This window comes from Pristis pectinata, chromosome 24 (assembly GCF_009764475.1).
Source record: "Pristis pectinata isolate sPriPec2 chromosome 24, sPriPec2.1.pri, whole genome shotgun sequence".
Lineage (NCBI taxonomy): Eukaryota > Metazoa > Chordata > Chondrichthyes > Rhinopristiformes > Pristidae > Pristis > Pristis pectinata.
The window spans coordinates 31065434-31642149 of NC_067428.1; the positions used below are offsets into that span (position 1 = coordinate 31065434).

The window sequence follows — 576716 nt, forward strand, 5'->3', positions numbered from 1 at the left end:
TTTTCAGTTTGTATACCAATGCTCTCATCAATATGGGATCTGGCATGACTCAACCATGATATGTGCAATAGCTGCCAATTTTTTTCCAAACAGTACCAGTGACGTCCAAACAGTCTTGGAGAAATATTGGAGAAAGATCCAATGGCCAATTTGTCCAAATTGTAGTTGGTAATGTTCCCATTCAGCTGTTGTCGTTGGCCTTCTAGGTTACATGCTTGTGAGCTCATCAAAGATGATTTGAAGAGTTGACAATGGATGAATTGCCAATATAAGTTACTTTTTGCTGAATGATGCTGAACTACTTGAATGTTGATGTAGGTGACTGGAGATTATCTTATTTGTACATTATGTTTGTGAAAAGACTTTATGAAGTCATCGGCCACGATACCCAGCCCTTGTACTCACTATTCTTACATGGCTGATGTTGCTGTTGACATGAAGAGGTGCTCATTGCCCAGAGGTTTTGTTGGCATGGTTCTTACTTGGCACATTAACCAAACCTGTATATTGGCCAGGTCTTTCTGCATGTGGACATAGACCTCATTAATGAAGAGTTGTGCATAGAACTGAATACTTAACAATCATCACTGAACAATCATCACTTCCAGTCATTTGACAAAGGGAAGGCCATCAATACAATAGTTGAAGATGTTTGGGGTCACGCCACTGCCCTAAGGAGTATAAGTAATCATATCCCATTGCCGAAACAATTGGCTTCCAACAGCCATGATGACCCTTTGCGTGATATCACTTCAGTCGTTGGTGAATTTTGTATCTGATTCCCTTGACTTGGAATTTTTAAAGCAATGTTGTCATAGAGTTGTACAGCATAGGATCAGGCCCTTCGGCCCACCCTGTCAATGCTGGCCGTCATGCCTATTTCTACAGATCCCACTTGTCCGCATTAGTTCCATATTCCTCTATACCCTGCTCATTCAAGTACCTGTCAAGATGCCGCTTAAATGTTACTGTTCCTGCCTCTACCGTCACTTCTGGGAGCTCATTCCTGATACCAACTACTCTTCGTATGAAAAATTTACCCCCCCCCCCTCCCCAAACCTCCTCTAAACCTCTTCCTTCTCACTTTTAAACCTATGTCCTCTAGTTTTAGACACTTCTATTGGTTAGCTATATTATAGCTTGACCAACAAACGATCTGCTGGAAGAACTCAGTGGGTCGAGCAGCATCTGTGAGAGGAAAGGAATTGTTGATGTTTCGGGTCAAAACCCTGCACCAGGACTTACAGCTTGACCAGGATGGAATGAAAAGACACATCACATCTATGCTCAGTTTTACATTCTTGCTGAACTAAGATTGATAGCAGACCAGAAACGGTCATAATAGCACTTCATGGTGCATTTCTTTTGATGTTAAAGCCTCTAATGGCAACAAGCTTGCTTATTGTATAATGTTTCTTTTCAATATAATAGAACATTAAAACATTTTGCAAAATCAGAATTCCTAGTTTCTACACAAGCCAACCAGCAACTAAAGTCCATGTGCAATTTGTAGCATCTAGACTTCTAAGAAAATAGAAAAGTGAATACCACATTCTTTTCAAACACTAATTCCATACCCTAATTATCATTGTCCACAGCTGATTTTTCAGAATCAGGTTTATTATCACTATCATGAAATTTGTTGTTTTGTGGCAGCAGTACAGTGCCAGTCATTAAGACATCAAAATTACTAAGTTATAAAAACAAATAGTGCAAAAGAGGAATAACGAAATAGTGTTCATGGACCGTTCAGAAATCTGATGGCAGAGGGGAAGAAGCTGTTCCTGAATCATTGGTCTTCAGGCTCCTGTACCTCCTCCCCTTTGGTAGTAACATGAAGAGGGGATGTCCCGGGTGGTAAGGGTCCTTAATGGTGCATGCTGCCTCCTTGAAGATGTCCTTGATGGTGGGGAGGGTTGTGCTCGTGATGGAGCTGGCTGAGTCTACAACCCTCCGCAGCATCTTTTGGAGCCTCCATACCAGGTGGTGATGCAACCAGTCAGAATGCTCTCCACCGTACATTCGAAGAAATTTGCAAGTCTTTATTTTTTCTGGTTTTTTTTCTGTTTGTTTTTTGTTTTTTTGTTTTGAACTGAGAGTAACCACGATTCTTGTAGAAGTGTACCCCCTCGCCATCCTCATCCCAGGGAAGAATCAAAATTAGATTGGAGCCTTGGATTATCTCTTACAGTTATAATTTGTCTCAGCCTGATAGAAAAGATGAAAGCTTCAAAAGCTGACCTACTCTGCAAGGTAAAGGTGGCAAAATCTTGATGTGCTGAGCCAGCTGTTTGAGCTCTTTAGAGTACATGCTTGGTTGAAATGGTGGCTTATGCATGCACACTTGTAGCATGAAATCCATTTGGTAGGGTGATATTCTTGCACATCTGAAGTGTGCAGAAGTGGCATATTCCTCTGTAGTGCAGCATGAGTAGAAAGCCTTCAAAGGAAAGCCTTCAAGAAGGTGGGAGTGGGTGGGGAAGAGGGGCTCTGTTCGGCAAGGGAGCGATTTCATATGCAACACAGCAAAGACTGGTGTGTTTGGAGACTGGTGCAGATGGGAGGTCTAAGAGATGTGCAGCAACTGCAAAACAAGGCCTGAAATTTGTCAGAGACTAAAAATCCTGGTGGCCATCAACTTTTATGCTTTGTGACTCTTGCAAAGATCTCCTGCTTCAGCCTGGAAACTTTTGCTCTTTTGCAGTATTTAGCTGCCTTAGAGAGGCTGCAAATGTTCTGTGACCAGGATAGCCAAATTTTTACCTCTCCTTTCCTTCCTCCCTTTCCAAACTTATCATGCAGTATGTGCACACACATTTGTGAAGGATGGAGTCTTTCACACAATGCAGGGTCCATTGACTGTAGGCACTTTGTGTTGAGCATGACACATTTGAATTGAGAAATGCATCACCAAGGCTTCTGCACCCTGATTGTACAACTTTGTGTGTGTGATACATCATACTGTTCACAGCTTGGTACCTAGGTAGTGATAACAATCCTTTTATTTTGTGCCAGGCCACTTGCCCTCTGTGCATGATCCAAACACGAGCATAATGTCGAGTCAAGTTGAGTTTGTTGTCACGTGTGTGGCGGTTCAAATCCGGCCACTGTCTGTAAGGAGTTTGAATGTTCTCCTTGTGTCTGCGTGGGTTTCCTCCGGGTGCTCTGGTTTCCTCCCACATTCCAAAGACGTACGGGTTAGGAAGTTGTGGGCATGCTGTGTTGGCACCGGAAGCGTGGCGACACTTACGGGCTGCTCCCAGAACACTACACAAAAAGATGTATTTCGCTGTGTGTTTTGACTGTACATGTGACTAATAAAGATATCTTATGTGTACAAGCATGGCGAGGTACAAGTACAAGGGAAAAGCTTGCAGCAGCATTATAGGTACTTAGGTACAGGCAACACATAATATAAATTATATAAGATAGTGAAAGGGGGGGTGGAAAGAAAATTGACACAAACAGTCCATGGTAGTACAAAAGGTGGTCTGTAGTGTTCCATTGCTGAGGTAGGTTTAGGGTTGTGCAGGTTGGTTCAAGGACCCAGTGGTTGTAGGAAAGTAGCTGTTCCTGAACCTGGTGGTGTGGGAATTCAGGCTTCGTACCTCCTGCCAGACAGTAGCAGTGAGAAAAGTGCATGACCCAGATAGTGGGGATCCTTGATGATAGATGCTGCCTTCTTGAGGCAGCACCTCTTGTGGATGCTGTCAGTGGTGGGGATATATCAAAAGCCATGTTGCCATTTGCAACTCTGACACTGGTCTCCTCAGTATCCTCAAACACTATTTCTGCTGCCTGGACTGTAATATGAACCTTATTGTATACATTAGAGAGGGTCTTCAAATTTGCTTTGATCTGCTATATCATGTGGAATCTCTCAATTACATGGGCCATGGGAGGTAGAAAACAACTCATCAGACTTGTTTCACAATACACACTGCCAGTTTCCATGTTGTGATGATACCATCTTGGCTTTCCTCTTGCTGATTATCACAAACGTACTGAATCGCAATGACAGAATAAAAACCTGTGCAAAATATTCTTAATCTATATCCCATCCTGATAAGCTATACAAGTATCGATTGATCATCTTGGTCCATTTCCTAAGTATCCAACTTACTTGTACCTCTGCCTTTCTTCTTCTCTGCAACGCAACCCAACCCTCAAACCATCTGGTGGGAGGGGCTGACTTTCAGTGATTAAATACTCAGATGATATCTGTTGCGGTTAAAATAAAATGTTGGGTAATTGGGTAGTGTCATTCCATTTATGCATACATTTGTAACTTGAATTTATTTAAATAAATTTGCAATGAACCCGTTTAAAACGTGAAACTGCTTAAAACATGAACCATGACAAGGTTTGCAAATACAATTTGAAATTCAAAACTCGCAGGTCCCAAAAATTCTTTAACACTGATTTGTGCAGTAGATGAATTGTAAATTACTCCAGTAATCAGTGGTTGGACTCTATCTGTGCATACAGCATTAAACTGGTACTAGGCCAACAAATCTTCATTTTATTACTACTAAGAATAGAAGTGTTGGGCTGTATGCCAGGTTGTCCATAAAACACTTTGTGCTATTGGAGCAAATATAAAGTTTAGACCCATTTTTCCATTATTGCATGTACAGAAAGCCAAGTACGCCAACAAATCTTAAGATTGAGACTTTGGATTTGTCTGTCAGTAAGGCCACAGTGCTAAAGAGGGCTGCTGTTGAATACCCAGATCACAAAATTCATATGGGGGGGGGAAAGAAACAGCAAATTGGTCGGAGTTGACTGGTATTGGGCTCATTCATGGATAAAAGTTGGGCACCTGTGCTCTGGGATTTGTGACATGATTTATCAAAAATTTAAATCAAAATACTAATTTCCCAATTTTCTCGAATTCTACTCTAATGTAGTTTTAGTGTGCATAACCCCATAAACTTGAAGAATCTTTCGATATAGTTTGCATCAACCCATTAAACATACATTAGGCTAGATTACCATATTGCATGCAGACTTAATCTAAAAGTAGATCTCATCTGCATTGATTTAAATATCATGAAATGGTGCAGAATTTTAGAAGCAATCAATTTTATGTTCAAAGTTTTTGTTGCAGATCCCAGAGAGGTCGTTGCAGATATCATCCAGTGAAATCGCCCACATCCCCTTAATGTACATCCCTTAAACATTCAATTTAATTGGAGGAAAACTAAGCTGCGCCAAGTATCAATTTTATTAAAATTTATCATTTGGTTGTTTAATTCTTTCACAATACTGAAGGGGTTTAAAGATTGCAGAAATCATATGGGAGTGAGGAACCAAGTCTTTCAATTCAAATACAAATATTTGGGGAGAACAAAAATCCCATGGAACAGCCTTTGAAGAGAACAACTCTGTGCAAGTGCTCTTTCCTCCACATTCCCTTCCAAATTTCTGGTTGATTATATTAAAAGTCCCTACCTAACGTTATCCCAGAGCTCCAGTACCAGGTTGCAGTGACTCAAAGAGGAAGCTTGGTCAGTATTTTCAGGCAATTAGCAATGCAAAGTAAATGCAGTCTTGCCAAATAAATGGCCAGATAACCCTCTCCTCACTCTCAAAAACAACCAAGAACTGTTTTAAGTTTACAAACTGATATACTCGTAAGTTATAAACTGAATATTTCTACAAGAAGTGGAATTAAATATAAATACATTCTGTTGCTATTACCCTTTGTTGGCTATTCGTTTGTAACTATTCATTGGGCGAATCTCTAATGAAAGTCAAGTGAAATGTTATTGAGCAAGCATTCAAAAGTAATATCATGAAAGCATAAGATGTAACCAATATCTGAATTAAACTGAAGGCTTCTCTATCATGTGACATGTTACTTCTGTTACGAGCCCAGGTTGCTACTTGATGAGTGTCCCTTTAAGATGCCTGAGTGGTAGTGTGTGTGGCTTTAACTAGAATGTGCTGGCAATTGCACAGACAGAGAGAGAGAGAGAGAGCTGGTAGCACTGACTGCCGGTCTCTGCATCTATGGATGAAGAACAATCATTGCGACTGTCACTTTAAAAATCCAAGTATGGATCTTTGGAGCAATCTGTGGAGTCCATTCTGTCATTAACCTGTACTGGAAAGCAGGTATATCTGTGGGCGGCCACGTATTGAGTGCCCTCGGTGTGGCAGGCGCTTTGGAACAAAGCAATGGAGATCTTCGGTGATTGAGGTGTCATATTGGTTCCATCGTGGAACTTGTGGAATTCATAAGTACTTTCTCTCTACATTCTCTCTACATCCAAATGTGGTTTTCAAAAGCCTTTGCTCATCGTTCTACTCTGTGACTTGCTGAAATGAACTTTGAGAACTGTTCCTAGTCTTGGGGTTTGGGAACTTGCCACACACACACTTTGGGTTTATCTTGGGGTCAACGTCTGATATCTAATGTTTCTATTTCTCTTATTGTTACAAGTAGTTATTAATAAATAGACTAACATTTAAACATGACTTGTTGTGTTTCTATTGTTGCTGGTACATAACACTTCAGAAGAACTTCAAGGTAAAGGTATTTCACTTAAAAGACACAGTATTAGTACTTCTGGAAAATAAAATCTTACTGAAATTGGGATGACAGGTTTGTAAATGTTTCAGTTGTGGGCATTGTTGTGACTGTGACAAAGTCATTGGAGAAACTGGTGGATATAAAAGTCTTTATTCATCACGACAAGCAGACATTCTCTTAGAGACCCTCTCAGTAGTCTCCCAAACTGAGAACATCAAGATTTTGTACTCTTAAGGACAATGGTAACAGTAGGTGATTCAATACAATTTCAATAACTTACTTGTTTACTTAAGTACTTTGTGTCTGACAAATGGTTCCATTGAAGTACATATTTACAGTGGGAGCACATTGTAACTGATAAGACACCTCTGAAGGTTCAAACACCTTTGGGACAAACTAATTCACACGGATGGTCTAAAAGCTTCTGACTACAGAGACCTAGACAACCAAAATTAATGTTGTGAGGACTGACACTGAGTACACAAATATCCCAAATATTGATAGAGCAAATATGCCTATGACCATGTTTGATATGCTAAGTGACAAAACTTAAGTCTAGTCTGGCAGTCCTCCTTGATCTCTGGAAGAAGGGTGCAAAATAACTTAAGCTGTAGGTGCCTTGTTTGGTGTAGGCCAATTAACGTAGACCCATTGTCTTATGTTCAGCTGATGCAGATGAGAACGTCTCATGGTCACATCACTTTACAAACCATATCTCTTGAGCAGCCGACCTCCTGCTTTAGGCCAGAAATCTGTGCTCTGTAAATACCTCTTAATTTCAAAACTGATTGCTGTTTGTACTTTACATTTCAATTGGTTGGTTTTTGTTTGTATTAATACCTCCTACCCTTATTCTATAACCCCTAAAAGGTGTTCCATGTCTGACGATTCCCTAACAGGCATGTTGCAATTTACCGAGTGTGGTTGGGGAAAATGAAAATACTGAAGCCACAGCAGTCCTGAGAGAATAGTCCGAAGCACAAAAGTCACAAGTCTACAGAGCAAAAATGAGGAATAAAAGCCCATCAGGACGGTGAAACACAATGAAAAAATCAACTAAATAATTCATTATCCTAAGAATAGTCACAACCTGTTATGTGTTTGATGGTGTATTGCTGTCAAATTCTTTGTAGTTGGTCTTGTTTTATAATCCCATTGCAACCTTGGAAGAAATGTGGTTTGGAAGCTGTCCTGAGGCAATAGTTTTTGAACTTGTTAGTGGTCATTTACATTTCAAGAGACGATTTGTATTTTTCCATTTCAGAAGATAATTCACTAATATTTATAGTCATTTTGATATTTGAGTGATAGTGGAAGATATATCTACCTTGTTGTGACCTTGCACCTTATTGCACTGCACTTTCTCTGTAGCTGTGACACCTTCCTCTGTACTGTTATTGTTTTTACCTGTACTACCTCAATGCACTCTGTACTGACTGAATGTGACTGCACTGTGTAATGAATTGACCTGTACGATCGGTATGCAAGACAAGTTTTTCACTGTACCTCGGTACAAGTGACAATAATAAACCAATACCAATATCATGCAAATAAGTCAATTTTCTTTTCACATACAATAAATATAACAGTGTGCATCCATGAATTACTTACTGTTGATAGTATTAATATGTAGCATTTTACCCCTTACCAAAACCTTGCTACCTGATTATTTTAAAGAGAAGGCAATCACAGCTCTCCAGTAACTTGGTCAACATCATTCTTCAGATGTGAGCCAAAAAGAATCAAAGGTTTATTAGATCTTAGGAAACTCACAGCTGTAATCAGAATCAGGTTTATTATCACTGATGTATGTCGTGAAATTTGTTGTTTTATGGCAGCAGCACAGTGCAAGACATAAAGACGTAAAAATTATTATAAGTTACAAAAATAAATAAATAGTGCAAAAGGGGAATAATGAGGTAGTGTTCATGAAGTGTTCAGAAATCTGATGGAATATTTCCAGCTTTCATTAATCCATTTCACCCAAAGGAGTGAAAGAATCAGAATCAGGTTTATTATCACTGACGTACGTCATGAAATTTGTTGTTTTGTGGCAGCAGTATTCTGCTTTTTGTTTAAAAAAATGTTTTAGCCTTGCTCACTTCACCTTAAGGGTTTCTTTATTTAAGTGAGTGCATATTTGCCTATTCCTATTCTGTGGAACTAATTTTGAAAAACTCAGCTATAGCACTACTCCTGGTGGTATCATGTTGCAATGAAACTGAAGTTGACAACACTTTAAAAGGACTGCAGCCAAACTTATTTCATTGACACTTGGTGACTCATGCTGATTTCAAAGCATAAACCTTGTGTACAGAGAAAAGCTGCATTTCAATTAATCCAGATGTGTTTTTCTCAATGGAAATATTTATTTAAGAAAGTTTCAGTGGAAACATTATTTGAGAGTTTGTGTAGATTATCTTTCACTGTTATTGTGAAGTTTGTGTTTCTGGGTAAAACATGGCAGTTATAGACTCTCCATGCATAGCCACGGGACACTGCAAAGCTCTCCAACTTATGTAGAGCTGGTTATTGCTGGCTTATGCCAGCTGTTCAGAATGGAATCACTGGCATTTAGCTGTTTAAACAACACTATTTGGGGACTTTCACACATTTGCTGTCAAACACAAGTCCCAAATTTGCCAATGATTCACAATCTGTCAGTTTCCTTGCTGCTGGACTCCACAGAGTCTGGTGGTGGAGCTCACTTTAATGCAAACTAAGCATAAGTTTAATTTTTAATTTGATTAATTTAAGTTGTTGGAGTTTAATCCAGGCAAGTGTGAGATCACTTTGGGAGATCAAATGTAAAGAGAAAGTGCATAGTTAATGGCAGGACCCTTAACAGCATTGATGTATTGAGGGATCTTGGGGTCCAAGTCCATAGCTCCCTGAAAGTGGCTGCACAGATGGATAGGGTGGTAAAGAAGGCGTACAGCACGCTTGCCTTTACTAGTCGAGGCACTGAGTTCAAGAGTCAGGAAGTTATGCTGCAGCTTTATAAAACTCTGATTAGGCTGCATCTGGAGTATTGCATTCAATTCTGGTCACCCCATTATAGGACAGATGTGGAGGCTACGGAGAGAGTGCAAAGAGGTTCACCAGGATGCTGCCTGGATTAGAGGGTATGAGCCATAAGGAGAGGTTGGACAAACTAGGGTTGTTTTCTCTGAAGTGGCGTATGCTGAGGGGAAACTTGAGGTTTATACAGTTATGAAAGGCATAGATAGAGTAGACAGCCGGTATCTTTCTCCCAGGGTTGAAACATCTAATACTAGAGGGCATGCATTAAGTTGAGCGGGGAGGGGAAGTTCAAAGGAGATGTGCGGGGCAAGTTTTTTCGTACAGAGAGTGGTGGATGCCTGGAATGCACTGCCAGGGGTGGTGTTTAAGAGGCTGAGAATGAAGGGATATAGACCATGTGCAGGCAGAAGGGATTAGGTATCATTAACTTAATTAGTTCAGCACAACATCATGGGCCAAGGGCCTGTTCCTGTGCTGTACTATTGTTTGTTCTAACTGATTCAATGATAATTTTTTTTAAATGCATCAATGTCAGTGGTGTTTAAACATTTTTTTAACTATCCTCATTGACAGCTGGGACGGGGTTTTGAGTACAAAACAAGACGTCTTTATTAGTCACACGTACATCGAAACACACAGGGAAATGCATCTTTTGCACAGAGTGTTCTGGGGGCAGCCCTCATTTCAAGAGTGGAATCTCCTTTGGTGAACTTCGGGAGGAACTGCTGTTCTCTAGACCAAGTTGCCAAGAAAGTGCACCCTCCACAGGTGAACCAGGTAAGCAGAGACTGAGTGGTGTTCTCACATGGAGGGCCAAATGAGGGCAAAAATAAGTACATATTCTATACATTTTAGTGTCAAAAGGCAAATCAGGAAGCGTATGCCAAAAGTGGGTAAATAATTAAGACTTTGGTCAGGGTTTTGGATGGTAAAGTGCTCCTATCCTTCAGTGTCTGGGACACATTTGATTTAAGCTTGTGTGAATTAGATAGACGAAAGCCACTATCACCTGGCTGAATTAAACTGCACAATTGCAATTTTAATTAATTTCAAAGTCAAGCATATTCCAGTCTTCCTCGTGTATGCACCTAAGTTGGAGCATGAATCACCAAATAGGAACTGTCAGTGGGAATCTGGCTGTTGCATTGTACAGTGATAAAATATCTGCACATTCTGATGGTTTGTGATGTTTGAAGTGCAGATACTTTATCACGATACAATGCTGAATGATTTTGAACTCTTACCACTGATTCTTCTTGAAACTAGTGGTTTCACTGGAACTAGCGGTTTCACTGGAACTAGCGGTTTCATTGTGTTTCCCAGCATCTTGTGATTTTTTTCATCCACTGCATTTACTGTTAATTTTCTTTTTCCAATGTTGGTCTCTCCCATGTCTTGATTTTCATAATTCTGCACATCATTCTTTGTCATGAGTTCCAGATTACTCATTATCTCCTCCTCGAGAACAGAAATACTTGAAGCACCCAGCAGGTCAAACAGCATCCACGAGGAGAGAAACAGATGACATTTTGAGCCAAGAACCCTTTGTCAGAAGCTACGATGCATTTTTTTTGTGGTGGGAGGTGTGAGACAGAGTTTTCTCCGCGGTAATTACAGCTTGTATATCGGTAAAAATTCATTTAGATCACATCCAAGTACAACGTGCAAGATAGATCTGTATTTCTTGTTCATCAATATCCTAAGTTCTGATGATACAAGATACTGCCGATGCTAGAATCTGGAGCAACACACAAGATGCTGGAGAAACACTGTGGGTCAGGCAGCATCTGTGGAGGGAAATGGACAATCAATGTTTTGGCTCAAGGCCCTTCATCCAGCCTTATCACTGACTCTTTCTTTCCCCATGGATGCTGCTTGACCTTCTGAGTGATTCCAGTATTTTGTTTTTTTACTTTCTTCATGCTTTCTGGTATCTGCAATTCTTTTTACTCCAATGTCTTCCCCCACCCCTCCCCCAAAACAATTTCTTATTCTCTTTATCCCTGCCCCTTTGAACATTGAAAGCTATCACCACCATTGAACCTCCCATCTTCAATATCCTCAGTGTCATGAGTGGCAGAAATTTTAAGTACTATGACTACACAAACACATTAGAGGTTAAATATTGCTTGGCAAATAACTCGTCCCGACTTCTCAAAGACTTAGTCATAGAGCATGAAAACAGGCCCTTCGGCCTGACTCGTCCATACCAACTAAGTTGACCAGCGAGCTAGTCCCATCTGCCCGTGTTTGGCCCATAGCCCTCTAAACCTCTCCTATCCATGTACTTATTAAGGTGGCTCTCAAGTGTTGCTAATATGCCTGCCTCAACCACTATTTCTGGCAGCTCATTCCAAATACGCACCACCCTTTGCGTGGAGAAGCTGCCCCCGATGTCCCATTTAAATCTCTCGCCTCTGATCTTAAACCTATGCCCTCTTGTTTTTAACACCCCCTCCCTGGGAAAAAGGCTAAGTGCTTTCACAGTGTCTATGTCCCTCATGATCTTATACACGTCTATCAGGTCACCCCTCAATCTCCTATGTTCCAGGGAATAAAGTCCTAGTCTACGCGATCTCTCCTTGTAACTCAGGCCCCCAAGTTCTATGGAACTTCTAAACATAGGAAAGATGTTATTAAACTAGAAAGAGTGCAGAAAAGATTTACCAGGATGTTGCCTGGACTTGGGGGCTTACTGGTGACCAAAACAGTACACAATACTCCAAGTGAGGCCTCACCAATATCTTGTATCTTATATTTATTATATTACTTCTCAGGACAAATAAGGAAAAAGTCTGCAATGTTCTCCACTTGCCAATGTGTTGAACACTCACTAAGCTCAATGCCTCCCAGGAATCGACCCATTGCTTATTTAACACAATGTCCGTTGCCTTAAACTTTCACTCCTTTGACTGCCCTGAATTCAACATGGAAATTCCAAAGCTGCTATCCATGATTTACCCTTCTCCTTCACAGGCTCTTGTGGTGTATCCATTGTATTCAAGGAAATCAGCTGAATTGAAGAGAACTGTAGATACTTAAGAATAGGTCTTATGTTGTGTAAGTGTATTCGTAATGCTACATGAGCCATAATTGCTGCTTGGCAAACTGTGGCCCCACCCCCATAAATCAATTTTATGCATGTAATTCATATTCCAAAGTGCTGAGAATCATAGTGGATGTTGAAATAAAAATATAACTCTTTCAAAGAGTTTTAAGTTTCTACCTTAATTATCTGTTTATGCTTCAACCTTTAAAATTATTAAAGCATAAATTTTAACCAGTGTTTTTCTCTTTACTGCTTTGGTGTTTGAGAATTATTTAAAATGATTAGGTGCTCAGTCAGCTTGATGACATCCACACCCTTGAACCACCAGGAATCCACTGGAACCGCTGCTGACTGCGACCACCATCAGTAAAAGGACAGTTCATGCCGCAGATCACTGCTCTTTCATACAGTTCTCTTTAAAAGTGAGTATCTGACTGCAAACTCCAGTCCCCTATTTCCGTGCTTTAATGTGTTTAAAAATAGGAATTTATGTCATTTTTTTGCTTGAAATTTGGTTTGTAGTTATGGAAACAAGATTTGTTGGTAGTGAAGAACATTTTTCTGCCTGTGCAAAGCATGAGCATTGTGTAAATTATTTGAATAAAGTTTTTGTAGAAATGTTATTAATATTATGATCTAACCAACCTTTATTAGGAGCTAATAAAAGTAAGACTTCAGATTTTAAAAGACAAAATGAGCTTTAAGACTGCTGATCAGAAAATGTTCTTATAAGGATAGATGTCTTATGAGGATTGTCTAATTAAACTGGATCTTGCAGAGAGATTGGGAAAAGATCAAAAAAGGGATTCCACACTCTATTTATGTAGGTTTTGCAGCTCCTGTGCTAAAGTTACGTACGCTGTGGCATTTTAAAATTATTTTCTGGATATTAAGCTATCTGCCACATGGTAGGACAATCAAGGTAGGACCTTCACAGTGAATGGTAGGACCCTGTAGAGTGTTGTAGAGACCTTGGAGTTCCCTGAAAGTGGTGTCACAGGGAGACAGGGTGGTGAAGAAGGCGTTTGGCACGCTGGCCTTCACCAGTCAGGGCATTGAGTATAGACGTTGGGAGGTTATGATGCAGTTGTACAAGACGCTGGTGAGGCCGCACTTGGAGTATTGTCTTCAGTTTTGATTACCCTGCTATAGGAAAGATGTTACTAAACTGGAAAGAGTACAGAAAAGATTTATAAGGATGTTGCCAGTCCTATCTATAAGATCATCTCTCTGTTAATAAAGCTAGTTAATAATGTCAGTTAATAAACTTAGTCATAGGGAGAGGATAGGACTTTATTAACTGAGAGGTGATCTGATAGAGGTGTATGAAATCATGAGGGGCATAGATAGGGCGAATGCACTCAGTCTTTTTCCCAAGGTGGGGACTCAAGAATTAGAGGGCATAGGTTTAAGTTGACAGGGGAAAGATTTAATAGGAACTTGACGGGCAACTTTTTTACACAAGGGTAGTATGTACGTGGAACAAGCTGCCAGAGGAAGTGGTTGAGGCAGGTACAATAACAACATTTAAAAGACAATTGAACAGTTAAATGGATAGGAAAGGTTTAGAAGGTTATGGGCTAAACACTGGCAAATGGGACTAGCTTGAAATTGGAATTGGTTTATTATTGTCACTTGTACCGAGGCACAGTGAAAAATTTCTCTTGCGTACCATTCATATAGGTCAATTCATTACACAGTGCATTGAGGTAGTACAGGGTAAAACAATAACAGAATGCAGAGTAAAGTGTCACAGCTACAGAGAAAGTGCAGTGCAGGTAGACAATAAGGTGCAAGGTCATAATGAGGTAGATTGTGAGGTCAAGAGTTCATCTTATTGTACTAGGGAACTGTTAAATTGTCTTATAACAGCAGAATAGAAGCTGTCCTTGAGCCTGTGGTACGCGCTTTCAGGCTTTTGTAGCTTCTGTCCGATGGGAGAGGAAAGAAGAGAGAATGTCCAGGGTGGGTGGGGTCTTTGATTATGTTGGCTGCTTTACCAAGGCAGCGAGAAGTATAGACAGAGTCCATGGGGGGGGGGGGGGGGAGGCTGGTTTCCATGATGTACTGAGCTGTGTCCACAACTCTCGGCAGTTTCTTGCGGTTACGAGCAGAGCAGTTGCCGTACCAAGCCGTGATGCATCCGGATAGGATACTTTCTATGGCGCATGGATAGAAATTGGTGAACGTCAAAGGGGACATGCCAAATTTCTTTAACCTCCTGAGGAAGGAGAGGTGCTGGTGAGCTTGGATGAGACATCTTGATTGGCATTCACCAGTTGGGTCAAAGTGCCTGTTTCTGTGCTATATGACTATGCAGTAACAACAAATGTGAAGACAGATAACCTGCAAACAAACCTTCAACGAATCATCCTCAAAATTGCTGCTGGGAGCTGGCGATAACATTATTACTCCCATGTGGGGAAGGAGCTTGCAGCAAAGGCTGGTGGACAACTTTTTCTTTCTCAAGGACTAAGAATGTGGCTCTCACTGTAAGCATATGTTACTCTTGTGTGACTATGGTTAACATCAGAAGCAAGAACAAGCTGGTGAGAGGTTAGTCCTTCTCTTAGAGCTGCCATTATGGCTATTGTGGTGTCTTATGGATGAAGAGCACAAAATAAAAACTCTTTGACTGTTACCTGAACTCTTGGGCACTTTCCATTCTAATTCTCTAGCTAAAAGTTGAAAACCAGATGCCCATGCAGAGTGTGAAAGTGCAGAGCATTTCCATATTGAAATATGCCACCCTCTGTGCTATGCAACTGCAAAGGACAACGGCCTGAAGTCCTGGTAACTGCCAGTGTTCCTTGCTGCTCTCTGTGGTATGGAGAGGAGATGAATTGCACTGTCCTGGAACAGAAGTGCCTAATGCATTGAAGTTCTGCTAACTTCAATTTCCCACATGTACCCTGCTCCAACTGGGAACTATTCATTTTGATCTTTATAACAACTGACCTATCTCCATCAGTCAGATGTGTAAAGTATCCTACGGTGTTGCTTCTTCCCAAGGTGTGCAGGGAAATGTTTCCTCAATAGTCCTTGTTGAATGGTGTCTCCTGTTGGGATGCATTCTCCTTCCTTCCTTGGGCAGGAAGTCCTACTCTCTTCATACTCTGTGCCAAAGTTTGGTGGACTGGGCCCCAGAGTATTAATGCCCAAGAACTAAAGGTATTCTGTGGAGCTACAGTATATCTTTACAACTATCATCTGTACCTTCTGCAAAATCAGTCAGGGTAGGCTCTCAAAGTGTAGTATATTGAATTTCACTTGTGACATGTTAGAGTCATAGAGAGATACAGCACAGAAAGAGGACCTTCAGCCCATTGAGTCCGTGTTGACCATCAACCACCCAGTTACATTAATCCCATTTTTTAAATTTTCCCCACATTCTTTTTTTTATTCCAAAAATAAACTTTATTCATCATGAAAAAACAAACAATATACAACAATAAAACAGTGCAAACCTTTACGTTCGTGTTCGGATCAATCATTAGTGTTACCTTTTTATATAAAAACCATAGCACCGATGCCACTCGTGTGGCTCCCTGGGGGGCTACCCCAATCCCGTATTTACAATATTTAAGGGGCTTTCTCACCTGACCCCGCCCCTCCCTCTCCAGTGGCAGAAGAACCCTAAACTCTAGTCCTTCCCCACCGAGCCCTTGCGTTGGCTGCACCCAGCTTCAGTGCGTCCCTCAGCACATACTCCTGCAGCATTGCCCCCAGATTCTACCACTCACCTACACACTGGGGTAATTTACAGAGACCAATTAGCCTGCCAAGCCTCACACCTTTGGGATGTGGTAGGAAACCGAAACACCTTGAGGAAACCCACACGGCCACAGGGAGAACGTGCAAACTCCACACAGGCAGCACCCAAGACCAGGATTGAACCCGGGTGGTTTCACTCTGATCAGGAGTACAGGGAACTGTTTTTTCTTAATAGATCTTAACTGAATTTTCAATCATTGTACAAGAATGTTGCAAGGCTAACAATGTAATCATTAAATTGATAGCAACCCACCAATCTTGCAGTTAGTGTCACAATCCAATCTACCACAATAACCTGTGAAGTGGTCTGGATAAAGACCAACCGATAGCCAACTCTAACTTGTACCCCGCAAACTAGTAAGTCATCAATGATCCCCTTACATCGCACAAGTGAGGCACTCGTTCCTGCTGCTGAGTGCTGGATTATCAGTGGCAGTAGCTGGAATGATGAGGTCCAATTTGGCTCTGCTGGTGTCAGATCAGTGCTGCACATGATTACCATCATGGTCTGCCTACTCTGCACTCATCCAGCATGGCCTGGGCCAAGGTAGGGACAACACGAATGACATTTCAATTCTACACGTACTTGGCAGCAAATCAGGACTTGTACTGGCCAGAATTTGACAGGCTTAATCCTAAAATGACACAGTCCTTGCTGGATTTTGTATTTAACAAAAGCCCAACAGGCTACCTGTGTACTTGTCTGGTTTATCTCCTCCTGTTCACAGCTGGAGTACAAGGCAGTATGTTGAGAACCGTGAAATGGTGCTTTCCTGCACTATGAATGGATGAAGTTTGTAAACTACTGGATAAATAAACATCAAACATATTTTGTATTGTTATCGGCTCTGGATAATAATTACTGCCAGCATTTCAACGACCTGGCGGAATTTACCACAATATAAGTGTGAATGCAAAAATGAAGATGACTGTTGATAATGCAAATGAGAGCTGCTTCATTTTAAGACCATAAGATATAGGAGCAGAATTAGGCCATTCGGCCCATTGAGTCTGCTCCACCATTCAATCAATGCTGATTTTTTTTCAACCCCATTCTCCTGCCTTCTCCCAGTAACCCTTAACCCCCTTACCAATCAAGAACCTACCAATCTCTGCCTTGAATATGTTATGAACCAGCAACAAAAGAAACACACTGAGTCATGATTCAGTGTTAAAAACTACTTTATTAATAACTACTTATGATAATAAGAAAAATAAAAGTAAAAATGTTAGAATGTTAGAAGTAAAAATGTTAAACCTCGAACATTAACCCCAAAACTAAACTCGTCGTGTGTGTGTGTGTGTGTGTGTGTGTGTGTGTGTGTGTGTGTGTGTGTGTGTGTGTGGCAAAGTCCCAAACTCCAAGTCCAGGAATGGTTCTTAAAGTTCAGTTCAGCAAGCCATAAGGTGAAACATGAGCAAAGGCTTCTTCAAAACCACTGTTGTCCTGAAGATAAAACGTAGATGTAGAGAATATAGAGAGTAATTACGAAATCCAAATGTTCCACGATGGAACACACAAAACACCTCAGTGTTTACTCGGTAGTGACTTCCTCACCCCGAAAAGCATCCGAATCAGTGCCGTCCACACAAATACCTGTTTCCCTCTACAGGTCAGCAACAAAGTGAACTCCACCGGATTACTCCCAATTTCCACACGTGGATTGTAGTGACTGACACAGTTATTGTTTCTTATCAATCGATAGAGAAACTAGCAGGCTGGTGTCTCTTGCTCTCTTCTCTCTCATCTCTCCTCTGACTGACTTTGACTGACTTCTTCAACAAACGTCATTATGTCCTTTAACTTGTGTTGACGTAAGCACAGCACACACACCACACACACACACAGACACACACACACACAACTATGCTCTATCTTAAAGGGACATTCACCTAGTCTGTAACACCTCACCACATAAAAAGAAAATTTTTCCAAGAAAAAATTTAACCGCACATACAGTTAGTAATGTTAATAATTATCATTCTACACAATTACAGAATATCAGACTAGTAAAGATACATGTTTCCCATTTAACATCGAGAAAGACAATCAGCAATTATGTTATCTTTGCCTTTAATGTGAGTTATCGTGAGATCAAATTCTTGCAAAATTAAACTCCAGTTTAACAGCCTTCTGTTCATGTTTTTCACTCAGCTCAGAAACACCAATGAATTATGATCTGTATACACAGTCAATGGTTTCTGAGCGGTGCAAACATATACACTGAAATGTTGCAAGACTAAAACAAGTGACAGTAATTCTTTCTCTATGGTGGAATTATTCTTTTGATGCTCATTAAATTTCCTTTGAAAAGTAAGCTACAGGATGGTCAATATCATCAAGGTCACCCTTCAGCAACAACACAGCTCCTATAGCTTCATCACTGGCATCTACTGCTAATGAAAATGGCTTTTCAAAGTCAGGTGTTTTGAGCACAGGATGGTAGCATAAAATGGCTTTCAGCTTCTCAAATGCTTCTTGACAAGAATCTGTCCAAACAAACTTCACTCCGTTCTTCTGAAGATTAGTTGAGAGCAAGAGCAACATCAGCAAATTTTTACAAAATTTGCGATAATATCCAACCATTCCCAAAAATCTTCTAACAGTCCTCGTACCTGTGGGAACAGGGAACTCAGATATTGCTTGAACTTTTGCCTGAACAGGAGCTAACTTGCCTTGACCTGCAAACATAACCAGATACGTCACAGTGGCATGGCCAAATTCACTTTTAGCCAAGTTAACTGTAAGGTTAGCCTTGGAAAGTCTTTCAAACAACCTTTCTAACGCAGAGATGTGATCCTCCCATGTATCATTCCCAGTCACTAAGTCGTCAATGTAGGCATCTGTATGTTTTAACCCATGAATCACTGAATTAATCATTCTTTGAACATGTTGCCGGAGCATTTTCATTCCAAATGGCAAAGCATTATATTCATACAATTCAGAAGGGGTTACAAAGGCAGAAATCTCCCTTCCTGTATCTGTTAAGGGAACACACCAGTACCCCTCTTAATAAGTCAATCTTGTAAGAAATTTAGCCTTTCCCACTCTGTCTATGCAATCATCCACCCTAGGAATAGGGTAAATAGGGTAAAGCATTTGACTTCATTACAGCATTCACTCTTCTGTAATCTGTGCAAAATTGAACAGTTCCATCAGGTTTAGGCACAATAACACAGGGCGAACTCCAGTTTGAAGTGGAACATCATAGTAATATCATTTCTAACATATATTCAATCTCCTGGTCAACAAGTTTACTTTTTTCCACATTCATCCGATATGGTGTTGTTTGATTGGTTTTGCATCCCCAATGTCAACATCATGAGTAATTATCGACGTTCTGTTTGGAACATCTGGGAACAGATTTTTAAATTTTAAAATTAATTCTCTCATCTGTTGTTTTTGTGAAACTTGTAAATGGTCCAACTTCGTTCAAGGTTCTCCAGGATATTTGGGTTTTTTAGTTTTGATGGAACAATATTGGTCTAAATTAGCCTTCCTCAATATCAATATCAGGCATTCTCGAAACAACCTTCATATCATCTACCATGACCACAACTGAATCTTTCTCATAATAAGGCTTAAGCATGTTTACATGACAGAGTTCTGTTTTCTTGCGTCTATCTGGTGTCTTGATTACATAGTGTAATTCATTTACTTTGGATTCAATAACAAATGGTCCAGAAAAATGAGATTGCAATGGATTGTTCTGGCTAGGGAAAAAATACTAACACCTTTTGCCCCACTGCAAATGTCCTTGGCCGAGCACGTCTGTCAAAACATGTCTTCATTCTCATCTGGCTGGTTTTCAAATTCTCTTTCGCTAGCTGGCAGACTCTCTCCAACCGAGTTCTAAATTTTGGACATAGTCCACAAACTCAAATGCACTTCCTCATTAAACCCACTGTTCTCTTAACAATTCTAACAGTCCTCTCAACCCGATGTCCAAGTACAAGTTCAAACGGGCTAAATATTAATGTCTCCTGTATTGATTCTCTCATTGCAACAAAAGTAAATGAACACCATCATCCCAATCCTTTGTGTTTTCAAAGCAATAAGTCCTTCAATATATTTTTGAGAGTAGAATGAAATCTCTCCAGAGCTCCCTGAGACTCTGGGTGATATGCAGATGATTCAATCTGCTTTGCTCCCAGCTGATAGACCTAGTTGTTGAACAAATTAGACATAAAATTACTGCCCTGATCAGAATGGATTTCTTTTGGCAAAACCAACCAAAGTAAAAAATTTTAAAAGAGCCTTTGACACAGTCTTGGCCTTAATATTTCTAAGTGGTATTGCCTCTGGAAATCTAGAAGTTGCACACATGATGGTTAACAAATACTGATTACCAGCCTTAGACTTTGGCAATGGGCCAACACAGTCCACAATTACCTCCGAAAAGTGTTCACCAAAAGCAGGAATAGGTTCAACGGAGCCACAGGGGTGTCTTTGATTTGGTTTACCTACCATCTGACATGTGTGACAGGTTCGACAAAACATCACCACATCCTTTCTCAAACCAGGCCAATAGAATTGTTTCAAAATCTTCCCTACAGTTTTATTCACACCAAAATGACCACCCAAAGGCATACTATGGGCCAGGATTAAAATCTCATTCCTATAAACTTTAGGAACCACAACCTGATGAATAACTTCCCATTCCTCATTAACAGGGACATGAGGAGGTCTCCATTTCCTCATTAACACTCCATTTTTGACATAATATCCAATTGGCACTTTCTCAATCTCATCACATGAGAGTGCTTTTTCTCTCAATTCAGTAAGCTCAGGGTCTTTCATCTGTTCCACCATAAAATCTTTCCTTGACAAAGACAAATCTTTAAATTCAGGCTCAATACAAGGATTTGATCCTCCAGTGAAGACAGAAAAGTCTCAGACAAGTCATTATAATTTTCTTCCTGTTTAGGGCTGTCACAGGGAACAAACATCAGACCTGCACAGGACTGTCGGCCTTGGCTAATTCTCTAGCTCTAGCTCGAGTCACCCGCACATGATGGGTAAACATCTGGATCATTCTCAGACTCATCAATCCTTAGTTTGGTCGTTAACCGTACCACAGGGACAGATCTCCATCCGCAAGGTCACTCCCCAATAACAAAGAAACTCCTTCCACTGGTAAACTAGGTCCTATCCCTATCTCAACAGGTCCTTCTACGAACTTTGACTTTAAAATCACCTTGTGCAAAAGGGACAGACATGGTGTCACCTGTAACGCCTCGCGCCAGATTTACCTCACCAGTGTCAGTTTCTTCACCAAAATTTAAAAGACTGTCCAGCAAGAGAGATTGGCAAGCCCCAGTATCTCTAAGGATTTTCACTGGCACCCTGGGGTGACCCATCATTCAGTGAAACAAATCCCTCTGATACATAAGAACGGAAATTCCTTTCTCACCCTCCTCCAACTTTCAGCTTTCACCTTTGGCAAGGACTGACCTTTAACAACATCCCCTAAACCTTTTGATTTTTAATTACCTGAAAGCAAGCATTGGGCACGGCTTCCTTCCCTTTTCTTCAAAGGGCACAATTAGCTATCACATGGCCAGGTTTTCTTACAGTAATAACAAGTACGCTCAACAGGTTTCTCCAGCACTGGCTTCTTTTCATCCTTCCCTTTTTGATTACTTCCCCAATTTAATCTCCGGTTTACCTGGATTGTCCTTATAACTCTTTTGAAAGGTTTTAGGTGGTCCCCATTGGATTTATGGGTTAAACCATAATCATCTGCCAACCTAGCAGTTTCTTGTAACGTTTCCACTCCCTTTTCATTTAAATATGTTGTTATTTCAGCTGGGACACATCTTTTAAAGTCTTCCACTAACATCAATTCTGTCTATTTATCATACTCTCCAACTACATTTTTAGCCATGCACCATCGTTCAAAACATATGCTCTTTCCATTGGCAAATTCCGTGTACGTCTGATCTGCAGATTTCTTCAGTCTCTAATTTTTGTCGATAAGCTTCAGGTGCCATTCGTAGGCCTTCACACAGCTTGTTTTACCTTTGTATAATCAGCTGCATCCTCACAGACAAAGCAGAATAAGCTTTTTTGAGCTCTGCCATTTATTACACTCTGTAACAGAAGAGCCCATCCTTCCTTTGGCCAGTTTGAACTCACAGCAACCTTTTCAAAATGTTGGAAATACTGATCAACCTGATCTTCCTCAAAAGGAGGGACTAATCGAACCTCCCTACTGGCTGAAAAACCATCATCAGAATCAGATTCCAAACTCTTTCGCTTCATTTTTAACTCATGCTGCCTCTGTTTTTCCTTCTCCTCCCTATCCAGCTCCATCCTCCTCAATTCCATCCGGGCCTTCCTTTCCTCTGCCACAGCCTCAAACTTTAACCGAGTTAGTTCCTGTTCTCGTTCAGCTTCTAACTTCAACCGAGTTAGCTCTTGTTCTCGTTCAGCCTCTATCTTTGCCAGCTGCACCTTTGCCTCAGAAATTGCTGGTTCATTGCCAGGAAACTGTTTTAACATCTCCTCTCAAACACCTTCTTCTCCACATAATGGCCAGCTATCAGTCTCTGAATATCTGCCTTTCTCATAAATTGCGTTACTGCCTCAAGATGTAGCTCTGCAGCAATTTTCACCAAATCAGGCTTCCTCATCCCCTGCAATCCTCCAGGGGTGGGTTTTTTCAAAAATGTATCCATTGTTGCTGGTTTCCACACACACAAACCAATTAAAAAGAATTTATCAGACCGACCACAATCAGTTGTCCACTAAGACCCCAATTTGTTCAAACTCATACCTCCAGTACCAGTCTTGAGTTCGACTTCAAACCACCCTCATCAATCTTTGGATTGTATTCTGGAGGAATCTCATCAATCTGGGGAACGATCCCGGACGACACTCGTTAATCTTTGGGTTCGATCCTGGACGAGCCCCAAATTTTGTTACGAACCAGCAACAAAAGAAACACACTGAGTCATGATTCAGTGTTAAAAACTACTTTATTAATAACTACTTATGATAATAAGGAAAATAAAAGTAAAAATGTTAGAATGTTAGAAGTAAAAATGTTAAACCTCGAACATTAACCCCAAAACTAAACTCGTCGTGTGTGTGTGTGGCAAAGTCCCAAACTCCAAGTCCAGGAATGGTTCTTAAAGTTCAGTTCAGCAAGCCGTAACGTGAAACATGAGCAAAGGCTTCTTCAAAACCACTGTTGTCTGAAGACAAAACATAGATGTAGAGAACATAGAGAGTAATTACGAAATCCAAATGTTCCACGATGGAACCCAAACGACACCTCAGTGTTTACTCGTTAGTGACTTCCTCACCCCGAAAAGCATCTGAATCATGGCCGTCCACACAAATACCTGTTTCCCTCTACAGGTCAGCAACAAAGTGAACTCCACCAGATTACTCCCAATTTCCATATGTGGATTGTAGTGACAGACACAGTTATTGTTTCTCATCCATCGATAGAGAAACTAGCAGGCTGGTGTCTCTCTCTCTCTCTCCTCTCTCTCTCTCCCCTGACCGATTTCTTCAACAATATCATTACGTCCTTTATCTTCTGTTGATGTAAGCACCAACCCACACACACACACACACACACACACACACACACACACACACACACACACACACACACACACACACACACACACACACACACACACACACACACCACTATGCTCTATCTTAAAGGGACATTCACCTAGTCCGTAACAAGTATACCAAATGACCCAGCCTCCACAGCCCTCTGTGGCAATGAATTCCATAGCGTCTGGCTGAAGAAATTCCTCCTCATATCAGTTCTAACGGTACTGAGGTTTATTCTGAGGCTGTGCCCTTGGATCCTAGACTCTCCTAATGATGGAAACATCCTCTCCACGCCCACTCTATCCAGGCCCACCAGTATTCGGTAGATATTGTTTCGTCTCCAAATCTGAGGGATGCTCAGCATCTTCTGCTTGGAGCCAGAAGTCCCCAAGGGGACAACTTACATCTTTATTGGTGACACTGGGATCAATTACTGTGGCAGCGCATACTTGTTATCTATTGAGAGAACGGTCTTGAGCAACTCCTGGAAGACAGACCATGGAATTAATCAAAGAAGTCACTGTTCAGTTAATGAGATTTTGACTGCTATAACTGTATTTTTTTGACAGAGACACTCATTTTATAATCCAAATGAATTCATAGATTGTAGAAATCTCCTTATGTCTCTTGATAGACATTCCTCTACTGACAACCCGCAGGGTATTTGCAATTAAATATTCTCTTATGAAAAGGAAATTTGAAATCCTTGTGGTGATTCATTTATAGCTTCAAGGTATAATATAAATAATTCTAATAGATGAACTTACACACATCATTAAAGAAAAATTGTACAAAATTTGATCCTTATACTTGACCCTGTTTCAGGTCACCAATCTATTGCTTTCAAAATAAATATTTAAAAGAGTACCATTAGAGTAAAGTTGTAATCTAAGCATAATACCACCTCTGTACACCGAGCCATGCATAATGGTTTATCCGCAATTTCAGTTATATTATGGACACTGATTCTTGGACCAGAACTATAGTGCCATGAATTGTAGGATGCAGGGTCATGAAATCTGAAGGTTGGACTGATAATCTGGGCTGGTAGAAGGGGTGCAGGCAAGGCCAGGGTTGTGATTGAATGGGATGGGACGTGGGGGTGTTGGGGGGTGGGGCAGTGGACCAAGCTATTTAACCTTTTATGTGACACCTTATCAAAAGCCATCTGGAAATCCAAATACACAACACCGACCAATTTCCTTTAATCCACGCTGTTTGCTACAATCCATAAAACAACTCTCACAAAGTTGTCAAACATGATATTCCTTTCATAAAACCACATTGACTTTGCTTTAATTGTCTTATGATTTTCTAAACGTCCTGCTATCACCTAATTAATAATAGGTTCCAGCTATTCTATTGACAGATGTTGGGCTTACTGAGCCCAACATCTTCCTCCTTGCTATCTCCCTCCTTTCTTGAATGGTAGGGTTATATCGGCAATTTCTGGGACCTCTCCAGAACCCAGAGAATTTTGGTCGATTACAACGGACCCATCTGTTATCTCCAGAGCCACTTCCTTTAAGACCCTAGGATTCTGGTCATCAGCTTCAGGGGTCCTGTCAGACTTTAGCCCTGTCCTCTTCTCACTATTCTCCACAGTCACCCCTACATTCACATACAGACTCCATGACCCACTTTAAGAGGATCCCTCTCCCAGTACCTCTGTCATATCACCACCTTCCCTGTCTTGAAAAGCCCTTCTCAAACATGCCTTTAACAGCCCCTTCCCCCCCTTTAACCTTTAGCCTTTTCTCTCTTCTCCTGGAGATCTACTGTTACCCACTGCAATTTAAAACTCTGATATGTCTCTGTACAGGTAGGATAAGATATCTCTATTAGTCATATATACATTGAAATACACAGTGAAATGCATCTTTGCGTAGAATGTTCTGGGGGCAGCCCGAAGGTGTTGCCACGCTTCCAGCGCCAACATAGCATGCCCACAGCTTCCTAACCTGTATGTCTTTGGAATGTGGGAGGAAACCAGAGCACCCGGAGGAAACCCACACAGACACGGAGGGAACGTACAAACTCCTTACAGACTGCGGCTGGAATTGAACCTGGGTCACTGGCACTGTAATAGTGTTATGCTAACTGCTACACTACCATGCTGCCCTCCCAAAGTACTACCGATCCTCCCAAGGTTACAAACACCCAACTTATGTACAGCCCCTACATACGAGTGAGCATTTGGGGGATCGGCGAGATGGATTTGCTGGCTACTGCAGGGAAACAGACATTTTCTGCCATCCGGAAACTTAGTTCGTGACTGCATTTTTGACTTGAGAACCATCAGCTTACGAACAGTTCAGAGGAACGGAGCCCTGCTGTAACGCGGGGAGGAGACGTACATATTGAGGATGGTCTAACTCTGGTTAGACCACACTTGGAGTATTGTGTTCAGTTCTGGTCGCCTCATTATAGGAAGGATGTGGAAGCTTTAGAGAGGGTGCAGAGGAGATTTACCAGGATGCTGCCTGGATTGGAGAGCATGTCTCATGAGGATAGGTTGAGCGAGCTAGGGCTTTTCTCTTTGGAGAGAAGGAGGATGAGAAGTGACTTGATAGAGGTGTACACGATGATAAGAGGCATAGATCGAGTGGACAGTCAGAGACTTTTTCCCAGTGCGACAATGGCTAACACGAGGGGACATCATTTTAAGGTGATTGGAGGAAGGTATAAGGGGATGTCAGGGGTAAGTTTTTTACACAGAGAGTGGTGGGTGTGTGGAATGCACTGCCGGCAGAGGTTGTGGGGGTAGGTACATTAGGGACATTTAAGAAACTTTCAGATAGGCACATGAACGATAGAAAAATGGAGGGCTATGTGAGAGGGAAGGGTTAGACGGATCTTCGAGCAGGATAAAATATCGGCACAACATTGTGGGCCTGTACTGTGCTGTAGTGTTCTGTGAATCTATGAATCTATATTTAGGGTGATGTTTTCTCTCCATGTGTGCTTGTGATGGGATTGAGTCAAAATCTTACTTGCCCTTGGGGACTGTGAGTGTGATTTAGGCATTCTGGAAGCCTGCAGATTACCCAGTCTGTGAAGTCAATCCTGGGGGAATGTTGACTAGATACCGATGCCATCAAACTGAATCTCAACAATCCAGCTAATGTCATATGTTAAGCACACATGGACAAACCAATGTTTAGCTGCAGCAGGAAAGCCCACCATCATTTATAATAGAATTATCAATTGATTGTGTGTTTGTGGATTATTGATTGGAAGGTAAATTGGTTATGACACCTTGAAGTACATTTAGATGTCAACCTGAACCTGTTGTTGGCTAAGATGAGAGATATGGTGCTAGAAACAATTTGCTGGAGGAACTCAGCGGGTCGAGCTACATCTGTGGGTGGGGGAGGAATTGTTGATGCTTCAGGTCAAAACCCTGCCTCAGTCCTGCTGAGTACCTTGTTGAGTTCAGCTCCAGCAATCAAGAAGCACAACACCCTTGAGATAAAGCATCCCACTTAACTGAAACCCCATCTACATGAAAGTTGACTCTTCACCACTGACACACCGTGGCTATTATGTGTCCTGTCTACAGAATACAGCAATGGTAATGTAATTGTGGGTCAACAGGAGGTGGTCAGATTGTAGAAGTGTGTGCATGCAATGGCACTTTGATAGCAGTTAATAAATTTGCCATTCATGAAATTGGGCCCATTGATTATGAACTAAGTTGACAGTGCAGGGAATCAATGTGCTGAAAAGCTGGAATTGAGGCTGTTGCATTCTGAACAAACTGTTGTTCGGAGATCCTGTCATCGGTTTTCCCTCACTATCCAATTTGGTTCCCTTCGGCTCCTTGAATCTATTACACACTGGCTTGACCCCGTGTCAACTCAGTCACTAGCCATCGAGCTGGTGTTTTTTTGGCCCAGTATGAATGCATCAACAAATTTCCCCTTTGCTTGGCCACGATTTACACAAATAAAGGTTAAAGCAAGGAGTGAAGGTCCAATATGAAATCTCTAACGTGCCTATAAAGTCCAGCTCCTCTTTCATGTTCATCCTGTCCCTGTGACTCAAACAAGTCCTTCCATCCCTCACAAATCCCTGTTTCAAAACTGTCAGCCATTCCATTTGCCTTTCTTGCTTCCTGGATGCTGGCTGAGTGTCAAGTGGATGATGAACGACCTTGGCATCCTGGCTAACCTAGAACTGAGCTTCGAAACAGCGCTCTCCAACTTCCTTCTGCACAGCCACCTGTCCACCTTCCTGCCACAGTTTCTTCAGAACCAGGAGCAGATTCTTGGTCAACTCCTATTTAATTTCCTGCTCAGTATCCTTTAAATTCTTATAAGGCGCCCGGGGGTGTTTTTCGAAAGATTAGTACTTCATGTGGTTTCTAATCTGTTGTGTAAATTTTAAAAGTCAAAGATCATCTAAGACATTTTTAAAGGTCAGTTCTACCAAGCAGGACTGTTCATCTTTTTTGTTTTCACAATGGATATATTCTCTTCCCCACTCTAAGTAATGTTACTATAATTCAAGTATCAGCTACTGAAAGTATCCTTGTGAAATTTTTGTAGGGTTGGGGTTACCACTAAATCATAAGCTGAAATGATTGAGCCTTAAATACAATAATTAATATTTCACATATAATACTAAATTAGACCATAGGGATCAAGAGGGTTAATTTTCCTCAATATGTTTAAAAGTTTTCAGAAAGGTTATTCAACATTTAATGAATTGGTTTATTTTTTGTGGATGTATATAGTAGTGAAATGTATAACATTAAAATGCAACCAATCAACTTATCTCCTTAGTAAGTAGTGTTTTGCAGTATTAGGTTCAAACTGATGAAATACACTTTCTCTTATCCTTCACTATGTTAATTCTTTTTAAATAAAACTTTTTTCAGCAAACATTTCTTCAGCTATTTCATAATTTCTGTCTGGAAACCAGGTCTCTTTCTCCCTGACAAATAATTTATTTATGATATTGATCTTGCTTAAGGCATCAGAGACTAATTATATCGTGCAGCCGAAGGACCCATGGAGGATCATTGATTAAATTCTATCCATCCTGCATTAGATTTTCTCTCTCGACTTCTGGTGAGACTTATAGCAAAATAATTCAAGAAAATCTTGGACAGATTTCCTTGTATTACATTTTAATGCACATTATCTTTGCAGTAATGAATGTAAACCTTGAAATATTGAGCATATGTGTTTTTAATCATTTATTTTACCTGCTCTGTTGGGAATCAAATATGTTACAAACATGTTAAAATAAAATTATATAAACTGTATATTGTGATATCACTTCCAAAATGTGACAATGAAGCTCCCTTTATTAATAATGTAGAGCTGAATTCTGATGGATTCAACAATTCACTGTTACATCTTATGTTTGCTTTCATATTTCCACAGCCAGGAGATAAAACAATAAAATCTTAATTCCTGAAACGTCAATTGTCCATTTTCTCCCCACAGATGCTGCCTGACCTGTTGAGTTCCTCCAGCAGTGCGTTTGTTGCCTCAGGTTCCAGCATCTGCAGTCTCGTGTGTCTCCAAAATCTAAATTGTGCCCATTCCCATCTTTATTAAAAGATTATAAAACACATAAGCAATGGATGATACGCATTTTATCAAATGGCATCAACTGTATACTTCGTATTTTTCTGTCTGGGAGGTGTACATTGTTGGCAAGACCAGTATTTATTGGCGATTCCATTTCCTCTGGAGAAGGTAATGGTGATCTAACTTCTTAAACCACAGCAGTCATGTCGGGAAGACAACCCAGCCATTGTTACATAACTTGAAGGGTCTGCAATATATTTCAAAGTCAGGATGCTATGAGATTTTGAAAGGAGTTGCAGGTTTGATGATCTCAGCTCGTGCTCAAACGTGGTTCGAACCTTGGTGCCTGCAGACACAAATTGCTTCATTTTCTGAGGGGCTGTGGTAGGTATGGAACACTGTGCAATCGTCAGTGACCTGATATTGGAAAGGAAGTCATTGATGTAGAATCTGACAAGGAAGAAGTGAAGGTGGATTTATGCCTTGTGACTCTCAAGATGGGAAGCTGAAATGGTGGATTCAGTAGGGTTTGGTCCCTGTATTCATTTAAGATAAGATAAGATAAGATATCCTTATTAGTCACATGTACATTAAAACACACAGTGAAATGCATCTTTTGCGTAGAGTGTTCCGGGGGCAGCCTGCAAGTGTCGCCACACTTCCGGTGCCAACATAGCATGCCCACAACTTCCTAACCCGTACATCTTTGGAATGTGGGCGGAAACCGGAGCACCCGGAGGAAACCCACGCAGACGCGGGGAGAACGTACGAACTCCTTACAGACTGCGGCTGGAATTGAACCTGGGTCACTGGCGCTGTAATAGCGTTATGCTAACCGCTACACTACAAAGATAGTCAGCCGTTGTTTACCAGTCAGACATTAGTGTGGCTTTAACATCCTGGAAGAATTTTGCCTGTGTGGTCAAGGTAATATTGCTGGCATGGATCACTTTTTACAGTCATGTGGTGGCTGTGTCAGTTGTGTGGCTGTTCTGTTAGAAGATGGCAGGGCAAGGACAACAACAAGTGAGAGACCATTGTTATGTGTCCTTGGCATAGTCACCTTCCTTCTGTCGCTCAACAGTATTGGTGGCTGAAACTGATCCCAGCCTTGAGCTTGTGGTGGAAATCAGTCTTGATGTGTTGTTCGTGGCATGAACTGCTCACAGTAGCTGTTCTTGTAGGAGTGATTGGTTGATGGTGGGGCTCATTCTTATGTATGATTCTCTCCGTGAGCTTATAAGCTGTGCAGGGGCAAAGAAAGAGTCTGTAACTCCAGGATCTTCCACTGACTTTCTGGTTTTTAACAGGACTGTCTTGCTAAACTTGGGGATGTAGCCATTGCGCATCATCGTTGGAAAGAGTGCCAGAAGCCATGGCATTGCTAGTAGTCCAAGATGGTGAAGAAAGTGTAGCAGAATACCCTTCTCCCCAATAACTTTACCTGTAAGTGTGCAAGAGCTGTTGTCTTCCTCACTTCCCTCCAAATTCCCCCAGACTTTCCCAGTCAAATGTTTTTTTTAATTTGTTAACTCTTCATTATTCACAAAATACTTCTTGCATCAAAAGTTTGGTTTGAAGACCAATGGTGGCCATTCTGTTGATTTTTTTTGAGGAATAAATAGCAAACAGTGGTTTTGCAAGTTAATATGCAGGTCAGTTTCTTTTATCCTGTTTGAATGAATTATGAAAATCTTCCCACTTCTCAGTGTGGTGATAGTGTAGATTGGACTAAGTAACAATTAGATTTTTTTAATGCTATTAATGGTGATCATTGCAAGTATAGACGTGGTCTTGCTGATTCCTGTTTTATTATATGCACAGGTTTTGTCCTGTTGGTAAACAAATGACCTCAATGTGGACAGGAACTTTAAGTCAACAGGGTAATTTCAGTTCCCAATACCAATACTTTCATAATGAGTCATCAGCTCTTGTTCTATTTGGATTAGTACTGCTGTATTTATTTGAAAGAGCTGTAAGTCAAAGAATATCATTCTAAGGCATCTAAATTTGGCAGAGTTGCAGCAATAGATATTTAGTTCTGTCTGTGCTGTACATGAGTAATAAATTTTAAATTGCACTGGATTCATAATAAAATCTTTGGAACAAATTTACTAAGTATGAATCCACATTAGGGAGGTAGCAAGAACATATGCAAGATGTAAATAAAAGATTTTATAGAAAGTGGAACAATACTGATCTTGGCAGTTAGACTCTAGGATAACGAAAGTAAGATTAAGGCGACCTCAAGCAAGTGCTGAAGTGGCTCTTTGTAAATGTTATAAATAATCATGCTTTGCACAATACAAAGGATATAACATTTCCATGCTGTGGATGTGATTTAACAGGACTAGTCCAAAAGTTTTCAATAACTTATCTGGCTGTCTCTAATAGGCATGAGTTATAGAATGAACAGAAAATGGGTATATCAATCTACATCTAATCTACTTTCCTTTGAAGGGATATTCTGATGATTATTCACGTCATTAACATGGTGTTGTCCTAGCCAGATGCTATTATTTCTAATGTCCTTGTTTAAAACTTTTGAGTAATCACAGATATTCCAGTACAGATGGAGATCAGTTGGGCCATCATGTTGTCTGCCCATGAGACTGTAACAGGAAAGCTTCACTCTCTCTTGCCATAGTCATAGAGCACAGAAAGAGCTCCTTTGGCCCATCTCATCCATGCTGACCAAGCTGCCCATCTAAGCCAGTCTCATTTCCCTGCATTTGGCCCATATCCCTCCAATCCATGTACCTGTCCATGTCTTTTAAGTGTTGTCATTGAACCAGCCTCAGCCACTTCCTTTGGCAGCTCATTCCGTATACATACCACCACCACCTGCATGAAGAAGTTGCCCCTTAGGTCCCTTTTAAATCTTTCCCCTCTCAACTTAAACCTATGCCCTCCAGTTTTTGATTCCCTTTCTCTGGTGTGCACTCACCCTCTCTGTGCTCCCCTTGATCTTATACACCTCTGTAAGGTACATACATCTCCAAATTAGAAGTGTCAACTGAGGCTCAGCTTGTGATGCAGTTACCCCATAGTCAGCTGATTTTGGGCGCTAGTCCCTCTCAGAGGTGAGCACAACATTTTAACGCTCTACTGCAGTGCAGAAGGCGAGTTGCATTGTCAGAGATGTTATGGTTATGGATGAGGCTAAACAGGGGCCCCAACTACTCTTTCAGGTGAAAGTAAAAAAAAAATCCCAAGGCCCTGTTTTGAAAAAGAGCAGGCAAATGCACCTGAGTAATGTGGCTGATGTGTATCTATTACTCAAAACACAAAGATTTTTAATCATTACATCAGGGTTTGTGGTAACTTGCCAGCTGTAAACTGGATGGTACATTTCCTACATTATAACAGTGGCTATACTTCCAAAGTCTTTCACTGGCTGTAAAGTGCTTTCAGATGTGCTAAAAGGGATGTGATGGATGCTTGTTGTCTTCATTGTTTTATTTAAATAGAGGAAGCTTTAGTCAGACCCTCCTCAATATCATTGCCTTTGGTAAGTATTGACTGAATCCCCTTCAGTGACATGCCCAGGGATGTTTTCCTATGTTAATCATGCTTGATGTATGCTAGTTGTTGTAGTAAGGGAAGCAGATTGTTCGCATGCTGAAATTTTCCTTCTTCAGTCGTCTCCCCACCCCCCACCCCCACCCCCATTTATCTCTTGTTACCTCTCTGCTTGTTTGATGGATTTCAATTAATTTTCTTACAAAAGGCAAAAAATATCCAAAGACAAAAATGTCTGCTCACCTTCCCAAATGGTTGTCCCCACCTGTCAGATGTCTGGCCCTGCCTGCAGCCATGAACAACTGGGCAAGAGTCAGGTGAGAATTGGACATCTTGCACATCAGATCTTTTTCATTCGTATGTGGGGCTGTGTATCTCAAAGCGGGAGAGACTTCAAGAAAATCTAAGACTTTGAATTCAGTTGAAGTTCAGGGCCTCTGTAATAAATGCAGCATCCCTGAATAAATAACAAGAAATATTTCCAAGAATATGTCCTGAATTTGTGATCAGAGTCATTTACAATTCTGGTGTAATCATGCTGCCTTCTTATCTTACTTACAATGCTTTGGAGGTATTTTATTGGCAGTAAAATGATTGTTGATATCCTTAGGTCACAAAAAATACAGGTTTTCACCATCTTTCTTTTATGTGGAACTAGAGCACAACTAGTGCAGATTAGGAACAGCAAGCTGATGATCAGGTGCCCAGCATGGGACCCCCTCTGTCACTTGGGTTTCTCAGTGGGAAGCGCACCGTCATTCTGATCGCTGAGGTGTCGTGGTCCCATTGCTCTAAACGTAGGAGATGGGTCCTTGCAAAATAAAGACTTCATAGTGATTTCCAGGATAATAGGTGCAGATTATGCAGAATGTTGTCTCAATGAGCACCCCACATTAATTTATTAAAGATCCTTTCTCTTCACTGAAACCAAGAGTTGGTGTAAAGAGTTTTGATGCCAGTAAGAGCACCACCTACAGCATCTGCAACAAAAAGACCTTTTGGTTTGGATCCCATCTGGAAGTTGCTTCTTTTTCATATGTTCACTTGGGGAAGGTTTTGCCTTTTGCAAACGAATAGACTGCCGCTCCCCCAATATTGGGGTGGTGGAGATTGAAATTTCATTATATTCAAGAAGATTCAAGAGATTCAAGATTCAAGAATTCTTTATTTGTTATTGCACTGTTGCAACAACAACACAATGAGATTACGATGGCACTCCCTTGCCTAATAAAAACCAAAACAATAAATTAATAAGAGCAATTATAACTATAAAATAAAACAAATATACTTACACAAATATACAGTATAAAAAAATAAAAAAAGGCAGTGTGCAAATGAACCGTGATAATAATGATAATCAGCAGCATATCAATATCAATATATTAAATAACACCGTGATGAGTCCAGCTGGTAAAGGGGGGAAGACATAATATGTGTATGTATGTGTGTATAGGAGGTGTCAGTCCATGTTCAACAATTTAACAGCTTTGGGGAAAAAAGCTGTGTTTCAGTCTTGTAGTGTGTGCATGTATTGTCCTGTATCACCTACCAGAGGGGAGTAATTTAAAAAGGTAGTGAGCAGGGTGAGCTGGTTCTCGAATGATGTTTAAAGCCCTGCTCCGACATCGAGCCTGATAGATGTCCTCCGTCGCTGGTGACTGAGTCCCAATGATGTTTTGGGCCGTCTTGATGACCCTCAGCAGAGCCCTCTGCTCCTTCCTAGTGCAGATGGTATACCAAGCAGTAATGCTGTATGTCAGGATGCTCTCCACCGCACACCGGTAGAAGTTCACCAGAATGTTCTGAGACAGTCTGGCTCTCCTCAATTTCCTGAAAAAATAGAGCCATTGCTGTGCCTTCCTAATGCCAGCTGAGGTGTGTATTGCCCAGGAAAAGTCCTCGGTGATGTATGACCCCAGGAATTTAAAACTGGAGACTGTCTCCACAGCCTCGCCACCAATGAACACTGGACCAAGATCTATCTTCCTTGACTTCCTGAAATCCACCTCAATCTCTTTAGACTTTTGGGTGTTGAGAATGAGATTGTTGGCGGAACACCAGGCTGTCAGGTTTTGTACCTCATCCCTGTATGCCAATTCATTATTGTTCATGATCAGGCCAATGACTGTCGTGTCGTCTGCAAACTTTATGATGGTGTTTGGTTCATGGACGGATGAACGGTCGTGAGTAAAAAGGGCATACAGGAAGGGACTCACCACACACCCCTGGGGAACACCAGTATTCAGGGTGACGGTGGAAGATTTGTGCCCTCCTAACCCGACAGTCTGCGGACGATTGGTCAGAAAGTCCATAATCCAGTTACAGATTGTTGTATTCAGGCCCAGGCTGTGGAGTTTGGACACTAGTCTGCTGGGAATAACTGTGTTAAAGGCTGAACTGAAGTCCAAAAAGAGCATCCTGACATACGTGTCTGGTCTTTCCAGGTGTGCCAGAGCAGTATGGAGGGCAAGACTAACTGCATCCTCCGTTGATCTATTTGCCCGGTAGGCAAACTGGTGCTGGTCCACGGTGGCAGGGATAGCACGTTTAATGTGCTTCAAAATCAGTCTCTCGAAGCATTTGGCTATGATCGGTGTAAGTGCAATCGGGCGATAATCATTCAGGTAGCACACATTTTTTTGCTTAGGAATGGGCACAATGATTGTTGATTTAAAACACAAAAGGACAACAGCATATGTCAGGGAGAGGTTGAAGATGTTAGTAAAAACCCCAGCTAACTGGTTAGCGCATGCCTGAAGCACACGCCCTGGTACACCATCAGGTCCGGCTGCTTTCCTTGCGTTGACATTCATTGTGTGGAAACGTTCATTTCTGTGGGAAGATCAAGATGTTTTCCGAGCAGGAGATTTCACTGCACTCTGTTACACTTCTAAAGTTTATAAAATTATGAGAGGTGTAGATAGAGTAGACAACCGGTATCTTTTTCCCAGGGTTGAAATCTTTAATACCAGAGAGCATGCATTTATGGTGAGAGCAGGAAAGTTCAAAGGAGATGTGCAGGGCAGGTTTTTTTCACACACAGAGAGTGGTCGGTGCCTGGAATGTGCTGCCAGGGGTGGTGAGGGGGGCAGATATGATAGAGGCGTTTAAGGGGCTCTTAGATAGGAACATTAATACGCAGGGAACGGAGGGATATGGGCCATCTGCAGGCAGAAGGGATTAGTTTAATTAGGCATCATTAGCTTAATTAATTTGGCGCAACATCGTGGGCTGAAGGGCCTGTCCCTGTGCTGTACTGTTCTACGCTCTAAAGCAGAAGATGTGAAGACAGAATGCATCTGACAGGTCCATGCAAAAGGCACAAGGCAGTTGGTTGAGAAGAAATGGGATAGAACCCTGTACACGTTAACGGAGACTGGAATGTGCTCACTTCTAGGCTATTGGTCTCTCCAATGGGAATGGTGATGGTGCAGTGGTTATATTATCAGATGTGCAATCCAAGACCTGGACTGACAATCCAGAGAACTGAATTCAAATCCCACCCTGGCAGCTGCTGAATTTAAATTCAGTTGATAATCTGGGATGTGGAAAAATAACAACTGATCAGAGTAATAGTGATGACAAGAAACGGTGCGTTGTCATAAAAACTCATCTGGCCAATGTTCTTCAGGGAAAAGATCCATTAACTTCACGATCTTCCCTAAATGTGATTCCAAATCACCCCACGTGGTTGACTCTTAAATGGCCAAGCAAGACATTCGTTGTACCATTACTGCTGTGTTCAATCAGCTGGCCTCAATCTAGGCACTGAACTCAGACAAGGCAAACTTGCTGCCCATCCAGTCAACCTTATAAATCCTCTTCACAAAATATGGGAACTGGTGCCTACATTGGGAGAGCTGTCCCACTAACTAGTCAAGGAACAGATTGAGGTATTTGTCCTCATAGAATGACGCAGATAATACACCGTCACAACCCTGTGAGTCGGAGCGGGAGGATTCAGATGTACCAATGATATACATAGGATGAAGAAAGAGATTCTGGTCAGAGTCCTAAAGAAGGTTGCCATGGAAATAATGGATGCATTGGTTATTTTCCAGAATTCTATAGATTATGAAATATTTCCTGCAGTTTGGAGGGAGGTAAATGTAGCTGGTAAATGTAAAAGACGTATGGGTTAGGAAGTTGTGGGCGTGCTATGTTGGCGCCGGAAGCGTGGCGACACTTGCGGGCTGCCCCCAGAACATTCTATGCAAAAGGTGCATTTCACTGTGTGTTTCAATGTACATGTGACTAATAAAGACATCTAATCTCATCTAACTATTTGTAAAAAAAAGAAAAGAAACAGGAAGCTATAGATTGATTAGCCTAGCCTACATCAATTGTGATGACAATGCTGGAGGCTCTGAGATAACAGGATACACGGAAATATGGAGACACAAGACATTCCGCAGATGCTGGATATCTGGAGCAACACACACAAAATGCTGGAGGAACTCAGCAGGTCAGGCAGCATCTATGGAGGGAAATGAACAGTCGACGTTTCAGGTCAAGGCCCTACATCAGGAAATATCAATGGGATTAGACAAAGTCAACATGGATTTCTGGAAGGGGAATCACACTTGACAAATCTGCTGGAGTTTTCTTTTGTGTCAGCTCCTTTATCTGTGCTACATTTTTCTTTGTTCTTGCATGATGTGGGTGATCTCGGCAAGTCCACACATTTCACTGATCCCTGATCGCACTTTAGTCAGACCGCACTTGGAGTACTGTGTGCAGTTCTGGTTGCCCTATTGTCGGAAGGATGTGGAGACTGCGGAGAGGGTGCAGAAGAGGTTCACCAGGATGCTGCCTGGATTAGAGGGTATGAGCTATAAGGGAAGGTTGGACAAACTCGGCTTGTTCTCCCTAGAGCATCGGAGGCTGAGGGGAGACCTGGTCTATAAAATTATGAGAAGCATAGTTAGGGGTAGACAGTCAGAACCTTTCCCCCAGGGTAGAAATGTCAAACACCAGAGGACATGCTTTTCAGGTTAGAGAGGGGAAATTTAAAGGTGATGTGAAGGGCAAGTTTTTTTACGCAGAGAGTGGTAGGTGCGTGGAGTGAGTTACCAGGGCTAGGAGTGGAAGCAGGCAGTTTGGTGGAGTTTAAGAGGCTTTTAGACAGACACATGAATACGAAGGGAATGGAGGGATGTGGATGATACACAGGAGGAGGACATTTAGTCTAAATTGACATCAAGATTGGCACAACAGTGTGGGCTGAATGGCCTGTCCCGTGCTGTACTGTTCTATGTCCTATGTTCTATGATGCCTGAAGGCAGTCCATTGATTCTACAAAGATTGGGAATTCCAATGATACTGAAACAACAGTTGTAACTGCCCAAACCAGGATAACTTGTGACTCAGATCAGTGCATTAAAAGAGAGTTTTAAGCTTTTGCCAGGGCCATTAATCATCTGATTGCTTTGTCCTGGATTTTGTGGATCCACTAAGCCTCGTGGTATTGCTTTATACACCTGACATCGATCCCGTTGCTTGGTTTGAGGAGACCAGAGGCGGTGGTATGTGCTGTTAGGGGGTGAAGTGGGGGTAAGGTTGGGACAGCAGGGGCATTTATCATTAAATACATGACGAACAGGAGTCTATGTACCTGTATGTACAATAGGCATCTGTTTAAAGTGTTCCTCCCCCACCCCCAGAATGGTCAGGTTTAAGTTTCTGCACATCTCCCCACCAGGAGGGGAACTACATACCACAGAGTGCCAGCTCCTGCCCCTCACCACAGCCATAGAGCTGTACAGCATAGAAACAGGCCCTTCGGCCCATTGTGACTATGCTGACCATGGTGCCTATCTATACTGATCCCACTTGCCTGCATTAACTCCATCTCCCCCCACACCTGGCTCATTTAAGTACCTGTCAAAATACCTCAACTGTTGTTCCTGTTCCTGCCTCCACCACCTCCTCCGGCAGCCCGTTCCAGATACTCACTACTCTTTGTGTGAAACATTTACCACTCAGATCCTCTTTAAACCTCCTCCCTCCCAACTTAAACCCATGCCTTCTAGTCTTAGACACCACAGGAAACAGCCTCTGGCTACCTACCCGATCTATGCCTCTTATAATTTTATACACCTCTATCATATGACCTTCTGGGAAAACAGACGCAGCTTATCCAGCTCTCCTGATAACTCAAGCCCTCCAATCCTTGTGAATCTTTTCCTCACCCTCACTAGCTTAATCATATCCAGTGATTAAAATCACAGTTTAGCTGCTAGTCGATGCATTCACAAAATGTTGGCAAAGGATCCTGCGCCAGTCAGAGTTTTTTGTTGGAGATGGTTAATGCCTGGAACATGTAGACTCATTACACACAGAAGTACATCCCTTAACCCACCATGTCCACACCAACCACCAAGTCCCCATTTACACTCATCTCACTTGGTCCACTGCCTTCTCTGCCTTGATGATTCAAGAGCTCCTCTAGATACTTCTTAAATGTTGTGTTATGGACTAAAATGTTGTGTTATGGACTAGGTTTCTATTGGTGAATGTCCCTTTAAGATAGGGCATAGTGTGTGTGTGTGTGTGTGTGTGTGTGTGTGGGGTGTGCTTACGTCAACAGAAGATAAAGGACGTAATGATGTTGTTGAAGAAGTCAGAGAAGAGAGAGAGAGAGATAGAGAGAGACACACACACACCAGCCTGCTAGTTTCTCTATTGATGGATGAGAAACAATAACTGTGTCTGTCACTGCAATCCACGTATGGATTATTTGGAGTAATCCAGTGGAGTCCACTTGGTCGTTAACCTGTAGAGGGAAACAGGTATTTGTGTGGACGGCCACGATTCGGATGCTTTTCGGGGCGAGGAAGTCACTACCGAGTAAACACTGAGGTGTTGTTTGGGTTCCATCGTGGAACATTTGGATTTCGTAATTACTCTCTATGTTCTCTCTACATCTATGTTTTATCTTCAGACAACGGTAGTTTTGAAGAAGCCTTTGCTCATGTTTCACCTTACGGCTTGCTGAACTGAACTTTAAGAACCATTCCTGAACTTGGAGTTTGGGACTTTGCCACACACACACACGACGAGTTTAGTTTTGGGGTTAATGTTCAAGGGTTAACATTTTTACTTTTATTTTTCTTATTATCATAAGTAGTTATTAATAAAGTAGTTTTTAACACTGAATCATGACTCGGTGTGTTTCTTTTGTCGCTGGTTTGTGACAGTTGTAAGAGCCTTCGTCTCCACCAGCCACGTCCTGCTTCATTCCTGAAGCTATAAGCAAAACCAGTCCACAAATCCCCTCTCACCCAGGGGCAGCTGTTGCACCCCATTCTTAGGAACAATGGCAGTGATCACCAGGACCCTTCACCACTTTGTGGATCCATTGACGTCCATTTTGGCTGGGCTCCTTGCTGATTGTTTCACCCAACTCCCACTCCCAGCGCTTAACTCATCTGGTGAAAATGATCTAAAATATTCTGGTTCTCTTCCCTCCTCTCCTGCATTTCCTTTGTCCCTCTTAGTCAGAACGTTTTACAAGCCCAGATGTATTAATGCGGCTCCTTTGGGCGGGTGGTCATTGAGGTTGGGCTTTGTGAGTGCGTTCTGTAACGATGTGGTTCAGCGAGGAGGGGCTGCAGGTCTGAGGGTCCTTCCTCAGAGAGTGAGAATAGGTATTGGTGCAATCACGTGGAGAGGGTTAGTCCTGTCTGAGCAAAGGTCAGTAGCGGCGACCCACTCCGAGGGAGGTTGCTTGATCGGTAGTTGCGTGGTTCAGAAGGACTTTCCCTGCGGGGATACAATGTCTGTGGCTGAGCTTTACACCGAGGTATGTCACAGCCAGTCTGTCATTACACAGTAAATGCTTACTTTAGCCATTATTCTAGCCTCGAGGTTGTCTCATTGCGTGGGTACGAGGGGTTTTGTTTTAAATGTGCAGGCAGACGGGATTCGTTTAATTTGGCTTCCTGGTCGGTCCAGACATTGTGGGCCGAAGGGCCTGATCCTGTGCCAATGATTTGCTCGTGTACTTGAACTTTGGTAAAACTGCATTTAATGTCAGTAGGTTTGGGGTTTCCATAACGTGGTTTGAAACAAGTTTAAAAAAAATATTTGGAGGTATCTACCTCTAGAACTTGATTGGCACATCACATTGTTGCAAGAACGCAGTGTCATTTAAACAGTGTAATTTTAAAGAAATGAGTGAAAAGTGAAGGAAAAGCTGTTGGGAGCGTTGCGGAGTAAAATCACGGTAATGCACTTTACCAGTAACTTTATCATCAAGTTGATGAATTTTAAAATTGCACTTTGTGAAGTGGCATAATTATTTAAAATGCTAATTAGTAAGTTTTTGATTACAAACCTATAAAAAAACAAGGGTAAACCCAAAGTGAATTGTTAACTTTCTCAAAGATATTTATTTATTTGTCAAATAACATGGCCTGCCTACTTTATATTTAAATCGGATGGTTTTTCCTTATTTTGTTTTAAAAATAAATTTTCAAAGTGCATTTTATCTTAAAATTATATACTCAGATTTTTATGTAATACTAAATCATGTATATTGGAGCATTCTTTATGAAGGTGTATGATTAAAGTATTTCATAAAGAAATTTTCTGAAGCTGCTATATTTGGGTGTAAAAGTACATAAGTTGAATGTAGAATGCCACACGTGGTCTGAAGATATTGCCTGGTGCCTACACAGGAGCAATGTATTTCTGCATCAGGCTGTTTGTATTTGTATGTTGGTAGTTGAGGCAGTTTGATTGACCCAGGTGTCTGTAGTGAGGAGCTCGACCATATTAGCAGGGCTTGGTGTCATGGCAAATGCTGAATTGGTTGACAAGGTTAAGCTCAATGTAGACTATCTTTGCTTCACCTTTCTGTTTTAGACTTGATACTCAATTAAATATTCTAATTTTCACTTCCAATTTTGGGTTCTGCAAAGCTCTAAGGATTATTCAGACTCGTTGAAGAATTGTGCTTTGCTTGCCCTGTTTGTGCAGATCCCAAATCGTTTATATTGGGCATTGAGATGCTTCTAATTTCTAAATACCTTGAGTCTAGTTGCAAAAACCCATAACATCTGAGTTAGTGTAACAAAAGCCATTGTTTGTTATAGAAACAAATACTGTTTCCTGAGTGTAACATTTGGGCTAAAACCTTTTATCTTTGGGGAAGATGAAGTACAGAAGTTTTTTGAGTAAACTTTTTACTAATATTTGACAACTTTCCAAGTAAACGTATTCAAAGCAGTAGTTGATATTCATAAATGTGCAGTAGCAAAACAGCCCCTCCATTCTGCCGTCCCGACAGACATATCATTCCGTGCCTTTCCAACAAATAAAATTGATCTACATGATATTAAATATTAATGGAGCTTTGAAGTCCAGCTTGCAACCCCAGACCTAATGCTGCAATGTTATCTCGTCAGTAATTAATATATTCCAGAAGTGGTTATTACTATTTTAATATTGTTTGTGCCTCAGCTTTGCGATTGTGAATTTCATACAGAACATTAATTATTGATTTCACATGATGAGCTAGTAAACTAATTGGTTGATGCAGTCAGATTGTGATGGTTTGGCAAGAATTGCATTTGGATATAATGAGGCAGGCATGGTAATCAATCTATGCAATTAAATCTGGCATATCCCCTATTTTCCAAATGCATCAATGTTCTTGAGTGAGCCAAGGCTGACACCTAATTTATTTCTGTAAAGTACTTGTCATCTTGCTTGCAGAGAACCTGAAAGCATTGGGAGGACAAGGCCAAGTCTTTGAATTATTTTTAATTCCGAGAAATGACCCATGATCCAATTTGGGGTAGACTGGAGCCTTCCTTGGACTTGCCAAGATGAATGAGGGAAAGTTGTCCATTGTTGCCCATTGTCCAGTGCTTTGTCTTCAGCATTGCAGTACATGAGCTTGTGAAAGATTTCCTTCTACTGTCCCAAAGATACAGCTGCAATACACTTCGACAGAGGAGTGTCTGCTAACACCACTGTGGACCTAGTGCATCCTGCAGAGCCCATTCATCAGTGGGGCATGATGGCTACCTCAATTGCGGTCATGTATTTTTGGGTCTTTTAAACATTCCATTTTTGGAGGGGAAAATGCAAGGAACATCTTGGTTTTTTTTCCCATGAATTCCCTTCCCTTCCCTTCTCCACATTCCCTGCCCTCAGATTATTAGTTGATATTGCTGTCTGCCAATAAGTTAGAGGTGGGGAAGCACAATGACTTAGTTAAATTACTTGTTGATCTTTAGAGTGCAGGACAGAGACTACAGTGACATCTCAGTAACATTTACTACAGTAAATTCTTCAGAAGATGCACTGAGTTGAGGATAACTGGGCATAACTTGGATGGCTAAATAAATCTGTCACTTGCAGCAGTGTGGTGGCTGAGTTTGATTGACGAGAGAACCTCCCAATCCTCTCCACTCTGACTATAGCATTGTCATTGTATCTGGTGAATTTCTTTTCAATGATTTAGTGGCAGCTTCAGTCTGATGACAAAGGTTTTTGAGTCATGGAGCGATACAGCACGGATACAGGCCCTTCGGCCCAACCAGTCCATGCCGACCATGGTTCCCACCCAGCTAGTCCCAATTTCCTGCATTCGGCCCATATCCCTCAAAGCCCCGCCCCTCCATGTACCTATCCAAGTGCTTCTTAAATGATACTGTTGTACCTGCCTCACGCACTTCCTCTGGCAGCTCGTTCCATTTACTCACCACCCTCTGTGTGGAAAAAGCTGTCCCTCGGGTCCCTTTTTAAATCTTTCCCCTCTCGCCCTAAATCTATGCCTCCTATTTTGGACTCCCCTACCCTATGGAAAAGACTGCTTCCACCCACCTTATCTATGCCGAACGTAGAACACTACAGCACAGTACAGGCCCTTCAGCCCACAATGTTGTGCTGACATTTTACCCTGCTCTAATATCTATCTAACCCTTCCCTCCCACATAGCCCTCTATTTCTCTATCATTCACGTGTCTATCTAAGTCTCTTAAATGTCCCTAATATATCTGCCCCCACAACCTCTGCTGGTATTGTGTTCCATGCACCCACCACTTTTTAAAAAAAAACTTACCCCTGACATCCCCCTTGTATCTTCCTCCAATCACGTAAAAAAAAATTATGTTCCCTTGTGTTAGCCATATAAGAAGTTTATAAAATTCTCAGTCTCCTACACTCCAAGGAACAAAGACCTAGCCTGGCCAACCTCTCCCTATAACTCAGGCCCTCTAGTCCTGGCACATCCTCATAAATCTTTTCTGGATTCTTTCCAGTTTAACCACATCTTTCCTATAACAGTGTGACCAAAACTGTACAGTTTTCTGTACCCTTATTTGCCATAAATTTAAAATCTTTTCTGCTAATTTAGCAGAATAATGATGGCCAGGATGTTTGAGTGGGCAGGTACAGTAGTGTAACGCTATTACAGTGCCAGCGACCTGAGTTCAGTTCCCGCCGCTGTCTGTAAGGAGTTTGTACGTTCTCCCCGTGTCTGCGTGGGTTTCCTCCGGGTGCTCCGGTTTCCTCCCACATTCCAAAGACGTACGGGTTAGGAAGTTGTGGGCATGCGATGTTGGTGCTGGAAGTGTGGCGACACTTGCGGGCTGCCCCCAGAACACTCTATGCAAAAGATGCATTTCACTGTGTTTTGATGTACATGTGACTAATAAAGGTGTCTGTTAAACTCCCTTGCTCATTTTGGAGTGATGTTATGACCTATTTTGTGCCCTCTCCAGGGAAAGGGCAGAAGAGCTGGGGTGTAAATGTGCTCCCCCGCCACCACCATCCCAATAATTGTCTTTTTTTTAAACAATTACAGGTGCTCACACATCTTCACCTCAAGATTAAGTCATGCATATTCCTCCAATAGATGGTAAATTTTAATTTGTGCTCATGTCCCAGGTTCACTCTGAATAGGCAATTGAGGGAATCTGTTTAATATCCTGCATGATGCACCCTTTGGAAATGCATCCCAGTTGTATAGATTATGTATTCTCATCTAGAATGGGGTTTCAGCCCACTGTCTGACTGAAATAAGTGTTCCCATTCAGTTAAACTGACCTGGGTAATGTTTTGTCTTTCTCATGTATGAATGTCAAAAAGAAATGATACAATGCAGTTATTTTGTGTGTGGTTGGGAAAAATTATCTACAACTTCTTAATTAACTTTGCCCTTCACTTATAAAATAAAGTAATGTGGTTAAGGTTCAGGTGTATCCTGATGATTAAACCCCATAGTCTTCTGTAAATATGGTCACGAAGTATAAAGAACTGAATACACTGCTGGGAAAAGTACCCTGTGCAAACAGAACGAGCCACTTCTGCTTTTATAAAAATGATCACAACAGTTGCCTCTTTCTGAAGAGAATGTTTGACTTGAAACATTTTAATTTGTGTACTATTATTATTCAAATTTGATAAATGTATTTAGATAGCAAAATGTTATTGTAAATATTTGAGGAAAGGTAAAGTTAAAGTCAACATTTTCTGGTTTTAAAAAGTGACAAGATTTAAAGCTCGTGTCGTTTATTAGTGTGTAAATAACAAAACTTGGAAGTGATTGCCTGAGAGTAAAGGAACAAAACTGTTAGATTTAATGCTTAGCTGTTGGCTTTGCAAAAATGGCATATCTCATATTTCAAGAAGTTTGCATTTGAATACCAAGGGGAAAGAATTGTATAGACTATCTGCAGAAATTATGGCTAGTACTCAACATGAGATTTGTTCTGGTATGATAATCAATCTCTCCCGCCCAGAAATGGAGCAGTCTAAACTGTTAACTCTTCCTAGCAATTTGTTCCTCTCCACAAAGTTTTTTTTCCCCTGCTGTCTCCTCCGTTACCCCATGCTGTATCCTTTGCCACCATTCGTGTGTTGCATTGTCTAACATCAGTGCCATTGAAGACAGACAGGATCAGAGGCCTTTCACCAAAGTTCCAGACATCCCATTGCCCTGCCATTATCAACTTGCTTCCAGCAATTTGTCCAATGTTCTTTGAGCTGAAGGTGGAGGACAAATCTAACATGGTGCATACAGTACCACACTGCAATTTGACCAGTGTGATTTATGAATTATTTTCAGTTTTTTTCTGTTTTTTTAAAACTCAAGATTGTTGATAAAGTTAATGTGACCACCTCCTGTTCTGCATAATGACCCTTTTTACTTGTCTTGTAGAAGTTGGTTATAACAGCTATTTCAAAGATCCCTTTTTAATTTTTCCTCCAGCTACTTAGATGTAGATCCCACTGAGACTGCAGGCTCTCTGTGCCCTTTGTCATTTACTGTACTGTGCTGAACAAATGATGCTGATATTCATTTTGGTTTTGCTTTAAAATTGTCTCAGTTTTAAAGAGTCGATGGGATACAAGTACAATATTTTGATCACCTGGCTACTGGTGCCCAGTTTGTTCCATTTAAATAACAATTTTTCCCAAATCAAGTACTGGACTGGCTGTGCCTCTCACTTATTGAGTACAAAATGTACTTCAGATGTAATATTTGCAAATTAATGTCAACTATTTATATTCTATGTGTGTACCAGTAAAAGCAGTGATAATTAACAATAGCCAATCAACAAATCTAATGAAGTTAACATAGAAACACTTGCAGAATAATCTTTTAAAGTTCACTTTGCTTTTTGTTTGTATCTATCTTCTAAAATGAATTGACAAGTTAAATGACTTTCTAGAAAGTTTAAATTAGTTTGAGATTTAAATTTGAGACTCTGGGTGCAGTGGCCAAACTGCAGAGGACTGGAAATTTTAATTTAATTTGGAGCTCCTGCATCTTTTTACTTCCCGGCTTGAAAACCATTTAATTTGCACTTGGCCTTGGATAGGGACCAAGTATGAAATAATGAGCTTGGTCAGCGTCCACTGATGGTAGACATTTGACAAAGGTATTTAAATTGAAAGCTTTCTAAATGATTTTGCATATTAATATTTATTATCTGACTAATGCACGTCATTATGCCTTTAAAACTGGTAACTGCTTTATTCACTGATGGAGGCCAAAGTTCTTATTTTTCTGATAAGCCCATTTTCAGCCGTTCATAAAATTTGCAACAGGTTTACCACTCTCTTAAATGCATCAATGAACAATAAGGTATAACAAGTGCCATGTCTGCTATTTTCATATTCAGTAAGTTGATTTAAAAGCAAATGATTTCTATTTTTTTCCAAAAATTTCTAGCCCTTCATTTGTATCCTCTTTAGTCCACACCACTTGAGTATCTACACGCACACGCCATCGCTATCCTATTTTGGGTGGATGTCTATTGACCCAAATATTTCACTTGAACTTGGTGGAAAGGGTAGGGGATTAAAAAGTCCAGAAGGAAAATGTAGATTGTATATTTAGCATGGTTTATAAAGAAATTGCAAGCAGGTGGTAATGGAAATTTCTCAAAAGAAGTCCAAAAAATAGCATTGCTCTTTTAGCCCGAGTTCTGGGTTAACAAGTGCTGGTGTAATTGAGATTCTGTTGTTATGGTAACAGCAAGGCTTTGTTATGAATGCCAAATTGCATTTCACTCCCTTGTGTGCATTTGATATTCTTGTGGTACAGTATTTTTCAAAATTGTATATATTTTAAAGATATAGCACACAGTATTGTTTGAGCATCCAATTCTAAATGCCAACCCAAATCTATGCAGGGAAATTCCTTCCTTAAATGTTATCTATTACCTATTATATGGTCACAGGTTAAATGAAGCTCCTCTTCTATTGTGGGCTAACACACTTCTCGTTCCCTAGTTTCCTTTCTTTAGATGTAGGGGCCCTAGTTTTGGATGGAACTACTTCACTTTCCATCTTAATGAAGAATCCCATCGTGGAGACATGGGAGACTGCAGATGCTGGAATCTGGAGCAACAAACACACTGCTGGAGGAACTCGGGTCAGGCAGCATCCGTGGAGGGAAATGGACAGTCGACATTTTTGGTTGAGACCCTTCATCTGGACTAAAAGATAGATCTCTCCTCAAAGACAGAAAGGGAGATCTATCTTTTAGTCCTGATGAAGGGACTTGACCCGAAATATTGACTGTCCATTTCCCTCCATAGATGCTGCCTGACCCACTGAGTTCCTCCAGCATCTTGTGTGTTGTCTCTCCAGTGGAATGAACACTGCCTCGTTATTCCTTTTGCACTATTTATTTATTTTTAATTTGTATTTGCACTGTACTGCTGCTGCAAAACAAATTTCATATCATAAGGCATTTATAATAAATCTAATTCTACACTGAAGTGTCAAAGCTTCACTGTTGGAACATGGCACTCTTTAAGCCATTTATGAGGCCTGTCATTTAATTTCTTTTACAGTGACACTTTTAAAGAAAAGTTCTGATGCCTGTACCATTAAGGACCATTTGGTATTTATCTTCAGGCTGTGCAAATACAGTCACTGTATTTAATTATAATTTGCCCTCTGATAGTTTCAACACAAATCCAAATGTTAATATAGCAGCCCCTTTTAAATACACTGGCACCATGTTTTGCTTTTCACTTCGTGGTCTACCTCCTTTGGCTCCCACCTGAAGTAACTTATCACAAAACGGGTTCTAACAAGCGAAGCAGTAGTGTGGCTGCAGAAAAAAAATTGTCCAAATTCAGAGATGGTCATGATGGTGGAACTGCACCATTAATACCTCCTTGCTTAACATCAAAAATATAAGGCCTTGACACCAGCTCAGATTTGTGTGAGGGACAGCTATATGTAGAAATGCTGAAGTTGTCATCAGTGATCCTCTATGCAGTTAAACTGAAATCACTTGATGCAATGTGAGCCATTTGCAAACTAGCTTCACTGTAAAATATGTTGAAAGCTGAGGTCTCGTGAGGTCAAACTGAATTTATAATGTCAACTTAAACCATAATTACTGCTTAATGACTTACTTGGCCACAAAACTAATTTTGTTTGTGTTGTACTTTCCGGCCGTGGATATTTCAAGGAATTTGTTTTTAGTTTATTTGTATTTTCAATTCTATCTTAATGCTCATGTTTGTCTTTTGGTGCCAAATGTTCATAAATCGATTCCTGTTTCTCTTGCTGAGAGAATTCTTCAATGCCTAATAGCGTTTTCACTTCTGTGTGTCAGAAGTCCCATGGATCAGATGTGAGCAGATGTCAAACTGGGAATTGTCATCTTGGATTGTAACTCTTTTGAAGTAGACTTCCTTGAGTTTATTGGAAGCTTTGTTACTTTAATAGTGACAATTCCTGGGACATCAGGTCCTGAAGAAGGGTCCTGACCCAAAACGTTGACCGCCTGCTTTTCTCCACGGATGCTGAGTGCCTGCTGAGTTCCCTCAGCATCATAGTGTTTTGCATCATAGTGTTTTGCATCAAGATTCCAGCATTTGCAGTCCTTTGTTTCGCAAGCAGAGTTATCAAACTGGCTGAAGAGATGAGATATCTTTTAGTCACATGTACATCGAAACACACAGTGAAATGCATCTTTTGCGTAGTGTTCTGGGGGCAGCCCGCAAGTGTTGCCACGCTTCTGGCGCCAACATAGCATGCCCACAACTTCCTATCCTGTATGTCTTTTGGAATGTGGGAGGAAACCAGAGCACCTGGAGGAAACCCACGCGGACGCGGGTAGAAACAACCAATCGCATTGGAAAAATTATCACAGCTAACTAGGAAATATTTAATTTTTTAAAACTTTTTTTAAAGTGTTACATTACATTCAAATGTAAAGGGGCAGTACACTGTTAATGGCAAAATCCTTGACTCTGATGTACAGCGGGATCTTGGCGTCCAAGTTCATAACTCCCTGAAAGTGGCTGTACAGGTTGATAGGGTGATAAAGAAGGCATACGGCATGCTTGCCTTTAGTCGAGGCACTGAGTTCAAGAGTCAGGAAGTTGTGTTGCAGTTTTATAAAACTCTGGTTAGGCCACAGCTGGAGTATTGCATTCAATTCTGGTCGCCCCAGTATAGGAAGGATGTGGAGGCTTTGGAGAGGGTGCCGAAGAGGTTCACCAGGATGCTGCCTAGATTACAGGGCATGTGCTATAAGGTGAGGTTGGACAAACGTGGGTTGTTTTTCTCTACAGCGGTGGAGGCTGAGGGGAGATCTGAGTTTATAAGATCGAGGGGCATAGATAGAGTAGACAGCCGGTATCCTTTTTCCCAGGGTCGATATGTCTAATACCAGAAGGCATGCACTTAAGTTGAGAGGGGGTAAGTTCAAAGGAGATGTGCGGGGCAAGTTTTTGTTTACACAGTGGTGGCAGCCTGGAACGTTCTGCCAGGGGTGGTGGTGGAGGCAAATATCAAGGGGGCATTCAAGAGGCTCTTAGGCACATGAATTTGCAGAGAATGGAGGGATGTGGACATTGTGGAGGCAGAAGGGATTAGTTTAGTTAGGTGTTGAATTACTAGTTTAATTAGTTCAGCACAACATTTTGGGCTGAAGGGCCTGTTTCTGTACTGTACTGTTCTATGTTTTAGTGCTTGCAGAGGGCAAATGGTCACCTGGTTTTCACTAGTGAGTTTTCATCCCCAGGCTCACTGGCTGTCAAGGTTGGCACTCAAACTAGATGTTTCTGATTCTTTCCCTTTTTATTTTTAAAAATGCACTAAATATGTATATAGTGTTCACATTTATTTCATAGGCTGGGAAATCAGTGGTGTGCAGGAAAGGGGAAATCAGAAGGCTGTGATGTCCCATTGGACAATGGGAGGAATCTCCTGGCTCATTTTCTTAACGTTGATCCGACACTAACTAGAGGAACAGCACCTCGTATTCCCCCTGGGTAGTCTACAACTTAATGGCCGAACCATTGGGTTTTCCAGCTTTGGGTAACCCTCCCCTCTGGGTTTTTATTTCCCTTCTTTCTTCCCGTCCCCTCCCGATCCTCCCACTTTCATCCCCTTTCCCAAACCCCCTCCCTCCTGGTTCTATCCACCCACTACACACGCAGTTTGCCCAGCAGGCTGTCCCCCCCCCCCTCTCCTCTCTGGTTCTGGTTCTATCTGCCATGCACCTCTCCCCTAATGGTTCCTGTTCTCATCCCCTTTACTTGTCAGAGTCCAACTGTTACGGACTCAGTGAAAGTCCCTTTAAGATAGAGAGTGTGTGTGTATGTGTGTGTGGGGCGTGCTTACGTCAATAGAAGATAAAGGACGTAATGACGTTGTTGAAGAAGTAAGAAGAAGAAGAAGAAGAAGGAGAGAGAGAGAAGGGAGAGAGACACCAGCCTGCTTGTTTTCTCTATCGATGGATGAGAAACAATAACTGTGTTTGCCACTGAAATCCATGTATGGAAGTTGGAAGTAATCCGGTGGAGTTCACTTTGTTGCTGACCTGTAGAAGGAAACAGGTATTTGTGTGTGTGGACGACCACGGTTCGGATGCTTTTGGGGTGAGGAAGTCACTACCGAGTAAACACTGAAGTGTCGTTTGGGTTCCATCGTGGAACATTTGGATTTCGTATGTACTCTCTCTATGTTTTTCTACATCTACATCTTATCTTCAGACAACGGTGGTTGTTGAAGAAGCCCTTGCTCACGTTTCACCTTATGGCTTGCGGAACTGAACTTTAAGAACCATTCCGGAACTGGGAGTTTTGGACTTTGTCACACACACACACGACGAGTTTAGTTTTGGGGTTAACGTTCGAGGTTTAACATTCTTGAATTCTAACATACTAACATTTTTACTTTTATTTTACGTATTATCATAAGTAGTGATTAATAAAATAGTTTTTAACACTGAATCATGCTCAGTGTGTTTCTTTTGTTGCTGGTTTGTGACACAACACTGGTAGCCCTCTGTTCTGCTTATCTCCCTCCAGTGGCTGTCTCCAACCTTCACACTTCCTCCCCTGCACCCCCCCCCCCCCCCAACCCTCACCTGCCCCCCAACTTGCTCCATCTGCCTCTCATTTTTCTTCATCTATCATCCACTGTCCAACAACTCCACCACCCTCCCCCCCCCCCCCCCCCCCCCCCCAAAAAAAAACCTGGCACTGCCTTCCTGTCATCCGACACCCCTCCTCAGTCCATCAATCACCTCGGACCCCCGTCTCACCCCTCCCCCTTCTCTTTACCCTGGCCATGTCCTCTCGCCACTCTCAGTCCTGATGCAGGGTTTCAACCCGAAATGTTGACAATTTCCACCCCCCCCCCCCCCCCCCCAACGGATGCTGCTCAACCTGCTGAGTTCCTCCAGCAGATTGTTGACCCGAAGGGTTGAATGGCCTCCTGTGCCAGCTCTCTGATTCCCATCAGTCCAATTCCTCCAGTTTCCCGTAACCTCTCCTTTTGGATGCCCATCAACACTAAAGCCAATTAACCTACCAACCTGCACGTCTTTGGGATGCGGAGGAGACTGGAGCACCCAGAGGAAACCCACGCGGTGACAAGAACAACACGCAAACTCCACACAGGAGGTCGGGATCGAATTCTGGCCTCTGGAGCTGTGAGACAACTGCACTAGCTGCTGCTCCAGGTGGCCCTGGTGAACTTGGGAGCAGAAGGCTGTACTTTTGCCTTCACTTGGCAGTGGGTCAGTTGTTTTAAGTGCAAGATCTGTTTTTAATTCGTGTCGGTTCAAATGTTTTCAGCTTGATTGCAGGGAAGACTGAGGACCAGTGAGGGCAACTTTAGGACTTCTGCAATAAGCCCAAAATCCCACTGAAAATCCCAAGTTGCACTCAGTTGCATAGAGCAATGTTGGCAAACACCAGCAGTGGCTGTTTTATTGTGGTATTAATATTAATAAAAGCAAGTTAAAAGATTTGTAAAACATAATCTCTGCATGTGTCATTCAACCTTGTAATAAGCATTGTTCAAAAGGGAGTCTATAAGCTGACTTTCTTAAAACAAAAAGGAGGAATCACTTTCGTGTAGATCGTCAAAACATTCTGCTGTGCAAAAATAAAAGTAGCAGATTTTTGTGTGGATAAGTGAAACCAAATGGAAAGTATTATTAAAAGAATCCAGAAGGAGATTTAAATGGAGGAAGTACTGTGAGGGTTTGGTTAGCGTAGTGAAAGGAGCTGAAGTATAGAAAGTAGATAGTCTAGCTGGAAGTTGGTAAAATTTAGCATAGAAATTGGAAGGTAGCCCTGGATGTATAATTACCTTCTACTGTACTTTATTAGGCCAAATAGAACCATAGAACACTACAGCACAGAAAACGGGCCATTCGGCCCTTCTAGTCTGTGCTGAAACGGTATTCCGCTAGTCCCATAGCTGAATAGGTCTGATTTTTATCTTTCTGTAAAGAAACAACAAGCCTTCACTGAGTTACTCATCTGCTTTTTAATAAACTTTCTTTATTATTGTGGGAATTTATTCTGCCAGTCTAATTTTGTGTAACTTGTATAATTTGACCTCTTGGGTGAGGGTTTAACCTGTTTTCAGATTCCAAGAAAGGGGAGAATAGTGAGATTGATAATAAAGTCACATGCAGGAGAGGAAATAACATGACAAACTTACTGGTGGAAGGTGAAAGAGGTTAAAGCAACACAAAGAAGAGAGCAGTAGCAGAAATCAGTAGCTGCGATAATGGAAGACTGAAATGTATTTAGTTGATAAATGAGTCCATTTTCCTCAAGTCTATGATCTACAATGCAAGCAGGAAGCCAAGGACAGAAGTTGGCACGGGAATGAACAATACAAATGACAAGCAGCTCCAATCTCACTTCGAACTGAATGGCGGTGGCGAGGGTGATGTTTGATCTTAATGCTGAGATTGTATTCTGAATGGTGAAAGTGGTTGAAGGAAAATTTGGGTGTTTCATCTGGAAACTCGTTTTTGGGCTTTTTAGATGGTAGGAAGGCAGGGGTGAAAATGCAGGAGTTGTACTTGTATGGTTGATTCATGGTCTGGGACGGCAATTCAAATGAGCAGGAATGTAAGAAGCTGCGGAGAGTAGTGGACTCGGCTCAATACCTCACATGCACATCCCTCCCACCACTGGTGGTATCTGCAGGAGGCGCTGCCTCAAGGAGGCAACATCCATCATCAAAGATCCCCACCATCCGGGCCATGCCATCTTCTCGCAGCTACCATCGGGCAGGAGGTACAGAAGACTGAAGTCTCCACACCACCAGGTTCAGGAACAGCTATTTTTTCTTCTTCAACCATTTGGTTCTTGAACCAACTGGCAAAACCCTAATCATGACAGTTTAGCAACATTATAATCAACACTTGATCAACAAAAATAATGAACACTTATTTTTAAAAAAAATTGTGCATAACATTCACAAGAAAAAAAAATGACTCTGATGCTATGTGCCTGTGATGCTGCTGCAAGCAAGTTTTTTACTGCACCTGTGCATACGTGTACTTGTGCATATGACACTAAACTCCACTTTGACTTTTTTTTCCTGTAGTTACATAGGAAGATGGTGTAGTACTGGAAAAATGAATCGGTGTCCTAGCCAGAGTGATCCTTCTGACAGTGCTGAGTGGGAAAGAGGGCAAAGAACTTGTACACAGTTACTTAAAAAATTAAAGGAACAAATGTTGCTCTTTCAGAAAGTGGGTGTGAGGAATTACTAAAGAGAAATGAGGAAATAGCAGATGAATTGTATGGGTATTTTACACCTGATTCCATGGTAGAGGATGTAAGCAACAGCCTAGAAATTGCTGTAACACAGGAGTTTGGAAGGGAGAACCGATTGGGGAATATTTACTGGGGGTAGGTGGAAATGTGGGTTTGACGTTGGTGAGATCGGCAATGGTCTTGCTGAATTGTGAAGCAGAATTGAAGGGCCGAGTGGCCTGCAGCTCTAACTTGGACTCTGGGAGACGTCAGAGGTGATGGGAGGGGTTGGTTGATTGGATGTGGAAATGGATGGGAGGGACCTGGGAGGGGGTGACGAGAATGGAAGTGCAGGGACTGGGCTGGGTGCGGTCTAGAGTCATGCCAACCATGGAGGGACCGAATCTTTAGCTGAGGAGAACTTATTGGAAGCCTAGAACTGAAGGTGACATCGTTAGAACAGACGAGATGAAGAAATTGGAAAAATAGAATCCAACAAGTGAGGTGGGAGGAAGTATATTCAAGATGGTCAAAGAGTCGGTGGATGTTGGTTGGAATGGCGATAACCTAAAATGGTGACAGAAGTCTGAGTCAAGAGGTGGACAGACAGAAATGAGCAAAGTTGGTTTTTCCAGTTTGCAGTTTAAAATCTACCACAATGGGCAAGTTGAACATGCTGCCAACTGTTTGGGGCTGTCAGATTGAGACTGTTGGTTACACAACTTGTAGGTTGGGGTGTGAGAGATCAGAGGTAGAAGAAACTGACTGCAATAGTGGATGATTATTTCCAACAACTAAGTGCTTTTTTGCCTGAAAGTAGTACTGCCTAGAAATGTATTCCTAGTCAGCAGCGCTAGACTTTATATTATCAACAACACAAAGCGCTGGAGGAACTTGGCAGGTCAGGCAGTATCTATGGAGGGAGATGGACAGTTGATGTTTTGGATCAAGACTGAGTCCAGATGAAGGGTCTTGACCCAAAATATCGGCTGTCCACTTCCCTCCATAGATCCTGCCTTATCTGAGTTCCTCCTGTGCTTTGTGTGTTGCTCCAGATTCCAGCATCTCCAGTCTCACGTCTACACTATATGATCATATTTGTGTATTTTACTCTACATCTAAACCCTGAAATTAACTCCACTGAAGTCCACAAATTAAGTTTGGAAGCAGAGTACAACACTGCTTTATAGCTGGTTTCATATAACCAATGGCTGACTGACTTTTTAGTGCTTGTTTTTGTAACTGTACTGGTGTTTTTTAAGTTAGACTTAATATTATCTACTTGTTTGCTTATAGTCAACCAAGGTGTGGATTCCTGACCCTGAAAATGTATGGAAATCTGCTGAGCTCACGAAAGATTACAAGGAAGAGGACCATATCCTATACCTTAAACTGGAAGATGGAACTGTAAGTTAAGCAATGCATAATATCCTGCAACTTCAGTTTGAGAAGGTTACAGAATAAATGTTTTGGGTTAATGTTCATTTCATGTTTCCATCAATGATATTGGAACATTGAATGTTTGGAAGCAAAAGATCAAAATCTAAGTTTAAGATTTTTTGATTTAAAATATTGCAAACAGTGATATTTTAGGCTGAAAAAAGTTTGCATTTATATACTGTAAAGTAAGTCCCCAGACCAGTGTCTTGCTGGGTTTCAATGACCGCCTTTTGATATTGTATTAAATTGCTTGTAGTGTTTAGATTACTTTTCAAGGCTACTGCCAACTTTAAATAAAAGCAAAAAATGCTGTAAGTGCTCAGGTCAGACAGCATCTGTGGAGAGAGAAAATAACTGCAGATGCCAGAAATCTGAAATAAAATCAGAAAATGTTAGAAACACAATGCCTTAATTTTAAAGTTGAGCAGTTCTTGTGCATTTCTGCATTTCAATTAGAACCATAGAACACTACGGCACAGAAAACAGGCCATTCGGCTCTTCTAGTCTGTGCCGAAACGTTATCTCGCTAGTCCCATTTACCTGCACCAGTCCATAACCCTCCAGACCACTCCCGTCCACGTATCTATCCAATTTATTCTTAAAACTCAAGAGTGAGCCCACATTTACTACATCAGATGGCAGCCCATTCCATGCTCCCACCACTCTTTGAGTGAAGAAGTTCCCCCTAAAGCCATGTCCTCTCGTACTTATCTCTCCTAATCTAGGTGGAAAGAGCTTACTCGCATTAATTCTGTCTATACCCCTCATAATTTCGTAAACCTCTATCAAATCTCCCCTCAGTCTTCTGCGCTCCAAGGAATAAAGTCCTAACCTGTTCAATCTTTCCCTGTAACTCAACTCCTGAAGACCCGGCAACATTCTAGTAAATCTCCTCTGCACTCTTTCAATCTTACTGATATCCTTCCTATAGTTAGGTGACCAGAACTGCATGCAATACACCTCCAAATTTGGCCTCACCAATGCCTTATACAATTTCACCATAACATCCCAACTCCTGTACTCAATACTTTGATTTATGAATGCCAGGATGTCAAACACCTTGTTTACAACCCTGCCTACCTGCGACGCCACTTTCAGGGAATTATGTATCTGAACTCCCAGATCCCTTTGTTCCTCCACACTCCTCAGTGCCCTACCATTTACTGTGTATGTCCTACCTTGATTTGTCCTTCCAAAATGCAACACCTCACACTTGTCTGCATTAAGTCCCATCTGCCATTTTCTGGCCCGTTCTTCCAGTTGGTTCAGATCCCTCTGCAAGCTTTGAGAGCCTTCCTCGCTGTCCACTACGCCTCCAATCTCAGTGTCATCAGCAAACTTGCTGATCCAATTTACTAGATTATCATCTAGATCATTGATATAGACAACAAACAACAATGGTCCCAGCACAGATCCCTGAGGCACACCACCAGTCACAGGCCTCCAGTCTGAGAAACAATCATCCACTACCACTCTGTCTTCTCCCACACAGCCAATTTCGATTCCAGTTTACAACCTTTCCATGGATACCTAGTGTCTGAACCTTCTGAACTAACCTCCCATGTGGGACCTTGTCAAAGGCCTTACTAAAGTCCAGGTAGACAACATCCACAGCCTTTCCTTCATCTATTTTCTTGGTAACCTCCTCAAAAAAACTCTACAAGATTTGTTAAACATGATCTACCAAGCACAAAGCCATGCTGACTATCCTTAATCAGCCCTTGGTTGTCCAAATGCTTGTATATCCAATCTCTCAGAACACCTTCCAATAACTTACCCACTACTGATTTCAGACTCACCGGCCTGTAATTACCTGGCTTACTTTTAGATCCTTTTTTAAACAACGGAACAACATGAGCTTCCCTCCAGTCCTCCGGCACCACACCCGTGCCTAAGGACATTTTAAATATATCTGCCAGAGCCCCTGCAATTTCTACACTAGTTTCCCTCAATGTCCAAGGGAAATAGCTTATCTGGCCCAAGGGATTTATCTACCTTTATTCGCTGTAAGGCAGCAAGCACCTCCTCCTCTTTAATCTCTATATGTTCCATGACTCTATTGCTTGTTTCCCCTCCTTCCATATCCACTATGCCAATTTCCTGCGTAAATACTGATGCAAAAAAATTGTTTAAGATCTCCCCCATCTCCTGAGGCTCCACACATAGACGACCACTCTGATCTTCTAGGGGACAAATTTTGTCCCTTACTATCCTTTTATTCTTCATATACTTGTAGAAACCCTTCAGATTTACCTTCACATTCTCTGCCAAAGCAACCTCATGTCTTCTTTTTGCCTTCCTGATTTCCTTTTTTAGTATTTTCTTACTTTTTCTATACTCTTCAAGTACCTCATATTTGTCAAGATGAAAACATTACATGCTTCATAACCAAAAGCCCTGTTGGTTCAGTGCCACCTCTGGAGAGTTAGAAGGAAAATCCTTTGCATATTTTTAAACCAGGTTCCAAATTTGTTACTCCCACTGACCCCCAACATATTAAAAATTCCTTGTACAATCCTGGATATTTTAAACATAAATAATTGCATGGCAATTCCTACTTGGTGTTTCTGGATGGAAAAGTATGGAATGGTTATGTAACATCTCTCATAGTATCAGAAGTGTTTTTATAAAAACAAATCAATATTTATTATCATGGATCTTTAAGTTTGCTGACATATGAATATATTGGGGTATTTGTCAACTTGAAATTTTTTAAAATTGAATCATTTTTGTTGAGCATTAAATGGTTCCTAAGTGATTTTTGTCATTCTGTCAAGAGATGTGCTTAATGAGTCAATTCTGGAAAAGCTGCCTTCTATCAGTGAAGGGCTGACAAACTTGATTCTTCAGTGTAGGACCCTTCTACGTCTTCAGGGCAAGCACTGGTGGGCTGAAAATTTCTTCATTCTGCGGTGTATGTATTTGCAGAAAGGTCACAAGTTCCAAACTGATGGAGTCCTAGATGGTGAAGTAGATTATCCAAGGGTACAGTGGGGCATAGATCAGCTGGAAAATTGAGCTGTGTGGTGGCAGATGGAATTAATCCAGACGAGTGTGAGGTAATGCACTTTGGATATCAAATTCTGGTAGGACATAAAGTAAATGGCAGGGACCTCAGGACTGATCTACAGAGAGACCTTGAGGTACAAATCCATAGCTCCCTGTAAGTGTTGATACAGGTGGATAAGGCACTTGGTATGCTTGCCCTCGTAGGCCAAGGCATTAAGTATGAGAGTTGGGATGTCATGTTGCAGTTGTAAAAAAACATTGGTTAGACCACACTTGGAGTATTGTGTACAATTCTAGTTGACACACTGTTGGAAGGTTGTGATAGTGATAGAGGGTGCAGAAGAGATTCACCAGGGTGTTGTCTGGAATGGAGAGCTGTAGTTTTAAGGAGAGATTGGGACATGAGGCTGAGGGGTGACCTTCTAGTCTAGAACTAGAGGGCATGGGTTTAAGGTGGGGAGGGGTGGAAAGAGATTTAATGGAGATCTGAGGGGTAAGTTTTTCCTTGTGGAGGGTGGTGAACATCTGGAATGAGTTGCCAGAGGAGTTGGTGGAAGCACATGCAATTATAATGTTTAAAAGGTATTTTGATACCTACCTGGTTAGGGAAAGCGTAGAAGGATACAGGCTTAATGTGGTCAAATGGGATTAGTGTAGATGAATATCATGGTGGGCCAAAGGGGCCTGTTAAGATATCTTTATTAGTCACATTTACATCAAAACAGTGAAATGCATCTTTTGCATAGTGTTCTGGGGGCAGCCTACAAGTGTCGCCGCGCTTCTGGTGCCAACATAGTGTGCCAACAACTTCCTAACCGGTACATCTTTGGAATGTGGGAGGAAACCCACACAGACGTGGGGAGAACATACAAACTCGTCACAGACAGCGGCCGGAATTGAACCTGGGTTGCTGGCGCAGTAATAGCGTTATGCTAACTGCTACACTAACGTGCCTGCTCATGCACTACTGTTTTTTCAGTGCTGTACATCTGTACGTGGTTCTATGAATTTGCTCTGTACTTATTGGATTTGTTGTTGAATTTGTAATCCCCCCCACGATTTGACTCTGTTGCTACTCGTCAGATGCCCTGCCCCATCATGACTTGGTGGCTGAAGAGTTGTTGTAAATTACTTTAAAGTCCAGTCAAAGCTTAGACACCCGAGGCAAGCCGAGGTTTAGCACAAGGTAGTTCATTTGATGTCTGCTTTATTGTTTAAACTCTTCCTAAATAAGGTTTTTAAATTTCAGTCACTGAGCATGTTGGTTAGGATTGTGGATTGGGGCTGTGTATGATATTAGGCACTCCCTTTCCCAGTTTTGTTAGGCAATATGTGGCAGTTAAATGTTACAATCCAAAGTTAGCCTGCTTTAAGGTCATCCCATTTTGTGAACATTAGTTTCCATCCTAACATGAGTTTTCCACTCTGTGTCACAACTGAAGTAGAATCTATCAGCAACATGGATGTGTGCATGTAGTTGAGGACAATAGTAGTTTGTTAAAATTAGACCAGAAATTTAATATTGGTGCTGAACTTTTTTGAAATCTATGCTCTTTAAACTTTGGAAATATGAAAGGTCTCTGATTACTGTGGTTAGATTTGACTTCCCTGTTAAGCTGAGTGAAAGACCCCTTGGGTCGCTGGTGTTTCCCTTGGGAAGTAATTTCCACAGTATGTTTGGAGAAAGGCTTGGTGGCATTAGAAAATATGGTTAAATTGTCTTCTTAAAACAGACCTCAAAGCCACGTGGAATCCTTGTACTCTGCATTAGCGCAGCTGAATCGAGAAATGCTGCACACTGCCCCTTAGTGGAGGGCTTGGCATTTGTCACTGAAAGTGGAAGAATGCTGAATGTGGAGCTCTGTTTCTTGTGTGTGCGTTGGTGGATATTGTTCTTAAAATGAGAAATCTTCATAACAAGCAGATTAAATTTGATGTGTTCATTGGTAAACCCAAGAATGAGGTCTCTCTTTTCCCTTGGGTCACTGGTGTTTTGGAAAGTAATTTCCACAGCATGTTTGGAGAAAGGCTTGGTAGCATTAGAAAATATGGTTAAGTTCGGCTTCTTAAACAGACCTCAAAACATTGCTCAGAGATGACTCGCAAAATCTGAAGGATCTTTAGTCATAAGTTTTTGTTTGTTTACAAATTGTGTACCTCAACTGTGTTCTCCTTCCACTTTCCTTTTCTCCCCAAAGCGATGAGGCATTAAAAATACTGTATTGATAATGAAGCAGGTGCTATGAGATCTTAATTGATCAAATGGTCATTTGGGCTATGATTGTCCAATTTTGTGTGTTAGTGGCTAAAACAGGAAATGCTGTGAGGGGCACTGTTGCACAGAAGTTAATGTTGGCTTGCAAGCTTTTTTAAATGCCACTTTTCCTTTTGTCAATGCTCCACCTCTACTGGTTGCTGCATCACAGGAGGAATGTGGAGGCTTTGGAGAGGATGCAGAAGAGGTTCACTAGGATGCTGCTTGGAGGGTATTAGCTATAAGGAGCGGTTGGATAAACTTGGACTCTTCTCTGGCGTGTTGGAGGCTAAGTTTATAAAAAGGTTAGATAGTCTGTCTTTCTCCCAGGATGGAAATGTCAAATACTAAAAGTAATGGTCAAAGTTTAAAGGAGATTTACAGGGCAAGTTTTTTTTTTACACACAGTGGTAGGTGTCTGGAATGTGCTGTCAGGAACAATGGTAGAAACAGATAATGATGGGAATATTTAAGAGGTATTTGTACGGGTACATGAACACACAGGGAATGGAGAAGCATAGACTACGTGCAGGCAGGTGGGATTAGTTTAATTTGGCATCATGGTCAGCACAGACATTGTGGACCGAAGGGCCTGTTCCTGTGCTCGACTGTTCTATGTACACATGTTGATTGGGAAAGAAATTGTAATGACTGAGGTGAGTGTTTGTCATCAGGAAAGTAGAAGTCTTTTAAAATATCTAAATGAGGACTGGGTTTTATATAAAACTTGTATCATGGGATAGTTATGGATTAAATGGAGGTCTGGGTAATAAAGGTGAGAAAATGATTCCCGGGAGTGCTGTTGAAGTGTGTCCATGAATTGATGATGGGACATAATAACTAATGGGAACTTTAATATCTCAACTAGGGCCAAAGGGTGGTTGTGTTGCTGGAGATGCTGTCTTTTAGATGTTCAGTTCTATTGTTACGGACTAGGTTAATGTCCCTTTAAGATAGAGTTAGTAGTGGTGTATGTGTGTGTGTGTGTGGCGTGCTTACATCAACCGAAGATAAGGGACGTAATGACGTTTTTGAAACAGTCAGTCAGAGGAGAGAGAAAGGGTGGAGAGAGAGAGACACCAGCCTGCTAGTTTCTCTATCGATGGATGAGAAACAATAACTGTGTCTGTCACTACAATCCACGTATGGAAACTGGGAGTAATCCGGTGGAGTTCACTTTGTTGCTGACCTGTAGAGGAAACCAGGTATTTGTGTGGACGGCCACGATTCGGATGCTTTTCGGGGTGAGAAAGTCACTACCGAGTAAACACTGAGGTGTCATTTGGGTTCCATTGTGGAACATTTGGATTTTGTAATTACTCTGTTCTCTACATCTACGGTGGTTGTTGAAGAAGCCTTTGTTCATGTTTCACTTTACAGCTTGCGGAACTGAACTTTGAAAACTATTCCTGGACTTGGAGTTTGGGACTTTGCCACACACATACGATGAGCTTAGTTTTTGGGGTTAATGTTCAAGGTTTAACATTTTTACTTTTAACATTCTAACATTTTAACTTTTATTTTTCTTATTATCATAAGTAGTTATTAATAAAATAGTTTTTAACACTTATACATCTCGGTGTGTTTCTTTTGTCGCTGGTTCATAATTCCTATCCTCACTCACCCCTTTTTGGCTGGTTGTGTTCCATGGAATGATGTAAAGAGAACCCCGGGTCCCCCCTGTCCAATATTTATCCCTTGCCCTACGTGACACTGGTGTCATTCACTCCCCGAAGTGAACAAATTGGCTGGCCCAACTCCTATGCCACAACCTATGAATAATTTTGAAGTAAAATCGACTATAAAGTACTTTAGGTGTCTTGAGGTTTTAAATTGATTTTAACTGTGAATTTTCCTTTGCTGGGCAGCAGGTATGAATATTATAAAGTTCACAGTTGGATCATCTGCAATTGGCAGCATTGTAGAATATCAGCCATAGCAAGGCTGTGTCATAGGGCAGCTGATTCCAGAGCTGTGGAATTTGTTTTTACTTTCCTATACTGACAGCAATAAGAGGAAGATTTGATTTTTGTTTTTAAATTTGCAGCTGCAACTTGTCGCTTTGAAATTTTCCTGTGGCACCTCTATCACAGTCTCGGGCTTTGTCTGGCTCTGGTGGATCAGTCCCATGGTGTGATCTCTCTGACGAGACAGGATAGATCTTGAGCCAATTACCAGGAAGGCAATGCACTAACTGTAGATGAATAGCCAAGCCTTAAAAGTCTTTAGTTCCTAATGTGTTTAGAATTGCTTAACATTCCTAATGATGAAAACAGGAAAAGTTGCAGGAGTGGCTTTGTTAATTAATGGTGGTCTTGGTGCAATAACGAGGGATGATTTTTCTTTACTTCAGGAAATCGGGGTGTAGGAGTGGTTTGGGTGCAGATGAGCAACATCTTGCCTTTGTATTTGCTTGGGGTGGGGGAAAGTGGCGCACTAGTCTCAATAATAACCAGAGTAATAAGAGAAGTAATAATGGAGCTGCTTTGAAAGCTGAGGTGATGGCTTTGGTTAAATTTGCATCTGAGACTGGAAAAACCAGATGAGCAAAGATGACCTGGATGAAGAGGTCTTTGTATTTTCAGAATTTATTTATTTTTTGGAAAAGTGGATTCTGGAGCCAACCAGAGAGTAGGTTGTATTAAACCTGAGATGGGATTGATTAATAACCTTGGTGTAGGACCCCTCTTGGTAGAGTAGTCTTTATAATAGGATTGAATGTTACATTCAATGTGGGAAGAAGAATTGGACCAAGATTGGTATTTTAAACTTGAGTAAGGACAGCTGTGGAGCTAGTTAAAGTGAACAGGCACGTTGACAGATCCCTTAACCCAATCGAGTTTCCATGCTGTATGACTCTATTTTGGAGCATATCTAATGGCCTGTACACTGGGCAAACCAGTAACACCTGTCAGTCCACTGCTGTGTGGAAATATGGAATGCTGACATTTTTGTGTCAAACGATTCCCAGCAATAAATGGAAACGCGAGACTGCAGACACTGGAATCTGGGGCAACACGGTGCTGGAGGAACTCAGTGGGTCAGGCAGCATCTGAGGTGGGTAGAATGTACAGTTGACGTTTCGGGTCGAGACCCTTCATCAGGACTTAAGCAATAAATGAGATCATTGTAAAATGTGCTAATGAAAGTGCAGTCATCTGGTGTTTGTGGCTTCTGAGTGAGGTTGATGGAACAGAAAGGACCCTGCTTGTGTTGTCACGGAAAACAGTGTTTTACTGTGCACAGTAGTGATAACTGGCACACGGTATCGCGGTCTATTTGGTGCTCTCCAGTATCCCTCCGACCACACTTAAAAATATCATTTTGAAAGAACTAGTAAGAAACTTTCTGGAGAGATCCTTGCCCCTGTTGCCGACAGAAATTTAGTGGGTTTTTTTGTGGGATGGAGCAGGGAAGGAAATGCAGATAATAAAAGTTGATGTTGGAGATTATTTTCTTTGTTTTCTAGAATATGGAGTATCGGATTAACCAAAACACCAGAGAGTTGCCATATCTACAAAACCCTGACATTTTAATGGGTGAAAATGACTTGACTGCCCTCAGCTACCTGCATGAACCTGCAGTGCTCCACAACTTGAAAGTGAGATTTTTGGAGTCTAACAGCATCTATACATATTGTGGTGAGTAAATGAAAGGGAGTTCACTTTTCCTGCTTGCACTATCGATGTGGTAGGATTGAGGAATAGATGAAAGATGGTTGGAATTTTTGTTTGTGTACCCTTTGAGGATGGGTATGTCATCAAGTTCCTGCTGATGACTTGGACAACATGGGTGTCTTTTCCCTTTAGTTTTGAGCTGGCAACATTTTCCAGTTGAAATCTGTTTAGTCTTTCTAATGGAAAGTTTTACCTTGTACATGAAAATAAACCTGCTGGGTTTGCATAAACTTTCCATTTGGATTTGCATAAAATTAGTTGAAATGTTAAAGTGGATACATTACAAAAATATTTTAAAAGATGAGCTTTGTATAAAATGCAGTTCTCCCCAATCTGTTCTAGGCCTATGCTGGTATCATTATACCCATTTTTCCAAATTCTGATTAAATCTGGAATTTTCTATTTCAGTTTTCTATTTTGTTTTACAAAAACAAAATGCTAGAAACACTCAGCAGGTCAGACAGCATCTGTGGAGGAATAAACAGTTAACATTGGGGTAGAACACACTCTGGATTCCATATTTTCCCTGTTGATGTTTTGCGTTAATTGCCTTGATGTACTGCTCCAGAAAGTAAAAGTTCAAAATGTACAATTGAGATTTTATTGGATCTTCTCTCTCCTTTGGACTGTGTGGTGACTTGTGCTGAGTATTATTCAAAGAACATTGCTATTCCCTATTTATAAATTGTATAGTTTATTTCTGGACTTCTTGATCCTGCTGTATCCCATCTTTGAGGTGGCCAATTAGGATCAATGTATTGATGGAAGGATATTAACTTTTTGGTTTGGAAGTCTATCAGAAGTCCTTTTTTTATGATGCATCTCCACACTCAAAATCATTTGAAACTATATCACTCACTGCTAAATGTTACCGTTTGTGCAATAATTTGTCTAGGGCTGGGATTTGACCAAGTGGATCATTAGAATGACTTCAGATTCCAAAATGTGTTGTTTAATCATTAACTCCCTCTTTGGAAAGAAACCAGATGGAAATCTTTGGCTCAATGGTAGTGTATTTGCTTCCAAATCCATGTGTGGTTCATCCCATTCCAAGAAATGCCTCATAATTTAGCATGACACCAGTTTAACATCTCATCCAAAATATGGCATCTCCAGCAATGTGTTGGAGGACCTTCCTTTTCCTCTTTCCAGTATCTTGTTAACAATTGTTTGGCATCACCAAGTGTTGGATTGCTGTTGTCGTTCCTGTATGGTATTTTGTAATTGTAACGACCCAATGTGCTTCGAAGTCTGCACAAATACAATTCTCTTTTATCCATTCTCAACTCTACCATATAATCCTGCAGAGGGAGAAGTACAGGTGAGAAAAGGAAGTTTACCGGTCATGGGAAGATGGAAGCTGAATGAAATGTGACATAAATGTTTTAAGGTGGAACTAAGTAAAATCTAGATAGTGTTTCAAGGCCTTGACGTGTTTGTTGGGGGGAACTGAAGTTTGTACAAGAACCTTGAAGTATGAACAAAGTTTGGACAAGATCTGCTATTGCACCTCAATTGACTGATGTTTAGGAGGTCTTGTAGAAATGATGCATTTCCAACAAAAATGCAAGGGAAGGAAAACTGAAATAGTTAATATTAACTAAATTTAAAAGCATATTGCAGAAAGACTGATGGTGGGTCAGAAGATTGTATATTCTGTCCAAAAAAACACAATTAGTAAAACCTTGAGGGGAAAAAACGAAGTGATTAAAGCTATCCAGAAGCATAAAAACGGATTCTCTTCATAGTTGAGTTAACAATGAGTGGTGTCCTGTAGAAAATGAGGCCGGGGAATTAATGCTGTAAAACGAGGAGATGGCAGATGCATTAAGTAAGTATTTTGCATCAGTCCTTGGTGAGGATGCAAGTATCATCCCAGAAATAGCTGTACAGTTAGGAATTGGGAGGGAAGAACTCCTAGCCATGCTGGCTAAGTTGTCAGATCTGTGTGCTGACAGGCCTCCAGGTCCTGATGGACTTCAGCCTAAAGAAGTTGCTGGTGAGGTAATTGATTTATTGGTTTTAATTTTCCAAAATTCTCTAAATTCTGGTAAGAAACTATTAAATTGCAAAAATAGCAAATGAAAGTCTTTTTGAAAAAGGGAATGAGACTGGAAATGGGCCAATCAGCTTAACATCTGTCATAGGGAAATGGTTAAAGTTTTTCATAAAGATGTTATGACGGGGCACTTGGAAAATTTCAGTGGTGGTGTGCCACTGGGATTGTTGTTGGAGCCTCAGCTTTTTACAATTTGTATGAACAAAAAGTTTTGTTATTTTCTTATGACTTCAATGATGGGAAGGAATACAAGTTGTGAAGAGGTCACAAGGAGGCTATGGGGGAGATAGCTTGAGTAAGTGGACAAAGATCTGGCAAATGGAATATTACAGGGGGAAATGAAGCATTATTTTTGCTTGCCAAAAATGGTAATGAGTGAAAAAACAAGAGTCCGAGATGCAGAAGGACTTTGGTGTCTTAATGGAATGTTTTGCAAAAGGCTTTATGCAGCTACAATAAATAATTGGGAAAGTAAACAATATTACTGTTTATTGCTCAGGGAAATTTTACACAAGTGGGAAAGTTGTGCTTCAGTTGTGTGAGGCATTGGTGAGACCACATCTGGGCCACAATATAGTATTTGGTTATATTTTTAACCAAGACTTGTAATGCATTAGAAGCTGTAAAGAGAAAGTTTATTAGATTAATACCTGACATGGGTGAGTTTCTTGGAGGCAAAGTTTAGGAGATTGAGAGAGGATTTGATGGAACCACTAGATCCTGAGGGGCCCTTAAGATGGATGTGGAGAGGATGTTTCATCCTATGGGAGAATCTGAGGTGATGCCCATTTAAGACCAATGAGGCAAAACACTTTCTCTGAGGGTTATCTTAGGAACTCTCAAAAGGCAGTAGAAGCTGACTTTGTCTATTACTGTCTCAAAAATAATCACATTTGATAAGGTTACTGTGGGTTGATATTGCGGTTGCACAATCTTATTAAATTACAAACCAGGCTTGAAGGACTGAGTAGATTACTCCTGTTCCAAATCCATATGTTTGCAATTTTGAGGTTGCACAAAATGATTTGTAGGAATTTGAAGATGGGAATTTTAATGCATTGGAATGTGATGAGAAGAGATTTGATAGCTTGGTGGCACTTAATGTTGGATAAGAAAAATGCAGTTAAAGATTACTATTTATTTGCAAGTTGCTGGTGCTCAACAATACCAGCTTGATGGAATTTATCTAGAGGAGCAAGTGTTGAGAGAATTTATAATGACTTTTGTTGGAGTAACTGAGAAACTGTGCTGATGAGGATTGATAACCAAAGGAGCCTTATTTGGAGTGAATGGAAAAGAACCAACGCAGGATTGAACAATTCTTTTAGTTGTATGAATTGAGATCTGGTCTGAACTACCAGGTTTTAATAACATCCTTTTAAAAAGGAAACAGAATATGTATCTGAGAATTTGCAGAGCTATGGAAAACGAACAATAGTGTGGGACTAATTAGGTAGCTCTTTCAAGGAACTGGTATGGATGTGTTGAGTTGAATGGTAAATTGCCTGCTTTAGTTAAAGGGTTTTATTACTGTGTTCGCCCCTATGGATGCAAAGTCAAATTTGCTCTTCTGTCAGTACACAGATCTATTGATGTGGGTTTTAAGTTTAAAAAATTTTCTTAAATTACAAGAGTGGCATTTGGAATTCTTGAGGAATGACTAACATTGGATGCTCATCACCAGGTTTATTAGATCTATCAATCAATTCAAACCCATTGAACACAATTTCACTCCTCTGCCCACCAAAGAATATAATTAGATATTAAACTCCCCTTTTCCCACAGGAATCTATAGATTCACTTCACTGCTTTCAACATTTCTTTTTAAAGTGTAATCTGAGGTTTGCTGAGACAATTGCAATAGTACACTGATGTTTTGTAGAGGAAACCGGTTAATAAATTGGCTCCAGAATTGGTATGTGGAGGGGGAACACAGCCTGGAATTTGACATGCAGTGCTAGTGCTGAAGATTCGCCCGTAGTGTTGTCCAACTGTGTGCATTACCTGCCTAAAAATAATGCAGTTGGGTGGAGAGGAAATGATTTTGCAGCTGCACAGCTCATGGGGCTTGAAGGTTAAGTTGGACATTTTGTGTATGTGTGGGGTGGGGATTGGGATGCATTACATTAAAATTGGAGTTGACTGTAGAAGCATTTAGAAATGTAATTTATTATGAAGATCCACCGAGAAGAATATACAAGATGAGATGTATCTTTATTAATCACGTGTACATCAAAACAGTGAAATGGGGGCAGCCTGCAAGTGTCGCCAATTTCCTAACCCGTATGTCTTTGGAATGTGGGAGGAAACCCATGCAGACACGGGGAGAACATACCAATCCTTACAGACAGCGGCCGGAATTGAACGCGGGTTGCTGGCGCTGTAATTGCGTTACTCTAACCGCTACACTACCGTGCCTGCCCTCAAAGTTGTGAGCGATTAATGCTTTGCTCGGCTACTAACCGTGGGTATATGCATATTTCCAACATTCAAAAGGGAATTGGATCAAGATCTGACTTGAATGTAATAGAAACCTTATTTTATGAACCAAGGTGACTCTACTGTCTTTTAAAGCTAATCATTGCTTTTTCAAAACAAAACATTGATCATTACAGCTGTTGGAATTAGTGTTGTGATAGCTTCCTACACTGCAACAGTGGCATTTCAAAAGGTGCTTCATGCACACTGGGGTATGCAAAGGTTGGAAGAGGGTGTGTGTCCTATTTTGCATGGTGGATGCAAATTAACTTCTCCAAGTCGGACCATTTAACAATGTGAAGTGTGACTATTGCCAAGCCACTTGTGGCCCACCTGATAATTGATTCATGTGGCATTGCATTCCTTTCAATTTTTCCTCCTGGAAGGGTCTGGGGATAAAGGATATTGTGGTATACTGATTTTGCAGGATGTGGGAGAGATCTATCCCAGGTTGCTATGGGAGGGAAGAAGAAATAGCTGGGTCCCTGACAGAGATTTGTTTCTTTGTTAGTCACATGTTGGGTGCCAGAAGACTGGATGTTAGCTAATCTTTATTTAAGAAAGGCAGTGGGGAAAAGCCAGGTAACTAGAGGCCAGTGAGGTTTATGTCAGTGTTGGAGAAATTACTGGAGAAAATCCAAGGGGTAGGATTTGTGTACATGTGTAAAGGTGGGCTCATCAGGGAGAGTCAGCATGGCTTTGTGTGGGGCACAAGGGATCTGAGATGCGTTGCAAACAGAGTCCAAAGCTGGCTTGGTGACGGGAAGCAGAGAGTAGTGATGAAGGATGCCTTTCTGATTGGAAGTCTGTGATCAATGGTGTACTGCAGGGATCGGTGCTGAGACTCCCGTTTGTGATGTTCACAAGTTGGCTGTGCATGTAGAAGGTAGGATTAGTAAGTTTGTGGATGGCTCAAAAGTTGGTTGTGAAGAAGGTTGTCCAAGGTCACGGCAGGATATAGATCAGATGGAAAGCTGGGTGGAGAATTGGCTGGTAGAATTTTGCACTGACAAGTGCAAGGTGATGCATTTTGGGAAGTCTGCTTGGGATAAGACATGTGCGGTAAATGTGTTGTAGAATTCTGAACAGAGGGACCTTGGGGTTCAAGTCCATAGTTCCCTGAAAGTGGCAACACTAGTAGATGGGGTGGTAGAAAAAAGCATGTGATATGCTTGCCTTAAGTTGAGGTATAGAATATAAGAGTCGGGACATTGTTATAGCTTCACAAAGCACTGTTTAGACTGTACCTGGAGTATTGTGTGCAGTTCTGGTCATGAGGATGTGGTTGCACTGGAGAGGGTGCAGAGGAGATTCACCAGAATGTTGCCTGGATTGGAGGACTTCATGGGGAGAAACTGGGTTTGTTTTCACTGGAGCGTAGGAGACTGAGGACTAACTTGAGAGATGTAAGATTTAGAGGGGCATAGATAATCGGAAGCTTTTTTTTCCCCTGTGGTAGGGATATCAAAAATGAGAGGGCATTGGTTTAGGATGAAAGGAAGGAGTTTTAAAGTGGATTTGAGCAGAAAGTTTTTCTTTACACAAGTGTTGATATCTGGAATGTGCTGCCAGAGGTGGTAGTGGAATCAGATACAATTACTATGTTTAAGAGACACTTAAATAGGCACTTAAACAGGCAATGCATAAAGAGATGGTCCTAATAATAAACTTCATGTCATCTAAGTCAGTGATAATAAATCTGATTCTAATGCAGGCAAATAGGATTAGTGTAGATGGACAGAACTGGCTTGGCTGTGGTGGCTGAAGGTCCATTTGTGCTGTATGACCCCAATTAATGTTTGGGGATTTTAAATATGCAAGCTTGCATCAAATTCTGTCTCTTAATCCAATATTTTCTCACCTTCTCCATCTGCGTCTGATTTGGTATTAAATTCATCCATTCTAAATTCTACCTTGTCGTCTTGAGCTCTTGTCACGATTGTTGAGTCTGAATAAAGGTGTATGGAATGTGGTGCTTCACTTGTGACTTTGGATGAACAGTCTCCCCGGGGACAACATTGGTAGTTGTGGGGCAAGTGAAATTAAACCATGTTGTGAAAGAACAAGTCTAACCAATGACAGATGGTGTTGCATGTCCTACCACAGTAAATCGTAGCCCAGTTTTGACTTGAGCACATCATGATGTCCATATCAGTAATGGAGCCTCCTTCTGAGAGTGGTCTTCCCTTTCGTTAAGGAATGCCATGTTTATGGATTTCAAGCATGATTGGGACTTAAGCGATTGAGCAATTTTCTATTTAAGCTATTAAGTTTGCTTGGTGAAACTTGAAGTGGTAACCTTGGGGTTAACACTAATCTGGCATGGTGGATGGGGTGAGGGGCATCGTTGTTCTCCAGTGCAGAACATGCCCTGTTGGACCTGACTGCTGCACATTTGGTTTTGTTCAAGGTAGTTGATCTGATTGAGCAGAGGTGGGACCAACCCGCAGATGTTAATTGCCAACCAGGGACTAATTACTCTGCTAATGTCTTCAAACACTCATTTGAATTAAATTATTAACTCTAAATGTTTCTCTTTTAAAGGTATTGTTCTAGTGGCTATCAATCCATACGAACAGCTCCCTCTTTATGGAGATGACGTTATTTACGCTTATAGTGGGCAAGATGTAGGAGATATGGATCCCCATATTTTTGCAGTTGCTGAGGAAGGGTACAGACAGATGGCCAGGTAAGTGTAGAGCCGAGTCTCTAGTGTGGATCCTGGGTAGAAAGAAAAATTTAGTTAATCTAAAATGTCCACTTGATGAATAGTAAAGCAGTCGTTGGCATGGAGACTTTATCTAAGGGAAAGCACAATGATGCACCAAGTAAAGCTGCTGCTTCACCTCTCCAGTGACCCAGGTTCTTCCTGAATTTGGGTGCTGTCTGTGTGGAGTTTGCATGTTCTCCCTATGACCCTGTGGGTTTCCCTGGGTGCTCAAATTTCCTGCCACGTCCAAAGGCGTGCAGTTTAGTAGGTGAATTGGCCACTGAGTTTCCCCTGGTAGAGCTGCTGCCTCCGCTTCAGGAACTTGGGTCTGATCCTGACCTTGGTCACAATGAGAATGTGCAAACTCCACTCAGGACCCATGTGGGCTTCTCCCAGGTGCTCTGGCTTCCTCCCATATCCCAAAGATGTGTTGGAAATTGGCTTGTGTAAGTTGCCCCTTGTTGTAAGTAAGCAGCAAATGAATTGGAGGAGAGTCGATGCGTAAGTGCGAGAATGAGCTGAAGCTACAGGAAAATGAGTGGGGGATTGGGACCAATGGGGTTTTTTCTATTGGAAGCTAGCATTGACCCAAAGGGTGGAGTGGCTGCTTCCCACATCACAAGTCCTGTAAAGTAAATGGGGAAGAAAAAACATTCTTGAGTATGTCTGTCTGAATTATTAAAGTCTGGTTAGGCCACATCTGGAGTATTGCATTAAGTTCTGGTTATCCAATTATAAGATGTGGAGGCTTTGGAGAGGGTGCAGAACAAGTTTACCAGGATACTGCCTGAAATAGAGGATGTGTGGTGTAAGGAGAGGTTGGACAAACTAGGATTGTTTTCTCTGGGATGGTGGAGGCTGAAGGGAGACCTGATAGAAATTTCTAAGGCTGAGAGGTATAGATATACAGCCAGTATCTTTTTCCAAGGGTTGAAATGTTTAATACTAGAGGGAATACATTTAAGGTGAGGGGGTGCAAGTTCAAAGGAGATGTGTGGGGCAGGTTTTTAAACAGTGGAGGGTGCCTGTAATGCACTATCGGGGGCGGTGGTGGAGGCATTTAAGAGGCTCTTGGATAGGCACCAGTATATGCAGAGGATGGAGGGATATGGACCATGTGCAGGCAGAGGGGATGAGGTGTCATTAGCTTGATTAGTTCAGCACAACATTGTGGGCCGAAGGGCCTGTTCCTGTGCTGTGCTGTTCTGTTCTGTGTTCTAATTGTCAGACATTGAGTGGTTTTGCAGAAGATTCACTTAATTTGTTCTTTTTTTTTGTCCCCCATTTTTCAAATCTGGTCTTAAATTGCCATTTGCTGCACTTAAATGGCTGACAGAGGAGTTCAGTCTTGTGGATCATTCAACCATTTCTGTTCACTTTTTCACCTTTCTTAAAGAAGTTTTGCCCTATCTGACTAGCCCTGTAGTAAATAGAGTCCATCAACCAGGTTCTGTTCAATGGCCAGCAGGTTATAGAATGGAACAAGAAATAAATTGTTTAATTTATTCAACAGAGATGACAAGAACCAATCTGTTATAATAAGTGGAGAATCGGGAGCAGGGAAAACCATGTCTGCTAAGTGTATGATGCGTTATTTTGCAACCATCGGAGGATCTGCCAGTGAAGCTAATGTGGAGGAGAAGTTTCTTGCATCCAATCCTATCATGGAGGTACGTACCTTCTTCTATGGGAGGGGGGTGGGGAGAGAATGAATGATTGATGCCTCATTCATTATTTTCATTATTTAAGTTTAGAAAGTAGAAATTGCCAATATTTCAGTTAATGAGTGTTAAGCTCAGGTTGGTAGGTGTTTCTTGTAGAGTAGAAAAGCTGGAGAGAACTAAATTACATGCTCTACAAGTGCATCCTATAAACCAAAGAAATTAGTTTTTTAATTGGAAAATCGACTTGCTCATTGTAATGCCTTTGTTAACACATGGATGAAAATAATAAGCTTGTTATGCAACAAGTAATTGGAATAAAAAGAAGCACTTAATTGCAATCTGGCAATGAAATCAAGACTATTGTTCTATGGGATGTACTGAATTACATTACTTTATTAACCGAGAAATTGAGAGTTTCTAATAACATTTTGGGCATTTTAAGTGGTTAAAATAGCTAACAGCTGCTGTCCTAGTTTTCTTTTAGAGATGGGTGAACAGAATTATCCCATAGAAAAGTACAGTAAGTGGAGAGGAGGGTGGAGGGAACAGGGAAGTTGTCAGAAAGTTTTCAAAGTTTCCAGTGGTCTATTGGATTGTCTGTTATGAAATAGTTTAACAAGCCTGGTTTCACTGATTTGCTTGTATGTTATGGAATAAATTTTGTAATGTAGAGTTGGATCATTCAGCCCAACTGTTTAATACAAGCCATCTCCAGGTACCAAATGGGTTCTGATTTTTACGGATGTCCGTGGGTTGATTTTTGTCCATAGGACAGAAAATGCACAAATCTCTATGGTAAGCACACCTCCACAGTATTGTAATGAAAGGCACGAGACTGATAAGAAAGAACAATTACTAGAAGTTGAGAGGGAGGGAGAGGAAATTTAGTTCTGCTGTTTATAGGAGTGAACGTGATGTGTATTGGACTTTTGCATTTAATAATATGGGAGCTCGTTCATATGTTGGTGCCTGAAAGTCAGGTGTTCGTAACCCGGAGGTGGCCTGTATCCAGTAATGATGGCCCACATTACTTCATCTATCAGCAGCGTGTCCTTTTTTTACCTTTGCACATACTTGCCCCTTTGTCCCTTCGGTGTGAATGGTGCTCACTTCAGTCTATCCATGTGATGGCCGCTGCCGCATTGTCCACACGACAGTAACATTTGTCCTGAATTCTCCATGGATTATCAGGTGGTCTGGTGTCCGGAGGCTTGCCCGTAGAACACTGGCAGCTTTTGACAATATTTAAAATCTGATATTTGAGGCATTATAAAATTATTCAAGTAGTTAGAAGTATTTTTAAAAAAAAAATTAAAACACCTTGGTGCTGACGAGCCACTAGAGCAGTTTCTTTTCCCTTGGAAAACCTCATCAAGATTGGACCAAGTCAGCATTGGTGTATGAAGGGGAAATTGTGCTTAACAAATCTGCTGCAGTTTTTCTGAGGATGTAACAAATCGGGAGAGCAAGTGGATGTGGGGCACTGGGACTTTCAGGAGACTTGAGGTCTTGCATGAGATGTTAAAATTTGAAGCAAATGGGATTGGGGATAGTGTACTGATGTGAGTTGGTAGATGGAGCAGGAAAACTGGGCTTCTCCCAGGTGGCTGGTTTGGTGCTGCTGGGATCAATCATTAGACCCCAGCTATTCGCGATATTGTATAAATGATTTGGCTGAGGAAGGTAAATGTAACTTCTCCAAGTTCACAGATGATGAAGCTGATGGAGGGTAGAGGTTGTGGAATAGGAGGGTGAGGAGGATGCTAAGATGCTCCAAAGTGACTTGTACAAACTGGGTGAGTGGACGAATGCAGTTCAATGTGGATAAATGAGGTTATCCACCTCTTTGTTTCTACAAAGCAGAAGACTGATTTATTTGTAAGGTGATGCATTGAAAAAGGGACGTTGCATTGAGACCTAGTTGTCCTTGTACACTGGTGGCTGAAATCAAGGGTTTAATGCAGCAAGCAGTTAGGAAGGCAAATGTCATGTTGACTTTCATTGGGAGAGGAGTACAGGAGCAAGGCTGTGTTGGTGCAGTTGTACAGGGTCTTGTTGAAATTCCACCTGGAGTTGTGTTCAGTTTTGGTTGCTTTTATCTGAGGAAGGATGACCCTGCCAAGGAAGGAGAGCAAGAAAAATTTACTGAACAGATTCCTCTGTGCATGAGGAGAGATTGGGTAATGTTTCAGGAAGACTCACATCTTCTGGAGTGTAGAAGAATGACAAGATCTTGTAGAGACCTTCTCAAGGACTTGACATGGGGAAGATGTTCCTGGTGGCTGGAGGGTTCAGAACCAGGGATGTCTGCCTTGGGATGTGGGGAATGCCATTTGGAACTGGGATCAGGAGAAATTTCTTCACTTGGAGGGTAGAGAATTCCAGTGGAGGCCAAGTCATTAAGTACACTCAAGGAGGTGGGTCTATTTATTAATACCAAAGGAATCCAGGGATATATAGACAAGACAGGAACAAGGTGCTGAAGTGGATGATCAGCCACAATTGTGTTGAATGGTTGGAGCAAGACTGAATGTGGACAAGTCTTCTCAAGGTTGGAGTAGAAGTCCTCATTGGCTTTGTGTAAAGTGTCCAGAGCTGAGGTGCGTGCACAGATGACCAAAGTATGTTGGTTCTGTGTTAGAGAATTGAAACTATCGCTATTCCCACAGGTGGTGGTGCTGCAATGAAGGACTAGCTCGCTCTATAAAGATAGCGTTCCCCTTTTGGGTTGCCTCTCCAAAGGAGGTCTACCCACTGCCGCCTTTAAACTGCACAACACCTGCCTTTTGTTTTGCTCAGGATGAGGAATGAATTCTTGGTCGTCTTTCTGTAACCCCTTCTCTCTGTCATTCGCCCAACCCTGACTGCTTTCTAATATTTGTACTGTTTTTTCACATCGTTAATATCATTGGCCTGTGACGTTTTTTCAATCATGTTTTTGCCAGGTGGCCGGAGTGTTTAAGTAACTGTGGATCCCATTGTTCTCTTTGTTAAGAGGCTGAGCAGGGAATATTGTTTAGAAGTTTAACTTGGCAAACAACAAACGTCTTGAGCCTTGGACAATTTTTGCTGTTTTTACACAAGGGATTTTAGCTTAATGGGCAACCACTTCTTGACCCTTGGACAGGTTATGCTGCTGTGCTAAAAAAGCTGAGGTTAGCAATCAGCCATTTTGGGGCCTGGAAAGTGAATGTCCATCACATTGGCAGATGCCATCCAGTAAATGTGCACTTGCTGTTTCGAAGCCTTTGCCCACTGGTTTCCACTTCACTTGCTCTTCTGCCCATGCTCCTATTTCCGCTCCGGTCTCCAACTCCTGATCCCGACTCCACACCTGGCCCCCAGCTCTGCCCACATCCCAGCACTAGACTGGGGAGATCATGGTGCCCCGGTGAATGATACTGACCTCTTTATAAAGAATATAGTGCACCAGTGAACTATATTCTGCATTAAAGGAACACAATGTCATTCATTGAGGCACTTGTGTGCAATCCCATGATTGGCACCTCTTAAACTTGCTTGGGTAATCTGTTCATGTATTTCCTTTCTTTTGTAAGGCCTGTCAAACCATCTGTAAATAGCGTGCAATGAATTTAACCCAATTCAGTCAGTCTTTGTGGTTTCGGTCCTTTTTTTTGAAACTAAAGCTTCTAAATGTTTAAATCCTAGCAAGGCTCAAGGTTCAAAGAATTAAATTTCAGAATGATATGATATTACATTTCCCCATTTTGAATTGCCATAATCTTTTAACGCATTTATATCAAGCAGTTGGCCAGACTCTCAATCTGGGTTTCCTTTGTTTTCACTTTTCTCATTATTACGATCAATGGTGACCATATTTAAATAGTTTCCCATTGATATGATCTATATTGAAGGGTGTGTCTCCTTATTTGCAAAGGTTTATTTAGCATTCTAGCTCAACTTAGCTGCTGAAGGGAAGTGAGTGCAGCCTTCAAAGAAAATGTTTAGCACACATTGTGTTCCAGAATGTTTTTCCATTACACTCTTCTCCCTCTTTTTTCTCCCCTGCTCTACCACCTTCACTCCCAACTTTCCCATGAGGATTGTGAATTGATGTACCTGATCTTTTGATTTGTTGTGCACTTAGCAAAGTATGGAGCAATGTTTTCACCGTATGAGTGTGCTTGAAATAAGGCTTTGTTCTCTTATTCTGATGGTTACTGAATGATGTAGTATACTTCTAATAAAATTTAAACAATTGGCTTTATTTTTTTCGTCAGGCAATTGGAAATGCCAAAACTACAAGAAATGACAACAGTAGTCGGTTTGGAAAATACATAGAGATCGATTTCAATTGCAGGTATCTCATAATTGGAGCCAGTATGAGAACATACTTACTGGAGAAATCGAGAGTTGTGTTCCAGGTAAGGACTTCATTCCACCCCACCCTTTTTCAAAGGAGGCCAATAATTCACCCACTGACCTTGTTTTTGACTTCATAATCAAACAGAATCTCTGTACCAAACTGTGGTTTCAATTGAAAATGTGAGAAGCACTTTGAATTCAGTGAAGGTTGCTTGACATTAAATTTACGGACATTAACATGTACTGGGCTGTGGATTAGAAGCTGTAGAGTTATCTGTATTAATGATTAGGTCATGATCTTAAACCATGAAACTGAACATATCTTTGTGCATGAATCAATTTTGTCCATGATTTTAGTGTGAAATGTACTGCATGAGAAATTGCTAATTTGAACCTGGATCTTACACTTGTAGTAGAGTTACTGCTGTCAGGAGTTCCTGCTTTCTGTCAAGGCCAGCTCTTTGATAAGGTGCCTCAATATGGCTCTGTCACAGCTCTTTCCATGATTCTCTTCAATTAATGTATTTTCAAAGTCAAGTTTGTTGTCATATGCACGAGTACATTTATGCACAAATGCAATGAAAAACTTACAGCGGCCTCACAGACAGATAGCATCATAGAAGCAGCATTCACAAGAGAAACATTTTTTACATTTTTACTAGAGAACACAATTAGAACCAAAAAAAAGGTCCACTTGAGTGCAAAGTAGTCATAGTATTGCTAAACTCCAGTGATTAGGGTTGTTAGTTGGCTCAAGAACCGAATGGTTGAAGGGAAGTAGCTGTTCTTGAACCTGGTGGTGTGGGACTTCAGGCTTCTGTACCTCCTGCCTGATGGTAGCTGTGAGAAGATGGTATGGCCCAGATGATAATCTTTGATAGATGTTGCTGCCTTGAGGCAGCACCTCCCGTAGATACTAATGGTGGGGAGGGATGTGCCCGTGATGTATTGGGCAGAATCCACTACTCTCTGAATCTCCTTGCACTTCTGCGTATTTGAATTGCTGTACCAGACCGTGATGCAACCAGTTGGGATACTTTCAACAGTACATCTGTAGATGTTTGTTGGCATGTTTGGTGACATGCTGAACCTCCTTCGCTTTCTAAGAAAGTAAACATGCTGGCATACCTTGTGATTGCATCATAGTTCTAAGGAATCTGGTTTCACCTTTTTCGGGTAACATGTTCAGATCTCTGTACCCCTTTCTGTCAAAATTGCTCTTAAATTTGTCAATTGTTTGAAACTTTTGGCTTCTGGTTATCAACCAATTGTCTGGAAGAAACCACTTCCCCCTATTTTTTATAGCTTCTGTTGGGATTCTTGGTCTTCCCTGCTCTGAAGAAACAAACCCTGCTTCTGCAGTCTCTCCATGTAGCTGCAGAGCTTTCTGCCCAGTATCGTGCTGGGAAATATCTGCTATTGTACCTCCAAGGTCTTGACATCCTTTCTCAAGCTTGGGTTTGTTTACACCAAGTCATCTGTAATGATGTACTATGATGAGGATGTTACCAGGACTGGAGGACTTGAGCTGTCAACGGTGGCTGGATAGCCTGGGACTTTGCTCCCTGGAGTCTAGGAAGCTGAGGGGTCACCTTGTAGAGGATTATAAAATGATAAGGGGTGTAGATAAGGTGAATAGCCAGTCTTTTCCCCAGGGTAAGGGAGTCCAAAGCTAGGGGGCATGGGTTTAAGGTGAGAGGGGAAAGATTTAAGAGACCTGAGGGGCAACTCTCTCGCAGTGGTGAGTACATGGAATGAGCTGCCAGAGGAAGTGCTAGAGGCAGGCACAATTATGACACTTGAAAAGGCATTTGGACAGGTGTGTGGTTGGAAAGGTTTAGAGGGATATGGGCCAAATGCAGGTAGCTGGGACTAGGTCATTCAGGCAATGTTCTAGGAGCAGACCAATTGGGCTGAAGGGCCTGTTCCTGTGCTGTATAGCTCTGACAGTTTTGTATTCATTGCCTTTGTAAAGCACTTGGACAACTGCCTCACCAACTTTCTGTATCATCTTCAGACATTTGTACACATGCAGTCAAAGTCTGTCTGGTCTCGAACCCCTACCTGTCTGACCACGGGCTTCAATTCCCTCCCTGCCCCCCCACTCCCTGCTGTTGTGTGCATTTTCTCCCAGATGCTATTTCATGTTTGTGTTCAATAAGTTTCATCTTCCCATTTCATCAGTTTGCCTTCATCCTCCTGGGATCTACAATTGTTCCCTCATTAGTGGCAAATGACCTCAGCAGTCGTCTTTTTTCCTTGGGTCACCAATCAACTGTGGTGGGAGTGACAGGCAAAAATAAGGCTGTGATCTAACTTCTTGGTGGTTGGTGAAGAGTTCACTTACTTGCGTCTGCCCAGAGCTGTGGAGCAAGAAGTTTTGTTACTTTAGCTGTTCATCAGCTGACCCTGAGCACCACCACTGGTATCTCCACTGGGCTTAAAATTAATATTAACATTTGTGAAGTCGGCATTTTGTAAGCTACCACAAAATTGCAGTTAATTCTGATTTGAAGCAAGTGGTTAAGTCAAATATCTGAATAGCTGTATAGCTGAAATTCTAGGGTGCAGTGCTGAACATTGGTTTATTCTATAACTAGTGAATTCAGCTTACATGAACATTACCTTACTTTGACTTTATATTATACCAAAATCTTTTTCATAGCCCAAGTGTACCCCCGCTCTCTCTATCCCATTCCCTGATCGCCCTGTACTTGCGCTGGATTCAGTGGGTTTAACATCTGACCCACGGAATTGAATTCAGTTTTTGTTTTATTTCAGGACATTTCTCGTACCTCATGTTAAGTACCAGCAGCAATAGAAACACAATGAGCAAGGTTTAAATGTTAGAATCTATTTATTAATAACTACTTGTAGCAATAATAGGGGGAAAAAAAAAAGCATTAGATATCAGACATTGACCAAAATAAACTTGTGTGTGTGTGGCTAGTTCCCAAACCAGCCAAGTCTAGGAACAGTTCTCGAAGTTTTATGATGGCAACCCAGTTCAGTTCAGCAAGTCATGAAGCAAAACGACGAGCAAAGGTTTCTGAAAACCACGCTAGAATGTAGAGAGGAGTTCACGAATTTAACAAGTTCTACGTTGGGACCAATATGATGCCACAATTGCTGAAGATCTCCATTTGCTTTGTTCTGAAACATCTGCCACACCAAGGGCAATTGATATGTGGCTGCCCACAGATATACCTGCTTCCTGGTACAGGTTAGTGACAGTGGACTCCACAGATTGCTCTAGAAATCCACGTATGGATTGCCAAGTGACAGTCACTCAATTAATGGGCTTCACCCATGGATGCAGAGGCTGGCAATCAGTGCTACCAGCTCTCTTGCCCCCACTCTCAGCAGTCAGACAAAGCCACACGCTACCATTCAAGCGCCTTAAAGGGACACTCACCAAGTAGCAACCTGGGCTCGTAACACCTCCCCCCTCACCCCCAAAAAAATTTTCACCTGCAAGAGCAAAATTTTAACTGCGTATTACAATGAATAAAACAATACATTTACAATTATCATATCACATGATACAGATGAGAAAAAAATTCTATTAAACATACATTTCAAACTTGACGTCTGGAAAGGCAGTCGGCAATTATATTATCTTTGCCTTTAATGTGAGTTATCAGGAGCTCATACTCTTGTAAAATTAAACTCCAATTTAACAATCTCCTGTTTTTGTCCTTCACTCTACTCAGAAATACCGATGGGGTAGGATCTGTATACACAGCCAGTGGTTTCTGAGCTGTGCAAGCATAAACATCAAAATGCTCTAAAGCCAAAATAAGTGATAACAATTCCTTCTCTATGGTGGAATAATTCTTTTGATGCTCATTAAATTTCTTTGAGAAGTAAGCTACAGGATGGTCAATACCATCATAGTCATCCTTCTGTAATAACACTGCTCCCGCAGCTTCATCACTGGCATCTACTGCTAATGAAAATGGCTTTTCAAAGTCAGGTGATTTGAGCACAGGTTGGTGACATAAAATGACTTTCAATTTCATAGAATCGTAGAAAGTACAGCACAATACAGGCCCTTTGGCCCACAACGTTGTACCGACCTTTTAAACCTTGCCTAAAAACTATCTAACCCCTCCCTACCCCCCCCCCCACCCCACATATCCCTCTATTTTAAATTCTTCCATATGCTTATCTAGCATATTTCTCAAATGCTTCCTGACAAGGCTTTGTCCATACAAACTTCACACCTTTCTTCAGAGAGCAATATCAGCAAAATTCTTGCAAAACTTGCGATAATATCCAACCATTCCCAGAAAACTTCTAACAGTCCTTGTACCCATTGGAATAGGAAATCCAGAGATTGCCTGAACTTTTGCCTATAAGCTTTGGGAACCAAGTTATAGGCTTTAAGCACAGCCTGTTTTAATGTCTCATAGTTGGCTGCTTCACTAACAGGGCAGAATAAGCTTGTTGAGCTTTACTTTTAATCACACTTTGTAACATAAGAGACCAACTCTCCCATGGCCACTTTGAGCAACTTTTTCAAAATATTGAAAATACTGATCAACCTGATCCTCAAAGGGACTAGTAGAACCTCTCTGCTGGCCATAAAGGTACCACCAGGACCAAAAACAGAACCCCATGGCTTATCATTTCTAACCCATGCTGCTGCTGTTGCTCTGCCTCTAGCCTCTTCATTTCTACCTCCAGGCTCTTCTGTGCTAGGTCAGCCTCTATCTGCAGTTGCTTTTGTTCCAACTCAGCATCTAGCTGCTTTTGTTCTGGTTCAGCCTCTATAGTCTCCTTTGTTCAAACTGCATCTGTGCCAGCTTCACCTGGGCATCAGAGATCTCTGGTTTACTCTCAGGAAACTGTTCTAACATGCTCTGCTCAAACACCTCCTTAGCCACATAATATGCAGCTATCAGTTTCTGAATATTTGCCTTTCCCATAGACTGCTTTGCTGCTTCAAGTTTTAACTTCTTAGCAATGCTCAACAACTCCTCCTTACTCGCCTCCTGCAATCCCACAGGGGTTGGCAGTTTCGGAAATGCATCAACATCCATTGCTGCTGGTTTCCCCACACACACACACGCCAATCAAAAGGAAATTTATCAGTCTGCTTGACAATCAATCATCCCATAAGCTCCAATTTGTTTCAATCCCGGACCTCTCGTACCAGTCTTGAGTTGATACCGGATGAGCCCCCAATTTTGTTACATACCAGCACCAATAGAAACTCAATGAGCAAGGTTTAAATGTTAGAATCTATTTATTAATAACTACTTGTAGTAATAAGAACAAAAGTTAGATATCAGACATTGACCAAAATAAACCTGTGTGTGTGTGGCTAGTTCTCAAACCAGCCAAGTCTAGGAATAGTTCGAAGTTTTATGATGGCAACCCAGTTCGGTTCAAGTCATGAAGCAAAACAACGAGCAAAGGCTTCTGAAAACCACACTAGAATGTAGAGAGAAGGAGTTTACAAATTTCACAAATTCCATGTTGGAACCAATATGACGCCACAATCATCGAAGATCTCTGTTGCTTTGTTCCAAAATATCTGCCACACCAAGGCCACTCAATACGTGGCTGCCCACAGATATACCTGCTTCCCGGTACAGGTTAGTGACAGTGGACTCCACAGATTGCTCCAAAAATCTGTGTATGGATTGCAAAGTGACAGTCACTCAATTAATGGGCTTCACCCATAGATACAGAGGCTGGCAGTCAGTGCTACCAACTCCTCGTTCTCGCTGAGTTCGGGAATCAGCACTCAGACACGTTTGCCATTGCCAGCACTTCGAATGAATCAGCCTTCAGACACCTGCAGCATTCCAGTTAACCCAGTCATAGAAGCTCTCCGCTCCCACTCACAGCAGTCAGACAAAACCACACGCTACTGTTCAGGTGCCTTAAAGGGACACTCACCAAGTAGCAACCCAGGCTCGTAACACTTGTTCTAAATAACTAAATTCAACCAGCTAATTACATTATCTAGGTAAAGGGGGGAGAGACTGCATACACTGTACATTGTTATTTGGTGCATAATCTGGGAGTGCATCCCTCTTTCAGAAAGTGGTGCAAGGCTCTAGTGATTTGTTGGTATGTTCAAACCTGCCAATGATTGCAGGCACTCTAAGCTCCATATCTGGATTTTACAGTTAAATCTTGTGGTATGTTCTTGGTGAAAGTTAGTGCTTTGTACATTTGTTTTTTATTACAAGTTTCCTGAGCTATGTATTGTGCTTGTTCTACCCTCCCCCCTCCCCCCCCCCCCCCCCCCCCCCCCCCATACTGAATGACTGATCTCATGATTTTTGACAAGCAGGATTTTAGGGCAACTTTTTGAAACAAAAGCGCAATTGTTCTAGTCAAGTTCATAAGTGATGTAGTAGAACTTGAACATTGTGTAGGTACCTTTAGTGCATCTTTGATTCGACTGTTCTCTGCATAGCCTGGATCTTCACTTTTTATACCTCTTCTGTGTTCAGTGTCCCATGCAAGGACCTTGTTAATGTAAGTACCAAGCCAACGTTTTCATAGCCAACCAGTATCTTCTGATTATGGAACAAATTTTTAGGGAAAAAGTTGTGTGATACTCTAAGCCTGCATTGATTCTTCTACTTTTTATATAAGAAGAATAGTCTGTGTCCATGAACTGAAATGACCTGAACCCAGTGTCTAATGCGAACTGGCTGTAACTGGTTTGAAATGGCCTGATTCAGAGAAAGGCAAAGGAATGACATCAGAGGCATGTCCTTACTTGTGCGAAGAGCAATGAGATAATGCTATCTGTAGCCTTGGGCCAGAGCCAATGAAAAGTGGGCACAGGCTGGCCAGATGTCAGAACCAATGGAATTGAAGTATAATGGTGAAGAACTGATGAGGAAACAGAATAAAAATGAAGGATTTCAGAGGTAGCGCAGCGAACTCCAGAGACTAACAATCACAAGGAAGACCCCTGTGCCTGGGGCAGGAAGAAAGAAGATCAATCACTTGGCCAATAGGAGATCCCATATTTCTGTGTTGTAAGTGGGAGAAGTATTTGGGTGAGCACTGGTACAAAAGTAAAATAACCTTTGGGAATTGTTGACTTACAATGTAACTTGCATGGATATTTGCATTGATACAATAAAGTTGTGAGTTTTGAATTAGGATTGTATGGTCATTTACCTAATGTAAGTAAACTTTACTGAGGTAAGGGTCGACAAGTGTATCTTTCTTCTCAATGTTCTACTTGCCCCCAGTGATGTTATGGGCTGTCTTCTGCGTGGTCTCATCTTGTGCCTTCAACTTTTCTGCTCCTGTAGTAACAGGGTTTGACTAGCATCTATAATGTTCTAATTTTTCTTAACTTCTCAGGCAGAAGAGGAGAGGAATTATCACATTTTCTATCAGCTCTGTGCCTCTGCTAATCTGGCTGAATTTTCTGAATTGGATCTTGGTAAGTATCAATGGTGAGATGCAAAGCAAAAATGTAAATTGGGTGTATTAAGTGGTCGTCAGGTATATTGGATTGAAGTTCTGCAATTGACCTCTTGAATTTATTCACGTCTAAAGGCACATTTTAGTCGTTGAGAACTGGTTTTGATATCTGATAGCAGTCAACAAGGCAGCAATGTTTCAACTTCATAGTGAAGGTATTAGAAGCAAAGGCTTAAGAGCCATGCTAGTAAGGAGTCTCCAGGATTTGATTGGACAGTACATTGAAGATTGATCCTACCCCTATTGATTGCAATCTTTTTCTGATTTTTTTTTTCATCTTGGGACACTTCTTCTTGTCACTTCCTTCGTTCCTTTAATTGGAAAATTAGACAATTTCCCACTTGTTTCTTGATGCATGTGTCATGCAGTTTGGACATTAGATCAAAACATACACATTTTATGATCAGCCAGGTCACATCTGTTTCTACAAGTTGTCTTGGGAGTCATAAAGCTATACAGCATGGCAATAGGCCCTTTGGCCCAACTCATCCATGCTGACCAAATGGAACTGGATTTGCCTATGTTTAGCCCATTTCCCTCTAAACCTTTCCAATCCATGTACCTGTTCAATTGTCTTAAATGTTGTAACTGTACCTGCCTCTACAACTTCCTCTCTCAGCTTGTTCCATATACTTGCCAGTATGGAAAAACTTGTCCCTTAGGTCCCCTTCATAAATCTTTCCCCTCTCACCTTAAACCCATGCCCTCTAGACTCCCCTACCCTGCGATTAAAAGATTGTGACTATCCACCTTGTCTGTCTCTCATGATTTCATAAACCTCTAAGGTTGCCCCTTGGCCTCCTTCACTCCAGAAAAACAGTCCCAGCCTATCCAGTCTCTCCTCACAACTCAAGCCCTCCAGTCCTGGCAACATCCTCATGAAACAACACACACAAAATAATGGAGGAACTCAGCAGGTCAGGCAGCATCTATGAAGGGAAATGAACAGTCGACGTTTCGGGTCGAGACCCTTCATCAGGACTGGGAAAAAAAGAGAGGGCAGAAGCCAGAATTAGAAGGTAGGGGGAAGAGGGAGCACAAGCTAGAGTCCTGATGAAGGGTCTCGACCCGAAACGTCAACTGTTTATTTCCCTCCACAGACACTGCTCCACCTGAGCTCCTCCAGCAGTTTTGTGTTGCTCCAGATTCCAGCATCTGCAGAATCTCTTGTGTAACATCCTTGTGAATCTTTTTTGCACCATCTTTAACGTAGTAACCTTCTTCCTGTAGTACGGTGACTAGAAATGCCCACAACATTCCAAGTGCAGTCTCTAGTCCTATACAGCTGTAACTTGACAACCCAACTCTTGTTCTCAGTGCCCAGTCTGAAGGCAAATGTGTCATGTGCTGCCTTTGACACTTTGTTTACCTGTCTCGCTACTTTCCGGGAACTATGTACCTGTACCCTTGGGTGTCTCTGTTCTACAACACTACCCAGGACCCTGTCATTCACTAAATCCTGTCCCAGTTTAACTTCCTGAAAATGCATCAATTTGCACTCGTCTGAGTTAAATTCCATCTGCCATACCTTTACCCACTTTCCCAGTTGATCCAGTTCCTGTGATAACCTTGGGACAACCACCTTCACTGTCCACCATACCACCCATTTAGGTATTGCCTGTCTTGTTCAATCTCACTCCTGATTGCCCTCTTTTTAAATACCTTTTTCACACGATCACCAGAGAGCTCAGAAAACCTGATGGGATGTTTTCCAATTTGAATTTGTAGTTTGTCTTTAACATGGCACAGTTTAGTACTGGTTTTGTGGTCAATTTCTTCAAGTATTTAAGAACTGATAAGTATTTGACCTCCACAAAGCCACATGAGGAAACGTGTACGTTGGGAATAAGGTCTGATTATCAGCAGGAAGTCTGAAATCTGATTAACCGAGACGTTTTTGCTTGCAGTTACTTAAACTTCTAAAGGTTTTGTTTTCTTTGCTGCTTGAGCAAAGGGATCTTGGGTAAGAAAGATCTGGTTGAAATCATCGGCTTGTGATTGCCATCTGGTGGTGGTGGGAGCTCGGCTAGCAAACCGGGAAGAAAGTTGTTTTAGTATTCCATTTACATGACCCATATGGTTGAATTATTTATATTTCAGGTAGGGCTGAAAATTACTTCTATGTTAATCATGGAGGTAATATTTTGATTGATGGAGCTGATGACCTGGCAGACTTTGAACGAACACGAGCTGCCTTCACTACATTGGGTATGTACAATCCAATGAGAATGCTTATGAAATAAAATTACATATTTTTAATTTGCTTTTGACTAAGAATACTGATTTGTATGGAAAGCCAGCCATTGTTTTATGTGATGGCGCACTAGAAAGTTGGGTAGTGACTTGGTCTGGAGACTTGAATGCAAAAATCAGAATAACTCCAGTGTAAAGGGAGTGCTCTGCATTCAGAGGTGTGGTCCTTTGCATGAGCTGATAACCCAAGGCCCCATGCACTCAGCACAGGGATCTCATTGGCAGTATTTTAGAGAAGGAGAATTATCCCCATTCTACTTGATGGTGATCCCTTGCCAATGTTACCACGAACAGATAGATAGGGTTGGATCATGGTAACAGCTAGTTAACCCTCCTGTGTATCAGCCCCAACCAGCCATGGTGCACTTGTTGGTGTATCACAAGCTTTTATGTCTATGGACTGCCATGGGGATGTACAGAGCATGATGAAGGTCAGATGTGCTCACATCACACCTTCCACTCTACCTTGGCGTTCAAGGGCATTCTGTGATGTACTAACCTGAGGGGATGGATACCTTGTCCCTCAGCTGTGTATCAGCCATTTCTGGTACGGTTGGTGTGGTTCCACTCAATTGAACAGGGTTGCCAGCACCATTAAAAATGGAAGTGGATTGTTTTTATTTTGATATTGTTTTTGGTCAAATTTTTAAATTCACTTTTCAGTTGTTTAAGTGTCAGAAGGCCATTGATTGGTCCATGGGAAGGGCCTTGGTTCTGATTGTCTTTGGCCTAGTTCTGGAGGACCAAGGCCAGCAGGGCATTGAGCCACAGGCAATGTGTGAGGATACAAGGTGTGGCCTGGGTCCAGGGTGATCTGACCCATCACCTGGTCATTATTGCACTGCCGTTTCAGGGCACTTGTCCAGCACAAGTTAGATGTCACACACCTACCACACTCTTCAAAATGTATTTTGTTAGCTCTTAAGAAGCACTTGGGTAGGTACCTAAAAAGAAGGGGCCTGGAAGGGCCCAATGCAGGAAACTGGGACCAGCTAGGTAGACAACATGGTTGGCATGGACCCGTTGGGCCGAAGGCCCCGTATCCATGCTGTATTGCTCTGATTCTGAACAGTCTGGAACGTGAAAGGCAAATCATTTTTGCTTATTGTGCATGTTCAACAATTTGGGCTAAAAATTTTCAGTAAGATTGGATTTTTTTTGCATTTTAAAATACAGTGGGTGTAGAAACACAAAGTGCAATCGGTATGAAAATTATAGAAATTGGACGCATCCAGTATTTGGGGTGAATGTGAAATACAGCAGTAGAATTGTAAGTCTTCCCACAACTGTTAGGTGGTTCCCATTTTGAGGAAACTTGTTGAATTTTATTAAACAGTGGTGGTGATGTCCCTTTATCCCTTTCAATGAGTCCACCATTTGTGTTGACACATCTTGAGAAGAACAAGACTGACTGGAACGATAAAGTTGCTGATTTGTGAAATTCTGGAAATTTACTACATCTTTGAAAGATGGCAGTGTAACTTCGAGGTTTTTATTTCTTTTATTCTCTCAATCACCCAAGTTAACATTGCTTGTTACTGTACTATCTGCTAAATCTTTTTGAGCTGTTATTTATGCTGCTAAATGACATTGGATTTTTGCTCTTCAGTTATCTCAAATTCACAATTATTTTGTCTGCCGTCCTGGTTTATGCTGGTGCTGTATTTGGTTTACATGATGCTTAGTCACCATGCAGGACAGTGTATACAACAAACCGGAGTTTTTAAACTGGTGTAACACCCTTTTCGTAGATGTGAAGTAGTAATTCTAAGCATGAAACTTACTTGCAATGCTCCCAGCAATCTGTGTGTGTCAGTACTTTAAAGATTCATAGATTAAAGATTTTATGATCTCATTTCTAGGAAATGTTCAGATGCAGAATAGTTTGCATTTATTCAATCGAGCACATTAAATAGCCAGATTACAGTTATCATAAATACAAATATCTAACTCAGAACTTTGAACTACTGCAGCCACAGTCAAGATTCTGGTTTGAAATTATAATCTAACTTTTTGAATATTGATGCTAATTCATAACTGAAGTGGATGGCTGCCTTTTTGGCTGGCTACGAGATGCCAACTGAAGTTAATTTTACATAGAACAGTACAGGCCCTTTGGCCCATGAAACCATGATAACCTTATCCCCATTCAAGCTATCCGTCTCTACTTCACCTCCTATAACCCTCAATTTTTTCTGTCATCCATGTGCCTATCTGATAGGATCATTTTAGGAGACTGTCGTATTGGCCCCTACCACCACCCCCAGCAGTACATTCCATAATTTTGTAGTTGATTTTTTTTTAATTGATCAATGATTGTATATTAAAATGGGGAACACTGCTGGAATGATGTATTAATTTGTGTCTGCTTTCAGGTTTCTCTGAATCTCTTCAAATGGAAATATTTCAAATTATAGCTTCTATCCTTCATCTGGGAAATATAAACTTTCAGTCAAATGATCGTGATGGTGAACGCAGCTTCATTAATGTGAGTGTTGCACTTGCCATCTTCACAAAATGAAGACTATTGAGCATTTTGTCTTTTAAACTCTTGCTTAGTGTTTGAACACCCATAACTTTTGCAACAGGTTTTATCCAAATGTTTTCCTTGAAAACCACTGGAAGTGGCTAAGCTGATCAGTTGTTTATGTGGCTTAGCTGTATAGGGCCATGATATTTGTTCAGTACCAATCTGAGATGAGACATCTTCATTAATGCTGGTCTTTTTATTTTAAATTTCTGGGTTTGTAATAACTTAAATTTAAAATGAATTCCTGATCTGAAATCTTTGCAAAGTGATAAAATGCATCCTTCGGTTTTATGACTAAGCCTACTCTCTCCTGTTTTAGTTCCAGATTGTAGATGTAGGGGAATTTTTGCACTGTCCTATTCTTTTTTTTAAAAAAAGTCAAGTCATTTAGTCACTCTTGGCTACAACTAGCCCCAATAGTTGTCGCGTGGTCTCCCTCCAAAGCAGCACCAATGAGCTTGAGCACTGCTTTGTCATCCAGCACGTTGGACCACTAGCTCGACGACTTTTCTTTTGATGGTGCATCAGGTCATGGGTCAATGGGGAAACTGCCCACCCACAACGTTCTGACACAACCTCTGCGTTGTCAGCCCATCCTGTGGGGAGTAGGATCAGTAGCTTCAGCCAGTTATTTTGGGAGAGGGAATTAATTTTAGGTGTTCAGCTGTTGTATCAGCTGTATGCTCGAGCAATTCTTAGCTTGCATTTCTCCCTAACCACTATCACTACTTTGCCAATCTGCCAAGAATCAACAATGGGCTGAATCAAACTGGCTTTGACATCAGTGTTGAGCTGCCTGTGGGCAAGTTAGTTCTGGACACATGGCTGTGCTGTGCCCTGAGTAAGGTGAACGATAGGTGACATTGCAGGTGCCACTGCTTGTCAGCAGCTCCACACGGAATCCTGACATTCCAGGATTCCACAGCATTGTGCTGGGAAACTCCTCTCTGCCATCCAATGACTGCCAGACCTGGGAATTCCCAGCCTGGAGAGTGGGAAGCAAATGATATGTTCAGTTTTTTTTATTCAAGTTTATTTCGTCTTTTCATAATGAGTGACATTAACAGTTTTCTCTCCCAATTTGAAGGGAAGGATTCAAGAGAAGTTTGGAAAATAATTACTAATTCATCACTTTTTAATGTTCTCAGAATGACAACTGTTAAGCCTAGGAAATGTCTGTGTTCACTCTTTTGGCTTTTGTCTTTTTAAATGTTTTTAAATCTAGTTGGTTTCTCCTTGTAAAATCTATAGGTTCTTGTATTGATGCTTGTGAGATTGTGTAAAAGTGTTGGTGCTGTCAATAGAACACCCTTTATGGATGACACAATGCTCTGTTGATGGTTAAAATATTGCATCAAAAGTCATATCACATGTTTAGTTATTAAAAGTACAGTTATATACATCATACTTAATTTCCTTTTACCTCTGGTGCCTTACTCTCTGGATAGGTAGAACATTGCAATGTAATATCTCCCCATTTTTTGTATATTAAGTTCAGATTTGAGACATCACTCTTTCCTCTTCCCTTCCCTCCATCCTCCTCTGCAAGTCAGATCTACTCTATTTGGCCCACACAAACCATGTGCAAGGCTCTTGTGGCTTCCCCCCCATCATAAACAATAGAAATATTAATCACTATCATACGTTTCAGCAGTCCTTGAGTATTTATGTAGAGCCCTGACAAATCTAACTTTGATAGTCCATGTGCTAAAACTTGGCTGCTGCTGCATTCCTTTTAATCCTTTGATTTAAATTATTATTGCTTATAGCTGTACTGAAATCATTTAATCCTGTTTGTCGCAATCACTTCACACCTATGTAACGTGGAATAACCTAGGACTTGCAAGATAATCCAATATTTACAACCTATTTCACTTTGAGGCAACTAAAATTAAGTTTACAAGGAGCAGAATTGCTGAGCTATGTACAAGGCACCTATCATTGTCTGGAGGTGTCAGGATCCTTTTTGTTAAACTCTGCAAACTGTTCAGTGCAGTTTCTATTCTTTAAAAACTGCATTGAACTGTTTTAAGGGTTGAGAGCTGCTTTTGGCAGTTCTTGAATGCACAGGAGGTGGTTTCTGTGGAAGTAGCGAAGCTCAAGAGATGGTAAAAAAAAACCAATATGGGTGGAGTATATTTCCAAAATGACCAATAAAAGTTTTGAATTTCCCTTGTTATTTTTATTAATGTGAAAGATAGTGACCAGAACGTTTCTAAATGTCGGCAGTCAAATGATAAACATCTCCATCGGTTCTGTGAGTTGCTGGGACTGGAGCAAAGCCAGATCGCGCATTGGCTTTGTCACCGCAAGCTTATTACGCTGAATGAAACCTACGTCAAATCAATGGCAATAAAGGAGGCTACCTGCTCCAGAGATGCTCTTGCCAAACACATTTATGGGCAACTTTTCAACTGGATTGTGAATCAAATTAATAAAGCTCTAAGGTCCTCCTCAAAGCAGCACGTCTTCATTGGTCTGCTAGATATTTATGGGTAAGACTGCAAAGCCTTGTTCTTTCTTTATACCAATAACAGGTTTAAAAAAAAAAGTGGGTTTAGTTTAAATTCTTTAATTCTTCCTTTTTAGGTTTGAAACATTTGAAAGAAACAGTTTTGAGCAGTTTTGCATTAATTATGCAAATGAAAAACTACAGCAGCAATTTAACCTGGTAAGTTTTCTCCAAGGAGAGGACTTTAAAATGTAGTTCTTCTAAGGCACCTCTTGTATAAGCCACCTAATTGTGAAGTTTTTCATTTATTGTTCACTAGTGCCGAGAAAAGTGGTCTTTGGCTATGGGCACTGCTTGAATATCTTTAGCACCTGATTTTGTTCTGATATCGTGTGGAGTTTTCTTAAATAGAATTCTGAGTTTAAGCTGATGGATGTGTTTTGTGAATGAACTGGGGTCAAAGATATTTATGCTTCTGAGTTTTTTTTTTGTAAAATTAGTTGGGATTATTTCAGTTAAGCGACTAGTTTGTGGGCATCGTCTACGAGGTCATTCTTTTGGAAGCCACTAGGTGGTTGGTGTGCAGTATAGAAAGCCCTTGTGGTATATCAAAGTCTCTAGGATTCAATAAACAAGAGCCTTCACCCCATGTTTGTGCCAGGAATCTTTAACTGGAGTTGTTTACTATCTGTTCTGTTTTTTTATTTTTTCAGATAATTGTCTATTAAATGATTTTTTTTTCATTCCCAGTGCTATCATTGCTGTCTACTGTTGTAATATTCCTTGCTTTCTATTGCCACCTTGTTTGCTGACTCGTGTCTCTCTAGACACAACGGAAATTTTCTTGGATCCATTTACATTTGTCTCAAGAAATTCAAATGTCAGATATTGAGCATTGATATTCTAGGAGCAAGTTTGTCCCCACTTAAAGGAAAATGCTTTGAGTCAAAGTCGTTACAGGCAGAAACAGCCCCTTCTGCCCACCGCTTCCATCTTGATTTTTTTTTGCCCATCTACACTAGTCTCATCTGTATCTTTCTATGCCTTGCCTATCTAAGAGATATTTAGACCAACTCTTAAATGAAGTGATTGTATCTGATTCCTCCACCACCTCTGGTAGAGAGTTCCAGGTATCAACCACTCTGTGGGTGTGTGTGTGGGTGTGGAAAATGTTCCCCTCAAATGCCCTTTAAAAATCTTTTTCTTCCTGACCCGCCCCCCCCCCCCCAAACCTTAAAATGATGTCCTCTTGTTTTTGAAACCCTACCATGGAAACAGTTTGACTATCTACCCGATCTATGCCTAGTGTATACCTCTATCAAGTCAGCCCTTGGTTTTCTTTGCTTCAAGGAAAACAAGCCCAGCCTATCCAATCCCTCCCCATAACTAATGTCCTCCAACCCAGGCAACATCATGGTGAATCTCCTCTGCACTCTCTCCAGTGCAATCATGTCCTTCCTGTAGTGTGGTGACCAGAACCACAGTACTCCAAATGAGGCCTAACCATTGTTTTGTTGCAACTTTACAAAACACCCCAATTTTTGTATTCTGTGCCCAACCTGTGAAGGCTATGAAGACATGTACTGCTATATGTGCTGTCTTTGCTACTCATCCACCTGTATTGCCACTTTCAGAACTATGGATTTGAGCTCCAAGGGCCCTCTATTCATGAGCATTCCTTGACACCCTACTATTTACTAGATGTATCCTACCCCTATTTGACTTCCCAAAATGCATTGCATTGCCTCAGTTATCTGGATTAAATTCCATCTGCCAATTGCTCTGTCCAACTTTCCATCTGCTGTAGCTTTGGGCAGTGTACCTTGCCATCCACAGGGTGTCAGCACCGATCCCTGTGGTACACCACTGGTTGCTTTGGTGAACATTGATTATTCAAGTCTCCCTTAGCTGCAGTTAAAGCCCACCCCAATAATTGTCCATATTTGCTCAAAAGGATTTGCTGCTTGAAAGGAAACTTCAATGCATTCTAGAAAAGTTGTATTATAACATGAAAACAGGCAACTTGTATGTTGCCAACAGATGAAAATGTCAGTAAGTATTCTAATATTTTTTCCTGAAATAAGGGAAGATAAGAGATCTTTATTAGTCACACGTACATTGAAACACAGCAAAGTGCATCTTTTGCATAGTATTTGGGGGGGCAGCCTGCAAGTGTCGCCACGCTTCTGGCGCCAACGTATCCCAAGGAGGGGGAGGAAATGAACTAACCATGGCTAATCAAGGAAGCTAAAGGGAGTATCAAGTTGAAAGAAACGTATAAGGTGGTATAAATTAGTGATGTGAAGACTTGAAATTCAGAATCCAACAAAAGTGTGTGTGTGTGGTGGGGGTGTGGTGTGGGGAAATAACTGAGAATAAACTAGTGGACTGACACAGTGCTTCATTAAGTTCATTAAAAGGAAGGAAGAGGTCGAAGTGAACATGGGTCCCTTGGGGAAAGAGGCTGGGGGAAAATGTTATGGGGAACTAGAAAATGGCAGAGGAGTTAAATGGATATTTTGCATCATCTTTACTGTAGAAGGTATTACAGACACCCCATTAACACCGAATAACACTGGAGGAGAATTACGTACCAAGACCATTACTGCCAAATTACTATTCCATAAACTAGTGGGTTTAAAGGGCAAGTGCTCTGAGCCTTGCATATGATGGTTTGCACCCTAGAATCCCAAAAGAAGTGGCTGTGGTGATGGGTGCAGTGGTTACAATCTTCCAAAAATTCTTGGATTTTGGAGAGGTATCAGAGGATTGGAAATCTGCCAGTGTAATATCCTTATTCAAAAAGGGAGGGAAGATGAAAGTGGGTAACTGTAGGCCAGTTAGCCTGCCATCTATCATTGGGAAAATGATAGAAGCAATTACTAACAGCAGAACAAGGGTGTAATGTGATTGGGCAGAGTCAACAAGGCTTTATTGAGGGGAATTCTTGGGTCTAACAAGTGTAGAGGTTTTTGAGGTAATATCAATCAGAATGGATAAAGGGGAATCAGTTGACTTAATATCTGGATTTTTAAAAAAAAAGTCAACAAGGTGTGACACAAGATGCTTTGAAAGATGAGAACCTTGTGTCTTGGGATTGATGTATCAGCATGGAGAGGGGATGCGCTACCAGACAGGAAGCGGCGGTGTGGAGATGAGGGGTGTCGTTTTTAGATTGGCAACCTGTGACCGGTGGGGCGCTGTGGCATCAAGTTGGAACCACGTTTAAGGTAAGTTTATAACTTTGGAGGAAGGGACTGCAGCTGAATTTGTGGTAATGGGGGCAGCAGGTTGGGAGGGGATACAAATATTTTGGAGATGAGCTGTTAAGTGAATGGGCAAAAAAGTTGGCAAATGGAGCATAATGAGAAAATGTGAAGTTCACTTTGGAAGGAGGAATGATGAAATGGGTTGTGATTTTAAATAATGAAAACTGCATAAAGGGATTTGGGAGTTCTGATGTGTGAAACATTGGAAAGCTTGTGTACAGATCATCTGGAAGCCTCATGGAATGTTGGCTTTTATTTCAAGGGGATTGGATTTTAAAAGTAGGGAAGTCTTACTCCTACGGCACGAGGTACAAGTGAGACCACATCTACTGTATGGCTTTGGTCACCTTACTTGAAAGAAGATCTTATAATTGGAGGGAGTTCAGAGAAGGTTCACTAGGGTAACCCTGGGTATGGAGGGATTGTCTTGAGGGAAGATTGAACAAGTTGGTAGTGCACTCATTGCAGATGGAATTTTGTTGAAACACAACATTTATTCGGGGGGGGGGGTGGGTAGTGTTGGACAAATAAATACTGGGAGGATGTTTTCTGTTCTGGGAGATTTCCCATAGGTCATAGCCTCAGAATAAGGGGACACCCATTTAAAACTGGGATGAAGGCAAATTCCTTCACTCAAGGGGTTGAGTCTTTAGAATTCCTTGCCCCAGAAACCTGGAGAGCTCAATTCCTTGAATGGCAGAACAGGCTCAAGGGGCTGATGGCCTAGTCATGTTTCTATTTATGGTAACGTATCTTTCCTAAACGGTTCGACTTTGCAATGTGGAGAGCATCAGCATCGGCACTGAATAGACTTTCCTATCAATGAATAAATGTGGCTGGTTGTATGGTCTAATTGTGGAAACATGTATCTTCCTTTTAGCATGTGTTCAAGCTAGAGCAGGAAGAATACTTGACTGAAGGATTATCATGGACACTAATTGATTACCATGACAATCAACCTTGTATTGATGTCATTGAAGCAAAGCTTGGCATCTTGGATCTGCTAGATGAAGAATGTAAGGTAAGAGATAATGCTTGGTAGGTGAAAGATCAACCACACCAACCACAGAAGTGCATATTATTACCCTGAGGGCAGCAGATGTTAAAACACAAGTCAGAACTCTGTCAGTGGCCCGGTGAGAACCATAGGATGAAAAAAAGACTTGAAGCAACGAGCATGAAATAACATTGAGTAATTATTTCCTCAAAGTATTCAAGTATAGGGATGTGCCTTTTTCTATCAAGTGCATTGCTATTGTGGAGGCCCTCAGGAATAATCTCCTCTGCCTTCTAACGATGCTGACCATGGGACTATCTCTGGGTAACTACATTGTATACAAGTGCAAGCATACTTCCCCTGTTTGGTTTTTGGGGGTGGGGGGAGTGGGTGGAAGGTGGAGTGGAAGAAGATCTGACCTTTGGGGTATTCACACAGTCCTTGCAACCAGGAGACCTGGAGATGCTCAATTCCAGAGAGCCACATGATTTAACAATATAAGGAGCGTTTAATCTCTATATCTGGCTGAATCTGTGGCATAATTGATTATATACATGAGGCAACTGGAATTAATAACTGACATTTATAGTTTCCTTTTGAGGAATTGTATTTCTAAACATTCCGAATCGGAAGGTGAAGATGACAATGTGTATAGCTCTTATTTCTATCTCGAGCCTGTACCAGGTAATTGGAATAAAACTGATTGCCAGCTTGGTGAGGTAAAAATGTATTCCTTTATGTAGTGAAAATATTTTTAATAAAAAAAAGCAGATGCTGAAAATCTGCAATAAAATGTGAAAATGCTGGAAACACTGAGCCAGTCAGTCAGCACCTATAGAAAGAGAAACTGAGGTAATGTTCTGGGGTTTAAGTCTGTCCATGAGAAGGTTCTGACAAAAGGTCTTGGATCTGGAACAATACCTCTGTTTCTCTTTCTATAGATGCTGACTGACCTACCGAGTGTTTCCAGCATTTTCTGGTTTTGTTCTTTCGTGTATGGACTAAGCAATACATTTTGACACCAAGTTGCAGTTAATGGGCTAACACTTTTTGTTTAATTTTAAGATGCCTAAAGGAACAGATGAAAAGTGGGCCCAAAAACTCTATGACCGGCATCAGCATACAAGTTACTACTTTCGAAAACCCAGGATGTCAAATTCTGCTTTCATTATTCACCATTCTGCTGATGACGTATGTGTTTGCTTTTAAATTCTATATCTGAACTTAACTCGTTGTGATATGAAACTAAATGAATGCAATCAACCAGGTTACAAATGTGAAAGTTGACATTTTCAGGGGTTCTGAGACGAGAGAATTTGAAGAGTATTGATGTTTCACACTCTAAACTTAAAATTCTGCAACTCTGCTATTTAACATTGCAAATTAAATGATGGCAACTCTTTTTCTCGTGGATTTGAGGTTATAGCATAATGTGGGTAATTTTGACATTGGATTCAGTTTTAGGTATTGTTATGATAAGTGTTGTATTGTTGTTTTGAGAATTATGCAGTTAATTGTTAACTTTTTGCAAATTTTTCATGTTGACACACTTAGACCCTGCCAGCTGCTTAGTTTGATAAACTGTTGCAAACCCTGACACTGTCAGAAGAAACAAAGCCCTTTTTTCAGCTATGAAACTATGAGCTTGCTTATAAATTCAGGAGCCATAAAAATTTGAAATTGTTGTCTATCAGATATATTTAGCCATTATCACCTTTAAAAGTTTGTGTTGGTTTTAGGTATTGTATCAGTGTGAAGGATTTTTAGAGAAAAATAGAGATACAGTTTACGAAGAACCAATTAACATTTTGAAAGCCAGCAAGGTAAGTTCTCTGGTTCAACAAACGGGTTTAAGTGTGTGTTGACTTGTAATGGACAATGTAAAGCTTACAGTTCTTAACCCAAACTTGCCAATTTAACCACCTTTTAACCACCATTATTATTCCTGGATGCCTGATGCTTACCTGGTTAATCTTATGAGAACATCTTGTGCAACTATAATGAGATTTCCTATACTGTCCCTCAGATTTTAAAATTTAGCTGTTTAGATAAAATGTCAGTTGGGTTAAGTTGTGGGTCTTTGATTTATTGTTTAACAGGAAGCATAGATTGTACTATAAGTGGCAGTAGTTTAGTCCATGTGCTCGATCTTCAGCTAAAGTTGTATTTTCACATTCTTTTCAAATAGTTTCTCAGTTTTCTTAAGTTGAGATTTCTTTTTGCTTTAAAATATCTCCTGTATTCTTAATGCTGCTTGTAATATTCCTAATCTGATTCTTCAAATAATGAAAACCGTTTCCAAAACAAAATTTTGCATAATTGTCAGAGCCCCTCAAGTTCTCTGCTTCGTTACAGTGGGTTGAGGTGGGGTGGTATGATTTCACATTCTTAACACCATCATTCTGGTCTATCACCGCCACACCTCTTCAATTAATGTGCCTGGAGTTGCAAACTTTGTCTCGAGGGTTCATGGATAGAATTATTTCTTTGCTTTTTGTATTTGATATTCTATTATAAAACCTTTTTCTTTTAAATCCTGAGCCTGGGTTGGTGCTCAATGTTGAAGCAACAGGGTTCACTGTTGGCCTTGAATTGTCCACAAAGGTTTGGCATTCTCTGAAATGTCAATTTGTCTTTATTACTTGGTCTCTGGTTAGTTCAGAGATCTGTAGCATTGGCGTCCATGTCTGCCAGGCTGGCTTAGCAGCCAATCACATTGAAGAATTTTCTAATGGCAATCCAATGAATATGGATCATTAACAATGCAATAAGTTTAAATTACTGCCACACACCCTCTGTTCCTTGCACTTTTTGCTCCCTCTCCAGATTGTATGTAGAGAAAACAATTCCGAAATGCATTTCTAATTGTCACATTGGAGTCCAACAGCCCATTAAACTTTTAAGTGTCATGAACAGCTAGCACCATCGAATGTGAAGTTGGGGCCCTTGGGGAGCAGTCTGGCCTGTAAATTGATCTAATGTTGAGGGATTAGTTGGTAGAAACAGTGTGAATGCTCAAATATTTGGCTGAAGCTAGTTGGGATTCATTTAGTTCCTAGGTCTTCTCAAAAACTATTTTGATTAACAAAAACTTCATGTCCATAAGGTTGACATTTCACAATAACTAGATACTTGAGAATAACTAGATTAATGGATTATTGTCTGAGTTCAGGTGTTTAGGGAATGATATTCTTTGTAGTCTCTGCATACTCCAGCTCAGTTTATTTACACAAGAGTTTCTGCTGTTTCAAAACGATTCTACTTCCATCGAAGAACTGATGTTTAAAAAGGAAATGCTGCAAATTCAGTGCCTGCGCTCTTTGTTCCGATGTGCCCAGTTTTCAAAAAATCTGAGCATAATTGTTGAATTTTGTTATTCAAGGGATGTGGGCTTTGCAGGCTGAGATACCATTTAATTGACCATCCTCAGTTGCCCTTGAAGGTGGTGGTAAGCTGCCTTTTTTGAACTGCAGTCCTTGCGATGTGGGCACAATGTTAGGCAGAGCTGAGGATTATTTGAATGTACTTCCAATCAAGTAGGATGGCATTTTCAAAAGCATGTTATTTTGGGTTGCTTTCCACTGTAATTACTTCTGTAATTAAGTTGTATTTACTTTCTATCTGTCAACACTCAGAATTCAGTGACCACAACAACCATTCCAGCTTGATCAGTGAAATGTTTTCTTTCTGCAGCTGTAATGCATTCCTCCTCTTACCCCTGCCTGGGAAAGATTCTGCTTGACCACATCCTCTACGTGGGATGCTCACCTCCATATACATCACAGAAATGCTTCCTGCTCCCTTTTTATGATGTGGCCATCTCTGGCTCCAGTGTGCTGGGAGGTGCTTCCTTTGGCAAAGGTTTTTCTGGGTGGCCTTAGCTTTAAGGAAGCCCCACTTGCTGTACGGTTTACATTAATACTGACCACGGTTGTGCAGCCACATTTAGTATTTCCATAGAACCGTACCGCACAAAACAGGCCCTTCGGCCCACCATGTTGTGCCGTCCATCAAACAACCCTCGCGCTATCTAAACCTTTCCTCCCGCATATCCCTCTATCTCACGTTCCTCCATGTGTCTATCCAACAAACTCTTGAACCTGTCCAATGTATCTGCCTCCACCACCACCCCAGGTAGTGCGTTCCATGCACCAACCACTCTCTGGGTGATCGTTGCTGGTCATCGTTCAAGTTTGTATTCTGTTGATCCATCATTTAGCTCAAATCAAAATGCAGTTTGAAGCTCTCCCCAGAGCCCTTGTGATTTTTCTTTTTAAAGAGTTTTGCCCAGTTGTTTTTGTCAAATTTGATACTACATATTCCCAGTTTTTTTCTTTAGAAAATCTAGTGTGCAGTAAAGCATTTTAATAGGTGCCTAGTTCAATGGATCTGGATGCAACTTATTCAAACCTAAAACTTTTTTTTTCCTTCCTTGCCAATCCTGATGAAATGATGCAGAAGGTAATTTTGACCTGCTCTTTGAATGACCGGTCTCACTTTTACTAACAGGATCTATTTGCAAGCTGAGATTGATACGAAACTACATTCACTGTACTTTTGATTTGCTAGTAAATTGAATGTGATTTATTCCTGTACTACCAAAGCTCTGGATTCTATGAAAGAATAGATATTTCTTTTTGCTGCTTGCAGTTGGAATAATCTCGTCACTTCAAAGTTCATCACTAGATGAAAAGGCGGGTTTGTGTAGGTAACACAAAACGTTACCCATTTCTCTCTCCATTGCTTTAAGATATTATGGCAATGCTTTGTAAGATTCAGTATGTGATGCAGAGCCCATTGGGGACATGTTTAAAGACGAGACTATTTAGATTGCTTGCTATCGAGGCACGTTTTAACATTGACAACATTTGCTCAAGCACAGTGTTTCTCCAAACTGGGATTGTAAATGGCCTTGAACACATTTTGGGGTTTTGTTCTAGCACAATAACCTCTATTTCACCATTTTCTGCATGGAAGAAAAGGTCGTTGGATTTTGATTTAATTGGGAAAGAAGCTGCACCTTTTGTCTTGTCTATCCTGCACTCGACTCTAGATGGCTTTAGAGAAACTAATATAAATATCAGCATGCCAAGGTCCCCACCGCCTTGATGTGAATTTCAAAAATGATTTAGTAGTAAGGGAAGACGTTCAAGCTAATCTCTTGCCCGTTCCCCTTCAAGTGCCTCTTGTTTTGTGTAAACTTCATTTTAACTTATTCTGTTATCTCTTGTGTCCCATTGGTCAATCTGGCAGTGAACCAACTGCAGGTATATAACACGAATGATCATCTGTCTCAAGCAGGAAAATATTTCCTGGGTGATTTACAAGGTCGCGCATGGGTGTTCAGGGAAGAGGTGGAGGAAGAGAAGGTGTTTACCAGATCTGGATGTGCTAACCAGGATGGAGAGGAGGAGATGTAGAAATGGATACAAACTGCAAGAAATTGGATAGGGACAGTCATTCTGGATTTGAATTTTAAATTTTGGACCTTGGGCATGGGAGGATGTGAAGCTCATGCATGTAATGGGCAAATAGCGAAGCCAGGTTTGGGATAGGATGGTTTCAGGTTGCTGAAATTGGTATAGTAAAACTGCAAGGAGAACAGTGGCAATGCCTGAGGTTGAGATGCTTGAAGATGACATTTGCAGTTGAAGTGCAATTGGACATCAGCAAGGTTGAGATCTTGCTGATTTAGATTTGAAGTTTGGTTTTATGTTGGAAGATACAAATTTTGCATCACTAACTTCCATTCTCTCAAATAACTGGGAAGGGGAATGGAAACAAGCTACGGAGCAAGTTGCTGGTAGTGTTGAGCCAAAGTAAGTTCTGGGCTATCTGTCGTATGGTATGTGACTGACCAACAGAGAGACATAGCTGATGGATGTAGATTCAAAGCTTTTGCAGGTGACCCTGATTATGGATATTGGTCAAGGCCAGAATGCTTAGGAGAAGGAACTGCAGACTATAACTCGGGCTATTAATATAGTTGTATAGAGGTTGAGCAAGGAATTCTGTGGATGTCAGTGATTTTGAATTTGGTTGTAGTAGCATTGGATGCAGTTAATTTTAATTGGGAAGGTCTCATTACTCCAGTGGAAATAAGAGATTCAAACAACGTCATGGTGATGAGTGGAGGAATTTCTTTCATGGCTGTGTCTGCGATCTGAGAGTTCTATGTGGGGTTTCAGACCAATCTATCTAATACTATTGCACAGATGGAAAATGATGCAAGATGTAATCTGTGTCATGAAATAATATCTCAAAACCTTCATCCTGTTACGTAAAGTCGGAGTTGATTGCAGAGCTGTTCCATAAGGAAGACGTTTCTGCAGGACGTCAGGTCTCCAACGTGACGTTGAGGTCTTTAAGAAAAACTTTACCTGCGACAAGTGAGCACAAGAAAACTGTGAGCTGTCAGGTAACTTGATCATCATTTTGCAAGCATTGTATAAATTGCATTCAAAGCTGGTGCCACAACTGTCCAGTTACAAAGTTCTTGTAATTTTCAAGAACAAAAGTGACCTAAAATTTTACTTTCACAGAGGATTGAGTATTTTTGTGTAAACAAAGTTATTACAATTGTGATGTCTTCCAACAGTGGAATAAACCTAGAGGCACAAAATATTACTTTACCCAAAGTTTTTAATTTGGACTTTGCCATGCTGTGTATAATCCAGTGTTAACTTGAGCATCATGCCGTATATTATGAATAAACCTTGTGTAATGCCTTCATGAAATTCATGCTTGCACTAGAATTGCCCAAGTTTTATTGTCGAAGCTTTAAATCATTGATGACAAGGGTAGCAAATGAGCCAATGGAGCAACTTGTGTGAAAATAAGATGTGAAGAGTTTAGTAGCACAGCGTGATTCTACATCACAAGGCATTTGTCTCATTAGTTAAACTTTAGGTTCTAGCTGCAAGTGCAGTAGTACTGACTGCCCATAATGCGTCTGACCAATTCCTGGCATTAGAGTGGTTGTATCAGTATTGGATGAATTAATGAAGCAAGCTTGCTGGTTGGAGTAGGTGTTTTTTTTTAGCTGCTGAAACTTCAGTGGGGCTCAGACCTCTATAGGTGCCCTGTCAAAGGCCCATCTGAAGTTTGTTAGCATGTGGCATCATTGGACTCTGTGGAAACTAATGCTGGACCCCAGTATGGTTGGGGTAATGCCATTCAGATCCAATGCAGTGTCGGATTGGAGAGCCATTTAGTTTTACAGGGCTTTGAGGCTTGTGGATTAAGGAGCAAAGGGGGTGGTTTTATGGTTCAAACTTTAACATTTTTATCATTTTTCAATTTACTAGTTTGTAAATGATGTCAGAAGTAAAAACTCTTCTAACTTAGCCTCTTGGTCAGAGACTTTCTGGTGTTGGATGGGGGAGTGGGGTAAGGAAGGTAATGGTGGGGAGAGGGTCTCAGCATCCTGGGACCCCACTGCCTGACTTGGATGCCATGGGCCAATGAGGTTGTCCCTCCAAATCACACCCCGGTAAGTAGAGGAGAAGGGATCACGGGCAGTGACTCCAGATGGTGGGCAGATCCTGCACTATCCCTCAGTTAATCTCTTCTGTTCCAATGGATCAGAGAAAATGGAGGATATCTTAAGTTGGTTAAGGCACTGGTGGGGTGAATAGGAAAGACTATTCCAAACCAAAGTACTGTTGAAAATCAGAAAATGCTTTTGTGTGCGTGGTACTCCTAATGCTGCCTGACCTGGCCTAGCCTTTGCAACACTTGTTGTGTTTAAGGCACTGGTGGGGTGAATAGGAAAGAATATTCTAAACCAAAGTACTGTTGAAAATCAGAAAATGCTTTTGTGTGCATGGTACTCCCAATGCTGCCTAACCTTTGCAACACTTGTGTTTAACCTGGATGATTGACATCTGCAATTTTGATCTTCCATGCTGAGCTGCTGTAGGGTAGAATGTTATTTATACCTTTCGGGAAAACACGGATGCATGGCTTCAAGGAAAGGTGGATAAATGTTTGAAGTGGTGGAAGTCAAGGGACAGTGGTAGAGAGTAGTGGGTGTGGTTTTTGCATGGCTCTGGCAAGTGCTTGTTGGGCTGAATGGCCTCCTGTTCTGTAAACCTGTGTGGCAATTTGGATCTTGTAGTTTGTGTAATAGTTCTGCTCCTCTTGAGACTTCTGATGGGAGATTTGAACAATGTACTTTGTCAATATTTCTTGCAGTGAAAACTATTCAATTAAGAATGAGTAATCTTTAATATTTAGCATTGATATTTATTACTGATATCTTAAGTGTATTTCCTCATTAATGAATAATGTATACTTCTGTAGTTTCGAGCTTCACTCCATCAACTAATGGAAACTTTGAATTCTACAACCCCTCATTATGTTCGATGCTTAAAGCCAAATGATACAAAGCAACCTTTCTTGTAAGTAAACTTCATTCTGCTGCTTTAAATGTCATTAAGTATAAACATGTTTATAATAGCTTTCAAAATGGTGTATGATAACAATGACTGTTGCAGAGAGCAAAAATGAGTCAAATGTGCAATTAATATTTTGCTGGTTTAAAAAGAAACAGAGGTGTTGTACAGCACGAAAACAAGGCCTTTGGCCCAACTCGTTCATGCCAACAAAGTTGTTTATGTGAGCTAGTCCCATTTGGCTTGTATCTTTTAAATCTTGTACCTGTCCAAATGTCTTTTTGTACATTTTAATTGTACCTGCCTCGACCACTTTGGCAGCTTGTTCCATATACTCACCTCCCTCTGAATATGTTGCCCCTCAGGTCCCCTGTAAATCTTTCCCCTCACCTTAAACCTATGCCCTGTAGTTTAGGACTCCCCTACCATGGGTGACAATGGCTAACACGAGGGGACATAATTTTAAGGTGATTGGAGGAAGGTATAAGGGGGATGTCAGGGGTAAGTTTTTTTTTTACACAGTGGTGGGTGTGTGGAACACACTGCCAGCAGAGGTTGTGGGAGCAGATACATTAGGGACATTTAAGAGACTCTTAGGTAGACACATGAATGATAGAAAAATAAGGGGCTGTGTGGGAGGGAAGGGTTAGATAGATCTTAGAGCAGGATAACATGTCGGCTCAACATTGTGGGTCGAAGGGCCTGTACTGTGCTGTAGTGTTCTATATTTACCATTGTCTTGAAACACTGAAATTTTCTTCTCTATGAATTTAGTAATCCAGTTTTGGAGGATGGTCATGTGTGATGGTATGATGACATGAGTTGGTGATTAGTTTTATTAACAGGAAAGGATTTTGTCTCCTCCTGTTGAGAAAGGAAGATGACTGTAGTGTTAGTGGGCCCTACTTTCTAGCTAAAACTTCCTGAGCATTCTGCTTTTGTTTTGTTCTATAATCTTTAAAGAAACTGTTTTCTAGTGATTAGATGGACTGGTTGTCAGAGGGCGTGAAGTAAAACCCCAGAGATGACCTGTGGAAGTGGCGAGCTGAAGTGGTGGAGGGAGGAAGGTGCAGATTTGGGATATCGTTCAAACAAGCATTGAAGGAATATTTGGGATTTTTCCACCTACAAGAAGAAAGAGCAGGAGTGGGTTGGGTGGGGGTGGGGGGTGCAAGCTTAACTGAACAGCTCTCCCAAAGAACGACACAGGAAAATTGAGCCAAATGGCAAATTCCATGGCTCCACTGTAAGCCGATAACTAACAGCTACCAATGTTGAATAGTGGGAGGCAGACTTGAATACATCAAGTTCCAAGATTTGGAAAGAGCTGCTGCACGATGAGCTGTAAAATAAAAATTCTGAAGCTACAGAAAACCATCTTCACGTTTTATATCTAAATTCTGCTCTCTATTTGTAATTGGTACTAATCTCAATGTTTCAAAATGTATTCCAGGTTTAATCCCAAGAGAGTGGTACAACAGTTAAGAGCCTGTGGTGTTCTCGAGACAGTCCGTCTTAGTGCTGCTGGATATCCCTCAAGGTCTGTAGTCACCTCTGAGGTTAAAGTGACTGAACCTCAGTGTCCTAGAGTGTTTCAGATATTTCACTTGATTCATTGAGTGCTGAGTACATGAACACCTTTTTGCTTTTGCTGCTGCTTTTATCATGTGCCTTCAAGTTTACAATCTCTTTAAATGACAGTATCCCATTGCTCTTTGACTTGTACTTTTAAATGAATGAATAGTAATGCCATGTGTAATGGTTAATTTCCATCTGATAAAGGAGTTGCCCACAATTTGCTGTCGTCCAAATAATAAGGTTCATGGCACCTGCTATTATTCATGTGTAAAATCTGCAGCAATATCATGAGAGTAGAGACAGTTCAAAATGGAAATCTAATAGGTGTGCTCTCATTAAACCAAATTGAATGGTATGAGATTGCTGTTTGTATGGAAGATGCAATTAGAAGTTGCCAAAAAAATAGTGTTAGTTTGCCTTTTAATAAAGTGGTAGTGTTAAATACTGACAATGAATGTCCAAGCACTGAAAGATAACTATCATAAGTGTGAAGTCTCAGTCCTTTCCAATTTTAATTGTTGGAGATGTAAACATTGAAGGTATTGCATACAATCACATTTTCTCACCCCCCCCCCCCCCATTTGTTATTAAATTTACCCACCCTAATTTAGATTTCTCAGTCAGCCTGCCTTGAATATTTACTTTGGTTGAGGTTGGCTGCATTCACGGATAGCTGAAATGCCCTGCCCTCGTTGAATTATGATCAACACTTCAGCTTACCGCACAATTTCTTATTTAAGTTTATAAACTGCCAATCAATAACTGATGATGGATTTGCTCCCACAGCAAAATAAGGCCCAAAATTAGGAAAGTTTTATGTTAGTCATGGTAGGCATTTCTTGCACTCTGCACTGTATGTATGGTGAATTAATTTCTTAGTGCTTGGGACAAGCTTCTTGATTTGATTAGTAACTTCAGTTGAAATCTGATTTCGAAAATAAAATTTCAGTCAAATGTGTATTTGAGTTGAGTACAGATATTTTTACATTTCCTTGTGACATAGGAGGCCATTTAGCTAATTGTCTCTGCTTGCTTTGAGCAATCCCATCATTCTACTGATTTCCCTTCTCTCCCCTAATTACACACACCTTGGCTTTACATGAGCAGTAATCTAGTAGCCAACTGACATAACAGTGGTTTGTGGCATGAGAAGAAGAGTTCCTCAAGCTTGCATTGGGCCACTTTGTAATGGAGGAGGATGCCTAAGGTCAGAATGGGATGGTGAACTTGGTGTGTTTTGATTTCAGAATTTTGTACAGCCAAATTTAATAATCTGCATACACATTCAATGTGCAAGTTCTGACCTCCCTACCAGCTGATGCTTTACCTACTGCACTTCAAGCTGCTGGCGATATTGAGTTATGCAGTGGTTTGGATGCAGGAACGTGATTCAACACTGGACTTGTCATGATGTCTGTGGGCTTCATGAACTGGTGGGAACCTGCAAATTTATGCTGGAAAATCTTCTTGAGCAACTTGCATGTTAGATCCTGTTGGAAGAAGTGTTTCCATTCAGTTCAATGAAGAAGAGCAGTTGTGAAGAACCTGGATATGTTTTGGTTGATAAAGTGTTTGATTTTTCTTTACCTTTTGCAAATACTTTTAACTGTCTTCTGAATGTCAGTGTTCAGAGATGTGTCAAGGTTTTGACAGCCAATTATGCCGTTCCATCAGCTGAGCCAGTCTTGTTTGAGGAGAGTCTTGGTCCATACTAGCATTGGCCCATGTGATTTTACTTTATGAAACATAGGCCCTATCGATACATGGCTTTGGTGCTGAGGATCAGGATTCCATCCAGGAAACTCGTGCAGGGAAATTGCAAAGTTAGCATGGACATCTCGTCATTGACCAGAAAACTTTATGCCATTTTCATTTAAGGCTTAGGATATATTAGACTGGAGGCAGAGAGAAAACTGGATCAAGTAAATAGATGAGAACAGAATACAGCATGCATGTGTTTTTTTTTCTACCTAATAGGAAACTTGTCATCAATAAGATCCAACATTGTTGCCGTGGAGAAAGCTGCTGGTGATATTGGGTTATGTGATAGTTTGGATGCAGGAATATGATTCCACTAAATTTACTTGGTGAAGCTGGCCTGCCTCCGTGCTGCTAATGTACTGAAGATTATTAATGCTTTTTTTAAACAGATGGACCTACACAGATTTTTTTAGCCGCTATAGAGTTTTGATAAGAAAAAATGACATTCATGAGGACAAGAAACAAACTTGTAAAAATGTGCTAGAAAATCTAATCAAGGTAATTAAACAATTTTGCGACATTTTGTACACTGTTACTATGGAGGTGGTTTATTTGTTGCAAATTTGTTTAACTTCTGGTATTTCTCCCACCAACTTTGCAGTTCCCTACTTTGATAAGATAGATTTTTGACTTCACAATCTGCCTTGTTATGACCTTGCACCTTATTGTCTGCCTGCACTGCACTTTCTCTGTAACTGTAACACTTTATTCTGCATTCTGTTATTGTTTTGCCTCAATGCACTGTTGTAATGAATTAATCTGTATGAATGATATGCAAGACAAGTTTTGATAACTTTTTGACAATGCTTTCATGTGACAATAAATCAATTTACCTAACCTTAAATCGAGAAATTCAGATTATGCTCTTGAGTACGTAATATTTTTGAAATTCTTCACATTGTAATTGATATTAACAATTCTGATGCTCCTTATGCAAAACAAGAGTCCTTGGTGAGGGAGCAAGATGTGTCTAATTTTATTAATCAGATTTGTTGCTTTTTTTTTCCAGACGCACCTTAGGTAGCACAGGAATATTCATGGAAAGAATTCCCAATCTTTTGGGAAAGAGTTAACGGGAACTTTTGTATATTGGATAGGGCATAATGCTAGGGAACTGGTAGAAGTCTAATTACTATATCTTAGAAGGAAAGATAGAACGATGCAAAGACCAATCAGGATAATGTCAGGGATGGTGTAGGCAATGTAATACCTAGAACAGAAAAAACATCAAAGAAATTGAAAACAAAGAAGTGTTTGAAAATTATCAACAGAGAATGCCATAATTGATCAATTGCACAGGATGGTTGAAAACTCAATTGACTGAAGCAGTAAATTTCAGATTTTTGCAAAGGCTTTCAAACAGTTTATCATATAAACCTTGTGGTAGTGACATGGCTAAGTATGTAACAGGTGTTGAATGGACAACAGGTTAAGGTTGGAGGTTAAGGCTCTTAATCAGAATGACAGAAGGAAGTGCTGTTCCAGAAGGATTAGTGATGAGCTGTTGGTTCACTATTTGCATTAACAGCAGGTACCCAGTTCAGTTTTGAAAATTTCCAGGTGGCACAAGTTCAGTGAAGACAAAGGCAATTGTACTTCATTAACTATTGACAGCAATAATGAGTGCCCCTCTGTTATCGGTCTCAAGTACATCCTATGCTGACTGCTCTGGAAAAATACTTTTTCTTTAATAATTCAAATAACTAAGGAAAAGGGGTTTGCATGACCATTCTTTTTGTACACCCTCTAAATTAAGTATTCCTCCTCACAACAATGTTAAATGTTTTAATGTCAGAAAAGCAGGTGAGGGAACTTACACAAAAAGTTAATCTTGCCAAAAACTATTAGTATGTCTTAAATTCCTTCCTCCAGGAAGTGTCCATTTTTTAAACTACCCAATATAGAGTTATTAATTTATGTTTGGCTTTGAATTGCTCTATGATCTCTAATGAGATATTCTAGCCTGCTCTACTGAATATTGGTTGGTCTTCTAACCATTTTAAAATTTCTGGCCAATCTTTTTCTTCATCTCCCTGGTTTCTAATTTACAAAATGACCCTGTGATTAGAATACTTGGTATGGAACCCAAATCCTAAATCGGTCAAGAGGATATTAATGTATACGACCAGCAAATTGCATTGGTCAGTACGATATTTATGTTATGCAATACTTGTGTATTGATCTCAAGTACTTCTGTATCAAATCTGCTGTCAGCCTTCTCCGTCCTGAGATGTGAACCTCCTGATTCTCTCGTCCATCCTTGTAACTGAAGTCCTTGGAATACATTTTAAGAAATTGTCTCTGTTCCCTCTCTACTGCCTTCAAATCTTTCACAAAGCACAGCGACAAAAAATGAATGGTTCACTCTAGTTGTGGCCTCACTGTTTCAGAAGAAATAAGAACAAGACTAGGCCATTCAGCTCCTTGAGTCTCCACCATCATTTAATAAGGTCATTGCTGATGCACCTTTCTTCAATTCTACTTTCTTGCCCTCTTCCCATATTCCCTGATTTCCCTTACTGATTTTTCTTTTAAAATCTATCCCTGCTTTGAATGTTTTCAAGGATTCTGCCTCCACACCTCTCTGGGACAAGGAATTCCATAAATTCTTGTTTGAAGTGGCCAGGACAAAAGCAGCTTCACAGAAGATGACGTAGAGACACACAAGTAGATGCAAAGTGGAGATTAGTCACATTTCCTGTTACAAAATGGACAACTGACTAGTTATAATGGGACTTGACCACATTCCATTTCTGTGGTCTCGGAACTAGTTGGGCCTCTGTTCACCAGTCCTGAGGTGGTACAAGCTGATACACAAGGTCGCTGAATACTAGGACCATTGTTCTGTCTCTGAGATGGTGAACAGGGTGTCTGGTAAGCATCATGGGATGACTTGTCTATCTAATAGACGCCTGGTCATATACATTCCCAAGAAGGGGAACCTCCCAGCATTAACCACTTCCAGCCCCAAAAGAATGTTGTATATTTCAATAAGATTAGTTTCTCCTTTTAAAGTCCAGCGAGTAGAGACACAACCTTCAGGTAATCCCTCCACCTTGACCTTCTCCAGGTAGGAATCAGGGGATGAAGGAAAAGATTGGCCAGAAATTAAAGTTAGGAGACCAACCAATATTCAGTAGAGCAGGCTAGAATATCTCTTTATTAGAGATCATAAAGCAAATTCAAAGTCAAACATTCAAATTAATAACTCTACACTGGGTAGTTCACAAATATTGATCCTTCCTGGAGGAAGGAATTTGAGGGACATGCACAGAAAATTAATCTTGCCAAAATTACTAAATTCCCTGAACTGCTTTTCTAACATTAAAACATTAAACATTGTTATGAGAGGAGGAATACTTGGTGTACAGAAAGAATAGTTATAAAACCCTTTACCTTAGTTATTTGAACCTTCTCAAAACCACCTTAATATTAGAATTGGAAGAACTAAATATTACCCTGCAACCCAAATCCAGGAACCAATAACATCAAAAAGTAAAAATATAAACCATGCCTCTCCCTTGTACAAGGACAAGCAAGGTTTCTATTGTTTAGTTAGTGAACCAACTAGTGTCTGGAGATGGGATTTGAAAATACAAATGGCAATAGTTTCATGACTTTGTTCTCCCCATATAAAATGTTCCAATAATGCTTCCAAAGAATACTTTGTCATCCACAGGATGTAAATAAATACCAATTTGGAAAGAGCAAGATCTTCTTTAGTGCGGGACAAGTAGCCTACCTAGAAAAGCTCCGTGTAAACCAGTTACGTGCTGCCTGTATAATGGTGCAGAAGGTGATGAGAGGTTGGCTTCAGAGGAAGAAATATCAGCACATGTACAAAGCCATTATCATCATACAGAAATATACAAGGCGATTTCTGGCTAAAAGGTAAGTGGGGTTGTGTGTTAATAGTAACATTCAATTGTGTAAGGTGAGAAATCTTCCATTTGGTGTTGATGGTTTAAAATCACACTCCAGTGGGGAGACAAGATTCTGCAGATGCTGGAACCTTGAGCAACACGCAGTGCTGGAGTAACTCAGCAGGTCAGCTCCTGATGAAAGGTTTCGATTCGAAACGTCGACTGTTTATTTCTCTCCATAGATGCTGCCTGACCTGCTAAGTTCCTCCAGCACTTTGTGTGTGTGTGTGTGTGTGTGTGTTGCAGTAGGACTCCAGTATCTGACATACTTGGGTCTTTGGTGCTGGACTAGTTTCTGGACTATTGAATGTTGTTAATATACCTACACATTTTCAATTCACTTTTTTAGGTTTTGCATAGTAATATAATTTTTTTCCTGAACCTGGTAAATTTAAAAGGAGCACAGGAAATGGGGTCCTGGTCAATTTGAAGAGTGGGAGCTGCGGCTCTGGTGAATTTCAAAGGAGCTCGGCAAAGGTCACCAGAACCATCAGGATTTTCAAGTAGTCAGATCGTGGATTATTGGAGTTTTGCTGTTACAATCTTTCAAAAATATAATTCTAGTTTGCTCTAAGGACCCACTGTACACAGAACCCTCAATTATAAGATATCTTTATTAGTCATGTACATCAAAACACAGTGAAATTCATCTTTTGCATCGAGTGTTCTGGGGGCAACCCACAAGTGTCTCCACGCTTCCGGTGCCAACATAACACACCCACAACTTCCTAACCCGTATGTCTTTGGAATGTGGGAGGAAACTGGAGCACCCGGAGGAAACCCACACAGACATGGGGAGAACGTACAAACTCCCTACAGACAGCTGCCGGAATTGAACCTGGGTTTCTGGTGCTGTAATAGCGTTACGCTAACCACTACACTACCGTGCCTGCCCTCCTCTTTTATTTTCTATGTTGAAAGCAAATGCATAACTAGAAGACAGTGAGAAATAATTTATTCCTATGTATACTTCAACTGAATGCATTGGATCACACTGTACCAGCTATATTTTTTTTGCCTGTAGCATGCTTTTATTGAATTGAATGCTGGTACAGTTTGAGTGATATAAATAATGTTTAAGACCATTATTTGCTTGTCAGTGTGATGGCAGACTTGACCTAAACCTCCTTGAATCAATTTGCTACATTTCACACTGCTATACATGTTGACGTGAAGTTTGCATGGGTAAAAAGCACACAGTAATTTTACTTTTTGTTTAGATTTGTGGAGCATTCTAGACGAACAAGGGCTGCCATAATTATACAGAAGCAATACAGAATGTTGACTGTGCGAAGGTTATATGTACTCACTCGTAAAGCAGCAATTACAATTCAAGCTTGGGTTAAGGGCATGGCTGCAAGACGGATGTATTGTAAGGCAAGTTTTTAGAAATTTATTTGAACAACTTTAATAAAGAATTAGTTCAATTTTAAAAGACTTTATTCTGCTTACTGATGAATGCCTTGAGGTCTACTTCTGGAAATTGAATATAATCTTCCTGAGATGCTGGTAGTTTAAAGCTAACATCAAACTGTGATGCTTGGGTCCATCTACCGTAACCGTAATGCTCTTCTATTTTTGTTTGTCTCCCTTCTGAAGGCAATATTTATTGCAGTAGTGTAACTTCATGTCTCTCATCAAAATAGCTGTTTATTATGGAGCCTGGACATTGATTGTCATCAGGGTTTTTAAATGAGGAGAGCTTTAATCATTCAGAGACTTTTGAGACTGAGTCAGACTTTTTCCCAGGGTGAAAATGGCTAACACGAGGGGGCATAATTTTAAGGTGATTGGAGGAAGATAGAGGGATGTCAGAGGTAGGTTTTTACACAGAGTGGTGGGTGTGTGGAACGCACTGCTGGCAGAGGTTGTGGGGGCAGATACATTAGGGACATTTAAGAGACTCTTGGATAGGCACATGAATGATAGAGAAATGGAGGGCCATGTGGGAGGGACGGGTTAGATAGATATTAGAGCAGGATAAAATGTCGGCACAACATTGTGGGCCAAAGGGCCTGTACTGTGCTGTAATGTTCTATTCCTGATCTTGTGCTCTATGGGCACCCGCAGGTTAATGATCAGGAGGTGCACCTCTAGTTTTTAATCTCTCCTCCAATCTAGGACCAGTTGTACCGTGCTTGGTATTGCTTGGGCTCTGGACTTCCTGATCTGCACAGTTTTGCTTTGCTGCAAGGTATTTATCCAGCAGGTCATTAGGAAGTGGCTAAAGTGTGGCTTAAATTAGTGAGTTATGCTGGTATTGTGCAGGAGTATTGCGACTCTGAGGAAGATTTTGCCCATAAAGCTCTCAAGGGTAACAATCAATCTGCTGTTACAGGGTTTCAACTGTCAACAATTCTTTTCCTCCCACAGATGCTGCTCAACCTGCTGAGTTCCTCCAGCAGATTGTTGCTCCAGATTCCAGCATCTGTGTCTCCAGGCTTTCAAGGGTGCTATTGAGTCTGACGGCAGCTTTCTCACCTCTGAATCTGGTGGTTTTAGGCTGCAGTCCCACTCCAGCGCCCTGGATGAAAGTCAAACTCTTCTAGTGCTCTGCTCTAGAATCAGATGTTAAAATTTATGCCCAGAGGTGGTTGCAAAAGATCCCATTATGCTGTTTTGAAGGATGTTTGTGGTGTCCTGGTCAATAGATATCCTTCACTGTTCATAAGGTTTTCTGTTTACACATTTCTGTTTGGTGTCTTGCTGCACACACTACCAGCCAGCAGTGATTATCTGTTAAAAGTAACTCACTGGCTGATCCTTTTTAAAAGAAACTGTTGGGATAACCTAAGGTAATGACTGGTGTTATATAAATGCAAAGCTTTGTCTTTTGATAACTAACTTCAAACTCACCTGTATTGCTTGAAGTATTAAATACCAGTATTGTTGAGGGGTGGAAAGGAAGGGGAGGTGTATAAGAAAGGGTTTAAATTGGATCACAACTGAAGTGATTTAAAGATGAACGTGCACATTTTTAATTAGGTGGTCCAGGAGCAAAAGGCCATTGTCTTGCAGAAGTACATCCGAGGGTGGCTGGCCTCCATGAGATATCAGAGAACTCGGTGGGCTATTATCCACATACAGTGTTGTTACAGGCGCATGATGGCATATCGTCAACTGAAGAAGCTGAAGATTGAAGCCCGTTCAGTCGAGCACTACAAAAAGTTAAACAAAGGAATGGAGAAGAAGATCTTGCAGCTGCAGTGTAGAGTTAATGATCAGGTAACGTGGAGAAACTTGGTACCTCAGATGTGTGAGTCAACCCATTCAGAATCGGGTTCATTATCACTGACAGATGTCATAACGTCTGTTTTGCGTTAGCAGTACAGTGCACCCCATTCTTGTAAAACACTCTATAGCTGCACATTTATGGACGTGTGGATGGGTTTTGGTTCAAGATTGGTTTTCTGGTCAGTCTGTGTTTGAAATGCCAATTAAAGATTTGGAGGCAGGACAACAGAATAATCAAGTCTAGTACTGGCATGGATAACATCTGTCAGGCATATCTGATGAGTACCCACAAGGATAACCCCATTGCATTAATCTTTTACGTAGTGTGTAGATAATTATAAGCTTGATGTCAAAGGAAAACTTCATCTCAGTCTGGAGAATAAATTAGACGGTAATCTCAAATAACTCGCTCTATATTTCATTACCAGTCCCAACCTTTGCCCTGTTGAGTTGTGAAGGCTTCTGTCACAAATAGAACATTGCTTGGTCTATATCAATAAAAAGAATGGACTGTTCTGGTATGTAACTTTTGGTATGAAGGTTGTGCACAACTTTTTTTTTGAACCAGTGTTCATTCGCCTGTGTGTTTCAGGTTTGGAGCATTTATAGTTTTCCATTTATTCTAAGTCGATGGCTATGTGATGCTGTCGCATGCAATTGTATCTCATCGTACTCGTGCATGTGACAATAAACTAGACTTAACCTGAATTAACTTGATGGAAACAAGTGATAAAATGACAAGTTGGTTTAACGACCACAGTGAAATGATCAGTGACTGATATATATATATATATATATATATATATATATATATATGACAATCTTGTAACAATATAATCTTGTTTGTAACTTTTTTACCTTTTAGACCAAAGAAAACAAAATGCTGGTTGAGCAAATGACAGCACTCGTTACTTCTCACAAAAATGAGGTGCAGAAACTTGAGAATGAAATGGAAAACATTCATCGTAGAGCTGAAGAAGCTAAACTCTTGATGATGCAGGAGCAAATTGCAAAACTGCAGGAGGAACTAGAGCAAGCACTTGAAGGCAGAAGAAATGCAGAAGCTAGAGCCTCTCAGGAACTAACTCAGCTGAGACAGGTAAGACTGCATGTAATTTAATACCTCTTATCAGTTCTTGCAACAACCTGGTCAACATTTCTATTTTTTTTAAACAGTAAGCAGTTAAGCAAAGCTTTGGACGTGTACTTCAGGATTTGGATTGGTTTTGGTAACTTTAAAAGGAATATGCAATTTCTAATTCTGCATTTTGTAACTCTGAAATGTACTTTTGTATTGGACTCTTACAAGTCTGAAGTTTGCACGTTCTTCTTGTGACCATATGGGTTTCCGCCAGATGCTCTGGTTTCTTCCCACATCCCAAAGAATTGCTGGTTAGTTAATTGGCTGTTGGAAATTGCTCCTAGTGTAGTGGGGTGATGGAAGAACCACAGCGGTGCTAACGGGCATGTGAGAGAATGGGTTATTGAGGAATGGGACTTGGGATCGCCTGAAGAGTGGGCATTGGCTCCAATGTATGTGAATATATTAATTGAGGGGAGGTGAATGGTTTGACCTTCATCCTTGTATGTCTTGGGGAACAAAATGTTGATCTGCAGAAATAATTCATCCAGAAAAAAGGTGGTGCTGCTTGAGTCTCACACCTTCAGGTTAGGGGTGTTATACCTGAGATGTTGTTGTTCATAAGGTTCTTTGGAAGTCAAGAATGAGGTGCAAGTTTTATGGTTACAGCCATTTTATTAGATGTTCATCACAGGACAGGGCAGACGGTGTCTGCTTGTAACAATAAGTAGCAGCAAGGAACAAAGAATCTGTTGTTCTCTCCTTATATGGCAAATCAGTCTAAACTGGCAAGATAAGGAAGGGTCTTCTGATAAGTCTGTGGAAAAGTACTGTTTGAATTATACGGTCTGAATTACACTGCCATAAGACTTTAGGCTTGCAGACAAAGAATGCAGGGCCAAATATACTACAAGTTACTAAAATTTTATAGGTGAACAAGTGATTACATAAACATGTAAACAAGCGTAAAAAGAACTAAAACTGTAAGAAACACAACAATCTGGATCCTAATCCAACGGGGAGAAGTAATTTGTTCGAAAAATGTTGGTACATTTAATTTGTTCGTTGGGCTAGCGGTGGGATCAAAATGCAAAGCTTTGTCTTGGTGGCGTTTCATCCGCTTCATGGGAACAGTTGACAACTGAGTGGATTGCTATTGTCTTCTCAAAGAGCATGGAGTGCGTAGTTTAACCCATTTTTGAGTAGGGCAGGTGAAGTAAAGCATTGCAAAGTTCTGACGACAGTCAGTTCCTGGTCAACAAACTTGGTGGATTCAGATTTACAACTTGCCATTAAAACTAAATCTTCAGGTAGCCAATCCAGTACCAGAATTTCAATGCATCTGCATTTTTTGACGAACATTTCCCTTTACCAGTGTGAGTTCTGATCATCCACATTCTGAGAAGTTGGCACCTTGTCAGCGTGACAGCAGAGCAGTCTAATGGGCAGGAGGAACCGAAGGAAATTGGTATTGGTGGAAAATGGGGCTGGGGAAACTAATGGTGCTAAAAGACGATAAATCCCAGGGCCTGATGGTTCTAGAGTACTAAAGGAAATTGGAAAGTGACACCAATGCATCCACTCGTTTTATGGCAAAGTTCCACAGATAAATGGGTGGTTCCTACAGATTGGAGGGTGGTAACTAACCCAACGATTTATTGAAGGAGGGAGAGAGAAAATTGGGGAGTATAGATCAGTTAAACCAACTTCAGAAAAGCTAGTGTCTAACATAAAGGGTGTGGTAATAGAAAATATTAATGTTTAGACAAAGTCAGCATGGATGTACAAAGGGAAGTCTTTTTTTTGATAAACCTAATGAGGTTTTGAGGGTGTTACTGGTAGAATAGATGGGGACAGCCCAGTGGGTGTGGTGTATCAAATCCAAATAAGATTGGAATATAAAATTTAAAGCACCTGGGATTGGGAATCATCTACAGGCATGGATTGAAAACTGGGACTTGTTTGGGGAGGCAAACGATGATTAGTGGGATACAGGAGGCGTCAGTGCCTGGCCCTAACTATTCACAATATACTTCATTGATTTAAATGAGGGAACAGAATGTAATAGTTCTTCAATAAAAATAATGCTGGAAACCTTCCAGCGGGTTTGCAGCATCTGCAAAGGAAAAGTGGTTAACACAGACACTAGATTCTGCAGATGCTGGATGTATGTGGAGCACTACACAAGAAGTGCTGGAGGAACTCAGCAGGTCAGGCAGCATCTGAGGAGGGAAATGAACAGTCGACGTTTCAGGTCGAGACCCTTCATCAGGACTGGAAAGGAAGAGGGCAGAAGCCAGGTGGTCGGGGGAGGAGCACAAGCAGGCAGGTGATAAGTGAGTCCAGGTGGGTGGGGGAAGGTAGGGGGAGGGGGGAGATGCAAGAAGCTGAGAGTGATGGGTAGAAGAGGCAAAGGGCTGAAGGAGGAATGCAGTTGGAGAGGACCATGGAATAAAGGGAAGGAGGTGGGGAATAGATGGGCAGGTCATGAGGGTAGGGAAAGGGAAAACAGTTAACATTTTGGGTCAGGGACCTTCAGAATTGGGGTGTTGATATACAAAGATGTGTGTTCCTGTGCAGCAGTCAAATGTCCAGGTGCAGCAAGCAGTTAAGAAGAAATGTGTATAGACTTCCATAGCAAGAAACTGCAAGAGTAAAGATGTCTTGCTACCATTATGCAGCACCTTGGAGACTACAGCTGGTGTACTTTGTGCAGTTTTAGACTCCTTACCTAAGAAAGGACATTCTTGCCATTGAGGGAGTGCTGCAAAGGTTCACTAGACTGATTCCTGGTTTGGTAGGACATCTGTAAGAGGAGAGGTTGGGTCATCTAGGCCTGTTTGCACTTGAGTTTCTTTGTATGCTTCAATTAGATCCAGTCTTTTATCGCTGGGTCAATATCCTGGAACTTGCTGTAAGGTTGCGCCATTCCAATTATTTCTGGAACTATTGTTCCTTTATCAAAGTTGATGTTGCTTTTTCAACAGTTTGAGATTTCAGACAGTATAATATCACTTATTTTCTTTTCAGCATCTTGCTGTTCTTGAAAAGGAAAATAGTCAGTTAAAAGATGAAAAAGAAACTTTTAATAAACTCGTTCTGGAGCAGTCCAAGATCATTGAAGGTATTTTTTTAAGCATGTTTCTTAATCTATTGGGAGCTATTTGTCAGAGTTGTGTATTCACTTCTTACTACAGTCTTGTTACAAATACTAATATTGTCACAATCAGTGTGACACAAATGGCAATATGGTCATCGCCAAACAGTGACTTGTTTCATGTTGAGATTGTGAAGTACAAAATTGGAAAATGTCAAGCTAATGAACTCATCGCCCAAGATTGTTATGTGCATGAAGTACATTTTAACCAGTGTATAGTCTGCACCCGTATGACTCCAGTTCTGTGCTAGGTAGTCAGAGCAAACTAAGAATCCTTTACAAACAGCGAACAACTGCAGATGTGGAAAATCTTAAAATGAAAATCAAAATGCTGGTAGTGCTCAGCAGATCAGGCAGCATCTGCAGAAGAAGAAATAGAATTTCAGGTTAAAGTTCTTTCAGAGTTCAGTGTATGTGCCTGAATGCATTTAGTCTGCCCTCACCTGCCCAAAACTGGGGTGAGCTGTTGTGAAATGTACACTCTGCGTTTCAAATTTTGACATGGGTTCTGATGAAAGGTAATTGCCCTGAAACACTAGCATCTGTGGAAATTGATCATAATTTTGAATCATTCAGAAAATTGCATTTAGATTTGATGGAAGTGAATTTGTTACTGGACAATATTGGAACAGATTTGTTGGCAGAGCAAGGTTAGGGCAACTAGAGGGATGCTGTATGGATGCAGTCATCACTTAAAGCAATACACTGTTAGGTTAAATTTCCATTATAAATTCCTACAAGTGTTCTTATAATGGAAGCATTTTCTGTTTTTAAGAATCCATTTTCAATTTCTTAGCAAGTGACTTTGGGCAGATGATGCATCATTTAAGCAAAACAACCACTACTGAACCCTGTGCAGTGTTTTTAGCAGGTTGTACTGACTTGCTAATGCAATAGGGTCTGAAAGGTAAAATTTCCCCCAAACTACACACTGCAGAATGCTTGCAATGTGGTCATTTTATAAACTTCTTGCATTATAAGAACACTTGTAGGAATTTATAATGGAAATATTTAACCTAACAGTGTATTGCTTTAAGTGACGACTGCATTCACACAGCATCTCTCTAGTTGCCCTAAACTTGCTCTGTCAACAAATCTGTTACAATATTGATCGGTTATTATGAAATAAAATTCAGCCAAAATGAATTTTGCTTTACTCCATTGATCATAACTTTGAATCATTTAGAAAATTGCATTTAGATTTAATGGAAGTGAATTTGTGCTGGACAGCTCGTCGGCAAAACTAGTAGAAGTGTTGTCTCAACTCCAGGGATCCAGGTTTGATCCTGACCTCTGATGCTGTCTGTGTGGAGTTTGCATGTCCTGACTGAACGAGTTTCCTTTGGGTACTCTGGTTTCCTCCCACATTGCAAAGGTATGTGGGCTGGTAGGTTAATTGGCCACTAAATTTCCCCTAGGGTGCAGATGGTTGATAGAATCTGGGGATAGGTCACAGGGAACAATTGGGGAACAGGATTGTGCTGAGTTGGCATAGACTTGATGAGTGGAATGGCTTCTTCCTACATAGTAAGGAAATGTGGAGATAAATGGCACTTCTTGACTCAATTCTTGAACTTTGCTTTCTCCTGTCCTCACGCAAGTTAACAACAGCATCACCCTTTCTCAAAGGAAGTATGAGATTCCTAGACAGTGTTTGTGAATTGTGGCCAGGGTTTTCCACAGATTGTTTGAAGCTGCAGAAAAGCTGATGAAACTTTAACTTCCAAACCACCGATCACTGCAGCTTTCTCCATCGGTGAAGCAGCAACGCTGCTAGCGTGAAAAATTTTAGATGGAGGCAATCCAAAGTGCTTTTATTTTTGTTTTAGTTGTACTACGTTAAGCATTAGTTACCTGTGGAAATGGAATAAAATGTGAACTTAATTTGGTGCTCCATTTAAGGATGTACTAAATATAAATAAGTTTGGTAAATTGTAATGTTATGAATTAAAATTTGCTCTGATATAGTCTGTGGAATTTAATATCATAATTTGAAAATATTCTAGTGGGTAGTGGGTGCCCTTTAGTACTTGGAATGTACCAACTTTACATTAGATCACGAATGGGGCAGTGAGGACAGTTATTTATCTTTGTTCCTAAACACAGGGTCAAGTGTGTAAAATCTCCTGGCTCTCCTCCCGAGTCAGTACCCAGTAATCTCTGCTAGAAACTGCAAATGCACGAAAAATGTTTTACTGTTTTGTATAGAACAACCAGCCAACAATCAGTAGATGCAATAAAAACAAGATGCAGGAGACACTTAACAGGTCAGACAGCATCTGCTGAGAGGAACAGAATTAATGTTTCAGATAAAAGACCTTTTATCAGAGCTGGGGAAGAGAAAATGAAGCAGCACAAGGAACTGGAGGAACTCAATGGGACTGGTCCAGACGAAGGGTCTTGGTCCGAAACAACATTGACTGTCCGCTTCCCTCCATAGATGCTGCCTGACCTGAGTTGCTCCAGATTCTAGCATCTGCAGTCTCTCTCTGAGAGAAAGAGTTGGGTTTGAGTTTTGGAGAAGATGGGAAAAGGATGAACAGAACATGAACTAGGAACAGCAGGAGGCCATTTGACCCCTCGAGCCTGTCCTGCCATTCAGTGAGATCTTGTCTGATCTGTCCCAGGCATCGGCGGCTCTTTCATGCCAGTTCCTCATGGCCCTTGATTCACTGATCTTTCAAAGACTTGCCTCTTGAAATGCCTCCAATGATCTAGATTCTCTATGAAATGACAAATCATACCCTCTTATCTTTCAACTATATCCATCACCTCCCTCCCCCCCCCGTTCATCATTCTCCCACCATTGAAAGCATCTTGATATTTACCCTGTCATGGCCCATTAGGATCTTTGTCTGTTTCAATGAAATCGCCCCTCATTTTCTAAACTCCAAAGAATCTGGATTTAATTTCTTGAGCCACTTGCGATGGGGCAACCCTTTCATCTTGGGCATTAGCTGAATAATCTTTAGCCTAAAGGTAATGATATTGGGCCATTTCCAATGCCACTACATTCCTTCTTAAACAAGGGACCAAAACCATGCACAGTACTACAGATGTGGCCTCTCAATTACTCTGTAGAATTGTGTAACAATACTTCCCTTTTTCTAAACTGTAAACCTTTTCTAATAAAGATTAGATGCACCATCTGCCTTCTGAACTGCTGCATCTGCCTGCTAACACTTTATGATTTGTGCATGAGAACACCTGGATCCCTCTGATCTTTGTTCATCTGCACTCTTTCCCCATTTAGATGTCTGCCTTTAAGACTCCTCTTGCCACTTTCCCACGTTAAACTAAATTTGCTAAGTTTTTGTCCGCCCATCCTACCTATCCAGTTGCAGAATCCAAATGTCCTCATTGCAGCTGCCCTTCCACCTATTTTTGCCATTGTCAGATTCGGATACCTTGTATTCTGTCCCCGCCCTCCAATTTGACCTTTTGCTGAGGAACGTGAAATAATTGAGGGCCAAGAACTGATCCTTGGGGCACTCCACTAGTTACACCCTTCCAGCATGGAGAGAAAAAACATTTTAACAACACTGGTTATCACATGGAAACCAATCTCCAATCTATGCTAACACACTTTCCCAACACTGAGCTCTTGTGCACCACCTTTTATGTGGCATCTTGTCAAATGCTTGCAAAGCAATCAACCAATCCGTGAATGGTGTCTCCAACGTAGAGGAAACCATTTTGTGAGCACCAAATACAGCACACTGGATTGGAAGAAGTGCAAATGAACTGTTGCTTCACCTGGAGTGATTCCTTCCTGGATGGTGGGAAAGGAGGAGCTAAAGGGATGGGTGTAGCATCCCCTATAGTTGCATGGGGAAGTGCTACGTGTAGGGAAGTGGTTTCTTCAGTAGAAGTTAATGATACAATTACTAGCTGCTTTGTCATATTTGAAGTACAAGGCAGCCAAGGAGTAGGGGGGAGTGCAAGTAAGTGATGTTGAGGCCAAAATTTGGATCAGCTACTATCTTAATGGCAGAGCAAGCTTGAGAGAGTGCTTGTCTGTTAGTGTTTTTATGCCACACATCAATTATACCAAGCAGCTGAGAATTTCCAGCCCCTATAAATCAATATCAGGATACCTTTTTTGGAAAGGAATTAAAGATTTTGGCTTTAAGTCCACTATAGTTCAACACCTAGTGTGCAGACTTCTTCTAAAAGACGTGTTGTCATTAAGCTATTTGCTTTAATGATGTCAATACAAAACTGAAGGGTTGCATTAGTGTTTAAGTGTAGTGATTTTTCTTTTTCTTTTATTTTAAATAAGAACTTCCCTTCCTCTATCCCCCCCCATTATCTCACCCTGACACGGTACACAACCAATCAACTGAGTGTCCACAATAAATTTTTATCTTTCTTTTGTGTGCATGAAAGAACAAGTTGCCCTCAAGGTGGCATCAAAGAGTCGCCAATTACAGGTTGAATTCGAGGAGGAACGATTCCGCTACCAGAGACTTGTGAATGAATTCTCCCGCCTCGAACAACGATATGAAAATCTGAAGGATGAAGTGACCTTTATGAAAGTAAGTTTTTTTTTTACTTCACTTTTGTCTGTTGACTGAAAATATTTTGAAGCAGATTCATGTTCATCTCGTTAGTTGTAGCAAAGGATTTATAATTCCATTGGTTTAGTCAGTGATTTGTATGAAGGACTCTAAACTGTCTCCTCCATGTGAAGGAGGTAAATTTAGCTCAAACCAATGATCCCTCAGGAAGGCAGCAGGTGACATTTTTGGGAAGAAAATAAGTTCCTAATTTTTAATTGTATTTTGGTTTGTAATAACATTGAAGTGATTTTAGCTTTTAAAGATTTCAAAAATTAAACTAATTTTGTGTTTCTGAATGCCAGATATTTAGAGAGATTTATAAGTTTGACAGCCAGCAAAGCTGTGGCAGTCCTTTGCTAGCTGTTAAAGCTTGTGGGGACACTTTAACTAGTGTCCCCACAACTTGTAGTGGGGACACTGCAAGGTTTCCCCAGTGCAGTAGTTAGCATCCCACCACTAGTCAAAGTTCACTACTATAGTCCTGGACACTTCAACTCTCTGGTAATCTTTGTTGGGAGGTGATTGGCAGTAGGCCTGTCCCAGTGGGAATAACAACAGAAAACACTCAGGTTGGGCAGCAACTGTGGAAGGAGAAACCGGGTTAATGTTTCAGGTCTAGAACCTACTGTCAGAACTGGGCAAGAGAAAACAAGTTTTAAGTTGGAAGGATGGATGGGACGAGGAGTATCTGTGATGGGGCAAGACCAAATTGATGCATTAGTTAGAAGCAAAGACACTATCTGTGTCACGTGTTGTGAATATGGCTGTGGGATGTGCCCAGCAGGCCCAGCTGTCCTAATGGAGAGAGAAACACTGAGCCAAGATTCCTGTGGCGATCAGAACTGACCATCCAGTGGATCTGGCAGCTGTGTCGTTGCCTTTAATGAGTGGAAATGAGTTGATTTTTTTTCCACTCTGCAGAATAAGCAGCTTGGCTGATCTGATCTGCACAAACCCACCAGAAATCAGTCATTTGATTACTTGGACAACACACAAAGGTGCTGGAGGAACTCGGCAGGTCAGGCAGCATCTGTGGAGGGAAATGGACAGTCGACGTTTCAGATTGAGTCCAGGTGAAGGGTGTCAACCCGAAACAACGACAACTGTCCATTTCCTTCCTTAGATGCTACCTGATCTGCTGAGTTCCTCCAGTGTCTTTTTGTTTGTTGCTCTAGATTTCCAGCATCTGCAGTGTCTCTTGTCTCCATTTGATTACTTGGGCTTTGCATTAGTGTAACATCAGTTGGTGTCTGTTAGACAGCCTCCTGGTTCTGCAAACACTGATTTCATTTTCTCCCGGAGCCAGCATAGTCATTGCATTTTCTGTCCTTGTATTCCATGTCTCAAGTGTAAGGTCTTGAAATGGACTTGGCCTTTTGACACCTGGATGGAGAGCTTTATTTAACTGAGAAACATCTGGTGCAGATGTACATATTCCCCAGCATCCACAACTTTATTTTTAGTAGTGTCATTTGGACAGAAGGGCAGAAACCTCTGCCACCTTCATTTGGTCTCTCCTCGTACAAGAGTTGTAATACTTTGCAGGAGGTTTTTTTTCTTTGGGTTTGCTTAATAGAAGAGCAGGATATATTTAGTCCAAATCAATTTGTGGATTGAATTATTTCAAGGAAAGGAAAATGAAAGTTGTTTCCCTGTTGTGAGGTTTATTTGGTAGAAATTATTTACTATGTTGAAAATAATGTTTTAAGAAGGTTTGAGATTTTAATCCTATCAGCTTTTCAGTGTTGGCTAATTCCATGTTGTGCTGAGAGATCTGTCTAATCCAAGTGAATTGATTTGATGATAGTCTCTTGGGAGGAAGCAGGGGGCACGACTAAATTTTCCAGTCACTGGGAGCTGCCTGAGTTTGCCAATCACATCCCACCCAGGGAATGCTTTTCCTTCCGGAATACTCCTAGTTCAATCTCTCCAGGATATGCAGAATGTTAATTAAAAAGCAAAAAAGTGCAGATTCTAGAGGGGACATTATTTTAAGGTGATTGGAGGAAGGTATAAGGGGGATGTCAGGGGTAAGTTTTTAGAGTGGTGGGTGTGTGGAACACACTGCTGGCAGAAGTTGTGGGGGCAGATACATTGGGGACATTTAAGAGACTCTTAAATAGACTCATGAATGAGAGAAATGGAGGGCTATGTGGGAGGGAAGGGTTAAATAGATCTTAGTGCAGGATAAAATGTCAGCACAACGCGGTGGGCTTGAAGGGCCTGTACTGTGCTGTAGTGTTCTATGTTCTAACTCTGGAAGTGCACAGCAAGTCTGGCAGCATCTGTGAAGAGAAGCTGAAGTGATGCTTCAGGACTGCAGAACTGGATGAAAGATCATTGGCCACAACCCGTTTGCTTACCTCAGTGAGTGAAGCCGAGTTTATTGTCATGTGCACAAGTGCGTGAGGTTCAGGTGCAATGAAAAACTTGCAGCATCACAGGCAGATAGGTGCAGACAACACAATATAAACTGTACATAAAATTATACCATACAGTGAGGGGCAGGAAGACTGTCTTTTGACACTAAGGTCTCGCTTTTGCACAAACAAAGATGTCCATGATAGTGGAAGAGGTGGTCTGTAGAGTCCAGCTGCTGAGTAGGGTTAGGGTTGTGCAGGTTAGTTCAAGAACCTGATGGTTGTAGGAAAGTAGCTGTTCCCAAGCAACACACACAATGCTGGAGGAACTTAGCGGGTCAGGCAGCATTTACGGAGGGAAATGGAGAGTCGACATTTCGGGTCAAGACCCTTCATGGTAGTGTAGGACTTCAGGGTTCCCTACCTTCTGCCTGAGAAGTCCTAAATGCTGACAGTCACTACTGTAGTTGCCAGTGATGTGTTGAATGATCCAAGTGATTGTGCAGAAGCCGGACATCAACTGTTCCTTTTGTTTTCTCTGGAATTGTCAACTGTTAGAATGAATGAGGTTATTTTAACTTAACCTGGTTGATTGGATTGGACGACCATTCAATTTTCTGTCTGATTACAAATTGATGACATCAAGAATTTCACTTGGCTCACTGTTCAAAAACAAGGCCTCCTGCTGAGCAGAACAAAAAGTCATCTCCATCAGCCTTCCTGGGTGCCCATTGGGTTGAACTAAACAGTGCGGGACTTCAGTGGCCTGTTCAACCAGAGCTCAGTTTCAGACCCTGTATTTAAGGATGGTAGAGCCACTGCCTCTCAGCTTCAGTTACCTGGGTTCAATCCCAACCTCGGGTGCTGTCTGGTATGGAGTTTGCATGTTCTCCCTGTGGCCGTGTGGGTACCCCCCACCCCCAGCTGCTCCAGTCTCCTCCATCCCAAGGATGTGGATTGATGGGCTAATGTGCCACAAACTTGTCCCAAATATCTAGGTAGGTGTGTGGTAGAATCTGGGAGAAGCAGATGGGAATGTGTGCCGAATAAAGTGAGATGTCTGCTTGTTGGTTGGTGTGAACTGAAGGACTTTTACCCATGCTGTCTCTCTCTCTCCTTCAGCTAGCGTTGCCTTTACTCCATTCAAACCCATTCATTCATCCTTGTCGACAGTTCTTGTGAATGGTTGGCATGCATTGGTAATTTTTTTTTGTTGTTTGATCTTTTTATCCCTCAAATCTTTTACACCTGACTTCATTTGCAATGAGTTCCAATGCCACTTGTATCAAAATTACTTTAGGAAGCCTCAAGCAACACGGAAGAGATTTTTTTGAAAGATTGGTGATTTTTAAAAGTAATATCTCAGAACCCTGGCAGGTCAACTGAACAACACAGGATTTCCTGATAATAACAGAAGTTGACAGAGAAGCTAGAGTAGTGTTGTAAAAAAAAATGGTCTTCAGATATTGAGTTATGAGTACAGGCACCCTGAAATCCTGCTGTTGTATCCAACATCAGTGATTAAACTTATTCCAGCGATGGTACAGTGGTTAAGTTACTGGACTTGTAATCAGAGGCCCTGGAGTAAGCAACCTGGAGACCTGAATTCAGATTCCACTGTGGTGGCTGTGGTGTTTAAATTCAATTAATAAAAAAAAATGTTACTTTTTTTAACAAAAAAACCCTTGCATAAGCAGCAATGACCACAATACCACTGGCTTGTCCTAGAGTCGTTACTTAATACAGCATGGAAACAGGCCCTTCAGCCCCACTTGTCCATGCTGACCAAGATGCCCATCTAAGCTAGTCCCATTTGGCCCATAAAATTTGTAATTTGTAAAATCCTACCCTGTTCACTGATGCCCTTCAGAGGAATAAATCTGACCCGACCTACATGATTCTAGAAATAATGCGATTGATTCTTTAATGCTCTACAAAGTGACTCAATAAGGATTTTGGTGTCTCAGGGTGAGTGATAAAGGCTGGTGCCCACATTCTACATCACTTTTTCACTGCTTTTTATTTCTCTCCAATTGCCCTCGGAGTTTTGGAATGAAGCCATTCCTTTAAATTGACATCCTGCATTAAATGTTGTTGTGGATTGATGAAATATCTACACTTCTAGAGGCTAGTTTTCTCCATCCAATTGCTTATCCCTGCCCTGGGTCAAATTGATTCTGTTTTAAACCAAGTTACTTGGTGTAATTAATTGTGACTTGTTTTTTTTAAGCAGATAAATGAAATGAGAAGTAGCGATGCTTCAGAAATGGGAAATGTTGAGGTAATGTGAATTTAAAAGGATTTTTATAATTGTCCAGATATAAAAGTGATTAGATTTGCATTCTGAAATGGATTGTAAGGTTCTGGATGCTGTACTTGCAAATGATCCAGTTCAGAACTAACCTCTGGATCCACAAGTTGCTCATCTTCACTGTTGTTTGAAAATTAATAGGGACACAAATTAAGGGCAGCTGTGGACATTCAATATGATCTCAGGCCATCCCTCCCTGAATTCAACTCTTTTTTTAAGCAAGTTCCCCATAGCCTTAATTTCCTGATCTTATGAAAATGTCTACCTCCTCTTCAAATGATTTGGACTCCACAACTTTCTGAGATAGACAACCTCTGGAATTCTCTACCTTCTGTGAGACCGATGCCTATGCACCTCAGTTTTAAAGGAGCATCCCTCACCTTGTAACCATGTCCCCTTGTTCAAGGCTCTTCCACTATTGGAAACATGTCAACATTTGCCCTGTTGGGATTTTGTGTGTCTTAACAAGATCTTCCCTTATTCTTCTGAATTACTGAGAATACATAGTCATAGAGTACTACAGCACAGAAACAGGCCTTTTGGCCCATCTAGTCCATGATCTTCTGCCTAGTCCCATCTACCAGCACCCAGACCATATCCCTCTAAACCCCTCCCCTCCCATGTACCTATCCAAACCTCTCTTTAATGTTACAATTGAACCTGCATCTACCACTTCTGCTGGCAGCTCGTTCGACACTCGCACCACCCTCTGAGTGAAGAAGTTTCCCCTCAGATTCCCCTTAAATATTTCACCTTTCACCCTAAACCTAGTTCTATCTCACTGACTTTTGGGGGAGGGGGGGGAAAAGCCTGCGTGCATTCACCCTATCTATACCCCTCATAATTTTGTATACCTCTATAAGGTCTCCCCTCATTCTCCTGGGCTCCAGGGAATAAAGTCCTAACCTATTCAACCTTTCCCTATAACTCGGGTCCTCAAGTCCTAGCAATATCCTTAAATTTTCTCTGCGCTCTTTCAAGCTTATTGATATCTTTCCTGTAGGTAGGTGACCAGAACTGCACACAATGCTCCAAATTTTCGGCCTCACCAACATCTTGTACAACTTCAACATAACATCCCAACTCCTGTGCTCAGCACCTTGATTTTATGAAGGCCAAAGTGCCAAAATCTCTTTCCAACCCTAGCTACCTGTGACGCCATTTTCAAGGAAGTATGGGTCTGTGTTCCCAGGTCCATTTTCATTCTACCGCACACCTCAGAGCCCTACCATTCACTGTGTAAGTCTTGCCCTGGTTTGTCCTCCCAAAATGCAACACTTCACACTTGTCTGCATTAAATTCTATCTGCCATTTTTCAGCCCAATTTCCCCAGCTGGTCCAGATCACTTTGCAAGCTTTGATAGCCTTCCTCGCTGTCCACTACGCTCCCAATCTTGATGTCACCCTCAAATTTGCTGATCCAGTTTACCACATTATCATCTAAATCATAAATATAGATGATAAACAAAAACAGGCCCAGCACCGTTCCCTGCGGCACACCACTACTCACAGGCCTCCATTCAGAGAGACAACCATTCTACTACTGCTCTCTTGGCTTCTCCCGCTAAGCCAATGTTAAATCCAATTGGCTACTTCATCCTGAATGCCAAGTGGCTTAGTCCCGCATGGGAGGCTGCTCCAGAAGATTATGTCAAAGGCCTTGCTAAAGTCCATGTAGACAAGATCCACTGCCTCTCTCTCATTGACCTCCTGATGATAATGTCTTCAATCCATGATAAAACACTTCTTTCCCCCCACCCCCCGCCCCCCCCCCAAAACCATGAGCTCTTGTGTCTGTCTACACTTGCTGCCTTGGTAAAGCAGCCAACATAATCAAAGGCCCCACCCCCCACCCCCCAAATCGGGCAGAAGGTACAAAAGCCTGAAAGCACGTACCACCAGGCTCAAGGACAGCTTCTATCCCACTGTTAAAAGACTATTGAACTGTCCCCTAGTATGATGAGATGGACTCTTGACCTCACAATCTACCTCTTTATGACCTTGCACCTTATTGTCTGCCTGCACTGCACTTTCCTGCAACACTATATTCTACATTCTGTTATTGTTTCCCTTGTACTACCTCAATGCACTGTTGTAATGAAATGATCTGTATGGATGGCATGCAAAACAGTTTTTTCACTGTAACTTGGTACATGGGACAATAATAAGCCAATTTACCAGCCTAGATGGCACTTTCAAATGCCCTCTGGAAAGGATGAATCAATGGCAGGTTATACATTGATTGTTTTTAAGTTTGACTACTATTGCCTGTGAAACAATGAAGGCCTATGTAGAATCTCCTTAATATCTGACATTTGTTGGATTAAACAGGTAAAAGCCTTCTGAATTTTTTAAACATGTTCCTTGTTTTGAAAATGGGCTAATAGTAATGTGTTAAAATGTTTGCTAGTATCAAGAACTTGAAAATGAGAACCAGACACCAGAGGATGAGCTCGACCAACTAAGAAATGTTAGTTATCCTGAAGGGGACACCAGGGAACACAAAGATGCAAACTATCATTTACTGAACCAGCTCAAGGCAGCTACTGAAGAGACTGAAATGCTTAAAGAGCAACAGACTTGGCTAAAATCTCAACTCCATATAGCAGAAAAGAAGGTTGAGGCAATGAAAAACAAGGTGGGTGTTCTACCTGATCTAAGGGACCCTTTGTGGATGCTCTGTGATTTGCTTTAACTTCTTGTCCAATTGTTTTTAGATGTTATTGCAAAAATTCTGGTGGGAGAAACAGATTACTTGATGTTAACTCCAGTGAGTAAATATTTCAGATTATTGGTATTTGCTGTTGAAATGACTCCTGAGGTGAGTCGAGGGCAGTCACATTTGCCATCAAGGTAGCATTTGAATGTGGCATCAAAGAGCCCTGGCAAAACTGAGTGGGAATCAAGGTGAAGACACTCCAATGGTTGTGGTCATACCTTCAACATTGGAGGTCAATCATCCCAGTCCCACACCATCACTACAAGAGTTCCTCTGGGCTCAAGTAAGTGCAGCTGATTGGTCGATGACTGACCTTCCATCAGAAAGTCAGAAGTAGGAATGTCCTCCTGATTGCACAATGTTGCGACTCTGCAAATGAAGCAGCTCCTGCAGCAGGATGTAAACATTCAGGCAAGGACAGATGTTGCAAGTAATGTTGGTGCCATAAAAGTACTGGCCAATAGTGATGTCCAATGGGAGATAATCTAATAGCCTCCCTCTTGCTATTTAGTGGCATTGCTATCACCAAAATTCCTGAGGATCATCTCTGTGCTAAAATATAATCTAATCACATGACCACTGACTACAAGAACAGCTCAGAGGCTGAATATCCTACAGAGACTGCTTCCTCTGGGCAGGCACGGTAGTATAGCGGTTAGCATAATGCTTTACAGTTCCGGCGACCAGGGTTCAAATCCAGCCATGGTCTGTACGGAGTTTGTACGTTCTCCCCGAGTCTGTGTGGGTTTCCTCCGGGTGCTCTGGTTTCCTCCCACATTCCAAAGATGTACGGCTTAGGAAGTTGTAGCCATGCTACGTCAGCACCAGAGGTGTGGCGACACTTGCGGCCTGCCCCCAGAACACTCTCTACGCAGAAAGATGTATTTCATTGTGTTTTGATGTACATGTGACTAATAAAGAAATCTTATCTCATGACATCCCAAATCATGTTCTTTTCCCTGCGCTCACCCCCGCCACCGCAGCCCCCCCCCCCACACACACTGTAAGACACTAGTCAGGAGCCTGATAGAATGCTGTCCATAACCTTCACCACCAAGATGGGTGAAGGCTTCATGCACACAGGAACACCAACTGCATGTTCCCACATCATGCTGATGTAGAAACTTATTGCCCTTCCTTCACCGTTGCGGAGTCCAAATCGTAGATCTCCCATCCCAGGAGATTCACAGGAAGGTCTGCCACCATAAGGACAAGTCTGGGTAGGTAGCAAATGCTGACCTTGCCAACAATGTAAAGATTTTCCACAAGATGACTTTCTGTGCCATTAAATGCCAAATCCAGCTTATACTGTCTGGCAGAATCTCAATATTTACTCTCTATACGGAGAGGATTTGATTTGTTTGACTCACCATCTTGATTTTTCTTCCTCTGAGGAAGAATCTTTAATTTGACAGCTCCTGAATACTGATAATGTACAACTTTGGAACTATGGGTATGAATACTGCAGCATTTTTATGCTACTACAGGCAAAAGTCCTTGTTTTGTGTGTGGGCTTTGTGTCATAAACACTGTAAAGATTTTCAAAGTTTCCTAATGTTGATAGCTCTGCTTAAATAGCAGATCTTTGCACAGCATGGTTAACAACCATTGTAGTCTGCAAACATTGCCAATTTATAGCAACACGAAAGGAAAGGTGTGAACTTGTATACCGTAGACCTTAATATATTTGTTGCATGGCTAGCTGTTAGCTTTGAAATCAAACTGGTCGCCTTCATTCAGATCATTGGAATGTTTATGGAGGTTTCAGATTTATTGCTGAGAAGACTGATGTTCTAAGACATGGAGTAATCTGTTGTTGGCACTTTTTTTAACTGATCCTGAAGGCTTCTGCGTGGAAGAGCTTTGGTCAAGTGTAATTTCACTATAGTGTCCAAATGATGATGATAAACCACAGTTTGAGTATTTTCAAAAACCAGTAGTATCAGGTATGTAACAATTTAACAGGCATCTTTTGAACAACTAAAATGGAAATCAGCACTTGGGTATTTGCAATTCTTAAATGGACAAATTTCATAAATTGTAAAATTTATCTTAGAAATATTACTAATTTTGCATAACATTTTGGCTTAGTGGAAAGATCTTGGATTCTAGTTTTTGTCACTATTTTTGGATACTTTTAAATTGCCTTTTGCCCGAACAGAATTTCTTGCTCAATAAGTTATAAAATGTACATGAAGTGTTAAGTAATATAATTACTCTATTAAATATGTTGTCTTTAAATGAATCACTTGGTGTGTTTTTATTAAATCTCTAATGAAAGACACCTGGTCTGGGAAGGTATCCAATTGTCACCAGGCTGAGAATGTATAAATTCGAGGCACACTCAGCAGGTTGGGCAGAATGTGAGGTTAATGACCTTGGGTCCTGGAAGATATTAGAGAAGAATGCCCATTAAGAGAGTAAAGAGGAGGAGACGGGGTGGTTTGGGGAAGTTCCACGCTGGAGTAATTGAGTAACAGCAGTGGTTCAAAAGAAAATGGTGATAATGACAAGACTAGAACCAGAGTTCAGAGCAATTGAGTGGTTGCAGCGGAAAAGGTACTTTGCATCTAGTTACCTGGGACCTCCCTATCCATTGAAATCAATGGAATAAATCAGGCACAGGATGTGGTGGGAGAGAAATGGGCAGCACACTCATGGGCTGTGGATCAGGGAATTTCTCACTCAGACCACTTAATTCCATTCGTACTTGTGTATCGTCCATTATTTATACTACTGTCATGGGATTAGCGCTTGAATTCTAAATTTATTAAATGCTATTTGGGACTGGAAATGCTTAACTCACTCTGTTCATGTTTTAATTGAGTTTTTGGATTAAAAAAAAATAAAGGTTTGGAACCTGGTTTGGTGTGGTATCTGTCTTGTTTAATATGGTTGCTATATGCAAAGTACTTGAAGTGTATGTAACTACAGCTGACCTTGCCCGTTGATATCTGCATTGACGTTTTAAGCTTTGTTTGCAAGACCTTGGGAGATGACAAGATACTTTAGAATAATTGTTGCATAATTTCTCTGTTAGCAATTTTAGAAATGTAGAAAATTTCATTAGCTGTGCTTCAGGAAATCAGAAGTTAGAACTGTTCAGAATGAATTGGGTTAATTTTCAGGAACAGTTGCATCTAATTTTAATTTCTTGAGGAAGTGGTTTTGAATATGCACTAAATCTAGAAAAGTTGAGATGCTGAAACTGTAACATCTCTAAAAGGGAATTGTACAGAGAATTGAGTCACATTTTATGGGAGTCTCCATTATGGGGAGATTTGTAAACAATTGTATCATTTCAGTTTTGAGAGCACAGCACCTTGCAAACCTGAAGAATTGATTTTGGGTAAATTTGTTTTTTTTTTTGTCTGAATAAATGCTCTACAGTTTAGACTGACCTAAGACGTTGCCTTTCCCTCGCAATCCCTTTCTATTGCCTACGTACTCTGCAGTTAATGGAATATTCCCTGTTTGTAGGCTACTATGGCAGATATCTTTGGATTACCTAAAGATGGAAATAAAATGTCGGAGGATGATCTGCGATGTGCTTATGATGCCGTTCGTGTGGCCAACAAGTAAGTAAACCAGGACGTGGGGAAGTACATTTATAGTTTTGTTATCAGCTTGTTCTTGAGTTCTTCCCTCATTCTCTCATTTTACTTAACTGGAAATAAGGAAGCCATAAGATGTAAGAGCAGAATTAGGCCAATTGGCCCATCGAGTCTGCTCCACCATTCAATCATGGCTGATTTCCACCCCCTTTCTTCCCCCCCCCCCCCGAAAAACCCATTCTTCTGCCTTCTCCCCATCACCCCATCACCCTTAGCCCTTTACCAATCAAGAACATATCTCTGCTTTAAATACACCCAATGATTTGGTCTCCCCAGCCATCTGTGGCAATGAATTCCACAGATTCACTACCCTCTGGCTGAAGAAATTCCAATTCTAAAGGGACGTCCCTTTTATTCTGAGGCTGTGCCCTCTGATCCTAGACTTTCCCACTGATGGAAACCATCCTCTCCAATGTCCACTCTATCCAAGCCACACTAACCCAAAGAGCACAAAAAAATCTGTCACTTGCAAATCAGTTTAGAACTATTCCTTCACTCCATGCTGGTTTGTCGTGAAAATCGTAGCATCATAGAACCCCACAAAGGCTGAGATCACTTGGTCTGTTGTGTCTGTCCTGGCTCTTGGAAAGAACTTTCCCTTTGGCCCACTGCCCACGCCACTGTAAACTTCCCCTTCCATCAGTGGATCAGCTTCTTTTACACTCTGTTGTAATTCTTGATGATAAACACTTCTATAAAACCTGACATTTGAAGGGGATGGTATTAATCTACACAGACCGTAGATGGTACTGCAAGGAAACGGTTGCATGTTTGACTTTTGCACCAGATCTGCTGCTTGAGTTGGTTTTAAAGAAGACATTTAAAATGCAAGTCAACTAGCAATTTATTGAAAAGTGTGAAGGTGTTCTCTGTGCTGAAGATGCAAGAAAAAGACTTTGGGTCAGCCAGTGTATCCTTTCAATCAACATTGATTTCTCCCAGTTGACCTCTGACATTAAATCTCCAGTAATTAGTTCAATGTACAATTTTAATAAAAATCATTTGCCTATTTCTTTGTCCTGATCTCAATTCAGTCTGTTTCCTTCTTTCTGTATTTGATTTGACGTTGATCTCATCTATACTAATTTACAATTTCTCAGTTTATTTGGCAACCTTCTGGTCTAATTAAGATGCACATTTGCTCACCCACTTCATTCACATCCCAGATGCTTTCTCTTCCCAACATCCCTCCTCTCTACTTCACAGCAGTATCATCTCTCTGTCAGCAATTACAGTTTAAAGATGCAGGGAAACATCCAATAGAGATGTTGCTTGTTATTTTTTTGATAGTATTGTGTATGAAGAAATGTAGAGGTTCTTGTCCTCCTGGCTATGAAATAGTAGTGAGGAACCAGTGCTCTCGATGCTTGTTACCCTAATCAGCAAAGCGTCTCAAAGTGAAGCTTTATTTGTTTGCTTGTTTCTGTATTTTTAGATGTCTTTGTTTCTTGTATATAGCTTGAATTTATCCTTTTGGACCCAGAGTAAATTGGCTTTTATTAAGATAAAATTTTACAAACCGATTGTTTTATAGTCAGATGTTGGGAAATGGGGCACTGGAGTTTGCTTTCTTGCCTGCTAATTTTCACTTTCTGGTGTGTGTGAATGCATCACTCCCTCAGCCACCCCCACACTCTCTCTGGTTTCCAAGCAGTTGACTCAATAGAATACATTAAACAGAAAAAAAGATCATGTACAAGAAATCGGTAATTGAAAAATACAACTTTGGGGAATTGCAATTGATTTTCTTCTTTCAAAAGCAGTATATTTTAAAAAGAGAAGTAGAAGTTTGAGAATGTTCAAAAAGGTGGTGATAGAGGAGGAAGTGTGGTATTAACAACACAGCTTAAGAAAAGAGCAGGAGTAGACCATTTGGGCCTTCAGGTCTGCCCCATCAAAGGAGCAGGGTTTTGACACAAGGTCCCCTCCCTCTTTTCCCACCACCTCCACCCCCCCCCCCCCCCACACACACACACAGATGTTCAACTACTGAGATCCTCCAGATTGTTTGGTGAACAGGATATGGGAGTTTTCTTTCCCCCAGTTTTAAGGGGCATTGAAGGCCAGCTCCAGGCTGCTTGGAGTGAGAATCACATTGAGAACCTTCCTTCAATAAGCACCTGATATACCCTTCAATAAACACCTGAGGGGGGGGGGAGAAATAACCAGCAAGATATGTTGATGTGTGACAGTACTGCTAGTTTAATATACTGTACTAAAAGGTTAGAATTGTTTAGAAATGCAAATTCAACTTTCAGTTTAGTACAATAAGATTCTCTTAAGTATGCAAGTACCAAACATTTCACATGCTTTAAAAGCACATGAACTTTGAGCTCATTCCGTGCCATGACTGTGCTTGAAGCCCTCGGCATCATTAAGAACCTCGCGTTTTGCTTTTTGAGGCTACTGTTTTGGAACGGGAAGATGCAATTCACTCTGTGGTTCAGACTCTGCAATCAATAGGGGACATGCTGATTTATATAAACGTAGAATTTAAATTTTGCAGTGACCATGAGCAGCAGAATCTGCACAACATTTGCATGAGTAACTTGTGGAGTTAGAGTAATACAGCATGGAAATAGGCCCTTCAGCCCATGTTCATGCTAACCATGGTGCCCGCCGAGCTAGTCCCATTTACCCATGTTTGGCCCATGTCTATCTAAACCCCTCCTATCCATGTACTTATCAAAATGTCTTTTAAAAGTTGTACCTGCCTCAACCTTCCTCTGGCAGCTCATTCCATCTATGTACCACTCTCTGTGTGAAGAAGTTGTCCCTTTCTTAAATCTTTCACCTCTTGGCTTAAACCTATACCCACTAGCTTTTAGTTCCACTTCCTTTTGAGGGGGGGGGTGGGGGGGGGAAGGTGGCAGGGTTGGAGAGAGATATTGCATTTACCCTATCTATACCCCTCATGACAAATCACCCCTCAATCTCCTACATTCTAAGGAATAAAATCCTAGCCTGCCCAACGTATCCCAATAACTTGAGCCTTCTAGTCCTGGCTGCATCCTTCTCTGTACTGTTTCCAGCTTAATGATGTCTTTCCTATAACGGTGACCAAAACTGTACACAATACTCCAAGTACGGTCTCACCAACGTCTTGTATAACTGCAACACAAGTCCATCTAAAGGGGTGGTGCCATTATTTGGAAATGCAAGGTTTGCTGAACTGCTTCTGGTTCTGAATGCAGAAAATAACATGCACCGTTTCATTAAGCTAGCAAGTAGTCTGCATTCAGGCTAGAAAAGTATTGTTTGTGCTTTTAGTGTGAGTTGTGCATCCAAGTTCCTTATTTAAGTGCTGCTGCTGCAGTTTGTTAATCTGCTGCAGTGTTATTTGTATTACCAGGCATCTTGTAGATGTTTTACAGTGCAAAATCCACTACTGCTAACACCATCTGTTCCAATTGCCATAAATATACCTTGTTCGTCACAGTGCAACTCCTGTCCCTGTTGTGATTTAGCAGTTCTGTTCTACTGGGTACACAGCTGAAGAGCTCAGCAGTTTCTTTTTCAGGAATTTTCTTTTTTTTTTCTTGTGCATATTTTTAAAAGGTACTTGTTGCCACCAAGGACTTTATCTGAGTGGGTTCATAATTTGCCCTTCATTTTATATGGGGCACGGTTTGTTTCTGAATGAAAGCTGCTTGTAAAAGAGGAGGAGAAATGAAAAATGTTGAGCTGGTCAAGCAACAACCAGATCTGGCTTGTTACCATTTTGGAGCCTAGGTTTCAGTTTGGATCAGAATGAAGGAATTAAGGTTTCCTCTTCCTTTACAGTAAACAATCCAAGTATGAAATGTTTATTTCAAACTAGTGATCTGGCAACACTCCTGTAGTGCTTACCCCCATACACTACGTGCAATCCTGCTTGAACCATAAATGTTGCAGTGAATGAAATTGTCAGCTCATTAAGACAAGGTGCAATTTTTCTTGTGATCTGCTGAAATCTATTGCTTGTAATCCATCTACTCACCCGCACCTTTGGAATTTAGGAGGAAACAGGAGTATCCAGGGAAAACCTTTTGGGTCACTGGGAGAACGTGCTAACTCCACACAGTCAGCACCAGAAGTCAGGATTGATCTGGGTGGTCGGAGTGGTGGACCAACTTCACTACCTGCAGCAGCTTGGTGTTGCTCAATCCTGCCAAGAACGTGCCTAGAATAGGTTTGCATAAGAAAGGGAATTAATTGCAAATTAGACGTCAGAAGTGTAATCTCCAATTTTGTGTGCCTTTTTTACAGGACCTCTTGCATTTTCCACATACCTCTTGTTTTGGATGTGTTTGCAGGGATATTTAAATTGAAGCTACTGATTAAATTTAAATTGTACATTTGAAATCTGATCTGAATTATTACTTCAAATGATACTCTAGAAATGGAACTAGGGGGCATGTTGGGACAAAAACTTTAACACTTCTAAAGTTCAGATTGTGTAGTTAAGATCTGGTGATGAACCTGGAATCTATTCTCACCTGTAATCAGCCTACCAACCCACACGTATTAACATCAGGCAGGAACAGAAGATACCAGGGCAGCCAAGGAGACTTTTAGAATTGGCTGAAGTAAGATGGAGTCAGGTAGTTATTCTTTAAGCAACTGATGTGCTGTTTTTAGTGGGTAGAGGAATCTCCTGGAGTGATTTTTAAAACTAGATTGCAAGGAGAACAAGCAATTGAATGGGAAAATGAGATTCGAGGATTATTAATCATAATTAGAGCATTGGAGGTTTGTGTTATGGTAAAGATATTAAAAGCATGCCAAATGTTGTGTTCTCTACGTACAGTTATTGCATGTTAAGGAACTGTCAAACTTCTGGACTGGAAAATAGATGGGCTGTCTTTTTGAGATTTGAATCTTCTTGATATAAAATGTTCTGGCTTTTGCATTAACATTTGATCAAACATTATTATGACACTTGCCTTGACCTTGTCCTTGGGCAGCTTGGGTCCTCTCCACTGCTGCATTCTGTTATGTCTGCTGCCTTCTCTCCTCCTCTTCCATCCCAACCTTTTTGAAAGACTGAAGTTGTTGTGATCAGTTGGCAGCTCAATACCCAACGTTGTGGCTGTTCTTTCTCTCTCTCCCTGTGCAGGCTTCTCATGGACCAGTTGCAAGAAGAGAAGGATCGACACATGAAGGAGATAGAAGCTTTCCAAAACGAAGCAAGAGCCGCGAGAGAGAAGTTCGATAAACGGTGCCACTGGTTTGCTCAGTCACAACGACTGCTATTGGAGGCAGATGTGGAAGGTGGTTTACAACAGGAAATTTTGCGACTTACCAATGAAAATGCGGTAAAATTCTTATTTTCACCCATTTGACTGGGTTTACATTCCTTTTCTTGATTATAGTTGCAAGTTGAGCAATATCAAAACTTGTGATCTTACAGGTTTCCCCTTGCCCCGCCGCCAAACAAGATGCATGTGAAGTTGTCAGACCTGTTCATTGGGCTGAGTCTTTGGTGATGAAAAGGAAAATTAGCATTGAGGCTTTCTGAATGATTGAGGAATATTCTTAAAAGTTTGAGATGCATTTTACTGAGCCAAGCCCGCACACACTTAAATTGGTGAAATGGGGTCCTTTAAACATCCTGTTTTAGAATGTGAATTCTACACAGCAAATTATTGTAGTAGAATCCACAAATGGAGAAAAGTAGAGACATTTAAGGTTATGGGAAGGGAGGATTAGGCTAAATATCTTAAGCTACTAGTTCTTAGAACATGGCAGTTGCTCGCAAGGCAAGCATTTGTTATTCATTTGTTATTCATCCCATAAAAAATCTCTGGTGATCAAGGAACATATGGCAGGCGTTTCCTGGTAGCTTATCAAAGTAGATATTCTTCAAGTTTAAACAGGCTTCAACATTACAATTTCTTGCACTGTGATGGAAGAGTTTTTCTTTTTAAATAACCCAACTTGGTGAATATCTGATTACGTTCCTTGTGAATTTTCTCAAGGTGCAAGAATCTCTCTTTTAAATCAGGTTTCCAGAGTGCAATTTGGAATCTTTGGAATTGGCTTATTGTTGTCACATGGACCAAGGTTCAGTGAAAAAACTTGTCTTGCAAACTGTTCATACAGATCAATTCATTACAACAGTGCATTGAGGTAGTACAAGGTAAAATAATAACATAATTCTGAATTAAATTTGTTTCTGGCAAAATGGTGTTGGAACTCAGAACTTAAATGCTTTAAGTATAGTGCTCCTTGTGGGTGAAGCAGAGCAGCTATGCCCTCACCTACCCCACAGGATGACTTCACTCCCCCTTCCAGTAATCCATCCCTCCTCCACACTCTTCCCCAGTGTCCCAGTCAATCCCTATTTATATTTGATTCTCCCCATTGTTTCCTTCCTCCCTGGTGCAAGAAGCTCTCTCCCCCCCCCCCCCCCCCCCCCCCCCCAGGGCAAAGACTTGTTATCTGTCTCTACACAAACCTTTGAACCAGTGCTACTGGTGTGTCTGCCCTCAACACTAAGTATCAGACAAAACACTGGAGGAATGCAGTGGGTCAGGCAGCATCTGTGGAAGGAAATGGACAGCCGACGTTTCAGGTTGGGACATCGACTGTCCATTTCTCTCCACAGATGCTGCCTGACCCACTGAGTTCCTCCAGCATTTTGTGTGTGGCTCCAGATTCCAGCATCTAGTCTCCAGTGTTTCTAGTGTCAGGCTCTGTTGCTATTGTAATCTTCGTAGGGCAGGGGTTCTAATGTGGTCATTCTCCAATGTTTATAAATACTCATCCCTTGCATGAGCAACACAAACTATGATGCCTTTTCCCTTTGTAACCCAAGGCTGTTTGTTCCACTCTCGTTGCTTTGGCCTGACACCAAACTGGAGTTGAACCTAGGATCTATCTTCTCCACACACCTGCTTGAGAACCATCTAGCATGTAGAATTGTGCTAAACAAACACAAGGGCCAGTTCCACATTTCTGGAAGAAACTCATTGTAAGCATTTTACATGCTATTGGCTTAGTCATAGTTATACAGCATGGAAATGGGCCCTTCAGCCCAACTCGTCCATGCTGACCTCATTGCCTACCTGAGCTCGTCCCTTTTGCCTGCATTTGGCCCATCTTCCTCTTAAACCTTCCCTATCCATGAACCTGTCCAAATGTCTTTCAAATGTCATAGTTGTACTCACCTCTACCACTTCCTCTTGGATTTTTGCAGTCCTAGCACATACTCTCTGTACAAGATTCCAAGTCCTGTTTCTGATTGTGATGCCCCTTGGAACCTTGCTTCCAGCAGCCATGGTTTGAACACGATTCAGCCCATGGAGCAAGCAATCCAGTATGTCACTTCTGTTTGCTGCATTAGGTAGACGCTGTGTAAGTTTGCAATGAATTCGAGAAGTTTGCATTTCACCGAATTTAGCTGTTTTAGTGACTTGCTTGATGACTCGTGTAACTAGGATTTATTTCTTTGCTTGGGGTTAATCTTGAGTCAAATCACAGATTTATAAAGCAGAGGAGGAGGAAATTCAGCCAACTGTCTGTGCCGGAACAAATTTCTTCTTGGGCTATTTCCACATCTCAGCTCTGTGTCTTTGAAGACTCTGCACTTCAGGGGACCATCGAAGCACTCAGTGTGTTGAGTATTTGCCTTTACTGCCATTTCACACAGTGAGTCTGGGTCTCCACCACATTTTGAGTGGTGTATTTCTCCCCACCCCCCTTCACCCACCCATCTCTCTTGCAATCTCTAAACCAATTGCCTTAAACTTGTAAGCTCTAGTTATTGACCTCTGCACAAATCCATGGTTTCCCCTAATTTTATGTACCTTTGATTAAATCTCCCCTCTGCATTCATTTCCACGGAAAACCACCAGAGCCTAGGGAATGTCTTCCCATAATTGACATGAACACCTGTGTCCCCCTCCTGTAAGCCCTCACTGGTGCCCGTGTATTCTGCCTGCAGTGTGCTGTTCATTTAGCACGCTGTACTGTTCCAGTGTGACCCACCTCCTCTACAAACCTTGGCCAATAAAAGCAAAGACCTTGTAAACCACTCTTACTACCTTTTTATGACTTTTTAGGGTTCTGTGGACATGCACTCCCTCTGTTCCTCTTCACTTCAATGCTGCTTTGCATTGTTAATCCAGAATGTATTACCTTGCCTCTCTAAACTGAATTCCATTTTTGTCCCTCTAAGCAGTCTAATTTTATCTTCTTGCAGCTTACAATTTTCTTCCTCTTGATCAAGCAAACCTAATTAATCAGAGCAGCTGGATCTAGCTGCAACAAGGGACCAAGTACTGGTGCCTGTGAACAGCACAGCAAGCTGCCTGCTGGTCACTAAACCCCCCACTGACCATTTGAGTTGTTTCCCCTTCAGCTGATTTACTTTGCACACCAGCCCTTATCGCCTCCCCCCCCCCACCCCCAGTCGCCTCCCTCAAAAACTCTTAATCAGACATCAGTGCTTCGAAATAGTAAAAAAAAACACAATTTTTGGTGAGCCATGCTATAGGAAGATGTGATTTAAGCTAGAGATGGTACAGAAAAGATTCACGAGGATGTTGCTGGGACTGGAGGGCTTGAGTTGTAAGGAGAGACTAGGCTGGGACTGTTTTCCCTGGCGTGTAGGAGGCTGAGGGGTGACCTTTATAGAGGTTTATAAAATCATGAGGGGCATAGATCTGGTGAATGGTCAGTCTTTTTCTCAGGGTAGGGGGGAAGTCTAAAACTAGAGGGCATAGATTTAAGGTGAGAGGGGAAAGATTTAAAAGGGACCCGAGGGGCAAGTTTTTCTACACAGGGTGGTGAGTGTATGAAACGAGCTACCAGAGAGAAAGGTAGAGGCAGGTACAATTATGACCTTTTGAAAGACATTTGGGAAGGTACACGGACAGGAAAGGTTTAGGGGGATATGAGCCAAACACAGGCAAATGGGGCTAGCTCAGGAAGACACCTTGGTCGGCATGGATAAGTTGGGCTGAATGGCCTGTTTCTGTACTGTGGAGCTCTGACTCTGTATCTTGTGTTTAACACTGTGGATTCACCACCCCCCCAACAAGTGAAAATGTCTTTTTTTTTATATAAACTACACAACATCAGGATGGTTTACATTAGAACAATGTGTTAGGGCTAGACCTGGTTTCCAACAATTCCACATAAATGGCAGCTTCCAGTGATCTGTTGTAAATCAATAAGAGAAGGTACGAGCCCTTTTAAGGCACAATCTCTGGAATAGCCAGACATACTGCGCCTACTGTGGGGGAGAGATGCTGAGGACGGGAGTGCCTAGATTAAAGACCTGGACGTTCTCAACAGTGAAATAAGTGCCACGGGTTCCACTGTGGAGTCTGGCAGGAGAGGGTTATGGTGGTTATCTCCAGGTACAAGAAGCCACATTTGGAGTGCTGCACTAATAGACTTCTCCTCAAATGTCAAGATGAGCTGCAGACCACTGAAGTCAGTCATAACAAACCATTTCACTCTGTTACCCATGCATTTATTGGTTGATTTGGTGCAGGTGGACTTGCAGGGCAGCTCGTTCCCTATACTCACCACCCTCCGTGTGGGGGGAAAAAGTTGCCCCACACAAGATCCCCTTTAAATCTCTCCTCTCGCTTTAGACTTATGCCCTCTAGTTTTAGATTCTCCTACCCTGGGGAAAAGATTACCAAATGTTATCTAAGCTCCCACCGCACCTGATTACTGGGTTACCATTGGAGTGTGGAGAGGGTCACTCGGTTTGTTCTGGGTTTATTACTCTTTTTAGGCTCCTTACAAGTAGCCTGCCTGTCGGGGAATCTCTTGCTGTACCCACTGTGTAGACAGCATCTGTCTCCCCTGCTCAGCTGGGAGATGAGGCTGCGGACACTGATCAGAGACTTCTTCCTGGTTAGCCACCACCTTCCTGGGTCTCTTTGCTGCTCTACCTCTGGCACAGGATGGTGCTCCCAACACATGATGATCAAGTCTTCTGCCCAAATTGTCTTCAGGCCCCCACACTGGAGTGTTCTAGGCCATATGATCTTGTCTTTATTGGGTGTGTCATTTTCCCCCTACTATTCTTGTGTTGTGGTATTGTGTTTGTGCTGCTGCAATTGAAGAGCCTGGTGATGTGGTCAGCCATGGAAACAGAGGTCCTTGTCTTTTAAGGATGCATCACTTGGAGCAGAGACGGCTGCTGGCAATGCTGCTGTGCTGGCTGACTTGTGATGGAGTTTTGTGTGCTTCCTAGAAACATGACATTGACCATGAGGAAATTCTTCTCCTGATTTGCAGGGATCTGCACTCTGAGGGAATGGAGAAGTTTCCTGTTGATGAGAAGGTCCCAGTTATGAAGCGGCGTCCTTATCAGCACTTCAGTGCAGATAATGCTGCCTGCACTGATGGAAAGTCAGTGATGCTGCTAAATCCCAGTGTCAGAAATCAATGTGGATCAAATGATTAATTTGCAAATATAGTGCCTCGTGCTGCATATTGTGAAGTTGGGAAGAGATTTGCAGCTGATTATTTAAAGATCCCATGGCAAGAGAATTTAGAAAGTGAATGATCTTCCGTAAAGACAGTAGTCCAAGCTTGAGGTTCTGGTCAAAGATCTTCTCGCAACATTTTCTATTTCTTTGACCATAAACCTGAACCTGCAGATACACAGTTCATTCAGGTGCAACCTGAGGCTGGGTCTTTGGGCAGGCTTTTACCTCCTGCCTGAGGTCCCTGACCTACACTCAGTGACCATGTTACTGCCTTCAGTGATGGAATACCCAATGGTACCACTGAGGCACCCATCACAATAGTGTGTCAGCAACTGACTACTGGAGTAAATATACAGTTACAGCACACTTGGTAGAGGGAGAAGCAAAACATCAAATCTATGTGCTCCTCCTCCTACTGAGTGTCTGTGCATTTGGAGTTTCAGCTCGTGTTGGGAAGGGTGGAAGTGCTTTGTGTGAATGGTGATGTCTCTCGGAGCCTGCTGATTGGGAAAAGATGAGATGTGGGTTGTGCCTGAAAGTCCACTTCCTCACTGGATGCCTCAGCAGGGAATGATTGCTGGCCCAATGAAAACGAAATGCTAGAAAACAGGCAGTGTCTGTGGAGACTGAGTTGGGAGTTGATGCTTCACGTTGAAGCCCTTTCCATGTCAACATCATTTTGCTTTCCACAGATACTGCCTGACCTGAGTGTTTCCAGCATTATTTATTTTTATCTCTGATTTCCAGTATCTGCATGTTTTTATGTTTTGGATTTTCATGCTGGCTATTCAGGTAAACCCAATTTTTGCTTTAAAGGCATTCAGTTGATCCAAATTCTGTTTACTTTTCCTCAACAGACCTGTGTTCACTGTCCTTGATTCATTTGCAGCTTTTGATTTTATTGTGCTTCAAATCTTTTCATTTTTCTTTTTGTGCTGCTAATTCCTGCAGAAGAAATGCTTTGGATTTTGCAAAGGAGTTTCTAGATGTAGCAATAATTGTGTGAGTGTAAGAAAGAATATTAAGTCCTCTTTCCCTTGTGCTCTGCTGAGTGTGGTACACAGACTGCATCTGCTGCTTTCCACAGATGCTGGCTGACTGACTGACCTGAGTTTTTCCCAGCATTTTCAGATATGCAGCATCTGCAGTTTTGATTTTTTTTTCAACATCTTTCTAAACATCCGCCATATTCCCCTTGGAAACTCTTGGTTTAAAAACTCGTGCTTTAATCAACTGGTCACTTTTAGGCAGAGGTATTGGGGTAGTGTGTTTAGTTTGGAGAAGATTACATCTCAATCTGGAGCGGTGCACCAGAGATTAGCAGCAGAGTTACTGGGGTTAATGCATTTTCAGCACCACCATAGTGGACAGCACCTTGCTGTGCAAGATGGGAATTAAACCACATTTTTGCTGATGTCTGTGGATCAATCAAACACTGGAAAATTGGTATATCCTTCCTGTCTTATTGTCATTCCAAGCTCCTGCTAAAGCAAGTAGTTTAAATCCTTGCTTTGTTTCGTGGAATTCAGATTGGAAGCAATTGCAGCCCTGGCAAACTTTGAAGGACACCTTTCTACGTGTGTTGCCTCAATTGAATGTCAATCATCCACCCTGTTCTAGCTGCCATTTTTGTTTTAACCAATGCCACGTCCACCCACAAGGAAATCTTGTTAAACTTGTCTACTGGACTTCAACGTGCAATTTGATTGAAGGCTTTTTGGTAATCGGTGCACAAAAAGCAGTGGTTAGTGGGCCAGACTCCATCCTTCCTAAACAAGTTGGCCATCACAATTATTTTCAAGCAATTGCCCTATTTAATTATCTCCAGTGTTCAGTTTACAGGGACTGACCAGGATGCTGTGTACGTTTCATCTGTCTGACGACACTATTGCTCTACTTTCAGTTAAATGAGTTCACTCTATTCAATGCCCTCATCAGTTTTCAGTGATGGATGCATGTTACCAGTAATTTAATATGCATCTTAACCACCGTTCATCCCTTATCAATATTTGCAAGCTGGCTTCATTTATCTTCTGCTGGTAGTTAAAATCCTTCATTGCATTAATGCAATAAATAATTTGTGGTTAGAGCTCTGAATTCTGTCTCCTGACAATTTGGGCTGTTTTGTTTTCTTTAGGACCTACTGGAGCAGATGGAGAAGCAGGACAGGACTGTACACAAGCTGAAGAAACAATTAAAGTCCATGGAGGAGTCGAGTATGTTTCATTAATGTGACTTGATATCTGACTTGAAGTTTTAAGATCTTTTAATATCCAATATATTTCATATCATTTATGCTATAGGGGAGTTGGTTTATTAAAAAGTTTTTTTTATTCAGTGGTCTTCTTCGACAGAAGTCGAGGATAATGACCAGAATCCCTTTCCCTGAACTGATTTAGTCACTAGATTTAATCTGTTTTTTTTTGTATGAAGATTAGTATCACAACAGCCGATTCTTTGGCATAGCCAAAGAAACTTTTTGAACAAGAAGTGAAATCTAGAACTATTTCACTAGTGGATATGTTGACCTGTTTCCAAATGAAGTGAATAGATGGGTACAGTCTGTGCCGAGCTGTTATTTTGGAGCTGGCTGCTATTAAACTATTGCTCACTAAACAGGTGTAACCCAATTTTCTAAACTTTGCCTACAACCATTTCACTTGAACTCGACTTCTTGAGCAGCCTCAGTTTGGAAAATACATCCCCCAAAATAGCTGCTGAATCTGTCAGAGATAATAAACATTGGCCAGATTTGGATGTAACTCTGCAGATGCTGCCTGCCGTGAGGTGACAGTTTCATTCTTTCAAAATGGACAGCTAGGATTGCTACATGTGGAATACTGGAGTATCGTCTGCTCTGAAAATCTTTTTGCCACTGTTCTATTAAATTAGCTGCACATTTAGTTGAAGTACTTGCAGGCTGGATCTTCCAGAGAGCACTTTGCCTGGCCTTGGTCCATACTGTTACCCCCAGTATGGACCTCCTCTTGCATAGGACAGCACAGGAACAGGCCCTCTGACCCATAATGTTTGTGCTGAGCATGATGCCAAATTAAATTCCTGCCTGCACATGATCCATATCCCTCTGTTCCCTGCATGTTCATGTGCCTATCTAAAAGCCTCTTGAATGCTACTATTGTATCTGCTTCCACCACTACACCCCCCCCACCCCCCGAAGATTGGGTCCCAGCTGACTAAATTGTTGCAACTGAAAGATCAATGTTGGTCAGAATGTGAATTGGCCCTGTGAACATCTCTACTCACTGCAGTCAGTGGTAGAATTTGTGTCCAAGGTTTGTGTTCCAACAATTATTCTTTTTTGATAATTAGGAAATCTGAAATCTGTCGTGGAGTCCTGTGTCTGTGAACCGCCTGAAATAACTTCTATCCAAAGGAAAGCGAAAGGTTTCCAGGGAATGTTGGAATGTAGGAAAGAAGATGAAGCTCAATTAATCAAGAACCTTATCACAGGTAAAATGGCCCATTTAATAGCTGATTGATTGTGGGTTTAAGGACTGGTAGTGATATTTGATACCTGTAAATTTTTGTAGCTAGGTTTGGTCTGGTTGTTAACCAAGTAGGAAAGTTGTAATTTTCAAAAAACTTTTATTTTTGGAGACTTGAGGCGATGATTTAATGAATGTTGGCCTTTTCTGGGAGCAGTGGAATGATGGGTTTAAACATCTGGGCACGAGCATGCACTTGCTGGCTTGCTAACTGAATTGGTTGGGCTGCGAGGCACTGTCAGGGTGCACTAACATTGGATGAAAGTAATCGGCTGTTAGAGCCTTGGGCCGTGTGCAGTTTCTCTGGTTAAGTGCTGTGGAAAAGGATCTTGGCTGGAGGACGTGCGGTACAGAGTCCTCCCAAGTTTATTCATCTTGCCTGGAAAGGTGTTCACCTTCTGCTGCTGAGGAAACATGACTCTAAATTGTCATGTAGATCTTATTCAGGATTTTTGTTCCTATTTTTGCAGGCCTTAGCTAGTGTGGGGGTGGGGGGGGGGTGAAGAAACAATCCTCCCCCTGTTCAGGATGGAGTTCAAACATACAAACCAGACTCGAATGGAGAGGGTTAGTGAGGGAATTAAATGTGAGTGATTGGATTATGGGACCTTGCAGGCAAGGATGGTGGTTGCAGGATTAGGAAAGAGCTGCAATTTGTAAAGGATGAAGTATATTGAACATAGAAATTGAGACAAGACTATGAAAATAGGGGCTCTGGCAGGAAGATTAATTTTTGAAGGTAGGGGAGAAAGTTGTAATTTGCATTGAGATTTTGTCGTCTCCTAAATTGAAGTAATATTGAAAAGTGTGAGGCTATTATTATAAATGCTGAATAATGATTTTAATTCTTCATACATTTGTACTGGGGAATCTGTAATCAAACATTTATTTTAAAAATCGACATTTAATGTTAGAGGCATTGGGAACAATTTACTGGTGTACAGAATCTGACTATTCCTATACCTTTTTCGATTTAAGGGTTGCCATAAGTGGAATCTCCTTTTTGTTTCAACGTTCTTGTCCCTGCTGCCTAAGGTGTCTATTTTTTATTTTAAAAATACAACTTCTATAAAGATGTAAAGCATTTAATCCCCAGAATACTGGTGAAATGGTAATCACAGATGAAGGCTGCCTTAATTGGTGATTTGAATAGGGCTTTGATTGCAGCATGCTGCTTACAAGTATAAGGTGTTAATCTTCTACAGATCAAGCGGTAAATTTCCTTATTTATTCCACTCGAATGAATAGTGAAAGTTGTGGGTGGTGGGACTATTTTAGATGCCACTTCCTGCCCTTTTGTAGTATGTACTGAACCAAGCTTCTGTAGAAACCGGAAAAATATCATCCACTGCTTTCTAGAAAAGTAGCTTGCTTTGGTGGTTGGAGGTAAATTTTATCAAGTTGGCCTTTTTGCATTTTAATAGATTGTGTGTCTGAACATTGGCATTTTTTTTTCTTTTAAAGATGCTGCTTTTAATGAAACTTAACTATTGATGTGTTTGGACTAATCGTCTATGAAAGGCTCGGAGTGTCCTATCAAAGGAGTCTTCTCAATCAATTGGACTCTGGACTTTAAAACTTTAACCAAAGCTCTGGATACAACCTCATGAATTAGATTTTGTTTCCTTAAATCCCACATTGGTCTTGGGATGATAAGGGCAATTGATTTATTGCATATGGAAGCAGTATTTCAGAATCAAGTTTATTATCACTGACATATGATGTGAAATGTGTTTTGTGCAGCAGAACAGTGCAAGGCATAAAGACTTGCAGTGGAATATCATATCACTGAGGGAAAAGTGAGGTTTTAGATTCCCTTTATATAGATGTTAATCATTGTGGGTGATTTAAAGACGGATCAAATAGTTAATAGGTCAGTAGCAATTCAGTAGTAGTACTCCAGTAGCGGGCACTGCAGTGTAGGAGTTAGCATAACACTATTACAGCGCCAGCGACCCGGGTTCAATTCCGGCCACTGTCTGTAAGGAGTTTGTACGTTCTCCCCGTGTCTGCGTGGGTTTCCTCCGGGTGGTCCGGTTTCCTCCCACATTCCAAAGGTGTACTGGTTAAGAAGTTGTGGGCATGCTATGTTGGCACCAGAAGCATGGTGACACTTGCGGGCTGTGCCCAGAATGCTCTACGCAAAAGATGCATTTCACTGTGTTTCGATGTACATGTGATTAATAAAGAAATCTTAAAATTAGCTGCATTCGAACTGGTTGAATAACTCGGGCGAATTCCAACAGCCCAGAGTTTGCTGTAACCAATGAGCAGTCCCTGCCATTCATTAAACTTGTGCTTTTAATCCCCGTGACATTTTTGTGCTGCAGATGTAAAAGGGCTTGAGGTCCTTTTAAGAGTAATTGGGGAAAGCGACGAGGGCACGGTGAACCAGTGTCTCCCGAACCAATCACATGGAAGGGTTGTGAAATTAGCAGCAGGGCCAAAAGGCAAGTGAAAGTAACGGGAGCATTCAGTGGCAGAATAATAGACAATAATGCATGGATTGAGGGACAAAAAGTTTTAATTTTAGATCGGGAAAAACCTCATTATGTGATGGATGAGACTCTACGCATTTGTTACATCAGTACAATGGCTTGGACTTTAAGTGACTTGTTTCTCTAGGTGTTTAGTTAACCCAGCACCAAGTGCAGCAACTTCAGTTCATTGACTTTGGGAGACAGTTTCCACAGAGCCAGACACGGAGCAGTATTGTCGGGCTGACGGCTTTCATTTCTCTGTCTGATCGCATCTGTTCTTGCCGGAAGTCATTGTGGTATTGACCCATGAGTAATGGCGTGTACGATGGGCTTTTGACAAATGTTGGTTTGCTATTGTTGCGGAAAACTAAGTGGTCCTTTTTGTTTCTCTTTAGATCTCAAACCACAATTGGATGCATTGGGTGTGATGCCAACACTCCCTGCTTTCATTATCTTCATGTGTATCAGACATGCAGATCACACCAGAGATGAACAGAAAGCTCATTCCCTGTTTACAGCCGTGCTAGGCGGTATAAAGAAAGTTGTAAAAGTAAGACAACTATTTTGACTAAGTTTGGCTTACGGTTCCTTAAGTTTTAAAGCTTTAATTTCTATACAGTATGTGGTTATGTAACGTGTGCTGCTCTCTCGTTATTATTGCATCTTCTGGATTTTAACCAAAGTAGTTTTATAACTAATGAATTATTTTTGCCATGCAAGCTGATGTGGAAATTTAATTGCACAGCTTTAGAAAAAAGACATTAATGGCCAGAAAATATATTTTTGCCATAATGATTGAAGGAGGAATGTTGGTTACAAAGCTGAGAACTTCTTTTTCAAAAAAAAAAATTCTAAGTGGGTAAGAAGCCTTGTCTCTCTCCATGGTGAAAGTTAAAGGTCCTACAGTACACAAGCTGTTTATCTTAACCCTCAAACATTTTCTGTTGCATTTGTTTTTGCTATTGGTAGGAACTTGTGTGGGGGAGAAAAGTAGCTGCTATAACTCCTGAGTGGTTTTTTGGTTCGAAAAAGCTGGGGAAGCTTTCAAACAAACTTCAGGTTGTACAACATGGGACATTCCAAGTGTATAAACAGTGATCTACAGTACAAGTATCTTTTCCTGTTTGTGTTGAGGGGCAGAAAAATATTCAAGTTTAATCAGCAAGTTCTTTTTACCTCTTCTGAAAGTCTGCACATTTGATACAGACTCCCCCAGTGTAGGCCTCAGATTATTTGTGAATCTCATTGCAGGACTTGCCTACAAACTTACAGCCCTGAGATCATTAACAAATAAACCAGATTAGTTTGATATTCCCAAGATTCCAATTTTACTCTAATATAAACCTGTAAAGTGACCATAATTACTTCCAAACTTTTATTTTAGTGACTGTAATAAAAACACAAAACGTGTGTGTGTGTGTGTGTGTGTGTGTGGAGAGAGAAACAGTTAATATTTCAGGTCAATGACCTTTCATCTTAGTTCTCCTATGTGATATTCTAGTATTCCCACATGTTACCTTGTGTAAAATTAACATAGCATGAAATGGAGTGAATTTAATTTTAGTTACAGATGTGTAACTAAAATTAACATCACAACAGCTTCATAATTAACAAGTTGCTTTAGTACTAAACTTAAAAGCTTATTTAATGTCCCTAATTTGCTACGAGCAATGCAAATTCAGTTCCGGTTGAATAGACAGCATGCTAACGTGTAAACTATTTATCTCAGTGAAGAAGAAATGGGTCCAGGAGAGCAATATGTGTTGCCCATTTTATGTAAAAGATCAGTTAAAGCCAGCGATTGTTATATGAGCCTCTCCTTTTAGAATATTGTTGAATGCCTGGGGGGTGTCTTATTCCTCCGGTTCTTGGTTTTTCTCATGCCCCAAAATAGAACAAACCGTTCCTGGTTTCTGCTGATATCAAATGGTGTTTTTAATAATACCATCAATCTTCCCAGCTTCACTGTCCTGCCTTCTCCTGGCCAAGGTCTGAAACTTAATATAGCACACTGCAAGTGACTATATTCTGAAAACCATATGTAACAATCACAAAATAACCTTTTTTTTTGTAATAGTGGGGAAGGAAACTGGATCTGGGCAATTTCTTCATTAATTGCTAATGTGACAGGTATTACATTCCAGCAACAATAGAAACACAACAAGCCATGTATAAATGTTGGAATCTATTAATAACTACTTGTAATAATAAGAGAAATAAAAACATTAGATATTAAACACTGACCCCAAAATAAACTTGAAGTGTGTGTGTGGCAAGTTCCCAAACCCTCAAGTCTAGGAACAGTTCTCAAATTTCAGTTCAACAAGTCATGAAGCAAACCGATGAGCAAAGGCTTCCGAAAACCACAGTAGAATGTAGAGAGAATATAGAGAGCAGTTTATGAATTCCACAAGTTCCGCAATGGAACCCATACGACACCTCAATCACCGAAGAACTCTGTTGCTTTTAGTCAGAGATATCTGCCACTTCGAGGGCACTTTTATTGCTGCATAACATCTTATGCAGCATTTGTGTGGCAAGTGACAAAGGTCGCTGTAGTTTCTCTGTGACGGATCTCTTGATGTATCACACGGTGGAACAGCGGTCAAAGTGAATTACGTGGGGAGAAGTCAGACCTGCTGTCTGAGTGCCTTTATCTTTGTCCTTAAATTTTACAGAGAAACAATGATTTTGAGATGGTGGCATTCTGGCTCTCAAATACTTACCGTCTTCTCGTCTGCTTAAGGCAGTATAGTGGCGATGAGGTGAGTGTTCTAATTTTACTTTGAGAAGTCGGTGGACTGCCACCAAGGTTGAAAAGGTGGAAACAGGCCCTTCGGCCCACCAAGTCCATGCTGTCCAGCAACCGCCCATTTACGCTTGTCCTACGTTAATCCCACTTTTTATTCTCATCAACTCCACCCCCCCCAGATTCTACCACTGGCATGCACACCAGGGACAATATACAGTGGCTAACTAGCTTACCAACCTACACATTCTTTAGGATGTGGCAGAAACCCATGCAGTCACAGGGAGAACGTGCAAACTCCATACAGACAGCACCCAAAGTCAGGATTGAACCCAGGTCTCTGGTGCTGCAAGGTATTTGCTCTGGTGTCTGTACCACTGTTGCCCAGATGTTTCCATAACAAATGGCTTAAAAAGAGGAAGAATGTAGATTTGGATTAAACCTATAAAATAGTACGACATGTAACAAGGAAAGCTAAATGTTGCTCACTTGGTGGATGAGCCTGGCAATTAATAATGGGGAAACAAGATATTAAAAGGGTGCCAATAATGGCGGAATAGGGGAAGGAGTTAAAGCAGGCAGCGTCACCAGGGAGAAAGTACCAAGCAAAGTAATGAAAATTGTCCGGGACTAGTTGGCCTGCATCCCAAGGTTTCAGGAGAAGTGGGAGCCTTGGTTGTGGAAAAACAAACTTCCCTAGATTCTAAAAGGATTCCAGTGGATTGGAAAACCACAAGCAATGCCCCTATTCAAGAAAATAGGGATTTCCTAAGGCAGTTGATGCAGAGCCTTGGAAGATCTCTGCACAAGGTGGGACCTCATTGGGGCAATAGTAGCATTGATAGATGATGGGCTAACTAACAGAAAATATCTTGATTAGGTTTGTTTTCTGATTGGTAAGCTGTAACTGGTGAGTTGGTACAGATCAGTGCTGGGGAATCTGCTATTTAGAATCTATTATTGACTGGGATGAAGGCGGTGAAGGTCAGTCGTCTCAATACAGGCCAAGAGCTGGTAAAATTGGATTAGTACAAAGTGCACTTTCTGGTCAGCATGGACGTGGTGGGCTGGAGGATGTTCGTGCTGTATGAATCTATAAAGAGGCCAAGTCATAGTCAGGCCCTTTGGCCCAACTTGTCCATGCCTGTCTACGCTAGTCCCATTTGCCCATAGTCATAGACTACTACAGAATGAAAACAGGCCCTTCAGCCCATTGAGTCCATGCCAATCTGATCTTCTGCCTAGTCCCATCTACCTGCACCTGAACCATATCCCTCCCAACCTCTCCCATCCATGTACCTATCCAAACCTCTCTTTAATGTTACAGTTGAACCCACATCCACCACTCTCTCTGGCAGCTCATTCCACACTCACACCACCCTCTGAGTGAAGAAGATTCCCCTTAAATATTTTACTTTCACTCTAAACCTAGTTCTTGTCTCACCCAACCTTGGTGGGGGGAGCCTGCATGCATTCACCCTATCTATACCCCTTGTAATTTTGTATACCTCTATAAGGTCTCCCCTCATTCTCCTGAACTCCAGGGAATAAAGTCCTAACCTCTTCAACCTGTCCCTCCAGCTCAGGTCCTCAAGTCCTGCAACATCCATGTAAATTTTCTCTGCACTCTTTCAAGCTTATATCTTTCCTGCAAGAAGGTGACCAGAACTGCACACGATACTCTAAGTTCAGGCTCACCAACATCTTGTACAACTTCATTATAACATCCCCAACTCCTGTACTCAATGCCCTAATTTATGAAGGCCAAAGTGCCGAAGGCTCTCTTTATGACCCTATCTACCTGTGACGCTACTTTCAAGGAAGTATGGGTCTGTATTCTCAGGTCCCTTTGTTCTACCGCACACCTCAGAGCCCTACCATTCACTTTGTAAGTCTTGCCCTGGTTTGTCCTCCCAAACTGCAACACCTCACACTTGTCTGCATTAAATGCCATCTGCCATTTTTTTTCAGCCCAATTTCCCCAGCTGGTCCAGATCACTTTGCAAGCTTTGATAGCCTTCCTCGCTGTCCACTACGTTCCCAATCTTGGTGTCATCCACAAATTTGCTGCTCCAGTTTACCACATTATCATCTAAATCATCAATATAGATGATAAACAACAACCGGCCCAGCACCAATCCCTGCAGCACATCCCTAGTCACAGGCCTCCAGTCAGAGAGACAACCATCTACTACCACTCTCTGGCTTCTCCCGCTAAGCCAACATTGAATCCAATTGGCTGCTTCATCCTGAATGCCAAGCGACTTAACCTTCTGAAGCAGCCTCCCATGCAGGACTATGTCAAAGGCCTTGCTAAAGTCCATGTAGACAACGTCCACTGCTTTTCCCTGGTCAACCTTGGTAACCTCCTTGAAGAACTCTAAGATTGGTTAGATATGACCTACCACGCAGAAAGCCATGTTGACTATGCCTAATTCAGGCCCTGTCTATCAAATACTTGTATATCCTGTCCCTTAGAATACCTTCCAATAATTTGTCCGCGACTGACATCAGGCTCACCGGCCAATAATTTCCTGGCTTATTTTTAGAGCCTTTCTTGAACAGTGGAACAACATTAGCTATCCTTCAGTCCTCTGGCACCTCACCTGTGGCTAAGGACACTTAAGTATCTCTGCCAAGGCCCCTGCAATCTCTGCACTAGCCTCCCACAAGGTCTGAGGGGACACCTTGTTTGGCCCTGGAGATTTATCTACCTTCATTCACCTCAAGATAGCCAGCACCTCCTCTTCCTTAATCCAGATACAGTTCATGACCTCACTAATCTTCTGCCTCAGTTCTATAGTCTGTGTCTGTCCCCAGAGTAAATACAGATGCAAAAAATTCATTTAAGATCTCCCCCATCTCTTTCAGCTCCACGCATAAATTGACCATGCTGATCTTCAAGAGGACCAATTTTGTCCCTGCCTACCCTTTTGCTCTTAATATAGCTATAGAAACCCTAGAGATTCTCTTTCTCCCTGTCTGCCAGAGCAACCTCATGTCTTCTTTTAGCCCTCCTGATTTCTCTCAAGTGTTATCTTGCATTTCTTATACTCCTGAAGTGCCTCATTTGATCCTAACTGCCAATACCTGATATGCATCATCTTCTTTACCAGGGCCTCAATATCCCTCGATAACCAAGGTTCCCTAAACCTGTTAACCTTTCCTTTTATTCTAACAGGAACATACAGATTCTGTAGTTTCAGTATTTCACTTTTGAAAGCCTCCCACTTACCAAGCGTTTCTTTGCCAGAAAACAACCTATCCCAATCCATGCCTGCCAAATCCCTTCAGATGCCATCAAAATTGGCCTTGCTCCAATTTGGAATCTGTGTAAATATCCAATTTGGATTATAGGCCCACGTTTGACCCATATCCCTCTAAACCTTTCTTATCCTGTACCTGTCCAAATGCCTTTGAAATGTTGTTGAACCTGCTTCAACCACTTCCTCGGGTTGCTTGTTCCATATACAGGTTGCCCTCTGTGTGAAAAGTTGCCCCTCGGCTTCCGATTAAATCTTCCCTCTCTTGCAAACCTGTACCCTCTAGTTCTTGATTTCCCCAACCCTGGGAAAGACTGTGCCTTCACCCTATCCATGCCCCTATAACATAGTCACTCCTTTGTAAACAGCTTCAGTATTTAGCAAGGGCACATTTTGACTATACTAACAGTAAGTAAACAACTTAACCAAACCTTTAACTTTAGCATTAATGACAGTTAACTAACTTTTTTTTGCCTTGTTAACAGAATTCAGTTGAAATGAACACACCTGAACAAAGAAAGCATGCCTTGAGGAATCTAAATCTCTCCCAGTATTGTCTGATTTTATCTGACGTCTCCATTCAACTCTATCATCAACTGATCAAAGCTGCAGAAGGGAAGCTCCAGCAGATGATTGGCAAGTGATTCTTTGCAAAGTACAATGTAGTCTATCACCTTGTTTGAAATTTAATCTGCAGAACATCCAATTTATTTAATTGTTCAGTACATCAGTAGTTTCATGTGTGGGATGAGGAAATGGTAACTAAAATTAGTTCTACAGAAGAGTAATTAAAGTATTAATGAAAGTTAAGGGATGAGTTATGGTGAAAATAAACTCTCGGGATAAATATAAATCCAGGTACATTGCAAGTAGAGATGTGAAACATAAGAAGTTTGTCATTGCTTTTTGGTGTTTGGGGAAGGGAGTTGGGGTGTGGGAGTTAATTTTTTTTCATTTGAAAATCATTAAATTTGCAGAAGTGCTTTTGTTTTTTAAAAAGAAAAGTTCCACCCATATAGATCACAAGATCACAAGACAAGGGAGCAGAAGCAGGCCATTCGGCCCATCGAGTCTGCTCCAAGGAAAGGGAAATAGAAATGAGAAATGGGGAATGGGGGAAGAAGAAAAAAACTATTCTAATCCCAATTACCGGCCTTATCCCCATATCCCTTGATATCCTGACTATTTAGATATCTATCTATCTCCTCCTTGAACGCCCCCACTGATCTGGCTTCCACTGCTGTACGTGGCAAGGAGTTCCACAAATTCACCACCCTCTGGCTAAAGAAATTTTTCCTCATCTCTGTTTTGAAACTGTACCCTCTAATTCTAAGATTGTGCCCTCTGGTCCTGGACTCACCCACCAAGGGAAACAGCCTAGCCACATCTACTCTGTCCTTTCCTATCAATATTTTAAATGTCACTGTGAGGTCCCCTCTCATCCTTCTGTACTCCAGCGAGTACAGTCCAAGAGCCGACAAACGCTCCTCATACTTAAGCCCTTTCATTCCTGGAATCATCCTCGTAAATCTCCTCTGAACCCTCTCCAACGTCAACACATCCCTACTAAGATGTGGGGCCCAAAACGGCGCACAATATTCCAAATGAGGCCTCACTAGTGCCCCGTGGAGCCTCATCAACACTTCCTTACTTTTATACACTATACCTCTCGAAATGAATGCCAACATAGCATTCGCTTTCTTTACCACCGATCCGACCTGGTGGTTAACCTTTAAGGTATCCTGCACGAGTACCCCCAAGTCCCTTTGTACTTCCGTGCTTTGGATTTTCTCTCCTCCTAGATAATAATCTGCCCGCTTATTTCTGCTTCCAAAGTGTACAACTGCACATTTCCCTACATTGAATCTCATCTGCCATTTCCTTGCCCATTCTCCTAAACTGTCTAGGTCCCTCTGCAACCTTCCTATCTCTTCAATACTCCCTACTCCTCCCCCTATCTTGGTGTCATCCGCAAACTTAGCCACGAAACCATTTATTCCATCATCCAAATCGTTAATGTACAAGGTAAAAAGGAGCGGCCCCAACACCGACCCCTGCGGCACACCACTAGTAACTGGTAACCAGCCAGAACGAGATCCTTTTACTTCCGCTCTTTGCTTCCTGTCAACCAGCCAATGCTCCACCCATTCTGTTATCCTACCCGTAATTCCATGACCTCTCATCTTATTAATCAGTCTCTTGTGAGGCACCTTATCAAAGGCCTTTTGAAAGTCTAAATACACAACATCTACCGCCTCTCCCTTATCCACCTTGCCTGTGATTTCTTCAAAAAACTCCAATAGGTTGGTCAGGCAGGATCTTCCCTTCACAAAACCATGTTGGCTAGGACCTGTCCTGCCCTGCGCCTCTAGGTATTCCGTAACCCCGTCTTTGAGGATAGATTCCAATAAATTTCGCACCACTGACGTCAGACTAATAGGTCTGTAATTTCCTTTATGCTGCCTCCCTCCTTTCTTATACAACGGAACTACATTTGCGACCCTCCAGTCCTCCGGAACCACGCCTGAATCTATCGATTTCTGGAAAATAATCGCCAATGCCTCCTTTAGTCCATTTAGTTTTCCTAGCACCTTCTCCTTAGTAATCTTAACTGAACTCAATTCCATTTCGTGAGACTCCTGACTAACCGGCACATTGCTGATGTCCTCCACGGTGAAGACCGATGCAAAATATTCATTCAATTCCTCTGCCATCTCTCTATCGTCCATTATAATAGCTCCTGCACCGTTATCAATTGGTCCTATATCAACCCGTGTCTCTCTTTTAACCTTATGTATTTAAAAAAAACTCTTAGTATCCTTTCGAATGTTATCCACCAACTTCCTTTCGTAATTCCTCTTTTCTTTCCTAATGACCTTCTTAGTTTCTCTCTGCAGGTTTTTAAAAGCTTCCCAGTCCTCTGTTTTGCCACTAATTTTTGCTTCTTTGTACGCCGCCCCTTTTGCTTTTATTTTAGCCTTCACCTCTCTCGTTATCCACATTTGTGCCTTTTTTCCATTAAAAACCTTTTTTCTTGGAATATATCTATCCTGCAATTTCCTTATTTCCTGTAGAAATTCCTTCCATTTCTCCTCTGCCGTCCCTCCAGCCAGCTTACTCTTCCAATCAATTAGGGCCAACTCCTCTCTCATACCATTGTAATTTCCTTTGGTCCACTGAAATATCGATACACCAGTTACCAGTTTCTCCTTCTCAAACTTGAAACTGAACTCAATCATATTGTGATCACTGGTTCCCAGTGGTTCCTTTACCTTTAGTTCCCTAATCACCTCCGGTTCATTACACAGCACCCAATCCAAAACAGCCGATCCCCTGGTGGGCTCTTCAACAAGTTGCTCTAGAAAAACGTCCCTTAGACATTCGACAAATTCCCTCTCCTGAGTACTACCGCCATTCTGGATTTCCCAGTCCACCTTCATGTTAAAATCCCCCATAATTATCTTCACATTGTCACTCTGGCATGCTTTTTCTATCTCAAACTGCAACTTATCGTCCACTTGCTGACTGCTATTAGGGGGCCTATATATGACTGCTACCATTGTCCTTTTACCCCTGCTATTCCTTAGCTCCACCCACAAGGATTCCACCTCCTCTGACCCAATATCCTTCCTTTCTATCGATTTCATATCACTACTAACCATCATGGCCACACCTCCCCCTCTGCTTACCCGCCTATCCTTCCTATACACTGTGTACCCCTGGACATTCAGTTCCCAATCACATCCGTCATAAAGCCATGACTCGGTGATTGCCACAATGTCGTATTTATTAACCTGTAGTTGTGCCACTAGGTCATCTACCTTATTCCTAATGCTACGTGCATTTAAATATAGTACGTTTAGTCCGGTATCTGCTATTAATTTTGTTGTACTTCTATTGTTCAGCAGATTATCCTGGCTTTCCACCTGTCTATCCTTCTTACCATCTTCACTACATACTACTTTAGACATGTTCCTACATACCTTATCCCCTATCCTAACATTCTGTATCCTAACATCCTGAGTTGTTGTACTTCTATTATTCAGCAAATTATCCTGACTTCTCACTTGCCTGTCCTTCTTGCCATCCTCATTGGACTTGTTTCTATAAACTCCCTCCTTTACCTTAGCATCTTGTAACCTAACATCCTGGTTTCCATCCCCCTGCCAGATCAGTTTAAACCCTCCCCTACAACTAAATCAAACATTCCCGCCAAGATATTGGAACCTCTGGAGTTTAGGTGCAACCCATCCTTAGTGAATAGGTCATGCCTCCCCCAAAAAAGGTCCCAATTATCCAAAAATCTGAAGCCCTGCCCCCTGCACCAGTCACTCAGCCACGCATTCATCTGCCAGAGCTTTCTATTCTTCCTATCATTGACACGTGGCACAGGTAGTAATCCTGAGATTACTACCCTTGAGGTCCTACTTCTCAACCTCCTCCCCAATGCCTTGTATTCCTCCTTCAGGACCTCTTCTCTTTTTCCACCTATGTCATTGGTACCTACATGTACCAAGACTTCTGGCTGCTCACCCTCTCCCCTCAGAATATTCTGGACTCGGTCCGTGATATCCCGTACCCTGGCACCAGGGAGGCAACACACCATCCGAGACTCATTGTCACTATCACAGAATCTGCTATCCGTACCCCTTACTATAGAATCCCAGATTATTTTGTGGTTGCGACACCTGAGACTATCGACGCCGTTGTTATCTTGTGAAATTGAGTCTAGCTTTGGGATTAACCATAGAAATCCCTAAACATGTCAGTGATTCAGAACCCCTCCACTGTTTGGGTAAAATCTTTAAAACCAGCTAAAGACTGGAATGGAAGCAGCCATTCAGTCTGCTTGATGTTATAGTTGCTGTATCTGGAAATCTCCTGACAGCGGCTGATTATTGGGTAAAGGAAAGTCCGAGCTACAGTGGCCAGCTTTCTCCACTCTTCCACAGACTTGTAAATTTCAACTACAAGTTTATTTTGTAATACTCATGAAGTTGATCAGGTGGGAACTGTCTACAGGTATGAATTTGGGACATTAATCTATAATTTGAGCACTCCATTGCATTAACCATTAGTGAAGTTCGGCAGTAACTTCTCTCTAGCAGGATGTCTGTAAAATGGTTTAGTGATGTGCAGTGATTTTAAAAATTGGGAAAAATTTATTTATTTTTGATCTGTGCCTGCAGTATCCGGGATGCTTGAAAATGATACAATTCAGAGCATGACTGCAAGACCAGCAGGTTATAGAAAGAGAACAGGAGATCTACTCGGGGTGACCACTTCATACACACTGAATTCCATCCTTCAGCAGTTAAGCTCATTCTACAGCTGCATCTCCAAACATGGGCTGCACTCTGAAATTATTAAACAGCTCTTCCGACAGATTTACTATATAATTGCAGCAATCACACTGAACAACTTGCTTCTAAGGAGGGACGTGTGCTCATTTAATAACGGTGTCCAAATCAGGTAATGGTTTCACTGATGACAGTAACGAACTGATCAGTTTTTGCATTTGCAGCTTTGACTCCTGCAAAGTTCAATCAACAAAAACAGTGCAGGTGAACAGTGACCTGGTTAAGTTCCGCTTTGGATGCGAGCAGTGTCGGAAGTCTAGACATTGAACACAACCTCTGTTCCAAATTTGACAATGAATTTGCTTTCTTTTAGTTAATAGCTGCTATTTTATGTAAGAGCATAACTGTCAACAATGACATGAAGTTGATGTCTGACTCAAGCTGCTTTTCTATGGTGTAGTGCATCTTTGGAAAGTTGGAGGACTATGTTGCCTTGTATTCTAATGTACAACTCACTTTTCATATTTCCCTATGACATGGAGAGACCATTTGGCCCATTGAATCTGTGCAAGCTCTCAGCAATCCCATTCACCCAATAATTTTTCTCTGTAACCTATTCTTCCTGCATTCTTATCAACTCCACCCAGATTCTACTGCTCACCAATACACTAAGCACAATTCACGAAGAGGAATTGATCTATTGCCTGCACGTGTTTGAAATGTACTTTGAAAGCAGAGTAACTGGGAAACCCACACGTTTGCAGTGTGAATGTGCAAACTCCACACAGCACTGGAGGTTTGGATTGGATCACATTAATTTTTGGGGGACTAATGTGCATGTGGGAGTTGTGAATTCATCTTGATTCACAAGATATCCCCAAGGAAAATGGTAGTGTGGCTGTTTGGCAGATATGCCTGGTGGTGTCTGACATTCACAATGTCTCTAGAAAATGCAGTTGGGAATTTTTTTTGGAATTTAGTTTCAATAAAACCTTGTCCTATATGTTTGCTTGTGCTTGTAGGTTGTACAGGAGCTGGAAATGGCATTGGATTACTTAAACTGTATGTTGAGATGGTGACAGTAATGCAACCATGCATTAGAGTGAACAGTTGGCTCACTATATTTTGAGCTATAAAGACTTTTTTTTGCTTTAATCTAAATAAAAACTGTAGACTTCTGGAAATAACGGACTCCTGCTCCCACTTATGGGGGAAAATTAGTTTCGTAATTGTGATGTTGACCTATGATTTTTAATGAGACTTTTAAGTGACTTGCTCTTTTTAGTACATAATTAAATTCTCATTCATTGGAAATGCAAAAACGGTAAACTCAATTCAAGTGAAAGCAAAGTAGTTGGCTTGTGTTCTGAAGACATGGGACAGTGTGGTTTTAGATGCAAGTCAACTTCACCGATTCTGTTGATATGTGTATGCTTATGTAAAAATAGTGGTTGCATCTGATGCAGTTCAGCTACAAGGAAACATTGGATTGGACAATCCCCCATTTAAATGGATTGTTTCCCAAACATTGGGCACGGCCTTGTAATCAGAACTGCAGTTTAGCTGAACTGCTGCTCTTCATTAATTTCTCCTGCAAAATTCAATTAGCAGAAATGTATGTTCCTCTATTATTGACTCCACAGTTCAATCATAGAACAGTACAGCACAATACAGGCCCTTTTGGTCCACCATGTTATGCCGACCTTTAAACCTCGCCTAAGACTATCTAACCCCTTCCTCCCACATATCCCTCTATTTTAAATTCCTCCATATGCTTATCTAGTAATCTCTTGAATTTGACCAATGTACCTGCCTCCACCATCGCCCCAGACAGCGCATTCCATGCCCCAGCCACTCTCTGGGTTAAAAAAAACCTTCCTCTGATATCTCCCTTGAACTTCCCCACCCATTACTTTAAAGCCATGCCCTCTTGTATTGAGCACTGGTGCCCAATTTCTATTATATCAACTGTAGGCAACTTGTTCTCTCTCCTTATCGAAACCATTGATATAGATCTTAAGCTGAGGCTTCAGCACTAATCCTTGCAGAACTAGTTAAAACTTGCTAAGGCAAATTGTTGTACTCTCTTCTGTCCTTTAGATCCCTCCTCAAACCATGCAATCATTACTTCCAGTATCGTGCACCCTTGTATTTTGTAACATACTCATAGTTAATGCTCTTTGTATATAAAATAAAACTTACCAGCTTAGAGGGAGCAAATTAATTGCAACTTGATGTTTGTCAAATCCAAGATTTTTATTTTTCTTCCAGAAATGTTGGTTCTGTCCAGCTGTTTTGTTTGATTCTTCAAGTGCCTTGTTCCTACATTCCTATTAATAATTTTAAAAATAATTTTCTGTACTAAAGGCTAGTGATCTTCAGTCCCCTGTTTTCTTTCCATCTGTTCTTTGATAGATGGGTAACATTTGGTACCTTCAAATCCAGGGAATTCTGGAATAACAACACCAGTGCTTCTCGCCTATTTCTGGAGCGATCTTTTTGAATACCCTTTTGGGATGTCAGCTATCAATTCCAGGAAGATTTGTCAGTTTTAGTTGCATTAATATAGAATAAGGGAATTCTGAAGCCAAGTTTGTGCTGCTCTATTGATTATTATAGTACATTTTTTTTTAAAAAAAGCTGAAGTACAATTTTTCTGTATTTTTTTTAAACTTTCTGGTTTTTCCTGATGTTGGAGTTTTAACAGTTTTTAAAAACAAGTTAAATGGGGATGGATCTCTAGTCCTCTTCAGATATCACAGTACATTCGGGTATAAACCTAAATTGTGACTGCTACTGTTAATTAGGGTGTATTTAAAATAAGACCATGTTTGTTTAAAGTAGTACAAGAAGTGTAAACTAGCTGCAAGGAGTAACAAATGTGCTATTATTTAAAGACTGCATTGTAGTTTGTGGTGTCTCATATGTGCAATATTAACATTTAGCATTTGACTGTGATCTTAAAGTGTGCCAGACAAGATCATATTCTTGATGTCGTGTTGGTCTAATTGCTGTAAGATTATTTGGAGTTATTCATCATTATCATCTCCCTTCTGATTTAGGAATAATGTCAGCCAGTTAATTGAATGGTTAAGAGGCAAAAACTTGCACCAAAGTGGTGCAGTTGAGGTACTGGAGCCACTGATACAAGCTACGCAGCTCTTGCAGTTGAATAAGGTGACTGACGCAGATGCTGGGGCAATCTGCTCCATGTGCACAGCACTCACAAAGCCACAGGTATGTTTTGACTTGCATTATGTTTTGAGTTTTAAAAAAATCTCTCAAAATGTTGTTTCAGTTGTAGTGTTTTGAAACTTGATGGGGAAAGTACCTAACTGGAATCTCTTGGAAAAATTGAGTACATTGAGAACATTAAGATCATGGAGTTGAGATTTCAATTGGTGATATCACAACTATTGAATAAATATAGAGAGAAAATGGCCAGAGTAATGGGGGGATGGAGGTTTGGATTGAGGACTAATTTGTGCTAGAATTCTAAAGGGGCCTTTTAATGTAAACCACTGAGCTGCTTTAACCTGATCCAGCATTGTAGAACTCAAGGACCGTGCTGTGCCTGAAGAATGAAAATGTAGTAAAACTGAGTGTGGTATGTCACTAGTACAGCCTATGTAGTGAAAGGCAGGTAAATTGGATTTAGATGAAATGGGTTTAAATGCAAATTAAATATTTTGGAAAATAATTTCAGTACATGCAATTTGAAACCTGTTAAGTGAGGCTTGGGGTGAACAAGTGACTTTGCAGCTTTGGTTCCTCAAAAGGTTTTCTTGTATCATTCCTCTGGGGTGATTCCTGTGATTTGGGAACAACTCCCATTGCTGTGAGTCATGAGACCAAAGAGAGAGCTTGGAGTTGAACCAGATGGACTGTGGGGCCATCTTTTGTCTAATAATAGTGTCAATGTTTGTGGAGATGGAATCTCTTAGTTTATATGACCTCACGATCTACCTTGTTGTGACCTTGCACCTTATTGCACTACACTTTCTCTGTAGCTGTGACACTTTACTCTGTACTGTTATTGTTTTTACTTGTACTACATCAATGCACTCTGTACTAACTCAATGTAACTGCACTGTGTAATGAATTGACCTGTATGATCGGTATGCAAGACAAGTTTTTCATTGTACCTCGGTACAAGTGACAATAATATACCAATATGGTTAGGAGAACTTGCATACAAGAGCAAAAAAAACAAGTTTGAGAACAGCTGCAAAGGAAGGATCTACCTCTTTGGTGCTCAAACTTGGCCTTTTGGAGAAAATGACCATTCTCATATATGGTTGGCTTGAATAATTGGAACAGCCTGTTCATCAGATGCTGGGAAGTGTGCATTTGACAAAGGCGAAACCTGGTTCCTCATTTACCCCTCAGCATAACCGTTCTGGAACCTCAAACGCTTCTCAATCTGCTAGGAGAATGGCCAAGAGTATGTTGAAATGGCAAACTACCAAGTTTTGAGCATTATTGGGTGGCCCAAGTGACTGTGTCTGAGCCCGAAATGGGACTTCACTCTTAACTGTTTTGCCGTTTGTAGAATATGGTGCCATATGTTGACCTTCCACATGCCTATTGTACAAAACAAGAGCACCCATTAACACATCAACACCTTAGAAAACTTAGGAAACCCTGTACTGAATGGTGGTTACCAGTTACCCTGTTTTGCCACACCACTGCAGGACTGGTATTTGCATCAAAACTGATGTCTCTTGGAAGTGTTGACGTAAAGTCTCCAAGTTGTGATCATGGCCACCTAACTCTTAGACTTGTGGAAGAATGAGCTGATGGAATTGGGATCTTGCAGCGTTTCCCATGCAAGATGTATCCAATGTATATTTTGAAACTATAATTATTGTTTTGATATCTTTATCCTGATTCTCTTTACTCTAAATTTTATCCCTTTATAACAGATTGTGAAAATTTTGACCCTCTATACACCTATGAATGAATTTGAGGAGCGTGTGACTGTAACTTTTATAAAGACTATTCAGGTTGGTTTATGGTATCTATTTCATTCAATAAGAAATCCATATTTTGCTTTGTTTATGCAACAAGCAATATTCAGAAATTGTACTTGGATCAGTCGAGTCTTTTTGTATCTAAACAATTTAGTTCATTAAACTCTCATTCCTTTTGAATGAAATGGTCAAAAGACTGGGGAGCAAGGCTTTCTGGGGTTAAAAGTGTCGATGTTTTCTTTGGCAGATTGGTGTTTCCACTGGTAACTGATTTTTTTTTGTTCCCTGCTGCTTGGTGCTTTTTAAAGGCAAGGATGTCCTGCAAATGGGAAAATTGATCTTTATTCTAGCAAATGCTGACTTCTGCAAAGGAAGTATTTTAAGGTTTTTATCTACCCATGATTATTTTAAGCAATTATTTTATGCAATAACTTGAATCTTTTTCAGATTTGCATATCCTTAAAACATTAACATCTGTTAAACTTTCAATGGTTGACTCTCATGGAATGATGATAGGGTAATATCTCTGAAGCAAGAGGTTTGCTGAATGGGGGGGGTGGAATTGTGGAGCACTCGGATTTGAATGGAGTAGTCTTAACAGTGCAGATGTACTTTGTAATTACTTTTCTCTCCAATTTCATTCCTGGAAAGCTTACCCCATTGTGCAAGTACGTTTTCTCCATTGTTAAATGGACCACCAAGCTGTCATTATCAAAAAAAAAGATCCAGTTAGTTGGAGTTTTTGTTTCAGTAGAACTCTGTTTGTCAGCACTAAATATTGTCCCGCGCTAACTTGGATTGAAAATTGGTTATTTGTTTCTGTTCTTTGTCTTCTACAGAATCGATTAGCGGACAGAAGTCCAAGTCGGCAGTTATTGATGGAATTGAAGCATGTGTTTGCTGTGAATTTTCCCATTATTCCTTCTCCGGTGAACCTGGAGGAGATTAGAATCCCTGAAATCTTGGAGCTGGACTTCCTAAAGAAAATCTGAACATGTATTTGGATGATGAGTTTGGTGGTGGAGCAGGTTTATAAATGGCAAGGTTTTTGTTTAAAAATTGCATATTTTTGCACGAGTTGTGTTTATTTACAAGTGTATCCAAAATATTTAATTGAATAGTTCAGTCCACTTTCGCAAAAGATATTTTAAGTAAATTCAATTGACAATTTTTATCACTTATTTATAATTGTAGATATGAAAGTACATAATTTTGGGTAATTAGTTCAGGCTTCTGGAACTGTTTAAAATGTAGATTCAGCACTTTGGATAATTAATGTGTATTCATATAACCTTTACACAGGTGTTCAGCTCTACTGCAATTCAAGTCTGCAAGCTAACATGTTATTGGGTGTTAATTTTTTTTATGGTCCTTTTACATTACTATATGTTCACTTGTGGAACTGGGCACTTAGTGTGTCACTGATTTTACTCCTACCCACTTCCTTAGACCCTAAACAGCAAATGGCTTCACCATAGAGATCACCTCATTAAAACAAGCATGAGATATTTGGATAGTTCTGTCATGTTCATTGCTATTTGTTGCAAATTTATAACTAACACTTTAATTGCCAAGAGATTGTACTTTGTAATATTGGCAGATACTTGTGTACAAATGTAAATGTGAAAAATATGTTTAATGTGGAATTAGTGTAATGCATACTTTCATTAAAAATGGCACTTGCAACTGTATAAGGCTATAATTCAAAGAAAAGACCAAGTTGGTTCAAACTGTACTAGTATTCTGATATACTTGTATACAATCAGTCCTAATTGCCAGGGTTCGTTGTGGATATTTAGTTGACAATATCAGATTTCTATTCATAGATATTTGAATAGAACAAAGTTGTAAATGGTGGAAAACACTGTAGCTGCACTATTGCCTTGGCCTCAAGAAGATCTTTATTATTGGTAATTATTTTTTGAGACCTAATGTACCTTGGTTCTTATAAGGAAAAGGACATGTCCAGTTCAATTATTAATCAAAAACTCTGTAGCCTTAGATTACAGATTTTATTAATGAGTATACATTGAAGAAGCTTTCAAAACTCCAGCATAAAATATTGGTTGGGTTTATTTAGAGTTTTCAGCTGCTGTGAACTTTCCCATCACACCATTTCAATAGATAATCCTACACTCCAATGATGCCAACATGGAGTTATGGACGAAGATTTACACTTTGCTTCTCCAAAATGAAGAGTCTTAAGTTCTGTTTTTTGCCTTAGAAAATGTGGCATGTAAATTCTGTGATTGTCTCCCAGATGTTCCAATTTTAAATGCTGTTGGGTCACCGAGGTCCAGATTAATGGACTCCATTGACTACTGTTGTAATCTGGATTTAATATTTTGTATGGGAATTGAGGCTGAGCATTTAGGTTCTCTTGAATGCTGTGTCAAAGTTCAACACTAACTTTTGACATTAGGAAATGTTTTGATTTTGAGTTGACAGAGCATGGTCTCCCTTTAAAATTGCAGTTAAATAAGTATCTATGTGGGTGCCTTGGTACATTTGAAGACAGAACTGATAAGATTCAAGGCCAAACTATCTGTTGGAAATTAGATTTTTCATTTGTAGTTAATGCATCACTTTCTACAATTGCTACCATCAACTACAAGAGAATGAAAAGGATTTGGAGAAATTCTCCTCATTGGTGAGTATTAATCTTCCTATAAAAGTACCACTATTTTGTTCCTCCTCCTTTTCTCAATCACCACAGCCACACCAGGGAGGAATTCAGAGGTGAACTGATTACAAGGTATTAAATAAATGTCCTCTCTTACTGAATGCCAAGGCTTTAAAATTCTACTCTTGTAGAACACCTGTGACCTAATTGGAAAAATTAGAGCATCGAGTAAGTATATTAACAATAGCAAACAAAATGCTGTGTCTGCTGAAAAATCTGAAATAAAAAACAAAATGCTGATACTCAGCCTGTCAGCCCACTGCTTTTGCTCCGATTTGTTCCTGACCTGATTAATATCTCCAGCATTTTCTGTTAAATTAATATGCAGAGCAATGACTTCAACTGTAAAATAACTGCAGCAGATTAACAAAAGCACTGTCAATTGCCACCCAGTAAAACCTTGCATATGTTTTCAGAAACAAAGGCTTCAGTAAAGCAGACTGGTTATTTTGTAATGATGAATATCTTGTCAGTAGCTTCAAACTGCACTCTTTAAATGCACCTGTTCACTGGAAGGTTCAAGGTGTCAAAGTTTCTTGAAGCTCCATTCTTTATTGCTGAACACCAGAAAATGTGTTTCCAATATTCTCATTGGTGAAGTTAGATCAAATAGTCTTGCTTTTGTAATTGTAACTTTATTGTGAACACACGAACCTTTTTACTATGGGTGCCATTCCATGAGTTACAATTTTATTCTCCTTTCAGTGCCGGCTGCTGAGCAACAACAAAGAATACAGATCTTGCTTTGGTTCCACTCCAAGTGGTAAGCTGGTGAGTATTCTTAATGCATGTTCTAAAGGGACACCTTGCTTTAGTGACACATGGTTTAAAGACTTGCTGATTGTTAACTACTGTTGTTGCCTTTTTATAAAGCACTCTTTAACATAAACCATTCTCGGAAGTTTATTTCTATTTTAAAACTTGTTTTCATTGAGGGGGAAAAGTGTAGTTGGGAAGTATTAGTGAACAAGTTGAGGTTGTACTGTCATTGAATAAACAATGCATAGAATCATGAATTGTACAGCACAGCTGGGTCCTTTTGGCCCACTGCGTTCATGATGCCTGTCTACACTAATCCTATTTGCCTGCAGGAGGCCTGTACCCTTCCACACCTTTCCTATCTAAGTACCTGTCCAAATACCTTAAAAACTCGTAAAAGCATCTGCCTCCAGACTTTGGCAGCCTGTTCCAAATATTTGTAAAAAAAAACTTGCCCCTCAGATCTTTTAAAATTTTTCCCCACCTCACATCTGTGCCCTCTAGTTCTGGACTCCCCTATCCTGTGGAAAAAGGTTCTATGTCTCCTATCTATGCCCCTTCTAATTTTGTAAACCTCTAGGATTCCACCCTCAGTCTCCTCCATTCCAGTGAGGCTAAACCCAGTCTATCCATTCTCTCCTTGCATCTACAGCCCTCCATTCCAGTGAGGATAAACCCAGTCTATCCAATCTCTCCTTGCATCTACAGCCCTCCATTCCAGTGAGGCTAAACCCAGTCTATCCATTCTCTCCTTGCATCTACAGCCCTCCATTCCAGTGAGGCTAAAAAAACCCAGTCTATCCAATCTCTCCTTGCATCTACAGCCCTCCATTCCAGTGAGGATAAACCCAGTCTATCCATTCTCTCCTTGCATCTACAGCCCTCCATTCCAGTGAGGATAAACCCAGTCTATCCATTCTCTCCTTGCATCTACAGCCCTCCATTCCAGTGAGGATAAACCCAGTCTATCCATTCTCTCCTTGCATCTACAGCCCTCCATTCCAGTGAGGATAAACCCAGTCTATCCATTCTCTCCTTGCATCTACAGCCCTCCATTCCAGTGAGGATAAACCCAGTCTATCCATTCTCTCCTTGCATCTACAGCCCTCCATTCCAGTGAGGATAAACCCAGTCTATCCATTCTCTCCTTGCATTTACAACCCTCCATTCCAGTGAGGATAAACCCAGTCTATCCATTCTCTCCTTGCATCTACAACCCTCCATTCCAGTGAGGATAAACCCAGTCTATCCAATCTCTCCTTGTATCTACAACCCTCCATTCTAAGCAACATCCTGGCAAATCTTATTTGCACAGTCCTTATTGCTACCACATTCCCTCCTGTAGTGTGGCAACCAGAACGGTCCACAATGCTCCAAGTGTGGTCTAACCAATGTTTTGTACAACTGCAATGTGACGTCCCAACTTTTGTACTCTGCTTTGGCCTTTGCTACCCTTTTCCACCTGTGTTACCACTTTCTGGGAGCTATGGACTTGCACACAGAGGTCTCTCTGAACATCAATGCTCCTTTCCACTTTATATGTCCTATCAAAATTTGACGTGTCTGGATTAAATTTTCTCTGCCACTGCTCCGTCCAGCTCTCCACTTGGTCTGTCCCATTGTATCTATAAACAACCACCTTTGCTACCTATAACTGCAAATTTTGTTGTTTGCAAACTTGCTTATCATACCTCCTACGTCCTCATCCAAATCATTTGGGTATATTACAAACAAGAAAGGTCTCAGCACTGATCCCTGCAGAATACCACTTTTTACAGATTTCCAGTCAGAAAAATACTCATCCACCGCAACTCCCTGCCTCCTGTCGCCGAGCTAATTTAGGATCCAATTCACCAACACTCCTCTGATCACTTGTGCCTTCACCTTCTGGACCAGTCTACCATGCGTTACCTTGTCAAAAGTCTTGAAGTTCATAAAGACAACAACTACTGCCCTGCCTTCATCAGTCTCCTTGGTTACCACCTCAAAACTCTGATTTGTCAGATATAATATCCCCTGCACAGAACTGTGCTGACTCCTAATCAGTCCCTGCCTTTTTCAAGTGAACATAAATCCTGCCCTTCAGAACCTTCAACCACTTCCCTACCACTGATGGAAGGCCACAATTAGAGGACAAACTTTCTTTTTCCATAATTACCTTGAAGCTTGCCTAACTATGGTCACTGATTCCAAAGGGTTCCTTCAGACTCTTCATAATACAAGATTTTGCAAGACTGAGATATTGTCCTCCTTCAAACCTGTTTTGGGTTTCTAATTGGAGTCCTTTCTTCCATAGAGTAAATTTTTAAGTAATAATGTCATTTTACCTCTAGTCTACTGTCCTATGATGTTTGCCAAATGCAACCTATATAAAATGAGTATTGGGTTACTAGTTAAAACACTTTATGCATTGCATAACAGGACACAGGCCTAGAAATTGGATCAGAAGTGCTGTTTATCAGCATTGTGATGCTGAAAATAAATGCAACTTGGAGTAAATTGCTGGTGATCATTTTCAGGTGAAATTGGACCAGCTTACTATGTCAGGTAGTAATCAATTGAGGGATGCACACCTGAAAGCTTCCCAACATAGAGCTTGCAGGTCATTTGCGGATATCAAGAAACGCGACCTATGGTGTTGTATATCATGTTTATAAAACCACTTTGTTTACAACAGGATACTTCATAATGCTGCCCCAAAATTCACTAGAGAGAGCTTGCACATCACCTTGAGTGTTTAGACTGTCCTCCAACTAGTAGAATGCTTTTGAGAACTTGTCTACTGGTCTCTCGTCAGCCTGTGAATGCCCCACCTCCACTCCTAGTACTTACTGCATTAATGGAGGAAACTTACTTATACATTCATAGATTTGACCTGTACGTGGGGAAAGGGTGCAAATATCTGCTTCATGGTGAGTGGTTAGTTTGTGTTGGTGTTGGCATTAGTGTTTTTATTTTTGTATAGGGCTGCTGGCATTCTTTTCATAGCATTGCTCCATTGTATTTGGTTTCTTGCTTTTGGCATGCATCAGCACTTCATCTCTCCTTGAACCTCAGTTCCTTCACACCCTTGTGGCAGCTGTAACATGTAACACCATATCCTTCTGTGGGAAGTGTGCCTTTAAGGGCTGGCAGCTAATTAGTTTGCTGTGCAGGAAAGTGGCAGCAGCTGTGATAAATTTAATGCATCCTTCTGGTGGAAATTATGCAAATGTTGCTCACATTTGTTTGCAGCCAACTTTATGATCTTTTTAAGCGACCTGCTAAGGAGCTAGTGCTACATGCAACATGCTGTTAAAGTGCACCAGAAATTAAATCAATCTGCTGTTACTCATTCCTCCCCTACCTAGGCGATTGAAGAGGAACAAAAAGATCCTTGTGCATGTTAGCATCAGTGTTGTGGGCTGTTGTCACACATTTCTGGTTTGAAAGAACATCATGCACACTAACATCCTTCTTTCCCAATATGGCAAATATGCATTTTAAGAGACTTGTTGAAGTGATACGGCTGGTTTTGCTCTACTGTTCCACAGCCCGTCCTCAAGATCCAAGAATAGTATAGCATGACTTATTCCTACCCGAGTAAACAGGCACCAGTGTTTTTGAACCATAAAATGCAGTACTTAATCTAGTATAGTTAATCACCTTTGCTGAGATGTGACGTTGATGCCACTTTGTTCTGCTTTTAAAAACTATCAATTTCTGATTCTGTTTAAATTGAAGTTTTTTTAAATGCTAGTGTAAAAGTGGATTAATCCAAGAAATTGAAACAAGTTAATATTAAGAGAAATTGGGTTAAAAGTTTATTCTAAGAGGATGCCAAACTTGCTTGGGTGTATGCACAAGTTCCTTAGCTGCTAACCAATAAACAAATGTTTGATTATTTTTTTTAAAGAAAACAAACCAGAGAAAAGAAAAAATCTGCAATGTGTGAAGACTTGTTCAGAATAGGATCTTAAACATGAATGTAGTACTAGTGCAAATCATGCCACATGATTCATCTCGGAACATTAGTTGTTGCAATGAAATTGCTTCTCATCATGATGTGCTATTCAGTATTTGGAAACTATTTTCAGCATGCTGGGTGCTGAAAACTTATCAAAAACACCATTTTGATAAATGACTTTTTTAAAAAAAAATTTGTTTCATGCTATTTTTCCAACAAGTCTTCAACAAAATAATTTATTCAGCCATAAAGTGCCATATCCTTCATTGAATTTTACTGTCATGCACTCCCTCAAAAGAAAATAATTTGTACATTAACTTAGCACATAAGGCAGCAAAACAAGTGTCACCCATTGAACATGTGAGAATACCACAGTTGGCATTGCAATGTGGCTTTAAACCCAAAGCAAAGTTTATTTTGAGGCGCCCCCTAGGATTAGACAAAAGCTTTTTTAATAAAAATACATAAGAGCTACAGGAGAAATTGTGAATGATTCATCTATCATCCAGACATAAGATGAAGTAGGATAAATTCAGTCTTTGAAGAGAATGAAAATTCTGCTCCTATAAAATGTAACTTTATCACTTTATCTATTATCTATGAATTATTATTCTAATATTACCCCCCCCCCCCCCAACCATAGACTAGAGAGAAGGCCAGTTTGCCTGTATACTGAATGGGAAATACTTGCTTGTTGCTTTGGGTAAGATGACATCAAATAAGTAATCAATGTTGCTATTTTTTTCCCCTGATCAAGAGAAGGCCAAGAGTAAATATTTAGAAGTGGTACATTATCATTTTGTGCATAAAGAAAAATGAAATCATACTGAAAAATGCCAGGGGGATCAGAAGTCTCCAGGTCACTTTTTAAACATTATAGATGATGATGCATCAGTTTGAAGTGCCTTTTCAAATCTGGCAAGTTTTCGTTTCTGTGCTTTGCCTTAAAATTGCTTCCAAAATTAAGTAAATGTTTGAGTGTCTTAATTTTAATGATTGCAATCAGGTACAAATGACTGAAGAGTTTTGACTTATGACTTTTCTGCATGTGCTTATGAATTTAGATTGGTGATATTAAATGTGTTCAGACATGTTTTACTCCTGAAAAGGCCATCAATGTTGACTTGCTATTCTAGTTATGGGAAGATGCATGTCTGGATTTCCTGAGGAAATCTAACCACTTAACGTGACATTTTCCAAGGTAACTCGCACTGGAAAATCTACACTGAACCTGTGCTAGGTTTCACCAGGGAGCAAGGCTTAGCTGACTGTTAAAGCAATAACTGTCTTTTTCCCCAGGGTAGAAATGTCAAATACTAGTGAGCATAGCTTTAAGGTGAGAGTGGGAAAGTTTAAAGGAGATTGACAAGTTTGTTTTTACACAGTGGTCAGTGCCTGCAACGTGCTGCCAGGGAAATGGTGGAAATAGATATGATACCAATGTTTAAGAGGCATTGAGACAAGTACATGAACAGGCAGGGAATGGAGGGATAAAGACCATGTGTGGACAAATGGGATTAGTTTAGATTGGTGTCATAGTCAGTACAGCCGTGGTGGGCTGAAGGACCTGTTCCTGTGCTGGAGTCAGCTGTGTTAACGAAGCATCTTTTTTAATAAAAAAAAAATCCCCAAACATATTTTGCCATGCAGACTAACTGGAAAAATTGACTTTTCCTGGTGTGAGCTATGCTGAACTTTTAATTTTTTGTTACTTGAAAAATCTACTAAAAGCCACTACAGTAAAACTCGTCAATAATCAGCATTTGGCTCACCAGGATCTTGTTTCCCACATTCCCTAGGCTTAGTGGAAAACTTATTATATTACTGTGTAACATGTTAAAAGTAAATTTAAGTGTGTGTTGGGGTATCATGGGGAAAACAACATCCAATAGTCTTGCCAGATCAGCACCACCCAAGTCTTAATGGTGCTGGATTATTTGGAGTCTTACTGTATGCTTTGAAATTTGTTGAATTGAGTTGAGATACTTCATTACTGCACACTTACTTGGGCCCACATCAGGAGCAGTAATCTTGTTGAATGGAGAAGTCCTGAAGCCATGCAATGATAGTGTTTGACATCATCTGGCCCAAGCACAACCAAATTAAGCCCTGTCCACAGGAGTCCTGGGGAAGTGATGGTGGGGAAACTGATTGGCACAGCCTGCCCCCAGTTTTGTCATATGTCAAGGCCATCAATATTCTTCAGTGTTTCTGAATATTTCTGATGTTCAGAAGCATTCAAAAACTAAATGTTAATTTTAATTTAAAAGCCCTTTTAATTATTTAAATATTACTGCAAGCAAATGAGAAATATAATTAACTTGCCATTAGAATTCCTTGTGGGTATGAGATTGCAGTAGAAATTAGATCTGGCAGAGGATCCCAGAGTAGGTGTCCCACCATAAGTGCTGTGGTATTCCAGCAAGCTCCTGTGAAAGGTTGGTCAAGGAAAATCTGGACTTCCATGTTCACCAGGGCTCCTACACGTGCTGGCACTGCTCTGGAAATGTTTGCAAAATCTTGGCCAATGAAAGTCAATTTTCAAAGGTAAGTACTTAATGAACTCTGCATCCTTACAGCTCTTAAGTGTTTACTTAAAGATGTAGTTATTTTGGCAATCCAAGTAGCAAACTCCCGCTTGGAGTTGGGTGGGTGTGGAGGAGAGGACAGAAGCACCAAACCCTTGAGCACACATTATTTATGTGACAGCATTTGATGCGAGTGACTCTGAATCCCAATATTGCATACGTTAGCTTTCCTCCTTGTTTTGGTGGGGGCGGGAAGGTGCCAAATATTTCCAATGTATTGCATTAGTATCACTAATGTACACTCCAAGGACTTTCTTTATGCCTTCTATTCATAATCTTCTGAGCCTTGCTTTCTTACCCTCTTTAGATCCTTGGTCTATATATTTAAAAAAAAATTACAAATAATATCCCCTAATTTGTCTGGCAGCAAAGAAGAAAATATTAATTTTGGCCAAGGTTAGAATAAATGCATAGCAGTAGGCTTAATGGAATAAAATTGAAGTGTAAAAAGAAATATTAAGGACAGTACCTAGGTGGATGAATTAGTGTAATTTTAGCCACAATTGAAAATATTTTACACTAAGCTAGTCACGCTTATTACAGTAATATATTTCAGCTAAACAGTGCATGAAATGGCCAGTCCAGATGGCTGTATCCCACTACTGATTTAAGACTTGATAGTCTTGGCCTTGGATTAGCTTTCAGATATTAATCTTTCCACTCTCACTGATTACATCAGAAGTCATTGTTGTACACTTTTTTTGCAATGCAGTCAATTAAATGCAAAAACTTGTGTCTAATCCTAAACTGTTTGTAAAATACTGAGCCTATTTGTGAATACAGCTCAGATTAACAATCTGTTCAGGAAATACTGTGGAATGTGTTAGAAATTGGTTACACCAGTGAATATAAAGACACTTTGGCAGTTTGGTGTTGAAGAGAAAGGTTAACTGAGGCTTTTCACAAGAGGTATACAAGTTCTTTCAGCTGTAGGTCTCTCCACAAGGACAGGATCACAGTGCTCATTGTACACAGGCTCAGTAGAGTCATGCGGGATTTATTTACACAAGTGACATTAACCTTAAGGTAAAAGTTAATCCAGTTGTTACTCCAAATGAATACTTAGATTTCTAAGGGGCTGGGTGCTGCCTCTCATGAACAAAAAGTAAAATTTAATTGTCCACACTGGCAAAGAAAAAAATCAACCACAGAGACATGCACATACCAAAACTTAAATCGGGCCTCCTGATTTTGTTTTTTGCTTACTTGGGGCATGTGGCTTCATTTAGATGAGAAAACTGAAGCTCCAAAGAGCTTAAGACATTGAAGTTTTAAATTCTGATCTACGTTTTGAGATTGGCCACCTTTTTCAACTGCCCTCTTCAGCAGACCGAATATCAGACTTCAATTTTACAAATTCCTTTGCCACCTCATCATTGTTTCTTTGTGAAAGTATCCTGAGGACAGTTAATCCTGTCTCGTCCATGTGAATCCTGCGGCCAAGAGCTAGCCAGCAGGCACAGCTTCCTTTCTGGACAATATCTCGCAGCTGCATTACAGCGATGCCAACACTCCGATCTTCTCTGGCAAAACAGTAATCTTTCACACAAATCTGGACTTCATAACATTCTGGGCCATCCTCAGCGCTCAATGTGCTGGAGAAGAAAAAGCAATTAATTACACTACCTCTAGTTTTACCATATGTTTATGTATCTCAATATCCCCACCAACTTGCTGTATAGCATTTCATTCAATAACCTAACATTTTGCTTGTAGTTAATATTGATTAAAGTTGCAGGAACAATTACTTCAAGTTGAAACAATTGAGACTAGATTTGGAAGGTAGTACAACTTTGAAGCACAGATGAACTATAATAGCAGCCCAAAGTGAAATAAACTTGCTGGAGACTTGGTAAGTTTGCTTCCCCTTGGGTTTTATTTTCCTTTTACATCTCCTATTTTTAACCAACCTCTTTTTGTTTTAAGGAAAAGCAGAATTAATCCTTACACCCCCATTTCTAACTTCCCTTTCTGCTCAACCTTTGAAAGTATTATTGCCTCAAATGTTTCCCTCTTTCCCAAAGTACTGTTGAATTTCTGCAACTTTCTCAAGTACTAAAATGGTTTCAACAAAGTCTAAAAACAACTTTTATGTGATTGCCAAAGGTAATTTATCCTTGTCCACCAAGTTTGTAGCAGTACAGCAGTGCGGGTCCTTTGATGTTGTGCTGACCTGTATAAATGTGCTCTATGATGAATCTAACCTTTCCCTCCTACACAGCCCTCCATTTTTCTTATATCCATCTGCCTATCTAAAAGTCTTTTAAAAGTCCCTATTGTATCAGCCTCTGCCACCACTCCCGACAGTGAGTTCCAGGCACCCACCACTGTGTTTTTAAAAACAAAACCTACCTCTGACATCTCCCTTAAACTTTCCTCCTCTGACCTTAAACTGATGTCCTCTGGTATTGGCCATTGCCACTCTGGGGAAAAGGTGCTGGCTGTCCACTCTATTTATTCCCCTTATTATCTTATACATCTCTATCAAGTCACCTCTCATCCTGCGTTGCTCCAAAGAGAAAAGCCCTAGCTCGCTCAACCTTTCCTCACAAGACGTGCTCTCTAATCTAGGCAGCATCCTGGTAAATCTCCTCTGCACCCTCTCTAAAGCTTCCAATTCCTTCCTATAATGAGGTGACCAGAACTAAACAATACTCCACAAGACCACAATAAGTGTGGTCTAACCAGAGATTCAGAGCTGCAACATTACCTCGCGGCTCTTGAACTCAATCCCCCGACTAATGAAGGCCAGCACACCATACGCTGTCTTAACCACCCTATCAAATTGCACAGCAACTTTGAGGGATCTATAGATTTGGACCCCAAGATCCCTCTGTTCCTCCAATTGGAATAATCTCAGACAAATGGGGGGAAAGAAAAAAATCAGACTATTTCCACTGGGCCCAGTCTTGACTGTTTAGACTGAAGTTGAGCAGTATGAAGAAAAAACAGTCCCACTGAGTTACTGAAATAGCTGCCCACTACTTCAATGAGAAGAAATGGCTAAATATGATGCATGGTCTTTGGAGTAACCAACAGGTTATTTAAAAGGAAATATTTTGCTAAAAACAGAATGAAAAAGATACATACAATTGAAAGGTTTCATTGAACTTTGGAGCCCAGCTGTTGTTTTTGGATTTGGTGGCAAACCTTCTCTTCTTGTCACTTAGGTGAGGGCCAATCATATTAACTTCAACAAATGGACGGAAGATACCAGTTGTTTGCCACTTTAGATCATTGGCAGCCACAACTGTAAAGAGGAGAATGTAGTTGTGAGTCCCAAGAATAGATTTAAATACATTTTCCTCAGGCTAGTATTTCGGTTGATTAACAAGTTAGTCAAATGCAAAGGTCACAGTTGTTCTTGCAATACTTAATCTATCACTATTAGCTCATTTTGTGGTTTCATTTGCATTATCAAGCATAACTGAAGATTATGCAAGCTATTCATTATTAGATAGCAGTTTTGAACAATGGTAGGAATATTACATATAGTACAGATACATGCTCTCTAAAATTAGCAAAATGTTTTCACTGAGTTTCCAGTGTTTTTTCTGTGAGAATAATGAGTACAGGGAAGTGTTGCCAAGTTAAACTACAGTTATCTTAAAGACCTTTTTTTAAAAAAAGACTGACCAAGAATGAACACAATACAAATATTATTTCAGATATAAAAAAATCTATTTATAAGTATTAAGCAATTGGGCTGTTACACATTCTAGCAACCAAGCTCGACTCCTATAAAAATGAGTTTAAGCCTATGCACACTGGAGATTACAAGAATGTGAGATGATTTTACTAAGACACATAAGAGACGGTAGATACTGACGCACTTTTTCCTCTGTTAGCAGAGTCTAAAGCTTTGGAGCAGACTTTCAGGATAATTGGTCTCTTGAGACGAGAAGATTGTTCTCCCCCCAACAAATGGTTGTAAATCTATAAAGGTCGTGAATAGTCATTCATTCAATGTATTTGAGGCTGAGATCAAAAGCTGCATTAATATTTGAAGTCAAAAGATGTGTGGATTGTGTGGCAAAGTGGACTTGAGGCACAGGGTCAGCTACAATCTTAATGAATGATGAAACAGGAGCAAGGGATAGTGTGCTCTACACCTGCTGATTATTATGAATGCATTTGTTGGTAAAACTTAATGTTTTTTTGACATGAATAGCAAGGTTTGGGGCGTGGATGATGTTCATTACAACCAACCTTTAACTGTGACCTTGTGTTCTCCAGTTCCTGGATGTGTGAAAAGCTCGACGTGGACAGACACTTCTCCCACTGGATCATCCACACCAGATCCTATAAAATTGCAAAAACATTTAAAAGGCCATTTAATAGTAATTATGAACTCTATGTAAAGCATTCAGTGCAAAATTCACTATGTGCGAAGTGAGCCCCAGTGAAAGACTAGTAACTAGGACAGCCCATTGAGTTACATGCATAAACCTAACCAATTAAAATACACTTTCTCTCCCTCCAACCCAATGCAAGCAATGTTTCAGCCATCATAATGCCACTGGTTCTGTTTTGGTGAGTTTGATGCAATTAAAAATAACAGACACCAGTTTACATTCGAATCTGCATGACAAATGCATTAATTCAGTTTGTTGGGAGTTGGAATTCAATAAGGGTGACTTCAAAATTACACAATATATTCAAGCCAAATAGTGATATGATTTTAAATAAAAACAATAGATTTTGTAGATCTAAGAGCTTCTGCTCCTCAAAAGATATTCAAACCTTGATTTTCTTTCTCTCCTTACAAACTGAATACATTATTTCAGAGGAAATTCCATTTCAGGTTCTTGCAGAGACCTTTTTCTTTAACCCAAATGAAAAAGTCCTCCCTAATTATAATTGTAACAAGCAAGTCACTACATTGTGTGTTGATTATCTGTAGAAAGCTGCTTGCTGCAAAAAACATGCACAAGGACTGCTCAGTGTGGGTTGCTTAGTACTATATTCTTATGTCCCACTTAGGTATCAACTCAACAGTTGTTTCAAGTCCAGACATTCTAATGCTGCCATTAATGGCAACATTAAGCTTAAACATACCCTTTTCAGGATAAACCTCCTCGCTATGGGTAAACCTAATACCCTTCCCACCATGCACTGAGTTGTGAAATCAAAGCCAGACGGTAGGCGAAAATGAAAAGAAAAAGAAATTGAAGTGAGAATATGCACAGAAGACAGACGTATCAGTTGTCCTAATAAACAACTTTAGACAAATGAAGATTATCAGAAAAAAGTTCTAGACATTGATTTTTGAGCCAAAAATTTGTAAAGGTCAAAAACAACAGACAATCTGAACAAAGTTTTGCTACCTTTATAAAATCAATAATATAGATTTGTTCATGTAGTGGTGTTAGAGTTGATGTAATATTTAAAAAAGCTAGATAGTAAGATATAATTTGGAATATTTTAGTGAGCACAAAAAATAATGAATCACCTGTTTTCCAGTTTTATTCAATTGTGCATGTTATTCTGAATGACCCTACAGTCTCTCAATGTTTCAAGAGGCCTGATGATCTTGGCCCTACCACCATTCGAAATACTTAGCACTAGTTTGAGAAAACATTGCAGATAATCCAATATAAATACTAACATTTCAGATTGTCAAGAAATATTTTCAATCATACAATAATGTTCACCTACATCATTAAGAAAATCAATTTGTAGAGACAATGTGACTCACTACTGTAGATGGGTATTTCATCTAAAATCTTAGCTTTCTTTTTATATATTAAATCATTGGATGTGAGCATAACAGACAGCTTGTATTTACTGCCCTTAAATTGCCTGATTCACTGTATCATTCCAGAGGACAGTTAAGATTTAACCACATTATTTGTGGATCTGGACTCTGGAATCACTTATGGGGCAAGGGAGGATAAAAATGGAAGATCTACTATCCTTATCAAATGTTTGCCAGAATATTGTAAAAAGCTTTGTGGTTCACAATTTCATGTTCACCACTGCTGATACAAGCTTTTTATTCCAGTTTTATTTAATTACCTGAATGTAGTTTTCATAGCTCCCTTAGTGGACCATTAATCTACTAATATAACCACAATGCTACCATGCTCTTCATCCCAGTTTTACTTGGTAAATTTGGGGTGATCATGAAAATTCAGAGGGGTTAAGAGTATATTTATTACTATAATGGATTAGAATTTTAATTTGAAAATTAAATGGAAACCATGAAATATGGGTTTATTGCAAAAAAAGTTACATCAGCTACATAACAAATTCTATTTTGTACATTTATCTCCTAACTTAACATCTACAAAAACAAATTCTTAGATATAGTTTAAAAAAATGCTGAAAGTTAAATTTTCAGTGGGAAACTGTAAAATGAATCAGCATTACAACACAGGACAGGAGAAAACACATACTGCACATTAAGACATTACAATTACGTTTTTGCCATAGTCATGGGATGCAAACAAATTCTGTACTAAGCATGATTACATTCAATCATGTTTTGGTTTACTTTTTTTTGTCTCCACCCACTAACACATTTATTTCAGAACCAATACGATTTACAATCCATATTCAATATTCTGTTTGCAAAGAATTGGCATGTAGTACAATTTGATGCAATAACTGAATACATCAATATTGAAATGCAGTGGACACCATATATAAAACAAATAATTCCACCACCTACTTAGAAAAGAATTTGCATTTCATATAGGATGATAATGCCTGCTAAATTGCCTCAATATACCATTAAACTTGGGCACAACATACTATAATGTACAAGTGTGACCTTCATTATGTATTGGCATCAAATGGAGATAACCAGTGCCACTTAATACAGAATCAAAGGTGGACTTGTGCTTACAAATTAATAACAGAAGTATAGAGACTAGCCAATCCCATTTATTATTTGAATCCAAGAAAATATTTATTCCATTGAGGCAGATCGTTAAATGACAGTTAATGTGATTGCCACCATTGTAAACTATGTTTCCTATTTATTCATCTGCAGTCTTCAATACTGCTATCGTCTAGTCATGTAGGACTGCACTCTGGTTCCGTTCTTATCTATCCCACAATAATCCAAGAGTGATCGGCAAGGATTTCTCTTCCTACTCCTGCACTATTAACTCTGGTGTGGTCAAGAATCTGAACTTTCCCCCTCACCCCCACCCTGCCTTTTACAATCAAATGCTTCCGCTAGCAGCATTATCCAAAAACAGTTCGGAGACCAAGCCCTAACTCAGCTCTATCCTCTCAAACTCTCCACTGCCCGATACTTGTCTGACATTCAATCCTGGGTGAGCTGTAAATTCCTCCAATTAAATATTGGTAAGACAAAAATCATTGTTCTGAGGCCATGCCACAAACACTACCCCACTCCCTGGTAGCTGTCCAAGGCTGAAAAGACCATTCACGACCTTGTCATCTGAACTCAGGATGAATTTCAAACTACCATCACTAAGATTGCCTACTTGTGCCTCCATATCATTGTCCAATAGTGCTCCACCTTAACTCATCCAATACTGAAACTCTCATCCACGATTTTGCTACCTCTCTACTTAACTATTCCAATGATGATCTGGTTGCGTCTAACTTTCCATATTCTTAACTCATCCAAAATTCTATAACAAGTCCCGCTATTATTTGCGCATCCTTCCAATTCTAGCCTTTGACTTCCTGTTTTTTATTGCTAGACCATTGGCTGCTTTGTGCAGCTGCCTGGGCATTGGAGCTCTGGCATTCACTCTCTAAAGCTGTAGGCTCAATAGACTCCACTGCCCTCTTGTTTGCTGCCAATTTTTTGGTATAAGTGCAAGGTAGGACTGCAACTCACTAAATCACCTAGTACCATACCTCTATTAATTTAACTGACTTACTTCCAGTTAAGTTCCTGTTATACTAATAATCAGTTATTGATAGCTGCTCAGTAAATGCAGCTTTAATCTCCTCCATCACATTCATCATTTTTGTTATTATCCTTATTTATTAGTTTTAATGGGAAAAAGTTAAAAATAGTTTTACTTAATTCAAAGCTGGAGTAGAACAAAATGGTACAGCATAATATCAGGCCTAACCAGTTGATTGTAAAGTTTTAACTCAATTCTGAAGAGGTTAAGTAAAATTAGAAAATATTTTTTGGTTTAATACAAGTTTCTTATGAACAAGCTGGTCAGAAACAAATCTCTGTCTATAAGCACATGCTGCATTTTGAAATGCATTATAAAACCATTTGGTTTCATGGCCACTTTTATAATAGTTCAGTCACTGGAGGAAAAGACTACTCTGATGTTGATGCCACAAAGGTGTATTCTATATCACAAATACAAGCTTCTAACTGAAAATAGGATAAAAAAAATCAATTCAAATATTTTATTTCCTAATTGACCATAAATGAAAGGAGAGGGTTGAGGCCTTGGAGACAGGTTGATCCAAAATCATGTCAGTCTTGACAATGTATACTACGTTTTTCTAAGTTCTTTAGTTTCTCAACCAGGCCCCCAAGAGTACAAGAGTAAATGGGCATTTCACCAACATGCTCTGTATTTACAAAAAAATTGAGTTTTCAGGATTTTTTGACACCATAAATGTAATCTTTAACAGCTACTGGAGACGTGGATAAACTGAGCTGTAGATATGAAGTTTTATCCTGAGTGAAATATACCAGCTGCCCTGCTTATCCAGTAGCACAGCTGCTCCCATCTGTTTATCGCCGATGATCTCTTTGCTCAAATAAAATATTTAGGTTACGGGGAAAGTGTTGTGGAATTGGCACATATTAGGATCTGAGCATTTATATAACTTCTGTTTCACTTATCTGTTGACAAGGTATTGAAACAGTCCTGGAGTCCAAAATATGAAACTACTTAATCTATGTTAGCCACTCCATGCAGATTCTAAACACTTTGCTTAAAAAAATGTTACTGAAATCAGCTCTTACGGATTTCTTCAGGCTCCCTTTGCAGAAGTACCGAGAAGCCCTCCAGCCACAATGTAACTCACATTTACAAAGGTGGTAGCCTTGAAGATAACTGGCATGAATGAACGTTATTTCTTGGACTTTGGAGACCAGGAAATGAGAGCCTCAGCTGTCTTGTGGTAGGTGACCCTCTCATCCAGCTGCATTGCAGCAACATTCACTCAGATAGGCTTAAAATTAGCAGCATGCTCAAATTTAAGTTTACAAATGATAACCTTAAATACTTTCACCTTGATAGTTCTAATTCACCATAGGGCCTTTCATAGTGCAGCAGAATGAAAACAATGTGCCCTTAGAGGAGGATATCACTCACCCAGAGGGTGCAGGACATGTACTTTGCAAGCTTCAGCTCAAATACTTGCTCAGTGAGTCTAGCAAGAAGGATAGTTTAAGTTGGTGACTTGCATTACAAACAAATGGGTTTTGGTGAAGAAGAACTTTAATCCAGACAAGTGTGAGGTGTTGCATTTTGGGAGGTCAAATGCAAGAGGAAAGTGCACAGTAAACGACAGGACACTTACGAGCGATGAAGTACTGAGGGAACTTGAAGTGCAAGTCCTTAGCTCTCTGAAAGTAACAAAACAAGTGGATAGGGTGGTAAAGGCAGCGTATGGCATGCTTGCCTTCATTGGTCAGGGTGTTGAGTATAAATGTCGGCAAGTAATATTGCAGCTGTATAAAACTTGATTGGGCCACATTTGGAGTGTGCAGTTCTGGTCATCACACTACAAGAAGGATGTAGAGACTTTGGAGAGCGTGCAGAAGAGGTTCACCAGAATTTTCCCTGGATTGAAGTGTATTAGCTATAGGGAGAGGTTGGACAAACTTGGATTGTTCTCTCTGGAGCGTCAGAGGCTGAGGGGCGACACAATAGAAGTATAAAAAATTATTGAGAGGGTAGATGGACACTGTGGCCCAAAGTGCCTGTTCCTGTGCTGTACAGTTCTAATGTTCCTGCTCTTCATCCAAAGCTGTGACTTCTCCAACTCGTGCCCCCTTCACTCACTGCTGCACAATGTTGTGCAGAGCACAGAAGGCCATCATTCTGGAGACCAGACTGCTGTGTAACGAAGGGCACCTTCAGATTGCTCAGGGCATCTAAAGCTGATGGTTTGCCATATTTTAAATGGCTATCACTTGTATCTAAGCAACCAGCTGATAACTCTGCTTGAAGACATGACGCATATGGAAGGAAAACTGCCACAGGATAAAGGCATCATGGCAGCAACCCAAATCTTGTGTATCCATGCAGAAAGATCTACTTGCCATTCCAAACCAGCTGCTTGTTGGTGGATTGGAAGCCCTTCCAGTTGATGAGGATCTCTGTGATCCGAAGGTGTCCCCATTGCTCTGTATGTGCAGTCAATAAGCACATAGATTTTACATGGATCAAGCCAGAGTTTCAAACCTGAATGCCCACTCGTTCTGACTACTTCAGCTGCAAGCCAAGTCAACATAACTGGCTATGCTGGGAAAGGAAATGGCAATGGTCGGTCATCTGATGCATATATGCAAGACTGTCCAAGAGATATTGCATTTTCTCCAAAAGTGCCCTAGAAGCTTCCTGAGATAAAGCAGTTAAGGGCAGTGCTAATTTATTGCCACTATCATCAAATTATTGCCACTATCAAATGTAAAGGGACAGTACACAGTTAATGGCGGGACCCTTAACAGCAGTGATGTACGGAGGGATCTTGGGGTCCAAGTCCATAGCTCCCTGAAAGTGGCTGTACAAGGCATATGGGATGTTTGCCTTTATCAGTCAAGGCATTGATTTCACGAGTCAGGAAGTCAGCTTTATAAAACTGGTTTGGCTGCATCTGGAGTACTGCATTCAATTCAGATTCAGATTTTAGGAGCCGTGAGGTATTGTTGCAGCTAGATAGGTCCCTGGTCAGACCCCACTTGGAGTATCGTGCTCAGTTCTGGTCGCCTCACTACAGGAAAGATGTGGAAGCCATAGAGAGGGTGCAGAGGAGATTTACAAGGATGCTGCCTGGAATGCGGAGCATGCCTTATGAAAGCAGGTTGAGGGAACTCGGCCTTTTCTCCTTGGAGAGACGGAGGATGAGGGGGGGACCTGACTGAGGTGTATAAAATGATGAGAGGTATTGATAGGGTAGATAGTCAGAGGCTTTTCCCCAGGGCTGAATTGGTGGCCACAAGAGGACATAGGTTTAAGGTGCTGGGGAGTAGATATAGAGGAGATGTCAGGGGTAAGTTTTTTTTTACTCAGAGTGGTGAGTGCGTGGAATGGGCTGCTGGCAACGGTGGTGGAGGCTGATACGATAGAGTCTTTCAAGAGACTGTTAGATAGGTACGTGGAGCTGAGTAAAATAGAGGGCTATGGGTAAGCCTAGTAATTTCTAGGGTAGGGACATGTTCGGCACAGCTTTGTGGGCCGAAGGGCCTGAATTGTGCTGTGATTGTTCTATGTTCTATGTAGAATGGGAAAGATGTGGAGGCTTTGGAGAGGGTGCAGAAGAGGTTTACCAGGATGCTGCCTGGATTAGAGGGTATGGGCTATGAGGAAAGGTCGGACAAACTAGGGTTGTTTTCTCTAGAGCAGCGGAGGCTGAGGGGGAACATGATAGAAGTTTATAAAATTATGAGAGGCATAGATAGCGTACACAGCCGGTATCATTTTCCCAGTGTCGAAATGTCTAATACAAGAGGGCATGCATTTAAGGTGAGAGGGGGCAAGTTCAAAGGAGATGTACAGGGCAAGTTTTTTTTCTTCCCCATACACAATGGTGGGTGTCTGGAATGTAAGGTATCTTTATTAGTCACATGTACATCAAAAAAAACAGTGAAATGCATCTTTTTTGCGTAGTGTGTTTTGGGGCAGCACGCAAGTGTCGCCACACTTCCGGCACCGACATGGCATGCCCACAACTTCCTAACCCGTATGTCTTTGGAATGTGGGAGGAAACCCGAGCACCCGGAGGAAACCCACACAGACACAGGGAGAACGTACAAACTCCTTACAGACAGCGGCTGGAATTGAACCCGGGTCACTGGTGCTGTAATAGTGTTATGCTAACCGCTACACTACTGTGCCTACCCTACACTACGGTGCCTGCCCTGGGCTGCCAGGGGGGTAGTGGAGCCAGATACAAAAATGGGTGTTTAAGAGGCTCTTAGATAGGCACACGAATATACAGAGAATGGAGGGATATGGGCACGTAGGCAGAAGGGAGTTAGACATCATTGAAGGGCCTGTTCCTGTGCTGTACTGTTCTATGTTCTAGTAAAGTGTGACTACCCTGGCCTAAGAAGTGGACAGATCTTGCCCTTCCTGTGCACCCCCAGCCATGTGTAAGTCAGCATCTGACTCCTCCGCCTGAGCCTCCTCAGACACTGGTATTTTAACACGTAGAAGAAATTCAGCCAGGTAAGGGAGGTTTGGACCTCCTGCCAACTGGACTGTTCTGATGATACTCTTTTTCCCGTGCCATTGAAGATAAGTAAATAGCAGCACGTTGCTGTTTCTGAGGTTTCTGAGCCCCTGTAAATTGTAGCCTTACACTGGGGTCCACAATATTGTCATCTAAGCAGCACCCATAGTGAATATGTCCACCGGCTGCGATAATTTTTAAAAAAAATTTGTTACACAGCCTGTGAATTTGTTTATGCATTACACCACAGAAGTAATCACACCAGTCCTACTCCCTATTTCGTTTCCCTCCAACTTATTCTCTCACGTGCCCATCAACTCTCCTTTGATTTGTTTGCTGCTTACCTGGGAAAAAACAGAAGAAGAAAATCTTTCATTGAAAGAAAATTCTTCCCACTGAAACTGAAAAGGATAGCTGAAAATAAAGTCCAATAACATTAAGCCCATTTGCCCCTTAGCTGCTTGTGAAAATTTAATCTGACTTTCTAAGGGGATTTTCATTAACATCAGAAACCTTTTCCAGTATAAGACTTCCTCAAATGATGTCAAAAATAATATAAAACCTAATATTCATCTCATTCATCTCCAGCATGGCTTTCCATCTTGCTGGTCTGAAAAACTACAGTGTTTTATACCAGTGGAAATAAACTGATTTTACTTGCTCAGTTTCTCTTGGAACCACACAAATTAAAGGGTAGACATTGATCAGATATTACAGAGCCTTTCTTGCATCTTCAATGACTTTTCTGCACTTCATACATTAGTCTATACCCAACACTTGCTGGATGCTATGGAAATGGAACAGAGGTATGAGAGCCAACACAGGCAGCCACAGGGACCATGTGGGAGAAGGTAGAGAAGGGATTATCACCCAGAGTTCACCGAGATCCATGCTCATTGCTAGATTTCCCTGATTGGCACAGATTGGTCTTCACCAACAGTCCTCACTGATATCTTTGAGTCTCCTGCAATCTCAAATACAGGCCCACATATTACTGGACTACTTTGTGGGGGTCAAGGTCACGACCTTTCACAATTTCTGCACCTCAGAGTCATTCCAGACTACTGCTGCTGATCTATGCCACATCTCACAGCACAATGCTCACCACTTCGTTAGAGAGATCACCCAAGCTCCATAAAGGAGGAGGAGGGAAGATTTCATATACTTTTCCTCTAGCCCAGAGGATAGGCAGAGCACTCACAGGAATTTGCTAACACTGCAAGTTTCCTCAAAAGGAAAACATTCACAGATTGCACACATGTTCATAGAATCATAGAAATGTACAGCACAGAAACAGGTCCTTTTGGCCTTCCTCATCCTTGCCGACTGTGATGTATACCTATGCTAATCCCATTTGCTTGGATTAGGCCTGTATCCCTCTCTTTCCTATCCACGTTTCTGTGCAAATGCTTGTTGTATTATTTACAACCCGGCCACCTGCTGTCAGGAGTACCCAGCTGTTCTGATCCTACCCCCTCTCACCTTAAATAGTGTAATAAATTGGCATTAATAATCTGCTGTTCCTCCTAGAAAAGGAAAGCCTGGGTTGGACTTTTATCAAGATTTCCTTCAGCACGATCTGGTAATATGAACTTTAGCTACATTTAGCCGCATTTAGTAGTGAAGTTATTTTCTCTATTATTGAATTTAAATGACTGACTATATGCTACTGTTACCAAAGTTTCAAACATTTTGCTGCACCTGGTAAATGTTAAGGCCTGGAGTATCAGCCGGATTGTTTTGCACTTTTCAGCACAATCTGCCTAAGAACTCCGTAACTGATACAAGTAGTCACTGATTTTTAGACATTAATTGTATTGAGAAAAAACTGATATGAAAATATCTTGGTGCAAGCAGATCCTGTCCACAAAATTGGCCATAACCTTCAGGTGAATTCACGGGGGTACTAAAAATGATTTTGGATCTTTCGGATTCAAGGTGTGCTTTGAAAGCATTTGGATGATTTAAAACAAAACTTGAGAATCTACCATGATCCAAACTAAGTAAAGATGATGGTTTAGAAATCAAATTACCTACATCTAATGGATTGATGCAAGTTGGTTACTTTTCATGAGAAATACATTCCTGCATAATTGATCAAATTTAACAGGTTTCTATTCTTACATATAATTAAGTAATCCTGGTTACACAGGTGATACGTTCCTGAAAAATATTATACAAGTTGGCCATTAAGATTATGCAAAACAGGGAGACAGAGAACTGGTACCAACATTTGATAATCTTAATTCATAATGAAAGGATATCAAAATACAAAATGATGGAATTACTACTGTTATTAAAGCCCTTGCTCACAACTGTATGGACTGTCTGTAGAGCTTGTTGCCATAGGGAAATCTCCAAGCTGGGGAGAGCTGTACAGCAAACACAGAGGGGGAGTGGAATTGGGGGGGCATGGGGAGCGGGGGAGAGAAGGCACCTTCCATTGCCTCTGATAGGAAGTGATGAGACTGTAGCATTCAAGCAGTCTCAACAAATGGAGCAGCTACTGCCAATCCCCAGCTATGCTTCACATCTCACAGCCAAGTGACCACACCATTTGCCCCAACCCATCCAACACCAGCCCCAATTGGCAGCCTCTCCACACCAAGCCACGGGATGATTCATTGCTGTGGGTGTTCAGTGTAGGGCAGGGTTTTACACCAAGTTCCTGGTATAGTAATGCACAGCAGCGGGGAGGACAAGGATTTGCACCAGGTTCCTGGTGCAGTAGCACTGTCAGTAACCTCTCTCTATACAGGTAGTACACTGTATAATGCTGTAATGACCTTTTTCACTTGTGCTGTCACTCCTGAGAGCACATCCCAATTGGTAAGCTGGGTACCAGTGTATAACATAAACATGAAGGTAACATTTCAGAAGCATTATACAAGGTTCACTGCATATGAATCAGCATAACTGGGATTCAAATGTATTTTAAAAAATAAAATTTAAAATATTTACTTTCTAAAACACTGCTTGGCTGCACTGATTCAAGCAGATTCTCCATTTGGCAAAATGAAACTGGGAAGATGAATGATAACAAATTCAAAATGGGTTCAAATTTGCTGAATATGCACTGAAAGTATAAATCTCATCCTGGTGATAGAACAGGTGGTTTATTTTTTTTTAATATTACTTGGGTCAAATTATATAAGTATGTTCTAAAAATATTCAGCATACGACTTTGTGCAGAGCAAGTAGATTTTACACGTGACTCTTTTTCTCTCAATCTATGCTGTTTGATGAGCTGAGTATTTCTAGGATCCTGTGCTATTTCAGACTTCTAAACAGTATTATTGCTCTAGCATTGTGAAGAAAACGTTGGGTCTCACTGCTTCCATTGATTCTCAAGCAACCATAGGCAAGAGCCTCCTTTTATTAGCACTGTTGATTTCACGTTTGCAAAAAAGCACAAGCAACATACAACCTAATGAACTAAAAACATGTTGTCTGCAAGTTAGATTTTTGTACAAAAAAAAGCTGATGAGCATAGTGTACTCAAGGAAAGAATGTCTAGATAAATATTGTATGAACTGTCATGCTTTATAAAATAAATTTGACAGCATCATAAGACTTTAAAATATAACTGTTTCAGCTTCTGAATGGCACAATGACTTAGAATACTGGGACCCTTGATGATCATAATGTTGGTACAGGTTTATCAACTATATCAGATTGGATTATAAATCTGTAACATATCTTAGATTTCCTCTCTCCACAGGGCATGCTGAACATTTCCTGCATTCTCTTTTTAGATTCCAGGTTTCAACAACAGCGCTGAACTGCATTTCACAGCTTTAATGCATCCCTTTGTTTGTTTCCTGCCTCCCTCTAATTCCTCTCATTAATCTATTAACTAGATACAGGTCCTCCCCAGCTCATAAATGGCCGACTTATGTACAGCCTGTACATACAAACAAGCATTTGGGAGACCGGACGGATGAACTTGCCGGTCACTGCAGGCATCTCTTGCTGTGTGGGAACTTGGTTGGCGGCCACATTCCCAAATTGTGAACTGTTCGGATTACGAATAGTTGACAGGGTTCTGAACAATTCACAGCAATGGAACCCTGTCATGACCTGGGGAGGACCTGTCATTCCATAAACATTGAGATCACCTGGTCAATCCTTATCTCATCCCATCAGAGATAACCTCTTTTTCCTGTCTTTGGGAACCCCACCTCATCTGGCCTGTGACTCTCTCTGCAACCCAAAGCTAATTTGTTTTGATGAAGGGTCCTCAACCTGAAATGCTAACTCTATTTCTCCCTCTACAGATGCTGCCAGACTTGCCGAGTGCTTCAAGCATTTTCCTTTTTTAATTTCATATTCCTTGCATCTGTAAGCATTGATTTTCATTTACTGTGGACATCTAGTGGTTTCCTGATGAAAATGAGTATTCTAGTCCACTGATAAAAGTCCATATTAGATAGTCTTAACTGTACTCTTCGAGACACTTTGCTGATAATGTAATAATGAATACTTCCGTACAATTTTATTGGATTTGCAAACCAGGAACAAAGATAAACAATGGCACTTCAACTATATATGTTATGCAGTCACAATGATTAGTGCGCGATCATCTAAAAATATTCAACTGCTGCAGAATACACATTAAAAACAGGTTTAAACAGTAGGTAAGGTAATGCCAACTAATGTACATCTAGCATATAAGAAAGACTCATGGAAGCAGTACTCACCCTGAGATGACTGAGACTGAATAAATGTTTTAATAAGGGTGTCAGTAGCCTGTGTGTACAGCGACAGAGCATACCGTAGAGACTGCAGATCAGGGCTCTTTTCTAAAAAGGTCTTCTTTAGGCCAACTCCACCCGCATGGAAATATTGCTAAATCATGAGAGATTCTTAATCAGCTCCGAAAGACATTAGAACTAAAAGTTCTTCCAAGATACAATTTCAGATTTAGTCAATCATAATATCAGAGGATCAGATTTAGTCAATCATAGTATCAAAGTGTGAATTAGGCAAACACATGGAAAAAAAAGTTATTAATAATGCGGACGTAGGAAAATGAAATTACAGTAAATGAAAGTAGCATCTAAACAGCTCCTTCTGGGCTTCCAACTAGACTTTGGGTTAATGTGGCTGATACAAAGCTACTAATGATAATGTAAAAAGCCAGCAGTAAAATAACTATTTTCATATAACATAAAACAGGTTAAATTATTTTAATTGAGATCCACTGCTCTCCTATGCTCCCTTAAACTCTTCTTCCAAATAAATTTCTTCATCCAGATTCATGGCCACACTTCTGGTCTTGCTTTTCCTTGTAACTTGTCTCTCCCCACGTGTCAAACACAGATAAAAATCACCTTTAATCATTTATTTGATTCACAGTCTACCTTCTCCGTCTTCTGCCTGCTAACCCTATCACCTTCTCCCTCTGCCATTGGTTAACACTGTTTTTCCTAATTCACTCACAAAAGCACTTCAAAATCCCTTTCCCCAATCACCACTTGCATCCACCCTAATCATTCATAAAGACACAAGAAACAGGAGCAAGAGGAGGCCAGTTGGCTTCTTGAGCTACCTACACCATTCAATAAGATCATGGTTGATCCAATCTTGGACTCAACACCACTTTCCCACTCCCTTCTCATACTCATTGACTGCCTTGTAGTTTAAATATCTAGCATTCTTTGCCCTGAATATATTCAATGACTCCACCATCACAGCTTTCTGTGGTAGAGAATTCCAAAGATTCATAATCCTCTGAGAGGAGAAATGCCTCCATTTCAATCCGAAATGGGCAACCTCTTATAGGGGACCCACTAGGGGAAAGCTCTTCTCTGCATCCACCCTGGATCTGATATGTTTTAATAAAATATACACCTTAAATTAATAGGTAAATTGTTTTTTTATTGTCACATCTATTGAGGTACAGTGAAAAACTTTGTTTTGCATGCCATCCATTCAGATCATTTCAACACGACAGTACATTGAGGTAATTAATACAAGGGGAAAGCACTGACAGAACGCAGAATAAAGTGTTACTGTTCCAGTTACGGAGAAAGTGCAGTGCAGACAGACAATGACGAGGTAGATTGTGAGGTCAAGAGTCCACCTTATTGCATTAGGTGACTGTTCAATAGCCTTATAACAGTGGGACAGAAGCTGTCCTTGAGCCTGGTGATACGTGCTTTCAGGCTTTTGTGTCTTCTGCCTGATGGGGGGGGGGGGGGGGGGGGGGGAAGTGGGAGAAGATAGAGTGTCCGGGTGGGTGAGGTCCTTGGTTATGTTGGCTGCTTTTCGGAGGCTGCGAGAAGTGTGAACAGAGTCCATGGAGGGGAGGCTGGTTTGACAACCCTTCAAGAAGCACATCGTTGGCTTAAAACCACTTTGTGATGTCCTTAGGTTCTGAAAGGCCAACACATTTGCACTCCTGTTTTCCCTCCTCATTCTCTTCACCCCCTCCCCTCCCACCCCTATTTACACTATGATGAAAGCATTAGTGGATCAACTCTTTGCAGAATGAAGGGCTATCACTGGTGGCTGGGTCTTTAACTCTGACTTTTTGTCCCAATGGATTGTTTGCAGGTGAACTACACACTGCTGGGGGAGATCTGCAACCTCTTGCATTCTTCCATACTCCAAAGATAATACACATCCTCAATTCTCTTCATAAGTCAACATTTTCATTCCAAGAATCATCCTAGTGAACCTTCTCTGTAATGCCCCCAATGCAAGTACATCCTTCTTTAAATTGGGAAACCAAAACTGTACGTACCACTCCAGGTGCGGTCTCACCTGCACCCTATAAAATTGCATCTAAACTTCCCTACTTTTATACTCCATAAGGGCCAATATTTCATAATTACTTGCAGTACCTGCCCATTAACCTTTTGCATTTCATGTACTAGGGCCCTAGTTGCTTTTGTACTCCAATATTTTGTCGTTGCATTCTATTTAAATAATAATTCTTTTTTTTTTCCATTCTTCCTTCCAAAGTGGACGACTCACATTTTCCACATTATACTCCACCCGTCAACTTCATGCCCATTCACTTAACCTATCTTGCTTGCTTCCCTACCCATTTTTGAATCATCAGCAAATCTGGTTCTAATGCATTCAGTCTCCTCATCCAAGTTACTAACTTAGTGTATAAATAGCTGAGGACCCTGAACTGATACCTGTAGCATCCCCCTAGTTACTGACCGCCAATCCAAAAATAAGTCATTTTTCCTGACTCTCCAGTTACCTTCAACTAGTTATTTTCCTATCCATGCTGTTACTTTCAACCATATGTTCTTGCCTTGTACAGTAACCTTATGGGTGTCATCTTATCAAAGTCCAAATACACTAGATCTACTGCTTCCCCTTTATCCACCCTGTTTGTTACATCTTTAAGGAATTCTCACAAATTTGACAAACATGATTTCCCTTTCAAAAAACTATGTTGAGTCTTATCTTATGGTTTTCTAAGTGTCCTGCTGTTTACAGTATGTATATGCTTTGAAGACTTAGTGTAATCATTCATTGCTGCATCCAGCCGGACTACATAAAGCACTAACATATTCTGCATCAGGACCACCTTGGAATGTAACGATAACACCAGCATCCATTCTGTACTACAAAGCATCCTCTTAAATCCCTTTCCTCTGCTTCTACAGCTTCACATCCAATAATATTTGTAAAAATATTATGGATTTCTTGATCATTATGTTTCGGATAATTAGTTCAGCTGTCTCTTCCCTCCCTGTTCTAGCCCATGAGGCAAAATTTCTTCTGGGTCCTCCTGTTCTACCTGTGAACATACACTCCTTTAGTTTCTCCAAATATCTTTTGGAGCTCAGCCTGTCAATGAAACCTGTCTCCCACTTCCTAGAACACTATTGCGCAAACTCAGAGTGCATCAAACAAAATCTCTCTGAACTTGAGACTAGGAGAAAAAAAATGTTTCATGGCCTATATTGTTTGTAGCTTCCACTTCACCACAAAATCTTCAAAATAAACAAAAAAATAATTTAAAAAAAAACAATTAAATGTAATACTTATGTTGTTGTGCTGAAAAAAAATTAAATTAGCAAAGATAACTGAAGGGACAATTAGCATGAAGTTACAGAAATCCAAGTCTGCAGTTGATCAATTTCAAAATGGTAGATTGCCTAATGTTCAAATTAACAAACATTGTACCACTGAAGACTGAATAAATAAAATGGGCCCGAAATATGTTATTAACATTGCAATTTAATTACATGCAGTTACTATTCTACCTAAGGGATATGTAATGTTGCACTGCTATTTTGTTTTGTTTAGGAATTTCACCAAATATTTCACATTCCTGAACTTCCTTTACGCATTTAATCTTGTTAATTTTACTTTTCTGTGTGGAGTTTCTATATTGAATTATGCTGCTTATAAAGACTTGTCTATAAGTACTATATACCTACACACATAAATTACAAGCACAAAATGTTTACTGAAATACAAGTATTGGTTACCTTAATAGTATCAAGTGCGAGTTCCACTACAGCACACTGCTTGGGAGAAAGACTTTTGGCTTCTTCTCTGACCATATGATCCTGAAAAATACCATCAGACATAATAATTCAGCATAAAATAATTAAAGCATGTATAACAGCTTTCAACATAACTTAAAATCATATCACTAACACAACCTCTCACACTAATTTTGACCATTTCCTTATTTTACAGATAAGCCTATAGATCTTTTTTTTAAGTATTGGGTCATTATTTTCTACATACCAAAGGTATTGTTGAGTATGTAATTCAGTTGCCTTTTTAATATCATCAGACATTACCATGGTAACATTAGAAAAGGTCACAGAGTTCAGGAGGGGCAAGTCCATGAAGAGATTTATCTACAAGAATAAGAATTTTGCATTTGGACACGTTGGGGATCAGGAGCAAATGTAGCTCAGTGAAAAAACAAGAGTCATGGGTTTAAAACAAGCTCTACCTGCAAGGAAACTAGCAAAAGAGCACTGTAATATGATTTCTGAAGTGACAAGAGTTTAGTGTTTTTTGGTATGCAGACAGTGTGGGATGAATATGGCTCAAGTAGATCTAAATTTTATTAGCACTGAGGCAAAGGTGCTGGTGGTGTCAAGCTCTATAGAGCATAGAAGCAGGCCCTTCAGTCCACTCTGTCCATGCTGACCGTCATGCACCTATCTACACTAAACCCAATTACCAGTCTGCAGCCTTCTATGCCTTGCCGATTCAAGTACTCATGCAGTTTTCATGTCATCTGCAAAGTTACTAATCATACCTCCTAATTTTGTATCCAAGTCGTTAATGCATATAACGAACAGCAAGGGTCCCAGCCTCATTCCCAATGGTCACAGGCATCCAGTCACAAAGACAACCCTCCACTATCACTCTCTGCCATCAATTTTGGAGTCAATTCACTAACTTGATTTGCAACCATGGGCTCTAACCTTTGAACCAGTGTCTTGCCAAAGGCCTTACCAAAATCCACATCAACCAACTGCCCTCATCCCATAGTTTTGTAGCGGTTGCTACCGCGGAATAAAACAAGACTCTACTCGGAGGATTGCCAAACAGAACTGGTTTATTTTCCCGCCTTGCGCGGGCCCTTTAAGGGAGAATGTTCCCGCTCAAAACAACCGGCAATGACGTAAGTCCTACATCATCAGGACTTTCCCGCACGCGGGTTCTCCCCGTCGCTTGGAAAGATGAGGCCCGCCGCCATCTTGGGCCTCGTCGCTCCGACGCCACGTGACCCGACTGCCGAGCCGGTTCGCCCGACTAGACGGTGAGTCGCCACACAACCCCCCCCCAGAACCAGCGAGACAGTCCCCAAGGTCCGTGGGCTGTGCCATCTGCCGCTTAGGGGGGCGGCCTCTGCGTCGCAGCGTGGCAACCTCGACAGGCTGTTGCAGATCCAAATGGGCCGGTTTGAGGCGGTCCGCCGTGAAAACCTGTTCCCTGCCTCCAATGTCCAAAATAAAAGTGGATCCGTTATTCCGTATGACTCGGAACGGTCCCTCATATGGTCGTTGCAATGGTGCCCGAGGTGTGCCCCTGCGAACGAAAACAAACTTACAGTCCTGTAGTTCCTTGGGCTGGCAGGATGGGGCTTGACCGTGCCGTGAGGTGGGAATCGGGGCCAAGGCGCCAAGCTTCTCGCGCAGTCTTTGTAGGACTGCTGGGGGTTGTTCCCCTTGGTCCCGAAGGGCAGGTATGAAATCCCCGGGGACAACTAGTGGCGCCCCGTATACAAGCTCAGCTGACGAAGTGCGGAGGTCTTCTTTGGGGGCAGTGCGTATGCCGAGCACGACCCAAGGCAGCTCGTCAACCCAGTTAGGACCCTTCAGGCGGGCCATCAAGGCCGATTTCAGATGGCGGTGAAAACATTCCACCAACCCGTTTGATTGAGGATGGTAGGCCGTGGTGGTGTGCAGCTGCGTCCCTAGCAGGTTCGCTAATGCAGCCCAGAGACTGGAAGTGAATTGGGTGCCTCTGTCTGAAGTGATGTGGGCCGGAACGCCAAAACGTGAGACCCAAGTTGTGAGCAGCGCCCGGGCGCAGGAATCAGTTGTGATGTCAGTCAGGGGGGTTGCCTCAGGCCACCTCGTGAACTGGTCCACGATGGTAAGGAGGTACCGGGCTCCTCTTGAAACCGGCAGAGGGCCCACGAGGTCGACGTGTATGTGGTCGAACCTCCTACGGGTAGGCTCGAACTGCTGTGGTGGGACCTTGGTGTGTCGCTGGATTTTTGACGTCTGGCAGTGCGGACAAGTCCTGGCCCACTCACTGACCTGTTTGCGCAGGCCATGCCAGACAAACTTGCTGGCGACCAGTCGGACAGAAGATCTGATGGACGGGTGCGCCAACCCACGTACCGAGTCAAAAACGCGTCTCCGCCAGGCTGCAGGGACTATAGGGCGGGGCTGACCAGTCGCAAAGTCGCAAAGTAGGGTCCACTGACCTGGACCAACCAAGAAATCTTGGAGCTGCAGACCCGAGACTGCGGTTCTGTAGCTGGGCAGTTCATCGTCGGCTTGCTGTGCGTCAGCTAGGGCCGTGTAGTCGACACCCAAGGATAGGTTGTGGATGGTTGGTCTGGAAAGTGCATCAGCAACGACATTATCCTTTCCGGAGACATGTTGGATGTCAGTTGTGAACTCGGAAATGTAGGATAAATGTCTCTGCTGACGAGCTGACCAGGGATCGGAGACTTTGGAGAAGGCAAAGGACAGAGGCTTATGATCGGTGAAAGCGGTGAAAGGCCTGCCTTCTAGAAAGTATCAGAAATGCCGGACCGCCAGATACAGCGCTAGAAGTTCCCGATCAAAAGCGCTGTACTTCAGTTCGGGCGGTCTAAGGTGCTTGCTGAAAAATGCCAAGGGTTGCCAGCAGCCTTCGAGTAGCTGTTCCAGTACCCCACCCACTGCGGTGTTGGACGCGCCTACCGTGAGGGCAGTCGGGACGTCAGTCCTGGGGTGTACCAGCATCGTGGCGTCTGCCAGGGCGTCTTTGGCCTTAACGAAAGCAGCCGCAGCCTCGTCAGTCCAGGTGATGTCCTTGCCCTTACCAGCCAGCAGCGAGAACAGAGGACGCATGATACGGGCTGCTGCAGGGATGAAACGATGGTAAAAGTTGACCATCCCAAGGAATTCCTGTAAGCCTTTGACTGTGCCGGGGCGGGCAAAATGGCGGATAGCATCCACCTTGGCGGGTAGGGGTGTTGCCCCGTCGCTGGTGATTTTGTGGCCGAGGAAATCGATAAAGTCAAGTCCGAATTGGCACTTGGACGGGTTAATCGTGAGGCCGAAATCGCGGAGGCGGGAATACAGCTGGCGGAGGTGGGAAAGGTGTTCCTGGCGGTTACGGCTGGCGATCAGTATGTCGTCCAAGTAAATGAACACGAAGTCCAGGTCTCGGCCTACCGCGTCCATCAGCCGCTGGAAGGTCTGCGCGGCGTTCTTAAGGCCGAACGGCATCCGAAGGAATTCGAACAGGCCGAATGGGGTGATAATCGCAGTTTTGGGGACGTCATCCGGATGGACCGGGATTTGGTGGTATCCCCTAACGAGGTCCACTTTGGAAAAGATGTGGGCCCCGTGTAAGTTCGCTGCGAAGTCCTGGATGTGAGGGATGGGATAGCGGACCGGGGTGGTGGCGTCATTCAGCCTGCGGTAGTCGCCGCAGGGCCTCCACCCTCCGGTAGTCGCCGCAGGGCCTCCACCCTCCGGTGGCTTTGGGGACCATGTGCAGGGGGGAGGCCCAGGGGCTGTCTGACCTGCGAACAATCCCCAGCTCCTCCATGTGACGGAACTCTTCCTTTGCCAGGCGGAGCTTGTCTGGAGGTAATCGTTGTGCTCGGGCATGAAGGGGTGGCCCTGTGGTAATGATGGTGTCGTACCCCGTGTGTGGGCCTAGAATTTGTAAACGAAGGTGCCAAAATCGATGGGAATTCGGCTAGGAGCTTGGCGAAATCATCGCCAGAAAGGGAAATGGAGTCCAGGCGCGGGGCTGGTGGGCTGATTTCTCCCAGGGGATAGGTCCGGAGAGTGCTAGAGTGGACTAACCTCTTCCTTCGCAGGTCGACTAATAGGTTGTGGGCCCGAAGGAAATCGGCTCCTAGGAGTGGTCGGGCGACGGTGGCAAGGGTAAAGGTCCAGGTAAAACAGCTGCCGCCAAAGTGTAATTGAAGCGTACGGGTGCCGAAAGACCGTATCGTTGTACCGTTGGCGGCATTGAGTAGAGGACCTGGCGGCCTGTCACGAGTGTCGCTGCCTGTCGGGGGCAAAATACTGACCTCCGCTCCAGTATCAACGAGGAAACGCCGTCCAGATTTCTTGTCCTGAACGAAGAGGAGGCTCTGTCGGTGGCCAGCCGCCGTAGCCATCAGTGGCGGCTGGCCCTGGTGTTTCCCTGAAACTTGCAGGGTGGGCGGCATCGACGGGCCTCCGCACCCCACCTCTGATGGTAGAAGAACAGCTGGTCACCCGTGTCGTCGTCTGCGTTCCTGGGGCATGGCTGCTCGGTTGCTGGGGCCGGGCGAGGCGGGCGTTGGGCTCGCGGCCTGGTGATTTGACTGACGGATGAACCGCTCTCGCGCTTGGCCCTCCACAGGACATCTGCCCGGGCGGCCACCTCACGGGGGTTGCTGAAGTCGGCGTCAGCTAACAACAAGTGGATGTCATCGGGGAGCTGTTCGAGGAAGGCCTGTTCGAACATCAGGCATGGCTTGTGTCCCTCGGCCAATGCCAGCATCTCATTCATTAGGGCGGATGGGGATCTGTCCCCCAGGCCATCCAGATGAAGCAGGCGGGCGGCGCGCTCACGACGGGAGAGGCCGAAGGTCCGGATCAAAAGGTCTTTGAAAGCCGGGTACTTATCTTCCTCCGGAGGCGACTGGATGAAGTCTCCAACCTGGGCGGCTGTCTCCTGGTCCAGAGAGCTAACCACATGGTAGTACTTTGTGGAGTCGGAGGTGATCTGCCGAAGGTGGAATTGCGCTTCGGCCTGGTCAAACCAGACGCTGGGCCGAAGTGTCCAAAAGGTGGGCAGCTTGAGGGCCACTGCGTTGGCTGCTGCGCTGTCGTCCATTTCGCGGGTCCAAAAGCCGTTTGGACCGTCGGGGTCACCAATGTAGCGGTTGCTACCGCGGAATAAAACAAGACTCTACTCGGAGGATTGCCAAACAGAACTGGTTTATTTTCCCGCCTTGCGTGGGCCCTTTAAGGGAGAATGTTCCCGCCCAAAACAACCGGCAATGACGTAAGTCCTACGTCATCAGGACTTTCCCGCGCGCGGGTTCTCCCCGTCGCTCGGAAAGACGAGGCCCGCCGCCATCTTGGGCCTCGTCGCTCCGACGCCGCGCGACCGGACTGCCGAGCCGGTTCGCCCGACTAGACGGTGAGTCGCCACAGTTTGTTAATTAAAAAAAAACTCAATCAAATTAATGAGACAGGATCTCCCCCAAACAATCCCATGCTGTTTATCTGTGATTAATCCCTGCCTTTCCAAGTGTAGATTAATCCTGTTCCTCAGATTAATTCCCCCAAATAACTTCCCTACCTCTGATGTTAGATTCACAGACTTAAAATTACCCAGCTTATTCCTACTGCCCTCTTGAATGAAGGTACCACATTTGCTGCACACCAGTCATCCGGCACCTCACCTGTGGCCAGTGAAGAGCTAAAACGCCTGTCAGTACCCCTGGAGTCTCCTCTCTTGCCTCCCATAGCAGCATGGGATACATCCCATCAGGCTCTGGGGATTCATCCACCTTTATACCGCTGCAGAGCCAGTTAGACAAGGATGCTGAATTAAATAAATTATTATAGCCTCTCCTAAGGCACTGCAAGCTGCTGGAAATCCTGCAGTTGTTGGTGAAACGCATATTCAGCAAAGAAGATGTCACAAGCATTACCCCATTTGCCCTTTTCTTCTATCTGCCAAAACTATTTTTGCCGAGAGCGAGTACTCATATCATTAAGTCATCAACTCTGCCTTGAGAAATGGGTGGATGTCATTCCCAAGGTAGTGGCTTGGGAGCACTGGGAGTCAGCGTAGAAAGAAATGCCAAAGGAAGGAAATTAGGAAGTTGTGGGCGTGCTATGTTGGCACTGGAAGTGTGGCGACATGTGTGGGCTGCCCCCAGAACATGCTACGCAAAAGATGCATTTCACTGTGTTTCGATGTACATGTGACTAATAAAGAAATCTTACCTTATCTTAAGACATTTAACACCTCCTCCCTTTTATAACATGTTCTAAAATTTCACTATACTCCCTCCCTGAATTCTCCAACTACAATGTCCTTGTCATTATATTCACTAAGGAGAAGTATTCATTTAAGACTTCACTTACATCCTCTGGCTACACACACTTTGGTCCCGAATGGGCCTTATTCTCTCTCTGGTTACACTCTTGCTCTTAATATACTTATTATTATATTTTATGCTTTTGGATTTTACTTAATCATGTCTGCCGGTGATAATTCATATTCTCTCCTTATGCTAATTTATTTTTTAATTACCACCCCACATATTTTTATAAGACTATAGAAGGTTATTATAACTTATCTATTAAAAGTAAGTTAGCAGAATATACAATTAAATAGACTAATAGAATAAGCTTAGAAAGGACATCACTTGCAAAGAAACTTGTGGTATCACTTCATTCTTATATGTAGTTTTCAGTCAAGAAAACAATTACATCTGTGTAAATTTATGCTTACAACAAAATTGTGAGATAAGTTATACTTGTACTAAATGTAATTTCAGGCTACTGGTTGGAATCATATTCATAGAGCAACAGAAATATTAGAATTTATTTCACCAGACAGACGTTTGCCTGTTACATAGGTAACCGTATAGATTAAGATGCACTGAACTCCTACCTTTAGTTTTGAAAGTTGCCCGAGCTCTTTTGCAGCATTGAAAATAAGTTGAGTGCCCTTTGAAAAAGAAAAATACAAAACAATGAACGCCAAAACTCAGCTGAAATAATAGTATTAAAAAAAGCTGTAACAATCTTCCACTTCACAAAACATTATCAAAATACAGTCACAGACACATTCAACACTGAATTATTTTCTTACATCGCTGTGACAGACAAGCTTCACCCTTCCCTGAAAAGAGAATATTTATTACTTTTCACATATTGCTCATCTATATTTTCCACAAAATCACAATGATGACCACTTATATTTAGGGAGAGAATTTTTTTAAATGAAACATTACAAGTGCAGTGAAATCCATCTTAAATACCTAATAAAGATGTATGGAATGATTACATTCAAACCAGAGTTGAGGTGCTATGAAAAAAATGCTCAAGATTGACATGCATAAAACTAAGCTGGAAATTCAGGCATAAACTAACATTCAGATTACCTTCAATAAAATAGTACAATACAGGGAGAATATATGTGTTCAGAGAGGTATGCAGTGGAAAAACATGGCGTAGCAATTCCAATACCACATAAGTCAACAGAACAACAATGACCTGTATTTATATTGCATTTTTAACATTACAAGACATCCCAAGGTACTTCACAAAAACATTATTAAATAAAATTTGACACAGAACCACACACAGAGTTAATGCGTGGAATCACATTGACTGATAGACAATGGTTCTGAAGGAAACTGCTGATTATCAGCCATTTAGACCTCAGGACATCTTGTATTTCTGTGCACATATATGTGGTAAATGCAGAAGTCTGGAATGTGCTTAAAGTCATAGGCAGCACATCAGACTGTCGACTGTGCTGCAGGACTTAAGCTTTTAGTTCCTGTGCAAAGAAGTGCAGATAAGTGCTTAACTTATTCATTTTGATTTCAATGTTTTAAATTATTTATTGATGTTTTAATTACATTTTAATTATTATAATTCCTTTCAAAACTATCAATAATCTAAATAATTAAAATGACTCTATTAGTGATACTTATATATAATTAAAAGTCTTTGACAGCTGGTGAGCTGCATTGACTCTGGACACACTGCCCAAGGTATAATCAATGCTTCGAGCCCACTGTCTCACCAGACGTTCACTGGCTGTAGGGGCCCACAACCGGCAAAAGTATAGGCACCTGGGTCCGCAGGTGGCGAGTCAGATCTGCAGGCCTGGTCTAGCCCGATCTGACCCGTTAGAGTAGATGAGCAAAAGCTTGGCCAAAATTGCACCTGAAAGAAGGAAGTGCAAAGATGAAGGGATTTAGTGAAGAAATTCCAGAGGAGCCACCTTGAGAGCTTGAAGCCACAGCAGTCAATAATGGAATAATTAAAACTGGGGATGTCCTGGAGGCTAGAACTGGAGCAACATGAACATCTCAGGGGGGAGTCTGGAGAAGGAGTTTGAAAAAAGTAATGGAAATTTTAAAATCGAGGCTGCCCTTAACCAGGAGTGAATGTAGGTTAGGGAACACAAGGACGGTGGGTAAACAGGACTTGAATGAATAATCCTGTTAAGAATATTATGTCAAATTGCTGAATTATCCTCATTTAACACACAAGAATAATTAGGTGGAAATTTCAATTCAGAGTGGTTAATCTGTCTGCCTGCTGACATAAATGTAATGACACTGTTGATGAAAATTAGTCTTCCAAGCCAATCTAGACCAATTTATCCTCTTCTAATGTAGTTAATCTTCATCTGCATCACAAATATATATTTTTAGCTTGCTGACTTAAATAATTGAGAACTGAGAAGAGGTTTTGTGCTTTAAAATGCTAATGAGCATATAATTGTACTTGTTATACGTCCTGTCAGCTGACAAGGCAATTTTATCATGTAGTGAATGTAATGGTAATTGGTAATTTGAGTAAACCTTAGGAAACAAAATAAATGTCCTGTGGGAGATATTTAAATTTGTTTATAGGTATTCACATAAGAATATCTATTTTCACTGCATAACTGTGTGAGGCATTTGTATTTTTTGGAATAAATAAGTGTTCTCTGTGTTTGGGATGGTTGTATATTGGATAGATATTGGATATTTAATGTCCAGGATTTACTTAGTCTAGGAAGAATAGATGATGGGGTTAACACCTTAGTTACTGGAAATCAAGGAATATCATGCTACTGTACGAAGATTTCACAGGGATATATGCAAGATCATGATGGGTTTGGGTAACGTAAACAGAGAGAATCTGTTTCGATTAGCAGATAGTTCAAGTACCAGTGTAGACAGATAAAGGTGACTGACAAAAGGGGACATACGATGATTAAAAAAAATTTAAACACAGCATTTGACTATATCCTAGAAAATACTACCTGTGAAGGTGATGGAAAAAGAGTAAACCACAACTTTCTAAAGGGAAAATAATTTGCAAGGCTCAGGGTAAACAGCAGAAGACTGGGGAACGACTGAACTGCACTGTAAAGGTCTGACATGAACACAATGGGTTGAATGGCCTCCTTTAGTGCCATAGTGGTTATCTGAATCTTCTCTTGGCTAGGTTTACCAAATAATTTCTGGGTTAACATAATGAATCCCAAGGTAAAATTCTGGGATATTTTGAAATTTTATTAGACATATGCTATAACTGTCACAATTTTTTTTAACTGACAGTACCAAATATATATAAAAAACTTTAGTTCTTTTTACTCAATTGTGGTCTTTATGGTAATAACTAAAGCAAATGGAAGACTTTTTTCCTGCCATTTTCTCAAGTGATAGGGAAAGAAATTTGACTTTAACCTTGAAGATACCAATTCTTATGGTGCCCAAGTTCAACACTCCAAGTAAACGTAGGGAAGTTATTGAACATGTAATAAAAATCCAAAAAAAGAATTGCAATGACACCAATGGGCAGCAGGTGCATGGGAAGACCTCCATCTGCAGGTTCCCTTTCAAAGCACGTACAATCCTCATTTTGGTCATTCATCATCACCAGGTCTAAATCCTAGAACTCCCTATCCAACGGAACAGTGGGACTACCTTCACTAGAAGGCAGTGGCTCACCACTACCTCCTGCTTGGCAAAGAAAGATCAGCAACAAATGCTGGCCTTGCCGGTGGTGCCAGTAGACAAATAACAGAAGTCAGATTCTCTCAATTAGAAGTTAGATGGAATTCCTAACATTCTGTTTTTTTCTGCAAATCTCAAAACCACTGAAGAGTGCTGCAAACTACCTATGAAACAATCATTTGTTATAAATATCTGATTTGAGACAAATCTGAGCCTATTTGGTCATGAAACTATGTCAGCATATAGCACATGTAAATATACAGACCACAGTATCTCTGCCTGCTGCTACACCAATCCAAAGGTAATGCTACTTACCTTGCTCTCACCAAATAAAAGTACCATATTTGCATTTATAACTCTATAGCTTTCTCTTCTTAAAATATTTATTTCACAGAAGGTGCAATGGTCAATGCCTTAACCACTCCATATATCAATCCTTTCTATATTTCGAGAATCATCCTTATTCAGAAAATTCGGTCATCTTTGATCCTCACTGAGCTGTGGCTAACATCTTGGTATTTCCCTCATCCAACCAGTCATACCTTCGAAAGCTACTTGCCTAGAACTGGATTGTATAGTGTCATGTTTTTGCCGTACATAAGCAATCCAATTTCCAGGAATAAAACTTTATTGAAAATCAGGACCAACTACATGACTCACAGTCCCCATTTTCATTCCAGGTTATCTGTGCTGGTGACAAATTAGTGTATGAAGCATCCTGGACAGGCACAGAATGAGCAATGCAAATCTGGAAGTACTTCCAGGATTTTCAGTGGCCGTCACGGTTCACAGTACCTGTGAAGGCCATTTTCTTGTGTTAAAGGGGACTACATAAGCAGGTTCTAAGTTATTGCCAGAAAGCTGTCTCTGGTAAATTCCTTTTAAATTATTTGCTTACCCAGCTCTTCTTTGGGTGATGGGCATACAGGGAAGACCTTGCCTCATGCAAGGCTGATTCAAAAGTGCACAGTGCCATGGACCAAATGCTTATTAGTCCATCTCACAGCAACTGTTTACCATGCCTCTGTAGGTGTCACCTACAGTCTTGACTATATTTCTAAATGGGACAAGCTTTAAATAATTTTGTATAGATTCTTTTTGATTCATAGATAAATTCTGAAGTACATATTTATTTTAGCTAGAATTATGGACTCCAAAGTCCCAATTACAGAGACATGAGCATGTGTGTAGGATAATCAGATAATCCCAGGAAATCCCACATTAAATGCAGGCAGAGAATGCAAGAATGACTGTCAGGCAGACAAGTTTTATAGGCAGTTCAGAAGAACCCAGAGGGCATCTTGTTCACTGGCTGTTTTCTTAATGCTGATGGAGGAACGCAGCCAGGACCAAGTTCATAGCATCCTGGGTGGGTCAATTATACAGAGTGGAAGGGAAAGGCGAAGGCAGCAATATATGATGATCCTATACTCAGAGGAGCAGACAGGCATTTCTGTGGTTGCAGGTGTAATTCCAGGATGGTACATTACTTCCTAGCTGCCAGGGTTAAGGACATTACTGAAAAGCTGCAGCAAATCCTGGAGGAAGGTAAGCAGACAGAGGATCTAATCCAATGACATAGATAGCAAAAAGGACCAAGTCCTGCAGGCAGATTTTAAGGAGTTAAGGAAGATTGCTGGATTACTGTCACACACCAGTGAGTGTAGATCATTGAAGATGCCCCTCCATTTTAAATCTAAGGATACTAATACTTGGCAAAGACTGATATTACTTAGCCTCCATTTTAAGAAACATCTGGACGAACATATAAATTGCCAAGGGGAATAGTAGGCTATGGACCAAGTGCTGGTAAATGGGAATAGTATAGACAGGTACTTGATGGTCGGCATAGTCACGGTGGGCCGAAGGGCCTGTGTCTGTGCTGTATGACTCTAGTAAGTTCTCTTCAAATTCTGGATGAATGATAAAGCCTTTCCAAATCATCTTACGTATGGCCACTCTTGCCCCAACTTTATAAAACATTGGTTAGACCTCAGCTAGAGTACTGCATGCAGTTCTGGGCACCACACTATAGGAAAGGTGAGGTAGCACTGGAGTGGAGACTCACCAGGATGTTGCCTGGGATACAACATTTCAATTATGAGGAGAGACTGGGTCTGTTTTCCCTGGAGAGGAGGAGGGGCATGATTGAGGTATATAAAATTATGAGATATATAGATAGGGCAGACTGCAGGGAAGTTTTCCCCTTATCAGGTGTGAATAAAACTAGAGGACATAGATTTAGGGCAGGGGCAAGAGGTTTCAAAGGGATCTGAGGGGGACCTTTTTCCATCCAGAGAGTGCTGAATACCTGGAATTCACAGCCAGAGAGAGTGGTGGAAGCAGAGTCGCCGACAGCATTTCAGTGTCTAGATGAGACTTAAATTGCTGAGGCACAGAAGGTTACAGGTCGAGTGCTAAAATATGGGATTAATGTGGATGGGTGCCCACTGGTCGACATGGATGTGGTGGGCCAAATGGCCTGTTTCCGTGCTGTATGATTCTGTGACTTTTCTATCTGAATAAAGTTCTATCTCATGTTTCATAAACTTGGTTAGGAGGAATAATTTAAATTGATACAATTTATATATCACTATCTAAACCACAGATTTTTATTTAAAACCATGGCAGTATGGAAAAATATTATTATTATATCAAAAATATTGTTGTCCTTTGATTCAGCTTTGTTTCCGTAGGACAAAGATAACTGAGCAAAATATCATTCCTCATAGACAGAAGTACATGACAGTCTCATAATTTTGCTGACCAGCTTTAGGCCGGCAAGCATGATCTATTGTGGACTTGGGAAAACTGCAACACACGTAGAATTTCAAAAAGATCTATGGCAGGAGACAAGGAGGTTTCAATCCACCAAGATTCCAATCCTATTTTCAGACAACTTCACATCAAATTTCAGAAGTAATGGGCTACAATTTTCATTCAACAAAACCAAAACACTCACTGCTGACGTTGTAGAAAGAAGCCTATAAAGATCCAATGATATCTGTGACATGGACTTCATCTCTGTTTACATTGTTTGCTATCAGGGGTCGGTAGTACCTGCCATAAGTGACTCCAGCTAAGCACATCAAAAAGTTCTCACAGACAACAACAAAGTAAAATGCACTTAAAAAAAAATTCAATATTTTACAGCATGCAATATACAATTGGAACATAAATGAGATTAGGGTACAAGGTGAAATATAACTGAGTTTTAAAAATTGAAATTGTTATTTTGGAATATTTGTCAAGAGAGAATGACAATCCATATATAATTAAATTCTTCTGAACTGATGAGACTGTTAAATTGATGCCCTAAAAACGCACTTACCCGTCTACTCAATAAAGCCCAACATTCTCGGGCTCATTTTAAACAGTTTGTAAATACTTGAAGTTTTCATCAGTTCAGTGATTTGTATATTTTGTTGAAGAATGTAACTATGCAGCAATACCGTAGAGGAGCAGGGAATCACATCTGTCATTCTGTATTTAACTGTGCATGTGTGTGCTCTATAAGTTACTGACAGATTTCTTCTACTATAACAAAGAGCCCTGTTGTCTCACAGTAATTTTTCACCACGAATTTCTGATCATTAGTTTCAGTGTCATGAAATTATGTCGTTCGGTATCTGGTTCAACCCCTTGAACTCCCAATCAAAATCAACATCTCCCAAAAAATTCTACAGCCTGAACTTCCACATCTGTCTGACAAAGTGGCTTATTGGTCACAATGAAGATTATGTTCAGGGGCAATTTTAATTCAATCCAAGTCATGCTAATAAAGGTTGCAGGATTTTCTAAGAATTCCTTAAAATTAATTGCTCTTAGAGATAATATGCTGAAAAGAATGAACCTCTAGTTTGCTCTTGCCCATCACCTATGATCTTTCACACTTTGCTATTGTAGCTGCATTTCTATACTGCTGCACGGGATCTAGCAAAATAGTTCCTCTTTCTCTAGGATTAAGTGTCACATACAGTTCAATTTATATTGGAGTCTGGATCAGAAATGTTGACATTTTCCCAGATAAAAATTCTATACGAGTCTGAGCTAATGCTCAGCCTCAAGCTCTGATTTATTGAAAGTTAAAAGCAATGCCACAAAAGAGTACCTACTGTATGCATGCCAGAACACATGTTTGTTGTGTTCTTTTGCATCATGACAAAAGATCAAAACTATTGTTTGTAAGACGACATTTTAATTTGCAGGTTTTCTTGCAAAGATTTGTTACCTTTATTACTGGGTATTATATATTGGGTTAAACATTACAAGATTTTAAGTTTACAGAGAATGTTTATTGACCCACCTTCGTTATGGTTGATGAACTAAATCGTTGGGTGGATGTGGAAGATTCAGACTTTAGAAGATTTTTTGTCAAGCTCAGCTATTTGCAACAATCTGACAGCATCATGGTTACCTTTACTACACCAGCAAACTAACTTTGATTGGTTAATTTGAACACTGTTCAAATACGTGACCATGATGATCATCAGAAATTTAAATTGTTTCCCAAGATCCTGTGGCATTTCCTCAGTTAATAGGCATCAGAAGTTCTGTACAATAAAAATATGCTTCAAAAAATAAAAAGTTATCAAACCATGCTTAAAATTTCAAAGGTAAATGTGATTTTACAATTGCAACTCAAACCCACGTGGCTGTACTTGGGTATTGTACTCCACGACACATTTTCTTTTTGATATTTTTCCACCAAATTTGAATCTATTATCCATGGTGCATGCTTGAAAAAACTTCTTACAGATTTCAAATGTACCCTGTATTTGTGTGCATCAGTTGTAAATAGTGCCTTTCATCAAAGAGCCTGCTTATGTTCTCTACACACCACCCAACAATGCACTTTGTCAATGATCAAACCAATTAAGAGCTAAGGCTGTCATATTCAGACTAAGGGAAGAATTTTGGATTAAGATTGCAGCATATATCATCATTGGCAGCCCTTATTACAAGAAATAAACAAAACATAATTGCAGATGCATTTTAAAAAAGGTATCTCTTGCAGACAAAGAATCAGCCAGCATTTCAAAACACATATACTGCAGCTATTAATTAAATAGTGGTAGCAACTGATACACATAATAACATTTCAACAAATACAAGCAGTTAGCTTTTACTAAAATAGACATTTTCTTGATGTGCACATCCAGAATTGAGCTGTAAACATATAACACACTTTTTACAAATTTTTATTTAAATCCAAAAGAGCAAACATTCAAGTGACAAAACAAGGGGAAATTTCAGATATGGGAACCCAGCAGAGGTCACTATTATTAACCAGAGTCAGCCATGTGCACCAGCTTGTGGCAGCATACACTAACGAGCGCAGCCACACACAACATTACTGGCTGATTCTATTAAACGTACAGCAGACAGACAGACAGACACATAGTGCTGTACTTACAATCATCTGCCATTATCAGAGAGCAGAACAATTAAAGAAAATGATAATCAGACCAGTATATTACTATTACTTTTCTAGTTTAATGCAACTTTTCAAATCAGTTGATTTTAAAAGGTAGTTATTAGATTCTATGGCCCTTTGGTAAAATGCCACAGCTTAATTATATAAAAAAAATCAATAAAGGTACTGCCAATAGGATCACTTGTTAAATATTTGAATTACTTTTTAAAAAATATTCTTTCAAATGGATCTTGATTACACTGTTTAATAATAAAAAAACAAGTATTTACAAAATAAAGAATATACGTTTCACCTGTGCACACAGGGCTCTCCTAATGACATCAATCTTCTAATGATGCAAAAATGTCAATGATCCTGAATGGTAACAATTCTAAGCAATAACACAATTCTTTTTCTAATAGCTTTTAAAACTAGCAGGATATCTATTGCAGAGGAACTATTAATAATGGTTTTCCCCCAACTCAGGCCAAACTGCTAAGGAATAGTCCATTTTTGCTTTATTTCCATCACAACTGTAGCACTGGTGATTAAGAACAATACTTGGAATATAATTATTCCTCTTAATTTTACATTCTCCGATGACCTAATTTAGATTATTCACTATGAAACATCAAGGTGGCAACCTAATCCATGTGAAAATTTCTTCTCCTATAATGCATCTACATCACAACTTTTAGTCAACAGAATTAAGAACAGTCCATTTAAAATGAACACTTTTATAAACATTGCAGATCAATCCTACAACTGGGCTATGCAATTTGTTGCAATATCTCACTAAATCACAATGACTTAAATGCAGAAACTGCTGCTCACCGTTTGATCGGTTAAAGGTGGTAGGACAATAGTTTTCTCCATTGTGTTCATTACAATCTTCCACAATTCTTTCAGAACACGCTTCAACACTGTTTTCTCACAGATCTTTGCAAACAGGGTCAAACTGGAAGAGGAAGCAAACGTGTGCACCAATATTCAAAATAACAACTAGCCACTAACTTTTACATAGCATCTTCAACTCAGAAAACAGCCCAAGTACAGTTATTTTTCAGAAAAAAATAACATAAAACCACAAAAAGTAGTCTCAGGACAGGTTACTACAATCTGGTCCAAGATGTTTTATTAGTGTCTTAAGTTAGATGAGAGAGGTGCAGAATTTTAGAAAGGGTATCAGGTGAAGGTACAGGCACGAAGATGCAATGAAGCAAATCAAAACTGTGCAAAGCTAGACTTGGAGATGTACAAAGAACCCAGAGGATCGTTGGGTAGATGAAGTTAAAAGGACAAGGGTGGGTGAGACAATAGAAGTACTTCAACTCAAGAATGAGAGTTTTAAATTTGAGACACTGGTAGCCTGGAAGCCACTGAATGCGAGAATGCATTCTGGAATATAGGGTTCTGGATGAGTTGAAGATAATGAAGAGTGGGTAAGAGGAGTTCACCCCAAGTTAGAATGGCTGAATCTGGAGGTAACAAATTAAATTTTCAGGAACCAGTAGGCTGAGCTGAGGAAAATGTGTGCAACATCTGGAAGGTAGATGTAGGTAGTATTGGTGATGGAATCAGAAAGCCTTTATATCTAGAGAACAGCAGCTTCTGCCACCTAAAAAAAAACTTAAACTTACTGCAGCTGTTTATTCCCTTGATTGCCATAAAAAATAAGAATTGCATTTATATACTGTCTTTCACAATTTCAGTAAAGCTCTTTATAAATGGCTTTTATTTTTGAAATGCAGTCACAGGTACAATGTAGGAAACAAGTCGGATCAGTCATAATCTTATTAAGTGGTGGAGCAGGCTTGAGGAATTGAGTGGCCAACTCATGGACATAACAGCAATGTGATATGACCAGACAATCTGATTTTTGATTTTGGTTGATTATTGGATGGTTATTGAGCCTATCCATGATCTATGCAAATAATGGTACCCGAGGGGCAGGTGCAACTTTGGTTTGATGTCTCATCCAAAAGTCAACATCTTCAGCAGGGCCTCACTTCTTCCGAACTCCGATAGAGTGTCAACTTAAATTTTTTACTGAAGACCTTTGAGTGGGACTTCAGTCCACAATCTTCTAAGTAGAAAGTGACAGTACTACCACTGAGCCACAGCCTGCACTTAGAGTACATTCATGATACAACACCTACCTTTAAGGTATAATTTAGAAACTTCCCTTTTGCACTATATTATGCGTTACTCTTCTGGTGAATATATTTCCAAAATTTCAGAAAGACAGAATCAAAATAGATTCCACCCTTTTCTTTCTTTATTTTAATAACAACCAACATGCTGAAGGAAGCACTTTGGTTCCTTCAGATTTTAAGTAAATTTTGTTCAGTTGGTTTTTGAAATGCGAATGGATCACGCTGTAATGCCTTCCTTCCACCAGATCTTTAAGAGATAACTTTGACTTTCAGCTGTGGGAAAAAATATGACAATGTCAATTTGGCTCTCTATTTTAAAACCTCACCAGATTTTTGCATCTATTATGTCAAGAAAGCAAAGGTTGATCCTTTTGCATATTAGCTATCACCCTGAAGCAGCAGAGTAGGGTTCAGGTTCAGTTTCCATGATGCACTTAGTAAACATTCTAAATTAAAAATGGAGATAATGTTGACTAACTTGCTATCTAGTAGGTCCATGAGTGGCTGGAGAACATTGTCAGCATCCTGGGCCACACTGTTGCAAGTGCTGGCAGGGACATTTCCAGTTCCTTTCACCTGGCTGAGAATATCTCCCATCTGCTTCACACATTCCTCAATATGAGGCTGAAAACTGAACATACGAGAGAATGTTAAGTATGGCATAAAGAATAAAATATTCTTTAAGAAAGACAAAGGTGTAAAATATTGTACATAAGCAACTTTTTGTAACATCATTGTCTTTGTAATAGATAAAAGTGTAAGTAAATTATAAAAAATGATAATAACTTAAGTGATCAGAAGCTCTTATTGCAATATTATTGATTCACTAAACGGATGGGACCCAACTGAGCTACCTTCGCCCCTAACTGCACTTACCTGAACCAGATGCAAAGACCCAATTGAGCTGACTTATCAAACCTGGGAGGTGTCCTGCTCTGTGCATCAAGACCTGAACAGAGGTAGGGCAAACACCTTGTCCCTAGAACCCCCGGGCTTTGACAGAAGGCAAAAGCTAGAAGCTTTTGTCAAAGCCTGGACTGTAATTTAAAAGTTTTAAAATCTCTCTGATATTCAGAGGCATTTACAACATATTGGAAAGGTTCTAAATGATTTTAAAAGATTAAAACTGCATTTTAAAAATAAAAACAAAAAAAATCAAGAAATAATTAAATGCATGTAAACAAAATAAATAGTAAATTAATATGTTGCATTTTTTCTTCTAATCTCTATGCTTGGAATCACCTTTCAAGATAGGTTTCCACCAATGGACTCCACGTATAGTCCAGCATATCCAGAATGATAGGTATACCAGCACGCATCTCAGTTCATGCAGTTCTATTCAAGTCTGAGACTTGCATATAGAGAAGAGGCTGAACACCAGAGACTCCCTTCAGAACTGCTGGCTAGCACAATTCAGTTCAACACCTATTATCTACCATTAAAAAAATGTGGGTTTCCAAGACAATTTGTCATTGTGATAAGTATAAAAATTATCTACGCATATTACAATATCAAACATACTGCAGTTATTCCAGGATTTTAACAGGCTCTTTATATTATAACACAAGGCTATAAACAAACCAAGTGTACATTAGTAGGCTTGATATTAAACCTTTGGCTTTCAGATTACTGTTTGCCTAAAACAATCTTTATATACCTGACAATGATTATTTGCAAGCGTGCCTTAAATATTACAAGATACTGAAATCCTTACCTTAATGCAAATACTCTGCTGAGATCATCCAGCACATTATTGAGTTTTATCTGCAGCTCCTTTAAAATGTCACTGGCTTCTGCATTCAGCTGCAAATAAAGACAGGCATTTAGTGTACTACAATCAGAAAACCACCAACCAAACTGAACATGGTGGCTCGGAGAGCCAGAGAATGCAGAATTAAAGAATGAAGTAAATTGTCAGAAGCATCAGTCACAATGAGCCAAACTATCTTTTCTTGGACTACTTTCTTACATATTGTGTCTTCTTTACAACTGTATAATATCACAGGACAATATATCCATGCAAAAACTTGAATCCAAAGAAATACTGTCCTAGAATATTATTTATGGAGATTAACAGTGCAAGAACCATTAGAAACCACACATCAATGCTGCCTGAAGGAAAGGAGCAACAGACAGTACAGTAGAATTAAAACAAATGATACCAAGCTCAACATGAATAGTTATACACCAGTTAAATCTAGGTCAGTTTTGTTTTGACAGTTGTGAACACTTCAACTGAGGGTGTGTCATTTTTTCTGTACCTTGAAAAATAATCTAAGTAGACAGTATTTTCTTTTTATGTACCAGATGGTTTCACGTAGCTTTCTGTCTATGTCCTATTGTTTCTTTTCTGCTTATTTCCATACATTGTAAAAGTACATAAAAACTGAATGAAAAATTACACATTAATTTTTAAATAAAATGTTATTAAATAAATAAATAAAATGATTGTTCTGAGCACATAAACAAAAGGGATGACATTCTTCATAATTGGCAGGAATGATACCAAGAGAATGGTGCCAGGATATTTGTGTTTTAGTTTATCACATTGCATCGAGAACAAATTTCATTAAGTGCAGGTGCAACATTCAAAAGTCCTAGGAATACATTGCCACAGTTTAATTTTTGAAATTAAAAAAAGTTAGTGTCAGTCCTGCAGTTACTAATATTTAAGGCCCCAAAACTTAGTTGCAGAGCTTTATTTAGTCAGCTTTCAGGACCCGAGCATTGCTGGCAAGAGTAGCATTCATTCCCCATCCTTAATTACCCTCAGGGCGGTGGTGGTGGTGAGGCATCTACTTGATCCATTACAGTCATGCTGGTGAAGGTACTCCCAGTGTTGTTGGATAGGGAGTTCCAGGATTAAGATGATGAGGGAATGACGATATATTTTAAGACAGGATGGTGTGCAACTTGGAATGCGCAAGTGGTCATATTCCCATGCACCTGAAGACCTTTTCCTTTTTCGTGGTCAAGCACATGGGTTTGGAAGGTGCTATCAGAGTAGGTTGGGCAAGAAACTACAGTGTAGGTAAAAAAACACCACAGCCACTGGTGGAGAGAACAAATGTTTAAGTTGGTGAATGGGGTTGCTTTGTCCTGATGTTTCTACAGTTCTGTTGGAGCTGCATGCATCCAGACAAGCAGTGAGCATTTCCTTGTCGATGTGTGGTCACATCTACCAATGCTATCATGCACAGTTGCATTTGCCAGACATATATCGGTGAGGACAAAGTGAATTAGGTTTATCCCTCACTTCATCATTGCAAATTTCAAAGAGGAAGTTTTGTGGAAGTTATTCACTTCCTCATCATCAAAGCTCTATCCAAATGAACTTTAGTCAGGGTGTGGCTTGAATTACAGTAAAGCCGTCACATTAATTTTCCTTTTTCTCTTTTCCTATCTTAGTTACCATCTTAATACAGTACACACGCTCCAAACCTCTCTCACTGCATTGTTGAAGGCAACCACTTTTTCCTAGGTCTGCACTATGACTGCTTACTTTAACACAAAAACACTGTTGCGTAATTCCCCGAAATACCTTCCTTTATTCTAACAAGAGCATAAACGAAGAAACCAGATGAGGGAGGAAAACAAAAATCAGGCACCAGGACAGCAACAGAAGCTCCCATGCATACAGTTCAAACTGATGCTAACAGGACCTCACAAAAGAGAAGTGTATCTGATAGCAGCACTTCTACAAGGGTGTCAATTACATCAAAGGCATCCAAATTTTCTCCATGCCATGGCCCATATTAGCTATACTCCAGAACTATAACAACATTGACCCGTCCAGATTGCCATAGTACATTAGTACAGCATTAGCCAAAGTACCAAAATATGGTTGTTGAAAGCACCAACCAAGCAGCTGCGTCTTTAACGAGTAGGAAGAGTTCTCTAATGTGTGATACAAACCAAGCTGTGTGTTTTGCTGCATCATGGACCATGAAGGCCAGATTCTGAGACCTTTTAAAAGAATGAATTCAACTCCTCTTCCTCTTTCTGCAGCTGTGATGAATTCACAGTAGAAGTGCATTTCACCGCCTCTACCCCCACTTCCTTCTTCACAATCCAGTCTCCAAACCCCAGCTTTGGGATGAAGACACAATGGATGGAGGAAGGTAAGTATGCATGCCTGCAGCTAGGGATTAAAAGGATAATATTGCAGGTGCCGAGTTTTGCCTGTCCGGAGTAGATGAGATGCAGCATCTCCCCAAAAGACTAATGAGCTTCCCCTCAGGAGCTGTCGGCTGCCCCCTTCCACCAGTTTCTTCTAAGCTAATGCAAGAGCAAGGCTGGCTCCCAGGGAAGGTGAAAAGTTAAATGGGAGAGGTGCAGTGAGAGATGTGGATTGCAAAAATGTTAGAATAAAGAAAGGTATTTTGGGAAACTGCACTAACCTGTTTTTATGTACATAGTGCAGACCCAGGGAAAAAAGGATGCCTTCAACAGGAGCTCAGTGAGAGAGGTTAGGAGTGCATGTACTACGCTAAAATGTTGAAGAGTATGAAGGCAACCAAGAATGGAAAAGAGAAAATGGAAATCAAAGTGACTTTTTTTTACCATGGTGGATAATTAACTTTCTTCCTGTACTGCTCTGCACAGGGAGAGGGTTGACAGTGCCACTTCCTCAGGGCAATGCAGCTTAATGGGCTTTCAGACCATGGTCTTTGGAAGCTTTGTCTCAGGGCCCACCTGGAACTTCACCATTATCATGTTGCTTGCCTGTTTTGTAGGCACAGTTGCCTGTATACTGCCAACATAGAATACAGATATACAAAGAAGATACTGTGGAGAGACTGGAGCAGAACTGAGAGAGGAAACAGTTAAGGGACACATCTGTCAATGTTGTAGATAGCAGACATTTGCAGGGTTATGCCATTATGACATGCACAATCCCTGGATTTCATACACCAAATGAATCATCCCAGAACATAAAGGAGAGGTTCAAATACAGGATACTTCCATGCTGCTTCCCCACTCAGCCCCCAGCTGGTGACTGGATTTAAGTTCTGACTCTATAACAGTACTAAAAGCATCAAGAAAATTTAGGGTCGAAAGTAATAGAATTCCTTAAATTACTAACCACACAAGTTTTAAAAGTAAACATAAATTAAGAATATCGGAATCTTACATCTTTTCCTCCCATTGCTTCAAACATCTTCTCCAGCTGTACTCGTAGCTGCTGAATGTTGTTCATCAGGATACATGGCTACAAAATGTTAATGTATCAGTGGTTATTTCTATGGTTATAGGCTTTTACCTTTGCATAAAATGCTAAATATTGGCATACGAGTATAATCAGAGTTCACTACAACAAATATGTCCAAAAATACACTACAATTCTATTCAAGGATTGAGAAATAACAAGTTAATTTTAAATTTTGACCCTTCTTAAAATATGAAATGGCAAAACACTAGCAAGGTGCTGGAGACATAATTGGAAAGCCAGGCATACCTTACTAGAGATCCCACGATCATATTTAGGGGCATAAAAAGAAGTGCAATTGTACTAAAATACCAATTAGTAAATCATGGATATCTGATAGCCTTCTATATTTTCCATTCCTGAAACAATGTTTTTATATTTAAGACTTGTTGAAACTTCTAAAATACGTTTCTCCACCACATAATGACTCCCAAGAGAACTTTCAGCCAGTTTTTGCTGTTGAATTTTGTAAACTTGCAATAGAGAATAGAGAGTTGACTCTTTTACTTAAGACGTCTGGTAAATAAGGTACAACAGTGCCATTTTATTAAACAGTAGAATCCCCAGCACAATATTTTAATGCCAGAGTGGAAAACATTAAACCAGATATTACTAAAAGGCTAAGAAAATAAGAGAAATATTAAAAAGAAATTAGGCTTAAGAGGGAACACAGTGCACTAAGATAATCAGCAAAGATGTTTGAACCTCACAAACAACAGACAGTATAATTTAGATGAGGAGTATTGCAGTGTGTATGGAATTCATTTGTGCAGATTAAGACATGTAAAAAGAACCAAAATATTTCTTATGGAATAGTAAAAGATGCTGGCACCTCTGGAAAAAAGACTGGCAAGAGAAGAAATAAAACAATTCTAAATATTGAAACTCTGAAGTTAATTTGTAATTATATGGCTTTGACAAACTCAATCTAAGCCAGCTAGAATTGTGAGGCAAGAGACTTTCCCACAGAATGTTAGCTAGTATTTCCTATCTATCGGTACTAACAGATCCATGAAGTATAATCACTGTTGTAACATAGGAAATGAAAGCACCAACTTGTGTTCAGCAAGGTTTCAAACAAAAAGACGGTATAATACATAATCTGCTGATGTTAATGTTTGTTGAGAGATAAATATTGGCCACGACCCTTATAAACATACTGTACATCAGATCTGTTACTACCAATAAATACGAAATACAGGTCGTCGCCAGGTTACGACAGGGTTCCCTTTCTTAGACTGTAACCCAAACAGTCAGAAATGCAGCCATGAACCGAGTTCCCACACGGCAGAAGATGCCTGCAGCCCCGCAGCTGCCAGCAAATCCATCCTGCCGGTCTCCCAAATGCTTGTGTGTACATTGGGGCTGTACATAAACCAGGCATTTGTAAGCTGGGAGGACATGTACTAGTTAGCATTCTGGGGGACACATCTTGATCCAAAATGTCGACTGTCCATTTCCCTCCATAGATGCTGCCTGACCTGCTGAGTTCCTCCAGCGCTTTGTGTGTTGCTTAACATTCTGTAGGAAAGTTTTTTGCCTCACAATTCTAAGTGTGCCCTAAAGAGTACATTATATGGTCACTGTGTGTGTGGGCCAATGATTGTTTTGGTCACAGGCCCACTTCTGCAAAACATCAATCATTCTCGACACCCAGGGCATCAGGAGCGACTGAAGAGATGCTGAGTTTGCAGGTGAGACTGGATGGTCAGGGTGGGGACAGGGCCAGCAATCATAGGCCTGATTGAGGGCCTGGGGTACAGCTGGTAAATGGACTGGGATAGAAGGGAGAAGTGGGAGATGTCAGCAGCCATCAGGTAAGAAGCCAGGGAGAGGGAGAGGGTAGTGGGAGACCTGGGCCTTCAAGGGTCAGGGCAAAGGTGTTTGAGTGTGGAGTTGTGGGGTGGAAGGGAGGGAGAGGTGGTATCACTGAGGAAAAGGGAGTTACCCACCATAGCGGGTTCCAGTCTGGCACTTTGCTATGAAGACCCAATTTTTCTACAAGTTCCCAATTACGGTAACTGGGCACTCAGAGCAACAACATGGGAAAACTGGTTCAAATATCCCCCACAATACTCCAAGGGAGCATTGGTACACAGATATAGTTGTGATTTGATGTCCGTCTGATACGGAAATACTGTCAAGCATTCACGCGGTTACTCGAGTTTCCAGAATGATGCAAGATAATCCTGAAATAGTGTTGTCATGTTTCATTCCATGGTAATTACATTTTGAATCTAATAATACAGAAATAAACAGCAGTACATGGTCTGATTTCTGGGCTACAGTTGTAACAAAGTTCTTACATCTAAAGCATTAACCAATCATTTCTTCTTACAGATGGTAAGAGAACTGCCATGTTTTACCAATATTCCGACTCCAATACTATAGTGCTTGTAAGGCTACAGAATATTAGAGTAATAGATTACCACTTTCTCTTTTGAACAGTACGATGCGTAATCCTTAGCTATTATCTCAGCATACTGCAGTAGTACATTGCTGATTGTCTGAAAAAGAAAAGAATTTTAAAAAACACCAGAATTTGTCTTTTTTGTAAAAAGTAAAGTACCAAAAGGATGATACAAACATGTTGATGTTGAAATACTGAATCAGAAAGCAATTTGTTCATCATATTCTTCAATAAATACCATGACAACCTAAAATTTTTGGATACATGGATATTTAAAAGCAATCGCTACACAAAGTATGTTCACACCAGCAAATCTTAATGAGAGTCCTTTTATGTTATTGAGCATAATGACTAATCTTTACCATGGCACAATATCTGATGAAAACCATCATTCTTTGTGGGTCGCACTCTAATCAAGGAAATCAACCCAGATGCACTGAATCTTATCCACCAACTTTTTGTTGTGTTGTCCTTTCAAGGACATACATCTAGAAGTGGCAGTAAATGCTCAAAATGCCCTTTCATGTGTGAAACATTTAAATGATAGGATAATAATGGGAATACATTATTTGACATACTTATTGTAAACACCTTGACAGGTGTCAGACATCTATCACTTCCAAGGCATTGATAAGAGATAGGCATGAATGAAATTTAAAAGAATGGTAATCCTGGTATATTAATTACATGGTGATCAACTGCATTGTCAGGCATATCTATTTCTTAGGAATCATTTTTATTATTGTAGCTCCAGAAACAAAAGGATGCCAGAGGAAGCCAACATTTCTCTTCCCCACCTCAATATAAAGCAATTTGCTCAGTGGCACCAGTGTAAAGTCAGAAGCTTGCCATTAACAAGCTTAAACCAAGATCCATGAGGTGAACCTTCTGAGAGACAAACAGATGTATGGTTTGGATTCCAATTGGGCAGGAATCAGAGGTAAGAATAATTAAATTCTGGCTAACAAATAGAGATAAATAATATACAGAGGTACTAGAACACAGAAGGTAGAACAGTACAGGACAGGAACAGCCCCTTCAGCCCACGATGTTTGGGCCGAGCATGATGCCAAATTAAACTAATCCCTTCTGTTTGCACATGATCTAGATCCCTCCACTCCCAGCATATTCATATGCCTTTCTAAAAGCCTCTTGAACACCACTATTGTATCTGCTTCCACTACTACCCCTGGCAGTGCTTTCAAGGCACTTACCACGCTCTGTGTGAAACTTGCTCTGCACATCGCCTCTCACCTTAAAGCTGTGCCCTCTAGTACCTTATCTACGCCTCTCATAATTTTATAAATTTCCATCAGGTCTCCCCTCAGCTTCCTACGCTCCAGAGAAAACAATCCAAGTCTGTCCAACCTCTCCTTATAACTAATGCTCTCTGCTCTAGGCAGCATCCTGGTAAACCGCTGTTGAGCCTTCTTCAAAGCCTCCACAACCTTCCTATAATGCGGTGACCAGAACTGAACACAATACTCAAACTGCGGCCTAACCAATGTTTTATACAAATGCAACATGATACTACTGCAAGAACAATGTGCATCATTGTATTTGGAATGTGAAAGCTTCTTGACTGATAGTGAAGCTGAATTTTGACAATAGTTTAATGCCTTTTACCCAATTTATTCCTAAAGACTCATTCTTTACCTTGGCAAATCTTCTCATGTAATGTCCCACTATCTGAGGATCAGGACATTCGAGCTTCTTAATGATTTCAAAACTCTGGTTCAATTGTGAGAAGACATCCACCACAGAACAGGAGAAGAGGGCATGTTCTGATGTTTGCTGGAACTGTGGTTAAAAACAAAGAAAATTAATTTTGATTTTTCATCTGACCATTTAGATAGTAAATCTATTTACACAGGTTGTTTTCAACTTGTAAAATTGGCTAAATAATTGGAAACAGATAACACAATTAAATGATTGTTTCTCAGAATGAAGTGAAGAATACACTGGAGCTCCCAAGCAGTTAGTACTAGCACCTTTGCTTTTCTTAACATGTATTAATGGCTTAGACTTGGGTCTACAAAGTATAATTTTTAAATGCAGATAACTCAAAACTTGTAAACTGTGAAGATGATAGAGATACAAGATGGTGAAATGAGAAAGGAGGGGGATGGGAAGATTGGTGGCAAATGAAATGGTGAGAAATGCATAGTGTTACATTTTGGTGAAAACAATGAGAAGAGGCAATATAAGTGGGTGGGCACAATTCTAAAAGATGTCCCAGAGAGAAATCTGGAGGTATATATGCACAGTTCATTGAAAGTGTAAGGGCAAATTGAAAATGTGCTTGAAAAACCTGGGATTTATGAAAATGTGGCATAGACAACAAGAGGAAGGGAGCCCTGATGAACATATGTAAAGTAATGTTTGACCACAATTCTGGGCCACACTTTCGGGAAGATGTAAAGATTTTATAAAGGATGGAGGTGAGATTTACAAAAATGATTCCAGGAATGAGGGACTTTAAAATGAGGAAAAATGTCTTTACACAGCCAGTGGTTAGGAGTTTTCAATGGTCTGCCATTAATTGTAGCTTTCAAAAGGTAGCTGGATTGTATCTGAAAAGAAGAAATTTTCAGCACTATGGGAAAAGAGCAGGGGAGTGGACCAAGCTGGATTGCTCTTACACAGAGTTAGTAGGACACAACGAACCAGGTGGAATCCTTCTGTGCTTTGGCCATATGTGATTCTGTGAATTTGCATTTCTAGAATCATCGAACGATTACAGCACAAGACAGGGCCATTTGACCCATCATGTCCATGCTGGCTTTCTACCAGAGCAGCTCACTAGACCTACCCATCTATACTTTCTCAGTACCCTTGAATTATTTTCCCCCACCTTTTCCATCATAATTGAACCTGCCTTCATTACATCAGCAAGCAGTTTATTCAGGTTCTAACTACAACTGATAATATCACTGAAAATTATGTTAGGTTCTTCTTTCACCTGCTCACTTCTTCGTGGGCATTACCAGAAAGAAGTAGCCCCGTTGATATTCCTACCCAGTTTTATCACTATATCTGAAGAGCTAAATAAACTTGCATGAGACAGCTGTGATGGTCGTGACTGAAGAGAGGCCCATCTTTTCTAACACTAGTTTGGCCATAGTGATTGGCTGCCACTGAGGAAACATAATTAATTATGAAAAAATCCAAATTTGTCGAGTAATCTCAGGTGGCAGTCAGAGTTGATATACTTACATTGGAGCAAGGTGCCACAATGATGTTCCTTCTCTCTGCACACTTCTATTGATACTCAGTGATGCTGAAAGTACTGTGGTTTCTTAATGAGGTCACCTCAAGCCATTTAGCATGATATGAAGAGATGTAAGTGCTGTCAGTTGATGTTTTGCCTCTTTCCAGATCACATATCACAAAGCTATCGTAGCAATTTTTAGGCCAAGATGTGAACAAATATTGCTTGTGGATACTTAATCACATACTTAAATGTGATGATCTGGAATTTTTTTGAATGAAACGCAGATTCAATAATAATTTTCAAAAGGACATTACATAAATATACAACGCGGGAGTAGTTTTATAGTGATGGTGAAATAGCAGGGGACTGGAACCTTACTGGATTGCTCTTTCAAAAGTCAATGCAGGCATGAACAGAAAAGCAGTTGTCTGACCTGTGTAACTGTACATCTGCTGCTAAATCACTATCCTCCCCAAAGTATAAGAAATGTAAACCATTTATGCCTGCAGTGGCAGTGGTTAGTTAATGTAATAGTAAATACAAATTTCCTTACACCATCCTTCTTGTCTCGTTCTAGTGCTCCATGCAAGAAATCTCTAGATACCTCTTCATTCTCATCCAACCACTGTATAACAAATGGTTCAAACCAACTGTGGGAAAAAGTCTCATTTTTAAACTTGTATTTTAGAAATACATATATTACATTCACAGACAATATTGTTCATATGCTCACTTCTTTAAGAGTAAAGAGCCAATTATTTTCTGGAAATAAATTAATAATAATAATAACAACATTAAAACATGCTGTTCATTAAAATCAAACTATTCAACTTATTTCGGTTAATTATTAAAAGAGTAAATTATTGCAGTTTCAATGTTTTATTGGTTCAATTAAAAGATTTCCTACTGAATATATCAAATGGGGATCATAAGGCAAAGAGAAAAGAATGTTTGCACATAAACAGTGGTCTCCTCAGCTTCAGAAAAAAACTAACCAAAATATTTCATGAAATATTTAATAAGAACAACAAAACTATTTCAATAATAATGCCTTGAATCTAACATTTGATAGAAAAAGAAATATAGAACAAATAGCTTGGATTTTTCACTGGCCAGCAAATCTGCTGATCTCACAACCAACTTTCCAGGTTTTTAAAAGCTGATAATCAGGGTTAGCCATTGCAGAACCTTAGGGTGACATGCTTCGGTAGGCATTTTAACCAGAGAGAATTACAAAGGATGTACTGCACGAAAACAAATAATTTGCACAAATTAGGTCATGCCTACACATGACCTTGGCCAGGAGAGATCACCAACATGAAATCTTAACTTTCTCTCTCCACAGATGATCCGGATAGGCTGATTATTGCCAGCATTTTATTTTTATGTCCAGCATCTACCGTTTTTTGCTTTCATATACTTGGACATAGATTGGAGGAGTTGTATGATGTCACAGGTATGGGCAATGTCATTCAATTTTTTAAAATGAAGAGAGATATTTGTATGGACCTACAAACATGGCATTCAAACACATGCGTGCACACCTTCACCAAGGACATGCACATTATGAACATCACTGTGCAACGATACATACCCCCTTTTCTGGAACATCGAGCACTCTGATTTGCAACAAAGTGGTCTGCAGCTTATTGCTATAGAGAATTGTTGGTGGGTAATTGGAGGAATGTCAGGGATAGTGGCCATCTAAACAGTGGACATGGTCAAAGTGGGTTCATTTCTCACCTAATGCCCTCACCAATTTGTATCTAATGTGCTGCATCATCTTGAGATGGCTGTCTGCCCCTGCACAGGTGCAGATGGAGTAGCGTATGGCAGGGCACTTATGGGCCGCAAAACCCAAAAGATGTTGCCCAAAAGTACCGTGGCAGTCAATGCAGGAATCTGAACAGTCTGGCTATATCTCTGGATTGGACCACATAGCAGTGTCAGGAAGAGGAAGAGGAATAAAAGGAAAGAGAAGTAGTATGCACCAGTGGTTTTAAACAATGTTCGTGTTTGTTAAAATTCTGACTTGCATTATAACACTTTTATGACTTGTTCATTTTTAGTAATGCCTAATGTGACCTTTTCACTTATGTGGAATGATAAGACATGAACCAATGAGGGTAAATGCAAGGGTGTGAAAAGCATTCATGACTGCTTTTGTAACTAATTTGTGTTAGGGTAAGGGGCTAGGGGCTGTGGAGGCCCAAGGTTTTGTGTAAACTTACAGACCTATGTAAAAAATCTTTAATTTGAAATTTAACATAGTAAAACTGCAAGAAACTTGCATGGTTGGTATGACTCATTCACTCGGGTTAAATGCAAAATCAGTAGATTGGAGAAAGCTTCTAGATGTGCAGTTACTTTCACTGCAATTACAGTTCAACTTTAATTTTGATTGTGCACAAATTTAACATTATTCCAGGATGCTTTTGCATTTTAAATTAGCCCCAGTAGTAGTTTGTCTGACACTTCATGGCCTTCTCAACTTTTATTGCTACTTTAAATTATTTATGTGTTTGCATTCTCATATTTCTTTACTGCTACATCTCATTTCTTAAATAAATGGCCTTAATTTTCCAGCAAAATGAACCACTTCACTAGACTGAAGTAATGTGTTTTTATCCACCACCCCTTCTGTACTTCATTGCGCTCCTCAACACTGTGTGCTCTCCTATGGCATGAAGCAACAAGAGTCTCCTGGTCCCAATTTCTATTGTCTTGTGAGCCTAAGGCAGTAATGAAACAGCTGTTCAAAGGAGCTTAGAGTACTCTTGACGTTAATAACCTGACTTGCAGGTGGCGTATACTCTAAACTCTGCCGATGCACGCAAGGTGTGTGGTTTGTTTCGTGATTGCTCCCACTCTATCCTTTCACTCATGGTGGCTATGACAGTTATCTTTCATCAGTTTACGCTTACTGACTTTTTGCAAGTGAGATGATTAAAAGGTCAGCCTTAAAATGACAGGGTAAATATAAAGAGGCTTTAATTTTTGGCATCCATCAGAATTAAAATGTATTTGAGTCCACGATGTATTTTCATTCTGATAACTAAATGCCAGGTGTTAAAGGATATCTTTCTTGTGGGCAAAATTAAAGAACCATGTTATAGTGTAAGGACACTTTTGCAGAGCGTCACCAGTGGCAAGACTGCAGCACTTCTACTGCTAAGACATTAACATAAGCATATAAAACTACATGGCTTTGACATAATATATGATCATAAGAATATAGGAGCAGGCAACCCAGACCTTCATGCCATTGTACCATTCAATAAGATCACAGCTGACCTTTTACCTCATAGCTTCAAAAATGTATCACCCCCATCTTGAACATACTCAGCAAAAATCTTCCACTGCCCACTTGGGGTGAAAATTGTGAAGACTCACCACCCTCTGGATGAACAAATTTCTCGTCATCTCAATTATAATGGAAAGCCCTCATTCTAGACACCTCAGCCAGGGGAAACCTCATCCATGCAAGAACACTGTCAAGCTCTGTAAGAAATTTGTTACAATTCGATGATTCAATGCAGCTCTCACTCTTCTAAATGCAAGAGCTTTTCATATAGTGGTTTGGAGCAGAGCCTGGATTGAAGTTTTGAGATATAGAGGAGTCATAGAGCCCTGTGGCACAGACAGGTTCTCCAGCCCATTGGATTCAGCACCATCCATCAAGCACCTATTTAGTCTAATCGTACATTAACATCATTTATTCTCCCCACATTCCCATCAACTCCCCTCAAATTTTACCATAAACCTACATGGTAGGGGCAATTCACAGCAGCTAATTAACCTATCAACCTCCATGTCTTTGGAATCCAGGAGGAAACCCAACCACCCGGAGGAAACTCATGTGGTCACATTCAGAATGTGCAAAATTCACACAGAAAGCACCAGAGGTCAGGATTGAATCCAGATCGCTGGAGCTGTGAGGCAACAGCTCCATTAGCTGTGCCACCCAAACCAAATGGTGTGCTTCCACTTAAGCTCTGCTCTCCTGAAGATAAAGTGCAATGGAAAAAAGTGCCTTAAGCATTGAAATTTTAGCGTCATCAAAGAAAACACTTCTTTAAAATAGCAATTCTACCCAAATACTGACCACACTGGGAGATTCACTATTAAAATGATTAGAGGAACACTTACGCCGGGTACTCTGGGACAGAATTCTTGAAAGCTGGCAGGTCTTTTACATATTCATTATACAGCCACTTGACTTTGAAATGTAAGTTCATGTAATCTGCACTTTTGCAAAGTCTATGTTTTTCATGTTCTGAAAGACAAAAAAATTAAAACTTTTCAATAGAATTGTAATGTATGTGTAATGCCTTTGTCAGGCAAAAAAGAAAATGTTACAGATAATTTGAATTATTTTTCACCAATACTAGCAATTGTATGAATGCTTTCATATACAAACACAAAGTGATATTAAGCAAATATTTTTTTTAAAGTGAAACAGTGGTTATGTGAGCAAGAACCACATCTTGCTGGTAGTATATATTGAGATGCAACAGTTAATAACTGAAAATTTCTGTGCCTGGAACATTATACTGATTCATTACCAAAAAAACCAGGCCATTTATGACCCACTGCAATGTTTTTAGCTTCCATTTAAAATCCAGTATATATGTAAACAAGCTAATAATATTTTCTTAACACTGGATGTGCTTGGTCTTAAAAATAACCAGGACAAGGGAACAACAAAAGAACTGCTTTGGGTCCTACTTTAGAACAACGGCAAATATATTTCACATGTGCCTGTCTATATAAACAGTGTAGATTAGAAAAATACTTTACTTAAAATACGGATAATGTGCAGAGATTTGGATAGTGCTTATGCAACCTTAGACTGAATCATGAGAAGTTTCTAATTTTTATTTCAGGTTCCAAAATGCAGAGAAATTATTTCTTAGACTTTGGCCTAGATTTTGCTGTCAACTCCGAAGGAATGGTGCTCACCACTGACCTTGAACAGGGCTGCCCGCAATGATATGGCAAGCTCTAGAGCCTGCATTTCCTTCATTTGAATGTTACTGCAAATGTGGCACTATCTGATTCTTGGAGATGTGGGAGGGAAAAGGAGTAGAAAGGTGGGCTGTGGATGGTGCTCAGGAGCAAAAGAAGCCTAACAAAGGCTGGATTGCTGAAGACTGAAGATTTCTCACAGACAGCAAAAGGAAGCAAAAAGCAGAGATAATTCATATTTTAATATGGCACAGAAAGCGAAATTAAGTTGTGGGCATTCAACTTCATTATGAAATTTCCAGCATTAAAAAAAAATATTTTAAGATTTAAAAAGTTTCCCAATTTTCTTCTGCTGTAACGAGCCAGCACTAAATTTGTGCAGCAATAATTAGTACCACATTAACAATACTTGGTTACTCCTTTCTGAATAAGGTTTTGTATTTTACAAGAATAGTGCACAAGACCACGAAGTCGGGTCAGATCACTGATCCAATGTTGATTGTGTTTGTGAAGAGCAGGCCATGAATGACAACATTTTGATTTATATATTTAACTGTACAGGCATGATCATTTGAAGTTTTACAATGTTAAGGGAGTCTCCCTTCAGCCTCCAACACTCCACAGAAAACAATCCAAGTTTGTCCAACCTCTCCTTTTGCCAAGATCCCTCTGTATGTCAATGCTGTTAAGGGTCCTCCCATTAATTGTATACTTTCCCCTTACATTTGACCTTCCAAAGTGCAATATTCACACTTGTCCAGATGTTTGAAATTTTTTCCCCTTACTCCATGTACTGAAATAGAAGTGAAAAGCAGATTCTCAGGAAAAAGTTAAATTGTTAATACCTTAAAAAAAGCTGCACTAATAGCTGGGTAAGAACGATACTGGAGCTTAGAAGCTTTGATGCATCCAAATGTGCAAATATCCCTATTAATATGCCCAGTATTCCTGTAGATATGGATGTGTCAGCTGGGTACTCCTGCTTATCATATTGATTTTGACATTGGAATCACTTGGGGCTGTCCCATGGATTATTAATTGAAGTAAATGCCTATTTTTAGTGTTACATAGATGGTACTTCAAGTATCTACTCAGCTTCAAAGCCATTTAAATTATAGCCTATGAAGCACAGGATGAATGTTGGCCATTGTTGTAATCCATGATTCAGAAAGCAACCAGACATCCAAAGTACCATTCTCAATCAACCAGAAACCTATCCAATAAATTAGCTCATATTTATTGAAAGCTTGCAAATTGTTCAGTTGCTACTGCAGAGAAAATGATCCCTTAGTACACTGCTAACTAATGTTTATCTGGACATGTTATGGACTTAAAATGAATTGTATTGTGTTCTATGCCATAATAAACCATTCCTCTGAACTCGATGGCAAAAAGCACCTAACTCATTCTCAATCATACTCAATGTACAACTGTAATGAATCAAGTGCAGATTTTTAGATGTAGATGTGACTTGGATATAGAATTTTCAAACTTAAAAGACACTAAATAATCACATTCTTTCACAATGGCAATCATCCTGATGGGAGTTCTGGAATCCCAATGGATTAGTCTGTAACACAGGTTTGGTATTTTACACTCATCTACCAGTTCAGATTGGATATTATTTTCAGCACTGAATACCCTCCAGTATCCAGAAGATTCCCATATTGCAGAACATCTGGAGAAAGAGGCACTGGAATATTTTAATACAAATGAAGTGAAATTTAAGAGATCTATTCATGCAACAGCAATTGCAGAATTTAATTAGTTATACTGTAACTTTTACATCAATGGAACAAGACTTTCATCCACATAACTGGCTGTGCAGCTCAGTAGGCTGAATCCAAACGTATCCGAGTGCGCGATAGATGCCCTTGTGACAATCTAGTTCTAGTTCAGATTCTGAGATTCCTGTATCTGTGTTTCTGCTGTTGATTTCATTTTTCTCAGCCTGTGTGAAGGCTTGTCAATAGTTTTGTAACAGCATTAATGCCGGTTGCTGGCTCTTAGATTTTAAAGTAAAAACATAAACAAGCCAAATGGCATGACAGCAGTGCCAGATTACATTATTTTAAATATACATGGTGCAGACTCAAAATAAAGACTGGTACAAAGTCACATTTGAAAGGTACCAGTCTCTTAGTGGCTTGAATCTTGCAGCAGTAATGAAAGCAAAGCTATTAGTGCTCATTGTCCTGACTCGCATTATTTTAATACCAAAATCCCATTTGCTTTCAGTGATCTTTGTATGTTGTTGCAGGCCAAGCTGTTTACTGTCTCCTCCAGTACAATCAAACTGAAATCACTTAAACTGACATCAAGAGTCCTGCTCTAAAATATCCCCAAGATCTTACACTTAGTTACATGTGGTATAAGGGAGCTTTTAAATGCATCCCAAAACACAATTATTTTATCAATGTACATTGTAAATTGCCTTAAATAATAAGCCTAGAATTTGGAGGCAGCAGTGAATCGTCTGTGCCTTCTGCTATTGAAAGCACCAAGTCCACACTTATGTGGAATGTCCTGAAGGCAACTCATTGGGCAAAGGTAACTCCATCCTCATCAATGAAGCTGGTTCTGTGACAGGGCCTTCAATGTATAAATTATGACAGGTGTTATCTGATCATAACTGCCCCGTTCCACATTAGGTCACAGGTCTCATCCCATCGGAGACTTACCCTTTGTTCAACCTATTCCCCCCTCCTGAAACTAAATGGTTTCTCTTTTTGCCAGTTTTGATAAAGAATCCTGAACCTGAAATGTTAACCATTTCATTTTCTACACCTGCTTAATATTTCCAGCATTTTCTGTTTTTATTTACTATCTTACAGCTATTCAAATTGAAATTTTTTTAACCAGGGAATTTATCATTTTTAAAAGCAAAAAATTAGATATCCTATTGGATCACCATAACTAATGGAAATAGAACTAATAACATGGTTCCTGTCAGATTATGTAATATTGTGTATTATTCCCTCTCCTGAAACTCTACTGTAGATTACATTCTGAAACCTACAAGTGGTGTTTACAAAGCCCAACTATTCTGTGCTCCATGAAAACCTCTATCATTTTCCTGAGATTACATATAGACATTGTTTGGACCCAAAAAATAAAACAATCAAGGGCCATAGCGTCTTTTTAATTTAAACAAAAGAACTGTAGTTTATATTTCATATTTTTGTATTTTTAATATCCAACGTTACTATACTACTTTATGACTGCTGGAAAACTAGTCATAAGGTGGTATAGTATCACAGAAGTATAATAGAAGTGTTATAGAGGAAGACATTAACAGCCTTGGGCAGGAGTGTTCAATCTTTTAGAGATAGCCTAGATCAGTGTGTCACAATAAGTGAGCAAGAAGTTTAGGATTAAATGCCATTAATCAAGCTGCTTTTCTAAAGGACAGCAAATTAAAAAATTTTTTTTTATATTGTCAACTCAAGAAAGTACACATGATATAACATTTCTCATTACAGTGTCAGAGAGAAATCTTCACAATTCAAATTGCAGCCCATGCCTACATTAATTATTGACTTATGAGTAGTAGGTTAGATTAATCATGTAGGAATTCTTTACTGCAAGAATTTTACTTGCAAATTTGCTTGTTTTTAAACTTGGTTTCCTAGGAACTCACAGTTGAGAAGGTGCAGGTGTGGGTATCTTACTGGGTCTAAAGGTAGTGTGTCCATTCTATACATTAAAATCCCACCTATGCTGCTCAGCATTCCCCAAAACAATAAGTAGGGTGACTCAAATGGATGTTTTGTATGTTGACAATAGTTCTGATTTCTTGTTTTAAATGGAAATAAATTCTCATATGCTTTACTCTATAAAATGAGCATGTCTGGGTAAAAGAGTACTAGTTTTTTTCCTCACTTTTATGTAAATACTATTAGTATCAGCACTATATGCTAATGAACTGCCCAAAGATGGTGCTTGTCTAGGTTTGAACTCCAATGCTAGTGCATTGTACAGATATTATAAGTGAAACTGCAGATTGCCTGCAAGTAATCCAGTGGTTTACACCAATTATCTGGGGTCAAGAGTTCAATCTTCTCCATGGCTGTTCAGGAATTTAGATTCAGTTAGTAAAGTGAAACCCAGAGTAAATAGATAGTGCCTAAAAGGGTGACAACATACTTATTGTATTCACAGAAATCTATCTGCTTCATTTAAGTATAATAAAGTGTTATAGAGGAATATATTGATAGCCTGGGGCAGGAGTGTTCAGTCTTGTAGAGATAGCCTAGATCTGTGTGTCACAATAGAGAGTGGGACGTTTGGGATTAGATTTCTTGTAAATCAAGCAGAAATCACAAGTAATCAAATACATTCTATTTGCATTTTCAGGAGTGCATGAACATCCCAGTCCCCAGTTCCATTCTTCTCTTTAATTTCTATCCATGGCCTCCTCTCTCATTTTGATGCCTTTTTATGCTTCTTTATTTTTCCTTTTCTTTTTACAAAAAGGTTTTTTCTCTCTTACTTCAAATCTCTGTAAAAGATCTAGGATTAAACAGCAATTTAAATGTGTAATTAAAGTGGTGATCACAAGGTGGTGAACTGTAATACAGCTTCCAGTAAAACCACTCAGCTCTGAAATATCAAGGTACACTTTGACAAAGAGACTTTTTACTTCAAAATGAACACAATGGATGTAATTTACAAAATTAAAAATGCATTATTATTTAAATAGTAAGTTGTTAACAGTTAAAAGCTATTTCTATACTGACCAGGAGGAAACAAAAGATTAGGTCGTTAGTTGATAATTGCCTTTGAACATAACCTTGCTCTCACATAGCAGATATATATGGATCTTTGCCAAGTTGAAATCTGCCTGGCTAATGGAGCTGGCACTAGACTGGCAGTCCAATCCACTTAGTCAAGAACATAATAATTTTAAATGTAGAGAAAGATGATTGTTACATTTAGTACCTATGTCCGGATTTCCATTCTCAGATTGCATCAGACAGAAGCATTAGCAAAAATAACTTTGAAAAGTCCAAATTTCCATCTAAATTCAATGAATCTCATATTTCATATTTCTTATTTCTTTACTAGCGGGGTAGTCATTCGGCACATCGAATCTACACCAGCACCTCTATTCTACCACTTATTTCCCCGAAACCTATTCTGTCTCACATGCCCATCAATGCCCCCAATTCTTTTACCAAACCCCTATATTAAGACTAATTTACCGTGGCCATTTGACCTAAAATCCAGCACATTTTTGGAATGTGAGAAGGAACCAGAACATTAGGGACAAATTCATGTAGTCACAGGGAGAACGTGCAAAGTTGAGGAGGACAGCACCGAACCTGGTTTGCTGGAGCAGTGAGGCAGCAACACTATGTGCTGCATTACTGTGATCACAAGACAAGGGAGCAGAAGCAGGCCATTTGGCCCATCGAGTCTGCTCCAAGGAAAAGGGAAAAAGAAATGGGGAATGGGGAGAAAAAAAGCCTATTCTAATCCCCTCTTCCAAAGATGCCCCTCTTGTATTTTTTATTTAATACTTAAGACAAAATACTGTTGAAGTATTTGAACTCATCTTTGAAAAATTAGTGGTACAGGCTGAACAAAATGCTAATTATAAATTTTATTTAAAATAACTAACTTGTCATTAAAAATCATAAGAATTGGGTTTTATTTGGTCTTGTACCTTAGCACTATAGAGCAATGCATCCTTGTATTAAAGGGAAATTGAGGTGAATTAGGAAATGTTGGTTTACGAGTGTAATATAAATTACTGAACAGTTTCTGAGTAACTTCACTCCTCCACCCCCCACCGCAGGAACTTTTCACTGCCCCCGCCATAGGTGCAACACCTGCCCCTACACCACCTCCATCATGGGGCCCAAACAGTCCTTTCAGGTGAGACAGAGATTCACCTGCATCACCCTTAATATCATCTACTGCATTCGGTGCTCCAAGTGTGGCCTCCTCTACATTGGCGAGACCAAACACAGACTAGGTGACTGTTTCGCAGAACACCTGCGCTCTGTCCGTAACCGCGATCTGCATCTCCCCGTTGCCAGTCACTTCAGCTCCCCCTCCCACACTATCACTGATATGACAGTCCTCGGCCTCCTCCACTGCCAGGAGAATTCCAAGAGCAACTGGAGGAACAGCACCTGATTTTCCATCTTGGAACCTTGCAGCCTAATGGCATGAACATTGAATTCTCCCACTTTAAGTAATCCCCCCCCACTTCCCCACAACACCCCCCCCCCACCCCACCATGCTTTTTCTATTCTTCCCTTTCCTGACCTCTCTCTTTTTTTCTACCCTTTTTTTCCCCTTCCCTCCTTACCTTTGACCCATCCCCCGGTGGATCTGCTCTCCCCTCCTCCCCCGCACCTGCCTATCACCATCTGTCACCTGCCTCTACTTACCACCACTGTGTGCCCACCCCGCCTCCCCTCTTTTGTCCACCTATCAATGCTCTGCTTTTTCCTATATAGTGGGCTTCCCCTTTTCCTATCTTTGGTCCTGAAGACCGTCTGCTTTTCTCCACAGATGCTGCCTGGCCTGCTAAGTTCCTCCAGCATCATAGTGTTTTTCATCTAGATTCCAGCATCTGCAGTCCTTTATTTCTCTTTCTGCGTAACTTATGAAGGTTTCTTTGACAGCACTTTCCAAACACACATACCAAGAAGAATAAAGGCAACAGTTACATGGGACTGCTATCATCTGCATATTTCCATCCAAACCACGCACCACTGAAAATATATTGCTAACGTATCTGACAAAAGAATAAAGAAGTTGCAGAAGGTACATTTCCTGGAGGACTACCTGTGGATGGCGAGTGTAATTATAGTGTGACAAGTTTATATAGGCAGTTTTCTTTAAGGATAGTTTTTGCTCAAGAGAAGTAAAATACTATTTAATTAATAAAACTTTTTGGACTGGGCAATGTCAAAGTGACTGCTGATTTGCACTTTATGTTGATGACTTAACTGAGACAGTAAAACAGGATAAAGAGAATGTCACCTTTGAGCAGAGTTCAAAGAAGCCTGTAAATGGCAATATTCTATTCCAAAAGTCTGGTCTCAGTCAATCTGTCTGCATCTTCTTCCAGGACACCCTGATTGCTGCCTATTTTAGTCTGTCTTCTAAATACCTGCCCTGAATCTGAACAGGCAACATGTGATACTCCACTATCAACAGTCACTGAACCATCAACAGTATCTCAAAAGGCATTAAATCCTTAGTCAACCCTAATTACACTTAAGGTTTTTCTGAAATTCATACAACATTGCTCTCCCTCTCTCTCTCTGGTAAAGGTATGCATTTGGAACCAAGAGATATTATTTTTTATTCTGGAGATTCTGAAATATCTTCAGCTCCTAATTCAATATGAACAAGAGATATTGTTTGATCCAACTTCCATTAAGACACAATTATATATACATGTTTATAAAAACATAATTTCCATATGGAGGCTATTGAACAAAGAGCCTAAAATTAAATACAATATTTAACTTGATTATTTACACATAAAACAAAATTATCTCCCCAAACTAATTGAGGAATAACATAACATTATGGCTTTGCTCTTGCATGCAGACACAAGATTTTCCACAAAATGAATGAACAATTGGCACATCGTCATATTTTGTAAGTTAGAAATACTAAAATAGTACAACCTTCCATTGCATATTTCATGTCCTGGGCAAAAAGGTTCCACATCACTTCTGCACTTATCTTTCCCACATTCAGTTCCTGTGGAAACCTAAAAAGAAAAAAAAACGTATGGCAGACTGAAATGATAAAGGGTAATATTCTATTAGATAAATATTGCTTTTATTTGTCCACTAAAGATGAATTCCACAATTAAAAACAAAAATGCATATTTCCACACTTTCAGAATAATCTAATTTAATACAAATATAGTACCACAAGCTTTAGCCACCACTTCTACTTACTGGGACTAGCCTACAAGAACATAACTGCTCATGAAATAAGTGCCTTTTATCCACTAATTGTTTTCTTTCTTTCAACTGCAGACATTAACTTGTGATGGGAATCACCTGAAGTGCTCACCATCCACTGATGCTTCCGCTTGATCCCCATCACACAATGTGGAAGCCCAATCTACAAATTATTCCAAACATGTGACTAGATTTCCTGCTAGACATGATTACCGCTGAATAAGTTACCCTCCAAGTCACACACTATTGTATCTTGTAAATCTATAGCTGGTACTTCATTACTGGGTTAAAATCCTTTAACACCCTACCTAATAGTACTATGGGAGTACCTTCACCTCAAGGACTGTGGCAGTTCTAGAATCAGCTCATTTCCCAGCTTTTCAACACAACTCAGAGAAGGGCAATAAACGCCAGCCTTGCCAATAAAACCTCTGAAACATAGCCAACAATTCTGTCCAACCACACCTCTTAAGAGCCTCCCAACTGTTTATTTTTATACATAGTAAGGATGCTATATAAATGCATGCTGCTTTTGCCAATGAGTAAATAAGACAATTGACCAATTAAGCATAGAGGATTTTCTATCATCTCTGAAGTTCGATATTGCTACAGCTGAATAGCAAAGGTGTTCCACCCAGTGTCTTTGGATTGTTTCACCAGTACTTTAAAGACAAGAATCACATTTTTTGCCTTCCACCAATTTTTATCATGGCAGATGGATGACTAGCAAAAACTACAATTTTAGGCTAGCAGGTACATACACTCCTGCTTTAAGATGCAGTGCGTATTTCATAAACATACAATATACAGCACTTCTGTTAACTGAAATCTAAAACAAACATTAACACACAGATACTTACTGATTGAGGCAGTGTGTGTAAGAATTCTTGTCCTCTTCTATGATTGAAACAATGAGTGTGATAAGTTTGGACCAAAAGTCCAAATTTCTGATGCTAGGTCCTTGCTCTTCTGGAGGAATCTCTGCCTTTTTATTCTGAAGAATCAAACAAAATCAGATGGGTACAAAACTGCCTTCTTTTTTAAGTGGCTGACAGATTACCAACCTAAAGACATCCATCAAATAAAACTGCCATTGTGGTGAATGTTGTGTTAAAATGCTACTCTTATGTCCTTCTACCCTTTCAATGATGGACAATTCCAATTTTAAAATTGCCATAGCTACCTAAACATTAGGTTTTTCCTTTCATTCCAGGTATCAAAATGTGTTGGAATAGGACATGAACAAGGTAGATGGCTTTTAATTAACACTTGCACTGAAATCTTTACAAGATAATTTTTCTTAAGTGCAATGCTTTTTCATGGACCAATATTTATTCATTAGTGTAACTGCACTTAAGTTGTATTATCCACTAAAGAGATCCATTTCCAGATTCTTGCACTTCAGCAGAAAAGCATGACATTTACCCTTTATTGAAATGCTATGTAAACCTTTTGATAGCAGATATAAACTGAAGAATTAGCATAGGCATAAAAAAAAACAAATTCTATTCAGTTATGTGATGCAAGGATCCCAATAACTAAGAGAAGTGCTGAAATTATGGAACAACACAAGCTGACATTTTATGCCAATTGTGCAACGAATCAATAATCAATAAAGAAATATTATAATTAACCAACAGAAAACAGATGTTAAAGTTTACTTTATTGACTTCAGCCAGTATTACCTATACATATTAAGAAAAAAAGACTCATAATTACTGACAATTCACATATTTATTACTCATTACTCATTGGTTTTAAGTCAGTTACACTTTGAGAGGTTTGTATAACAAGATTGTATGACAGGACCTCTGAAACAATTTTTTGTATGACTCAACTTTTTTGCCTCAGATCATATGTTTTCTATGCAAACATAAAACCAAAGCAGGTTTCACCATATGCCACTAACATAGCTGACAGGTGCCAGTGTGTCTGAATTGTTGTATGGTTTAATATACTGAGCCAGGAAAATAATGTTTAGAGTGGGAATGATACCAATTCTCTTTTCACTCATCTGGAACAGATTGATAGAGAAATAGATGAACAAGCAGTGTAAGATATTTACTTGTCCATATATTTCTGTTAGAATTTTGAAAATTAGGAAGTTGCTCATATAAGCAAAAGGTTTGAAGAGTTTTGAAAGTCGGCAAAGGCACAAGGTCAAAAAGTGTGTTCAGGAACCATGCTGAAATTTGCCTTAAAACTTGGAGATGTGCAAAGGGTTATTTAGTATGCAGTATAGTGCCAAATAAATAAACAAAGCTTTATGAATTTAGTATGCAATTATTTCTTAAAATTGTGAGGCTCTGAGCATTTACTTGGATGCAGTTACTAAAACAAACAGCCTAGAGAATTAAACAAACTTGAGTTTCTTGTGCAGATATTTCACCTTCCAGAACAAATTGGAGAAACAAGAGTGCAGAATGCATTATTAAACAAAGAATGCAAGTCTTAGAGACAAAAAATCTCTTGCTGTACTAAAATCCAATAAGCTGCAGATTCTTGAGAATGGGGTCTGCTAAGGAAGAATAGCTCATTAAACTTTTGGATGAAATTAAAATCCAGGTGTTTTTACTCTCTCAGGTGGATGTAAAAGATCCAGCCCTACTATTTCAAAGAGCAGGGATGTTCAATCCAGTGTTTATGGTAATATTTAAAACATGATCAAGATCACAAAAAACAAATTTTCTGATTTAGATTGCATTGCTATTTGTGGAAACTCATTTATTGTCTACAAATTGCTTGTCACCTTTTCTAATTCTGTAAAAGTGACTAAACTTCAGAAGTACTTCTTCAGTTGTAAAGCTGATATCTGCAGGTTTGGCAGTGATCACAAAGTACACTATTAACTTGCCGTTAAAATGTGTGACATAAACGAGATGTACAAATAGTATAGATGACATCATTTTGAAAGAACCACTTGAAAACTGTGTGAAATATGAAATGTGGAGAAATCTCCAAGTTGAATTAATGTACCAAATATTTATAGCTTAAATATATCATTTGTTACAGTTTTATGCACCAGGAAACCAAGACAGCAGATAGTTTCTGATACTATCTAAAAAGCCCATCAACAGTACGGGAATTTATTGTACACTGAAGGCGCATCTCCTCACAAATGCTTTCTACCACAAGGTCACAGCTTCCTTGTTAGAAATGGAAACTGGAGTTAGGCAAAACAGAATGTCCTGGAATAGCAACAGAATATCACAAGATGTGGAGGAAATTGAATCCCTTTTTCTTGTGGTAATCCCCGAATTGGCATACAACACCAAAAACAGCAACCTGTGATAGTCAAAAGACACCTAATGTAACAGGTAAGCCAGCAAGCTCTGCAATGCCAGATGTTCAATCCTTTTGCTACTCTGTAGCAAGAGAAAAGGAAACGGGGTTAGCTCTCTTTGAATACGGATCATTGTTGCAAATATATTGTTTAATTTTGTAAGCAGCCTTATTACACGACAGTTCATGGCCTCAGTGACCCTGCTCTGAGTTTGCAGTTGTAGTTGAACAGGTAATAGATTCCAAGGGTATCCTATTGGAAATAAAGATGAATGTCACACACTTCATTGCTATGGTTTACAAAAGGGAAATGCTCCCTTAAGATCCTGAATGACTTTCTGCTTTTCCTTTCCCTCCTTGACCCAGGGAAATTGAGGTCTATGGGGTACTGGCAAGGAAAGGAGGAAGACTGGGGCAGATCAGCAATGATCATATTGAACCATGGGGAAGGCCTGAGCGGCTGAGTGGACTATTTCTGATTCTATTTTGTGTTTTATATGGGTGTCATAGAGGTGCAGTTCCAGTGCCACCTCTGTGGAGTTATTCTCCCTGTGACCATGTGGATTCTCCCAAGTGGTCTCATTTCTGTATCTTCTTCTGTAAGACAAATATAAACTATTTGCATAATTTTTCTCTCAGTTCCTTATTCCCCGATGTAATTTCTCTTGTCTTAGTCTGTAAAGAATGCACATTAACAATTGCTAACCTTTTCCTTCTTACACATCTACACAAGCTTTAACAGGCTGTTTGTACATTTTTCCCATCAGTTACTCTCATGTTCTATCTTTCCTTTCCTTTTCATTTTCTTGGTACTCCTTTGCAGAATTCTTAAATATTCCCAGCCCTTAGCTTTACTGCTCTTATGCGTCATACCTTTGCAATTTGCTTTGTTCAGATTTAAGACCTGGTTTCAGATTGAACCAAGTCACTTTGTATCTTTATATACATTTGCCATATTATGATCACTGTTCCCGAAATGTCCCGCATTACTAATTAACAAATTTAAACTCATAATAGCTCATCAACTGACACTTCAATCTGCTCATATTTCATATTTCTGCCATGCATCAGCAAGATGGTATTTGGCACATTTCCTGCATATTGGAGTAAAACTTTGTGCTGCAAAATTGAATTTTGTGCCTCACTTGTGTGGGATTAGTATTGATCTGATATATGCAAGTTCAAAGTTATAAAGGCAGCCTTAAGGGAACTTCAAACATCTAAGAACATACCATCTAATTACTTTTAATGGAAATAGGGCCAAGTCACCATCATCATTGAAAGTAGATGTCCACTGCTGTTAATGAGCAATAATTTCATTAATGTACAAACCTTTCCAAAATATGAGTATTTTGATGAAAATGCTACAGTAAGAATATTAATTTCATCAAAGTGCACTCCTGTTTCACTGCTTCTGCCACAGTTAAAAATATGAACATGGGCAGAAAGGATATGCTCCTTTCAGAGTAATAAAATCCAAAGGCATCATAAACTGTGCACATCTGGAAAAGTGAGCAGTTAAAGTAAAAACAAAGGGTGCATCTCAAATTATAGAAAAGGCTGCAGAATTCTTATAGATTTTGTTTTACTCTGCATCAAATGGTGAAGGTTACAAACAGGATATAAACTTACTGGATCTGTCTGGTATTCTCGGCTGTACAGTTCATGGCAGTTGTTGAAGATGTATTCATAAGTGGAATTCAAGCAAGCTTTGACACAATCTTTCACAACCTGACTGGCCCTTGGCGGGCTCTGCAACTCCTGGACCTAAAGGATGAAACAAGTCTGAAGGTATTACAAAATCTTAAGACCGCTTCTTACCTTCATCAAACAGCACTCTATTAGTGTTGTCCTGTAGCGATTTCATATGTACAAGAATCATTATGCAAATCTGAAAACCTTACTCAGCTGAATGTTATTTGTTTTAATGATAACCTTTTTTCTTGCATTGAGTAACAAATAATTTATTTCAATGTTCTCCACAGACTACTCTGATCTTTTAATTATATAATCAAGAACTCACAAGGCATCATAATATCTCTGTACTGTTATTGTTTTTACCTGTACTACTACATCAATGCACTCTGTACTAACTCAATGTAACTGCACTGTGTAATGAATTGACCTGTACGATCAGTTTGTAAGACAAGCTTTTCACTGTACCTCGGTACAAGTGACAATAATAAACCAATACCAATATCTTAGGAAAAAGCCACTCATATAATCTGGAGCCTATTTGCCAAATTTCATTTCATTTTTTTTCTTCTCCAACCTGAATTTGCTTAATCCACATCCCAAACTGAATTCATGCACTTTTTCTTAAATATCCTTCTTCCTGACATTTACATCGGATTACGTTATTATGCAGATTCTTCCTGAATTATTTATTTCTTTTCCTCTCCAAAGAAACAATGATAATATTTGTGAAAGAATTCATTTGCAAAATTATGAAATCCAAGACATAATTTGATATTTGGATCCATCCAGGTACTTTGGCAGTAATAAATTGAAGTTATTGATCTCTTGCAGCATTATTCATTGCCAGTGGAGAGAAATATAAACTAGTGTTTCCTGAGCCTAGCTTCCACTTTATCTAACCATCCCAGTACTGGACTGGTTAATGACCCACTGTCTTGTTTCTAGAACTGGACACCAATAAATAAAGGATGGATACTGGTATATTACCTTTCAACATCACACAGGTCAGGAGATCAAAATGCACTTATTCTGTTGACAAGTTTCAGCAACAGACAAAAGGATTCTTGTTCAGCCATCCCCATATATCTACCTTGCATGTAATTTACAAAAAGTGTAGGCCTTATGGCAAAGAAGATTAAAGTGATTCTTCACCATTCAGGGATTTCTTACCTTCTTTAGTCCATAACAACATGATTGACCAAGTAAACACGGACAGTGGCAACAAACATAATTTCATATTTGACACCAGTGATATTCCTTGTTAACTGACTAATCTGCTATCCTTCCAACAATTAACAGAACTACAGGGCAAGTTGATGTCTATTGCAGTAATATGCAATGCTGGAAGTACTTACAATTGCTAATAATGTATTTTAATTATGCAGAGTAGAAGATGCCAGCCAAGAGTTAGTACTGAGTACAAATTATAATCTAGGTGAAAATTGCAATCAAAATTGTCCAAGTTCTGTGCTGAAAGTTTATTTTCCAATCAATTTACATAATACCAAATTGTTTTTACCACTGTCCAAGAAATTAAATTTTCAAAAATAAAATGCTGCATTCAAAAAAAGACCTTTATTTAAAAGTGAGAATGTGGTACATTTTTATGAAAACATTTAAAGTGGATTTTGGAGAAAAAGAAGTTTTTTTGCCAAAGTTGCTTATTAACTAGCTGCAAGTAAACAAATTCATATCTCACAGTATTCAGTTTCTTCGTAATTAAAGCAAAATCTTTTCAGAGATTCCTATAATTTGTTTGTACCCTAAGAATAGCTCAATTTTAAGAGCCTCTCTTAGAAGTCCTGTGATTGGACAGAATTACAGTAGCGGAAACTTGCCCTGTTGATTAATTCAGTTTAGGGACAGGGGCAGTTGTTTGGGCAGATGACATTCCAAAAGATTTTTTAAACTAACTCAGATCACATCAACATTGGTTAGGAAGTTATTTGTGCTTGAAATTTCTAATCTTTGCTCTGGTTGGTCAATCAGCAGAAACTCCAAAATGATATGTTTTAATGTTATGAATGCATTTTGACTGATTTTTCCCTAGTTTCAAATGACATCATCTGCATAGTATTCACTAAATATTATCCCTGTTAACCTACCTTCATCCGAAAGAAGGTTATACTAGTTAAGAGATCAACAGTCGACTTCAAATCTTGTAGTCTTTCAGGACTGCTTGCTGGGAAGTTATTCTGTTTAAAAGAAAGTTTTAGATCTACAATTTCAAAATTACACTGATAAATGCAATAGAACAAACCGTGTGAATTTTAGTGACCTTCAAAGATAGAAGCTAATTGAATAGAATCCAGTAGTTGCAATTACTATTCCAAGTTCATGGGGTACAAATCTGTTCTCAGTCAGATGCTCAATGTGCTCCATCCTCAAAATTTAGTTCCATACATAACCAAATTGTACATTCAGCATGCACTATTACAACATTCATTTAATGTATGCAACAGAGAATGAGCTCCCACTCCCATATATCAACACCCTTACACCATGGGAAAAACATGAAAATAATTTCCTATGTTTGAATTTATTTTCAAATGGTAATTCTTTTTAATTATTAAACTTATCTTTGCATTTACTCCCTTTAACCCATTGCAACACGAAGTACGTAAGTAAATTATGCACAATCTAGGAAACATTTAATTAACTTTCAGTTTTTGAACTAAGCTTTTCCAGTTGATTATATTTCACTTCTATCATTCATGCGTGAAAGAGGTGACATTACATTTTATGGCAACGATATCACAACTTTATAAGAAACCTTGCTTCTGTGCAGAAAACATATTGCTTATTAATATACTATGGTTCAGTAGATTCAGCCATAGCACTAAAAGATTTGAAGTATTTATAGCAACCTCTGGTAGAGGGTAAAAGGTGCAACCACATAGTAGGACAAGAAATTGTTTTCTGCTGTGCCTCCTTTTAATCAGCAAAACTGAAGAGGCTTGAAATAAAATCAACTACAAATTGTCTAGAATAGATATTCGTCTCTTTCCAAATATTAATGGTTGTTTCAACACCAATTCATGAATTAGTTACCATCAAGAATTGACTTTGCAGTTCTTTGCTTCTGGTATTTCAGCAGCATAATCAATGGCCTATATTGGAACTACTGGAGACAATCAACAAAAGCTATTTTTTCCTTAAAGAAAATCTTTATGTGAAACTGGAAGGAAGGAGGAATGGGAGTTCTCCTGGCTCTACACTACTACAATCTTTCAACAACTGCAGTGCACTGTTGCATTAGCCTCTCTCTACTTCCTCCATTTGTCCATAATACCCCCACCCACCTTACCCCAAAAGTCGAAATGGTCACTGAAGGCCACCTGGCCCAAATTGTAGAGACCCAGGATGGCAAATACATTCAACTTTATGCCTGTATAAAACACAGATGTGCGGATTTCAAGTTTTATTTGAGAAGAACTTCAAAGTAAAAGTGCCACCTTGTAGGATCATATAAACAACTGAACAACAATAGGAACAAAAAAAACTTTAATTTGAAGTGCAACTTTAACTTTGGTTCACACATTATTTTCTTACTACTGTTTTAAATGGCATGTGCAATGTGGACAAATGATTCTTGTACAGCCCTTTTTAGTTCAAACAGACTTATAAACTAACCCTGCTGTCAGTTTGAGCTTATTTCCAAAAAAATGACTGCCAGTAGCCCTTTTCATTAATGATAATCGGGAAGGTTAGCAGGCAGGGTTTGGGGGGGGGGGGGGAGGAGTGTGGTGTTGGAAGGGGGGGTTTGCTTTAGCTTTTTGCACTTGCAGCAAACTGCTGCAAATCCAGTGATAGGTGTGGAACTGTTAGTTGCAAAATAGAAGCATGAGAACTTGATCAACACGAGATTTCTGTGCCTATTTAGTGATTGCAGCAGATTAATCCTGCAATGAAAATAATATTTCACCAACAGAAGTCCAACATGCAAATGAGCATCTCATTTTGGGTATGCCAAACGTGAGATCAAATGCACATTTCTCCTTTGCAATTACATTTTCCTTTATTGTAGGCTGCACATTATGAGATTGAAACCAATAAAAATTTAGGTAGATTCAAAACTGAATGACTTCAACAAAGATTCCTGTATTTTTGCATTACAGTATATAAACTTCTAACATCAAGTCAGGACTTTAATTCACCATAAGGCCATAAGACATAGGAACAGAATCAGGCCATTCAGCCCAGAATCTGCTCTGCTGATTTATCCCTCTCAACCCCATTCTCCCTGTAACCTTTGACACCCTTACTCATCAAGAACCTATCAACCTCCGCTTTAAATATACCCAATGACTTGGCCTCCACAGCTGTTTGTGGCAATGAATTCCAAGATTCACCACACTCTGGCTAAAGAAATTCCTCTTCATCTCTGTTCTAAAGGGACGTCCTTTTATTCTGAGTTTGTGCCCTTTGGTCCTTGACTCTCCCACTGGAAACATCCTCTCCATGTCTACTCTATCCAGGCCTTTCAATATTTGGTGGGTTTCAATGAGATACCCTCTCATCCTTCTAAACTCCAGTGAGTACAGGCCCAGTCATCAAAACTCCTCATATGTTAACCCTTTCATCCCCAGGATCATTCTCATTAACCCCCCTCTGGACTGTCTCCAATGCCAGCACATTGTTCCTTACATACGGGCCCAAAACTGCTCACAATACTCCAAACGCGGTCTGACCAACACCTTATAAAGCCTCAGCACGACATCCTTGACACTTATATTTACAACATGATTTTCCATAGATTCAAAGAGAAGATATTACTTTGTACAGAAACTCACCCTATACATTGACAGATCAATGCGAAGGGAATTATGTAGCTGGTCCAAGAGTTTTACAAACCTCTCTTTCTGCAAGAAATGAAAGAATGAATTTAACTATGATTTGAAGCATGAGGATAGATAACATATTATCTCAATAACAAGAAAATCATTTGTAACACATCATCCTAAACTCAATATCAATTCTATTTAATGCTTCGATATCATTCATTATAATAAAACGATTAAATAGTGAGAATCGCAACTTTTACACATGGTTGCCACACCACCACTGTGCACTAATGTTTTTTCCAGTTTCCTTAAACATCATTTGGGAATAGCTGAACATTAATCATTACTTTCTACACCAAAATGTTCTTTCAGAAGTATTTCAACATGTATATGTTATATACGTCAGAATTTTTAATTTTGATTTTTCCATCTCAACTATTATTAAACAAGGAATATCTGTTTCAGATTGTATCTTTAGAATAAAAGTATGAACCATCTCAGTTGCTCTAAGGGATTCCCCAAATATAACATACTTAATGCTAACGGGCACTAACATTTCAAATTGCAACTCTCATTTAACTAATTTTTGAACAAAGATGTTTAATCAAGCAACAATCAATTAGCCAGGACAAACTTTTCCATTGCCACAGCATGTTATGCACATCATTGGCAGTGAATAACCCAGAGAAAGCCATTCTGAAAGCACAATTACACAGATTATCCTAATTTATAGATAAAAATAATATGCATTTTTTAAAAAAAAAACTACAGCTATCCTAATTACATGACTCTATGACAACTAGAGAAAATTCTTCACTCAGATTATAAATCTGTGAAATTCTCTACCCTAGGTAAGAGTTGTGAATGCTACATTGTTCAGTACACTGAAGGATGAAACAGACAAAGTTTGGCCACTCTGTGGTATGTTGGGCAGAAAAGTGTACTGGAGGTGCAGGATCAGTCATGACCTTGTGGGGAACGTCAAGACAGGCTTAAGGGGGCACATGACCCACTCTTCTATGCTAATAATGATTACCAAAATGTCCTTGACAGCAGAACAAGTGAAGAATGGCTGTCACCCACTAACTGTGTTGTTTGCAGGCTTTAGATGCCCAAATAACTTTTCCATTTGTAACGTTTAAACAGACATTGCATGCCACTATAAATCACTGTGAACAGCCAGAGACCTCCATACATACTGGCATTATATGCACCAAACATCCAGATCAAATTTGGCAACTGCACAAAGTCACTGAGCTTTAAATTCCTTTGCATAATGCCCAAAAATGTTGCATGTCATAAAAGAATTTCTGGCTTATAATGCATAATCAAGTGCCTGGCTCTCTTCAAACAATATTATTTACTCATTTTTTCAGTTTATTAAATTAAGTGATTGCTTCAGGTAGTTTTTAAAGAATGGAATGTGTAAAATAGATTGTCAACTACATAGGAAACTGAATGGTTCCTGCACTCCAGGTAAAAATAATTGATGGAAAGTTATGATGTTCTGCCTTAATATTTGAGGAAAGAAACCTTTCCACTACAGATGTCAGCTTAGGTGGATATTGATAGCATTTATATGCTGTTGCCAGGAAAGATGGCCTAATACATGCTAGTTTTATCTTGAATGAATTATACCAAGTGAAATTAGCATAGTTACAACACTAGTGATATATCATTATGGATATATTGCAAAATGTGGAGTTTCCTCTTTGGGTGCAACCCAGAAGTTAAACAAAAGAATACTTGCAATGTCCTTCCCATTTTGCTGATGCCAAGTTATACTAATGCATTCAACCAATCTCATTAGAATATGGCCAAACAAAATGGGCGTAGGGTAGTAAAAATAATCAGAGTCCAAACGCCAAATTCCCACCAAATATTTCTTCTGCAAGTATGAAAACTGAAGTTTCAATTCAACTATTATTCATGTTCAAATGGCATAATGTGTTTCAATTTAATGCTGATGGATGTGTGAAAGAGCAAGGAGGCTTGAGTAAATTGTAATCATGCCTATAGCATGTTTATGTCCAAAACTGCACAATCTTTTAACACTAGTGATTGCACATAGATTACAAGCATAATTTTGTATGTCTAACATTCTTTTATAACCCTGATCACTTTACTAATTAGATGGCCTTAAGAATACCAGAACTGCAGTCAAAAACATTATGTAATATTTAATTACCATATTGGGTACTATTGCAATGCTTTGGAGAAAATGCAATTATGTTTTATGTAGTTGTGGGACTGAGAGTAGAGCAACATATTTTTTTCTTGTAGCCTTTCCAGAAGTGGATAGATAGCTTTTCCAGAAGTGGATAGATGCAAGATACAAGCTCCTATTAAAGTATTTATCCTTGAACAAATTCTGTTTTGTTTTACTGCACTATTAAGGCTTCATACTTTTCATAATTTTTGTTCATCGATTTCATTATTACAGAGAATCAAAATAAGATGGGAGAGATTTACTACTCTGTATTAATACATACCCCAAAATTGGAGGCTGAGAAGCGATCAGAGGCAGAAACATTGGTAGAGGCAGTGGTATGTGCATAGTAAGCATTGATATTTGCCAAAAGAGTGCTCATTACAGCAGGAACTCCAGGGCACATGTACTTTGAAGACAGGCAGGCAAAATGTCTACAAAAGGACAAAAATACAATTGTTAGCAGCATTTCATTGAACTTTAAATTGTTTTATATGCAAGTAAAATCCACCATGGATTGTTGAGATCCACTCCCAACAATAATTTAATCAACAAATAAGTGAGGTAACTGAGAAATGATGTTGAAAATCTGAAATAAATATGCAAAGTGCTAGAAATAATCAGGAGGCCAAGCAGCACTGTGAAGAGAGAAACCAAGTTTTCAGGTTAATGACTCTTCAGCACAATTGCAACAGTGAGAAAATAAATGCTTGCATGGACCTAGACACACCTTCCAGGTGAAGCACCAATTCATATCTACTTTTTTCACTCTAGTGCATTGCCTTTGGCACTCAGAATGCAGTCTACTCTGCAATGGAGAAACCAAATGCAAAACACCTCCGCTAAACCTGCAAGGTAAACCTGAGCTTTCAGCTGCTTGTCATTTTAATTCTCTATCCCACTCGCATTCTGATCTTTGTTTTTGGCCATCTACACTGTTTCAATGAAACCCAACACAAGTTCAAGGAACAGCACCTCATCTTCTATCGAAGTGCAGCCCTTGGGACTCGATAGTGAATTTGACAACCTTTCCTGTTTGTGTCAGAACCGTCCTGTCCTCATACAAGGTCATCCACCTGTAACTAATTCAGTTCTTCTCCCCACAGATGCTGCTTGAGCTGCTGAGTATTTCCAGCATTGGAATTGGTTTATTATTGTCACATGTACCAAGGTATAGTGAAAAACTTGTCTTGCAGACCGTTCATACAGGTAAAACAATAACAGAATGCAGAATTAAGTGTAACAGCGACAGAGAAAGTGCAGTGCAGGTAGACAATAAGGTGCAAGGTCATAATGACGTAGATTGTGAGGTCAAGAGTCCATCTCACCTACTAGGGAACCTTTCAATAGTCTTATAACAGCAGGATAGAAGTTGTCCTTGAGCCTGGTGGTACGCGCTTTCAGGCTTTTGTAACTTCTGCCCGATGGGAGAAGGAAGAAGAGAGAATGTCCGGGGTGGGTGGGGTCTTTGATTATGCTGGCTGTTTTACCGAGGCAGCGAGAAGTATAGACAGATTCTCATTTGTTTCCAGCAACTGCTGTGTTTGGTACCTCACTGTTCCAGCTGAATTGTTTATTTCCTTCTCTACCTATTCTTGATCATCTATTAACAAGTCAGTACTGAAAGCAATCCAGATCCAGATCAGGTCTCCACTCTACCAAAGACATTCCTCTATGCTCTCTCCACTGATCCCCCTCTCTGCAACTTAAAACACATTCTCATTATTTTCAGTTCTGAAGGAGTATTAATCTCTTTTCCCCCCCTCGATAGATATTGCCAAGTCTGCTGAGTATCTCCAACATTGCTTTCATTTTAAATGAGCTATATAACTGACCTAAAATGTCCCATTTATGTAGTATCTCTGTGAAATAATCTCAGTTGGTCCTGTGATAAATGGTTCTACATTTAGCCTCATTGATCTTGGTTGGAGGCAAAACTATGCACCCCAGTGGTATTTGTGCATACACATCAGTGAGGATAGGCATCAACACCTCTAGCATTACTCTCAACACTGGTGCCCCACAAGCTGAGTCCCCAGCCCCCTACTCTACTCCCTTCATACTCACGACTGTGTGCCCAGATTCTGCTCTAACTCCATCTACAAGTTTGCAGGTGACACCACCGTAGTAGGCCGTATTTCAAATAACGATGAGTCGGAGTACAGGAAGGAGATAGAGCGTTTAGTGACATGGTGTCATGACAACAACCTTTCCCTCAATGTCAGCAAGACAAAAGAACTGGTCATTGACTTCAGGAAAGGGGGCGGTGTACATGGACCTGTCTACATCAATGGCGCTGAGGTCAAGAGGGTTGACAGCTTCAAGTTCCTTGGAGTGAACATCACCAATAGCCTGTCCTGGTCCAACCACATAGATGCCATGGCCAAGAAAGCTCACCAGTTCCTCTACTTCCTCAGGAGGCTAAAGAAATTTGGCCTGTCCCCTTTGACACTCACCAACTTTTATCGATGCACCAGAGAAAGCATCCTGTCTGGATGCATCACAGCTTGGTATGGCAACTGCTCTGCCCGGGACCGCAAGAAACTGAAGAGTTGTGGACACAGCCCAGCACATCACGGACACCAGCCTCCTCTCCATGGACTCTTTACCTCTTGCTGCCTTGGTGAAGCAGCCAGCATAATCAAAGACCCCACTCACCCCGGTCATTCTCTCTTCTCCCCTCTCCCATCAGGCAGAAGATACAGGAGCCTGAGGGCACATACCACCAGGATCAAGGACAGCTTTTATCCCACTGTGATAAGACTACTGAACGGTTATCCCAAGTACGATAAGATGGACTCTTAACCTCACAATCTACCTTGTTATGACCTTGCACCTTATTGTCTACCTGCACTGCACTTCCCTGTAGCTGTGACACTTTACTCTGAATTCTGTTATTGTCTTTATCCTGTACTACCTCAATGCACCGTGTAATGAATTGATCTGTACAAACAGTATGCAAGACAAGTTTTCCATTGCACCTCAGTGCAAGTGACAATAATAAACCAATACCAATTTCTTATTCAAAGGGAAGGCAAATGTTCAACTGTGTTTCCTGTTATCCCATCAATTCCCCTCCATTCTCCACACCCTTTCTCCATCCTACTGACACTTGCTATCACAATAAGGATCATGGCTAATTTGTCAAGGAACGAGAGAGTGGCTTACTCATAACTCTCCCCAAGTACCAGCTTCAAAAAAAAAAATGCAAGTTGAGTTTAGATGCCAGGGAAAGTTAAAATTAAAACAACAACATAAATATTAAGCAAATGGTAGCCAGAATTGCCAAGTAACAGTGTTGAATTGCTAGGATGTGAAACCACAGGATCCGAAGACTCATTTAAAAACATGTTCATTGGCTAGATCATTTCTGTGGTGGCAAAGAATAAACATCCCCTCAGCAACCACTCCACAAGAAATGACAGTCACATACTTGTCAGTCAATGAATCTGGTTTTAGTGATTTGAAGTGATGTTGCAGGCTATCAACGTTTTTATGGAGGACCTAAATTGAAGTTAATATTTACAATACTATTGGCATGAAGTACCAAAATTAAGAACTTGTTCTTTCATGAACAAAAACAGTAAGATAATAACTGTGAAAACATCAACATATTTTACATACTTAGGGTATTCTACAATTCATATCAAAAGAACTGTATGAACTTACGTCATAGCCTGATAAATGGATTCTACACCAAATCGCATTGCAAACTCATCCACAATTTCTTGTGCAGTTTCATCAAAATAAACCTTCCAAGCATCATCTCCTTTTGCATCTGGGATTTTCACAACTCCATTGTTTTGTATATCCGTCAGGAAATGAAATAGATTCTAATCCACAAGTACACAAAATCAGAACTCTTTGGCAAAGAATCACAATTAAAATACAACTTTTTTGCTATAAGTAATTCAAAGACTATTATTGTATCTTGGGAACATATTGCATATGCATTTTTTAAAACAGCTACAAAGCTGCTGCAAAGCAGTACAAGGTATTTGCGGAAGAGCATGAAAAAACAAGCTGCTTTGTTCCTTTCAACCTGTGAAACACTCCGAAGTATATTAAATGGAATACAAAAGCAGTCTGACGATGAGTTACAAATCCAAAATGCTAACTTTGATTTCACCTACATGCAAGCTGACTGACCAGATGAGAATCTTCAACATTTTTTGTCTTTATACAAATGTAATGTTACATTCACCAATCTGACTTTTAATGCAGCCATCAATTTGCTGGGATATTGGTTGTACTCTTCAGAGAAAATAACTCAAAAATAGAAGGCACTAATAAAAAACGTACAACCTTAGGCTGAAGAAAATGAAGGATCAAATTCTCTAGGAAAAGCCAAGTTTTAACAACATTGAAGTCTGATTAGATATTTATTTATTAGTCACATGTACATTGAAACACATAGTGAAATGTGTCTTTCCGCGTTACTGAGAATGTGTCGGGGGCAGCCCGCAAGTGTTGCCACTCTTCCAGCACTTCGCCAACACAGCATGTCCACAACTCCTAACTTGTACGTCTTTGGAATAACCTAAATGACCTGAATGACCTAAAGCATTACAGTCAGCCAAAAAACAATTACAGGATAACGTCATCAAGAAAGTTAGAATGTACAAGTAAAGAACAATCCAAGCAATATATATATACCACCGAATCCATGAATTAGGTTACAGATTTAGAATCTTTCCTCAAGTATCAGTACTTTTTCAAATAAAATAACTATTCAGAATTTATGGTCGATCACTGTAATTTAACCATTATAAATTTAACAGGTACTGTTAATTATAAAAAATACAAATGTATAATTATATAAACATTTTAATTTCATGTCTGTTTTTTTTCAGAAATACAGACACAAGCATAATCCCAATTCATCAAAGACTGATAAAAGGTTGCTGACATTCTGAAAACACCCCAGCAGAACTTTCAAATGAAAAAATGCCATCCATTTCCATGTATATTTATTCAGTGGTATATATCCAGAGTAAACACATACACCCACACGAGGAGAAACACTATAGCCCAAGACATCAATTCTGAATTTTTGTTTCACTGCACCGTTGACAGACACTTGCAAAACGAGTGGAATGAGGAGATACAGGGTGGGGGGGTCGTGGCGGTAAGGCTGGTCACGTCAGAGGTCAATTTGCAAAAAAATTTAAAACTGGAACTGAATGTATATTGAGCCCACTCTTGTCTGGTTTTAGAGGAGGTAACCAATTTTCTTGTAGAATAATCATATAAACATTAAAATGAAGGCATCCAATTAGAAACCCATAATCATCAGTTAACCTTCCTGTTCATCAACTTCTCCCAGTGGACCAAACCCTTCTCTTACAGATTGCTGGATTCCCCCAAAACCATCATCTGCTCACCACTCCTGCAATTGGGACTGCCCAATATCCACCCCAAAAGCACATCCTCAACATCACATCCCTCCTCTTTATAAACAGAATACCCACTCCCTCCCATCAATCACTCCCACTCCTTCCTACTTATTCTCCTAGTCATCAGCCTTGTGAAGCAACCTCCCCATTCAATCAGACTGCCCATATAGATTCCATGCACCTGCAACCCTTCTTCAGTGAGACATTTAGGAAACCACTCAACTATGTTTTCTGACCAGAACAACCCACAGTTCATGTCAGTGGATTCTTCATGGGGGAAAATGCATATACCCATGTAACTACCAGTGCATAATTGATTACCTCATGTAGACATGTATACTGAACATGGTAGGGTGCTACTTTCTCTTCTCCTTTTATCTCCACACTAATATGTAATCGGATGGCACCAGATACTGCAGATTTGTCAGTACGTTTATCTGAATGTGGAAATTATTATCAGAGAAAAAAATAGTTAAACATTACATGAAATTCTAGTCTACAGACTATTTTTTTGAAAAAATATACAAGAAGAAATCATTTCAGGACACATAGATCCCAACTAGACTTCAGGAATGTAAAATTTCACACTGAAAAATCACAGGCATGATATCGGAAAAGTTTTATCCATTTCAATAGATATTTTTATAAACTACTGTATTCATCTGGAGAACTGATTTTATTCTTTTATCATCTTAGTATTTTGGTACATCTATTGTTTTATGTTTGCATCCTTGATAGTATTTTGCGATAAAGTCACATAAGAGAAATACAAAGAAATCCAAAAATATAATGTGCCCTTCTTGCAAGGTCCAGATCCACGAAAGTTCATTGTTAAAGTCAACTTTTACAATTGCTGGCAATGCAACCCTTGCCCCGCTTGAGCTTGTAGATGCAGCTGCAGCACATGAAAAGTTCAGTTAATGAAGTACAAACATCTTGTACATTGCTCCTTGCTGACATAGAAGCACTTTCTGATTAGTTATGGCTCCTGCTGACCCCCATTTCTACCACTGCATCCTGCCCCCTGCACTCCAGCCCCACCACCTATCTCGATACTATTTGCATGAGCTCTGCTCATTCTTCCAGTTTTGCTCTATCCCGGGAGGAATACTTATCAAATGCATCATTAGGAGCAAACAAGTTTTATAGGCGAGTCTTTCAAAACCTGCCATATTCAAAACCTTCGATTTCTTTATCTTGAAGTAACTGCAGAAAGCACCAAAGGCACGTAGAACTTTAGCAGCAATCAGACAAAATCAACCTGTAAGTAGTATGCTCCATTTAAGTAGTGTTATTAGATGAACACATGTTCAGCCATGCAAGATTAAGAGAGGGTGCTTGTTGCAGAATTTAGCTTCAAAAAGGCATTACTAATATTAACTCAATGCTACATATTACTCAAAGGACAGGCAAAACTTGAAGCCAATTTGGTCCCCTTAGGTTTTAAATAAATTTACCATTTAGATCTTTATTAAAATTAAGTGGAAAAGAAGAACTTAATTAATGCATTGTTGATATAAAAAAAGCTATATCTTGGCTGCCACTCATTGCAGAGATATCAGCTCCATAAACAACTTGAATACTCATTTGGCTGATAACTGTAAACAAAAAGGATTAAACTGAAGCATTTATTACAGCACAAATTCAGCATTTTGTAGCTTTGATACTGTTGCTTGAGCACTTCTCATCGGTAGCATGGCAGGCATGATTTACCAAATTTTTGAACAGTTTTGATTAAAAATTACTCTATATTACAGTGTACGACAGTTATTTAAAATGACACATAGAGACAGGTTCACATAAAATAAGGATAAATATTATTCAGGTACTATCTCAACAAAGAATTTAGTGTGTAGCTCAGTACACTCATAAGTATACTTCCAATAAAAGTTTGGACATTGGAACAAAACTAATTTAAATTTTACAGAGCATCTTTCTGTCAAGCTTATATTAGGGTTTTTCTTTGTTGTCGTAACAATATGGTAGCATGTGTCAAAGTATTGCTCCTGTTTCTTACTTCAGGAAGAAAGACTTCTGTCTTTTCCAAAAGATCTAACCAAAGTTTAATATTCCTTATGACCCTGATAGATATCAGCAATAATGTTGCAGATTTAGTCCACTGAATTATGAAAAGCAGCAGAAATGAACTGATTTCTTTCCACGTGAAAGCTTGAGTGGACATGTAATCTAGGTTACCATAAAATACTGGAAGTATTAGATTTGTAAATGTGGGCAAATTATTTATTTTTACAGAACTAGAGATGATGATCGTGATTAAATCAATATGGGATGAAGATGATTAAATTAATATGGTTCAGATTAGAAATAATCCCTCACTTCCCCACCCCCACTTCCAAAAGAAATGTAGATAAAAATTAACGTCAAGCTTGATAATATTATCAAATGAACAAATGTGCCCAGCCATAGCATTGTGAATTATCTAAAACATACAGTAAATAATTGGTTACTTTTGTAATGCCTTGTACTAGTATATTAATAAATTTTTTTTTCCTTTTACTTCAGGACCCTCTGGAATATTTCTATCAAGGATCAACAAAAGCAGTACAAAAGGGAATCCCAGTAATAATGCTACATTATGCTTATTTCCATCATGGCTCAACTATGCTCAATTAGCATACCACTTCTGTTGTACAATATTGACTTTGAAGTTTTGTTTAAACATTATACAAAAATGATTTTAGGACACACAAGCTGTGAAAGACAGAAGGAAAAATGCGCTTAAGCAATGAAAGAATAAGAAATTCAAAATTTCCTGCTATTTGCATGGAGCAATGATTGTGCACTAAATCTTTAAAAAGTAGACAACAGCTCCATTTCAGCATGAACACTAAGCAACACCACAACCTAATTAAAGATCATATATGCTGACAATAACTTATTGGACAATATTCGTATTCTTTAAATGTTATTTTAAAGCATCTGTTTGAATAGTTATGTAAAGGAAGCATCATTAATTATTTGGCTGGCTACCTTCTTAAATTGCCATTATATCATTTTTCCAAGCATGTGGTGTGTATATACCAAGATAGCAGAAGGAGAAATTACCCTAGGCTCCTTGCAAAATTATAAACTAGACATTAAACTGATTTCTAACATCAGGAAAATGTAATTAAAATTCATTAAATCAACCATAGAATTTAAAAAGCTATTTTGCTAGAACCCCTTTCTATTAAGGTCAACAAACAACTCGCTGGAGGAAGTCAGCAGGTCAGGCAGTATCTGTGGGAGGAAAGGGACTGCCGACGTTTCGGGTCGAAACCCTGCATCCGCTGAGATCCCCCAGCAGATTGTATGTTGCTCTAGATTCCAGCATCTGCAGTCTTGAGGCTCCTCTTTCTATTAAGGATCTGCTAAGTAATTTGATATCAGATTTTCTCTGTTGTACAATTTCTCATTACTTGAGCAAATTTCATACCAAATTTGGTTGAGCAACAACATAATCTTTTGCAACACTGTACAACTTTGTGGAAGAGAATATTGTTGATCCATTGGAGATCAAAACATCATTGAATGTGGCATCATCAAACAAACATAATTAATTAAAGGTCATAGAATTTACGACACAGGAACTGGCAATTTGACCCACCATGTCTGTGTAAACTGAAAAAATGCTACTGGACCTAATTCCACCTTTCAGCCTCAGTCTCATAGCCTTGTAGATCATACAGATACTTTTCAAAGGTAATAAGAATTTCTTTATCTGCCACCTTTTCAGCATGCAAGTTCCAAACCCTCATCACTATCCAAGTGAGAAAAAAAATTCCCTCAAATCCTCCTTCCAAAACTTTTAATGTATATCCCCTAGTTTCTGATCTGTCTGCTAAGAGAAATAAACTCTTCCTATTTACTCTATCAGGGTCTTTCACAATTTTATACATGTTAATTTACCATCTCATGGGGACATTAAACAGTAATATAATAAAAATATAGTCAAGAAAAACAAATGTAATAAACATATAATGAGGAAAAAAAACAAATTAGCTCCTAGTATTCTCTAACAATTGAACATATACAAAAATACACTACACAGAAAAACAACAGTACTTGCTGGTATCACCATTAGATTGTGATGCAAGTAATATCGAAAATCTCTATCAATGTACTTACTTCATCTTCTGTGTGCCTATTATGATTATAAAGGCTTTCTTCCAAGCTACCAATGCCAACCAAATATTCACAAAAAAACCTGCTGGCTATGCAAACAACCAATAAGACATGGAGATTACAGGGGTATAAAATTCCCTGGATTTTTAGTCCAGTATTGCCAACAATCCCTTGGTAAAGGCTCAAATCCTATCATTGTTCACTCTTCTCACAGCACTGACCAAATATTTATAATCTTCGATGGACCCTTTGTCACTTTCATCATAGAAATCCTTCCACTCCAGGACTCAATCCATTTTTTTCCCCCCTTCCTCCATCTTAATCTTTAATCTTCCACTCAAATGCTGTGAGGCTCACCTCAGAGTCCATACTTTGCTGCTTCCAGTTGTCAGGTAAAGGAAAAGTAACCCATTTTATACCTATTTTCCATTTTGTTCAAACTGCCACATGCATTGCTCAATATAGCTGCTCCACTCCCCTCTCTACATTGAAAAGTGTCCTTTGCTAGTTAATGCTTTTCCTAAGCAAACTATTGTGAATCAAAAACTCACAACTGGAGAAGCTCAGTGATACTCTTACAGATCACAATGTGTAAGCAGACGAATATGCTACCTACAAACAGCCTAACTCTTTAACCTAAAAGCACTAGGTTTGATAAGTAGTTAGTTTATTTAGATATAACATGTACTTTATTTATTGGTTTACACTAGAATTAATTCTATTAATATTTACTTTATCTGTTCTGCTTTTATTTTCCTGTATTTCAAGGTTGTAGATTTTTAAAAAAAAGTTATTGTAATAACACAGATGCTTTTGCACTTGACTAATAAAATAAGCAAAATTATTAAAATTCAACGTCATCAATAAAACTTAAGGTGTTTTTGATGACTTTGTTGGACATTAACTGTTGAATGTTGTATAGAAAATACAGACGAGCATATGATCTTTAATTTCTCTAAGCTTGTACACTACAGGCACGCACTGTTTAAAAAAATAAAAACCTGTATGGTAATGTATCTCAGGTCTTGTAGCATTTTCTTTTGACTGCCTTCACACCAATATTCAGACTCTTAAAAACAGTAACTGAAAAAGGAAATGAAAACAAAAAAAAAGATTCAACAAACTTTTTAAACTTATCAACTTATGAGATGTGTAAGATGCATTTTGCACAATTGTTTTTTTAAGAATTGTTTTCCATGGAGAATTTCTTGACAATATTTTCATGTTCTTCTGAGATTTCACTATTCTTAGCCATCTCAACTTTTTTTAATCCAATGGAGGGGACAGAGATTCACTTTTCACTGGCCACCATCACATTCCTTGGTACAGCGTGTAATAATGTGTGATTATTAGAGTAAGGCTTATGAGAGAAAAAAACTAAAGAATTTTCTGCGGTCTTCCTGAGTACTTTTCATACAGTTACAGTTTTAATCCAATAAATAATGAAGTGATGAGGAATCTAATCCTAAAAAATCAAGTTGGACTAGTAGTGAATGATAGAGCAGGAGGACAATTAAGAAACAAAGTATAAAATAATTAAGTTCAATATAAAAAAGGGAATCAATGATAAATATATTATGTTGGAAAAAGAAAATGTTTCAACAAGATTAAACAGGAAGCAACCCAGATGAATAAGAAGAATGCATAGAAAACAGTAGAAAATCAAGAGACACAGCAAAATTTCTTCATAAAACATAGAGGGGTGTAACAAAAACTGGTTTAAAATTACTGAAACAATCTGTGTACATTAGATTACAATTAGGTGCCATGATAGAGAATTAATGGAATTTCAACATAATTGTGTCTGTGTGTAGATCTCAACTCATAAAAATATGAAAAGCTAATTTTTAAGATCTGTTGCATAATCTTAATGAAATCCCATCTAGAGAACAATTTTAGGCATTACACTTGAGCTGACTGGTACTGATAAGCTTCACAGAAGACTGACTGGAATTTTTCAAGACATTAGAGAGTTAAATTATGAGGCTTAACACAAGCTACTGGAGGAACTCAGTGGTCCAAGCAGCTTAATTATGAGGCTTACAATTCTTTGAGTTGAAAGGCTGAATTGCTGAAATTAATTGCTTAAAGGAGAAGAATCGAGAACAAGAGAGCATAATCTTAAAATTAGAGCTCTACCATTTAGGAGTGGAATCAGGAAGCAGGGTTTATCATAAAATGGTAGTGCCAATCAAGAATTCTGTGCCAATGGATTGTGGATGCAGAGTTAATTGAAATGTTTAAGGACTAGACCAATAGGTTTTTGTTTAGGTAGGGACAGTGATGTTCAGTGATTAGAATTGAGTTATACATCAACCATAACCTCTTTGAAAGGCAGAACAGGCTCAATGGTGCATACCTACCACTTAAACTCATTTATTTCCTACTCTAATGAGATTTTGACCAGTATAAAAGACTAAATAAATGCCAGTTCACAGAATTTGCCACATGCCAATTTATGAAGGAATGGGCTGGGGGTACCTGGATGATTCTACATATTATGCCAGGTATTCTGGCACAAAACCTTTTAAAGCCACAACAGAACTCTCCTCTGTACTGCGGATCTTATTCATGTAGTTTTGAATGAAGTCATTTGGGGGATCATTACTGTTGAAATTCTGGTCACAATGAAGTAATTTTAATGGCCTTAGAATACAACTCCATCAACCCGCTGCTTCACTTGCTTAAATATGATAAACGTTTTACGATAAAATGATTAATTCTTCCACATAATACTTGGTGTTGCATGGCTGAAAAAAATTATAATGTATTTGGAAATTCAACAAGGTACTTCTGGAAGTGATTTCCATGAAAGGGAATTAAGTCAGCTCATGTGTCCCTGTGGAGCATCGCAGAGCAACTTATACCAAGTTGTTCTGGGAGCAATAATTATTAGTCATTCACTGGACAATGAGGTCTCCCAGCACAGTGCCAGACTGGAGGCCCCGGCTACACCTTTATTTAGGTTTCACCCTTCTGGCATCTCCCACACTGGATCAATTCCTCAACAACCATCTCTTTCTACACATCACCCCCATCCTTACCACCTACTTCACCCTCTACACCCTCCCAAATCCTCAACCACTATCCTTGGCCTGAACATGAGCACAGCTACCCAATCCTAGGCCCCACTGCCTAATCTTCAGTCAATCACTGGTCTGAACCTGGGTCACTTTCCCCAGTGCTGAGCTGATTATTAGCACTATTCTGACTCTCCAACACTTGATCATCTGGCCCACCTATCTGATATTTGGCCAATCACTGACCAGTCCTTGGCTTCTCCCCTCCTTGGTTAATCTCCCATACAAATACCTATTTATTCACTATCCCCAACCCAAGGCACAGGCCATGATTCTTCCTTCTCCCAGGGTAATTTCATCTTCCTCAACCATAGCACGGGCCAATCCTTCTTACCATGCCCAAGCCACACCCCTTCCTCCAATCTCAAATGTAGCACAGATTCTGATCCAGCCTATAGGCACTGGCCACCCTGACTCTCTGAGCCCAATCTTAGTCTGACTACCAGGCAGCATATTAAAACTTTTCATTTGTGCCAAAGCCTCGTAACTAGAGTTTGCAACAGAGGGCCCACAAATCAACTTGCAGTTGACACTCTCTTACAATGTCCTACAGCTCGTCTATTTGGATGCACTAGAATTCTTAGGTCACAAGGTGTTCAAAGCTCAAATAATAGGTTCATAATTCTACTTTGTATTAGCTTGGAAAATGTACAACATACATATTTCTGAGAATGTAACTTGATTACTGTAGGAATAAATTAAAGAAACCTAAAACAGTTTAGCAGCACAGTGGCACAGCCAACAGAGCTACTGCATCACAGCTCCAGCAACCCAATCTTGATCTCCAGTGCTGTGTGGAGTTTGCACATTCTTCCTGACCACGTGAGTCTCCTCTGGGTGCTTCAGTTTCCTACCCCAAATTGATAGATTAATTGGTCACTGTAAATTATGCTGAGTGGGTGGCAGAATTTGGGAGGAGTTGAATGGGAATGTGGAGAGAATAAAAATGGGATTAGCATAATTGGGCATGTGATAGTCAGCACAGACACGGCAGGCCAACTGGCCAATTTCCATGCTGCATTGTTCTTTGTGCATCGTTTAAATTTCACAAAGTGGATGATCAACAGAAGGCAGTGGAGGATGGGTATGTAATCACTGATAGAAGTTGGATGGGTATTTAGCGATAGGAGTGCAGGGATGGTAAGAGAGTGAATAACATATAACCTTTTCTAAAATACGGGAAAAGCCCAATTAACTGTGGCTGTCTTTTCTGATTGTGCCACTTTGCCACTTATCACCCTCTGTACTTCTGCTTATAATCGGAATAAAAAACTGATAGCATACATTTAAAATAAAATCTCAAAGCTATAAAAACAGGCTCTAAACATAGCTGAATACATTACTTTTGAGAATTTTAGGTTATATAATTGCTATACAGATCCAGAAATGTGCATAACAGTATTGGAGATGTGACTACATAGTCATTATTGTAGCATTACTATATCTACATCTAGAGGCAAAACAATATTCAACAAGACAAAGATAAATACTAGAACTTACCCAAGTTATACCAGACATCCATTTCACCACTTAGTGTTCGAACTTCAATGATGGTCTGACCCAGAAAGTCATCAGATTCTCTTTTAAACCTTTGTTTTACCCGTGATTTGATGTCATCATCTTCATCCCATACTCGTACTTTTATTCGATCAGATGAATTATGACATTCACTGAAATAGAACATATTATTTTCTGAGTCAACAAAATTCTGTTCCATTTTTAATGTTTTCTGACAGATGAAACCATATTTTAATACACTCAAAATTGGCCAGATCCTTGAAGAAAAAGTAAGCATTCTCTATTCTCTCAGGAATAAAGCAATTTGAATTCATCAGTATTTTTACATAATTTGTTTTTGTTCCACAGGCAATCAACCAGTTCTGAAGCAGTATTACCCTTGCAATGCAGCAAAATGAGCATTGTGTTCCCACAAACAGTAAATAAATGGCCTATTATAAAGGATGGGATAAAGGAACTGAAAAGAAATTATCTTAGCTCAGAAAATTAAGAAGCACTTTGGGTGGAGCTAAGAAAACAGCAAGTGGGCAGAAAACAATAGTGGGATATAGCTTTGAGTGAACAAGCTACTTTAATCTGGTATTGTGCTAGATCTAGAAGGGGTTAAGTTAATATTCTGGTAGTTGACGGCCTTCAGGCAAGCATCATCACAAATGATGGAATATTATATAAAGATTGAAAAAGACTTGGGTTCAATCTAAAACCAGGATCTTAAATCTAATCAAACCAAACAAAGAACGTTTGAGGCATAAGTTGGCACTGGTAGACCGGGAAGTACATTTAAGAGGAATGATTGTAAATGAACAATAACTAACATACAAGAATACATGCTTTAGAGTCACAGAGTGTTAAGACGGGTAGGGTTGAAATCATGCTCTGGAAATACCACAGAGATGCACTAAAAAAAAGGAAAGATTGGATAGATGCGATCAAGCGCATTAAATACGAACAAGAAATCAAAGAATAATACATTACAGCAACAGTTAATTTTCATCGGGGCAGCAGAGCATATAGAATGAATGGATCTGAAAGGGTGACTGGAGATTTGTTCATTAAGTTAGTAATAATGACACATTGCAAAATCTTGTCTTTTCATGCACTGAAAATTTCTACATACTGATAAAAGGGTCTAGGGAAAACTGCTTTGGATAACATACTTGGATTGACTACAACAAGCTTGAAAGTAAAATGCACATTTGAAATTCAGAGTTACTTACAAGTTAAAGTTCTCCTCCCAGATTGGATTAAGGTTCCCATAGATAGTCTTAGTACGTTTTTTAGTCTTCCCAACTTGAACTGTAACGTAAGGATCACTGGAACCGGTTTTATCCTTGGCTTGCAAACCTTGGGCACAGACCACTGTAAGTATCAAAAATTAGTTCTAATTATCACCCTTAGAATTCCAAGTGAAAATTGTAAAGATCAAATTTTATTTTGATACATCTTAAGCCCGAACCAAAAGACAAAAGAAGTCTTTTCAAATACAACTTATAAAATTAAGGTAAAACTTCTAAGAACAAAGAAACTCCACAAAGGTCTTGAATTTCACAAGAGGTTGATCTACATCTGAAAAGATAAAGGACAAGTAATATCTAAGAAATTATGGTTTTGATTTTAACTGTAATGGGGTGACCAGAACTGCACACATACTCTCAGTGCAGCCTAACCAAAGTGGGCTAGTTGAAACTTGAACTTGCACTTTTATTTCCTGTCTTACTTTCTTTTCTGACTAGTGACAAAGTTCCAGGCTGCAAGGACAAGATAACAACATCCTCTTTAAATGTACGGGAAATACTTCAATGATATCGTCATCAAATATACTGGCCTTTTTAACATTACTATTAAATTGGTTTTCCCCACTCATTCAGGAACTGCATTTCAGATCATAACTCTGGATATAAAATTCTTTTCATCTCCTTTCTAGTCCTTTTGCTATTTGATCTAAATTTGGTTTGACCTCCATTTATCTACCCACCCATCAGTAGTAGTTTTCCTCTATTTTCTCTACCAAATCCCTCATAGTTTTGGAAAACCTCTATTTAACCTCCTCTGGAATAGAAAATTCTCAGCTTCTGTTACCACCTCATAAATTGAGATCTTCATCCCGATTATCTTTTTAGAAATTTCTTTGTTTCCTCATTGTTATTTCCACAGAGAAATCAAGGATGCCCGTTGGCAGAATCTTCTTTAGTTTTCAGATTGACTGCAGTTAATTAAGTTGTTATTGTACCGATATCCACCCCTCTCCCACTTCCCTATTTTCCCTCATTTTCCTCATTATTTTCCCCTTTATGTCACTGCGCTTTAGTTGCCCTGGAGACTTTTTAAAGAGACAACTTGTTTCCCAGCAGTCAGAGCAGCAAAAACACAGCAACTACCATTGAGAACCATGCAGTTTAAGCGTTTGTACAGAGATCAGGAAGAAAACTACTCTAGTGATTTTTTTTCCCTTAAACCTACTTTTACACTAATTCCCTGTTCTTTTTTTATATAAATAGGTCACCAGATTAGGTGCTGACATTGCAAACCACATGTCTACCGTACCAATAAAAGTGTAAACTCTATTTTCTGAGTATAAGTGTCTTTACAGCCAAGTGGGGCAGCTCAGCTGGCTGTCAAAGTTTTTTAACAGTAATTCTATAGGTGGGATTGCTCTGGTTCCCTTCCATGGTGGATTTATGAATATAATTGCTGGGTCACCGACAGCACTTAAGTATTGAGATGAGCACTTGAATCGCTTAGGCATAGAAGGCTATGGACAAAGTCCTGGAAGATGGGTTTAATACAGAAGGTTGCCCACTAGTCAACCTGGACGAGTTGGGCTAAATGGCCTGTTTCCACATGCTGTACTAGCTATGGTTCTATGACTCTAATTGATAGCCCTACCACCAAACATAGACACAGCTTCTTAGCAAGTTTTTAAACAGGGAATGCACTAGAGTAAACATAATCATTTTCATAGGTCAGCAGCTGATAGCAAATTTCCCATTAAAAAGCTTTTGTGTAAAGATGCCAACTTTTCATAACAAACAATGGCCTCGAATTTCTAGTACTTTGCCATGATTGTACCAGAGATTGCAGAGGGAAACTGAGAAATTTGGAAGGAGACTGTTAGGTAGGGGTGTGGTTAGTGTTGATCCATTGTAGTCCTAATCCTGTTTTGGGAAGACCTCATTGTTGTGAGAATGCCCAACAATGGTGTAATTTTCCTCACAATGCTTGAAAAGGGGCTCTGTGCGTTAACTGATGCCATCCCTTGCACAACTGATGCTTAAACAGATTCGCAAAGGTGAATTACAACAGCCAACATTGGTATGGATTTAAGGAGTAATGCAGTTTTACCCAGAAATGGCCACAATCACTTTCCACTCCAGAGAGAAAAAAAATAGATGCATAAAGGTGGAAAGAACACTAACCATCTGAATTTTGAGGCCAATACTTGGGCTGCTTGCAAATGAAGCAGCTGACTGAACACACTGCATTTATCTGGATAACTTCTATACCTACGCTAAATCCTCAATATTTTTGAGAAACAAGTATTGCTCTAAAGCAAAAAAAGGTCCACAAGGAAGTGATCCAGTGACAAGGTGAAGCAGCTGTGTTACCTAATTAATCAGAACTAGAAAAACTGGGCTGAATTTAAACCTCAACTCACTGGGAGCTGGGGAGATTGTGTAGGGAGTGGGAACAGGGAGGTGGAAGAACATGTGCAAGCTGCCAGTCTCTGCAGCAACTTTTTTAAGTCACTTCTTACCCTTCGTCATAACGGCAGGTGGGTGAGGTACTGCAAAGGCCAACAGGGACATCAGGTTGCTTACCAATGGAACACAGGTTTACTGGCAACATTAAGCTAGAGGTGCCACAGAAGTGAATAGCACAGAGCTCTTGGATTAAGTGCACAAGCAGTTCAATTATCCCATTAGATATGGAAAAGTGAGTATATCCAGTAGGGCAACGATGACTAACCTCAGAGAAGTAGGCCACTCACTGGCTCCAATGCACCAGCTCAGATATTCACACTTCAGAGCGTCCAGTAAGAAAGGTTAGTTAGGTTTTCACCCAGTTACTTACTCAATACAAGTGATGAAGAGCAGATAATGTGAACAGGGCTAGCACTGTAATGTCTGTGTCAGACACTCCATTATCAGCATAATTTACGTACTTACTGCACCTTGAGAACATTTAATAAACAGACATGGAGCAGTAATGAACATGTGATGTACTGACAGGAGTCCCAGATACCTTAAGCACACTTGGGGCAGAGGCTGAATGAACACAACTCAAGTAAAAGTGACACAACTTCACAGACTTTTGCACTGTTATTTTCATCCACACTAAGAATAACCACCTCCCTCAAACATCAAACATTGCAATCAAACAAGTGCAACTAGACCCCTTCACTGAGGGAGTACATATTACAAGTTCCAGCTTGAGTGAGATATACAGTACATCTCAAATTGTCAATAAGGAAGTGTGCCATGATAGAGACATTGATGACTATGGACGTAAAAGTTGGAGCTCTGATGCAATCACTCCCCCTACAAACCCACTGCCCTAATCACATCAATCAGTGTGAAGGCAGAGTAGTCAATAGTGGACATCCACGAGTTCCAACATCATCATTGTAGCGATCACACCAGGGAGTTAAATAACCTGCTTCTACTTTTGCTGAAACTCCAGTGCTTGTAATACTTCCTGTCACTTGCACTCATCAGCCTATACCTGCATGTTGTCTTGGTTCTTCTTCATTCGTTGAACATTTTGCAACTATTCATGAACATTCCCAATTCTGACCTTATGACGGAAGGAAGATCAATGATGAAGCAATGAATCATTCATCTAGAACATTGCCCTAAGGAACTCCTGCAGTGATGACTGAGCTCCAACAACCACAACCATCTTCCTTTGGGTGAGGTATGACTCCAGCTACTGGATTGCTTTCCCTTTGATGTCCACTGACCAGTTTTTTGGTGCAGCAAGATCTGGAATACAGATCTACAGTGCTACACTGTAGACCTGCATTATACTGTCCAGTCCTCTAGCCTTTGTGGTATTCAGTACTCTCAGCCATTTCTTCATATCATATGGAGTCAATATCAAATTTGCTGAAGACTGACAAGATAGATAGGCAAGTGCCACCAACACGACTCTGCACCTGCTGAAAGCCAGCCTGAGCCATATAGGAAGTGGTCAATTATTCTGACTGATCTTGTCAGTGGCTGTTAAAATAAACTCCACTTGAGTCCTACCTTGCACAAAGAAAAATGCTGGTGGCTTTGGAAGTCAATTCTTCCAGCCCCAATATCCCACAATGGAAGTTACTAAGGACAGTGTCTTGGGCCCAACCATCCTCAGCTGCTTCACTAATGACTTTCTATCTGAAGAATATAATAAATAGAAGCAGAAGTAGGCCTTCCAGCCGTTCAAGCCTGTCAATCATTCATTCACAACAGATCTTCTACACTAGTGCCATTTTCCTACACTATCCCCATATCTCTCGATTCTTTTACTATCCAGAATTTTCAATCTCTGTCCTGAAGGAAATCAGCAAATGAATCTCCACCATGCTCCAGAGCAGAGAATTCCAATGATTCATCACTGAGTGCAGAAATTTCTCCTACTCAACTGGATCAGTCAGATAAATATAATTGCTGCAAGAGCAAGTCAGAAGATGTGTGTCCTTGTTGATTGATGTGCCTGTTCACACCCCCAAAACCATTCAACTATCTTCAAGGCATGAGTCAGGAATGTGATGGAACACTTTTAATACTTTAAATTGCCTGGGTGAGTGCAGCCCTCGAGAAGCCTGACAATGCACACTGTTTGACTGGCACAAGTGACTGCAACGCATATAGTAAGCACAGTGCTACAGCTACTAAACCTGCTGCCTTACAGCTTCAATGATCCAAATTCAATCCTGATCTCTGGTGCTGCATGGAGTTTGCATGTTTCTCCCTGACTGCGCGAGTTTTCTCCAGGTGCTCTGGTTTCTTCCCAAAGACATGGGGTTGTTAGGTTAATAGGTTACTGCAAATTGCCCCTTATGTGTAGGTGAGTGGCAGAAACTGGGGGACATGGATGGATATAAGAGCAGGATTTGAGGAGGATTGGAGTAAATGGATGCCTGATGGTTGACCAAAGGGCCCGTTTCCATGTTCTATGACTCTATAAAATGCACTGCACTTACTCACCTGGGCTCCTCCAACAGTACTTCCCAAACCCATGTCCTCCACAACCAAGAATTACAGGGGCAACAGGTACATGGGAACATCCACATCTACAGGTTTCTATCCAAGTGATGCACCATCCTAACCTGCAAATATATCACCGTTCCTTCATCATCACGGAGTCAAAATCAGGCAGCTAACTCCCCACTTGTGGGAGTATCTTCAGCAGGAAGTCTGCAGCTGATCAAGAAAGTGGTTCACCATTAATTTCTCAAGGGCAATAAGGGACAGACAATACATTTTGACCTTGCCAATATGTGCACATCCCAAAAGAATGAAAAAAAAAACTTGCTTATCTTGTTGTGTCAAACATCTGCCTTGTTTATTTTTGTGTCACTGACTGTGAAATCCTGCATATCTGTTTGAATCAGAGAATCATATGGCGCAGAAATTGGACCTTTCAGCCTACCTTCTCCATGCCGACTGTGATTTGGTTGAACTTTATAAGGATCCTGAGATAGAAAACTTGAGAGTCATGGTCACTTTGATGAACACAGATAAAGAATGGTCACTAGCAGCAGGTATTTCTCTAGTATGCTGCAAATACCTGCCACTTCCTGGCAGGTGCCTCTTGAGATACAGATGTCCAGCACCAAGGAAGCCCATGCTCTACATGTACACGTCATTTTCACGGCTTCCAGCACCCAAAGAAACATGGCTGTGAGCTGCAAAGTGCAACTTACTTTGAACTCTTCAAAGTTTAGGAGATAAACACTGAAATTCACATCAAAAGTTTTCTTCAAAATTTTCTACACAACCACTCAAGTTCTACAAAAAAAAACCTTCTCAGAGTCTCTTAAGGAAGTAGCTCTAGAGCCTGCAATATTTTTTGCCAGATTTTGTCAGTGCTTCAGCCTCCTTCCAATCCCAAGGTGTCCTCTCCTTGATTACACTGCCAAGTTCCAGGAAATTTGGTAATCTACACGCACTGAGTTAAACTGCCAAACTCCAGTTGATATCGCTCTTCGTGAACAAAAACAAAAAAAAGTTGCTAATCTATCTCCCCAAAGCTCTTTTCCACACACAACTCAAAAGTGTTTCTCTTCAAGAAGCCAGCTCATCAATACTTTTTCCAAGGGCAAATTGAAATCTGTATTAAATGTTGGTCATGCCATTTATGCCCACATCCCAAGAGTGAACAAAAGAAAAACAGTGATCACCATCGAACAGTTCCACTGATAGTTCACGTTGGTCTATAATCTACAGTAAAAGTTTATCTTTCTAGGTGAAATATACATGAGAAATAAAAACTCAATGAGAGGAAACATTTAACCTGTGAAGATCCTTAGGATCTTGTGCATTTAATCAAGTCCCCTCTCACTCTTCTAAACTCCAGCACTATACAAGCCCAGCCTGTCCAACTTTTCCTCAAAAGACAACCCAGCCATTTCAGCCAACTATCTTAAAACTTATGGAGTCATGATCACTGTTCCCTAAATGCTCTCCCACTGAAACTAAGATTTCACTAGCTCATTTCCCAATTTAAGGTCTATAATGTCCCTTTTCTCGGTTGGACCATCTATATACTGTTTCAAGAAACTCTCCTGAATACACCTAACAAATTTTGCCCCATCTAAGCCTCTGGTATTAAGGGTGTCCCAGTCAATATCGGGTAAATTAAGGTCACCCGCTACAATCCTGTTGCTTTCACATCTTTCCATAATCTGCCTACATGTCTGTTCCTCTGTAGCTTTCTTCCATTAGTTTTCCTGTTTACTTTCTACACTTGCATACCAGCCTTTTTGAAATCATGCATTGGAACATATACGTCAGAGTTCTGCAATCTCTCATTATTTTGAATATTATTATTCCAAATAATATTATTTCAAAATAGCCTGTGTGGTTTTTGTGGTTCCACTTGCACAGAGAATTTGATAATATAATTTAGCATTCTGCCACTAAAGGTGGCAATGCCATTACATACACACACACACACACACACATATATATATGTATAGGTCCATAGAGTCATACAGCACGAAAACAGGCCCTTCGGCTCAACTTGTCCATGCCAACCAAGTGTCTACACGAGTTAGTCCCATAGCTCTCTAAACCTTTTCTATTTATGTACCTGCCCAAATGTCTTTTAAATGTTGCAATCTCCCACCTCTACCACTTCCTCCGGCAGCTCATTCCATGTACTCCTCACCCTCTGTGTGAAAAAGTTGCTCCTCGTGTCCCCTTTAAATCTTTTCCCTCTTACATTAAGTCTGTGCCCTCTAGTTTAGACTCTTATACTCTGGGGGAAAAAGACTGTGACCATTCAACTTATCTATGCCCCTCATGGATTTTATATACTTCTATAACGTCACTCCTCAGTCTTCTACGCTCCAGGGTAAAAAAAAATCCCTAGCCTATCGAGTCTCTCCTTAGAACTCAAGCCCTCCAGTCCTGGTATCATCCTTGCGAATCCATCCCAAGATTTTGTGCACGCAGCTTATGGAAGCTCAAAGACCACACAGCAAGGCAACATCAGTATTATCTCTGTATTAAGGAGAGGAAGTTTATATGTAGGATAAGGGAATAACCTCCTACAGATCCTCAGTTTCTACATAACCCTTGAATGGAGATGTCCATCAACAATCTGACAATCTTCAAGGAACATTTAAGTACACTAGCACTCCTACACAGTGGAAGCAGTTAATTAACTGTACTTAATTGCATCCCACAGAATGCTAATACCACCCTCTGTCAACTCCTCTTCAGTTTCTTTTCCCAAAGGCAATCTCATTAAAATAGAATTGCAAGATTTGTTTATATTCATAGCAAGTTGTTCACTTTTTTTAAATCTCTAAAATGGAAAGCTAATATAATGACCTATCCAGTAATTCAGATGGAATATGTATTTCTGAGCCATGACTACAAATTGAAATGCAACAATCTTATGCCTAGAGTTTATTTCAGTATCTACATTACCCATTCATGGTATTATTTACATCAACTGATTAGAATTACATCCAGGACACAGCAAGAGACATACGAGAAGTGCCCAAAAACTCAATGCATTTAAATAAGCTCAGAGTTAATGAATTATCTTGCAAATCAGGATTCATACTGCTCTGGAGGTCTATAGTCTCAGACCTAAAGAGTATGAGATAATGGGCCAGACCTTACTGGCATGAACCACTGTCCACAATCACTCACACAGATCTCATGCTCATATTCAATTAATCCAGGTACAGAATTTTGTAAAAAAAAAACTAATGAATTAAAAACTAAAATTAGTTTTAAGTACTTAAAACACAAATACAACAAATGAATAAAAACATAAAATAATACAATTTATAAAAAAAACAAACCTCTCTTCTCCACAGACCTACTGTCCCCATTGAAATCATTTCCCCAATGAGGAGTTAAATAGCAGAATGTCTTGACAGATACAGAGTCCACAACTGCCAATTAAACTCAAACATTGCAATTGACTGCATAAGTTTGTCAGACCTCAAACTGCTTCCTTTTAAATGGGTAAATTCCAGTTGATCCATTTGGAATCACTGGCATTTATATGTCATACGGCCTATACCTCCGAGAGGCCATCAACTATCTGTTACATTGGAACAGTCTTAGGGCAACACCAAATCTGCAGTATTAATGCATCCATTAATAAAAGCAGTCATCAAGCAGCCAACATAATAGCAGAAGAATTCAGCAATTAGAGTCTGTGCAATATCCCCAGTCTACTTGATTCCTTTTGTATTGAAAAATCTATCAATCTCTGCCTTGACTGTACTCAGTAACAGAGTAACAAAAGACCCTGGGCCTATAGAATTCTACAAAGATTCACAACCTGTTCAGTGAAGAAATTTTTCATCACATTATTTCAAAAAGGCTAACTCTTTATTGAACCTGAGACTCCTTGTTCCAGACTCCAAAGCCACAGGAAACATATTCCCAATATCCATTTTTCCAAGACATTTAAGAATGTCAATGGAGTTACCTCTCCACTAATCTACTCAATCTTTCCTCAAGGGGCAATTCCACTCTCCCAGGAGTCAACCTAAAACTTTATTCATTCATGGGATATAGACAAGGTCAGCATTTTTATTCCAGGTTAGAAAGCAGATGTGGGAAAATTCTGCTTCTTTCTTCTTTCTACCCAAATGAGCAATCCCACGTACGTCTACATTATACTTCATCAGACACCACCTTGTTCCACCTGTTGATATCATTTTACAATCTTTTTGTACCCTCCTTGTAGTTTACTTACCCCTCTAGCTTTATACATCAGTAAACTGGAATACATTTCACTTTCTCCTCATTGGTAAAAAGAGTGTAAATATCCAAGGCCCAAGCATCAATCCTTAAGGCAACTAACTAGCTGCATCCTGCTAACCTGAAAATAACTTATTTCTGTTTCCTGAGCACTAATCAATCCATTGTTAATATATTACATGCCACGAATCGTAATTTTGAGAGTTTTTCAAAATTTCATATTCTACATTCACTTAATCCTAACAATCCTGCTAGGTACAACCTCTAAATATTAACACATTTAACAAGACCTTTTCCAATTCAACAATAGCTCTGCTCAATTATTTTACAATTTTCTAGAAACCCTGTCATTATATCCCTTACACCACATTCTAGTATCTTCTCCATGACTGATGTCTGCTGCACTCTACCTCTCTCCTTTTCTCCAATTCAATGTCAATGCTTAGTTGAGAGAAAGCCTTTTCATATCAAATGTTCAGGAAAGACCTTAACAGTGCCCTACTTGGTTGCTCAAGATGCCTGAAGAATATGTACCATTTTTATCTTAGGATAAAATTACAATAATGGATGTAATCTACCACCGTCTGCAGTGCACAGGCTGTTACAGTAATATTGTGTGAGGTCCTAGAGTAAGTGGAATTGGACCGACGGAATTTGGGACACTACGGCCCCAATTATAACTGCAGCAAGTATTGCACCGTTTAATTGCCAAACACCAAGTTTACATTCAACTGAACTCAACAGAGTTAATGATTAGGCAGGATGTAATCTCCAGGGTATTAGGTTAAAAGTGGGATTTGTGATTGCATTTCACAGTTCTTTGTCAATTAATTAATGCATATATGGGACCTGTAAAACAGAGATCAACATGTTTTTGTGAATTTATAAAATAATGAAATTGAATTTGTATCAGTACTAAACATTTTAGAAATATGTTAGTCATTTAGAATATTTTAATCATGTATTCTAAACTAGCACTGTTAATATCCTACAGATCCTGCATTGTGCTGTAATGCTATACATCTTATAACTAACATAAGAACACACTTAACTTTCATATCACTTAAGTTAATACTTTCATGAAAGTTTTAATGTTATGAACTCTTAGCAGAGGAGATAGTTATTAAAAAACATTTAGAGATTAACAGACCCTAAATTATTAAATCATCAGTAACGTGGCTATATGGCTTTTATGTTTATAAAACTGCTCTATTGATTTTTATGATGATGAAATTAATCAATTAATTGAAGCTGAAATGTCACATATAATTACTATAGTGGAACTACTTGAACATAATATTTCCAGAAACTGGGGGTATTTTCATACAGCTGCAAACATTTGTCATTTTTATTGATATATTGAAGTGTGGGCCCCTCTACTTACTTACTGAATGTAACTCACTTTTCATAACAATGCAGGAACTGCAAGATAGTGGTTATGAAATCACCAGTTTGAATGAGTACTCTCCCATTTTGTGAACTCGAGTCCAGCTTTACCAGATTCACAGTGCAGAATCACTGATGCAGTTCATTGCTGCTGGATCAATTTGTTCAAATCTTGATGTCAAACTGTTACCTTCAGTGTAGAAGAGGTGATGGGTCAAATCAGCTATGGGATGATTGTTGGTGCATGAACCTTACTTTAACCACAGGCTTTATTGCACAAAAACTAGTTCAACTATTTATGAAGATAATTGCAATTAATAGGTTTAAATATCATTACACTCTGTTGTAGATTTCAAACATTCTTTTTGAGCAGAAGTGAACTTTTGAATACAACTTACAGGCTAAGGGGAAGCTTGAAGGAATATATAGTATAATTCCATTTATTAAGCTAAAGCTGTGATGCACAATCACAGGACAGACCTGACCTCAGGATGGGTTGGTCTTAATCACAATCACCATCCTCGCTGTCCAGGGCCAGGAAGGAGATACCCGAAGTCCATGTTAGACCCAGATCCATATTGAGCACGAGGCTCAGATGGAGCAACCAGTGGTGTAGCAGCAAGGATTATAGCACTTGTGTCTTTAAACCTGTTTAAAAATGTCAGTGTCTGGTTATATAGGGTCAAAATAAACCTATGTCTCACGAGTGGCCTTTGGAAGTGGCTTAGATTGTAAATTTGCCTCCCTGCAAAAGGTTGCCACCAACAAGTTAAAGTAATGTTTCTCGAATATTTTTTTCTGATATTCTGTAAAGACAACATTGGTTACTTCTATATTTCCTTCCTAAACAATGAATATTACTTTCAGAATATCTTAGGAACACTGGTATACAACCTAACAAAAAATACAGCTACAAAGAATCAAAATCAGGTTTATTATCACTGACATACAGTACGTCGTGAAATTTGTTGTCTTGTGGCAGGAGTACAGTGCAAGACATGAAGACATAAAATTTAGTATAAGTTACAAAAATTAATAAATAGCGCAAAAGAGGAATAATGAGGTAGTGTTTATGGGCCGTTTAGAAATCTGATGGCGGAGGGGAAGAAGCTGTTCCTGAAATGTTGAGTTTGGGTCTTCAGACTCCTGTACCTCCTCCCCAATGGTAGTAATGTGAAGAGGGCATATCCTGGGTGGTGAGGGTCCTTAAAGATGGATGCTGCCTTCTTGAAGCACCGCCTCTTGAAGATCTCCTTGATGGCGGGGAGGGTTGTGCCCGTGATGGAGCTGGCTGAATCTACAACCTTCTGCAGCCTCTTTCGATCATGTGCATTGGAGCCTCCATACCAGGCTGCGATGCAACCAGTCAGGATGCTCTCCACTGTACATATGTAGAAATCTGCAAGAGTCTTTGGTGACGTACCAAATCTCTTCAAACTCCGAATGAAGTAGAGCTGCTGGTGTGCCTTCTTCGTGATTGCAAAATTCAATTATTGTCTCCTAGTTCCCTAGTATGATAAGATGGACTCTTAACCTCACAATCTACCTTATGGCCTTGCACCTTACTGTCTGCCTGCCCTGCACTTTCTCTGTAACTGTAACACTTTATTCTGCATTCTGTTATTTGTTTTACCTTGTACTACCTCAATGCACTGTTGTAATGAAATGATCTGTACAGATGGTATGCAAAACAAGTATTTCACTGTACCTTGGTACAGTACGTGACAATAATAAATCAATTTACTAATTCTTTTCCTTTAGTGCAAATTTTGGGACATTGCCCTCATCAATATAACTTGTTAAATATCAATAATAAATTCTCCAAAAATATTCTTAAACAAATATTGACACATTATATCAGAACTGACCAAAACATCAGATCAGCTTTTTACTGTCTATTTTATGTGCCTGGTTTCTTAACCCTGGCAAAGTTGTTTTCCCACCTTAAAAGGTGAAAGGCTGTTGAGCTACCATTAAGGATACCTCAAGATTGTGGTGCATAATCTTGAGCAACTTTTAGCCTCAAAGGCCTGAACTTAGTCCATACCAAGACAATTTTGCCTATGCGAATGCATGGCACCAGAAGCCATATATGGAAGGGGTGGTAGAAGTGTAGCCAAATCACTACTCAGTACCCATCCCATGGGTCCAAGGTCATTCTTCAGGGTCAGCATTGCACCACTACTATGCTCTGTTGGCGAACACAGGACAAATATAACACAAATTCTGCTAAACCCCATTAAAAGTGACTACCAAAGCCAGACTGATTAGCCTCTGAGCTTGCATAGCATCTATAAAGGCCAATACGAGAGATTCCATGACATGGAGGTAGAATGGGTGTAAAGGGGAGAAAAGAAATATATTACTGTAATGCTGGAGCCTACCACTTGGTGAATACTGGACTCCATAGAACACTACAGCACAGAAAACAGGCCATTTGGCCCTTCTAGTCTGTGCCGAAACGGTATTCCACTAGTCCCATTTACCTGCACCCAGTCCATAACCCTCCAGACCACTCCCGTCCATGTATCTATCCAATTTATTCTTAAAACTCAAGAGTGAGCCCGCATTAATACATCAGATGGCAGCCCATTCCATACTCCCACCACTCTTTGAGTGAAGAAGTTCCCCCTAATGTTCCCCCTAAACTTTTCCCTTTTCACCCTAAAGCCATGTGCTCTCGTACTTATCTCTCCTAATCTAGGTGGAAAGAGCCTACTCGCATTAACTGTCTATACCCCTCATAATTTTGTAAACCTCTATCAAATCTCCCCTCAGTCTTCTGCGCTCCAAAGAATAAAGTCCTAACCTGTTCAATCTTTCCCTGTAACTCAACTCCTGAAGACCCGGCAACATTCTAGTAAATCTCCTCTGCACTCTTTCAATCTTACAAATATCCTTCCTATAGTTAGGTGATCAGAACTGCACACAATACTCCAAATTTGGCCTCACCAATGCCTTATACAACCTCACCATAACATCACAATTCCTATACTCAATACTTTGATTTATGAATGCCAGGATGCCAAAAGCCTTTTTTACAACCCTGTCTACCTGCGACGCCACTTTGAGGGAATTATATATCTGAACTCCCAGATCCCTTTGTTCCTCCGCACTCCTCAGTGCCCTACCATTTACTGTGTATGTCCTACCTTGATTTGTCCTTCCAAAATGCAACACCTCACTCTTGTCTGCATTAAATTCCATCTGCCATTTTCTGGCCCATTCTTCCAGTTGGTCCAGATCCCTCTGCAAGCTTTGAAAGCCTTCCTCGCTGTCCACTGCACCTCCAATCTTAGTGTCATCAGCAAACTTACTGATCCAATTTACCACATTATCATCTAGGTCATTGATATAGACAACAAACAGCAATGGCCCGGCACAGATCCCTGAGGCACACCACTAGTCACAGGCCTCCAGTCTGAGAAACAATCATCCACTACCACTCTCTGTCTTCTCCCACACAGCTGATTTTGAATCCAGTTTACAAACTTTCCATGGATACCTAGTGTCTGAACCTTCTGAACTAACCTCCCATGTGGGACCTTGTCAAAGGCCTTACTAAAGTCCATGTAGACAACATCCACAGCCTTTCCTTCATCTGTACTTTCTTGGTAACCTCCTCAAAAGACTCCATAAGATTCGTTAAAGACGATCTACCACGCATAAAGCCATGCTGACTATCCTTAATCAGCCCTTGGCTATCCAAATACTTGTATATCCGATCTCTCAGAACACCTTCCAATAATTTACCCACTACTGATGTCAGGCTCACTGGCCTGTAATTACCTGGTTTACTTTTAGATCCTTTTTTAAACAACGGAACTACGAGCTACCCTCCAGTCCTCCGGCACCGCAATCGTGGCTAAGGACATTTTAAATATATCTGCCAGGGCTCCTGCAATTTCTACACTAGTCTCTCTCAATGTCCAAGGAAATATCTTATCAGGCCCAGGGGATTTATCTACCTTTGTTCCATGACACTATTGCCTGTTTCCCTTCCTTCCATATCCACTATGCCAGTTTCCTGAGTAAATACTGATGCAAAAAAACTGTTTAAGATCTGCCCCATCTCCTGAGGCTCCACACATAGACGACCACTCTGATCTTCTAGGGGACCAATTTTGTCCCTTACTATCCTTTTACTCTTCATATACTTGTAGAAACCCTTCAGGTTTACCTTCACATTATCTGCCAAAGCAACCTCATGTCTTCTTTTTGCCTCTCTGATTTCCCTTTTTAGTATTTTCGTACTTTTTCTATACTCTTCAAGTACCTCATTTGTTCCTAGTTGCCTATACCTGCTATACACCTCTCTTTTTTTCTTAACCAGATCTCCAATATCCCTTGAAAACCAAGGTTCCCTATGCTTGTTAACTTTGCCTTTAATCCTGGCAGGAACATGCAAACTCTGCACTCTCAAAATTTCACCTTTGAAGGCCTTCCACTTACTGAGCACATCCTTGCCAGAAAACACTGGAGACTCTTGGAAAGGATGCTCTCCACGCTCTGCACTCAGACATGAGATAGGTTAAAGCCAAGCCCCTCACAAATATCTGCAACCAGCTGTCTTTGACAGCCTGCGATAAACACCTGCATCCCCTGCAGCAGGACTAGTATGGGGTCACATCCTAGCCCTGTGCCTTGGTTCCTATGTATTTATCTCCAGTGATTCACCTCCTCTGACCTAGCTCTTGAAATACTTGTGGTGTCAATATCCAAAAATAAGTGAGATCAAGTGACAAGGAACCTTCTTGAAGGTTGGCAGAGAGGTTTTCACATGTTCAATGCTTGAAATGAAATGCGAGGATAGAGAGAGAGAGAAGAACTTGGCCACAGCATCTTGAGCTTGTCAAGCAGAATATATAGGCTGAGATACAACCCATGCAGAAAGTAGATGACTAGGGATGAAAAATCATGCACAGAACTTCTTCCATTGTTGCTGGTTGCCACATCCATGACCCTCCCCTGCTTATGTTAGTCAGAACACTTTCTCCTTCCTACAGTGGCAGTGCACAGAGCAGAGAACTTCCAAACTTCTGCAATAAAGAAGGTTTGTAAGTGTTGAGAGTCTGGCAAGATTAAAAAATATATCCACTAAGGTAGAATGACTGTCTGATTTGCCAGCTGAGGAAACAAGAACAGAATCAGCAGTAACTGAGAGGAGAAGTTGGAGTGAAATATGGTTCAATTATTACTTGATGTGCGTAGCAAAGCAAGGAATGACAGTGCTGTGAGAATTTTGAGTAATGGAGATGTTAGTGTGAGCAGACAGCATGGCGACAATATTCTTGCCTTGACAACTCAAGGAAGGTCACTGAATAGAATACAACATTGCTTCCATGTCCTGACTGCCAAATCCGTCACACAAACATGTCTTAGAACATAGGACAGCACAGCACAGGATAGGTCCCTCGGCTCACAATGCCTGCGCCGAACACGATGTCGAATTAAACTAAATCTCTTCTGCCTGCACATGATCCATATCCATGCATATTCCTGTGTCTAATGACCTCTTAAACACCACTATCAGATCTGCTTCCACCACTACCCCTGGCTGCCCGTTCCAGGCACATACCATTCTCTGTGTAAAAACTTGCCCCGCACATCTCCTTTAAACCTTCCCCCTCTCTCTCACCTTAAATGCAGTCCGTTCACTCTTGACATTTCTACCCTTGGAGAAAGATTCTGACTGTCTAGCTTATCTATACCTCTCATAATCCTATAAACTTCTACCAGGTCTCCCCTCAGCCACCAACACTCCAGAGAATGCAGGTTTGTCCAAACTCTCCTTATAGCTCATACCCTTTAATCCAGGTAGCATCCTGATAAACCTCTCCTGCACCCTTTCCAAAGCCTGCACATCCTTCCTGTAATGGGGCACACAATACCTCAAGTGTGGCCTAACCAAAGTTTTATATAGCTGCAACATGACTTCATGACTCTTATACTCAATACCCTGACCAATGAAAGCAAGCATGCCATGTGTCTTCTTTACCACCTCATCTACTTGTATGGCCACTTTCAGTGAGCTACGGATTTGGATCCCAAGGCCCCTCTGTACCTGTTAAGAGTCCCGCCTTTAACTGTATACCTTCTCCTTACATTTGATCTCCCAAAGTGCAGTACCTCATACTTGCTTGGATTAAACTCCATCTGCCATTTCTCCGCCCATATCTATAACTGATCTATATCCTGCTGTATCCTTTGATAGTCCTCTACACTCTCCACAATTCCATCAATCTTTGTGTCATTTGCAAACTTACTAAACCCACCCATCTACATTTTCAAAGTCATTTATATATATCACAAACAACAGAGGCCCCAGCATTGATCCCTACGGAAGCCAATTCTGAATCCAAACTACCAAGTCACAGTGGATCCCATGTATCTTAATCTTCTGGATCAGCCTACCATGAGGGACCTTGTGAAATGCCTTACTAAAATCCATATAGATAACTGCCCTGCCCTCATCAATCACTTTTGTCACCTCCTCAAAAAACTCAATCAAGTTTGTAAGACATGACCTGTCCTGCACAAAGCTATGCTGACCGTCCCTAATCAGGTCATGTTTCTCCAAATGCGTGCAAATCCTATCCCTAAGAATTCTCTCCAAAAGCTTCCCTATCACTGATGTTGTTCATTGGCCTATAATTTCCTGGATTATCCCCATTTTCCATCTTGAACAAACGAACAACATTGGCTACTGTCCAGTCCTCCGGGAGCTCATCTGTTGCTGGTGAGGATACAAAAATCTTCGTCAAGTCCCCAGCAATCTCCTCTCTTGCCTCTCTCAATAACCTGGGATTTATCCAATCTGGCCCTGGGAACTTATCCACCTTGACGCTCTTCAAATGACCCAGCACCGACTCCTTCCTGATCTCAAAATGCCCTAGCATATTAGCATGCCCCACACTGCTCTCACTATCCTCCACGTCTTTATCCTTGGTAAATACCAAAGCATAGTACTCATTTTGTACCTTGAAAGTCTCATTTAGTCTTCTCACTTTCTCAGATTATCCTTAGAGGGCCTCGGACCCGAAGGAGAGATGGATGACCATCCTCTTCTTTGCTGCTTGCACCAGGGTTTGCAAGGCAGCAGAAGAAAAGTCTGGTGCCACCTTGAGCCTCAATGTATCAATTTCTGCACTGATATATTTCCCTGGTTCCTCAGCCAGAGAAGATCTCCCCTTCGAAATAACAAATGCCCTTAACTGGCCTCAGACATCTCTTGACCAACAGGTGCTGAGAATGCTAAAAATATTGTGCCTCCTTCTCTGCAGAGCTTTACCTAGCACTAGCAAATTGCTAGACCAGTAAATCACTGCAAATTTAATTTCTTCTCTATTGCAGTTGAGTGCAGATGTAAAGCAACTAAAGCAAGACTTTAGGTAATGTGCTGATTTAATCAGAATCATGCCTATGCAAAGTTGATCTAGATATAACTCTCAAAACTGAACATCACTTACACTGTGATGCTCTAACATTGAAAATAATCTTAGATATGTTAAAGCTGAATCCAGCCAATGCTATGCTGTTAGAATTCTGAAACAAAGTTTTTGTAACTTTGTCAGGAATAGTTAGCTTTATCTGCTTAGACACAGTGAAACAAGGTAATTGTTAACAATACACCCAAATTATCTTCTATTCAGTCTGTGATAGCTTTGATACAAATTAAAGGGTGTCAGCAAGATTTGGTAATGCAGAACTGAAGAGGGAAATTAGGCTATCACAATAATGTCATAGGCAGAAGAGAAAATTCTCATTTATTGTCCTGTGTCCATTTAACCAAAGATCCTCCATTTTTCTGACATGTAAGGAATTGTTGCATAACCTATTTAGAAAGCAATATGAACTCAGAAATATCAAGGAAACAAAATAAAAAAGGCAAAAATCAGGCAAACATTTTCTTTATTGCCATTTTTAACCAAGAACCGACTAAATCTTCAAAAAATTGCAGCTTTTGTAAAACTGTAACTTCAGAGGGACATTTGGAACCAAAAGATTATTAGAAACAACTGCAATAATTTGTACCGACTATTTGAGTGGGAAATTAAAATACAGCAGTCAATTTGTTTCCTTCAACAAAGTTTAAAAAGCCTACCAGTGATGTTGATTTTTGCTGACCATTTTGATGTGCCATCCAGTACACTTTGTTTCACTGCCTTCATCTGTTGCACATGTACTGACTTTGCAAGTGCGAACACCTCTTGGATAAGTTCAAAGATTTCCGGCTTATTTCTTTCTCTAATCTTCATTCGGTCCTTCAGAACCATAATAATATTTTGTGTCCGATCTTCCGCTCCATGTTTTGAACTCTTTTCAGCAGCACCTGAAATTGTTAGAAATAGTATTAATATTATTAAAATACAGTTAATTTTTTTGTATAACAGAAGATTACAGTATTTGCTTATTAAGTGTTCAGCAGGATCTCAAACCTTGTAAATGACTTCAAATCATTTGTTTAACAATAAACTGTTATTATTTTGTTGAATGTTGCATTTATCTATGAGAAATAATCAATGAATCATGAATGGAGAGAGACACAATATTAAGGTAAAAAGACCTGGAACATAGTATATTAGTGTGCCAAAGCATTGTTTGAGAATAATGTCCAGATTTGTACTCATGATTTTCCAGACAGGTTGCTTCAATTTTCTTGAGTTCAATCAATGGAAATAATGAGTTGAAAAGATATCTGATTCAACAGAGGTGAATTCAGATTATTATGTCCTTTTTAGACACTCCCTTCAAATTGAGGATGACTTGTTTCCACTCTGTTTTTGTGGGTTCTAAGGAGACTGATGAAGCCAACGTGGGAATCCCAGGCTTTTTCATTGGTGGGGGAAGGTGGTACCTGATGGGATGGGATTAGGTATTTTTGTAAGGTGGGGAGCTCCTTTTGCCATTAACATGAGTCTCACAACGTCGTCCTTCATTACCATCCTGAATGTTCCTTCTCCACTTTGAGCAAAGACCAGAGACTCCCAAGAGTTAGTGGGGATACTGCATTTTTGTTTTGAGGCAGTACTGAATCATTTCCTCTCTCCAACCAGTAATCTCTTTCTGCGACAGGTTTTGGGATAGTGTGTTTGCTTCAGGAGACTGTAGTCAGGCATTCACTGAAGCACATGAGAGTTGTTGCTATCCATACGCGATGATATGCATGATTCACTGCAAGATTGGCATTAAGCAAGGTCCAATATGTAGGGCATTGGGAAGTGAGAACAAAAGGTGGGGAACATGTAATTTTGAAAATCCAGAACAAACACCCTTTCTAAAGTTGTGGACTTTTACAGACATTTCATTGAATAGACCTGAATGGATCAGTTATACTCATTAATGATATCAGCCTTCATTGATACCATTGTCGATGCGTAACTCATTAATTTGTGGAAGACCTAATCCTATCTTTATTTGCCAGAGATTGTGGTCAATTTTCTCTAAATGCAATTTCAATAATTGCACCTTCCAACTTCTTATAAACAATAAACCCTTGTCCAGCATCTATGCTTTGAAATAACATATGTACTCTACACTCTTGTTTGGCCTTTCTATTTATGATCCGATTTTTAAAAATCCAGTACCTTATTTGCATTTGGCACTTTCAGATGCTCAGAAAATTAATGAAGTTATTTTTTCATATATTGAACAATAATTTATGTAAATGGTTCATTTTAAATATACTAAATATTACATCAATACATATAAATTGAATTCTTATTCAATTTGAGAAAATGCAAATGGAGCTGCATGGTTGACCAAATGATAGCTTTCTATCTACCAAAAGCAATTTGAGTCCCAGTTATCATTTCAATATAACCATGAGGTTCTATAAGAGTGCTCAGCAACTGTTTGGAAGCTACATATTCTGCCTCAAGAAAGAAACAGCTGCCTCATCAAACCTGAAGCATTAATATGCACTCAGTTTTGAATTACACTCAAGTTGGACTGAAAAGCTATCAAGTCCAAGCATACTACCTATGAGTACCTTAAAAAAAATTGAACATTCAATGTGCTTGGATAAAGTGTACTTCAAAAAATTTAGTTCAAACAGTCTATCAACTTTGAATATCTATAGTCAAAGAACATTCATCATCTTACAATGGATTAAGCAGCTCTAAAGGAGGGAAAATTCCATACAAATGACTTACGCTGTAAGCAATCTGCATTGAGAAGATCTTGGCACTTCTCATGACATTTGACCCCGCATTCAGTGCAACGCATTCCCTGGCGAGCAATCCCCCACAACAAGCCTTCACACTCATAACAATAGGTGGGAGTAGTTGCTGTCCACACTTCAAAATTGTGTGGTGTTGTGCAAGAAATTGGGTAGATTAAGGCTTGCAAGGTCTTCTTGTAAACATGGTTTTTCTAACAAACAAAAATCTTACATTAGTAAAATGGAGACACAAGAGACTGCAGTTGCTTGAATCTGGAGCAACAAACAATCCGCTGGAGGAACTCCCGATACTGCTCGACCTGTAGTTCCTTCAGCAGATTGACTGTTGCTCTTACATTAGTAATTTTTTTATATAGCGTGGAAGATCGTGTCAAACAATGTTTCAGTGCTACATTAAAATACCTTCATTTCTCCTGGTTGTATTTTAGCTAGACCCTCAACTTAGATTGATCCAGAATTTTAACTGTTGCTGTGAGTGATCTGATGCCAACCCTGGGAAATGAACTTCTAAAGACTTCCAAATGAAGCACAATTTTCATCCCATCACATCTATTCTTTCACTATAATGACATTAAAATGATTAAATAAAACTCCAATAGTCCTGCAAACTGATTAAACAAAACTCCAATAGTCCTGCAAACTCAGGACTTTGGTGGTGGTGGGCTTGAAAATTTCCAGGATTTTTAATACACCAACACACTTTTTATTTTAAAGATGTTACACAGTAGTATAATAAATTTTCTAATGAATCTGGTATTTTTTTAAAGGGAGTACAGGAAAAGGGGCCCCTGTGAGCCAAGTGCTTAACCATTTAGATTTCTGAACAATGGAACACAGGATTATTGGAGGTTTTATTGTAATCCATCAAAAGTAAATACAAAGTGAAATCAAATGTTATAAAAAAGTTCACAAAAACATCAGACTTCTCAATAAAGAAATTGATATAAGCTAATTTCTGAATAATATCTCGCGAAACACCCATTAACCTAAATAAGGTCAACAAAACCTTATTAACTAATAGCAACAGACAATGTGCTGGAGGAACTCAGCAGGTCAAGCAACATCTGTGGGAGAAAAGAAACCGCCGACATTTTGAGTCAAAACCCTGCATTAGGGCTGAGAGTGGAAAGGTGAGATGGCCAATATAAAGAGAAGGGGAGTGGCAAGAAAGGATACCAAGATGATTGGTGGAGTAAAGAGGGGTGTAAGATGACAGGCAGGTAGTGTCAGGTAGGGGAGTGGGGGTGGGATAATCCACTGCATTGGGAGACAGTGGCAGGTGAACTATAGATAGAGGCACGGGGGGGGGGGGGGGGGGGGCGGAAGACAATGACACAGATGGAGCAAGGTCGGGGAGGAAGAGGAGTGTGAAACAGGAGACAACTGCTGGAGGGAGATAAGCAGGAACACAAAGCATGTCTTATTAATTAATACTTGTTGCAGTACAATTAAAAAAAGGTTTAAAATTAACCCAAACCCATGAAGAACAAAGACAGGGAATTAAAATCAGGGTACCATGCTACTCATTTTGTTTTCGCTGCACAATCACACCATGTTATTGTATCCATTTTGAGCACTGTACAAGGCCTTCAACATCCAATGAGGAATCCTTGGGTCTCAGTTGCCCAGGCATAATGTCACATCTTCCTCTGACTAGCCTACAGCATGCTGATCTCCACTTTGTTGCCCCTGGCTTCGGACATGAAGCGCAGGAATTGGAATAGTTTGGGTCTCAAGCTGACATTATCACAGAGTATAGAACAGTACAGCACAGGAACAGGCCTTCCAGCCCACCATGTCTGTGCTGACCATGGTGCCAATCTAACCTAATCCCATCTACCTGTACATGCTCCGTATCCCTCTATTCCCTGTCCATGCGTTTGTCTAAATGCCTCTTAAACACAAATATTGTATCTGCTTCTACCACCTCCTGTAGCAATTCATTCCAGGACCTACCACTCTCTGTGTGGAAAAAAAACTTGCCTTGCACATGTCCTTTAAATTTTTCCCCTCTCACCTTAAACCTACACCCTCAAATATTTGACATTTTCACCCCGAGATTAAAACTCTGACTACGTAGACAGGAGACACAAGAGACTGTAGATGGTGGAGAGCAACAGACAATCTGCTGGAGGAACTCAGCGGGTCGAGCAGCATCTATGGGAGGAAAGGAATCATCGGTGTTTTGGGTCAAAACCCTGAATCAGGACTGAGAGTGGAGAAGGGAAAGTGGCCAGTATAAAGGGGGGGGGGGGGGGGAGATAGAAAAGGAATGGTGAGACAGGAGCCTGAGGTGATGGTGGACTAAGGAGGGGTGAAGATAGGCGGGTAGGAATCGGGGGGTGGGGGGGGGGGGGTTGGGAAAAGAAGTGGAGTTGGATGATAGATTGAGGCAGACAGAGAGAAAAATGTTGGAGCAAGGTGGGAGGGCAAAATCTAGCAGCTGACTTGTCAACTTTTATACTCAAAGCCCTAAACGATGAAGGCAAGCTGAATGCCTTTTTTTCTAAACCAAACTACTTGTGTTGCCACTTTCAAGGAGCTAATGAACTTGCACCCCAAGATCCCTCTGTATATCACCCTGCTTGTTATCAAACAAAAGATTAGTCAAAGTGGTAAGTTCAAAGTAGTTTCTCGATGAGGGGAGAATGAAAGATGTAGAGGGGGTTTAGACAGGGAATTCGAGAGATTAGGCTCTTGCAAGCTGGCACTGATGGAGTGCTTAAAATAAGAGATACACAAGAGTCCAGATCGGGATGGTACAGAGATCTCAGTATTAGAAGCAATTTCAAATAGAGAAGGTGAGGCCATGGAGAGATTTGAAAACAAGGGTCAGAATTTTAAAAGTGAGACAAAGTGAGATCAGAAGCCATTATAGGTCAGCAAGCACATGGTGATGAATGCACGAGACTTAGTACATGTTCCAATATGGGTAGTAGGTTTTAGATGACCTCAAGTCCGCAGATATGGAAGACTGAAGGTCTACGAGGGACGATAAAACATATAGAACACAATAGTACAGCACAGGAAGAGACCCCCTCAGCACACTATGTTGTGCCAAACTAATTAAGTTAATGACACCTGATCCCTTCTGCTGCACATGGTCCATAACCCTCCATTCCCTGCATATCTGCCTCCACCACCACTTCTAGCAGTGCATTCCAGGCACCCACTACTCTGTGTAAAAAAAACTTACCCCATACATCTCCTTTGAATTTTCCCCCTCTCACCTTAAATGCAAGTATTAGACATTTCAACCCTGGGAAAAATACTGGCTGTCTATCCATGCCTCTCATAATTTTATAAGCTCCTATTACATCTCCCTCAGCCTCTGCCGCTCCAGAGAAAACAACCCTAGTTTATCCAACTTTTCCTTATAGCAGATATCCTATAATCCAGGCAGCATCCTGGTAAACCTCTCCAGAGCCTCCGCATCCTTCCTATAATGGGGCGACCAGAATTGAATGCAGTACTCCAGATGCAGCCTAACCAGTTTTTATAAAACTGCAACACAACTTCCTGACTCTTGAACTTAATGCCATATGCCTTCTTTACCACCCTATCAACTTGCACCGCCACTTTCAGGGAGAAAGTGGATTGAGGATTGAAACAGTCAAGTCTAAAGAAAGCAAAGGCATTGCTGAGGTAAACACTTTAATATCCCACTCAATGTATTCATGAGCTCTGTCATGTTCTTAATCCTTTCTTTTGCGTTACGTAATTTCTTTCTCCAGCAGAACAACTGAACTGATTAATGACCTTTCTACACGTTGAAGTTTTATTGATTAATCAAAGGTTACAACTTTAAAACGAAACATTTGGCACAAAAATGATATAGAAACTCATCTTACCAGTTCTTCATCGTTAAGAGTACGAGTTGCCAATGCAGAAGTGATGCCAGCTTTTCTTGACTGCACCAATGACTATATAAACAAGAAGATAAATTACCTGCACTTCAGGATTCATAGCAAATGTTTATTGGGCAAATAATACATTTTCAATAGCTGGAATTACACAGGAAAGCTTCATAGGGAAACCAATCACCATCCCCTCCCACCCCACAAAAAGGAAGCAACATTGCTAATTCAACAACCAGTAGAATCATAAAACCAGCAAAAGAAAACAAAAGTGAAACATTGAACAATGTAAAGGATTCTACAGCAAGCATCGTAATTTCACACTAAAGTATAAAACAAACTTGCTCAATGGATATTTTCAAATTAAAATAATATATACGATACTGGGTATACTGTTGTATAATGGATTAGCCGGAGATGAAATTTCTCTATGATCATCTGAAGGAAACCTAGAGGCAGAAGCTTGAGACTAACAGCATTTTATTGATTCTGCATTTAGGATATGAATACATCTCTATTAACTAGTTAAACAATATTAGGAAGATATCAAAAGAGAAACCGAAGGTTAATAGAGTTATATTAAGACTGTCTCATGCTGCTTTCAGTATCTGTTCGCACTGTGGTTTTGAGTACAAACATCAGAAACAGTTCCATTTGTGCTAGTAGCCTCCACATTAACAGCTTCTGTAATGAACTGTATTCCAGAAAGTATTCTATAGAAGACTATTGTTGGTGAAACAGTGGATGATGCAAGAATTGAGAATATGCAAGTTCCAGCAGGAATTAATTATTTGGCACGTGACAAAATACACATATTATGGTTACAATTATGAATTTTAATATTTGCTGGTACTTAAAATCACATTTAAACAATACCTTTAAAATGGCTTCACTGGCACTCGCTCAGTCATTGACAAAGCAATGTTGCTGCCCTTATAATCCAATTTAATCCAAATAATTTTACACAAAATAAAACATGGCAAGAAAGGATGCAACTAGAAATGGAAGTGCATGAACCCTGAACCAAGATGATCCAACTTGGAGATACAATTTCGTATAGGTCCTCATAGGCAAAGCTTAATGTTTCAATATGTTGTCCCTTTCCAGTCAGGCTATGTGCTCATTAAGACTAACAGCTCACTAAGTAAAACTTCATCACAAATAAAAATAAGTAGTCCATCAGATTCTGGACTAGCTTCATGAGAACTCCTTTCTTGCTCCACTCTAAAAGATAACATTTTCAGCATTTTATTACAATAGGATTTGGATCAGATATTGGCTTCAATATTTATATTTCTGATATTTAGCATCCAAAATGTTATTTAGGCTCAAAATTACTTTGCTACTGTAAATTTCAAGCACTGTAACTTAGCAATCAATATTGCCTATGGGGATTCATGTCACACTTAATATTTTCTGGTTTAGTTCAATTTAGTTTGGTTCATTGATTGTTCATCACTACCAGATCTTCATCAGACCTAGAATAGACCACATACAAAGCACTTACCATAGCCTGCACAAAGCGAATGCAATGATGAAATAAATTACAAAACATTAATACATGGATTCAAAACACATCAAATGCTTGACATTGTACACAAACCACAAGGTCAGTCATCATGGACATCATTGGCAAGTCAGAAATACTTTTTTTGTGTTCACATAACTAAACCTAGGCAATTTTCAGCTAATGATTTTCACTTATCGTCTGCATGCTTTTAGTTCCATAATTGTCAAATAGAAGCAAAAAATTAAGAGTTTTCTCTAATTATCTTCCACTTATTCATTGTGGAGTAGTTCTTATGGATAGTATATTATGGAAAAATCTTCTATTCAATGCTATACTTTTAATTAATTTGAGATATTTTACTTGCATGGTAACACCTTTTTTAGTATTGAGGGAGTTTTGATAGGTCCTTAACCTGTCTGTGTTTGATATACCAGAATCAAGAATCATCAGAGCAACCTGGTTAACGGTTTTGCAGGTTTAAAATAACACATGGACAATTATTAAATTAATGCTTTGAATTTAGTTTGGAAAGAACTTTTGTGCAATGGGATTGGAGAGGGGCGGAGAGGTGAGTAGATAGGGAGGAGGTGCGGATCCAGTAATAAAGTCATGATTGTCAGAAGGACAGCTTTCCCAAATATCCTGCAAAATTTAACCCCTCAAGGCTTTTTTTTAAAAAACAGACTTCCTGACCACAAGCAGCCTGACTGACAAAACTGGTAGACATATGGGGCCAGAAACCTACAAAAAAAAACTGCATTGCAGAATGAGAAACAATTGTTGGGGGCACACGGCATAATTGGCAGTAATTTTTGCCTGGTTAAAGCAAGGAAGGTGTCATGCAGTTGTACAGCACAGAAATGTGGCCTTTCAGTCCAGCTCATCCGCTCCAACTGTCATGGCTTTCTACACTAATCCCGTTTGTCTGCATTAGGCCAGTATACCTCTCCTAGCCAAGGTCCTGCCCAAGTGCCCATTAAATGTTGTAAATGGATCTGCCTCTACTACTTCCGTCAGCTTGTTCCATAAAACCACCATTCTCTGTGTGAAAAACCTACCCCTCAGATGTCCTTTAAATTCTCCCCTCACATCTTAAAACTATGCCCTCTAGTTTTAGACTCTCCTACCGTGAGAAAAAGACTCTATCTACGCCCCTCATTATCTTATAAAGCTCTATAAGATCATGCTCAGCATCCTACACTCCAGTGAGAAGTGCAGCCTAACCAAAGTTTTGTACAGTTGCAACATGGTATCTGAACTCTCATACTCAATGCCTTGGCCTATAAAGGCAAGCAGGCCAAATGCCTTCTTCACTACTCTAGCCACCTATGCCACCATTTTTAAGGATCTATGAACTTGCCCCCCAAGATCTCTCTGTACGTCAACACTCCTAAGGTTCCTGCCGTTTTACTGTATATGTCCTGCCAGTATTTGACATCCTAACGTGCATTACCTCACTCTTGTCTGGATTAAATTCCATCTGCCACTGCTCTGCTCAACACTCCAGCTGGTCTATGCCACTCTGCATGTTTAGGCAACCTCCTTCACTCTCTATGACGCCACCAATTTTCATGCCATAGCAAACTTACTGATCAGATCACCTACATTCTCATCCAAGTCATTTATAAATATGACAAAAACAAGGGCTTCAGCACCAATCCCTGCGGCACATCATTGGTCACAAACTTCCAGTCAGAAAAACAACCCTCCACCATAACCCTGTCTCCTAGCACCAAGCCAAATTTTGAATCCAGCTTGCCACACACCTCTGATCCCATGTGCTTTCACCTTCTTGACCAGCCTACTGTGCGGGACCTTGTCAAAAGCTTTGCTAAAGTCCATGTAAGCTACGTCTACCACCCTGCCTTCACCAATTTTCTTAGGTACCCAGGTGGAGAGGTGGAGGTAGTAGAAAAGAAAGAGCCTAATAGTGATCAAGTCAGATAGTTGTTTGGAGGGCAGGCAGATCCTGGGGAACAGAGGGTGGTAAGACATTTATTGGTAAGTGTTGTGCCTGGAGGCAGAAACCCTGTTTCTGATGGCCCACAAACTGTGCTGAACAGACATGTAACTCCTGGTCTGCTTTCAGCTGCTCAATTCCCAGAAGTCTTGGAAACCCAGCTAAAAGTGCAATGCGGTAGAAGCTATGTGTTGCTCACTGCTTCCAAAATTCAGTTCCATTAACTTCAATGGAGCCAAATTTCAGAAGCAGGGTAATATACAAGGCCACAACCACATTGCACATTTAGAACCAGTGACCATGATTGAACATCTATTGCTGGTTTGGTAACTATTTTTCGTTGGTGAAGCTGGCAGTTTAATTATAATTAAATGACCAACTGGCTCAGAGTGAATGGTCATCCGAATATCATCCAGTCTCTGTTAAAACCAGAAACTTGACGTGGACTCGATTCCCATTTCAGATAACCCCTGATGACATAATTCCACATTACATATAAAGTATTATCCATAAATGCATAACGATATAATCTAATTACATTAATTCATTTTAAATTAAACTGTAAACCCTCTCCATTGATAAATTATTCTCTTCAACTTTCTGATATGCTCCTATTGCCTAGTTAAGAAGGATATCTTTGGCCTTTTTATAAATTTAAGAATGACTTTGCTTGTGGGTTCATGAAGTGATGCAGTGAAATCTTTCTGCTAATATTACCTCCAGATCCATGGCAAAACATCCTTGGTTGTTAGAGCTAAAAGTGCAATGCGGTAGAAGCTATGTGTTTGCTCACTGCTTCCAAAATTCAGTTCCATTAACTTCAATGGAGCCAAATTTCAGAAGTAGGGTAATATAAGAGGCCACAACCACATTGCACATTTAGAACCAGCGACCATGATTGAACACCTATTGCTGGCTTGGTAACTACTTTTCCACAGAAATCCAGTTGAAACTATGCGTTAGTCATGTGAAAGTTAAAGTCATAATCCTTTGTCCAATATAGAACAGCTTTGTTTGCAATCCATCCCATCAGGCTCACGTCTGATTTATTCAAATTTAATCTCAGCCAAAATCCGAACTATTTAGGGTTCCTAGCCTTTTTCTTTTCCTGAACAATGAAATAATTACAATTTCCGCTAGTATCTCTACATATCCAAAAACATTAATGTCAAACAGAAAAACAAATGACTGATATTTTTTGCAAGTTTTATCTGCATTTTAACTTTAGTGCTTTAATTGTCTATTTGAGGAGGTAGGAATGCCCATGAGAATGACACTTCCACAACCATCACAATCTTATGCATTTACATCAATCAACTCAGCCAGACACTATGCATGAGTGATCTAAAGAGAAGCATATGAAAGAAGCTACATTAAGAATCTGAGTATAATTGGATGGCTCATGGAGTTAGACACAAGTCACGAATAGTCTCTAAACAGAAAGAGGAGTTGGGCATTTAGCACAATTATACGATGACAGTGAATTGCTTGAGCACTACATCTTATCTACATTTAATAAAGAAAAACAAAATGAGTATATAAATGCCAACTCTTGTGGCCTACTTAGCAGGCTACTTTGCTTATCTGCTATATATTACAAGTAATTCGCTGAAGCAGATTATGATAACATTAATTTTACCGCACCTATTTAGTAAGTGGTTTCTCACTACATGCATTAATAAACAATCACCTTGCATGTTTTACTGTTAAATATTTTAACACATTAACATATTGAGGACATTGAGCTGATATGCACAAATGACTCCTAAGTCCGCACTTATTTTTGTACTAAAGCAGTGGTTCTTTAGTTGAACCCCAACGAAAGTGCTTAATTGTCACAAACAGTAAATATCTTTCACCATTTAACTTTTGCTAAATGTATACTGACTTGTTCAGTAGCCCATTAGCTCCTAAGCGTCTAATTCTGCGGGGAGTGTTTAGAATAACTGCTGTCAAATTAAGTACAATTTTCAAACAAATCTCCTGTGGTCAACAACTTTACCGCCCTTTGACCACTAACTGACATTTCATTTTATGCATCTACGTGCATGTCTTATCAACATGAGCCAACCTTATGATTAGTTTTATAGTGCTGCACACAACTAGTACCTTCCAAATAGAATTTTTGTTCAAATTTCCCACGAAACATAATACAAACATTTGATATGTTAGAACATTTGTTTTTTGAATGGGTAATGCAAATCTGCCAACTGAAATTAGTTTCCAATAGCACCAAAACACAATTTTTGGAGCCAAAGTTTGAGATAATTTAACATATGAAAGATCTTATTCTATCTAAATAATTTGTCTCAACAGTTCACTTTATCTGTATTATTGATTTATTCAATCTCTCATCTCAATTCCCTACTCTATGACACGTCAAGTTCCAGCCTACAGTCAGAAGAGTTATCTCGAACTTCTCCCTCCGGACAGCTAACTTAGGTTATAAGAACATGTATATAACCTTACAGTGCATCTTTTCTGCAGACTGAAGAGCCACAAATATCATATATATCATTATGCTGTGAAAACATAGTAAGCTAATATTGTATGTTAAAAGTTTGCTTTACTTCCTGGGAAATCTTTTAAAAATTAATAATAACAATATTTTAGCAAAATATATATTTCAAAATGCAAGTTGTTAATTACACTGACTTCAAATGCAACGATGGGATTTAAAGAGGTCCACAAATGGAAATCTTTAGAAATGTTATATCAATTAAATTTTGAACTTAATTCAGAAATAAACCATATGCAATAATTACATCTAACTGCTAACTTTATTACCTTGTTCTGTTTAATCAGAGTTGTACAGAATTTTAGTGCTGTGATTTGACAGATCAAAGAACAAAACCACATGTTATCTCTTGCTATGTAGTGGGCTAGTGCAATTGAAATAAGAAAAATACAACAATGCTCTGAGAAAAAAAATGTCCAGCAAATCTAAGTACAGGGTATAATTCAATGCCCAGTATTAAATAGAATAAGTTAAATGCCCACCCCACCCACTTGACATTTTTATTTAACACAATGGCACATAGTAGTGAACACATATCATGCTTGAAAAGGTTGTAGTAATTACCTCAGTGTTTAATTACCCTGTGTTATGAAGTAAAGGTTTTGCATTTATCCTCTTCAATATTGGTGACAGAGAAATACGTCACTTCGGCAATCACTGTAAAACTGGGGAGGCGGGGAGGCCAACCATGGTTCAGAGATGTTTTCTGGTTCACCCTCCAGCAAAATCATTATGCAATGGATAATCTGATTTTGTTTTTTTTCTAAGCTCACTATAATCTGGAAAGAAACTGAAAAATGCTCATGATGCCTTTTAACAAGGAAGCCCCTTAAATGATAATAAGAAATGTGTATGGTTAGTCCAGAACACCACTCAGAAAACTTTAAATAATGAGCCCAAATATGCTGAAAAAAAGCAGAGGTAATTGAGGAAAGAGTTACTCCACCTACGTCTAAAATGTGACAAATCAAATTCACTCTGACACTGGAACCTTTTCCAATGCCATCAACTCCTGTGTAAACTATAATTTTTTTGAACACATTGCGAGTGAAGCTTTCTGCCTGGATAAGACTAGGGGCTTTAAAACTGAACAAAAGAATTGTGATGCACAAGTAACACTTGCCCATTCATTCCAAAGGTGGTACCCTGTCAACTTTGTACTGCACATCTCAACAGGATTCAACATCGTGAGTGACCCTGCAGTACTTAAAGTTAACTTGCATCACTTAAACCAGGTTACAACGGTTAAAGGGGAGATACATTGAGGCTGCAGGAAGTTGAAAGGTACAATACAGCAGATGCTGACCCAGCGAAGTGTCATGACAGCACCACATAAAAAAAATAGCTGGTACCTCAGGTTTCACAGGCTTTACTGGAGGCCTTTGCAGAGGATGTGGAGAGGAGGTGAGACGAGATCTATCTAAAAGGGACCAGGAGGCCTTTCAGACAAATGCTGCAAAGATATTAGAAGGTAGCTATGGTGGGTGATATCGGGAGTAAAGTTTCTAGGACTCGAATGCAGTATCCCGCCAGGATTAATGAATCCATCTCCGAGGGCCCTGTCCTACATATGGCATTCTAACGTGACACTGCTCAATGCACCAGACCCCCATCACTAACCTGCTAATTTCCGCTCTCAGGACATGCATCTAAGATTCCTAGATTCACTTCACTCAAACACACTCAATATGTGCAAGCCTCATGCCACTATCTCACAGCTTGCACACTCTGTCAGCTACTCTTCCTAGACAGCCACATTATCAGGAGAGTGATAGTGGCTCAGAATAACAGCATTCACAATCCCACCACCATTGCCTGTGGTCTTTCTGTTGTCTGCCAATCAGCCTGTCTAGATTCATGCCAAAATAGTACCGCTGGAAAAGCTGGACAGGTCTCAAGGTTATCCTCCAAAGCCACATACAGTCTCCTCCAATTACCATCATCAGTCTTCAATCAGTCTTCAATCAGTCATAGAAGCATTAGGATAGGCAAAGCACAAAGATAATAGGCTCTAAGTGAGATCACAGGGTTGATCAGTTGTTGTTTCTATGCAATATGGCAAAACTTTGATTTATAAATTTTGCTTGATTATATTTTATGCCAACTTTTATTCTGGCCTTGTGATCCTGTGATAGTCAGCAAAAGAGGAAAAATAAGGTGTGGTACTATTCACGAATAGAGAATTGGTATCACAATTAAACTAGTTGTTCATGGATAACCCAGACAGCAAGGGGCTGTCAAGATTGACTCCCTTTTTCCTTCAGCTCTCTGGTTGCTTGTGCTTAATGCTGTTCATTCATAATGACAAGGATGTGCTGCATCACAGGCCACAAAGGATATTTGTACCCATTCTGCAAAGTACTGCATGGCTCCTCCAGAGTGATACAGGCAACAGAAGTATTGTTTCGACACAAGAACAATCATATTTTGTGAGGCAGCCTGGCTTTATTTGGAAGCATGCTATCTGCATGCTGAAAAACACTATGGTGAGGATGAAGGAGGATCCTGACCCTGAAGAAGGGCCTTGACTTGAAACGTTGCCCTCCTGCTTTTCTCCAAGGATGCTACCTGGCCTGCTGAGTTCCTCCAACATCAGAGTGTTTTTCGTCTAGATATTCCAGCATCTGCAGTCCTTTGTTTCTCTGTTCACATGCTGTTGAATTGTATGCCAGAGTCATAAACCACTTTATTAGTAGAATACCCTTGCTGTCCAGCAGTCATGCTTTGGCTTGTTATCGTTGCTCACATTGAGACAGCACTGTAGACTGTTGAAAAAGGCATTGTGACTCTGCCAAGATACTAAGTATTGATCAGCAATGATGTACAGTCTGGTCATGCACCATCCTTTTTTTTTCCTGGATGTCGAGAGAGTGAAATAGTTTTCATTTATGGCATTTCTCAGGCTTCACATGTGGTGTGCTCGGTGACCCGTGTGGAGTGAGTAATTCTTTGTACCACAGTGAAATCTGGGAAGGTGAATCTTCATTCCACTGCTGCTCTCTGGCAAGGATGAAGTTTGTCAGTGAGTGAAAACTCTGAGATATTGCGATGTCCAGCTCAAGCCTGGAACAAATCCATGCTACCTTGTCAGCCACTGCAAATGTGGTTCTCATCCTACAATGAGACTGTTGTAACTGCAGCAGGAGGCAGATTTCACTGAGGGAATTGTCTCCGTCTCTTTCACACACACGCCCATGCAGGTCCTTGTTGACCTCTTTCAGTGGATGTGGCCTCTTGTTGAGCCTGAAAGTACATACCACTAGGCTCAAGGACAGCTTCTATCCCACTGTTATAAGACTACTGAATGGTCCCCTAGTACAAGATGGACTCTTGACCTCACAATCCACCTCATTATGGCCTTCCACCTTATTGTCTTCCTGCACTGCACTTTCTCTGTAACTGTAGCACTTTATTCTACATTCTGTTATTGTTTTCCCTTGTACTACCTTAATGCACTATTGTAATGAAATGATCTGTCTGGGTGCCATTCAAAACAAATTTTTTCCACTGTACCTCAGTACATGTGACAATTTATCCAAACCAATCTATCCCCTGTCCTTCTTCATGTTGATCAGTGCATAGTATCTTCGCAATAGTCACAATGCCTTTTTTCAACACTGCAGTGGCATCTGCAATGCGAGTCTTTCACTCATTTTCCCCAAGCATGTCTGTTATCCAAAAATTCTTGTTTCTGCACCCACATCTAGGAACAACTGGTTTGTGGAGTTAAATCCTTTACCATCTATAACATAACCCAGGTAGACATTAATAATGTGAATGAAACTGAAAACCATAAACCCTAATAAAATTGCAGTAACACTCAGCAGGAGTCAATTAGCGGCTAACATGATTCCTTTAAGCAACCGAGGTCAAAGGTACTTCCTGTTGCTAAATGCTTGTTCAGCTCCACAAGAGTAGGAGAAGGTATTAAATGGTATGCTGAGCATCAAATAACTGAACTGGCATCCAATCCACCTCAATACACTGCTTGAAATAATGATCTGAATGAACTCCATACTCCCAGTGGGCAATGGGCACACACATGCTCATGCCTTGGGCAACAGAACCTGCAGTGTGACCCCGACCACAAATGTGCAAGCGTGTATTAAAATAATTTCAGCACCCATGTGTGCTAAAGCTTGCAACCTAAAACCCTCAAGATGTTATGGTTTATAAATGGATGTGTGGCAGTTCCTGATACATTAACCCATCAAATATTGCTTTCCAAACTCCTTTTTACTACTTGACTAATTAACAAACTTGACTTCACTTTGACTGCATAAAAATTATTTTTGGAAAAATAATCCATTTACCATCTTTGTACCAGACTGATTTTCCAGCTAGCTAGGAATTGGAGATAGATGTGTTTGTTGTTTGTCCTAAGCTAGCCAAACATGTATTGGAAGGGACAAAGGTAATGATCAGGTACACCAGCTTGAACTACAAATCCACAATATTGAAACAACAATGGACTAATTTTCTATCCATTGACAATAAATGGGCAAGAAGTCTAGTTCTGAGAGAGAATTTGGAGTTAATTTTAACACCTTTAATTATTCCAGTACAATTTTAGTATATTTTGGGTGTAATATTAATATCAAACAGAACCTAGGGAATGGAAGGAGTAGGCCATTTGGCTCTTCATATCTGCTCTGTTATTCAATTATCATGGCTGACCTTATACCCCAGGACCACTTTCCTGCACCAACCCCATACACCTTAATATTAAAAATTATTCAGCTCAATCTTAAACAAACTCATCATCTGAGCCTCGATTGCCCAGCCTGGCAGAGAACCGCAAAGGTTCATTACCCTCTCAGTAAAGAAGTTACTCCTCTTTACTGTCCTGAATGACTGACTTTTAGTTTGAGAATTCTGATCCCTGGTTCCAGAATTGGGAAAACATCAATTCCACATCTATCCCATTTAGCTCCTTATGAATTTATAGCTAGTAACTTATTGTTTTTTTTAAAATCAGTAGTTAGCATGTATGAGGTAATTTTATATTTACCTTATGTAACTACCTTATTGGCAATGTGATATGTGCCATATGATACAAGGATTGCGATAACAGGACACTTAGAAAATACCAACAGGAATAAAAAAAACATGGATTTATGAAAGAAAATGAAATTTGATAAACCTACTGGAGTTTTATTTTGGGGATGTAACTGGTAGAGTAGATAAGAGAGAACCAGTGGATGTGGTGTGCTTGGATTCAGAAGACCTTTCATAAAGTCTCACAAAAGGGGTTAGTGTGTAAAATTAAAGCATATAGCACTGAGGCACAGATTGAAACTTGGATGGCAGAAAGAATACAGCAATAATTAATGAGTCTTTTTCAAGGTGGTAATTAGTGATTATTGGGGTACGACAGGGGTCAGTACTTAGGTGCCAGCTATTCACAATACTTACCAATAATTTGCTTGAAGGAATCACATGTAATATTTCTAAGTTTGCCGATGACACAAAACTGGGTGTGACAGCAAGTTCTGAGGAGAATGCAAAGAAGCTTCAAGGTGATTCAGACCAATTGAGTGAGTGGGCAAATACATGGCAGATGCAGGATAATGTGAATAAATGTGAAGATATCTACTTGGGGAGAAACAAACAGGAAGACAAAATATTACTTAAATGGTGATAGATTGGAAAACACTGATGTATAAAAGTATCTGAATATCCTTGTACTCAAGTCACTCAAAGCAAACATGCAGGTACAGTTAGTAGTTAAGGCTGCAAACCATATGTTTGCCTTCACTGCAAGATGCTTTGGGTACAGGAGCAAGGACGTCTTACCACAATTATACAGAGGCAAAATGAGACTACACCTGGAGTAATGTGTGCAGATTTGGTCTCTTTACCTAAGAAAGGATACATGCCATTGAGGGAGTGCAATAAAATCTGCCAGAGTGATTCTTGGGATGGCAAGACTGTCATATGGAGAGAGGGACAATGTCAACCAGGCCTGTATTTACTAGAGTTTAAGAATTAGGGAGATCTCACTGAAGCATATAAAATTCTAAGAGTTCAAGAGGCTGGATGTAGGGAAGATGTTTAAATTGGCTGGTGGTGGGGGCCACAGTCTCAGGATGCGAGATAACACATTTATGATTGAGATGACAAGGTTTGTTCACACAGAGGCTGTGTAATTCGCCACCACAGAAGTTTGTGGAGACTGCTGTATATATTTGAGAAGGAAATAGATAGATCTCTAGACACAAAAGGCTCAAAGGGTGTGGGGAGATAGTAGGCTTCCTCGAACCAATCTGTCTTGAACAGACTCAGCAACTGAACCTCCATAATCACAGAGGTTATATTGAATGGCAGAGCAAACATGATGGGCTGAATAGCCCACTTTTGCTTCTATTGTCAATATTTTGATGCCACATAAATAACATGGAAAAGGAGAAATACTTGCTATTAAACAATTTACATACTCACTGTAAGACTTGCACACACAAAATTGGATCTGAAGTAGCTTGGCTCAAACCTGAACAGAATCTATTTGACTCAAAATTGCATACAGGTATTTCAATTGAAAAGTACGCAGTGCAGCTTTGTGCTTGTCTGTGATATCATGTCCATTGGACTGATCTTTCCTGCAGTGAGGACAGTAATTTAAGTGCATAACTAGTGGCAGGTCATGAAACATCATCCAACTCCTCTCAGAAATTCTAAAGATGGTCTTTATATGGAGATGGTCATGGCCTAGGTATACAGGAGATTATTACAAACTTGCTTTGTGACAATAGTTGCATGTATTTACTGTATCCAAAATGGCCATTTTAAATCATGTCAATAACTGAAAATGTCAGGTGTATTAATGAAATAGACATTAATGAAGTGAGGCATTTGTGTTGTTTATATGTACGCTTACTGTGTGAATGATAACCATTGAACTGCAACAAAAACAATGTTTCTGCTCCTAATCCAACTATAACACAAATGACTTCTAGCTATAAAATGCTCATTATTTTTGTTCTTTTTTTCTTGCATAAAAGGCAAAATGCTTCACAATAATCAATCCTTCATACCACACCATTGCCCACTGTGTCATTTATTCACTCACAGGAGACACACACAGTGACTCTTTCTCAAGACCTGCAACCTCCCTCTTCCCCATGCCTCCCTGCAACCCTCAACCTGATCATGGCCTTGAACCCTCAACTCATGATTCAATCCCAAACCCTGATCTGAACCCTGAGCTGTTACTCTCCCTTTAACAACTGCTCCCACTCTCCCAAACGATGCAATAACCCTGTCCCCCCCAGTCCCCCTACCCACAGCCATGCCCATGCCCTAGATCCAAAACCTATTTGAAATCATCCACTCATTCCACCACTACCTTTCACATGACTTCAGGAGTAGAAACTATCGTCAATTTTCATTCAGATCCTCTAACCAGTTTAATGACTTGCAGAGGGCAAATTTAACTCCAAGATGTCACCCTGAAACTTGCATCAGAGACAGGATGTTATCCTGTGCTCTAGAGTTTAATCAAGATTCCCACAGTCATAGCCAGGTGAAGCTCTAAGTTGCCATCTGTGCGTCAGATGGCCACATCAGCCATGATGAGTCCTCATCTCCATATTCTGTTAAGTCTGTCCATGTGCTTCATAATAGGTTGAAGCCTTGTGGTTAAATGAGGGACTAAGTTTTTATTGCCCAAGTTTTCCTTCAGGATACTTCGGTGTTGTGAAGTGCTGGATTTGCATCCAAAATAGGGTTCTGGAGATCTCGTGTCTGGAAGGTCTTGAAGGTTTCCGTGAACGGGAAGGTCCAAGTTACTTTTATGTTGCTTCTCTGTACTTTTGCTGGAGGGTGACTTTTGAAAGAACTATTAACTGCTGCACCAGAGATTATTTTAAAATTCCAAAGGTCACCCTCTTCACTGAATGGAGCTATTCATCAATGTTTGGCATGGCAACTTGAGGCCCAGAGAGGAACAAAGAATTCAACTGTTGAGAAGGCTAAAGCTATAGTAGAAGGGCAGATGATGGCAGCCTTCGTGCTGTAGTCACTGCGGGACTAGCAGAGGAAAGACCTTCAACCATGCAATACTTATTATTTTGTGTAACCACCTTTGGCCTCATGAATAGTAAAATTTTTTTAGAACTGGGCCTGCAAAGAAATTGTTAGCCTGCAGCACATTGCTTATTTAATGCAAATGTCTAGGTCCTGAAGGCTTTCTAAAACTCAGTAAGATTAATCAAAGGGTCAGTGGAGTGGCATGTCATGATATCAAAATATAAAGTCCCACTGAAATAAAAGTTAATTATAAGCATTTTAAAAGTTATATTCAATTGTTAATTATTACAATGATCCATAATCAATCCATTTTAGAATTAGAATTGTTTATAAATTCAAATTTTCTGTGCTTCTGTTTTCACAAAAATTCCTGCTGAAAACTGGACCAGATCATGTTGATAGCAGGCAGTTTCATGAAGAGCTATCAGCTAGCTGCAGTGTGTTGTGTGGGTCAGTGCATTCATGAATTCTGTATCTACACATTATAACTCAGCTGTCAGGTGCACAATGGAGGTCCAGTGCTGGCACATCTAACTTCCCACAGTGCTGCTGGATCAACATCCAGGGTGGAACTCAGTCAGGCTAAGCTGAGGGGCTGGATACACTTTATAACTGGTCCTTTAGTTTTATGTCATGAGCATATATGCCTTGTATGGCATCAAGAAACTGGATTGAAATGATTAGTGTAGATAAATGTTTTTTTTCCTGTTTATTCAGTCCTAATATTTTTGATCAACTTCTACAAGTGTTTTATCTACATTTATTATTTTAAAGTATTAAATTTTAAAGGCTTAATTAAATGAAATCTATTTCAACTGTTCTTAAAGATCTCCAACGATTAGTGACATCTCGAAGCAGCTAAGGTGGCCTTTGACGGCATGAGCTATCAAAAGACCATCAGAGCAGCCATGGCAGGGCATTAGGATCTGTTGCCTGATACCTTGTTGCCTTCATGTCCAGCTAAGTACTGCACCTGTGCTGTTTAACAATCTTGACACCAGTAACCATATGTAAAGTTCCACTAATCATAATATTCCTTGTCACTGTAGACTTTATTATATTTAGTTAGCACAGCTTGAAAAGCAGCAACTCTTGGAAATTTGCTCCATTTTGTTCAAAAGGTAAGACTAGTCTGGAATTGTGCTCTACTATACTTGATACTACATCCACCCTTCACCCAGTTAGTGTAAAGCTGAAATGGAATGAAGGTGAATCAGGCATGAAGGTTCAGACTCAATTTAAAGCAACAAAGAAACAAAACTGATAAGGTCATAAATGCTCAGCAGGTCAGGCCGCATATGTGGGAAGAGGAGCAGAGCTAACGTTTCAGGTCGAAGACCCTTTGTCATAACGGAGGAGGAGACAAAAGAAGCTTGTTAATCTGTAGGGAGAGTGGGGGAAGGGGACGTCTCTGATAGATGTCCAACCAATAACACCCAATACACCAATAACAAACTTTGTTTGTCTCCTTCCCAGTGCTGCCGAAGAATCTTTGACCTGAACCATCAGCTCTGTTTTTCCACGGATGCAGCCTGACCAGCTAAGTATTTCTAGCATTTTCTGTTTTTATTTAGATTTCTAGCATCTGTAGTTTTTGATTACCGAGTATCAAAACTGCCTCTTCCAGGGATACTCACCCAGTTTTCTTCCAATGCGAGGTCAAACAACAACCCTGAACTCAGACTGCTAACTGGGGCTAGGTTGTACAGCAAACCACTTGAAGCTAAGACTACTGTTAAGAGTATAAATATGTCCCTTCAAAATGGAGTGGTTTTCTTGGAGCTTACAACATTTACATGATACTTTAACGCAAGTTTACAATTAGTCCATCCTGGTGCATTTTAACCTCTAAATTATTGCTAATTTTCATAATAAATCAAAACAGCATACTGTTATAATTATTTCACTACTACGCCTACCAGTGTTTGTGAGGTATTTGCTTTCTGTGACAAAATTCAGTTTTGCATGTTGCCTTGAAATCATATTTGTCACTGCCAATTATCTTGAAATATACCATATATTACTTTTCAACATAACTGGCACAGCTTCTATTGATATTCATCAGCCAATATTATTCTGTAAGCAGGTTATTCTACTCAATTTAACATGCTTTGGAGTTTGCTGCATTGTACTTAAATTCTTCAGTGCATCTTCATATTTCTTCATGTTAGAAGATCCAAATCCACATCAGTATTATTCCATGTATAAAATTTATTACGCTGCAATAATTTTCAATAGCACCTATGGGAGTACATTGTGGTTTAATTAATAGCAGATCAAGTTCGGCTTACCTTTAGTCTTCCAGAACACTGCACACAGTTACTGGTTATACTCTCAGCTGATTATCATTATTAATGCAAACTATCTTAACAGGACATTGAGATGCACAGGCATCCACAATTGAATCTCTAGTTCTAACCTATACACACGGTTCTCGGATTAACTTCATCATGATGTATACCAAATGGCCAAATAATTCATTATCTTAATTCACTGCTTCCTGGAACTTTAAAACTGGCTTTCTGAATAAAATGTTTCATTTTGAATTTGCAAAATCCAGTAAGAGTTAATTTTCACATTTTATTCCATTTAAAAAAAGTCTATCCATGGTTGGCTGATTCAGACATAAAGCCCTAGAAAACTTCAGTTGGCAGAGATGCAATATCACATTTTTAAAAGAATTCTGATATTAGTCAGAGTTTAGAAATCCTTAATATTTACTGATGCAAGTATCTAAACTCGAGTAATCCTTTAACATCAACATTACAAAGAGAAGGCTATTAGGGCTTCAGGGGTCAGACTGCAGGACTGAATAAACAAATTAACAGGCAATAAACAAGTCTGATAGGGCAGCGTAGAACAGAAAATGCAAAATATATTTGAAAAAAAATCAGAAAGCAATAGAAAGTGAAGCTAAGCTGCAGCAGCAATAGACAAGAACTTTGGTTTCTAATTTGCTGCTTATATTTGTTAATTATTAGCTCATTAACATTTTGTACAATGGCATTTATTTTAAATAAAACAAGCCAGCTTTTCACAAGTCTACAAAATGCATTCACCTACTTGAACATAAAACAATTTGTCAGGAGTGAAGCTGGAAGTGGAATTGATTGAATTCAGCAATTTTTAATTGAGCTTTTGGGAAGGCTGTTTACAGTTCTTTGTTTGCAACCAATATATTTAGCTTTGTTACTTTAATTAGAACATAGATTTTTATATTGGGCCCTGGATTAAATGATTTCCATATCAAGGTATTATTTAGTAATAAAAATTTTAGAAACCAAAGTCTTTCAGCCCAGTGCTGAACCCAGAAGCCTGTGTAATACTGAAGAAAACTAGCTGTGTGTGAGATGGTAATGCCCTCCCTTGAATATAGCAGTCAAGGATTTTCTCACCAGGTCGCTGACCAGTGGGAGGGATTTACGCCGTGGCTTAATATCAGGCATGCTGTCAATGCTACGCAGAAATTTAACGGCTGCTCCCCTACAGTTACAAGTGAAACAAAAGACAAAAGAAAGAAACGAAAAGTAAACAAAAAAAAAATCAGAGAGAATTACTAGCAAGCAAGGCAACAGGCAAAATTCCTTAACTATCAGATGCCTCACAGCATAGTGGCAGGTCACTGTGGGAGAAAAGAGATGTCTCACCAAATCACTAACAAGATTTTTGGGTTTTTTCTTTCGAAGATCTGGCATACTGTCAATACTGTAAAGCCCACCGCCAGGCCTAGAAAAGACAGCAATAGCAATGTGAAGTACCAACACACAGTGGGGCAATGATCTCCTTGAAGCCTAAGTATTGTCTTCAACAACAGCAATTCTGCATACTATTGAACAAAATACAAATAATATTCTCTATGCTGTGTACCTCATTTATTGAGGTAAAAAATTGAAAATATCAATATTTCTCATAATTCTTTAAATATTTGAGGGGCAATGTGTGAATAATTTCTTGGGAATCCTCTATTTTTATCAAGGAGTGGCACCACCAAATTCCGTAGCATTCAACAGCAAATTTGCATTTTCAACAGTTTTTTCCAAAGTCATTTTACACCAACTAGTTGGATTTTGAGACTCACATAAACAAAAATATGATTAATAGAAACTGGTCTGTTTAAAGTTGTCTTCTAAGCTTTCATACATTGACTCTTCAATTAATTTTCAGTATATGCCAATTTTGTAACATTTCACTATTTTTAGTGTAATCGTGTTATTTCCATAAAACAGGATATTTCTACATCAAACGTTATATATAAGCAAGTTAAACCCTTAAAATAACCACTGATATTATTACCAATCACTCTTCCATTTTATCTTAATTGGTCTAACATTTTCTTTTTATCCTCCCAGCATAAATTTCAAAATATGTGCCCACAGAGAACGTTCTTTCTGGTATGATACTAATAAATTCAAATTCTAACCTAGCCTTTCTAACATGAACAAGGAGGGTAGAGATATTGCACTGTGTTCCTGTTCCTTGCCATTTTAAACAGGTAGAAGGGCTTAATATGCCAATATCTCATTTTTGATTGACCCTCAGGGCAGGTACCAGAAGCAACAATGCTTAAGTGGAGAAGCCATTGTAACCAATTGTCTTGCCACAACTTGATAAACAGGAAAGGAATAAAATATGAGCAGTCCCACGCAGAAGAAGGATGGTCGAGATACATTGGAGGAGATGACAGGGTTAAACAACATCAAAAGATGCAGTTGGTTGAGAAGCATGATCGGGGAAATGATATTGTATATAACTGTGATAAATGTAATTTGTCACAGTTATGTAGGATTACAATTTTCACAGTTATACAGGACATCATTTGTCCCATTGATAAGAACCATTTCAGTACTACGGAAGGAACTGAAACCTGATTAGAAAAATTCAAACCTGCAAGGTTGAAGAAAAATGGATATGAATTTAAGAAGCAAAAGCATAATCAAGAACTTTGGGGAAACAAAGGGTGAATAGTGTTGGGGTTGGTAATTTCTAAGGATGGAGAGATCAAACTTTGATAAAAAGTTTGAAGGAGAGGGGGAACTGTAGAACAATTTTTGTGGAAACTGGAGATTGGTCTTATTGACAGGACAAATTTGAAGGGAGGACACTAGAGAAAGATTTGGTTTCAAGACTTAGAGGGAAACCTCAGGTTCCAACTGGTGGGCTAGAGGGAATGGGAGGAAGCACCCAAGATAGCTAATCAGGTATCTCAATCTTTGGGGAAAATTTCCTGAGCACTTAACTATTGGTAGACGCAAGTTGGGGGAAGACAGAAGAGACTTAAGCCAACAGTTTACAAATGTTTAATCATTTAAATGAACAAAGCTCAAAAACAAAAGTTTGTGTCTTCACATAGTGGAACTTTACCTCTCTCTAATCAGACTCCACTTAAACAGCACATAACAAGCAAATGGAGTGGCTTGGGGCACATGTATGTCTTTATAAAGCGCACCTTAAGGTGGTTCTTATGTGCAATGTGTACATACAATAATACCTTTGTGCATGTGCTACTTGCTGAATCTTTTTATTGTGCCTACTAACACTAAGCAGAAGTTCCCCCAAACTGGAGTAGCCTAACATGGACTGGGTGATTGTTTTGTACAGCACCTGTGTTCAGTCCACGAGAGTAACCCTGAACTTCTGGTCATCCCCCCACTTGAATGCCTGATCCACTCCCATTCTGACCCAACTTCCTAAGGGTTCCCGCACCTTTACAGTAAGGTAACCATGTCTCATCTTCAGTCTGAGCATGTTGCAGCGTTTCAGACTTGATATTGTATTCTCCAACTTTAGGTAACTTATCCTTTTTCTGTCTGTATCAGAACTGGCTACTTACACCCTTCATCGTTTTGACTCAGTTTTTGTATATTATTATAGTCTTGCCTGCTGGGCATGTCCCATAGTCTTTCTAAGTAACACATAACCACATACAATGAAACATAATAGATCTCACTCTAGCAGAGATATTCCTGTTCTTCTGCCCATCCCTTCCCACCTTCTCTGGTCCTGAAAACTAACTTCTTTTCTTTCTTTCCCAAATCTGACAAAGGGCCCAGAACCTGAAATGTTAACTGTATCTTTCTACAGATGTTGCCTGACTTGCTGTGCGTTTCCAGCATTTTCTGTTCATATAATACCAAGCAGTCATCCACTTCAAGTAACAGAGGTTATAATGGGTCCATAAAATTAGAAGGAAGTCACTAGTTTTGTGATAACTACTTCAAATTTCATTTCACAATGCAAGAAGGGCTCTGGGTTTGAGTTACTCATATTCCTGCTTTCAGTAGTCCCCTCTGACAATAAGATGTGCCCATATACATATGTTCAAATAACTTTGAAAGAATTTCTCAAGTGGTATATTCAACCATTCCCAAATCTAATCCAATTCCTAATAAAGTAGCTGGGCTGATGCTTATCAACAGTAAACCCTCATTCAAAGATTGTTTATTGATCTTTCTCATTACTAGAATTAAGTAATGACTTCTCACCATCCACATATTTAAACAGAATCTTTTGGGATGCAGAAGACTAAGCAAAAAGGGAAGCAATCTGCCTTTTACAGCTGTGAACTTTTAACAGCTGCTCAGCTGTTCAACCACTTTCTTACTTTTAGTAGGTGAATATATAGAAAATATGTGGTTTAATGTCCAGTCCGTCCTTATGACTCCTCACTTTCGCAAATTCTGATATGCCGGTACTTGAGCTGAGACTCAAGTGTAAGTGGTTACATTGAGTGAATTGGTGTACTGTACTGCTCTGTCCTCAGAAGCCAGACGACTGCTTCCTGAATCATCATCCTTAAAGAGTGTACAAGGTACATTAAAATAAGTACAATTTTCTAATTTACCAGTGTTTTGATACCAAGGTAATGATTTTGAAATCTGATATCCTCCATTTGAAAGCATTTGTTAAGAGCCCTCTAAACTAGAAATAGGAAGTACGAGTTTGGTCCAAGTCATCAAGGGCTTCTTAAGTGTTGCTACCTTAACCAGATATTAAAAGCCCAAACTTAAAGGCACTCTATCTAAATGCACACTGAATCCACAATAAGATTGATAAATTACGATCCAATCAATATTACAGTAACATAATCAAAGTCATTAAGAGTTATTGACATTTATGAATGACAAGGCAAAAGGTCAAGGAGGTGGGATAACTGGTTAAATCGAGGATGTCCAGTATATTTCAAAAGAATCTTGGCTCTGCAGATGGAAATCAGGATCAGTTTGGGTACAGCTGGGGCAGAAAACACCATTAGATGGAGTTGTTTATAAGCCCCTAGTTAGTGGTGATAGAGGGTATGGAATAAATAGGATTACTCCAATTACAACAGGGGTAATACAGTAATCATGGGGGACTTTAATCTATACATATCTATACTGAGCAAATCAAATTAGTACCAACAACACATTGGTTGAATTCCTGGAGCGTATACAAGATGGGTTTCCAGACCACGAATATATTGCAACATAAGCAACTAGAAAGGATTTAGAATCTTCTTGTAAAGAAGCTTTTAGGATAAATAGTAGCATGCAAAACAGAGTCAATTAATAACCTCGTTGTAAAGGGGCCCTTAAGATGGAATGACTATTAATATAGTTGCATTAAATTCAAAAATGATGTAGTTTAATCTGAAACCATGGTTTTCAATCTAAACAAAGTAAACTATAAAGGTATGGGGCGCAGGTTGGCTGTGGTAGGATTTAGAAACTACACTAAAAGTATGACTGTGGACAGGCAATGGCCAGCATTTAAAGAAATAACAGTTTGCAACAAATATATATTCCCTTAAAGCGCAATGTTATAACAGAAAAAATGGTCCAACAATAGACTACAAGAGAAATTGAAGATAGTACTATTTCTAAGGAAAGGAGTTATAATGTTGTTCGAACAAGCAGTAAAGAGTGTTTTAGAACTCAAAGGAAGGCAAAGAAATTTATAACACAAGGAAAAGCAGAACATGGGAGAAACAAGCAATGAACAGAGAGTAAGAGCCTGTATACCTATGCAAAAGCAAAAAGACTAGCAGAGGCAAATGTGGATCTGTTTTCAAAGACAGAAGAACTTATAAAAGGGAACAAGAAAATGACAGAAATTAAATCTGTTTTCGTGGAAGACAAAAAATGTCCCAGAATTATTGGAGAACCAAGGGTCCAGTGCAAATGAGAAAGTAAAATAAAATTACTAATGAAATACTATTAAAGAAGTTAATGAGATTGAAAATTGTTAAATCCATCCCAGAGTTTTAAAAGAACTGATTATGGAGATAGTGGGTGGTCTGGATATCAGCTTCCGAAATCCCATGGATTCTGGAATGGCTTCTGCTGATTGGAGGGTAGAAATTGTAACTTCACTACTTAATGAGAAAGAGAGAAAACAAGGAAGTGCCAACCTCTTAGCCTGAATCTATAATAACGCATGTAATAGAAAATAACAACAATATGATTGAGAAAAGACAACATGGATTTATACTAGGGAAATCATGACTGACTAATCTACTGGAACTCCTTGTGGATATATCTAGTAGAATCAAAGACTGGATGTGGAGTATTTGGCTTTTCAGGTTTTTGCGAAGATCCCAGACAAGAAGATGATGAGCACTAGCACGTGGAATTAGGGCTGATGTACTCATGTGGATTGAGATTCAAACAGAAAATGTTGGAAACATCCAGCAGTTCAGGCAGCATCTGGGGAAGGAGAAACAGTTAATGTTGCAAGTCCAAGGCTCCATGTCAAAACTAAGAAAGACAGAAATACAAGTTAGTTCGTTTTCAGTTAGAGGGAAGGTGGGGAACATGTAGAACAAAGGGAATCTCTGTGATGGGGTGAGTCCAAATGACATGCCCCATGGCCTCACCATTAACAAAACAAACAATGTGCTGATAAGTGTCCACATTAAGGTATTTGGACTCATCCTATCAGAGATATTCCCTTTGTCCATATGTCCCTCCCCAATATTCTCTCCTACCAAAAACTAACCTGCATTTCTTAGTTCTGTCGAAAGGCTCCAGACCTGATGTGTTAACTGTTTTTCCTTCCACAGATACTGCCTGATAGTTGAGTGTTTCCAGCATTTTCAGTTTTTGTTTTAAATTTCCAGCATCTGCAGTTTTTGGGTTTTCTTTTACACATGGATTGAGAATTGGTTAACAGATAGAAAGAGTAAGGATAAATGGGTCCTTCTCAGCTGGAAGGGAGTGACTAGAGAGATATCACATGGATTACTGCTTAGGCCCCAAAGTTCACATCTGTATCAATGCAAATGGCTAAGAGGATCAAATGTAACATTTCCAAGGCTACTGATGACACTAAACCATGGGAATGTGAGTACTGATAAAGATACACAGAAGCTTCAACAGGATATAGCACAGTTAAGTAAGCAAGTGGGCAACAACAAGTCAAATGGAGTGCCATGTGGAAAAATGTGAGGTTATCCACCAGTAGAAATACTGGGTAGTTTTGTTTTAAAATAAGAGGTTGGAAAACCTGGATGCCCTTGTACACAAGTCTCTCAAAGTTAACATGAAGTTGCAGCATACAATTAGGGAGGCAAATTGTATGCTGGTCTCCGTTGCCAGAGGATTTGAATACAGGAGTAAATGTCTTACTACAATTATTTAAGTCAGTGGGAAGAACATGTCTGGAGTATTGTGTATAATTTTGGTTTCCTTACAGAAAAACTAAATGCTTGCCATGAACCAATTCACTTCATGGAGTGCAATGAAGATTCACTGGATTGGTTCCTAGAATGGCAGATCAATCATAAGAGGTAAAGATCAAGTAGGCTAGGCATCTATTTCTCTAGTTTAAAAAAACAAGAGGTGACTTCACTGATAGATACAAAAATTTCCAGAGGCCGCAGCAGACGGATACAGGGAGGATGTTTATTCTGGCTGGTGTTTATCCTGGCTGAAAGACAGGAGGATGGTGTGGAGGTAGAAGATCAGCCATGATCTTGTTGAACAGGCTCGAGAGGCAAAATAACCAACTCCTGCTCCTATTTCTTATGTTCTAATGTCAATATCAGTAAGAATGTTACTGCAAGATTTACATCATCTGCTGTTGTATGATGCCTACAATGAATAGCAACTTCACTGCCTGATTGTTATACAACTACACTTATGTATCAAGGGCAAACCGTAGCCTTAAGACTGTATTTGAAATACTTTAGATTCATTTCCCTTTGCTTTGGTGGCCAAACTCACACTTTTCCAAGCCTTTTGATTTTCACATTCAGTAGTAAAATGCAACAATCCACAACAAGATTGACATAAGCAAAACATGCTCTTATTGAAAAAGACATTCTCATGTGCTATAGAGACAGTGATAATATCCAAATCAGGTAATAGGGTCCTTTATTTAAAGTTCAGAGTAGCCATTGCCTATGCATTCAATTTCGTTACTGGACAATTGTACTAAATGACCTGATGAACTGCTTGAAAAATAGGAAAATGAGAATCACTGCAAGTATTTTCTAACAGGTCTCTTTCCATTGAGTCCTTTTTATCAAATTTGACCAGTGAGGACCACAGTGTCCTCATTAATTATGACTGATGGATAAAACTGAGGAGAAAATGTGAATTTTAATTCTTATTTCTAAACAAGAAACAGGGTAATATGTATGAATGATCCTTCTGCTACAGATAATTAAGTTTTCCTATTCATGTTAACTACTAGACTAATCGAGCTTTTATTACATGATAACAGATTATAATTTAAAAACTGCTCAGCATTCCATTGATGCATTTTTCCAGGAAGAAAATTAAACAGTTCTCATTTTGATAATAAATTGTTTATATCTGCTTTGCAATTTTCCAAAGGTTTTTACAACAATAATATCTGCAACAGAACTCTCCATACCAGTAATATAATTGGGTAAATTTTTAATCTGTCATGTTAAAGAGTCATTGCAGATTGGCTGTTCAGTAGGCAATGTATCAACATTTAATTTCCATTAGTAAGTGAAAATGAAACTATGATAATTTCTAAATTCTAGTAGCTCCAATATAGTCTGGCTAATCCACAAGCCCCTCACAAGGTACCATAACTTGTATATTTAAACAGTTTAGTAAAATCATTATTAAATGAGCTAAAAATTGAAGGTATAGAGCAGCACAAATATTTGTAATACTAATGTAAATGCATTGTGTCTTTCACAACAGGTTTCAACATTCAATAAAATACTTTCTGAAAGACTAAATAATGGCATTATACTTACCCTCCTTTAAACCAAAGTGGCTTTGGCAGATCACCAACCCCTTCCCCAAGTTGTGCCTATAGAAAACACAAATTAATTGTGAAATTTTACACTCTTGATATTATTTCCATAACAATTTCTCCAAGCTCAACAATTCATAGTGCAGCTGATTTTAAAATCATCAGTATTCTTCAATTATATTTTAAAGTGTACTTTGACTTGTCACCTTGCATAGTTAGTGGCTTATTACTTGCATGATAAAAACTACGAAAATAACCAAATTATATTGAGAAAGTTAAAGTAAGATAGTACAGGAAGTTAAGCAGCAATTTTTTAATAAATTCTTAATTAATGATATATGTAAAATAGCTAATTCAGACACAAGAATAAATGTTAACAAAGTGAAAATAGTGCATGTCAACCCAGGACATCTCCATTAACTAAGCATATACTTCCCTTTCTGTCAAATCCATGCTGATCCTCTTCCTAAAACGTAAACAAAAAAGTGCTTTGCCCTTCATATGCTTGTAAAGCTCAACTCCACTCCACAACTTTGATCCAGCGCCCTTTTAAGTATGTTGGCTGGCTGAGATAATTTTCTAAAACAACCTACTTTTCAACTATGGTTGGTGAATAATGAATTTTGCAGTCTCGAATTTTGTTCAATAATTGTACATTTTCTATAGATGGTGTGGTTTAAACTGGCACACCTGCAAACTGCACCAACTGGCCAGAATAATGAATATGAATGACAGATAAACTAGATGGATTTAAAAAAGCTGAAACACAAACTATAGAAATAGTTGCATGTTGTATCAATTCTAATTTATTTGTTTTGAACATTGAACTATGCAACTAACTAGAGCAAAAATAGCTGTAACTTGGAAACTATTTAATGTAATAAAATATTCAAAAACTGGACAAACACAGACCACTTGCGGATCTGTCCAGAAAGAAAATTATAGTATTCAATTGACTCTTTGATTAAAATGTCCATTCAAAGTACTAAATTCTTAATAACAATCTTGAATTCATATTTCACCAACTTATAACCATGCATTCTGATCCTACAGTTGTTCCTTACTATGAAGTAGTGGCTCAGATTTATTTAAGTGAATAAATTATTCACTTTTAGAACCTATACAATAGATTTAATGTTGCTCAATCTATAATCACATACATTGCTACACAGTATTTACAATAAATAGTAACATTCTAAAACCAGAACAGCTAACTATACACTAAAATTAATATTGCAAAATATTCTGTAATATTCAAAGAATTCAAAATATTCAAAGAAGTGACAAAGGAAATTTGAGACCAGAAGAGATGTGGGCGAAAAGCAATGCAAGAAATTTAACATCACATGTTGACATGGTTAGTCATGGAGTTACACAGCATGGAGACAGACCCTTCGCCCCAACTCATCCATGCCAACCAAGATGACTTCTTGAGCTATTCCCAGTTGTTTATAATTTTGGCCCATATCTAACCTTGCCTATCCACGAACCTGTCCAAATGTCTTTTGCCCACCTCTACAGAGTTGTACAAACTGGTCAGTTTTAAAGATGAATTTAAATAGGTTTTAAGGATGAGAAAATAGAAAATCAGATGTTGAGAGAAAGAGGACATAGCCAAAGGCACATCCACCAATGGATGATCAATTAATTTGGAGGATGACCAAGGGGCCTAATTTGGAGGACATCCTTATAGTTGGAGACCATTATTGAAATAGGAGACCATTATTGAAATAGGCATGGGCAAAGCTGTGGCACAATTTGAAAATGATTATCAGAATTTTATAGATATCGCTTTACCGGAGATCAATGTAAATCAGCAAATATGGAGAGATGTGTGAGCCACCCATTGAGAAAGTTAGGACACGGACAGCAAAGAAGTGATCATGATTGGGGGTGGAGAAAGCAAGCGAGATGGCAAGGTCAAGCAGTTGACAATAATGTAGTTGTGGAATTTACACAGAGTGAGAGATTAAAGGAGGAGGGGTGGGGAGGGAAGGGTGGTCAATGATCTCTGAAAGCAGAAAGTAAGATGAATTGAGAAAGGAGTTAAAATTACCGATATATGGGCAAATAAACTGTTACAGTATTTGGGCAGGCATAAAAAAATGATTTTAAATGAGAGGCTGGACACAAAAGGAGAGTGGACCAGAGAAGTAAGAGAAGCTAATGACGATGCCTCTACTGCTACAATGGTCTGGGTATCCTGAAACTGCATAGTTCAGATTCAGATGAATGTCACAAAAAAAGGTTGGTAGCTAAGGAACAAAATCTGTCATTAAGACTGAAGATGATGGCTTTGATCTCCATTATAATTAATAAGAGGGAATCTGGAAAAGTTGACTCATCTTGTAACATACAGTAGATGAGTAGTCTGACAATTTAGGTAGGGTTAAGATATAGTTAGATGATGTTTTGGCTTTGCTGTAGAATAGCATATAGATGAAAAATGGAAGAAATGTCCTTATATAGATTCACCAGGATAATTACTGGGATGAAAGGATTGTCCTATCAAGAGAGGATAAACAGACAGGGTCTGTATCTTTGGAGTTTAGAAGAATGAGGGCTGATCTTATTGAAACATGCAAGATTCTAAGGGGAGGTTGACAGGGTAGATATTGAGGTGTTTTCACTGGTGGGAGAGCCTCAGACGAGAGGACCTTGATTCAAGATAAGGTGCCAGGTCATTTAAAACCAAGGTGTGTAGAAATTTCTCTCGTCTGGATTTGTGGAGGCCAACTCACTAGAAGTACTTTAGGTGAAGGTAGATAAATTTTTGAAAGAATTGGGGATTAAGGGCTATTGGGATCTAGAACAGAGGAGGAGTTGAGGCCTGTGGAGATCAGCCAGGAATGGTAATGAACAGCAGGCAGGCTTGCAGGACCAGGGGACCTAATACTGCTCTTATTTTCTTGCGATCTTGCATTCATAGACAACCAGATTACGTGGAAACTTAAAATTTTAACTGTTACAGTACAGTTTAATGGATTAGGAGACCAGCCCCTGAAAACAGTCTCAAAATTCTCTTATGGTCCACAATTATATCACTGGTTTTTATATCCTAAACTGGCCTTCAACTATAATTCAAAGTCAAAATAATGCCATCAATTTTAATAGTAAATCAATGGCTAATTCTTCACAATTGGTGAATGGTTTTGCACAATGTAGAATATTTAAATTATCGTGGATACTGTGGTCACTTTTGATGGGTACTTCAGACTGTACAATCATTCTTGTCCAGTATATACCTTCAATGACATTCTGCTGAATAATACAATGTTAACTGCAAAATATTGCAGAGCTTAAAAATTATTCATCTAAAACTCTTGAGTTTCTGAGAATTTGAATAGTGCTAAAAATAATCTTTATGCATGGAAGTGTAAATTAGATAAGGTTTTTATATATTTAGACTTCTTAAACTGGGTCACTGGATAGTAACTACAACACAGTTGATCTAAAAACTAATGAGATCATAACATTGTGACATCAGCCTCACTGATATGAAGCTACTAACTGATGAATCATTAACCAAAGAGCCTTTCATTATTTCAGTAACAGAGAAACAATAAATTCAGAAATATGAATGTTATAAAAGATTCATCGTCATTATTTAATAAAGTATAATCAGCAACAATTAAATCAGCACATTATAAAAACCTTAATAATTACAATTTCAACTCTCCACAGACAGGACCATTGCCATATAGATCATGAGAAATTAAAAGCAATAGCAAAGTCTGACCAAATATTCTGCCAAATTTTGAAAAAGACCATGGATTTAATGAGATTTATTCCAAAACATTTGACTAAATGAGAAGTATAACTGGGTGTTCAAAAGTTAGCTGGCATTTAGTTTCACGCATCAATACAAATTAATTAATTTATCTTTTTCTAGCATGGTAAACAGGACTTGAGAGTGCTATGGAATTGTGTCATTGGGATGCAGGAATCCTGACACTAACAAATACTCTCAGAATTCTAATGGTATAATTCATTTGGATTTAGTTTTCATTGCCAGACCCGAGGAACAAGGAAAACAGATCTTCAAATGAAAATACCAAAGTGTATTCCAGGTCCAAAGCACTACCCTTGCTCACAGAAGATATCATGAAAAATCAGCAAGAGCAGCCAAAAAAAAAAACAGCCTTTTTTAATGTCTCACAAAATAGTCAAGAAATAGAAAAACAAGTTGCTGGTCTCTTTCTAGTTTCAGAATTGTATTTGTACCACGAGTTCTGTGTCCCTCCTTTTGACTTAGATGTTCTAGTCATTTTTCTTATTATCCTGCCTATTCTTGTTATTTCTTTTGGCAGCACCAAGCTTGAATCAGAAGTTCTCATTGTGCTATTTTGGTGTTCATTTCTGACAGTTAACATCATTGCTAGATGCTATACGAGAGGTTTTAACAAGTCACTGTTTTGTGACTGCAATTTCCCCCCAGTACCTCTCTCCCTTCCGATTTACAGTTATTTCTGGGTTGTTACTTTTTGCATCCTCTCTAACTAGGATTGATGAAAAATGCCCATTTAATTCATGTTTTCCAATATTTAACTCGCTTTTCTAAAAAAAATTGATGCTCACTTTGTTAACTCTTTAGATTTAACTATGGAAATTCCTACTCTCGTTTTTCACATTTCAGGGTAGTTTTATCTTGTACTCTAAATTTTACATTCTTATTAACTGTTTTAGTAAATTTGTAAATTAGAAAAACTGTTGTTAGATATGGGTTCTTTTTCAACTTCAGTCAGCAATGCTTATGAATATTCTACTACCATACAAAAGTATTTTCAATAGGTGTAACTGTTATTATCTGCAATATAATTTTTTAAATGTCGATAAAGAAAACCTAGGTTTCTGTCATTTTGTTGGGAAAAAAAAACTTACCTCTTGTAGTTGCATACGAACTTTGTTAAAAGCTCTGAGCCAATTGGCTTTGGCCCTGGACATATTAGAATGCCCTTCCTCCTCATTTCCGTAACTAAAGATGTAAACATATGATAAGGATATTAAAATAATATTCACAAGCCAAAGTCTTACTTAAAGTTTCCCAATAAATTCTACCAAGGAATACAAACTTGTTGATTGCAACAGGGTTTTATTGCTTGTGACTAATTTAGACATTTTGCTGTGGAACTTTTTCACGCACTCTACTTTTTTCCTTTTATCCTTAAGGTAATGACTTTTGTTTGGGTATCATTCAGTGGACACCAACAAATATCTCTGGATTTACTCAAATAGTAAACACTTGTCAAATCAGGATCAAGACAGTAATTGAGGCCATACCACAATTATTGTGTACTATTTTAGTCCCCTTGCCTAAAAAATACCACAGAGGGATTGAAATGAAGATTCTACAGACTGGTTCATAGGGCACTGGCTATGTTACATGTGGAGAAATCAAGTCTGTTAGACCTCTTTCCTCTAGAGTTTAAAATATTGAGAGGTGATCTCATTGAAATGCACAAACTACATTGAGTGTTTGACAGGGCAAAGGCAGGCTGAGGAATCTAGGTCAAGGGATTAGAGTCTCAAAATAAGGGCTATGCTATTTAGGACTGAAATGAGAAATTTCTTCACTTAGAGAATGGTGAACATTTGGAATTCTCTATCCTAGAAGGCTGTGGAGGCTCAATCACCAATTGTACTCAAAACAGGAAAAAGACATTAAAAAGATGTTTGAGGTAGAAGGTCAGCCATCACCTTACTGAACGGTGGAGTGGTTTCATGAGGCCAAATGGCCTATACATGCTCCGTATTTTTGTGTTCTCAGTATGATGTTCCAACATTATCCTCACCCGATCCCCATGCATATTATTTGTAGTAATTTATTCAATGGCAGCAGGAACCCTAGTTATTTTCCTGTTACCTAATCCAAGGGCATCTAACAATGGTTACCTAACACTTGAGATGGCGGAAATTAACTTTACAACTATTGAGACTGCATTGCCCTGAGTAACATTGTACCTTTGATGGAGATTATGTATTGTAACAACTTCAGAAATCTGCTGAATGTTTACCAGAAAGTTTATTCACATAGGTTATTTTAAACTTTTAATTAACACCTTGTAAACACGCTACCTCTAAAATGTCAGTCTCTCTGCCTTTTCTGCTCTTGAACATAAATGCCATGTGGCCTTTTCTTCTGAAGAGTGTTGGAGAATATCAGTAGTGTATTCAAATACATTTCTGGAAAAAAAATACCTTTATCCACGTTAACAATATCATCCTCTTTGCTCTTGTCTGATTTCCTCGGACAATCAAAGAGTAGTAAGTTGAATTGTAGGGTACATTTAAGGTAATAATATATCCACAGCACTTCACAATGGAGAGAGATGCACTGAGCCATGATTTAAGACAGATTGTCAAATCAAAAGGATAAGTACTTAGGTTTTCACAATCTGACCAAACCTTGTTTAGTTGAAATCATATCAATAAATTTAACTAAGTTAGTAATGAACAGAAATCTCAGAAGAGGAGGAAACTAAGAAGTTTCAATCTGCTATAATTCAGAGTTATATGGGCTTTACTTATACTATATTCTGAAAGTACCTTTAAAAACTGAGAGAATAATAACAAAATGGAAGTTATAAAAGATGGTCAAGAAGGATGAAAAAAATTGCAAATTGCACAAGATTTGAGATTAAAGAATTATATCCAAGGGATTCGATCCTCAATTTAAACCTGCAGAAATAGAAAGGGATAAATCCACACCTTAAGCCTTTCTAGCTTTTCACCACACAAGATAAGATTTCTTTATTAGTCACATGGACATCGAAACACTGTGAAATGCATCTTTTGCGTAGAATGTTCTGGGGACAGCCCGCAAGTGTTGCCACGTTTCCAGTGCCGACATAGCATGCCCACAACTTCCTAACCTGTACGTCTTTGGAATGTGGGAGGAAACCAGAGCACCCAGAGGAAACCCACACAAACACGGGGAGAACGTTCAAACTCCTTACAGACAGCGGCCGGAATTGAACCCGGGTCGCTGGTGCTGTAGTGTTACGCTAACCGCTACACTACCGTACCGCAACACATTAATGTTACATAAATGCTTTGATGCAAATTATTTCCCAGCCCTTTTAGCTTGTGCAACCTGAACAATATGATGAAATATTCAATTGTAATTTTCAAAAGATATATAATAAAAGTTACAATTTTGCATGACTCTGGGAAAGAATGGGGGACAGAATATTTAGCAGGCTCTTTCATAAAGCCAACTGAGAAAGGACTGGCTGAATCCTTGTGTGCTATAACTCTCAAATGTGTTGTGCTAAAAATTAATTAATTTGATTCAGCAGCACAGAATTGCGTTTCCCTCAGCTGTTTCGTTAACAAGATGACTTTTCTCTCAAATTATTGATCCGTTCCATTTCGTAACCTATATTTTACTCTTAATATGCAGTTAGCTTAGCTACATGCTGTTATTGTGAGATCTTCGTGTGTTAAATTATTGCAACATAAGTTGAAGGAAATTGAACAAGGGCTTCATTTTGTTAACTCAAATTCTACATTATTGAAGTACCAAGGCAGAATACATTCTGCAACCTGTATTTTCCAATGCTTCATGTAATTAAATATCTCAAATTACAATAATATTATCCACTTGTCAGTTGCAGCAACACATCTGTATTGAGTGTCATCCAGGAACCTAGCTTCCCAATAATTTATCAAAATGAAAATACACAGCAGCTTTAACAAACATATCAAAATCCTTACATTTCCAGTGGTTTGACTTCAGGTTGTTCTGATGGTATCTCAGTTTCAGGTTTAGCATCCTCTGGAACAGCAATTTCTTCCTCTTTTGGTTTTTCCTCATAAATTTCTACTTCCTTCTGGAACTCTTCAGTTTCACTATAAATCTCCAATGGCTCATTATCTTCTTTGTCCCAGTCCAAAGATTCTTTCTGACAGCTCACTGAGCTGTGACAAGAGTGATAAGAATCACCGTCACGTTCATCATCTAAATCCGAGCCTTGCAGACTCTCATTATCTTGATCAAAGTCCTCGCTGAGCTGGGAACTACCCTGGCTCAGCTCTGCAGATGAAGCATATCTGCTGCTACCTGTTGGACTGCAAAAAAGTGAGAAGTATTTAGGCTCCTGAATCTGAAAGCAAAATAATTTGATACAATTATTACCGAACAAGTTTAAAACATACAATATAAATTCTGATGGAGAATTTGTCCTATACAGATTGAATGATAATGATATAACAAATCATAAATACTTTTGAGATATAAAATCATGTTAAAATACCTCAAGCCTTCTTATTTTTTTTCTGTTCGTAATTTTCTTGCCTGAATACAAATCATTATTGGTTGCTTGAAAAGGAGAGCAGACATGAATCTTGGGCAATCTCCAAATATGCTAGCTTTGAATGGTACTTACTGACCAGTATAAATGCATAAAATTCCTAAAACACAGGAGTGTGTTCACGGATTTAACCTGCCTCCCACATTGCTGGAACGTAATACTGCAAAGGGAGTGGCCACAAGTGATATGAAAAGAAGCACCTCTGCTGGGCAACCAAATCAGCACAATGAAAGTATTCTTACACACTAGCTTTCTAAAGAAATTTCCAAGGGGATTTATTTTGGAAAAACCAACTGCATAAGCATATTTTCTCACAGAATGCTACTCAATTTCCAACCCAGGGAATGGACAGTGGACCTATTCCTAAAGTTACTCAGAGTACTGTAGTGAGGACCTCTCACGAGAGAAGACAGGATGTTTCATGTTCTATTCATTCTAGTACAAGGATAGGTATTGTGGGGGAGGGATTGGTAGGGAAAGAATTTGATTTCCTCTCTTCACTTTGTGTATTAACAAACAGAATTCTACACAGGACATTTGCATAGTCAAAACAGCAGTAAAATCAAATCAGTAAACAAATAACTATGGTAGAATCCTATATATTTCAACGTACAGAATGGTGACATCTCTGCTTAGTGAAACACCCATTAAAAGTGCAAATGATACGAACATAAGAGATAGAAGCAATAGGCCACATGCCACCTCAGCCTGCTCTGAGATCAATAAGATCATGGCTGATCTGATCTTGGCCTCAAAACCATTTTTCTGATATTAGAAGTTCCATCTTTTTTTGATTAACAGAGCAAATCTTTTATAATATCAAGAGTTTATAATAATGTCAAAGAATTTTGCTAACTTTTATGTACTACAATTGTATTATCTGCTGGCATTCAATTTAGAATCAAGCATGAATGATAATAGCCATAGAACAATCCAGAGTCTAAGCACCTTCTAAGTGATTAGCATCAGGTTCGGGTGAGTTTTATTTTTTCCATTAGATATCTGAAACAGTTCAGAATGTTTGATATGTTTACAAAACTCTCTCTATGTAAAATTATTACTTAAAAGGAGAAATGGGTAAGAGATTTAGTATCTAGCGGTACAAACTGAATAAAGATTTACAACCCTTTTATGCACTCTTAAATTTTAGACAATTAACATTACTATACAGATAAGAAAATAGAAGCAGGTCACTTGGCCCCTCAAGCCTGCCCTGCCATTCAATGAGATCATGGCCGACGTGCACCAGGCCTCATCTCCTCTTCTGTGCCAGTTCCCCCATAGCCCTCATTTCCTTAATCTTTCAAAAATCCACTTCCACTTTAAATACCCCCAATGATTTAGCTTCCAGAAGCAAACACAAAGCTAAAGCCAAACATTCCCTGTTTTCTAAGGCCAACTCTTATAAACCTGCAGAGACCTAAAATACGTAGCCTCATAGAAATAGCTGCAGGAGTCACACCAACTCTATGCTGCCTGCTCATCAAAATGAGCAAAATATTGCTGGACCTGGCCCACCGCCGGCAGCCCTTGCAAGCTCACATTTACCTGGGCTGGATGTGGAGGGCCTACCTCACCTGCTCTCCATATCCTTAAGTTGTACAGCAAGATTTAGATGTTGGGATGGTGCAGAAGCCCGAGCCCGACTACCTCTGACAGACTTTTGACAGTAGGCATACCCAGAGATGCAACTTTTACCTTTGTCAAAGCTGCAAGATGTCTTAATAGATTCCAAATGTCTCAGATATTCAGATTGATTTAACTACTGAAATTGAATAAAACAACTAATAAAAAAATTAAAAATTTTAGACACATTTAGAAATAATTAAGAATATTATGCCTTGGTAAACTAACTTGAAAAATAACTCGGCTTCCCCTTCACCTCTTAAAAACCTACAGCTCCACTGAAATCAATACGATTTCAGACCTATGCCAGGTCTGAGCTGACAGTTTCCCAGCATTATGATTTCTCCATGCCATTCTACTTGTTAAAACACTCATTTAAAAGGGCACATGAAAATCCCAGCAAGATTGGGCTCTGTCATTAGACATGGTTCTACTCAAATGGCTGAATGCCTAAAGCTCCTTTCTGAACCACCTGTCAGTGAGCAAGGTTCAGCTCAATGATTTCAGCATCCAACTAATATTGAACAATAGTTAGCAACATGCCAGTTAAAGCTAGGCTGCACTGCTTCATGACATCCTGTAGCTCAAGTGGAAAGGCCATCATAGTTGGAGCTGGTATTGATTGTCATTCTACAGGTGACCTAACCCAGGAAAAATGGAGAATGGCACAAGTGTGGGACTGGGCACCAAAGTATTCAAAATGTGGAAGCCATACTATTGCAGCTATAAAACATAATGGATGTCCTTCATCCACATGTTCTGGGTACAGATGGCCTTCCAGAAACAATCAGAAGGCAATGGTACAGAGAGAAGCAATGGTCAATGCCAGGAGTCAAATGACCTCAGTGCAATGTCACAAGTACGTCAATGACTTTCGGACCTAGTAGTCAAAGTCAGTCAATGACTTTCGGACCTAGTAGTCAAAGTCAGTCAATGTATCATTAATGTCAAATCCTATCAACTAGATTACTGAACTCAGCACATCTCAATCAGTCACTCAACAACAATTTCTATCAGGGCTCAATGACGGATTTTCATCTTCGCACTGTTAAAATCTCACATTTCATAGCTTGCACACACTGCCTGCTATTCTGTCACGGCACTGTGGTATTGAATAAGTTTCTCTCAATCCTTTCTTTGGGAATAGTTGTAAAACTAATCATTAGCCATGATGAGAAGGTTGGCTAACTAAGTTAATGGTTAATGAATTGTGCAGCTGATATGTTAATTAGACATGTGTTGATGTTTCTATTAATTGCAATAAGGACCATTGATTTTGTAATTACCTGAAGATATGCTGCGGAACTCAAACAAGGTGTATATAACTCTTTGTTAAAGTAGCCTTTCTATGCAGTAACTGTAAATGCAATCAGTTGTGTTTGTTATTTAGAAAGTTTTTTGAACAATGACAAACAAGACCAAAATGACAAAACAAGACAAAGGGATATGAATAATTGTTCATAAGACTTAACTTACTACAATGTCAGAAGAGGTCATTCCGTGTATTAGCTGGCTCTCAACAGAACAATAACGTCAGTCCTTTCCCCCTTATTTTCCTGCAGCCTTACAGCCTATTCTCTCTCACATGCCTATCAATTCTCCTTTGATTCTTTTGCCACTTAACTACACAAAGGAGTAATTGACATTAGCCAATAACCTACAAGCAGGTCTTTGGGATGTGCAGGGAAACTGGAGCATCCAGTGGAAACTCACTAATACACAGGGAGAAAGTGCAAACTCCACACAGACAGCAACCAAGAACAGGATCATACCTAGCTCCTTGGAGCTATCAGACAGCAGCATTAGTTGCTGTGCCACCCTTATCGAAGGGCTGCAAACAGAACAGGTATGAATGTAACACTGGAAAAGCAGAAACAATTTAAGGGATCAGAATGTAGCTTTTCTTCATGGTAACCTTTTAAGTGGAAAGAAATGTGAAGTATCCATGCAAGGGAGATAGTGGTAAACAATAACTCAACTACCAAAAGGTACTGACCTGGTTAAAAGCAAAAGGCCATGTGGAGTACAAAATGACAGTGGCATTTTTGACTACTATAGCCAATGAAATCAAAAAAAATGAAGAAGTCTGACTGAGAGAGAGAGATAGACCTGAACATGAGGAATAATAATTCACACAGGCTTAAGAACTGCATGGGAGTGAAAGCTGAGATCACACTGAAGCCTATGTCACCTGTATCAACTATTTTCTGTACTTAATAAACTCCTGACCATTCACACAAGTATTATTGGTTGCTACCATTTTGTCTTATCCAAGAATCATTCTGGGCTTTTACTGACATTCAGGTAGGTGGAGGGGCAGGTAGTGTTGAGGAAGCAGGGAGTCTACAGAAGGACAGGTTGGGAGAATGGGCAAAGAAGTGGCAGATGGAATACAGTGTACGGAAGTGTATGGTCATGCACTTTGGTAGGAACTTCCCTCTACCGTAGACCATTTTTCTTTTAAAATGTGGACAGAATTCAGAAATTGGAGGTGCAAAGGGACTTGGGAAGCCTAGTGCAGGATTCCCTAAAGGTTAACTTGCAGGTTGAGTCGGTAGTAAGGAAGGCAAATGCAATGTTAGCATTCATTTCAAGAAGGCTGGAATATAAAAGCAAGGATGTAATGCTGAGACTTTATAAGGTAATGGTCAGACCAGATTTGGAGTATCATGAGCAGTTTTGGGCCACAGACCCAAGGAAGGATGTGCTGGTGTTGGACAGGGTCCAGAGGAGGTTTATGAAAATGATCCCAGGTATGAAAAGGTTAATGTACGAGGAGTGATGGATGGCTCTTGGCCTGTACGCGCTGGAGGATGAGGGGAGGGATTTCAATAAAACCTACTGAATATTAAAGCCTGGATACTGTGGACGTGGAGAGGATGTTTCCAGTAGTGGCAGAGTCTAGAACCAGAGGGCACAGCCTCAGAATAAAAGGACATCTCTTTAGAACTGAGACGAAGAAGAATTTCTTTAGCCAGTGGGTGGTGAATCTGTGGAATTCATTACCACAGACGGCTCTGGAGGCCAAGGCATATTTAAAGCAGAGGTTGATAGGGTTCTTGATTAGTAGGGCTGTCAAAGGTTATGGGGAAAAGGCAACAGAAGGGGGTAGAGAGGGAAAAATAAATCAGCCATGATTGATTGGTGGAGCAGACTCGATGGGCTGAATGGCCTAATTCTGCTCCTATATCTTATGGTCTTATTATATGCTCCTCAACTACTGAAGACCCACATCCTCTGAGTTACGTAATCATCGTCAATTATTTGACAGCATGACTCAAACAACAGTTATCAGTCTCTTGCATTTCAAGAGACCAAATAAACACAGGCAGCAGCAGCTAATTTGAGGGGATGAACCTGGTATTTATTGAAACAGTCTCAACTCAACCTTTGCCAGTTGTTCAGGTGAAATTACACAAGATGTAACCTTCATAGCTAATCCTCCTGACCACATCAATCTTAACTCATACTTTTCGAATTTAGAAACTTACATCAGCTATTTCCCTACCTCCTTGCCCAAATACAATCTTGCCCCAGTCCATTTTTCACTTCAGCCTGGGAAGATAGTGAAGGAACAAGTAGCCTATGATTATGAAGAGTCACTATCATTCCATTTCATACCAGCTGGCACCAACTCAGATATTAATACACTATGTGATTTAGAGGATAGCATCAAGGCAGATGTTCCCATGTTGAGATGCTATGTAGAAATATCTTGAGCCAGTACAATGGGGAAAAAGGACAGAAGAGATGCTAACACATTTAAGCTAGTACATTTGCTGCCACAGAAGATGCAGATGAGTATTTTGGTGGGCTCAGAACAGACAGCATTAAATAGGTATGGACAGCAAAAATGTTGGAAACCAGGGACTTGTGTTCAACGTCAAGGAGCAAAATGGTGTCCAAAACCAACTGCATGGAGCTTGGAGTCCAGAAGTGATGACTGTTTCCACACTTGTGAACCCAACTACAGTTTGGTGGGCAATGACAGAATTTCCTTTGTAGTACAAACAGATGGCACCCAACATCCAACTGAGAAACACAGATTACAGTCCTGTGAGATTAGATGCTGTCCATAGAAGGTCAAATTGTTACCATAAAGGCAGAGGTTTATGGTGCATGGTCACAACAATCTATAAATACATCCTCCAACTGATTATTGTCATTGCTGAGGCAGCCCAAGGGAGCAGAGTATCTCCGTGAAGCACAAACCCGATGTTCTCTCTCAGAATTTAGAATTCATACCTGCTCCTTTTTAATGATGACATGTTCTGGAATTTTACTGTCCCCATCCCTGAATTCTCCAACTACAATGTCCTCCTTCTTAGCGAATACAGATGAGATTATTCATTTAAGAACTTGATTATGCCCTGTGGCTCCACACAGACATTGCCAGTTTGGACCCCGTCCTTTCCCTTTTTACACTCTTGCCCTTAACATATTTATAAAATGCTTTGGGATTTTCCTTAATCTTGTCCACCAGTGATATTTCATGTCCCCTCTTTGCCCTCTGTAAATAACCCACCTTCCCACCCATCCTCCCACACACACACACCCACAAACTCTGTACACCCGAGCAGCCTCCTCTCTTTCACTTCTCCATACTTGCCACAAGCTTCTTTTCTTCTAGCCCTCGATATCCCTTGACATCAAGGTTTCCTTGAACATGCTTTCCTTACTTTTCACTCTTATGGGAACTCTCACTTGAACGACTCCCACTTGTCACATGTGGACTTACCTACAAGGAACTACTCCCAATTGACTTTTGCCAATTCTAGTCTTATGATATTGAGATTGGCCTTCCCCTCAATACAGGGCCTTAACTTCCTGATCATACTTATCCCTTTCCTTAACTACCTTAAAACAGAGCTATGCTCACTTTCTTCAAGATGGTCTCCCAATGGCACTTGAACCATTCCCTAAGATTAGGTCCACTGCTGCTCCTTCTCTAGTAAGACTATACTATCTGCATACTGATTCAAAAAGCACTCTTGGTCGCAGTTTAAAAATCCCACCCCTCTATGGCTTTCACACTATGCAGCATGCATCACATTCTGACAAATCTTGACACCTACTTTTCCCAGGGATTGCTGAGCTCCTTCAGAGTGTTGTGTTACCATGACATTAATCAACTCCACCACATTTTTTTTTGCAGCATGACTTTCAGTCCATGCATGCCATACATTTTACACACTGCAGTTGTCAAAGTGGTCAGCAGATTGCCCTCAAGACCTAGGTAGCCCTTTAGAATGTCTCAAAAAAAAAGAAACTCTACCGCCACAAATTTTATCTCAAATTTATAACAAAATATTGAAATTCTTGAGTGCTATCATTTAACTTCCGTTAAATGACTGACAAAACAGAACCTATATTTCAATCTGAAGTTTTAAATAAATATTAAGAAAAACACTTAAAAATTTTGTATATAAGAGTAAACAGTAACTCAACGTGTTACCAAATACTACTACGTTCAAACTAATGGTGGTAAAGAGGAGGAGGATGCACCAACAGAAGTTGTAGGTTTCAATCCACATGGGAAATTGCAAATTTAAATTTATAAGACTCTGATAATTTGTGGTGTATATCAGAAAAGGACCATGACAGTTGCTTTTGAAATTAAACTGTTGGCAAATATCCTTCAGGGCTGAAACCTACTTTGCCTGACTCTGTCCAGCACCTTAATGCCTTCAGGGGAAGGAAACTAAAAAGGCCATTAAATCCTGGACTGCAATCGTCTCCTATCCTAAGAACAAAACTTAATCAGTATCCCCAATAAACAATTTTTTAACCAGTCAAAATTAAAATATGAGCCTATCATATACAATTAATTAAAGAGATCATAGAGTCTTCTAGGCCATAACTCGAATGCAGTGTCTGCACACATGGTTATTCAGGACTTTTGGATAAAACAGAGTTAGAGAGTTTAGTTTTTCAGCTTTCACTTCAATGGCAATAACAATGATCCATTTAAGTCCAGAAAAAAAAAATGATCAGAGAGCCTTTCATCTAAACCTCTTAGGAGAAAATGATAAGGCCTTAATCCCGAAAATACGGTTTTAACACTTGCATAACAAATTTTTCTTCATGTTCAGTAAACTAGTGACTTACATTTATTGTATGAACAATATATTTACTTGAATATAATGAGAAGTATAACCAAAGAATTTGTTTCACCAGCAAGTTCAGACAATTATCAAAAGTCAATGAATATTCATTGCAGAAAGAATTCTGCACTAAAAACAGAAAATGCATCTGTGGGAAGAAAAGCAGAGTTAACATTTCATGTCAGAGACCATCAGGTTATTCTAACAAAGGATCTCAGATCTGAAACATTAATTGTTTCTCTTTCTACAGATGCTGCCTGACCTGCTGACTGTTTCTGTCATTTTCTGTATTTTTTTTTAGAGATTTTTAGCATCTGTTTTTGTTTTATCTTCTGAAAAAATTGTGTTGCACACAATCAGTGAAATAGATCTGTTATTTTTAAGCTAAAAGGAGTGCAACACTAGTGCCATCAAATATCTTCACTACATTGAAATAATTACAAGCAATGAATAGAGGAATACTGATTCAATTCTAACAAATAGTTCACTTGATTTATCGCAGTCCTTGAGAGAATCATAAGGTGTGATATACCAGTACCCGGCAAAAGTTGTTTAAATATTCGTACACTGTCCTTGGTTGGTTTAATTTGTTAAAACTGACCAACATTGCAAAACAGATGGATGTTCAATGTAAAGTTGAGATTTTTAGGTGTTGAAGTATAATGGAAGGCTGTCAAGAGCTCGGTCTGTAATAATGAAATCTAATATACACAGAATGCATACGAAGCAAGACAGGCAGCTCCCGCGTTAGGGGTTGCGTTCTGAGAATACTATCCATATCACCGTTTTCCATAATGCAAAACTCCATTGAATCCCATGGAGATGCATTCACACAGGATGTTTTTCTCTTAGTAATGATGAGTACCACAGCTGTTGGCTCATGGCAGGGGGCCACTTGAGAAATTTCCTTCGGAAACTGACAAAGCACTTTTAAGTGGCCAGCAGCTATGTTTGGAGACATAAGCAACTAGCAATGCTTATCACTTTCCAGTCTTCAGTTTGAATGGAGACATATACTTTTTAAAATGCATATCAAATAATGATATAACTCACAACAAATTGTGTAGGTTTACAACTTGCAATTAAATTTGCTGGCCCTGTTTCAGACATCTTTCAGGTAAATAATAAATAGATGCAAAAACTTATTTTTAGAATTCCTCAGTCTTGACATGTTCCCAAATATGGAAAGAATGTCCTGGATGATTAGGTAATCAGCAATAATTGATGTTAATTGCATGGGTACCAGAGCAGCAGAAGGATTACGGAGTCCTGAGATACAACACTGAAGCACCGATTCCATGCTATCCATCAAGCACCATTTTTACGTTAATCCTAACCCTAACACATTTTATTTTCCCCTCATGTCCATCAACCATAACTCGTGATTGACTCTCTTTTGTGCAGTGGGACTGCTTGTTCAACCCTCCACATCTGGCCTGGTTATGTCAGGATGGACAGGAATGCAAACAGAGAACCAGAACCAGTTCAATTACCCAATGACTCAAATACCTGAATATGTTTGTACTATGCCATTTTAAAAATTGCCTCTCTTACATTAATTAGTCATTTTTTATTCATTATGCAAAAGAATTCCAAATTAGTGTATATATTGCACGTGTAGTTTGTAATATCCTAACAAAAATCTTTGTTTCTAGTCAACTAGAAGGTGGCAGGATAAATAGGATGGTGAAGGAGGCATGTGGGATACTTGCCTTCATCAGCCAGGGCATAGAGAATAAGAGCAGGGAGGTCTTTGTATTACTTTAAAAAACACTGGTTAGGACACAGCTGGAATACTCTGTGCAATTCTGCTCAGCACATGATAGGAAGGACATGATTGCACTGGTGGGGTGAAGAAGAGATTCACCAGGATGTTGCTTGGGTTGGAATATTTCAGTTATGAGGAGATACTAGACAGGCTGTATTTGTTTTCCTTGGAGCAGAGGAAGCTGAGGGATACCTGATAGAGGTAAACAAAATTGAGAGGCATAGATAAATAATAAGAAACTTTTCCCCTCGGCAGATATGCCTAAGACCAGAGAGCACAAGTTTGTGAAGAATATAAGGTTTAAAGGGGATCTGAGGAAGAATTTTTGCGAGCAGGTGGTTGCAATTGCCATCGGTTGCAAAAACCCACCACCTAAGGTGGCGGTGGAAGCAGGTACTCTCACAACATTCAAGCAATATCTGAAGAAGCACTCGGTTCACCAAGGCATGGGAGGTTACAGACCAATTGCTGGCAAATGGGATTAGTATTGAAAAGACTTGATGGTTGGCATGGACATGATGGGCCAGATGGCCTGTTGCTATGCTGTATGACTGGCTCATTAATCACTCACTTTCATATTTTCCCTGTCTGGTTGAAGCTTAATAGCATGGTTGTCCATGCTATTAAATAACATGTTGATTTATTTCAGTCAGGTTTATACCTAATACAGTAACTATTTGAAGTAATATTTACTGCTCCAGTGCTAATGTAAATTATGCTTTAGCAGTATTTTCAAAACTCATGTTTACCAAATGAACCATTCCTCTGTAAACATTAATTAGGGAAAATGGATACTTAATGCCAGAGTGAATCTCTCAGTGAACGATTCTTTGGAACACTGCTTTACGACATGTAGCATATTTAATATTGAGTTACTAACTGCCAACCAGGTCAAATATGATTTCTATATTGTTAATTAGGAGATTACCTGTACAAAGAAGAGATCAGCAAGGTATCCTACCCATTGAGAAAATTAGGTATAAATTGTATCGCTCGGAATCACTCAGTACATAGAAGGTGACACTGAGCCAGCCTCTCTTTCAAATATATCTATTCATTATAAAGTTTGTGCCTTTCTAAATGACACAAAATGTATTCAATGGAGGGAGATGTTTATGGAAAACCAAAACATTTGCCAACGGGAATGAAAAGAAAACTGCACAGCAATGGAAAATTAAAAAGAGAAAGTTTCCCAAAATTCACTCAAAATAAGAAAATAAGATTTACAAAATTAAAGAGAGACACTAGAAATTCTGCGATGCTGGAATCTGGAGCAATACACAAAAAGTGCTGGAGGAACTCAGCAGGTCAGGCAGCACCTATGGAGGGAAATAAACAGTTGATGTTTCGAGCTGAGACCCTTTCATCAGGACTGGAAAGGAAGGTTGTTCCTCCAACCTGCGTCTGGCCTCAACGTGGCAGTAGAGGAGGCCATGGATAGACATGTTAGTATAGGAGTGGGATGTGGAATTGTAATGGGTGGCCACTGGGAGGTCCTGGCTGTTGCAGTGGACACAGAGTTGTTCCTCCAACCTGTACAAAACCTCCAACTAAATTAAAATTTTGCTCTACAAAATTAAAACCAAGTTATTTAGAAGTGAACAGGAAGCATTGTTACAGAAAAGATTGAGGAATTACATGTCTTTTCATCTAAAGTGGTTGAATTAACCGTTCTTACAGAACATTCAAGCAGACCTGCATGGAAGAGTGTGTGCCTTCAAGAACATACCATCTTCCAAAATCAGAAGCCCCGGATGAACCAGGAGATTCACAATCTGCTGAGGGTTAGATCTGTGGCATTCAAGACTGGTGATCCAGTATCCTACAATAAGTCTAGGTACGACCTACAGGAGGCTATCGTGAGAGCAAAAAGGCAATTTTGAGTGAAACTAAACACAACTGAATGCATGACAGCTGTGGCAGCGTTTGCATGCCATTACCTCCTATAAGGTGAAACCTGACAGCATAAATGGCAGTGATGCTTCACTCCCCGATGAGCTCAACACCTTTTATGCACATTTTGGGAGAATACAATGCCTGTGCAAATCCCCACAGTATCTGGTGACCTTGTGATCTGTCTCGGAGGCTGACGTCAGAACATCCTGCAAGAGGGTGAATCCTCGCAAGGTGTCAGGCCCTAATGGTGTACCTGGCTAGGACTGAAAACCTGGGCCGACTAACTGGCTGGGGTGTTCAAGGACATCTTCAACCTCTCACTGCTGGAGTTGGAGGTTCCCACCTGCTTCAAAAAGGGTATCAATCATACTAGAGGCCAAGGGCAGGGTGAGATACCTCAATGACTGACTATCACCCACATCTACCATAATGAAGTGCTTTGAGAGGTTGGTTATGGCTAGAATTAACCCCTGCCTGAGCAAGGACCTGGACCTGCTGCAAATTGCCTACCACCACAACAGGTCTACAGCAGATGCAATCTCACTGACTCTCCACTCTGATCCGGAGCATCTAGACAAATGCAAAACATATCAGGCTGCTGTTTATTAAATACAGCTTGGCGTTCAACACCATCATCCCCCTCCATACTAATCACCACGCTTCAAAACCTGGGCCTCTGTACCTCCCTCTGCAACTGGATCTTCGACTTCCTTATTGGGAGACCACAGTCAGCGTTAAATTGGTAATAACAGCTCCTCCTCATTTTTCAATCAACACAGACGCACCTCAAGGGTGGGTGCTTAGCCCACTGTTCTACACTCATGACTGTGTGGCTAAGCACTTCTCAAACACCGTCTATAAATTTGCTGAAGAGACCACTGTTGTTGGTAGAATCTCAGATGGCGACAAGGAGGTGTACAGGAGTGAGATAAATCGGCTGGTTGTGTCGCAACAACAACCTCGCACTCAACGTCAGCAAGACCAAGGAATTAATTGTGGACTTCGGGAAGGGGAAGTCAGGAGAACACCAGTCCTCTTAAGGGGTCAGCAGTGGAAAGGGTGAGCAGATTCAAGTTCCTGAGTGTCAATATCTGCCTGTTTAAATGTCTCTTAAACTTTTCTATAGGATCTGCTCCCACCACCTCCCTAACAGTCACCTATAAATCAGCGTAAAAAAAATCTTGGCTCATAAATTAAACTCCCTCCTTCCCCCCCCCCACCTTAAGCCTATGCCCTCTAGTATTTGACATTTCCACCTTGGGAAAATGACTCTATCTACCCTACTTATGCCTCTCATAATTTTATATACTTCTATCTGGTCACCCCTATCTAGTCAGCCTACAACATTCCAGAGAAAATAATCAATGTTTGTCCAACCTCTCCTTATAGCTAATACCCTCCATTCCTGGTGAACTTCTTCTCCACCCTCTCCAAAGCCTCCACATCTTTCCTATAGTGTGGCGACCAGAACTGCACACAGTACTCCAAATGTGACCTAACCAAAGTTTTACACAGCTGCACTGTGACTTTCCAACTCTTATGCTCAATGCCCTCACTAATGAAGCTAAGCATAATGTATGCCTTCTTTATCATCCTCTCCACTTGTATCGCCTCAACTTGTACCCCATGTGCATTAGTGCTCCTAAGGGGCCTACATTTACTGGATACTTTTCTTTTACATTGAATCTCCCAAAGTGCAACAGCTCATACTTGTCCAGATTAATATGAAGCAGTAGCAAATGCAAATTTCATGAAAATAACCGTGTCAAATAGGATTTTGCTGTTGCATGGACAATTAAAATTAACTTTTTTAACCTTTCATTTACCAAAGTTATTCTTAGATAGAATGAAAGTACTGCTATGAACATTTGAGCCAACTTAGGTTCATTCTCCTTTGTACTTATTGGCAGTTATAAAACACACCTACTGTTCCTCAGTTATTTATTATGCTTAATTAAACAACTTTATGCAGTTGACATTATGATCTGATCAGCGTGTTACAATAAAAGTTAAACAAGATTTTGTTTTAAATGTTCATGAGTCTTTTGGCTTAAAATGAACTTTTAAGTTCTTGCCAACAGCCAATTTAGAGTGTCCAATTCAGTATCTTGGCAGCATGCATCAGTTTTAGAATGAAATATTGGTGCTGGTAGTATATGCTCCTAAAAAACTAAAGGGTTATTTACAATTATTGATTATGTATCACTTTGTGGTCAAGCATAATAACTGAAAATAAATATCAGGTTTATAGCATTGTAAAATAAAAACTGCTTACAATCTGCAAGTACTCCAGCTGTGATCTCAAAGATATCATGGTACAATTCCAAGGAAAGCAAAAACTACAAAATTCTTTCTTCTAAAAGAAATGGACTTCCTAGAAATTGAGATGGAATGAATGTTTAACTACTCAGCACCATTTCAACTTATAAATAACTGCAGGTTTATAAATATGTCACATTGTATCCAGAAAGGAGCAAACAAAACAGGTAGCAGATAAATGCCCATTTACGATATAAACTGGAAATTGGTCAATTAATCACACTATAGTGCATATGCAGGTATGTTTGATTAGTCTTTTTGATAAATGTTCCTTCTCTAGTTCCAGTGTAATATTCTACAATCACCTTGTTCGTTACTAATACCAACTTGACCACTTTATACGTGATCTATTCTTCAAATTATGGGTGTAGAGAGCAGATAGTTTTCTTAAATAGAGGCTGAATTCCCAATTTTTTCCCCCAAGGATTGATTAATGACAACAAGGGATCATATATCAGTTCACTCAAATACAGAAAAAATTGTTACTTGGGGTCCTGATTTAATTCCCAAGTATGCTCAAAATATACAAAACTTATTTCTCTGAAGGAATCTGCCTTTATTGGTATTTGTACAATGCCTGATGTTAGAGATTGGGTTACTATGACTTTTATTAATGTTACTGCCAGTCCACTGATTAACTTACAAAAGCAATACCGTTGAAGAAACTTTAAGATTCCTTATAATACAGCAGGGCTATGATGACAATTAAAAGCAACACACAAAATGCTGGAGGAACTCAGCAGGTCAGGCAGCATCTATGGAGGGAAATGAACAGTTGAGGTTTCAGATTGAGACCCTTCTCCAGCATTTTATGTGTCGCTCCAGATTTCCAGCATCTGCAGCCTTTCCTGTGTCTCTATGATTACAATTAAAACTTTGTTTTCACTGTCATCCTAAGTTTTGCAGATCTGTAATTTATCCAAGATTTATTGGATTAATTCAAAACTGTTGCCTCACACCACAATTTACTTTGTTTTATAATGCAAACAATACATGATGCCATATGTTAATTAGCCATGATCCCACACACACTTTTATGTCTTCTGGGCATCGGCATTCTGTGATGGTTCATTCTTCCGCATTAAATTTAGTAGCACTGTGAATTTAAAACAAAACAGCTCCCATTATGAGAATTTAAACTCAAGTAGTTACCCATAATAACCAAGCAGCATTTGAACCAATACATTACACATTTCTCATCACCAGACTCTGAGACCTGGGACTAAACACCTCCCTATGCAAATGGATCCTTGACTTACTGATTAACAGATAGCAATCAGTAAGAATAGGCAGCAAAACCTCCGCCACGATTACTCTCAAAACTGGTGCCCCACAAGGTTGCGTCCTCAGCCCCCTACTCCTCTCCCTGCACACTCATGACTGCGTGGCCAGATTCTGCTCTAACTCCATCTACAAGTTTGCAGGTGATACCACTGTAGTGGGCCGGATCTCAAATAACGATGAGTTGGTGTACAGGAAGGAGATAGAGAGCTTGGTAACACGGGTCACGACAACAACCTTTCCCTCAATATCAGCAAACCAAAAGAGCTGATTATTGACTTCAGGAAAGGGGGCGGTGCACACGATCCTGTTTACATCAACGGTGCAGAGGTCAAGAGGGTTGAGAGCTTCAAGTTCTTAGGAGCAAACATCACCAATAAGCCTGTCCTGGTCCAACAACGTCAATGCCACGGACAAGAAAGTTCACCAGCACATCTACTTCCTCAGGAGGCTAAAGAAATTTGGCATGTCCCCGTCGACCCTCTCCAATTTTTATCGACGCACCATAGAAAGCATTCTATCTGGATGCATCACGGCTTGGTATGGCAACTGCTCAGCCTGTGACCGCAAGAAACTGCAGAGTGTTGCGGACACAGCTCAGCACATCACGAAAACCAGCCTCCCCTCCATGGACTCTGCCTATACTTCTCACTGCCTCGGTAAAGCAGCCAGCATAATCAAAGACCCCACCCACCCTGGACATTCTCTCTTCTCCCCCCTCCCATTGGGAGGGGATACAAAAGCCTGACAGCAGGTACCACCAAGCTCAAGAACAGCTTCTATCCCACTGTTATAAGACTATTGAACATTCTCTAGTAGATGAGATGAACTCTTGACCTCACAATCTACCTTGCATCTTATTGCCTACCTGCACTGCACTTTCTCTGTAGCTGTTACATTTTATTCTGCATTTCTGTTACTGTTTTCCCTTGTACTACCTCAATGCACTGTATAATGAATTGATCTGTATGAACAGTATACAAGATAAGTTTTTCAATGTACCTCAGTACATGTGATAATAATAAACCAATTCCATTTGCCAAATTTAATTTGGGACCATCAAACTGCTGATTTGTAAACAATTTCAGCAAAACAAAGCTCAGTTTATTTTTAAAGTGTCACTACATGGAACAATGAAGTGATTTAAAATAATCAAAGAGTTAGTCAAAAATAATGCATTGTTATTAATACTGGGATAAAAGTAAGAGCCATGATGGAAGGCAGTTACTGAACCCATCACAATTAGGAACCTTGCAATTTAGGAACAATAATTTCATAATTTGATTTCAGAAGTTATTCAAAGATACTGCCTGATTTAAAATTTCTTATAATTCAGATTTGAGAACTTACAAGAAAAGCTGCCTTAGAAATCTTGATATAAAGAACAAATATTAAAAAATAAATAAAATGATCAGAAGCCTTCCAACCCTGCAATGCCCCGGCACTGTAAATGAAAAGTGAGATAAATCTTAATTCAACCTGGTAAGTTCTGAGAAATTCCTCTTCAACGCCAAAAGTAATTTACAAGTGGCAGAAGACTGCAGTAACTGATAGTATCACTGATTACTTTAGATTTCACACCATCCAAATATTAATAATGATGCCCGATATTTGAATGGTTAGAAGCAAACAGTGAAAATACAACCTCAAATTCTTATTTAAATAAATCTGTTGACATGTTGTTGCAATTTATCAATTAGATAGTATGCAAGTCTGAAGAACAAAAAAAATCAAACATTTTAATACTGTAGATAATGTAGTCATAACATTTGTATTTTGGTGGCCTGCACTGTTAAGTCTTGTACTATTTCATCTTTGGATATTACACCATTGAAGCCACTATGTTCACAAATACAGAAGAAACACTTAAGCGAGCATGCACACAACTACCAGACAAGAAGCCACAGCACATTATAGACCACAAATGTCTAGTGTACGAACAAGGCAATAGATTTGGTTAAAACCCACCTATCCGACAGATCTAGAGACTGCCTACTTTCAAGGGAATACTGACGACTGGTTAGCCTGCTAGAGTCTGACGCAGTCTCTAGGTCACTGCGTCCATTTGTGGCAGAATCTATGCTATCATAGCGTCTACCAGAGAAAGCGGAAAGCACAAAAGAGGAAAAAAGTGAGGGAAGATTAAATAAACAAAAAAAAGTTACTTTTTAAATTGTATACCCTACTGAGACAACTGTTTTCTGGATCATTTATGAAATTAATGTATATTTTAGAGTTGAGCAAGTTAGTTAGGGAAATAAGGAAGAGAAATTTATCAAATAATTTATTGATAAACTATACAGCACTTTGTTGCAATTATCCCAAAACAGGCATTTGACTTCTCAGCCTTCTTGTTGCTGGATTCTCAGCCAATGTGTTGGACAAAGTGAGTGATTTAGGCTATAAAGAGAAAATGACAAAAAGACTTTTACCATCATGACCAGCACAAACAAAATCAGTCTTTTCATCATTGTGTATTTAAATTACACAGTGGTCTCAGAACATAGTACCCAATAGTTCCTTCAGTTTCTAAAGTTCATCCTCATACAGTGGTGTAAGAACATTTAAATAGCAAACCAAATTACATGAAATAAAAATATAACAGTCTGCTATATAAAGATGAGTAGCAATATTTCCAGTTTGAAATTATAAGCAAATTTCACTACAGAAAATGTCAATTAATGAGAACAGATGTTTAAAGGATATAGTTACAGAGGCAACAACCAAGTAACTACACAGGGTTTTCCGGAAAAGGAATGGCCAATTGAATAAAACATTCCAATTAATAAGCTTCTTAATGCATCAATATCTTAATGTAAATTTAAAAACTAGCTTCCAGTACAACATAACTTTACACCATAGATTTTCACTGGCATCATTTAAGTCACAGGTATACTACACTCCACATAGTGCCCTTAAGTTGTTAAAATTGTAAATTAAACAACATTATTATTTTTCAATTTAAAACTGATCAAAGATGTTACCCTTAAAGCATGCTCATTTCCTTACACCAGTAAAAAAAATACATAGTTTCCCTACAGAGAATTAGCAAGAATTCTGATCTCTGGTTTAAGAGGAACAATAAAACTGATTAACTTAACATACATTTCATGGTATCAAACAGCAAGGAGCAACCTAAAGAGAGAATCATTTTATAAAGTACATTCATAAACTCTGAGCACTAAATGTACTAATAATTTACAGTGCAAAACACTAATGTACCAATATTTAAACTCAATTACATTAAAGTTTATACTGCTATATTTAAAATAATCTTTAAAAATCTGAGTAACAAAACCAAGAAGCAATCATCTCAGTCATAAATGCATCATCTGCTGCACTTATATTACTTGCATTGTTTTGTAATACAATATTTTGCACATTTGACATCTTTAATTTATATACATAATAAAAATACAATTTGCTTAGTTTGTGAAAGTGTATACCATTCTAGCCATTCATAATTTGTGCTTGCCTAGAGAAATGCTATGATTAAAAATGATGCATGAATGATTTCACACTAATCACAGTGTAAAGGTCAATCAAATACATTAGTTTTCAAATTACAGGATGGAAATGCAACAACAGATTATATTTGCACATTTGAAGCTACAAAACAAATGATTTAAATGCGATGATAATCTCAAGGAAATAAGTGTGTTCCATTCTCTTAGACATGTTGCCAGTTATGTTTCTCAATTTCTCAATTGCCTATGCCAAGGAAAAAAATTGCTACCTGGCTAGTCACATTTGCTTTGTTTCAAGGTGTGTGCAAACCAGACAGCTTTAGGTATTCTCTTGTTTTTCTTCTGGATAATGGATAAGTACTTAGAATATCTGATTGACAGCAGATGTACATCAGCTGAAATTTATTTTGAGAATCAGAAAAAAGAGTCAAAATTGCATTATAATTTGGTATACTAATATCAAGTTTTATTAAAAGACTATGAGGTAATGAATTAATAAAATATCAATCTTTTGCTTATATAGTGCAGAAAAGAACTAATGATTTGGAATCCTGACACATTAACTGGAAGAGAGCATTGTGGAAACAATCAAATTATTGGAAGCTAGGTCAACCTAAAAGGTGGAAAAGAAGTGTGAGAATGAGATAAAAATGAATAGAAAGATTCCACCAGCAACTGCAAAATGAAGAGTAGAGGTCCTGAAAATTATATTTAGTTATGCTGAGAACTGATGTGCACTGAATGAATGAAAACAATGTTACATGATACCTATTTTTCAAAAGAAAGGTAGGCTTACCTGGATAATTTTAAAACAAATTTGTTAAATATCTATTTTACAGTAATCTAAAATGGATGAAATTACTAAATCTCTACACAAAATGAAAATAATTAGAAACGGCCAACTTGGTTATTCAAAAAAATTAGTGCTTGATAAACCTAAATGTTTTTTTTTTGTGGAAATGACATTGGGTGATTGAGGGTAATGGCGTATGTGAGATGACAATGTGGATTTTCAGATTGCCTGTACATGATACCACACAGACTACTGGAGAAGATTCAGCCTTTGTAATTAGGGAAGGGGAAACAAATAAAATGAATAGTTTGTTAGAAAGAAAGAAATGAAAAGCAGAATTTCTCACAGCAGTTGGAAATGTCCCATATGTTCTACTATATTATTTGTTAACTCCCTCTAGATGAATATTTAAAATCATACCTATATTTTCCAAAATTACTTTAAAACTGGTTTCAAGTATAACCTAGTTATAAATGTTGCTCTTTTCATTACTGATATTAAAAAAAGTGTAAAAAAAATTTATAGATCATGTATTCTATACTCAATCAAATAGTTGCTTCAAGTTGCTAATTGCAACATTTTGAAAGCATTGTACATTTCCATTAAAAACAATTCTACTGGCAGCATAAACAAGACTTCCCTAATTACAGACACTTGGGGAAAATATTTAATAAGCCAACAAAATACAATTAAAATATTTAAATAAAACTATAATTCTCAAGAATTGCCCAATGGCATTGTAAAACAACATTTCTATTAAAGAACTTCCAATTAGCTTACCTTTCTGAACTGTAGTGCAGTGCATTAACTTTATTCATGAACCGAAATTTATTCCAGTTCATATCAAAACCACAATCTCTCTAAAAGGAAGACCATCAATTGCGTACACTGCTTCGCAAATCTATTCAGTGTGTTGCTTAACCTGATGGCTACTGGGAGGGAATACCTCTTCCACTGGACAAAATAAATTCAGCCAGATTCCTATCACTTCTCTCTAAGGTTTTGTTGTTAACCAGTAAAATTCATCAACATCGTGGAGCAGGCAAATTACACTACTGGTTTACACCAAGGTGCAGTCATTTAAGTATTAGGTCAGCTCATATCATGGTCAAACTATGCACCAGGCCAGGGTTCAGAACTGTTCACAAGTGAATGAAAATACTGGTAAAGATACCAAGCAAATACTACATTCGCAGTTGGAAAGGAACAATGCACTACAAAACCACAGGTGACATTTTCAGTTGAGAAAACAATTCACAAAAATCATTTCAGCATTTTAAATGAAAAAGGCCCACATATTAGAACTCAGAAACTAATTACAGTAGAGATTATTACCAATTACAACCTGTTACCTGGGCTCCCTCCACATACCTAATGGGAAGGCAAGCATTTTAAACCTCCAGTCATGTTGTTATTTGTTTTTCCCTCTCAGAATTACCTCCCGTCTATCTGGAACACTCCCAATGAACTTAGTCAGACCAGAAATTTGCCATGTCAGGAATAAAGCACAACCTCATCTGCAACCACTGTGCAGTTCTCAGGAACTGACACACTGCTCTACTATATAACCCCATTTTTAGTTGTTAACAATAAGCAAAAACGATTGAAAATAATACGTTTTCAAAATCAAACAGCCATCAACAAAATAGATTGTACCTTATTGGCCTCTGATGATCTGAATAATCTAGCTCATAACTGTGAATAGAATCAGTGCAAGAATCCCGTGATCCATTCTGTTGATGCCGTGAAGAAATGGAATACTGATGGACTGATGCATTAGGCTGAGATGTTGTATAATATGGAGGTGGGATGCTGTTGCTAGTTTCACTTCGATAGTCGCTGTCTCTGTCATCCACTGCACTGTCAGGATCTTCATTGTCTATAAACAATGAAAACCATATTGCCACAATGATGAAATTACAGAATTGTAAAATAAATACTAGCTTCAAATAATATTAATTCCTGAAAGCGTTCAGATCTTCTATAATGTTACAATTCTCACAACTTGCACCCAATGGATTGCATTGTTTCATTTACACCAGAAACCTGTTAAGTTTGGAATGATTAAAGGTGATGTACAAATCAAATATACACAAAGTAACTAGGCAACTCATCACTCAAAGGACAGTTGGTCTCAGGTTAGAGGATGTCTTCTGAATATATGCAATTTGTATAAACTCTATTTTACAAGAAGCTAAAGTTCCTAATAATTTTTCCCATTGCCTCAGCAGGTTATAGCACAAGCAGCTGAAGCACATAATGCAGGAAAGCACTGAACAGGGATTGAAACCTGGGGTAAAGTTATGAAAATGGGCCAGATCATGCTGACCTGCCCTGCACCTCAAGTTCACCCACCACCCCCCAACCACTCCCACGTCTGTGCAAATGAACTCTAGGCCTCGCTGCTGTGGCCAATTTACAAAGCAGGAAGGGCCACAAGCAGTCACTGAGAGCTTGGTTTGAGAGACTTGGGCACCACAAATTGAGGCTGCCGTCGTTGTATTGGCATTTTGTCAGTTCATGCTGTCAAAGGCCATGTTAACTGTTCCTAAATGTCAGTTAGAGTCATTTAAAAAACAATTGAAATAAATATAAATAAATGTTTAAAGTATTTTAAAACTTAAATTAGAAGGTAATAACATTATTAAAAAATATTTATCTAGTATAAATTTAAATGTTAACATTAAAGCAAATAAAACATTTCTCCATCCAAATCAACAACACCATGTCTAAATGTGTTAGATTTGTCAGCCTAGGCTGGCAAAAGCTAAGTGATCAGATAATCAGATCCTTCAGCTCAAGAGATCACATGTATCAGCATCTGGCCTCCACCACGTCCCAGATTTCAGCAATGAAATATGCAATTATACAGTCAGAAACATGCTGATCTGCACACTGCAGTTATTTGGCAGTTCTCCATAGAGACACCAGCTAACCAGCATCATAATAGGGCTCAATATAATCACATGCTTTCTCAACATCTTTCATGTCAATTTATCTCCTTTGACCATTCTCCTAATTAAACTATTTACTGGGACATGGAACTTATCATCCTTTAACCCAAGAGGCCAGAGCCTGTGAAAGCTCGTTACTGCCTTAACTCTGATCCACTAATTCACCTATGACTCGAAATCTTGGTTAGTGTGGCTCAGTTCCAAATTCAGCATCAACTTTACTTGGTAACTAATCCTGGTGTCTGTTTAAAATGAAAGAATACCAGAATGTAACCCACAACATATTGCAAAACAGGAACATGAGACCGAATTTTAATTGATTCGGCCCAGTCTCCAGACTTGGCCCCTGCACTCCCTCCATGAGCTACTGACTTTGCACATATATGCGCTTCTGACTGTCCTTGATCTCCTGATCCTGCAGTCAGGTGACAAGGTGTAACAAGACACACCTAGTTTGCTGCTGAAGCCCTGCCCCAGAACCCTGTCTCTCTCACAGGAATCAAAAGTCTGTGAGGCGAGTTTTTAAGAAGTCTCTGATATTCACAGACATTAAAAAAGCTATTGAAATTGTTTTAACTAGTTAAAATTAAAAGTGTAATTAAAATGTATACAAAACATAAGCTCCCACCAGCATTTCACAGATATCACATGCCCCTTTGTTTTCTTTTCTCTCTCTATCTGCTCTGATCAATCTATCAAATCAGATGGCTTCATCAACAGCTCATCGCCATGGAATCCTGGCCCATCCGATCAGTGACATCCCCTTTGCATTACCCATCCTTCCTCCACTCTCTCTCCAACTTAAAACTTGTTTTCTCTTTCCCAATTCTAATGAACAGCCTTTGACCTGAAACATTAACCATTTCTCTTTCTACAGATGTTGCTTGACCTGATGAATATTTCCAGCATTTTGTTTTTATTTCAGATCTCTAGCACCTGCAGTTTTTTGATTTCCTATTTCCATATTTAACCTAGACTTTTCCTTCCATTATTGTTTTATTTTCTAATGCACTAAACTATTAAGAAGTGGTAGCCACTGGAAGTTGAATAACACCTTGCCCAAATAACCTTCTTCAACTTGCATAGGTTTAGCCAAAAGTCAGTTGCTCCTGTCTATCAAATTGTTAATACATTGCTAAACACATGGCTTTCTACATACTACACACAAAACATACTATTTCTGCCCAGTATATTCTAGAGAAGTTACCCACTCAGAAAATAGTTTGCTGGACAATATGCCTCTCACAGAGTAGTAGCAGAACCACGGTGATAATGAACAATGATTACAAAAATGTCAGCTAAAATTGTACTATGGAACTGTTAGCTGTTACATTAATGGCCAAACGATCCATTTTGCTTAAATGGAAGGATCCAATACCCCCTACTACTTTTCAATGGTTTTCTCAAACTATATCATGTTTAAACTTGGAAAAAATTAGGAGTGGTACTGCTGATCCTTCGCTTAAATTTGAAGATATTTGGAGTCCATTTATTCAATAGTTTCACATGATGTAGATCCCCTTTCAATAACTTTCCAACTTGAAGGAACGGACTTGACGACATAATATTGCTCTGTTTCTACTGAGAAATTTTAGCCCAGTTTTTTTTTCCTTTTTTTTGTTGTTTGTTTTTCTTTTGAAAAGTTTTTTTTGTTTAGTTTATATTGTTTATAATTTTTTTATTGATTTGGGTTTCTTTTTTAAATTTATATAATAAATCTTTTTCTTTCCTTTCTTTTATATTATATTCATTTACTAAGAGATCGTTGGATCTGCAGATTTTAAAAAATATTTTATTGTTCTTTATGATTATATATGCTATGATTGTTATCCTGATCTCTTGGTATTACATGTATAAATATTGATGCTATATATCAATCTGTATTAATTTGAAAACTAATAAAAAGATTGAAAAAAGGAACTGTTAACATTCTATAAATTTTAATATTTGATATTATTTGAAGAAATTCTGTTAGTAGAATCTCTCTAAAACTGTCTGCTAAGATGCATAGAATAAAAAGTCATGTTGAATTTGTACATTTCAATGAACGACTGGTCCTATTGCCAGTGAACTTTTACTGACCAAAATGCGCTCTCAGGAAATATTGTTTTCATGAAGTAACAAAAATGACTGATGGGAATATTACAGTTGGTTGTTTAGATGGACATTCAATAGTTGATTTTGATCAAGTGCCACACAATAGAAAATTTGAATGCAAAAGGAAGATGGTAACAGTCACCACATGGAAGCAAAATTCACTAAGGAACAGAGGGTTGTGGTGAACAATTCTTTTGTGATGTTTAGGCACAAGTGTGTTATGATACCACCCAGGGGTTGACACTGTGACCACTTCTCCTTTTTGAAAATGTAATAATAACCTGGACGTGCTTAAGGGCATGATTAAAAGTTTAGGAAACCAGTAAACCTGGAAGAGAACAGCAATAGATTTCAAGATGACATACAGACCAATGTAAATGGGACATACAGCAGATGAAATTTAATGGAAAAGTGTGCAAAGATTCATCGTGATAGCAAGAAATAAATGGTACAATGATCTGGTTAAGGGAATAGGAACAGAGTCTAGATGCAAGGTTTTGAAGATGTCAACATAAATTGAGAGGTCTCAGAAGTACACAGGACATAGGTTTTATAAGTACAGAAATGGCCAAAGCAAGTAAGTTATGGTATAATTTTGTAATATTGGTAAAGCCCCTGTTGGAGAACTGGGAAAAGGCTTTGGAGAAGGTCCAGGGGAGATTTATTAGAATAAGGATATGCAACATTTCAGTTGCATGGAGGTACCAGAGAAACTGAGGCTGTCCTTAAATAAGTGAAGCTTAAGGGTAGACTTGACAAATAAAATAAAAACTTATTTCCAGTTCCAAGAAAATACGACAAAGCAGATTTAAAGACAAAGAACCATGAGAAATAATAATTACACAGCACGTTGTCATAATTTGGCATGCATTGTCAAAATAGGTGGAAGCAGACTCAGCAATAAGTTTCAAAGAACAGAATACCGAAGAACTTAAAAAAGAAACGTCTGCTGATTAATGGGGATAGAACAAAGATGTTGCACTGACTGGAAAGCTCTCTCATACAGCACCACTGAAATAATTCAGCCCCCTCAGCTCTTTGGTGCTGCTGCACTGGCAGATCTTCTGAACTAGTGCATATTACTCCTATCACAGTAAAATTCTGATCATCTGCTATCCCGTTCTTTGGAAAACCCGATAGTTCAGCATCTGGTTCACTGTTCTGTTTTCCGCGCTCTTTTTAAAGTCACTGGGACACCATTTCACAATCTCCTTATAAACATGGGCCCTATTTCCCATGCTCTATTTACACTCGCCGGATTCACTGGAACATTTATAATTCTAGGTTGTAGTATCTAAAAAGAAATGAATTAACAAGTTTGTTGGGGTATTAATAGAAAAGATATCTAACTGTCCTGAGCTAATCCAGCACTACTGAAGTCCCAATAAACAAAGTAGTACAGCACAGGAACATGGCTTCCTTGTACAATGTTGATACTGACAAGGATGTCAGCCTAAAATAATCCATCTGCTTGCACATGCTCCATATCCCTCGATCCCCTGCCTTTTCACGTGTCTGCCTAAATGCCTTTTAAACATTGCTATCATATCTGCTTCTACCACCACCACTGGCAGCATGTTCCAGGCACCTACCATTATCTGTGTTAAAAAACCTGTCTCACAAATCTTGCTTCAACTTTCCTCCCCCTGACCTTAAAGTTATGCCTTCTGGTATTTGACATTTCCACCCTGGGAAAAAAGACTATCTACCCTGTCTCTGCCTCTCATCATTTTATATACTTCTATCAGGTTGCCCCGCAGTGTCTGATATTCCAGAAAAAAACGCCCTTTATAGCTAATACTCTCTAATCCAGGCAACATCCTGGTGAACCACTTCTGCACCTTCTCCAAAGCCTCCACATCCTTCCTGGAATGTGACAACCAGAACTGCACACAATACTCCAAATAAGGCCTAAATAAAGTTTTATACAACTGCAACACGATTTCCCAAGCATGCTTTACCACTCTAGCCACTTGTATTGTTGCACTCCAAGATCCCTTTGAATACCAATGCTCTTAATGGTCCTGCCAGATACTGTACACTTTCATGTTGACCTCCCAAAACACTAACCTCACACCTGTGCAAATTAAACTCCACCTGCCATTTCTCTGCCTGTATTTCCAGTTGGTCTATATCCTGCTGAGCCCTTTGACAACCTTCCTCACTATCCATAACTCTACCAATTTTTGTCTTATTTGCAAACTTACTAATCAGCCCACCTACATTTTCTTCCAAATCATACACACACACACACACACAGTATATATAAAAACCACAGATTCCAGCACTGCTCCTTGCAGAACACCACTGGTCACCATATGTAGTGTTAAATATTTCCTAGAAGATCATAGTAATTAATTTCTCAATTTAATTACATTTTTGTGATGCAGGAGACCATTCAGCCCATCGTTAGTGCCAGCTCTCAGAACATTCCCAATCAATCCCATTCTTGCACCTATTTCCTAATAATGTATTCGCCCATCAATTCCAACCAGAGCTCCTACCTTCCACCTATGCCAGAAGCAACTTATAATGGCCAATTAACCTATAAGCACATTTTTGGGATATGGAAGGAAGGCAGAGCACCCACAGGAAACCCACAGAGTGAACGTGCAAATACCACAAAGACAGCACCCACATCACCGGAGCACTGCAGGAGCACTAACTGTTGTGCCACTATTGATAAATTAAGACAATAAGTGCTTGCTGGGAAATATTTAATACTTGAATTGGTGAAAGTCATATAGATTTGATGAGTAGAAGGGTATGCATTATTAATTCCCTACACAGCAAATTGCAAATCTCAGTAATATAACCAAGAGGCACTGTTCTAAAAGGAAAGGGGGAAGTAAGCATTCTTCATCGCATTTCTACACTTTTCAGCAGAGTTGTGGGAAAGCAAGCATGAATGCTTTCTTGAAGCCTCTAAATAAACTAAATCTAAATATCATCCATGCTTGTACCCCGAACAGAGTTACCCTCAAAAAATTCCAAGACTGTCACATTGCGTTATCTTCTAACAGTTGGTCAACCTTCTCCTTATCAACATTCTTGGTGCTGTGTAATTCCAAGCTAGGGCTATCAGAGTATTTATGAAGTTTCAAGTCTTGACCACAAGAAACTAAACTAAAACTACCTTCAAACAATTGTTTGTGACATGATATAACAATGGGAAAAGATTTTCCCAAAACTGGTTTAAAATGCAGATCTTCAGAGATGAAGAACAATCACATAACTGTTTAGTTATATGTCCCAAATAAAAGTTTAAAAGTAATTTTACTTGCATGGTGTCTATACATGGACATAATGCAGTTTCTTTAAAAAAAAGTTTAACCTCTTAACATTGAATTTAAAATTTTCAGAACAATATCATAAAACACTTAAATTCTACGTGCGCACACATAAGCACATGAACACACACAAAATACAGAAAATACTCAGCAGGTCAAGCAGCACCTGTGGACAGAGGTAGATGGTCTTTCAACAAAATCATCAGAAGGTTATCGACCTGAAATGTTAGCTCCCTCCACAGATGCTACTTATCCTAAGTATCTCCAGCACCTGCAATATTTTGATTTCACCTATTACTTCAACTATCAAGGCAAATTTAATTATTGTCATGTAAGTATTTGAATCAATCAATATGATCAATATATTTCAATTAATAGAATAATTCTAATCAGGAAAGAAAAATAATCAAATGTGTTAGCTTTTAATTAACAATGTATAATTTTAATGTCCATTCTTTAGGTTATTAAGAGACAGAAGAGACTGCAGATGCTGGAATCTGGAGAAACAATCAATCAGTCTGCTGGAGGAACTCAATGGGTCAAACAGCATTTGTGATGGGGGGGGGGGGGGGGGGGAAGAGAAGAGGAAGGACTTGTCAATATTTTGGGTCAAAATCATGCATCAGGAGGACTTGTCATATTTGGGTCAAAATCATGCATCAGGACTTATCACCAGTACCGATGCAGGGTTTCAACCCGAAATTCAACAATTCATTTTCCCCCTACAAACGCTGCTCAACCTGCTGAGTTCCTCCAGCAGACTGTTTGCTGCTTTAGCTTATTTAGTTTCATTGCAGTTAAAGGCAAATTATTGTGATGCATGCTTGTTGGTTACCCAGCAAATGTAGTGAAAATCTTGTTTTTTTTAAAAAAAGGGATTTTACCCATCACAATTTGGTCTATCGACCTCATTCCGTATCCTAAAATTTGGATGCCTGTTAAATAATGATTTACTCACTGTACATGATAATCTATATTTGACTGAATCTGCAGTCTAATAATAGATATATTGTCAGCCAGAAGCAACAAATAACTACATACTTTGATGGTCTCCCCAGCCGAAATAGCTCCAGTTGCCTGTGGGATAATAAAGGATAGGAAATAATTAAAAAAAAACTACATCATAATGACAAAGAGCTAAGCAATAATAAAAGCAAGTAGCTGTGTTCCTAAACTGACATCATCACTCAAACAAAAATAAATTACTCCAGGTTTTGTTTTAAAAACTTTGCAAATTAAAATTCTTTATATATAATCCTTAAGATGTTAAATTAAATGGTTCATTACAGTGTAAGTACTGAGGGAGATTGCCCATTTGCAACACAGTAAGCTTATATTTGTAAACTGCTGGAAGAACTCAGGATTGTTGCAGGGTCTTGACCCAAAACATCGACCATCCCTTTGCCTCCACAGATGCGGCTTGACCTGCTGAGTTTTTCCTGCAGTTTATTTTTTGCTCCATATTCCAGCATCTACAGTTCCTTGTGTCTCCAAACTTACATTTGCACCTTGCATCCCTGACGTTTGGGGAATTACCTATTGTTTTCCAGTGTTCCCTTATACTGGTTATGCTTTGGAAACAGGAACACCAAGACAGAATATCACATATTGGAGTAAAAATGAGCTTCTAACACCAAGCTTTAAATAGGAATTTATAACTTCTATGCTTTTTAGATCCAGTGCTTCAAAATTCATTTTGGTAATGTATAAAAGCATTGCAGAATGTAATATTTAAGAGAAGATGGAGGGTCGTTCCTCTTACAGACAGTTGCCTTAATGTAATTTTCCAAGAGGTGAAATAAATCAGAACTGCTTTCTCAGGACTGCATGTGCATTCACCAAAGCACAAAACTTTCCAGGCTGCATAGCAAGAGCCCCTTGAGTGCAGTTTTCCCTCATGAAACACTCAGAATTTCACCAGTTGTGTGTACTAAGAATCATGGCTGCAGAAAATAGAAGTACATGGCAGGAGAAAAAGGCAAATGACTTCAGGCAAATTTTCCATCCTCAAGTTCCTTATCAATGTAGCCTCGGTATTTTTCCAAATTATAAGGAGCAAAATTACTCGAAAGGGCTACTTAAACACTGTGGCTGAAGAATCATTTTTGGGCCCTGTACCAATTCCCTCCCCTAACCTCCAATCCTCGAATGGCCACTTGGAAAATGAGACCTTTCAGACTTCCCATAAACTGTTCACTGTAAAGAATGCAATATTTCATTTTTGCAATAACATGGGCCTTAGCTCCTATCCCAGCTCATTACTTTTGTTCATGACGACTTATTTTCCAATGCCTCCAGTTTAAATCATCTGTAGTTTCCCCCACTGACTTCACTCCCGACTATACCAGTCACCTTGTCCAGCTTTACAACCACCATCTCCCCTCATCCCATTGCAAATTCTATGTCTCCATTCATCTGGCTCTCCCCTCTTCCACATTCTTCTTTCATTGCACATTTGGTGACTAAACTCTGACCAAGAGTCACCATCTCAAATTCTAAAACCCCTAACCTCTCCACTTCCATGTTCTCTGGTAATTTGTTCCTGAATATTCATCCCTGGACCAAGCTTTCAGTTTGTCCTTAATATCTCCTTTGGGCCTGGCTTCCAATTTTAATTTATTCCTTATGCCACCGAAGAGTTTGATGAATGGTCCTTGGCCCAAAAGGCTGATTCTGTTTCTCTCCCTACTGATACCACTGAGTGCTTCCTACATTCTCTGTTTTTGCTTCAAGTTTTCAGCATCTGTAGCTTTTTGCTCCAAACTCACTTACCTAAATTGGTACACTGTTGATTTTTAATTTGGCCATCAAATCACCACATACTCTGCCACTACATGGAGCCAATGCCAGTTTTGCCAATGCAGCTAGATGAATCACTTTATCTATTACTGCTCTCCTTCATATGCCTATTTGATGGTGCTTATTCACGCATTATTTTAGTCATTTTTATTTATATGATGAATGAACACAATGCATAAGAGGTTGCAAGGCCCAAGGTTAGCAATTGTGGTAGCTTCTACTTCAGTGAATCTCAATCCATCTGCGGAAAAAGCCAAGGTAGTCCATTCTGTAATGATACAAGATTTTCAACTTAATTTTTCAGGATGAAGGTGTCACTGGGAAGGCTAGCATTTATTGCCCATCCCTAATTGCCCTTTGAAAAACTTTCTTCTTAACTGATGTCCTTGTGAGATGATACCTCTAGAATCTTGCTGAGTACAGACATCCAGGTTTAGACCCAGCAATTATGAAGAGTAATATATTTCCAAGACAAGATAGTGTGTGATTTAGAGGAGTCTGCAGGTGATGGTGTTCTGATGTTGCACCTGCTGGCCTCAATTAAAGCAGAATGCACCAGGTACAATGCAGAAGGTATAAATGAGGAGCAGCAAGTTTAGCAACACAGAATTTCATAAGTTGCTGGCTTCACATCGTCACTAACTGCTAAATTTCAGGACTAATGTCAACTTGCAGAACTGCAGTCCAACATGGAATGCATGATTTCTTCATTTTTAAATGCACATAAAACCTCTGTAAAAAAAACTAATAATTATATTGTATAATCTCTTGCAAATAGCATAAGCCGGTGCTAGAGAAACCCAGCCTCCATCAGTGAGTACGTTTTGCCCAGGTTCACTATAGTGGGGAATTATTCCAATGATATCCTAACACTGAGTTTTAAAAATCTCAGTACACCCCAATGACTGGAGTAATGGCTGAGTAAATATCAAGTTACAAGGATCTGACAAGATAAATGGGATTTCTTTCTCTCTCTTGTAACTCTATACAATTTGCATGCTATCTAATCCATTCAAGTTGTCTGTGCTGAGCCAGAAAACAGGTTAAAACTAGGCAACCACGTTAGAAGTCATGGCACCAGTCATGCTGGAGTATTTTATGACTCAGAGGATAGAGTCAAATAATTACCCTTCATCCAGGGATATCCAAAAGTCACTCTAGTCATTTTTTTTCTCTCAAACAAAAGCCTGGAGGAGAATTGGATTGGATCCTTTAGCCCAATCAGTGCACACCTTCACAAAGTGGAAGCATTGAAGTGCAAAACATTGCATGTCAAGCAGTATAGCACAGCAATAGGCTCTTCAGTCCATAATGCCTGTGCCAACCATGATGCCAATCTTAGCTAATCCCATCTGCCATACCCTTCAATTCCCTGCTTGTTCATGTGCCTGTTCAAATGCCTCTTAAATGTTGCTATTGTATCTGCTTCTACCACCCGCTCCAGCAGTGCTTGCTAAGCACCTTCCACGCTCCATGTTTCTGCCAAGGCAAAGGGCAGCATAATGGCTGACCTGAAGTATAGATGTCTACGAGTTTAATGCATTAATTCATTGGGAAAATGAATCAGTAATACACATGCAGGGAAGAGGTCAAATCATCCTTGTCACACTGATTAAGAAATGGAAACACTGTCAAATCTCCCCCTCCGTGACCTCTTTAGTCACCTTCCTCCTGTTGGCCAACTACATCGCACTACAACAGCGGAAGTGGAGAGTACTTTGGTGAAGATCACCACAGCAATGCAATTCCAAGACACTTGGTTTTTGTCAATGTATTTTGTAGTAACAGACACCTTGCTCTCTAGTCAAGATGTGAATAATAGCTATAGATTTGATATTCCACTGAGGTGACCAGTCATGGAACAATAACTTATTGCCACATCCTATAACAGTAAATCACTCATGCTCACGACTGGCTTCTTCACTCTCACTGCAATCATGATCAGAATGCTTGGAAAGGCAGTCAGTGAATCACACATTCTCTAGCACTTGTCAATGATTCTTCTATTCATTAGCTGACCCCCTGGGGTACACCATCTGCATCCAACTGTGCATAGCTTGGAGAACCCTTGCCACAGGATCATCACAGCTACCCCTATCGCCTTGTGCTACTCGTGTCCTTGTGAAGTACGAGTCCCCAGGTGAATAACTAACTATCCAGCTCACCTCACTGAATTGTAAGTATCTGAGCTGTGCATGAATCCTGCCACTGCTCTCTCAGAAGGATTCAAATCTGAGGAATCATCCTCCACTCACTTCTGTTGTAGATGCAAAGACTCAGTCAAAATGTGGATTACTAATGTCAAGAGCAAATCTGAAAGTTATGATGACATGATCACATTTCACTTGTTGTTTAAATGCAATCAATATGAATCATGGCTGCATACCAGTGAATCACCAGATCTCCAACAACTTCCCCTCTGCACCTGCAGATTCAGAATTTGTGGAGACCTGCACCTGTTGTAGGAATCAGAGGCAGACAATAAATGAAAGAACAGACCAAAGGACATTTGCAATGGCACATGTAGATATGCGAGTACAGACTGAGGCGTTTGTGATGTGCACTACAGAACACAAGTGAATGTTCACCTGTAATGGCCTGATTGATGCCATGAATGAATATGCAGGAGCATTACATTCTTGCTGCAGAGTTGACCATTTCTGGCTAGCCGCTTTCATGCTCTGCTACTTAATTGAAAAGTCATCCAGAAGTCAGTAGCCCATGTGCCAACTCCATTCACCAAAACCCATGCACTGACCAACACTGACTTCCAATTAAGCAATACTTCAATTTTAAAATCCCACCAACTCCCCCCTCGCCCCCCCCCCCCAGACTGTTTTCAAGTCCCTTCAGAATTTTGTCCCTAACTATGCAATCTCCTTTGGATTAACAATCCTCTAATTTCTACCCTGCTCTAATTTCAGCCTCACGTTCATCCCCAAATTTAATTACTCCATTACTGTCAACTGATGTTCAGCCTCAGAGGCCCAACACTATTGAAGTTCCTTCCCTACCCTTCATTTCCCTTTACCTCTTCCTCTTTAAAAAAAAGCCTACCTCTTGACTAAAATATCAACCATCTATATTTCATGTGGCTTGGCCAATTTTAGACCATAAGACATACGAGTAGAATTAGGCTATTCGGCCTTTCAAGTCTGCTCTGCCATTCGATCATGGCTGATTTATTTTTCCCTCTCAACCCCATTCCCCTGCCTTCTCCCCGTAACCTTTGACACCCTTACTAATCAAGAACCTATAAAACTCCGCCTTAATTGTACCCAATGACTTGACCTCCACAGCCCTCTGTGGCAATGAATTCCACAGATTCACCACCCTCTGGCTAAAGAAATTCCTCCTCATCTCAGTTCTAAAGGGATGTCCTTCTATTCTGAGGCTGTGCCCTTTGGTCCTAGACTCTCCCACTACCAGAAACATCCTCTCCACATCCACTCTATCCAGGTGTTTCAATATTTGGTACGTTTCAATGAGATCCTCCCTTCATCCTAAACTCCAACAAGTACAGAGCCAGAACCATCAAATGCTCCTTATGCATTAACCCTTTCATTCCTGGGACCATTCTTGTAAATCTCCTCTGGACCCTCTCCAATGCCAGCACAATCATTCTTAGATATGGGGCCCAAAACTGATCACAGTACTCCAAGTGTGGTCTGACCAACGCCTTATAAACCCTCAGCATTACATCCTTGCTTTTATATTCTAATCCTCTCAAAATGAATGCTAACATTGCATTTGCCTTCCTTACTACTGACTCAATCTGCAAGTTAACCTTTAGGGAATCCTGCACTAGGACTCCCCAGTCCTTTTGCACCTCTGATTTCTAAATTTGCTACCTGTTTAGAAAATAGTCTACGCCTTTATTCCTTCTACCAAGGTGCATGACCATACACTTCCTTACACTGTATTCCATCTGCCACTTATTTGCCCATTCTCCCAACCTGTCCAAGTCCTCTGCAGACTCCATGCTTCCTCAATACTACCTGCCCCTCCACCTACCTTTGTATCGTCTGCAAACTTGGCCACAAAGCCATCAATTCCGTCATCCAGATCATCAACATATAACGTGAAAAGTAAAGGCCACAACACCAACCCTGTGGAACACCACTGGTCACAGAAAAGGCCCCCTTTATTCCCACTCTTTGCCTTCTGGCAGTCAGCCAATCTTCTGTTCATGCTAGTAGCATTCCTGTAATACCATGGGCTCCCACCTCGTTTAGCAGCCTCATGTGCAGCACCTCAAAGGCCTTCTGAAAATTCAAGTAAACAACATCCACTGCACTCCTTTGCCTATCCTGCCTGTTACTTCCCCAAAGAATTCCAACACATTTGTCAGGCAAGATCTCCCCTTAAGGAAACCATGCTGACTTCGGCCTATTTTATCATGAGCTTCCAAATACCCTGAAACCTCAACCTTAATAATGGACTCTTACCAATCACTGAAGTCAGGCTAACTGGCCTATAATTTCCTGTCTTTTGCCTCCCTCCCTTCTTAAAGAATGGAGTGACATTTGCGATTTTCCAGTGCTCCAGAACTATTCCTGACTCTAGTCATTCTTAAAAGATCACTACTAATGCCTCCACAATCTCTTCAGCTACCTCTTTCAGATCCCTGAGGTGTAGTTCATCTGGTCCAGGACTTATCTATCTTTAGACCTTTCAGTTTCCCAAGCACCTTCTCCTTGGTAATAGCGACTACATTCACTTCTGCCCCCTGACTCTCTCCAATTTATGGCATGTTGCCAGTGTCATCCACAGTGAAGACTGACACAAAATACTTATTCAGTTCATCCGCCATTTCTTTGTTCCCCATTACTATCCCTCCAGCGTCATTTTCCAGCAGTCCAACATTCACTCTTGACACTCTTTTACTCTTTACATATCTGAAAAAACTTTTGGTATCCTCTTTTATATTATTGGCTAGCTTAACTTCATATTTCATCTTTTCTCCCCTTACTGCTTTTTTGTTGCCTTCTGTTGGTTTTTAAAAGCTTCTCAACCCTCTAGCTTCCCACTAATTTTTGCAATATTGTATGCCCTCTCTTTTGCTTTTAAGCTGTCTTTGACTTCCCTTGTCAGCCAGAGTTGCCTCATCCTCCCTTTAAGATGCTTCTTCTTCTTTGGGATGAACTGATCCTGTGTCTTCCGAATTACTCCCAGAAACTTCTGCCATTGCTGCACCCTGCTAGGGTCATCCATCATCCCTGCTAGGCTCTCCTTCCAATCAACTTTGGCCAGCTCCTCTCTCCTGCCTCTGTAGTTACCTTTACTCAATTGTAACACCAATACATCCGATTTTAGCTTCTCTGTCTCAAACTGCAGGAAGAATTCTATCATGTTATGATCACTGCCTCCTAAGGGTTCCTTTACCTTCAGCTCCTTAATCAAATCTGGTTAATTGCACAACACTAAATTCAGAATTACCTTTTCGCATGTGGGCTTGACCACAAGCTGCTCTAAAAACCCCTCTCATAGGCACTCTACAAATTCCTTCTCTTGGAATCCAGTACCAACCTGATTTTCCCAATCTATCTGCATATTGAAATATCCCATGACCACTGTAAGATTGCCCTTTTTACATGCCTCTTCTATCTCCTGTTTCAATTTGTACCCTACATCCTGGCTACTATTTGGAGGCCTGTATATAATTCCCACCAGGGTCTTTTTTACCCTTGCAGTTTCTTAACTCTACCCATATGGATTCTACATCTAGTTTGATAAGAGTCCTAAAAAGCACAGTAGAATGTTTTGCTTAGTTTAAAGCACAACGTCAGCAGAAATTAAAAATTTTGTTGTGTTGTCAAATTTCATTTATTACAAAAATGTGCAGTGATCACTTCACTTTTACTCTCATGAGAAATTCTGGACATCACCACTAGAATAGTTACTTACTGGAGAATCAAGAAGCTCTGATTACGAAGCAAAAATTACCGTGGTCTGCCATAGTTTCAAACTTAACTTCGCAACTAGGATTTGAATCCAAGACATCAAAAAGAATTTAAATCAACACCACAGAACATGGTAAACTAACTGTTGGTGGCACAAAACACCAAGAAGTTAATAAGGGGACATAAGGTGGCTATAAAGGGACATTGATAGATTAAGTGTGTGGGCAAAGATCTAGCAAATGGAATACAAGTGGGAAAATATGCAATGGCCCATTCTGGCAGTTCCATTTCTATGCTGTACAGCTCTGTGACTCTGACTCTATGACATAATTAAAGTTGAAAACCATATTACCTAAATGGTGAGAGACTGCAGAACTCTGACGTACACAGGGTTCTGGTGTCCTTATACATGAATTGCAAAAGTCCAGAATACAGGTACAGCAAACAATGAGGAAAGCTAATGCAATGCTATCCTTTATTGCTAAGAAGGTTATGCTTGAATTATATAGGGCACTGGTGAGATCATATCTGAAGCACAATGTACAATACTGATCTCTTTATGCAAGGAAGGACTTTAATGTGCTGGAAGCAGTGCAGTGAAGATTTACTAAATGGAATGGGAGGGATATCTTGAGGAAAGATTCTTTTGGCTGAAGTTTACTAGATTGAGAGGAGACTTGACTGAATGCACAAGATCCTGAGTGGTCTTGACAGGGTGGGTGTGGAGAGAATTCTCTCTTGTGTGAGGATCTAGGTCCAAGAATCACTCTTTAAAAAGAGACACCCAGTTAAGACAAATGAGGAAAAACCTTTTCTCTTGGGGTCATGAGTCTTTCAAAATCTTTTCCTTAAAAAACAGTGGAGGTACAAATTTTGAATTTTTTTTTGAAAGACAGAAACAGATACTTGAGAAGTGAGGGGTTGGGACTTGAACGATAAGCATGGGTAGACAGGAATGTAGAAATGAAGTTACACTCAGAGCCATGGTCTTATTAAATGGCAGAGCAGGCTCGAGGGGCTGAAGGGCCGCTCCTGCTCCTAATCTGTATGTTTGTATCTAATTCCCCAAGGTCATTGTTTTATGAAGTAGAGGCAAGAACAACTGCAGTACATCACAACATTTAATTGCACAAACTGTGACACAGAATACAAGTACACTTCTTAATAAATCTAATCTTATTCAAAAAACCAACAATTTTTAAAAAAGGAATCCTGAAAACAATTACTATGTGTGTGATGATGCAAGCATGTGACTGTATCAAGACATTAATTTTAATATAACTGCAAAATATTAATTGCTACAGTGTAGGTGGACAGGTCAGTTTATAATCAGTGGGAACATAAATCCTGATTTATCCAACCTTTTGTGGTCATATTAATCCTAGTAAAGTCTTAATGTTACTTGGGACTAGTTTACAATGTATTGAATCAACTGAGGTAGAATTATAACTTTAACATAATAACTAAGGGAGTGGCTAAGTTTTATTTGAAGAGATGAACATACTGCTTAGCTAGTAACAAGAGTGTAACTGAGATCATAAAGGTTGCCCAGTAAATATTATCAACCACTGATTTCATTATGTACCAATAGATAGAACCTTATTCCTCAAAACATTAGTAATAATATTACATCATATATTGGCATTTCTAACCCCTGTAAAACCAATAGTCTTCATGGTCATATATGACAGTATCAAGTAATAAGATCTAGGCAACCAACTTAATACTATGTTTTTATTACTGATTAGAACAAGATAGCTAAACATAGATGTATTAATTAGTTACTGAACTTAAATTAACTGCCTCCTACATCAATTTTAGAAGAAAGCTAAGAACTATGACTTTTAGGATTAGGGTTAAGGTTAATAATTAGACTTAAATACCATTTTTTTGTGTATTTGGTCATACTTACAACATTGAGAGCCAGGAACAGGTAAAGGCCTCTCCTCTTCCTCTTGGAATGCATACTAATTTGGAAAAACAAAAGTACCATCATACCTCAATATTAGAAGTCAAGTAGTTTGACAGCTGTAGTAGTTTGAACCCTACACAAGCAATATACTTCAAATTTTAAATCTGAGGCATTGTCTTTGTATGGCATTGGCAGTATTGGAGCTTCAGCATAATGGCACCAACACTGTGACCGGCTATGAGTTGCCCAGATTTTTACAAAGGAATAGCTTGTTATTCTCCTCTCTTACAATTGCCACACTCAGTTTTTGTAGGCTTCTGAACACAGACCTTCTCTATTCCTTCATAGGACAGAAAATTCTGGAAACATTCAGCAGGTCAGCTATCATCTGTGGAGAAACAACGTTTCAGGTTGATGACTGTTCATCAGAACAGAACTCTCCCTCTGCAGATTCTGCCTGATCTACTGAGTATTTTCAGCTTCTATTTCAGATTTCCAGCATCCACCATATTTTGGTCTTGCACTAATGCAGCATGTTATCCAGCAATAACACCTGCATCATCTGTTGACAAGACTAGAAATTGCAAGGCTGCTCAATCGATTGGAATAGTTGAAACATACAGAAGCTGAAGTATAAACAGGAAATATAAATTGTAATTAAATCATGTAATACAAGTGAAATTAAGATTGGGGAAACAGACGGTACTAAAAGACAGAAATAAAGAGGCTGGGCTGAGCAGAAGATTTAAGAAACTGTTTTAATTTTGAAGGAATGAAATTTCACACTTAGATTGTTATTTAATAGCAAATCTTATTTCCCATAATAGTTAAAAACTCATGTAAAACAAAATACACCAGCATAACTTTTCTGGAGTCTTCAGCAGGAACCAATGTCAAGTATACTCCAGCCAATGCATAAGTTTCAACAATGAATCTATTGGTGAAGTTCTGTCTTTATGCTTCCTGTGGAGAAGTATGATTCCTCTGACAGCAACCTATCAACCTCAGTATTTCAATGCACATGCTGATGACAAATGTTGTCATTCAACTTACTGCTTTAACAGCGAGAACAAACCCCCCTGCTATGCCATGAAGATTTTGTAAGAAATTGTAACAAAATAACACAGTAATTCAAAAACAAGTTTTTTTTAAGCACACGAAAATGTTATACTCCCAGCAAAATTTCAGAACTTGGATTGCCAAGATTATGGAAAGATGCTCGCACTTGAAATTATGGTTAAAAATGTCTAAAAGTCAAAGTCATACTCGAAGTCGAGCTTATTGTCATATGTGAGCATTATTGAACCCAAAGATTTAATCCTGTTCATATTGCTTGCTAATACATCCCCCTGTTTCCCAGGACTGAACTTTAAAAAGGGGAGCATCTAAAATTCAAAATGATTCAAATTTTTTTTTTACAATTAATGTATTAATAATGCCTGTAAATGCAAAATAAAAATCACTTTTTAAACACTTACATCATCGTGATCTCTCATTGCGTTCAGCTGTTCCAATTTTTTGGCCCAGTATCGTGCTTCTTCTTCTGGGATATCTGCAATGGAAAGTACAATTTTTCCATATACATTTAAAGTAACATCTAAACTTCAAAACAAAAACCTATATAATGAAATGAAGCAACTTCAAAATACCAATAATTTGTGCAATTATACCTTGAAAAGTTTAAATCTACACACAATTCTACCCAATATCATTGCATCCAACAACTAAGTGTAGTTAAAACCTCATGTTAGAAATGTTGTGTTTTGAATAATAACTGTGCAGTAAAGTAATAACTTTCATTGTAGACACTAGTGTTTTGAATTCTCTGAACTGCACTCTGCCTATGAAAAAACATTTTCGTCTTTTCTCATGAATTTGCGGTAACAAGTTCAATTATTTATTGACCTGTCAACTACTTAATTCATCAATAACTGTTACTTTAAAGTGCTTCCCCAATAAAGTTGTGATGAATACATGCAGGTTTACAGATTTTTAAGGTGTCTTCATTTTGATCAATTTTAGTTGCATTTTGTACATTTTACTGCTGCAATCAGAGTTAATAGGTAGGTTAAGTTGTATGATTTCAGCACATTAAATTGAACAGGATACTTTCGCTTTGATATATTTACTATTCCATGAAGTGCTTGATTGCATACAAATCATATCAATCAACTTATTAGCAAAATTATGCAGTATAATCACTGTCAGATTTGTGAAAAACAGGCTCTGCAAATTACTCAACTCCATAGCTGGATTCACAAATGTGATTAATGCTTGTTTTTTTTAAAAAAATCAACCAATTGAAAGATAGTATATCTCCCAGTAAATAAAGTGTGATCATCTCCATCCAAAATAAATGGTTTATATGGTTATGCAGGTCTTCACAAGTTCCAGCTATGAGTGTGTATGCCCCATTAATTTTGCTTCTCAGCAGGGTTCCCTTACAGCACCAAGATATCCATTTGTGGGACAATACGATGGTAATGTTGAACAGCAGCAATCCCTCTCTTTCATAGTTCTTCTGAAAAAATGATTTTGTCCCATAAAATTTAATATTTTCAAGTCTAGACTATGTTAATTATTTGCCTTAAATAAACCCTTTAAGAAAATTAACCTGAAGAGGTTGGGATCAAATGGGGGTAACAAACTAAGGTTGTATAATTTATTAAAGCAGCCAAAAAATAGCTCTCACAGGCCACTAGTACTAAAGCACTATATTGTTATAACTTAAAATGGAACTGGAAACTTTGTTTCAGGTTAATAGAAATGCTGGCTTTTCTCAATATTTAAAAATCATTAAATGTAATCCACAAGGCAGAACTCCATACTAATTAGAACTATCCCTAAAATTCTTCCCATCTTAACCTCTTCTCCTTTCTCCTGTGTAATTTACCCATTCACTGAGCGCAAGGCTCGTTCTTGGGCCAGAAATGTACAAGTTAGCCCCAAAAGCAACATTTATTTGACAAAGCACAATCTCCTAATGGAAAACGTCCTACAATACACAAAAGATACCTACATTAGACTATTGTTTATTGACTACAGCTCCGCCTTCAATACAGCAAACTCATCTCCAAACTCCCATATCTGCGACTTAACACTTGTTTTTGCAATTGGATCATTGACTTCCTAACCAACAGACTGCAATCAGTAAGGATAGGCAGTGACACCTCCGTCACAATTATCCTTAACACTGGTGTTCCACAAGGCTGCGTCCTCAGCCCCCTACTTTACTCCCTATACACTCCCAACTGAGTGGCCAGATTCTGCTCTAACTCCATCTACAAGTTTGCAGATGACACCACCATAGTGGGCTGAATCTCAAATAACGATGAAATTGAGTACAAGAAGGAGATAGAGAGCCTAGTGGCCATGGTGTTACAACAACAACCTTTCCCTCAATGTCAGCAAAACAAAAGAGCTGGTCATCAACTTCAGGAAGGAGGGCAATGCACACACTCCTGTCTACATCAACGGTGCTGAGATCGACAGGATTGAAAGGTTCGAGTTCCTAGGAGTAAACATCACCAATAGCCTGTTCTGGTCCAACCACGTAGATGCCACGGCCAAGAAAGCTCACCAGCACCTCTACTTCCTCAGGACGTTAAAGAAATTTGGCATGTTCCCTTTGACCCTCACCAACTTTTATAGATGCACCACAGAAAGCATCCTATTCAGATGCATCATGGCTTGGTATGGCAACTGCTCTGCCCAAGACCGCAAGAAACTGCAGAGTTGTGGACACAGATCAGCATATCACGGAAACCGGCCTCCCTCCATGGACTGTCTATACTTCTTGCTGCCTCGGTAAAGCAGCCAACATAATGGAAGACCCCACCCATCACAAACATTCTCCTTCTCCCCCCTCCCATCGGGTAGAAGATACAGGTGCCTGAGGGCACGTACCACCAGACTTAAGGGACAGCTTCTACCCCACTGTGATAAGACTATTGAATGGTTCCCTTATACAAAGAGATGGACTATGACCTCACGATCTACCTTGTTGTGACCTTGCACCTTATTGCACTGCACTTTCTCTGTAACTGTGACACTTTACTTTGTACTGTTACTGTTTTTACCTGTACTACATCAATGCACTTTGTACTAACTCAATGTAACTGCACTGTGTAATGTATTGACCTGTACAATCGGTTTGTAAGACAAGCTTTTCACTGTACCTCGGTACAAGTGACAATAATAAACCAATACCATTATTAGCACAATAACTGATGTGTTATAGGTTCACAACTAGCATTTCAAGTTCTAGTATCACGCCAAGATGAATGAACAGGTTTGTACTTCAAAAGAAATTCACAAAATATGTTCCTACATTTCTACTTGTATATTAAACAGCCATAACCCATAATTGTACACAACAGCAAAATTTATGATGACAAGTACTTTACCCAACAGGATAAAATGAAACATTTTAAGGATTAAGTAGAGAGGTGTGTTGTGGTTTGGTGTTTCATATTAAGGGCAGCAGTTTGCTGACTGTACAAACTGCTGCCCTTCATATGAAACATCAAATCAGGCTCTCAAATGTCTTTTCATTTATTGTGATATTACTGGGAATAAAAAAAACAAACTTTGTATCCTGGAAAACAATTTTATCTTCAATTATGTTTTACTCTCAAACATACATACTATGAAATGCAACACACAAACATGGAGCAATTTGGTCTCAATGAAGTGTACACAATGAAGGAAATGATATGGACTAAAAATTTCCAAAGGATAAATCAAGTCCAAAGCAACACTGAGAATCTAAGTCATTCCATAAAGTTATCAAATATTTTAAACAGGCAATAAATGGATGGGTGTCGAGGTAAGAATCATTATTAATTATCATTTCTAAGTAGTACAGAAAGTAGAAAGGATAACAACAAGTGTTTTCGGGGGGTATAATTTTGATAAGCCAGCAACACTTTGCATTGATGTGAAAGGTGGCAATTAGAAATTAACCCTAATAAGACCAGAACCTAAAGTATAGCCAAAAACCTACCAAGAGGTAATTCAAATCGAGTGTCCAACAAAATCCTGTGAAATGTTGGGTCTTTTGTCCCACAGATTTCATTATCTGTCATTATGACCTCTGAGTCAAGAGTCAGCCATTCACCAGGTCCTTCCTTCAAAGAGAAAATGGAAAGCAAGTAACTGATAGGAGGAAGGTGACAGCTCACAAAAAGGAAGTTAAAGATCAGTTTTGAATATGCAGCATGAAAGGTACAGAGAATACTGAGGAAAACAATGTACTTTTATTCACTATGGCTGAGCAGTGGTATGCATATACAATAATGCAGAAAGAATATGCAGTGGAGGACGTCTGACCCCTTCAAGAATTGGAGTAATTACAAATCAATCATCAGTAGCGTACCATTAAATATTTGGACATTCTTTTCCACCCAGCATACCATTTGCCATTAATTGAAAATAAGTAATAATCTGAAATTTTTTTTTGAAGATGTTACTTTCAACTTAATCTTGTTAATTTATCCAAAGCACAGCAGTGTTTATACTATCACAAAAATAGATTAAAAGTTTTATTTATTAACAATCAACACCTGCTTAAAAATATGGTTGCTCTTCAAAACCAGAATACCTCGAGTTATTTATTGAACGATGGCACCAAATACTTGAGATACAATTTTAAAAGGATCAAAAGGTCTGATTACAAAAATAAGAGAGTGGAAATGGTTCAAGGGTATTCTCATGAATGGAGTCTCTGCTTTGAAGAAATATGGAAGTAACTTGGATTTCTCACCTATCAAGAGGAGGCAACTGACATGATACACAACAGAGCTATCCGAGACAGCTAATGCTGAGAAGCTAAATCCAGAATATCAGATCAATACTAGAATAAAGAGATAATGCTGTGAAAAAAGTTGCATAAGTGTTTTTAGAAATTCTTCACCAAAACAATGATTATAGATATTCAGGTATTATAGCAGAAGGGGAAGCACATAGAACTGGTTAAAGTAGCGCTGGATAATACATGGGAGAAATACTTTTTAGATGGATGAACACAACATGCCCAAATAAACTTCATATCTATGAATTTATAAAAAATATTTCTAACAAAATACATAAACTAATATACTGTATGCAACTGAAGGATGAATGATATTACATCGAGGTCTATTACCTTAGCTGTGTAGCACCTATTCTTTTGTCAGTAATTGATCCAGGTTCACAGTTCAGAGACAAGAAGTGCATGCATTTTTCCATGGATGGCTGACCACATTAGAAAAGGAAAATAAATAGACATGCCTCTTCCATCAGGAGCAAATGTTATGGTGAATGACTCTCCTTTTGACTCCCCATTAGCAAGACACAAAATGGGGATGTGATGAAATCACTATTTGAAAATCAAAAAAAATACCCAGTTGCTGGAAATCTAAAATAAAAACAGAAAATGCTGTAAACTCCCAACAAGTCATACAGCATCTGTGGAGACAGAAGAAAAGTTAATGTCTCCTGTGGAAGACCCGTCATCAGAACTGGGAAAGTGGGAAAACAAGAGAAATAAAGGACTGCAGATGCTGGAATATCTAGATGAAAAACACTGTGATGTTGGAGGAACTCAGCAGGCCAGGCAGCATCTGTGGAGAAACGTTTTGGGTTAGGACCCTTCCTCAGGACTGAAGATAGGAAAAGGGGAAGCCCAATATATAGGGGGGAAAAGCAGAGAAGTGATGTGTGGACAAAAGAGGGGAGGTGGGGTGGGCACAAGGTGGCGATAGGTAGATGCAGGTAAGAGATAGTGATAGGCAGGTGCAGGGGAGGAGGGGAGAACAGATCCAACAGGGATGGGTCAGAAGGTAAGAAGGAAAAAAGGGTAGAAAAAAAAGAGGTTAGGAAAGGGAAGAAAAGAAAAGGCATGGTTGGGTGGGGGGGGGGGGGGGTTTTGAGGGGAATACTTAAAGTGGGAGAATTCAATGTTCATCCCATTAAGCTGCAAGGTTCCAAGATGGAAAATGAGGAGCTGTTCCTCCCGTTTGCATTTGGAATTCTCCTGGCAATGGAGGAGGCCGAGGACTGACATATCTGTGATGGAGTGGGAGGGGGAGTTGGAAGTGACTGGCAACGGAGAGATGCAGATAGTGGTTACAGACAGAGTGCAAGTGCTTTGCAAAACAGTCACCTAGTCTGCATTAGGTCTTGCCAGTGTAGAGGAGGCCACACTTGGAGTACCAAATGCAGTAGATGATATTAAGGGAGGTGCAGGTAAATCTGTCTCACCTGAAAGGACAAGTTCACTCCTCCCTCCCCACTCATCCCACTCCCACCCCAGCGACTTTCCACTGCCCCTGCCATAGGTGCAACACCTGCCCCTACACCACCTCCATTCAGGGACCCAAACAGTCCTTTCACCCATCAACCTACCACCACCTTGTGCCCATTCCTCCTCCCCTGTTTTGTCCACCTATCACTGCTCTGCTTTTCCCTCCTATATATTGGGCTTCCCCTTTTCCTATCTTCAGTCCTGAGGAAGGGTCCTGACCCAAAACGTTGACCGCCTGCTTTTCTCCACAGATGGCCTGCTGAGTTCCTCCAGCATCACTGTGTTTTTCAAGTGGGAAAACAGGTTAGTTTTCAGTTACAGACCAGGTTGAATAGGGCAAAATGAATGTCCCTTGATAAGGTGAAGCCATGATAGCCAAGGTGATTCCACTATTTGGCTGGTAGATTAACAAGTGTTCTTACAAAGGGAGAAATCATATGAAGTAACATGCAAAGATAGCAAAATGGGTAAATGTAACCAGGAGAAGGGACGGTGCACACAAGCATAATTGTATACGACCAACTAGAATCAAAGCTGGAAAAAATGGTACTAAGTCAAAATTAAAGGCTCTTTAAGATATCTTTATTAGTCACATGTACATCAAAACACACAGTGAAATGCATCTTTTGCGTGGAGTGTTTTGGGGGCAGCCTGCAAGTGTCGCCACGCTTCTGGCGCCAACAACCGCATGCCCACAAATTCCTAACCTGTATGTCTTTGGAATGTGGGAGGAAACCGGAGCACCCAGAGGAAGCCCACTCAGACATGGAGAGAATGTACAAACTCCTTACAGACAGCGGCCGGAATTGAACCCGGGTCACTGGCGCTGTAATAGCGTTACGCTCACCACTACACTACCCCTTTACTTGAATGCATTTACCATTCGTAAAAGGGCAAGTGATTTAGTGGGGCACAAATAGAAACAAATGTGTATGATCTTATAGCCATTAAGAGAAACAACTGTGAAATAACCAAGGGTGGTCATTAATTATTCCAGGATACTTTTTTGTTTAAGGAGGTTCAAGTAAAAGAGGAAAAAGGAGGCAAAGTAGCCCTGATCTTAAAGAATGAGATAAAGCCCGTAGAGGGAATGGACCCTAGCTCAGAAAACTGAAGTAGAATCAGCTTGAGTGTAGCTATGAAATTGCAAAAGACAGAAAACATTAAGCTCCCAAATGACAATGGTGGTAATAGAACAGAGTACAAGATTAGGAAATTAGAGGTGTAATGAGGGTAATACAATAATCATGGGAAACTTTAGACTACACAAGTTGGGGAAAACAAATTGGCAGCAAGACTGTGGAGGATGCATTCATGTAATATACAAGAGATGGTTTTCCAACAATAAACCAATGAGGGAGCAGGCTATTTAGATCTCATTTTGCCTGATGAAGGAGGAATAATTGATAATTTGATAGTTAAAGAGCCTTTAGGGAACAGTAATTATAATATGATACAAAGCAATTTAGTTCAATCTGAAACCAGGGTCTTAAATCCCAATAAAGGAAACAACAAAGGCATGAGGCATGAATTAGAAATAGAAGATTGGAAAGCTACAGTGACAGTAAACAAGCAATTGCTAATTTTTAAAGAATTAATACATAATTTACAAACAATATATAACACTTTAAGGCAAGATAGCCAAATAGGAAAAGCAGCCCAGCTGCGCTATCAAGATAAATAATAATAGAACAAATCAATCAAAGATAATTTAGGATTTAACAGTTAATAAATCTGTATTTTATTTCAGATACCTGTGTTGATGCATTTTTAAAATTCTTCAGATTGAAATGCAGCCAATTTTTATATCCAAGCCAATGGGAAATACTTTCTCGATTTCCAAATTTTCACTTAATAAAAAGATTTGCCGAAATCATAACCCCTTTCTTAACTGAGGAATACCTGTGCAATGTGGAAAACTGCAAAGTCATCTGCTTTGTTAGAAGATATGAAAATGCAGACTTTTTTTAAAAAATATGCTGAAAAACTGAAAAGTGTTGTGTTCAGAGGAACCTCGGGGTCCCAGCACCCAAATCAATAAAAGTTATTAGACAGGTTCAGCAAGAAATTAGGAAGGCAATTAATTGCAGAAGGATTTGAGTACAGAAGTACAAATATCTAGGAAGGCAATTAATTGCAGAAGGATTTGAGTACAGAAGTACAAACATCTTGCTCCAATTATATTGAGGCCCGGGTGAGAGCTGGAATATTGCGTACAAGTTTGACCTTCCTACCCAAGAAGACACGTTACGATAAAGGAAATACAACACCAGATTAATTCCAGAGGTGAAGATGAAAAAAAAACTGCAAATGCTGAAGATCTGAAACAGAAACTGAAAATGCTGAAAATACTCAGTGGGTCAGGCAGCATACGTAAAAATGAAAAACAAAGTGAACATTTCACGTCAAAGGCCCTTCACCAGAATTAAGATGCCAGATTTGCCTCATGCATAGGGATTCCACAGAGTAGACTTTCTTGAATTTAGAAGAATGAAAGATGAAGTACACAGAATTCTTAAGCGGCTCGATACAGAGTTGATGTTCTTCCTGGATAGGTTATTTGAACCAAAGGTCACAGTCCTAAAACAAAAGTGTGGACATTCAAGAAAGATGAGAACAGATTTCTTCAGCCAGGGACTATAGTTGAGTGTATTCAAGACACATCCATAGATTCTTCTATTCTAAGGAAATTAAGGGGTATGGGGTAAGTGCAGGAAGGTGATGTTGAGGAAAAGGATGTGCCATGATCTTACTAAATTGCATTGCAGGCACGGGAGTGGGGGGAAGAAGAGGAGGAGGTGGGCTTCTATTTCTTACGTTCTTATCACCTCCAATGGTTCTTTCCCATGCTTGCACCATTACCATTCTTGCTCCCTAAGAATATGTCCTTGATCTTCTCATCCACATACCCCAAAGACTCAATCTAAGATGCCACATGCACGCTGAAAACACCCATTTTTACTACAACATCACCTGGTTGACAACCACATGGTATCTAACTTGTCATTTGCCTCATATCCTTTATCAGATAAGCAGATGTTTCTTCCAATAGAGGATTATGGAGATCAAAACTGTCATTCTCATTCTTAGCCGTCCACTTTCTTTGGCAAATTCTATCCAAAAATGATCTGAAGAATTTGTAACTTCACTGTCATCTTTTGCCACAGGTGAGTTTCAGTCTTCACATCTGTGCCACCTCTGAAAACAGAATTTCCTTTTCATAATTTTCCCCTTGCCCCAACTCATCCACTTCCAAAACTCTTATCTTTGCCTCTGTTACTTTTGAAAGGTTAGTCTGATGCATTCCTGGCTGGTCTCCCTCACTCTATTTTGTAAGTTTAATGTTATTCAAAAAAAATTATCCTGACCCACACGAAGTCCCACTCAACAATCACCCATGGGCTTGCTGACCAATGCTGGCTCCCAGTTAACCAATACAAATTTTAAAGTTCTCATCCTTATTTTCAAATCCCATATGATCTTCCCCTTCAGCTGTGTAATCTTCTCAAGCCCTATAATGCCCAAAATTTTCATTGTGCCACTTGAGTATTCCCAAATCTACTCATTCTACTATTGCAGTTATACATGCAGACGTTAAGCAGAAAGCTCTGGAATTCCCTACAAAAACGTCTTCCCTTTCCTCATTTAAAACTTCCCTTAAAACTGACTGTCCCCCAAAGTGTTTCGTCTGCTATCCTCATATCTCCTTGTGGTTTTATTGTTTGCTAATGCTTCCACAATGCACCCTGGAGTGTTCTCCTACATTAAAGTTGCTACAAAATTGAAGTTTTCTTAACACTGAGATGAATACTGTAGTATAACAGAATTATAAGGTGGTTTGAAACTGCTATAATTTCATTTACATCCTGAAATTCACAAAATATTAATATTTTAAATCTCAATGCCATTTATAACAGTCAGAACATCTACAACCTATTGATTACACAGTGACAATGTAATTAACACATTTATTCTTTAAAAGCAAAGTAAAAACCAACAGTTAGGCAAATCTTATGACACGAATGTTCATCCTCACATAAAATTAAAACCTTGGGTACAAGACAAATGAGCCACATTAATAATTTTTACAAAGCTAAAACTTCACTCCCTATGGAACTTTGCTATATCATTCTGTAAATAATACTTCTGCTCATATTATTTCAACAATTTTTTTCAATTTTCCCCAGCTTATTTAAAGGAACACCCTCATGAAAAAGTGCATCAATCAATTTGTTTCAGCTGTGACATGTTGCACAAAAGATAAATATGTATTTAACATAGTTCACATCATTGATTCCCCAAGATTTGACTCTTGTAAGCCAGTAGCTATCTCCTAGCACATCTTTGCCTTGAAACAGATTTCACTAACTGTCAAACAAGCTGCATTATCTGACCCTCATCCCATTGCTTTCAACATCCACTCTCTCAGATCCTGGTCAGACTCCTACCTACAGATAGCAAATCCCTGCAATAACTTCATAATTTAATAATCATTTCCAAATTTAATATTTACAGAATGTTATATCAAAGTACCATAAAATTGAGTTTGATATATCTATTAACTTACTATTTACATTAATGCATCAATTCTATACTACCTTTCTCCTTCCAAATAACAGTGAGAATGCAAACAGGAAAAGCTTAGCAAAAACAAATTGATTACAGCCTGCAATGTTTCTTTCATTAAACTTCATGATGTACCCTTTATATTGCTAATGTATTCTTTTCCTTTTCTTATGTTAGGGTGCAGGTATATGGAGAGGGACTATGACACTAGCATGTTAGGAAGTGCTACTTGAGGGCTAGGGCAAAAATGTATTATCGACAGACTTTTGTCTATTTTGACAGACAACCAGGCATAATGTCCAAACAATGAACCAGGAAGACAATGTTTCATGCCAGTAAGTGCTCACTCCTCAATACAATGTACGAGTGCAGTTCATGAACAAAGCTGTATAACACAGAATATGAACTGTTGAGAAGAATGATTTCCTTTGTCTGGTATTTGAATACTAACCACATTGTAGAATTAAAACAGACAAATGGAAATGTTTGCAAATTACAAAATAAAGATTTAGAGGGACACAATATATCAATGAAGGTTTATTATTCTTTATCAGCACTCTACTGGAATAGACACTTCACTGTAACTAACATTTGCACGAGTTAAAAGATCCTATACCTTGAAACTTCAACCAGATAATTTCATAAAATTTTACATTAGAGAGAGCTCAGGACAAAATTTACATGTTTGGTTCATCCAGGGCATTTATTTCAGCAATACTCTAGGAAGCATGCACACAAGTCACAGAAAGTATACAATATCAGAACCCCAGGACTTGTCAGCTCAGTACCACTTTCCTAGCAATCTTTTGGAGTTCCGCCTTACCCTTCAATTCCCAATTTACAGCTATTTCTGGGATATTACTTACATTATCTATGGTAAACATTGATGCAAAATACCGATTTAATTCATCTCCCACCTTCATTAAGGAATTATTAATTCCTTAAATTGATTTTAGATCAATGGCCACTTTGTTAACTCTTTCCTTAATTTCCTGGAACCATTGTTATTTTTACATTTCTAACTTGTTCTGTCATTTTATCCAATTTATCTTTCCTTATTAATATTTTAGTCATTCTTTGCCGGTTTTTATATTCTGACCAACCAACTTTGCAGAGTAACAAATCCCCCCTACCCCCAGGTCTTCCCTTGGAATTTTTCATTCTCACTGGAAAGTATCTGTCCTATGTATTCTGAAAGATCCCTTTAAACACCTGTACTGCATTGTGTTTGACCGATCCCTTCATAAATTTACCAGCTCATTTTAGCCAGCTTTGCTTTCATGCCCCCATAATTACTCCTACTTTAAGTTTAAAATACTAGACTTAGACTCACCTTCTCTCCATCAAACCGAACAAAATTCAATCTTATTATGATCACTTGCTACCTAGGAGCATCTTCACGAGATCAGTATTTAATCCTGTCCCACTACACAATATCAAGTCTAGATTCGTACATTCAATTCCATTCCATGCAGAACTCTGGAGTTCTTTATACACTTTTGGTTTGCTTGCTATTAAAACTAAAAATCTATTAAGAACTAAACAAAGCAATTCTTCCATTATCGGCAATTATCTAACTTAAAGTTATAACTTTTGTTTACCACATATGTATTTTTTAATAATTGCACCAACATATAAACTATATCTTCTAAAATTAAATATTTTGAAACTAGATTGAATAATGACTGGGCTTTGACAGAAACATGCCTTCCACTAGGTTAAAAGCAGTCAGATTTCTGAATGTTTCTGCATGTACATTTGCTGTAACCCATGACCTTCCCCTATCCAGTACCATCTTAAAAGGATGTCTGAAAAATGCCAGAAACAGTAAGGATCTACCAGGCTGTGGAAGCATTAAGAGATAAGCTTAAACCACAACATTTAAATTAGACTTCAATTGTACAGAAAGTGGAAAATAAAAAGCTCTGATAAAATAATCATTTAAAAAAAATCTCTAACACTAATTAACTAATGAAAAAACTGGACTTCAAGAAATTGGAGTAGTTTTCTGGAGCAATTCACACTCCAATAAACAGAACACCTACTCTTGAATGCATAAATTTCTAAAATTTTCCCCTATTATCAGAGAATGAATGGCAGGCAAATACACAAAGAACATCACTGAACAAACTTCAACCAACATCATTCTGTTGGTCAGGTTCTATTACACCTGGAGGAGACTTGAGGAGCAAGGTAATTTGGACCAAAATTTATGAATTGCCAAGCATGTTCTTGTTCCAAAATTTGCTATCCAAGTTATTCCATAGAGTACTGCTATCCCTCCTGTTATAATTAATGCAAAATCTGGGTCATTGTATTTTATCGTTTCTAGTGCTAAATGCCAGGCAGCAGAGAGTGAGGGAGGTGGAGAGGATAGGAGGCAAATTGAAGACCCTGAAAGTAGAGAATTACAGAAATAGTGAAAAGTACATGCAAAGAGACAACAGGAAAATTGAAGTTTAGCAAAAGAGAGAAAGTCCACAATGGAAGACTGTGCAGGATGAAATAGTGAGAAACATTTTGTATATGAAGAATGCCATAAGAAACCAGACAAAAGATGATCTAATCTCAATCCCTCTGAGTCACATCATATTTCATAATGGAAAAATCTCAATAATTGCTTTAATATCTTTAAAAATAATCAGAAATAAACTTTATCGTAATATGTGTACATGTTAACTATTACTTAAAAGAAGAACATCCTGCTGAATCAATGTCCTTAACTTGAGGAAATAACACCTAATTGGACTATAGAAGGTCCAAATGTTACTTCCAGATTTCTAAAAGGTTATTGTTAAGGCACACCCTGGGGATACAATCAAAAGGAAATATACTTGCCAATTGAACTGTTGTTGTTAAAACCTGTAAAAATAGGTTAGAAAATTTTGTTTCCATCAATATGGCACTTTCAGTCAATGACCAAAATTGTTAAGAATGAGTTTTAACAATTGATAAAATCGGTTTTAGCTACTGACACTGCAGTCAGTAAGCCTGTACTGAATCGAAAATGGTAACGGCAGTCCAAATCAATTTAACTTTGGAACTAGAAATTCTTAGTATGTGTCAAACTAGTCTCAAAATGAGAATAGATTTGAGAGTGAGGGAGATTTAGGCTTTCTCCTCCACAGAATCTAACTAAGCCTCTCTTGTCAAATAATAATCTAAAGTGGCTTCACACCACAACTTAAACATTTGTGCTAAGTAAAATTGCTTTAGGTGATTGTAATATGTCATCTGGGCAAATCAATCTGGAGACAATAGATAAACAGTTGGTTCTGGCAAAGAGTCTTCAATCTAAAGCATTTGCTCAGTCTCTTTCCAAAGATGCTGCCTAAACTACTGAATACATTTCTCCAGCATTTTCTATTTTTATTTCAGATTTCCAGCTGCAGTAGCCTCATTTTTTTTTTATTTTCAGACAACAATTAAACATTACAAGCTGTTTACCTCATTTGATTGTCGTATACTCCTTAAAGGGATCCACACTGTACCAACCATTGTGTCCCAGATCAATCCTTTGTTCCACACTTCAACAGTCAAACCTAGGTCTAAGCGGTTGATTTCACTGTAAAACAAAACAAAGAAAATAATGTTAATGTAGTAATAATTATGAAATAATTATAATTATGAAACAAAGATACAGAAAATAAAGGATGTGATTAATATTCCACATGAACTGATAAATTAATAAAATTCAGTAACTTAAGCTCAGTGTAAAATGAACATGTGCCTGCACTGAATCAGTATCTTTCATACTTGTAACCTTTTGTGTTGCAACAACTCTCAAATTTTTCTCAGTCATACAAAACCATTTCCCCAAACTAAAAAACAATTTTTTTTTTTAAAAACCAAAATCCTTAATTATTTTCATAACTCCCATGAGAATAGGACATAAAAACATAAGGAAAAATATGAGGAGTGCTTTAGCAAATCTGCAAAACACAATATTCCATTGTCCCAAAGTCACTGGACACTTGCCCCTAGGCCCTGAACACTGTCTGCCACAGGGAGTCCAGCTCAGAGCACTCATGTATAGCCAAGTGCAGTATAAGGACCATCTCAGCACAGTCAGCCACTGGACTCACAACATTCTTCCCCAACCCAATACTCATAGGCTGTCAAAGCTGTCTGAAATAAGAACTACTGAATGCACGTGAAGGTCTTTAACATTCACAAACATTCTGTATCACAAGAACATAAAAAAACAGGAAGGTAGGTCATATGGTCCTTCAAGCCTATTCCAAATATAATAATATCATAGTGGATCTGATCTTGGCCTTAGCTCCACATGCTCCCAACAACTGCTGACATATCTATCAACCAAAAATATGTATCTCCACTTTGAAAATATTCAATGATTTAACCTCCATAGCTTCACAGGGTAGAGAACTTCAAAAAAACCATGATCCCCAGAGAAGAAATTCTTAAACGTGACTAGTTTTTCTGAAAACATGGCTCCTGATTCTGGATTATTTTAAACTCCAATGAGATTGACCCAATCTGCTCAACCTTTCCTCGTAAGACAACCTCTTCATCAGAGCAATCGACCTTCTCCGAAATGCCCCCAATGCAAGCATACCTCTCTTTAGATTAGGCAGCCAAAGCTATATGGAGTAGTCAAGGTGTGGTCTCTCCAACACCTGGTACAGTTGAAATAAAACTTCTCGATACTCCCAATAACAAAAATGTTGAAAATATTCAGCAGAGACTGCATCCACGGAGAAGGACCGTTTCTCTCCCCAACTTGAGTATTTCCAACATATTCAATATTTCAGATCTTCAGCTTCTGCAGTTTTTTTGCTTTCCCCATTTTTATAGGTAATCACCTTTGCAATAAAGACCAACTTTTTATGTACGAGGCTATCCAGACTTCTCTGTACAGCAGCACTCCATATTTTCTCTCCATTTAAACTTTGCTACTTTTCTACTCTTCCAACCACATTTCCTCATATTATACTCAGACAATTTTTTGCCCACTCCAATAATATAACCATATCATTTTACAGATATTCTCCTCACCACATACTTTCCTACCTGTGGAACCATTTTGAATACCTTTTAAAAATCCAAGATCATCTGCGAGTTCCCTTTTAATAAATTTATTAGAGTTCCTTGTTTATGAAAGAGAAACTGTTTGATAAAGTTACACTGATTTTACATCATCATATTACAATGTTTTTAAATGACTTGTTACTACTTCTTTAATAACGGTTTCTAGCATTTCCAGTGACATATATTAAGTTAAGTGGCCTACAGTTTCTCTCTCCCTCCTTTCTTGAACAGGGATGCAATATTCGTGGTTTTCCAATCTACTGGAGCCTTCCCAGAATTGAGAGAATACATGGAAGTTAAAAAATAAACAAACACAGTTCAAAATTTAAAAGCACAAATTTAAAACATTAAACCCAACTTGAATAAAAAATCTTGCCCTTCTTCAGGCAGCAATTCCTCTGATTCATTGCAACAGGTTTGTACTAGCAATAATTCAGTGAGCAGACTGCCCAATTCACTTGTAAAGCATACAGAAGATTGCACTTTCCTGTTAGGAGTCCACATAGGGAGCACCTGAATAGTGCATCACCAGCTTAAGCCAACAGTAGTGTGTTGGAACTGATGATCGGGAGGGACCATGCAGCGATATACCCAGAGAAGTCCTGGTGGCTGGAAACTATATCTTCTGAATTGGAGAGAAGGGCTGGGAGAACACATGTGACAATATACCTGGATAAGTCTTGGTGTCAGCACTGGCGTCAGGACAGAAAATCTCCCCCTATATTTCTCACAATGCGATAGTGTCTACATTTCAAAGCGCTGTTTTAACTGCACAATGTTTTGAGATGCTCCAGCATCATGAAAGACACCAAACCCGTATTTTGTAAACAAACATGTACATATATCTTAGGAAGGATGTACTGATGTTGGAGATGGTTCAGAAAAGATTTACGAGGATGATTCCCAGAATGAAAGGGCTTACTTATGATGAGCGTTTGTCGGCTCTTGGACTGTATTCTTTGGAGTACAGAAGAATGAGAGGGGACCTCATAGAAACATTTAGAATGTTGCAAAGACTGGACAGAGTAGATGTGGTTAAGCTGTTTCCCCTGGTGGGTGAGTTCAGGACTAGAGGGCACCGGTTTAAAACAGAAATGAGGAGAAATTTCTTTAGCCAGAGGGTAGTGAAATTATGGAATTCTTTGCCATGTACAGCTGTGGAGGCCCAATCCCTGGGGTCGTTTAAGGAGGAGATTGATAAGTATCTAATTAGTCAAGGTATCAAGGAAAATGGGGATAAGGCCAGAAATTGGGGCTAGATAGGAATAGTATTAGTTTAGCTCATGGAGCAGACTCAATGGGCCGAATGGCCTACTTCTGCTCCTTTGTCTTGTGACCTTGTCTGAGCATAAATGTTGCTTTGTACAAATCTCTAACTTTTTGTTTTGATCTTCGACCACATGCCCTTAAAAATGCCATAATTCTATTGGTTTTCCTTATGATTTCATCCATCGCTCCTGGAACCACAAGGTCGCTATTCATTCATGGCCTTCAGGAATTTATAATCTGGTGCATTTTCCCAGTCTTTGCTCACTTTCACAAAAATGCATCATTTTATTTGGCACCATGTTAGCAACATTAATAAATTTATTCTTGCGCTTCTTTGTAATTTGGTTCCATGGGCGCGGGAAGCAGTACAAGTACAAATTTAGCCAGATTCAGCTAGGTAATTTGCCCATTATGTACAAAATATCTGACAACTTCTCAAAAGCACAGATCATTTTTGAATGGACACCGAAATAAATTATTTGGGTTATGGAAAAGCATGAAAGACCGATTTGCTGAACATCTTCATCAGGGTGAGGAGCACCGAATTCGAAGCACATCCCGTGTTCCCCAAGCACCGCGCCAGTCTGCAGCCGAAATAAACACGTGGAGTTCCTCAGAATGAAGACGTGAGCAAAATGTTGACGATTTAAAGTCTTTTGACGATGCTGATACGTGACGTGCATGCTCATGGAGTAATAGCCCTTCCTGTAAATGGACAACTCTGTCTTCACACACAGCGCCTGCAAAGATCTGTTCGTCTAGCAGTCCCTGACCCCCGGGAAAGCCCGTCACCGAATTGCCACTGCTGTTTACAGGCCGAGGAGATGGATTCTGTGGTGTGGCAAGTCAGATGCACTTCCAGCTACGATCTGTGGCACGGATCGGCGGCCGCTGCCCGACGTGAATGTCCGGGCACCGATCTATCGATGGGGCAGGTAACAGATCTGCAATCTGTATCTTTAAAAAGTGAGCTAAATGGCCAAACTCACCACTCGCTCGTTTCCGCAGAAGGTACGGGGGATAACGCGTCATTCACGACCCTCGACGAACTCCTGAAGGGACTGGTCAGCCCTCCTCCTCGGTCGCAGACGCTGGGAACGTCATTTCCACAGATGCAGGTTACTTCTGAACGGAGTTTTTCAAGTAATACTCGTCTGTGCACGTCCTTCAGTGTGCAAACGATTTTTTTTCATTTGTGTACTTATTATAAGTTTAAAGTAACGCTTTATAAATCTTCATTAACATAGTACAACCTGGTGAGCAACTTGTGAGACGGTAGTTTGAAATCATGCCTTGACAACAAACTGACGTCATGGAAAGCACCGAGGATAATTCCCCGACGATTTTTAACAAACACCATTTCGAATGAGTATAAAGCTTTAATCATTTGCCCTGCGTGACGACATAAAGATTATATCAGTTTATAGATTTATGCAAGAGTAGGAAAGACGCGTACTTCAGAATTAAGTGAACAAATTACACAGAACCAAGAATATCCGCTATTTTAAAATCAAACAAGATTGTAAGTACTATCTATACTTAGGATGGGTTCAGTCCCAACTCAGAAGGAAGCTGGTCTGAGCAGTCAGTCACTGTACCATGACTGCAAATCTGCAATCCAGATTTGCAATGTGCAGCTAATTTTCAAAAAGCCACCCATTTCACTTTCCCTAAGACTCTAGCCTTCGTTTGCTCTTTATTCCAATTTAAGACAGTCACAATACAAGTTATCCAGGACAGATTCGGGAGGTTTTAATGTATTTATCCATCTACCAAAATTGTTTTTTTTATTTTGTGACTGAAAATACAGATAAATATAGTTAACTCTCTGATCCCCATTCTTAAGCCATTATAGACTTAAAAAATAAAATGAAAGATGTTCTTAACCATGAAGAAATTTTTTGGAGAAGAGCAGAAAAATGAAGGAATTTTTTGGAGAAGAGCAGAAAAATGAAGGACACTACAGGCAAGATTTTCCATGGGGGAGGATGGAGCATTCTTCTCTTCAAAGTGTTTCATGGCAATTTCCTTTGAAAAGTAGAAATGTTTGAATACTGCTCGCATTCATATTGTGTGCAAGGTTTTAGAACATTGTCCCTGGAGATGAGAGAGTCATCTATGGAAAACATTTACTGGGCAAAGACATGAGAGCAAAAAGAGCAACCTCTACAAAAAAAAACATTCCACATTCAGCAAGCCAATATTTTTATTTTGCAGTTTCACTGTTACATGAATCTTTTGACACCAGCCTGTGGATCCACATCCTTCTGATGGTACAGTGTGTTGTCTAGACCAGTGGGAAGAGCTTAATTGTGCCAACTCAGAAAATGGATGCCTAACACAGAGCTGCAGTGTAGGAGCAAGAGACTAGCTGGATCAATATCCAGAGAAGGTGGAGAGGTAGCAGTTCCATAAACTGGCATTGGCTCTCCTCCAACAAAGTGGTGGGGAATGTGCAGAGTGCAATATATACTATAAATCACCTCCGTGTAGGGGAAGTGGTAGGACTTAATGGGTGCAACAGAACAGGTTACAGGAAAATAATTAAGGTATTGGGATTGATGGAAATGCTCCATGAGAAAGCACAGACCTGATGGGCCACATTGCCTCCTTCTCAGTTATAAAGGGATACAAATTGCAGCACATGCCTCAAATTGAATCATATTTTAGAATTTGTCAGTGGTTATACAATGGGAAAATATGACTGCAAGTCAGACAGGCAAAAGGACGCAGAGAGCTATGATCTGTGAACCTCAGCAGTTGGCCTTGTTCAACAAAAATATCCAAAGCCTGCAAAAAGAAAGAAAAAAGATTGCAAGAAGAATAGGCAACTTGATCATGGTACAGGGGACCAGTCAGTTGACGTCTTGGGTTGAGACCCTTCATCAGGGCTGGGATTGGAAAGAAGCAGTTCCCATTACCACAGTTCAAAAACCAGTAGGTATAGATTAAAAGTGATGGACACAATTCAAAATGCTAGATAAATCTATTTTTTTTAAACCTATACTATGGTTATGATCAAAAACTCATGGTTTTTACAGTCATGTTTGAAAAAGTTAATCAAGCCTCTGAAAATGGAACCCAATAGGTATACATTGAAAATTAACAGGCAATACAACAGAGAAAGAGCAGAGGCAATAGGACCAAGTGAATTGGTCTACAGGAGCTGGCATGGAGTCAAAGGACTTAATATCTTTCATCTGTGCCATAAAGATCCTGTACTTCTATAGGGTGAAACAGGAAGGAGTTCAAGGAGCTAGCAATAAAACTGAATGCAGAAGCTCAAAACATAACAATTTCAGATTCATTAGCTGGGCTACAAATTGGGACCAGCTGGAAAGGATTAATCAATCAGGCAACTCAAGGAATGGTGCAGAGGAGTGGGTGTAGATTCATGGGATATTGGCACCAGTACTTGATAAACAGTTATTTCGTTGTGATTGGATTCCATTTAAAACCAGGCTGGGATCAGTGTTTTGGCAAATTGGATAACTCGAGGTTTTAAATTAATAAAAAGGTGGGAGGGTTCATACAAGGGCACAATTTTAAAACTTGCAGGGAAAATTCATGACAAGCAGTAATGTAGAAATTTCAGTACTGGTAAATAGAGTGTTATCCTCAGCACAGTGTTTAATAACAACAGCACACTGATAAAGTCAATTCCTAAAAATAAATTAAAATTAGCTTTCAATCTGAATGTACAATGTACTTGTAAAGAAATGAACTAATTCCAAAAATAGAAACTAGTGGGTTTAACCCAACAGCCTTAGCAGAGGCATGGTTGCACAGTGGCCAGAGATCAGAATTAAATATTCCTGTCAACTTTTACCATAATCTTGATCAATGCTCCTAATCATACCTCATTTGCTTGCTCCTCTAAACAAACTCTAGAATAATCTTTTTATGTTTTAAATACAACTTCCAGTCTTAAATATTTAGAAATTTAATGAACACTATTTTCTTATGCAAGTGGCAAGGTTTAGACAAAAGATTGATCATGTATTTTTTTTAAATATACACCTCATAGCAAAAAGGTGCTGGAATATTCTTTTTCATCTCATATTAACAGAAGACTAAAATAGCTCAAGTGAAGCAAATTTTGAAGCTCCTGTTGAGAAAATACCCAGAAATAAAGCACGACTTACAAAATGTGACAACTTGTAGTTATAAAAAGTGCTCTGGTGCCATATGACAAATCTTTTCCACTTGACATTACAAGATCACCAAAAAAAAATTAAAGGAAGGTGACCATTTGTTCCACAGGCAGCTTGTGAAAGTCCCTGCAAGTAGAGCACACAGCCAATTGTTTCTTAAATAATTCAAGGCTTTCATTCAAATGAGTGGTTATCAATCAAATGAGTGGTTATCAATCAGCATGGACTCTGTGGCCATTTCTGTGCTTTCTCTCTATGACCGACTCTCCAGGCAATTATTCTCAACCCCTTAAGTTTATTTCATAAGTCAATCAATTGATATTTGGAAAAAAGTCAGTTGATTTTCTTTGAGAAAGAAAAACTCCTTTGCCCCCATGCATTTACCTCAGAATACAGTCAACTTAATTTAGATTTTTCTTGAAATTTTTGCTTCCTCAATTCAAGATACATGGAAATTGCTTCCTCTAGCCCAGAAAGGCCATGTTCTCCACCTCGAAACATTTTTGATTGATACAATAAATTCTACTTTACCCATCATAATTTGGGATGGCTCATGTTTTGTTTCTAACAAATGTTTGCAATAAACAATCATTTAGTAGAACCACCCTTGTGTGCCCATTCTTCATCAGAAATTCATTCTGAAGGGTCTTTGACCTGAAATATTAACTCTTTTTCCACAGATGCTATATGTGCTGAATGTTTTAGCATTTTGTTTTTATTTCAAGTTTCCAGCAAACTGCAGTTTTTTTTTTATTTTCAACATGTCCATCTTCATTTCATCATTTTCACATTTCAGTTATTACAATGCAAACTAGTACAGGATTAAAAAATCCTAGATCAATTTAAAAAATTGAGGTGAATACTGAAATCAACCCCAAAACCTCACAACTATCCCAAAATTGAAATCTATGCTGGACTGTGGACTGCATCTTTCCCTTACCATAGCATCAATGACATAGCTACTATTAAATGGTTACAACATCAAGATTGGCCATAATTCAATACCACACTCGAGGGCTTTAGACTCTTCCATCCTTCATCCAACCTAACCAAAACATCTATTTATCCCTTTGCTTATCCATGAAAGGGAAGAGTTCTAGGCAAAAGATTCACTACTGAAGTTATTAGTACACTCACAAATAGAAATATCTTTTCTATATCCATCCTATCGGATCTGACTCTTAAAAGGACTTTATGAAGTCATCCCTCAAGCTATTTTTTTTTGAACAATGAGAATCAAGTCTTTGCTTTCACAAAGGCACAAGTTTAATATCATAAAAAAATTGCAGTTTTTTCATTGTTTCCATATCCTTATAATATGGAATCCAGAACTTAACAACATTAGAGTAATATAACCAAGATTCCATACAATTTCAGTAACTTCTGATTTTCAATTCTCTATCAAAATTAATCTGGTTCATTATTTTAATCATGAATCTAGATGCCCTGATCCCTTTGCTTTTTCTGAAAACCTCATTTTCCACAGATTATATGGCCTTATTATTCAATATATACAACTTCTTGCTTACTGACATTAAAGTTCATTTGCTAATTACATACCCATTCTGAAAGTTTATTAATGACAATCAACTTCAAGAACATATTCCTGTAGTCTAAATGCAAAAAACACTTAAATTTTCATTGATTATACAGAAATCATTCAGGGACTGAAATTAAATGTCTATAACAGCTCAGATATTCAATTATTTTTTTTAAATGACTTCCAGGATATCCGAAGCCTTGCATTATTTTGTGATTCACAAAGGCAAATATCAGAGTGAATTAAAACGAACAGGGAGGATAAGTCACAGATTCTGATCCATGGGTCAATGTAGCCAATATATTCTTCTATGGAGAATACAGTAAAGGTGATACACCTCCCGTGATGATGTCATGTTGGTATAAATTTCTAACTCCTGATTATTTAGCCTCAAGGTATTTTATCTTTATCCAGACACCTTTGTTGCAACTTTTATTATGCTGTGCTTAGTTAATCCTATATTTCCTGAAGCCTCCACCTCCCCCCCCCCCCCCCCAATTAAGACAGGCAAAAATTTTTATAAATTAAAAAATAAATGAAAATACTCAGATTAGGCAACATCTGTATAAAGAGAAACAGAGGTCATGTTTCAGGCTGAAGACCCTTTATCAGAATTGGGAGAAAGAGAAAAGAAATTAGTCTTAAGTTGGAGATGGTGGGGAGAGATGGATAGGGCAAAGTGAATATCTGATGAGGATAGGGTTGCTGTGGTGATATGTAAATAAGGCCACCCAGTCCCTTTAATTGCCCTCATTTCAATAGTTTTTAAATGTTGCCATTAACCATTGGCCAGACAAGGTTGCATTATTGTAACCATCCATTTCGTATTTTCTTCCCTTGTCCTAAATTGTTTAAACTGTTATATTTCTAACTTTCCAGTTCTGACAGAAGACTATCAATCTGAAATTTACAGTTTCTCTTGGCAGATGCTGCCCAACCTGTTAAACATTTCCAGTATATTCTACTTTTATTTCAAGCATCGTCGGTATTTTGATTTTGAAAGACAAATACATGAAAATGTGCTGAAGGACACAATTGCACAGAGAAACCTAGGAATGTACAATTACCCAGAAATAAGTGGGGGTTGACCAAAGCAACACTATTCCTGTTTTGGATTTTATAAATATGGCAATAGCAAATTTAGGTAACACACTGGTTAAGTTGCAGCTGTAGAAATGTCTTTTTAAAGCTATACAGTAGTTAGCATAGAATCAAAATAATGCCAGGAATGCAAAATTATAAGACAAGATCCAGGGCATATTTCCTCTCAAGCAAAGAAAGCCCAAAAGGAAATTATCTAGGATCTTCCAAAATTACAAATAGGATAAATATAATTAAAGTGATATCTGCTGAAATCTTTGATTTATTTCAACCATCTAGGGGCTTCAATGATGAGAAACAATCAATTTAAAATAATTAAGACACAAGAGAAGAACAAAATATCTTAATATGACAGATAGTTGGATCATGGAACATTCTGGTTAAGACAAATATGGCTGCACCTTAATGGGGAAAATGGATAACATCTGAAACTAAGATTCACAGCCATGCAGCAAGTATAGGATAACAAGTGCTATAGAAAAACATGCAAAATAAGTTTAAGATGAAAAGTTCTGCAGTTCAATGGGTTGAGATGACTGTTACTAATATTAGTGAACAAATGCTTATTTTAAGGTGGACTTTAACCTGCATTCACTTAATTGTACTGGAGAATACACCACCAGGATAAAAAATAAAGCCAATTATTATGCACGATTAGGTTAGGTTTTTTTTTTGCAATAGTAGCAAGATTTCAACAAACACAGGATGTGGAGAGAGCATGAAATAACAGAACCTTATTTTCTAAACACCTGCACTGATAAGGCAAAACAGGTTAAATTTCTTAAGAAAAAGCAGACCTTTAATACTACTCATGGTAGGAATACATTTTTCATGCAATAATCTGGATATGCAGCTTGTAATGCACCTGCATGGTATTTATATTCATTACTAAAGAAACCATCTATACACACACCAGTACAACTTCTTAAATAACTGATCCTTGGCCATAAATGATGCCAAAAGTATGTTCATCAGTGAGTTAAGTTTTGTTGCATGAAATCTCATCTAAAATTTGTGGCCACAAATATATGCTCCAAAATTACTTGTGTCATTTTAAAACAACTGATGATACAGTCACACAAATTGCAATTTTCCTGAATGTAACATTGTGTAAAAGCTTAAAAGATCAATTGGCTTTTGACAAAGTGTTAATTGGAGTATTATACACAGTTTTGGTCACCCTGTTATAAGATGGATGTGAAGTTATTAAACTAAAAAGAGTGCAGAAAAGATTTACCAGTATGTTGCCTGGACTTGAGGGCCTGAATTACAAGGAGAGGTTGCGCAGACTAGGACTATTTCCTGGAATGTAGTGGATTGAGGGGTGACCTGATAGAGGTATACAAGATCATGGAGGGGCATAGATAGGGTGAAAATAGTCTTTTTCCTAGGGAACAGGTGCTAAAAACAAGAGGGCATAGGTTGAAGATCAGAGGCAAGAGATTTAAAAGGGACATCAGGGACAGCTTCCTCACACAAAGGGTGGTGCGTATTTGGAATGAGCTGCCAGAAATAGTAGTTGTGGCATGCACATTAGCAATGTTTAAAAGTCATCTAGATAAGTACATGGATAGGAAAGGTTTAGAGGGCTATGGGCCAAATGCAGGCAGATGGGACAAGCTTGCTGGGCAACACAGTTGGCGTGGACAAATTGGGCTGAAGGGCCTGTTCCCATGCTGTAAGACTATGACTAATTATTACAATTCACTAAATCTACAAAAATTAGTTTTAAAACTAAGTAGTTCTGCTTTGAATTAATTTACATTTTCATTCAAATGTGTGAATGAAATTTGCCCTAAAGCTTCAGTGACTTAGCCCTTGGCATACAGACATATTCATCCCTGCAAATCTAATCACCAATATGTCAAATCAAAAAATATAATATTCTTGTATTAGCAAGATTGTCTCTCACATTCTCATTACATGGTTTTGCACATTGGAACTTACCATCAATGACAAGCCAATGGGGAATGTCATATTATCACTTTCACATTTAAAACTTACAACATGAAATCCTGCTCCCAGCACGGTTGGTTGCCCCGCACTGCTATGGTCGTACTCTTCACATTTTGAACTTTTAAAGTCACATAGGTATTATATCTTTCTGTAAAAGATAAATAAACAATTTCAGTAAACATGATTAAACTGAACAGTATGGACATGGGTTATAGGCAAATGACCATTCTCTAGGCTAAGTTGACATGGCATGGAGGAACATAGTATTCCAAAAGGACAAGAAACAACTGGAGGAATATAATTATACTACATTTCAATAATATTAATGGAAAAAAAGGTCTTTTTTTTGGAAAAAGCACATTAGATATTAAATGAAATCAGCAAAAATACAATCTACAACTAATAATACAATTAGACAGGACCACTTTGCTTTGAAATATGTTGATTTTGGGGTCCAAAAATCACAGCATTTCATTATTCCCCCACACCCACACGATCCAAAAATATTCTACAGCTATTTAATTAGGTGAACTAGAAAATGCTGGAGGCAAGAAATAGGAAGATAGTCCAGTTTAACACATGGCGAAGGAGATGATGCCACAGGGAGGGCTTTAGATTTTTGGATCATTGGGCTCTTTTCTAGGGCAGGTGGGACCTGTACAAACAGGACAGTTTGCACCTGAACTGGAGGGGGAGCAATATCCTTGCAGGAAGATTTGCTGGTGCTGCTTGGGGCAGGTTTAGAGTTGCAGGGTGGTAGGAACCAAAGTGGCAGGGCAGCAAGTGGAGTGGCTGTGGGGAAAGTAGATGTTAAGCCTACAAACAGACAGAAATCAACAGGTTGATGAGCGTGGTGGGACTAATGTTCTGAGATGCTTCTATTTTAATGCGAGGAGTATTGTAGGCAAGGCAGATGAACTTAGTGCATGGATCTGCATGTGGAATTATGATGTTGTAGCCATTACAGAGACTTGGTTGCAGGAGGGGCAGGACTGTTCCAGGGTTCCAATGTTTTAGACATGATAGAGAGGGAGGTGTTAAAGGGGGAGGGCTGTCATTACTCAGGGAAATGTCATGGCATTGCTCAGAGAGGACATTACTGGAGGGTTCATCTGAGGAAATATGGGTGGAACTGAGGAATAAGAAAGGGATGACCACATTAATGGGACTATATTATAGACCTCCCAATAACCAGCAGGATTTAGAGGAACAAATTTGTAAAGACATAGCAAACAGTTGCAAGAAAAACAAGGTTGTGATAGCAGGTGATTTTAACTTTCCACATATTGACTCCCATACTGTAAAGGGATTGGATGGGATAGAGTTTGTCAAATGTGTTCAGGAAAGTTTCCTCAATCAATATGTAGAGGTCCCAACTCGAGAGAACACGATACTGGATCTCCTCTTAGGGAATGAGACAGAATGCTTTGGATCTTGTGATCACAATTCCATTGGTTTCAAGATAATTATGGAGAAGGATATGACTGGTCCTCAGGTTGAAATTCTAATGACTACCAACCAGTGGCTCTGACATCCACCATCATGAAGTGCTTTGAGAGACTGGTTAAGGCATGCATCAACTCCAGCCTCCCAGACAACCTCAACCCACTGCAATTCGCCTACCGCTGTAACAGGTCTACAGTGGACGCCATCTCCCTGGCCCTACACTCTGCTCTGGAGCATCTGGATAGTAAAGACACTTATGTTAGACTATTGTTTATTGACTACAGCTCTGCCTTCAATACTACAATTCCAAGCAAACTCCTCACCAAACATGTCCCCCTGTAACTGGATCCTTGATTTCTGACCAACAGAGCACAATCAGTGAGGATTGGCAGCAACACCTCCAGCATTATCCTCAACACTGGTGCCCTCATAAGGCTGCATCCTCAGCTCCCTACTCATGACTGTGTGGCCAGATTCTGCTCTAGCTCCGTCTACAAGTTTGCAGATGATACCACACTAGTAGGCCGCATGTCAAATAACGATGAGTTGGAGTACAGGAAGGAGACAGAGCTTAGTGACATGGTGTCATGACAACAACCTTTCCCTCAATGTCAGCAAAACAAGAGAGCTTGTCATTGACTTCAGGAAAAGGGGGAGGTGTACATGCACCTGTCTACATTAATGGCGCTGAGGTCGAGAGGGTTGAGAGCTTCAAGTTCCTAGTGTGAACATCACCAATAGCTTGTCCTGGTCCAACCACATAGATGCCACGGTCAAGAAAACTCACCAGTGCCTTTACTTCTTCAGGAGGATAAAGAAATTTGGCATGTCCTCTTTGACACTCACTGATTTTTAATCGACGCACCACAGAAAGCATCCTATCTGGATGCATCACAGCTTGGTATGGCAACTGCTCTGTCCAGGACCACAAGAAACTACACAGTCGTGGACACAGCCCAGAGTGTCACAAAAACCAGCCTCGTCTCCATAGACTCTGTCTATACCTCTCGCTGCCTTGGTGAAGCAACCAGCATAATCAAAGACCCCGCCCACCCGGGTCACTCTCTCTTCTCCCATCAGGCAGAAAATATAGGAGCCTGAGGACACATACCACCAGGCTCAAGGACAGCTTCTATCCCACTGTGATAAGACTATTGAGCAGTTCCCTTATATGAGATGGACTCTTAACCTCACAATCTACCTTGTTATGACCTTGCACCTTATTGTCTACCTGCAATGCACTTCCCTGTAGCTGTGACGCTTTACTCTGTACTCTGTTATTGTTTTTACCTATACTACCTCAATGCAATCTGTACTAACTCAATGTATCTGCACTGTGTAATGAATTGACCTGTACAAACAGTATGCAAGACAAGTTTTACACTGTACTTCAGTACAAGTGACAATAATAAACCAATACATGACCCAAACCAAAAAGGGAGGAAAATAAATACATTTTTCCAGGAGTCAATTCAGATCCAAAAAAATTAATAAAAAGTCAATATTTAGGACATGGTGATCTCCAGCAAGACTAAACATCTCTAGCATTTGTCACCCATTCCTGGATGCTCTTGGGAAAGTGTTGCCAAGGCTTCTTGGATCTCTGGTGTCAAATGTGTTGAAGTTGCTCACATTGCTGCAATGCAGGCACTGCTAAAATTTTGATGTGGCAATAAGAAACAGTGATACATGTTCAAATCAATATGGTGTGTTACACAAAACTTCCATGCCTCATTTGTTTTCTTTCCTCCTTTCTAGGGAGTGACAATCCTGGATTTGTAAAGTGCAGTTGAAGCAGCATCAAATGTAATTAACATTAACCCAGGATAAAGATCACAGTTGGTATTAAAAAGATACAGCATGAAGCCAAAAGGTTATAGGGTTAAAAAGACCAAAATATTGTTTTTAGGAAAGGATTGAATAATCACCAAGTATGACCAAGATAGTGTTAAGAAAATGTACACTTCTCTAGCAGTTTGCTCCTTTGAAAACTATGAAATATACATCTATTTTACTTGATCAGTAATTGACCAACACCAATCCAATCTTATATTCACTGTATAAATGAACAATAATTTACTGGCTCATTATTAAGCAGTTGACTTAGAAATTCGATGTAGAATATACATCATACTGCAAAACATCTCCAAGCCCGTCACCATTTACTTAAATGTTTTCAAATCGCATCCATGGTGTTCATATATCATGCATTTTAATGTTTACAAGGCTTTAAGAGTAAAGATCATAAATGCACCATCAGCACTAGAAAAGTTATTTACACACTATCAGTGCCAACTGAGCTCACATTCAACATTCTCAGTTTGACTTACAAAGCAAGTCAAAGTTTTGAATGAAACCAAAATAATATTAATTTCTAAAAGCAATCAGCTAATACACTATAAAAGCCAAGGGATACAAACATGAGAAAAAGCAGCAAGTCAACCACTGTCAGTGCTCAAAGGAAAAATGACAATTAAAATCATAAAATATTTCTTTTGGATTGCTTCAATACACCTTGGTACCGTAAATGCAGTCTCCGGTCACTCTTGTGCTGACCAATCTATACTGGCTCACATTCTACTTTGATTTTAAAAATTTCATGCTTTTGCTTTTCCCCAAATCCTTTAAGTTCTATAGCTCTCTGAGCACCATGAGGTTCTCCTACACAAAAAAAAACTGGAGTTAATATTACAGATGGATATCCTTAGAGCAGGATTGGTTTCTTTGGCCAAGAATCTTCACCCAAGTCTCTGGACTATTTTTCATCTCAAGTTCCAGATACAAATAGATCCTTCCTCCTGGCCTCCTCCCCTCTCAAGATCTATCACTGATGATGCAACACAAACTCATTCTTCCATTCCCCTCACTCACTGTAACCTACCCACTTCTGAAATTCCAGCACTTCATTCACGAAGCTCCAACCTTCATATAGTAATTAAGCCACGAAGGGTGGTGCTGCTGTAGTTCAGCAACAGACCTGTATCTTGCAGAAGGCATTCAAGCCTCAGATACTTGGTCATACCTCCCTCTGGACCATGAGCAGTCCACTGAACATCAGGCCTCATTCATCGGCATAGCTCTCATTTCTTTGGGAGATCTCCCCTCCACAGAAACCTTACAGTTCCCCAACCTCGTGCAACCTCCTTCTCACTTCTTTCCGATTTCTATAAGCAAGGCTGTCCAGACAGAACTATTGCTTCATCCTGCTGTTACCCTACAAAATTTCTTACTTTGACTCCATCCTTTCTTCCCTTGTCTAGCCCCTAACCTGCTTACATCAGTAATGTCTCCGCTGCCATTCACCACTTTGATAATTTCCTGGTCCCAACCAGCATGAAATTACACAAACACAGTTGTCAGCATACTATTAAGAGAATTCAGGAAGGATGCCAGAGCAGAACTGAAACAGATGGCTGTAACTCTGGTAAATCCAATCCCTCAGCACCTTCATCCCACACCAGGATAGTGCAAGGACCCCCTACTTCTTCCTTGAACAGAGGCCTAACCATTTCCCCTCCACCCAAACACTCAATTAGCTGGCTGAACATGTTCTCACATTGAGCAACATCCTTTAATTCCACTCACTTCTCTCAAATCAATATGTATACTATAAGATTTTGCATGTGCCCATATTACATCCATCCCTGCACGTGTCAAATACTCCTTGCTTCAGTCCTGTTCAGACATCCTCCGAGCTCTTTCTGGTATACCGACAACTATGTTGATGCAATTCTGTGCATTAAAAACATTTATTACTATTGCTGCCTATTTCTTCCTTGCTCTCACTTTCACATGGTCCATCTGTCTCCTCCCTTCCTGGAGTTCTTCACATCCATCTCAGAAGATCGGTTAGCCACCAATATCTACCACAAGCCCACAAATTCTCAGTTACCTCACATCCTGTCTCATGTAAGAATTTCATTCCATTCTCTCATTTCCTCAGTCTCTGTTCTATCTGTTCTGATGAGACTTTCCAATGAGCCTCCAAAATGTCTTCCTTGTTCCTTAAATGGTGTTCCTTTTATTATAGCTGACCTATCAAAGACTCCTTCCACAGTTCATCTATCTCCCCATACTTGCATTCAACCCCACTCATACAAGAACACAAGAAAGCAAAATGAGTTGCAGCCACTCCACTCAGCCTCTCAAGCCTACCCTGCCATTCCATATTATCATGCCTGATCAATTACTTCTAATGAGCCAACCTTCACAACTCTGGTGCAGAGAATTCCAAATGTTCATCATTCACAGGAACGGTGATCCTGTGAGAATAGTGAACCTCTCCTCATGAAGAAAGCAAGGATAGCCTTCCCCATTACTTACTGTTCATCTTACCAGCTTCTGTATTGATGGAATATGGTGTACAGTTTTCACCACTTTCAACAAGATTCCACCAAACATCTTACCCCACCCTCCTCTTTTCAGCATTCAAAAGGGACTGTTCCCTTTGTGATTCCCTAATCTGCTTTTCTTTCTCAAAACTTTCCCAACCAATTGAAGTAGTTGCACCAGCAGCTCTTTTACCTCATCCCTTCCCATCGTTCAGTCTTTACAAGTGAAGCAGTGATTCATTTGCACTTTTTCCCCTAATCTAGCGTACAGCATTTGGTACTCATGATGTGATCTCCTCTACGTCAAAGGAACAAAATACGGATAGGATGACTACTTTGCAAAGCATCTGTTCAATCCACAGGGGCAACCAAAAGCTTCTAGTTGCCTAATAGTTTAATTCTCCATCCCACACCCAAATCTGACGTACCTCATCTTCCTTTGAGCCACTATATCAAATTCAACAATTTTGGTTAACTCACTTTTCCTGTTTGTATCAGAACTGGCCAATTCTGCTGCAAGGTTACCACTTGCAAGATTAACCCAGCTTTCCTCCGTCCATAGATACTGCCTGATCTGCTGGGCATTTCCAGCATTCTGCTTTTGGTTTCAGGTTCAGCTGTAGCTTGGACCTGTATTTCAGTTTTACCATCTGTTTTCTCTAATTTCCCCTCATTATTCTATTAACCTGATGGATCCATAAACATAATTGTCTCAGCAATCCTAGCCTCACCTTGTCAGAAATATTCCCTTTACTCTTTCTATTCTTTCCTTCAACTTAAGATGGTCATTTTTACATTTCTGCTTTCCACAAGTCTTTTATCAGTGTTTCTCTTTCCACAAATGTTGCCCAACCACTGTTTTTCCAGCATATCATTTACTTGATATTGCAGCAGTATAAAACTTTGGTTAGGCCACATTTGGAGTATTTGTGCAGTTCTGGTCAACACATTACAGGAGGGATGTGGAGGCTTTGGAGAGGGTGCAGAAGAGGTTCACAAGGATGCTGCCTGGATTAGAGAGCATTAGCTACAAGGAAAGTTTGGACAAACCTGGATTGTTTTATCTGGAGTGTCAGAGGCCAAGAGGTGACCTGATAGAAGTACAGTATATAAAACTATGAGGGGCATAGATAGGGTAGTCAGTCCTTTTCCCCCCTGGGTGGAAATGTCAAATACCAGAGGTCATAGGTTTAAGGTCAGCAGAGGAAATCATGGTCAGCAGAGACAGTGGACCATGGGGCCTTGTTCCTGTGCTGTAATGTTTCATGTTCTATGCTTTATAAAACAGATTACAATAGGTTTGCTGAATAGCACAATACCCAATTTGTCATTTGCAAACCTGAAGCAAGCAAATAGAGTTGGGAGCCAAGCCAAATTTTCATTTCTATTGAGATTTCCAAAAGTATCTCTTTCCAGTTAAGATTAGTTTTGAGCCTCAGGGAGAAAAGAGCACACAAAATTTTAAATTTGAGTTCCAAACATTTGCTTTCTAACTATTTGTATGGTGTAAAAAAGATGCAAAAGATCTCTATATCAATTGTGTGCAGACATACATAAATTAAACTTTGCAAGAATCCAATATTATAATTGAACATCACAACTGAAACATTCTGTACACAGAACTGAATTACCATTTACAAATCTTAACAGATATTCCTGAGAAATTTTTCCATATTTACAAACTGAAAGAAAAATAGATGACAAAGTTTATAGAGTATCAGACTTAAGGAGCACAAAATGGGTACAGGCCCTTGAGCCTAATGCCAACCATTACTGAAAAAGAGGCTCCAAACCAGGCTGCTGAAATGGACAGTAATAATTCAGCAATTTCACCCCAATCACTATCAATGCTTTGATCAACTTCCTGAAGATTAATTAAAAAAAAATGAATGGCAATGGATATTTTGTTTTTAATTCAGACTTACACTAATTGACACCCTTATTACTTAACTAGTACTGGGTTACTGTATGCTAATAACTTTTGCATGTATACTCTGTACATACTCAATCCAGACTGACAAGTTTTTCAATTCCTCTCCCCTTCTTCTGGCAGATATTAAGAATATGATGTGAAATTTAATCCATAAATCTTCCTGGCTGCTGCTGAAGCCTTGACTACATTCAATGGTAGACAATTTTGATACTTCACCAAACTTTAAACCCCATCTGGTCCTTCATCAAGATTTTCTTCCTCCAGCTCTAGAATATTTTTTTCACGCTTGATTCACTTCTGCCAAACCTCCCACCGATCTATCCTGCCTTTTGTCATGTATACATTAGATGCCAAGGGAAGTGCTGCCTTAAGATGGGAAACTTGCTACTTCGGTAACAAGATATAACTGCCTGACAATGTTTGGATCACACTTTCGGATCAGCTGAAGATACAAAAAAAATTCTGGCTTGCTTGAAGCTATGCATCTGTTCCAGTTACTAGGTCAGAAGGACACAATACAACAAATGTTACCTTAGAAACTTCTCTGCAGTTCACCTTACCAATCTCATTTCATCCATCATCATGTGACCAGGAATGCTATCCCACTCCCAACTTCATGAAACTAGAGTTCATTTCCGAATTTCCCTTATGGCTTCACCACATCCTGCTGGGATAAACTTGTCCAACAATCCATCATTTCCCTCCCCACCCTCCTCCCCAACCCAGTATTGCTCAATTCCTTCCAAATCTTCAGCTCCATCAAGTTCTTCCCTCCGCCAAGCTTTCTGGATACCTCACTACAAATTAATTTGTTTTGCACCTCACTGGCTTCTAACAATCTACTTTGGTTGGGCCTTTGCATCCTAACTGAAGGAAACTGCAGTGTTACTAGTGTCCTGTAAAGTTGCAAAATAAAAATTCTACTTTTATTACAATGTTAGGAGTATAAAAGCCATCTTCCATGGCCCTTCCTAATTACTTGTGCATTCCATGTACTGCAAATGCATGCAGATGCAACAACTAGCTCCAGATCCTGTTACCACATCTTGTAGTCTTGTTCAGTCTAAATAATAACCTGCTTTTTCATTCTTCCTTCCAAAGTGGATAATCTCAAATTTTCACACTAGCCTACATAGCTTTGTTTCCCTCCTTTCTCGAATAGCAGTGTTATACATGTAGTTTTCCAACCTCTGAGATATTTCCACAATCCAGGAAATTTGGTAAATTACAAAGGAAATAGCTGCAGAGATATTAGATTCAATAAAAAAAACTTAGGAAAAGTAGGCCATCAGGTCCCAGGAACATTTTGGTTTTTAGCTGTCTTTTCCTCCATCTCTCGCCCCTTGATTGGATATCCCTCGGCCCTTACTTGGATACTGTTAGTGCCTTCTACAGTGAAGACTCATACAAATATTGAGAATCACTGCCATTTATTTTCACATTTTCAAAATCCGGGGGGGGAAGATTCAAGTTATCCAGAGTATAATTCAGATGGGCTTCATCTTTACAGCAAAGAAAGAACAGATATTAACATTACATTTTCTCCCCATGCTTGCAAAATGTGCAGGAAGTGGAGGGATATGGACATTGTGTAGGCAGAAGGGATTAGTTTAGTTGGGCATTTGATTAGTAATTCAATTAATTCGGCACAACATCATGGGCCAAAGGGCCTGTTCCTGTGCTGTACTGTTCTACGTTCTATGTCCAGGTGGTAATTGTTTACATCAGAATCAATTTTGGAACCATACCTTCAAATGTTTTCACTTACAGAGAGGGTGGAGTGGGGAGAAGAATATTTTTCTTTTCAGAACAAATCCAGTGCTATGTCTGAGCCAGTGATGTGAATTACTTACAAAATGAAATTTTGCAATAGCATTTTCTTAATGTCTAATTAACAGTGCTACAGTAGTCCAAAAAAAGCTTTCTGATTGTTAAAACATTTAAATTTTGACATTAGAAATATTGTAAAGACAGCTGTTTTCACCACAAATCCTCAGCAAAATAATTAGATGAATAAAAGCTTACCTTGTGGTCCATCAAGCTTTGCTTTCTTAACTGAAAAAAGAAAATGAGACAACTTTTAGAATAAAATTTCACTTCAATCGCTGTACTAAAACAAATAATAATTCTGGGATCATGCACTCACAAAAAGTCAGGACAGAGATACCACTTTACAGTAATCTACCTGTAATCTGTTCTTTAAGAGAATATCCAGGATAGTAATTTTGTTAAGAAGCATGATTGACTCTGAACTAGAAGGTCGTGTGTTCAAGTCCCAAGGCAGAGACTTAAGCACAAAAATCTAAGCTGACACTCCGCAGTGGTATGGAAGCATTTCTACACAGTCAGATGAGACTATGGAACAAGATACCGTTGGTTCTCTCAGCCAAACATGAAGGATTCCAACACAGTATTTCAGAGTTATCATCCCTGGGCCCTAGACCTCAATCAACATCACAAAAAAGTTAACTAATAATCTTTACCACACTACTGTTTTATACAGCTTGCTGCGCACAAATTGTCTGCTACATTTCCTAACTTACAACAGGTCAACACTTCAAAACAGAACTTAAGGCTGTAAAATGTTTTTGGAAAATTCTTTTTGAGAAGAAAATACAATCACTGAAAATCTTGGTTATTTAATAGAGGTTAGCTTGGTTATTCACCATCAATTTAGATGGGGAAATAACCAATGATATTAGTAGGATACTATACATTGTGCTTAAATATAGAGCACAAACTAGCATGTACATAGATTTCCAGTATAATTTAGGTCTCCTGTCATTTTATTTTAGAACGCAAAGTTCAGAGAGGCAGGTCTGAGCTCATTTTTGCTGCATGGCATGAAAATTTGCAGGTATCCTTAGTGTCACAAAAATAATTTCATAGCTTCGTTATACCATTAAATTACTCTTACAACACATATGCCACGTAATATTAAGTTTGATTATAGCATCAGTTTCCCTTTTGCCACACCACTCAAGGTAAAATACACTTGTAATCAGTGACATTAATTTAGCATCAACCACAAGTTGAGATGCCAAAAGGTGAACTGGATTTGACCATTTGGTTCAGCTCTTCAGTCCAAGACAGCATGGTGCTGAAGCAATTAGTACTGTGGCCTCAGAATCCCAGTTCAATCCACCTTTCAGGTGTTGTCTGTGGAGTTTACATGTTCTCTTCATGACTACATGATTTCCTCCAAGTACTCTGGATTCTTCCCACATTTCAATAACATGTTGGTAGCTGTGGCACAGTAGCATAGCTGTTAGCATAAGGCTATTACAGCACCAGTGATTGGGGTTCAATTCCCACGTTGTCTGTAAGGAGTTTGTACGTTCTCCCCGTGACTGCAGGAGTTTCCTCGGTGCTCTGGTTTCCTCCCCCATTCCAAAGACATACAGGTTAGTAGGTTAACATGGGTGCAATTGGGCAAAACAGGCTCGTTGGACTGGAAGGGCCTGTTACTGTGCAAAAATAAAGTTTTTAAATTGTCCAATGTAAATACCCTCTAGTGTTGATCAATGGCAAAAAAAATTAAAGGGGAGTTGATGGGCTTGTTACAGGGGTGTGGAGAACCAAGGAGAAATGAAACTAATGGGATTGCCTCCCAGGAGCCAGCAAGGATCCAATGAGCCAAATGGTAGCTTCCTGTGTTGTGAAATATACAGGGCCTCAAACACCAGGTAACCAGCACTGGCTCACATTCAGAATGATTTTCCATTCAGCAGTCTTCGAGCAATACTCATTTTCATTTAAGGGCATAGAACAATGAAATCTACCAAAATGTCAATTCCAAATATAAAATTAAAAATACCAGATTAATACAAACTTTTTAAATGCGATTTTTGTTATTGTTGTTAATACTTAAATATCTGGACAAGTTATGCTTCTCCAGAAACAAAGCATCATTATTTTCTTCAGTGCAAATGTACATTTAATGATATATAAAAGAATGTCTCCTCCAGATGACTGCACGGCACATCCAAACTCATTTGCCAAATTTAGTAGTCAGCTGTTAGCCCCAAGGGTTTTAATTCAAAAACTACAGCATGAACCATAGTGACACTATAACATGAAATTTCAATATCCAAAGACCCTTCCTAACCAACTTCCATGTGAATTAATTCATTCCACTGCACATTTTTAGTTATGCCCTATCAATTCAGGGTAGAAATTCTGGTAGAAAAGCTTTCACGATCCTTTAAAGATGTCCAATTTGCAATTATAGATTCCAAAATATTACAGTAACTTTACAACTGATCAGATTAAACTGATCGAGAAAGGATCACATATGAACAGTTTACAGAATGGGGAGAAGACAAAAAGGGAGATGAATTGGCAAGAATTCTCCAATATCAGGTAAACTATTCCCCCTCTGCCCCTTTTCTCTCTCCTCCAGATCTACCTAGTTCCTCCCACACCAGCCCCATTTCTTTCCCCTCCTCCATCACCCACACTCCTCCCATTGGGTCCCTTCCCCATTTCGTTCCCATCTGGCCACCCCACCTCCTTTACTCAATTCCTTTCTTATCAGATACCATCACCTCCCAGCCTCTGTCGCCTCCACCCATCACCTCCCAGCCTCTGTCGCCTCCACCCATCACCTCCCAGCCTCTGTCGCCTCCACCCATCACCTCCCAGCCTCTGTCGCCTCCACCCATCACCTCCCAGCCTCTGTCGCCTCCACCCATCACCTCCCAGCCTCTGTCGCCTCCACCCATCACCTCCCAGCCTCTGTCGCCTCCACCCATCACCTCCCAGCCTCTGTCGCCTCCACCCATCACCTCCCAGCCTCTGTCGCCTCCACCCATCACCTCCCAGCCTCTGTCGCCTCCACCCATCACCTCCCAGCCTCTGTCGCCTCCACCCATCACCTCCCAGCCTCTGTCGCCTCCACCCATCACCTCCCAGCCTCTGTCGCCTCCACCCATCACCTCCCAGCCTCTGTCGCCTCCACCCATCACCTCCCAGCCTCTGTCGCCTCCACCCATCACCTCCCAGCCTCTGTCGCCTCCACCCATCACCTCCCAGCCTCTGTCGCCTCCACCCATCACCTCCCAGCCTCTGTCGCCTCCACCCATCACCTCCCAGCCTCTGTCGCCTCCACCCATCACCTCCCAGCCTCTGTCGCCTCCACCCATCACCTCCCAGCCTCTGTCGCCTCCACCCATCACCTCCCAGCCTCTGTCGCCTCCACCCATCACCTCCCAGCCTCTGTCGCCTCCACCCATCACCTCCCAGCCTCTGTCGCCTCCACCCATCACCTCCCAGCCTCTGTCGCCTCCACCCATCACCTCCCAGCCTCTGTCGCCTCCACCCATCACCTCCCAGCCTCTGTCGCCTCCACCCATCACCTCCCAGCCTCTGTCGCCTCCACCCATCACCTCCCAGCCTCTGTCGCCTCCACCCATCACCTCCCAGCCTCTGTCGCCTCCACCCATCACCTCCCAGCCTCTGTCGCCTCCACCCATCACCTCCCAGCCTCTGTCGCCTCCACCCATCACCTCCCAGCCTCTGTCGCCTCCACCCATCACCTCCCAGCCTCTGTCGCCTCCACCCATCACCTCCCAGCCTCTGTCGCCTCCACCCATCACCTCCCAGCCTCTGTCGCCTCCACCCATCACCTCCCAGCCTCTGTCGCCTCCACCCATCACCTCCCAGCCTCTGTCGCCTCCACCCATCACCTCCCAGCCTCTGTCGCCTCCACCCATCACCTCCCAGCCTCTGTCGCCTCCACCCATCACCTCCCAGCCTCTGTCGCCTCCACCCATCACCTCCCAGCCTCTGTCGCCTCCACCCATCACCTCCCAGCCTCTGTCGCCTCCACCCATCACCTCCCAGCCTCTGTCGCCTCCACCCATCACCTCCCAGCCTCTGTCGCCTCCACCCATCACCTCCCAGCCTCTGTCGCCTCCACCCATCACCTCCCAGCCTCTGTCGCCTCCACCCATCACCTCCCAGCCTCTGTCGCCTCCACCCATCACCTCCCAGCCTCTGTCGCCTCCACCCATCACCTCCCAGCCTCTGTCGCCTCCACCCATCACCTCCCAGCCTCTGTCGCCTCCACCCATCACCTCCCAGCCTCTGTCGCCTCCACCCATCACCTCCCAGCCTCTGTCGCCTCCACCCATCACCTCCCAGCCTCTGTCGCCTCCACCCATCACCTCCCAGCCTCTGTCGCCTCCACCCATCACCTCCCAGCCTCTGTCGCCTCCACCCATCACCTCCCAGCCTCTGTCGCCTCCACCCATCACCTCCCAGCCTCTGTCGCCTCCACCCATCACCTCCCAGCCTCTGTCGCCTCCACCCATCACCTCCCAGCCTCTGTCGCCTCCACCCATCACCTCCCAGCCTCTGTCGCCTCCACCCATCACCTCCCAGCCTCTGTCGCCTCCACCCATCACCTCCCAGCCTCTGTCGCCTCCACCCATCACCTCCCAGCCTCTGTCGCCTCCACCCATCACCTCCCAGCCTCTGTCGCCTCCACCCATCACCTCCCAGCCTCTGTCGCCTCCACCCATCACCTCCCAGCCTCTGTCGCCTCCACCCATCACCTCCCAGCCTCTGTCGCCTCCACCCATCACCTCCCAGCCTCTGTCGCCTCCACCCATCACCTCCCAGCCTCTGTCGCCTCCACCCATCACCTCCCAGCCTCTGTCGCCTCCACCCATCACCTCCCAGCCTCTGTCGCCTCCACCCATCACCTCCCAGCCTCTGTCGCCTCCACCCATCACCTCCCAGCCTCTGTCGCCTCCACCCATCACCTCCCAGCCTCTGTCGCCTCCACCCATCACCTCCCAGCCTCTGTCGCCTCCACCCATCACCTCCCAGCCTCTGTCGCCTCCACCCATCACCTCCCAGCCTCTGTCGCCTCCACCCATCACCTCCCAGCCTCTGTCGCCTCCACCCATCACCTCCCAGCCTCTGTCGCCTCCACCCATCACCTCCCAGCCTCTGTCGCCTCCACCCATCACCTCCCAGCCTCTGTCGCCTCCACCCATCACCTCCCAGCCTCTGTCGCCTCCACCCATCACCTCCCAGCCTCTGTCGCCTCCACCCATCACCTCCCAGCCTCTGTCGCCTCCACCCATCACCTCCCAGCCTCTGTCGCCTCCACCCATCACCTCCCAGCCTCTGTCGCCTCCACCCATCACCTCCCAGCCTCTGTCGCCTCCACCCATCACCTCCCAGCCTCTGTCGCCTCCACCCATCACCTCCCAGCCTCTGTCGCCTCCACCCATCACCTCCCAGCCTCTGTCGCCTCCACCCATCACCTCCCAGCCTCTGTCGCCTCCACCCATCACCTCCCAGCCTCTGTCGCCTCCACCCATCACCTCCCAGCCTCTGTCGCCTCCACCCATCACCTCCCAGCCTCTGTCGCCTCCACCCATCACCTCCCAGCCTCTGTCGCCTCCACCCATCACCTCCCAGCCTCTGTCGCCTCCACCCATCACCTCCCAGCCTCTGTCGCCTCCACCCATCACCTCCCAGCCTCTGTCGCCTCCACCCATCACCTCCCAGCCTCTGTCGCCTCCACCCATCACCTCCCAGCCTCTGTCGCCTCCACCCATCACCTCCCAGCCTCTGTCGCCTCCACCCATCACCTCCCAGCCTCTGTCGCCTCCACCCATCACCTCCCAGCCTCTGTCGCCTCCACCCATCACCTCCCAGCCTCTGTCGCCTCCACCCATCACCTCCCAGCCTCTGTCGCCTCCACCCATCACCTCCCAGCCTCTGTCGCCTCCACCCATCACCTCCCAGCCTCTGTCGCCTCCACCCATCACCTCCCAGCCTCTGTCGCCTCCACCCATCACCTCCCAGCCTCTGTCGCCTCCACCCATCACCTCCCAGCCTCTGTCGCCTCCACCCATCACCTCCCAGCCTCTGTCGCCTCCACCCATCACCTCCCAGCCTCTGTCGCCTCCACCCATCACCTCCCAGCCTCTGTCGCCTCCACCCATCACCTCCCAGCCTCTGTCGCCTCCACCCATCACCTCCCAGCCTCTGTCGCCTCCACCCATCACCTCCCAGCCTCTGTAGCCTCCACCATCACCTCCCAGCCTCTGTCGCCTCCACCCATCACCTCCCAGCCTCTGTCGCCTCCACCCATCACCTCCCAGCCTCTGTCGCCTCCACCCATCACCTCCCAGCCTCTGTCGCCTCCACCCATCACCTCCCAGCCTCTGTCGCCTCCACCCATCACCTCCCAGCCTCTGTCGCCTCCACCCATCACCTCCCAGCCTCTGTCGCCTCCACCCATCACCTCCCAGCCTCTGTCGCCTCCACCATCACCTCCCAGCCTCTGTCGCCTCCACCCATCACCTCCCCAGCCTCTGTCGCCTCCACCCATCACCTCCCAGCCTCTGTCGCCTCCACCCATCACCTCCCAGCCTCTGTCGCCTCCACCCATCACCTCCCAGCCTCTGTCGCCTCCACCCATCACCTCCCAGCCTCTGTCGCCTCCACCCATCACCTCCCAGCCTCTGTCGCCTCCACCCATCACCTCCCAGCCTCTGTCGCCTCCACCCATCACCTCCCAGCCTCTGTCGCCTCCACCCATCACCTCCCAGCCTCTGTCGCCTCCACCCATCACCTCCCAGCCTCTGTCGCCTCCACCCATCACCTCCCAGCCTCTGTCGCCTCCACCCATCACCTCCCAGCCTCTGTCGCCTCCACCCATCACCTCCCAGCCTCTGTCGCCTCCACCCATCACCTCCCAGCCTCTGTCGCCTCCACCCATCACCTCCCAGCCTCTGTCGCCTCCACCCATCACCTCCCAGCCTCTGTCGCCTCCACCCATCACCTCCCAGCCTCTGTCGCCTCCACCCATCACCTCCCAGCCTCTGTCGCCTCCACCCATCACCTCCCAGCCTCTGTCGCCTCCACCCATCACCTCCCAGCCTCTGTCGCCTCCACCCATCACCTCCCAGCCTCTGTCGCCTCCACCCATCACCTCCCAGCCTCTGTCGCCTCCACCCATCACCTCCCAGCCTCTGTCGCCTCCACCCATCACCTCCCAGCCTCTGTCGCCTCCACCCATCACCTCCCAGCCTCTGTCGCCTCCACCCATCACCTCCCAGCCTCTGTCGCCTCCACCCATCACCTCCCAGCCTCTGTCGCCTCCACCCATCACCTCCCAGCCTCTGTCGCCTCCACCCATCACCTCCCAGCCTCTGTCGCCTCCACCCATCACCTCCCAGCCTCTGTCGCCTCCACCCATCACCTCCCAGCCTCTGTCGCCTCCACCCATCACCTCCCAGCCTCTGTCGCCTCCACCCATCACCTCCCAGCCTCTGTCGCCTCCACCCATCACCTCCCAGCCTCTGTCGCAACTTCCACTCTCCCCTCCTCCATCTGCCTATCACCCCTCCTCAACAGGATCCACCGATCACTTGCCAGCTCTTACTCCACCCCTTCCCCTCACCTCTTGATACTGGCTATCTCCCCTCTATCTTTCAGTCCAGATGAAGGGTCTTAACCAAAACACTGACTGTCCATTTCCCTCCACAGATACTGCCTGACCCACTGAGTTCCTCCAGCTCCTTGGTTGTTGTTTTAGGAAATATCTTCTGGGTGAAAGTGAAAGAATGGGACTGTGGTTAATTCTGCAAAGAGCTGGCAAAGCCATTATGGGTCAATTAGCCTCCTTCAGTGGGGTATACCGTCAGAGTCATACAGCACAGAAACAGGCCCTTTGGCCCAATATCTAGGCTGACCGAGTTGCCTACCTGAGCTAGTCCCATTTGACTGCATTTAGCCCATTTCCCTCAAAACCTTTCCTATCCACGTATTAGTCCAAATGTCTTTTATACATCGTAATCGTACCTGCCTCTACCATTTCCTCTGGCAGGTCATTCCACAGAGGTTGTGAAAACATTATCCCTCGGGTCTCCTTTAAATCTTTTCCCTCTCACCTTGAATCTATGCCCTCTCATTTCAGACTCCTCTACCCGGAGAAAAAGACTGTGACCATTCCCCTTATTCATGCCTCATGATTTTTATGTCTAATTAAGGTCACCCCTCAGCCCTCCAGGGAAAAGAGCCCCAGCCCATCTTTTTAATTCAAGCCCTCCAGTCCCAGTAACATCCTTGTTGATCTTTTCTATACTCTATCCAGCTTAATGACATCCTTTCTATAGCTGGGTGAACCAAAACTGCACACAATGCTCCAAGTGTGGTCCCACCAATGTTTCGTACAGCTGTAAAATGACATCTCAACTCTTGTACTCAGTGCCCTGACCAATGAAAACTTCACCACCCTGTCTGCTTGTATCGCCATAATTTGTGGCTCTTATTTTGAATAATGTGTCAGCATGAGTAATGAGGAGATGGGAAAGGATGAACCCAAGTACAAACCTGGAGAAGTGGTTAAGAAGGGAGTGCCATTATGTAGTCCTTGATGGCACAGAGAAACACGAACAATATTTTTTAAGAATCTAGTTAAAAAGTTAAGAAGTCATATTTTGCTACTCCAGTATAAAATTTCAAGAGAAGCATGCCTCAATGCACAATCCCATCAACCCACTCCCAAATATGAATGCATCGGTGGGTGGAAGAGTGAGTCAGCACACATAATCGTGTATACCTACACACTCCTGCCACCAATGAATTACAGATGCACAACAATTTAAAATTTAAACGAGTTATGTAAACCAGAAGAAACCCAATGAAATGAGTGATCTGTTATTAAAATAAGGTGGGTATACTTGAGCAAGGATTTTTTTTAAAATTCAAATTCGTACATACTAACTTTTTAAATTAATTTCATGTGTGGAAGCAAAAGGTAGAGATTGTGTGCTAGAATGAATATCTGGAGGTGGGGTGTAAATGTTAATCTGTGACATTTATAGGTTTTATTTACTATGATAATTCATTTCACATTTATAAGTTAGTCCTCAAGTAAGTTAGAATTAACAGATTCAAAATTCAGGCTTGCTAGGTAGTATGTTGTATTCTACTTCTGAAATGTACCATGAACTTCATATACAAATATATCCAAGCAACACGTTTCATTCAAGTCTTCATCCCAGAGCTTTAGTCCTTAAAAAAACATTTGAACTTCTATATTGAAGATTGACCAATCTGGAAATTGTTGCCCATTACCTATCTTGCATGAAACAGATTATTTGGTCCAATTTTACACTAACCTAAACAACCTCCAATGCCCATTCATCTATACCCCACCAACAGATCCTTTTATTTCCATATCACCAATGTGGTTCTCTAACTTCCCTTAGATGAATTCAGGCTATTTGCAGAATTATTGTGGTGCAAGTTCCACATTCTAACTACTCTGTGGGTAAAGTAGTTTCTCACAAATTCCATTATGGACTTCAGTGACCACCTTCAAATCATATTAAAAAATCTCAAATCAGTTACCATGCTGAATGCCATTGATTCAAGTATTACAGGAATGAACAGTAGACTAAAAAGTTTGTTCAGTGAAATAAAAGGATCAAAGACAATGAAGCGAACCCACAGTAATTAGTTAAAAATCAGATGAAATAACCTGTTTTAAATTAACATGAGAATTATTCACAATACAACCTTATACATTTAGTTGTTTTGTGCTACATTCCTTCAGGATTGACTTACATTGCTCTACAAATATTGAATGTTAGATTACTACAATCATCTGCCCTAGGTAAACATTATTGCTTGATGTTTACATTGCAAGTGGCTTCCTCAACTTTCCAGAGTCAAAATGTCCTGCAATTTAGATGGCATCACAGACTACTAAGTGATGAATATAGATTTTTAACTTTTGAAATACTTATGCAGTACATGTAAACAATGTTACACATTTGCTAGCTTGGATCAGTAGCAGCATTCTTGCCTCAAACAGGCTATAGGTCAATATCCCACTTTAGAATCCACATGCATGATACAGGCATTGGATGATAACCCCATTCATTTAATCAGATGATCTTAAACAATCTTATGAAGCCACTCAAACGCCAGTTTTCTTCAGATGTCCTGGGCAACATCCATCTACTCAACTATAGCATCAGAAACAGAACTGCCATTTACCTCAAAAGACCCTTGGAAAATATGGCAGGAATGTTTGCATTGCAACTGAATAATAAATTTTCAAGCAACCAGAAAGGTTGCTACGAAGTATTACACAAATTCAAATTGTTTCCTTCACTAATTATATTGGTTTACAATGCAAAGATTTTTAAAATTTTGTGGGAAGAGTCTGATTAAGATGTGGAACTTTTTGATGACCGCATTAACAATAACTATAATACTCTTTGCCTTCTGTAGTTCTGAATGATGTGAGGTCTGTACTTTGCCTTTACTCTAAGCTATGGAATTCAGCACTTAAGATTCTAAATAAGGCAATGTCATGCAACACAAATGTGGGCAACAATCCAATTAATTATCCCAAAGAAAAAAAGTTAACCCACTGGATACATTTATAAAATGAATGAATTACACATTATTTTCATATTCTACCTCCAGCTAGATAGAACATAGAACATTACAGCACAGTACAGGCACTTTGGCCCAACGTTGTGCCGACATTTTATCCTGCTCTAATATCTATCCAATCCTTCCCTCCCACATAGCCCCCCCCATTTCTCTATCATTCATATGTTCATTTAAGAGTCTCTTAAATGTCCCTAATGTATCTGCCCCCACAACCTCTGCAGGCAGATGCTCAATAGATTCTATCATATCCTGGCCTTCCCATTAACTCAAACCACTATATCATTCAAAGCTGTGACAATCCCATGGCAAGATAATTAGTAAACAAAAATCATAATTAAACATTTTAGGATACAAATGGAAAGCCCAAAAATCAAGTGCAGGGCAGTGATGCAGGATTAACTCTGCCCACTGCTTCCAATGCAGACAGCAGAACTTTAAGCTTCCTGCTCCTTTATACAACCACTGTTGTGTGCTATTCATAGACTGCTTTGTTCATAGTCTTATTCCCACAGTGGGGGCCAATTGAATGATCGTCTACCAGCACTTAAAGCTTCCCTGCCTTATTTAAAGCTAGCCTGGGCCTCCTACGAAATACATTGCAGCCAGAGCAAGTATCCTTCAAATCCAAGACGGCCGGTTTTCCTGTTTCCATCAACACTGGAGGCTTTGAATGTGATGCAAAATAGGATCGATGTCTTGATTCCACTGTAGACCATCCAGACACAAAGCCAAGGGGGAGACAGCTGGTACAATGAATGACAGATGAGCAGCAAGAATGTGGATGCAGTGCCTCATGAGGACTTTCAAATTCAGAGACAGAGGTGGCCAGGGAATGCATCTTCAAATGCAAAATACCACCAATTGCAGTACTAATTTCAACCATCACCACTTGCGGCTGTGTGTATAACTGCTGGTAAGCAGCAAGCTCTCATTCTACATCTACAATTGTACAACCTGAGCAGACCACCACAAAAGTTGACACTCACTCTACTGGTCCTCCCCAGGTCAGAAATGCTCGACTTATGGTCAACCCATACATACAAATGAGCTTTTGGGAGAGTAGCAGGATGAATTTCCTGGCTGCTGTGGGGCTGCAAGCACTTCTGTGTGCCTTCTCTCCTCTCCCCATCCCACCCCCTGCCCCTTCCAGCCATTTGAGGAAAAGCATTCAAAGATCAAGACCAAAAAACCCGCAACAAATCAAAGTCAAACAAACTTACAAGAATGATCCTAGGAGTGAAAAACTTAAGGTACAAGAAGCAAGAAGTGTTTGATGACTCTGGGCATGTATTTGATGGAGTTTGGAAGGTGAAGCAATCTCTTTGAAACCTACCAAATACTGAAAAGGTCTGGTTAGAGTGGACGTGAAGAGGATCCATTAGTAGGAGAGTCTAGGATCAGAGGACACAACCTCAGAATAAAGGGACGTCCCTTAAGAACTGAGATGAGGAAGAATTTCTTCAGCCAGAGGGTGGTGAATCTGTGGAATTCATTGCCATAGAGGGCTGTGGAGGCCTAGTCATTGGTAAAGGGGTTAAGGGTTATGGGGAGAAGGCAGGAGAATGGGGCTGAAGAGGAAAATAAAAAGAATCAGCCATGATTGAATGGCAGAGCAGATGATAGACCAAATGGTCTAATTCTGCTCCTATATCTTATGGATCAAGCCAAGCATAGCTGAGAGCACTGAACAGCCTTACTCGCTCATTTAGGTTGGCTGGCAGTCTCTTCCCATGCCTGCTCACTCTCCTGTCACAGCCGTTTGTGAGATTCTCTCCCATACACAGTTATTCATTTCTGATTTATGCATAGTTCATAGGTATAGACCCCTTTTGTCACCTAGGGACTTCCCATATCGAGTATTTCAAAGCTCTAGTGCAGTGCAGGCATTAGATTAATTTCCCCCCCCCCCCCCCCCCCCAACATGCCAATGATCTAGTTCATTTCTTGTGGCATTACGGCAGGGGGAGGAGGGTGGGTAGTGTGACCTCCCTTATTCAACAGTGTAGAAGCTTTTAATTTGGTCAATTCCTTTAGCACTTGGCATACTAATCACTATGGGCTTTTCAAACAGTAAAAACCATCACAGACTCATTCACATGAATAAGCATTGCATTTCTGCAAAACAAAGGCCCTTTATCAATCTGCCTCCCTGCTACAACATTGCCTCCAACAATAAAGGCCTGGAGCATGACCCTGGAAATACGAACACTTCTCATATTTTGGTTGCCATCATGCCTTTCCAGCCACATAAAGAAAATCATGCAAAGATCAAGACTAAAAACCCAGGAACAAGCTGGACGGCAGTGATCGCTATTCTATATGCTTCTGAGTCATGGGCTACTTACAGCAGGCACCTTAAAACAAAGGGTATAATCACTCAACGTTTTCTCTACAGAATCCTCCAAATCCACTACCCAATTCTTAGCCCTTGTGCTCCTTCTCCGTGTACAAACAGAAACGCATGGATCTGGTACAGAAAGTCGTACAGTGTTGGCCCGAGGAAATAGATGACCGTCTTTGCCACTGCTTTGAGTCAGTAGACAGGTTCATGTTCAAAGATTCAGCAGCCAAAGATTCACCACTGTCACAGACTTTATCAGCAAGTGAGGACTGTTTACCAAAGAGGTCAGTCAGGGTGTTCCCAAACCAGAAACCATGGATGAACCATGAGATCCACTCCCTACTGAAACCCAAGACTGCAGCATTCAAATCAGGTAACCCTGACCTATACAAGTAATCGAGATACAACCTCCATAAAGCTAATCAGTGATGCCAAGAGACATTAACAGTCCAAAATAGAGTCCCAGACCAGCCGTCAGTTGCGGCAGGGCTTACATGGTATAACAGGCTAAAAAAAACACGATGCTGGGTAGCATCACTAACGACAGCGCATCCCTTCCTGATGAGCTTAATGCATTCTACGCACAATTTGAACAGAAGGGGATTGAAATATCACCACCTGCCCCGACAGCCTCCAATGCACCTGAACCCAGTCACCACTGCATACATCAGATCAATCTTCAGAATCCAGAGCGCGAATCCACAGAAAGCACCTGGCCCAGATGGCGTCCCCAGCCATGTCCTTAGATGCTGCGCAGATCAGCTGGCAGGGGCATTCGCAGACATTTTTAACCTCTCCCTACTTCAATCTGAGGTTCACACCTGCTTTAAGAGCACTATCATCCTGATACCCAAGAAAAATAAGGTAATGTGTCTTAATGACTACCACCCGGTGGCTCTGACATCCACCATCATGAAGTGCTTCGTGAGGCTGCTCATGGCACACATCAGCTCCAGTCTCCTAGACAACCTCTACCTACTGCAATTCGCCCACCGCCGAAACAGGTCCACGGCAGATGCCATCTCCCTGGCTCTACATTCATCCCTGAAGCACTTGGACAGTAAAGGCACCTAGATTAGACTATTGTTTATTGACTACAGCTCCACCTTTAATACTAGAATTCAAAATAGACTCATCTCCAAACTCTTAGACCTGGGACTCAACACCTCCCTTTGCAACTGGATCCTTGACTTCCTACCCAACAGACCACAATCAGTAAGGATAGGGAGCACACCTCTGCCACGGTTATCCTCAACACCGGTGCCCAACAAGGCTGCATCCTCAGCCCCCTACTCTACTCCTTGTACACTCACAACTACATGGCCATGTTCTGCTCTAACTCCATCTACAAGTTTGCAGATGATACCACCGTAGTGGGCCGAATCTCAAATAATGATGAGTCAGAGTACAGGAAGGAGGTAGAGCCTAGTGGCATGGTGTCATGACAACAACCTTTCCCTCATTGTCAGCAAAACAAAAGAGCTGGTCATTGACTTCAGAAGGGGGTGGCTGTGCATACACTCCTGTTTACATGAACGGTGCTGGGGTCAAGAGGGTTGAAAGCTTCAAGTACCCAGATGTAAACATCACTATTAGTCTGTCCTGGTCCAACCATGTAGACATCACGGCCAAGAAAGCACACCAGCGCCTCTACTTCCTCAGGAGGCTAAAGAAATTTGGCACATCCCCTTTGACCCTCAATTCTTAAAATCGGTGCACCACAGAAACTATCTTATCTGGACGCATCATGGCTTGGTATGGCAACTGCTCTGCCCATGACCGCAAGCAATTGTGGAGAACTGTGGACACAGCACATAACAGAAACCAACATAATCAAAGACCCTACCCACCCTGAACATCCTCTCTTATCCCCCATTCCATCAGGCAGAAGATACAAAAGCCTAAAGCACATTCTACCAGGCTCAAGAACAGCTTCTATCCCACTGTTTTAGGTTTTTGCATAGTAGGGGAATTAAGGGTAATGGGAAAAAGGTAGCTAGGTGGAGCTGAGTCCATGGCCAGATCAGCCTTGATCTTAATGAATGGTGGAGCAGGCTCGACGGGCCAGTTGGCCTACTCCTGCTCCTCTTATGTTCCTACTCTGTTTTCTCTTGTACTACCTCAATGCACTGTAGTAATGAAATGATCTGTATGGATGGCATGCAAAACAAATAAAGTTTTTCACTGTACCTCAGTACATGTGACAATAGACCAATTTACCATGCTGAATATCTTTGATTTGTTCTGCCTGCCCTACAGAATTTTCTTAAAAGCTTCTTTGCTACCTATGTACTACAAGTCTTCACTTAATTACATTCCACACAAAAAAATCAAGATAAACCCACTTAAGAACTCACCCAAACAAATCACCAGCCTTGTAATTCACGTAAATATACAAAAGATCCCTTTCCATTTCCAAAAGCCTCTAAAGAACACAATCACCTCAATTTTATAGCATTCAGTTAAGTGAATCTATGTGCAAGCTTACCTTTTGCTTCCACTGATTTAATGTTCCCTGTATCCCTTTAGTTTTTCCTCCATTTCTTGTAGCTACCATACTTGGTCATTTCCTTAAAGTTAACTCAACCACTTTTTCCAAAAACACAGTTTTCCTAGATCCCAAAGCCCACAGAATAATTGCTGAGAAGTTTACTTAATCTCTATCCAAATTTGCTATTGCATTCTGTTCTCTCAAAGTCTTTACTGCAAGACTTCATGTCTAATGCTCATGGGTACACTTCAGCAAGGATTGATCCATAGCTCAATTAATGGATATTACAAAGCCTGTTTATTTTGCCATTCCTAACACAAGCACTCAAACCAATTGTAACACCCTGGTCATCAATGGAAGCACAGTTGGGATTTGGACTATGGTGCTTTGCTTCTAATTAAAGCTGAGTTATTGAAAATGTTACTAACTATAATAATTGATGTCGTAACAATAAATGGGTTGAAAAAGGGAAGCCAGATAAGCACTCAAGGGAGGTTGAAACAGAATAAAACTGTTCTAACATAAATAACAGGAAAAAAAGCAGTTAGGTGATATGGTAGTTTTAACGCTTTAAATTCTGTGCATCAAAACCACCAGATGTGTCTCCTTAGTTTCAGATTAGTGTAATCCCTCACTGTCAAGCAGTGACAATTAAGACAATTATTCTATCCCAAATCAACTTCAAGGTCACTATGCAATAGCAGTTGTTCTCTTTTTAAAATGATTATCTTTAAACAAAATGGCATTCATAATAAAAGGATACCAATTAGTTAGAAAGCCAATATTGAGATTCAGCATCCATTCCATATTAAATTACCATAGAGAGACACATTGAATCATTATTTACTGTTTTATTTGAACAGGAAAATAACTTTGTTTTTAGTTGATATCTACTATGTTTACAATGAACTATGAACAAGGTTATTGTGAGGTTGTTAGATTACAGTTATAAAATTACAAACACATGGAAGCTACAGAATTGTCAGTTACTGTTTCCAGATCAATACTCAAAACAAAATCTGAATGCTCATATGTGACAATAACAGCTAGTGACCCCTAATCCACTTTTGTTAACTGGATTTTTTTCTTTCCTCATCTATTTATCTTCTGGGACCCCTGCAGCACTTAAGATACCCCAGTTTTCTACACTGAGCAGCTTCCCCTTCACCACTATCATTAATATTCTCCAAATCACCAATATTTCTACAATTAATTAATTGAATTTAAATTTCTCAGCTGCTATGCTGGGGATTGAGCTCATGTTTCTAGATCATTATTTCAATAACAATCATTACGATATTGACCCTTCCATATTAGGGCATGCAGGACGCTGGATGATTGCAAAAGTTACACACCCAAAGTCAAAATAAGAAAAAAAATCTGGAACACCACAGCAAATTGAGGCAACATCTATGGAGGCAAAGGAATAGTGAACACCCCAGGTCAAGACCCTACACCAGTACAGGGTCTCAACCCAGGATATCAACTATCCCTTTGCAGATGCTGCTTGGCCTACTGAGTTCCTCCAGTTGTTTTTTTTTTGCTCCATATTAAGCATCTGCAATCTCTTGCATTTCGAAATTCAAAAATGAACCTTGTAATATATATTCATACATAATATAGAAAGATTTCTGGAATTAACTGAATTTTGTTTCTTCCTTGCTCTACACCTTGGGCAGCACATTTAACACCACTCAACCAAAGTTGGTTAACTTATACAATTATCAATTTTGTGTTACTTTGAAAATAAACTACAATGCACCCATTCATCATATGAATCAGACTGTGGTTTAGACACACGCCAGTGGCTATTCCCTTTGTCATTCTTTTCCTTCCTGCAAAACCAAAACACCAAGCTACTTAAAAGCAATGTTATATCAATCTTTCCAATAAAGTTGCAATATACCTTTTTCTAGACCCACTTTAAAGCTTACATGAATGTACTTCCTCTTGTCCCTACCCCCAAACACACTATCCACCAAAATAAGTTGAGTGAATAACTTGCTGGCTATTAAAAGCTCCAAGGAACTTCAGTTACTCACAGTAGAAAGCCAAATATCATAGAATTTCAGAAATAGTTAGAAACTGGAGAAGTCAAAACCAAAAGCTGAGTTGTATTCTAATGTAGTCCTCAAAAAAAGTAGGGACAGAGTAGAGAACAACTTTGAGATCAATCACTGGACGCAGCCTTGAAAAGCAGAAAGCTTTTCAACACAGAAAGGAACTATGCAAGCAGAAACTAAATAAAAAGGGATAAAAGGTGGAAAGGGCAAATTCAAGATTATCTAATAATTCATGCAATTATAAAATAGCTCAGGGTTGAGGATTATTTTCCATAAAGTACACGTATCATCTAGTTAACAGAGGTGAAAACCTTCGAACGTTATGCAACATATGGATGTTGAAGTATTTAAGGTGGGGACATTAGGATCTCTGAACTGAGCTAAATGGTGTGGCTCATCCATTTTCCTTTCAGTAGAGAAAACCAGCTCGATAGTCCCAAAACATTTTCAGAAGTACCTTCAGGAGCTTAGAATTATAATTCTAAGCGAGAATCATTTGGCTGACTGCACAAAAAGAACACTCCAATTTAGATACAACTGTACTGTCATTACCCTGAAATTAATTCTCCTTAAATGCACTGCCAAAATCAGATACCATCTCCACCTTCAAACAGAGCATTCCAGATCTCTGAAATTGTCAATTAGTTTCTCATTATTTCTCCAAATTATCCTAAAATCAACATCTGATGGTTACAATCTAATTGTCAGAGGAAACAGCTTTTCCAATGCTTGCTCCAAAATTCCTCAGAATCTTGAATACCTCCATTAGTGATTTTATTTTTAAACTATTAATAAAAAAAAGTCAGCATAACTCCTCAATTTGCAAAGTATCTGCAAAGGATTCACAAATGCCTCATCAATTGCCATCCTCAAGTATTTGTGAATCTATATATTACAAGGTTCACTATTGACTTTGTTGAACAGGTGTTTAAGTTTTGCGATCACCCAGTCTTCCTTTTGCCTTAAAATGGAAGTGGGTCAATATCACAATGATTGTTATTGGAGTAAATGATCCAGAAACAGGAGCTCAATTTCCAAGCACAGCAGCTGAGAAATGTAAATTCAGTTAATTAATTCCAGTAATATAAAGCTACTAAATTGGTGATAGTGACAATGAAACTACCAGATTGTTGTAGAAACCCATCTGCTTCATTAATGATCTTTTAGCACCTTACCCAATCTGGCCTATGATAATGTGGTTGACTCAAGTACTCTCCAAAAGTCATTCATTTCAAGAATAATTAAGTCTGGACAATAAGTATACACATTCTGTGAATGAACTTTTAAAAATCTACTTGATTAAAAGATTGTGGGCAGAGATTCTACTATCTTCAGTTTAACTACCCTCAGCAGTCAAAACTGCACCTCATCTGGACCAAGTGATTCCAATCTATTCCCCCCTCCCCCAAATTTATATTTGCATTTTTTTAAATTACTATTTTAACTCAATCCTCTTTTGTGGAGATTGAAACAAAATGCTCATTCTGTACTTTAGTCACACCATCTGCCTTTACAAGATTAGATCCCTAATAGGTCACAGCAGTTCTTTAGCTTTGTTTGAGTCTATAGAAATGATTTTTGTTAACTGTTAGTGTTCTACCATTCTCCCTTTACTACCCAAGTACTTTCCCCCCCACCCCCACCGAAAAAGAAAAAAAAGCAATTCTTCACTGCCTGGTTTTCCATTTACTACAAGCCTCTTTCCATTTGATTTTTACCTGAACTTCCTTTGTAATTCAGGGACTCGTATATTCCTATAAAATGGAAATCTGGGGCAATGAAGGCACTTGATTTGTAGTCAGTAACTTCATTCTCAAAAACCTGCAATTGCTTCTTAGCAAAGTTTTGTTTTCCTATTCATTATACAAGTAACTGAAGTTGACTTTCTTCATTAAAGGCATTTTCAACTTTGATCAAAGCACTACTGACTGTTCCAACTTTAAGATCAGTTAAAAGTTTGTTAGTGTGCAAAATCACAAATTTAAAAAACAGCGATGTTAATATTTGTGCACCTCCATTGACAGATGTATGTTTTTCAACAAGTACATATCTCCCAGTTAAAACTACAAATACACTTGCGTTTTGATATTGAACAAGTCAGCAGACTTGACTAAAATAGGATTTCAATAACTGCATTAAATATATTTACTACCTATAATTTATTGTGCCAGTGCTGGTTGGCTCAAAGACAAAACAGTTAACTTTGAAATTGATTTGTGATGTCAATTAATCTGTGTTTTTGTACAAAAATGTTATATCATATGGTTAGCGTAACGCTATTACAGCACCAGTGACCCTGGTTCAATTCCAGCTACTGTCTGTAAGGGGTTTGTATGTTCTCCCCGTGTCTGCGTGGGTATCCTCCCACATTCCAAAAGGCACAAGGGTTAGGAAGTTGTGGCCATGCTATGTCGGTGTCAGAAGCATGGCGACATTTGCAGGCTGCCCCCAGAACACTCTACGCAAAAGATGCAATTCACTGTGTGTTTCAATGCACGTGACTAATAAAGATATTTTATCTTGAATAATATATCGTTGAACCTGAAGATTTCACACCCTGAACTAACACTTAAAACATCAAAATTTGTCACTTGTTGCCTCATTGTTCAGAATTTAATTTGGCATTATTAACTGTACTGTGTGTTTGCAACTACTGCTAGAATTGCCTTTATGGAAACAACAGGCACATTCAATTTTTTGCTAGGTTCTTTCATAAAAATTTGAAAATAACTTGAAATGCTGCCATCTCAACCAAATGGGGAAAAAACATGCTTAGAGAGCAAACTCTGCACACTAGTCAACAGATGTTAGAAAATAGAAAGCACACCAAAATATTAGTTTGTGCTGAAAAATAATACATTGAGTTTGCTCAAACATGGTTCATCAAAAATAGAAACTAATCCCCAAAACAGCACTCTTTCACCATCTCTTCTTAGACATCATATACTAATTCTCATGAATATAGTATAATTATAAATTACATCTTCATAATGCTAACTTGTACAGTGGTATAACATTCAAAAATGTATACTTCTCACACCAAAGCAATGTTAAAACATTTTTAGTTATACCACAGAATGGAAGTGCTGTTAGAGCACAGGAGGCCAATGGCCCTTCAGATTTATGTTAGCTCCTAGCCCCACTCCCCCACAATTCTATAAGTTATCCCCCTCAAGTGCCTATCTAATTCTCTTTGGAAGGCACTAATTGTTTTCACTTCTGTCAGACTGAATTCCAGTTCTCAAATCACTCAGGAAAGAAAAATGTTCATCCTTGCATCTTTTAACCAAAACTCTAAACCTGTGAACCCTTATCCTAATGGAAACAGCTTCCCCCTTGCCCCATCTGAACCAGTCATGATCTTACACACTTCCATCAAATCTCTCAACTTTTTTTTCCCCCAAAGACAACAACCCGAACTTCCTTTATTTCAATGCAAAATCCTTCATCTCTGGAACCATTCTCTAGGATCTTCCAGCCTTCCTAATGTGCAGAGATCATTCCAGCTCTGGTCTAACTAATGTTTTGTACCAGTTCAACACAACTTCCTTGCTTTTATACTCAAAGTCGCCATTTATGCATTCTAGGGTACCATATGCTTTACTAAAAACTCTTGCTAGACGTCATTCTATTTTTAAGGATTTATGCACATGTACTCCCACACTCCTTGGATCTTGAACACTATAATTAACTGAGCCATTTAATCTATATTGTTATTCTTTCTACTAAAGTGTATCCCTTCACACATGTCCATTAAATTTTATCTGCCACTTATCTGACCATTCAGCCAGTCTATCTTCACTTGGGAATTTGAAAGCACCCAATTTCATCATAACAAGCTCTTGCACATTCCCCTCAGAGGTCCACCATCTCTCATGCTTCTTGGAAGCCAATGGAATACTCCAAGTGCAACAGCTCCCTTCTTGCTTCCATACCCAACCTTTCAAAGACATTCACTCTCTAGCATTACAATTGATGCTACCACCCCACCTTTAATTCCCATCTTTTCTGAACAAATTGTATCCCAGAATTTTAACTGTCTAGTCCTTTTTTTTGGACCCGTTTCACTGTTCAGGCTGGATTGTGCTCAACACAGCCCATGCCTCGCATTCACACCCCACCTCTACTAATCCTGTGGCCTACCTAGCTACTCAGTATAGATGGCATCCAAAGTACTGGAGGCTTCCTTTTCACTGCCCTTCCATAAAATGCAGCAGACCCCATATCCATGGCATACTGAAGTGTTCTAAAGTGTTTCTGATATTCACTATATTAAACCACTGAAAAATAGAAACAGATGGGAACTGAAAAAAAGAAAAATAGAAATTTTAACCAGTCTTTTTTTTTTGAAAAAAAGAGATGGAGGTCAGAGATCCCATTCATATGAATGGGATTGTACTTTGTAACCCAGCCACAGTTGACAGAAATGCAAGAGCCAAATGCAAGGTGCATCTAGCCTGTCAGCACAGTACAATCAGCAAGAATCACAGCATCCTCACACCCTTTCATAACAGAAAACCATAGCACCAGGGCAATAGAAAACCATGTGGCACTGGTGTTTTTAGTTGCAGAAGCATTAATCTGCCCTCCCCACCAGCCTAGCTCAAGATCCCAGAATTTAGATGTTTCTGATGTGATAGAGAGGGATATAAAAGGAGGCAAGAAGTTGCATCAGCGATTAAGGAGAATGTCACAGCTGTACTTGGAGAGGACATCTTGGAGGGCTCACCCCGTGAGGCCATACAGGTACAGCTCAGGAATATGAAAAGTGCAATCACCATGGTGTTGGTACAGAAGATCATGGCATATGGAAGTTGGATCCAAAATTGACTTGGTCATAGAAAACAGGGGGTAATGGTAGAGGGATGTTTTACTGACTGCAGGTCTGTGATTAGTGGTGTCCCACAAGAATCAATGCTGGGACCTCTAATATTATATAGATGAAAATATAGGTGGTTTAATTAGTAAGGTTGCAGAGGACATGAAAATTTGGAGTTGTAGATAGTGAGGAATGCTGTCAAAGGATACAGATCAGTTGGAAATGTGGGCAGAGAAATTGCAGATGGAGTTTAATCTAGACAAATGTAACGTGATGCATTTTGGGAGTTCAAATGCAAGAAGAAAGTATACAGTAAATGGCAAGACCCTTAGGAGTATTGATGTACACAGGGATCATAGGGTGCAAGTCCATAGCTCCCAGGTAGTGGCAACACAAGTGGAAAGGAGGGTGAAGAATGCATACTTGCCTTTGTTCGTCTGGGCATTGAGTACAAGGTTGGCAAGGCATGTTGCAGCTGCATAAAACTTTGAGTATATGTATTTTGGAGTGTACAGTTCTGGTTGCCACACTATAGGAAGGATGTGGAGGCTTTGGAAAGGGTGCAGAAGTGATTCACTAGGATGTTGCCTGGATTGGAATATTAGTTATAATGGGAGGTTGGACAAGCTTGGATTGTCTTTTTCTGGAGTGTCAGAGGCAGAGGGGTGAGCTGATGGAAGTATACAAAATTGAGAGAGGCAGAGATAGACCATAAGACACAGAAGCAGAATTAGGCCATGCAGCCCATCAAGTCTGCTTTGCCATTCAATCATAGCTGATTTATTTTTCCCTCTCAACCCCATTCTCTTGCCTTCTCCCTGAAACCTTTGATGCCCTTACTAGTCAAGAACCTATCAACCTCGCTTTAAATATACCCAATGACTTGACCTCCACAGCCATCTGGAGCAATGAATTCCACAGATTCAACACCACCTGGCTAAAGAAATTCTCCTCATCTCTGTTCTAAAGAGATGTCCTTCTATTGAGGCTGTGCCTTCTGGTCCTGGACTCTCCCACTGCTGGAAACATTCTCTCCATGTCCCTTCTATCCAGACCTTTCAATATTTGGTAGGTTTCAATGAGGTAGGTAGTGTTGAGCAAGTACAGGCCCAGGGCCATCAAACACTCCTCATACATTAACCCTTTCATCTCCAGGATTATTCTCATGCCTCCTCTGGACTCTCTCCAACACCAATACATACGTCCTTAGATACGAGGCCCAAAACTGCTCACAATACTCCAAATGTAGTCTGACCAATGCCTTATAAAGCCTCAGCATTACAACTGCACTTTTATATTCTAGTCCTCTCAAAATGAAAGCTAGCATTGCATTTGCCTTCCTTACTACCAACTGAACCTGCAAGTTAACCTTTAGGGAGTCCTGCATGAGGAGTCCCAAGTCCCTTTACACCTCCAATTTCTGAATTCTCTCCCCATTTAGAAAATTGTCTATACTTTTATTCCTTCTACCAAATTGCATGACCATACACTTAACTACACTGTATTGCATCTGCCACTTCTTTGCCCATTCTCCCAAACTGTTCAAGTCCTTCTGCAAACTCCATGCTTCCTCAACACTACCTGCCCCTCCACCTATTTTTGTATCTTCTGCAAACTTGGCTCCAAAGCCATCAATACTGTCATCCAGATCATTAACACAGAACATGAAAATTAGCAGACCCAACACCGACTGCTGAGGACCACCACTAGTCACTGGCAGCCAACCAGAAAAGGCCCCGTTTTTCCCACTCTTTGCCTTCTGCCAATCAGGCAATCTATCCATGCTAGTACCATTCCTGTAATACCATGGGCTCCAATCTCATTTAGCAGCCCCATGTGCGGCACCTTGTCAAAGGCCTTCTGAAAGTCCAAGTCCACTGACTCTTTGTCTATCCTGCCCGTTACTTCCTCAAAGAACTCCAACACATGTATCAGGAAAGATCTTCCCTTAAGGAAACCAATCTTACCAATCACTGAAGTCAGGCTAACCGGCCTATAATCTCCTGTTTTTTTGCCTCTCTCCCTTCTTAAAGAGCGGAGCGACATTTGCGATTTTCTAGTGCTCCGGAACCATTCCTGACTCTGATCACTACTAATGCCTCCACGATCTCTTCAGCTATTTCTTTCAGAACCCTGGGGTATAGTCCATCTGGTCCAGGTGATTTATCCACCTTCAGACCTATAGCTTCCCAAGCAGCTTCCTTAGTAATAGCGACTACACTCACTTCTACCCTGACTCTCTCAGATTGTTGGCATGTTGCTGGTGTCTTCCACAGTGAAGACTGATGCAAAATACTTATTCAGTTCGTCTGCCATTTCTTTAATCCCCATTACTACTTCTCCAGCATCATTTTCCAGTAGTCCAATGTCCACTCTTGCCTCTTCTATTCTATACATCTGAAAAAACTTTTGGTATCCTCTTTTATATTATCGACTAGCTTATCTTCACATTTCATCTTTTCTTCCCTTATTGCTTTTTCAGTCGCATTCTGTTGGTTTTTAAAAGCTTCCCAATCATCCAGCTTCCCACTAATTTTTGCAATATTGTATGCCCTCTTTTGCTTTTATACTATCTTTGACTTCCCTTATCAGTCATATTTGCCTCATCCTCCCTTCTTCTTTGGGATGAACTGATCCTGCATCTTCTGAATTACTTCCAGAAGCTCCTGCCATTGCTGCTCTACTGTCATCCTTGCTAGGGTCCCCTTCCAATCAACTTTGGCCAGCTCCTGTCTCATGCCTTTGTAGTTACCTTTACTCAACTGTAATACCGATACATCTGATTTTAGCTTCTCTCTCTTAAATTGCAGGGCAAATTCAATATTATGATCACTGCCTCCTAAGGGTTCCTTTTACCTTACGCTCCCTACTCAAATCTGGTTCACTGTACAACACCAAATGCAGAATTGCCTTTTCCTTAGTGGGCTTGGCCACAAGCTGCTCCAAAAAGACATCTCATAGGCATTCTACAAATTCCTTCTCTTGGAATCCAGTACCAACCTGATTTTCCTAGTCTACCTGCATATTGAAGTCCCGCATGACCACCATAACATTGCCTCTCTTTCATGCCTTTGTTATCTCGATGGTGAAGATAGTCAGAGTCTTTCTGCTTCCCCCCCACCCCAGGGTGGAAATGTCAAATACAAGAGGGTATAGCTTTAAGGTGAGAGGAGGAAAATTTAAAAGACATGCAAGACAAGTTATCACACACACAGTACGTGCATGGAATATGCTGTCAAGGGAGATGGCAGAAGCATAGACAATAGAATATTTAAGAGGCATTTAGACAGATACATGAACAGGCAGGGAATAGAAGGATGCAAGCAGACAGTATTAGTTAGATTGGCATCATGGTCAGTACTGACATGGTTAGCTGAAGGGCCTGTTCCTGTGCTGTACTGTTCTATTTTCTAATCCTTTTTGACTACTGCATTTCTCTGCTTCACTGTTTCCCCTGTGGAAATTCTACCACAGTGCCACATTCTGGACTGCATCCTCTGGGTGCCATCACTTCAACTACTTTCCAATAGCATTGGATGCATTGTTTTCTAGATGCTGCAAAAGTTGCAATTTGAAAAAAGATGGAGATGGAATGCAGAAAACTATGGAACTGTTGGCCTAGCATCAATCTTAGAAAAATGCTACAATTTATTAAGGATATGGCAGAACATTTAGAGAATGGTAAAATCACATTAACTCTTGAGTTTCTTTTAAAGAACTCTATAATTTTTTTTTATTAAAGAGTGTACCAAGCAGGATGGGTAAAGGGAAACCAAATTTGCTGACAATACAAAAGGAGGTGGAAAAGGAAGTTGTTGGGACAAAGACACTCTGCAAAGTGATGTAGATGAGTTAAAGCAGTGAGCAAATATTTGACAGATGGAGCTCAAATGTGGGAAATGAGAGTTATCCACTTTAGCAGGAAAGCCAGAAAAACACCATACAGTTAAACAAGTTAATCCAGCACGCTCAGGGCTTTGGTGGTGCTGGCCAATAGATTCTCTGCAGAATCAAATGTTATTTTATTAATACTACAACAACACACTTAATTCACATTAAGATATTTCATATTAGAATAAAGTTTTCCAGTCAGCCTAGTAAGTTTAAAGGGAGCAATGGAAGCCAGGGCCCCAGTGAGCATGGCACAGGCAAGACCACATCTCGAATACTGCATTCAGTTTTGATTTCCTTATGTAATAATGAAGGATACTTGCCCGAGAGAGAGTTCAAAAATGTCATCAGGTTGATTCCTGGGATGAAAGGATTGCCTAATGAGGAAAGCTGGTTGGGTCCATACATAGAGTTAAGAATGAGGGGCAACCTAATGAAACAAGATTCTAAGGGGATTAACAGGGTAGATTCTGAGAGGATCTTTCCCCCGTTGGAGGAAATGTAAAAATTGGAGGCATAGTTACAGCACAAGGGGTTGGTTACTTAGACAAGGTGAAGTTTCATCCGTCAATTGCATAGGAAAGTACCATGAGGAGGTTGAGACAGAACAGCGGACCAAGCAGCAGAGAGAACGGTCCCTTCAAAATGCTAAAAAAGTGAAGAGAAGGAAGGGTGATGCACCTAGTGGTAGAATCACATTGAAGGTGGCAGCAATTGCAATAGATTATCCATTGAATGCAGAAGCTTGTAGGGTAGAAAGCGAGGACTAGGCAATTCTATCGTTGAATTAGCAAGACGATGGGGTGAGCAGACATGTTGGAAGTGGATGGGATGCAGTCATGGGCTCCATCAACTATGATAAACAGGGGAAACTATGGTTCAGGAAATGAGACATCTCAGAGGCACTGTGTGGAAAATCTCAGAAGATACAATAGAGATGGAAGAACTGGTCGAGTGGAATGAAGTCCTTTCAGAAGGCAGGGTGAGATAGAGAGTCCTGTATGAATGGTTGAATCAATCACTGGAAGCAGGTGCAAAGCATTGCTAATACATATGCATTTAAAATATTAGCCATTGTGTTAACTACCATATAGAAACCTCACCACAGCTATTTTACTCTCAGTCATTCTACTGGAGTCACAGCATCAAACAGCACAGTAAAAGACATTTAGCCCAGCAAGTCTGCACCAAGCATTAAGCACTCATTTACATTAATCCTACTTCATTCTCCCCACATTCCTATCAACTTCTCCCAGATTCTACCGCTAACCTACAAACTGGGGGCAATTTATGGCAGTTAATTAATCTACCAACCTGCACACCTTTGAGATGTGGGAGGAAGCCAGGCAGTTACTGGGGGAACATGTGAACTTTACAGACAGCAGAGATCAGGATTGAACCCAGAGCAGCGAGGCAGCATCTATACTAGCTGCACCAGAGTACAACCCCCCCACCCCCCTGCCTGCAGAAAACTTCAAGTTGCCAGGTCCATTGCTATCCAGCTCAACTTTTCTTTCAAACATCAAACTGACCATTCATATTTTCATTTCAATATGATGGCAGACTCACATCCCTTGTAGCCCATCTTAAATTACAATAATGACTAGCTTGCTTTCGTCACTAAAAAGTATGTCTTCAGGTTGAACTCTCCTAATTGTGAAACTGCTGTTACTCAAAAACTGGAACTGGAAAGTTCAATCATGTACATAAGGCAATATCAGCCTTGGATTACATTTTTTTTTTAAAAACACATTTATAAAATGTTTGATTGTGCCATGAAGTCAAAGTTGTAGCTCAATTTTTTGTGCCTTTGTTGAACTAGAGTACCCTACAATCTTTTCAGAATAGTGCCATTACATCTTGATAAAATAGAAGTCAAGATGCACACTGCACAACCATGTATACACATAGTTTATGATATAAAAAAGACTTCCCTTGGTGGCTTTATGCTATACTCTCACTTAGAATTTCACAAACAGTCAATTCCAGAATCAATTACAAAAGTAACAAATTATACAATATAACTGCTAGACTGAATGGCATGTGACTTGTTTCTTTAAATAAATCTATGGTAAGAAAAACCTTGAAATGCATACACTGAGATGTTGCAACAACTTGTAAAGTTGTGATAATGCAGTTGGATTTCAAGGAAACCACTGGACCATGTGTGATTGAAAATTGATTTCAACCATGCTAACAAAGCAAGTCATTACACTAGAAAGTGAAGATCTAAACACCATTTCTAGTATATGCACTGCTAATAAAGTTGATCAAAGTTAGCACTGCAATAGTTCTACCTCAAATTTCATAATTCCTCAACTACACTTTAACTGAACATTTTCAGTCAAGTGACAGTTCTTTATCCATCTCTTCCTAATAGAAGCAGCATGATTTCCATCAGCTGAACATACCACAATAAATACAGTATCTTCCATTCTACATCCATTAAAAGTGGATGTAGAAAGGAAGAAAACCTAGCGAATACTCAGTGAGTACATGAAAATGTATTAGCACATCAACAAACCATGAAGAGCACCAAAATTGAAGAACATGGATTGCCATTCATGACATTCAATAACCAGATTACTATTGATATTTAAGCAAAGTCAAATTTTGCATCCACACATGCAAAGATAGGTGCCAAGGAAATGACATCAATTCAACAAGTTGCATTAACATTGAAATGTCCCAAGATGTCTTAGGTGTTTATCATTCCATACCAATACTGGGGCCAAGACCCAAGTTGGAACATAGAACAATACAGCATAGGAACAGGTCCTCCAGCCCTCAATGTCTGTGCTGACCATGATGCCTAATTAAACCAATTCCCTGCCTGCACATGATCCATATCCCTCCATTCCTTTCAAGTTCATGTATCTGTCTAAATGACTCTCAGTTGATTAAAAAAATATAGAACCTGCAAAAGATTCCATATTACACGTCCAATTGGACACCTCTAGAAATAAAGGATATTAGCAAGCATTGTTTTGATTACAGCTCTAATTGTACACGCCCCCCTCAAAAAAGAAGAGTTAACATAGTTCAAATAAAGGAATAAACAATTACTCTTCCCATCCAGAAACATCAGCACTTAAATGCCAAGCAGCAACATTATGGAACAGAGGAGTTCTGGGGGTTTGCTTTAAAATGTGAAAGTCTGTGCATAAATAGTTGCACAGCTTCTAGAACAGAAATACTTGAAAAGACTCAATGAACCAAAATATTACTGCATCTTCATAGGATGCATACCAAGTAGTAACAGGAATTGTACATGCTCTCATATGGAAAAAGTAAGTGGATGTGAAACTTATTTATACTAACTCTGCAATATTGCACTGGTATTGAAAATGAAATCCAATGTACTAACACAACTCAGAATTTTAGAAATGTACAAATTGGTAAATTAGTTTATTATTGTCACATGTACCAAGGTACAGTGAAAAACTTGTCTTGCATACCGTTCATACAGATCAATTACAACAGTGCATTAAGGTAAAACAATAACAGAATGCAGAAAATGTTACAGTTACAGAGAAAGTACAGGTAGACAATAAGGTGCAAGGTCGTAACGAGGTAGATTGTGAGGTAATGGTTCCATCTTATCATACTAGGGAATTCAATAGTCTTATAGCAGAGGGATAGATACTGTCATATTATTGAATCTAAAATAAATGTACTAAAACAACGGGGGAAAAACATCAACAATGTTTCAATACACGTGTTACTAAAACTAAAGTGGCTTACCAAAAGTAGAAAATTAAGGAACATTTGAATTCACAAAACAATTTAGTTGGTTTCGATTAAAAAACTCATATTTCCTCAATTGCTTGAGGAAAATTATAAAGCTCCCTCAAAGTTTCTAATATTTAGCTTTGAATGTGTGTGTAGAAAACTGAATTGTTTCCACTTCCTCCAGTGAGCTCAAAGACATGCCCTGCCTGCTAAACAAAATTAAGGTTCAGTTTAGTCTCATCTTCCCCTATCACTATTAGTCAAAACTCTCCGTGTACTATAATATTTTGCTTCAACTGCTTTCCCTTTCTGCCTATCCCACCCAAGATAAAACAAAAGGAAAAAATGGCATTCCAGTATAAGAACATTTACGAAATAATGCATGAACAAATGGAGAAAATCCTCATACTTGCTCCAAATAACTGAAGCACTGAATTTTGTACGTTAATACAGGACAAATACTCATAATGGAAAATATTCTTGTTACCCAGTATTCAAAGCATCAGCCTCAGCTTAGTGAAAACACTTAAGATACACAGTAGTTAAAGATTCAGAAAAAAATCTAAGATATTGCTTGAGTGTAGAACTGACAGAGCAAGTGGCCAGTTTAGAAATACTGTGTTTCAGGTGAGATGTTAAACCGAAGCCTCATCTACCCTCTCAGCGAGGCATAAAGATGCAAAGGCACTATTTGAAGAACAAGAGGTATCCTTTGAAAATCCAAAACCAAAAACACTGCAAATACTCTGCAAGTCTGGCAACAACTGCAGAAAGAGAAGCAATTAGTGTTACAAGTTGAAGATCTTCATCAGAACATTATCTCTTAGTCACCTGGCCAACATTTATCCCTCATCCAACTCTGCCAACAGATTAGCTTTTATTTATTTCATCTGTTTTTATCTTCTGAAAATACATGGCATCTCTGACAGATGCCCAAAATAAATCGTAAGGTTCATTTATAATAGTGGAATGCTTTGAAGAAGAGGGGAGATTAAAATAAAAGGATCAGTCTTTTAGATTACAAACCAGATAATTCTGAAAACAGCATATTGCAAAATTTATTATGTAGAATAGAAGATTAAATTGCACAGTAATGACAAGCTACTCAAGGAAGGTTACCAAGGGCTCCCAGGTGCTTTCCTTCCAATACAAGACTAACAAACACTTATTATTATTATTTATGCTTGGATGGATTTCCAGCATAAACTGCCAATTCATTTTGACCAGTATTGTAAAGCATTATGATTTGGCAAGCACAATAATTGGTAGATTCATAAACATTATAATAATGTAATTGCATAACAAGCCAAGGACAGATGTAAAAAGTAATAAATTAAAACACGTCAAATGTACTAGTCCTCTTTGTTCAAAGCTTGGAAACAATGCAAATGATTACAGATTGCAGCCACAAGCTAAACTACCACTAATGGATCTTTCCAACACACGATTTACCAATTCAACAGCCTACTCGCATCAAGATTTCTTCACATTCTTTGTATTAACCAGGACAAACATGTGGAAACAGAATCTCATGCTATAAATATCAATAGTAATTGCAAATCCTTCTAACATCTCCAAAACAAAGCAAGGTAGGTTGTGTGAGATCAGAATTTTGTTCTCTTATTGTCTAGGATGGGGCACAATATTCCACGCCACAGAGAGAAAGCTTGCATAGAAAATTCTCAGACAACATGCAACAATCTCTCAAAAGATGAATGCTTACTGCAGCAGTTAACTCAAAACTACTTGTACCCTAAAGAATCATACACCAAATGGTTCTCCCCATTTAATTGAATATGCATATTAAAGAACTCCCAACACAAGTGATCATTATTTTGACAATACCACCACCACCATCTGCAGGCTCTCTTCCAAGTCACACACCATCTTAATTTGGAAACATATCATAGCCCCTGCATTGTCAATGTTCCAAATCCTGGAACTTCCTACAAGCATTATTGTGGGAATACCCTTACTATACAAAACCCGGCAAAGTTGTGGATAGTGAGGAAGGCTGTCAAAGAATATAGACCAGTTGGAAATATGGGCAGAGAAACAGCAGACGAAATTTAATCCAGACAAGTGTGAGGTATTGAACTTTTGGAGGTCAAATGCAAGAAGAAAATGCACAGTAAATGGCAGGACTCTTAAGGGCAATGATATACAGAGGGATCTAGGGGTGCAAGTTTATAGCTCCCCAAAAGTGACAAAGTAGATAGGGTGGTAAAGAAGGTGTACAACACAGTTGCCTTCATCAGTTGGGCCATTAAGTATAAAAGTCAAGAAGTCATGTTGCAGTTGTATACAAAAAAAACTTTGGTTAGGCCACATTTGGAGTATTGTGTGCGCCACTCTAGTCACTGCATTACAGGAAGGACGTGGAGGCTTTGTAGAAGGTGCAGAAGAGGTTCACCAGGATGTTGTCTGAATTAGAGATCTACAAGGAGGCTGGACAAACTGGGATTGTTTTCTCTGGAGTGTCAGAGGCAGAGGGATGACCTGAGAAATAGATAAAATTATGGGAAGCATAGATAGGGTAGATAATCAGAGTCCTCCTCCTAGGGGGAAATGTCAGATACTAGAGGGTATAGATTTAAGGTGAGAACAGGAAAGTTGAGGAGATTTGAGGCTTTTTTTTTAATTATATAAAGTGGTAGGTACCTGGACTGCACTGCCAGGGGAGGTGATGGAAGCAAATATAATAGCATCGTTTAAGAGGCATTTAGACAAGCACATGAACAGGCAGAAAAAAGGGATATAGGCCACATCCAGCCAGATGCACAGTTTAAATTGGCATCATGGTCAGCACAGACATCATGGGCTGAAGGACCTGTTCTTGTGCTGTATTGGTCTATATTCTATGTCCTAACTGCAGCAGTTCATCACTACCTCCTCAATGGCACTTTGGAATGGACATTAAATGTCTGTTTCACCAGCAACATCAGCATCCAAAGAAGTGAATGAAAACTAATTCTTGTAGTGATTTGGAACGTACTTGGGAATGTCTTTGCTGAAATTACATGCTCTTTTAAGGTATCTACCTTGCATCAACATATTCCTCTAATCCATTTCTCAGGGCAAATTACAGTTGCCAAAAAACCTACTAGTACATCTTTGGGATGTGGGAAGAAACTAAAGCATCTAGGGCAAACACACGTGGTCACAAGAAGATTGTGCACACTCCATACAGACAACACTCACAGTTAGGATCAAACCTGTGTCACTGACTTACGCAGCATCACTAACTGCTGCACAACTGTGCTGCCCAATAGAAACTGGTTTTGCTGAATAACTTTGGTTAAATTATCATTTGTCTCATTTAAGTATTTTTTTTAAAAATAATTGAGCATTCTGAACTTAGTGATATTCTAATGTGGAGACATTATATACTGTAGGCCTCTTAACTGCTTATCTCTAATACACACCACAAATCTAACTGTGTACTGCCAGATTCTGAAGCATAGCCTTTTGTTGTTACAGATTGATATTAACATAGTGGAATTTCCATTACCATATTATGGTTATACATTAAGTTCTTTAAAGAGTGAAGGTTTATCATAGAAGCCTAAATGCAAGTTTTCTGATCTACAAATTTGCTTCATAGCAGGTTTAATTCTTGCAAAGGGTTAAAGTATATATTAATTGATAAGTGCAATAAATGAAAATAAACTAAGTCAATTACTCTTTGATGTTATTATACATCCCAGAATTTAAGGATATTTTGAACACAAACTCAAAATTGTTTTGTTTAAATTATTCCTCAAATTTGTTTTCAGTCACCTTCATTTTCATAATAAACAATTACATTTTAAGCACAACTTAATGTGAATAACTCTGAATCTAGTTTAATCCAATAACCCAAGTTGGAATCAAATAATGGAAAAGCATGAAGTGCCAATACTGGAAATCAACAATAAAAGCAGAAAACATGGGGCAGGTCAGGCACCGTCTGTGGAAAAGGAAACAAAGTTAACATTTCAGAACTGATAAAGGGTCATTGACCTGAAATATTTACACCATTCATCTCTCCACATATGCTACCAATCTGCTGAGTGCTCCCAGAGTTATTTTTATTATTTAGGATTAAAATAGTTTACAAACTTTTTCTAGACTTCACTAAATTGAACATTCAGCTATTAATTCCCAAATTCTCCAATATCCCTGCTCTAGGCCAACACAATCAATAATGGTGGCACATATGCACAAGCATCTTTCTGGAAATACAAAATACAAAGCTGTAGTGGTGTGGCTGCCAGTTCTCTCTGCCAACCGGATCTAGCCAAATCCACTAGTCATCCACCAAAATAAAATCCACAGAATCATTGGGAAAATAATAACATTGGGCATCTAGGAACTTGTTCAATATCTCAGTTAAGGAAACATCAGAAAAACATTATTACTGTTTCTAAATTAATGACCTCTTACAAATTGCTGCAGCATAATTCACATAGCTCCATAGGAATCCAAAATTGATGGGAAAATATTAAAGAATTCTATTGTACAATTGTCAAATCCAATCTAATTCAAAATATTTTTCACATGATAAGTACCACAATTAATTGATAAGCAATTAAAACTGGCATTCTATACGTTCAATTACTGCACTCCAGAAAACGGGTGCTGACCTTGGACAAAATGATCTAAATATTAAATTCAATTTTATCAGGGGAGAATAAAAATTAGAACTTCTACCAAAATTAAACCACAAATTGCTAATGTAACAGGAATTTTGACCGTTTTAATCCCAAGTACAGCAAATCTAGTGATTTCCTCAACAGTCTCCCAAAAATTGGTTTACTTTACTTCTGTAAAATGCCTCAGCCTGCTCCCTTGAAATTGTCAAGCGCTTTGCAAAAGGCGGTGTTGCATAAGAAATCGAATAGCACACATGTACTTTGAGAGGAACAATTCGCCAGTGGTGCTTAGAGGGAAGAGCTGTCTATGGTACTGTACTACACTGCCTGATGGGTTGCAGCAAGGTGCCGTGACGTCTCCATTTATTCCACTTCCACACCCAAAGCACCAAGTACACGAGTACTGAAAATCCTTAGTTGTATTAGCCAGGTTTTTGTTTTAATATTTAAGCTGTCGACCATTTTATGCGAAAGCAACAGCCTTCAAAAAGTATATACCACAAAAATATGGACTAAAAGTTACAAGATTTGAAAACCATACCAGGAATAACTTAGCTTTGCATTTTTTTTAAATTCCCCAAGCTATTTAACAAATTTATTCAATAAGCTTATTTGGTCGAATCACCACAGTTCTTTAAAAAGATATGGAGCGAGGCATTCCACAGCAAGGGTTCTTGCAAAAGTCCTAGATTTCAAATGCAAAAGATAGGGAGGAAATCAGTCAACCAAACCCCCGAATGAGCATTTATTCTACGATGGATGGGCTGCAGCGAATTCATTCATAAATGCTAACGGCACTAGAGTGTCTCCAATTCATAAACCCCACAGCCTCAACGCGCAGCACATTTTAAAATATAAAAAGGAAAGCAGGCACACGATCTACTATTCCTTGTAAAACCAAAAGTGCAACCATGACCATTACTGCAGGTGCAAGTGAGGGAAAGCTGGCACGTTTGTAAAGGCGGACACGCCAGAAAGAACCCCCTCCCCTCATGACAAGTCAAGCCCCTCGCTCACTCTGCCAAGTCGCCCCCTTTGATTAGGGAAGGGCTGGGGGACTGTTTCGGTGGGCGGGGGAGGGGGGTCCAGATGAACGTGGGCGATTCCCCCCGGACTCTATAGAGACGGCTGATATCCATCCATTCATTCATTGATAAGTGATGGCCGTGCCCAGGGAGCGAGTGGAGTGGCGGGTCGGGTCGGGTCGGGTCGGGTCGGGTCGGGCCGGCCGGGCGGAGGAGATGAGCAGCCTTACCTCCAACACAAAGCAGAGACATGGCTCCTCTCCGCGGCTGCCCGCCACCAATTCGCCCGCTCCCCCGGCGGATTTGTCCCCTCCGATCGGCTCTATACACAACTCCTCCCGCTTCCCCTGTGGCCGCGTAACCGGGTGGCGACAGGCGGACCGCGTCGATTCACCGGCACCACAACCCCTCGCCTCAGCGCTTACTCCGCGCCGCCATTTTGTCGGGGAGCAGCCCCGGGTCCGGCTGACGTCACGGTCAGGCGGCGTGAGCGGGGAATTGGCGGGATGACAGCGGGCGGCGGGCGTCGGGCTCGGCGCTGAGGGGTCGGCCTGCTGCCGCCGCCACCGCCCCCCACACCCGAAAACACAGGAGTTCAACACAATGCATCTACATAGCGCCTTTTAATGTCGAGTAAAAGCTGCCGAGATACTTCGCAGATGAACAAAGAACGGCGACCCAGAGTAATGGGAGAGGTTGCCAACACTTTGGGCAAGATGGTGAGCCTCATCTAATGGGGGGGGGGGGGATAAACAATTGCCATTAACAAACATTACAAAACTCTGGTTGGACCACACTCGGAGCACTGTGTTCAGTTCTGGTCGCCTCATTATAGGAAGGATGTGGAAGCGTTGCGAAGGGTGCAGAGGAGATTTACCAGGATGCTGCCTGGTTTGGAGAGTATGGATTATGAGGAGAGACTAAGGGAGCTTGGGCCTTACTCTTTGGGGAGGAGGATGAGAGGAGACGTGATAGCGGTGTATAAAATATTAAGAGGAATAGATAGAGTGGACAGCCAGCGCCTCTTTCCCAGGGCACCAATGCACGATACAACAGGGCATAGCTTTAAAGTAATGGGTGGGTAGTTAAAGGGAGATATCAGAGGGAGGTTTTTTACCCAGAGAGTGGTTGGGGCATGGAATGCGCTGCCTAGGGCGGTGGTGGAGGCAGGTACATTGGTCAAATTCAAGAGATGGTTAGATAAGCATATGGAGGAATTTAAAATAGAGGGATGTGTGGGAGGAAGTGGTTAGATAGTCTTAGGGAGGTTTAAAGGTAGGCACAACATTGTGGGCCGAAGGGCCAGTATTGTGCTGTACTGTGCTATTGATTCTCTGATAAAAGCTGCCGAGATACCTTGCAGATGAACAAAGAATGGCAACCCAGAGTAATGGGAGAGGTTGCCAACACTTTGGGCAAGATGGTGAGCCTTATCTAATAGGGGGAATAAACAATTGCCATTAACAAACATTATTAATCTACAATATGTAAGGTAGAGGTGTACAAGATGATAAGAGGCATAGATCGAGTGGACAGTCAGAGACTTTTTCCCAGGGCGACAATGACTAACCGGAGGAGGCATAATTTTAAGGTGACTGGAGGAAGGTATAAGGGGGATGTCAGGGGTAAGTTTTTTTTAAGATATCTTTATTAGTCACATGTACATCAAAACACAGTGAAATGCGTCTTTTTGCATAGAGTGTTCTGGGGGCAGCCTGCAAGTGTCACCACACTTCCGGTGCCAACATAGCATGCCCACAACTTCCTAACCTGTACGCCTTTGGAATGTTGGAGGAAACCGGAGTGGTGGGTGCGTGGAACGCACTGTCGGCCAAGGTTGTGGGGACAGATGCATTAGGGACGTTTAAGAGACTCTTAGACAGCCACATGAATGATAGAGAAAATGGAAGGCTACGTGGGAAGGAAGGGTGAGTTAGATATTAGAGCAGGATAAAATGTCGGCACAACGTCATGGGCCGAAGGGCCTGTACTGTGTTGTAATGTTCTATGTTCTAAGGTGAATCTGTAAGCGTTTGTGCATTGGATTTCTGATCATCCTCAAATTATAAGTTAGCATACAATTGAGATGTTCAAATGTTAATGAAAGAAATACTGTATAAATCCATAAGTGAGAATATCCTGAACTTATGATGCCACATCTAAGAGCAGTGATAATGTCTCACTATCAAGATACCACTCCTCACCATCTTTCTTTTGAGCTACATAACTTTAGTCTAAAATAGTATAAGTACCACCAAAATGTAGATTGTCCTTAAAGTGATGAGTGAAGTGGTTTAAAAGCTGCATTAAATTGTATATCTTAACATTTACCGTCAGAATTGTTTTGAAAGTTTATATTTATTCATTAAATAACTATGTAAAGTAATAAACATTAATTCTAGATTTTATATTTGGCTTGTTGCCCAATAAATGCTGTTAAGAATGAAGCAGAGCTTGCACTTTGTATTCATCACATATTATGGTAGCTTTTGGCTGCTTGGAATCTGGTTCCAGGAATCTGACCTGCATCAGACAGTTACTCTTCAATGGTGAGTCAAAATGCCAATGGACTCTGATGAAATTCCTGGAACAAATCATCTTAAAACAGCGAAAGTTAATTACAATTAAAAGATATAAAGCCAAAAATACATCTGATCGATTGTTGGGTGCCTGAAACGCTTGATTTCCCTTGCCCATTTTGAAACTTAGATTTTTATTTCTTTGCTTATTTCAATTATCTTTATTCTGTCTTAATTTGCTTAACTATGTGTCTTGTAGTTTTTCTTATTAACAAAAAGCCTGGTGTCATAATTTCTATACTGTTTGATTGTTTACTGTGTTTTGGGCTGAAATTAATCTCCACAGAGATCTGAAAACTGAAAAAAAACTGGAGATGCCTGGAAATTTGAACATAACAGAAAATGCTGGAAACACTCACCAGGTCATGCAGCACCTGTGGAAAGTTTATTATATCAGATTGATGACTCTGTGTTAAAGATTTATTGTATTGTTAGTATTGATACACAATTTATACATTCCTGTAACACTGTAGTATTCCTGTTGTTTAGTTTAGATGGGCAAAAAGGTCAGCATAGACTTGGTGGGCTGAAGGGCCTGTTTCTATGCCATACAACACCATAATCTATCTGTTCAGCTTTTTCTAGAGTTACCTGCAGTTTTCCCCAGAAGAGGAATGAAATGCAAGAAAGACTAAAATCAACTGAATCCACATTACCACTTCAGCAATCTTAATGCCTCCCATTGCAAATAGGTTGGGGCACAAAGTAAATCTAAATATTGCAATTCAATTATGTCATCAGTACTGTCATCTGTTTTTATAATAGTGGCTTGGTAGGAGAACCATGTAATTTAAACAATTTTTATTAATTTACAGGATGTGCCTGCTGACGTTACCCTTGGGGAGTGCTATTAACCTAACTTCATGAACCACTGCAAGTATGAATGGTGGTGGTATTCCCACAATGCTGTTACATAGCCGGTTTCAGTATTTAGACATAGCAACCAAGAAGGAATAGTATCATATTACCAAGTAAGAATAATGCATGACTTGGAGGGCAACTTGCAGGTGGCAGTGTATCTATGTGCCAATTGCCATAAATGGTAGAAGTCATGAGTATGGGAGACTTGGCAATTCCTGTCAAAAATATCTTTTGCAAATTGCTGCAGGCATTTTGTAGATACCATATTTAACATCCACGGTGCTCTGCTAGATGATGGAGTGAACATATAGGGAAATCTGTTTTGCACTGGATGGTATTGAATCTGTTGTGTGTTGTTGCAGTTTCACTATCCATACAAGTTGAGAGTATTCAATCACACTCTTGATGTGTCATGGAGATGATGGAAAGGCCTTGGGAGAAGCAGGGGAGTCATTTGCAGCAAGAATACAAGCCTCTAAGCTCCTCTTGTATCCACAATATTTATATGGCTGGTCCAGCTAAGTTTCTACCTGGGATATTGATGATGGCAGACTTAGCAATGGTAAAGGCATTGAATGTCACAGAAGGTTATTCTGTATAGTTGGAATATAAATAGAACTGAAAACCATATAGTGATCAGTAAACATTCCCACTTATGGCCTGAGTTGAAACTATTAAATATACTTTGGGAGGGAAGGGCATTAATGAAGCAGCTGAAGATTGTTGGGCTAGGACACTGCCCTGAACTGCAGTAATGTCCTGGTGCTGAGATGATTGATCTCCAATAAATACCTGTCTTCCTTTGAAGTAGATATGACTATAGCAAGTGCAGAAATTTCCAATTGATGCCACTCTTGGTCAGATGCTACAATGATACCAAGATAACAATGCAGTCACTCTCACCTCAAGTCTGGAATTCAGTGCTTGTTTGCACCAAGCTGTAATGAGATTTGGAGCCTGGCAAAGCCAAACTGAGCATCAGTGAGCAGTTTATTGGGACAGATTGCTACTTAATAGCACTGTCAACAACACTTTCCACTGCTTTGCTGATGATTGACAATAGATTAATGGATTGATAAATATCCAGATTGGTTGGTCCTGTTTTTGTGGACAGGGTATACCTAGAATATTTTCCACATTGTTGAGTAGATGCCAGAGTTGTAACTGCAGTGGAACAGCTCAACTAAAGGCTTAGTTGTTCCTGAAATCATCTTCTGCACTACACCTAGGAGATTGTCAGGTCCCACAGCCTTTTCAGTATTCAGTTTTCCCACCCATTCCCATCACATGTTGAATTAAAATTACTGAAGATTAATTCTGTGGATGTGGTTCTTCAGTTCTCCAGCCTTGTCACTGGCATGCAGGTGCTGAACTCTGCCATCACTAGGGAGAATGATGTTCTTTGACCCCCCTCCTTCTCTTCCAATTAGTTATTTACTTGGCCACCACCATTCACAATTGGATATGGTGATTTGATCTTATCCATTGGTTGTGGGATTGCTTACCTTTGTTCTATGATGCTTTTGCTGTTTAGCAATCACGTAATTATGTGCCGTAGCTTCAATAGGTTGACAACTCACTATTAGCCATGCTTGTGTCTTTGCTGTGCCTTTCCATACTCCTCTCTGAACCCAGGGTTTATCCCACATTCCAAAGATGTGTGGGTTCTAGATTAATTGACCGCTGTAACTTGCCCCTAGTGTGTAGAGGCAGTTGATCGAATTTGAGGAGAATGAAGGTGCGATTAATGTAGATGGGTGCTTGATGACTGTGGCGGACATGAGCAGAACGACTTGTTTCCATGTTGTATGATTCTATGACACAATGGAGACTGTGTAAAGACAATCATGCATGCAGTGGAACTCCTAAGTATATGATCATATGGTTATGTTCGAATGTACCTACTACCAGTAGATCAATGTAATTTTATGCCTCTTGTTGGACCTATCATAAGCCGCCACAGATCCAAATCGGTGGCTTGGTCAGCCATTGGATTATGAAGCTACATTCTGTGATTCTTCCCAGTGGCATACAACATGGAGTAATACTGATTCATCAAAGGACAGTATGTGGGAATCAGCAAGATTTGACCTAATACCATGAGATTTCATGGGATCTAGAATCATTCTTAAGGATTCCCAAAGCCTCTGCCTTCTGATTGTATACCACTGTGCCTCTCTGCTGATAGATACTGTCAACAGGTCAAGATATACCTTGGGATCATGAGGGAGAAGTCTGGGATGTAGCTTGTGTATGATTGTGTCAGGTAATTGGTTGTCTAGTCTGAGGGCAGCTCTCCTAACGTAAGAAATCCCCAACTTCACGGGGTAGGTTATGCTATCTGCCGTATCTGTCTGATTTTGTTCTCAAAGGTTGAATACAACTTAGCAGCTCACTCCACAGTTCAGTTAGGAATCAAAACATTGCCCAGACCAGACGGAGTAAGAGCCATGGACTTCCTCCTTTAATGAACATATTTGAACCAGATTAATACTTACAGCAGAATTTGCCAAAAACAGTGAGTGGTATGTGGCAGAATGCCCAACAAAACTAAATAATATTGTGTTGAGCAGTGAGACGCTTGAGCTTGCTAAACCTGCTCCTACCTAGGACAGAACACAACAAGGGCTATAAATAGTAGACATATTGACAAACCCTCTCCTGCCCTCCGCCTGCATGGATTATAAACCATGACAGTGTAGGATGCTCCATCCCTGCCAAATAGTGTACATGTCAAAGCTCCATGAGCACAACTAAATCTCAAAGCAGGCAAAACATCTTTAACAATACTGCTACCTGCAGAAAAGGCTTTTGGCATTATCCACAATCACAGCCCTGCATGAAAAAATAATTACCACAATATTTCTTGGATGATGTGTTATCAGCAACTGGGCTCTGTAACCAAGAGCATTTATAATTTATAAAATGTGCTGTGGCGCCACCTTTTGTCAAGCTGTATCATAGCAAAAAATATCATGTTAAGATGTGTTCTGAGAAACCATCTCCCACTGTTAGATTGCAGATTATTAATGCCTTCAGATGCGAGCTGGAATTTTATAAAACAAGGTGGTTTATAAGATTTTTTTTGTACAGGAAGAAGAATTATTTTAGTCATGACAGCATTATGTGTAGGTGTGCTGTTGATTTTGTTCCCATTTTATAAGCATAATGAGTTTTTTATAAATAGATCTTGTCTGTTTTAAATTAGTGATTTTGGAAACTAAATATATTAGTTATGAGTTTTGATATCCTGCTACGTAAGAACTCTGAATAATTTGATAATTTTCTTTATTTTTGATGAATTATATTATTACTTAATGCCATGTCTGACCATGAATGTGAAGTAAAATAGTACATACGATCACAAAAGGTCAGTAGAAACATTCTGCCCTTTTCCCAAAGAAAAATAATAATTAAACTTATTTTCTCTGTTAGAGTCATAGTCAGTTCTCACCGGAGAAGAATAAAAAAAATAAAATATTCTTCATCTTGTTTTAAAAGGTCAATTTGATCCAAAGCAACTCAAAGACTGAGATTATTCTTATGTACATCTTTCTTGTCAATTATGTTCCCAGCTGACACAAAATAGCAGTCACTGATTTAATGTATACCTTGACATGATTTTGTTATGAGCCAGGTTGCTCCTTAATGAGTGTCCTTTTTAGGCACCTGAACAGTAGTGAGGTAGTGTGTGTGGCTTTATCCGACTGCTACGAGTGGAAGCGAGAAAGCGTCTCTAACTGGAATGATGTAAGGGTCTGAAGGTGGATTCACTGAAGTGCTGGCAACGGCACAGACTGGGAGAGAGAGTGAGCGAGAGGGACGTAAAAATTGGTAGCACTGACGGCCAGTCTCTGTATCTACGAGTGAAGCACAATTGTTGTGACTGTCGCTTTACAATCCAAACATGGATTTTCGGAGCAATCTGTGGAGTCCACTTTGTTGTTAACCTGTACCAGGAATCAGGTTTATCTGGGGCGGCCACGTATTGAGTGTCCTTGAAGTGGCAGATAGCTCCGAAGCAACGGAGTTCTTCGGCGATTGGGGTTTGGTATTGTTTCCGTCGTGGAACATGTGGAATTCATAAACTCCTTCTCTCTACATTCTAATGTGGTTTTCAAAAGCCTTTGCTCATCATCTTGTTTCGTGACTGACGGAACTGAACTTTGAGAACTGTTCCTAGACTTGGGGTTTGGGAACTTGCCACACACACACTTTGGTTAATGTCTGATATCTAACGTTTTTCTTATTATTACAAGTAGTTATTAATAAATAGAGTCTAACATTTAAACATGGCTCGTTGTGTTTCTATTGTTGCTGGTACGTAAAAAGCTCCTTGACAACTTGTTGATAATGCTTTTATTACTGAGTTGCCGTAATTTTGGCATGGTGAGCTAGAGTGGAAGGAAGCAGCAGGTTGACAAAGAAGTCCATTTGCTCATTGCACTTTTTGTCAGAGATGAAGGTGGAAGAGATGGGGAGAGGGATTGAAGAAGGTGGTTTGCAGTAGAAGAAGGAAGGCAGGAGTCATCTTTACATCTCAGGCTAATCCTGGAACAATGAGCAGCTTTGGCAGAGGAAAGAAGGACCTGATAGCACTTTGTGTGGTCCAACCAAATCTGACAAAGTATGATTAAACCAGTTCTCCATCATTTCTATTCAAGGCTGTGTCCATTTGGCATGGGAACAGTGAAGAGAAATACACGAAAGACCCCGCTGGGGAGAAAACAATAGCTTTAAAGAGCACAAGAGAGTCAAAGACAGAGGTGATGGTGTTGCTGAGATCAGTGATTGTGGAAATGCCATGACAGTGGAGATTAAACAACTGAGAATCTGAAAGTGCAGCTGTTATTGCAAAGGGAAAGAGCTTTCTCTCTTGGTTGAATCTATTTGGAGGTGTAGGGAGTGGGGAAGTGTGTGCAGAGAATGATCAGAGATGATCCCAACTGCGATTGTTATTTCTTTTGTTCCCTTCAGCCCCACCTCTGAAGTTGCATCCATCTGTAGTTTGCCTCCTGTCAGCCCTCTGGCCCTCTCCAGGCTCATTTCATTCATGAAGCCACTTCTTATCCACTTGAATCTGTTCTCACAAAACTGCTAACCACCATTGACCTTCCTTGCCTTTTTTGCTGATACTGTTGACAATTCTCTCTTCTCAGGTACTTGCATCTCTGTTCCAAATTCTGTCATCAGCCTCTCTCAAAACAAAACATCAAATGTCTTAATCTTTGCAAACTACCTTCCCCAAACAATCTCACTTTCCTCTTCAAGGGCCCTGAAATTGTTATTGACTTCCAAGTTTATTTTCATCTTTCCTGGGTCACCCTATGACTGTAAGGACACCAAAATAACTCCTTCCAAAGTTGCTTTTGACATCCTTTCAAAGTCAAGTTTATCGTCATATGCACAAGTCCATGTGTGCACAGGTGCAATGAAAAAGCTTACTTGCAGCAGCATCACAGGCACATAGCATCATATAGGCAGCATTCACAAGTAAAAACATAAACATAAATTATATGCAATTTTTACAAGAAAGAACAATTAGAACCAAAAAATCAAAATTAATTTCAGAGCAAAGTAGTCATAGTGTTGCTAAACTGTTGTGATTAGGGTTTTGCAGGTTAGTTCAAGAACCACATGGTTGAAGGGAAGTTGTGGCAAATGTCACCTTTCCCTCCTCATTCTTCCTGACCTGTTTCAAGTCTTTACAGATGGTGTGCTCAACCACATTAACGAAAATATTTTAAAATTCCTTCTTTGTTCTTCTGATTGAGCAGCAAGAGGTATTGGCAAACAAAGGAGGCACTGTACATGAATTAAAGTTCCAAAAATTACTTCATTAGAATTGTATAAAAACTACTTATTAACTACTTTAAGTACCTACAGAAGGACAGGATACAAAGAATACTTGTCAACCACTCAGTGAACTGATCTACTTGATGCCGAAGGGAGCCCCAGGTGTCCAACAGCTGTGTCTCTTGTGTCTCTCTCTCTCTCTCTCTCTCTGTCTCTCTCTCTGTCTGCCCCTCAGGTCTGGTTGCAACTCCAGCCAAAACTGAGAGTACCCCTGCCCACTTTTATCCCCTTGAAACCCATTATCCCAGTACTTTTCCATGATACCAGCTGGTACCTTCTTATCTCTTGTGACCTTTCTGTCAAGATACAATTTAAAAACAGACAGCATTTCCCAGCGTTGACAAGCAGCCAATTTGTCCTTACTGCTTGTAAATTTCTTAAGCAAGCAGACAGCAGGGCGAGGGGTGGGAGAAGGAAAATGCCACAATACATATGGTGCAGTACAAGACTGACCAATTATCCAGCCAGGATGAGCAGATATAGCAATCCATTTCAGAAGCTACTTTTCTATCCACACTTTTGCACATACTAAGGAGGAATCAAATATCACTCCTAGAAAATTTAATTCTCTCCTTACACCATCTACCTCCCTCACCTTTCCCTCTCATCCAGCTGGTGGGACTTCACCTGCCTGGTTGCATTGCAATCCATCATATAGCCAGAGGTGCTGACTTTATCAAGCTCCTGGGTTTGCTGACCAACACTTTGAACCATCTAAAATTGTTTTTGGGTCCTTCAACATGTTTGCTTCTTCCTGTATCCATAATCTTCTCGAGATCCAAACTCTGAAATATCAGTCCGGTTCCATCTGGACCCTCATGGTTTTCTACTTCTCCTTGACCCTTAAGGATGCTCCTTAAACCTACCGCATTGACAAAACTCTTGGTCATCTGCACTATTGTCTCATGATGTGGTTCTGTCCGAAATTGTGTTTGATTTTTTTTTGCCCCTTGGTTTAAGTTAAAGGCATTATTTAAATACAAACTGTTGTTGTAAATGTTCAGTGCGTTGGGAAGTTCTGAACATGGGCTTGTTGAAAAAATATTACCTGATGCCCAAAGTTTCCCCATGCAAAGTTGAAAAAGAAATTCAACAGCCAGCATGTATTGTGGAGAGCTCCGTTATCGATCTGAGTGGTGGTTACGTGGCGCTTCCCCTTAAAATTTCGGATTAACGGCATCTCAAGGGTTTTTATCTGTCCTGAATGCTCGCGGTCGTGGTGCGGGAGATGGGCGAGCTGCCTCAGATGGGATCCAAAAGGAGATTAAATTCGGCTACATTGGAAGCTGAAGAAACGATCGAGTAAGGCAAAATTCTAGGAATGAGGGAACAAGATAATGAGAAAATGTGCAGGGAAATCTTAACTGTTTCAGACCCCACTGGAGTGACTGAAGCTGAGAAGTTCCTTACGCTATGTTTGCACGTAAGCGATGTCTTCGTATCACTGTGGGTTAAATTAGAATAAACTGCACAGGAGACTGCTGCCAGCAATTTAATTAAGGTTGCAGAAAGTTCTCTGTTGGCCCATGATGAATTGCACCGGATGTGTGCTTCTCTTAATACAAGGCTCTTAATAAAAATGCTATAGATACTGGAAATCCGAAATAAAAATAGAAAATACTGGAAGCACTTAATACATTAACTCTGTTTCCCTTTCCACATATGCTGCCCGACCTGCTGATTATTTCCAGCATTTTCTGATTTTGATTGTATAAATTAGATGTGTTCAAGGAAGTCTTTAGGACAATTAACAGAGTGAATATGGAACAAAAGAGGCCTGGACGTTTTAAACATTGGTGAAGTAGAAACAAGCCTTCTTCTACAACACCAGTCTCACCTTGGCTGTAGTGGGTTAACTTTGCTGTGTCAGTTCTTTTCACCAAAGCTGATTGCCTAAGTGAAAGAATGCCCGGAACTCGCTGTCACCAGCGCGTTGCTTTTAATACATTCACGAGCCATTTCTACTCGGAAAAAAATGTCATTAATTTCCGGAATGTCAAGCGAAACTATTAAGTGGCATCTCATGGCTCTGTGAATAGAATTTTGATTTTTGCACTTGTGAAATATTTATGTTATAAAATGTTACCATATAATGCGCCCGTTGTAGTTCTTAGTCACCATCACTTCCAAAATAATGTCTCATTATTGCCCTCATGTTGGAAAGTGGTTCCATTTTACGTAACATTTCCTGGCTCAACCTGCACAATAATAGGTAAATAAAATACTGAATAATATGAAATTACTGGTGTACTTCATTTCCCCAGGAATGAAAATGAATTACGAGCCTGAACCGTTAATGCTACAACGCCCTATAAATATTCGCTGCAAGAGATGACAATACTATATTGCCTGAAATAGTGAAAAGCCATTTCCCATTTTCAGTGTGGGAGCCATTTGAAACGCAGCCCCAGTAGAACCATTTTAAATCTGCCAAATACTACGCTCTTTATATTGCTTGACTGCACCAGAGGTCTCCAAACATATATCGTGACTGCTGCTGATACGTTTGGAACTCTGAAAGCAATGAATCAGGGTTTATAGGATAACCTTCAGTGTTTAGTTATGGCTGTAGACCCGCCAAATGCGGTTAAATTCTTATAACTGCATAACTAATCCGTTTATACGAGCTGCAGATGGCTTAGGATTTGTAAACTGAGCTAAAAGAGACAGTTTGCAATATTTGTGATTCATGTAATCATTTATTCTGTAAGTTATCTAAATTAACATAACACAAATCACGAGGAAATTTTTTATTCATTTGAAATGGGCTCTACGCCAACATCAAAAATAACTACAATGTGCTCCTAAAGGTGCTGTTTATGAGATTTGAACTTGTAAAAATACCTCAATATATTGGGACTTGAATACTCAGCACCATAGGAAGTCAGACCTGTGACCAAGGTCTCAGCATGAAGTTTCTGAGCAGAAGAGAAATAGGACCTTCCCTGAAGATGCTGGGGACCAAAGCAAAAGGACAACCAACCATGCACCCTGTCTCAGATCGTCAGTGACTGGTTCTCAAAAGTTGGTAAGGAATCCTTCAGGCGAGGAAGCCACCTATTTTGTTTGGCTGCATACATTCCTGGGGCAAACCAACAAGGGGAATACCTAAATATTTTACATTTCCATCTAAAAATCTTGTAAATTTATGGAAATGAATTATAACTCGGGGGCACTAGTCCCTGCTCAGAGGCCGTCTTTATCGTAACTTCCACACCTGTTTGGCACAAGCAAAGTTTCTCCATCATATTACAGTAAAGAGAATGTTTTACAGACAATGGCATATCCTTTCTCAAGTTTATTCTCAATGGCCAAAACCTAGGCACAATTTTGAGTTGTATAAACCTTGTGCTGTTGGAACAGTTAGTTTGTGATCCTGGAAGTGCTCCTCTGTTGCTGTGGGAAGTCTTGGTCTTTTTCACATTAGTAACAATGGCTGTGAAGGGAAGGTAAATCCTGTTGTTAGTTTTTGGTCAGCTGGTCATCTTTTCTGTATTAGTTCTAGGTTTGTTCTCCATATCAGCTTAGATCTAAGGTTGTTCTATTGCATCAAAGTCTGAAAATTATGAAGTCCCTTTCCTAGACATAATTTAGACTAAAATCTAAATCATTACAGTACACAAGGAGTTCTTTATTAACTATGGTAATAGCTTTCATATGAAAAATTAAACCAAGGCCTTATCTTCCTTTACAGGTGATATAAAATTCTTTTTTTATTTATTGAAACAGAGCAAGGTGTTCTCCATTGTCTTTGCGAGCATATCCCAATAAACGTGAATGAACAAAGTGGACTCTCTGGTCAAATCTTTTTGGCTAGTTGTGCTATAATGGTGTGCGCAAGTATTGCTTTGTCTACCAAACAATGACTGCATTTCAAATGAAATGTATTACCTTTGATTCAGTTTCGTGTCCTGAGGTTGTGAATGATTCATTTCCTGTTTTGTCTGTCTCCTTCCAAATTACTCAAATTTCTCTCCTGGTTGCCTTATCCACTCACAATATTAATGACTTCTTTGTCTGAGGCATTTACTTACTCTGCTTTCATCAGGTCTTAATTCAGCCACCAAATCACCACTCCTCCTCCACCTTTGACCCATTTCCCCCTGAACATCACTGCAGTTCTAACTTTATCCTCTTGCCCATGGAACTTCAACTTGGTTTGGCCTTCCAAAATGGTACTTCCATTGTAGGCTGCACTAAGCATTCCTTATTCTCTGTCCACAGTTTCACAGCATTGTTCCTTTGTCTACCCAGTCTTACTGTGGCATTAATCCTGGGCAATTATGCCACCATCTTTGCTGATATTACATCATGTGACCTCTATCTATGCCAATGATACCATTAAACTTTCTGCTATGTCATCTTTTTCCATGCTGAAGAGTCAGCTCTAGTTTTCCATGAATTTATCATTTTTGCTCCAGTCCATTCTACCCTCTCAGCAATATGATATGCAGAAAACACCCATGTCTACCTCTCCACCATTTTTCTAATCCCATGACTGACTGACTTAGATATTTGGAGCCGAGTCATAATTTCTTGCAATATTGAATGGATGGTTCATCATGCATCCTCCCAACACCCCCACCATTACAGAAACCCATCTTCAGCCAGTTCAATTGATTATATGTAAAGAAATTACCTAGAGCACCGAACACAAAACCATAGGAACAGACACACACAAAAAGTGCTGGAGGAACTCAGCAGGTCAGACAGCATCTATGGAGAGAAATAAACAGTCAATGTCTTGGGTCAAGACCCTTCATCAGGACTGGAAAGGAAGAGGGCAGAAGCCAGAATAAGAGGGGTGAGGGAGGTGCACATGCAGGCTGGTGATAGGCAAGTTCAGGTGATAGGTGAGTCCAGGTGAGGGGGGGGGGGGGGGAAGGTAGTTAGGAGGGAGGAGATGCAAGAAGCTGAGAGTTGATAGGTAGAAGAGGCTGAGGGCTGAAGGAGGAGAAATCCAGTAGGAGAGAACAGTGGACCATGGAATAAAGGGAAGGAATCGGGGAATAGATTGGCAGGTCATGAGGGTGGGGAAGGGGAAAAGAGGCCACAGGCATGAGGATGCTGCCTGCCCTACCGAGTTCCTCCAGCACTTTGTGTGTTGCTCCAGATTCCAGCATCTGCAAAATCTTGTGTCATAGGAACAGACAACATCCCACCTACTATACTGAAGACCTCTAGAATTCACCACTCTTCTAGCCAAGCTGTACCAAGAGTTACAAAGGCATCTACTCAAAAATAAGAACGTCACTCAGCGATGTCCTGTTCCCAAAAAAAGGATATATCCAATCCAGCTAATTATTGTCTAATCAGTGATCAGCAAAGTGATCGAGAGTCTCCTCAGTAGTGCTTTTGATTGGCATTTACTCACTAATAAGCTGCTTCATTAATACTGAGGTTAGATTTCATCAGGACTGCTTGGTTCAAGCTTTGCTAATAGCCTTGATCCAATCAAGTATAGGCAAACCCATGGCAACACCACATTTAACTCATAAGTCAACATTAAGTCAAAATTTTATCCCATCATAAGGAGCCATGGGACTTTTTAAAGATGAACTTTTAAAATAGGCTGCAAGCTGAAGAAAATGAACTTTTTCCTTCTCTGAACCCCTATGGTGGGCTGTCCACAAACTTAAGTGCGTAGAGAAACATAACCTTAATTGCAACACATCTAGAATCATCCACAAAGCCTTTGGCAATGTTAATGTTCAAGCCACTGCTGGAATGAAATCTTTTCAACTACTTTTCAAATTGAATGCTGATAAACCTAGATGTCCTTCATCCAAAAACTTGTGTGTGATAATGGTCAAAGAGAATGACATTCCTTTAAGAATACTGATTCACTGACATGGGAATGAATGATGAATTAAATAATCTTCTCTAATTATTGCAAATCCAAGATAAAGATGTTTTAATCTAAAATAAAAGTTGAAAGGGATGTTGCATCAAATTGTCACAGGTATGATTTTTGTATTTAAAAAAATGATTCAGGGCAAACTTTGGCAGTTGTAAGGAGCTGTGGACAGGATTATATGTGCCTATATGGGAACAGACACCTCCACATGATGTTCAAAATCATTTAATATTAGAGTGCATGATATTTAAAGTTAAAGGGAAACTCACAAGAAAACTGGACAGTGACAATCACCTGCATAGATAGCAATGAGCTCCTTTGAGGATTGCCAGTGAGTATGGATATTATATACAAGTTAAAAATGTGGAAATGCTCACCAGATCAGGCCACATCTGTAGGAAGAAAAACAGAATTAACATTTCAGGTTGAAGACCTTGAGATGTTATATTGATTCCTGTATTTGGTGGTATTTCATGTATTACATAATCTTTAATATCTTGTAGCATGTTATTTGTGATGTTTGCACTTATATTTTGTTTATAGCATTCACTCATTCTTAGGGTTCTGGGTTGTACTGCTGTGTAAGCCTGACTAGTTTAACCCATATTTAACGAATTCAAACTGAACTCAGGAGGATATAGGATCAAAATACTGAATTCCAGAGGTAAAGCAAAGGTAACTGCCCTTTATATCAATACAGCATTTGACCATGTGTGGTATCACAGAGCTCTAGTAAAGCAAAATTCAATGTGCATTAGGAAAAACAGTCAAAATCAGAGTCATACCTTGCACAAAGTCCTTGGTTGTTGGAGGTCAGTCATCCCAATCCCAGAGCATTACTGCAGAAAATCCGGAGGGTAGTATCCTGGACTCAAACACCTCAGTTGCTTCATTGAATATCCTTCCATTATTGGATCAGAAGGCAGCACATTCACTGGTAAGTCTTCAATTTCATTTACAAACTCCACAGAAAGTGGATTGCCTGACCCACTCAACTTTTCTTCATAATACAATCCCTTCACCCCAGCAAACAAGTTAATGAACCTTCTCTGGTCTGTCTCCAGCACTAATATAACCCTCATTTAGGTAAGGCAACCAAAACTATATACAGTACTTCAGGTCTGGTCCCACCAACACTGAACAATCGTGGCAAAACCCTTATGTTGCAGATCTTTTGCAATACAGGCCAACATTCCCTTCATCTTCCCAATTACTGGCTTTGCCTGCATGCTAACTTTGGTTCATGTGCAAGGACAACCAGGTCCCTCTGTACAGCAGTATATCAGTCTCTCCTTCTAAACAATATTTTGTTTTAATTTTTTTAAAAATCAAAATGCAAGTCCCAATTTCTTACAAAAAGCATGGTGCTGTAGATGTGAAGGGCAAACCCTCCCCAGTGTCTTATTGCCCAATCCCAATTGTTTTTGGTATTTATGTAATCTCTTTTGCAATGTCTTGGTGGAATTTGTACTTCACAGGAAACAAGGATGAATAATGCACATTTCTTAGATTATGCACAATATTCAGAAATTAAATAAAATCTAAACAAGTCCATTGAAGAACTAATTAATTACTGTGATAGAAGGTAATTCATCAGCCAGTTTTATGCAGCAGATTCAGATCCATTATACTCAAGAATCAGTAGAATCAGCTAACCCTCAGCAATCTCAGTGTCTACTTTTAAATGAATGTTTATTTGTGCAGCCCCACATCCACCCACATGATAGCTGAATCCATTAATGTAATTATGCCCTTTTAATTTGGATCAGGTTTTCATTGCCTTAATCTTTCTGAAACTGGAACAAGAACAGTGCAGAAGCAGTTTATTAAAGTTAAATCAAACCTTGTGCAATTGTTCGTGTGGTTATAGTCACAACTGTGTTCCCTACATTACAAGACAGACCAGACCTCATCTTCTCCATCAGATTTTCTTGCTCCTCAAGCTATTCTTTATCAACAAGCTTTTGCTTAAAACACACCATTTTAATGACTAAATGATACCCAATGCTAACTACGGGCAGAAACCATTAGCTCCCTTTATTTACTTCCAGTATTATGTTTAAATTAACCTGATCGTTGATGCTTTACCAACAGATTTGCAGAATTATCCTCTCAGAATTTACACCAAAAAATAAGCTAATATGCCAGAATTTATGCTTCACCACTGCATTAGAAGAACCTTGTTCACTTTCTTCTTTGTTTCCGCTAAAATACATCTCTGCTAATACGGCAGTAAAGTTCACTTCAGATGTTTGAAAATCTAAGTCTATCACAACTTCATTAAGCAGAATACCAGTGTACACAACCACCGGTCTCTTTCAGTCCAAAAAGACAAGTGACTTCGATGCACAGTTGTGTTTATTTTACACTTTTTACAGTTACATAAAGGCAACAAGAGGATGAACAGTATAGTGTCCTAACTTAAAGTTAATGGTGCATTTCAAAAAAGACAAGGTTGTGGGGAGAAAAATACTATAGTTTAATATTACAAAAGTTTCAATAGATGCTTTGGTGCCAATGGAGAGTTAACTTGCCTCTTCCAGTATCTCCATGGCTGCTAGAAAATCATTTAAAAAGGAAATAATAAAATGTTACTTGATTTTTAAAATGAATTTCCTAGCACAAGAATTGCTAGGTCACAAGTACCAGCAAGAGATTGTTATACACAAAAAAAAATATCAATGCACTTTCTACCACGAAATGTTCTAAATGTCATCATAAAACTCATTTTCAGAACTTTATACTTCAATGTAATTAAATGGATATCATAGATATTTATGGATCAATTCGGTTTAGTGCAGAGTACAAACTGTATACAATTTGCAATCTGTTCAAGGGTAAAGCCAACATTTCTAAAGGACAACTGCATCATTTCCATGGTAGAACTTTTCTTCAGATAAATACTGGCACACTCCCCATGCCCTGCTAAATTGCCATGTAATTTTGAGAAATGTGTTGCAGGAACTCCATTCTCTCACCATCTCTCATATCCCCAAGAAGCTTAAAGACATTTTGTCTTGTTATTGCCATTTTTCTAGCACAATTGTGCTAGAATTGTGCTGTAGGTTTTCTATGTTTTCTAATTACATACGAGGATAATAATGAATTGTGTAAAATAGTGTCTGAAAACTAAAAGATCTAGGGTAATACCTGGGTTCAGTAGAAATAAAATGCTCATGGTTTTGGTTGCAAAAACAAACCAAACCATTTAATAAAAAACTAGTTAATTCATAAAAATAATACAATCCAAACCCCTAGTCATGAATGCCCAAAGGCTTATACTTTTGCACATAATTCACAAACCCCAGAGTATATCATACACTGAAAGACTTCAAACATCATAACAACCATACAAGACAAAGCAATATTAAAATCACAGACATCCTAGAAGAATATCAAAACTGGTATACCAAATGTGTGCAATAATCAAAGACTAAAAAGGTAACCATTTGCATTATTTCTCCCAAGTTCCACAAGTTACAGACTGCAGGTGATCCAGTAACAAGGATATGGTCATTCTGGGAGCTTTCTTCCTATGTTCATAGTTTATCACTGAAAGGAAGAATTTAGAAAAGGTCACAAACCAAATAATTTGCATCTTTTTAAAAATACCAGGATAACTACTTAATAAGAGTCAAATCTCAATTATATTTCAGCAAACCTTAGGTTTCAGGAAATTACTGAGCAGCTGGCTACAATATCATGCAGAAAAAGCCACATGATATTAACATTCTAAAAATAAACATATCAAAATAATATGCAGGTCAACTAATCAGTCAAATTCACTAATTGCCTGTTCCAACACTTCTACATGGTGCTACCCCAATCACACCACCAAGCTGCTGAATGGTGGTTGACTGCCAGTGAAGGAGACATGTAGATTGTTCTGGATGATGAAGTTAGGCAACTTGGACCCTCAAAAGCCCTGCTGCAGGTTGCATTATCTCAGCATGGAGTTTACAGATAAAGGCTTCAGGTCACAGCATGGTGAAAAACATTTTAAAGGCCAACAAGTTTGGGATAAAATGCTACTGGCCATCCTAGTTGTCTGTTGAGTCAGAACACTGGACTGCTGCAACATCAGATCATCAGCCTGAATTAATTCATCTCCTCCATAAGAAAAATCCAGAGATCAAATATCACCTGAACGAACAAGGTTGGTGTAAGCAACAAACAATCTGCAGGAAGAATTCAGTGGGTCAAGCAGCATCAGTGGGAGGGAAGGAATCATCAGGACTCCTTCTCCCAGTGACCCACCAAGTCCCTCCACATTCCAGCATCTGCAATCTCATGTATCCAAGATTGCTTTAAGATTTGAATTCAAAGAAAAAGGTTTTCCTCATTTTACCTTTAAAAAAAAACTTACCTATCTAACTGATTGATGATCTCCTGCACCCTTCCAACTAGTTTTTCATATTCTAAGGGGCTGCTCTCGATGATATTGTGAAGTTTGGCCATGTAAGTATCAAGTGTTCCTTCGGTTGGCGTTTCTCCAGTGCCTAATTACAAAAAAAAAGTAGATGGGAATGTCTGGTCATTCTGATAATGCAGCTAGACTAAACAGATCTGCAACAATTATGCATTATTCTCTGCTAGGCTAGCATAGCAAGAAACAAGGTCTCTTAGATTTAATGTCCATGTATTGAAAGGCTCCTACATAGTAGAAAAATAAGATGGATGTTGATTTATGGAAAAGTTTCAAGAAATACATTCAAGCAGAAAAAACAAAGCAACAATGTCTACCAGCAATCACACCCTTACACACCACCAAACCCTGGCAAACATCAAGTCACCAAAAGGTACAATGGACTTTCTAACAATATACAAATCCTGTAGAACGAGGATTCAGATTCTGAGCTGGGCAAGGAGAGATGGAGTATAATATTTTGTTTACTCAATAAGAGAAAAACCTATAGCCTTCAGATTAGTGCATTTAAAATAAAGAGACCAGAGTGCCCCCATCTGGACAGACTGACAAATAATGAGTATCAAAAGTTTAAGTGCAAACATTAAGCAAACAAACCCAGGTTGAACATTAGCTGACTTATTTTCTAAAGAAAAGGTCACCAGCCTTTGGAATAGGTTCCCGTAGTGTGTATAGGTTTGCTGTAAGCATTCAAAGATTAGCTGGATTGGCTGTGGCACATACAAGGCAATGGGATAACATGACTGATGTTTGGTGGGTCTCCAGAAAACAGATCTGATCATCTTCAACAGAAGGTGAGGTGGGAGTGAAAAATAAGGAAATACCTTTTCCTCTGTACTCCCTAAATTGACCAAGATTTTTCTCCCTGTAGAATCCCACCCCTCCCCAAATTAAATTTTCCCAGAGAATCAAAGAGAAAAGATTGCTTGCCAGTAAGTGATGGCAATCATGATGTTCAATTACTCCTCGATCACATGGAACATTCAGTTGATCAACTGACAAAAGTGTAGCAGTTAGCACGACGCTATTACAGCACCAGTGATTGGGGTTCGATTCCCGCTGTAAGGAGTTTGTACGTTCTCCCATGTCTGCGTGGGTTTCCTCTGGGTGCTCCGGTTTCCTCCCACATTCTAAAAGACGTACGGGTAGGTTAATTTGGGTTTAAAATGGGCGGCATGGACTCGTTGGGCCAGAAGGGCCTGTTACCACGTTGTAAATAAAATTTTAAAATTTAATCACTTTCCAATCTCATCCACCCCCCAATGTATCCAATTATTAGAATCTTGTGATCATTCAGTTGCAGTTAACATGGAAAGTAGCTCTCTAGGTGTTGAGAAGCTGCCATTTCACTTCCTCAAAAATTACTCCATGCGAAAAAACAGGTAGTTATAATTTTGATATATTTATTTCTTAGTCAACTTGGTAAATTCATGAATGAAGTAGCTGCATGAAAGTTATCATGCTCAGTTTATCTTCATTATTAGGTATTATGGGACAGAGATTTGTATTGACCATTTACAGAGGAAAGGCAAGAGACATCAAGTTACAAGAGGTGCTCAGCCTCTGAAGGTGCCTATTCTGAGATATCAACAGCATACTGCAGTTCAATAACTGAAGTTCGGTGACTTGGTTCTGGAGGAAACGCATCATAAGGTGAACAGCTTCCTATTTGTCCTGTAGATTAGTTCTACTCCAGTATGAAGCTTGTTCTACACAAGGTGCAGCATTGCCAATGAGAAACATGTTGCAAGATGAACATCATTTTACACCGAGTGAGAGTTTCTGGTGAACTCATTTGTTAAGATCACAGCTTGCATGCCATCATGAAGCAGGTACATGGAGACATATTTGCAGACAGCCAATTTGAAAAGGACCCTCCAGACCCTTCTGAGATGAAATTGAGGCTTTTTGCAAGAACTGTAATTATTTTTTAAAAAACTGTGCATGGTTAGTGCTGCTCCCTGGATTTCTCTTGGCTGAATCTCACACTGAACATCATGCCCTTTTACCTCCAGCTGGACAGAATCCACACTCCGATCTGACAAATGGCTCCAACTACTGGGTGGAGGCCCTGGGTGGAGACTTGGCATGGGGCAAACAAGGTGGGCATAATTATGATATCTGGCATTCCTTTTCTTTCTGGACATCCAGACTTGCCATCACAGTTAGAGGCGGTGACAAGGCTGGACCAAGTAGCTAATTGTTGGATACAGTCATGGGTGCTTGCATCAATTACAAAAACATGGTCAAGAACTTCAGTATTTTTTCCAGTGAGCACTGACCATCTCTGTCTGTCCATGACAAGTTCAAATCCATTTTTGGCTCCTAATGGGGTAGCCCTTCCATGTTTGGGTTGGTTCCATGTATTGACACCACTGAAGAATCGATACTCAAGCCACCAGCAATTCATTCACCGTAGCATATGAAAAAACCAAGGTCCTCTACCAACATGCTCCCTTTGACAAAAGGTCAACTAGATTTGGAAAATGTAGACCACTTGCATTTCTCCAGAGCCATCTCTCAGTGAAGGTAGACATTGCTGCAGAGGCCACCAAAAGAATAAGGAGAGAATATGCCACTACAAGAGTTCTGAAAGTGGATATATGAAAAACAAAAATCACAGATGCTAGAAATCCAAAATTTAAAAAACAGAAAATGCTGGAAACACTGTCAAAAGAGAAATAGTTAACATTCAAGACCCTTTGTCAGACTTTAACCTGAAACATTAACTCTTTCTACAGGTACTCTCTAACTTGCTGTGCACTTCCAACATTTCAGGTGGCCAGTGGTAATATTTCTGAAAGTGGATAACTACTTAGTTATTGTAGTTATATCCTTAGGACAAAAATACAACAGGTTTCACACCATCTCTCTTCCCCTCCCAGACTAATACAATGATCATACTGGTAACACTAGGAAAGTCAGACCAGATAAAAGCTGTTAGAACAACAATAAAAATACACTCCAATTTACTCGTTATTTGGAAAGATCTGAAGATTTACTTAAGCAAGTGCTTGCATCTTTTAGTATAATTTTCTTTTAAACCCCTTCTATTTCTCACCTGGTATGGGAACAGAAGCAAAGCTGGCAGTCAGGGCCTGTCGTACAGCTTGCAACTGGTGCTGCAGTGTCAATGTTTGTCTCTCTTCCAGTGCCAACTCCTGTTCCAATTTCTCTTTGGCATTATTCATACTCTCTATGTGTTTTTGCAAGATAATATTCTGCTCTTCAAATTCTACATTTGACTTTCTTAATTTTCGCAATTCTGATTCACGCGCTGCAAGAGAAACAGAAACAATTAGATTCACATTTCAGGCTTCAAAACAAGACAAGCAATTTCTCTTTTTTCCATTAAACAACTTCAAATTCCAGAAGATCAGGTTGTCACTTTCCTCAACATTTTGCTCCAGTTAATGTACATTTTCAAAAACAAGTATACAGCAGTAGTAGAAACCAGCACTCCTGCATTCCAAACACTTGTAAATCGTGGAATCGCAGTTTAAAGCAATTTAAAGTATTTTTAGAGCAAAGGGTGAATATTTCTAGGTTATGATGAGATTCATGGGGGCGGGGGAAGAAAGAATTCAAAACAACTCAGAACCAAAGCATACTGCAAATGTTTAATTTAAAAAAGACCCAATCATACTGATATCAATGCTTTGAAACAGATCCCTAACAATGCAGATAGTTCATGCCATTCTAAAGAGCACAAGGGGGAAATACCAAAAAAAAATGATGAAAACAACTTCATAACAACTAATATACATTTAGGGTAAACAGGCCTAGAATTTGGAGTTAGCAGCTAGCTACTGACCACAAAGTTTCTCAGAGATCTGGCCATCCCTGTGGCAAGAATTTAGTTTCTGACAGCTGCTGCTATCAATTCAGTGGGATCTGTAAAATGCCCAGCAACTTCAACATTACAGGAAAAGAATTTTGACAGATTGCATTCCACAAGGCACAAATTAATCTTTTAATTTATATGCTAAATAAACATTGAAACAAACACTTGATTAAAGTAGAAACTGAAATATCAAATAAGCATTTTAAAAGTAAAAGTTGTTCAAAATCAGATTAAGATCTTCATGCAAAGAATTTGCTCAAAATTATTTTTCCAAGAAAGGCCAAATAGGTTAATCAATAAATACAGCTTAGCAGTCTAGTGTTGTCAAATCTCATGTCATAACACAGTAGATTTTAGGATATTATACCATGGGTCGAGTTCAAATATCTAAAAGCAAAACAGGACAGATGCTGGAAGTCTGAAATTGAAGCAAAATACTCAGCAATCAGGCAGCATTAATGGAGCAAACTTTCAGGTCACTGATGCCTGTTTACTCACTTCTAATAAAAGGTTATTGATCGAAAACAGTAACAGTTTATTTCCACAGTTGCTGCCTGACCTGTTGAGTATTTCCACCATGTTTTGTTTTATTTCATAAATATCTTAACTTCACATCCCTCTGAGCTATTTCCTTTGATTGCAACGAGGCAGGAAACAGTGCAGTCCACTCTCAACAATTTAGGGATTTCCACATTAAACAATGTGTTACGGATATCTCAAAGTTACTGGAGTAATGAGGGCAAATGTGCTTATTACCATAAGGTAATTCCTTTAAAGCAACCATACATCCAAGTATAGAATAATCCTCAATTGCTTTACTCCATAGAATCATAGAACAGTAAGCACAATATAGGCCCTTTGGCCCACCACGTTGTGCCAACCTTTAAACCTTGCCCAAGACATCTAACACCTTCCTCCCACATATCCCTCTATTCTAAATTCCTCCATATGCTTATCTAGCAACCTCTTGAATTTGACCAATGTACCTGCCTCCACCACTGCCCCAGGCAGCGCATTCCATGCCCTAACCACCCTTTGGGTAAAAAACCTTCCTCTGATATCTCCCTTGAACTTCCCACCCATAACTTTAAAGCCATGCCCTCTTGTGTTGAGCATTGGTGCCCTGGGAAAGAGGTGCTGGCTGTTCACTATCTATTCCTCTTAATATTTTTTTATATATACATGTCTATCATGTCTCTCCTCATCCTCTCCAAAGAGTAAAGCTCTAGCTCCCTCAGTCTCTCCTCATAATGCATATTCTCTAAACCAAGCAGCATCCCGGTAAATCTCCTCTGCACCCTTTCCAATGCTTCCACATCCTCCCTGTAATGAGGTGTCCCGAACTGGACACAGTACTCCAAGTGTGGTCTAACCAGAGTTTTGTAGTGCTGCATCATTACCTTGTGGCTCTTAAACTCAATCCCACGACTTATGAAAGCTAACATCCCATAAGCTTTCTTAACTACCCTATCCACCTGTGAGGCAACTTTCAGAGATCTGTGGATATGGACCCCTAGATCCCTCTGCTCCTCCACACTACCCAGGATCCTGCCATTAACTTTGCACTCTGCCTTGGAGTTTGTCCTTCCAAAGTGTACCACCTCACACTTCTCCGGACTGAACTCCATCTGCCACTTCTCAGCCCAGCCCTGCATCCTATCAATGTCCACACTGATGAATATCCTATGCAGCTCACAACTTGGACACTTACAGCCTAACCTTCCACAGCTGTTCCAGATAGCCGAAGAGATTGATGAAATAACGCACTAGTGTTTTGAATTATTTTAAATGCAAAGGAAACTGAACTATTTTTAATATATCCTTGAGGACAATATTTACATCATACAGCTCTTTAAAAATAATTTCATTGCAATTACTTCATACCAAAATGATCAAAAGACATTAGGTCCATGTTTAGTTCAACAGCTAATTGATAAGAATTACCAGTTGAGCATGTGTCACAAGCCTTGCTCATTTATAATACCCTCAGATAAGACCATACACTTGCTACATTTTCAGCCCACATGAACCATCCATCTTCTGACCCTACAGCTACCCATCAGACAGACTGGTCATTTTTCATTTTAATTAGCTTGGTGTGCGCTGGAAATCACATTATCTGATTTTAAAGGAATGTAATCCTGCCTTCATCCACAAATTGGGAACTTTTTTTTCTATATTTTCCTTTCCCACATGTTTATCTATAGCCTTGGACCTTGCATTTTTGGAGTAATTATTAATATTTACCATACTTAAATAAGAATCTCTTAACCAGTTGCTTTCTAAAATCAGATGTTGAATATTCCATTTTTTAAAAATTCTAACATTTATCATTAATGGTTACTATTTGTCATTGCTTAAAGTTTTGCTATCTTGATTTTTACATAAACTTCCCAGTATCCCAATATCATGGCAGAGACTAGGCAACTAGATCAAGCACCAATCCTAGGGTCATCTTGGCTTGCACCTCAGCGTCATTGGGGCTAAGCTCCAAGCAGAATTGTTCTTAGATTTCCAACAGATAGCACAATGCGGAAAGTCAATTTGTATCAAAATACCTTTGGTCTGGTCAAGGAACTCTTCTGTAAAAATTGGGGTATCAAACATAGAAATCCTGTCTGGTGCATCATCAGTGATCTAAATTACAAAAACAGACAAAACATGTCTCAAAAACTGATTTTAATTAATATTTTTACATATCTTTAACATCACAAAAGAATACAGAGCCATCATCCCTGTGAATCAACAGCAAAGTGAGTCTTAAGCCAGTGATGTGCCAAGACTGGAGACAAGAGACTGCAGATGCTGGACTCTGGAGCAACACACGAACAGTTGAAGGAACTCAGTGGGTCAGGCTGCATTTACAGAGGCCCTTCAGGTCGAGATTCTTCATCTTGACTAAAAACCCAGTCCAGCTGAAGGGTCTCGGCCTGAAATGTCAACTGTCCGTTTTCCTCCATGGATGCTGCCTGACCCACTGAGTTCCTCCAGCACTTTTGTATGATGAACCAAGGCTGGATGGGGGAAGGTGGTCCAGTCATTCAGTTATTTCTCAGTTGTCTGCCATAGTTAAAGTCCTCATTACACTCAAGTTTAAAAAAGTATCGATGCCACACAAGATCCTTTCTACAGAAAGGATGAATTGGGGCAGTGGGAGAAAACACCACAGAACCTGTGGATTTCAGTGGGGAGCCCGCCTGGCAGATCAGAAGGTAACAGGGATGGCAATTTATTTGTTTTGAATTACTTTTACTCTGACATTTCCAATCAACTAACTTTAAAACATTTAAGATATTTAAACACTTAAATTGAAGTAACGTCAGAGACATTTAAATATTTAAAGTACTTGACCGCTTTGAAAAAAAGTAACAGCTTTTTGCTAAAGCCTCTCAGGGGTGTTCCAGGAGTGGGTTTCTGCAGTATGGTACCCAAGACTTGGTTATTGTCCAATACACAATAAGTGCTGGAGGAACTCAGCAGGTCATCTGGCTTCTGCCCTCTTCTTTTCCAGTCCTGATGAAGGTCTCGGCCCGAAACGTCCACTGTTTATTTCCCTCCATAGGTGCTACCTGACCTGCTGAGTTCCTCCAGCACTTATTGTGTATTGCTCCAGATTCCAGCATCCAGAAATTGTGTCTTGGTTATTGTCCAGATTTGTTGCCCGACTCGAGGGTGCAGAGGGCCAGTACAATGCTCAAGGATTCTGGGGACATGCTGATCCAGCAAGATCTGGCCCACCATAAAAATACAAATTTCAGTTTCAAAATTCTTATAGCTCACCTTAGGGACTGGTCCATTAACACCTGACCACAATTCTTCTGAAATTATAAAATTAAAAAAAAAATCAAATTCTCTTTTAAATGAGAGGCTACATAACAATTTGCATTACATCCTTAAAGTCCAACCTGCTTTACAGCAGTGTTGTTAAACAAAATGTGACGCTGCACTACACAAGATGCCAGAATAAAGTGAACAAAGCCTGGTCAAAGAAGCAAGTTTCAAGTTGCATCTGAGAGGAGGAAAGGTGGAGAAATATTAGGTGGGGAATTTTAGAGCATAGAGTCTAGGTAGCTGAAGACACAGCAGCCAAAGCATGGAGAGACCAGAAATGGTAGTGCAATGTTCACTGAGGACTGCTGGCCTGGGAGAAGGTCTGATGGCAAAGCCATTGAGGGATTTGAAAATAACATGAGAAATTTTTAAAATCAAAGTCAGACAGCTAAGTCAGAGACTGTAGGAACAGCAATGGGTGAATGTGGCCATAAATTGAACAAGGTTTTCTTTTACCCTTTGGTTCATTGAAATTCCCCTCAAATCAGTGATTTTCAGCTGATTCCATCACAAAGGTTGCATTATTGCACCCAGTAGTAGAGCAAATCATCACTAACAAGTCCCGATTTCCACATTCAACTACATACTTTACAGTGCCTTAACATTAACAGCAAAAGGAAGAGTCTCCCTGTTAATAACCTAGGACAGTTGCTGTACGTCAATAATGTAATGTGGAGAGAAAATATGCTCATTTGTCAAGATTCTCAAAGTGTTTTAATCAGATTTACAATTAGATGACAACTTCACAAGTGTCAATTTTGAGACAGTTAAAATCCAACAACAGCAGCAAGTTTTACCAGTTTGCCCTTGCAACTTCTGATCCAATAGGAGCAGAGCTACTCAATGAAGTGGTAGAAATGTTAAAATCTTAAATACCTGTAAGGACTTAATTTGAATTTTAAAAAATATTGATATTTGAATTTGAAGATGCTATCCCAATGCTGGTTGGTGATATTGTTTTCCCATCCAGAATCCTACCTTTCTTCAGTTTCTTCTCCTGGATTTTTTGTGCACTCATCTTATATGCCTCAGTTTGCTGAAATTCTTTAAGTTCTTTTAGATATTGTTGCTTGTCTTTTTCTGCTTCATCCAGATAACGCTAAGACAGAAGAAATGAAAATGTTCAAATCATATCTCCATGGCAAATAAAAAGCAGTACTGACAACATATATAATGAGCTCAAGGCTATGGATCATTTGTTTTGACCCTGTTCAGCTCACTAGGAAGCACTTGGCATTCAGAGGTTTCTGGCTGGTGCTGCAATTCACATTTGTCATTTGTTTCTGATACTTGGAAGAGTTAACAGTTGCTTCTTGATTACCACCACACAGTTACAACAGCAGTTATGACTTATTACAAATTTATACAATTCCATTTGTAAGTTCTTAATGTATTCTTTACATTCTGGAACTGAAGTAGGTGAAAATGACTTCATTTACGTTCTCTCAATTTACATTAGAAGGCCTCAACTACAATATACAACTGCAACACATACCTGCTTTTCCAAAGCAGGAAGTTTGCTCCATTCATTTCCGAGCATGCGGGTGATTTCTGGGAACGGCAGGTCTGGGTGTTGCATACGAATTTGCTCTCGACGCTCATTGAGGAACCGGACATACCCAGTTACTGGTGCCTTAGGGCCATTGGGCAAAACCTTCTTCCTTTTCTTTCCTTTTGGCCAGCCCCGCTTTTTCACTACACGTTGCTGCAGGTAATGAGAAAACAAAATCAATCTAGGTTTTCTGAATCGTGCATTGTATGTCTAATCAGAATACAGGAAGAGATCAAGCCCATCAAAACTCACCGTATGAGCCACCTTCTCAACATACACCAATTTTATAATCTGAGAAATTCACAGAGCAGTTTAGATTAATTTATCTAACACATTTCAAGAAACAGAGCCTGATAATATTTATTCTTGACATTGGTATGATTACAGGAATGCACCCAGTTCCTAGATTCAGGTTTTACTCGAAGCTTATGAAAAAAAGGTATACAGATTATATAATGCAAAACAATTTGTATAGAAGTAGGAAGAACTAGATGGAGACCCCAGAGACACTCCAACAGGCCCAAAATCCTTTGGCATGGTCAAAAAGCTACACTATTTTCTACATTTTAGGAACAAAGTTAATACTTGTTCTTGCCTAACGAAGACTTTGGCAAAATAACTGACATGCTCTGAATAATTGATTAGACTTATAAAAGACCTTCAATAAGCCCATTGATGATTGTACATTAATTGTTCCAACTATCCACTATTAGAGCTGAGTGAATGAGAATTTTACACCTTCAGACTTTCCTTCATTTTAACCTTTTACTTCTGCTGGTCTCATTTTCCACATTGCTCAGACTACTACATTCAATCTTTAGCAACCAGTGGATCTCCCATGCACACCACTTTTAAAAATGACTTTGAACCATAAGAAAATGAAGGCACACCAAATGAGGGCACGGTGGTAGCACTGTGATGAAGTTACAAGACTGGAAACCCCGAGGCCTGGGTCAACAATGCCAAGACAAGAGTTCAAATCCCACCATGGAATGTAAAGAAAAAGACTAGCCAGTATTGGTTATGGCAACAACAAACTTACTGGACTGTCATTAAACCCCACCCAATCAGGATCACTAATATCCTCTGGGGTGAAAATCTGCCATCCTTACCCACAGCAATGTTGTTGACTCTTACAGGGCCCACCTAGACACGGTTCAGGACAGTTAGAGATGGGCAACAAAGGCCAGCCTTGCCCACAACTCCCACATCCCATGGAATAATGAAAATAAACAATAATAAAAGTACAAGGACAAGTTATGGGGATATATTATTAACTTTGTCAGCATGAAAAAAAGGCTTTCCATGTTCCAGCTGTTCTTCCCCCCCCCACCCCCAAAATTAAATAGGGCATTCAGTCCCTTGAATCTATTCTGTCATTCAATAAAATCATGGCTGATCTTCTGTCTCAATGCCTCTTTCCTCAATTGATCCCAAACCCCTCGATTCCCTTAATATCCAAAAATCTATCAATTCCCATCTTGAATATACTCAATAACATTTCCAAAGATTCACTATCCTCTGGGGAGAGAAATTTTATCTCACATTTACTGAATGGCCAACCCTTTCTTGTGAGACTATGAACCCCTGGTTTCAAAACACTGCCAGGGGAAACATCATCCCTGTATCCATCTTGTCACATCAAGTATTTTTGCATCTTTCAATGACATCACTTTTCATTTTGAAGACCGAAAGCAGATTGGGCCTTCATTACCCACTCTCTCCATCAATGGGCAATTGCCTCATCCCTGGAATCAATCTGGCAAGCCTTTGCTGAACTTGCTCTGTAGCAAGTATTTTCTTCCTTGGGTAGGGAGATCAGCACAGTACCTAATATACCAGGTGTAGTCTCATCATACCCCTATATAATTGCAGTAAAATATTTCTACACTTGTAGTCAAATTTTCTTGCGATTAAAACCAACATAACATTTGCAATTGCTTGCTATACCTGCATGTTAAATTTCACTGATGCGTGTACAAGGATACATAGTCTCCCAAAACACAACACTTAATCCCCTCAATGTAAAAAAAATACAACAATAAAAGTGGATGGCTTCATATGTTCCCATTACATTCCAGCTGCCACACCCATTCATTCAGGCCACCTTAAACCTCACTGAAACATCTCTGCATCCTCCTCACAGCTCACACTGCCACCCAAGCTTTGTATAATCAGCAAACCTAGTTGCATTACACTTGGTTCTCTCATTCAAGTCATTGATAAACACTGAACCGTACTGGCCCCAACACCAATCCCTGTAGCACCCCATTTTTAAGAGACTCCCAACCCAAAAATGACCTGTTTAATTCCCACCTTTTACTCACCACCAACCAATTCTCACTAGTATATTATCTCCAATCCCATCTGCTCAAATTTTATTTTATAGCCAGTTGTGTGACATCCTAGCAAGGGCCTGCTGCGAGTCCAAATACAATACAATCAAATGGTATTGGCATGTTATTGTCACTTGTACTGAGGTACAGTGAAAAAAACTTGTCTTGCACACCATTCGTACAGATCAATTCATTACATTGTATTGAAGTAGTACAGGGTAAAAACAATAACAAAATAGAGTAAAGTGTCACAACAACAGAGGAAATGCAGTGCCGATAGACAATAAGGTGCAAGGTCATAACAAGGTAGACTGTGAGGTCAAGAATCCATCTTATTGTACAAGGGAACCATTCAATAGTCTTACAACAGCAAAATAGAAGCTGTGCTTGAGCCTGGTGGTACGTGCCCTCAGACTCCTGTATCTTCAGCCTGATGGGAGAGGGGAGTAGAGAGAATGACCTGGGTGGGTGGGGTCTTTGATCATGCTGGCTGCTTCACTGAAGCAGCGAGAAGTGTAGACAGAGTCCATGGAGGGGAGGCTGGTTTCCGTCATTTGCTGGGCTGTGTCCATAACACTCTGCGGTTTCTTGCAGTCCTGGGCAGAGCAGTTGCCATACCAAGCTGTGATGCATTCAGATAGGATGCTTTCTATGGTGCATTGATAAAAGTTAGTGAGCGTCAAAGGGGACGTGCCAAGTTTCTTTAGCCTCCTGAGGAAGTAGAGGTGCTGGTGAGCTTTCTTGGCCATGGCATCTATGTGGTTGGACCAGGACAAGCTATTGGTGATATTCACTCCAAGGAACTTGAAGCTCTTAACCCTCTCGACCTTGGCACCATTGATGTAGACAGGCTCATGTGCACTGCCCCCCTTTCTGAAGTTAATGACCAGCTCTTTTGTTTTGCTGACATTGAGGGAAAGGTTGTTGTCATGACATCATGTCACTCAGCTCTATCTCCTTCCTGTACTCCAACACCTCATTATTTGAGGTGCAGCTGACTATGGTGGCATCACCTACAAACTTGTAGATGGAGTTAGAGCAGAATCTGGCCACGCAATCATGACTGTATAGGAAGTGGCGTAGAGGGCTGAGGACACAGTCTTATGGGGCACCAATGTTGGGAATAATCATGCTGGAGGTATTGCTGCCTGTCCTCACTGATTGCAGTCTGTTGGTCAGAAAGTCAAGGATCCAGTTGCAGAGGAGTGTGTTGAGTCCCAGGTCTTGGAGGTCGGTGATGAGTTTGCTTGGGATTATTGTATTGAAGGCAGAGCTGTAGTCAATAATCAATAGTCTAACACGGGTGGCTTTACTGTCCAGATGCTCCAGAAATGCCTTGCCCTTACCTATTCTGAAAGATGCAGTCTCAAAAATCTCCTCCAATGTGTCAAACACATTTTCCTTTTAATAAATCCATGCTGATTCTGCCCAATCCTATCATTCCACCCCCCCCCCCCCCCCCCCACTCCAAGCATGCTATTACCACTTTTTTAATAGACTCAAGCGTCTTGCCTTTACTTTTCCCAATACAACTTTGTATCTGTCCACGTCTCTGGGCACAGACTATTTCTGGCTGCAGTATGTCTCAAACTCTGCTGAGAGGGGGAAAAAAAAAAGAGGGGGAAAAGGTTGGTCTAAAGAACAAGATGTGTGCAGATATTTGTAATCTGTTTAAAAACTATATAGTGTGGCAGGTGCTCAATGGGCAAAACAATCAGTACCTAAACCATGTCTGATCTACTTGGTGTGTAGATTTTTTACATTAGATTTGATTCAATTAATCATGCAGGTTAAAGCTATATCAGTCTCCAGATCTTGCATACAAGACTGTTACATGGCTACTACAAATTGACAATGACATACGTTCAGACAGACAAAATGCTGACACAGAATTAATGAATTCTGAACAGATCACAGTTTATCAATCATATACTTACCTCTTCCTCGCCATTATTTCCACCACCAGCTACACTTTTGTCAGATTGCTTGTGAGTTGGTTGACTTTTGGAACTCTCCACAACTTCTTGCTTAATAACAGTCTGCAACACTCCATTGTGATTGAAAGCTTTAGAGGCTAGGCTCCTATATGTTAAATATACATATATGATAAATGCAGTCTAGTAGTTTAAAGCAAAATAAACACACATCACAATACACATCTCATAATGCAATAAATTATATTCAGGACCACCAACTGCCATTCTTATGCATGATTAAAACAAACACTTTTTACATTTCTTTTTAAACAATTCAATGCTGAACAGATCTGTAATCAGCATACTGGCACTTACACCAAGGAATGGATAGCACCAAAGGCTTAATATAGTGGTATTATTTATGTAGTTTGTACAGAACCCAAGATTCCATACACGCAGCCAGCAAACCAAAAGAAGCCCCCTTGACTGCTTTATGTGCTACATGGCTGGTCATGCTTCTCCTCCATCCCATTAGCTGGGGCCATACCAAAAGCAATCATAATGGCTACAAGGACCAGGAAGGCTGCATTGTGACAAGCCCCTCCTTCCACAGTCTCCAGTAGGCTGACAATGACTTCTAGCAACAAGGACTTCAGGTAATTGATTAGGTTATGGAGTTGCCCAATTGTCTCAGCTAGCACTCCTTGCTGCTACTGAAGTTTGGACAGGACTACATTAGGCCCGTTGGCTCACATCTTCTGTTTTATCATGTAACTCATTCAATTTCCCTCCTACCCTCCCCCATGCCCTAAATGAAGCTTTAAAACCACACTGTTGAGTCTGGAGCTCAAGGTTAAAAATGCTCTTACTTTCAGATAATTTAACAAAACTGGAAATGTGGCCCTGCCCAATTCACCTTGGAGTCATGTCAGTTTGTATTTCCTAGCATTTTTTGCCCCTCACCATTCTGACAGTGTGTGGTTTTGCAGATAATTAGTCATCTCGTGGTATCTCATTCAAGAGCCCAGAAATATCTATGTGCAAGCTTAGCTGTGAATGTAACCAAGCCATATGACAATGGGCCACAGTCAGTGATGGTGGAGTGAAGTGATTTGGGTGTGCACAAGAGGTCAGAATTGGAGGAACAGTGAGACTAGAGGTTGTAAAACTGGCAATGAGAGGGAGGAGCAGGCCATGAAGGACTGGAATATTGAGATGAGAATTTTACATTATGTCAGTGGAGGTTAAAAGTCCAAAGAGATTTTCACTGGACCAAAAATATTGGTGATCCATTACTGTTTAAAGTAATTCATATTTTTGAACTCAATTTTTTTTAAACAAACAGCCCTAGTTATGAAATTAACCTGCATTTTTCAAATACTTACCACATTAGTGATTCCAATTTATTATGCAAAGAGATGACTTATATTTCCATTTAAACCGTTCACCATTATTCCATTTATACATGTACAGAACAGCCAGTTATATAAAATTGTGAGTTCTTTATAGAGCACCTTTCAACTCCAGTTCAATGCTTCCTAATATTCTTATAGCAAATAAAGTACTTTGACAAGTAGATAGTTAATGCATTTATAATATAAAATACAAGAAACAGTTGCCAGTTGGAACACAGAATACTTCCTCCAGCAACAAATGGTTTAGTATTGTTGACAAGGAATTGGTATTAGCTAGGGCACTGGGGATAACTCCACTATTCTTCAAGATTGTGTCATGGAACATTTCACATCCTGAGAGAGCAAACAGGCCTCAGTTTAATAATTCCTATCAATGATCCAATCCAAAAATTAAAATTTTCAGAAATATAGTTGCTAAATTCAGTGCTGAACAATCTTGGACTGAAACCATGATTTGAGAAAGTTATATGCATATGATATTGAAGTCAATATATATTATTTTGAGAGACATACAAATGATTGCACAATTTCTATTAAATTTTCCCACTGGTTAAGCTGTCATTCTACAATTATTTAATAAATAAAAGTTTACAACAAAAAAGGGAGACCACAAGACAAAGGAGCAGAAGTAGGCCATTCGGCCCATCAAGCCTGCTCCATGAGCTAAACTAAAACTATTCCTATCTAGCCCCAATTTCCGGCCTTATCCCCATATCCCTTGATACCTTGACTAATTAGATACCTATCAAATCTCCTCCTTAAACACTCCCAAAGATCGGGCCTCCACAGCTGTATGTGGCAAAGAATTCCATGAATTCACACACTGGAACAGGTGGATCCAGTCATATGTGCATGGGATAGCCACTTATAGAATATAGAACATTTATAACCAGGGAACAGATCTGAAACCACCTGGGAGGAAGATCAGAGAGGAGCAGAGGAGAAACCTTTTCAAATTGTTGGTGGCAGGGTTCTGCAAGAGTGGCAGAGACAGAAACCCTCAGCACATTTAAGAAACACTTTAAGTACCATAACCTACATGGATATGGATCAGAACCTGGAACTTTGGTTTAGGCCATTTAACTTTTTACCAGCATAGACAAGATGGGCCAAATGGTCTCCTTTACCCTCTCATTTTGTTTTTAAAAGATTTTTTTTTAATTCATAAGGAGTGACAAATATAAACATTACAAATTGCAATAAATCTGAATGGCAATTATAATTTCACATGCAGAACCAAAACTGATAGGGTATTTAAAGTGCTCAGACTAAAAATAACTGTTAAACTTTAGATTTGAAATTCAAAATGCAGACTATCCAAATTGATACAATTTCACATGCACAACCAAAATAACTAACATTTTCAAATCAGTTTTTAAAAACTGAATCCACTAAAGAGACATCTTCACCAAAAATATTACTATACTTGTGACACTGCAGCATTAATTTTAAGCCATTCACAATTTCATAAACTGATGACACACAACTACTTCACTGCCACCATTTGTGACCCCTTCACTAGCTCTAATTCCTCGTGATTCACAAGCAGCAGGATTTCCGTCCAACTATGGAGAAGTTGAAGCCAGTACCTTCAGATTTTGCTACAAACACCAGTCCCTAATCATTCTCCCCAGTTCTCTTCCCGAGGACAGTCCAAATGAGGATGCACTGGATGGTTTACCACCTTGGCATCCTGAGCTTCCAGCCACATATCCTTTTCTTTTCTATGATCGATTACTTACAGCTTTCTGCTTGTGCACCAGTTCACCTTCTGCTGAAACTATCATTCTTCTTCTTTTACTTCTAGTATTAATGAATTTCTGGAAGAGAAACAGTGCTGGACAAACCTACTGGAATTTATTTAAGGATGTAACTGGCAGAACCAGTAGATGTGGTGTACTCAGATTTTCAGGAATCTTTCGATAAAGTTCCACATAAGAATGTTAATGCACAAAATAAAGCACATGGTATTGAGGGTAATGTATTAGCATTGATAGAACCTGGAGTTTAGAGAGAGAAACAGAGGAATAAACGGGCTGCTTTTAGGGTGGCTAGCAGTAACTAGTGGCAATCAGTGCTTGGACCTCAGCTATTCATAACTTAAATCAATGATCTGGATGATGGAAGTTTACTGATGACACCAAATTGGGTGGGATCATGAATCATAAGAACACAAACTTCAAGGCTACATAAACAAATTCAGCAAGTAGGCAAAACTACGGAAGATTCAATATAATGTGGAAAAGTTCATATGGTAGGAAAGACAGAAAAGCGACATGTTACTTAAATTGTGCTAGATTGGAAAGTGCTGATGCAGAGAGAAACTTGGGCATCCTTGTGTACCAGTCATTGAACACAATGGAGCAAGAATGTCTTACTGCAAGTATACAGGGCCTTGGTGTGACCATACCCAGGTATTACGTGCAGTTTTGGTCTCCTTAGAAAGAATATACTTGAAATAGAGGGAAGGCAGTGGAGTTTCAACAGACTGACTCCTGGGACATGGGACTGCAAAAAAAAAGATAAATCCTGTCAACTAGCTTTGTATTCACTATGGCCTAAGAAGGAGAGGAGAATTGATTGAAACGTACAATATTTTGAATGTATAAAATACTGATACTGGACATGTGGAGGATGTGTCCCCCAACTGGTTTGTCTGATACAGGGGTCACAGTCTCAGGTCATAGGACTAGAGTTTTACGACTGAGAGGAGAAATTTCTTCACTCAGCATAAACTCGCTACTACAAAGAACTATGGAGGCAAAGTCTCTGAATTTCTAGGAAGGAAATAGATAAATTTCTAGATGAATAAAGCATTAAGGTTTGGAGGAGAGAGCTGGAATAAAGCATTAAGGTAGATGATTAGCCACAATCATAGTGAATGACAAATCAGGTTCAAAGCATTGAATGGCCAATACACAAACTCCACCTCTATTGAAATCTTTCTATCCTCTCTGCATCTATCTTTGCCAATATTTATAAAAAGGAAATTATATCTTTTAGTCAGAAATGGATGACATGGTATTTAACTGATTTGAAATCTATTGCTAGAGTTCTGCCCACACACCATCTCTACATCTGTAACGCTTTTCCCCTTTTAGTTTCAAGTTTCTTACTCTTACTAATTTAAAGCTTTAGACCATCTTTAGGATTATTTGAAAGTTGTGACAAGAACTGCAAAACCACTCTCAAGCATCCGTTCCATTTTCTCCACTTTTAGCTCAGCCTTTTTTTTTAAAAAATTAAGTCTTTGCAAGTATTTGCCAATTTTTTTCCTCCAAGTTAAAATGGCACAATACAAATGTAATTCATTTAACTGACAGAAGGCGCAGAAGTCTTAAAATTGCTGCTATTTTTTCCAAAATATTTCAACATACAAATTAAACTACATTTTCAAGAATTAAAAGATTATATAAACAATCTACTTACCCAGCCATAACTACAGATTCTTTATTATTTTGCGACATTGTAATAGGAGAATCTATGACAATTTAAGAAATTTAAATATTAAAAAATCTACATGTCATTGTGGTATCAGTCAGTAATAAAATACAAAATCTAATTAGAAATACATTATGAAAATCTGTATTCACCCTCTTACTTCCCAGTTACCAATGCAAAGCTAGTTACCTATCGGGCATCTTTAGCATTTCTTATTCCAGTTTCAATAATTAAAAGGCAAATACAGATTCAGTTTTTATATGATCAATAGGACTTGCCACAATAGGCTTCCACAGACACAGACGAGAAGCAAAAAGTAGAACTTACCAGATTAATCTCTCTCCTACAGGTTCAGCTCCATCTCATAGGGCAGCCTTCCTGCAGACATAAATGGAGGAGGAATGAATAGAATTGAACAACAAGTTATCTCTGATTGCTATCAAGAAATATGACCACCGGTACTGAAAGCAAGAAAGTCCAAAATAGTTCTGCGAAACTCATATAGTCAGTTCATTTTACAAAGTTAGTATGGCATGTTAAATATGTGCTTACAACATTAGCACAAAGCACAAAATAAAACATCTAGAATAGTACAGGCAACCCCCACGTTATGGCAGTTCTGGTAACAAATTCACCTTTACAGAATTCACAAATGACCACCAAAAGTCTGGGATAGGGAATAAAAACTCACTTACAAAATCTATGTGAAAAAGAAGTGAACAATTTTTTCCCCCAGCTTATATTTGTTGATGCACTGATGATGTGGCTTTGCATTATGGAAAATTACAACATGGACCATTTTCAAGGAACACAATCCCATGCCCAAACACCACCCCACCTCCAATGCCACCCAACACCACACAGGGAGTGTCTGTCTGTATTGTCAATTTTTAGAGTTAATTCAAAACAAAGAAATCACACTAGTGAATATGTTTCTTTAAGGTTTATTGCTTTCTTTCCCTGCACATTTATCTTGATATTCTTTAACTTTTATATTTAACTTTCAATGTTAAAAAAGTACTTACTATTAAAAACTTTAGTTGAAGATATTTAATACTCGTATTCCTCTAATTTGAAGATAATATTACTTAGTTAACATTATCCCTGATAATTAACTAGCTTTATATTCACATCAGTTTAATAAGTGGTTATTTGATGTCACAATAAGTTTACATGATCAATCAGCTGAACAGAAGGAATTTTCATGAACCCAGGTTAAAATGCCCGGAAACCTGTCCTATCAATAATTTGGAACTAGATTAATTAAACACAAAATCACAAGCAAATCATGCAGGAACAGTCCTGAAGTTTCACTCATTTTAAATTATATCATACTTTACAATAATATGGTCTACAATTACATAAAAGTAAAAAGGGTATAAGCAGGCACAAACAATGAACATATAAATTGAATTTTGTTCTCAAATTGATCTGCTATGACTTTAAATCAGTTTAACATCTCAAAATATTTACAGCTGGTAAATCTTAAGTAGAAAAACAGATGCTTTAAAATAACTACTAAAATATTAAGAATAATTTAATAAAATCAACATTCTGAATATGACAGTATCTATCATTGTCCAGTTTTGTGCTAGTTGGCCATTGAACCCATGATAGCTATCTGATTAGCATAGCTTTTCCCCCCCAATGGTCCTCACATTTTTACCCCTTTGGCTATCGAATTGCCCTGTGAAAGTTGCTATTATATACAAATAAGTTATTTCACATAAAAATATATGTAAGACTGTCAGAATACCTCTCTCCCTTTAGATTACAGGAACACTATGGTTAAGTTACTGGACTAACATTCAGAAGTATAAACTATTGAATTGGACACATGAATCCCACCATGTCAACTGGATTGTTGTAAAAACCCTCTACATCCTTCAGGAAAGAAGTTTCCCAACCTACCCAGTCTGGCCTATGCAACTTTAGACCCACTAATTCTTAACTGCCTCCTCAGTTCAAGCATTGAGATTGACAATAAATGTGAGGCCTTGCCAGTGACACTCACATCTGACAAAAAGAATGGGCAGTTTTATTTAAGAAGCATCTTCCCGCAGCAATTCCCTGTTGTCACACCCATTCCCTACTGGATTCTCATCATACCATGTTCTTTTTAGACTTGACTGTTCCAACATTCTCCAATTCCCTTTCCCAAAAACTTACCTCATTCCAACCTGTGAAGCCTGCATCCCAACTCTCACCAAGTCCTGATCGTCCATTAACTTGTAAGTATTTACTCTGGCTCATGGCCCAACATCCTAATTTTAAAATCCCTCCATGCCCCATCCCCTCCCAACTTTTATAAACACCTACAAACCTCCAAAAGTAATCAGTGCTGCTCAAATTCTACCCTCTAATGCACATCCAAATTTAATCACACCACTATTGGTTTAACAATTCCACACTCTGAAATTCCTTCCCTAAATCCCTCTAAAACATTCCTCAAAACCTCTGAGGAAGCTTCTTCCTTAGCAGTTGTTACGTCTGTGTGGATTGGCATCAAATTTTGATTGAGAACACTCTAGTGAAACATTCTTAGAGCAGTTTCACTCCACCTAAAGGTACTATTCAAAAAGTCAATATCATCATCAATACATTATGAATCATTAAAGCTCAATGATAAAACTATACAAAATAAATTGTTATTAGCATTATGACTGGAGTAGAATTATTTGTATTAAAAGGCACCATATAATGAAGCAACAAACAACATGCAGGAGGAACTCAACAGGTCAGGCAGCATCTGTAGAGGGAAACGGACTGTCAACATCTCAGGTCAAGCCCTTGATCTAGGCTGTCACTATATAATGAAAATTGTTGCTGTCAGCTACATATTGGACTGATTCAAGGCACTGCGTTCAATGTTAATTGAATGTCAATGTCCACAAGGCTGAAACATTCCCCCTCTAATTTTAAAGCTATGTCCTCCAGTATTGGACATTCCTGGGAAAGAGACTATATACCACATCCATACCTCTCAATTTTATATACTTCTGTCAGGTATCCCCTCACACTCCAATGTACAGAGAAAACAATCCAAGTTTGTCACATTAAAAATTGTTGTGCCCAACACGTTGTCAATGAACTCAACAAAACCCTCAGCAGCAACAAACAGCTGGAGGGACTCAGCAGCTCGAGCAACCTCTGTGGGAGGTGAACCCACAGATGGTTGCTCCACATTCTGGCACCTGCAGTCTCTTTGTCTCCTCTGCTAGTCAGGCAGCCCCCAGATCTCAGTGCCCCCCACCCACTCCCCCCCCCAGAAATCTCAGTGCCCCCCACCCACTCCCCCCCCCCGGGAATCTCAGTGCCCCCCACCCACTTCCCCCCCCCCCGGGAATCTCAGTGCCCCCCACCCACTTCCCCCCCCCCCGGGAATCTCAGTGCCCCCCACCCACTTCCCCCCCCCCGGGGATCTCAGTGCCCCCCCCCCTCCGGGGATCTCAGTGCCCCCCCCCCTCCGGGGATCTCAGTGCCCCCCACCCACTTCCCCTCCCCCCGGGATCTCAGTGCCCCCCACCCACTTCCCCTCCCCCCGGGATCTCAGTGCCCCCCACCCACTTCCCCTCCCCCCGGGATCTCAGTGCCCCCCCCCACCTGAGGACCTCAGTGCCCCCCCCCACCTGAGGACCTCAGTGCCCCCCCCCCACCTGAGGACCTCAGTCCACCCCCCCCCGGCCACTCATTTCCCCCCCTCCACCAGCCACTGGCGCGCATGCGCAGCCAGCCCCGCCGCAGCCTCTCCCCCGGCCGTTAACTCTCCTCCTCCCCCCCCCCCCCCCCCCCCCCGACGCCGCCCGTTCCCGCGGGGAACGTCAGGCGGCATTTTTAACGAACAAAACAACGTAAATCCGAGCCACTCCGAGCGACGCCATTCCCCCCTCCCCCGGCACCACAGAGCCGACCCGGTGCGGCACGATTACCGCACCTCGCCCCGTCAGCAACGCCCGCTTGTCTGGCATCGCACACGCCCCGAGTACCTGCGTGTGTGAAGCCGCCGGCCGTTACCGGGAGTTCACCGCCCGCCGCCCCGTCAACGAGCCGCAGAAACGACTGACAACCGCCGGCCGCCCCTGTCCTTGTGTAAGGCGGCTCCTCCGCAACCAACCCGGCTACCGGAAGCGCACGCCCACCTCCGCTCCTATTGGATCAGGCTGGGTCCAATATTTACATATGTAAAGCGCTCCCGCTTTCTCTCACTCGTGAGTGGATGGTTGGAGTGTCAACCACGCAAAAAAAAACCCTCACCGTGCTGTACTATCAGGTTAGGTTGTAGCCCGGACCAATAGGAAGCCGCCATGCAAATGAGGCAGGGCTCATGCCCCGCCCACTGGCTGCTGCAATTCCAGAACCACAAAATTGATGCAAAACACAGTCAGTTGGCAGCTGTGACCACTGCCCTCCTTAAATGCTTCTGAGTCCTACACAGTTGTGGAAGGAAACTCAGAGCGTTGCAGAGGTAATCACTGATGCCGCCTCTGCAAAATCCTCCAAATCCACTGCGAAAAGAAAACAAATTGCTGGAGGGACTCCACCATCAAGGAGATCTTCAAGTAGGCGGCATCCATCACTAAAGAGCCTCACCAGCCGGGACATGCCCTCTTCTCGTTACTACCATCGGGGAGGAGGTACAGGAGCCTGAAGACCCACACTCAACGATTCAGGAACAGCTTCTTCCCCTCCGCCATCAGTTTTCTGAATGGTCCATGAACCCATGAACACTACCTCGTTATTTCTTTTTGTTTGCACTATTTATTTATTTTGTAATTCATAGTAATTTTTATGTCTTTACACTGTACTGCTGCCGCAAAACAACAAATTTCACGTTACATAAGGTAGTGTTAATAAACCTGATGCTGATTCTGAGCTCAGCAGGTCAAACAGCATCTATGGAGGCAGTGAGATGGTCAACATTTCATAACGAGACCCTGCATCATAGAACATAGAATAATACAGCACGGGAACAGCCCCCATCGATCCACAATGTCTGTGCTGACCGTGATGCTAAATTAAACTAATCCTATCTGCCTGCACATGATCCACATCCCTCCATTCCCTTCATGTTCATGTGTCTGGCTAACAGCCTCCGAAATGCTACTATCGTATCTGCCTCGACCACCACCCATGGCAGCGTGTTCCAGACACCTACCACTCTCTGTGTAAAAAACTTGCCCCACACATCTCCCTTAAACTTTCCCCTTCTCCTTTTAAAGCTATGTCCTCTAGTATTTGGCTTTTCGACCCTGGGAAAGAGATTCTAACTATTTATCTTATCTATGACTCTCATAATTTTATAATCTTCTATCAGATCTTCCCTCAGCCTCTGCAAACAATCCAAGTCTGTCCAACCTCTCCTTATAGCTAATACTCTCTAATCCAGGCAACAGCCTGGTGAACCTCCTCTGCACCCTCTCCAAAGCCTCCACATCCTTCCTGTAATGAGGAGATCAGAACTACACACAATGCTCCAAATGTGGCCTAACCAAAGTTTTATACAGCTGCAGGACTGAGAGTGTAAAGGGGAGTTAGCCAGTATATAGAGGTGAGAGGCAGGGGCTGGGAGGTGATAGGTGGAGCCTGTTCTTTTCCTCCACAAATGATGCCTGACCCGTTGAGTTCCTCAGCAGTTTGTATTTTTCTCCAGGTTCCAGCATCTGCAGTCTCTTGTGTTTCCTCAAAATCTACTGGCAGGATAAACAGCATCTTACCCCAGACCAACATCCCCAGCACTGAGACACTAATTGGATAGTCGGAATCTTTTTCTTATGGTATGGCTATCAAATTCAAAAAGGCATGGGTTTAAGATGAGAGGAAGCCGTTTTACAGGGGATCTGAGGGATAAGTTTTTTAACTGAAATGTGCTGCCAGAGGAGGGGGTGGAATCGGATACAATCACTGTGCTTAAGAGGCATTCAGACAGACACATAAATTAGCAAGGTATAGAAGGATACAGACCTAATGTGGGCAAATGGTATTAGTGTAGATGGACAAAAAGGTTGGCATATGTGTTGGGGGACAAAGGATAGATTCTGAGCTGTACAACTCTGTGACAATGGCTCTGCATTCATATGGCTTCCTTGGGCAGGTCATGTTGTATGCACACCCAGAACAGACATTCTGTTCCATGCTCTGTCATGGGAAGAGGTTACTAGGTGGACTGAGGAAAACATTCACGAATAGTCACAGAAGAAAATGTAATATCCCCACTGACACCTAGGAATTACTCGCCCATTACCAGACAATGTGTAGGAGAGGCTTTTGGGATGGCACTGAGGACCTTGAGTTCATGCATCAGGAGCACTTAGGTGCCCAGCATAAACAGCAGAAGGTGTGCATCATTTCTCAGAACACCCACCTGTCCATCCGTTCATATTATAATATAAAAGTGCATCATAAGCAAAAGTGAACTTCTGCCCCACAAAAGTTAGACTTGGTTTGTGTAGCTGAACTAGAAAGTAAGGAATGATTAGTCCACTGGAATGTTCCCCTAAAAATAACCACTCTTCACGGGAGCTCACAGGATTAAAGCATTCTTCATAGTAACTCCATGACAAGGGCATGTAGATCAGCACAGATTAAGACTTAGTTACAAAGTCATAGAGAGTCACGGCACGGAAATGGGCCCTTTGGCCCATCAATTCCATGTTGACCATCAATAGTAAACCTGCATTAATTCCAATTTTTTGTCCTCGCCACAGTCTCATCAACTCCCCCCAGCTTCTACCACTTTCCGACACATGAGGGGATATTTACAGTGGTCAATTATTCCTCCAACCTACCTGTCTTTGGGATGTTGGAGGAAAGTGCAGTGCCCAGAGGAACATGCAAACTCCACACAGACTGTATTGATATTGGTATTGGTTTATTATTGTCACTTGTACCGAGGTACAGTGAAAAACTTGTCTTGCATACCGATTGTACAGGTCAATTCATTACACAGTGCAGTTACATTGAGTTAGTACAGAGTGCATTGAGGTAGTACAGGTAAAAACAACAGTACAGAGTAAAGTGTCATAGCTACAGAGAAAGTGCAGTGCAATAAGGTGCAAGGTCACAACAAGGTAGATTGTGAGGTCAGAGTCCATCTCATCGTATAAGGGAACCGTTCAATAGTCTTATCATAGTGGGGTAGAAGCTGTCCTTACGTCTGGTGGTACGTGCCCTCAGGCTCCTGTATCTTCTACCCGATGGAAGAGGAGAGAAGAGAGTAAGGATTGAACCCGGGTCTCTGGCACTGTGAGGCAGCAGCTCTATCAGCTGTGCCACTGAGCCTTTGAGCACATCCTTGAATTTTTTCCTCTGTTCACCTGATAACCGCCTGATTCTGATGTGTTCATTCTTTGAAAGCTATCAAATAGACCCATTGTGCAAGAATTAGAATAAAGCACCGTGAAATGAAAATAAAAGTTTCTCTTGAATATAAGATCCATTTGGAAAAAATGTCTTTATTTTACTTGGTTCTAACACAGTTGTCAACAAAAATGACCTCCTGTCACAGTTTCAGCTTTGTTAAAGATAACTGCAAAATATCACAAGAATCATAAAATCATAGAATCAGAGAAAATCCACAATGTGAGAGGAGGCTATTCTGCACATCATGACTACTCTGGTTAAAAATGGGCTCTCCAGCCCATTCCCACCTTCCAGCATGGGTCCCTGGCCCTGCAGGTCATGGCTTTTCAAGTACACATCCAGGCTCCTTGTTTTAAATGTGATGAGAGTGTCTTCCACTATTTCAGACAGAGATTCTCAGAACCTCTGAGAATTCTGAGGGATTCTCAGGAACCCTCTAGGTTTGTCATTTCCATCTGATCCTTCATCCAATTACTTTAAGTCCATGCACCCTGGTCTTCCTATTTATCTGGACTTCTTATTACATGATATATTTTAATTATGTCTCTCTTAAGACTCTTCTATTCAAAAGAAAACTCCACCTTATCAATCTTTCAACATAACTACAATTTTCCACACCTGGCAACAACCACCTCAGCACCATCTCCGGTACCAGTAATTTGTTGATCAGAATTGTGCACAACACTCAAGCTGTGTCCTGATTACTGTTGTATGCAGTTCTAGCTCAACCGCCTACTCTCATATTCTACTTTGGTTAGTAAAGGAACTTTACTTTTGGTTAGTTAGTTAATTGTTGTGCCATCTTTAAGAATCCCTGAACTTGCACTCCAATGTTCGTCTGTTCCTCTACACTACTCAATATCCTCTGAGTTACTGCATATTCCTTTGAACTGTTGCTTTCCCCAATACTTCTCCAGAAAAAATATCATTTGTCATTATTCTCTCAAACTAACAAAATCATATATATCTCCTCACAGTTTAGAGTTATCCTACTCATGGTCATCCACATGGCCAATTTTTGTATCACCTGCAAACGTCTTTATCATGCTCTCTTCATGTAGGTCCAAATCATTAATGTAGACAAGCACCAAGAGTGACGTCCTGATACAGGGTTGTGACCTGGAACGTTGACAAGACCAGGTGTAGGGTTTCAACGTGAAACGTCGACAGTTCCTTCCCTCCCCCACAGATGCTGCTCAACCCGTTGAGTTCCTCCAGCAGTTTGTTTGTTGCTCCAGATTCCAGCATCTGCAGTATCTTATGTCTCCCTAGGATCCTAATGGCTTTTACTTTTTTGGCCAGTTGTCATGTGGGACTTTGTCAAAAGCCTTGCTAAAATATATGTAGACTATATCAAACACACTGCCCTCATTGGCCCCCCTTGTTACCTCCTCAAAAAAATTCCATCATTCTAGTCAGAGACAACCTTCCCTTAACAAATGAATGTTGACTGTCCCTGATGTGCCTTTCTAAATGAAGGTTTATATATACTGTACCTTAGAATGGATTCCAATAATTGCTCCACAACCAAAGTTAAACTAACTGGCTTTTGGTATCTCGGTTTATCCTTTCCACCTTTTCTTTTAAGAATGGTACATCAGCAGTCCATGGGGGATTGAAAATTTGTAGTGTGATCCTCTAAGATAAACTAAATTATGATCCCCCACTGATAATCCTTTCACTTGCTTAACTTCATTCCCTAAACCTAAGTGGAGAAATACCGCTCCTCCTGTTCTCAACATCCCATCACACCTTCTCTGCTTGGACTCCCTACAAATCGACTTAAAAAAAGTCCTTCTGAATGCAGTCTGCAAATTCTGTGCCTTGAATTCCAGTTAGCATTTGGTTAATTGAAATCTCCCACTATTATTGACCTACAGCTTTCAAATTCGTCAAAAGTTTGCTCTTCTCTCTTCCTCTCGGAATGGAAGTCTATACTACATTCCCAACAATGTGATTTTCCTTCTGTTTTGTTCTTTAATTCAAACCATTTAGCTTCATTTGATTGTTCTTCTAACATATTATCCCTTCACAAAGGTTTGATTACTTCTTTAAGCAATTTTCTTTTTATCCCCTGGAGTGTTAAGCTTCCAGTTTTACTCCCCTTTAACCCACAGTTGCTTAATGCTATATATGTCTATCAGTGCCCTCAAGTTATCTGTTTTATTCACTGTACTCCTCGCATGGTCTACCAAGCAGCAATGATCCCTACTCTATATGCTTCTGAGACCTGCACTACCTAGAGCAGGCAGCTGTAGGCACAGGAAAAATGCTGTCAATGCTATCTCTGCAAAATCCAAATTTACTGGAAGGTTAAACAAACCAATGTTAGTGTCCTCTCCCAGGCCAACATCTCCAGTACTGAGGCCCCAGTTACACACAGTTCAATACGTTGGAGGGTCACATCATTTACATGTCCAATATCAGTCTCCCAAAATGGACACTCTATTCTGAGCTTTGCCATGGGGAGAGATATAAGTATATTACATTAAGCAAAGTAAAATGCCCTTTTTTGTCAATGATTTAACCTTTGTTTGGTCTGCTTTTAAAATTCTATCATTAATTTTCTACCTTCCATTTCTGCTTGTGCTTTTCTCCCTTTGCTCAGTTTCTCATTCCGCAGCCAATCTGGTCCAACCCTCCAAACAGCACCACCAAACCTACCCACAAGGAGATTTAGTATCAGTCCTGTTGAGGTTTAACCAGCCTGCACATACTCCATCTTCCCCAGAATTGGTCCCAATGTCGCAAGAATCTCACACCCTCCCTCCTGCACCATCTCTCCAAACACATTGTAGTTTTGCAGTGAATTAATTAAAAAAGCATTAATGATAGTTGGTCAGCAATCATACCTCGTCTAATCTAATACCTCGATTGCTGACCAACTATCATTAATGCTTTTTTAATTAATTCACTGCAAAACTACAATGCGATGATACTTACTGCAACTTGAAGTATAGCTTTGCAATAAAGGCACCATCTGGTAATTTCACAGATGTAGGAGCTACAACAGCAATGAAGCCATTTGGTGTGTTTTATTGTTTTTGTTTAGACATAGATTATAATTTTCTAGCTTTCCATCTGTTCCTAGTCATGGTACAGAAAGTCGCTATCTGTGATTATGTCTGCCTTTACTCTTAACAGTTTCCTGAGACAATGTTAGACTCTGAAAGAATCTGAATATGAAAAAGCAAAGAGTTTTGTAACCGAGGGCAGTCGCTGTTAACTTTTTGGGGGATGTGTAAAATTATTTCTTTCTCACCAGTGACACCTTTCATATACAATTGATCCAATTAACATTAACACGGTGTAAAACTCTCATTTTGGATGTTTTCAACATCATATTTGTGACTCCTTTCATGACCATTTGTAGAAGTAGAGTCTCATAAATCATTGTTTTTCATAGTGTTCCTGAAGGGAATGACTCAACAAATCATTACTGTAAAACTGTACAGGAACTCTGTGAAAATGACAACTTTGTGCAAATTATCAAAAGTGCAAAGCATATAGATACACAAAGGTGAATGTGTGAATATAGACTGAGTGTGGGAGTGTAATTATCACCTATTTTCATGTCTAGGCTATTTCAGATCAAAACAATTTGCTTAGCTGGGAATTCACATTCAGGTCTTTCCCTTGATGTGCTGGTCCTATTTCTCTCTCTGTTTCTAATTTATTGTTTCTTGATTTAAGCGGGAAACCTTTTTCTTGTATACTTATTGCTGCCTTTTCTGATTTCACCTTTGACATAACATATTTTCTTCCTGTTTTACCAATATTCTTTGTTTTACTTTCTTATCTACCTCTGGGTTCCATGTTCAATTGGGCAATTCCTTATTTTCTCTTAGGTAAGCCGAAATAAATTCCATTGCTCACCCACTGCTATCATTTTATTCAGAGCAAATTTTAAATAGTATTTTTTATTCTAATTGCGGACAAATAATTATGCTGAACAAATTAATGTCAATGCCCCTTTATTCAGAGAATCAGCCTTCTTTAATGCTCCAATGATGCCCAGTGTAAATTGGAGAAATGTAACCCTGGTTTCCGACTAGGCACATTAGACGGCACCTTCCAAACCCACAACATCTACCAGCTAGAAGGACAAGGGCAGAAAAAGCACGAGGAACACCATTGCCTGCAAATTGCCCTCCGAGCCTCACACCGTCCTGACTTAGAAATATATCGCTGTTCCTTCACCGTCGCTGGGTCAGAATCCTGGAACTCCCTCCCCAACAACACTGTGGGTGCACCCACACCTCAAGGACTGCAGCGTTTCAAGAAGGCAGCTCACCACCACCTTCTCAAGGGAAACTAGGGATGGGCAATTAAATGCTGGCTCAGCTTGCAAACATCCCATGAATAAGTATAAAGAAAAACCATTACAACTCCTAAGACTTAACATTGAGTTTAATAATTTTAGGTAAGCTCTCCTTATTTTCACAAATGTGCCTGTACCTTTGTTTTAATTTATTATGTTTCAATTTGTCTCTGTATCAATTTGTTCCAACTATAATTTTTTAAAGCCAGTGCTACCTTTGCCCTCACGGATATTCCCTCTATTCTCTCCATCTCCCCCTCTCTGCAACTTAAGACACACTTGTCTTCTCACTTTACTATTTCTGACCAAATTGCCGACTCTGTTACTCTCCCCACTCACACTGCCTGACTTGTTAAGAACTTCCATATTCTGTTTTAGTTTCAAGACCTTTGCTTAATATCTCAGCTTTTTAGTGTTGTTACAGACACAATGAGATATGGGCAGGTGATTGAGGACACATGAGTCCTCTAAAAGGAATTCATGATAGAAAACTGAGAGGAATATTGACAATTTGGTTTCGATATGACTATGTCTGATATACACATTACTTGTTCTCGTACCTCTTTGCTCTGTAATAGTTAAATTACTTGTTGTAAATGACTTGAATGAAAGTGTAGATGGGTGGGTTAGTAAGTTTGCAGATGACACGAAAATTGGTGGGGTTGTGGACAGAGGGCACAGAGGGCTGGCAAAGGATACTGCAGAATATACATCAGTTAGAGGTATGGGCGGAGAAATTGCAGATGGAGTTTAATCTGGGCAAGTGTGCATTGTACTTTGGAGGTCAAATGTAAGGGGAATATATACAGTTAATGGCAGTGATGTACAGAAGGATCTTGTGGTCCAAGTCTACAGTTCCCTGAAAGTGGCCACACACATAGAAAGGGTGGTAAAGAGTGTGTACGGCATGCTTGCCTTCACTGGTCGGGGCATTGAGTATGAGAATCAGGAAGTCACATTGCAGCTGTATAAAACTTTGGTTAGGCCTCACTTGGAATATAGTGTCCAGTTCTGGTGGTTCACTGGTTGGGGCATTGAGTATGAGAATCAGGAAGTCACGTTGCAGCTGTATAAAACTTTGGTTAGGTCTCACTTGGAATATAGTGTCCAGTTCTGGTTGCCCCATTACAGGAAGGATGTGGAGGCTTGGGAAAGGGTGCAGAAGTTGCCTGGATTAGAGGGTATGAGCTATAAGGAGAGGTTGGACAAACTTAGGTTGTTTTCTCTGAAGCATTGAAGGCTGAAGGGAGACCTGATAGAAGTTTATAAAATTATGAGAGGCATAGACAGGGTAGACAGTCAGAATCTTTTTTCAAGGCAGGAAATGTCAAGGACGAAAGGACATGTAGTCAAATACTAGAGGACATACATCTAAGGTGAGAAGGGAAAAGTTTAAAGGAGATGTGCGGGGCAAGTTTTTTACTCAGAGAGTGGTGGGTGCCTGGAATGGGCTGACAGGGGGAGTGGTGGAAGCAGATACAACAGTAGCGTTTAAGAGGCTGTCAGATAGACACAAGAATACGTAGGGAATGGAGGGATGTGGATCATGTGCCGGCAGAAGAAATTTAGTTTAATTTGGCATCATGTTCGGCACAGACATCGTGGGCCGAAGGGCCTGTTCCTGTGCTGGACTGCTCTATGTTCTATGTCCTAAGTTGGGGAGAGTCATGCCTCATCACACTATATATAAAAAACAAAATGCAAATATATAAATACGTAACCATATAACAATTGTATTTTAAATATACAATATATGCTACCAACTGCATTGTTTTAAATACACCTGACTGAAAAATACATTATTTATCTTTCAGCTTCATGTTGCAGTTGCTATAGGAACCTTGTTGATAGCAACCAGTCAAGAAAATATTTCAGTTTACAGTGAGCAGTCGGTACTATTATAACTGGAACCATCAGCTACTCTTTCTTTCACAAATGACTTCCCTCGAAGGCAACTTTTATATTCCATGAAGAACGTTAGAAGCAGACTTTCCACGGACAGCTGGCAGGTATGACAAGGTTTCTTGTTGGACCTTGTTAGTTGAAAAGAAAAAGCAGTAATTTTGGGAAAGATGCACATGGAGGAGTTATTTGCTGGTAACTTTGGTCAAAAATGTTCATGATCGTTTCACATGACTTTTGCTCATATGACATCTGTTGGGATAATAATCCTGAGAAGCAGTCTTCAACATGTTATGCACCTAAACTTCCCATCTCCCTCCACTCCCACAGCATCAAACTTTGCAGAGTGCACTTCTATTAAATTTTTATCCAAAATACATCACCTCGTGATTGACATGGAATTTAATTTTATCATTAATAGAGCCATTACTCCATCTTATTAACATGCCCTTGTAGTGCTTTTTGATCCTCTAAATCATTAGCCATTCCACCAAAGAAGAGAAAAATAACGTTAATATTTCAGGTCAGTAATACATAGACCTGGAATTCGGCCATATCTGCTGATGGTTCTTAATGGAACCATTGGCACTTATCAGTTTATATGCTAGAAACTCAAGTCTCTCCCACTCATCTATTGTGGTTCAAGAGCATCTTGAACTTACCATAAGTAAAACTCCAACATGCTCTCTTTATGTTCTGCGTGTTGTCTGAATCTACGAGTTTATTGTCATATCACAAGTGCAGTGAGGTACAGGTACAATTTTTACATTGTACCTGTACCTCACTGCACTTGTGATATGACAATAAACTCGACTTGACTTGGCTTCCTCATAGATGCCATTGATTTCAGTGAGGTTATTGGGCTATGGAGAAAGAAAGCTCCTTTCTTCTTAATTTGTATTTTCTTTAATGTTTTTAATTGTTTTTAATTACATAAAATTGTTTTTACACTGTTTTTAATTTATTTTTATTAAAATAGAACTGTAATAATTTTTAACATTCTTTATGTCATTCTTAATAGCTTTCAAATGCCAGTGACATTCATACATACCTAAAAACATTGATGCATTGATGGCTTTGAAGGTGAGTCTTTACTGGCTGTCAAAACTGGCATGGGAGTTTTAAAGTGGGGCTTCATCATTACATCACAAGAGGTCCTGCTCAGGGCCTTGTTGCTAGACTGTCCTGGCCAGCCAGATAGGTCCTTGTATCCACATCCGGTAAGTTCAGTTTGGAAATTGTGGATGGCAGGCCAATGCCAGGAAATCCAGGCTGTTAACGCTGCTTCTCTCCCCACAGATGCTGCCTGATCTGGTGTGTATTTCTGCATTTTCTGTTTTTATTTCAGATTTTCAACACTTGTAATATTAAACTTTTGCACCATACCACCTATTTCATTTTCAACTTCAGCAAATCTTCCCCAGCAAACAGAAATATTTGCAGATCTGAACTATTACTTAATTCCAAACTAATCTTAATTCCAACTTTTGTTTTCTCCCATCTAACAAATTTCAATCCAGTTTGCTTTTCTCGTGATTCCATCAGCCATAATCTTTCCTAACACTAATATTAAAATTTCCGAGCCAATCACTAATAATTTTAACATATATACACAGTTTATTTAAAAACAAATCTAGATGTAATTTGTAATTCAATGAACAAGATGCAAAAGTTTAATCTTGTTTCAATCACATTAACACATTTGAGCAGCTGCACTGAATGCACTGGATCCCTGCTTAGTGCTAACCTACAGGGAGCTGATCATTATAGTGCTCTTGGTCCTACAGTTTGAATACTTTAAACTAGCATCCATTCAGGCTGCGAGTTGTTGCCTTCCCTCTCTTTGTTTGGCTGCACTGATCTTCCACATCCAGAGTTTTCAATGCAGTAACTTCCTCAGAGGTGGTTGCTGATCATTGAGCTATGATGATCCCATTAGCACTCTTGATCCTGGGAGTACATCCTGACGTCTATGCGAGGTGCAGTGTACTCCATTAATGTCCTGGTTTAAACACAAAAACATTAAACAGTTACATAGAAATCTGCACAACTTGAAAATACTGAAGGGAAGTAAGTTGCCTTAATGCACTACCAAGCCCGCTTTCAACATCCACGGAGCGCACATGTCAAATAAACTTTCACTAAGATCAACATTGAATTAGCTGCTAGGGACATTAGTTTTCAAGACTAGGATATCCTTTCATTAGATGACTAATAGAAATTAAAACTCAAACTTATGAGGAAGCAGTTAGTATAGTAAGGTAGTGAATTTACCAAATCATATCAGTTTGGATTCAATGAATGTCAAGTCGAGTTTATTGTCATCTGCACAAGTACATGTGTGTGCAGGTGCAATGAAAAACTTACTTGCAGCAGCATCACAGGCACAGAGCATCATATAAGCGGCATTCACAAGAAAAGCATAAACATAAATTATATGTTATTTTTACAAGAAGGGACACAATTAGAACAAAAAAATGTCATTTTTAGTGCAAAGTGATGAAAGTGGTCATAGTGTTGCTGAACTGTAGTTATTAGGGTTCAGCAGGTTGGTTCAAGAACCGAATGTTTGAAGGGAAGCAGCTGTTCCTGAACCTGGTGGTGTGGGACTTCAGGCTTCTGTACCTCCTGCCCAATGGTAGCTGCGAGAAGATGGCATGGCCCGGATGGTGGGGATCTTTGATGATAGATGTTGCCTTCTTGAGGCAGCACCTCCTATAGACACTACCGATGATGGGGAGGCATGTGTCCTGTTAGACATGTGACCCTCTCCATAGATTTTGTTTTTACTTGTTTAGTTCAAAAAGTATATGTTAATTTAAGCAAGCTACTACCAATGTAATCAAGGACAGATGCGCCAACTTGCTTGCTCTCTATGAATAATAGTAATTACTGCTATTGTTAGGAGTTACAGGGAAATATAATTAATCAGTAGTGTTGTGTGTTTTAAATTTTTCTAGTTGGCTGTAACCAGTGTTGAAATAATTGCTTGGAAATTGGCCCTTTACAAGTTACAGCCACAAAATAATTATTGGTAAATTTAAATTGGTTAATTGGTTTATTATTGTCACATGTACAGAGGTGCTGTGAAAAACGTTGTTTTGCATGCCATCCATACAGATCATTTCATTACAACTGTGCAATGAGGTGTTTATTAATAAGTAATTATTTTGATACATCTGAAGCAATTTTTACCTTTTACATCCATTGGAGCAACACACACAAAATGCTGGAAGAACTCAGCAGGTCAGGCAGCATCTATGGAGGGAAATGAACAGTCGACATTTTGGGCCGAAACCCTTCATCAGGCCCGAAACTTGATGTCTCGGCCCAAAACGTCAACTGTTTATTTCCCTCCATAGATGCTGCCTGACCTGCTGAGTTCCTCCAGCATTTTGTGTGTGTTGCTCCAGATTTCCAGCATCTGCAGAATCTCTTGTAACATCCTTCATTTGAGCCCCACCCAGACCACATGTGAGGAAATAGTTTTTAATGTTAAAGCCTTGTAGGGTGTAATACTGTGACATGTCCCAACCTGGACAAATTTTGGATGAAAATATTTGTAACCTTTGTACCGCGATACCTTTGGTGGCATTAATAAACTCCAGAACTGGTGGTAATATGATAGGTTCTCGTAATGTAGGTTTTAACTTGTGGTCCAGGATCCCAGCTGAAACAATAACGTCACTTCAGAATTACTTTCCAACTAAGTCAGACCCACACTCCATCTATAAAATTATTCCAAAGTATCAGATTTTCCAAAAATGCGGCACGGTGAGACCTCACTTCCTGCTCTACCATCTTTCTGCCAGCTCTTTTGTTCTTCCTAAACCACATGGCCGATCGCAAGAGTCCAGTGAATTATGAATTTCATAATGTCCAGTGAAATGACTGAATTCTATTGCCTAAGTGTAACCTTCAATGAATCATACAAACTAGGAAAAAAAGGAATGTTGACATTTTGAACAACTGAGAGCTCATTTTTTCTGTGGGTTTTCAACCCCTCTGCATCCACACAGCCAGAGGAAGAAGATAAAATAAGATCTTTATTATCAAAACACATAGTGAAATACATCATTTTGCGTAGTGTTCTGGGGGAAGCCCGCAAGTGTCGCCACGCTTCTGGCGCAAACATAGCATGCCCACAACTTCCTAACCTGTTCGTCTTTGGAATGTGAGATGAAACCCGAGCACCCGGAGGAAACCCACACAGACACGGGGAGAACATACAAACTCCTTACAGACAGCAGTCAGAATTGAACCTGGGTCGCTGGTGCTGCAATAGCGTTACACTAACCGTTACACTACCGTGTCTGCCTAATATATATATCAAAGTAAATATCACTGCAATTAGCAATCTGCTGGAGGAACTCAGCAGGTCAAGCAGCATCTATGTTGGAAAAGGAATTGTCGATGTTTCGGCAGGTCCCGATGCAGGGTTTCGACCCAAAATGTCGACAGTTCCTCTCCTCCCAGAAATGCTGCTCAGCCCGCTGAGTTCCTCCAGCAGATTTCAACATCTCCGGTCTCTTGTGCCTCTATCACTTTGATTAGGAATTCAATTTAAACTTTTTTTTCCCGTTCCAAAACAATTTTGATTCACTTTCCACATAAAGCTAAACCTGGTTGGAATTTGTAGTTTAAATGTGCCACAAAATGACACAAGTAATTTCAACTTTTATTTTATAACATCAGAGAATGCCAGAAACACTCAGCAAGTAAGGCAGTATCTGTGGAGAAAGAAACAGAGTAATTTTAAATTATTCTTCAGACATATAAAGTTCTTGCTTTGAGATTTCCACATTTATTTCTCTCCTTCTAGTTTATGTTTCTTTTATTATTTCAGGGTCCTACAAAATGACTATGTAACAGCAAAGGCTGCACCTGTAATTAGAAATTCAGTTTACTGGAAAGTCTCAGAAGGGGTTCCTGGACAGGTGTGTTATACAGAACAAACAAACTGCAACAGCAGAGGAACGTACAACAGGTGGCTCCAGTCTTATAGAGAGAGAGAAAAGGAAAGTCTTCTGCCTGGTACAGTAACATGATAGTACTTTTAGAATGAATAACTACATTCATTTAATGGGATGAATATTTAAAGACAAATAGCATTGACCTATAATAAATTGTCACTCTCACATTACTCCCATCAAATAAGTAAGTCACACTTATTGTGTTATCATCAGCACTTGTGTCATGTCTATTAAAACAGCTGCACATACTATTTAGTTATTACATTAAACCTATTCACATTACCTTCATTACTTAAGGCTGGATTGAGCCATAGCTGGTGTTTCTTCAGAGAATGGCCGGCTTTTCCCAACATATCTTGGACTTGAGGCACATGTGTAACCAAATGTGAAGGTCCTAGATTTGCTGGAAGTTAGATATTGACATATCTGACCTTCTGTTCTGCTGTTGAATTCACCGTTGAGTTCAGCAGCTGGCCAGAGACATGTGGAGAGAGGCGCCAGGTGCACTGAGCACTCAGCTCTTGGCATTACTTCAGGATGGCTGACATAGAACTGTAACCCCATTCATTCGATGGAATTGCCAACCTTGTAAGAAAAGGTGATTGTCAATAGTTTACTTATTTAATTTAACTTATTTTATTTAAATTTTTTGATTTGCTGGTGGATAGGGGAGAGAAGGAGACTTATAAAGCTGGTGCCAGGACTATTAATTCAAGTTTATCGTCATGGGTACACATACCCAGGGAATAAATGCCACGAGGATTAGCAGCAGCACAGTACATTACAAACATGACACAGAATAAATTAGCATAAACTTAAATTAACATAAATTATACATAATTTACATGACAAAATAAAAATTAACATAGCATAATTAGTGCAAATTGAGGGAGAGAGAGAAAGAACAGAACTATAGTGCGGGGTTGTATTAGAGTTTTTCAGGTCGCAGGAAGTTGGACCATGAGCTCCGGTTGTTTTCTATGGAACAGAAAACAATGAGGAGAGATAAGGTGTATAAAATGAAGAGATGCCTAGATAAATAGGAAGGATCTATTTTCCTAAGCAGGATGATCAAACATGTGAAAATAAAAAAAAACTGCAGACGCTGGAAATCTGAAACAAAAAACTCTGGAAACACTTAGGTGTGTGTGAAGAGAAACAGTCGGCAGGACTTCAAGTCGAAGATTCTGTGTCAGAACTGGGAAGGAGGCAAAAGAAGCTGCAGGAAGGGTGGGGAAGGGGGGATGTCTCTGATGGGGTAAAACCGGGGTGACCATGGAGATAAGCTGGTTATCTGGTCAGTGAGTGAATGGGAGCAGAGTGAGAACATGCACAAGTCAGATACATACAGTACATTTACAGTCAATTAGTTGGATTAGAGGGGAGCTGTGCATTTAGAAGTTCACCCAGAGGGTGCTGAGTGTCTGAAACTCAGTGCCTGAAAGGGTGGGAGATGCACAAGCCTCATCACATTAAAGCAGTACTTAGTTGTGTACTTGGAGCCATGACTTACAGGCTGGGACTAGCTAGGGTAGCTCTTTTACAACAGTCACAGACATGAGGGGAAAATAACCTCATTCTATGTTGTAAACTTCCTATGATTTAAGTGTTTTTAATGTCTTTCTTATTTTAAACTTGTTTTACTAACATTTAAAAAATTACTTCTTTGATAACGTATCACGATCATTACCCCATACCAAAAGATTCTTACGTGTGGTAAACATTTTATATTATTCTTTCTTCTGTTTCTTCACTATAATAGCATATAGGTTTTGATTTGTTTTGATCGATGTTCCCACTCATATTAAAACCGATAATGCTGGAAACACTCCCATCAATGGAAAGAGAAACGTTTAAGTTTCTCTTTAAAAGTTAAGGTTTCAGCTCACTTCTGATGAAGGGTCTCAACCTGAAATGTCAACCCTTTTTACTTTCACCAGTGTTGCCTGACCTGTTGAGTGGTTCCAGCATTTTCTGTTTTTATTTTGGATTTCCAGCATCTGCAGTTTTTTTTAATTCCCACCAATACTGTTTACTTATCAATTAATTTTGTAAAGTTAATCCTTTAATATCCCTCCTGATCCAGAAAGCTTTTGCATAAATATTTACATTTTGTTTTTCAAATTCCACTTCACAGTAATCTGGCGTCAGATATATTCAAATACTGCCATCATTTTGTGAGAGCTGATACCAGTAAAACCAAAGAAGTTCACCTTGTAGTGTTTTCAGGCAAAATTGTGGAACTGGGCTCTGGAAAGCAGCAGCACAATGATTTATTTCTGGCATTAGGTGGCAGCAGCGTGCCATCCACAGGTGACAGATCAGCAGTGGATATTCAGATGCACATCTGAAACAGGGATCGACGGAATAGACATGAAGTAATATTTTTCTAAGAATCGTGAGTGATTATGATTGAGCCATCATGTCTATCCTCCCATATGGGGTTATAGCCACCACATGCACAGCAAGATTCCACAAGTAACAAAGACATGATCATTTGTTTTAGCCTTTTGTTGAAGCCTTAACTTCAAACAGTGTCTTAAGCTCTTCCGTGTCCACCTTAACGTGATGACACAGCTTTGTTCGACCTGAAGACTGCCGCCCCCAACAGCTGTTGACTCTTACCTTGGTCAACTGATTGAGGTTAGGTGAATGGCCACACAAAGCCTAATTGATTCAAGCTACTTGCAACTTTGTTATATCAACTTATTTGTATCAAATGCAAATATCCACATAATTCCTGAATTCTATTGTTCCTTTTGGACCAATGCTCACTCAAAATACTTTTCTCACTTACACCGAAATAGGAGATCTCCCATTGACTGAACAACTGATCCTTCTTCTCCCTGCCCCAGGAACTGGGATCTTCCTTCTGATAGTTGGTCTCCCCGGAGTTCTCACTCACTAGTCTCCTGAGTACTCCCTGCCCTACCTCCAAAAACCTTCATTATTATTCTTTTCCCTTATTGGTTCTGCGTGGGGGCAGGCATGGCAGTGTAGCGGTTAGCGTAACGCTATTACAGCACCAGCGACCCGGGTTCAATTCCCGCTGCTGTCTGTAAGGAATTTGTACGTTCTCCCCCTGTCTGCGTGGGTTTCCTCCGGGTGCTCCGGTTTCCTCCCACATTCCAAAGACATACGGGTTAGGAAGTTGTGGGCATGCTATGTTGGTGCCAGAAGTGTGGAGACACTTGCGGGCTGCCCCCAGAACACTCTTAAAAAAAGATGCATGTCAATGTGTGTTTTGATGTACATGTGACTAATAAAGATATCTTACCTCAGCTGCAAATCACACATAAACGAAATTTCTCTCAGGGTAGCAACAAACAGTCTGCTGGAAGAACTCAGTGGGTCAGTCCTGATACAGGGTTCTGACTCAGAACATCGACAATTCCTTTCCCCCAAATGCTGCTCAACCCACTGAGTTCCTCCAGCACATTGCTTGTTGCTTCAGATCCAGCATCTGAAGTCTCTACAGATTTTGAGCAATAGTGAGCCCTGTATCTGAGGAAAGATGTGCTGGCCCTGGAGAGGGTCCAGAGGAGGTTCACAAGAACGATCCTGGGAATGAAAGGGTTAACATATGAAGAGCGTTTGCTGTCTCTGGGCCTGTACTCGATGGAGTTCAGAAGGATGAAGGGGGATCTTATTGAAACCTACGGCATACCGAAAGGCCTGTTCATCATTTTCCATCAGTAGGAGAGCCTAGGATCCGAGGGCACAGCCTCAGAATAAAGAGATGTCCCTTTAAAACTGAGATGAGGAGGAATTTCTTCAGCCGGAGGATGGTGAATGTGGAATTCGTTGCCACAGAGGGCTGTGGAGGCCAAATCATTGGGTGTATTCAAGGCAGGGATTGATCGGTTCTTGATTGGTGGGGGGGTTAGGGGTTACTGGGAGAAGGTGGGAGAATGGGGTTGAAAACAAAATCAGCCATGATTGAATGGCTGAGCAGACTTGATGGGCTGAATGGCCTAATTCTGCTCCTATGTCTTATGGTCTTATGGTCTCTTGTGTCTTCACTCAGGGGAGATTGGGCTAGTGATCATTTCTGGCTAAAATCATGCCCATTGGGAAATTGGCCCAAACGCACCGTGCACAATTCACCTCGGCTTCACTGGCAAGAATTGTGCACCCACATTTCCCTCCTTTCCAGCATAAATTGAAGCTCTTTTGTAGCAAAACTATGACCTTCACTGAACACTCCCAAAGAAACGAGCACATTGCACTGAAATTGTCAATGAGATGTCAATGAAGTGGTCAATCCATGAAAATCTGTAAATCAATGCCTTGTACACAACGTATGCCAGCTGCAGTTCACTGTGCTCAAACAGTCCTTTCAGGTGAGACAGAGATTCACCTGCACCTCCCTTAATATCATCTACTGCACTCGGTGCTCCAAGTGTGGCCTCCTCTACATTGGTGAGACCAAACGCAGACTAGGTGACCGTTTCGCAGAACACCTGCGCTCTGTCCGTAACCACGACCTGTGTCTCCCCGTTGCCAGTCACTTCAACTCTCCCTCCCACACGATCACAGATATGTCCGTCCTCGGCCTCCTCCACTGCCAGGAGAATTCCAAGCGCAAACTGGAGGAACAGCACCTCATTTTCCATCTTGGAACCTGGCAGCCTAACGGCATGAACATTGAATTCTCCCACTTTAAGTAATCCCCAACCTGCTCCCCACAACATCCCCCCCCCCACCCCCCACCTTGCTTCTTCCCTTTCCTGGCATCTTTTCTCCTGCCCCTTTTTTCCTTTCTCTCCTTACGTTTTACCCATTCCCCGGTGGATCTGCTCTCCCCTCCTCCCCCGCACCTGCCTATCACTATCTCTTACCTGCATCTACCTATCACCACCTTGTGCCCACCCCACCTCCCCTCTTTTGTCCACCTATCACTGCTCCGCTTTCCCCTCCTATATATTGGGCTTCCCCTTTTCCTATCTTCAGTCCTGAAGAAGGGTCCTGACCCGAAACGTTGACCACCTGCTTTTCTCCACGGATGCTGCCTGGCCTGCTGAGTTCCTCCAGCATCATCGTGCTTTGCATCTAGATTCCAGCATCTGCAGTCCTTTGTTTCTCTAGTATGCCTGTGCTCAGGATGCTTTAAACTGCATGGCTCGTTGCTCCACCACTGATGTCAGCCTTTGTACACCATGTATGTCAAAGCTACATTGCTGTGATCACGGCCTCATTGGTCAGCCTGCACCTACAGTACATATGTACATACATACATACATGCACCTACATACTTGCAGCATGGGACTCAATCGAGGCAGACTATCATGTGTGGGATAGTCACAGACACAGAGCACAGCAGTGACCTCCCTCACCATTGTTAGCCTTTTCTGCAGCTGTGGATAGAGCACCTTTAATGTCTAATTCCCTTCCCAGTGGTCAGCACTGCAAAGACGCATCTGTTGGGCAGTTTCCATGTGGTGGGGACACACCTTAGTCCAGGTTTAGTGCATGAATCTGGCTGTAAACCACCAAGTGTTTTTCATATATTTCTGGTCAATTTCATGGCATTTTTTGTGAGAGATTTGATTGTGCATAAAAGTACAAATTCTGGTGTGGTTTCCACTATTTGCAACTGTGGTTGTGTTTGGATGTTGTAGTTGATGAAATCAGTGTCCAGTGTTTAATGGTCACCAGACAGGGAGTGAGCTGGTTTTCCTCAGACAGACCCGAGCAATTGTCCTCATGGTGTGGAAGTCACAATGATGTTAAGTGTTCATGTTACACCCTAACAGAGCAAAGATTTATCGCACTGGATCCACGTTTTCTCATTCTGAACCACTCTGAAGGGTTGTGATCAGAATGCAGAATAAAATGCCGTACAAGCACCATTGTAAACTCTGCAGGGCCCAGACAATACTTCAGCGTGTTTTTCAATTGCTGAATAAAACATTTCCCAAAGCAATTTCTTGCAGCTCACGTAAGTGACAGGTTGATTGAATCTATAATCACTCACTTCATCCAACAGTGTCCTGGCTCAGTGTCAGTGTGGCTGGGGAGAGCCGACCAATGATCACACAGAACCTCTCGCAGCTTTACAAAAACATTTCCTCACCAATCAAGCAGCTTTATTGTGCTTCAGTATCTTTGTTAGGAATGAGCTTGTGACAACAGCCAGCAAACGCAAGGATCACTTGTACTCATAAGCATATGAGCTCTCTCAAGCCTACTCTGTCATTCAGTAAGATAACATAAGATAAGATATTTATTTATTAGTCACATGTACATCGAAACACACAGTGAAATGCATCTTTTTGCATTACTGAGAATGTGCTGGGGGCAGCCCACAAGTGTCACCACTCTTCTGGCGCCAACACAGCATGCCCACAACTTCCTAACCCGTACGTCTTTGGAATGTGGGAGGAAACCGGAGCACCCGGAGGAAACCCGCGCAGTCACACGGGGAGAACGTACAAACTCCTTATGGACAGCGGTGGGAATTGAACCCGGGTCGCTGATGCTGTAATAGCGTTACACTAACCGCTACACTACCGTGCTGCCAATCGTGACCAACCTGGGCAGCGTTGCCTCACAGCATCAGAGAATCCAGTTCAAACCTGACCCAGGGTGCTGTCTATGTGGAGTTTGCACGTTCTCCCTGTGGGTTCCTTTGGGTGCTCTGGTTTCCTCCCACATCTCAAAGACGTGTGGGTTGGTAGGTTAATTGTTCACTGTAGATTGCCCCTCATGTGTGGTTGAGTGGTAGGATCTGGGGGGAGTTGATGAGAATGTGGGATTAATGTGAATGGGTGGTTAGGGGTCAGTATGGACTCAGTGGCCGAAGGGCCTGTTTCCACAGTTTATCTCTCAACAACAAAGAAGGTGCTGGAGGAACTCAGCGGGTCGAGCAGCATCTGTGGGAGGAAAGGAATTGTCGATGTTTCAGGTCAAAACCCTGCATCAGGACTGAGAGTGCAGAGGTGGGATGGCCAGTATCCCCACTTTCCTGTCTCTTCCTCATAACCCTTGATTGCCCCAAATTCTGTCTATCTCATCTTTGAATATATTCAAAGATTCAGCTTCCACAGTGTTGAGGGCAGAGAATTCCAAAGAGTCTCAAGGCTGAGAAATTCCTCCTCATCTCCATCTTAAAAGGGTGATCCCTTATAATCAATTACTGGTTGTGGGATCTGCCAAGTCCACAGTGGTGTTGATCTCCACTTGAGGAACATATCTCAACCATGTTGATGTTGCGCTTCTCAACCTGAAGTCTGCTTTACTCATGGAAACGGAAGGGATGCTGGAATCTGGAGCAGCAAACAATCTGCGGGAGGATCTCAACAGGTCGAGCGGCATCTGTGGGAAGAAAGGAATTGTCAACATTTCTGTTTGAAACCCTGCATCAGGACTGGTCCTTTCCTCCCACAGATGCTGCTCGACCCGCTGAGCCCCTCCAGCAGATTGTGTGTTGCTCTGCTTTGCTCAGCTTGGTTACCGTACCAGTAATAGGAATGGGGTGTTCATGCCTTGTCTGAATGAAGTGCCAATTGTTATGGACTCAGTGAAAGTCCCTTTAAGATAGAGAGTGTGTGTGTATGTGTGTGTGGGGCGTGCTTACGTCAATAGAAGATAAAGGACGTAATGATGTTGTTGAAGAAGTTAGAAGAAGAGAGAGAGAGAGAGAAGGGAGAGAGACACCAGCCTGCTAGTTTTCTCTATCGATGGATGAGAAACAATAACTGTGTCTGCCACTGAAATCCATGTATGGAAGTTGGAAGTAATCCGGTGGAGTTCACTTTGTTGCTGACCTGTAGAAGGAAACAGGTATTTGTGTGTGTGGACGACCACGATTCGGATGCTTTTTTGGGGTGAGGAAGTCACTACCGAGTAAACACTGAAGTGTCGCTTGGGTTCCATCGTGGAACATTTGGATTTCATATTTACTCTCTCTATGTTTCTCTACGTCTACGTCTTATCTTCAGACAACGGTGGTTGTTGAAGAAGCCCTTGCTCATGTTTCACCTTATGACTTGCGGAACTGAACTTTAAGAACCATTCTGGAACTGGGAGTTTTGGACTTTGCCACACACACACACAAAGAGTTTAGTTTTGGGGTTAACGTTCAAGGTTTAACATTTTTGAATTCTAACATACTAACATTTTTACTTTTATTTTACATATTATCATAAGTAGTGATTAATAAAGTAGTTTTTAACACTGAATCATGCTCAGTGTGTTTCTTTTGTTGCTGGTTCGTGACAAAATATCGTCAAAGCTTTTAGGAGCATCAAACACATTCTCCCAAAGGGGTAAGTTCACCCACTGGTGGAACATGGCAAAGTTATTATTTGATCTGAGCTACAATGCCAATGCCGTTTTACCACAGCCACCAGATATTCACCATCCCAGGTTCTCAAGACTCTGTTCCATGCATAAGTTGCTCAGCAGGTTGTGTCAGGTGCAATAATCTATGCGTGGTGTTGTCAGGGAGCTGAATGGTCTACCCCCCCCCCCCCCCCCCCCCCCCACTTTCAGTTCTTCTGTGGTCACACCTAGTGCAATTCTATTAGAGTTTGATACCATACTTGGTTGATACTCCAGGCATTTAGACTTGAGGACATGAATTTAAAGTGAGAGGGGGAAAGTTTGAAGGAGATGGACGGTAACAGTCTTTTCCCCAGGGTAGGCGAGTCCAAAACTAGGCGGCATAGGGTTAGTGCGAGAGGGGAAAGGCTTAAAAGGGACCTGAGGGGCAACTTCTTCACACAGGGGGTGGTGAGTATATGGAACGAGCTGCCAGAGGAAGTGGGTGAGGCAGGTACAACTATCATTTAAGAAGCGCTTGGCTAGGTACATGGAGGGATATGGGCTGAACGCAGGAAATTGGTACTAGCTGGGTGGGCACCGTGGTCGGCGTGGACTGGTTGGGCCGAAGGGCCTGTATCCGTGCTGTGTTGCTCTATGACTCCATGAGATGTGCGGGGCAAGTTTTTTTTTACACAGGGAGTGGTGGGTGCCTGGAACGGGCTGCCAGGGGTGGTGGTGGAAGCAGATACAATAGAGGCGTTTAAGAGGCTTTTAGCCAGACACATGGATATGCAGGGAATGGAGGGATATAGATCCTGTGCTGTACTGTTCTGTGTTCCAGACAAACACTTAACTAGACAAGGCATAGAAGAAAACAGTCCTAATGCTGGCAAATGGGATTAGTGTAGATGTTAAAAAAAGGTCTGCAAGTACATGGTGGGACAAAGATCCTGGTTCTTTGCTGTACAACTAATACATTTTGAAGATGCAAATTCGTCTCAAACACAGAAAATGCCGAAAGCACTCAGCTGCTTTTGTTTCCAGTATTTTCTGTTTTTATTTCAGATTTCCAGCATCTGTAGTTTTTTTTACAAATTAATTAACAATTTTCTGCAGATTTGATCATAAGCTTACACCGGGTCAGACACAATGTCTGTGCCAAATATATCAAAGCAAGCTAGACCAACTTCTGTGGCAACACCTGGTGTTTAACCCAACTCTGCCACAATAGAAGAACATAAGCCAATGTCAGGACATATCTTGGACAGAAATGCTCTCATCACGTCAAACGCAGGAACACACAGAAGGGGTTCAGTGTGAGATTTATACAAATGCATGACTTGTTCTTCACAGAAATATGAGCAAACCTGTAACTGTAATTTCTCAGCTCAGAATCAGGTTTACTGTCACTGACATACATGACGTGAAATTTATTGCTTTTGCAGCAGCAGTACAGTGCAAAGACATAAAAATCTATAAATTACAAAAATAAATAAATAGTGCAAAAAAAAGGAATAACGAGGTAGTGTTCACGGGTTCATGGATCATTCAGAAATCTGATGGCAGAGGGGAAGAAGCTGTTCCTGAATCATTGAGTGTGGGTCTTCAGGCCCCTGTACCTCCTCCCCGATAGTATACTGCTGTTTGGAAGTGTGCAAGTTAAATCCAAGTAATTCCATTGTAAGGTTGCAGTACAGTCAACCTCAAGGGGGTTTTTACAGCTCCCTCATTGTGTCTGTAGAAAATAGGGTAAAATGTTCAGTGTTCAGTGAAGGTGTGCATTGAGTGTCACTTACTGAGTGTCCCAAGAGTGGGATAACTGTCTCTTCCTGAGAAAGACAGTGTAATATAAAACCAGAAGCATTTAAGTAATGTTTATTAAAGGCTCATGGGGTTCAAAAATCTTTACCATTCATTGCATTTGGTGGGATCTAATGTTGACACTTAAGTGGTAAATTGCTTTTCATAGTGAAACCTATTTGAGATGTTAGTAAGAGAAACTATGTCATGGTGAAGTGACTAAGATATGAAGGAGCTAAGCCAAGAATTTGCTTTCAACTAAAAAGGACTCCAACCAAGAGAAGAAGAATCTCAGACATTTCTAATTTCCTGGAAAAGTATTTCCTAACTCACTGCCAATGTTTAGACAGTTAAATAAAGGATGAGATTACCAGGAACTCCAAGCCAAATTCTTTCCACTGTTTAATTCTGCCTGAACATGTTGTTTCATTGAGCAAATAAATATTTTTGGTGGTTCAGTGTCTACAATAAGCCAACTGTATGTGACAATGCAGGAACAGTTTGTTCAGCTGATTAACTATGAGCTGAATTTTGTACAAATGTCGATTCCATAGCCTGCACAGTACAGATGAGAGAAACCAACTGTTCTGTTGCTAGACCACCTGCACAGCCCCTGTCCCACCAAATGAGGTGGCAAGATATACCTGTACCCAGGTAAAGAATTTGGTAAGTATGGTACTGCAGTCACTGTTTGCTGAATACTATAAGAAGTTGTAGGAACCACACATCAAGAATGAATATTGGTTTAAGCAGAATGCAGCGTCGTTAGCGTAGCGGTTAGCGCGACGCTATTACAGCACCAGCGATCGGGGTTCGATTCCCGTCGCTGTCTGTAAGGAGTTTGTACGTTCTCCCGTGTCTGCGTGGGTTTCCTCCGGGTGCTCCGGTTTCCTCCCACATTCCAAAGACGTATGGGTAGGTTAATTTGGGTTTAAAATGCGTGGCAGGGACTCGTTGGGGCGGAAGGGCCTGTTACCACGCTGTATATAAAATTTTAAAATTTAATTTAAAAATTTTTTTTAAAAATTTTAAAATTTAAAAGAATGTTACCTGGACTCCAAGGGTTAGATTACAAGGTGAGATTACCCCAACTATACTTCCTTTAGTCCCTGGAATTTAAATGGTTAAACTTCACAGGCTTTGACAGGATTTGAATCTCCATTCCCAGTTTTGCCTGCGATCAAAGATTGTAAAGCTTTGTGGGGAAAGCTTAACAAGTACTCCACCCAAGGAGTGCTTTCAGCTGGGGCCTTGCGACATCTCTTTGGAGAGAGTTCAGGTCAGATTGGCTCTCTGCATCTGGCCCAGGTAAGTGTGGGTGGAGCAGTCACCACAAGTGGTGAGTCGGAGATTGGGTTGGATCTAGCCCCAGATGTTAAGGGGAACTGATAAAGTAGATACAGAGAAGCTATTAGCTGGGGTTGGGCAATGTTGAACTTGGAACCAGAGTCTGAAGTTGGAGCAAGGACTTGCAGGAGTTACGTTTGGAAACATTTCTACAAACAAATGCTGACAAAGGTTTGTGACTCCCTTCTAAATATGGTAACTGATGAAGGGTCAACTTGATTAAGAGATTATTGTTAACTGAAGATATTAGGTGATATTTGGTGGTATCAGTTGTTGGAATTGGAATTAGTTTGTTATTGTCACTTGTACCAAGGTACAGTGAAAAACTTGTCTTGCATACTGTTCATACAGATCAATTCATTACACAGTGCATTGAGGTAGTACAGGGTAAAACAATACAGAATGCAGAATAAAGTGTTACAGTTACAGAGAAGGTGCAGTGCAGGCAGACAATAAGGTGCAAGGCCATAATGAGGTAGATCAAGAGTCCATTTTATTGTACCAGGGAACCGTTCAATAGTTTTATAACAGTGGAGTGGAAGCTGTCCTTGAGCCTGGTGGTACATGCCTTCAGGCTTGCAAATGACAGAACTGACACAAGAACAGCTCCTTTTCTGATATCCCTTGGTTACGAGGAGCTGGAGGATGGAGAGAACCTGGGCAGACCCCTTCAACGCAGGGCTGGGAAGAACTTACCCAAATGAAACATCAATTACTGTAACTCAATTTGCCACTCACAAAGAATCCCACACATTACCTACCCCCTTGTTATTGAGGACCGTGACCACAGTGCGTTATTCAATAAAGATTCCAAATCAAATTTATAATAGAAATAGATAATCCGGTTCTGTCTGCCTTATATTGCCTATTAGGCAGCGTTAACCCATCCACGTGGTGTCTGGAGAACTGCTGGTTTTCAGTGAAGGAGGTGGCAAGCAACCCTGAAAGGTGAGTTTCATCAGTGTGGATCATTAAGGCCCACCTGTGGTCTGTCCCATCTCAGCACGGCTTGCCACACCCAGGCATCAGGAGGGCAACGGCAGATGGCAGTGGGAGGAGAGAAATGGTGTCTTCCTGAGAGACGACCTCAAGTTGACACTCGCCACTCACTGGGGCAGGACCCCATCTGTTGCTGGATTGTTGTGACACTTTGCTTTTGGATTCCACGGGCATGCTGGTGGCAGTGTGAGCTCTGTGACCTTGTACAGCAGCAGTCGGAACAGCCACTGCACTTCGCTGCAATATCAGCTGTCAGGTGTTGCCCCGCTGTGCCCAAGAACCCAAGAAATAGCAGAGAGTTGTTAACGCAGCCCAGTCTAACACGGAAACCAGCCTCCCCTCCACTGACTCTGTTTACACTTCCCACTGCCTCAGAAAAGCAGCCAACATAATCAAGGGCCCTTCCCACCCCGGTCATTCTCTCCTCTCCCCTCTCCCATCAGGCAAAAGATACAAAAACTTCAGAACACGTACTTCCAGGCTCAAGGACAGCTTCTATCCCACTCTACAAGACTCTTGAATGGACCTCTTGTACGATAAAGATGAACTCAATCTTTTAATCTAACTCATCATGCACTTTCTCTGTAACTGTAATGCTACATTCTGCATTCTGTTTTTTGTTTGCTTTTGTATTACCTTGATGTACTTGTGTATGGAATGATCTGTCTGGATGGCATGCAAACAAAAGGTTTTCGCTGTATCTTGGTACATGTGACAATAATAAACCTATTGCCAATTACCAAGTGTCTGAATAAAGTTGGCCATTTGCACTGTAAAGGATGGGCTCCAGGACCTGTGTTTACCCTGTACCAAGTTGGTATAGATTCCCCCTTTGCTCTCTGATGCTGAAAGCAGGCTTTCTGTAGGCTTTCCTATACACAAGGATTTCATTGTGCCTACACCAGCCTACTTTGGTGGTCTACCAATGAAGCTCTCTTCTGGGGCTTCAACAGCACGCCTCATGTGTGCTGGTGATGGCACCTACAATGTCTTTGTCTCCTACTCGGTTTACAGCTCACTTGTGCCTGGTATTTTACTGGGATGGTGAGGGAAATAACAAGTTCGTGCTTATGCAGAGAAGTTGTGGGGGGAAGAGCCAGATTTAAGAAAGAGGATACTACAATCTACATTGGGCCCCACTAATGCCCTCCTTATAACAGTCAGCCCTGCCTCACCCAATCAAGCTGTCCCCTTCTGGCCAGCTCCAGCCACCTCCAGATGAACAGCAGGTTGTCCTTCAAGAGAGAGGGACATGCGCCCAAGACCAAATTGGAAGTTATTTTGGTTACGGCAATGCTGCTGCTGAGCGGCTGGCAGTGTGTGCAAGGGGGACTTTCAGAGGCAGAGTTTGAAAGAAAAACATCTACTGGGCTCTTAGTTAAGAATAGGGGAGTGGGATGTTATGTGTGACCCTTTCAAAGAGCTTGTCAAGCTAAAAGGCCTCCGTCATAATTATAATGTCTCATAATTCCTACTTCCCGATTTATCTAGACTTTACTTTCATGTTATTTTGGTCTTGGTGCCATCATGCAATACAGACTTTAGACATTCACTTTGATTTCCCAATGTAAAGTTGGTAAACACAGCTCAGATGAGTTAGCCAGCCACTTCTATCAATAATGTTAAAAATGCCTGGTCACACTCTTCACCTCCAGCTCGTGTTTCTCTCATCAGAAAATCAATGGAGAATTGTAAATTATCACCGCTGTCCTCACCATTACTGTACCTGCTGGAGTTACCCACATGTAGTTGTGGAAAGAAACTGATTTTCATGAAAATAATTCTTGTTAACATTTCAAGTCTTGTTTTTCACAGCAGCATTTTATTTAACAGTATGTTTTCCTGATAACAGCATGATAATTGATTCTTGTTTTCATCTCTCAGTTGTTGATCACCTCAAGTTTGACAGCAATGCTTCACAACACCAGCATCTCATCGCCTCCTCATGGGTGTTCAGCTAATAACTATGCCGTTCTTGGGAACCTTGCGTTGAAAATCCATATTCTCATTTTCTCTTGGAAGAATCTTCTAGGTCAAAAGTTTTCTTAAACAGAGTTAAAATATGTAGTTACCAAACTGTGTCCTTGTTAGTGCCCTTTCTATGCTTCAGGAGCCGTGACTGGGAGTGGGTAGGGCAGGAATGAAGGATCACAAGCTGAGGACAGGCACTGTCGAAGCTGGTTGGTATCCATTCCATCGCAGCTGCCAGTTCAGGTACTTCCATTTGAAGGAAAGGAATGTACAGTGAAGTTCCAATAATCTGCTATTCTTGGAACTTTAGTGATGCCAGACTAACAGGAGTTTGAGATTATTGGATGTTACTCATGCTAGTACTCCAGCACACTTTTATTTCACGTTTTTATAAATGTGCCGTAGTATAATGTATTTTCTGGTGAACCTGGTGAATTTAAAGGGAACATGTGGCCCCAGTGAGCCAGTTACTAAACCATCAAGGTTTCTGAATGATCAGGTTTTGGAATATTGGAGTTTCTCTGAACTTTACAAACTGGGTTTTACGTGGGTGGCCTTCACCCATGGGTGCCAGCTGTTTCCTTGTTCCTGAGCCTACATCAACCTGTCAGCACAGCATTCAACAGGAGCCTTTGTTACTGTTTCTAATTCTATCGGTTTCTATGTTGAGCTTCCTTTTTGTGAATGTACTATGTCAGAAATAAAAAGTTCTAATTGCAGTGTGTGTGTAACTATATAACACTATGCATATATATGTGTAGATGTCACTGTTGTTAGAGGGTTGATTATCCTTTAGCACTACCTTGTGTCTCTCTATATATTTTGAAGTGGGGTTAGTGATAAGAGGCATGTGCACATATACTAGACAAATAATTTTAATTAACTATGCTTTTATATCAAGAGCTTTGGATGCTCACATTTCTAGAGTGCAATATAATTTCCACATTACATAATTCCTTTCGATACAGGAGGCTGTTTTTGAAACATTGAAAGGACCAAAGAAAGTCCACTGCTTTCTTAATTAATATCCATCATACCATATGTTTTGTTATTAAATTGAAACTGTAATCAGCATCAAAAATGAATGCAGGGGCTTACTTCCAAATTATGCACACTGTCCTTTGTCATGTTAAAGTTAAGCAATATGTTTTAAAAATGCAAGCAGGACTGTCAGTAGCAGTAAAAAGAGATTTACAATCCTGTGAGTGAGTCAAAAGTGAAATCTTCATTAAAACAGCAACAAGAAGGCAGCTCAAATAGTGCAGAGCAAACTGCAAAATCCAAGTAATCAGATCCATTTCCCCTTTCACCGAGGATTCGTGGGATAATTGTCTGTCACAAAGAGCTAATTTGGAGGTAGCTGAGTGCATTGGTTACAAGAAGGTATAGCGCTACAGGGTGGCATCCAATTCATGCCATTGCATGAGGTCTTCTGTCAGACTGGGCTGCTGTGTGAATCTAGTGAAAGAAAAGGCATACAGTGGTGCTGAACTTAAAGTATCATTGTCTAGTACTAATAAAATGTAGGCACCCCAAACAAATGGTTTGTACGTGGTTCCTCCTGAACAAGCATTGTTTCTGATAAAGCTGGATGTTGAAACAGAGGGTGATGCAGGGTGAAGTATTTGGGGGAGAGTTTGGCACGGTGAGCAGTGCTTTGGGAGAGGTAGTAAAGGCACAATGTAGCAGAACGCTGAAGAATAAGAAACAAGACATAGAACCAGCAATAGGCCTCTGAGTGAAGAAACTTCTGTCCTGAATTGTCAACCCCCTTATTTTGAGACCATGATCCCTGCTGTGGACATCTAACCAGGGAGAGCATTAACTCCATATGGACCATGTCAAGTCCCTTAAGTATTTTGCATATTTTAAGAAAATCACTTTTTACTCTTCTGAACTGGAATGCAACCCGTCTGCTTAGTGTCTCCTCAGATGACAAACTTTCCATCCTAGGAATCTTCATTACATTCCCTCGATCACAAATATATCCTTCCGAAGACACAGGTCTTGGGTACAATATTCCAGATACAGTCTCACCAGAGCTCTATGTAATTGGGGCAAGGCAGCACTACTCTTGCAATTAAGATTAAGATTTCTTTATTAGTCACATGTACATCGAAATACACAGTGAAATGCATCTTTGCGTAGAATGTGCTGGGGGCAGCCCACAAGTGTCGCCACGCTTCCGGCACTAACATAGCATGCCCACAACTCCTAACCTGATGTCTTTGGAATGTGGGAGGAAAATGGACAGCCCAGAGGAAACCCATGCAGACACGGGGAGAATGGACAAACTCCTTACAGACAGCGGCAGGAATTGAACCTGGGCTGCTGGCTCTATAATAGCGTTATGCTAACCGCTACACTACCATGCTCTTCCAGAAAGGCCAATGAACCATTTGTTTTTCTAATTGCTTGCACAACCTGCGTGGTAACTTTCAGTGGATTCTGTGCAAGAACACCCAGCGTCTCTGAGCATCAATACATTTATGTCCCTCACCACTTAAAAATTACTCTGCCTTTTTATTTTTTCTCTGTTAAAGTGAACCTCATATTTTGAGACACAGGAAACTGCAAATGCTGGAATCTGGAGCAAAAAAAACAAAATGCTAGAGGAACTTAGTGGGTCAGGCAGCATCTGTGGAGGCAGGCACAGTAGTGTAGCAATTAGCGTAATGCTATTACAGCGCCAGTGACCCAGGTTCAATTCCGGCCGCTGTCTGTAAGGAGTTTGTCCATTCTCCCCGTGTCTGTGTGGGTTTCCTCCCGGTGCTCCGGTTTCCTCCCACATTCCAAGGACGTACAGGTTAGGAAGTTGTGGGCATGCTATGTTGGCGCTGGAAGCATGGCGACACTTGCAGGCTGCCCCCAGAACACTACGCAAAGCTGCATTTCACTGTGTGTTTCGACGTACATGTGACCATTAAAGATATCATAGTTTATCTTAAATGGAAAGTCAATTTTCAGGTCAAGATGAAGCAGCGATGCTCCATTTCCCTCCACAGATGCTGCCTGACCCGCTGAGTTCCTCCAGCAGTTTGTTTTTGAGGCTTATATTTTCCACATTAACTACCATCTGCCATTCAGTTAGCCTGTCTGTATCTCCCTGAAGCCTCTCTGCATCCTTACCTCAACCCACTTTGTTAGCCAGCTTTGTACCATCTGAAAACTTGGATATATTTCACCCGTTTCCACATCCAGACCATTGACATAGATCATGAACAACTGGGAGTCCAGCACCAAACCCAGCAGCACCTCACTTGTCACAGCCTTCCAACCCCAAATTCACCCTTTGATTCATTCTCACTGCTTTCTAACCATAGACCAATCCTCAGTCCACAGCAGTACACTATCACCAATACCACACACTCCAAGTCTGTTCAATGGTCTCTTGTATCACTTCATTAAAGATCTACTGAAAGTACAAATAAACATCATCTCGTTCACCCGAAGCTATTCTGATGTTACAATCTCAAAAGATTTCAACCGATTTGTTGAACATAATTTCCTTTTCATAAATCTATGCCGACTCCTACTATCATTTTCCAACCCTGTTACCACAACCTTAATAACAGATTCCAGGAATTTCCCTACCACTGATGTCAGGCTAACTGCTTTATAGAAGAAAAAACAAACTACTGGAGGAACTCAGCGGGTCAGATAGCATCTGAAGAGGGAAATGGACAGTCGACCTTTGGGTCGAGACCCTTCACCAGGACTGGGATGTCCAGTTCAGATGAAGGGTCTTGACCCGAAATATCGACTGTCCATTTCCCTCCACGGATGCTGCCTGACCCGCTGAGTTCCTCCAGCAGTTTGTTTTTATTTTGCTTTAGGTTCCAGCATCTGCAGCTTCTTGTGTCTGCATCTAACTGGAAAGAGCGCAGAGAAGATTTACGAGGATGCTGCCAGGACTCGAGGGCCTGAGTTATAGGGAGAGGTTGGGCAGGCTGGGACCTTATTCCTTGGAACATAGGAGATTGAGCAGTGACCTTATAAAATCATGAAGGGTAAAGGTAGGGTGAATGCACTTAGACTTTTCCCTAGGGAAGGGGAACTAAAAACTAGGGGGCATAGGTTTATGGTGAGAGGGGAAAGATTTACAAGGGACCTGAGGGTCAACTTCTTCACGCAGAGGGTGGTGCGTATATGGAACGAGCTGCCAAAGATAATGGTTGAGGCAGGTACAATAAAAACATTTGACAGACATTTGGATAAGTACATGGATAGGTGCGGTTTAGAGGGATGTGGGCCAAATGCAAACAAATGGGATTAGCTTGGTGGGCACCTTGGTCAGCATGGACCAGTTGGGCTGAAGGGCCTGTTTCTGTGCTGTGTGATTCTGTGACTTTATAACTGCTTTAAAGGAATTTTTTCTCTCCCCTTCCTTTCTTAGAAAGTGGAATCACATTTGTTACCTTCCAATCTGTGGGAACCATCACAGAATCCGGGGAATTTTGGAAGCTGACCACCAGTACATCCACTGTCTTCAAAACCACTTCCCTCAAAACTCCAGGTTGCAATAAACCAGATTAGTCAGAGTGGTTTTATGCTGGAGAAGTTATAGAAATAATGTGTGACTAGTCAGTAGAGGGAATTACCCAGTGGAGGGATTCGAGTGCAAAAATGAGGAATTCAAAGGCAATGTAATGTGTAGCCAAGCAACAAACTTGAAGAGAGAAGTTATTAGTGTCTTGTTGGCGAATTGGGTGGACTTCACAGTTTGACAATAATTGGATCTTGCACAGGTGGCAAGGAGCACATCAGAACAGTGAAGCCTCTGATTAAAGTGTTCAACAATACCTTGATTGTCCCTGGTGCTTTTGAGAACTCTACCAGATTACTCCAAATATTTATTCTTTATTGATTAAAATATGAGCCTCCTAATCATAGTTTTTAAATTTAATTTTGCTGTTGTCTGCTTGTGCTGGCATTACAAGCAATTAGTGTATGTAAAGTGAGACAGAGAATGCATTGTGTCTCCGACATTAGTGGGCATGGATATTTAAACATTTATTCTGGAGTGATAGTGAGCTTCAGCAATTGATGCAAATCAGTGCTTTCCAATGGAAACTTGTCCTTATAATTACTGAGAGATCTTACATCAGTTCTCCCACAATTCTGTCCCCATATCTTTTTTAAATTAACTTAATATTAACTCTGTATCCCTCTCCACAGATGTTGCCTGATCTGCTGAGTATTTCTGTCTTTGTTTAACAAAATTGTGCACTTGGTGTATTCCATTTCTTTTACCAACTGTTTTTGCTACCAATCGATCAGATGCTGAATTATGAGCAGTTTTGTGTTTCACGCCAGCTAGCATCTACCCAATGTGATGAATGGACTCACACACACAGACAATGAAAGAAAAGATTCTTCATTGATCATTAAGCCAGAGAGGTTAAATTAAATGTGGCAAACATTCAATTACAAATTGACAAAGGGCCTCAAATTAATGAGCTGGGGAATTAAAGATTGCATATTGAGATTGTGTAATGGATACTTTCCTGGTTCAGAGGGTCTCGATTGAAACAACTGATGAAGGACACAGTGAGACAGAACACTGGAAACACTCCTGGTTTTGAGAACTGAAAACAGAAGTGATTGATGGAATCTAGTGTGAGAACGTGGAATGTTGTAAAGCAGCCAAAATAGAATGAACTTAGGTAAGAGGTGATGACAGATGCATAGCTAGTGAAAATATAACTATTGGGATAGATCCCGTTAAACCTTTTTTTTAATGTTACAGTAAAAAAATAATCAGACTCTTATATAAGCAGGAGTAGAACTACAGGGACTGGCGCCAATACAGATGAAGATAATCATTCCCATTGTTTGACTTTTACTTGGATCTGAAGGAGAACAGTTAGAGACCGAAAGTCATAGAGTCTTACGGCACAGAAACAGGCCTCTGAGCCCACAACATCCATACCAACTGTTATGCCTATCAACACTAATCCCATTTGCCTGCATTAGGTCAGCATCTTGCTAGGCCTTGCCTATTTCAATACCAGTCTAAATGCTACTGAAACATAGTGATTGTATCTGATTCACCTCCTCCCTCAGCAGTGCATTCAAGATATCAATCCCTCTCTGCGTAAAAACCTTTTCCCTCAAATCCCCTTATCCCCTTTAAAACTCACCTTAAAACTATGCCCTCTTGTTTTTGATATGCTGATCTTGGCAAAAAGATTTTTTACTGTCTACCCTATTTACGCCTCTCATAATCTTATACACTCTGCAAGGTCACCCCTCAGCCTCCTTTGTTCCAGGGAAAACAAGTCCAGCCTGTCCAATCTCTCCGACAACTAAAGTTCTCTCCTCCCAGGCAACATCCTGCTGAATCTCCTCTGCACTCTCTCCAGTGCAACCACATCCTTCCTATAGTGTGGCAACCTGAACTGCACACAGTACTCCAAGTGCCACCTAACCAGAGTATTGTAAAGTTGCACATGACCTTTACATTATATGCCTTGAGCTATGAAGACAAGATACAAGGTACAAGATTTCCTTATTAGTCACATGTACATCGAAACACACAGTGAAATGCATCTTTTGCATAGAGTGTTCTGGGGGCAGCCCACAAGTGTCGCCACGCTTCCGGCGCCAACATAGCATGCCCACAACTTCCTAACCCATATGTCTTTGGAATGTGGGAGGAAACCGGAGCACCCGGAGGAAACCCACGCAGACGCAGGACAAGTATGCTAAATGCCTTTTTCACCGCCCTGTCCCCCTGTGCTGCCACTTTCAGGGAACTATGGACTTGCACCCCTGGGTCTCTCTGTTCATCGACATTCCTTAACACCCTACCATTTACTGTCTATGTCCTACTTTATTTGAATTCCCAAAGCATGTCACCTTGCACTTGTCGGGATTAAATTTCAGCAATTAATGCTCCACCAACTTTCCAATTTATCCTTGTACAATCTTGTTCAGGACACAATGAAAATTCCAGCACTGCAAATACCTGATACATCATATTCATGACAAGCAATATAGAATGACTCTGGATCTATAACTGATGCAATATCACTTCTTGGTGAAATGCAACATGTAACCCTTTAACCAAAGCAAAATCGTGGGAATGCACAGAAATGCTGGAAGTACTTATTGGGTCAGGCAGTCTCCGTGGGGAGAAAAATAGAATTAATGAAGCAGATTGTGCATAGGTGTGGTTGGCGCTTCTGCAGAGAATGGCTGACAACATCCTGCTCAGGGACCAGCCTGTCTCTGACTTCCACCCCTCCCCACCATGCCATAATGTCAGAGAGGAGGAGCAGTTCAGATACTGGAGCACCTTACCTCCCACTCCACTGGTGAATGATGCGCCAAGTCCAGCTGTTGATCGCAATGTCCTGATCTGATGCACCACGTCGGGCCCCAGCAGTAGTCTAGGTTTGGCCGCGGTATCACCGCCCATTCATTTGAATTAAGTCACTGACCTTGATTAAAAAGGTACGTATAGTCAGGTGGTCTGTCCATTGTTCTTAATTTAACTTTATATTTTTAAATTAATTTCCAGCAGCTTACATTATTTTCGATTAGATTTGTTATGTTTGATTTTTGGAGTGATTTAACTCAAGTTGAACTGTTGTCTCAGATAACTAATGTCTCAGATAATTAATGATATTTAAAAACAATTCAAAAATCTTCATCAATGCCAAGTAGTCAAATGATCGTGTGGGAGACTGACCTCGGGATCTGTTGTCTGAGGCTTGGTTGCAATTTGCAGCCTGCTCCACTTCACAGGATGGCCGAGGTAGTTAGGTCAATTGTTACATCGAGCCACTATTACGTTAGTGTAAGTATTATGGCATGAGGCAGGGCTTTGTATGATTATATATGTGAACATTGTACTGCATGCTCAACCATTTTATGCATTGCAGTTCCTATGGTAGCTTGGAGATCAACTAAATGTTTGCATTGATGGGTCTCAGAGGAACAGAGATTGGGCACAGCAAATGTAACATGGTGGCATCAATGTAATGAATAGATTTTTGCACCATGTAAGGGGGGGGGGCGGGAAATGAGCATTTTATTGACCCGTGATGAACTGGGAGGGTCTATGATATTGTGGAGCTGTTCAGGAAATTTATGCAAAAATGTACATTAATATTCTTCAGTTTTCTGAAGGACATGAGAGTGATGTAGCAGCGGTAAGCTTCATCCTTTTGGGTTGGATTTTGTCAACAGCTGGAAAATAAGTGAGTCAGAGAATACGAGTCCAGATGGAGACACAAGAGACTGCAGATGCTGGAATCTGGACCAACAAACAATCTGCTGGAGGAACTCAGCGGGTCAGGCAGCATCTGTGGGTGGAAAAAAATTGTCGACGTTTCGGGTCAAAACTTGGACAATTCCTTTCCTCCCATAGATTCTGATCAACCTGTTGAGTTCCTCCAGCAGATTGTTTGTTGCTGAATAAACGTCCAGACAAGGTCTTTGAAACATTCAGCACAGATGTTGAGCTTATGTCAAATTTACAAGATCCACGGATATAGGTTCCAAACCCAGGACCTGGTGAACCTGTTGACAATTTTCTTAGGAGCATGGAACCAAAGACACTGAATATACGTTCAAGAAAATGGATGAAAAGTCCATTTTACCTACCGAATATTGAAAGGCCTGGATAGAGTGGATGTGGAGAGGATGTTTTCAGCAGTGGGAGAGTCTAGGACCAGAGGGCACAGCCCCAGAATAAAAGGACTTCCCTTTAGAACAGAGATGAGGAAGAACTTCTTCAGCCAGAGGGTGGTGAATCTGTGGAATTCATTGCCACAGACGGCTGTGGAGGCCAAGTCATTGGGTGCATTTAAAGCGGAGGTTGATAGGTTCTTGATTAGTAAGAGTGTCAAAGGTTACAAGGAGAAGGCAGGAGAATGGGATTCAGAGGGAAAAATAAATCAGCCATGATCGAATGGTGGAGCAGACTCGATGGGCTGAATGGCCTAATTCTTCTCCTATGTCTTATGGTCTTATGGTCAGAGGACTAACTCATTTGATGCCGGAAGCTTTCCAAAAGCAAAGTACTGTACTGCAGTTGCTGGAAAACCAAAATATCACCAGAAGATCAGCATCAACCAGCAAAGAGTGCAGAGAAGATTTATGAGAATGTTGGCAGGACTAGAGGGCCTGGAGGTTGGGCAGGCTAGGACTTTATTCACTGGACCGTAGGAGCCTGAGGGGTGACCATATAGAGGTGTATAAAATCATGAGGTGCATCGATAGGGTGAATGTACACAGTCTGTTTCCCAGGTAAAGGGTATCAAAATCTAGAGGGCATGGGTTTGTGAGAGGTGGGAGGGAAGAGGGAACTGAGGGGCAACTTCTTGATGCAGGGGGTGGTACATATAGGGAACGAACTGCCAGAGGAAGTGGTTGAGGCAGGTACAATAACAACGTTTAAAAGACATTTGGACAGGTACATGGATAGGAAAGGTTTAGAGCGATATGGGCCAAACCTGGGCAAATGGGATTAGCGTGGATAGGCATCTTGGTCAGCAGGGACAAGTTGGGCCAAAGGGCCTGTTTCCGTTCTGTACAACTCTATGATTTTAAGACTCTGAGATGCTAGAGGTTCAGTAGGTCAGGCACATTTGTGGAGATGAAAACAAAGCAAAATAGATTGATTAGGAAGGAAGAGCTCACTATAGCACAGGCCATAGAGACAGCTGGAGCCCTGGAAGCCACAGCTAGACAGGTGAAGGTGCTGACAACTTAGCCAACCTCTGGATCACTCCAAGAAAAGGAAGTGAGATTGATGGGGCTGAGCAACGAAACAAAGGAATGAAAACTGAGCTGAAAGAAGGACCGAAGCTATTGGGAACCATATAAGGTTACAAAAAATGCCCTATGTACAGAACTCTGCCAAGTATCTGGCAAACTCAACCTTTGGGAGAAGATGCACAATTCAAAAGTCAGAACATTTAGAGGAATTGCCAAAGTAAGTGTAAAAGAATCAATGGAAAAGAAACAAAATCAGAATATCTGTACCATAGACGGTGACAGAGAGCTTGATGACACATTGGATATTAGAACTCCACATCTGGATGCAGTGATTGGATGTGGCAGTCCCCTCACGAGGAAATCGACGTGACCATCCATAGCATGATAGAATTGTACAGCATAGATACAGGCCCTTCGGCCCACCTTGTCCATGCCGACTATGACGCCCATCTAACGCTAGTCCCATTTGCCCACAATAGGCCCATATCCCTCTACACCATTCCCATCCAAGTACCTGTTCAAATGCCTTTTAAATGTTGGAATAGTATCTGCCACCACACGTTCCTCTGGCAGCTCGCTCCAGGAAACCACCACCCTCTGTGTGAAAAACTTACCCCTCAGATCTCCTTTAAATTTCTCCCCTCTCACCTTATATCTGTGCCCTCTAGTTTCAGACTCCCCTGTCCTGGGAAAGAGATTCTGACTATTTATCCTATTTATGCCTCTCATAATTTTATGAACCTCCATAAGGTCACCCCTCAGTCTCCTATGTTCCAGTGACAATAAACCTAGTCTGTCCAATCTCTCCTTATAATTCCAGCCCTCCCTTCCAGGCGGCATCCTGGTGAATCTCTTCCTATTACTACCACATCCTTCCTGGCAAACAGAATTGTATGCAGTAATCTAAGTGCGGTCTAACCAATGTTTTGTACAACTGCAACATGATGTCCCAACTCTCATACACTCAGTGCCTCAGCCTATGATGACAAGCATATCAAGTGCCTTTTTCACTACACTAAGGCACAAGTGATCTGTGGCGTATTGCCAAGTTGGCTGGGTGTTAGGAAGCAGAGAGTAGCAGTGGATGGGGTGTTTTCCTGAGCACAAGTCTGTAACCAGTGGTGTACTGCAGGGATCGGTGCTTGGATCGTTGTTGTTTGTCACAAATATAAATGACTTGGTCCCTGAGGGGGCCTATTCCTTCTGTAGCCACCCTTTTGCTTCTAATATAAAAAGTCTTAGGATTCCCCTTAATCCTACTTGCCAAGGTCATTTAATGGCCCCTAATTGGCCTCCTAATTTCTTTTTTAATTTTCCTCCTGTGTCCCCTGTAAAGTGACTTGTTTGATAACAATTTTCTATACCTGACGTCTACTTCCTTCTCTTCCCTGATGAAACTCTCAATATCCTTCGTTAATCAGGGTTAACTTACCATCTTTGCCTCTTACCCTTCCAGGGAAGTGCTGACTCTGAACTCTTACTATTGCCCACTTATCAGATGTTGTTTTCTCCTCCACCAGCTTCTCCCAATCTACCTTGCCCAGGTCATATTTTACACTTCTGAAATCCACCTTCCCCCAGTTTAGGGCCCAAACTCAAGGACCAACTTTCTCTTTCTCCGTGACTACATTGAAGCTTACCGAACTATGGTCACTGTTCCCAAAGGGTTCCTGCAAAGACGCTTCCATCACTTGTCCATCTTCAGATCAGATCCGGGTCAGAAAAAAAAGGTGACACACAAATTCACAACCATTAACCTCATGCTAAAATTAAGAGTACAAGTTAACTTCATACAACTTGCATTGTACGATAAGATCTTCTCTGAAAGCCTAAAAAATGGATATTGGAACTGTACTGTTCTATGTGTATGTATCTTAAAATGGACATGACATTGATTCCATTTTTAGGTTGCACACATTGGGAAAGCTAAATTGTGTGTAACTAAATAGTGGACAGTGAAGAAGGTTGTTTAAGGTTACAACAGGATCTTGATCAACTGGGAAAGTGGGTCAAGGAACGGCAGACGGAATTTAACTCCGACAAGTGCCAAGTGATGCGTTTTGGGAAGTTCAACCAGGGCAGGGCTTACACGGTGACTGGCGAGGTCCTGGGGAGTGTTATTGAAGGGTGAGACCATGAGGTACAAGTACATAGTTCCCTGAAAGTGTCAACACAGATAGACAGAGTGGTGAAGATGGCGTATGGTCTGCTTGCCTTCATTGGCCGAGACCTTAAGTATAGGAGTTGGGACGTCATGTTACAATTGTGGAAATCTTTGATTTAACTGCACTTGGAGTGTTGTGTGCAGTTCTGGTCACCATGTTATAGGAAAGATGCGAAGAGGATGTGAAGGAAAGATCTAGAGAGGGTGAAGAAGATTCACAGGAATGTTGCTGGGACTGGAGGGCTTGAGTTATATGAAGGGACTGGATAGGCTGGGACTGTTTTCCCTGGAGTGAAGGAGGCTCAGAGATGTCCTTATAGAGGTTTATAAAATCATAAGGGGCATGGATAGGGTAGATTGTCAGTCTTTTTCTCAGGGTAGGGGAGTCTAAAACTAGAGGGCATAGGTTTAGGGTGAAAGGGAAAAGATTTAAAGAGGATCTGAAGGGCAAGTTTTTCACACAGAAGGTGGTGAGTATATGGAACGAGCTGCCAGAGGAAATGGTTGAGGCGGGTACAATTACAACATTTAAAAGACATTTGGACAGGTACATGGATAGGAAAGGTTGAGAGGGATATGGGTCAAACACAAGCAAATGGGACTAGCATAGTTAAGCCAGTTGGTTGGCATGGATGAGTTGGGCTGAAGGGCCTGTTTATGTGCTGTATGACTTTATGAGCCTAGAGAGAGAAAACCTTGATTCTTTAATTTCCTGAGCTGATCCAGATAAAGCATCAGTGTCCCTGAACACATAGGAAGAAACTAAACAAGGATTTAAATTCCCACAAATAATACATGCTGTAGCATTGAATGAAGATAGAATTGATCTTGCTGTGATATATCTGTGGTCAAGTAGCTTGTTGACACAGCAATAAGAGCAATAAGAGCAGATACAGGCCCTTCGGCCCAAACAGACCATGCTGACCACGGTGACCATCCAGCTAGTCCCAATTTCCTGCGTTCGGCCCATATCCCTCCAAGCCCCGCCCCTCCATGTACCTATCCAAGTGCTTCTTAAATGATACTGTTGTACCTGCCTCACCCACTTCCTCTGGCAGCTCGATCCATGTACTGACCACCCTGTCTAATCTCATATGTGAAAGATCAAATGATATTAGCAGCAGTGAGAAGCAGTAAATGCCAGGTCTACATTAGACAGTGAATCGAATTTTTTAATTCATTTTTGGGGATCTGGATATCTCTGGGAAAGCCAACACATATTGTCCACCCCTAGATCTCTTGAACTGAGTGTCTTGCTAGGCCACTTCCAATACCAATACCAATACCAATACCTTCAGAGGATGTTTAAGAGTCAGCCACATGGAATGGTCTGAAGGCACACGTAGGCCCTGCAGGTCAAGCCTGGTAGATTTCCTCCTCTGAAGGACATTAATGGACCAGACTGAGTGCATTGAAATGAAAAAAATCTAATATGGTATTCAATATATTTTGAACAGTTCAATAATTTAGAGGAAGGCATTGTTTCATCTTTATATGAGATTTAAGGACTATCCATGTTTACACTGCTTGAGTCTTTGGCTGTTCTGAGTTAGTTCTGAATTAGTTTCATGTTGCCTAAACCACTTTCTATGAATAATTACAGGACAGTTTGGAAATGTGTTGCTTCATTCTGCACCTAGTCCAGGATATTTGAATTTCTGTTTGCATATGTGAAAACGTGCATGATTAAAAACTACAATAAGAGTTAGAAACATAGAAAACCTACAGCACAATTCAGGCCCTTCGGCCCACAAAGCTGTGCCGAACATGTCCCTACCCTAGAAATTACTAGGCTTACCCATAGCCCTCTGTTCAGCTCCATGTACCTATCCAAAAGTCTCTTAAAAGACCCTATCATATCCGCCTCCACCACCATTGCCGGCAGCCCATTCCACACACTCACCACTCTCTAAGTAAAAAAATTACTCCTGACATCCCCTCTATAACTACTCCCCAGCACCTTAAACCTATGTCCTCTTGTGGCCACCATTTCAGCCCTGGGGAAAAGCCTCTGACTATCTACCCGATCAATGCCTCTCATTATCTTATATACCTCTATCAGGTCCCCCCTCATCCTCCGTCGCTCCAAGGAGAAAAGGCTGAGTTCCCTCAACCTGCTTTCATAAGGCATGCTCCGCATTCCAGGCAGCATCCTTGTAAATCTCCTCTGCACCCTTTCTATGGCTTCCACATCCTTCCTGTAGTGAGGCGACCAGAACTGAGCACAGTACTCGAAGTGGGGTCTGGCCAGGGTCCTATATAGCTATTACATTGTTAGCTATTTACATTGTATTATATTTAGCTATTACATTGTTAGGCACACCAGCACTTAACACTTAAATTTCATATGTTTTGAAGCTAAATGCATTTTAAACATTTAGTAAAAATATTTTAATCAAACTGTTCATTTGTGAGAATAACATGGTGCAAAAGTTAGCCTGAAACACCAGAGGGAGCTACATATTGGCTTCGCAAAAGATTAAGGTTCGGTATTATCTCAATAACATGAAGCCATTTTGTCTTCAGAAAAATGGGACACAATTTGTAATCATTTGCTTGTGGGGAGGCTGCAGTTGCCAAAATTAACTCTATTCTTCAAATGTTCCTGAACAATACCTTTTAAATATCTTGTTATGCTTGGGCTGGACTGCTCTTTTAAAATTGTGGGGATTCTAGATTATTAAACTGAGCTCCCTAAAGCTTATATATTCCTTTAGATGTTATGATCGGAAAAAATGAAAATATGATAATTTAATTGTAATTAATATTCACGTTACTACATAAAATGCTGCCACAGGAAAATTACAAAATTTATCACCATGCGGTAATTACCAAAATCGATACTCAAAAAGTTTTGGATTATTTTGAAGACGTTTATCTTTGAAAAAATGCAGTCATAAATTCTTTATTTGCCAAATTTTAGAGTTGCATTACCCTTCAGGACTAATAGACAAATGTTGAATCTTTGCATTATACCTTTGCAAAACAAAATGAAGATTGTCTGCCAACTATAGACAATGAAGAATGTGTGTCTGAGATCAGCCATCGGCCACTCATACACGAGCAGACCATAACTGGAGAGCTGAACCTTTAAATTAATTTCATTTTTAATTCAGAAAGTCTTGAAACTGCAAAATAAATAGTTGCATTAGCAAATGTTATGGTTCAGCACCGAAGACTGATCCTTATTAATCAACTGCAACTCTTTAAAAATGATAATGAACCATGAAATGATTAGCTGGTCTAAACCTGCTACTCATAAAGCTTTATAATTCAATAAAGTGATATTCTTTGGACACATTAATGTTTAATTTCTATTAAAGGCATTGGCAAATTGTCATCTAGTAAGTATACAAGTTAACATAAAGTAATATGGGAATAGATTTTACAACGCATAGGGATTATTTGTCATGAAGGGAACTCATTAATCTCTCTTGTATGTTGCACATTTTCAGCTGCTCTTCCTTTAGCAAGTGAACGACATCCTTAAACTGCAAAAATGTTAAATCCTGAAAGGATCAACTAATCAGCTGCTGGCCACAGGGTTTTACAATTCAGATAAATGATTAACCTTTGGACGCACCAATCTATAATTTACATTTAAGGCACCAACAAATGTTATCTATTAAGAATACATACTAGCTAAAAGAAATGTGGCAAGTGATATCACTTCAAATAGCAAATGTCAACAAAGGTATAAAAAGATCTCTCTCATATATTGCAGGTATACAGCTGCATTTTTATTTTATTTATTATTTGTTAAATGTAGTATCTTTCCCTGGTTCCACAGCTCCCCAGGCGAAACCTTCCATTTATTTGCTCTTTATCTTTTCCAATTATGTCACATTTCTGACTCTGTGTCTGGTGACAGTACAAAGATACTCCAGGAACAGTCAGACCAATGGAAGGAGACGCATGCTACACAATTCTCTCCTGTCTTGACAAATGAATGCAGTTTCATGACAGCTTCTGACCATCTGTGGTGCTCTTCGATGATAGTGCAGTCTCCAGCGGTATTTCTTTAGTAATGAATTGTTAACTCTAGGAATTGCTTATGTAACAATAACTGTCTCTCAGTGAACCAGTCAGTTCGCAACTTCAATGTCACAGTAACCCTGAAATGAGCTTCCAACTACATATCTGCAACTTATTTCCACCTCCATAACATTAACTGATTCTGCCTGACCAGCTCATCTGTTGCCGCTATCCTCATTAAGTCAATGTATGTCCAGCCTGTTTCACTCTCTAGTCAAAGTCGAATCAAAGTTAAAGTCGAGTTTTATTGTCATATGCACAAGTACACGTGTGCACAGGTGCGGTGAAAAACTTACTTACAGCAGCATCACAGGCATATAGCGTTAGAGATACAACATTCACAAGAAAAACAAACTTAAACATAAATTATACAAAACTATACAAGAAAGGACACAATTAGAACAAAAAAAAAGTCCATTGTTGTGAAAAGTGGTCATAGTGCTGCTATGCTGAGGTAGTGATTAGGGTTTTGCAGATTGTCTCTAGAACCGAATGGTTGAAGGGAAGGAACTGTTCTTGAACCTGGCAGTGTGGGACTTCAGGCTTCTGTACCTCCTGCCTGATGGTAGCTGTGAGAAGATCTACCCTCGACAAAATTGGTCATCCAAAATTCTGTTGCCTGTACCCTAATTTTCCTCAAGATCTTATTCATGCATGATCCAGCCCTAGTGCCACCTTGATTTTAAAAATTCCACTTTCCTTTAGCCAAATCCCTCCACAACATCACCAATCCCTATCTTTGAGATTCCCCGTTCCTAAATACTCCAAGGTATCTCCTCTTTCAATTCTACTCAATCTTGGTGCCAGGCCTTAATCTCCCGAGCTCTGAAATTGCTTCTCTAAACCTGTACACTTAAAACAAACCTCTTTGACAATGCTTTTGGTTACCTGCCCAAGTATTACCTTATATGGTTCCATGTTACATTTTGTTTGAAATGCTTAAATCTAAATTCAGGGGCTGGGATTTCTTTCACATGGAGCTACAGAAAGGAATTTAGTCTGAAACAATCTAAATGGGATTGGGTCCACAGTTTTCAAAATCTGTTCCAGGTCCTTCACATGTATCTTGTGCATATTCATGAAGACCACCATACATGTGCAGCATCTGTCAGACAGCGTGGAGTGCAAGCTTTGATGGGTTGCATGTCTGAGATCAGTGATTAACACTGGCCACTCATGTAGGAGCAGATCATAACTGGAGTGTTAAGATCTTCTTCTGCATAAATTAAAGGAGGCCAGTTTGTAAAGATCATTTGCAGAATGAATGGCTGATAGAGTTTAAGCCAGGCAAGTGTGAGGTGTTGCACTTTGGGAGATCAAATATAAAGGGACAGTACACAGTTCATGGCAGGACCCTTAACAGTAGTGCTGTACAGAGGGATCTTGGGGTCCAAGTCCATAGCTCCCTGAAAGTGGCTGCACAGGTTGACAGGGTGGTAAAGAAGGCATATGGCACACCTGCCTTTACTAGTTGAGGCACTGAGTTCAAGAGTCAGGAAGTTATGTTGCAGTTTTATAAAACTTTGGTAAGGCTGCATCTGGAGTATTGCATTCAATTCTGGTCACCCCATTATAGGACGGATGTGGCTGCTTTGGAGCAGGCGCAGAAGAGGTTTATGGATGACCATTTCTCCCTCCTTAAGCCGTCTTCCTCCTCTTGGACACCTCGTCCTGGGCTTCTGCCCACTCTGGATCTCTTCATCTCTAACTGCCGACGGGACATTAACTGCCTCAAATTCACCACTCCCCTCACCTATTTTTAAGTGCCTCGACCAGAAACGTCGACTGTTTATTTCTCTCAATATATGCTGCCTGATCTGCTGAGTTCCTCCAGCATTTTTGTGTGTGTTTACCAGGATGTTGCCTGGATTAGAGGGCATGTGCTACAAGGAGAGGTTGGACAAACTTGGGTTGTTTTCTCTGGAGCGTTGGAGGCTGAGGGGAGACCTGATAGAAGTTTACAAAATTATGAGAGGCATAGATAGGGTAGACAGCCAATATCTTTTCCCCAGGGTTGAAATGTCAAATACTAGAGGGCATACATTTGAGGTAAGAGAAGGAGATGTGCAGGGCAAGTTTCTTTTTACACAGAGAGTGGTGGGTGTCTGGAATGTGCTGCCAGGAGGCAGATACGATAGAGGTGTTTAAGAGGCTCTTAGATCGGCACAAGAACATGCAGAGAATGGAGGGATATGGACCGTGTGCAGGTATAAGGGATTAGCTTAATTAGACATCATTATCTTATTTAATTCAGGACAACATGGTGGGCCGAATGGTCTGTTCCTGTGCTGTACTGTTCGATGTTCTATGAAACAGTTGATCATTACCAGACCTTAACGTGTAGCCATGAACAGGGAGGATGCATTGATACTTTAACAGAACCAAGATAGTACGTAGCTAATCGCAGATTTGCAGATGTGAAAGATTTAGTCATCTGAGATCAGATTATTCCTGGGGAAGGAAGCACACGCTGGAGAAACAACTGAAGGGCCAGATCTGGAATGACAGAGATGTGACATACACGGCTCACGTACGGAATGGTCCCACTTTAAGAATCTAAACGTGACCAACTTCTGTCTGGGTACATGTTACGACAATGTTTAAGGCAAAAGTGTCACTGAAGCAGTCTGCTCCTGAGGAGAAGATGCCTGCATGTGCAGTCGTAGGCAGTCCATAGAGAAAGGATTTGCATGGTGCTTTGATAAACATCTTTGTTCAAGTCACCAACCATCCACCAGTACCTTTGAGTGAACAGTGAGAAAGATCTGAAACAGTATCAGCTGTGACACATTGAGCCTTGTGCACGATGGACTCCCCCTGGCAGGGACCGTGCACAGACCCAGCACCGGCCTGTGCGCGTCACCAGGTCAATACACCATGTGAGTACTAACCGGATGCCCTAAAGGCACAGAATGTGCGTGCAACATTACTGGGTTACGTATCCAAGTAAGCCAAGGTACTAATACAATTTCCACCTAATCTCAGTCCCTTACATGAGAAACCATTTTCAGGAAAGGGAAGAAACAGCTTGCACTCTTGTCACCTTGACGAGTCTCAATATTTAAAAAAAATACAAATTGTATAGGAACCAAAGCAAATGCTTCACTAAAATGTAATCAATCTGTAACCAGCAGTTTATTAGAATCACTGATTGCCCATTTTAATTCACTCACACCCACCAACATCAGCTTTGGAGTTCCTTCCTCTCCAGTTCTGCATGAAGTGTAGGTGCCAATCATGCAGCTGTTTGATCAGCACTGCACGTGTCAGAAGGGACCACGTCTTTCAGTTTGTGAAGCTATGTTGTAGGTGCATCTACTCTGTAGTGATACTGTGCGTGAAGTTCCAAGGAGCTGTAAGCACCTGGGGTAGAACTTCTAAACAAAAAGTCAGCAGTGGTTGTCTCTTGCACTCCATCCCCAAAACTGGTTCCATTTGACTTCAATCAAATTTCAATGTAGAATCTGTACTAAAAGTTTATTAGCAGAGCACAACATAGTGTTCCTTTAATTCCTGACTTGCCTTTCCAGTGCTAGATACAGAGATAAGACTCATCTACATAGACAACCCAACCAAATCAGTTGCCTTTTCATGTGTTAACTGGCTCAGTGCTGGAACTCTTAGCTGGGGAGCGAGGTGGTCTGTTCAATTCAAACAGATAACCTAGGCATCTGCTTCTGTAACACCGAGGGAGTGGTGTACAATTGGTCATAGAATCGTACAGCATGGAAACAGGCCATTTGACCCAACTCATCCATGCTGACCCATCCTTATCAACCCCATCACCAGCACTTGGTCCATTGCCCTCAATTGGTATTGTCACCTTTTGCACGTATTAATGAACAAAAGATCTTGCATCATCAATTTTTGGAAGAACATTGAAGTTCTCCTGGCATCCTGATCAAATTTACCCCTCATCTGAAACCTAAAAACAATCTAGGTCATTTATTATAATGTTTGTGGGAGCCTGCTTACAAAGCAGCTGCTCTTTTTGTTATTGTACAAGAAAAATGTACAATTTTCACTGGCCTTCATCAGTCAGGGCAGAGTATAGAAGTTGGGATGTTATGTTGCAGTTGAACAAGACATTGGTGAGGCCACATTTGGAATATTGTGTTCAGTTTTGATCACCCTGCTATAGGAAAGATGTCATTAAGCGGGAAAGAGTGCAGAGGAGGTTTACAATGATGTTGCTGGGACTTGAGGTTGAGCAAGTTGGGACTTTATTTTCCGTAGAATGAGGGGTGATCTTATAGAGGTGGATAGAATCATAAAGGGGCATAGATAGGGTGAATGCACACAGACTTTTTTCCACAGGGTTGGGGAAATCAAGAACTGGAAGGCATACTGGGTTTAAAGTGAGAGGGGAGAGATTTAATAGGAACCCGAAGGGCAACTTTTTCCATCCAGAGAGTGGTCAGTATATGGAACGAGCTGCTGGAGGAAGTGTTGAGGCAGGTACATTAACAACATTTAAAAGGTACTTGGACAGGAAAGATTTAAGAGGGGTATGGGCCAAACACAGGCAAATGGGAGATGGGAATCTTGGTCCACATGAACCAGTTGGGTCAAAGGGCCTGTTTCTGTGCTGTCTGACTCTGAAATAGCTTTTCATTAAACACATCTCAAGTTTGTGAAAAGTATGATACAAAGACAAATGCCAGTCTTTGAGCTGGTGATGAGAAATGGATGGCACACAACATGAATGTCGATTTGCATCTTGCTAGAGACAAGAGATAATCATTTAAGTTCAAAGCATTTATTAAAATTTTTATAAAACAATACAAAAATCCTGGCAACAACAGTAAGAAGTTTTAGAGTGAGCCTCATCAGTCACCTGGTGTATAAAGTGCTTTGCTTCACGCCCCTTAGGAGCCAGCTAATATACCAACAGTGCTCGATTACGGCTGGTGCTTAACTAAACCACGCTGTGCTACTGCTCAGCACAGGCGAGCATTCATATGAGATGATGTAATGCATACAAAATTCAAGTAGTCTTAGTATAAGACAACAAGAACATGTCATATTCAGCAAAAATAATAGCAATGTACGACAATTTAAATTGGCTTCATGTACTACCAGCTTTTCATTATAAAGTACCGTACAGTTGCTGATAATACTGTTTCAGAAAATAAGGTCAGATTGGGCAATGGAACCAACTTGCATTAAATGGATATACTGAAAAGACCTCACATTTCCAATTAGTGAGGTTTGGCTTCAGTTTCAATTAGTACTGATCCACTCAACATTCTTCTGCATTCAGAAGAACCTCTAAAAAGCTTTGATTTGAAGGCTTTGGAGTTTCATCCTGAACATTTTCATGTCCAAATGGTTCCCACAACTGAAAAGAATCACCACCAGCCATGTATTTTGCAAAGTGTGTACTCCCAGACAAAGTGGGAGGCAAGTCCAAAGTAAAAGTCATTCACTTCAACAAACGTGCCCCTCAATGCAATATTTTTTGCATAGATTCCACCAGGAAGACTCAAGATAGAAGACAGACAAACTTGTAACTACAAAAATCAGTGGAAGTCACAGCCAAAAGATGCTTTCAATCCATACTCTTCCATTTAAAAAGGAAAATCAGGCAGTATCAGAAGAGAAGGTACACCTATGAGGAAATGCTTTTTATGTCTTTGTTATGTTTTGAACCACAATTACTCAAAATATTTTAAACTGAAGGATATAGTTTTAATTCCTTCCCATTCCCACACTCCCTGGAGACACAGGCATTGCACAGTTACCCCTCTACTGGCAAACTGCCCTCTGCAGCCTCACTAGTGCTTCTTTCTCTTGTGCATAGTTGACAAGCCCACTCCCACCTGCAAAGGCTTTCACATTTTCTACCTGTATCAATCAAGAGGAAGAATTCCTTCCAAAACAAAAATCAGTAATCAATTGCAGCTTGTCCTATTGCTGGGCTGACTGAGACTTTAGTAACTCAACTCAGGCTGGGAACCACACTTGGAGCTTTCCTAGTCTGTACAGCAGGGAGACGTCTCTTAAATAAAAACCTCAGCCTTTTGTGGGAGTCATGAAAGAGCTCTGATCTGACCACATCTGGGAACTAGCTTCTATTGTGTAGCACTATCTATAAAGATAAAAATCTTCCATGAAGATGGCAGTGGATTGCTACACTCCAGCCAGTAGTTACATTTCTACTCCAAAGAGGTTGTTTACGCACATCTCAGACTCCTGCAAGGGCCAGCACACCTTGCTGCTGTCCACAGGTATCCCTGCAATAGTTTGTTTGCCTAACCTTGCTGCTACAGAGAGAAGCCACTGCCCTTGCTCCCCACTTCCCACACTGAAATGAAACCCACACACTTCCGCTGTACACTTTCAAATGTCTGCATCAGCTCTGCAATACAGTGAAAAGCTTAAAATATACATTCAATGGCTTTGAACACAACCACCACATTAACAAGGTTAGGCCACATGAGCCCACGTTACATAAAAAGATAGCACCCACTTTTCAAAGCTTCAAAAATCAGTATGTGGCACTTTCAGATTCCATCCAGAGATATTTGCAAAACAAAAAGAAACGTAAACACATTAACATTTGGAAAATTCACACACAAACCTTAGAGAAAGACTATTCTTATTACTATCTGGAATGCCTGTTGCTCTGTCACATCCTCCTTCTCCCCCACCTCCGACATTGTCATCTTACCCCAAATCCCACTGCAGAATTCAAAGAATCAAAATAAATGTGTAATATACTTGTATTTTGAACTTGGTAGGAATTAAGGAAACAGTATTTTCCCCTCTGAAACATCCTGGTCAGAGCAGTTGGAAGAATGGAAACAAACACACTGACAGGAAAGATAGGTGTACAACTTGAGTTTTTCTTTAAAAAACTGAATATACAAAATCTCTCTCACTCGCCCTTCTCAAATGTCTGGTATGCAAAAGTAGCCCTGTTTGTTGTTTAGAACTGGAGACTAGATAGCATGTATCTGAGAAATGTGAGCTTTCCGTGGGGTGTGTTGTGCCTCTAATCTCTGAAGTGCAGGTCTTATGTAGCCGTTGCCATGTCCCATGTAAGCCTCCTTAATACACCATGGCCAGTACCCAGGGAAGACAATGGAGAGAGAAATAGTCTGACAGCTTTACACTGGGAACTGCTGGCAAATGCAGAAATGCACAGTTCAAACTTAGTAGCCCAAACTAATACAGAGTTTAAAAGCAGCTAAAACTACACTACAATTGTTGTGAAGGCGATCACAGTACAAGTTTAAAACCTGCTTTTTTTTTAAAAAAACATTCCTTTGGTGAAGAGACTAAGAGATGCTTTAATTTCTTGCTCCGTTTCTCAGTTGTTTGACTCTTAGCATCTTATATTTGCATACTATCCTTTGCAGGCTTCAAATGTTGTAAACAGTTCCTTCTTGTATGAAGCAGTATTGTAACATTGCCAGACTTGGAAGCCAGCCAACAGAAGATTCTGGTTTAGTTGCTATGTGCTTCAGGGAATAAATGATGTCACGCACAATTGTCAACCAGGACCAAGGGTGGTAACAACTGCTGATTGGCCGCGTTGATTGCACTCGTCTTCTGTCTCCGTTTGGCCAATTTAGATTCAGAGGGAGGAGACAGCCGCATGGAACATGAGGTAGCTTTGATGAGGATTGGCTGATTCTCCTCGTCCTGATTTTCTTCATGCTGCGTTAGCTGCCTGTTAACTGCGATTGCTTCGGCTGCAAAGTACGTGAGATCTTTGGCACTGCTGTTCCTGAGGGACAGGACAGAACAAAGAGTCGACACAGCTCTAACCAAGGCGCAACACAAACAACAGGCTCCGAATCCTGATCGCCCCAGACTGCTCCATAATCCACTCTCAGCCTTTTGTCTCAGTTAGCTTAATTTTACAAGCTAAGGCCCTTGAATAAACGAAATTCGTTTTAAAAAAACAGGGCAACTAGAAGGTTCAGGTTACAGTAAAATGATCATAACACTCAAACAGTAATTCCAGCAATAATGATTGGAGTGTTGCTGTTGAACAGTACTTTGAATATTGAGCAAGAGAGATTTAATGTGACGTTGGAAGGAGCAAGACAGAAAAGGGCAGAACAGAAAAAATGTGACGGATACAGAGCAACAGAAAGGCAGAAATACAGACACAGGATTAACTGAAGGAGAGAGCAAGTCTGGGAGATGAAATTGGTGTGACTGGACAGGATACTAAGAAAAGGAGTGGGAGAAAACCAAACAGAAGCAGAAAAATAAAAGGACAAAAACGTGAAAGGAAAGTGAAGAAAATGGGGAGAGAGCCCACGGTATATGGAATCATGAGGGGCATCGATAGGGTGAATGCACACAGTCCTTTTCCCCAGGGTTGAGGAATCAAGAATTAGAGGGCATAGGTTTAGGGCGAGAGGGGAGAGATTTCATCAGAACCTGAGGGGCAACTTTTTCCACCCAGAGGGTGGTCAGTAATATGGAACGAGCTGCTAGAGGAAGCAGTTGAGGCAGGCACAACAACATTTATTGACAACAGTTGGACAGGTACATGGATAGGGAAGGTTTAGAGGGATCTGGCCTAACAGGGGCAAAAGGGACTGGCTTAGATGGGTGTCTTGGTCAGCATGGACCAGTTGGGCCGAAGGGTCTGTTTCTGTGCTGTATGACTGACTATGACTTTTTTTTATATATATATATATATATATATATATATATATATATATATAATATATATAATATATTATATATATAAATTATATATTATATATAATTTATATTATATATATAAATGACTTGAACTGCCAATGACAACTCAGTTGCTTTATGGAGACACAAGAGACGGAGGATGCTGGAATCTGGAGCAAAAAGAACAAGATGCTGGAGGAACTTGTTGGGTCAGGCAGCACCTGTGGAGGGAAATGGACATTCGACATCGAGTCGAGACCCTTCATCTGGACTAGGTGGATCCAGGTGAGGAGGGGGTGACGGGCAGATGGAGGAGGGGAGAGTGACAGAGGCTGGGAGTTGAGAAGTGGAGGCAACTAAGGGCTACAGATGATGGGATCTGATAGGGGAGGAAGGTGGAGCCTGGACCCAAATAAGGGAGGTGGGGAGGGCGGATGGGAACAGTGGGGGGGGGGGGGGGGGGGGGGGGACCCAGTGGGAGGAGTGTGTGGGTGACGGGCTGATGGAGAGGGTGGGGGTGGGGAAAGGAACAGGGTGATGGGGGCTGGGGCAAGTTTACGAAGAACTGGGTAGATCAGGAGGAGAGAGAAAAGGGACAGTGGGGGAGCAGTTTATTGAAAGTTGGAGAATTCAACGAGAAGGCTCAGGTTACTTTTTTGACAGTAGAATGACTAATATTTAAAACATAATCCCAGCAATAATGGCCAGGGGTGTTGGTGTTTTGTAGCACTATTTAAAAAGGGAATTTCTTTTGAAATGACTCTGGCAGAGCCTACAGTAACACAGTTGCTTCAGTTTTGCCCACATTAGAATGGTTAGAGCCCTCCCCACAACTTTACGGCTGACGGCAGGCAGAAAATTACCCCCACAAAATGCATCAGCACATTCAAACAGCACACTCATCCCCAAGGGTGACTGGAAGACCTACCTCTGCAGAAGACGGGGTGTTGGAAGACTGTTCTCTGGCGCATGCTGAAAGCACAAGAACAGAAGAAATTGATGCAAATTCAGTGTAACTGAAAAAAAAGCAGCAGCTGCAAGTTTAGCAATTGGACAGCTTGGGTGGTAGCAAGCTTTGGTTTCAGATACATACCCCCTGCACCCATGGATGCTCCAGCACTTGTGCTGCACTCAACCTCTTCTTGGCATCTCTGACTAAGAGTTTTGTAATGAGGTCCTTGGCACCAAAAGAGATGTGAGCCCAGTCCTTCTCGGGGAACTCGTACTTTCCTTTCTGAATGCTCTCAAATAGGTTATTCTGTAAATAAAAAAAATCTTTTAACAATGTGGGGTAAGCTGTAATTTAAAATCATTGGGTCACTTCTATTTCTACATCCAACTCTAATGATGAATCAAGCAGTGTAAGCCACTACTTGCACTCTCTCACACCCACTGATCCCATAGGTTTTCATCTCCCTTGCCTTTAACTGTCACCCTTTTTTAAACGAACTGTTATACATCCTCCTCACTGCCTTGGTAAAGCAGCCAGCATAAACAAAGACCCCACCCACCCTCAGACATTCTCTCTTCTCCCCCCCTCCCATCAGGGAGATACAAAAGCCTGAAAGCACATACCACCAGGCTCAAGGACCGCACTGTTATAAGACTTTTGAATGGCTCCCTAGTACGATAAGGAGGGAATCCTGACCTCTCAATCTACTTCATTATGACCTTGCACCTTATTGTCTGCCTGTACTGCACTTTCTCTGTAGCTATAACATTTTATTCTGCATTCTGTTATTGCTTTTCCCATTGTGCTACCTCAATGCACTGTGATAAATGATCTGTATGGATGGTACATAATATACAGTTTTTCCACTGTACCTCACTATATGTGACAATAATAAACCAATTTATCTCTGCGCCACAGCCTCTCAACCCACTCCCAGTCCTACTTCCTTACAATCCCTTCTGGTGCAGTCGCTGTGGCCACTGGAAATGGCCTGTTTTGAACTTGTTCTGTCCCTTAATTCTTTTAAGTATCTCAATCACTGCTAGATGTTTTAATAAAAGCAGCATTTTTTCCAGCTACAAAGGCACGCAACTTAATTGCAATTCACGAACTTGTGCAAACACATTCACGAAAGGCTAACATCCTACCCTGTTCACACCTGCATTCCTGTTGATAGATTAGCAAGTGTTAAATTTCTCTCTTGAAGCAGCTTCAGATGTTCTGACAGTTTGGGTTTAATCTCCCCTTCCATCCAAGTCAGCCATGTGCTGCTTCAGAATCCAAAACTTTAACTTTGGAAACCTATTCTTAAAAAGCAGACACAAATGCCCGTTTATCGAGCGACTCTGGAGTCTCAGTGACTGGGCAATAAAGCAGGGAGAATGTGACTGGCATCCATTTGAATTTACAATGCTGAAGAAAAGCCTTCAGTTTGCTGCCCAGTGGCCATTACGCATTTTTTTTGCACATGTGCATGTATAATTTATGCTAATTTAACTTAATTTATGTTTGTTCTCACTTTGTAATGTACTGTGCTGCAAAAAGCTAATTTTCATAGCATTTATATCCCATGTATGTATGTCTGTGACAACAAACTTGAACTACCCTGCTGTGTCAAGTGAAGTACTTGTGATTATACTTGGCCACATACTGCCCAACCAAAAAAGGCTAATAAACTTTAAATGAAAATCTTGAAAGTAGGCCAGTTGGGGATGTGCAAGTAGAAGTTTTAAGTCCCTGCATCATTTGTTCAACGCAAAGTGACTGCAGAAAACGTCTGGCAAAGCATCACTTGCACTTGCCGTGAAATTCCAGACACTAGTTCAACTGGCAACAGCCTCACATCCACACCTTTGGTCAGGAAGAGTCTAGGTTCATGGGGTGGCACGGTAGTGTAGCGGTTAGTGCAGTGCTATTACAGCGCCAGCAACCTGGGTTCAATTCCCGCCGCTGTCTGTAAGGAGTTTGTACACTCTCCTCGTGTCTGTGTGGGTTTCCTCCGGGTGCTCTGGTTTCCTCCCACATTCCAAAAAGACGTACGGGTTAGGAGATGTGGGCGTGCTATGGTGGCACTGGAAGAGTGACAACACTTGCAGGCTGCCCCCAACACATTCTCAGTAACACAAAAAGACGCATTTTACTGTTTCGATGTACATGTGACTAATAGATAAATATCTAATGAAAGTACCAAGCAGTGACCAAGTACTCAGGGCCAGAATAGAGTTGATTAACTCCAGGTGATTGGGATTTATTTTCTGCATTGTGCCACTATTTTGGATAACATCACCTTGCTTTATCATGAAGCTGCCAAATTCCATTTGCCATAGTTTGTGGGAACACTTTTTAAAAATCATTTGCTATGGAAGCACTATGTGCCCTGCCATAAATTCCCAGCACCCAATGGCTGGTACGGTGGGTGAGTCAATGCATTCTTGACAGACAAACAAGATGCTGGAGGAACTCAGCGGGTCAGGCAGCATCTGTGGAGGGTAAAGGACTGTCGACATTTCAGGTCAAGACCATTCACCTGGATTGCGAAGGGTCTTCACCCAAAACATCGACTGTTCACTTCCCTCCACAGATGCTGCCTGACCAGCCGAGTTCCTCCAGCATCTCGTCTGTTGCTCCGGATTCCAGCATCTGCGGTCTCTGGTGACTTTCAGTATGGAACAGAGATACTCGGGGTGACTTGTTACTACCACTGACAGCATTCTGTCAAACTGAACCAACTTCTGCAAACTGCCAAACATTTCATGAAGCAAAAGAAAAATCAGTGAATCTTGTGGTTTACACTTTCTGCTTTAAGATTCCACCTCTTGACTCCTCACACATGGCAGTCTTACTCCCCAGCTCAAAGTCCACCCCAGCACCTTGTTCCTCGGCCAGTGAGCATGAGTTGTAGAACGAAGATGACATTAGCTTCTCTGCACTTTCAGTACTGCAGGATTTCACTTAAGCCTGGTATTCTTAGCAACGCGTATTTTGTGAAACCCACTCACAAAGTAGTTATGTAATGCTGGCTCTGTTCTAGGGTTACGTGCCCGTTCTATCTGTAGGTGGTTTCCAGAGCAGCTGCTTCAGCTTTACAGTTCCCAGCTATGTAGGTCATGACTACAGATGAGGAATACCCACACACAGGTCACAAATATAAAATGACTGGACTGTACAGACATGTTTACCCCAATGTGGCCACAACGCACACAGTCACTTCTCAAACCAGGTCTTATTGAAACTATGAACTCATAATGTAGGCGGTACAGCAATGCTCAAAATTACTGCCTCTCTGCAGCTGTCCTTGAGACGATGATGCAGTTTCCCCTCGAGCTACATGTCTGTGTGGTGAACGTCCACAGACTGTTTTTCATGGTTTTAATTCAATTAAATGCCAGGCAATTTCAGGAGACCATTGAGTCAAATATAAAATAAAAACAATGCTGGAATTCTGAAATAAAAACAAAAAAAATGCTGCAAATATTCAGCAGACCAGGCAGTATCTGTGGGGAGAGAAATAGTTAACGTTTCCTGTCCAAGAATTCTGATGAAGGGTCCTGAAGCTGAAGCAATAACCATTTCTCCTTCCACAGATGCTGCCTGACCTGCTGAGTGTTTCCAGCACTGTCTTTATTTCAGATTTCAAGCATCTGTAGTTTTCTTTTAATTTTCAGTGTTGTCCAGAAATGGTAAAGTTGGGAGATTCCTTCCCCAAGCAACGCAAATGAAAATCCACAATTCTGATTCATAAAACCCCAGGTTTCAAGATTACTGTTATTGCTGCTACTGTTTTAATTCCCAATTAACTGCATGGAAATTCCCCAGATATCAGAGCATTTGAACTAGTCTTTGGATGTTAGTCAAGGTGACTGGATTACTCAGAGTAATCCTCCTGTACCACTGCAGAGGAAACTGATGCTGGGTCTAACCCACTTCTCTTGCATCCCACAGTTTAGGCTCAGTCATCTGCTCTCAACCATCACATGAACTGTGTCATTATCAAAGGCAGTAGACAGCAAAAGAGGGAACACTGGTCTGTAGGAGAAGTGTGACTGTGCAAGTCAGATAAAACTACTATCAAGCATAGCTGCAATGCCTCTGAAGCTAGATACCCACCCAACATTGGGGGAGGTTCAAAGATGAAGAACAGCCAACTTGATGCATCCATCTCTTCCATTACTTATCCATTCAATGCCTCTGTTCCAACACCCAGCCTCCAGGAATCTCAACCATCTACAGTCACACTTCTACCAAACTGATAAAGCCATCACAGTCAGTCCCACCATGGACATTAATGCTTTTCACTCACTCAATTACTCCACCACAGACAATTCATACCCTCAAAGCCCAACACCACCTTGAGTAGTGTTCCTCTTCCCACATACACTGCATTGCAAAGTTAGGTTTGCACATTCTCCCTCCATAAATCAAACTTATCTCCAAGTTCATGTTCCTTCCAAACACCTCTCTCAACACTCCATTCTCTTCTCTCTCCATAGACTCAAGGGTGGACAAAGTTTAAAGCATGACAATGACCCAGCTAGATTACTGGTGAAGCATTAACAAGGGTAGAAATTAGGGAGAAACTAATTAACCTCCAGCCAGACACAGACACACTGTTGCGAATTTTGATTGATCCATTCTATTGAGCTATCCTCTGATCATCCAGTTCAGGTGTACAAAATCATGAGGGACATGGATAGGGTTAATGCACACAGATGAGGGAGCAAGGAGATATCTATCAGTCACATGTACATCAAAACGCACAGTGAACTGCATCTTTGCGTACAGTGTTTTGGAGGCAGCCCGCAAGTGTGGCCACACTTCTTGCGCCAACATGGTGTGCCCACAGCTCCTAACCCGTACGTCTTTGGAATGTGGGAGGAAACCAGAGCACCCGGAGAAAACCCACACAGACACGGGGAGAACGTACAGACTCCTTATAGACAGCTGCCAGAATTGAACCTGGGTCGCTGGCGCAGTAAAGCGTTACGCTAACCACTACACTACCATGCCTGAATCAAAAGGGAATCAGAGGGCATAGGTTTAAGATGAGGGGTGGAAGATTTAAAAGGGATTGAGGGGCAACTTCTTCATACAGAGGGTGGTGCGTATATAGAACATAACAGTACAGGCCCTTCGGCCCACGATGTTGTGCCGACATTTTATCCTGCTCTAAGATCCATCTAACCCTTCCCTCCTACATAGTCCCCCATTTCTCTATCACTCATGAAACGAGCTGCCAGAAGAAATGATTGAGGCAGGTACAATAACAACATTTAAAAGGCCCTTGGACAGGTAAGTGGATAGGAAAGGTTTAGAGGTATATGGGCCAAACGCGGGCAAATGGGAGTAGCTTAGATGGGCATCTTGGTCAGCATGGACCAGTTGGACTGAAGGGCCTGTTTCTGTGCTATATGACTCCAAGCAGGAGGCACAGGTGCTTGAAGACCAACACCTGACAGTTCAATAACAGCTTCCTCCCACTGCCGTCAGGGTCTTGAGCTGACCTGAAAAACCCTAACACTATACCTCAGACTACGTTTCCTTATCTCTCAATCTTGCACTAATGTCGTTATGTTTATTTGGTTTTTATTTCTGCACACATGTATAATTCATCTTAATTTATGTTGACTTATGTTTGTAATATACTGTGCTGCAAAAAAGCTAATTTTCATGGCATTTATGCCCAGTGTATGTTCACCTATGGCAACAACAAACTTGAACTTGACAGTATTTCTCACATCACTTATTCACAACTCATCCATTGCCAATACAAGAAACATACAGTGCCACCGAGCAATCCTTAGGTGGTACATTTACCAGATGTTTTTGGTGTTGGTTAAGTTTCAATAATTGAAGCTGAGTAAATATGAAATACCCAACAGTTTAAAAACATTAAAACAGTAGGGCACTCACCTGACAGCAAGGGCACGCCTCACCACGGTCCCAACCACAGTCAGTACCACAGTTTCCTACAAAGGGTGGATATCCACTGAGCATGATGTACAATATAACACCCAGACTCCACAGGTCACACCGTTTATCGTATATCGAAGCCTCCTCGTTAAACGCCTCCACAACCTCTGGTGCCATGTACTCTGCAGACCCACACTAGGATAGGAAAAATAATTCACAGGAATTAAGTGGTGACTTCTCACATTATCCTGTGCTACACCACAAGTCTTCTTTCAATAAAAAGGCAAGTTAGAGAGAAGTTTTTGTTTAAAATGGACAGTGTAGAAACTAATATGCTTTCACAATAGAGCAGATTACCAACTCTTTTAAAGCATGCAGTAGCTGAATCTCATGAACATCCTTTAGCATTTGGTACAGATCAGGGAAAGCAAATTCTGAGACAGCTTCACTTTCTTCCCCAGAAAAAAGATGTTCATATTAATTTTATTGCCTTTTTGTTCCTAATTGCATCATCCCTGGTTTAACAGGGAACTGATCATCCAGGATATTCCCTGCAGCCACAGAACACGAGTGCTCTTGCACATTGCTACCACAGACATTCCTTCTTTGGACAGCACTCTCTTCTCCCAACCCAATTTTCAGCTTAATGTGTAGGCAATGAAGCATAATGTGCTGCCAACTTACCCCAAGAGAAAAAGCATCTGATGCAAAATGACATCAGGCAGATGTGACCAGTTCTGATGTAGACTAAATGCAGAGTTATCTAAAGTTGGGGAAGTCAACTTGAGGCCACATCTATCACCCACGATAGAATTCTGTCAAACACTTATTTGCAGTGCTCATCTATCATGGTCATTGAAACACACATTACCCCGCTGACCAATGTTTTACATTACATTTAAAAACATACAAGCAGTTAAAAACATCTAAAGAAATAAAAAAATAGACTAGCAAATCCAGTTGGCAGAGTATAAAGCAATAACTCCAATGGTTTACCACATCAGAGGATGGTGCAAGTCAGGCTCGTGATTGGCAATTCATTAATTTGCTGTTAAGGTACTTTCCAAACCTTGTAAATTAGACTCACCTGGATGTACATCTTGTATAGACCATGAACTATTAATTAACCCTCAAACTAAGGCATGAAAGAGCCTAATTTTACACTGGACTACAGTTCAAGGGAAAAAAAAATCACACAAGCAGGGCTGAGCAGTGCCTATTCTTGGGGTCTGTGCATTAAGGACAAGGCTATGTTTACTGGTTAATCAAAGTTCCTCTGAAAATGGTGATAAGCACTGCTTTGAGAGGAACCTGTGGAAAGTTCCCTGGTCACTCCTCTCTCTCTTCCCAACCTAATACATGCAGCTGTCCCAAGGAAAGAGGCCACACTGAAAACCAGGACAGTAGCTCTTACAACATGTACAGTAGTCAAAGCCCAATAATATTAAAATCTGTTGATGCACCCACAGCACTCCACAAGCTCTGGCCCAGACACTAACCACAGCTAAAAAGCCAAGACTTTGTGCTTTGCCGACGCAAAGTGAATACTGCTAAGAAAGGGTTAACAGAACTAAAATAGTTTGACTTGGCAGAGTCCAGTGCAAACACAACCCTTCCCCCACAGTGTAACTTGCAAGAACCATTTAGTACCGAGCAGAAATGATCTTTGGTCTTTCTCAGAGGAACACCCAGAATTGCAACAGACTACTGGAGCAGGGCAGAACCTGCTTTGCTGGAGGCAGTCACCTGATGGACAACATACAATCCAGTCCTTGAGCTTTATATTTGTGTGGGAATGAGTTGAACCTATTGTTCTCCTATTGTTTACTTTTCAACCTGCTTAAACCTTTCTTGACTTTACAAGTCCGGTGGTTATTTGACAGAGAGAGCAAGGTGCTCACAATCTATACAACCCCACATACTTCAATAATGACAACTTCCATTTTTAAATCACTTCTTAGATGTAGTAACATTGGAAGATGACCAAAATGAAACTTTTAAGGGACATTTTAAAAGGAAGCAAATGGTTTAGAGGGGAGAGCCGGGATAACAGGAATCCAGAAACACAGCTGCCATTGGCAGAGTGATTAAAATCAGGGAGCTCAGGCAGCCAGGAATGGGAAGACGGAAGGTGCTAGAGGAAAGAATAAGGTTCTGGAGAGATTTCAGGAAAAAAAGGAGCACTGTTATAAAATCAAGGTGTTGTTCGTGCAGTGACAATGAGCGGAAGGTAATGAATGAATGGGAATTGCTGCATGTTTGGAGGCTGGCAGTTTTGGACAAGGTCAAGCTTTTGGGTCTGGGCTCAAACAATGTCGATTCAACACTGAGCGACTGACTGGAGACAGCTGGCATTGACGCACTGATGATTTTTTTTAAGAGTCGCATCTTTCAAAGACAGCTAGCTCACGTAATGCACCTCACTCCACAGTAAGTTTTCAAGGCCAATAAAAGCTGGTCAGTATCAATGTTTGACACAAGCACTAAAGGGCAGGAAGCGTACACAAATATCATTGTACAGTGTTCACACATAGAAGTAGGAACACACTTAAAGTGGGCCTTGGCACATGCACCTGTTTGAAGACTGCTTTGCAAAATTTGTTTGTCTACCAATGGCTCTGTGGTGTTACTGGGAACATTGTCCATGTGATCTCCAAATGTTATCACCTCTCATTCTTCAAAAGTTGAAAGTGAGAGTCCGAGTCCATGGATCCCAGGATCCAGCCCAGTGAACCTTCACTGCACGCCTCCTCAGAGACTGAAGTTGTTCACTATACTCCAGTGCCGTTCTACCAAGGCTCTGTACGTTGGCACCTTCACTGTACCAAGCCTCCTAACCTCCAACTCCAGCCTGTACACACAATTCCCCCCACCCTAACTGACCCCCCTGATGGTAACTGCTGGCCCTCTGATACATCCCTCCTTCCTCCAAATTGCTGGTTCCCATTTCATCACTCCCACCCCACTGCAAAGTGCCAATCTCATCGCCCTCAGCATGGACTTCCTAATCCATCCCCCAAAACTGATAGTCCCGATCCAGTCTCCCAATCCCTGGCCCACCACAAGACCAACCAGACTCGTGGCTTCTGCTCCAAGAACGTATAATGCCTGTTTCTTTGTGCCTGACACTTGAATTTCTCAGCAATGACTTGGTCACGGAATCAACTTCTGTAACGACCAAGAACGTTGGGAGCCACAAATTGCAAGAATTCCAAACATTTCCAACTGGCACCTGGTAAAGATGACCAAGGTTTGTGCCCAATGTGAAATTCACCCGTGGAAATGCTTACATTGACTCAGTCCCCATCAGTTAAACTTTTACTAAGGTGCAACCTGCTTACTCGAAAGGAGTTTTAGGTAATACAAACCTAAAAGTATTACTTACAATGGGTTGCATGATTATATTTCAAGCACTAAGCCAAGATCTATCCCCTCCTCCTCCTGATCAGCCTATTAGAGCTTTGAAAAATATTCAGCCCATGATCCCCCAGAGGATTGCTGGAAACCTTTCTAAGAAAGCATTTGTTGGCTAGAACATGATGACCTTGAGCTAGAACGGTACCAAAACAGAACTCCACAGCAGCATGCAAGCCAGCGAGGTTCACAAGTTCAGTGACACTTGAAAGACCATACCACTATTGACAAGGATTGATCATTTGAAAACACTACAATTTTAAAATCTGATCTTAAACCTAATCTTAAAACTATTTTAATTATACTTTAAAAAAAAAGTCATGTAATGGTACACGCACATCACAAATTTCATAGCAAGAAGCTGGTTCAACTCCGCACCAAACTCATGTTTACTGGTTTAAAGGTAATTCAAATTCAAGATGGACCTCTCTCTCTGGGACTGAATCCACTCCCATTCTGCAGAGGTTTCTGAGAGTCTTACCCCTGGTTCTGGATATAGGACACATTATATAACTGCAGTGACAATGTGAAGCAAGAACTACTGTTATAGTGAAAACACGATGCTTCATATTTAGTTTTGAGAGATCCAATGGGTTAAGAAAGCCAATGCTGTATTCCAAATCAGGAAGCCTTTACAAAACGAGATAATCACGCACTTTAAGCAGCCTCTCTCATTTTTAAATTACATCACATAGTTGCTGCTTTTTCTAAAAATAAAATTTTCTGAAGTAGCTGGAAAATAAGAAAAAACAGATGCAAAGCTTCCGATGATGTTGCTACCATCAGGCAGGAGGTACAGAAGGCTGAAGTCCCACACCACCAGGTTCAGGAACAGCTACTTTCCTACAACCATCAGGTTCTTGAACCAACCGGCACAACCCTAACCCTACTTCAGCAATGGAACATCACAGACCACCTCTTGCACTGCCGTGGACTTGCCTTTGACTGTGTCTGTTATTTTTTGCACAAGGTCTTGCGTTTGCACATTTTTTCCTCACATTTGGTCTAGTTGTATGTTTCATTTATGTATAATTTATGTTCTGTTGTCTGTACCTATGCGCCTGTGATGCTGCTGCAAGTTTTTCCATTGTACCTGTACCACATCGTACTTGTGCACGTGACAATAAACTCGACTCTACTCAAGGCCCTGGAGGGCTTAAAAAGCCCCAAAGCAAATCTAGATTAAGTATCTGGCTCCCATGTATTGACATTTGTTAGTTCCCAAGTGGAACACTTTACCCAGGAGGTAAAATGTGCAACAGAGGTCTGGGGAAAGTTACTGAGCACAACGGCACAAATGGACTTGAGGGAAATTCTTAACTCATCAATCCAGAAGACTCTCCGAGGGTTGTAGGTGACAGCTGAGATCATCTGGGTCTCTACAACATGACAAAGTTATCTGCAGTCGATGGCAGAATTTCAGGTTTTTAATAGCTTCAGATTTCACAGCAATGAGGCAAGTACAGGCACTGAGTGTAATCCAGCAAACAGTTCGAATTAAACCCACTTCTTACCGGTGTCAGAAGTTCAGGGGTTGAGATGGGGGAACAGTCACCATTTAATTTTATCCCACTTCCCAAGTCAAAGTCACAGATCTTTACAGGAGAGAGCTGAAAGCCAAGAGAAGAAGAAGACATTAACTAATTGCAAAATGATAATACAAAATTCAGCTAGGTTGACGATTCTGTTTTTAAAAAATCATCACGTTTCATCAAACAGGTGCATGCTTCTACACACGTGTGTGTGTGTGTGTGTGTGTGTGTGTGTGTGTGTGTGTGTGTGTGTGTTAAACAAATTCCTTCCATCTGGTCCATCAGGGCAAGTCACACTCAGTGAGTAGAGCACGACACAAGATTGAAGGCATCACCTTATCCACAACAAAGAGGAAATACAGGCACAAATTCAAGTAACATGTCAGTCCACCAGTTGAGTCAGTAGATTCTAGTCAACTAGTCTCAACATGTTGACACAATCTCCACCTTCCTTTTGCTTCAGGGACCAAATATAAAAGCCCTAGATAAGCAACTTCCCCATGGGCGCTGACTGCCCAGCTGTGTATTCCTAGGTTCAGCTTCAAACCTCCAACAATGCAATTTTACACAAACTTGGCATTGCTCTTCATCAGTCCTCACAACCAGCTCAGTTCAGGGGAGGTGCCAACTTCATGCAAGTTCAGTGCAAAGCTGCATGGTCCCAACCGTGGACCAAGGAGACCCGTGACTAGAAAGATTTGGAAACCACTCATGTAGCAAATCATCCATCAAATCTTCATTCCCACTTAGTGAGGGTATGTTTTTGTTTTCTACGTAGCTAGACGCTCACACTGGCTAATTAACAAAACCAGAATAATCAACAAGTTCTCCCAAAAAAGAAAAGATGTCTTCATGTGTTTTTAATGAGCATTCCTTCCAATGGTGCATACCTGCTCTGGGTTTTCACACAAGATGTTCTCTGGTTTCAAATCGCGGTGGGCCATGCCTAACAGACAGAGAATTCTCATTAGTGGAATTAGATCAGTCATTGGCATTTAAGTTCTCCCTCCATCCATAAATCTTCTCATGTCAACCTTGCAGGTAGAGGACGCTGCTGAGTAACAAAAAATGTCTTAACCTTGGTAAATTTCTGGTTTACTTCAACTTACTATTGACACTACTTTGAAACTCAACACATGACAAACGTCTTGGGCTAACACCCAGCTCGATACAGATTGTTAGATCCAAGATGGGGGCACTGAGGAGTCATGCTAAATGGTCATAGTTGGACAAGAATGAACTTGGATGAAAATGGACTGTGTTTGACAAGGAGGCAACCACTATAGCAGAGCCTGCCAGCCCAAGGAGGAGCTGGGGAGGGCACAGCAACCAGAGATACAATGTTAACTTAAAGGTTTTCCTTATGCTTTTTGTTCCTGATGGAAAGGTATACGTAAAATCAGATGGTCATCTAATGCTCAAAGTGATAAAAGGCACTCGTGTCTTGTACATGCCCTTATTCTGTACCAATTGTAGCTGTAACCATATCTACACAAAACTGAATACACTTCTGATAATAGGTCAGTCTATTACCTTTGTTGTGAAGGAAATCCAATGCACTTGCTATCTCATGGACAACAATACTGGCTTCCCGTTCGTTGAAGTGCTTTCGTCTGTGTATGTGCGTTAATACAGACCCTGGAAACAAAGCAACTTCCAATGACAAATGAGAATCCAATATCCAAAATGTACTCAATGATAAAGGAAACCTTTCAAACTGAACCACCAGTAAGTGGATCATTAACCAGCAATCTGTAATAAAGATCAGGAAGAGCTGGGAACACTCAGCAGGTCAGGCAGCATCTGTGGGAAGAGAAACAGAGGAAGGGTCTCAAACCAGAAACGTTAACTCTAGTTTTATCTCCACAGATGCTGCCTGATCTGCTGAATGTTTCCATTTCAAATTTCCTGCGCCTGTAGTTTTTTGATTTTTAAACTTACTATCAGTATCCAATATGCATCATACCAATGGTAAAGATTCTAATCAGAGTTTACAACTTTGAGGAGAGGAAAAATAAACACTTATCAAATACTTGTTAACAACCTTTTTCAAACACCCCTCTGAAATGGTCTATTTATATTCTTTACAAATAGACATTCTCTACTGGATTTGAATTATTTGCTGATTTGAACAAACCTAAAACAGCTCAAATGTAAAGTGGAGAACCAAAGGACTGCAGATGCCGGAATATCTAGACGGAAAACACTATGATGCTGGAGGAACTCAGCACGCCAGACAGCATCCACAGTTCCTCCAGCATCGTAGTGTTTTTCAAATGTAAAGTGGCTTCAACCTAGGCCTTTAGAACCTAGCCTTATTGCTATGTTCTCCCTTATTGACTTACTGACTGGGTTAGACATTCTGTGGGGAGGGACCACAGTCTGGGCCCCTTCCGCTGCCACACATGGAGGGGCAGAGTGGGGTGGGGAAGCCACGTGAGTGGCAATGGTGCTGTGTTGGTTTGCGTGCTGTTCTCTTTAAAGTTTACACTACTGAATGTAACAACCATAAATGTTAAGGTTTTGTTTTCTGCACTGTTTCTTTCTTTGTATATATTTCTTATTATGAATTAAGTTTGTTTTTGGAAAAAAAATTCCCCACTGTATTATAGTATTGTTAGGTGCAGGAATAGACAATGCAAATAGTATTTGGAGACTTTTTCCCAAAAAATTAAAGGATAAAATGGATGAAAATAATCATCTTGTAGAAGGCAGCAAGTGACATGCAACATTTTGGAATGGAGAAGACTGATGGGTGACCTGACACAGCTTGAAGAAATTACTAGAAGCATAGCTAGGGTACTCAGTAATAAACGTTTCTCCACGGCAGAGGCGTGTGTAACCAGAGGGCACAAATTTAAGGTGAGTAAGAAGTTTAGTGGGGATACAAGGAAGAATCTTTTCACCCAGCGGGGGTTGGAATCTGGAACACTGCCTGAGGGGGTAGTGGAGTCAGAGACTCTCACTTGAATCACCAAGGCATGGAAGGCTACACACCAAGTGCTGGGAGATGGGTACTTGGTCAGCACAGATAGAGTGGGCTGAAGGGCCTGTTTCCATGCAGTATTGACTCTACAGCCAGTCTCTGGGAATCCACATTTATAGAGATCTTTCAAACTCTGCACTGTCTAAAAACACCCAGCAATTAATTAGTTAACATTCATACCTCCTTTCATTTTTTCAAAAACCAAGTAGAACTTGTCCTCATCTTCAAAGAATTCAATTAGTTCAAGAATGTTCCTGAGGTAGATGATAGGAAAATGTTAGTTCTGAAAAATGAGACAATATCACAACTCAGTCTACAGCACCTAACATGCCAAACTCAATCCAAACATCTGATGTCACTTTGCACTGAATTTTTTTTATACAATGTAAAACTGCTGGCTTAAATAAAAGACACAGATGAATGAGGGAATGCATTTAAACAGGAAGATCAAAGTGCAGTGTAACAGAAATAATTGTGCTGCTGATTCAGTGTTTAAGCTTTGTTAAAACAAAGCCATTTCCTAGTCTTACATCAGGATTATCTATGTACTGCAATCACCTGATGAACTAAAATCAATCCTGTCAGCAAAAATAGAGTACTGCAACATTAATTGTCTCTTACTTCTCTTAGGATTAACTGAGAGCCAAGCTGTACCTGTGTCCCTGACACTGATAGAGCATCTCCACCTCACGGAATACCCGACTCCGACTATAGCCTGGTCGCTTCTCAATAATCTGCAAAAAGTAATGAAAGCAAAACCCTTTAGCACCCACAGACACAACATCCTGTCACAATTTTGTAACTGGATGCCCACAGCCCCTCATTATACTTTTACAATCAAGTTAACAATTTGCATTTTTGAGTTACTGTTGCTCAGTTCAATCTATAATTGTTAACAATTCTGCTTTACAAGTATTTCCAATCTGTACCATTAGACTGACCACAGGTAATCAACAGAAATAGGTAAATGTGTGAAATATGGCTGAATCTATTAAACAGTGGCATTACTTTGCAAAAGTAATATTCTTCTTACTGAATCAATTGTGTGTATTTCAAAAGAAACTCCTTGCCAGTTATTTGCAAATAGAATAACTTCCCATTCACTTAGTGCAATAATGCATGCATTTAGCACAACAAACCAGCAACTGCAGCCCACTGTGTCTCCAATGCATACATTTACATAGGTTCCTTCTGGTAGCAACTACAGTGCCTTTTAAAGCGTCACAGTACATTGATGGTTCTGCTTACTTGTGGCTGAACAAGGGTTACATGCCTTTAGAAAAAATATTGTTGGTATAAACCACACTCAAGGCAGAATTGTACAGCGTGTACTGTCAAGGCATATCATGTCACGGAACCGTAAGGTGCAACCAAACTGCAAAGCTTATCACAAAGCACAAGAACTCTTGGTCTAAAGATCTTCATAAAAATTAACAGCACATCTGGCAGAGTTGGGAACTGAAGAGGAGAAAGAGGAAAAGAAACTTCACATTTGCCACCAATTCAGAGAACATGCAATCTAAATACAGTCAGCTTCCTTTAGCACAAAGGAAATGCTTTTAAGCCTGCCTTTTTTTTAAAAAAAGAAACCCTCTCCCAATCCAAAACATTTGGTAAATTCTTCAGTTCAGCAATGCAATTCAAACAAAAAGCTCTTTAGAGATCACTGCAGGCTCAAATTAAAAACAGCTGCTTGAAGCAAAGTTTGCAAACGGCCGCTGCACGGCTGCAGTCTCCCTCCCCCCTCTCCTCCCTTCCCCCAGTGACATGAACACTGCTTTTTGTTTGGCTCCCACGTCTGAACACAATGTCCTTACTGCCAGCTGCTTATGAAGCAGTCTGGAGGCAATCAGCCCCACCCTCTTCAATCACCAATAAAATGAGCTTTGATTACTCTCAAAACAAAGGACACACCCTGCAAGAGTGGCTGGGCTAGAATACCCAGGCTCTCTGCTGTTGGGCTTTAGGGAACCAGTGGGAAATCCTGTGGGATTGCTCCATAGCAGAGGCGTCAAAAACTGGAGGGCATAGGTTTGAGGCCAGGGACAGGAGGTTCCAGGAGGATCCAGGGAAGAATTTTTTTCCCCTCCACACAAAGGGTGGCTGCAATCTGGAACGGACTGCCCGAGGGGGTGGTGAAGGCAGACGCACCCACAACTAGAAAATGCAAAGACCATGGAGTTAGTGCGGGTAAATGGGATTAGTGTAGGTGGGTACCGAGGTTTCTGTGCTCTGTCGCTATTAAATCCCCCAAGAGGGAGACAAAAGCTGAGGGGTCCTGAAAGTTGCAAGCAAAGACAGCTACTTCCATGAAAATCAAAAACAAGGTGGAAACACTCGGCAGATCAGGTAGCATCTGAGGGAAGAGACCCAAGATGTTAACCGTTTCCCTTTCCACAGATGCTGCCTGACCCACTGAGGTGTTATCAGAATTTTGTTTTTACAGCTTACATTTTCACCCTCCACAAGTCCAGCAGACACTTTAACAACTGTGCCAGGCCTCAGGGTAAATCATCTTGCCTGCATTTTGTATATCCCTTCCTCTCCACATTTAATGGGGTTACACCTTATAACTCCAAATTGTGTGTCTCCTTCTACTAAAGATACCAAAATTCACACTGTTAGCCTAAAATAAATGTCCACAGTTGATGCAGAAAGTCCTTTAAACCTCCTTTATGTTCTGCTCCATATTAAAGCAGCAAGTTTGTCTTGTCCCAGTGCACCCACACTGGTCTTGGTTTGAGATCAGAGAAAGGAAAAGCAATTTCTCACTTTCATTCCATCACTGCACAGAGTTTCAGCACATCACATAAATTACAATTGATGGGTTAACTTTAAGACTTTAGCTTGTCTTCACAAAGTTTATCCTCCTCCAGCCAAGTATGGATAGAAAACCAAATTGAAACTCAAAAGTAAAAAAAAATTACAATCTGGGCTGGGATTCAAACTGCAGTCTCCACATTGTCTTAAACACCAACATACACAAGTTCATGAATATCACAATAGACCAGGGTCAGAAAGGTCTCTATTCCTAGGGCACTCCTTGCTCACCCTTCCATCAACCAGTCCCACCATCTTTCTCGGCCAAATGAATTTCTCTTATCCCCTCTCTACGACTGAAGCTGTTGTTCCAGCTGTAGAATTAATATTTATTCAGCTAACATCCACTGATATTGAAGAGCTTTACAAAAATACCATCATCTATTCCCTCTGGTTGAAGCCTTTACCAGCTGTCAATTTACTTGCCTTTAGGGAATAGGATGGTTGGATTTGTACAGAGCATACAATTTGGATGCAAACCTATTTTTGAGTCTTGAGATTTGTGCTGCATTCTATTTGCATGTTTAAGTGCAGCTGGACACAGCTGACAACACTGTGATCTACCCACAGTCTCCCAAATCTTTTTCTTGTGCACGGTTTGGAAGGCGGCTACAGAGCTCCATTCTCCTCATTATATGGCTTTTCCTCCAATTTCACCTCCTCCAGAGTCAAAAGATTGAACTCTAATCCTCCCCCACCCCATCAAATAAGGCAGAAGATACAAAAGCCTGAAAGCACGTACCACCAGGCTCAAGGACAGCTCCTATCCCACTGTTATAAGACTATTGAACTGTCCCCTAGTACAATAAGGAGGGACTCGACTTCACAATCTACGTCATTGTGGCTTTGCACCTTATTGTCTGCCTGCATTGGTATATTATTGTCACTTGTACCTAGGTACAGTGAAAAACTTGTCTTGCATACTGATCGTACAGGTCAATTCATTAAACAGTGCAGTTACATTGGGTTAGTAGAAAGTGCATTGATGTAGTACAGGTAAAAACAGTAACAGTACAGAGTAAAGTGTCACAGCTACAGAGAAAGTGTATTGCAATAAGGTGCAAGGTCACAACAAGGTAGATTGACTGCACTTTCTCTGTAACACTTTATTCTAATAGTTTTCTCTTATACTACCTCAGTGCACTGTTGTAATGAAATGATCTGTCAAGACAGCATGCAAAACAAGTTTTTTTCATGGTATCTCAGTACACGTGACAATAATAAACCGATTTACCAAAGTGGCAAATACCAGCCTTGAATCAACCACACAAATAAAATAGCTACAGAAGATTGAGAGACGCAGGAGACTGAAGATGCTGGAATCTGGAGTAAAAAAACAAACTGCTGGAAGAACTGTGGGTCAGGCAGCATCTGTGGAGGTAGAGGATGGTTGGCATATCAGGTTGAGACCCTGAATCAGGACTCAACTCATTGACTTGAGCACAAGATCTATGTTTGATGATATTTTCTGGGTCTCTCATGTGCATCAAGCTGACTTTCAGAAACTTTTATCAGGCATAGAATATAGAACAGTACAACATGGAACAGACCCTTCAGCCCACAAAGTCTGTGCTGACCACGAAGCCAAATGAAACTAATCCCATCTGCCTGCACATGATCCATATCCCTCCATCAGACATGGGGACAATTTATCCAGGACCAAAGCTGGACATTCTTATTAACTTGTTGCCAAGAACAAGCTGCCAGAAATGTTATAGCCGAAGGAAAAGGTTTCAGAGCAACACCTTCTAATGTAGCCACGACCCAAGCCAACACGACTTGCTCATCCCCCACCCATGCGATGCAATCTAACTCAGGGTGACAAGAGGACACCACTCACCTTCACAGCATATTCTTTGTTGGTGATTAGGTTTCCACAGGTCTGTACCCTGGCAAAAGATCCCTCCCCCAACATTTCTCCATTAAGCTTGTAAACATCTGTGAGAAAAGCAAAAAGACAGATGGGTCAGCCCAGACACACTCAGAGTCACACAGCATGGAAAAAGGCTCTTCGGCTCAACTTGTCCATGCCGACTGTATTGCCCAGTGAGCTAGTCCCACCTGCCCGCATTTGGCCCATAGCCCTCTCAACCTCTCCTATCCACGTACTTATCTAGATGAAATTTAGCCCGCCTCAACCACTATTTCTGGCAGCTCATTCCAAATACGTATCACCCTTCGCTTGAAGAAGCTGCCCCTGATGTCCCTTTTAAATCTCTCACCTCTGATCTTAAACCTATGCCCTCTTGCTTTTAGCACCCCCTCCATGGGAAAAAGACGATGTGCTTTCACCCTGTCTCTGCCCCTCATGATCTTGTATCAGGTCACCCCTCAATCTCCTACATTCCAGGGAATAAAGTCCTATTCTACGCGATCTCTCCTTGTAACTCAGGCCCCCAAGTCCAGGCACCATCCTGGTAAATCTTTTTTGCACTCCTTCTCATTTAAGAACATCTTTCCTATAACTCACAACCAAAAGGAAAGCCAACCAAACTTAAAATGCATGAATAACTATTTACCAAGTTCAAGTGAATGTAAATATTACTCCTTCCAAAACTCAAATTTGTATATATAAAACAAAACTTGTGCACACATTCAAGGACAGTTATTACATTCTGTTGCTCATAATTAATTTTGCCAGGCATCATCTATACATTTGCAATGCTTAAAAAGCAGAAAGTCAAAGAAAAAGGCTTTTAGTTTCAGGCATCCTTTTTAATGTTCTTGCCAAACAAGAACCCACACCTTGAGTCACAGAGCAATACAGCACAGATACAGGCACTTCAGCCCAACCACAATGCCCACCCAGCTAGTCCCAATTTCCTGCGTTCGGCCAATATCCCTCCAAGTCCTGCCCCTCCATGTACCTATCCAAGTGCTTCTTAAGTGATACTATTGTATCTGCCTCAACTACTTTGTCTAGCAGCTCGTTCCATATACCCACCACCTTCTGCGTGAAAAAGTTGCCCCTCAGGTCCCTCTTAAAGACTTTCCCCTTTCTCCCTAAACCCATGCCCCCTAGTTTTGGATTCCCCTACCCTGGGGAAAAGACTGTTACCGTCCACCTTATCTATGCCTCTCATAATTTTTAAACACTTCTACAAGTTGTATATTGAGTCTCCGTTTCAGGTGTGCCTGGTGAAGCCAGACCCAGTTACTTCAGGCTGACATTTCCTTTACTGACTGCTCCCCAGTTAAGAGCCGAAAATCTGACCAATGAACATCACTTAAGCCACTTCTGACTGCCTGTGGTTTAAATTCAGGGATTTAAATGTACATTTTAACAACACAAAATAATTGTTTTCTTTAGACACATGGAACGCAGTCTTCAGTTAGGTAACCCATTCTGCAAGAGTAGGTTTACCTTCAAACTTGCCACTGAAACTGTCTGTGGCGCGACATCGTTTTTTCTTCTTGTTCCTTTTCTTCGCATCTGGGATGTCAATGGGTTGACTGGAGGGCATGTCTACAATAAACGAAGATGGCTTTAAATGTCAAATTACACCTTACACACAGAGTAAGAATTAAACATGCCATGCAACATTAAAAACTAAACTCGTTGACAACTTACCAGGTCTTGTAGGACAGTCAAAATTAAACACCTTCTCAATATGAGACGGCCCAGTGTCATCACAGTAATCATCAAAAGGTATCTGCCCCTGTAATGTAATTGTAACAATCAGCAAGTTGTCGATAAAATGGGCCTAAATTCAGAGAGAATGCATCGCGGAACCAACTGGAACGCATAATGCAAAGGTTTGGGGAGTTTTTAAGCAATGAGTTAAACAAAAAAAACCTGCAGTTATAAAGAGTCCGCCTACTTGTCTCTTGCATCAGCCCAGCCACAAAATGGAGGCGGCTTTAAACCAAAAGGCGTCCGGGTGCATTAATTCGCCACTGAAAAGCTTCACTAAACCCAAATAATCAGTAATTAATGCAACGAGGGCACGGTGAACATTCGGGAGCAATCGCTGCTGGTTAGTTTCAGCGGTCGGGTTGCTTGCATTACACACCTCGTCACCAGTTCTGCCGCACGATCATTCACTCCCATATTTTACTGTCTCTTTGCAAATAGATCATTTTGCATTTCTCCCCCCTTTAGAGCTGAGTTTTACCTTGAACGAACGGTGGAAGCCTTTCAGCTCTGCAGTCTTGTTCTGAACCATTTTCTTTCACAGTACTGGTAACAATTTCAAAACAAAAAAAAAATCCACAAAAAGTCTCAGATACGAAGGGGTTCTTTGAAGGTAGGGGAGCCCGCTATTGTCTCAGTGTATATGGCCTGAAACACAAACGAGACCAGTTGCATTTAGATAGAGCAAACCCCCCCCCCCCCCCCCCACAGTCACCAAAACGGATCTCCAACCGTTTAAATGGATCACACCACCCTTCAGATTTATTCAAACCAACCCCTTCTAACGCAATGTTTATAAATGCAACTTATAAATATATTCTGGCTGCAGAACACGTATCAGCTGCATTTTTAAAAAAAAGTAAGCGAGGACTTTAAATTACGTTTAAATTTTAAATGTCTCAATTTTTAAGCAGAGACTCACCCGCACAACACTCCTTCACTAGCCATCCAGCAGCTTAGTGCTAATCTACGAGCGGCTGTTGGGAACATGCAAATTTATAACCTCCCAGCTGTAAACACACAACACAGCCCCAGTACGGGGACCGCCTACGTGCGGAACGGTCAGACCTGCACAACCAAAGATTAGGCTGGGAACAGTGTGCGCTGCGGTGCAACAGCCGACCAGCAGTGCCAATCACAGCGCTCCGCGCAACGTGCGCTTAACTCCTTTCTGACCCGAGTGTTGCTCAAACCCCTCCCCGGTTGCATCAGACAATTGAAGCGCCGGGACATGTCGTTGATACATTTACTGCGTGCACATTCCTTTGTTTTTACCTTTGCTGAGAGCATGTTTGGGAGGAATATAAAACCTAAGCATTTCTATGATGCATAAGTGTGTTTACTTATCTCAGTCTCACTGAGAACGACACACCCGCCCCACCAACCTCCCTCCCTGCTTACTGACAGAAGCTGTCGGCCCCTTCTTGATCCCAAATTGAGCTCCTAGCTCCCCAACGATACTGCTGTTTGCTTCTATTTCGAGTCAACTACCCTATCGTTTTGCACATTTCATTACAACACAGGAGGCTGGAGACACAAAGAGACTGCAGATGCTGGAATCTAGTGCAAAAAGCAAGCTGCTGGGGAAACTCAGCAGGTCAGGCAGCATCTATGGAGGGAAAGAGATAGTCGAAGTTTCGGGTTGAGGCACTGCATCCAGCTCTTCAGCCCGTTGAGTCTGTGCCAGCTCGCAAAACAATCCTGGACCCCCCTAATTTTCTTTGTAATCTATTCTCCAACTTCCCCTGGATTCTGCTGCTCAGCTACACACTAGGGGTGACATACACTGGCCAACTAACCTATGGGATGTGGGATGAAATCAGATGACTCAGGGGAAACACTCACAGTAACACGGAGAACATGCAAACTCCACACAGTAAGCACCAAAGGTCAGGATTTTATCGGGGTTGCTGGAGCAGTGAAATTGGAATTGGTTTGTTATTGTCACATGTACCAAGGTACAGTGAAAAACTTTGTTCTGCATGCCATCCATACAGATCATTTCATTACAACAGTGCATTGAGGTAGTACAAAGGAAAACAGTATTAGAATGCAAAATAAGATATTTAAGATATTTATTTATTAGTCACAGGTACATTGAATCACATAGTAAAAAGCGTCTTTTTGTGTCACTGAGAATGTGCTGGTGGCAGCCCGCAAGTGTCGCCACGCTTCCGGCGCCAACATAGCATGCCCGCAGCTCCTAACCTGTACGTCTTTGGAATGTGGGAGGAAACCGGAGCACCCGGAGGAAACCCACGCAGACACGGGGAGAACGTACAAACTCCTTACAGACAGTGGCCGGAATTGAACCCGGGTCGCTGGCGCTGTAATAGTGTTACGCTAACCGCTACACCACCATGCTGCTGTGTTACAGTTACAGAGAAAGTTCACTGCAGGCAGGCAATAAGGTCATAACGAGGTAGATTGTGAGGTCAAGAGTCCATTTTACCATAGTAGGGGACCATTCAATAGACTACAACAGCGGGATAGAAGGGGGCCAATGATTCAGCAGCCTGACCTGCTGCACCTCTGTGCTGCCCCTGTAAACTCCACACAGACAGCACCGGAGGTCAGGATTGGACCTGGGTCACTGGAGCTCGGGGCTCTGCTTCTTCATCTCCCAGTAACTGTGCCAAACTCCAACCTTCCCAAAACCCTCTGCAATATACAGGTACAGACAAATGAGGGGTGGTCTTGTTCAAACATACAAGATCCTAAGGGGGCTTGACGGGGTCGATGGTGAGATGTTTCCACCAGTGGGAGAGTCACAAACAAGGGGACACAACTTCAAAGTAAGGAGCTGGTTATTTAAAACTGAGGGGTGCAGAAACTTCTTCCCTCAGAGGGTGGTGAATCCTTGGAATTATCTGCCCCCGAGGGTGGTGAAGATCAGATCATTGGATATATTTGTGTTGGTGATAGATAAATACTTGAAAGATCGAGGAATTGAGGGTTCTGGGGAGCTGGCAATAAAGAGGAGTGGAGGCCAGAGTAGGTCAGCCATGGTCATAGTGAATGGTGGGGCAGGCTCGAGGGGCTGAACTGCACTTCAGTGCCTGCACTGCACTTTCTCTGTAACTGCAACATGGTGGCAGGTGGTGTAACGGTTAGCGTAATGCTATTACAGCGCCAGCGACCCGGGTTCAATTCCGGCCACTGTCTGTAAGGTGTTCATACGTTCTCCCTGTGTCTGCATGGGTTTCCTCCGGGTGCTCTGTTTTTTTTTCTTCTAGTTGTGTTCTTCCTTGTGTAATTTATCTGTCTTTCTTGTGAATGTCGAATATCTAATGCTTTGTGCCTGTGATGCTGCTGCAAGTAAGCTTCTCATGCACCTGTGTGTACATGGACGTGCATATGACAGTAAACTTGACTTTGACTTTTTATTTTGACTTTTTACTCCTGCCCGCTTTCTTTTGTGTTATTGTGTTGACTTGCTTATCCAATAACTTACCTCCAGCATCTTATCCCGCACCAATTTCTGCTTGCAACTCCTTGCTTCAGGTCCAACAAGTCAAACCTTAAAGCCTAGTGTTTAAATCATAGGCTCACCCTCTTCTGTCTCTGCAATTCCAAACAGTCGCAGCAAGCCCCCGAATTCTATGCTCCTCCCTTTATTGTGGAGGGTCATGGCTGTCATGTGACAGCACTGTCCACTACCTGGTCGGAAACACCACTGCAAATCAAGGTTTGGCCCGGCCCCACCCATCAGCGCACATCTGACCATTGGCCCCTTTAAGTACCTTTGTACTTGGCCTTTGTAATCGATTAGTCCTTGCTGGCACTGAGCCACTGGCCCCTGTAAATTACCTGGGCTGGACCCCCCAGCCCTCCAGCACTATAAAGGGCACCACGTGTGCTCAGCTCACTCTCTTTGCTATCTTTGAGGGATCACCCTGCTTCACTCCAGGCCGAGTACCATGGAACGGCGCTGGAGAAATCGTCGGTGAGGTGTGCACTGTTAAAGGGTTGGGAGTGTTTTAGTTAGTGTCCCTAGTAGCAAAGAGCCATGCCTGCACTGAGTCAAAGGGTGGTGGGTATCATATTGCTTTTCTTTGATTGTCTGTAACTAGTTCATTGTGTATGGGATTGGTGTAAATGGGTGTTTGATGGTTGGTGCGGAGTCAATGGGCTGAAGGGTCTGTTTTCCATGCTGTATGATAGTTGTGGGAGTTGTTCTGCTCCCACTTTGCACATTTATGAATGTATTGAGCTCTCTCAGACTGTGACCTTTGTGACGATTGCCTCCTCCTTTACTTTGCAACTGTTGATACTCCCACCTTGTTGAGTTATGACACAACAGAACAAGGAGAAGATGGACGATAACTGAAAAGAACACAGTCAATGCTGATAAAAGGAGGCACAGCAAACACCTCTGGCCAATGCCCTCGACTTCCACAGACCGTGCCTACCCAGTGCCACTTGGGACCACAGTGCCACATGATATTGGCATTAGCGACTCTACGGCACTGTTGTATCATCTATAAACAGTATCTGAATGCACTTCAATATAGGCCATCCTCTTGTAATGGACGAGTTCGTTCCTCCAGCATCATCGTGTTTTTCATCTGGATTCCAGCATCTGCAGTCCTTTGTTTCTCTTCTGTTTTAAAGTCAGTTTTGTCCATAAGTCAGAAAATACACAAGTCATTCGATATGGTGGCCACACCTCCAGAGCATTGTAATGAAATCAAAAGCACATGACTGATAAGAAAGACCGATTACTAAAAGTGGAGAGAGAGAGAGAGAGAGGAAACTAGTTCTGCCGTCCATAGGAACAAAAATATATGTACATCAGACTTTTGAATTTGCTAACATTATGGGAGCTCGTTCGTAAGTAGGGGTGTCCGTAAGTCGGGCATTCGTAACGCAGGGATGGTCTGTAGTGTGATGCCACATCTGTGATAATGATGTGCACATCTGTTTTGCAGTTCTAGTGTTTATGTGCAATTGTTAAAATATAGGGACTAAAAACCTTTGAATCAACCCACATTTTCTGTCCTGGCTGCTATCTTGTACTCCCTCCCTATGTATCCATGGGTTTAGTTTTGAAAATATGGTCACCTTGCCCCTCTGCTCCTCTGCTTCACATTTCCTGTGTTGGCTGTACCTTGTCTGCCTGCCTTATCTTCATCTCCCCTTGTTTATTTAACCCGTCTTCTTAATTTAACCTTCTTGGCATCATTCTGGTGGTACCTGCTACACAACCCCTCCAAGGCCATTATATTCTTTCACCGGAGCTTTGGAGACACACAAGACTGCAGATGTGGGATCTGGAGCAAAATACAAGCAGCTGGAGGAACCCAGTGGGTCAGGCAGCATCTGGGGAGGAAAAGGGATAAGTCGATATTTTAGGCCCTGATGCCAGTCTCGACCCAAAGTGTCGACTGTCCTTTTGCCTCCACAGATGCTACCTGACCCATTGAGTTCCCCCAGCAGCTTGTTTCTAACCAGTGCTTTGCAGGAACAAACTGCTGGAGGAACTCAGCAGGTCAGGCAGCATCTGTGGAGGGAAATGGACAGTCGACGTTTCAGTCAAGACCCTTCATCTGGACTCCTTTGCATATTTGTGATGTTAATATAAAAGTCAACATTCCATTGGACGTGTCTGTCCACTGGCTTTTAGTGGATTCTGTATGTGAACCCCAAAGTCTCTCTGCCTGTCACAGTTCAAAGCATCTCAGTAAATGGAAAATATTCTGATCTGCGCTTTTAAGTCCAAAGTGGACGATCTCAAGCGCTACAATCTTGAAACCCATCTGCCACAGATGTGTCCATTCATTTTGTCTATCAATGGCCTTTTGTGAGTTTCCACTCCCCTCATTTATTATGGGGTTATCTACAAGTCTGGATGTATGGTTTTCTGTTCCTTCATCTAAGTTGTTCATTGCTAGAATAAAAAAATGTGATCCCTATATACATCCCCGAGAAATATTACTGGTTACTCCAGCCAATATGAACACCAACTTTTATCAATGCACCATAGAAAGCATCCTATCTGGATGTATCACGGCTTGGTACGGCAACTGCTCTGCCCATGACTGCAAGATACTGCAGAGAGTTGTGGACAGTCCAGCACATCACGGACACCAGCCTCCCCTCCTTGGACTCTGTCTTTACCTCTCGCTGTCTTGGTGAAGCAGCCAGCGTAATCAAAGACCCCACCCACCCAGGTCATTCTCTCTTCTCTTCCATTGGGTAGAAGATACAGGAGCCTGAGGGCACGTGCCACCAGGCTTAAGGACAGCTTCTATCCCACTGTGATAAGACTATTGAATGGTTCCCTTATACGATGAGATGGACTCTGACCTCACTATCTACCTTGTTGTGACCTTGCACCTTATTGCACTGCACTTTCTCTGTAGCTGTGACACTTTACTCTGTACTGTTATTGTTTTTACCTCTACTACATCAATGCACTTTGTACTAACTCAGTGTAACTGCACTGTGTAATGAATTGACCTGTACGATCGGTATGCAAGACAAGTTTTTCACTGTACCTCGGTAAAAGTGATAATAAACCAATACCAATACCCCACACCCATTATCTCACTTTCCATCTTCTCCTCAGTGACCCTCTTGCTAATTTCATTCTTTGGCTCAGTTTATGTTTTTTCTCTTCAAGACTCTGTTAAAGATTCTGTTGTAAAAGACTCTGTTGTAAAAACTATAGGCAGCCCTGTGCTATCCAAAAATACGTTGGGAAGAACAGAATAGTAATGAAAAGCATTTGAGGGAGATTCAGATTCAGATTACGCTCGTATACACCAGGGTGTAATGGAATTCCTTGTTCACGTGAAGCTCACAGAGTAAACAGTGTACGTGGTAATAATAAATACAGCGACAAGTACAAAAGCAACAGAATGGTGCAAAGACTGTAGTGCATACTGAAGTAGTGTGTAAAGTGACAATAATGGAATAACCGAGAGAGGTGGAGAACGTGGCAACACCACTGTGAAGGGGAGGTGAAAGAAGTGATTGGTTCAGACATCTGATATCAGTGGCTAGTACAGAACTGACATTGCAGAGCACTGAGTGTGGCTGCCTGGTACTGACGGTGCTGAACCAGCACAACACCACTCTGACAAGTTACGAAATTACACTCAATAAAGTGCATCCTTACCTGCACCTCGAATAATGATTTAAAAGTCCCACCAGTGCCGATGCGGACGAAGTTAACCTGTACTCGTGTGTGTGCTCTGCATTTTAGGAAGGTATGCTGGGGAGGGGATAGAGTGGAGATTATTGGCATTTTTGACACTCCTGTGGAACTTGCAGGAGTGCAGCACATTCTGCTGATTATTTTTTGGAAAGGCTTTTTTAATGGCTGGAAAAGCTTTAACCCTTTAAAGGCGGCTGCTGACATGGTTATCCTGAATGCAGCAAACCTGGCAACAGTTGTACTCAGAGTGGGAAAATTTCAAGGAGGGATCCTGAATTGGGAATTAGGTTGTGTATTTGATTCAAGTAGGAGTTCTGGATGCAATTACCTCTGCCTTTACCAATATGGCAATGTGGATGTGGAGGCTTCGGAGAGAGTGCAGAAGAGGTTCACCAGGATGCTGGCTGGATTAGAGGGCATGTGCTATAAGGAGAGGTTGGATAAACCTGGGTTGCTTTCTCTGGAGCGTCAGAGGCTGAGAGGAGACCTGATAGAAGTTTATAAGATCATGAAAGGCATAATTAGGGTAGACAGCCAGTACCTTTTCCCCAGGGTTAAAATGCCTAATACCAGAGGGCATGCATTTAAGTTGAGAAGGGGTAAGTTTTTTACACAGAGAATGGTGGGTACCTGGAATGTGCTGCCAGGTGTGGTAGTGGATGCAGATACAATAGAGGTATTTAAAAGTCTCTTGGACAGGCACATGGATGTGCAGAGAATGGAGGGATGTGGACATTGTGTAGGCAGAAGGGATTAGTTTAGTTGGGCGTTTAATTAGTTCGGCACAACATTGTGGGCCGAAGGGCCTGTTCCTGTACTGTGCTGTTCTATGTTCTATACAGATTAACATGGAATGTTTCTCAATAAGATCCAGGAGACGATTGGAAAATAAATCAAAGGTAAAGAAATTTGGGCTTTACGACCATGAACAGAGGCAGGAAGATGTAAAGTGATGTGGAACAGGTCATGGGGTCATACAGCACAGAAACAGGCCCTTCAGCCCACCGTGTCCATGCCCACCACCAAGTACCTATGTAAACTAATCCCATTTACCAGGACTTGGTTCATAACATTCTATGCCTTGGCAATTCATGTGCTCATCTAGATACTTCAATGTTATGAGATTGTTGTGACAAATGTGAGGTAAATCGAGAAAATTTAAATCATTTAAGGAATTAGGACAGATTTCTACTAGTGCCAATCCAGACTGATATCAGAATATTTGTTCATTTATGGGGTGGAATTGCAGATTTGCTGCACGTAAATTCCTCCATGGCTTGGATGCTGAAACTAGCATGTTTCGAGTATGTTGAGAAAAGGTGATCTAAGTATTGTGTGTCCTTGAACTGAAAAGGAAAGCTGAGTTAAAGCAACACAGCCCAGGAGACTCCCAGTTTTGTGTCAGTTCCCCTCAATGCCAACTCTTTCCAAGCTCATGGCCTGGCAGCATGTGAGATAGAGAAAACCTTGTACACTTTGTGTGTAGCATTGTGGAGGGATCAGGGGAAGGCAGGTAACCTGCCACTTGGAAAAGAATGGACCTGGTTGTGAACAGGAATTGGAATTGGTTTATTATTGTCACTTATACCAATGCACAGTGAAAAACTTGTCTTGCATACCGTTCATACAGATCAATTCATTACACAGTGCAGGTACATTGAGTCAGTACAGAGTGCATGGAGGTTGTACAAAGTAAAACAATACAGAATGCAGAGTAATGTGTAACAGCTACAGAGAAAGTGCAGTGCAGGCAGACAATAAGATGCAAGGTCATAATGAGGTAGATTGTGAGGGCAAGAGTCCATCTTATCGTACTAGGGAACTGTTCAATAGTCTTATAACAGCGGGATAGAAGCTGTCCTAGAGCCCGGTGGTACATGCTCTCAGTCTTTTGTATCTTCTGTCCGATGGGAAAGGGGAGAAGAGAGAATGTCCGGGTGAGTGGGGTCTTTGATTATGCTGGCTGCTTTACTGAGGCAGCGAGAAGTGTAGACAGAGTCCGTGGAGGGGAGGCTGGTTTCCATGATGTGCTAAGCTGTGTCCACAACTCTCTGCAGTTTCTTGCGGTCCCGGACAGAGCAGTTACCGAACCAAGCTGTGATGCATCCAGGTATGATGCTTTCTATGGTGCATTGATAAAAGTTGGTGAGTGTCAAAGGGGGACATGCCAAATTTCTTTAGCCTCCTGAGGAAGCAGAGGCACTGGTGAGCTTTCTTGGCCATGGCGTCTATGTGGTTGGACCAGAACAGGCTATTGGTGATGTTCACTCCTAGGAACTTGAAGCTCTCAACCCTCTTGACCTCAGCACCTTTGACATAGGCAGGTGCTTGTGCACCAGCCCCTTCCTGAAGTCAATGACCAGCTCTTTTGTTTTGCTGACATTGAGGGAAAGGTTGTTGTCATGACACCATGTCACTAAGCTCTGTCTCCTTCCTGTACTCTGACTCATCATTATTTGAGATAAGGGCAGGTGTGAAAGAGGAGCAAAGGATAATTGGTGTTGAGTTGAAAGGCTCAGGAACACTGGTGGTTGGGAGCATCAGAGGAAGGGAGAATCAGACATTGTGGGATGGGGAGTTGGGGGGGGGCGGATGGTCAGGTAGTGGGAGGGGGTCATCACACAATCACACTCGAGTCTGCGTTGGGCAGACCTTGAATGGGGTGTGTGATGTTGGCAGTGAAGGGTAATGGTACCCAAGACCAAAGAACGCCCTTATGGCTGAGCCTACCTGCAAGAAGATGCCAGGTTAGTGGTGAATCTGTGGAATTCTCTGCCCAGGGAAGCAGTAGAGGCTACCTCATTAAATATCTTTAAGACACAGTTAGATAGATTTTTGAATAGTCGGGGAATTAATGGTGATGGGGAAAAGGCAGGCAGGTAGGTGGATCTGAGTCCACGGCCAGATCAGACATGATCTTATTGAATGGCGGAGCAGGCTTGATGGGCCAGATGGCTGACTCCTGCTCCTATTCCTTATATTCTCATTACATTCTCAAGTCACTGGACAGGGGCCCATTTAACTAATGCCAAAGCACACCCGGGCTCTGATTCCCTGCATAGGTATGACTAACCTGTGCCATTTGTGGGCCTCATCAGTGCAAGAGGATCTTTGCATGATGTCAAAGCCGGTGAGGCATGCCACCTGATGTCACCGTGCAGACGGTGTGGCCTCTGTCTGTGTGTCTTATACACAGAAACATTTGCAGAAGTTGCTGCGTGCACTCAAAGCATCCAATTGCATTTTGCTGTAGGATTTTAGATAAAATTCACTTCTGCGGCTCACACTCATTACACAATGCACGAGGATTTCTAGCCCAGAAAATCAAAACGGAACATTACAAAGAACTGGATTGGAGAAAAAATAAGGAAAAGAGAACTGACAGAGGACTGGAGATTCGAAGGGAGGGAGATGATCTGTAATACAGCACATCTGTGACATTGCTGTTCTCCTTCAAAGGTGTTTTGTGAATTATTAAATGCTTCTTACCCTAAACTCCTACCAAACTGTTGGCACTCTGCACACAAAGAATATAACGGCTGGCTGTTTGAATGTTTAAAAAATATCCCTGGAATGTTCTTCAGGCTGGTCTTAACCTCGGTGCGCAGTTAAGCCTTAACGTTCCAACTAATGAAAAACACGTGTATGACAGTCTGACGGGAAAGGCATCTGTCTCTTCCTCTGGCGTCATCACGAGAGGGCCAGGTTATATGTTCCAGAACCTTGGCTAACAGAGCAAAGCTTTCCAGCAGTTAAGGATCTGGATGTACCTTTTTCTAAATAAATACATCTGCTTTGCATAAAAAGAAAGTGTTGCAAAACCACATAGGTAAAAAGGTCATGGATTTTGGGCATGTTTATTTTTAAAATAAGTGGAGAAGACTAAATGTGTTGGTGTGATTGTAGCAGGAGATAGAATTGAACATCATCGCGCATGTTGGTGATTCAAGGAGACCCCATATTTCCTAATGATTTCAGAGACCATTTGGCCGATTGTGCTTATGCAGGTTTTGAAGAGTATTGCCATCAATCTCATTCCCCCACTTACTTTCCTGTAACCTACTCTCTCACATGCTCATCAACTCTGTCCTGGTTCTCCTGTCACACACCTACAGCATGAGTAACTTACAACAGTCAATTAACCTGTGCCATTTGTGAGCCCTAGTTGTGCAAGAGGATGTTTGCACAATGTCAAAACCAGTGATGCATGCCACCTGATGTCACCGTGCAGACTGTGTGGCCTCGGTCTGTGTGTCTTAAACAAGGAAACATTTGCGAACGTTGCTGCGTGCACACAAAGCATCCAATTGCATTTCGCCATAGGATTTTAGATAAAACTCACTTCTGCAGCTCACACTCATTACACAATGCACGAAGATTTATAACCCAGTAAATCAGAATGGAACATTGCAAAGAACTGGGTTGGAGCAAAACAAAAATGAGAAAGAGAACTGACAAAAGAGGACTGGAGATTCGAAGGGAGGGAAGTAGTCTGTAATACAGCACATCTGTGACATCGCTGTTCTGCTTACAGGACACAGGACACAGAACAGTACAGCACAGGAACAGGCTCTTCAGCCCACAATGTCTGTGTTGCACATGATGCTGAATTAAGCCAAATCTCTTCTGCCTGCACATGATCCATATTCCTCCATTCCCTGCATATTCATGTGTCTGTCTAACAGCCTCTTAAATACCATGGTCATATCTGCTTCCACCAGTACCCCTGGCAGTGTGTTCCAGGCACCCACCACCCTCTGTACAAAAAAAAACAACTTGCCCCACACACAACCTTTAAACTTTCTGCCTTTCACCTTGAATGCATATCCTTTAGTATTTCTCATTTTAACCATGAGAAAAAGATTTTGGCTGTCTATCCTAATTATGCCTCTCATAATCTTATAAGTTCCCCTCAGCCTCTGACGCTCCAGAGAAAACAACCCAAGTTTGTCCAACTTCTCCTTATAGCACATGCCCTCTAATAAATGCAGCATCCTGGTAAACCTCTTCTGCACCCTCTCCAAAGCCTCCACATCCTTCCTGTAACGGGACGACCAGAACTGCACACATTGTGTTGGCACTCTGCACACAGAATATAATTGCTGGCTGTGGGAGACTCACACCGTCACAGGAGGAATGTGAAAACTTCAATGCGGACAGCCCCCAAGATCAGGATTGAAGAGTTTCATAGATTTTAGTGGTGTTTAGGTTTAACTTTTATTTGATGGGTTGGTGGAGGAGTTAGGGGTGGATGGCAGGCCAAAATACAAGGCAATGGATCAAATAGTCCCAGTAAAATGGTGACCTACAGTCTGTTTTGTCTGCAGTTAGGACCAACACCTTCTGCTAAAAATGCAGTCGCATTTCCTTGGTCCACCAGTCCAGCTGTTGGATCCTCTGTTAGCAATGATCTTTTTTTCTTTTCAATCTTTTTATTAGTCTTCAAATTAATACAGATTAATATATCAGTGTTTATACATGTAATACAAAGAGATCAGGAGAACAATCATGACATGGATAATCATAAAGAACAATAAAGTATTAAAAAAATCTGTAGATCCAACAATCTGTTAGTGAATGAATATAATATAAAAGAAAAAGATTTATTATAAAATATAAAAGAGAAAAAAATCCCCAAAACAATAAGAAAAATTATAAACAATATATCAAACCAAACTAAGCTAAAGAAAAAAAAAATTGAAAAAACACTGGACTAAAATTTCTCAATAGAAACAGAGCAATATTATGTCGTCAACTCTGTTCCTCTAAATTGAAAGGTTATTACAAGGGGATCTATATCATGTGAAAATATTGAATAAATGGACTCCAAACTTCCTCAAATTTAAGCGAAGGATCGACAGTACCACTCCTAATTTTTTCCAAGTTTAGACATGATATAGTTCGAGAGAACCGATGATCATTGAGCTTATTAGCCACAGCTTTTCTTGACCATTGACTTCGCATACACCCTGCCCTCTGAACACGTTGCTGTCATCAAGCCCCTTCACGTCTGACCTTACTGCAGTCGCCGCTCCTCTTGATCAACGGCCTCACTGCCAACACCATTTTTCTTGACCACCGGTTGCCATCCCAGCCTCATGAGCCTGAAGGCTGCTGTTGTCTTCAGTACTGCTCCCACTGCTGTCATTGCCTTCCTCGACCAATCACCTTCCTGCTGCTGTCAAAGAGCTTGGCCTCAGTGCCATTTCTCTGCCTGATTACTGGCATCACTCCACCTTGCTCCAGCACCTCTCACCTGACAGACAATCTAATTGGAAATAAAACTAAGGTTCACAGGTTCAGTCATGAGATGCTAGTATAGTAAGGTAGACACAACATAAGAGCAGATCTATCCCACTGTTATAAGACTTTTGAATGGACCTCTTGTATGTTGTAGTGTAGCGGTTAGTGCAACACTATTACAGCGCCAGCGATTGGGGTTCGATTCCCGTTGCTGTCTGTAAGGAGTTTGTACGTTCTCCCATGTCTGCGTGGGTTTCCTCCGGGTGCTCCGGTTTCCTCCCACATTCCAAAGACGTACGGGTAGGTTAATTTGGGTTTAAAACGGGCGGCGTGGACTTGTTGGGCCAGAAGGGCCTGTTACCACACTGTAAATAAAATTAAATTAAAAAAAATGTATTCTTGACCTCACAATCTACCTTGTCATAGCTCTTGCACCTTATTGTCTGCCTGCACTGCACTTTCTCTGTAACTGTAACACTTTAAACATTTGACTAATAACGATAAATCTTATATCTTACATCTTATACTACCTCAATATACTTGTGTTTTGAAATGATCTGTATGGATGGTTTGCAAAACTAAGCTTTTTGGTACATGTGACAGTCATAAACCAATTGCAATTCTAACTTACTGGGATATTCTAGCTGCAGTTTGGACACCAGGGAGCTAATTGCATTCCTTACCTGTATTGTCCAATGCTGTACTTGGTGGTTCATTTACGTTCCCACAGGAGTTCTTGGGCTGGTAAATGGCTAAGCTGTAGTCCGCTGTTAGATTAGTCTTTCATCACAGGACCAGAAAGAGATGATCACAGCTGAATAAACTTGGAGTTGTACAGAGCTCTTGAGGATCTCATGACTTTAGCCCGTGATACTTAGACAAAAGAAAAAGAATGAAAGTGCCATAATCCTGTATAAATATACTAAACAGAAATAACTGTGAAACAAGCGGTGCCTGTGCGAATATCTTGGAATGAATAATTATTCAAGATCATTTTTTCACGATGCAACTCATAGTCCGCTTTGATTGTGTGTTTGGCATTAATTCTACATTGGCAACATAACCTCACAAAATCCCGAAAGTGTGACTCACGTACCACAATGAGTCAATAACACATACATTACATCCTGTCTGTTGCATGAGTCCCTCAGTGAATGGTGATATTTCCCAGGATTTGCATCATTCCCATATCTCTCGAAAGTTCTGTGAAGATAACTTACAAATCTGCTGGCACACTGGGTAAATGAACTGTGTGGAATTGTACGGAACTTCCTTCAGCAGTATAAAACAATGATTCGGGAAGGGTTTTCCATTTGCTGCATACTTACAGATACTGTGCTTGGTATAACAGGTGCCTTCTCCAATGCACAGGGCAAAAGCTTTCCAATCTGTTGGCAAACACTTACAGACCAAAGGACGCATGTCCACATACTTCCCTGTTTTTTGTTTAACCCAATAAACTCTCAACTCATTGTACCTAATGAGGGAGTGTGGGAGAAGATTCCAGGCCTGGAAAGTTTTAATCAGGAGCATAGATTGGCAAGGCTGGGGATGTTTTCTTTGGAACAAAGGCAGCTGAAGGGAAATTTAATTTAGGAGTATAACATCATGAAATGTTGAGACAGGTTAAACAGGAAGGATGCAGTTCCCTTAGTAGAATGATCTTAACCAGAGAACATAGATTAAAGGTAGAATGGTTAGAGGGGAGGTAAGACAATTTTTTTTCAATTGCAAGTGTCCAGGGCTGACTGCCTGAAGGAATGGGGATGCTGGAAATCCTCAGTGCATTAAAAATTAATTCGGTACCTGTATGAGTACACGTCTGTGGACTGGGAGTTGTTATGTGATGATAACCCTAAGCAGCTCTTTTTTTTGCACAGACACACAGTTTTGAATAAATTCAACCTTCACAACAAATTTCTGAGACTCTATGATATCATTTATGACAATTGATCCGCAATGTGAAATTTTGAGATGCACTGGTAGCTAGCATTAATCTCATGATTTACGAAACAAACACTTTGTCTATGCAGCTTAGTTTATTATAAATGGTGAGAACTGTTGAGGGTAATGAGAGGCCTTCATTGGGTGTAGCAGAATCTCTTCAAGAAGGGTCACTGGTGCAAGGTTTATTTGAAGTTATAAGGTGTCAGCATAGAATGTTGATCGTGTTGCCTGAAATAGTCTGGAAGGATTCAGGTCCTAAAAGTTCCCTTGAGTCATATCAAATATTTTCAAAATGAATAATCAGGGATTATGTTTGCTCAACATGTACAATATCCATCTGTGGCAAAGCGTCGCATCTGTGTCAGAAGGGCAGTGCAGTCTGCCCTCGGACCTACTCCTAGACGTTGCAAATTCTGGCCCTGGGTTCTGCCCACTTTCCAAATCTATTTCCTCAAGGTGACCTGGCTAAGATAAGCAACTTGTTACCTGAGGATGATTCATAACAGACTGTCCCACGTATCTTGAGTCAGAGGCTCCCAATCTCTTTGAAGTGCCGCACTTCAGAGAGATTTGACTGTTCTCTCCTTTCCCCCTACACCATGATGCTCCACTCCACATTGAATGAGAAGTATTTATTTTTATAAATGTGCCCACACACTGTAGCTATTGACACTCCCTGCCGTTTGAGAACTTGGGCTTTTAAACAGATGCACCAGACATTCCAGTCCTCAGACCGTTCTCTCCTCAATGGTGAGCAGCTGAGAGCACGTCCTCCTGCCTGCCATAATTTGAACTCTCTCCACACACCCATGAGTCTCTAAGACCATTTCTTTATTGGTTTTCAGGATATTGATGTCACAGGCAACGTTGGTGTTTATGGTCCATTCCTAATTTCCCTGAACTGAGCTGTGGGTTAAGAGTCACACAGGGACCACTCCAGTTTGGAAGACAGATCTCCTTTCCTGAAGGACATCAGTAAATCAGATGGTTTTTTAATGACAATCCTATGGTATTGTGGTTACTGCCATGAATCTGCCTTTTCTTATTAAAACCAGGTTCATTTAATTACTTGAATTTAAGTTGTCTGGTGAGATTTGAGCTCAAGTCTTTGGCTGCTGGAGCAGGAAGTTAACAATGATGCATGGACTGTGTCCATGCTACTGTATGTGAAGTCAGGGCATTGAACACGCATTAGGTATTAAACCAGGTATTTATGCAAGTAAGCTTTTCATTGCACCTGTACTTGTGCACATGACAATAAACTCGACTTTGACTTTGACCTTGACCTTGACCATGGTCTGTGTGACTTTAGCATCATGACATGCAGTTTGGTTCCTCGAGGCATCATGCCACCTGGTTATTTTTACCAAATTCATTGCATACCTGAGCTGTGCCAACAGCTAAAGAGCAGGTGATGGTTGCTATCCAGATAAGTGTGAGGTAATGCATATTGGGTCATCTAATACTGGCCAGACACATACAGAGACCTTGGGGTACAAGTTCATAGCTCCCTGAAAATGGTGACAGTGGTGGATAGGGTAGTGAAGAAGGCATTTATCTTCCTTGGCTTCATAGGGAGGAGCACTAAGTATAAGCCATGGGACATCATGCTCTACAAGACATTGGTTGGGCCACACATGGAATATTGTGTGCGGTTATAGATTCGTAGTTTTACAGCACGGAAGCAGGCCCTTCAGCCCAACTCATCCATGCCGACCAAATTGCCTACCTGAGCTGGTCCCATTTGTCTCCATTTGGCCCATATCCCCCTAAATCTTCCCTTCCTACCCAGTCACCATACTGCGGAGAGGATGTGGTAGCTCCAGAAAGAGTGCAGAGGAGATTCACCAGGGTGCTGCCTGGTGTGGAGGGCTTTAGTTGCCGGGAGAGATTATATAGGCTGGGCTTATTCTCACTGGACTACAGGAGACTGAGGGGTGACCCTACAGAGGTTTATAAAATTATGATGGGCATAGATAGGGTAGATAATCACAGTTTCTTTTCCAAGGGTAGGGGAGTCTAAAACTAGAGAGCAGAGGTTTAAGATAAGATAAGATTTCTTTATTAGTCACATGTACATCGAAACACACAGTGAAATGCATCTTTTGTGCAGAGTGTTCTGGGGGCAGCTCACAAGTGTTGCCACACTTCCAGCGCCAACATAGCATGCCCACAATTTCCTAACCTGTATGTCTTTGGAATGTGAGAGGAATCTGGAGTACCCGGAGGAAACCCATGCAGACACGGGGAGAATGTACAAGCTCCTTACAGATAGCAGCGGGAATTGAACCTGGGTCGCTGGCGCTGTAAGAGTGTTATGCTAACCGCTACACTACCGTGCCTAGGTGAGAGGGGAAAGACTTAAAGGAGATCTGAAGGGCAGGTTTTTCACACAGAGGCTGGTGGGTATATAGAGGTGCCAGAGGACATGGTAGAGGCAGGTACGACCATTTAAAAAGCATTCGGACAGGTACATGGATAGGAAAGGTTTAGAGGGATATAGGCCAAATGCAGGAAAATGGGATTACAGTGGATAGGCATCTCGGTCAGCATGGATGAGTTGGGCTGAAGGGCCTGTTTCCATGCTGTGACCAATGTCCTATTTGCAAATGCCCGAGTTGCTAGATGTTGTATCCTCTGTCCCATTCTCAGGTTACCACTCTGTTTGAAGCTTGTCATTTGAGCCCTGTTTTAAAATAGGTTTTACAATCTAAATGAAATGAGCCTATCTAGAGGGATTTATTGATTATACCCATGTGTAAACAGTCACAATGCTATATTTAAATGACTGGAAACTTCTCCAGCATCACAATGTGTTTATCATTTCCCAGTCTTTAAACATGCGACTCAGTCACTTGTTATCTGATTTTTTTTGTTGTTGACCAATGTTAGTGAACAGTCTCGGGGACGGAGGCGTACAGCATAATTCAAGATCTCATGGGAAACCATTGTTAGTGAATAGATGCCCAAAAAGTCCAATAGCAGGGAAACTTGCATCTTCAAAGGCATATTTGAGATTTTACGTAGAACGTAGAACACGACAGCACAGTACAGGCCCTTCAGCCTACAATGTTGTGCCGACATTTTATCCTGCTCTAATATCTATCGAACCCTTCCCTCCCATTTCTCTATCATTCATGTGTCTATCTAAGAGTCTCTTAAATATCCCTAATGTATCTGCCCCCACAACCTCTGCTGGCAGTGCGTTCCATGCACCCACCACTCTGTGTTTTTAAAAAAACCTTATCCCTGACATCCCCCTTATACCTTCCTCCAATCACCTTAAAATTATGTCCCCTTGTGGTAGCCATTGTCACCCTGGGAAAAAGTCTCTGACTGTCCACTCGATCTATGGCTCTTATCACCTTGTACACCTCTATCAAGTCACCTCTCATCCTCCTCTCCAAAGAGAAAAGCCCGAGCTCACTCAACTTCTCACAATACTCAACCTATTTTGGTGCCAATGGTTAATAAAATGACTCTCTGTACAGATGATCAGAAATGCCCAGGAGAACCTGCTCTACTGGAATGCTTGGCATCCCATGCAGAGCATTGATGTCTTAACATGGCGGCTTCACGGGGTCCTGCAGAGGAAATATCAGTACGGACATTCCTCCCTTTGGGGCCCATGGTTCTCCCATTTCCTAGGGACAAAAGGGATCAAGACCTGGATTATTGGGAAGGTGTGTTCCTGGCTTCCCAAATCTTTTTCCCATGTGATTGCCTACTGGTGTCCTTGAGTGACAATGTCCAAGAAACACAGTGCTTCAAGGTGCCTGCAAATCCTGAGGCAGGAGGTTCTCTCCTATTTCTCTACTCTCATTAAGGCATTCCAGGGAGCAGGGATGTGTAAGGAGTCCTGCACATGGCCTGTTTTCTGTGTGGAGCTTGCACATTCTTCCTGTAACTGTGCATGTGTCCTCTGGGTGCTCTGGATGCCCCCCACATCCTAAGGATGTGCTGAATGTTAGATTAATTGGCCACTGTAAATTGGCCCTCATGTAAGTGGAAAAATTGATGGGAATATGGGAAGAAAAGGCTGCAGGGGAATGTGATTGCTCTGTGATCCAGCGTCGACTCAAGTAGCCAAATGGCTTCTTGGTATGTCGTAAGGAAATATGGAAATAGTGCTCAGACTAGAGATACCTTGCCTTGTTTGGTGTCAGGGTGAAGGAGAACGAAGCAAGATCTGCTGCATCAGATTTATCTTTGAAGAAAATACTTAGCACTCACCTGGTGACTGAGATGCCAACGTCAGCATGTAATTGAAGGAGGCACAGCAGAAGATCTCCGATTCTGTTCCCCCACTTATGTTACACCCACGCTGACCTAGAAACTAGCAAAAGCTGGCACAGTGCCAAAAATAAACTTGACCGCCAAAAAGCACCTCCAAACACTGACATATGAAGACAAGGGATTGGATTGTAAAGTTCAGAGACTTGTTCTAACTTAAACTGCTGATATGCTGAATGTCCCAACTGCCTGTGCAGAAGGAAAACCCCTGAGCAAGTGAAAGCCAAGGATAGAGGAGTATTAGAATTACAAATTGCTCAGCAGCCTGTGAAGTCTCAAAGCAGGACTGTAGGAATTTGTCTTCTCAGGATAATTTTCATGTTTAATACTATTTGGTACTTTTTCCAACATTTTGTAATCTACTGCAATCTTGACCAGAAAGCTGAAAGCATTTTAGAACTAGAAAAAATTTGTTTTCCTTGCAGGATAGTTTATATTTCAACCGTAAAATTAGTTTTATGGATTTCAGGACAAAATCTGACTGGTTCAGTTGTTTTCACTGGGAATTTAACCTCGTATACACGGTGTTAATCTGTACATTTTATCTCATGACAGTCCATTCAAGAATGACACACCTAAGCTTGCTCTGTCTCTCATACAAGTCTGCCTCACACCTAATGGTAGACAAGAGGCAGGTGAAGGTTCACCTGGATCAAAGTTTCATTGATCCAGACTATTTCAATTAAGCCATTTTTCTTTTTAAATTAATTATGGGAGATTTAGGATTGAGTTAATATCATTGAAACATTACATATGCTTTTCTGCTCAGGATCTGCATTTCAGACACTTTTATGTTCATGAAACTTTAAAATACATGGCTGTAGCTTTTTCCACATGCAACACGTTTGCTCAATGTTCCTCTGTCCCCTAGTTAAGCGAAATAACACTCTCTGAAATAAATATTTCAGTGTCAATGTTGGCATAGCGAGTGACCTTACTATTATTACCTTATTATAACTTTCAGATTCTAATGCTTTTCAAACCCTGTCAAAAAGTTCCCTTTATTTCATAACAAAATATAATTACATGCCATAATTAATGTAATAAAAAGGTGCATTAAAATATGGCTGAGAGAATTGGATATGGAGCCTGAAATCTCTTGTATTTGGTACTTTGAATGGGATTTTGCAGTTTATTATTTATTATCAATGTTAATCCTCGTATTTCACTGTGAATGTTGACTGCATCATCTAGAACTCTGTCCGTAACCGCGATCTGCATCTCCCCGTTGCCAATCACTTCAGCTCCCCCTCCCACACGATCACTGATATGTCAGTCCTCGGCCTCCTCCACTGCCAGGGGAATTCCAAGCGCAAACTGGAGGAACAGCACCTCATTTTCCATCTTGGAACCTTGCAGCCTAACAGCAGGAACATTGAATTCTCCCACTTTAAGTAATCCCCACACCCATTCCGCATAAACCCACCACCCCCCCACAATGCATCTCTTTCTTTTCCTACCTTATCTCTATTTTTTCTACCTTTTTCCCTCTCTCTCCTTCCCTTCGACCCATCCCCCGGTGGATCTGCTCTCCCCTCCTCCCCCACACCTGCCTATCACTATCTCTTACCTGCATCTACCTATCACCACCCTGTGCCCACCCCGCCTCCCCTCGTTTGTCCACCTATCACTGCTCTGCTTTACCCTCCTATATATTGGGCTTCCCCCTTTTCCTATCTTCAGTCCTGGAGAAGGGTCCTGACCGGAAACATTGACTTTGTTTTTCTCCACAGATGCTGCCTGGCCTGCTGAGTTCCTCCAGCATCATCGTGTTTTTCAAGTAGCTGAAGGTGATTGTTGCCCAGGGCACTGCCCTGAGGAATTCCTAGGGTGATGTCTTGGGGCTGGATTGATTGATCTCCCACCATCGTGTGAGGTATAACTCCAGCCATTGGAGCTTTTCCCCTTTGATGTCCATTGGCCTCAGTTTTACCAGGACTCCTTGACGCCATGCTTGGTCAAATGTTGCCTTGATGTCAAAGGCAGTCACTCTCATCCAACCTCTGGAATTTTGTTCTTTAGTCCATGTTTAGATCAAGGCTGAGAGGTCCCGTCAAAACCCAACCTGGGCACCTGTAAGTAGATTATTGGTGAGTAGGTGCTACTTGATAGCGCGGTTGATGAAAGCTTCCACCAATTTGCTGATGAATGACAGTAAATTGATTGGCTGGTAATTAGCTGGATTGGATATGCCCTACAAGACACCTGAGGAATTTTTCACATTATTGGGACATAGCTGCACAGGAGTAGAAACACAACAAATTCTGTAGATCTTCTGTTCTGCGTCTGGGATGTTGTGTGGTCCCATAAATATTGACGTACACGGGATCTCCAGCTTATAGAAAGCCTGACTTATCAAAGTTTGACTATACACAAATTCTCCCAGATGTTGGTCCCAAGGTACAGTTGTCATATCTCTTCACCAGGAAACAATGCAGGCCAGGGGAAGCATCGACCTGTATCTATCTGTCAACCACTCTGTGTGTTTCAATGAAGTCACTTCTCATTCATCTAAACTCTAAATACCAGAGGCTGACCGTCCTCCGTCTGTCCTCAGATGACAGACTCAACATTCTGAAGTCAGCAGACGAGGCTGTTGGAGCAGAAAGCCATAGCTGTCCAGTTGGCCTTGACTTCAGGATCAGTGTCTGTCCACTGTTGCAGAAAAGTAGACAGATGATTTTAGGCTCAAATGAAAAGATGTTTTCTTCTCACCCTTTGGCCTTCCTCAGCTTGCTACCTGGGCTCTCAGTCTGAGGTGTAAGGGCCCCAATAAGCTTCAAATTGCAACCCTGCATTTAGAGGGACATGGGCTGGAGACCTATAAAATCTGGAGGCCGTGGAACAACATCACTGACCTGAAACATTAACTGTGTTTCTCTCTCCTCAGATGTTGCCTGACCTGCTGAGTGTCTTCAGCCTTTTCTGTTTTTATTTCAAATTTTTCAGCATCTGCAGGTTTTTGCTTTTCAGGAGGCCATGATAACTTGGGGCTGCATCTGTTACAGGCGCAACCCCACCCAATGCCATCACCCCCCTTCTTGGAAAGCTTTGGAATTCCTGGGGCAACACTAAGAATAGGGACCTGTCTTCTCTCTTCGCTGATCTTTGTGCCAGGTGTAAGCATTCTGTGAAGACAAAGATATTTAAATCATTCATGACTTCTTTGAGGATGCATGAAGTGAACCCTCCTGAAATTCTCTCTCTCGGTAACAACCATTTCATACTGAAACTTTTCTACATTGGGAGTAATCAGATACATTGCTGATTGTAAAATCTAGCTGATTGGCTGGCTCTGACCTCCTAACCAATCAGATTCTCAATCACTGTGAGACAACTTTATGAAAAGTTCTGACAAGTTAGCACACAGGTTGACAGCCTCTGAGCCCCAGGCATTAATAACTGCTGTGTGCAGTGTTAAGTTAACTGATTGGAACCAAGACAGCAGTTGGGTGCTAGATTCCAGCACTCCTGGACTGAGCAACAGATAAAGTTGGCCAGGAAGTCTAACAATCTCTGTTGCAAAATATATTTCCTTGGAGAGAGGCTGAAAAAGGCTTCCTGCTTATTGGCACATCACCTAATGGGCACTTGGCTGCAGGAGGAGTCAGCGCTGAGAGGAGTGGAGGAGGACTCTTGGATATTGGTTGATAAGTTAAATTCTGAAAGTGCAGGGGGTAGTGATGGAAAGATCTTTGTGTGTAATCTAACTCAATAGTTCACTTGACTGTTATGAAACCCACACAATTTCCATTTAATCGGAATGAAAGTCAGAAGATTCTGTAAAGATTGTAACTCACTGTACCTCAGAGAGCTAACTAATTCTTTTGGTTAAATATATTACTGATTAACATTTTCATAGACTGTAAGAATTATCTTCTGTAAAACTATGACATGCGGCAGCCGTACAGTCCAAGACATAAAGTTACTATAAATTACAAAATAAATAAATAGTGCAAAAAAAAGGAATAATGAAGTAGTGTTTATGGACCGTTCAGAAATCTGATGGCAGAGG

At 40.5% G+C, this 576716-nt stretch overlaps 4 protein-coding genes across 4 annotated transcripts; 1 reads left to right on the forward strand and 3 right to left on the reverse strand.

The window, feature by feature from the left end:
• Window positions 1–53650: 53650 nt before the first annotated feature.
• Window positions 53651–169640, forward strand: LOC127582737 (unconventional myosin-Va-like). The gene is made up of 37 exons (XM_052038300.1): window positions 53651–53716; window positions 55829–55939; window positions 64705–64876; window positions 71994–72138; window positions 73673–73829; window positions 78065–78208; window positions 85494–85579; window positions 87721–87824; window positions 90245–90357; window positions 92629–92894; window positions 92989–93070; window positions 97001–97141; window positions 98183–98308; window positions 98857–98940; window positions 103404–103535; window positions 105422–105519; window positions 106967–107053; window positions 109242–109350; window positions 112532–112743; window positions 113996–114152; window positions 115761–116000; window positions 116875–117108; window positions 120121–120214; window positions 124637–124785; window positions 129400–129450; window positions 131891–132118; window positions 135680–135777; window positions 140912–141110; window positions 148387–148465; window positions 149580–149720; window positions 152631–152785; window positions 154914–155000; window positions 158733–158883; window positions 163437–163719; window positions 166610–166784; window positions 168473–168553; window positions 169360–169640. Exons 1-37 carry the CDS (start codon window positions 53651–53653, stop codon window positions 169510–169512), a joined length of 5190 nt encoding a protein of 1729 aa, XP_051894260.1. The 3' UTR covers window positions 169513–169640.
• A 6096-nt stretch (window positions 169641–175736) lies between these two features.
• On the reverse strand, window positions 175737–436752 carry LOC127582541 (protein unc-13 homolog A). Its single transcript, XM_052037881.1, has 40 exons — window positions 436608–436752; window positions 400969–400998; window positions 391282–391381; window positions 379609–379726; window positions 369316–369439; window positions 365789–365862; window positions 364311–364365; window positions 354738–354773; window positions 347012–347234; window positions 325506–325859; window positions 322671–322764; window positions 317791–317846; window positions 310226–310304; window positions 292557–292628; window positions 288677–288896; window positions 286627–286854; window positions 267915–268056; window positions 266680–266849; window positions 258296–258411; window positions 256248–256411; window positions 252862–253012; window positions 250379–250447; window positions 247691–247780; window positions 245520–245654; window positions 241466–241599; window positions 240321–240406; window positions 231847–231973; window positions 228251–228347; window positions 226140–226283; window positions 224503–224580; window positions 221999–222076; window positions 218579–218667; window positions 217343–217495; window positions 215543–215666; window positions 206220–206276; window positions 199322–199402; window positions 195560–195707; window positions 182706–182798; window positions 181587–181746; window positions 175737–180091 (listed from the first exon to the last, which is right to left on the reverse strand). Exons 1-40 carry the CDS (start codon window positions 436627–436629, stop codon window positions 179806–179808), a joined length of 4857 nt encoding a protein of 1618 aa, XP_051893841.1. The 5' UTR covers window positions 436630–436752; the 3' UTR covers window positions 175737–179805.
• A 17118-nt stretch (window positions 436753–453870) lies between these two features.
• hmg20b (high mobility group 20B) lies at window positions 453871–478440 on the reverse strand. The gene is made up of 11 exons (XM_052037830.1): window positions 478278–478440; window positions 474619–474669; window positions 474280–474331; window positions 469457–469601; window positions 465127–465336; window positions 464610–464730; window positions 463581–463618; window positions 462359–462437; window positions 459018–459233; window positions 455897–456029; window positions 453871–455082 (listed from the first exon to the last, which is right to left on the reverse strand). The coding sequence occupies exons 3-11, from the start codon at window positions 474315–474317 to the stop codon at window positions 455070–455072; spliced, it is 993 nt and encodes a 330-aa protein (XP_051893790.1). The 5' UTR covers window positions 474318–474331; window positions 474619–474669; window positions 478278–478440; the 3' UTR covers window positions 453871–455069.
• Window positions 478441–527902: 49462 nt separating this feature from the next.
• Window positions 527903–554200, reverse strand: mknk2b (MAPK interacting serine/threonine kinase 2b). Its single transcript, XM_052037568.1, has 14 exons — window positions 553979–554200; window positions 553538–553704; window positions 552994–553081; window positions 552787–552888; window positions 551263–551360; window positions 547257–547336; window positions 546783–546856; window positions 545150–545254; window positions 544507–544562; window positions 543599–543694; window positions 538671–538865; window positions 532902–533066; window positions 532737–532780; window positions 527903–530894 (listed from the first exon to the last, which is right to left on the reverse strand). The coding sequence occupies exons 2-14, from the start codon at window positions 553586–553588 to the stop codon at window positions 530645–530647; spliced, it is 1404 nt and encodes a 467-aa protein (XP_051893528.1). The 5' UTR covers window positions 553589–553704; window positions 553979–554200; the 3' UTR covers window positions 527903–530644.
• Window positions 554201–576716: the final 22516 nt, after the last annotated feature.

Coding starts and splice junctions, on each gene's coding strand:
- LOC127582541 (XM_052037881.1), bottom strand. CDS start 436,629: ATGTCTCTGCTTTGTGTTGGAG. Junction 292,629..310,225: donor AAAATCTTGTTAGTGATTTG/GTGAGACATCTC, acceptor TTGTTTATATAG/TCATTGGTGCAGTCAAGAAA. Junction 268,057..286,626: donor AGCAAAAATCAACATCACTG/GTAGGCTTTTTA, acceptor TGATACTTACAG/TGGTCTGTGCCCAAGGTTTG.
- LOC127582737 (XM_052038300.1), top strand. CDS start 53,651: ATGAACAATACAAATGACAAGCAGCTCCAATCTCACTTCGAACTGAAT. Junction 73,830..78,064: donor CATCCAATCCTATCATGGAG/GTACGTACCTTC, acceptor TTTTTTCGTCAG/GCAATTGGAAATGCCAAAAC. Junction 93,071..97,000: donor TACAGCAGCAATTTAACCTG/GTAAGTTTTCTC, acceptor TCTTCCTTTTAG/CATGTGTTCAAGCTAGAGCA.
- hmg20b (XM_052037830.1), bottom strand. CDS start 474,317: ATGTCGCAAAATAATAAAGAATCTGTAGTTATGGCTGG. Junction 463,619..464,609: donor GGAGAAGAAACTGAAGAAAG/GTAGGATTCTGG, acceptor TTATAATTTCAG/AAGAATTGTGGTCAGGTGTT. Junction 462,438..463,580: donor TTAATGGACCAGTCCCTAAG/GTGAGCTATAAG, acceptor TTTGTAATTTAG/ATCACTGATGATGCACCAGA.
- mknk2b (XM_052037568.1), bottom strand. CDS start 553,588: ATGGTTCAGAACAAGACTGCAGAGCTGAAAGGCTTCCACCGTTCGTTC. Junction 543,695..544,506: donor TGTGTGAAAACCCAGAGCAG/GTATGCACCATT, acceptor CTTGGCTTTCAG/CTCTCTCCTGTAAAGATCTG. Junction 530,895..532,736: donor ACACCCCGTCTTCTGCAGAG/GTAGGTCTTCCA, acceptor CCTGTCCCTCAG/GAACAGCAGTGCCAAAGATC.